A 576716-nucleotide genomic window follows, 5' to 3' on the forward strand; every position below is an offset into this window, starting at 1 on the left:
CAAATTCATTTGGTAAGATTAAGGAAACAGAGCAGTTTACTGTATTTTGATGAACAATTACTCTGTAAATGGACTTTAATTTAATCTTAGCTTGAATGGGTAACACTATCCTATGCTGTATGGGTAAATGATTCAGTGCTGGTAAGCAAGATGACCTCTAAAAGTATACAGACATTTCTCCCAGCATCTCTCATTATTGCACTCGTATCTTCCTTTATCACCATCTCCAGACAATACTATTATTTTAAAATAAAATTTGATATAAAATAAGCATGAGTAAGTTTACTTTTTATGTTCATCTGACTCAATTCAAAATACCTATTGTAAATAAGGAAATTTCGGGGAAAATTGACAATTTCACCTTTATAACTAAGTAGTCTACAAAGGAACATAAATTCAGTCTATCTCAGCTGAAAATATACATTCTGACATTCTATATTTGTTTTTTGGCACCAGAATTAAGCAATTACTGTATCTTATTCACACAAATAGAATTTAATGGGCAACGGAAAGGTGAATGCAGGCAAAATAGTGACTTCTGCTACATATCATTAAATCTATTTTTTAGCTATGCAGTCATTTATGAGTATCATCTTTTGTTTAATGGTGATATCATTTTCATAATAGAGACTGCTGTACATCTATAGTCTTAAAAAGTCTAGTTTTATAAAAGTTTTGTTAATTCTGATAAAAAAAAGCAAAAATGCAGCAAGTTTCTTTCTGTACAAATATGCACTTTTCTGGCATTTCTTAGTATGTCATTTGTTGAATGTTGTAAAAAAAAGGTATCCAGCATTTAAATGTGTTTTTGCACCTAGTCCATTTAGACATTCATTCACACCATCTTTTACATTCATGTAGTTCCCCCTGGCTGGGTGTCCATTGGCTGGGTCTCAGTCCTTCACAGCCCCTATTCACACTTTACGTCACTTGATATATGGTAAGGTTGTAATACTAGAGGTTAGGCACATTGCAAATAGGCTCACCTTGACATCGTGGGACGGCTTTTACTTTTTTTAATCAAACTTATGTCATCTAAGTACCCTATATTATTTTCATCCACTATTGCTAATTATTTACTGCAGGGTATTTGCTCATTTTATTTTTATCTTAGGTTTTGTCTCTTTAGTGATCAGTGTGAACATGCACCTACAAACTGTATGCACACCAACCTATATTTCCGTTCATCTCTTTAATTTTCTTTAACCATTCACACATTAGAGGCTTCCATCTTCATCAATTGTAACTTTATCTGTTCTGCCCTTTAGTCCCTTGACGACTAAGACACAGTACTCTGGTCTAAAGAAAGTATTAGCTTTTTAAAGGTGAGTAATTGGATCAGTTAATCAGTCAGCATTTGTACTTGGATGGCATGGGACTGGAGGAGATGGAGGACATGATTCAAATGGCTAGCTGTGTTGATGGCTCAGTCAGCTGTGGTGGTAGGTTCACTTGCAGTGACTGCTAAGGTGATAGTGAAACTCTGAGTCAAGGACAATCTAAAGATGGGAATAAGGTGAGGGAAGAGGTGGCAAGGAGTTAAGGACATTTTCCACACTAAGGTAGCTGTTGGGCATGATGATGTTTGCATGGTGGACAAGACCTGGGATGCAGATCAAAGTGCCAAGAAGTTGTTATGAGAGAACACACTCTTTGTGACTGCAGATTTATGGTTTGTGACCGTATGCTATGCACACACTGTCATGATTCCTCTGTATTCCCAGTGTATTTGCATATCTGCGGTCATGCACTGACTAAAGCCTCAGTCACTTTTCTCAATGTGTAACTGAGAGAATGAGAATTTAGTTGGCAAGTAACTGTCCACATGTGTTGTAATCACAGGGAATCAGGACTGTGTACGAAACGTACCTTACCTATATGGCTAGGTTTGTTTTAGTCCCTTATTTGTTCAGTTTCAGATCTTTTGTGAATAGTACCCTGAATGGTAATTTTCATATAATAGTCATCTATTAGATTTCTTTTTGGGTTGCTGATGTTCCATGGCTAAGAGTTTATGTGTGTGATGTATTTTAAACTGACAAGCTTTCCAACCAGAAGACGGTTTAGAAAACCATCTTTTTTGGCATCATTTTCAGTCAATTTTTTAAGTGCTTTTATTTTTAACCTGTGTATATAAATTGTAAGCCTCTTGCAAGCAGAAGCTGCCTGAACCAGTAACTATTTTGAACTGCTTTGTCGCTTTGGTAACTTACAGTTGACAAAAGAAGATCAAAACATTGAATATATGCACAGTTGTTTTTACATTGCAATGAACTATGGCAAATTCTTTAGCACTTTTTTAGGTGGTTACAGAGCAGAATGCATCTGAAAAAGAAGTCTTAAGCAGTAAGCAGATACCCTAAGACAGCTAGTTATTTGGTTATTACAGTCTTATATTGCTGAAATCTGCACCACATATAGGATTTTGCTGTAAATGGCAGCTCAAATAATCTGCAATTGACAAGAGTATCTGATCTCATCATCACCCAGCAGTTGTCTTTTTAAAGTTTTGTTACCTCTACTTCCTTTATAAAGCAGCCAGAGATAAACACAATAAAGATGAGACCCTTCTCATGGGCCACTGTTGTCTGCTTGCCCCACAGGCTAAAATTAGCCAGCTAGCCCCTGGTGTATACACACAGCTCTGCTACATAAACACACACACACAGCTCTGCTATACACACACACACACAACTCTACCATGCACACACTCATCTCTGCTATACCCACACTTATCTCTATTGCACACTCACATGCACACGCAGCTCTGCCATACAAACACTCAGCACTGTTATATACCTACTCAAGTTTGCCACATGCTCAGGCTTGCCCCAACCCACACACACTAACACCTGGCCATTGTACAAATCACACCGGCTGCTCGTGCGGTATGTCCGCCCTTGGGAAGATGAGTATGTAAACAAACTGGATGCAGGCAATGAAGTTAAATAAATGAAGGACTAAAGATAGAAACAAAAAAATGTATAGGTGTGTGTTTTAAATTACAATTCAACACAGATTAGTTTAACCCTAGCATTCCCCCATGCTTAATTTTTTGCTATTATCTGCAAAATAACTTAAGTTAGAATCTTGAAACTCCAGGTAATCCTCAAGTATGTCATTGTTGGTAATATCCAGTTGTTCATATAATTTTTTTCCTAGGCATTTCGGTGTAACAAGTGCAGCGCCCCAGAGTCCTGGTCGTTACAGTACTGATGCTCCGCCGCTAAGGGGGGCTATGGTACGTCTGATGGCACTGAAGGAGTTCACCTGACCAGGTATCACAGACACCAATACACTTCACAGTCTGGCCTCCAGGGGGAGCTAAGGGTGCTATGTATTAGGCCACTCCTCACAATCTGGTAAAACTGGGGGTTAGATAGGAAGTTAGTGAGAAGCTGACTGGGTTGGAACCAGGCAACATCCTGTGGCAGAGGGTGTTGCAAAGGAAGATTCAGGGGGGTCTCTGTCAGGGGTGGGATCCTGACAGAGGCCTAGTGAACAGGAAAGAACGTTATGGGACCGCGCCTGCACTTCATCGCGGCGGTACCCCAAGAAAGGACAAGAAGCGAGGTTTATTGTGCTGAGTGAGAAACGAGATCAACGCAACAAGGAGAAACACCAGTAGGAGTCGTGCTGTAAGACGAGGCAACATCCTACTGAGGCGCGTAGCCGGTGGCCGGAAACGCCGAGGAAGTATTAAGCTCCAGGCCTTACTTCAAACCTACGGCAGGACAGTCAGTTATAGGTGGGCTGTCTCACTCAAATCACCTAAGAAGACATAGGGGGCAACAGTTGGAGAGGGGCGACACTAGGGTCCTGGAAGAGCTCCAAGCCTACCAGTCATACGGGTGCGTCCTAGCCATATCATCTGGGGGGACGAAGAAGAACATCAAAATCAAGTTGTGAGGGAACTTCAGAAACAGACACAACAGTTGTGGGGACTATCCCGTAAGCACAGCAGGGGAGGACCACAACACACAAGCGCTAGAAGGTAGGCACAGATTTCCACCTGCAAAGGGAACTCTGGAGGTGCCATCGGACCGGTCGGACTCCCGCAGCCCGGTTAACCGTATTCCGGACTGAGGATCCTGAAGCCTTCAGTAAAGAGGTAAAGAGACTGCAACCTGGTGTCCTCGTTATTTACCGCGACCTGCACCGCACCACAACCTTATCACATTCTCAACTTTCACTGGACGCCCCTCAGCAGGGTCATGGACCGGGCCCAGCCACCGTGACAACCCCAGAACTGAGACATAGCGGCCCGGTACCGGGTGCCCCTCGGCCCTGCGGCAGTGGGGGCGCTCCACAATGCTTTTTTGGTGAAAAGCACATCTGTACGGATTGGGGGCCTTTTAGGCCCCCATGTATTTCTTACCATGTTCTCAGTAGTGTTTGTGTCTCAAGTTACTTTATTTGTACTCAGTAATGCTGGTGGAGGGGCCAGGGTGTGGATAATGCCATATGAGGATGTCATGTGATTTTTGGAGGGGGAGATAAGGCCATGACATCATCTCAGGTCCTTCTGAACACAGTAATGAGCTGTGTAGAGAGTAATGAGGATAGAATACACTGTGAGCTAATTGTGAATGACCTGATATAAGATAAAATGTTGAGAGGAAGTCTGATTCAGTTTCAGTTTCTCTGATTCTAAGAAGCCTGCAAAGGGTAAAACTATTGAGCTACAGACATCCAGAGAATTGTACAACACCTAAAAGAAAGTATAAAAGGTAAGAAGTGCTGAGGGTGAGAGGAGGGAGGGGGCACTTTACACTTACAGTGTGTCTGTCATGGTTCCCAATGGCAAGGGAACGTAAAAAACACATAAGTAACGAACGAGCTCTCGGGTGATGGAAACTCGAGTTGACCGTGAGCTAAATCTACCACACAACTAACAGTAGCCAGGGAGCATACCTACGGCTTCCTATATGCCACGCGCCAGCCGGAGGACTAACTACGCCTGGTAGAGGAAGAAACAGACCTGGCTTACCTCTAGGGAAATACCCCAAAAGATGATAGCAGCCCCCCACATGTAATAACGGTGAATTAAGAGGAAAAGACATACACAGTATGAAAGTAGATTAAGCAAAGAGAGGTCCACTTTCTAGATAGCAGAAGGATACAAAAGAGGACTTCACGGTCAACTGAAAACCCTTTCAAAAAACCATCCTGAAATTACTTTAAGACTCCTGTGTCAACTCATGACACAGGAGTGGCAATTTCAGCCCGCAAGAGCTTCCAGCTACAGAGAATCACAAAAACTGCAAACTGGACAAAAGGTACAAAACAAAAGGACAAAGTCCACTTAGCTGATCAGCAGACTAGTAGCAGGAACATGCAACCGAAGGCTCTGGTTACAATGATGACCGGCAAGGAAATGACTGGAGAGCAAGGCTAAATAGGAAACTCCCAAACACTGATGGAAGCAGGTGAACAGAAGAAGCAAAGTGCAAACAAGTCACCAGTACCACCAGCAACCACCAGGGGAGCCCAAAAAGCGGATACACAACAGTACCCTCCCCTTAAGGAGGGGGCACCGAACCCTCACAAGAACCGCCAGGGCGATCTGGATGAGCCCTATGAAAGGCACGAACCAAATCCGAGGCATGAACATCAGAGGCAGTTACCCAAGAATTATCTTCCTGACCATAGCCTTTCCATTTAACCAGATATTGAAGTCTCCGTCTGGAAATACGGGAGTCCAAGATCTTCTCCAAGACGTACTCCAATTCACCCTCCACCAGCACAGGAGCAGGAGGTTCAGTAGAAGGAACCACCGGTACCTCATATCTCCGCAACAACGACCGATGGAACACATTATGGATAGCGAAAGATGCCGGGAGGTCCAAACGAAAGGAAACAGGGTTAAGAATCTCCAAAATCCTATAAGGACCGATGAACCGAGGCTTAAATTTGGGAGAAGAAACCCTCATAGGGACAAAACGGGAAGACAACCACACCAAGTCCCCAACGTGAAGGTGGGGACCAACACGACGACGACGGTTAGCAAACTGCTGAGTCCTCTCCTGGGACAATTCCAAATTATCCACCACTTGTCCCCAAATCCGATGCAACCGATCCACCACCGCATCCACTCCAGGACAATCCGAAGATTCAACCTGCCCAGATGAAAAACGCGGATGAAACCCTGAATTGCAAAAGAAAGGAGAAACCAAAGTGGCAGAACTAGCCCGATTATTAAGAGCAAACTCCGCCAACGGCAGAAAGGCAACCCAATCATCCTGATCCGCAGACACAAAACACCTCAAATAAGTCTCCAAAGTTTGATTAGTTCGCTCCGTCTGGCCATTGGTCTGAGGATGGAATGCAGACGAAAAGGACAAATCAATGCCCAACCTGGCACAGACTGCCCGCCAAAATCTAGACACGAACTGGGTACCCCTGTCAGAAACGATGTTTTCCGGAATACCATGCAAGCGAACCACATTTTGAAAAAACAGAGGGACCAACTCAGATGAGGAAGGCAACTTAGGCAATGGCACCAAATGAACCATTTTAGAAAAACGGTCACACACCACCCAGATGACAGACATCTTCTGAGAAACAGGGAGATCCGAGATAAAGTCCATAGAGATGTGCGTCCAAGGCCTCTTCGGAATAGGCAAGGGCAACAACAACCCACTAGCCCTAGAACAACAAGGCTTGGCCCGAGCACACACATCGCAAGACTGCACAAAAACACGCACATCTCGAGACAGGGAAGGCCACCAGAAGGATCTAGCCACCAAATCTCTGGTGCCAAAAATTCCCGGATGACCTGCCAGAGTAGAAGAATGAACTTCCGAGATGACTCTAGTGGTCCACTCGTCAGGAACAAACAGTCTACCAGACGGACAACGATCAGGTCTATCCGCCTGAAATTCTTGCAAAGCACGTCGCAAATCTGGAGAGACAGCAGACAAAACCACTCCATCCTTATGGACACCAGCAGGTTCAGAATTCCCAGGAGAGTCAGGCTCAAAACTCCTAGAAAGAGCATCTGCTTTCACATTCCTAGAACCCGGTAAGTACGAGACCACAAAATTAAACCGGGAAAAGAACAACGACCAACGTGCCTGTCTAGGATTCAGGCGCCTGGCAGACTCCAAATAAATTAAATTCTTGTGATCAGTCAAAACTACCACCTGATGTCTGGCACCCTCAAGCCAATGACGCCACTCCTCAAATGCCCACTTCATGGCCAAAAGCTCCCGATTACCAACATCATAGTTTCGCTCGGCGGCCGAAAATTTTCGCGAAAAGAACGCACAAGGTCTCATCACTGAGCAGTCGGAACTTTTCTGCGACAAAACCGCCCCCGCTCCGATCTCGGAAGCATCGACCTCAACCTGAAAGGGAAGAGAAACATCAGGCTGGCGCAACACAGGGGCAGACAAAAAGCGGCGCTTAAGCTCCCGAAAGGCCTCCACGGCAGCAGGGGACCAATTGGCAACATCAGCACCCTTTTTAGTCAAATCCGTCAGAGGTTTAGCAATGCCAGAAAAACCAGCTATAAATCGACGATAAAAATTAGCAAAGCCCAAGAATTTCTGGAGACTCTTCAGAGAAGTAGGCTGCGTCCAGTCGTAAATAGCCCGAACCTTGACAGGGTCCATCTCAATAGAAGAAGGGGAAAAAATATACCCCAAAAATGAAATTTTTTGAACCACAAAAACACACTTTGAACCCTTTACACACAAAGAATTCTCCCGCAAAACCTGAAAAACCCTCCTGACCTGCTGAACATGAGACTCCCAGTCATCAGAAAAAATCAAAATATCATCCAAGTACACAATCATAAATTTATCCAAATATTCCCGGAAAATATCATGCATTAAGGACTGAAAGACAGAAGGTGCATTAGAAAGGCCGAAAGGCATTACCAAATACTCAAAATGGCCCTCAGGCGTATTAAATGCGGTCTTCCACTCATCCCCCTGCTTAATTCGCACCAAATTATACGCCCCACGAAGATCAATCTTAGAGAACCACTTAGCCCCCCTTATGCGAGCAAACAAATCAGTCAGCAAAGGCAACGGATACTGATATTTGACTGTAATTTTATTCAGGAGACGATAATCAATACAAGGCCTCAGAGAGCCATCCTTTTTAGAGGCAAAGAAAAAACCGGCTCCTAAAGGTGATGAAGAAGGACGAATATGTCCCTTTTCCAGGGACTCCTTAATATACTCGCGCATAGCAGCATGTTCAGGTACAGATAGGTTAAACAAACGACCCTTTGGAAATTTACTGCCAGGAATCAGATCTATGGCGCAATCACAATCCCTGTGAGGAGGGAGTGAACCAATCTTAGGCTCTTCAAAAATATCACGATAATCAGACAAAAATGCCGGAATCTCAGATGGAATAGATGACGAAATGGACACCATAGGAGTGTCCCCATGAGCCCCCCGACATCCCCAGCTTAACACAGACATAGCCTTCCAGTCAAGGACTGGGTTATGAGACTGTAACCATGGTAATCCAAGCACCAAAACATCATGTAAATTGTACAACACAAGGAAGCGAATCACCTCCTGATGGTCTGGAGTCATACGCATAGTCACTTGCGTCCAGAACTGTGGTTTATTACAAGCCAAAGGTGTAGAATCAATACCCTTCAGAGGTATAGGGACTTCCAGAGGCTCTAAATCAAACCCACAGCGCCTGGCAAAGGACCAGTCCATAAGACTCAGAGCGGCGCCCGAGTCCACATAGGCATCCACGGTAATAACTGATAATGAACAAATCAAGGTTACAGACAAAATAAATTTGGACTGTAAAGTGCCAATTGAAATGGACTTGTCAACCTTCCTAGTACGCTTAGAGCATGCCGATATAACATGAGCAGAATCACCACAATAGAAGCATAACCCATTTTTACGCCTATCATTCTGCCGCTCGCTTCTGGACATAACTCTGTCACATTGCATTTTCTCTGGCGTCTCTTCAGAAGATACCGCCAAATGGTGCACGGGTTTGCGCTCCCGCAAACGCCGATCAATCTGAATTGCCATTGTCATGGACTCATTCAGACCTGTAGGCGCAGGGAACCCGACCATAACATCTTTAACGGCATCAGAAAGGCCCTCTCTGAAATTTGCCGCTAAGGCGCACTCATTCCACTGAGTAAGCACAGACCACCTACGAAATTTTTGGCAGTATATCTCCGCTTCATCTTGCCCTTGAGATAGGGCTATCAAAGCTTTTTCAGCTTGAATCTCCAAATTAGGTTCCTCATAAAGCAACCCTAAAGCCAGGAAAAACGCATCCACATTGAGCAACGCAGGATCCCCTGGTGCCAATGAAAATGCCCAATTTTGAGGGTCACCTCGCAGCAAAGAGATTACAATCTTAACCTGCTGGACAGGATCTCCTGAGGAGTGAGGTCTGAGAGAAAGGAATAATTTACAATTATATTTGAAATTCAAAAACCGAGATCTATCTCCGGAAAACACCTCTGGTGTAGGGATTTTAGGTTCAGAAATAGGAGCATGTATAACAAAATCTTGTAAATTTTGAACCTTCGTAGCAACATTATTTAAACCTGCAGCCAAACTCTGGGCATCCATGTTAAACAGCTAAGGTCAGAGCCATTCAAGGGTTAAGAGGAGGTAAGAAGCAGCTAGACAGCAATTAAGGGCTAGGCAGCAAAACTCTGAGGGAAAGAAAAAAAAAAAAATTCCCTTCAACACTTCTTTTTCTCCTGCTTCAGCCCAAACAATTAACACTTTGTTGGCCGGTCATACTGTCATGGTTCCCAATGGCAAGGGAACGTAAAAAACACATAAGTAACGAACGAGCTCTCGGGTGATGGAAACTCGAGTTGACCGTGAGCTAAATCTACCACACAACTAACAGTAGCCAGGGAGCATACCTACGGCTTCCTATATGCCACGCGCCAGCCGGAGGACTAACTACACCTGGTAGAGGAAGAAACAGACCTGGCTTACCTCTAGGGAAATACCCCAAAAGATGATAGCAGCCCCCCACATGTAATAACGGTGAATTAAGAGGAAAAGACATACACAGTATGAAAGTAGATTAAGCAAAGAGAGGTCCACTTTCTAGATAGCAGAAGGATACAAAAGAGGACTTCACGGTCAACCGAAAACCCTTTCAAAAAACCATCCTGAAATTACTTTAAGACTCCTGTGTCAACTCATGACACAGGAGTGGCAATTTCAGCCCACAAGAGCTTCCAGCTACAGAGAATCACAAAAACTGCAAACTGGACAAAAGGTACAAAACAAAAGGACAAAGTCCACTTAGCTGATCAGCAGACTAGTAGCAGGAACATGCAACCGAAGGCTCTGGTTACAATGATGACCGGCAAGGAAATGACTGGAGAGCAAGGCTAAATAGGAAACTCCCAAACACTGATGGAAGCAGGTGAACAGAAGAAGCAAAGTGCAAACAAGTCACCAGTACCACCAGCAACCACCAGGGGAGCCCAAAAAGCGGATACACAACAGTGTCACACACAAGCAAAGAGTGGACAACCCTGATTGTGTTCATTGTTTTTTCTTTTAGTTTGCTAACATCTAGTCAGCAATAGCACAGTCTTCCTCCAAGCGTCTGAGTGGCCAAGAGATTGAAGCGATTATGTTTCAAAGTGGTGATGAAAGTGAACTATCTTTGTCCGATGACGAGTACCTGCCACCAGAGAATCAAACATCCTCAAGTGATTCTTTTTCGGATGATGAAGAAGTGAATACAGTGGATCATTAAGAAGTGGTGATAAGTAGAACATCCAAAACAAATGTTTTTTGGGACAGTAATCCTACATTAGTTGGATGTACTGCAATCCATAATATTGTGAGACAGGCTCAATTAGCTGTGAAGTCCCAGTTACTTTTCCCCTAAAGACGTATTCTGTACTTTTTTTCTGACAATATTGCAGAAGAGGTCCTTTTATGTTGAAACCTAGAAGGAAGACGTATCGCTTTTGCAAAAAATAAGTCCTGGAATCCTGGAAAAATATCTCAAAAGAGGAACTTTATGCATACATTGGACTTTTACTGCTGACAGGGAGTCAAAAATTGTATGATGTTCCAATACGAGAATTATTTCTGGACCCACTTTCTGATCCACACTATAAGGCGACAATGTCAGTGGACAGATATAAGGAAATTAGCAGACACATTCGATTTGATGATAAGCGAACACGTGCATTGAGGTTTGAAACAGACAAATTAGCCCCTATCAGTTATATCTGGAACATATTTATCAAAAATTGCACCAAACTTTACAATCCTAGTACTAATGTTACAGTAGATGAGCAACTTGTACCGTTTAGAGGACGCTGCAAGTTCATACAATACATGCCCAGCAAGCCAGCCAAATATGGAATCAAAATCTTCTGGATGTGTGATTCTGCAAATTATTATGGCATAAATGGCGTAATCTACTGTGGCAAAGAGGTTGGTGCACCAGTACCGAAGGATCTGGGGTCTGAAATAGTCAAAACTCTTGCTGTTCCAATATTCAATCCAGGTAGAAACATTACCATGGACAATTATTTCACCAATGTTGAACTAGGCAATTTTCTGCTTCAAAAAGCTATTACACTTATTGGTACTATCAAGCCAAACCAATGAGAAATTCCAGAAGCACTGAAACACAATCGTCAGCGAGCACTTTGAGAGTGTCTTTGGATTCAATAACAAAGTGACTTTGGTATCTTACAAAGCGAAGAAGGAGAAATCAGTGATTTTACTCAGTACCATACATCACAATTGCAGTATTGAAAGCAATGACAGAAAATTAAAACCAGAAATCATCCTACATTACAATAAAACAAAAGGAGGTGTAGACAAAATGGATGAGATGGTGGGAGAATATTCATGCAAGAGGCAAAAAAAAAACGATGGCCTATAGCACTTTTTTCAAATATGCTTGATGTAGCAGCCCTAAATTCATTCATTATTTATACAGAAACTCATCCAGAATTCCATGCACGGAGGAAGGCCAGGAGATGCCTATTTTTGAAGGACCTTTGTCATGAACTTGTAATGCCTCACATGATACAGCGAAGCGACGTGAAAGGCTTGCTAAAGGAAACTAAAGAAGCAATGAAACAGTGTGGCGTACAGTTTTAGATGATTTCAGGGCCAGGAGAAAGAAAAAAAAAGAGATTTTGTTCAATTTGTAAGGAAAATGTCTGCAAAGAACATTCTTCCGAAAAAAATAACTTGTCAAAATTGTTTGGAAGACTAATATAATAGAAAAGAAACATAATAGAAATGTAGCTGCAGCTAGTTTGATATAGATTTCTATGCGTTTTTGTGCATTTTTTCATATGTTTGTGTAAAATTTTGAAAGCAAAATTTTTTTGGTGTTTTCGGTGAAAAATTATAATTAAAATTTTGTTTACTAATCATATTTTATTTAGCAGTTTTAAAATAAACTTGTAAAAGTTATAAGTGTGTTTTTCCATATGATTTGCATGGGGGCCTAAAAGGCCCCCCAATACATTAATATGAAGATTTCTGATGTCGCGCATACTAGGGTTAGAAAAAAGTTAGAATTTGGGGTTGGAGAACCATTGTAATGTTTGTATGTGGTGCTTTTTCTGACATTAAATAACGTTTCTGAAAAATTTAAATGGTCTGCAAACATTTTCTCTACATATTACTGAACTTCTGGAAATCTCTATGCCTACTTTGTAGATTATTTTTATGATAGCAATTAACTATTAAATAAAGTATATAACAAAAAAACTTTCCTGTTAGAAGAGCATGTTCACACTTTGGCCCTTTCATCAGCATAACTTCTCATGGATGAGTGTCTCAGTCAGAACCTTGTCCTGCTCTACTCTTAGTCACATTGAAGGTTTAACATTTTTTCTATGCTTATATCTATTGGTACTCCGATTTGATGTTAATTTTGGGGGGTTGCAGGAGGAACCTTGAAAAAAATCCTACTTCATACCATTTTTTTACTATTGTTCTGATGCTTAGATTTAGTGTTCCCATTGGGTTTCTCTCCTTTTGTGTTTTTTTGCTTTCCTTTCATTGAACCATAGTCATTTGCGTTCTTGTTTTTGCCATTACTATTAGTAACCACCTCCAGGGCAGTATTCACGGAATAAGTATTAGTATTACCATTGGATTTCCATTATTAGTGTTCATTTTAGTGGAACATCTTTTTCATTATTGGTAAAGAAACATTATTAGAAGTCTGCAAATTTAGTTCTTCATTAGTACAGTTATATGAAAAAGTTTGGGCACCCCTATTAATCTTAAGCTTAATGTTTTATAAAAATTGTTTTTTTTGCAACAGCTATTTCAGTTTCATGTATCTAATAACTGTTGGACACAGTAATGTTTCTGCCTTGAAATGAGGTTTATTCAACTAACAGAAATTGTGCAATCTACATTCAAACAAAATTTGACAGGTGCATAAGTATGGGCACCCTTATCATTTTCTTGTTTTAAATACTCCTACCTACTTTTTACTGACTTACTAAAGCACTTTTTTTGGTTTTGTAACCTCATTGAGCTTTGAACTTCATAGCCAGGTGTATGCAATCATGGGAAAGGCTACTTAAAGTGGCCACTTGCAAGTTGTTCTCCTGTTTGAATCTCCTCTGAAGAGTGGCATCATGGGCTCCTCAAAACAGCTGTCAAATGATCTGAAAACAAAGATTATTCAACATAGTTGTTCAGGGGAAGGATACAAAAAGCTGTCTCAGAGATTTAACCTGTCAATTTCCCCTGTGAGGAACATAGTAAGGAAATGGAAGAACACAGGTACAGTTCTTGTTAAGGCTAGAAGTGGGAGGCCAAGAAAAACATCAGAAAGACAGAGAAGAAGAATGGTGAGATCAGTCAAGGACAATCCTCAGACCACCTCCAGAGAGCTGCAGCATCAACTTGCTACAGATGGTGTCATTGTGCATCGGTCAACTATACAACGCACTTTGCACAAGGAGAAGCTGTATGGGAGAGTGATGCGAAAGAAGCCGTTTCTGCAAGCATGCCACAAACAGAGTCGGCTGAGGTATGCAAAAGCACATTTGGAGAAGCCAATTTCTTTTTGGAAGAAGGTCCTGTGGACTGATGAAACCAAGATTGAGTTGCTTGGTCATACAAAAAGGCGTTATGCATGGCGGCAAAAAACACAGCATTCCAAGAAAAACACTTGCTACCCACAGTAAAATTTGGTGGAGGTTCCATCATGCTTTGGGGCTTTGTGGCCAATGCCGGCACCAGGAATCTTGCTAAAGTTGAGGGACGCATGGATTCCTCTCAGTATCAGCAGATTCTTGACAATAATGTTCATGAATCAGTGACAAAGTTGAAGTTACGCAGGGGATGGATCTTTCAGCAAGACAATGATCCAAAACACCGCTCCAAATCTACTCAGGCATTCATACAGAGGAACAATTACACTGTTCTGGAATGGCCATCCCAGTCCCCAGACCTGAATATCATTGAACATCTGTGGGATCATTTGAAGAGGGCTGTCCATGCTCGGCGACCATCAAACTTAACTGAACTGGAATTGTTTTGTAAAGAGGAATGGTCAAAAATACTTTCATCCAGGATCCAGGAACTCATTAAAAGCTACAGGAAGCGACTAGAGGCTGTTATTTTTGCAAAAGGAGGATCTACAAAATATTAATGTCACTTTTCTGGTGAGGTGCCCATACTTATGCACCTGTCAAATTTTGTTTGAATGCAGATTGCACATTTTCTGTTAGTACAATAAACCTCATTTCAAGGCAGAAACATTACTGTGTCCAACAGTTATTAGATATATGAAACTGAAATAGCTGTTGCAAGAAAAGCAATTTTTATAAAACATTAAGCTTAAGATTAATAGGGGTGCCCAAGCTTTTTCATATTTTAACTGTAGATGTAGATTGCCCATCTATGATTATCACAGCTGCTTTCCTCGCCCATGTCTCCTGAGGATAAAAAAACACAGCCTTCAAAAATGAGGCATTTATTAAATTTGTGTGGCTTGGTTGGTTTATTGTTTTTAATTTTACCATCCCTTCATTAGTATTGCTACTGTGTCTAATTTCCCATGGTTTTGTTACTTTAATAATAGAAGATAAAGGTAAAAGATTAGGGTGGATTTCTTGTGTTATATGGTTTGAAGATTCATTAGGATCACTCATTTCCCCACTATAATTATCATACACAGAAAATTTCTCAAACTCATACAATTTGTCCTTAAAAATTCAGATATTTGTCCAATATGACAAATTTTGTTGCTAATTGGACCTCATTGCAACTTACATACCGGTAATTTATAAATTGCTCATCAAATGGAACATTGTCTTTCCTAAATTTATCACATTTTTTTATGTAAAAATTCCTTTTCTTTATTTTTAATGTGTTTGAAAATGTTATCAGCGATACTAAGAATTTCCTCCATATGTTTAAATGATTGGAGTTTTTTAAAAAGGTCTGTTATAGTATGATCAATTTTACGTACATTATCTTGTCTTTTCTGACATTTTCTTCATATATCTATTAATGTCAATTGAAGAGTTAAAGCAGGATAGCACCAGAGTGTAATTATCAGGATAGTGTGTGTAAATATATGCAGGTGCATATTAGAATATCATCAAAAAGTTAATTTATTTCAGTTCTTCAATGCAAACAGTGAAACTCATATATTACATAGAGGCATTACAAACAAAGTGATCTGTTTCAAGTGTTTATTTCTGTTAATGTTGATGATTATGGCCAATAAATAATCAAAAGTAATTATCTCAGTAAATTAGAATACTTTATAACACTAGCTTGAAAAATGATTTTAAAATCCAAAATGTCCTACTGAAATGTATGTCCAGTAAATGCACTTAATACATGGTCGGCGCTCCTTTTGCATCAATTACTGCATCCATGCGGCATGGCGGTGAACAGACTGTGGCTCTGCTGAGGTGTTATGGAAGCCCAAGTTGCTTTGATAGCAGCCTTCAGCTCATCTGCATTTTTGGGTCTGGTGTCTCTTGTCTTCCTCTTGACATTACCCCATAGATTCTCTATAGGATTAAGGTCAGGTGAGTTTGCTGGCCAATCAAGCACAATAATACTGTTGTTTTCAAAACCGGTATTGGTAATTTTAGCAGTGTGGACAGGTGTCAAGTCCTGCTGGAGAATGAAATTTCCATCTCCAAAAAGCTTGTCGGCAGAGGGAAGCAAGTAGTGCTTTAAAATTTTCTGACAGATGGCTGCTCTGACTTTGGTCTTGATAACACAGTGGACCTACACCAGCAGATGACATGGCTCCCCAAACCATCACTGAATGTGGAAACTTCACACTTGACCTCAAGCAGCTTGGATTGTGTGCCTCTCCCCTCTTCCTCCAGGCTCTGGGACCTTGATTTCCAAATGAAATTAAAAATTTACCTTAATCTGAAAACAACACCTTGGATGTTGTGAATCCGCTTTTGGGCTCCCCTGGTGGTTGCTGGTGGTACTGGTGACTTGTGTGTCTTTGCTGTCTCAGTTCACCTGCTCCCATCAGTGTTTGGGAGTTTCCTATTTAGCCTTGCTCTCCAGTCATTTCCTTGCCGGTCATCATTGTAACCAGAGCCTTCGGTTGCATGTTCCTGCTACTAGTCTGCTGATCAGCTAAGTGGACTTTGTCCTTTTGTTTTGTATCTTTTGTCCAGTTTGCAGTTTTGTTATTCTCTGTAGCTGGAAGCTCTTGTGGGCTGAAATTGCCACTCCTGTGTCATGAGTTGACACAGGAGTCTTAAAGTAATTTCAGGATGGTTTTTTGATAGGGTTTTCAGTTGACCGTGAAGTCCTCTTTTGTATCCTTCTGCTATCTAGTAAGTGGACCTCTCTTTGCTAAATCTACCTTCATACTGTGTATGTCTTTTCCTCTAAATTCACCGTCATTACATGTGGGGGGCTGCTATCATCTTTTGGGGGTATTTCCCTAGAGGTAAGCCAGGTCTGTTCCTTCCTCTACCAGGGGTAGTTAGTCCTCCGGCTGGCACGTGGCATCTAGGGTTAATCAGGTATGCTCCCTGGCTACTATTAGTTGTGTGGTAGATTTAGCTCACGGTCAGCTCGAGATTCCATCACCCAGAGCTCGTCCGTTATCTTTGTGTTTTGATGTTTCCCTGCCATTGGGAATCATGACAGTATGACCGGCCCGTGTTAAAGTTACTGGCAGAAGAAAGGAGAGAAAAAGAAGTCTGTAGAGTTTTTTTTTTCTTTTCTCCTATGTTTGCTCCATAGTTGGATCAGTTGTATTTCAGCTCTAATTACAGCCTTTGCCTTTCTCTCCTTCTAATCCTTGAATGGCTCTGATCTCACCTGTTTAAAGATGGATCCTCAGAGCTTGGCTGCAGGTTTAAATAATCTTGCTACTAAGGTTCAAAATTTACAAGAATTTGTTATACATACTCCGATGTCTGAACCTAAGATTCCTACACCAGAGGTGTTTTCCGGAGATAGATCTCGGTTTCTGAATTTCAAATATAATTGTAAATTATTCCTTTCTCTCAGACCTCACTCCTCTGGAGATCCTGTCCAGCAGGTTAAGATTGTGATTTCTTTGCTGCGAGGTGACCCTCAAAACTGGGCATTTTCATTGACACCAGGGGATCCTGCGTTGCTCAATGTGGATGCCTTTTTTCTGGCTTTAGGCTTGCTTTATGAGGAACCTAATTTGGAGATTCAAGCTGAAAAAGCTTTGATAGCCCTATCTCAAGGGCAAGATGAAGCTGAGATATACTGCCAAAAATTTCGTAAATGGTCTGTGCTTACTCAGTGGAATGAGTGCGCCCTAGCGGCAAATTTCAGAGAGGGCCTCTCTGATGCCGTTAAGGATGTTATGGTCGGGTTCCCTGCGCCTACAGGTCTGAATGAGTCCATGACAATGGCTATTCAGATTGATCGGCGTTTGCGGGAGCGCAAGCCTGTGCACAATTTGGCGGTATCTTCTGAAAAGTCACCAGAGAATATGCAATGTGACAGAACTCTGTCCAGAAGCGAGCGGCAGAATTACAGGCGTAAAAATGGGTTATGTTTCTATTGTGGTGATTCTACTCATGTTATATCAGCATGTTCTAAACGCACAAAGAAGGCTGACAAGTCTATTTGCACTTTACAGTCTAAATTTATTCTGTCTGTAACCTTGATTTGTTCATTATCAGTTATTACTGTGGATGCCTATGTGGACTCTGGCGCCGCCCTGAGTCTTATGGATTGGTCCTTTGCCAGGCGCTGTGGGATTGATTTAGAGCCACTGGAAGTCCCTATACCTCTGAAGGGTATTGATTCTACCCCTTTGGCTAGTAATTAACCACAATTCTGGACGCAAGTGAATATGCGTATGACTCCAGACCATCAGGAGGTGATTCGCTTCCTTGTGTTGTACAATTTACATGATGTTTTAGTGCTTGGATTACCATGGTTACAATCTCATAACCCAGTCCTTGACTGGAAAACAATGTCTGTGATAAGCTGGGGATGTCGGGGGGCTCATGGGGATGTACCTTTGGTTTCCATTTCGTCATCTACTCCCTCTGAAATTCCAGCATTTTTCTCTGATTATCGTGATGTTTTTGAAGAGCCTAAGATTGGTTCTCTCCCTCCCCACAGAGATTGTGATTGCGCCATAGATCTGATTCCTGGCAGTAAATTTCCAAAGGGTCGTTTGTTTAATTTATCTGTGCCTGAACATGCTGCTATGTGAGAGTATATTAAGGAGTCCCTGGAAAGGGGACATATTCGTCCTTCTTCATCTCCTTTAGGAGCTGGTTTTTTCTTTGTGTCTAAGAAGGATGGCTCTCTGAGGCCTTGTATTGATTATCGACTCCTGAATAAAATTACAGTCAAATATCAGTATCCGTTGCCTTTGTTGACTGATTTGTTTGCTCGCATAAGAGGGGCTAAGTGGTTCTCTAAGATTGATCTTCGTGGGGCGTATAATTTGGTGCGAATTAAGCAGGGGGATGAGTGGAAAACCGCATTTAATACGCCTGAGGGCCATTTTGAGTATTTAGTAATGCCTTTCGGCCTTTCAAATGCAACTTCGGTCTTTCAGTCCTTTATGCATGATATTTTCCGTGAATATTTGGATAAATTTATGATTGTGTATTTGGACGATATTTTGATTTTTTCTGATGACTGGGAGTCTCATGTTCAACAGGTCAGGAGGGTTTTTCAGGTTTTGCGGACTAGTTCTTTGTGTGTAAAGGGTTCAAAGTGTGTTTTTGGGGTTCAAAAGATTTCTTTTTTGGGGTACATTTTTTCCCCTTCTTCTGTTGAGATGGACCCTGTCAAGGTTCGGGCTATTTGTGACTGGACGCAGCCTACTTCTCTTAAGAGTCTTCAGAAATTCTTGGGCTTTGCTAATTTCTATCGTCGATTTATAACTGGGTTTTCTGGCGTTGCTAAACCTTTGACTGATTTGACTAGAAAGGGTGCTGATGTTGCCGATTGGTCCCCTGCTGCTGTGGAGGCCTTTCGGGAGCTTAAGCGCCGCTTTTCGTCTGCTCCTGTGTTGCGCCAGCCTGATGTTTCTCTTCCCTTTCAGGTTGAGGTCGATGCTTCCGAGATCGGAGCAGGGGCGGTTTTGTCGCAGAAAAGTTCCGATTGCTCAGTGATGAGACCTTGTGCGTTCTTTTCTCGTAAATTTTCGGCCGCCGAGCGAAACTATGATGTTGGTAATCGGGAGCTTTTGGCCATGAAGTGGGCGTTTGAGGAGTGGCGTCATTGGCTTGAGGGTGCCAGACATCAGGTGGTGGTTTTGACTGATCACAAGAATCTGATTTATCTGGAGTCTGCCAGGCGCCTGAATCCTAGACAGGCACGCTGGTCGTTGTTTTTTTCTCGGTTTAATTTTGTGGTCTCATACTTACCGGGTTCTAAAAATGTGAAGGCAGATGCTCTTTCTAGGAGTTTTGAGCCTGACTCTCCTGGGGATTCTGAACCTGCTGGTATCCTTAAGGATGGGGTGGTTTTGTCTGCTGTCTCCCCAGACTTGCGACATGCTTTGCAAGAATTTCAGGCAGATAGACCTGATCGTTGTCCACCTGGTAGACTGTTTGTTCCTGATGATTGGACCAGTAGAGTCATCTCGGAAGTTCATTCTTCTACTCTGGCAGGTCATCCTGGAATTTTTGGTACTAGAGATTTGGTGGCTAGGTCCTTCTGGTGGCCTTCCCTGTCTCGAGATGTGCGTGTTTTTGTGCAGTCTTGTGATGTTTGTGCTCGGGCCAAGCCTTGTTGTTCTAGGGCTAGTGGGTTATTGTTGCCCTTGCCTATTCCGAAGAGGCCTTGGACGCACATCTCTATGGACTTTATTTCTGATCTCCCTGTTTCTCAGAAGATGTCTGTCATCTGGGTGGTGTGTGACCGTTTTTCTAAAATGGTCCATTTGGTGCCATTGCCTAAGTTGCCTTCCTCATCTGAATTGGTCCCTCTGTTTTTTCAAAATGTGGTTCGCCTGCATGGGATTCCGGAAAACATCGTTTCTGACAGGGGAACCCAGTTCGTGTCTAGATTTTGGCGGACATTCTGTTCCAGGTTGGGAATTGATTTGTCTTTTTCGTCTGCATTCCATCCTCAGACTAATGGCCAGACGGAGCGAGCAAATCAAACTTTGGAGACTTATTTGAGGTGTTTTGTGTCTGCGGATCAGGATGACTGGGTTGCCTTTTTGCCGTTGGCAGAGTTTGCTCTTAATAATCGGGCTAGTTCTGCCACTTTGGTTTCCCCTTTCTTTTGCAATTCAGGGTTTCACCCTCGTTTTTCATCTGGTCAGGTGGAATCTTCAGATTGTCCGGGAGTTGATGCTGTGGTGGATCGGTTGCATCGGATTTGGGGACAAGTGGTGGACAATTTGAAGTTGTCCCAGGAGAGGACTCAGCAGTTTGCTAACCGCCGGTGTCGTGTTGGTCCTCGCCTTCGTGTTGGGGACTTGGTGTGGTTGTCTTCCCGTTTTGTCCCTATGAGGGTTTCTTCTCCTAAGTTTAAGCCCCGGTTCATCGGTCCTTATAGGATTTTGGAGATTCTTAACCCTGTGTCCTTTCGTTTGGACCTCCCGGCATCTTTCGCTATCCATAATGTATTCCATCGGTCGTTGTTGCGGAGGTATGAGGTACCGGTGGTTCCTTCTACTGAACCTCCTGCTCCTGTGCTGGTAGGGGGTGAATTAGAGTACGTTGTGGAGAAGATCCTGGACTCCCGTATTTCCAGACGGAGACTTCAGTATCTGGTTAAATGGAAGGGCTATTGTTGTGAAACTGGATTTTGGGCTCCCCCGGTGGCCACTGGTGGAATTGAACTGGTGTGCATCATCCTCTCTGTTCACCTGTTTCCATCAGGATGTGGGAGTCGCTATTTAGCCTTGCTCCTCTGTCACTTCCATGCCGGTCAGCATTGTAATCAGAAGCCTTTCTGTGCATGTTCCTGCTGCTAGACAACTCCCAGCTAAGTTGGACTTTAGTCCTTGTTTGTTTTTGCATTTTGTTCCAGTTCACAGCTGTAGTTTCGTTTCTGTGTCTGGAAAGCTCTTGTGATCTGAAATTGCCACTCTGATGTTATGAGTTAATACTAGAGTCTTAAAGTAATTTCAGGATGGTGTTTTGATAGGGTTTTCAGCTGACCATGAAAGTGCCCTTTCTGTCTTCCTGCTATCTAGAAAGCGGACCTCAATTTTGCTAAACCTATTTTCATACTACGTTTGTCATTTCATCTAAAATCACCGCCAATATTTGTGGGGGCCTCTGTCTGCCTTTCGGGGAAATTTCTCTAGAGGTGAGCCAGGACTATATTTTCCTCTGCCAGGATTAGTTAGTCCTCCGGCCGGCGCTGGGCGTCTAGGGATAAAACGCAGGCTACGCTACCCGGCTACTGTTAGTTGTGCGGCAGGTTTAGTTCATGGTCAGTTTAGTTTCCATCCTTCCAAGAGCTAGTTCTTATGTTTGCTGGGCTATGTTCTCTTGCCATTGAGAACCATAACAGTTTGACCGGCCACAAAGGGTTAAATTAATTGACAGAGAAAGGAGAGAAAAGAGAAGTCTGCTGAAGATTTTTTTTTTTTTTTTTTTCCTTCAGTTCTGAGTGTGCTTGTAATTGAATCTCTTGCAAGTCTGCCTATATTGCAGCCTTTCTCTCTCTCTCTCCTTCTAATCCTGGAATGGCTCTGTGTTCACCTGTTTAAAATGGATATTCAGAGTTTAGCTGCAGGTTTGAATAATCTCACCACGAAAGTTCAAAATTTACAAGAGTTTGTTGTTCATGTTCCTATATCTGAACCTAGAATTCCTTTGCCTGAATTTTTCTCGGGGAATAGATCTTGCTTTCAAAATTTCAAAAATAATTGCAAGTTGTTTTTGTCCCTGAAATCTCGCTCTGCTGGAGATCCTGCTCAGCAGGTCAGGATTGTGATTTCCTTGCTCCGGGGCGACCCTCAGGATTGGGCTTTTGCATTGGCTCCAGGGGATCCTGCGTTGCTCAATGTGGATGCGTTTTTTCTGGCCTTGGGGTTGCTTTATGAGGAACCTCAGTTAGAACTTCAGGCGGAAAAGGCCTTGATGTCCCTATCTCAGGGGCAAGACGAAGCTGAAATATACTGCCAGAAATTCCGTAAATGGGCTGTGCTTACTCAGTGGAATGAGTGCGCCCTGGCGGCGAATTTCAGAGAGGGTCTCTCTGATGCCATTAAGGATGTTATGGTGGGGTTCCCTGTGCCTGCGGGTCTGAATGAGTCCATGACAATGGCTATCCAGATCGATAGGCGTCTGCGGGAGCGCAAACCTGTGCACCATTTGGCGGTGTCTACTGAGAAGACGCCAGAGAATATGCAATGTGATAGAATTCTGTCCAGAAGTGAACGGCAGAATTTTAGACGAAAAAATGGGTTGTGCTTCTATTGCGGTGATTCAACTCATGTTATATCAGCATGCTCTAAGCGTACTAAGAAGCTTGATAAGTCTGTTTCAATTGTCACTTTACAGTCTAAGTTTATTCTATCTGTGACCCTGATTTGTTCTTTATCATCTATTACCGCGGATGCCTATGTCGACTCTGGCGCCGCTTTGAGTCTTATGGATTGGTCCTTTGCCAAACGCTGTGGGTATGATTTGGAGCCTCTTGAAACTCCTATACCCCTGAAGGGGATTGACTCCACCCCATTGGCTAGCAATAAACCACAATACTGGACACAAGTAACTATGCGGATTAATCCGGATCACCAGGAGATCATTCGCTTTCTTGTGCTGTATAACCTACATGATGTGTTGGTGCTTGGATTGCCATGGCTGCAATCTCATAACCCAGTCCTTGACTGGAAAGCTATGTCTGTGTTAAGCTGGGGATGTAAGGGGACGCATGGGGACGTACCTGTGGTTTCCATTTCATCATCTATTCCCTCTGAGATTCCTGAATTCTTGACTGAATATCGTGACGTTTTTGAAGAACCTAAGCTTGGTTCATTACCTCCGCACCGGGAGTGCGATTGTGCCATAGATTTGATTCCGGGTAGTAAATACCCTAAGGGTCGTTTATTTAATCTGTCTGTGCCTGAACATGCTGCTATGCGAGAATATATAAAGGAGTCCTTGGAAAAGGGACATATTCGTCCTTCGTCATCTCCCTTAGGAGCCGGTTTTTTCTTTGTGGCTAAGAAAGATGGCTCTTTGAGGCCGTGCATTGATTATCGGCTTTTGAATAAAATCACGGTTAAATATCAATATCCGTTGCCACTGCTGACTGATTTGTTTGCTCGCATAAAGGGGGCCAAGTGGTTCTCTAAGATAGATCTCCATGGGGCGTATAATTTGGTGCGAATTAAGCAGGGGGATGAGTGGAAAACCGCATTTAATACGCCCGAGGGCCACTTTGAGTATTTGGTGATGCCTTTTGGTCTTTCAAATGCCCCTTCAGTCTTTCAGTCCTTTATGCATGACATTTTCCGTGATTATTTGGATAAATTTATGATTGTGTATCTGGATGATATTTTGATTTTTTCGGATGACTGGGACTCTCATGTCCAGCAGGTCAGGAGGGTTTTTCAGGTTTTGCGGTCTAATTCCTTGTGTGTGAAGGGTTCTAAGTGCGTTTTTGGGGTTCAAAAGATTTCCTTTTTGGGATATATTTTTTCCCCCTCTTCCATTGAGATGGATCCTGTCAAGGTTCAGGCTATTTGTGATTGGACGCAACCCTCTTCTCTTAAGAGTCTTCAGAAATTTTTGGGCTTTGCTAACTTTTATCGTCGATTTATTGCTGGTTTTTCTGATGTTGTTAAACCATTGACTGATTTGACTAAGAAGGGTGCTGATGTTGCTGATTGGTCCCCTGCTGCTGTGGAGGCCTTTCGGGAGCTTAAGCGCCGCTTTTCTTCCGCCCCTGTGTTGCGTCAGCCTGATGTTGCTCTTCCTTTTCAGGTTGAGGTCGACGCTTCTGAAATCGGAGCTGGGGCGGTTTTGTCGCAGAGAAGTTCCGATTGCTCCGTGATGAGACCTTGTGCTTTTTTCTCGCGTAAATTTTCGCCCGCCGAGCGGAATTATGATGTTGGGAATCGGGAGCTTTTGGCCATGAAGTGGGCTTTTGAGGAGTGGTGTCATTGGCTTGAGGGGGCTAGACATCAGGTGGTGGTATTGACTGACCACAAAAATCTAATTTATCTTGAGTCCGCCAGACGCCTGAATCCTAGACAGGCGCGCTGGTCGTTGTTTTTCTCTCGGTTTAATTTTGTGGTGTCCTACCTGCCGGGTTCTAAGAATGTTAAGGCGGATGCCCTTTCTAGGAGTTTTGAGCCTGACTCCCCTGGTAATTCTGAACCTACAGGTATCCTTAAGGATGGAGTGATATTGTCTGCCGTTTCTCCAGACCTGCGGCGGGCCTTGCAGGAGTTTCAGGCGGATAGACCTGATCGTTGCCCACCTGGTAGACTGTTTGTTCCTGATGATTGGACCAGTAAAGTCATTTCTGAGATTCATTCTTCTGCGTTGGCAGGTCATCCTGGAATCTTTGGTACCAGGGATTTGGTGGCAAGGTCCTTCTGGTGGCCTTCCCTGTCTCGAGATGTGCGAGGCTTCGTGCAGTCTTGTGACGTTTGTGCTCGGGCCAAGCCTTGTTGTTCTCGGGCTAGTGGATTGTTGTTGCCCTTGCCTATCCCGAAGAGGCCCTGGATGCACATCTCGATGGATTTTATTTCGGATCTTCCTGTTTCTCAGAAGATGTCTGTCATCTGGGTGGTGTGTGATCGTTTCTCTAAGATGGTCCATTTGGTTCCCCTGCCTAAGTTGCCTTCTTCTTCCGAGTTGGTTCCTCTGTTTTTTCAAAATGTGGTCCGTTTGCATGGTATTCCGGAGAATATCGTTTCTGACAGAGGTACCCAATTCGTGTCTAGATTTTGGCGAGCATTCTGTGCTAGGATGGGCATAGATTTGTCTTTCTCGTCTGCTTTCCATCCTCAGACTAATGGCCAGACCGAGCGGACGAATCAGACCTTGGAGACATATTTGAGGTGTTTTGTGTCTGCAGATCAGGATGATTGGGTTGCTTTTTTGCCTTTAGCGGAGTTTGCCCTCAATAATCGGGCCAGCTCTGCCACCTTGGTGTCTCCCTTTTTCTGTAATTCGGGGTTTCATCCTCGATTTTCTTCTGGTCAGGTGGAATCTTCGGATTGTCCTGGAGTGGATGCTGTGGTGGAGAGGTTGCATCAGATTTGGGGGCAGGTAGTGGACAATTTGAAGTTGTCCCAGGAGAAGACTCAGCTCACCAGAACCACCAGGGCGATCAGGATGAGCCCTATGAAAGGCACGGACCAAATCGGAGGCATGAACATCAGAGGCAGTCACCCAAGAATTATCCTCCTGACCGTATCCCTTCCATTTGACCAGATACTGGAGTTTCCGTCTGGAAACACGGGAGTCCAAGATTTTCTCCACCACGTACTCCAATTCACCCTCAACCAGCACAGGAGCAGGAGGCTCAACAGAAGGCACAAGTGGTACCTCATACCTCCGCAATAATGACCGATGAAAAACATTATGAATAGAAAAAGATGCTGGGAGGTCCAAACGAAAAGACACAGGGTTAAGAATTTCCAAAATCTTATAAGGACCGATGAACCGAGGCTTAAACTTAGGAGAAGAGACCCTCATAGGGACAAAACGGGAGGACAACCACACCAACCAAGTCCCCAACACGAAGACGAGGACCAACACGACGATGGCGATTAGCAAAACGTTGAGTCCTCTCCTGGGACAACTCCAAATTGTCCACCACCTGCCCCCAAATACGATGCAACCTATCCACCATGGTATCCACTACAGGACAATCCGAAGACTCCACCTGACCAGATGAAAAACGAGGATGGAACCCTGAATTGCAAAAGAAAGGGGAGACCAAAGTGGCAGAACTGGCCCGATTATTAAGGGCAAACTCAGCCAACGGCAAAAAGGAGACCCAGTCATCCTGATCAGTAGGGTTGAGCGACTTTCATTTTTTTAAGATCGAGTAGGGTTTTGGGAAACCCGATTTTGTCCAGAGTCGAGTCGAGTGCAGTCGGCCGATTATCGCTAAAAGTCGGGGATCGACCGAAACACGAAACCCAATGCAAGTCAATGGGGAAGCATAGTCGGCAGTGAGTGGAGGCCAGGAAAACACCTACAGTGCCCATTTTAATGCCAAAAACATCCATTCTTGTTTCTGAAGCTTGCCAATCTTAATTAACTGTATAATAATAGTTGGGCATAGGGAATTGGGGGAAAGTTGTGGGGGGAGTAGGGCTGGCTCAAGTTTTTCGTGGGCCCAGGAAATGCGGACTACGTCACGGCGGTGTTGCAGGGAAAGGTAAGTATTTAAACGTTGCAAGTGCTGTGATCCTGAGCAAGCAGGGGGGGGCCCACTCGTTCGCATTGCCACTGGCACAGGGCCCCTCAAAGTACGGCGGTGTGTTTGCATGGCGGGGGCGCCTCCCACCAGCAGCGACACTTTTGCGTACTCTGAGGGGCCCTGTGCCAGTGATGTCGCCAACGAGTATGCCCCCCCACCTGATGAAGGAACCTGCACTTTCATCTGCACCTTCCTCTTTGTCCCTGTGTAAGGTGGTATAACATGCGGGAAGGGGAACCTTACTTTCAGCAGGGTCAGATTCTGGCTGTGTAGAGTACAAGGGGAATGTAGTGGTCTAGGTCAATGTACCAGCAGACTCATTTAGCAGTGGCTGGGCAATGGGCAGGATGAGGAGGAAACAGATATAGGGCCAAAGAATAAAGTAGGCTACATGCAGTTCAAAATTGGTAACAGGACTAAACAGGCGGCATTGCTTTGTTCAGTGGAGTAGCAAACCCAAGAGCAGCAGACACTGTTTCAAGGGCCTAACCACACTAGTAGGCCAAATGCAGTTTAATATCTGATAGTATAGGGCGAAAGCCAGAATGTGGAAGCTCAGCTTTGTTCAGTTGAGGACAACACCAGGGAGGGGCAGACACCTTTAGTAGGCCGGAAAAGCCTATTGCATTTTTTAAAATGGTAATTTGGAGCAGAAGGTTGAAGCTCAGCTTTATTTAGTTGAGGGCAACACCAGGGAGGGGCAGAAGCCGTTAGTAGGCCCTAACCACCATTTTTTTTTTTAAAAACCACTTAATGAGAGCCGGAAGGTTGAAGCTCAGCTTTATTTAGTTGAGGACAACACCAGGCAGGGGCACACAGACAGACACCTTTAGTAGGCCGGAAAAGCCTATTGCATTTTTTAAAATGGTAATTTGGAGCAGAAGGTTGAAGCTCAGCTTTATTTAGTTGAGGGCAACACCAGGGAGGGGCAGAAGCCGTTAGTAGGCCCTAACCACCATTTTTTTTTTTTAAAACCACTTAATGAGAGCCGGAAGGTTGAAGCTCAGCTTTATTTAGTTGAGGACAACACCAGGCAGGGGCACACAGACAGACACCTTTAGTAGGCCGGAAAAGCCTATTGCATTTTTTAAAATGGTAATTTGGAGCAGAAGGTTGAAGCTCAGCTTTATTTAGTTGAGGACAACACCAGGCAGGGGCACACAGACAGACACCTTTAGTAGGCCGGAAAAGCCTATTGCATTTTTTAAAATGGTAATTTGGAGCAGAAGGTTGAAGCTCAGCTTTATTTAGTTGAGGGCAACACCAGGGAGGGGCAGAAGCCGTTAGTAGGCCCTAACCACCATTTTTTTTTTTTAAAACCACTTAATGAGAGCCGGAAGGTTGAAGCTCAGCTTTATTTAGTTGAGGACAACACCAGGCAGGGGCACACAGACAGACACCTTTAGTAGGCCGGAAAAGCCTATTGCATTTTTTAAAATGGTAATTTGGAGCAGAAGGTTGAGGCTCAGCTTTATTTAGTTGAGGACAACACCAGGCAGGGGCACACAGACAGACACCTTTAGTAGGCCGGAAAAGCCTATTGCATTTTTTAAAATGGTAATTTGGAGCAGAAGGTTGAAGCTCAGCTTTATTTAGTTGAGGACAACACCAGGGAGGGCTAGAAGCCGTTAGTAGGCCCTAACCACCATTTTTTTTTTTTAAAACCACTTAATGAGAGCCGGAAGGTTGAAGCTCAGCTTTATTTAGTTGAGGACAACACCAGGCAGGGGCACACAGACAGACACCTTTAGTAGGCCGGAAAAGCCTATTGCATTTTTTAAAATGGTAATTTGGAGCAGAAGGTTGAAGCTCAGCTTTATTTAGTTGAGGGCAACACCAGGGAGGGGCAGAAGCCGTTAGTAGGCCCTAACCACCATTTTTTTTTTTAAAACCACTTAATGAGAGCCGGAAGGTTGAAGCTCAGCTTTATTTAGTTGAGGACAACACCAGGCAGGGGCACACAGACAGACACCTTTAGTAGGCCGGAAAAGCCTATTGCATTTTTTAAAATGGTAATTTGGAGCAGAAGGTTGAAGCTCAGCTTTATTTAGTTGAGGGCAACACCAGGGAGGGGCAGAAGCCGTTAGTAGGCCCTAACCACCATTTTTTTTTTTTAAAACCACTTAATGAGAGCCGGAAGGTTGAAGCTCAGCTTTATTTAGTTGAGGACAACACCAGGCAGGGGCACACAGACAGACACCTTTAGTAGGCCGGAAAAGCCTATTGCATTTTTTAAAATGGTAATTTGGAGCAGAAGGTTGAAGCTCAGCTTTATTTGGTTGAGGGCAACACCAGGCAGGGGCACACAGACAGACACCTTTAGTAGGCCGGAAAAGCCTATTGCATTTTTTAAAATGGTAATTTGGAGCAGAAGGTTGAAGCTCAGCTTTATTTAGTTGAGGGCAACACCAGGCAGGGGCACACAGACAGACACCTTTAGTAGGCCGGAAAAGCCTATTGCATTTTTTAAAATGGTAATTTGGAGCAGAAGGTTGAAGCTCAGCTTTATTTAGTTGAGGGCAACACCAGGGAGGGGCAGAAGCCGTTAGTAGGCCCTAACCACCATTTTTTTTTTTTAAAACCACTTAATGAGAGCCGGAAGGTTGAAGCTCAGCTTTATTTAGTTGAGGACAACACCAGGCAGGGGCACACAGACAGACACCTTTAGTAGGCCGGAAAAGCCTATTGCATTTTTTAAAATGGTAATTTGGAGCAGAAGGTTGAAGCTCAGCTTTATTTAGTTGAGGGCAACACCAGGGAGGGGCAGAAGCCGTTAGTAGGCCCTAACCACCATTTTTTTTTTTTAAAACCACTTAATGAGAGCCGGAAGGTTGAAGCTCAGCTTTATTTAGTTGAGGACAACACCAGGCAGGGGCACACAGACAGACACCTTTAGTAGGCCGGAAAAGCCTATTGCATTTTTTAAAATGGTAATTTGGAGCAGAAGGTTGAAGCTCAGCTTTATTTAGTTGAGGGCAACACCAGGGAGGGGCAGAAGCCGTTAGTAGGCCCTAACCACCATTTTTTTTTTTTAAAACCACTTAATGAGAGCCGGAAGGTTGAAGCTCAGCTTTATTTAGTTGAGGACAACACCAGGCAGGGGCACACAGACAGACACCTTTAGTAGGCCGGAAAAGCCTATTGCATTTTTTAAAATGGTAATTTGGAGCAGAAGGTTGAAGCTCAGCTTTATTTAGTTGAGGGCAACACCAGGCAGGGGCACACAGACAGACACCTTTAGTAGGCCGGAAAAGCCTATTGCATTTTTTAAAATGGTAATTTGGAGCAGAAGGTTGAAGCTCAGCTTTATTTAGTTGAGGGCAACACCAGGGAGGGGCAGAAGCCGTTAGTAGGCCCTAACCAAAGTTGAAGGCCAAATGCAGTTTAATTTCTGATACTATAGGCCGAAAGCCAGAAGGTGGAAGCTCTGATTTAGACAGTGGAGGACAATTTGAATTAGGGACTGCAGACAGACTTAGTAGGCTGTCCCCTGTGGACCATGCATCCACCACATTAACCCATTGCGCCGTAATGGACACGTAATCTTCCGTGGCCATGCCTACAGGTCCATGCGTCTGTTGTCAGGTGCACCTTTGTACTCACAGATTGCCAGAGTGCATGGACAATGCGGTCTTCTACATGCTGGTGGAGGGTTGGGATGGCTTTTCTCGCAAAAGAAGTGTCGACTGGTTAGCTTGTAGCGTGGTACAGCGTAGTCCATCATGGCCTTATTAATAGTAAATAAAATATATAACTAGGCTCTATGAACTTTTAAATAGGTTCCAGGGGTACACGGGCAGCATTGGTGTGGTCAGTGGAGGAGTATTGCAAGTAGGGGCTGCAGACAGGCTATCAAAGGCCTAAAATAACAAACAGTAGGCAGTCATGGCAGTTTTACATCGGTTACATGGATACACAGGCAGGCACTCCAGGCAGCATTGTGGTCAGTGGAGGAGTATTGCAAGTAGGGGCCGCAGACAGGCTATCAAAGGCCTAAAATAACAAACAATAGGCTCATTGCAGTTTTACAGCGGTTACATGGATAGACGGGCAGGCAGCTTGGTGGTGAGTGGAGGAGTATTTAAAGTAGGGACCGCAGACAGGCTATCAAAGGCCTAACATAACAAACAATAGGCTCATGGCAGTTTTACAGCGGTTACATGGATACACGGGCAGGCAGCTTGGTGGTCAGTGGAGGAGTATTTAAAGTAGGGACCGCAGACAGGCTTCAAAGGCCTAACATAAGAAAATGGGCTGGCTGTAGGCACTTTATAATTGGTTCCAGGGGTACACGGGCAGCAGTGGTCTGGCCAGTGGAGGACTAGTGGAAGGAGGGACCGCAGACAGGCTTCAAAGGCCTAACATAAAAAAATGGGCTGGCTGTAGGCACTTTATAATTGGTTCCAGGGGTACACGGGCAGCAGTGGTCTGGCCAGTGGAGGACTAGTGGAAGGAGGGACCGCAGACAGGCTTCAAAGGCCTAACATAAGAAAATGGGCTGGCTGTAGGCACTTTATAATTGGTTCCAGGGGTTCACGGGCAGCAGTGGTCTGGTCAGTGGAGGACTAGTGGAAGGAGGGACCGCAGACAGGCTTCAAAGGCCTAACATAAAAAAATGGGCTGGCTGTAGGCACTTTATAATTGGTTCCAGGGGTACACGGGCAGCAGTGGTCTGGCCAGTGGAGGACTAGTGGAAGGAGGGACCGCAGACAGGCTTCAAAGGCCTAACATAAAAAAATGGGCTGGCTGTAGGCACTTTATAATTGGTTCCAGGGGTACACGGGCAGCAGTGGTCTGGTCAGTGGAGGACTAGTGGAAGGAGGGACCGCAGACAGGCTTCAAAGGCCTAAAATAACAAACAATAGGCTCATGGCAGTTTTACAGCGGTTACATGGATACACGGGCAGGCAGCTTGGTGGTCAGTGGAGGAGTATTTAAAGTAGGGACCGCAGACAGGCTTCAAAGGCCTAACATAAGAAAATGGGCTGGCTGTAGGCACTTTATAATTGGTTCCAGGGGTACACGGGCAGCAGTGGTCTGGTCAGTGGAGGACTAGTGGTAGGAGGGACCGCAGACAGGCTTCAAAGGCCTAAAATAACAAACAATAGGCTCATGGCAGTTTTACAGCGGTTACATGGATACACGGGCAGGCAGCTTGGTGGTCAGTGGAGGAGTATTTAAAGTAGGGACCGCAGACAGGCTTCAAAGGCCTAACATAAGAAAATGGGCTGGCTGTAGGCACTTTATAATTGGTTCCAGGGGTACACGGGCAGCAGTGGTCTGGCCAGTGGAGGACTAGTGGAAGGAGGGACCGCAGACAGGCTTCAAAGGCCTAACATAAAAAAATGGGCTGGCTGTAGGCACTTTATAATTGGTTCCAGGGGTACACGGGCAGCAGTGGTCTGGCCAGTGGAGGACTAGTGGAAGGAGGGACCGCAGACAGGCTTCAAAGGCCTAACATAAAAAAATGGGCTGGCTGTAGGCACTTTATAATTGGTTCCAGGGGTACACGGGCAGCAGTGGTCTGGCCAGTGGAGGACTAGTGGAAGGAGGGACCGCAGACAGGCTTCAAAGGCCTAACATAAAAAAATGGGCTGGCTGTAGGCACTTTATAATTGGTTCCAGGGGTACACGGGCAGCAGTGGTCTGGTCAGTGGAGGACTAGTGGAAGGAGGGACCGCAGACAGGCTTCAAAGGCCTAAAATAACAAACAATAGGCTCATGGCAGTTTTACAGCGGTTACATGGATACACGGGCAGCTTGGTGGTGAGTGGAGGAGTAGTGCAAGGAGTGTCTGTCCCAGTACTCCCAAAATATAAATAGATGTTAATGTCTCGCAAAACAACCAAAACAAAAAAAAAGGTGGCATACTTAGGTACAGGGGTGGGCTCATCTGCTGAGTTTCTGACATAGTAATTTGGCAGTAACTATTTAATGGTGCCAATATAGGACACAGACACAGACTACTTTAAGTTGCATCATAGATGTCTACAAATTTGTATTGTCAGTGCCAGACATTGAATGATGTCAGCGAATAGACTAAAGATTGGTGGAGCTGTGCGACATAATTTTGCATGTGGTAGAGCACATTTTGAGCTGGGGTAGGGGGGAACTCTCTAGAGGCCGGCGGGACCGCCCCAGGGCCCCTCATGTTACAACGGTGTGTCTGACGTTGGGTGCGCACCACCACCGCCAGAGACACTACATTGTACTATGAGGGACCCAGTAGCAATGCCGTCAACCAAAAGCGAGCACACCCACCTCTTCAGACAAACAGCAGTCTCACGGGTGCTTGCGCCAAGTCGCGATACCACGGCCCCGTGTGGGGAGTTTGGCCATTTAGGGAGGTGTAAACATGTCGTATGCTGTACAATCAGCTGCAGCAAATTAGACATTAGAAAAGTAATTCACAGGCAAGAGCCTTTCATAGGAAAGCTAGGTGTCGGCCGGGCAAGGTGGGGCAAAAGATTTCGAAATCCAGTTGTGGTTCATTTTAATGAATGTTAGATCGTCAACATTTTGGGTAGCCAGACGAGTCCTTTTTTCGGTTAATATTGAACCTGCAGCACTGAATACTCTTTCTGATAGGACACTTGCTGCCGGGCAAGCAAGCTCCTGCAATGCATATTCTGCCAATTCTGGCCAGGTGTCTAATTTGGAGGCCCAGTAATCAAATGGGAATGACGGTTGAGGGAGAACATCGATAAGGGATGAAAAATAGTTAGTAACCATACTGGACAAATGTTGTCTCCTGTCACTTTCAATTGATGCAGCAGTACCTGTCCTGTCTGCGGTCATAGCAAAATCACTCCACAACCTGGTCAGAAAACCCCTCTGTCCAACGCCACTTCTGATGTGTGCACCCCTAACACTCCTAGTCTGCTGCCCCCTGGAGCTTGTGTGAGAACGATCACGTGCGCTGTGTGCTGGGAATGCCTGAAGCAAACGGTCAACAAGAGTTGATTGTTTGGTTGCTAATATTAGTTCCAAGTTCTCATGTGGCATAATATTTTGCAATTTGCCTTTATAGCGTGGATCAAGGAGGCAGGCCAACCAGTAATCGTCATCGTTCATCATTTTCGTAATGCGTGTGTCCCTTTTTAGGATACGTAAGGCATAATCCGCCATGTGGGCCAAAGTTCCAGTTGTCAAATCTCCGGTTGTGATTGGTTGAGGGGCAGTTGCAGGCAAATCTACGTCACTTGTGTCCCTCAAAAAACCAGAACCCGGCCGTGACACGCAACCAATTTCCTGTGCCCCCGGGAAAGGTTCGGCATTAAAAATATACTCATCCCCATCATCCTCCTCGTCCTCCACCTCCTCTTCGCCCGCTACCTCGTCCTGTACACTGCCCTGACCAGACAATGGCTGACTGTCATCAAGGCTTTCCTCTTCCTCTGGTGCAGACGCCTGCTCCTTTATGTGCGTCAAACTTTGCATCAGCAGACGCATTAGGGGGATGCTCATGCTTATTACGGCGTTGTCTGCACTAACCAGCCGTGTGCATTCCTCAAAACACTGAAGGACTTGACACATGTCTTGTATCTTAGACCACTGCACACCTGACAACTCCATGTCTGCCATCCTACTGCCTGCCCGTGTATCCTCCCACAAATAAATAACAGCACGCCTCTGTTCGCACAGTCTCTGAAGCATGTGCAGTGTTGAGTTCCACCTTGTTGCAACGTCTATGATTAGGCGATGCTGGGGAAGGTTCAAAGACCGCTGATAGGTCTGCATACGGCTGGCGTGTACAGGCGAACGTCGGATATGTGAGCAAAGTGCACGCACTTTGAGGAGCAGGTCGGAGAACCCAGGATAAGTTTTCAATAAGCACTGCACCACCAGGTTTAAGGTGTGAGCCAGGCAAGGAATGTGTTTCAGTTGGGAAAGGGAGATGGCAGCCATGAAATTCCTTCCGTTATCACTCACTACCTTGCCTGCCTCAAGATCTACTGTGCCCAGCCACGACTGCGTTTCTTGTTGCAAGAACTCGGACAGAACTTCCGCGGTGTGTCTGTTGTCGCCCAAGCACTTCATAGCCAATACAGCCTGCTGACGCTTGGCAGTAGCTGGCCCGTAATGGGACAACTGGTGTGCAACAGTGTCATCTGCCGATGGAGTGGTTGGCAGACTGCGTTCTGTGGAAGAGCTGTAGCTTCTGCAGGAGGACGAGGAGGAGGAGGAGGAGGGGGTGCGAACGCCTACAGCCAACTGTTTCCTAGACCGTGGGCTAGGCACAACTGTCCCTAAATTGATGTCGCCTGTGGACCCTGCATCCACCACATTCACCCAGTGTGCCGTGATGGACACATAACGTCCCTGGCCATGCCTACTGGTCCATGCATCTGTAGTCAGGTGCACCTTTGTACTCACAGATTGCCTGAGTGCATGGACGATGCGCTGTTTAACATGCTGGTGCAGGGCTGGGATGGCTTTTCTGGAAAAAAAGTGTCGACTGGGTAGCTCGTATCGTGGTTCAGCGTACTCCATCAGGGCTTTGAAAGCTTCGCTTTCAACTAACCGGTAGGGCATCATCTCTAACGAGATTAGTCTAGCTATGTGGGCGTTAAAACACTGTGTACGCGGATGCGAGGATAAGTACTTCCTTTTTCTAACCAGAGTCTCATGTAGGGTGAGCTGGACTGGAGAGCTGGAGATCGTGGAACTTTCGGGTGTGCCGGTGTACATGGCAGACTGAGAGACGGTTGGAGACGGTATTGTTTCCGCCGGTGCCCTAGATGCAATATTTCCTCCTACAAAACTGGTGATTCCCTGACCCTGACTGCTTTTGGCTGGCAAAGAAACCTGCACAGATACTGCCGGTGGTGCGGAAAATGGTGGCCTTACAGTGACGGAAGGGATGTTGCGTTGCTGACTAGCTTCATTGGCCGAGGGTGCTACAACCTTGAGGGACGTTTGGTAGTTAGTCCAGGCTTGAAAATGCATGGTGGTTAAGTGTCTATGCATGCAACTAGTATTTAGACTTTTCAGATTCTGACCTCTGCTTAAGCTAGTTGAACATTTTTGACAGATGACTTTGCGCTGATCAGTTGGATGTTGTTTAAAAAAATGCCAGACTGCACTCTTCCTAGACTCGGATCCCTTTTCAGGGATTGCAGACTGAGCTTTAACCGGATGGCAACGCTGTGCTCCAACAGGTTTTGGCTTTGACACGCGTTTTGGGCCAGATACGGGCCCGGCAGATGGAACCTGTTGCGATGTTGATGCCTGCTGCGGCCCCTCCTCCACCTCCGCTTCTGAACTACTGCCGCCTGCACCCTGTTCCCCCAATGGCTGCCAATCGGGGTCAATAACTGGGTCATCTATTACCTCCTCTTCGAGCTCGTGTGCAACTTCGTCTGTGTCACTGTGTCGGTCGGTGGTATAGCGTTCGTGGCGGGGCAACATAGTCTCATCAGGGTCTGATTGTGGATCTGTACCCTGAGAGGGCAATGTGGTGGTCTGAGTCAAAGGAGCAGCATAGTACTCTGGCTGTGGCTGTGCATCAGTGCACTCCATGTCAGAATATACTTGTAATGGGCATGGCCTGTTAAATGTTTCACTTTCTAAGCCAGGGACGGTATGTGTAAAGAGCTCCATGGAGTGACCCGTTGTGTCGCCTGCTGCATCCTTCTCTCTTGTTGTAGTTTTTGCTGAGGAGGACAAGGAAGCGACTTGTCCCTGACCGTGAACATCCACAAGCGACGCGCTGCTTTTACATTTACCAGTTTCGGAAGAGGAGGCAAAAGAGCTAGAGGCTGAGTCTGCAATGTAAGCCAAAACTTGCTGTTGCTGCTCCGCCTTTAAAAGCGGTTTTCCTACTCCCAGAAAAGAGAGCGTTCGAGGCCTTGTGTAGCCTGACGACAAAACTGGCTCCACAGCTCCAGACTTAGGTGGAATATTTTTATCCCCACGACCACCTGATGCTCCACTACCACTACCATCATTACCAGCTGACAATGAACGCCCACGACGACCTCTTGCACCAGACTTCCTCATTGTTTTAAAATCTTAACCAAAGTAACTTTATTTGTTGCTGTCAAACAACTTACACGGTGAGCTATAACTTCAGTATGATTTCAATATCCCTTAACAGGTTGGTGAGACCACAAGGAAAATCAGGCACAATGTTACACACTCTGTTTTCTGTGGCACAAAATCACAGAGATGACACACACGCAGGACTGTCACTCAAGCACTAATGTCAATATTAATCTCCCACCTAATTTATTTTTTTTTTTTTCTCAGGGAGACTTTAGAAACCAAATAATATTAAAAAAAAAAAGGCTTTCTATGGCCCACAATTAGAGAGAGAGAGGTGGCACACCCAGGAGTCAAGACTGGCGCACAAGCTGAAAGGGCAATATTACTCTCCCACTGTTTTTTTAAGTTTTTTTTTTATTTCAGGGAGACTTTAGAAACCAAATAATATTAAAAAAAAACAAAAAAAAACTAGGCTTTCTATAGCCCACTGAATGAGAGAGAGAGGTGGCACACCCAGGAGTCAAGCCTGGCACACAAGCTGAAAGGGCAATATTACTCTCCCACTGTTTTTTTATGTATTTTTTGTTTTTTAAGGGAGACTTTAGAAACCCAATAATATTTTAAAAAAAAAATAAATAGGCTTTATATGGCCCACTGAATGAGAGGGAGAGAGGTGGCACACCCAGGAGTCAAGACTGGCACACAAGCTGAAAGGGCAATATTACTCTCCCACTGTTTTTTTATGTTTTTTTTTTTTTTCAGGGAGACTTTAGAAACCAAATAATATTAAAAAAACCAAAAAAAATAAATAGGCTTTCTATGGCCCACTGAATGAGAGGGAGAGAGGTGGCACACCCAGGAGTCAAGACTGGCACACAAGCTGAAAGGGCAATATTACTCTCCCACTGTTTTTTTATGTTTTTTTTTTTTTTTTCAGGGAGACTTTAGAAACCAAATAATAAGAAAAAAAATAAATAAATAAATAGGCTTTCTATAGCCCACTGAATGAGAGATAGCACACACAGCAGTGGCACACAAGCCCTGACTGAGGCCAATATTTTTCTCCCACTGATTGATGTAGTGTTTTTGTGTTGAGGTAGATTTTAGAACACAAATCAAGGAAAAAAAAAAAATGCTTTCTATGGCCCACTGAATGAGAGAGAGGTGGCACACCCAGGAGTCAAGACTGGCACACAAGCTGAAAGGGCAATATTACTCTCCCACTGTTTTTTTATGTATTTTTTGTTTTTTAAGGGAGACTTTAGAAACCCAATAATATTTAAAAAAATAAATAAATAGGCTTTCTATGGCCCACTGAATGAGAGGGAGAGAGGTGGCACACCCAGGAGTCAAGCCTGGCACACAAGCTGAAAGGGCAATATTACTCTCCCACTGTTTTTTTATGTTTTTTTTTTTTTTCAGGGAGACTTTAGAAACCAAATAATATTAAAAAAAACCAAAAAAAAAATAGCCTTTCTATGGCCCACTGAATGAGAGAGAGAGGTGGCACACCCAGGAGTCAAGACTGGCACACAAGCTGAAAGGGCAATATTACTCTCCCACTGTTTTTTTATGTATTTTTTGTTTTTTAAGGGAGACTTTAGAAACCCAATAATATTTAAAAAAATAAATAAATAGGCTTTCTATGGCCCACTGAATGAGAGGGAGAGAGGTGGCACACCCAGGAGTCAAGCCTGGCACACAAGCTGAAAGGGCAATATTACTCTCCCACTGTTTTTTTATGTATTTTTTGTTTTTTAAGGGAGACTTTAGAAACCCAATAATATTTGAAAAAAAAAAAATAGGCTTTCTATGGCCCACTGAATGAGAGGGAGAGAGGTGGCACACCCAGGAGTCAAGACTGGCACACAAGCTGAAAGGGCAATATTACTCTCCCACTGTTTTTTTATGTTTTTTTTTTTTTTTTCAGGGAGACTTTAGAAACCAAATAATATTAAAAAAACCAAAAAAAAAAATAGCCTTTCTATGGCCCACTGAATGAGAGAGAGAGGTGGCACACCCAGGAGTCAAGACTGGCACACAAGCTGAAAGGGCAATATTACTCTCCCACTGTTTTTTTAGGTATTTTTTATTTTTTCAGGGAGACTTTAGAAACCAAATAATATTAAAAAAAAAAAAAAAAAAATAGGCTTTCTATAGCCCACTGAATGAGAGATAGCACACACAGCAGTGGCACACAAGCCCTGACTGAGGCCAATATTTTTCTCCCACTGATTGATGTAGTGTTTTTGTGTTGAGGTAGAATTTAGAACACAAATCACGGAAAAAATAAATAGGCTTTCTATGGCCCACTCAGTGAGAGATGGCACACACAGGGATGGCACTGTAGCAGAAATGCCAATCTTAATCTCCCACAAAAAAAGCAAAAAAAAAACAGGGACTGTCCTACAATTACTATCTCCCTGCAGTAATCTAAGCCAGGTATGGCAGGCAGCAATAGGAGTGGACTGATGCACAAATTAAATAAAAAGTGTGGACAAACAAAAAAGATAGCTGTGCAGAAAGGAAGGAACAAGAGGATATGTGCTTTGAAAAAAGCAGTTGGTTTCCACAGTGGCGTACACACAGCAATACAGCTATCACGGAGCCTTCTAGGGCAGCCCAATGAGCTACAGCGCTGAGGGGAAAAAAAAAAAAAATAGCTTCCACAGTCCCTGCACACCGAAGGTGGTGTTGGACAGTGGAAATCGCTGCAGCACAAGCGGTTTGGTGGTTAGTGGACCCTGCCTAACGCTCTCCCTGCTTCTGACGAAGCGGCAGCAACCTGTCCCTAAGCTCAGATCAGCAGCAGTAAGATGGCGGTCGGCGGGAACGCCCCTTTATAGCCCCTGTGACGCCGCAGACAGCAAGCCAATCACTGCAATGCCCTTCTCTAAGATGGTGGGGACCAGGATCTATGTCATCACGCTGCCCACACTCTGCGTTCACCTTCATTGGCTGAGAAATGGCGCTTTTCGCGTCATTGAAACGCGACTTTGGCGCGAAAGTCGCGTACCGCATGGCCGACAAGCACAGGGGTCGGATCGGGTTTCATGAGACGCCGACTTAGCCAAAAGTCGGCGACTTTTGAAAATGATCGACCCGTTTCGCTCAACCCTACTGATCAGCAGACACGAAACACCTCAAATAAGTCTCCAAGGTCTGATTAGTACGTTCCGTCTGGCCATTTGTCTGGGGATGAAATGCAGACGAAAAAGACAAATCAATGCCCATCCTGGCACAAAACGCCCGCCAAAATCTGGACACAAACTGGGATCCCCTGTCGGAAACGATATTCTCCGGAATACCATGCAGCCGAACCACATTCTGAAAAAACAGGGGCACCAACTCGGATGAGGAAGGCAGCTTGGGCAAGGGCACCAAATGAACCATCTTAGAAAAGCGGTCACACACCACCCAAATGACGGACATCTTCTGAGAAACAGGGAGATCAGAAATAAAATCCATAGAGATGTGTGTCCAAGGCCTCTTAGGAACAGGCAAGGGCAACAACAACCCACTAGCCCGAGAACAACAAGGCTTGGCCCGAGCACAAACATCGCAAGACTGCACAAAAGTACGCACGTCCCGAGACAGGGAAGGCCACCAGAAGGACCTAGCCACCAAATCTCTGGTACCAAAAATTCCCGGATGACCTGCCAACGCAGAAGAATGAACCTCCGAGATGACTCTATTGGTCCACTCATCCGGCACAAACAATCTACCAGGCGGACAACGATCAGGCCGATCCGCCTGAAACTCTTGTAAAGCACGTCGCAGGTCTGGGAAGACAGCAGACAATATCACCCCATCCTTAAGTATACCCGTAGGTTTAGAATCACCAGGGGAATCAGGTTCAAAACTCCTAGAAAGGGCATCCGCCTTCACATTCTTAGTACCTGGCAGATACGAAACCACAAAATTAAACCGGGAGAAAAACAACGACCAGCGCGCCTGTCTAGGATTCAGACGTCTGGCCGACTCAAGATAAATCAAATTTTTGTGATCAGTCAAGACCACCACCTGATGTTTAGCACCCTCAAGCCAATGACGCCACTCCTCGAATGCCCACTTCATCGCCAAAAGCTCCCGATTACCGACGTCATAATTTCGCTCGGCGGGCGAAAATTTTCGAGAAAAGAACGCACAAGGTCTCATCACTGAACAATCTGAACTTTTCTGCGACAAAACCGCCCCCGCTCCGATCTCGGAAGCATCAACTTCCACCTGAAAAGGAAGAGAAACCTCAGGCTGGCACAACACCGGAGCAGAAGAAAAACGGCGCTTAAGCTCCCGAAAGGCCTCCACAGCAGCAGGAGACCAATCTGCAACATCAGCACCCTTTTTAGTCAAATCAGTCAAAGGCCTGACAACGCTAGAAAAACCAGTTATGAATCGACGATAAAAGTTAGCAAAGCCTAAAAATTTCTGAAGGCCCTTAAGAGAAGTCGGTTGCGTCCAGTCACAAATAGCCCGAACCTTCACAGGATCCATCTCAATAGAAGAGGGGGAAAAAATGTACCCCAAAAAAGAAATCTTCTGAACCCCAAAAACACACTTTGAACCTTTAACAAACAGAGAATTGGTCCGCAAAACCTGAAAAACCCTCCTAACTTGTTGAACATGAGATTCCCAGTCATCCGAAAAAATCAAGATATCGTCCAAATACACAATCATAAATTTATCCAGATATTCACGGAAAATATTGTGCATAAAAGACTGAAAGACCGAAGGGGCATTTGACAGACCAAAAGGCATCACCAAATACTCAAAATGGCCCTCGGGCGTATTAAATGCGGTTTTCCACTCATCCCCCTGCTTAATTCGCACCAAATTATACGCACCGCGAAGATCAATCTTAGAGAACCACTTCGCCCCCTCAATGCGAGCAAATAAATCTGTCAGCAATGGCAAAGGATACTGATACTTGACTGTGATCTTATTCAAGAGTCTATAATCAATACAAGGTCTCAAAGAACCATCGCTTTTAGCTACGAAAAAGAACCCCGCTCCAAGAGGAGACGAAGAAGGACGAATATGTCCCTTTTCCAAGGACTCCCTAATATACTCTCACATGGCAGCATGTTCAGGTACAGACAGATTGAATAGACGACCCTTAGGAAATTTACTGCCAGGGATCAAATCTATGGCGCAATCGCAATCTCTGTGAGGAGGAAGAGAATTAAGAGTAGATTCCTCAAAAACCTCACGATAATCAGACAAAAACTCAGGAATTTCAGAGGGAATAGATGAAGCAATGGAGACCAAAGATGTGTCCCCATGATTTCCCTGACATCCCCAGCTTAGTACAGACATTGTTTTCCAGTCAAGGACTGGGTTATGAGTTTGCAACCATGGCAATCCCAGCACCAACACATCATGTGGATTATACAGTACAAGGAAGCGAATCACCTCTTGATGGTCTGGAGTCATACGCATAGTCACTTGTGTCCAGTATTGTGGTTTATTACTAGCCAATGGTGTAGAATCAATACCCTGTAAAGGTATAGGAACTTCCAGAGGCTCTAGATCAAACCCACAGCGCCTGGCAAAGGACCAATCCATAAGACTCAAAGCGGCGCCAGAATCCACATACGCATCCGCAACAATAGAAGATAACGAACAAATTAGAGTTACAGACAAAATAAACTTGGACTGCAAAGTGCCAATAGCAGAGGATTTATCAACTTTCTTTGTTCGTTTAGAGCATGCTGATATAACATGAGTAGAATTTCCACAATAGAAGCACAAATGATTTTTGCGCCTATAAATCTGTCGTTCGCTTCTGGACAGAAAGCTATCACATTGCATACTCTGTGGTGCCTCTTCAGAAGACACCGCCAACTGGTGCACAGGTTTGCGTTACCGTAAACGCCGATCAATCTGAATTGCCATTGTCATGGACTCATTCAGACCAGTAGGTGCAGGAAACCCCACCATGATGTCTTTTACAGCATCAGAGAGACCTTCTCTGAAAATTGCCGCCAGAGCGCACTCATTCCACTGAGTAAGCACAGACCATTTTCGAAATTTTTGGCAATATATTTCAGCTTCATCTTGCCCCTGAGAGAGGGCTATTAGGGCTTTCTCAGCCTGAATCTCCAAATTTGGTTCCTCATAAAGCAACCCTAAAGCCAGAAAAAACGCATCCACATTGAGCAACGCAGGATCTCCTGGTGCCAATGAAAATGCCCAATTTTGGGGGTCACCCCGCAGTAAAGAAATAACAATTTTTACTTGCTGGGCAGGATCTCCAGCAGAATGAGATCTCAGCGAAAGAAACAATTTACAATTGTATTTAAAATTTAGAAAACAAGATCGATCTCCAGAAAAAAACTCCGGTATAGGAATTTTAGGTTCAGACCGAGGAGCATGTAACAAAAAATCTTGTATATTCTGAACTTTAGAGGCAAGATTATTCAAATTGGTAGCCAGACTCTGGGGATCCATATTTCAACAGATAAAGTCTGAGCCATTCAGGGGTTAAGAGGAGAGGAAAACAGGAGACTGCAATTAGAGCTGGAGTGCAACTTCAGAGGAAGGAAAAAAAAAAAAAAAAAGGTTTCACACAGTTCCTTTTCTCTCCTGCTTCAGCCTATAGATTAAACATTTTGGCTGGCCATACTGTTATGGTTTCCAATGGCAAGGAAACATCAGAAGCATAGAATAAACGGACAAGCTCTCGGGTGATGGAAACTAGAGCTGACCGCGATGCTAAACCTACACACCACACTAGAAGTAGCCAGGGGGCATTCCTGCGTTGTCTCTAGATGCCGCGCGCCAGCCGGAGAACTAACTACCCCTGGTAGAAGAAAACACAGTCCTGGCTTGCCTCCAGAGAATGTCCCCACAGGAGATAGCAGCCCCCCACATATAATAACGGTGAGAGCAGATGAAAAGACACACGTAGTATGAAAGCAGATTTAGCACAGAGAGGCCCGCTAACTAAATAGCAGAAAGATACAACAGAGGACTTCGCGGTCAGCTGCAAAACCCTTCAAAACACCATCCTGAAATTACCTTAACTCATGTGACAACTCATGACACCAGAGTGGTAATTTCAGCCCAACAAGAGCTTCCAGCTGCAGAGATTCACATAAGTGCAAACTGGACAAAACATACAAAAATAGACTTAAGGACTAAAGTGTCCAACTTAGCTGAGCAGAAAACTGGGAGCAGGAACATACAACAGAATCACTCTGGATACATTGATGGCCAGCATTAGAATGACTGAGGAGCAAGGTTAAATAGGATACTCCCACATCCTGATAGGAACAGGTGAACTGAGAAGGCAAAGCTTGCAGGACACCAGTACCACAAGAGACCACCGGGGGAGCCCACGAACCGAATCACAACAGGGGAAGTGCATTCCAGAGAGCTGGCGCAGCACGAGAGAAGTCTTGTAGACGGAGGTGTGAGGTTCGGATTACAGGGGATGTTAGCCTTAGGTCATTTGTAGAACGGAGGGCACGTGTAGGGCGATAGACAGAGATCTCTGCGATAGACAGAGATGAGAGAGGAGATATAAGGCGGTGCAGAACTGTGGAGGGCTTTGTGGGTGAGAGAGATGAGTTTATACTGGACCCTGTAGTGAATGGGTAGCCGGTGTAATGACTGGCACAAGATGGAGGCATCGGTGAAGCGGTTGGACAGAAATATGACCCTGGCTGCTGCATTCAAGATGGATTGGAGAGGAGAAAGTTTGGTAAGAGGGAGACCGATCAGAAGAGAGTTGCAGTAGTCCAGACGAGAATGAATAAGAGCGACAGTAAGAGTCTTAGCAGTTTCAAAGGTGAGAAAAGGTTGGATTCTGGAGATGTTTTTAAGATGCAGGTGACAAGAGCGAGTGAGTGATCGGATATAGGGAGTAAAGGAAAGATCGGTGTCGAATATGACCCCAAGACAGCGGGCATGCTGCTTGGGAGTTATGGTTGAACCCTCCAGAGTAATTTCGATGTTGGGAAGAGTGAGGTTAGTAGAAGGGAGAAACACAAGAAGTTCCGTTTTGGAGAGATTTAGTTTCAGATAGAGGGAGGACATGATGTTAGAGACAGCAGACAGACAATCCTTGGTATTTTGAATTAGGGTAGGGGTGATGTCGGGGGAAGAAGTGTATAATTGGGTGTCATCAGCATAGAGATGATACTGGAACCCAAATCTGCTGATTGTTTGTCCAATAGGGGCCGTGTATAGAGAGAAGAGGAGGGGGCCTAGTACTGAGCCCTGCGGAACCCCAATAGTAAGGGGACGAGGAGAGGATACAGTGAAGGAGCAGTCAGAGAGGTAGGAGGAGAACCAGGAGAGGGCTGTGTCCTTGAGGCCTATGGAGCGGAGCATAGTGAGAAGGAGCTGGTGATTCAGTGTCAAATGCGGCAGAGAGATCCAGGAGAATCAGCAGAGAGCAATGACCTTTGGATTTAGCTGTTATTAGATCATTAGAGAGTTTAGTGAGGGCAGTTTCAGTGCAGTGTAAAGAGCGGAAACCAGATTGTAAGGGGTCGAGAAGAGAGTTATCCGAGAGATAGTGGATTAGACAGGAGTGGACCAAGCGTTCCAGGAGTTTAAAGATGCCTTCTGGACATCTGTCAAGTAAGCAGTCTTCCCCATGATTTTGGAGTACTACTGAAACAGAATAAGGCTTAGGAAGCCTATGGAGGTGTTTTTTGTTAATTATTCTAATTTACTGAGATAATGACTTTTGTTTTTTCATTGGCTGTAAGCCATAATCATGAACATTAACAGAAATAAACTCTTGGAATAGATCACTCTGTAATGACTCTATATAATATATGAGTTTCACTTTTTGTATTGAAGAGCTGAAATAGATTAACTTTTGATGATATTCTAATTTCATGAGAAGCACCTGTGTATATATATATATATATATATATATATATATATATATATATATATATATATATATATGTATATATATATGTATATATACACTCACCGGCCACTTTATTAGGTACACCATGCTAGTAACGGGTTGGACCCCCTTTTGCCTTCAGAACTGCCTCAATTCTTCGTGGCATAGATTCAACAAGGTGCTGGAAGCATTCCTCAGAGATTTTGGTCCATATTGACATGATGGCATCACACAGTTGCCGCAGATTTGTCGGCTGCACATCCCAAAGATGCTCCATACAAGGCAGGATAAATCCATGCTTTCATGTTGTTTACGCCAAATTCTGACCCTACCATCCGAATGTCGCAGCAGAAATCGAGACTCATCAGACCAAGCAACGTTTTTCCAATCTTCTACTGTCCAATTTCGATGAGCTTGTACAAATTGTAGCCTCAGTTTCCTGTTCTTAGCTGAAAGGAGTGGTACCCGGTGTGGTCTTCTGCTGCTGTAGCCCATCTGCCTCAAAGTTCGACGCACTGTGCATTCAGAGATGCTCTTAGGCCTACCTTGGTTTTAACGGGTGGCGATTTGAGTCACTGTTGCCTTTCTATCAGCTCGAACCAGTCTGCCCATTCTCCTCTGACCTCTGGCATAAACAAGGCATTTCCGCCCACAGAACTGCCGCTCACTGGATTTTTTTTCTTTTTCGGACCATTCTCTGTAAACCTGTTGTGGATTCTGTTTGCGGGCTCCCTCTGGTGGTTACTGCTGGTACTGGGTGACTTTGGTGGGTTGCGGCCTTTGGTTTCCATCTGTCCATCAGAGGCTGGGTGTTTCCTATTTTACCTGGCCTCTCTGTCATTTCCCTTGCCGGCTATCAATGTGTTCAGATGTGCTCTGTCTGGTTCCTGCCTACCTGCTCCCAGATCTTTCAGGATAAGCTAAGTGCTGATTTTCAGTTGTTTGGTTTTTTGTCCAGCTTGCTTAGAATGTCTCTTTGTTAGCTGGTTGCTCTAGTGGACTGAGGTTCTCCCCATGTGCCATGAGTTGGCACATGGGTTCTTGTAATCTCAGGATGGTTTTTTTGATTAGGGTTTTTTGCTGACCGCTCAGTCCCCTTTTGTGTCATTCTGCTTTCTAGTTTTCAGCGGGCCTCTATTTGCTAAAGCTATATACATCAGCTCTATGTGTGTGCCTTCCTCTCATTTCACCGTCAATACATGTGGGGGGCAACTATATCTTTGGGGTTAATTCCTCTGGAGGCAAGTGAGGTCTTTGTTTTCTCTGCAGTACTAGTTAGCTCTTAGGCTGGTGCGTGGCGTCTAGAACCAACGTAGGCACGCTCCCTGGCTATCTCTAGTTGCGTTTGTCAGGCGTAGGGCAGCGGTCAGCCCAGGTTCCATCACCCTAGAGCTCGTCCGATATTTATTATACTTTGCTCATCCTGTGCTATCCCTAGCCATTGGGGATTCATGACAGTATAGCCGGCCCACAAAGTGTTAATTGTTTGGGCTGAAGCAGGAGAAAAAGAAGTGTTCAAGGAAAATTTTTTTTTTTTTTTTTTCCTTCAGAGTTTTGCTGCCTAGCCCTTAATTGCTGTCTAGCTGCTTCTTACCTCCTCTTAACCCTTGAATGGCTCTGATCTTAGCTGTTTATCATGGATGTCCAGAGTTTGGCTTCCAGCCTGAGTAATCTCGCGGCAAAGGTTCAAAACATACAGGATTTCGTTGTTCACACTCCCATGTCTGAACCTAGAATTCCTATTCCAGAGTTTTTTTCTGGAGATAGATCTACCTTCCTGAATTTCAGGAACAATTGTAAATTGTTTCTCTCTTTGAAATCTCGCTCCTCTGGAGACCCTGCTCAACAGGTCAAGATTGTTATATCGTTCCTACGGGGCGACCCTCAGAATTGGGCATTTGCATTGGCACCAGGGGATCCTGCATTGCTCAGTGTGGATGCGTTTTTTCTGGCATTGGGATTGCTCTATGAGGAACCTAACCTAGAGATTCAGGCTGAAAAGGCTTTATTAGCCCTCTCTCAGGGGCATGATGAAGCGGAAATATATTGTCAGAAATTTCGGAAATGGTCGGTGCTTACTCAGTGGAATGAGTGCGCCCTGGCTGCAAACTTCAGAAATGGTCTTTCTGAGGCCATTAAGGATATTATGGTGGGGTTCCCTGCGCCTACAGGTCTGAATGAGTATATGGCTATGGCCATTCAGATTGATCGGCGTTTACGGGAGCGCAAACCCGTGCACCAGTTGGCGGTGTCTTCTGAACAGGCACCTGAGACTATGCAATGTGATAGAATTCAGTCCAGAAGTGAATGGCAAAATTATAGGCGGAAAAATGGTTTGTGTTTTTATTGTGGTGATTCAGCTCATGTTATATCAGCATGCTCTAAACGCCCAAAAATGGTTGATAAATCTTTTGCCATTGATACTCTGCAGTCTAAGTTCATTTTGTCTGTGACTCTGATTTTTTCACTGTCTTCCATTTCCGTCGATGCCTATGTGGATTCAGGCGCTGCCCTGAGTCTTATGGATTGGTCATTTGCTAAACGCTGCGGTTTTAGTCTAGAGCCTCTGGAAGTTCCTATTCCTCTGAAAGGAATTGATTCTACACCATTGGCTATGAATAAACCGCAGTATTGGACACAAGTGACCATGCGCATGACTCCCGTTCATCAGGAGGTGATTCGCTTCCTTGTACTGTATAATTTACATGATGTACTAGTGCTTGGTCTGCCATGGTTACAAACTCATAATCCTGTCCTGGACTGGAAAACAATGTCTGTGCTAAGCTGGGGATGTCACGGGGTTCATGATGATGCACCTCCGATTTCTATAGCTTCATCTACTCCTTCGGAGATCCCTGCGTTTTTGTCGGATTATAGGGATGTTTTTGAGGAGCCTAAGCTCAATTCGCTCCCTCCCCATAGAGAGTGTGACTGTGCTATAGAATTGATTCCTGGCAGTAAGTTCCCTAAGGGTCGTTTATTTAATCTGTCACTGCCAGAGCATACTGCTATGCGGAATTATATTAAGGAGTCCTTGGAAAAGGGACATATTCGTCCATCTTCGTCCCCTCTGGGAGCAGGTTTTTTTTTCATGGCAAAAAAAGATGGTTCCCTGAGGCCTTGTATAGATTATCGCCTTCTGAATAAGATTACAGTCAAATACCAGTATCCATTGCCATTATTTACTGATTTGTTTGCTCGCATTAAGGGGGCTAGGTGGTTCACTAAAATAGATCTTCGTGGTGCGTATAATCTGGTGCGGATAAAACAGGGTGATGAGTGGAAAACCGCATTTAATACGCCTGAGGGCCATTTTGAGTATTTGGTAATGCCTTTTGGACTCTCCAATGCTCCGTCAGTCTTTCAGTCCTTTATGCACAATATTTTCCGTGAATATCTGGATAAGTTTATGATTGTGTATTTGGATGATATTTTGGTGTTTTCTGATGACTGGGAGTCTCATGTTCTACAGGTCAGGAAGGTGTTTCAAGTTTTGCGGGCCAATTCTCTGTTTGTGAAGGGCTCAAAGTGTCTCTTCGGAGTCCAGAAGATTTCTTTTTTGGGGTACATTTTTTCTCCTTCTACTATTGAGATGGATCCCGTTAAGGTTCAGGCTATTTGTGACTGGACACAACCTACATCTGTTAAGAGCCTTCAGAAGTTCTTGGGGTTTGCTAATTTTTATCGTCGGTTCATTGCTAATTTTTCCAGTATTGTTAAACCTTTGACTGATTTGACTAAAAAGGGTGCTGATGTTGCTGATTAGTCTCCTGCGGCTGTGGAGGCCTTTCGGGAACTTAAGCGCCGGTTTTCTTCTGCTCCTGTGTTGTGTCAACCAGATGTTTCACTTCCTTTCCAGGTGGAGGTTGATGCTTCCGAGATTGGAGCGGGGGCGGTTTTGTCACAGAGAAGTTCTAATGGCTCGGTGATGAAGCCATGTGCTTTCTTCTCTAGAAAATTCTCGCCCGCCGAGCGCAATTATGATGTGGGTAATCGGAAGCTTTTGGCCATGAAGTGGGCATTTGAGGAGTGGCGTCATTGGCTTGAGGGTGCTAAACATCGCGTGGTGGTCTTGACTGATCACAAGAATCTCACTTACCTTGAGTCTGCCAGGCGTTTGAATCCTAGACAGGCTCGTTGGTCGTTAATTTTTTCTCGTTTCAATTTTGTGGTTTCATACCTGCCAGGTTCAAAGAATGTGAAGGCAGATGCTCTTTCCAGGAGTTTTGTGCCTGACTCCCCTGGAGACACTGGGCCTGCTGGTATCCTTAGGGATGGGGTAATATTGTCCGCCGTATCCCCAGACTTGCGACGCGCATTGCAGGAGTTTCAGGTGGATAAACCGGATCGATGTCCACCAGAAAGACTGTTTGTTCCGGATGATTGGACCAGTAGAGTCATCTCCGAGGTCCATTCTTCTGTGTTGGCTGGTCATCCTGGAATATTTGGTACAAGAGACTTGGTGGCCAGGTCTTTTTGGTGGCCTTCCTTGTCTAGGGATGTGCGTACCTTTGTGCAGTCTTGTGAAGTGTGTGCTCGAGCTAAGCCTTGCTGTTCACGGGCTAGTGGGTTGTTGTTATCCTTGCCCATCCCGAAGAGGCCTTGGATGCGCATTTCCATGGATTTTATTTCTGATCTCCCGGTTTCACAGAAAATGTCCGTTATCTGGGTTGTGTGTGACCGCTTTTCTAAGATGGTTCATTTGGTGCCCTTGCCTAAGTTGCCCTCCTCCTCTGAGTTGGTTCCTTTGTTTTTTCAGAACGTGGTTCGTTTGCATGGGATTCCGGAGAATATCGTTTCTGACAGGGGATCCCAATTTGTGTCTAGATTTTGGCGGACGTTTTGTGCCAAGATGGGCATTGATTTGTCTTTCTCGTCTGCATTCCATCCTCAGACGAATGGCCAGATGGAGCGAACTAATCAGACCTTGGAAACTTATTTGAGGTGTTTTGTTTCTGCTGATCAGGATGACTGGGTTGCTTTTTTGCCACTGGCCGAATTTGCTCTTAATAATCGGGCTAGTTCGGCCACGTTGGTCTCTCCTTTTTTTTGTAATTCGGGGTTTCATCCTCGTTTTTCCTCTGGTCAGGTGGAGTCTTCGGATTGTCCTGGAGTGGACGTGGTGGTGGACAGGCTACATCACATTTGGAATCAGGTGGTGGACAATTTGAAGTTATCTCAGGAGAAGACTCAGCAGTTTGCTAATCGCCGTCGCCGCGTGGGTCCCCGACTTCTTGTTGGGGACTTGGTGTGGTTGTCTTCTCGTTTTGTCCCTATGAAGGTCTCTTCTCCTAAGTTTAAGCCTCGGTTCATCGGTCCTTATAGGATCTCGGAGATTCTTAACCCTGTATCTTTCCGTTTGGATCTTCCAGCATCGTTCGCTATTCATAATGTGTTCCATCGGTCGTTGTTGCGGAGGTATGAGGTGCCTGTTGTTCCTTCGGTCGAGCCTCCTGCTCCGGTGCTGGTGGAGGGAGAATTGGAGTATGTTGTTGAAAAGATCTTGGATTCTCGTGTTTCCAGACGCAAACTCCAGTATTTGGTTAAGTGGAAGGGTTATGGTCAGGAGGACAATTCCTGGGTGGTCGCCTCCGATGTTCATGCGACTGATTTGGTCCGCGCCTTCCATAGAGCTCACCCTGATCGCCCTGGGGGTTCTCGTGAGGGTTCGGTGACCCCTCCTCAAGGGGGGGGTACTGTTGTGGATTGTGTTTGCGGGCTCCCTCTGGTGGTTACTGCTGGTACTGGGTGACTTTGGTGGGTTGCGGCCTTTGGTTTCCATCTGTCCATCAGAGGCTGGGTGTTTCCTATTTTACCTGGCCTCTCTGTCATTTCCCTTGCCGGCTATCAATGTGTTCAGATGTGCTCTGTCTGGTTCCTGCCTACCTGCTCCCAGATCTTTCAGGATAAGCTAAGTGCTGATTTTCAGTTGTTTGGTTTTTTGTCCAGCTTGCTTAGAATGTCTCTTTGTTAGCTGGTTGCTCTAGTGGACTGAGGTTCTCCCCATGTGCCATGAGTTGGCACATGGGTTCTTGTAATCTCAGGATGGTTTTTTTGATTAGGGTTTTTTGCTGACCGCTCAGTCCCCTTTTGTGTCATTCTGCTTTCTAGTTTTCAGCGGGCCTCTATTTGCTAAAGCTATATACATCAGCTCTATGTGTGTGCCTTCCTCTCATTTCACCGTCAATACATGTGGGGGGCAACTATATCTTTGGGGTTAATTCCTCTGGAGGCAAGTGAGGTCTTTGTTTTCTCTGCAGTACTAGTTAGCTCTTAGGCTGGTGCGTGGCGTCTAGAACCAACGTAGGCACGCTCCCTGGCTATCTCTAGTTGCGTTTGTCAGGCGTAGGGCAGCGGTCAGCCCAGGTTCCATCACCCTAGAGCTCGTCCGATATTTATTATACTTTGCTCATCCTGTGCTATCCCTAGCCATTGGGGATTCATGACAAAACCCTAGAGATGGTTGTGCGTGAAAATCCCAGTAGATCAGCAGTTTCTGAAATACTCAGACCAGCCCTTCTGGCACCAAGAACCATGCCACGTTCAAAGGCACTCAAATCACCTTTCTTCCCCATACTGATGCTCGGTTTGAACTGCAGGAGATTGTCTTGACCATGTCTACATGCCTAAATGCACTGAGTTGCCGCCATGTGATTGGCTGATTAGAAATTAAGTGTTAACAAGAAGTTGGACAGGTGTACCTAATAAAGTGGCCGGTGAGTGTATATATATATATATATATATATATATATATATATATATATATATATATATATATATATATATATATATATATATATATATACACATACATATATACAAAGAAATACCCGCTCTTACCTTAACTTCACAGACAATTTAAAAGATGCAAGGGGCAATGTACACTCCTGGTGGTGGGATTATCTACATACAATGCATTGGGTAGATCTCACTTTGAAATTGTTTGTAGCATTTAGTCTATGTTATACAGGCCTCAGTCACAGGTCAAAAATATTTCTTCTGCCACTAACATCATACTGTTTGGTACATCTCACTTTGAAATTGTTAGTAGCATGTAGTCTATGTTAAAAATTCCTCATCCACAAGCCCCCCAAATTTCTTCAGTTACTAACGTCATACACTCCCTGACAGAAGTTATGTCGCTTATCCATGTTATGTAAATAAAAGCTTATAACCTGATGTTAAATTAATCCATTGGTTGTATAAATTATTCTTTTGAAAGCTGAAACCCTCCGAAATGTGGTTTAGGTTAAGAATATAAATTGGCATCAATGCAGGAATATTGATCAGTTAATGGACACAGAATGGTCAGATTTTGGCAAGACAAAAGTTTTGTCGCCTGGTTATATAATGCACCCAATCCCAGTTTACATCCTCACCTGTGCTCAGTAAATGATCGGTTAATTAGTGTGTGTGTATAAAAGGAAACACAGCACCCCTGACCTTCACTTGAACTGCAACTTGAGCTCTGACAACATGCCAAAAATCCACCCTGCGCCCAAAGCCTGGATTATCAAGAGGCAGAATGCCAGATCCACTGCAGAGGTGGCTGGCACCTTTAATGTGTCTCAGTGTCAAGTACAAAGAATTAAAAAAAGATTTGAAGAGATTGGAGATGTGTTTGACAAGCCCAGGTCTGGCAGACTGTTGTGAATTCCGTTCTTGGGCTCCATCCTGTGGTTACGAATGGTATTTTTGGGAGTTCTGCTCTTGGGCTCCCTCTGGTGGTTTCGAGTGGAACTTAGCAGCTGCTTTCACTAATCTGTTCCCTGGCCTTGTTATTTAACTGGGCTTTTGGCTGTAGTTGATGCCAGCTGTCAATGTTTTTCCTGTGGATTCAGTTCCTTCCTGGAAGTTCTTTGTTGGCCAGTCCATTTCAGCTTAAGATAAGTTCTGCTAGTTTTTGGGTGTTTCCCTGCTTATGACCTTCTGTTGAGTTTAAGTTATGTCTCTTTTGTCCAGCTTGTCATTATGAAATATTCCGGCTAGTTGGAAGCTCTGGGGTCGCAGATTTGCCCCTCCACACTGTGAGTCGGTGTGGAGGTTATTTTTGTAAACTCTGCGTGGACATTTAGTTTTTATACTGACCGCACAGTAGCCTTTTCTATCTCTGTCTATTTAGATAGTATTGGCCTCCTTGCTAAAATCTAGTTTCATTTCGGAGTTTGTCATTTCCCTCTCCACTCACCATCAATATTTGTGGGGGGCTATCTTCCTTTGGGGGTTTCTCTGAGGCGAGATAGTTTTCCGTTTCCATCTTCAGGGGTAGCTAGTTCTTAGGCTGTGAAGAGGCGTCTAGGCAGAGATAGGAACGCTCCACGGCTATTTCTAGTGTTGGTGTTAGGAGTAGGGATTGCGGTCAGTAAAGCTACCACCTCCTCAGAGCTTGTACATTATTTGTTTTACCCACCAGGTCATTTCAGTGCTGCTTCGTAATCACTAGGTCATATCAGTGATTTCTGTCTGTGGAGCTGCCACCTCCTCTGAGCTTGTCCATGATTGGTTTTACCCACCAGGTCATCTCAGTACCGCTCCGTAACCACCAGGTCATAACAGCAGACTCAGCAAGACAATTGCTCAGGAGGAACGTTTGTTGGTTAGAAAATCCAAAGCAAGCCCCTCTTCCACTGCTGCAGAGCTACAACAGGCCTGGTCACCTCAAGTCCCTGTGTCAACTAGAACAGTTTGCAGGAGTCTGTCTCGAAATGGCCTCCATGGTCGAATCAGTGCCCAGAAGCCAGCACTAAACAAAAGGCAGATACAAAACCGTGTGACATTTGCAAAGTCCCCCAGCCTGCTAAACAGATGGATGCTGGAAAAGTGGCAGAAGGTGGATTTCTCTGATGAACCTTCAGTAGAATTACACTACAGCCGCCACAATTACTGCAGCAGACCTACTGGAGCCCGTATGGATCCAAAATACACCCAGAAAACAGTTAAATTTGGTGGTAGAAAGATCATGGTCTGGGGTTACATTCAGTATGGGGATGTTCAAAACATTTGCAAGGTGCAAGGCAATATCAATAGCCTAAAATATCAAGACGTGCTAGCTACCTCTTATATTCCAAATCATAAAAGGGGTCAAATTCTGCAGCAGGATGGTGCTCCATCTCATACATCCATCTCTACAACAAAGTTCCTCCAGGCAAAAAAGATCAAGGTGCTCAAGGACTGGCCTGCCCAGTCACCAGACATGAACATCATTGAGCATGTTTGGGGTAGGATGAAAGAGGAAGCTTGGAAAATAAAACCTAAGAATCTAGATGAACTCTGGGAGGCATGTAAGACTGCATTCTTTGCTATTCCTGATGACTTCATTAGTAAATCGTATGAATCATTGTTGAACCGCATGGATGCAGTCCTTCAAGCTCATGGAAGTCACACAAAATATTAAATATGACTCTAATAGGACCACAACTTCATTCACCAATGTTATGCAACATATATTTGCATTTTAAGTTAATTATTTGTTTAAATATCACATTACTTTCTGTGGGCGACAAAACTTTTGTCTTGCCAAAATCTGACCATTCAATGTCCATTAACTGATCAATATTTCTGCATTGATGCCAATTTATTTTCTTAACCTAAACCACATTTCAGAGGGTTTCAGCTTTCAAAAGAATAATTTATACAACCAATGGATGAGTTTAATGTAAGGTTATAAGCTTTTATTTACATAACATGGATAAGGGACATAACTTCTGTCAGGCAGTGTACAGTAGGGGAGATCTCACTTTGAAATTGTTTGTACCATCTAGTATATTTTATAAAGTCCTCATCCAACAAAAAACAACATTTTGTTCTGTTACTAATGCTCTACAGTAGGGGAGATCTCACTTTGAAATTATTTGTAGCATCTAGTCTATGTTACACAAGCCTCATCCACAGTCCCAAATAAATTTAGTCGGTTACTAACGTCATACAGTAGGGGAAATCTAATTTTAAAATTGGAGCATATTTTCTTTGTGATACAAGTCTCATCCACACTCAAACAATTCTTTGTTCTGTGACTAATGCGATTCAGCCATATTTCACCTTGTCATTTTCAGCTGTTAGCAAAGCTGGTGCAGAGCTAAAAATCAAATTTTTTGTTGCTAATACTGTGCTCCTACCACACTACCTGATCCACATGACTGGGAAAAAAGAGGTCATGGTAGAAGGGGGATTAGGCTTGGCATTCAAGGTGCACATGGCGTAGGTGGTAATGTTTGGAAAAGCACTAGTAGGCTAACAATGTCACATTCTAAACAAAAACAAAAACAACAGACAACTTCTTTTACTGGACGGGCTACTCCACTGATGAAGCCCAGAAACAGTATGTGCTGTAGTGGATGGCAAGCACAGCTTGTAACACCCAAATGGCAAGCAAAGGTTGCACCCAAATTTATGACTAACTCGTACACCAGCATAACAATGTCCAAGTCTGACACAGTGAATGAATGCATAGGATGGTGCAAGAGTATCTAGAACTTAATAACAATACCATCAGGGAGGGTTTGGACCCTTTCACATTTTGGTTTCTAAAAATGAATGAATGGCCTGAGCTAGCCTTTCATGCCTTGCAGGTTTTATCATGCTCAGCAGCCAGCCTTCTCTCAGAATGTTATAGAAAATGTTCAGCACAGCCTACAAGAGGAGGTTCCCAAACCTTAATACGTGGAATAGTTTCAACTAACACACTCCAATGTGATGCAAAAAGGGGGGTGTTTAATATACATACAGTAGTGCAGCGCCCCAGAGTCCTGGTCGTTGCAGTACTGATGCTCCGCCGCTAAGGGGGGCTATGGTACGTCTGATGGCACTGAAGGAGTTCACCTGACCAGGTATCACAGACACCAATACACTTCACAGTCTGGCCTCCAGGGGGAGCTAAGGGTGCTATGTATTAGGCCACTCCTCACAATCTGGTAAAACTGGGGGTTGGATAGGAAGTTAGTTAGAAGCTGACTGGGTTGGAACCAGGCAACATCCTGTGGCAGAGGGTGTTGCAGGGGAAGATTCAGGGGGGTCCCTGTCAGGGGTGGGATCCTGACAGGCCTAGCGAACAGAAAAGAACATTATGGGACCGTGCCTGCACGTCATTGCGGCGGTACCCCAAGAAAGAACAAGAAGCAAGGTTTATTGTGCTGAGTGAGAAACGAGATCAACGCAACAAGGAGAATTACCAGTAGGAGTTGTGCTGTAAGATGAGGCAACATCCTACTGAGGCGCGTAGCCGGTGGCTGGAACGCCGAGGAAGTATTGAGCTCCAGGCCTTACTTCAAACCTACGGCAGGAGAGTCAGTTATAGGCGGGCTGTCTCACTCAAATCACCTAAGAAGACATAGGGGGCAACATTTGGAGAGGGGCGACTCTAGGGTCCCGGAAGAACTTCGAGCCTACCCGTCATACGGGTGCATCCTAGCCATCTCATCTGGGGGACAAAGCAGAACATCATAATCGAGTTGTGAGGGAACTTCAGAAACAGACACAACAGTTGTGGGGACTATCCCGTAAGCACAGCAGGGGAGGACCACAACACACAAGCGCTAGAAGGTAGGCACAGATTTCCACCTGCAAAGGGAACTCTGGAGGTGCCATCGGACCGGCCAGACTTGTGCAGCCTAGTTAACCGTATTCCGGACTGAGGATCCTGAAGCCTTCAGTAAAGAGATAAAGAGACTGCAACCTGGTGTCCTCGTTATTTACTGCGACCTGCACCACATCATTTCAGAGGGTTTCCTCTCTACAAACTAACACAGTGGCAATTGTTGACTTGTTCTTTTTGTGTAAATAAATCTGGCATATACCTTTTTGCATCATATCAAATCTTGAGTGTGTGGTACTTTTTCCTCTACTATTGACTTTGACCACACGGTCTGATTTACCAGCACCTCCACATCCCTTAGACCAGAGTGCACACCATTACCCTCTTTGCTGCACCACATCATAACATCACCACCATACCTCCACCTTCATTGAGGGAACTTCAGAAACAGACACAAGGGTTGTGGGGACTATCCCGTAAGCACAGCAGGGGAGGACCACTGTTGTGATCCGGTGACCTTGAAGCCGCATGAGACTTTCTCAGGAGAAGGTGGAACCTGTACTGACCGCAAACCCTAAACTGACACCGCAACTAGAAGTAGCCGTGGGGTGTACCTAACACATCCTAGACACCTCGACACAGCCAGAGGACTAAATACCCCTATAGATGGAAATGGGAATTCTATCTTGCCTCAGAGCAGAACCCAAAGGATAGGCAGCCCCCCACAAATATTGACTGTGAGTATAAGAGGAAAGACAAACGCAGGCAGAAATCAGGATTTAGCAAAAGAGGCCATGCTAGCTAAATAGGAAAGGATAGGAAAGAATACTAAGCAGTCAGTATTAAAACCCTAAAAATATCCACAGCAGATAATACAAAAATTCCACCAACTAACTAAAGTCATGGAATGTATCTCTGCATCTCCTGAAAATCCAACTGGACTGAAAATATCCAAACACAGTCTAAGCTGGGCAAGAAAAAACAATGAATAGCACTGAATTGTAAAGCACACCGCATGTGTGCAGCAGAAACAAAACCAGACACTTATCTTGGCTGATTTGGCAGCAGGGCATGAGGAACCAGACAGAGATGTATAACCTCCAAGAACAATGGACAACTGGCAATGGCTAATGAATCCTGCACACCTAAATACCCCAGTCAGAGCTGCATTCAGCAGGAACACCTGCCCAGGATTGCAACCCAGGGACAACTGCATTACCACCAGCAACCACCGGGGGGGAACCCAAGAGCAGAATTCACAACAGTACCCCCCCTTGAGGAGCGGTCACCGAACCCTCACCAGAGCCCCCAGGCCGATCAGGACGAGCCAGATGAAAGGCACGTACCAAATCAGCAGCATGGACATCAGAGGCAAAAACCCAAGAATTATCCTCCTGGCCATAAGCCTTCCATTTGACAAGGTACTGAAGCCTCCGCCTCGAAAAGCGAGAATCCAAAATTTTCTCGACCACATACTCCAACTCCCCATCAACCAACACAGGGGCCGGAGGATCAACAGAGGGAACAACGGGCACCACATATTTCCGCAATAAGGATGTATGGAAGACATTATGGACAGCAAAAGAGGCCGGAAGGGCCAATCGAAAAGACACCGGATTAATAATCTCAGAAATCCTATAAGGACCAATAAACCGAGGCTTAAACTTAGGGGAAGAAACCTTCATAGGAACATGACGGGAAGACAACCAAACCAGATCCCCCACCCGAAGCCGGGAACCAACACACTGACGACGGTTAGCAAAACGTTGAGCCTCCTCCTGGGACAACACCAAATTGTCCACCACATGAGCCCAAATCTGCTGCAACCTGTCAACCACAGAATCCACACCAGGACAGTCCGAAGGCTCAACCTGCCCTGAAGAAAAACGAGGATGAAAACCAAAATTACAAAAGAAGGGCGAAACCAAGGTAGCCGAACTAGCCCGATTATTAAGGGCAAACTCGGCCAATGGCAAGAAAGCCACCCAATCATCCTGATCAGCAGACACAAAGCATCTCAAATAAGTTTCCAAAGTCTGATTAGTTCGCTTGGTCTGGCCATTTGTCTGAGGATGAAATGCGGAAGAAAAAGACAAATCAATGCCCAGCCTAGCACAAAAGGCCCGCCAAAACCTAGAAACAAACTGGGAACCTCTGTCAGACACAATATTCTCCGGAACACCATGCAAACGAACCACATGCTGAAAAAACAACGGAACCAAATCAGAAGAGGAAGGCAATTTAGGCAAAGGCACCAAATGAACCATCTTAGAGAACCGGTCACAAACAACCCAGATAACAGACATCCTCTGGGAAACCGGAAGATCAGAAATAAAATCCATAGAAATATGCGTCCAAGGCCTCTCAGGGACCGACAAAGGCAAAAGCAACCCGCTAGCACGGGAACAGCAAGGCTTGGCCCGCGCACAAGTCCCACAGGACTGCACAAAGAACGCACATCACGTGACAAAGAAGGCCACCAAAAGGACCTACCCACCAAATCTCTGGTACCAAAAATACCAGGATGGCCAGCCAACACAGAACAATGAACCTCAGAAATCACTCTACTAGTCCATCTATCAGGAACAAACAATTTCCCCGCTGGACAGTGGTCAGGTTTGTCAGCCTAAAATTCCTGAAGAACCCGTCGTAAATCAGGGGAAATGGCAGAAAGAACCACCCCTTCTTTCAGAATGCCGACCGGTTCAAGGACCACAGGAGAATCGGGCAAAAAACTCCTAGAGAGGGCATCAGCCTTAATGTTCTTAGAACCCGGAAGATACGAGACCACGAAATCAAAACGGGAAAAAAACAAGGACCATCGAGCCTGTCTAGGATTCAGCCGCTTGGCAGACTCGAGGTAAATCAAATTCTTATGATCAGTCAAGACCACAATACGGTGCTTATCTCCCTCAAGCCAATGTCGCCACTTCTCAAATGCCCACTTCAAAGCCAACAACTCCCGATTGCCGACATCATAATTGCGTTCAGCAGGCGAAAATTTACGGGAAAAGAATGCACACGGTTTCATCAAGGAACCAACAGGATCCCTCTGAGACAAAACGGCCCCTGCCCCAATCTCAGAAGCGTCAACCTCAACCTGAAACGGAAGAGAAACATCCGGTTGACGCAACACCGGGGCAGAAGTAAATCGGCGTTTAAGCTCCTGAAAGGCAGGGACAGCCGCAGAGGACCAGTTCGTCACATCAGTGCCTTTCTTTGTCAAATCGGTCAAGGGTTTAACCACACTGAAGAAGTTAGCAATGAAACGGTGATAAAAATTAGCAAAGCCCAAAAATTTCTGAAGGCTCTTCACGGATGTGGGTTGAATCCAATCATGAATGGCCTGAACCTTTACCGGATCCATCTCTATAGATGAGGGAGAAAAAATTAAGCCCAAAAAAGAAACCTTCTGCACTCCAAAGAGACACTTAGACCCCTTCACAAACAAGGCATTATCACGAAGGATCTGAAATACCATCCTGACCTGTTCCACATGGGACTCCAAATCATCAGAAAAAATTAAAATGTCATCCAAATATACAATCACGAATTTAACAAGATAAGTCCGGAAAATATTGTGCATGAAGGACTGAAAAACAGATGGAGCATTAGAGAGCCCGAATGGCATCACAAGGTATTCAAAATGGCCTTCGGGCGTATTAAACGCAGTTTTTCATTCATCACCCTGCTTAATATGAACAAGATTATATGCCCCCCGAAGGTCAATCTTAGTAAACCAACTAGCCCCCTTAATCCTAGCAAACAAATCAGAAAGCAGAGGTAAGGGGTATTGAAACTTGACCGTGATCTTATTCAAGAGGCGATAATCAATACAGGGCCTCAAGGAACCATCCTTCTTAGCAACAAAAAAAACCTCGCTCGCAACGGTGAAGAAGATGGCCGAATATGCCCCTTCTCCAAAGACTCCTTAACATAACTCTGCATGGCGGTATGTTCAGGCACAGACAGGTTGAAAAGTCGGCCCTTAGGAAACTTACAGCCTGGAATCAAGTCAATCGCGCAATCACAGTCCCTATGCGGTGGGAGAGAACTGGACCTGGGCTCATCGAATACATCCTGAAAATCAGACAAAAACTCTGGAATTTCAGAAGAGGAAGAAGAGGAGATTGACATCAAAGGAACGTCATTATGAACCCCCTGACATCCCCAACTAGTCACAGACATAGACTTCCAATCCAACACAGGATTATGTACCTGCAACCACGGAAAACCCAGCAAGATAGCATCATGCAAATTATGCAACACCAGAAATCGACAATCTTCCTGATGGGCTGGCGCCATGCACATGGTCACCTGTGTCCAGAACTGGGGCTTATTTTTAGCCAAAGGTGTAGCATCAATGCCCCTTAAAGGAATAGGGTTCTGCAAAGACTGCAAGGGAAATCCACAACGCCTGGCAAACTCAAAGTCCATTAAGTTCAAAGCGGCGCCTGAATCCACAAACGCCATGACAGAAAATGATGACAATGAGCAAATCAAGGACACAGATAACAGAAATTTAGGTTGTACAGTACTGATGGTAACTGAAGTAGCGATCCTCTTTGTACACTTAGAGCAGACTGAAATGACATGAGAAGCATCGCCACAATAAAAACACAACCTATTCTGACGTCTGAATCCATGTTGTTCCATTCTAGACAGAGTCCTATCACACTGCATTGGCTCAGGCATCTGCTCTGAGGACAACTCCGCAGCGCGCACAGTTCTGCGCTCCCGCAAGTGCCGATCAATCTGAATGGCCAGAGACATAGAATCATTCAGACCGAAAGGCGTGGGAAACCCCACTATAACATCTTTGATGGCTTCAGAAAGACCCTTTCTGAAAATTGCCGCCAAAGCATCATCATTCCATTTAGTCAACACAGACCACTTTCTAAATTTCTGACAATACAACTCCGCCGCTTCTTGACCCTGAACCAGGGCCAACAAGGTCTTCTCAGCTTAATCAACCAAATTTGGTTCATCATATAATAATCCTAAAGCCTGAAAAAAGGCATCTACATTAAGCAAGGCCGGATTCCTAGATTCCAGGGAAAATGCCCAATCCTGAGGATCGCCACGCAGCAGGGAGATGACAATTTTAACCTGCTGAATGGAATCACCAGAAGATCGAGGTTTCAGAACAAAAAACAGTTTACAGTTGTTTTTAAAACTCAAAAACTTGGACCTGTCCCCAAAAAACAAATCAGGAGTAGGAATCCTAGGCTCCAAAACTGGAGTCTGAACAATATAATCAGAAATATCCTGTACCCTAGCAGCAAGCTGGTCCACACGAGAAGCCAATCCCTGAACATCCATGCTAGCACAAGACTCCTCAGCCACCCAGAAAAAAAAGAGGGAAGAAGAGACTAAGCAGACTACAGAAAAAAAAATGGCTCAACACCTTTCTTCCCTTCTTCTGAAATGCATTTAACTCATTGTTGGCCAGTTGTACTGTTATGATCCGGTGACCTTGGAGCCGCATGACACTTTCTCAGGAGAAGGTGGAACCTGTACTGACCGCAAACCCTAAACTGACACCGCAACTAGAAGTAGCCGTGGGGTGTACCTAACACATCCTAGACACCTCGACACAGCCGGAGGACTAAATACCCCTATAGATGGAAATGGGAATTCTATCTTGCCTCAGAGCAGAACCCAAAGGATAGGCAGCCCCCCACAAATATTGACTGTGAGTATAAGAGGAAAGACAAATGCAGGCAGAAATCAGGATTTAGCAAAAGAGGCCATGCTAGCTAAATAGGAAAGGATCGGAAAGAATACTAAGCGGTCAGTATTAAAACCCTAAAAATATCCACAGCAGATAATACAAAAATTCCACCAACTAACTAAAGTCATGGAATGTATCTCTGCATCTCCTGAGAATCCAACTGGACTGAAAATATCCAAACACAGTCTAAGCTGGACAAGAAAAAACAATGAATAGCACTGAATTGTAAAGCACACCGCATGTGTGCAGCAGAAACAAAACCAGACACTTATCTTGGCTGATTTGACAGCAGGGCAGGAGGAACCAGACAGAGATGTATAACCTCCAAGAACAATGGACAACTGGTAATGGCTAATGAATCCTGCACACCTAAATACCCCAGTCAGAGCTGCAATCAGCAGGAACACCTGCCCAGGATTGCAACCCAGGGACAACTGCATTACCACCAGCAACCATCGGGGGGGAACCCAAGAGCAGAATTCACAACAGACCACAACACACAAGCGCTAGAAGGTAGGCACAGATTTCCACCTGCAAAGGGAACTCTGGAGGTGCCATCGGACCGGCTGGACTTGCGCAGCCTGGTTAACCGTATTCCGGTCTGAGGATCCTGAAGCCTTCAGTAAAGAGGTAAAGAGACTGCAACCTGGTGTCCTCGTTATTTACTGTGACCTGCACCACATCATAACATCATCACCATACCTCCACCTTCATTGTACGCCCCTCAGCAGGGTCACGGGCTGGTTCTAGCCACCGTGACAACCCCAGAACAGAGACTCAGAGGCCCGGTACCGGGTACCCCTCGGCCCTGCAGCAGTGGGGGCGCTTCAACTTGGCGTCACGAACAGGATCTACTTAAGCCTGAAGAATCAGGTCATGTGTGCCTTGGAACTGTGATTTATTATACTTGGACTGTGACTTATTGCAAAGACTGTGGATTGCCATTTGCCACCAAAACCAGCCACCATTACAGCGCTGAGTAGAGCGCAGGAGGAGAAGAGGAGCGTGGAGTAGGCGTGGACCAGCTGAAGAGCGCGAAAGACAATGGCCGCCAAGTCTAAATATTTCTGTAGCTTGAGGACGTGTCCGTCAGCAGCCGAGATCCGCCTCCTGATTCTCAATGGTGGGCGGAGGCAGAGAAAACTAAACCGCCCACGAAGGAGAGAGCGGGAAAAAGACCAGGAAGCGACCCACGTGGAGGACGCCATGATCAGTCACTCAGACCAGGAATGTGGGGTCGGAGCCGAGGACTCCCCCAGCCACCCGGACGAGCACAGTGGTCAGCTCTCCGCGATTTGGACCAGCCTTCTGCAGATTGAAATGGAGGGCCTGATCGAACAACTCCTCCAGCTGCGGATGGAGGCACCGGTGGAGGACCTTCCAACGTCTGACCCTGCGTCGCTGTCGGAACTCCAGCCGACGTTCCCATCGACCATACCGCCAGCGGAGCCGACCAAGGAGGAGGGGCCTACACCGACTGGTGAGTCCGCCGACCCTGTCCCGCTGGCTGAGGGTCTGTTGATAGACCCCGTCGCGGCACCCCCTCTCCCTGGGACCCATAGACTCCAGCGCCTGTTACCATGGGAGGAGGCAACGGGTATGGAACACTTCCTGAAAGCCCCGATTCCACCAACTACCCTGCTGTGTGAGGTCCATGTGGAGCACACAGTGTGCCGCTGGGTGAACCCAGGATCCAACCTCAATGGGGTTCCCCGGGGTGAAGACACAGGAAGGGGAGATGGTGCAGGCCCTGAGCTGGGAGGAATACCAGGCCCAGCTGGAACAGCAGTGGGAGGAGAAGGAAAAGGCGTACCAGGCCAGACTAGAGGCCTACCACCAAAAAGTTTTGGCGGTCAAGGACCGGGCCCGCAAGGACCCCACCGCTCATCAGGCCCCGCGCAGGCAGGGCACCGTCGTCGCCTTCAAGCTCCACGGAGGCTGGGGCTTTATAAAAGAGCCGGGCCTGTACCCCGAAGTCTTCGTCAACCGGCGGGATGTGGAGTCTCATCTCAGAGAGGGCCATCCAGACCGGGATCTCTACCCGGGGGACGAAGTCACTTACACCCGGCATTTTGGGGAAAAAGGGTGGTTCGCCCTGAATGTCCATAAGAAGTGAAACCCCGTGCCACCCCTGACTAAGGTGCCGGTGAAGCTGTCCCCCGTAACGAAGGTGCCCCCTTGTGGTCAGCCCACGATCATCACCAAGACCACCGTGGTCACTCCAACGTGCACCATTGTCAAAACCACGACCTGCAGCATCGTCACCTCAACCACCGTCGTGGCCAAGGAGGTGCCTCCTCAGGTGGTCGGTGCCCCTGCTGCCCCAGAACTGAAGACAGTGGGTACGCAGACCCCCAGATGGAACAACGAACCCCCTTACGCAGTACCAGGTGGCAGGCAATATCCAAAGGGGTTGCCTCCGTCGGTGCTGCCTCCTGAGTGGTTCAAGTAAATGTCCTAATATTTTGAACCTGTAAATAGTTAACTGTTTGTCCTTCTATGTGTCTTCTTGCTGCTACAACCCGACTAGAGTTAACTCTTAAAGGGATCCCTTTGTTTACCCGGGATCCCTTCTTCTGCTTTTCTTTTTGTTTTTCTCGTCTTATCATTGTTGAAAAGAACTGCTGGATCATGAACACTGCATGATTACAAACTCATTGTAAATAGTTTGCACCTTCTTAAAGGTGCCCTCTACTGGTTTTACAAAGAAAAGGACTCTTTGCGAAGAAACTGTTCCTGGAAGCAGTACCGGAGTCCTTGCTGCATGCGGACTTGCAGCTTGAGAAGTTGCACTACCTCATAGAGACTTGGTCCCTTCTTAAAGGGAACGTTCATCCATAGCACTTGCAGAATGATGATGCTTTGAAAGGAAGTACTAATAATGCTTACATATGAGAGTTATATGTAGTGAGCTAGTTAATTGTGAGAAATGTTTAATGATGTTGCTAGAAGAATGAGGACAGGAAGTGAACCCGGATAGGGTTAGTCGGTGAGTCCTCCTAGGAGCCATACAGAGATCGCTCGGTGATCCTGAACTGAGAGAAGGAAGATAAGTTCTATACTGTGTATAGTAGCAGAAAGGCAGTAGGCCCAGGCAGAAAGGGGTGGTCCTGCAACAGAACGAGAGGCAGTAGGCCTGGGGCAGATAGACAGGCGGTCCTGCAGATGTAAAGATGGAAAATGAAGAAAAGTTGATTAGCCTTATAGTGTTTTATAAGAAGGTCTTTAGTGGATTCAGCGTGTACGTCCTTAAAGGCAACGTTAAATTATTGTTCAAAAAATTTGCACTTTCTAGAATACACGGTTGGGTCAGAAAAGTTATTTATAGTATGTTATTTAAAGTATTTAACCATGTTTGTAATGTTCAAGTGTCCTTACCTCCCATGAAGGGAAGCTCTGTTCAAATCTACATATTGTTATTGCATTTCAAAATTGTATGTCTTTTTGCTGACATGTATTGTTGTTTTCTTCCCAGTCCAGGAGTACTGGATTTAACCGGGGGGGAGTGCAGCGCCCCAGAGTCCTGGTCATTGCAGTACTGATGCTCCGCCGCTAAGGGGGGCTATGGTACGTCTGATGGCACTGAAGGAGTTCACCTGACCAGGTATCACAGACACTAATACACTTCACAGTCTGTCCTCCAGGGGGAGCTAAGGGTGCTATGTATTAGGCCACTCCCCACAATCTGGTAAAACTGGGGGTTGGATAGGAAGTTAGTTAGAAGCTGACTGGGTTGGAACCAGGCAACATCCTGTGGCAGAGGGTGTTGCAGGGGAAGATTCAGGGGGGTCCCTGTCAGGGGTGGGATCCTGACAGAGGCCTAGCGAACAGAAAAGAACGTTATGGGACCGTGCCTGCACGTCATTGCGGCGGTACCCCAAGAAAGGACAAGAAGCGAGGTTTATTGTGCTGAGTGAGAAACGAGATCAACGCAACAAGGAGAATTACCAGTAGGAGTCGTGCTGTAAGACGAGGCAACATCCTACTGAGGTGCGTAGCCGGTGGCTGGAACGCCGAGGAAGTATTGAGCTCCAGGCCTTACTTCAAAGCTACGGCAGGACAGTCAGTTATAGGTGGGCTGTCTCACTCAAATCACCTAAGAAGACATAGGGGGCAACATTTGGAGAGGGGCGACTCTAGGGTCCCGGAAAAACTTCGAGCCTACCCGTCATACGGGTGCATCCTAGCCATCTCATCTGGGAGACGAAGCAGAACATCATAATCGAGTTGTGAGGGAACTTCAGAAACAGACACAACAGTTGTGGGGACTACCCCGTAAGCACAGCAGGGGAGGACCACAACACACAAGCGCTAGAAGGTAGAAACAGATTTCCACCTGCAAAGGGAACTCTGTAGGTGCCATCGGACCGGCCGGACTTGCGCAGCCTGGTTAACCGTATTCCGGACTGAGGATCCTGAAGCCTTCAGTAAAGAGGTAAAGAGACTGCAACCTGGTGTCCTCGTTATTTACTGCGACCTGCACCACATCATAACATATCACCACCATACCTCCACCTTCATTGTACGCCCCTCAGCAGGGTCACGGGCTGGGTCAAGCCACTGTGACAACCCCAGAACAGAGACTCAGAGGCCCGGTACCTGGTACCCCTCGGCCCTGCGGCAGTGGGGGCGCTACAGTATTCACAAATGTTTCGGTCTGCAATGGACCTTCATCAGTGTGCTAAATATAGTGTGAATGGTATATATAGTAGAACCCTGGTGAAAATAATTGATTTGCATCAAAATGTACGTTTTACTGGAAAAATTGCACTGAAAACAGTTTTGAATGGTAGGTCAGTCCGGCTAGCAGGAGAGGAAGAGGCACGAGAGCCATGTGGTATCCACTGTGGATACTGCATGGCTCTCGAGCCTCTCCCGCTAGCCGGACTGACCTACCATTCAAAACTGTTTTCAGTGCAATTTTTCCAGTAAAACTTACATTTTGATGCAACTCAATTAATTCCTACCGGGGTTCTACTATATATACCATTCACGCTATATTTAGCACACTGATGAAGATCCATTGCAGACCGAAACGTTTGTGACTACTGTGTGTATATTAAACACCCCCCTTTTTGCATCACATTGGAGTGTGCTAGTTGTAACTATTCTCTCAGAATGTGTCTTGAGCCCTTCTGGTGGTGTCGATAAGCACAGCTGGCTGTCCATTGAAAGTGTAGACAGCCTAATTTTTATCAAGATGAACAAGTCATGATCCCCAAGGACTTTTGCACCCCAGTCACAGAACATAACAGACTAGGCGATATTGCATTTTTTAATGTGCTTCATTAATCTTGCATAATTGCATTCTGTAATATCTTTAGTGTTGCTACTGTGCCTGCTGTTGCTGCTGCTGCCGATGTTAACACAAATTTTTGGAAATGTGAGCAGTAATGGTTGGTCTCCATCTGCTGTGTTGGCTGTAGGGGAAATCGTGATGGTGGATATTATACTATTTCAACTCTCGTGAAATTGATGCCACTTTGGTGGTGTCAGACCCTCATTATTTGAAATTTGAAGACTCCTGGTTGGGTGTCCATCTGATGGATGGACTGTAGTGGAAGATGTGTCAGTCCTTATTATACTATTTCTACTCTGGTGAAATTAATGCCACCTCAGTGGTGTCAGACAATAATATTTGGAAATGTGAACACTCCTTGTAGGGTGTGCATGTGATGGAAGAGATGTCAATCCCTATTATACTATATCTAATCTTGTGAAATTGATGCCACTTTGGTGGTGTCTGCCAATAATTTTTGGAAATGTGGAGAGTACTGATGAGCGAATATACTCGTTGTTCGGGTTTTGCCGAGCATGCTCTGGTGATCTCCAAATATTTATGACTGCTCGGAGATTTAGCTTTTGTTGATTCAGCTGCTTAATTTACAGCTATTAGCCAGCCTAAGTACATGTGGGGGTTGCCTGGTTGCTAGGGAATCCCCGCATATAATCAAGCTGTCTAGTAGTTGCAAATCATGCACCTGCGGCAAGGAAAACTAAATCTCTGAACACTAACAAATACTCGGAGACCACCCGAGCATGCTCGGGAAAACCCGAGTAACGAGTACACGCACTCATCACTAGTGGTGAGCGAAGGATGGGTCTTTGCATCTGCTGGTTTGGCTGTAGTGAAAGAGATATCGTTCTCTGCTATACTATTTCTACTCTGGTGAAATTGATGCCACTTCAGTGGTGTCAGTAAAGGCACGGATGATTGACCTCGGGGAGACCAAAACATCCAACACCGCGGAGACACCATCACGTGTTTCTCGACGCAGTGATCCAGAACACTGCCCCCATCCCTTATGGGAAATATGCAAATGCATGTAGAGTAGCTGCGAAGACACCATCACGTGTTTCTCAATGCAAGCAATGAATAGCCAGGCCTTTCCCCAGGATGCAACAACCACGGGAAGGACAGTATCCAATAAAGGAAAACATCCAATAAAGAAAAACCACCTATGCCAAGCATGGTATCCATCCACAGACAGCTGTTTCAGGGTTTTTGCCCCTCATCAGTGTGGAGTAGGAAACTGGCTATTAGGAGCAGTGCCTAGTAAAAAGGCTGTAAAGGCACGGATGATTGACCTCGGGGAGACCAAAACATCCAACACCGCGGAGACACCATCACGTGTTTCTCGACGCAGTGATCCAGAACACTGCCCCCATCCCTTATGGGAAATATGCAAATGCATGTAGAGTAGCTGCGAAGACACCATCACGTGTTTCTCAACGCAAGCAATGAATAGCCAGGCCTTTCCCCAGGATGCAACAACCACGGGAAGGACAGTATCCAATAAAGGAAAACATCCAATAAAGAAAAACCACCTATGCCAAGCATGGTATCCATCCACAGACAGCTGTTTCAGGGTTTTTGCCCCTCATCAGTGTGGAGTAGGAAACTGGCTATTAGGAGCAGTGCCTAGTAAAAAGGCTGTAAAGGCACGGATGATTGACCTCGGGGAGACCAAAACATCCAACACCGCGGAGACACCATCACGTGTTTCTTGACGCAGTGATCCAGAACACTGCCCCCATCCCTTATGGGAAATATGCAAATGCATGTAGAGTAGCTGCGGAGACACCATCACGTGTTTCTCAACGCAAGCAATGAATAGCCAGGCCTTTCCCCGGGAAGGAACAACCATGGGAGGGGCAGCATCCAATAAAGGAAAACATCCAATAAAGGAAAGCCACCTATGCCAAGCATGGTATCCATCCACAGACAGCTGTTTCGGGCCTGACACCACTTCAGTGGTGTCAGGCCCTAACTTTTTGGAAATGTAAACACTCCTGGTTTGCTGTCCATCTGCTGGATTGGCTGAAGTGGAAGAGATGTTGCTCCCTACTATAATATTTCCACTGTGGGGAAAATGATGCCACTTTGTTGGTATCTGCCACAAATATTTAGAAGTGTGAACTCTCCTGGTTGGATCTTGATCTGCTGGGTTGGCTGCAGTGAAAGAGATGTCGCTCCCTATTATATTTCTACTGTGTTGAAATTATACCACAGTGTTTGTGTCTGCCACAAATTTTTGGAAATGTGAACACTCCTAGTTGGGTGTCCATCTGCTGGGTTGGCTATAGTGAAAGATGTGTTGGTCCCTGTTATACTATTTCTACTCTTGCTAAATTGATGCCACTTCAGTGGTATCAGGCCCTAATTTTTGGAAATATGAACACTCCTGGTTGGATGTCCAACTGCTTGGGTTGGCTGTAGTTGAAGATGTGTCGGTCCCTATTATGCTATTTCTATTCTCATGAAATTTATGACATTTTGGCTGTGTCAGGCCCTAATTTTTAGAACTGTGAACAATCCTGGTTGGGTTTACATCTGCTGAGTTGGCTGTGGTGGAAGAGATGTCACTCCCTATTATATTATTTCTATTGCAATTAAATTAATGCCACTTTGTTTGTGTCTGCCACTAAGTTTTGGAAATGTGTAGACTCCTGGTTGGGTCTCCTTCATGCGTGCTCCATGTAACGGGAGGCCTCCGAGACCATCAGGTCTCCACCATTTTTGAGTCAACTACCTGTGTTACTATCCTTACATTTTTCTGACAATAGTAGTCTACAAAACTGATATTTGTGCCACTTGAGTGTGGCTGAAATAAAAGCAGGTTGAGTTGTTGCATGTGGTATCAGGGCTCCCAGCACAGCAGGCCTACACCGATCCCTTACCCACCCATCTTAATTTGACATTCAGTTCAAAGCTGTAAATGCTGGTCCAGACTCTGATACCTCATGCATGGCTGATTGCTGCCATGCGATTCTAAAATCTGCACTGTGGGTGAATTGAAGCCACTTTCCTAGTGTCTGCCCCTCATTTGATGTGTTTTGGCAGCTTTTGGGCCCATTTGGAAGTTTTGTATATGCGTTTATTTTTGCCTGCTGAATGGTGTTTTGCTATATTCTGCGAATATTCAACGAATAAATCAGTGAATATTGCAAATTTGGCAATCGCAATCCGATCCAAACAATGAAATATTTGCTCATCCCTATTATTAACACAAAAATAAAATTGAGACATTCCTTTAAAGGAACCTGTTTAGTGATGGTTAAACCACTGGATTTTCCTATCTGGCGAGTTTGGCCGAACTTGTAAAAAAAGTTCAGTTCAGGTACCAGAACAGTACCCAAACCTGAACCTCATTGAGATAAATGGAGAGGCCTGAACATCCATTGTTTGCCATGCTGTCATGACAGTGCAGCAAACAGTGCCTTTGATTGGCGGTAAGATTATTACCTCCTGTCAGAGCACCAGCTCTGTGACAGCTTGTAAAAAGTTTATCTCCGGCCACAGAATCATGTACAAAAAATGTACCTCCGGTCACAGAGGCATTGGCTGATGAGAGAGTACTACTCCCATCAGCCTATGCCTGCAGCCGCTAACAACAGTGAGACTATGTGCCTCTATTGGAGGTATTCATTAGCTGACACCTGCGCTTTAAATAAATACATTTAAAAAAATGACATGGGGTCTGTTTTTATTTTTAATTACAAGCAAAAATGGCAGCTGTCAGCTTTATCATGGCTCGTTATCAAGAATAGAGGGTGATTTGGAGAGCAGTCACATCAGTGACCGCTCACGCCACCAGCCGACATACACTGACTGGAGTGTAATTGTGGCTTAGCTCCCGCAGTGAGAAAGTTCACTGGAGTTTATAGTTGTACGCTTGTGAACTGACTTATGGCACTGCTGCATGAAAACCTTCTAACATTGCAAGCTATGCCATAAGTGAGTTTGCTGGGGTTCAGCTATGAACTCAGGTGAACTTTCTCACACAGCGAGCGATGCTGTGAGTTCACGGGGTTCAGCTATGAAGTCTGGTGAATTTTCTCACTGCTGGAGCTCAGCACTAGACACTGACAGGTACAATTAAGCTCCTGTTAGTGTGTGTCGGCTGGCGAGGAGAGCGGTCCCTAATGTGACTGCTCTCCAAATCATCTGAATCATTGTGGGACAGTATGAATTAGCTGCACTTCATATAGGTGAGTGATATGGTTGTTTATTATTTTTTGTTATAGGGGAAATGTATCGGTGGATTAGGCATAAGGTAAGTTATTTTGTTGTTTATAATTTTCTATTTTTTACACCTGAAATGGGCTTCAATAGTATGGGAGTGATGTGAGTATAATTGTGTTTGTTATTTAAATACATTTGGAAAACAGAGTGTGGATTTTAATTTAAAATAAAGGACTTTATTATGGGTGTTTTTATTTACAATATGACTATAGGATTAGTAATGGATAGACATCTTATACATGCTTCTCCATTACTAACCTGTGGGCTTGATGTCACTTGACAATACAAAGGTGACATCAACTCCACAAATATTAACTCCACTTGCTATGGAACGTGGGAGGAGCCAGGGAAAGTGCTAGAATTGGTGCATTTAATAGATGTGCCTTTTGCAGGGGCGGCTGCGGGCTGCTGCTTTTAGACTGGGGGTGCAATGTCCATAGCCCCTTACCAGCCTGAGAATACCAGCCCTCAGCTGTTTGCTTTACCTTGGCTGTCATGGTTAGGACATGGTTAATGTCCTGTTCTCTCAGGGTTAATGTTGTTAGCCTCTTTTTCAAGATGGGAGGGCTATTTATACTCTCTCTTATCCTTGTATCCTTGTCAGCTATATCTTTACTTCAGTCTGTATGCTTGACCTCTGGAGTGTGTGCCGGTTTGCATAGTGTTCTTGCTTTCTGTGCTTTACTCAATTCATTTTCCTGGATTACTGACCCCTGGCTTGGCTTCTGACTATTCCCTGTCTCTTCCTTCTGGTATCTTGTTATCTCCGGGTTACGACCTCTGCTTGTTTGAGTATTCTTTTATGCTTGTCCCTTCTCTGTTTTCCGGCATCTAGCTCTGCCCCTGACCTCCTTCCACTCAGTCACATGTCTAAGGTCCTGTTGTTTTACCTGATCACTCTGTCACATGTGTAAGGTCCCGTTGGTGATCATGTAACTCGATGTCTGGTCCAGCTCTGTTGCTGCTGGGTGCAGCTTCCCCTGCAGCATTAATATCTGGGCGTTGTGACAGGCTGGTTGTCAAAAATGGAGAGGACTCCACTCCGCTTTTTTAAATTATTTATTTAAATAATTAAAAAAAACTGCATGGGGATCCCTCTATTCTTGGTAACCAGCCATGGTAAAGCTGACAGCTGAGAGTTGTAGTCCACAGCTGTCTGTTTTGCTGTTCTGGATATCAAAAATAGAGCAGAATCCACATCTTTTTTTATTTATTTATTTTTGTGCAGGTAATGAATACTCTCATCAGCAGCGCCTGCTCTTGTTAAAAGCCGCAGCAAGCGTAGGCTAATGGGATTAGTAATGTCTAGCAATCTCTCATCAATGACGCCTCTGTGACCAGAGGTAAACTTTTTACCGCTGGTCAAAGCTGCTGATGATCTTCCTGGTTGTAATGATCTTACCACCGATCAGAGCTGCTGGTATTTTTCACGCTGTCATGCAGATAACAGCATAGGAAACACCTGAAACACACAGTATGTGTTTGGTACAGCCCCCAAATTTTACTGTTCTGGTTTGCCCATCACTAAACCTGTTATCTGATTCCTGATGCCTAAATATTTTACTCTAAAATGCTGCTTTGTTTAATCAAAAACATATTGTGAAATGCAAGCAAAAAAAACAATGTCTCGCTGAGTTGTCTAAGGGTGGTTCTCTTGGGTTCTCGCCATATTGCTTTCCTAAAATGACTGGTGTTTCCCTCTAGGACAGGGAGAGGCTGCTGGGGATTGGTCTTGGGCTTGTAAGCCAAGACATATTGTCCCCAGGTAGCTTTTCATAGTAAGTTATCTCTGAAATGCTGTTTCATTTTATAACATGTTCACTTGATTTAATGTGCTCATTGTAGTTGTATTTTCTACAACCTAGACCATTACTATAACAGCATACTGCCTGGTTCAATGAGCTGAATATTTATGAAATACTTTTACAACTGTTAATACATTTCTTTCAGTATCCCAGCCTTATAATTAATAATATGGTTCTGAAAATTGTAAATTCTGAAGACTGACATCTTACTAAGCATCTCAATAAAGGGCAAATCAAGCAGTAAGAATAATCAATCACATCTAGCTGTTCATCTTTTCCAACACCTGCGATTCCTTGCTCCAATATGGACATATTGTCATAACTCACATTAACCTTCCGACACTGCAGCCATAGCTTGTAGTGCATTCTATCAAATTAACATGGATTTTTAGTTTGAAATCTGTGTTATAAAAGGCTCAAGCAGTGTTTTTGCCATCCAGAGGTTGTTATTATGTGAACCTATGGTTAAGATAAGTTCATGCTGAAGTGAGAAAGCAGACCAAGTTCCTAAGGGCAAAATCTGTCTTGACAAGGTATGATAAATGTTCTTCTTATAATGCTACTACTAACGGCACTTATCATGATGGAAAAAAAACAACATTGTTTGCAAAATGGTCTTTTCAATTAAATATAGCTTAGTGGAAATGTTGCATTGAAAGACCTGGAAATGAATGTGCTTGCTTACCGTAAGGTTTTCTGAAGTTATATGTAACATCTCTTAGGTACGTTATCCATTGTGGAAAAGTTGATGTCATTCTGAGGATCAAAAATTGTAGGTTTCAGACTATTCAGACTGAGGCTGAGTTTGGTCAGTAATATAAAATAAAGCACAGCACTCCAAAAATCATGTGCTCAAGGTGAATCCAATCCCATACTTTGTTGAAAAAAACTGAACATGGCACTCATACTTTGATGTTGAAATTTTACTAGTGCAAGCCATCTAAAGTACATATTTAGATCTTAACCCCTACACACCCCAAGCCTTTTTTACTTTAGCCCTCATTTTTTTTATTTTCACAAGGGTAACAGGAGAAAATGGACCACAAAATGTGTAATTTCTCTTGAGTATGCCGATATCACATATGTAGGGGAAAACTACTATTTGGACCAAGGCACGGTTCGGGGAACCCTTTGAGAAGGAGAGTGATTTGACTTTTTGAACGCAAAATTAGCTGGAATCATTAGTGAACACCAAGTCGCATTGGAGAGCCCCTGATGTGTCTAAACAGTGGAAACCCCCCCAAGTGATGACATTTTGTAAACTAGACCACTCAAGGAACTTGAACCCTTAAAAAATTTCCTTCAGACCAGATTATATTAAATAAAATATATTTTTTTTATTAAAAATAAATTGCAATCACAAAAAACATCACCAAAACGTATGGAAATTTTTATTATTATTAAAATTGTATAATCTACAACAGATATTTATTTATTAAGAATATAAAACATACAACTATAGATAATATGTATCTCCTCCAATCGAGGTTTACTTAGGGATAGATAAAAAAAATATATATAAAAATCCCGTATGTGCAAGACAGGGCAAGTCCAAACTGATCAGTATAATAAACATAAAAATATATATAATGCAGCAAATAATAATTTAATAATATAATATGTGATAAAAATCAGTCAAATAAATTTGTGAATAATATGTGTGTATATCCATATATACACACACACACCTATTGTGTGCAGCAAAATAAATCAATTCATAATAAAGTGCAATAGTGCAATAAAAAATAAATTGCATACAAAACAACCAGTGTGTCCACAAAAGTTGTGAGCCAAAAACAAATAATTATATATTACCCAGTAAAAGCGCTGCCAAATGTGCCAAAATATATTATGAATACTGACCAGTTAGGAGTACCACTGCCCTGCACACACCACTCCAACGCCGTTTCGCTCACTGCTTCATCAGGGAGTGATGTGAGTGGGGTAGGAGGGCTATTTATATAGCTGTGTAGCAGCTGCAGCTAAATTAATTAGGGGATGTCATGATTACATGGCGACAAAGTAACGCACGCTGCCGCCACCGCCACTATGTCCGGAACCCGGAAGTGCGTTCCCAAGAGCGTCATATGACGCCGTTGACAACACACATCCCTAGGAACCAACCACAGAGCAGGAGCGGCGCACGCGCACATCGGCGCACAACAACCCCGCAGCCATCATAAACCAGGGCACCAAACAAAGCCGATTTCAGCAGAAATCAATCATTATTTGCACAATATTAAACCATAAGTCATAATAATAAATGTAAAATCTATAAAATGATGTTATAAAATGAATATATAAACATAATTTATAAACAAACAAATAATTAATTACATGCAAAACACGCATAATTATATGCATAATGTGACCACCAAATGTGACCAAAAAATCATTAGGAATATATTGTGGCACACATACATGACCAAAACTACATACATAAATGCCCATGTATACTACTGATGCACACACATGCCTGAACACATATACACACACACACACATGAGGAAAAAAAAAAAATCCTTATTTTTATTTTTTTTTTTTAAATAAAATATAAATAAATAATGATTGGATCATATACTACCACAGAGAGGTGGAGGTGGTAGAATAAATATCAATTTAATTAAATGGATAAACCAAATGATATGTACCGTCCCAATGCATGTAAGCCCCCAATACAAACCACATACACCACATTTAAACAACCAAAAGTACCTCAGCTGCCAAACTGTCACACCACAATCATACACCCGATACATACAAACCCAGAACCACACCACACATACACACATCCCAAATGTCATGCCAACACATGTGCAAGTGGGAACACGTGCTGATCACATACCAACATAAAAATGTAAAAAACACCTTGTAAGATGGCATAAAAAACTTATCTAGAGGTGTTATGAGTACTTTGAACATCAAGGTGCTTCACAGAAGTTTACAACTATCAACTGTGAAAATTAAAAATATCATTTTCCCTCAAAAATGTTGGTTTAGCCCAAGGTTTTTCATGTTCACACCGAGTGCACCGATACCCCATACTTGCTCAAAAACTACTATTGAGGCACAGTGCAAAACTCAGAAGGGAGGAAGTGCCATATTGGAGTTCAGATTTTGCTGAAATATATTGAGGGTGCCAGAACAGCATAAACCCCCATATGTGACATAATTTTACACACTACACATATCAATTAATTCATCTAGGGGTGTAGTGAGCATGTGGATGCTACATGTGCCTCAAAGAAATTTGTAACATTGGGCCGTGAAGAAAAATAATTAAATTTTTACAGCTAAAATGTTTTAGCCACAGACTTTACATTTTCACAAGGGAAAATAGGTAAAAATGGTACCAAAATGTGTAACATGATTTCTGATGAATGTGGAAATATTCCAAATATGGTTGTACAGTACTGCTTAGACACACAGTAAGACTCCGGAGGGTATGAGCACTATTTGCCTACTGGAACACTATTTGTCTCCTGGAGCACAGAATAGTTTAAAGACTCCATATACAGAGCCCTAAGTACTAGAATAGTAGAATACCCCCTCTCAAGTGACCCCATTTTGGAAATGTAACCCCCTCAGGGAATTTATCTATAGGTGTATTGATGATTTGACTCCATATGTTGTGAATTCTGCTCTTGGGTTCCCCCCAGTGGTTGCTGGTGGTAATGCAGTTGTCCCTGGGTTGCAATCCTGGGCAGGTGTTCCTGCTGATTGCAGCTCTGACTGGGGTATTTAGGTGTGCAGGATTCATTAGCCATTGCCAGTTGTCCATTGTTCTTGGAGGTTATTCATCTCTGTCTGGTTCCTCCTGCCCTGCTGCCAAATCAGCCAAGATAAGTGTCTGGTTTTGTTTCATGCGGTGTGCTTTACAATTCAGTGCTATTCATTGTTTTTTCTTGTCCAGCTTAGACTGTGTTTGGATATTTTCAGTCCAGTTGGATTCTCAGGAGATGTAGAGATACATTCCATGACTTTAGTTAGATTGTGGAATTTTTGTATTTTCTGCTGTGGATATTTTTAGGGTTTTAATACTTACCGCTTAGAATTCTGTCCTATCCTTTCCTATTTAGCTAGCATGGCCTCTTTTGCTAAATCCTGATTTCTGCCTGCGTTTGCCTTTCCTCTTATACTCACAGTCAATATTTGTGGGGGGCTGCCTATCCTTTGGGGTTCTGCTCTGAGGCAAGATAGAATTCCCATTTCCATCTATAGGGGTATTTAGTCCTCCGGCTGTGTCGAGGTGTCTAGGATGTGTTAGGTACACCCCACGGCTACTAGTTGCGGTGTCAGTTTAGGGTTTGCAGTCAGTACAGGTCCCACCTTCTCCTGAGAAAGTCTCATGCGGCTCCAAGGTCACCGGATCATAACAGCACAACTGGCCAACAATGAGTTAAATGCATCTCAGAAGAAGGGAAGAAAGGTGTTGAGCCATTTTTTTTTCTGTAGTCTGCTTAGTCTCTTCTTCCCTCTTTTCCTCTGGGTGGCTGAGGAGTCTTGTGCTAGCATGAATATTCAGGGATTGGCTTCTCGTGTGGACCAGCTTGCTGCTAGGGTACAGGATATTTCTGATTATATTGTTCAGACTCCAATTTTGGAGCCTAGGATTCCTACTCCTGATTTGTTTTTTGGGGATAGGTCCAAGTTTTTGAGTTTTAAAAACAACTGTAAACTGTTTTTTGCTCTGAAACCTCGATCCTCTGGTGATTCCATTCAGCAGGTTAAAATTGTCATCTCCCTGCTGCGTGGCGATCCTCAGGATTGGGCATTTTCCCTGGAATCTGGGAATCCGGCCTTGCTTAATGTAGATGCCTTTTTTCAGGCTTTAGGGTTATTATATGATGAACCAAATTCGGTTGATCAAGCTGAGAAGACCTTGTTGGCCCTGGCTCAGGGTCAAAAAGCAGCAGAGTTGTATTCTCAGAAATTTAGAAAATGGTTTGTGTTGACTAGATGGAATGATGATGCTTTGGCGGCAATTTTCAGAAAGGGTCTTTCTGAAGCCGTCAAAGATGTTATGGTGGGGTTTCCCACGCCTTTCGGTCTGAATGATTCTATGTCTCTGGCCATTCAGATTGATCGGCGCTTGCGGGAGCGCAGAACTGTGCGCGCTGCGGCGTTGTCCTCAGAGCAGATGCCTGAGCCAATGCAGTGTGATAGGATTCTGTCTAGAACGGAACAACATGGATTAAGACGTCAGAATAGGTTGTGTTTTTATTGTGGCGATGCTTCTCATGTCATTTCAGTCTGCCCTAAGTGTACAAAGAGGATCGCTACTTCATTTACCATCAGTACTGTACAACCTAAATTTCTGTTATCTGTGTCCTTGATATGCTCATTGTCATCATTTTCTGTCATGGTGTTTGTGGATTCAGGCGCCGCTTTGAACTTAATGGACTTTGAGTTTGCCAGGCGTTGTGGATTTCCCTTGCAGTCTTTGCAGAACCCTATTCCTTTAAGGGGCATTGATGCTACACCTTTGGCTAAAAATAAGCCCCAGTTCTGGACACAGGTGACCATGTGCATGGCGCCAGCTCATCAGGAAGGTTGTCGATTTCTGGTGTTGCATAATTTGCATGATGCTATCGTGCTAGGTTTTCCATGGTTGCAGGTACATAATCCTGTGTTGGATTGGAAGTCTATGTCTGTGACAAGTTGGGGATGTCAGGGGGTTCATAATGACGTTCCTTTGATGTCAATCTCCTCTTCTTCCTCTTCTGAAATTCCAGAGTTTTTGTCTGATTTTCAGTATGTATTCGATGAGCCCAAGTCCAGTTCTCTCCCACCGCATAGGGACTGTGATTGCGCGATTGACTTGATTCCAGACTGTAAGTTTCCTAAGGGCCGACTTTTCAACCTGTCTGTGCCTGAACATACCGTCATGCGGAGTTATGTTAAGGAGTCTTTGGAGAAAGGGCATATTCGGCTATCTTCTTCACCGCTAGGAGCGGTTTTTTTTTTGTTGCTAAGAAGGATGGTTCCTTGAGGCCCTGTATTGATTATCGCCTCTTGAATAAGATCATGGTCAAGTTTCAATACCCCTTACCTTTGCTTTCTGACTTGTTTGCTAGGGTTAAGGGGGCTAGTTGGTTTACGAAGATTGACCTTCGGGGGGCATATAATCTTGTTTGTATTAAGCAGGGTGATGAATGGAAAACTGCGTTTAATACGCCCGAAGGCCATTTTGAATACCTTGTGATGCCATTCGGGCTCTCTAATGCTCCATCTGTTTTTCAGTCCTTCATGCACAATATCTTCCGGACTTATCTTGATAAATTCATGATTGTCTATTTGGATGACATTTTAATTTTTTCCGATGATTGGGAGTCCCATGTGGAACAGGTCAGGATGGTATTTCAGATCCTTTGTGATAATGCCTTGTTTGTGAAGGGGTCTAAGTGTCTCTTTGGAGTGCAGAAGGTTTCTTTTTTGGGCTTCATTTTTTCTCCCTCATCTATAGAGATGGATCCGGTTAAGGTTCAGGCCATTCATGATTGGATTCAACCCACATCCGTGAAGAGCCTTCAGAAATTTTTGGGCTTTGCTAATTTTTATCGCCGTTTCATTGCTAACTTCTCCAGTGTGGTTAAACCCTTGACCGATTTGACGAAGAATGGCGCTGATGTGACGAATTGGTTCTCTGCGGCTGTCTCTGCCTTTCAGGAGCTTAAACGCCGATTTACTTTTGCCCCAGTGTTGCATCAACCGGATGTTTCTCTTCCATTTCAGGTTGAGGATGACGCTTCTGAGATTGGGGCAGGGGCCGTTTTGTCTCAGAGGGATCCTGTTGGTTCCTTGATGAAACCATGTGCATTCTTTTCCCGTAAATTTTCCCCTGCTGAAAGCAATTATGATGTCGGCAATCGGGAGTTGTTGGCTATGAAGTAGGCATTTGAGGAGTGGCGATATTGGCTTGAGGGAGCTAAGCACCGTATTGTGGTCTTGACTGATCATAAAAATCTGATTTACCTCGAGTCTGCCAAGCGGCTGAATCCTAGACAGGCTCCATGGTCCTTGTTTTTTTCCCATGTTGATTTCGTGGTCTCGTATCTTCCGGGTTCTAAGAACATTAAGGCTCATGCCCTCTCTAGGAGTTTTTTGCCCGATTCTCCTGAGGTCCTTGAACTGGTCGGCATTCTGAAAGAAGGGGTGGTTCTTTCTGCCATTTCCCCTGATTTACGACGGGTTCTTCAGGAATTTCAGGCTGACAAACCTGACCGCTGTCCAGCGGGGAAATTGTTTGTTCCTGATAGATGGACTAGTAGAGTGATTTCTGAGGTTCAATGTTCTGTGTTGGCTGGCCATCCTGGTATTTTTGGTACCAGAGATTTGGTGGGTAGGTCCTTTTGGTGGCCTTCTTTGGTACGTGATGTGCGTTCTTTTGTGCAGTCCTGTGGGACTTGTGCGCGGGCCAAGCCTTGTTGTTCCCGTGCTAGTGGGTTGCTTTTGCCTTTGCCGGTCCCTGAGAGGCCTTGGACGCATATTTCTATGGATTTTATTTCTGATCTTCCGGTTTCCCAGAGGATGTCTGTTATCTGGGTTGTTTGTGACCGGTTCTCTAAGATGGTTCATTTGGGGCCTTTGCCTAAATTGCCATCCTCTTCTGATTTGGTTCCGTTGTTTTTTCAGAATGTGGTTTGTTTGCATGGTATTCCGGAGAATATTGTGTCTGACAGAGGTTCCCAGTTTGTTTCTAGGTTTTGGCGGGCCTTTTGTGCCAGGCTGGGCATTGATTTGTCTTTTTCTTCCGCATTTCATCCTCAGACAAATGGCCAGACCGAGCGAACTAATCAGACTTTGGAAACTTATTTGATATGCTTTGTGTCTGCTGATCAGGATGATTTGGTGGCTTTCTTGCCATTGGCCGAGTTTGCCCTTAATAATCGGGCTAGTTCGGCTACCTTGGTTTCGTCCTTCTTTTGTAATTTTGGTTTTCATCCTCGTTTTTCTTCGGGGCAGGTTGAGCCTTCGGACTGTCCTGGTGTGGATTCTGTGGTTGACAGGTTGCAGCTAGTGTTGAGCATTCCGATACCGCAAGTATCGGGTATCGGCCGATATTTGCTGTATCGGAATTCCGATACCGAGATCCGATACTTTTGTGGTATCGGGTATCGGTATCGAAACAACATTAATGTAAAAATGTGTAAAAGAGAGAATTAAAATAAAAAAATATTGCCATACTCACCTCTCCGACGCAGCCTGCACCTTACCAAGGGAAGCGGCAGCGTTCTTTGTTTAAAATTTGCGCTTTTCTTTCCTTACGTGAAGTCCCGGCTTTGTGATTGGTTGCGTCGCAGTCACATGGGCGACGCAACCAATCACAGCAAGCCGTGACGTAATTTCAGGTCCTTAAGGATTTTAAAATTACGTCCCGGCTTTGTGATTGGTTGCGTCGCAGTCACATGGGCGACGCAACCAATCACAAGCCGTGACGTCACGGGAGGCTGGACACGCGCGCATTTTAAAATGCGCGCTTGTCCAGCCTCACGTGACGTCCCGGCTTGTGATTGGTTGCGTCGCGATCAACCAATCACAAGCCGGGAGGCTGGACACGCGCGCATTTTAAAATGCGCGCTTGTCCAGCCTCCCGTGACGTCCCGGCTTGTGATTGGCTGCGTCGCGATCAACCAATCACAAGCCGGGAGGCTGGACACGCGCGCATTTTAAAATGCGCGCTTGTCCAGCCTCCCGTGACGTCCCGGCTTGTGATTGGTTGACCGCGACGCAACCAATCACAAAGCCGGGACGTAATTTTAAAATCCTGAAGGACCTGAAATTACGTCACGGCTTGCTGTGATTGGTTGCGTCGCCCATGTGACTGCGACGCAACCAATCACAATGCCGGAACGTAATTTTAAAATCCTGAAGGACCTGAAATTACATCACGGCTTGCTGTGATTGGTTGCGTCCCGGCCACATGGGCGGCACGCGACCAATCACAAGCCGGGACTTCACGTAAAGGAAAGAAAAGCGCGAATTTTAAACAAAGAACGCTGCCGCTTCCCTCGGTAAGGTGCAGGCTGCGTCGGAGAGGTGAGTATAGCAATATTTTTTATTTTAATTCTTTATTTTACACATTAATATGGATCCCAGGGCCTGAAGGAGAGTTTCCTCTCCTTCAGACCCTGGGAACCATCAGGGATACCGTCCGATACATGAGTCCCATTGACTTGTATTGGTATCGGGTATCGGTATCGGATTGGATCCGATACTTTGCCGGTATCGGCCGATACTTTCCGATACCGATACTTTCAAGTATCGGACGGTATCGCTCAACACTAGTTGCAGCAGATTCGGGCTCATGTGTTGGACAATTTGGTGTTGTCCCAGGAGGAGGCTCAACGTTTTGCTGGCCATCGTCGGTGTGTTGGTTCCCGGCTTTGGGTGGGGGAGCTGGTTTGGTTGTCTTCCCGTCATGTTCCTATGAAGGTTTCTTCTCCTAAGTTTAAGCCTCGGTTTATTGGTCCTTATAGGATTTCTGAGATTATTAATCCGGTGTCTTTCCGATTGGCCCTTCCGGCCTCTTTTGCTATCCATAATGTCTTCCATAGATCTTTATTACGGAAATATGTGGTGCCCGTCGTTCCTTCTGTTGATCCTCCGGCCCCGGTTGATGGGGATTTGGAGTATGTGGTTGAGAAAATTTTGGATTCTCGCTTTTCGAGGCAGAGGCTTCAGTACCTTGTCAAATGGAAGGGTTATGGCCAGGAGGATAATTCTTGGGTTTTTGCCTCTGATGTCCATGCTGCTGATTTGGTCTGTGCCTTTTATCTGGCTCGTCCTGATCGGCCTGGGGTCTCTGGTGAGGGTTCGGTGACCCCTCCTCAAGGGGGGGGTACTGTTGTGAATTCTGCTCTTGGATTCCCCCGGTGGTTGCTGGTGGTAATGCAGTTGTCCCTGGGTTGCAATCCTGGGCAGGTGTTCCTGCTGATTGCAGCTCTGACTGGGGTATTTAAGTGTGCAGGATTCATTAGCCATTGCCAGTTGTCCATTGTTCTTGGAGGTTATTCATCTCTGTCTGGTTCCTCCTGCCCTGCTGCCAAGTCAGCCAAGATAAGTGTCTGGTTTTGTTTCTGCTGCACACATGCTTTACAATTTAGTGCTATTCATTATTTTTTCTTGTCCAGCTTAGACTGTGTGGATATTTTCAGTCCAGTTGGATTCTCAGGAGATGCAGAGATACATTCCATGACTTTAGTTAGATTGTGGAATTTTTGTATTTTCTGCTGTGGATATTTTTAGGGTTTTAATACTTACCGCTTAGAATTCTGTCCTATCCTTTCCTATTTAGCTAGCATTGCCTCTTTTGCTAAATCCTGATTTCTGCCTGCATTTGTCTTTCCTCTTATACTCACAGTCAATATTTGTGGGGGGCTGCCTATCCTTTGGGGTTCTGCTCTGAGGCAAGATAGAATTCCCATTTCCATCTATAGGGGTATTTAGTCCTCCGGCTGTGTCGAGGTGTCTAGGATGTGTTAGGTACACCCCACGGCTACTTCTAGTTGCGGTGTCAGTTTAGGGTTTGCGGTCAGTACAGGTCCCACCTTCTCCTGAGAAAGTCTCATGCGGCTCCAAGGTCACCGGATCATAACATACATGTGTGTTTTCCAGAAACAAGCAGTAGTTGATGCTGCTGAGCGAAAATTGCAAATCTGTTATTGTTGACCTCGTACACTGTAGTGCCCAGTACACTGCAGTGCCCAAAAAGTTATGCTCAGCTCCTGCTTCCAGAGACATGCAATGGTAAATTAAGATTGGTAAGATTTTTTTGGGAGGCAGGATGAACAAAATTCTGTAATTAAGGAATTTTTTTTGTTTCTTTTTATGCTATTCCACATGTGGTAAAATTGATAAGATAACTGTATTCTTTGGGTCAGTACGATTTCAGAGGTACCAAATTTATAGCTTTTTTGTGTTTTGGTGCTATTTTAGTCTAAAGACTATTTTATTAAAAAATAATTATTTTTGCATCCCTTTATTCTAAGAGCTATAACATTTTTATTTTTCCACTGATGGAGCTGTATCGTGGCTTGTTTTTTGCAGGACAAGATGACATTTTCAGTGATACAAGTTTTATTTAAATTTGTAATGATTAAAATAAAAAAAAAATTTTGCCCGTTTTTTATTCATTTTTTTGAAGGGGTTAACTTGAGCCAGTTTTATAAGTTGTGTCATTTTGGATGCAGCGATACCAAATAAGTGTCCTTTCCTTGTATTTTTTTTTTTCATAAAAATGCTTATTGATGGGTGCAATATATTTTTATTTTTTATTATTATTTTGCGATTTTTAAAAAAAACTATTTTCAGTTTGTTTTTACAGTTTTTTTTATATTTTTACCTAGTCCCTCTACGGCACTTTCACTTTTTTTCAGTCTGATCACTGCTATAAAGGATTCCATGCACGAGCACTGCACTGACATGAAAGCTCGTTAGACCATGCATTGAGCAACAATTGGGCCCTCGCAATGACGTTGTGAGGGTGCCGAATGGAGGGAAGAGGGAGCCCCCTCCTTCTTCCTGCCTTCTTAATGCTGCAATCGTGAGAGCCTGGTGAGAGCTATAAGAGTCACTGAACACCCAGCGGCGATCATACGTACACAGCTCCTGTGTGAGCAAAATCGCAGTGACGTATCGATACATCCAAGGTCAGGAAATCCTTTCCAACTAGGATGTATGGATATGTTTTAGGTCGGGAATGGGGTAAAGGCAACCTGTCAACTTAAAATAATGTTAATAACCTGCAGATATGGGATTAATCTGCAGGTAAATAGCATTCGGACCCTGCCCTGCACCGGCACTCAGATCCACGCTGCCAGATGGAAATTAAATGTATTTCTCTTGGCAGTGTTCCAGTTTAAGTCACAGGTGCTGCATTGGTGCAGGTTCATTCATGACTCTGTGTATAGAGAGTGATGTCTATAACCACTCCGGTGGTATTAACTGCCAGTAGGCCCTAAGCCTGCTGTCAGTCAGTGCCAAGGGTGTATTTACAGCTGCAACTTTCTAAGCACATAGCGGTGACAGAACCCGTGCCACTACTGGCATCGCATTCAGGGAGAAGCTCTAAGTGCAGGTTCCAGGTAGGTTCACAAATTATATTAACCCTCCGTCAGGGGCAATATGTTTCATAACGAGTTTAGGGGCATTGCGCCTGTCCGGCACAGGCTAGAAAATTGGCTATATTTTCCTTTTTTAAAAATTTCAATGCTCTAAAAGTGATCAGTTACCTTAATAGGAATGTAATAAATGAGAATACATATAATCAGGTGTAAAAAAAAATGTTTAATAACCAGAAAAGTAATATGTTTCTATGTCTTGAGCATCCTCCTCACTCTCTCCATCTTGACCTGTATCAGACACATCTGGACATTCTTCCACATCATCTTCTGAAGCAATGTCACTTTCTTCCCCTAAATCTTCTAGCTGTAAGGGGTCTGTCTCATCATCAATCAGTATATTTTGCACTTGCTCAACATGAAGGGCATTGGACAAGTCAAATATTCTCCTCGCCATTTCAGAAGAAAAGCTGAAGCAAGAGAGAGAATATGTGTTAGGGCGCAATGTGCCTGAGAAGCACACTCTTATTTCTAACAAAACCTTCTTTGACAAATCCACAAATTTAGCACTAGCTATTCATAAAACAAGCTAAAAAAACAATTGGGATGAATAAAAACAGCAAATTCTAACCGTCAAAGGTGTGACGCATTCAGGGGCAATGAGCCTGAGAAGCCAAAATCACTGATATCTGATCTCCTGCAGCTCTGCAGCACAAGAGGCTTCTCAGGTTTCACACAGCCTTTAAAGTTAGGAAGGTATTGGGAGGATGGTGTTTCCCAGACAAACCACTGAAAATAGAGAAATGAATCTAAGTGAGCTGCGCCTGTCAGATCAGTTGCCCCTGACGGAGGGTTAACCTGCAGATTAAACCAATAAACCAATATCTGCAGGTTAACCGCTTCACGCCATGGCCATTTTCCACTTTTTCATTTTTCATTCATTCATTTCATTTTTCATTCCTTTAGCTTTTTTTCTGTAAATATAGCCATATGAGGGCTTATTTTTTGTGGGACAAGATGTACATCTGAATGACACCATTGATTTAATCATTTAGTGTACTGATAAATGAGAAAAAGTCCAAGTGCAGTCAAATTGTGAAAAAAAAACACACAAATTTGACTTTGGAGAATTCTTGCAGGCAATTGAATGAGAAACATATTATTGTGAAGGAGGGAAGGAGGTCTTGGGAGGACTAAAAACTATGCGGTGGGAGATATCAGGAGATTAGTTCAGATATGTATTGGGGAGACAGATTATGGACCGCTTTAAAGGTCAGTGTTAGTAGCATGAAGTCGATACCTTGTAGAATTGAGAGCCTACGAATGGATTTGCAGAAGTGAGAATCAGAGGAATAGCAAGGAAAGAGGTGAATTAGTCAGGCAGCAGAGTTAAGGATAGAATGGATGCAATGATAGGTTGTCGCAATGAGGGATGATGAGGTCCTAGACCCAAAATTGAGTCAAGGCCATCCAATTGACATGAGCAGTTTGGACGGAGAGGTGGTGGTCATGCTGCCCTAGCTGCACAGCAAAAGAGGGAGCAGGTAACATAAGCATAGCAGCTGGTACCTAGCCAGTATGTTGGCTGCTACTGCCCACCACACTGGCGAACTGAGCACACAAAAGTCAGCTCAAAGGAGCTCTTTGACAAGACAGGGGTGGTTTGCATGCTGTGCAGTCATAGAATGAAGCGACTCACAAATGTTCTTAACCTGAGCACCAACTGTATGATGACACCAGTACTTTTCCAGGCGGGCCATTCCTACCCTGCATGAACATGCGGACAAAATAAAGTGTGCACTGTGCAATGCCATCATTGTCAAGATCCACATAACCACCAATATGTGGACCAGTAAGCATGGGCAGGGATGTTATATTTCCATAACTGCCCACTGTGTAAATGTAGCGGTGGCTGGCCTTGAGGCAGAAAGCCTTTTGGTGGATGCCCTACCACCACCGAGGATTGATGGATGTTTTATGAATCTGTCTCTGTCAATGTTGCCTCCTCCTTCTACTCCACTTCTTCCACTGCCTTATCATCTGGCCACCATAACACCTGCAGTACTAATTTTAGCACGGACAGAGGGAGTAGACGGCAGGTTGTTCTGAAACACACCTGTTTGGGAGACAAATCCCACACAGTGCAGGACAAGGCTCAAACAACAGACTGGTGAGTGTTTGGTGCCACTGAACTTAAAGGCCGGCCTGGTGGTGTGCTATAATGGACAATCTCGTAGCTGTTATGGGACTACCCGATTTGACGTACAACACTTGCCTGAAGAATGTGTTTAATTTGGTTGTACAGAACTTCCTGAAAAGTTACTTTGAGATGTAAGAGCTACTGCAGAAAGTACAGACCGTCTGTACACACTTTCTGCGTTCTCACCCTGCTACTTGAACTCCACCTTGTATATGCCGGAATTAATGTGTGTTACTATCCAAATTCTATGCCTTCCTTAAAAAATGCTTTAGGTGATAATAGCTGAGAAGGTGGCACAGGAAGAAGAGAAGGAGGAATAGGGACTATTCCCACAATTATCAGGCCTCTCATCTACATATAGCTAGGAGGGTGGGTTCCTGTACCAACAGCAACCATTTACACAACTGTCCAGCCAAGGAACAGTTTTTGAGGATGAGGAGGAACTGAGTTAATTGCAGGAAGGTACTCAAAGCAGCTCACAAGCTTCACTGGAATGAGACTGGGGAAACAGGGGACACAGATGATAGCACCTTGCAGTGAGGAAAGCTTGTCATTGCTTCTGGGCAGCCAGACACAAATGAGCAAATACATGCTGCGGTGCCTTTTCAATGACCTTTGAGTTGCCCCAATTGATACCAGTGCTGATTACTGAGTGGAAACCCTAATGGATCCTTACTATAAGAACTATGTGCTATCCTTACTTCAGTCACTGGAGCGTGATTGGGAAATTCGGTAATACAAGCACATGCTGGTAAACAGCGTTCTCACCTGACAGCGGGTGCTCAGTGCAAGCAAATGGCAGAAGAGGAAGAAGCCGCCGATGCAGCTGGGGAGTAACCCTGGATTCTGCCCTGTCCTTCAAACCGCCCATCTAAGCTCTTGCCACCTCCTGTTGCCTCCAGCTCAAAAATATTTCCAGAATCCGTCCTTTCCTCAACCCTCACTCTACCAAAATGTTTGTGCATGCCCTAATCATCTCCCACCTCGACTACTGCAACATACTCCTCTGTGGCCTACTTTCTAACACTCTCGCACCCCTCCAGTCCATCCTTAACACTGCTGCCCGACTAATTAATCTCTCTCCTCGCTACATTCCTTCTTCCCCTCTTTGCAAATCCCTTAACTGGCTCCCAATTTCCCAGCATATCCAGTTTAAACTACTAACACTGACCTACAAACCAATCCATAACCTTTCTCCTCCGTATATTTCCATACTAATCTCTTAATATCTTCCCTCACATAATCTCCGGTCCTCCCAAGACCTCCTTCTCTCCTCCACGCTTATTCGCTCCTCACCCAAACACCACCAAGACTTTTCCCGAATATCCCCCATCCTCTGGAATTCTGTGCCCCAACAAGTCCGGTTATCCACCAGATTTGGATCCTTCAAAAGAAACCTGAAAACCCACCTTTTAAATGAAGCTTACAACCTGTAATGACCACACGGCCACCTCAACACCATCGGAGCTACTGCAGCCCTCAACCTACTGTCTCTTTCCTCATAATCCTTTAGAATGTAAGCCCGCAAGGGCAGGGTCCTCTTCCCTCTGTATCAGTCTGTTATTGTTAGTTTTGTTTACTGTAAGTGATACTTGTATTTTGAAATAATACCTTTTCCTGTACAGCACCATGGAATTAATGGTTCTATATAAATAAATAATAATAATAGTAAAAAAGTGTGCGTAAGTAGGCGGGGCTTAACGGAGGACGTACGCAGCCCTCCACAAAGCCCCCGAACGCTAATGTGAACTTAGCCTTAGCATGCGCAGGAGGAAAAAGTCTTTTAGGTGATCACAACTGCTGTACCGTGGGCTCGCTGCAGTGCTGAGAGAGGGGAAGTATGGGGAACCGGACAAACTGCTGGAAAGTTAAAGAGATGTTATGGTGGATTAAGAAAGTTGCGGTGTGCTCTTTCTCTGAGATCAGTCAAAATCAGCAGGCATGTCTGCTTCCGTTACAGCTCATGGCAGGTTCCCAGTCAGCATGACTGGAGCGGGTAAAGAACCCGACGTTCTGTTGTCGAAAGCCTGCATCTCAACAGTTGGCACAGTAACAGAGGAGGAAAAAGAAGCAGCAGATGCAATTGATTGGGGTGGCTGATGGTTATTGATGTCTGATACGCTTTTTAGCACAGTGGGATTCCCAGAGTAACGCATGTTGATTGCGCATCTGAAGGTTCATACATGTAGTAGTCAAATTCTTGCACTTTTTATCTCTACTCTGTTTTTTCTTTTGCAAAGTTGGCAGATTATGTGAGTTGGCTCATCTTTTGCAGTGTCAAAAAACATACAGGCTAGGCAACCTTTACAACCCCTGTGAACTGCAGACCCACTCATGCTGCTGGTCACAGCCACAATTGTGGCTGAGGATGCATTACTCATCGTTTCTGCACCACTATGTCTCTGCAATGTATGGCGCAACGCAACTTCCTAGTCTTCCTCCTCGGATGATCTACTCAGCTGTGTGCCTCTATGTTCACACCAACTGAGATCTACCACCTCATCATCATCATTATCCTCTGTGTTGTCACATTCCTTGCCCTTGGAGTCGCTGTCCTCCTCTTCCTGCCTAGACAGCACAGTACAGTCCGCGAGAGCATCAGATATCTGAGTCTAATGAGGATCACATCCCCCCAGGGTTTAACGTCTGATGACAAGGGTCATGATGATAATAGGAACCCTACATCATCCTGGCCGAGACCAAGCTAAAAAAAATGGGCATCAGTGCAGATTTCTGTTGTGAATCCGCTTTTTGGGCTCCCCTGGTGGTTGCTGGTGGTACTGGTGACTTGTGTGTGCTTTGCTGTCTCAGTTCACCTGCTCCCATCAGTGTTTGGGAGTTTCCTATTTAGCCTTGCTCTCCAGTCATTTCCTTGCCGGTCATCATTGTAACCAGAGCCTTCGGTTGCATGTTCCTGCTACTAGTCTGCTGATCAGCTAAGTGGACTTTGTCCTTTTGTTTTGTATCTTTTGTCCAGTTTGCAGTTTTTGTTATTCTCTGTAGCTGGAAGCTCTTGCGGGCTGAAATTGCCACTTCTGTGTCATGAGTTGACACAGGAGTCTTAAAGTAATTTCAGGATGGTTTTTTGAAAGGGTTTTCAGTTGACCGTGAAGTCCTCTTCTGTATCCTTCTGCTATCTAGTAAGTGGACCTCTCTTTGCTAAATCTACTTTCATACTGTGTATGTCTTTTCCTCTTAACTCACCGTTATTACATGTGGGGGGCTGCTATCATCTTTTGGGGTATTTCCCTAGAGGTAAGCCAGGTCTGTTCCTTCCTCTACCAGGCGTAGTTAGTCCTCCGGCTGGCGCGTGGCATCTAGGAAGTCGTAGGTATGTTCCCTGGCTACTGTTAGTTGTGTGGTAGATTTAGCTCACGGTCAGCTCGAGATTCCATCACCCAGAGCTCGTCCGTTATTTTTGTGTTCTGATGTTTCCCTGCCATTGGGAATCATGACAGTATGACCGGCCAATGTTAAAGTTATTGGCAGAAGAAAGGAGAGAAAAAAGAAGTCTGTAGATTTTTTTTTTTTTTTCCCCCTATGCTTGCTCCATAGTTGGATCAGTTGTATTTCAGCTCTAATTACAGCCTTTGCCTTTCTCTCCTTCTAATCCTTGAATGGCTGTGATCTCCCCTGTTTAAAGATGGACCCTCAGAGTTTGGCTGTAGGTTTAAATAATCTTGCTACCAAGGTTCAAAATTTACAAGATTTTGTTATACATACTCCGATGTCTGAACCTAAAATTCCTACACCAGAGGTGTTTTCCGGAGATAGATCTCGGTTCCTGAATTTCAAATATAATTGTAAATTGTTCCTTTCTCTCAGACCTCACTCCTCTGGAGATCCTGTCCAGCAGGTTAAGATTGTAATCTCTTTGCTGCGAGGTGACCCTCAAAATTGGGCATTTTCATTGACACCAGGGGATCCTGTGTTGCTCAATGTGGATGCGTTTTTTCTGGCTTTAGGGTTGCTTTATGAGGAACCTAATTTGGAGATTCAAGCTGAAAAAGCTTTGATAGCCCTATCTCAAGGGCAAGATGAAGCTGAGATATACTGCCAAAAATTTCGTAGATGGTCTGTGCTTACTCAGTGGAATGAGTGCGCCCTAGCGGCAAATTTCAGAGAGCGCCTTTCTGATGCCGTTAAAGATGTTATGGTCGGGTTCCCTGCGCCCACAGGTCTGAATGAGTCCATGACAATGGCTATTCAGATTGATCGGCGTTTGCGGGAGCGCAAACCCGTGCACCATTTGGCGGTATCTTCTGAAGAGACGCCAGAGAAAATGCAATGTGACAGAATTCTGTCCAGAAGCGAGCGGCAGAATTATAGGCGTAAAAATGGGTTATGCTTCTATTGTGGTAGTTATGACGGATCACAAGAATCTGATTTATCTAGAGTCTGCCAGGTGCCTGAATCCTAGACAGGCACGATGGTCGTTGTTTTTTTCTCGGTTTAATTTTGTGGTTTCATACTTACCAGGTTCTAAAAATGTTAAGGCAGATGCTCTTTCTAGGAGTTGTGAGCCTGACTCTCCTGGGGATTCTGAACCTGCTGGTGTCCTTAAGGATGGGGTGGTTTTGTCTGCTGTCTCCCCAGATCTGCGACGTGCTTTGCAAGAATTTCAGGCGGATAGACCTGATCGTTGTCCGCCTGGTAGACTGTTTGTTCCTGATGATTGGACCAGTAGAGTCATCTCGGAAGTTCATTCTTCTTCGCTGGCAGGTCATCCTGGAATTTTTGGTACCAGAGATTTGGTGGCTAGATCCTTCTGGTGGCCTTCCCTGTCTCGGGATGTGCGTGTTTTTGTGCAGTCTTGTGATGTGTGTGCTCAGGCCAAGCCTTGTTGTTCTAGGGCTAGTGGGTTATTGTTGCCCTTGCCTGTTCCGAAGAGGCCTTGGACGCACATCTCTATGGACTTTATTTCTGATCTCCCTGTTTCTCAGAAGATGTCTGTCATCTGGGTGGTGTGTGACCGTTTTTCTAAAATGGTTCATTTGGTACCATTGCCTAAGTTGCCTTCCTCATCTGAGTTGGTCCCTCTATTTTTTCAAAATGTGGTTCGCTTGCATGGTATTCCGGAAAACATCGTTTCTGACAGGGGAACCCAGTTCGTGTCTAGATTTTGGCGGGCATTCTGTGCCAGGTTGGGCATTGATTTGTCTTTTTCGTCTGCATTCCATCCTCAGACTAATGGCCAGACGGAGCGAACTAATCAAACCTTGGAGACTTATTTGAGGTGTTTTGTGTCTGCTGATCAGGATGACTGGGTTGCCTTTTTGCCGTTGGCAGAATTTGCTCTTAATAATCGGGCTAGTTCTGCCACTTTGGTTTCTCCTTTCTTTTGCAATTCAGGGTTTCATCCTCGTTTTTCATCTGGTCAGGTGGAATCTTCGGATTGTCCTGGAGTGGATGCGGTGGTGGATCGGTTGCATCAGATTTGGGGAAAAGTGGTGGACAATTTGAAGTTGTCCCAGGAGAGGACTCAGCAGTTTGCTAACCGCCGTCGTCGTGTTGGTCCTCGCCTTCGTGTTGGGGACTTGGTGTGGTTGTCTTCCCGTTTTGTCCCTATGAGGGTTTCTTCTCCTAAGTTTAAGCCCCGGTTCATCGGTCCTTATAGGATTTTGGAGATACTTAACCCTGTGTCCTTTCGTTTGGACCTCCCGGCATCTTTCGCTATCCATAATGTATTCCATCGGTCGTTGTTGCGGAGATATGAGGTACCGGTGGTTCCTTCTGCTGAACCTCCTGCTCCTGTGCTGGTGGAGGGTGAATTGGAGTACGTTGTAGAGAAGATCTTGGATTCCCGTATTTCAAGACGGAGACTTCAATATCTGGTTAAATGGAAGGGCTATGGTCAGGAAGATAATTCTTGGGTAACTGCCTCTGATGTTCATGCCTCGGATTTGGTTCGTGCCTTTCATAGGGCTCATCCAGATCACCCTGGCGGTTCTCGTGAGGGTTCGGTGCCCCCTCCTTAAGGGGGGGGTACTGTTGTGAATCCGCTTTTTGGGCTCCCCTGGTGGTTGCTGGTGGTACTGGTGACTTGTGTGTGCTTTGCTGTCTCAGTTCACCTGCTCCCGTTTCCTATTTAGCCTTGCTCTCCAGTCATTTCCTTGCCGGTCATCATTGTAACCAGAGCCTTCGGTTGCATGTTCCTGCTACTAGTCTGCTGATCAGCTAAGTGGACTTTGTCCTTTTGTTTTGTATCTTTTGTCCAGTTTGCAGTTTTTGTTATTCTCTGTAGCTGGAAGCTCTTGCGGGCTGAAATTGCCACTCCTGTGTCATGAGTTGACACAGGAGTCTTAAAGTAATTTCAGGATGGTTTTTTGAAAGGGTTTTCAGTTGACTGTGAAGTCCTCTTTTGTATCCTTCTGCTATCTAGTAAGTGGACCTCTCTTTGCTAAATCTACTTTCATACTGTGTATGTCTTTTCCTCTTAACTCACCGTTATTACATGTGGGGGGCTGCTATCATCTTTTGGGGTATTTCCCTAGAGGTAAGCCAGGTCTGTTCCTTCCTCTACCAGGCGTAGTTAGTCCTCCGGCTGGCGCGTGGCATCTAGGAAGTCGTAGGTATGCTCCCTGGCTACTGTTAGTTGTGTGGTAGATTTAGCTCACGGTCAGCTCGAGATTCCATCACCCAGAGCTCGTCCGTTATTTTTGTGTTCTGATGTTTCCCTGCCATTGGGAATCATGACAGATTTCCTCCTCTTGACTCTGTGAAGCTTTTGAGTACACTTCTGATGACCAGGTCATAGAATGTGTGAACAGCTCTTCAGACTCACCCATCTGTGATTCCGTACAGTCAGTTGTATGGTTGAAGACCATGTGACGTGTGGGTGTGATGTTGAGGTGGACGAAGAGAGGAGGAGAGGCCACTTGAAGCTGCACTTGCCAATCACTCGGATACATGCTCTTCCTGGGACTCATCAACAAGGCGTTTCTCTGTACATCTGCCAAAGAAAGGTAGTGGAGTAGACAGTTCAGTAACAGAAGTTTTCAGTTGTCTTTTCATAGGATGTAAAGTTGGTGCACTAGTGCTTTCAGAAACATTACCACCTACACAACATACACCATGAACACCAAGCCTAGTCCCCCTTCCACCACAGCTGCACTTTTTCCCAGTCATGTTACTCAGATAGTGTGGTAGGAGCATAGTATTAGCAACAAAAAAATTGATTTTAAACTTTACACCAGCTCTGCAAACACCTGAATTTCAGTGGCAATAAATTACAAGGTGAAATATCGCGTTCTGAATTGCGTTAGTCAAAGAAGAAAGAATTGCTTGAGTGTGGATGAGACCTGTATGACAAAGAAGATATGCTACAAACAATTTCAAAGTGAGATGTCCACTGCAGTACGATGTCAGTAACAGAAGAATTTTTGGAGGGCCTGGGGGTCAGGCCTCTATAACAGACTAGAGACTACAAACAATTTCAAAGTGAGATGTCCTCTACTGTACGATGTTAGTAACAGAAGAATTTTGGGGGGCCTGTGGACCAGGCATCTATAACAGACTAGATGGTACAAACAATTTGAAAGTGAGATGTCCCCTCCTGTATGACTTTAGTAACAGAAGAATTTGGGGGGCCTATGGATAAGGCATCTATAACAGACTAGATACTTCAAACAATTTAAAAGTGAGATGTCCTCTACTGTATGACATTAGTAACAGAAGAATTTTTTTTAGTGTGGGTGATGCCTCTATAAACTAAAAGATATGCTCCAAACAATTTCATATTCAGATTTAGCCTGCTGTATCACATTTGTAAAAAACCCCAAAAGTTGTTTTTTACTATGTGCAACAGCTCTGCACACACAACAATTTAACCGCCACAAAATTATAATGTGGGATATGGCAGCTTGTATCACGTTTAGCAACAGAAATATTTTTTTTTTGTTATGTTCGTGAGGTGTGCAGACAGCTTAATTTCAACTCAACAAACTGACAACATGGGATATGGCAGGCTGTATCACGTTTTGAAACAGAAAAATTATATTTTTTTAATTTGCATTAGGTCTGCTGACAGCTTAATTTCAGCTCAATAAAATGATATAATGGGATATAAATTTAAAAAACTGACCATCATATCCAAGCATAGACTAAGTGTAAACAGGTGCTGAACCTAGAGTCACCAACTCATATGCAATCAAATAAATAAGTCAGCACTCTGTAGCACCAAAACTTGCAAATATGAAAATTAAATTGCATTACTGCACTAGAAATATGAAAAAACCAGAGGATTCATGTTTCCATACAGATGAAGACTTTATTCTAAGAGAGGAAAGGCATTGCTAGGTCCTGGGAAACGAGAAATGCCTTATCGTGGCTACCAGGTACACATAAATTGGCTAATTTATGCACTAAACTTTCTCAATTTTTCATATTTCTAGTGCAGTAATGCAAATCAATTTTCATATTTGCATGTTTTGGTGCTGCAAAATGCTGCCTTATTAATTTGACATCATGGGATATGGCAGGCTGTATCACGTTTTGCAAAAGAAATATTACAATTTTTTTTAATGTGGTTAGGTCTGCAGACAGTTTTATATCACCACCACCAAATAGTCAATGTGGAATATGGCGAGCTGTATCACATTTAGCAACAGAAAAAAATTATATTTTCTTTTAATGTGCATAAGCTATGCGCTGTCACAGTTGTGGACAGGGTTCCTTCCCTGTCCTCTCGGGGTTAATTTGTATAGCCTCCATCTGGTTTCAGGAGGGCTATATTTACCTGCCTTCATCTGGGGATCCTTGTCAGTGATATATCTGTCTTGGCTGTGAGTCTGACCCCCTGATGTGCTTGCATACTGTTGTCCAGTTGCTTTACTGTGTATGACTCAGTATGTTTTCTCGATCTGTGCTTTGCCTTGTGACTCTGTGCTAATTGTCTGTTTCTGGCTCTGACCTTCAACTTGGTACTCCAACTTCCCTCCTGTCTGCCCCGTTTGTACTGCATCACTATCTTTGGCTCCCCGACCTTTTTGCTAAATCCCAGCCATGCTTACGTCTCACCCTACATCGACCTCCCGGTTTGACTTCGGCACGTTCAGAATACTCTCTGGCTCCGATGGTCACCACTGCCACTCAGCATCTGGCTCCGCCTCCGTCCACTGCCCCGGAGGTCACATGCTTCAGGACCTGCACTCCGGCAGGTAAGTTCAATGCAGCGCTCCTAACACTCTCTCTGTCTTTCGGTACAACGTGCACAGACTCCTGTTAGTCAGCAGCAGGGTTCTTGATATGCGCACTATGGAATTTCACCACCAATAAATAACAAGGTAAGATATTGCATGGTGAATCACACAAGCACCTGCCCCAAAAAAATATTCCTTCATGCTCAACAGCTCAAATCACAGAACTATGTCACCACAGCACTAAATGACAAAGTTGGATATGGCATGCTGTTTCACATTTAGCTAGAGAAAAAATAAGATTTGGAACATTATACGTGTGCATGGAGCATAATAGAAGTAGTGCACAACACGCTTGAATGACATGTGCCCTGCTGTCTTTGTCTGTAGACCTCAGTAATGGCAAAAAAAACAAATAAATTGCTGGAAGGTTGGTTTCACAGCCACACAGGACACTACCTAGCTAAACTATGTGAGTAAGAAACAACCGGCTATCTAAATACCTAAAATCTAGCTGCCAGCATCAGGACAGAGCAGCCTCTCTGGGCTGTTATAGTGTCAAAATGGCACTAAAACAAGATGCCAGTTATATGGAGAGAGAAATGTGATTTCAGCAGCCAATGACACAAGCCGTTGTTTCAGGACATTGTGGACATTTCCTGCATCCTGATTGGCTAGCCGCAAATGTGAACACCTATAGTTAGGGAAAAAAAATTACCATTTAAAAGCACACCGCGTTTCTGAGTTCTGCAAACCCTCCCCTCACATCAAACACGTGGTTAGGTTAGAGTGTTTGATGGGATGAGAGGGTTTAAAGCTCCTCTGTTCCTGAAACAAGGCCACATTTCTGCACACAAATATTTTATGCTGGCAATAATTTTGGCTAGGCAGAAGTCTAAGTTTCAGAATATAAAATATTTGTTTTAATATTGTGGTCCTGAAACAAGGCAACATTTCAGTATATAAATATTTAGTGCAAGTTTGGCTCCAGCCAGGAGTCCACATTTCTGAATGTAAATTGTTTGCGCTAACAGCGTGCTGACAGGCTACATTTTAGTATATAAATCCTTTATGCTAATTGTGTGGTCCAGCCAGCACACCACATTTTAGCATGGGACAGGGTCTGGGACAGGGCTTGGACCAGCATTTTTAGCTTAAACATTGAACAAGAAACAGGTGGATGAGTGACAGGTGTAGGCCTGGTGGACTGAGAGCCCTGCCAAAATTCAGGCAACACACAGGAAGGAGACCCAATTTGGAGTCCAAACATTTCCCCAAATTAGGGGCAAACACCACTAAAGCGGGTTCAATTTATTTATTTTACTCTTGTATATAGCTGGATGTGCTTATCTGTCAGGGCACCACCAGCAGTGCTGAAGACATGTTGGAAAGATCGCTGGCTGCCGGGTATGACAAAAGCAGAGGAGAGGAGACCTGCCGCCGGCATCAGGAAAATGGAGATGCATGGACGTGCAGGACCATGTGAGAAGGGTGATTAGGATGGGTAGGATGCAGAGCCATGCATAGAAAGGGAGGACAAGGAGGACCCTGAGCCATGCATTTAAGGGGAGGATGGGGAGGACGCTGAGCCATGCATAGACGGGGAGGACAGGGCGGATGCTGATCCATGCATAGAAGGGGGAGGGTGGAGAGAATGCTGAGCCATGTATAGAAGGGGGAGGATGGGGAGGACACTGAGCCATGCACAGAAGGGGAGGATGGGAAGGATGCTGAGCCATGCCTAGAAGGGGGAGGACAGGCAGGATGCTGTGCCATGCATATAAGGAGGAGGACGGGGAGGACGTTGAGCCATGCATAGAAGGGGGAGGATGGGGAGGACTTTGAGCCCTTCATAGAAGGGGAGAATGCCTATATAGAAGGGGGAGGACGCTGAGCCATGCATAAAAGAGGGAGGCCACTGAGCCATGCATAGAAGGGGAGGATGCCTGTATAGAAGGGGGAGGACGGGGAGTACGATGAGCCATGCATAGAAGGGGGAGGATGGTGAGCCATGCATAGAAGGGGGAGGATGGTGAGCCATGCATAGAAGGGGGAGGATGCTGAACCATGCATAGAAGGGGAGGATGGGGAGGATGCTGAGCCATGCATACAACTAGGAGACCGGCGGAGCCACACAGCAGAACAGGGATGAGGGGACAATGCATACTGGACTTATACTCGAGTCAATAAGCTTACCCAGTTTTCCATGCCAAAATTAGGTGCCTTGGCTTATACGGTACACAGCGCTTCTCAAACATTTTTGGCAAAGCCAAGATTTTCTGTCAGTATGTCTTTGGAGTGTGGGAGGAAACACACGCAAACACGTGGAGAACATGCCATCTCCTTGCAGCTGTTGTCCTTGGTGGGGTTTGAACCCAGGACCCCAGTGCTGCAAAGCTGCAGTGCCAACCACTAAGCCACCATGCTGAAGATTGTCTACAAGTGTGTTTCGATAATCAAGCATGCATGCATCCCATTCGAGGGGGTTAATCATCTGGCAAAATTTACAATTGTACCATGGATATAACAAAGTGGCAACCCAGTAGTCAGCACTATTTCTAATTCTAACAATACGGCCAACAATCATGTTGCCGACAGTGCAGCAAGAAGGCGGTCATGTTTCAGACACTTCTATGAGGTCCAAGTACATAGTGTGCTGGTGACAGGGTAACACTCAAGCTTGCTTAAACCTTCCCCTTCCGCCAACCACAGACAACAGAGTGGATCATTATCCTTTTAATCTACTTACTGTTGTGCTCATCACCTCTTCCTCCTCATCCACCTCCATTTGTTCCTTGGCTCCTGCATCTTTACTAACCCCCTAAATATGACCCCCTCTGGATCGATGTAATCCAACCTCCCATGGAACCCACCTGTGCGACAACAGTCCAGAACTTTTAGATATTGTTTTCACTTCCACATCCTTCTCAACTTCCTCCTCTTCCTCTGTGACCACCACCTCCTCCTGCAGACTATTTAAAGTGTGCTCCAGCATGTAGATAATCAGAATAGTGATGCTGATGACAGCGCTAACCATCTTAAATGTCATTTCAAAACTGTGCAGAAGGGTGAAGAGGTATTTCATATGTGCCAACTTCCCAAGCGTGATTTACTACACATTGGTATTAAGTTGGGTCAAGCTATGCAAAATATCATACATTTCCAGGGGTCATCACTGCTGCCACCGTTGTTGCAGCATGTGGAAAGTGGAATTCAACTGTATCGGCATAGTGCATATAAACCAGTTAAACTGTTGCCTGAAAGACCTCTGTAGCAATGCAAGTCGATGATACATGGCCTGTGGATGCCAGAAATGAGCACACAGTGACTGTGCTTTCTGCAGCAGCACATAAAGGCTGGGAGAGTAACATAGAAATAGCTGTACAACCAAGTTGAGGTCATCTCTCATGAGTCATGCAAGGCACCTGTGTGTGGTTGCCCTGGCACAGGTTCACCCACCAGGTTCACACCATTATTGCACATGGCCTTCTCTGACTCCAGGTTCAGTGGAGACAGCCATTTCTCAAACTGAGGTTGGATAGCTGTCCGCAACTCTTGAGCTATATGACTGCAATCTCCAAAGCATATTAATTTAAATACTGCCTGATTTTTATTTTCCCTGACTGTGCAGTATGGAGGTGGGTTTTTTTTTCTGTACTGTTGGAAAGTTTATTTTGTTAAGGGAGAGGTTTAGGGCACAGGTGGAGGCCCTACAGGAAGTGGAGGAGGCACAAGCAGTGGAGGAAGTGTTAGATAAAGAGATTTGTCCCGCAAGCCTTGAGAACTCCAATATTTGCTGTCTAGTGACACCTTGGTGTCTAGTGTTTTAGTTCACCATTCCTTGGGTGTAGAGGCTTATTTCTCCATCCATTAATGTGTAGTGTTTTAGCTCTCCAACCCAAGGTGTTTAGTAGTTTGGTTCTCCAACCTCTGCTGTCTAGTAGTTTAGTTCTCCATCTTCTGGTGAGTCGTGGTTTAGTTATCCAACCCTAGGTGTTTAGAAGTTAGTTCTCTGAGCCCTGTTGTCTAGTAGTTTAGTTCTCCATCTTATGATGGGTAGTGGTTTAGTTCTCCATTCACAAGCACTCTGCAAGCCTTTGGGCTTCCAAGACTTGTGGAGCAGCCTTTTCTCCACCTGCCCCCATAGCCACAAGAGTAACCCAGTGCCCAGTCAGTGAAATGTAACACCCCTGCCCATGTTTGCTCATCCAGTTCTCAGTGTTGAAATGCACCCTGTCAGGATTTTTTCAGGGAAAGGGTGATGTTATATGCGACATGCCGCTTTAGCGCAAGCACATCTTTGTTAGAGAAGTAATGGCGACAGGGCAACTGGTCTTGGGGGACTGCGACTGCCATCTACTTTTGGAAACTGTCTGTATCCACCAAGAGGAAAGGCAGCATTTCTATAACCAACAGATTGGAGATGGTGGAGTTCAATCTCTTAGCTTTTTGCATGTGTAGGAGGAAACATTCTTTTACGTGACCACAACTGAGGACCAAGGGCTGGCTGCTGTGCTGAGAGAGTATGGAGAAGGGTGAACAGAACAAACTGCTGGTGTGTGAGTGAGGTGCAAGTAGAGATGCTTTAGTGAATTGAGAAAGATGTAGTGTTCTCAGTGAAGCAAAAACAACAGGCATCTCCATTTCCGTAAAAGCTGACGGGCTCTCATTTACCCATATTGTAGCCGATAAACAAGTACCGGTTCTGGGCCGGAGACCATTGTGAGAACACTTGACATGGTGCTGGAGGAGAAAGAAGCAGCAGATACAGTTGCTGGGGCAGCCAAAGGATGGTAAGGACCATAAATGTTCACAGTTTGTGGAAGATAAGCTATTAGAGGTATATATATATGTAATCACCTCAGAGCTCTAATATTTGAAATTTCTGAAACATCAATTTAATTCAAATAACTTAAAATATCAATACAAAAAAGTGAATACACACCAACACCAATGCATTTAAAATTAGTGCACCCAGGGGGAAGTCCCTGACCCTATATACAACCTGTCTCACCCTGCCTGACAGCGGAGGTTGGCACCCTATATCCTGCGCACTGGCACCCCCACTCCTCGGCGGCTCTCCCTGTTCGCCCTACTTGTCTCTATCAATGGCAGGGGAGTGAAAAAGATACACACACAAACGGTGAAATATATATAGCTGTTTATATTATTTGTAAAGTCTAGATAGGCTGTGATGGCTAAGGATAAAATACTGATATCTAAACCTATAGCTATATATCGTAAAGGATGAAACATTGATATCTAAACCTGTAGCTAAATACTCTAAAAGAAAAAAGGATTGGCTTGCAGATGAATAATTATAGCCTACTCCTTTTTCTAAAGAAGGTCTGAAAATAAAAAATCTTATAAAGATAAATAGAAAGTAATCATCTATGTATATATGTAAATGGGTCACTAAATATATGATTAAGAAAAGGAGCAGAGGATGGTAGAGAGAGAGAAAGAGATATCTATTTACTTAATAATCAAGATCACATAATTTTTGGTATATTAGATAATTTGATATATATCTAGGAACATTTCTAATAAATTCAACAAACACTCTCTATATCAAAGATGTGTAGCAAAAAGTAAAGAGCAAAGCTCTAAATGACATGCTCCAAGAATAGCTTACAGAGATGACTGCTGCAAACCACAATAGACATTCCCCAATTAAAGGTGAGCCTTGATGGCAGAATATACACTCACCGGCCACTTTATTAGGTACACCATGCTAGTAAAGGGTTGGACCCCCTTTTGCCTTCAGAACTGCCTCAATTCTTCATGGCATAGATTCAACAAGGTGCTGGAAGCATTCCTCAGAGATTTTGGTCCATATTGACATGATGGCATCACACAGTTGCCGCAGATTTGTCGGCTGCACATCCCAAAGATGCTCCATACAAGGCAGGATGGATCCATGCTTTCATGTTGTTTACGCCAAATTCTGACCCTACCATCCGAATGTCGCAGCAGAAATCGAGACTCATCAGACCAAGCAACGTTTTTCCAATCTTCTACTGTCCAATTTCGATGAGCTTGTACAAATTGTAGCCTCAGTTTCCTGTTCTTAGCTGAAAGGAGTGGTACCCGGTGTGGTCTTCTGCTGCTGTAGCCCATCTGCCTCAAAGTTCGATGCACTGTGCGTTCAGAGATGCTCTTAGGCCTACCTTGGTTGTAACGGGTGGCGATTTGAGTCACTGTTGCCTTTCTATCAGCTCGAACCAGTCTGCCCATTCTCCTCTGACCTCTGGCATCAACAAGGCATTTCCGCCCACAGAACTGCCGCTCACTGGATTTTTTTTCTTTTTCGGACCATTCTCTGTAAACCCTAGAGATGGTTGTGCGTGAAAATCCCAGTAGATCAGCAGTTTCTGAAATACTCAGACCAGCCCTTCTGGCACCAACAACCATGCCACGTTCAAAGGCACTCAAATCACCTTTCTTCCCCATACTGATGCTCGGTTTGAACTGCAGGAGATTGTCTTGACCATGTCTACATGCCTAAATGCACTGAGTTGCCGCCATGTGATTGGCTGATTAGAAATTAAGTGTTAACAAGAAGTTGGACAGGTGTACCTAATAAAGTGGCCGGTGAGTGTACATACTCCAGTATCCACAACACTCTGCTCCAAAAAATAGCAGCCCTTACAGCGAAGATTGCTGCAAACCACAGTAAACATTTCCCATTAAAGATGATCCTTGATGGCAAAATATACATACTCCAGTATCCACAACACTCAACGCGTTTCCCCTCCACTGGGGTTCATCAGGAGCACAATATGATAATACAAGTCGTAGCAAGGAGTACTTAGCTCTTGTTTCTTATAGCAGATACGGATCAGGCATAATGGCCAGAGTCTCAGAGACAATCCTCATTCATGAATGATGCATGGTGAGAGAGGTTGTATATAGGGTCAGGCACCTCTCCTTGGGTGTACTAATTTTAAATGCATTGGTGTTGGTGTGTATTCAATTTTTTGTATTGATATTTTAGGTTATTTGAATAAAATTTATATTTTAGAAATTTCAAGTATTAGAGCTCTGCGGTGATTACATGGTTAGGACCATAAATGCCCATTTTAGCGCAGTGAGATTCCCAGACTAATGCAGGTGCCGATTCATGCATGTAATTGTCAAATTATTGGATTTTTTGCCACTACCCAGTCCTTTTTTACAAAGTTGGCACACAACATGAGTTGGGTCATCCTTTGCAGTGTAAAAAAAAGCTCAGGCTAGCCAACCCTTGCAGCCCCTGTGAACTGTAAACCCACAGCTGCTTCTTGACACAGCCAGAGAGCAAGAGTTGTGGCTGAGGATGCAGTGCTTGTCACGGTTGCATCACTCAGAGACTGTGTGAGAAGCCGCAGCGTAACCTACTTGTCTTCCTCCTCTTCCACATCCTCTGCTGAGCTACTCAGCTGTGTGACTGTGAATTTGCACCAAATGGGATCTACAACCTCACTGTTATCCTCTCTGTTCTCCCACTCCTCGCTCTTGGAGTCACTCTCCTCCTCTTCCGGCCCTTGCAGCACAGTACAGTCCATGTGCGCCTCTGGTATCTGAGTTTCATCAGGATCAACTCCACACCCTGGGGTTATTGTCTGGTGATGAGGGTCTGGATTCTGCTAGGACCCTACTTTAATCAACTCATAATCACCAGAAAATAACTGGTGAAATACCGAGGCTAAGACAGAAATAGATAAAATAGATATCTTTATTAACAATGAAAATACATAAAAACTCACATAAAACAAGACAAGGGAATTTCCAAAATACGAAATAACTAATGGTCACACATATGTAAGAGTCCAAAATCATCGGACTACACAGATTCAGAAGGATATACTGGTATGTCATATATTACCCTTTTAAATAGGATATATTTCAGATGTATATTACTTTTATATCAAGAAGGGCAAGACAAAACACATATGCTGACTATAAAAAACTCTCTTAGATACAAAGATTCAGTTCATATATATATATGAAAAGGTTATGAGGTGCATAATTCTGTGCAAAATTGCTTTTAAACATATCAAAAATTAATAAAGCCATATATATATATATATACAGTGGGGCAAAAAAGTATTTAGTCAGTCAGCAATAGTGCAAGTTCCACCACTTAAAAAGATGAGAGGCGTCTGTAATTTACATCATAGGTAGACCTCAACTATGGGATACAAACTGAGAAAAAAAAATCCAGAAAATCACATTGTCTGTTTTTTTAACATTTTATTTGCATATTATGGTGGAAAATAAGTATTTGGTCAGAAACAAACAATCAAGATTTCTGTCAATCACAGACCTGTAACTTCTTCTTTAAGAGTCTCCTCTTTCCTCCACTCATTACCTGTTGTAATGGCACCTGTTTAAACTTGTTATCAGTATAAAAAGACACCTGTGCACACCCTCAAACAGTCTGACTCCAAACTCCACTATGGTGAAGACCAAAGAGCTGTCAAAGGATACCAGAAACAAAATTGTAGCCCTGCACCAGGCTGGGAAGACTGAATCTGCAATAGCCAACCAGCTTGGAGTGAAGAAATCAACAGTGGTAGCAATAATTAGAAAATGGAAGACATACAAGACCACTGATAATCTCCCTCGATCTGGGGCTCCACGCAAAATTTCACCCCGTGGGGTCAGAATGATCACAAGAACGGTGAGCAAAAATCCCAGAACCACGCGGGGGGACCTAGTGAATGAACTGCAGAGAGCTGGGACCAATGTAACAAGGTCTACCATAAGTAACACACTACGCCACCATGGACTCAGATCCTGCAGTGCCAGATGTGTCCCACTGCTTAAGCCAGTACATGTCCGGGCCCGTCTGAAGTTTGCTAGAGAGCATTTGGATGATCCAGAGGAGTTTTGGGAGAATGTCCTATGGTCTGATGAAACCAAACTGGAACTGTTTGGTAGAAACACAACTTGTCGTGTTTGGAGGAAAAAGAATACTGAGTTGCATCCATCAAACACCATACCTACTGTAAAGAATGGTGGTGGAAACATCATGCTTTGGGGCTGTTTCTCTGCAAAGGGGCCAGGACGACTGATCCGGGTACATGAAAGAATGAATGGGGCCATGTATCGTGAGATTTTGAGTGCAAACCTCCTTCCATTAGCAAGGGCATTGAAGATGAAACGTGGCTGGGTCTTTCAACATGACAATGATCCAAAGCACACCGCCAGGGCCACGAAGGAGTGGCTTCGTACGAAGCATTTCAAGGTCCTGGAGTGACCTAGCCAGTCTCCAGATCTCAACCCTATAGAAAACCTTTTGAGGGAGTTGAAAGTCCGTGTTGCCAAGCGAAAAGCCAAAAACATCACTGCTCTAGAGGAGATCTGCATGGAGGAATGGGCCAACATACCAACAACAGTGTGTGGCAACCTTGTGAAGACTTACAGAAAACGTTTGACCTCTGTCATTGCCAACAAAGGATATATTACAAAGTACTGAGATGAAATTTTGTTTCTGACCAAATACTTATTTTCCACCATAATATGGAAATAAAATGTTAAAAAAACAGACAATGTGATTTTCTGGATTTTTTTTTCTCAGTTTGTCTTCCATAGTTGAGGTCTACCTATGATGTAAATTACAGACGCCTCTCATCTTTTTAAGTGGTGGAACTTGCACTATTGCTGACTGACTAAATACTTTTTTGCCCCACTGTATATATATATATATATATATATATATATATATATATATATATAAACACTCAGTGTATCCCTCCCTGATATGTATAAATAAATAAGATGCCTAGTACTGTACAAAAACTACACTTAAAATGTATCACGTTGCAGCAATAGTAAACAAGCACTATGTAAAGTGCTCTGTGCTGTACAAAAAGTGCATACTATGACCAGACCAGCCAAAAAGGAGGAGAAGCTGAAATGCGAGAGTGCAGCAAAAGTGACCGTACCCCAACCTGTGAATGTAACTACTTACACATGGGAGACCATCAGTGACCCCGACAGCGCCGTTTCGCCATATTGGCTTCCTCAAATGGGTGCGTGTCTGTGTGCTAACTTGTCCGTGCTTTTAAGCCCGCATAGGGCGCGCATTAAACAGCTGATTCGGATATCAGTATTAACGGCATCTATTTGCGCATGCGGCGTTTTATGGGCTTCCCCTGTTGGAAAAGTGACTTCCCTTGCCGCACGCCTGGAACGCAGGCGTGGAAGGCACTGCATCCAGCAGAGGGCGGGGTAGGAAGTCACGGAGTCGCCCCAAACTGCGCATGCGCTAGCCGTGTATTGAACTGAACCGAAGAAATAAGAAAGGAGAAAAGGAGAAGAAAAAGAGGATAAGAACATCAGGGGACACTGCGCCAACTACAGCATTGGATAATCCGGTACCCGAAAAGGTGAATACTAGCTGTGTAATACAAAAACAAAAGTTAAATAAATGAAAATGATCACTAAGTCAGGAGACGTGTGAAATATATATATATATATATATATATATAAATATTACAACATCATGAGAATACTGCACCAGCTATAACATTGGATAATCCGGTGCCAAAAAGGGTGAATAATAATTGTGCGTCTGTAGTGGAAGATATTGCCTTGTTGAAAACCCTTCCAAGGCATTTTAAGTGTTTCCATCAATGTGACCCATCTGGCTTGAGGATTCAAGCTATTGATCAGGTCTGTCTGGGGCCTAGAGGAGGTAATCTGAGCAAAGCCCTGGCACAGAGGGAGAGTAAATGGATTTACCTCCTGGGCACTATGACCTCAAACGGCCTAAATGAAAATTTGGGATTTACGGCATTTTTATAGAATATTGCAGGGTAGGAATCCGATAAAATAAATGAATACTAAAAAGATTCTCTCTCGTATTCCTGTTTTTAATATAGTTTTAATTATCTGTGTTTGTGTGTTTTAGATTTTAATTTACTTTGTTTGGTTTTCTACATAGTGAGGATTATGGACTTGGGGTACCTGTCCAGCCCGTGATGATATGCGCAGGATGGCTTGTCTATCATATATTTGGATGACCCGAACCCACTGTCCCTGGAAGTGTTCCATCTATGGGGAGCTACGCATACTATTGATGTTGAAGGCACTTTGAATATGTTCACATTACATTTGTAGTATTGATTATGTCAAATTATATTTATTTAATTGTTTATTTTTGAATGTGTATACACATATGTTTTGCTGCACATATAATCTGTGTATATGTTGGATTTATTATGTTAATCATATTTTAAGGATTGCCGAAATGAATGACAACTATATGCTGTCAATTTTATTGTAATTCTTATTTATATTTATTTTTATGTAATCCAAATTGGAGGCAGGTATATATTTTATATGTCTCTTACTTAGTGATTATGTTAATTTATTTTACCTTGATTTTGCACTGCACAATTATTATTCACCCTTTTTGGCACCGGATTATCCAATGTTGTAGCTGGTGCAGTATTCTCATGATGTTGTAATATTTATATATATATATATATATATATATATATATATATATATATATATTTCACACGTCTCCTGACATAGTGATCATTTTCATTTATTTCACTTTTGTTTTTGTATTACACAGCTAGTATTCACCTTTTCGGGTACCGGATTATCCAATGCTGTAGTTGGCGCAGTGTCCCCTGATGTTCTTATCCTCTTTTTCTTCTCCTTTTCTCCTTTCTTATTTCTTCGGTTCAGTTCAATACACGGCTAGCGCATGCGCAGTTTGGGGCGACTCCGTGACTTCCTACCCCGCCCTCTGCTGGATGCAGTGCGTTCCACGCCTGCGTTCCAGGCGTGCGGCAAGGGAAGTCACTTTTCCAACAGGGGAAGCCCGTAAAACGCCGCATGCGCAAATAGATGCCGTTAATACTGATATCCGAATCAGCTGTTTAATGCGCGCCCTATGCGGGCTTAAAAGCACGGACAAGTTAGCACACAGACATGCCCCCATTTGAGGAAGCCAATATGGCGAAACGGCGCTGTCGGGGTCACTGATGGTCTCCCATGTGTAAGTAGTTACATTCACAGGTTGGGGTACGGTCACTTTTGCTGCACTCTCGCATTTCAGCTTCTCCTCCTTTTTGGCTGGTCTGGTGATAGTATGCACTTTTTGTACAGCACAGAGCACTTTACATAGTGCTTGTTTACTATTGCTGCTGCGTGATACATTTTAAGTGTAGTTTTTGTACAGTACTAGGCATCTTATTTATTTATACATATCAGGGAGGGATACACAGTGTTTATATATATATATATATATATATATATATATATATATATATATATATATATATACAGGTCCTTCTCAAAAAATTAGCATATAGTGTTAAATTTCATTATTTACCATAATGTAATGATTACAATTAAACTTTCATATATTATAGATTCATTATCCACCAACTGAAATTTGTCAGGTCTTTTATTGTTTTAATACTGATGATTTTGGCATACAACTCCTGATAACCCAAAAAACCTGTCTCAATAAATTAGCATATCAAGAAAAGGTTCTCTAAACGACCTATTACCCTAATCTTCTGAATCAACTAATTAACTCTAAACACATGCAAAAGATACCTGAGGCTTTTAAAATCTCCCTGCCTGGTTCATTACTCAAAACCCCCATCATGGGTAAGACTAGCGACCTGACAGATGTCAAGAAGGCCATCATTGACACCCTCAAGCAAGAGGGTAAGACCCAAAAAGAAATTTCTCAGCAAATAGGCTGTTCCCAGAGTGCTGTATCAAGGCACCTCAATGGTAAGTCTGTTGGAAGGAAAAAATGTGGCAGAAAACGCTGTACAACGAGAAGAGGTGACCGGACCCTGAGGAAGATTGTGGAGAAGGACCGATTCCAGACCTTGGGGAACCTGAGGAAGCAGTGGACTGAGTCAGGCGTGTGCAGGAAATGGGCTACAGGTGCCGCATTCCCCAGGTAAAGCCACTTTTGAACCATAAACAGCGGCAGAAGCGCCTGACCTGGGCTACAGAGAAGCAGCACTGGACTGTTGCTAAGTGGTCCCAAGTACTTTTTTCTGATGAAAGCAAATTTTGCATGTCATTCGGAAATCAAGGTGCCAGAGTCTGGAGGAAGACTGGGGAGAAGGAAATGCCAAAATGCCTGAAGTCCAGTGTCAAGTACCCACAGTCAGTGATGGTGTGGGGTGCCATGTCAGCTGCTGGTGTTGGTCCACTGTGTTTCATCAAGGGCAGGGTCAATGCAGCTAGCTATCAGGAGATTTTGGAGCACTTCATGCTTCCATCGGCTGAAATGCTTTATGGAGATGAAGATTTCATTTTTCAGCACGACCTGGCACCTGCTCACAGTGCCAAAACCACTGGTAAATGGTTTACTGACCATGGTATTACTGTGCTCAATTGGCCTGCCAACTCTCCTGACCTGAACCCCATAGAGAATCTGTGGGATATTGTGAAGAGAAAGTTGAGAGACGCAAGACCCAACACTCTGGATGAGCTTAAGGCCGCTATTGAAGCATCCTGGGCCTCCATAACATCTCAGCAGTGTCACAGGCTGATTGCCTCCATGCCACGCCGCATTGAAGCAGTCATTTCTGCCAAAGGATTCCCGTCCAAGTATTGAGTGCATAACTGAACATTATTATTTGATTGTTTTTTTGTTTGTTATTAAACAACACTTTTATTTGATTGGACGGGTGAAATATGCTAATTTATTGAGACAGGTTTTTTGGGTTATCAGGAGTTGTATGCCAAAATCATCAGTATTAAAACAATAAAAGACCTGACAAATTTCAGTTGGTGAATAATGAATCTATAATATATGAAAGTTTAATTGTAATCATTACATTATGGTAAATAATGAAATTTAACACTATATGCTAATTTTTTGAGAAGGACCTGTATATGGCTTTATTAATTTTTGATATGTTTAAAAGCAATTTTGCACAGAATTATGCACCTCATAACCTTTTCATATATATATATATGAACTGAATCTTTGTATCTAAGAGAGTTTTTTATAGTCAGCATATGTGTTTTGTCTTGCCCTTCTTGATATAAAAGTAATATACATCTGAAATATATCCTATTTAAAAGGGTAATATATGACATACCAGTATATTCTTCTGAATCTGTGTAGTCCGATGATTTTGGACTCTTACATATGTATGACCATTAGTTATTTCGTATTTTGGAAATTCCCTTGTTTTGTTTTATGTGAGTTTTTATGTATTTTCATTGTTAATAAAGATATCTATTTTATCTATTTCTGTCTTAGCCTCGGTATTTCACCAGTTATTTTCTGGTGATTATGAGTTGATTATAGTGATTGGAGGTGGCTGTTTCATTATTGGACCCCACTTTTTTGGTAATGTATAGGACCCTACTTTGTCTGGCCCCAGCTCCAACTGAAACAAAATTTGTCCATCGGTGCAGATGCTTTCCTCCTCTTGAGTCTGTGAATCTTTGAATCAGTTCTTTGATCCCCATGGAGTAGATTGTGCAAACAGCTCTGCAATGCACCGATGACCCCGATCACATGACGGTGTATTTCCGGTCACACAGCCAGCAGTGCTTGTTAAATGCTCCTGTCAGAGTTTGACAGCGGCATTTAACTAGATGATGGGTGCTAGCGGATCATGATTCCGCTCACGCCCATTGCGGGCACATCAGCTGTTGAAAACAGCTGACATTTCGCGACTTTGAGGAGGGCTCACCACCGGAGCCCACATCAAAGCAAGGGATACTGCCAGCTGACGTACTATCCTGTCAGCTGGCAGAATGGGGTTAAAATCATTTTTTAAGCTGGTGTTATAAATTATTCTAATTTACTGAGATAATGACTTTTAGGTTTTCATTGGCTGTAAGCCACAATCATCAACATTAATAGAAATAAACACTTGAAATAGATCACTCTGTTTGTAATCACTCTATATAATATATGAGTTTCACTTTTTTTATTGAAGAACTGAAATAAATTCATTTTTTGATGATACTCTAATTTTGTGAGAAGCACCAGTAGGTCAAATTAAAGTTACAGTGCAGGCAGGAGAGATAAAGCTACCCTTATGTACTGTTGCACTTTTTTATTTTTGCCACTGCTTTGTCTTTTCCATTGGTATTTAGAGTTGAGCAAATTTGTTCAAATTCGGTCAACGATTCTGAATTTGCCATATTCGTGTCATATTGGTACCCTATTCATGCTGAATTTATGTTTGATGATTGGTTCCGAACAAATTCGGTAATTTCTACTCCCATTGACTCTAATGACGTTCGGCTGGGTTTGACGAATATTGGAAAAACAAAATTCGCTGCCGATTGTATTCGGACTCAAATCCAAATAAATTCACTCAACTCTATTGGTATTGTGTTTTTCTTTATGCTGAGAGTTTACATCAGGCCTATTTATAATAATCTTTACATTTACCTTGCTGTATATATTTACTCCTATTATTTTGCTGACCTCTATGGGTACTTTTATCAGGCCTTCCCCCACATTGTGAGGCACCATTACTACAGGACGCAGCTGTAGTGAGGGACAATATAAGGTTTTGCATGTACACAGTTTTACAAAAACACTCTCTCTTTGTGTACTCTACGCCAGTCTCTGTGATAGTACAGTGCGTACCCAAAATGTTTTGGCGTTTTCAACTGAGTTGGTGGCAGTGATATGTGGGTGTAAAAAAAATGTTTCTATTCTTAGGCAACCATGTCTGTGATAGTACTGTGTGTACTCTGCAACCCTGCCTTTGGCTGTACTGTGGCAAATTGCATATGTGTGAAATGTATTATCAGCTTCTGTGGGGTGCAATGTTATATCAAACTAAATTTACCATTGTCATAAAGTATAATGTGTCACAAAAAAACAATCTCCAGATCAATGGGAAATGTAGAAGTGTTGCAGAGCTATTAGCACATAAAGAGACACTGGCCAGATTTAAAAAATGGCGCTGTACAAACTACGGGGTCATCATACTGTCTGTATGAGGATCTGTGGAGAGCATCATACTCTGTGTGGTGAAATGTACTTTGGTGGCATCATATTATATGTGTGGGGCTGTGAGAGCATCAAACTGTGTGTGGGAGAACTGTGGACATCAGTGTTTGAAGCTGTAGGGGTATTATACTGTGTAGAGGGAAATAGGAGAAACCCACTGTGTGTGTTGAGCTATGAAGGCACAATTCTGTGTGTGGGTGCTTTGAAAGGAGATGTAGGGGCATTATATTGTGTGTGGGAGCCCTGCATGCACCATACTGTAGGAAAGTGGCTGTAGAGACTTCTGGCATCATATTATGCGTTGGAAGACTGTACGGGCATAATACTATGAGTGGGGTCATTCTATTGTCTGTGGGGGGCTATAGGACATTATACTATGTGTGGGGAGAATTTATTATATGGGAATGTACTATACATGGAGGAAAGCACTGAGAACACATCATACTGTAAGGGGGACTGTTGGGGTATCATACTCTGTGTGGAGAATGTATTGTGTTGGCATCATATTCTGTGGTGTATACCTTGGGAGACTTCCTACTCTGTTGGCAACCCACTGTGGGGGAGACTGTGTGGGCATCACATATTGTGTGCTGACTTTGTAGACATTATTCTGTGGAGGAATTTGGGAGTATAATATCATGTGTAGTGGCATACTATTGTGTGAGGATTGTGGGTCATATCATTATATGTTGGGGGCTGTGAGAGCATTGTACTGTATGTGGGTGACCTGTTGTGCATAGTACTGTGTAGAGAATCTGAGGGAGAACCAAACTGTCTGTGTGGACTTGTCAGCATAATACAGTGTGGATACATAATTCACACATCAAACTGTATGTGAGAGCTATGAGGGACTTTATATTTTGTGATTTTCTGGGCACGTTCCATGTACCACACACAGAACCAGTAATTAAAATATACTGTACACTGCTCAAAAAAATAAAAGGAACACTAAAATCCCACATCCTAGATATCTTTATTCATTACATAGTGGAATGTGTTGAGAACAATCAAACCTCAAAATGATCATCGTAAATCACAACTAATATCCCACGGAGGTCTGCAGTTAGAATGATGCTCAAAATCAAAGTGGAAAATGCAGTTACAGGCTGATCCAAACGTCAGTGGAAATGCCTCAAAACAAGGAAATGATGCTCAGTAGTGTGTGTGTGTGGCCTCCACGTGCCTGTATGATCTCCTTACAATGCCTGGGCATGCTCCTGATGAGGTGGCGGATGGTCTCCTGAGGGATCTCCTCCCAGACCTGGACTAAAGCATCCACCAACTCCTGGACAGTCTGTGGTGCAATGTGACGTTTGGTGCGAGACATGATGTCCCAGATGTGTTCAATCGCATTCAGTTCTGGGGAACGGGCGGGCCAGTCCATAGCTTCAATGCCTTCCTCTTGCAGGAACTGCTGACACACTCCAGCCACATGAGGTCTGGCATTGTCTTGCATTAGGAGGAACCCAGGGTCAACCGCACCAGCATATGGTCTCACACGGGGTCTGAGGATCTCATCTCGGTACCTAATAGCAGTCAGGCTACCTCTGGCGAGCATATGGAGGGCTGTGCGGCCCTCCAAAGAAATGCCACCCACACCATTACTGACCCACTGCCAAATCAGTCATGCTGTAGGATCTTGCAGGCAACAGATCGCTCTCCACAACGTCTCCAGACTCTGTCACATCTGTCACATGTGCTCAGGGTGAACCTGCTTTCATCTGTTAAGAGCACAGGGCGCCAGTGGTGAATTTGCCAATCCTGGTGTTCTGTGGCAAAGGCAAAGCATCCTGCATGGTGTTAGGCTGTGAGCACAACCCACATCTGTGGACATTGTGCACTCAGACCATCCTCATGGAGTCAGTTTCTAACCATTTGTGCAGACACATGCACATTTGTGGCCTGCTGAAGGTCGTTTTGCAGGGCACTGGCAGTGCTCCTCCTGTTCCTCCTTGCACAAAGGCTGAGGTAGTGGTCCTGCTGCTGGGTTGTTGCCCTCCTATGGCCCCCTCCACAATTCCTGGTGTAGTGGCCTGTCTCCTGGTAGCGCCTCCAGCCTCTGGACACTACGCTGACAGACACAGCAAACCATCTTGCCACAGCTCGCATTGATGTGCCATCCTGGATGAGCTGCACTACCTGAGCCACTTGTGTGAGTTGTAGAGTCTGACTCATGCTACCACGAGAGTGAAAGCAAAACCAACATTCAAAAGTGACCAATCATCAGTCAGAAAGCATTGGTACTGAGATGTGGTCTGTGGTCCCCACCTGCAGAACCTCTCCTTTATTGAGTGTCTTGATAATTGCCAATAGTTTCCATCTGTTGTCTATGTCATTTGTACAAGTGAAAGTGATTGTCAAACAATGTTGCCGCCTAAGTGGACAGTTTGATTTCACAGAAGTTTGATTCACTTGGAGTTACATTCTGTTGTTTAAGTGTTCCCTTTATTTATTTGAGACGTGTACTTCACAGGTCATTAAACAGTTAAGTAAAGTTGGTTTATGTCTGACATATTGAATATTAGATATATTATGTATTCTACATTTTATTGGATGATTTTGGAAGAACCAGTTATGAAAAAATGCAATGAGAATGGTTCTCAATTGTAAGTATGAAAATAGGCTCCTAAAAAGGTTGTGTCACACCCACATTATTTATTTGTTTTTTTGCAAATATGAAGGGAATACGGAACACTGTAACTTTTACCTTAAAGATTAACTTAAAAGATGCATGTTTTGACCTCTTAAATCAGCATCAGTTTATGACTTATTTTATTTATAACAATTTCTATGACCTTCTCTGAACACACAAAGTACCATTCCTTAATCAGGACAACGTATGGAGTCCTCTAAAGAATTCAGAATAACACAGGCTTGTATCAAGAGAATATCAGCTCAAATTCAGGTTTGAAATGCTGCATTCTAGGAAATTCCCTCAAGATACAGTTGCTGAAGATTTAATGTAATACTAATGTTACTTTTGACTTTGTTTGTCATGTTGGAGTTGTTTCAACTTTCTGTAACACATTTCTTTTTGTAATACTGTAACTTATTGTTGTGAATATTTATACTTTAATTACGAGATTACCAAGTTTCATAACCTTTAGCAGCTTCTAGGAGAGATTAGATTTATATTCCTATAGGAGGATTTATTTGATATTAGATTTATTGTACTAAAGCAAATCTATATATTTTTGAGAAAGTAAAATTAAACAGTGCTTTATAGCTATAATTTTAGCTTTTTTTTTCTTGGTGGATCTTTAGTCTATTTTTTATTAAAGCATAAATTTAGCTACCATTTAATAATAGACTGCAATTTTTATGGTTTTACCATCTTATTTCCGCTTCTTGGACTATTTAAATTCAGTCATATGAGTTCATGTCCCAAATTTCATAGTTTTTCTAACCATCAATTTCAATGAAATTCTAGAAAGTCTATGATTTGGAGTAGTACTAAAACATATAGGGGTAAACATGCATGGAGCAGAGTTGAACTGGCTCACCAAATAACCAGATAATCTTCCAGTGAGCCCTGGAATCTCCTAAAGCGGCATCCATAGCAGCAGACCTCATGGTCTCTATGGGGTAACTGAGTCCAAGTAAACCCATCTTGAATGGTGGCTTGGTGAGACAGTGATGATTATTCCACCTTTTTGTTTTCAGCAGGATCTACATCCTAAAAAAGCAGATACTGTTAATAATGTTAGAGAAGAGTGCCAACAGCTCTCTCCTTTGCCACTCAGTCTGTGTATCTGAGACTGGACGTGGCAGGCTACATTGTGCCTGTCATACCAAGCTATTAACCACATTTTGCAGAGACCAAAGCAGCACACTGTGAGAACAAGACTATATGAGTATTTTTTTTTTTAAACTTTCATTCATTACTTGTCATTGTAACGTCACCAATCCTTCCTTTTGAAATGGTTGGGCCTCCATATTTGTTAAACACCAGAAAAAATAGACCTCTAAAAATTAACTTTTATTATAATGTTAAATGGATCAAAAATACTTGGTTACCATAAAAATCTGCAAAACAGTGAAGAGTCAATAGCGAAAGGAAGTATATTATCTTAACTAAGGGATGATATCTCCCTACATGAGCCCTAAGATTCACCCTTCCTGCCAGCAGATGTTGGTATCCTAGTTGTAGAGGTGATGGCGCCCCCGCTTCACGTCAGTATCCCTGGAAACCCTAATGCTCTCTGAAAATCCTACACACTAAAATATACACAAAAAACACACATAGAAAAATATAAGACAGGTAGTACCCAAAATATTATGAAGAGATAAATATCTCATAGTATGTTCCAGGAGAGATTCTGCAAAAAGTTGCAAAGTCACATAAATACCCCATCCAAAATAATATAGCCAGAGTCTGTAGTCACATTGATGGTCATCTTTAGGCTGCAGTTCAGACAATGATACACCTAGATGAATATCCCTATTGCACAGTGCCCATAAGAGTCATATAGTCCTGTGACACATGCATCATCAATAGATGCACAATTTAAGGTAACAAATGACAGGGTACAATTAAGCTGAACATCAAATCACCGTTCAGAAATCCCACACAGAGGTGGCATTAATCTACTCTTATTTCTCTCCCAGTTTCAAAAAACAGCACATAAATGAGTACACAGTCCAATAATCTGAAAAAAAGTTTCCATATAGTCGTGGTACTTATTAACCATTCTTATCTCCCTCTAATTCCTGACATGTTTTCCCCTTTGGTATTAGGATTCATGAGGGGATCCAGGGTTGAGGGCTTCAATATTCCCCCCTGACACACACAGCATTGACTATGGCCATGGAAACCGCTGACTCCCAGACCTCCACTTTCTCAAACCTGTACCTGGAGAAGGAGCAGCAGGATAAAATGCTCTCCTACATTTGGACTCTAACCCTCAACCTGGATGCATTGACAACTCTTGCAGCACCCGCAATTCTTCAAGCTGTGGTTACTTCGGCTATGATACAGCAGCCTGCCAGTTATGTGCCTGGATACTGACCCCATCTGCCCCCATCCCCACACTATGGGGGAGACCCTGCCCTAAGCGCTGCGGAATATGTTGGCGCTATATAAATAAAGATTATTATTATTATTATTATTATTATGTTGGGGTGTTGTTAATCAGTGCACACTGCACTACGACCTCCTGGTTCATCAGTTCATCTCCGACCATGCCAAAGTAGCTTTCAACATTTCCCATCTCTTGGGTGAGGCTTTGGCTTGGCTCATTCCCCTGTGGGAGAAAGGGGATCCCCTTGTATCGAATCTCCAGTCCTTCCTAGAGGTCATTTTGAGACTGCCCTGACCAAAATCACTAACGACCTACTTACCGCCAAAGCTACTGGACAATACTCTGTACTCCCCCTTCTAGACCTGTCCTCTGCTTTCGACACAGTTGACCACTGCCTCCTGCTACAGATCCTCTCCTCCTTTGGCATCAAAGACCTTGCCCTATCCTGGATCGCCTCACACCTTTCCAACCGCACATTCAGCGTCTCCCACTCCCACACTACCTCCTCATCCCACCCTATTTCTGTTGGAGTCCCCCAAGGCTCTGCTCTATGACTACTACTCTTCTCAATCTATACACTTGGCTTGGGACAACTCATAAAGTCCCATGGATTCCAGTACCACCTCTATGCTGATGACACTCAGATCTACCTCTCTGGCCCAGACGTCACCGCTCTGCTGTCCAGAATCCCAAAGTGCCTATCAGCCATATCCTCCTTCTTCTCCTCTCGCTTCCTCAAACTCAATGTGGACAAATCTGAACTCATCATCTTTCCTCCATCCCACAGATCTTCCTTACCTGACCTATCTATCGCAATCAATGACATAATGCTTTCCCCCGTACCAGAAGTCCGCTGCCTCGGAGTACTACCGTATACCATATTTGTGGTATTGAGGTTGCTGACACTTTTCCCTCTTTTGACTTTCTGATGACACACCTTGCATTTGACAAAGCAAATGTCATCTGCAACTGTGTCAAAAAAGGACCAGGCACTGCAAGTCTTGGGAGTGCCCGTTTTGGCTTTTGGAAGAGGCATGCTCCTAACGGGTGCCGAAGTGGAGGCTACAGGCACCGCAGTCTTCCCCCTCCCTCTCCCTCTTTGGGCCGTTCGGGGAATCTCTTCCTCAGAGCTGCTCCCACAACCTTCCTGTACCTCACGCCATGATGGGTCAAAGACCTCATCATCTACACTACCCTCTTCCACCAACTGCTTCTCCTGGGTAGTATCGGCAGCACAGTACATACCGGAAAGTGGCACCTGAGTCTCATCATCAGATGCGTACTGAGTAGGGTTGAGCGAAACGGATCGGACATTTTCAAAAATCGCCAACTTTAGGCAAAGTTGGGTTTCATGAAACCCGACCCGATCCAGCGTGGGATCGGCCATGCTGTCGGCGATCTTCGCGCCAAAGTCGCATTTCGCATGAAGCTTTCAGCGCCATTTCTCAGCCAATGAAGGTGGACGCAGAGTGTGGACAGCGTGATGACATAGGTCTCGGTCCCCACCATCTTAGAGAAGGGCAGGACAGTGATTGGCTTGCTTTCTGCGGCGTCACAGGGGCTATAAAGGGGCGTGCACGCCGACCGCCATCTTACTTCTGCCGAACTGAGCATAGGGAGAGGTTGCTGCAGCTTCGTCAGAAGCAGGGATATTGTTACGGAGGAAATATTAACCCCCAACCGCTTGTGCTGTAGCGATTTCCACTGTCCAACACCACCTTTTCTTTGCAGGGACAGTGGAGGCTAGATTTCCGTGCATCAGCTCTGTAGCTTATAAGGCTCCCTGATAGCTGCATTGCTGTTTGTATGCCGCTGTGCAAACCAACTGCTTTTTTAAAAGCAAAAGTCCTGTTGCTCCTTTCTGCACAGTTCTATTGTTTATTTGTCCCCACTTTTGTGTGCAGCAGTCATTTTCATTGCTGGCTGCCATACCTGTCCTGAGATCATTGTAGGGAGATTGATATTGTAGTACAGTCCCTTTTTTTTATATATTTCCAGCCACTTTCTGCCACTTATACCGTGTAGTGTAATACAGTGGGCCTGAATTTTGCAGCAGTCTCCCACACATATAGAAAGGGAGATTAATATCGCCACTAAGTGCATCTGCATCAGTTCTGTTGGGCGTATATCTGCCAGCCACTTTCTGCCACTTATACCGTGTAGTGTAATATAGTGGGCCTGAATTTTGCAGCAGTGTCCTACACATAAAAAGGGAGATTAATATTGCCACTAAGTGCATCTGCGTCAGTTCTGTTTGGCGTATATCTGCCTGTCACTTTCTGCCACTTATACCGTGTAGTGTAATACAGTGGGCCTTAATTTTACAGCAGTGTCCCACACATAAAAAGGGAGATTAATATTGCCACTAAGTGCATATGCGTCAGTTCTGTTTGGTGTATATCTGCCAGCCACTTTCTGCCACTTATACCGTGTAGTGTAATACAGTGGGCCTGATTTTTGCAGCAGTCTCCCACACATATAGAAAGGGAGATTTAAATTCACAACAAATTTACATACACCTTATACCTTGTTTTACAGTACCATATAACAGTTGTTAGTTTGGTTACATTTTCCCAAGAATGAGGAAGTCTGGTGGAAGAGGTCGTGGCCGTGGGCGGTCATTGCCAGCTGGTAATGATGGTGGTGGTGGAGCATCTGGTGGTAGTGGGAAAAGCAAAATAGCACCTAAGGCTTGAGTTGTTGAGCCAGCGTCATCGTCTGGCTACACAAGGCCTTGAACGCTCCCTTTTCTGGGAGTAGGAAAACCGCTTTTAAAGCCGGAGCAGCAGGAAAAAGTTTTGGCTTTCCTTGCTGACTCAGACTCTAGCTCTTTCGCCTCCTCTTCGGAAAGTTAAAAATTTTAAAAAAGCGAGTCGTTAGTGGATGCTCCAGGTCAGGAACAAGTCGCTTCCTTGTGTCCTTCACCCAGAACAACAGTGAAGGATGCGTCAGGCAACACAACAGGTTACTCCATGGAGCTCTTTACATATACGGTGCCTGGGTTAGAAAGGACATTGAAGAGGAGGTGATAGATGACCGAGTTGTTGACCCAGATTGGCAGCCATTGGGGGAACAGGGTGCCGCTGGCAGTAGCTCTGAAGCGGAGGAGTATGAGCCGCAGCAGGCATTAACATCACAACAGCTTTCATCTGGCAGGCCCGTATCTGGCACAAACCGGGTGTCAAAATCAAAAACAGTTTTAGGACAGCGTGGTCATCGGGTGAAAGTAGCACAGCGTGCAATGCCTGAAAAGGTATTCGATAGTAGGAAGAGTGCCGTCTGGCAATTTTTTAACCAAGATCCGAATGATCAGTGCAAAGTTATCTGTAAGAAATGCTCAAGGACCTTTAGCAGAGGGCAGAATGTCAAAAATTTAAATACGACGTGCATGCGTAGACACTTAAACAGCATGCACTTGAAAGCCTGGACTAACTACCAAACGTCCCGTAACGTAGGTGCACCCGCTCTGCATGAAGCTAGTCAGCAACACTACATTGCTTCCCTCACTGTAAGCCCACCATTTAGGACACCACCGGCAGCAAATGTGGAGGTATCGTCGCAAGGCCAAAGCAGTCAGGGAATCACCAGGTTGTTGGTAGGAAACACTGTATGTAGGCCAACAGCAAGAATACCCTCACCAACCCTCTCTCAATCTGCCATGCCCACCACCACCCCCGCTAGTTCCACCATATGCAACTCTCCAGTCCAGCTCACCCTACAAGAGACTCTCATTAGGAAAAAGAAGTACTCATCCTCTCATCCGCGTACACAGGGTTTGAACGCCCACATTGCTAGACTAATCTCCTTAGAGATGATGCCCTACCGGTTGGTTGAAAGCAAAGCTTTCAAAGCCCTGATGGCCTACGCAGTACCACGCTATGACCTACCCAGTTGACACTTCTTTGCGAGAAAAGCCATCCCAGCCCTTCACCAGCATGTCAAAGACTGCATTTTCCATGCACTCAGGCAATTAGTCAGTAGAAAGGTGCACCTCACAACAGATGCATGGACCAGTAGGCATAACCAGGGACGTTACGTGTCCATCACGGCACACTGGGTTAATGTGGTGGATGCAGGGTCCACAGGGGACAGCCATAGTGGGACAGTTCTGCCTAGCCCACGGTGTAGAAAACAGTTGGCTGTAGGCGTTCGCCACCGCTCCCCCTCCACCTCCTCCTCCAGCAGAAGTGAAATCTCGTCCACAGAGCGCAGTCGCACGACCACTCCATCCGCAGCTGCCAGTGTGGCACACGAGGTGTCCCATTGTGGAACAGCTAGTGGTAAGCGTCAGCAGGCTGTGCTGGAAATGAAGTGTTTGGGCGACAACAGACACACCGCAGAAGTTCTGGCCGAGTTCTTGCAGCAAGAAACTCAGTCCTGGCTGGGCAGTGTACATCTTGAGGCAGGTAAGGTAGTCAGTGATAACGGAAGGAATTTTATGGCTGCTGTAGCCCTTTCAGAACTGAAACACATACCTTGCCTGGCTCACACCTTGAACCTGGTGGTGCAGTGCTTCCTGAAAAGTTATCCAGGGTTACCAGCCCTGCTCCTGAAGGTGCGAAGACTTTGCTCGCACATCCGCCGGTCGCCCGTACACTCCAGCCGTATGCAGAACCATCAGTGATCGCTGAAGCTTCCCCAGCACCGACTAATGATCGACGTTGCAACAAGGTGGAACTCCACACTGCACATGCTTCAGAGGCTGTGCGAACAGAGGCGTGCTGTAATGTATTAGTGGGAGGATACACATACACGGGCAGGCAGTTGGATGGCAGACATGGAGTTGTCAGTTGTGCAGTGGTCGAAGCTACAAGACCTCTGTCAAGTGCTTCAGTGTTTTGAGGAATGCACACGGCTGGTAAGTGCAGACGACACCATCATAAGCATGAGCATCCCACTAATGCTTATGCTGATGCAAAGTTTGACACACATTAAGGAGCAGGCATCTGCAGCCGAGGATGAGGGAAGCCTTGATGACAGTCAGCCATTGTCTGCTCATGGAACTCTCCAGGACAAGGTGGCAGACGAAGAGGAGGAGGAGGATGATGGGGATGAATATTTATGGGAGGAGGAAGCTTCTCAGGGGGCAATAGAAATTGTTGGCTTGGCAAGGTCAGGTACTGGGTTTTTGCGGGAGACAAGTGATGTTGATTTGCAGAAAGTGCTCCTCAACCCAGCACAAGCAGTGATTTGACACCTGGAACATTGGCCCACATGGCTGATTATGCCTTGCATATCCTAAAAAGGGACCCCCGCATTATCAAAATGATGACCCATAGACGATTACTGGTTGGCCTGCCTCCTGGATCCACGCTACAAAGGGAAATTGCAAAATATCATGCCACATGAGAACCTTGAACAAATATTGGCTACCAAACAAGCAACTCTTGTAGACCATTTGGTTCAGGCATTCCCATCACACAGCGGCGGTAATGGTTCTCACACGAACTGCAGGGGTCAACATGGCAGACGTGTTAGAGGTGCACAAATCAGAAGTGGCATTGGACAGAGGGGTTTCATGACCAGATTGTGGAGTGATTTCGCAATGACCGCAGACACAACAGGTACTGCTGCATCAATTCAAAGTGACAGGAGACAACATTTGTCCAGTATGGTTACGAACTATTTTTCCTCCCTTATCTATGTTCTCCCTCACACGTCATTCCCCTTTGATTACTGGGCATCTAAAATATATTATAGATCACTCCGGCACACCAATTATCTTCAACAATTAATGTATATTTATTATTTGAATTTCAATTCAACAGTCAATGGGATGCCATACAGAAGGAGAAACGGTCACAGTTGTAGACTTATAAGGATTAGCCCCAACGTTTCGGCATTTAATTGCCTTTCTCAAGGGGTGTCTGTCTATCTGAAATATACATAAATGAAAGAAAATGACATATAGAGAAAATAGTATATGCATACAGGATGTCCTACATAGCATCAAATGAAGCATATGAAAAAAAGGAAAAAGAAAAGAGGAAGACATCCAATATAAACTATATATAGTAAGTATTCGGCCATCTGTATGGAACCACATATTTCGTAATGCATACAATACAATTATTACATTTGTACATATTCATAATTTGTATAAGGAACTAATCCTGATGGAGGACATCTCGCTAAAGGATAAGAAAAAGAGAACAACAAAGAACAACAACTGAATCTTCTTACATACACAATAAGATCTCTCACATATCTACAATGTGGCTGGCAACAGGATGCTATAAAGCCATTGCAATGAGGTACTACAGAGCCAATGTAATGGCTCTAGTAAAGTGTGAGTGTAGCCATACCAGGATATACTCCTCTTACTGGTGGATAAATAATATATATAAAAAAGGGAAAGTTATCTATAGTATATGATTCAAAGAAAAAGAAAAAAAGAAAAAGGAAGAAATATAAGAAATACATTACTTGTGTTGTAACCAGCAAGGTATGTGGCTCCCTCTGCAATGGGAAACAATATGCTAGGTGAGCATTATCTTAGTGAGAAACTAGTTGTAAACAAGACACTAAAGTTAAAAAGAATACAGCAGTGTTCTGCCACATACCTTGCTGGTTACAACACAAGTAATGTATTTCTTATATTTCTTCCTTTTTCTTTTTTTCTTTTTCTTTGAATCATATACTATAGATAACTTTCCCTTTTTTATATATATTATTTATCCACCAGTAAGAGGAGTATATCCTGGTATGGCTACACTCACACTTTACTAGAGCCATTACATTGGCTCTGTAGTACCTCATTGCAATGGCTTTATAGCATCCTGTTGCCAGCCACATTGTAGATATGTGAGAGATCTTATTGTGTATGTAAGAAGATTCAGTTGTTGTTCTTTGTTGTTCTCTTTTTCTTATCCTTTAGCGAGATGTCCTCCATCAGGATTAGTTCCTTATACAAATTATGAATATGTACAAATGTAATAATTGTATTGTATGCATTACGAAATATGTGGTTCCATACAGATGGCCGAATACTTACTATATATAGTTTATATTGGATGTCTTCCTCTTTTCTTTTTCCTTTTTTTCATATGCTTCATTTGATGCTATGTAGGACATCCTGTATGCATATACTATTTTCTCTATATGTCATTTTCTTTCATTTATGTATATTTCAGATAGACAGACACCCCTTGAGAAAGGCAATTAAATGCCGAAACGTTGGGGCTAATCCTTATAAGTCTACAACTGTGACCGTTTCTCCTTCTGTATGGCATCCCATTGACTGTTGAATTGAAATTCAAATAATAAATATACATTAATTGTTGAAGATAATTGGTGTGCCGGAGTGATCTATAATATATTGGACTCTTTTTCTCCAGAGAACCCCCACTTAAGTATAGTGAGCACCCTTGGCTTTTCCTGGGCATCTAAAATAGACACTTGGCCTGAATTGGCAGAATATGCATTACAGGAGCTCGCTTTCCCAGCTGCTAGTGTGCTATCAGAAAGAGTCTTCAGTGCTGCTGGTTCAATACTGACCGAAAAAAGGACTTGTCTGGCTACCCAAAATGTTGATGATCTAACCTTCATTAAAATGAACCAATCATGGATTTCTAATAATTTTGCCCCACCTTCCCCTGCTGACACGTAGCTTTCCTGTGAAAATGTCTTGCTTTTGGACTCCTCTTACTGACTGCTCCAATTCCTCCATTTGCAGCTGATGAATGTCCACCATCGGACATTTTTATACCTCCCTAAATGGGCTGACTTTCCCCACAGAGCCGTGGTCACCACTTGGCGCAAGCACCCGTTTGAGTGCCGTTTGCCTGGACAGGTGGGTGTGCCCACTTTTGGCCGACGGCACTGGCACAGGGTCCCTCATAGTACAATGAAGTGTCTCTGGCAGTGGTGGTGCACACCCAACGTTAGACACACCGTCGTAATATGAGGGGCCCTGTGCCAGTACCGCCGCCCATGAGAGAGTGTTCTCCCCAGCTCAAACAGTGCTCTACCACTTGCAAAACTTACCTCTCACTGCTCCACCACTGTTTAGTCTGTGCTGTTAAATCCTTCAATGGCACTGCCAATACAAATTTGTTGAAATGATAGATGATAGTAAAAATACCCTGCCCTCCATTTAGACCTGTAAATACTGTGCGCAAACTACCACTGTCTGCTACTCAGCAGAGGAACCCACCCCTGTACCTAGCTTTGCCACCTGTTTATTTAGGAACATTTTTTTTGCAGACATTTAGCCCACTTTACTATTTTGGCCAACTTACTGTGTCAGCCACTTCTTCCAGTTGTCCTCCACTGAACAAAGCAGTGCCGCCAGTTTAATTCCTGTTACCAGTTTAGAACTGCGTAGAGCCTACTTTTTTATTTTATGCCTTGTAAGTCTGTGCCACTCCTTGCAATCGTCCTCCGCTGACTAAACCAATGCTGCCTGTGTACCCCTGTAACCTATTTTAAACTGCATTGAGCCTACTTTTTTATTTTAGGCCTAGTAAGTCTGCACCACTTCTTGCAATCGTCCTCCGCTGACCAAACCAATGCTGCCTGTGTACCCCTGTAACCCATTATAAACTGCATTGAGCCTACTTTTCTATTTTAGGCCTAGGAAGTCTGTGCCACTCCTTGCAATTGTCCTCCGCTGACCAAACCAATGCTGCCTGTGTACCCCGTAACGCATTTTAAACTGCATTGAGCCTACTTTTCAATTTTAGGCCTAGTAAGTCTGCGCCACTCCTTGCAATCGTCCTCCGCTGACCAAACCAATGCTGCCTGTGTACCCCTGTAACCTATTTTAAACTGCATTGAGCCTACTTTTTTATTTTAGGCCTACTACCTATGTCTGTCTGCGCCACTCAATACAGCTGTCCTCCACTGAACAAAGCTGAGCTTCAATGTTCAGGCTTTCGGCCTATATTTTGAATATGAAACGGCATTTGGCCTACTAGTTTGGTTGGGCCTACTAACGGTGTCTGCCGCTCCTTGGTGTTCTCCTGTGCTTTTCTCCTGTGCCTCAATCTTCAGGCTTTCGGCCTATGTTTACAATATGAAACAGCATTTGGGCTACTTGTTTGGTTGGCCCTACTAACGGTGTCTGCCGCTCCTTGCTTTTCTCCTCCACTGAACAAAGCTGAGCTTCAATATTCAGGCTTTCGGCCTATAGGAAATTTTAAACTGCATTTGGCCTACTTGTTTGGTTGGGCCCTACTAACGGTGTCTGCCACTCCTTGCTTTTCTCCTCCACTGAACAAAGTTGAACTTCAATCTTCAGGCTTTCGGCCTATATTTTGAATATGAAACTGCATTTGGCCTACTAGTTTGGTTGGGCCTACTAACGGTGTCTGCCGTTCCTTGGTGTTCTCCTGTGCTTTTCTCCTGTGCTTCAATCTTCAGGCTTTCGGCCTATATTTACAATATGAAACTGCATTTGGGCTACTGTTGTGAATTCTGTTCTCGAACTCCCTCCTGTGGTCATGAATGGTACTTCGGCGAGTTCGGCCCATGGACTCCCTCTGGTGGCTGTGAGTGGAGCTGCTGGTTCTGAGGTTCCTTCCTCAGCTGACCTCGTTTGGTCCCAGGCTGGCTGCTCTATTTAACTCCACTCAGATCATTACTTGATGCCAGCTGTCAATGTTCTAGTACTGGTTCAGATCTCTCTTGGATCTTTCTGAGGACCTGTCTACTCCAGCAGAAGCTAAGTCCCTGCTAGTTTATTTGCTTATCTTTGTTTTCTTGTCCAGCTTGCTATCATGATATTGCCTTGCTAGCTGGAAGCTCTGGGAGGCAGAGTGGCACCTCCGCACCGTGAGTTGGTGCGGGGGTCTTTTTGCACACTCTGCGTGGCTTTTTGTAGTGTTTTGTGCTGACCGCAAAGATACCTTTTCTATCCTTAGTCTGTTTAGTGAAGTCTGGCCTTCTTTACTGAAACCTGTTTCATTCTTATGTTTGTGACTTTCATCTTAACTCACAGTCAATATTTGTGGGGGGCTGCCTTTTACTTTGGGGAAATTTCTCTGAGGCAAGTTAGGCTTTATTTCCTATCTTTAGGTGTAGTTAGCTCTTAGGCTGTGAAGAGGCGTCTAGGCAGAGTTAGGTACGCTCCACGGCTATTTCTAGTGTTTGTGTGATAGGATTAGGCTTGCGGTCAGCAGAGCTCCCACTTCCCAGAGCTCGTCCTGTGTGATAGTTTAACCATCAGGTCATTCCGGGTGCTCCTAACCACCAGGTCCATAACAGTACAGCTGGCCACTAAAGTGTTAATGCATCTCAATAGAGGGATAAGAGAAGTTCTGAGACCATTTTTTTTTCTGCAGTGTGTTTTGTCTTTCTTTTCCCCTTAATCTCTGGGTGGTTCAGGACACAGGTGTAGATATGGACATTTAAGGTCTGTCCTCTTGTATGGATCAACTCACTGCTAGGGTACAAAGCATTCAATATTATGTAGTTCAGAATCCGATGTTAGAGCCTAGAATTCCAATTCCTGATTTGTTTTCTGGGAATAGATCTAAGTTCCTGAATTTCAAAAATAATTGTAGACTGTTTCTTGCTTTGAAAACCCGCTCCTCTGGTGACCCCATTCAGCAAGTAAAAATCATTATTTCTTTGTTACATGGCGACCATCAAGACTGGGCATTTTCCCTTGCGCCAGGAGATCCTGCATTGCGTAATGTGGATGCGTTTTTTCTGGCGCTTGGATTGCTTTATGATGAACCGAATTCAGTGGATCAGGCAGAGAAAATCTTGCTGGCTTTGTGTCAGGGTCAGGATGAAGCGGAGGTATATTGTCAGAAGTTTAGAAAGTGGTCTGTGCTTACTCAGTGGAATGAATGTGCCCTGGCGGCAATTTTCAGAAAGGGTCTTTCTAAAGCCCTTAAGTATGTTATGGTGGGATTTCCCACACCTGCTGGTCTGAATGAGTCTATGTCCTTGGCCATTCAGATCGATCGACGCTTGCGTGAGCGCAAAGCTGTGCACCATTTGGCGGTATCTTCTGAGCAGAGGTCTGAGCCTATGCAATGTGATAGGACTTTGACCAGAGCTGAACGGCAAGAACACAGACGTCAGAATGGGCTGTGTTTTTACTGTGGTGACTCCACTCATGCTATCTCTGATTGTCCTAAGCGCACTAAGCGGTTCGCTAGGTCTGCCACCATTGGTACGGTACAGCCTAAATTTCTTTTGTCCATTACTCTGATTTGCTCTTTGTCATCCTATTCTGTTATGGCATTTGTGGATTCAGGCGCTGCCCTGAATTTGATGGACTTGGAGTTTGCCAGGCGCTGTGGTTTTTTCTTGGAGCCCTTGCAGTATCCTATTCCATTGAGAGGAATTGATGCTACGCCTTTGGCCAAGAATAAGCCTCAGTACTGGACTCAATTGACCATGTGCATGGCTCCTGCACATCAGGAGGATATTCGCTTTTTGGTGTTGCATAATCTGCATGATGTGGTCGTTTTGGGTTTGCCATGGCTACAGGTCCATAATCCAGTATTGGATTGGAAATCAATGTCTGTGTCCAGTTGGGGTTGTCAAGGGGTACATGGAGATGTTCCATTGTTGTCAATTTCGTCTTCCACTCCTTCTGAAGTCCCTGAGTTTTTGTCGGATTACCGGGATGTATTTGATGAGCCCAAATCCAGTGCCCTACCTCCTCATAGGGACTGTGATTGTGCTATTAATTTGATTCCTGGTAGTAAGTTTCCTAAGGGCCGACTGTTCAATTTGTCTGTGCCAGAGCATGCCGCTATGCGGAGTTATATAAAGGAGTCCTTGGAGAAAGGGCATATTCACCCGTCGTCGTCACCGTTGGGAGCAGGGTTCTTTTTTGTGGCCAAGAAGGATGGTTCTCTGAGACCTTGTATAGATTACCGCCTTCTTAATAAAATCACGGTCAAATTTCAGTACCCTTTGCCATTACTGTCTGATTTGTTTGCTCGGATTAAGGGGGCGAGTTGGTTCACCAAGATAGATCTTCGAGGTGCGTATAATCTTGTACGTATTAAGCAGGGTGATGAATGAAAAACAGCATTTAATACGCCCGAGGGCCATTTTGAGTACCTGGTGATGCCATTCGGGCTTTCTAATGCTCCATCTGTGTTTCAGTCCTTTATGCATGACATCTTCCGAAAGTACCTGGATAGATTCATGATTGTATATTTGGATGATATTTTGGTCTTTTCGGATGATTGGGAGTCTCATGTGAAGCAGGTTAGAATGGTGTTCCAGGTCCTTCGTGCTAATTCCTTGTTTGTGAAGGGGTCTAAATGTCTCTTTGGAGTCCAGAAGGTTTCATTTTTGGGCTTCATTTTTTCCCCTTCTACTATCAAGATGGACCCTGTTAAAGTTCAGGCCATTTATGATTGGACTCAGCCTACTTCTGTGAAGAGCCTTCAGAAATTCCTGGGCTTTGCTAATTTTTACCGTCGCTTCATCGCTAATTTTTCTAGTGTTGTTAAACCATTGACTGATTTGACCAAGAAAGGTGCTGATGTGGTCAATTGGTCCTCTGCGGCCGTTGAGGCTTTTCAGGAGTTGAAGCGTCGTTTTTCTTCTGCCCCTGTGTTGTGTCAGCCAGATGTTTCGCTCCCGTTTCAGGTCGAGGTTGATGCTTCTGAGATTGGAGCAGGGGCTGTTTTATCTCAAAGAAGTTCTGATGGCTCGGTGATGAAACCATGTGCTTTCTTTTCTAGAAAGTTTTTGCCTGCTGAGCGCAATTATGATGTGGGCAATCGAGAGTTGTTGGCTATGAAGTGGGCATTTGAGGAGTGGCGACATTGGCTTGAAGGAGCCAAGCATCGCGTGGTGGTCTTAACGGATCACAAGAATCTGACTTATCTCGAGTCTGCCAAGCGGTTGAATCCTAGACAGGCTCGATGGTCGCTGTTTTTCTCCCGCTTCGATTTTGTGGTTTCATACCTTCCGGGTTCTAAGGACGTGAAGGCTGATGCCCTTTCAAGGAGTTTCGTGCCTGATTCTCCGGGAGTTCCTGAGCCGGTTGGTATTCTCAAAGAGGGGGTAATTTTGTCTGCCATCTCTCCTGATTTGCGGCGGGTGCTGCAGGAGTTTCAGGCTGATAGACCTGACCGTTGTCCAGCGGAGAAACTGTTTGTCCCTGATAGATGGACTAGTAGAGTTATCTCTGAGGTTCATTGTTCGGTGTTGGCTGGTCACCCTGGAATCTTTGGTACCAGAGATTTGGTGGCTAGATCCTTTTGGTGGCCTTCCTTGTCACGGGATGTGCGTTCTTTTGTGCAGTCCTGTGGGACTTGTGCTCGGGCTAAGCCCTGCTGTTCTCATGCCAGTGGGTTGCTTTTGCCCTTGCCGGTCCCGAAAAGGCCCTGGACGCATATTTCCATGGATTTTATTTCAGATCTCCCTGTCTCTCAAAGGATGTCGGTCATCTGGGTGGTTTGTGATCGCTTCTCTAAGATGGTCCATTTGGTACCCTTGCCTAAATTGCCTTCCTCCTCTGATTTGGTACCATTATTTTTCCAGCATGTGGTTCGTTTGCATGGCATTCCGGAGAACATCGTGTCGGACAGAGGTTCCCAGTTTGTTTCAAGGTTTTGGCAGTCCTTTTGTGCTAAGATGGGTGTTGTGAAATTGGATTTTGGGCTCCCCCGGTGGCCACTGGTGGAATTGAACTGGTGTGCATCATCCTCTCTGTTCACCTGTTTCCATCAGGATGTGGGAGTCGCTATTTAGCCTTGCTCCTCTGTCACTTCCATGCCGGTCAACATTGTAATCAGAAGCCTTTCTGTGCATGTTCCTGCTGCTAGACAACTCTCAGCTAAGTTGGACTTTAGTCCTTGTTTGTTTTTGCATTTTGTTCCAGTTCACAGCTGTAGTTTCGTTTCTGTGTCTGGAAAGCTCTTGTGATCTGAAATTGCCACTCTGATGTTATGAGTTAATACTAGAGTCTTAAAGTAATTTCAGGATGGTATTTTGATAGGGTTTTCAGCTGACCATGAAAGTGCCCTTTCTGTCTTCCTGCTATCTAGTAAGCGGACCTCAATTTTGCTAAACCTATTTTCATACTACGTTTGTCATTTCATCTAAAATCACCGCCAATATTTGTGGGGGCCTCTGTCTGCCTTTCGGGGAAATTTCTCTAGAGGTGAGCCAGGACTATATTTTCCTCTGCCAGGATTAGTTAGTCCTCCGGCCGGCGCTGGGCGTCTAGGGATAAAACGCAGGCTACGCTACCCGGCTACTGTTAGTTGTGCGGCAGGTTTAGTTCATGGTCAGTTTAGTTTCCATCCTTCCAAGAGCTAGTTCTTATGTTTGCTGGGCTATGTTCTCTTGCCATTGAGAACCATAACAGATGGGCATTGATTTGTCTTTTTCTTCAGCTTTCCATCCTCAGACAAATGGACAAACCGAACGAACCAATCAGACTTTGGAGACATATCTGAGATGCTTTGTTTCTGCTGATCAAGATGATTGGGTGTCCTTCTTGCCTTTGGCTGAGTTCGCCCTTAATAATCGGGCCACCTCGGCTACTTTGGTTTCGCCTTTTTTCTGTAATTCTGGTTTCCATCCTCGTTTTTCTTCAGGGTAGGTTGAGCCTTCGGACTGTCCTGGTGTAGATTCTGTGGTGGACAGGTTACAGCAAATTTGGACTCACTTTGACATTGTCCCAGGAGAAGGCTCAACGTTTCGCTAACCGCTGTCGCTGTGTTGGTCCCCGACTTCGTGTTGGAGATTTGGTTTGGTTGTCGTCTCGTTATGTTCCTATGAAGGTTTCTTCTCCTACATTTAAGCCTCGTTTCATTGGTCCTTATAAGATTTCTGAAATTCTCAATCCTGTGTCATTTCGTTTGGCCCTTCCAGCTTCCTTTGCCATCCATAATGTGTTCCATAGGTCGTTGTTGCGGAGATATGTGGCGCCTATGGTTCCCTCCGTTGACCCTCCTGCCCCGGTGTTAGTTGAGGGGGAGTTGGAGTATGTGGTGGAGAAGATCTTAGATTCTTGTATTTCGAGACGGAAACTTCAGTACCTGGTCAAGTGGAAGGGTTATGGTCAGGAAGATAATTCCTGGGTTGTTGCCTCTGATGTTCATGCTGCCGATCTAGTTCGTGCCTTTCATTTGGCTCGTCCTGATCGGCCTGGGGGCTCTGGTGAGGGTTCGGTGACCCCTCCTCAAGGGGGGGTACTGTTGTGAATTCTGTTCTCGAACTCCCTCTTGTGGTCATGAATGGTACTTCGGCGAGTTCGGCCCATGGACTCCCTCTGGTGGCTGTGAGTGGAGCTGCTGGTTCTGAGGTTCCTTCCTCAGCTGACCTCGTTTGGTCCCAGGCTGGCTGCTCTATTTAACTCCACTCAGATCGTTACTTGATGCCAGCTGTCAATGTTCTAGTACTGGTTCAGATCTCTTTTGGATCTTTCTGAGGACCTGTCTACTCCAGCAGAAGCTAAGTCCCTGCTAGTTTATTTGCTTATCTTTGTTTTCTTGTCCAGCTTGCTATCATGATATTGCCTTGCTAGCTGGAAGCTCTGGGAGGCAGAGTGGCACCTCCGCACCGTGAGTTGGTGCGGGGGTCTTTTTGCACACTCTGCGTGGCTTTTTGTAGTGTTTTGTGCTGACCGCAAAGATACCTTTTCTATCCTCAGTCTGTTTAGTGAAGTCTGGCCTCCTTTGCTGAAACCTGTTTCATTCTTATGTTTGTGACTTTCATCTTAACTCACAGTCAATATTTGTGGGGGGCTGCCTTTTCCTTTGGGAAAATTTCTCTGAGGCAAGTTAGGCTTTATTTCCTATCTTTAGGTGTAGTTAGCTCTTAGGCTGTGAAGAGGCGTCTAGGCAGAGTTAGGTACGCTCCACGGCTATTTCTAGTGTTTGTGTGATAGGATTAGGCTTGCGGTCAGCAGAGCTCCCACTTCCCAGAGCTCGTCCTGTGTGATAGTTTAACCATCAGGTCATTCCGGGTGCTCCTAACCACCAGGTCCATAACAGGCTACTTGTTTGTTTGAGCCTACTAACAGTGTCTTCCGCTGCTTGTGGTTGTCCTCCACTGAAAAAAGCTGAGCTTCAATTTTCAGGCTTTCAGCCTATAGGAAATTTTAAACTGCATTTGGCCTACTAGTTTGGTTGGGCCCTGTTGTCTGCTGCTCCTTGGTGTTCTCCTCCACTGAAAAAAGCTGAGCTTCAATTTGCAGGCTTTCGGCCTAGATCAGATATTAAACTGCATTTGGCCTACTTGTTTGGTTGGGCCCTACTAATGGTGTCTGTCACTCCTTGCTTTTCTCCTCCACTGAACAAAGCAGTGCCGCCTGTTTACTCCTGTTACCAGTTTTGAACTTCATTTGGCCCACTTTATTATTTGTGCCTACTAACTGTGTGTGCCACTCATTTCAGTTGTCCTCCACTGAACAAAGCAATGCTGCCTGGTTAGTCCTGTTACCAATTTTGAACTGCATTTAGCCTCGTTACTTATTTGGGCCTACTCACTGTGTGAGCCTCTCATTACATTTGTCCTCCACTGAACAAAGCAATGCCGCCTGTTTAGTCATGTTACCAATTTTGAACTGCATTTAGCCTACTTTATTCTTTGGGCCTATATCTGTGTTTCCTCCTCATCCTGCCCTTTGCCCAGCCACTGCTAGATGAGTCTGCTGGTACATTGACCCAGACCACTACATTCCCCTTGCACTCTACACAGCCAGTATCTGACCCTGCTGAAAGTCTGGTTCCCCTTCCCACATACTATACCACCTTAAACGGTGACAAAGAGGAAGGTGCAGATGAAAGTGCAGGTTCCTTCATCAGGTGGGGGGGCATGCTCGTTGGCTACGTCACTGGCACAGGGCCCCTCATAGTACACAAAAGTGTCTCTGCCGGTGGGAGGCGCCCCACCGTCAAACACCGCCGTACTTTGAGGAGCCCTGTGCCAGTGCCAATGCGAACGAGTTTGCCCTCCCTGCTTGCTCAGGATCACAGCACTTGCAAAGTTGAAATACTTACCTCTCCCTGCTCCACCGCCGTGACATAGTCTGCGTTTCCTGGGCCCATGAAAAACTTGAGCCAGCCCTACCCCCCCACAACTTTAGCCAAATGACCCCAATTTTCAATGCCTAACTATTATTATAAGGTAAATTAAGATTGACAAGCTTAAGTAACAAGAATTGATGTTTTTGGCATTAAATTGGACACTGTAGGTGTTTTCCTGTCCTCCACTCACTGCCGACTTTGCTTCCCCATTGACTTGCATTGGGTTTCGTGTTTCAGTCGGATCCCTGACTTTTCGAAATAATCGGCTGATTTCACCCTACCCGACTTTTGACAAAGTCGGGTTTCGCGAAACCCGACTCGATCCTAAAATGTAAAAGTTGCTCAACTCTAGTACTGAGGTTTGCTGACCGGAGGCACTAGCCCATCGTCTCTTCAGAGTAAGAGAGAAAAAGCTGTTGGGCATCACTGCATACTGCCTCTTCTTCCATTTCTCCAATGCTGCTTGGCTGGCCCACTCTTTCCAAGCCAAGAGATTAAGAGAACAGAAGTAGAGATGGCTCCTGTCCTGGGCTTTCTGACTGCCTGGGCAATTTGGCAGGTGGTGAAGAGACAGATGGGTGCTCTTCAGTGCTCTGTGCCTGAGAGGATGTGGAACTAATTGAAGTCAATGCGTTAGCTGCCATCCATCCGACAGCGGCTTCAATTTGTTCGTCCCGCAGCAGCGGGGCACGTCGAGCTCCGACAAAGCTGCGCATGAAGGACTGTTCCCTGCTAAAACTGGGGGATGATGATGAGTCACCGGTGCCCGCAGCAGGCACAGAATCCCCACGTCCTTTCCCTGCTCCACCTCCACGCCCATGCCCACGTGCCTTACTCCCTGCCTTCTTCATCTTGGTAGACTGATAAAGATAGGCAGAAAAGTACTAAGGGCTTAGTGTGCTTATTCCTGAACAGATGCTAACAGGTATAAGGAAGACTTTTGTTATCAAGTGTGGACTAGATTTTAATATGAGCTAATGTGGCCTACACAACTCTAAAGTGGAGTGTTTGGTGAACTGTATTAACTGCTTGTTTTTTTCCGCAGAACAGACTACAGACTGAGCTGCACTCACACAGAGACCATGCAGAGAGCCATAAACGGCTAAAAAAATCTCCTCTGTGTAATCCTATGTAGTGTTTTTCCACAATCTAGCAGGATACGGATGGAAAGCCACTAGTAGGATAAATTTGAAAAAATGTGCAGCAGGCTGCACTAATTGAGAAACGGACAATGGAAATGTCAGGACTGTGAACATTTTTTACCTTTTGTGCATTACTGCCCTTTTCAAGATGGTGTCTTTGGTCTCATGTGCACTGTGTCTCCTGCTATAAAACTCCACCCCAGCCTTCAGTCTGTGCTAGAGTATTCTGCCTTGCATCCAGCTCCTGACCTCTGATTACTCCCTGGCTTTACACCTGCTCCTTTGAACCTGCGTGGTGATCCTGCTACTCTGCTCTGAGTTCCTGCTGCATACACAAGTTTCCAGTAATCCTCCTTCATCTGCTGTTCATGTTTACTTCCATCTGCATTTGCTGATCATGTAAGCTGTTGCTGCTTTGCAATAACCTGAGACCATTAACCAGGCCTCCCTGGTTGAGCTAAGATATGATTTGAACTGCCTAATAAGCATATCTATCTGTGCCTGGACTAAGACAAGGATATATTCGTGTCAAGTATCCTCAAGAATAACTGTGCTTCATAGACTTTCTGCTTGATTGCATTTTCCTCTGAAGTTTCCTTTAGACTGCTAAGCTGCGTTTATTATTTGCACCAAATGTTGTGGACTTGAGTTTCTCTCTGCACCTGTTTGAATCACCGTGTGATAATATAGACTTTACCACTTATAAAACTGTGTCCTGTAGTTGTCTTGTTCCACGCAAAGAGTCTCCTGAGTTATCCCCTATAATTATTACAGGAACGGTATGAGGCAGTGACGTACCCTGAGCTGACTACAACCGGCTGTGGCGGCAGAACAGATTAAAGAGTGAGCTGCACTCACACGGAGACCATGCAGACAGCTGTAAAAGGTGCTGCAAGGCCAGAAAAAACTCCTCTATGTAATCCTATATAGTGCTTTTCCACAATCTAGCAGGATACGGATGGAAAGCCGCTAATAGGATAAATTTGAAAAAATGTGCAGCAGGCTGCACTTTTTGAAAAACGGACAATGGAACGGTATGAGGCAGTGATGCACCTTGAGCTGACTACAACCGGCTGTGGTGGCAGAACAGACTACAGAGTGAGCTGCACTCACACGGAGACCATGCAGACAGTCGTAAATGGCGCAGAAAGGCCAAAAAAAACTCCTCTATGTAATCCTATATAGTGTTTTTCCATAATCTAGCAGGATACGGATGGAAAGCCACTAATAGGATAAATTTGAAAAAATGTGCAGCAGGCTGCACTATTTGAAAAATGGACAATGGAACGGTATGAGGCAGTGACACACCCTGAGCTGACTACAACCAGCGGTGGCTGCAGACCGGACTACAGAGTGAGCTGCACTCACACAAACATCTTGCAGACAGCCGTGAACAGCGCTGCAAGGCAAAAAAAGGTTCTCACACAGCGGTTGCTTTATTAGCCTGGGTAAAGCACAATGAAGCAAATTGCTATCTCTAAACTGGCCCTCAGTCAGAACACAGCTTCCTGTCCCTAACTGAATACACAGCAGAGTGAACCCTAAATGGCGGCGGCGACTTTTATAGTGCATCATGACATCATTTCAGCAGCTAATCTCAGCCATGCCAGTAGTTACATGCCTACCATGCAGAACAGGATGTGCCCACACTTCTAATTAGTCCTCATTGGCTGAATTCTGGCTCTGTGAATTATGAGAACTTCCGATTCCGGTATCCGATATACTGAAAGTATCGGAACTCGGTATCGGAATTCCGATACCGCAAATATCGGCCGATACCCGATGCTTGCGGTATCGGAATGCTCAACACTACTAGTCAGCTTTAGTGTGCATACATGGCATTAAGGAGAAACATGTATACTGTACCATATGTAATGTCAGCAGTGCCCAGTGCATTATAATGTGAAGAGATTAGCGATTCTATAGAGAATTGAAGGAAAAGAAAAGTTAGACATCTAGAACATAATGATGTACAGCAATGAGTATAAAATTAGTGTACTGTACCACAATTGTCGCAAATGTAATAACAAGAAAGCTGATACATCACCGGCTGCATAGTTTCCCCCACATAAGCTAGACCACACGGACACTTGATTAAGTAGATCACGTATGAGGCTTCACATGTGTAATATCCCTTTATTGGGATCCCTTGTCCAGTGTGGGGGAGAAAACTTTAGGGCCCTTTTGCACGTTATTGCATTGCAAGCAGTTAAGACAGGAAAAAGTACCCTGTCTTTGTGTCTGCAAGAAAGTTTGCTTAGGTAGAATTGTTTTAGAGCCCACATCTGTCTTTACTAGTCTATCCCTTAAATTTCTAGCACGTCGAAAGCAGGGGAGAAAGAGTAGTTTGAATTACGGGATATCAGGATAACTTTTGGATAATAAGTTCCAGTGTCTACTAATGGTGGATTGTACTAGTTTAGAGAAGGGGTGAAAGGTACTTACAAATTGGATGCGTTTATTACTGTTATGTGTCCTGGTGGAAACATTATTTTGTTTAGCCTTAGCCAGTACCTCGGGTGGATAACCCCTGTTGGAAAATTTATTCTCCATCTACGCCAATCTTAATTCTTTAACATTTCCATCAGAAACTATCCTATAGCCCCCATAGAGGAAGCATTAGCGAAACGGCGCTGTCAGGGTGAGAGCACACGCACAATCTGGGACCGAGCTAATTTATAGTCAGGTATGGTTACATTTTTCTGTGATCTTTTTTCACTGGTTTTTCACGCAGTAACTGATATGCATTATGTGTCTGCATTGAATATTTAGCACCTATGCTGGATCCGTGTGCATTATGCCTCTGCACTGAACACTCAGCACCTTATGCCGGATCCATGCTGCTGTAATTTTGAAGTGGCACACTTGTGCATTATGCGTTTACATTGAGCATTCAGCACTTTATGATTATCAGCTGTTTACATATATATGAAATTTGCACTAGGACACTTTATCATCTTTTGCAAGTTTGCAGTTTCTATATCTATTTTTTGCACATATACAGGTCCTTCTCAAAAAATTAGCATATAGTGTTAAATTTCATTATTTACCATAATGTAATGATTACAATTAAACTTTCATATATTATAGATTCATTATCCACCAACTGAAATTTGTCAGGTCTTTTATTGTTTTAATATTGATGATTTTGGCATACAACTCCTGATAACCCAAAAAACCTGTCTCAATAAATTAGCATATTTCACCCGTCCAATCAAATAAAAGTGTTTTTTAATAACAAACAAAAAAACAATCAAATAATAATGTTCAGTTATGCACTCAATACTTGGTCGGGAATCCTTTGGCAGAAATGACTGCTTCAATGCGGCGTGGCATGGAGGCAATCAGCCTGTGACACTGCTGAGATGTTATGGAGGCCCAGGATGCTTCAATAGCGGCCTTAAGCTCATCCAGAGTGTTGGGTCTTGCGTCTCTCAACTTTCTCTTCACAATATCCCACAGATTCTCTATGGGGTTCAGGTCAGGAGAGTTGGCAGGCCAATTGAGCACAGTAATACCATGGTCAGTAAACCATTTACCAGTGGTTTTGGCACTGTGAGCAGGTGCCAGGTCGTGCTGAAAAATGAAATCTTCATCTCCATAAAGCATTTCAGCCGATGGAAGCATGAAGTGCTCCAAAATCTCCTGATAGCTAGCTGCATTGACCCTGCCCTTGATGAAACACAGTGGACCAACACCAGCAGCTGACATGGCACCCCACACCATCACTGACTGTGGGTACTTGACACTGGACTTCAGGCATTTTGGCATTTCCTTCTCCCCAGTCTTCCTCCAGACTCTGGCACCTTGATTTCCGAATGACATGCAAAATTTGCTTTCATCAGAAAAAAGTACTTGGGACCACTTAGCAACAGTCCAGTGCTGCTTCTCTGTAGCCCAGGTCAGGCGCTTCTGCCGCTGTTTATGGTTCAAAAGTGGCTTTACCTGGGGAATGCGGCACCTGTAGCCCATTTCCTGCACACGCCTGACTCAGTCCACTGCTTCCTCAGGTTCCCCAAGGTCTGGAATTGGTCCTTCTCCACAATCTTCCTCAGGATCCGGTCACCTCTTCTCGTTGTACAGCGTTTTCTGCCACATTTTTTCCTTCCAACAGACTTACCATTGAGGTGCCTTGATACAGCACTCTGGGAACAGCCTATTTGCTGAGAAATTTCTTTTTGGGTCTTACCCTCTTGCTTGAGGGTGTCAATGATGGCCTTCTTGACATCTGTCAGGTCGCTAGTCTTACCCATGATGGGGGTTTTGAGTAATGAACCAGGCAGGGAGTTTTTAAAAGCCTCAGGTATCTTTTGCATGTGTTTAGAGTTAATTAGTTGATTCAGAAGATTAGGGTAATAGGTCGTTTAGAGAACCTTTTCTTGATATGCTAATTTATTGAGACAGGTTTTTTGGGTTATCAGGAGTTGTATGCCAAAATCATCAGTATTAAAACAATAAAAGACCTGACAAATTTCAGTTGGTGGATAATGAATCTATAATATATGAAAGTTTAATTGTAATAATTACATTATGGTAAATAATGAAATTTAACACTATATGCTAATTTTTTGAGAAGGACCTGTATTTAATAGTTATTTGCGAGTTGGCACTTTATGTAGCATTTTTTGCACACATAAATATTTGGTATATATAAATTATCAATAGAAGTTAAATTTTATTCATTCATGAATACATTTTTCAAAAGGCATTAATTTTGAAAACATACCTGGCTTGGTACATTTATTGTGATTTTTTCAGATGTCTCTACTTGTGTGCTCTTATATGTGTGGTTCTTATAGCTTGTTTTGGCATTTTATATGTTTTTAATCATCTTCGAATAAACTTACAACATTTTAATCATTTTGCTATTTCGTCTTTCTATGCTTTATTGTACACACCAAAAGAAAATGCTAAACGGCACTAATAATTATAATATCAACTTTATTAAGGAACAAGTAAAACCAAATACATAAAAAATGAGACACCACAGAGAACAGACACAGCTGGCAGGGATGGCTGGAAACTAAGTGGCTAACATAGAACAACCACCTCCCAATATGATATTAAGGCAGATAATAATAATATATAATAATAATAATTTTTATTTATATAGCGCCAACATATTCCGCAGCGCTTTACAACTTATAGAGGGGACTTGTACAGACAATAGACATTACAGCATAACAGAAATCACAGTTCAAAACAGATACCAGGAGGAATGAGGGCCCTGCTCGCAAGCTTACAAACTATGAGGAAAAGGGGAGACACGAGAGGTGGATGGTAACAATTGCTTTAGTTATTTGGACCAGCCATAGTGTAAGGCTCGGGTGTTCATGTAAAGCTGCATGAACCAGTTAACTGCCTAAGTATGTAGCAGTACAGACACAGAGTGCTATTAACTGCATAAAGTGTATGAGAACACGATGCAAGGAACCTGATTATGTATTTTGTTTTTTTTTCTATTTTTAATAGGCCACACAGGGATAGTTAGGTTAATGCGTTGAGGCGGTAGGCCAGTCTGAACAAATGCGTTTTTAGGGCACGCTTAAAACTGTGGGGATTGGGGATTAATCGTATTAACCTAGGTAGTGCATTCCAAAGAATCGGCGCAGCACGTGTAAAGTCTTGGAGACGGGAGTGGGAGGTTCTGATTATTGAGGATGCTAACCGGAGGTCATTAGTGGAGCGGAGGGCACGGGTAGGGTGGTAGACTGAGACCAGAGAGGAGATGTAGGGTGGTGCTGAGCCATGGAGTGCTTTGTGGATGAGGGTAGTAGTTTTGTACTGGATTCTGGAGTGGATGGGTAGCCAGTGTAATGACTGGCACAAGGTAGAGGCATCGGTGTAACGGTTGGTGAGGAATATGATCCTGGCAGCAGCATTCAGGACAGATTGGAGCGGGGAGAGTTTGGTAAGAGGGAGGCCGATTAGTAGAGAGTTACAATAGTCCAGACGGGAATGAATAAGAGAAACAGTAAGAGTTTTTGCAGAGTCGAAAGTAAGAAAAGGGCGAATTCTAGAAATGTTTTTGAGATGCAAATAAGAAGAGCGAGCCAGTGATCGAATGTGGGGGGTGAATGAAAGCTCGGAATCAAGGATAACCTCAAGGCAGCGGGCATGTTGCTTTGGAGTAATGGTGGAACCACACACGGAGATGGCAATGTCAGGCAAAGGTAGGTTAGTAGAGGGAGAGAACACGAGGAGTTCAGTTTTTGACAGGTTCAGTTTCAGATAGAGGGAGGACATGATGTTAGAGACAGCGGTAAGACAATCACTGGTGTTTTCTAAGAAGGTCAGAGTGAAAGCAGGAGAAGAGGTGTATAATTGGGTGTCGTCAGCATAGAGATGGTACTGGAAACCAAATCTACTGATTGCACCCAGGGGTGTGGTCGGGTCCCTGGCTGGTGGCACGTACTAGGTAAATATGTTCTCCTGGTATTTACTAATGGATGTATGTTATGCTTTCTGATATGTTGACTGATGCCTTTTACATACTTTTATAGTATATAGTATACCACTTGGTACTACATCACATTTGTGAATATTTATTAATTGTTACTATTGTATGATTCGCACTTTTGCACTTTTTTGTCAGTCACCATATCGGTAGCTATACTCTGGTACTGGTTGAATGCTATTACTATCTGCCAAAGGCTATGTTCACACGATCCTTTTTTTGATCCTTTTTTTTTCAGGTCCTGATTTGGAAAATCCGCAGTGCAAAACAGCACTGCTGATTTTCCGACTGTTTCTTCTGCAGATTCCTCTGCGGGTTTCCAACAGCACTTTCCTATTGGTGCATGTTGAAAACAGGAGTGGAATCCGCAGAAAGAATAGACATGGTACTTCTTTTTTCCTGCAGGCAAATCTGCGCGGATTTGCCTGGGAAAAAAAGGATAGTGGGCACAGCGGATTTTGTTTTCCATAGGGTAACATTGTACTGTACCCTGCATGGAAAACGGCTGCGGATCCGCAGCTGAAAATCCGCTGCGGATCCGCAGCAAAAAAAGGATCGTGTGAACAAGCCCTTAATATCGTATTGGGAGGTGGTTGTTCTATGTTAGCCACTTAGTTTCCAGCCATCCCTGCCAGCTGTGTCTGTTCTCTGTGGTGTCTCATTTTTTATGTATTTGGTTTTACTTGTTCCTTAATAAAGTTGATATTATAATTATTAGTGCCGTTTAGCATTTTCTTTTGGTGTGTATAATTACTACTGCTTGGCTTAATTAATATTGCTACTTATAGGTGTTTATTTTATGCTTTATTGTAGTAGTAGTGTGTTTCTATCATCTGTCTTTACTAGTCTATCCCTTAAATTTCTAGCACGTCGAAAGCAGGGGAGAAAGAGTAGTTTGAATTACGGGATATCAGGATAACTTTTGGATAATAAGTTCCAGTGTCTACTAATGGTGGATTGTACTAGTTTAGAGAAGGGGTGAAAGGTACTTACAAATTGGATGCGTTTATTACTGTTATGTGTCCTGGTGGAAACATTATTTTGTTTAGCCTTAGCCAGTACCTCGGGTGGATAATAACCCTGTTGGAAAATGTATTCTCCATCTACGCCAATCTTAATTCTTTAACATTTCCATCAGAAACTATCCTATCCATCTGCTGGGACTGGGGGCTAGAGTTCTTGATGGACAGGGGGTGACAACTACTTTAATGCAGAAGGCTATTCCTGTCAGTAGGTTTGGTGAATAAGTCAATGGACAGTTCACCATTCCCCTTCTTGTAAATCAATGTATCTAAAAAGTTGATCCGTTCTGTACTGTACTGTAGCGAAAACTTCAATTCAGGCCAAATGCTGTTAATGTGACTGTCAAATTGTAAGAGTGACTCAATGGGGCCATCCCAGACTCAAAATATGTCATCTATAAATCTGCGCTAAATTATCGAGTAATCTTGAAAAAGAGGATGGGTGTATACAAAATCCTCTTCAAGCGACGCCATATAGGCAATAGCATAAAGGGGCGCTACATTCGAGCCCAGAGCAGTGCCCTGTTGCTGGATGTAAAAAGTATCCTCAAACATAAAATAATTATCATTAAGGACCAGGTCTAGTAGATTGGCACAGAAGTGTCTTATTTTGATATCAGTACCTGCTTCACTGAGGAGTCTGTCCATTGCTCGCATCCCTATCTCATGCGTGATGGATGTATACAAGCTATTTACATACCACGTTATGAGTAGTAAGGAAGTGGAGAGAGGGCCCAATGACTTAATGAGTCTTATGAATTCATTGGTGTCAAGCAGAAAGGATTTAGTTAGTTTAACCAATGGTGTCAGTATTTTCTCTAATACTATGGCCATAGGTGATAAGATAGAGTCAGTTAAGGATACTATTGGACGCCCAATAAACACAGTCTTTTATGTATTTTTGGCAAGATGTAAAATATCGGGGTAACAGGATCTAATTTTATGAGGAAATCCCTGAGTTTATTGTCTATGGTACCCTCCTGCATATGAAAATCGAGGATAGATTTAATTTTTTTAGCTATTTTGTTCAAAGGGTTACGTGGTATAACTCTATAGACCTCAGTGTCATATAAAATGTGTCGAGCTGGGTTGCGCCTGTTCTTTTATAACCCCTTGATGTCACACAACCACAATAATGCCACAACGAAAATGGCTACGACATTACAGTGAAACGCAGGCAATCCCCGCATGCGTATCGGCTGTGTAACATCTGCCAACATGTGTGGTGGAGATTTGAGTTTTACATGAAGCACTGCCCATTACTCGCCAAGTAATGAGTACATCCGAGCACTGTGATACTCAAGTGATAAACGAGTATCTCAGAACACGTTCTCTCATCCCTACTTAGTGTTAAAACTTTGGGATGTACAGTGTCTTGATATAACTACATGTTTATTTACCTGTAGGGTTGATTAAAATATAGCTAAAACAAATAGCTTAGTCTTGTACAAGGATTGTAAATACTGTATCATTTATAATGGAAGTCTTTCCTCTGGGTATTGCCGTTCCAATGTGACTATTTGAGCATGCCTACAGGGCTGGTTTTAAACAAAGTGGGGCCCTGTGGAAACATTTAAAATGTGACACACGTGCTAGCATGTTGGACCATGACACTGAAACATTTTAGTTGTATTTACATGTGCTGATTTGAGGCCACGAAATGTGAGTGATCGACAATATTGAAGTTGTTTGACACTTGTTTCCTGGCCTCTTTACACTGGCTGAGGAACAATGATGGAACAGAACAATCACTGGTACATCAATCTGTCCCATACAGTATCATGTTATCAGCAGCAAATCTGCAGTTTTCACAGGGAGATTTGCTGCTGAGAAAAAAGATTTTTTTCCAATCACTCAATGAATAGGCACGATATAATGCACTTTATAGTCCTCCATGTAGTATAATGTGCACCATAGTCCTCCGTATTGTATAATGCCCACCATAGTCCTCCATATTGTATATTGCACACCACATAGTCCTCCCTATAGTATAATGTTCACCATAGTCCTCCATTTAGTATAAAGTGCCCAGTAGTCCTCCAAATAGTATAATCTGCACAATAGTCCTTCATACAGTATAATACACTCCCCATAATCCTCCATATAGTATAATACACTCCCCGTAGTTCTCCGTATAGTGTAATACACTCTCCATAGTCCTCTATACAGTATATTACACTCCCCATAGTCCTCTGTATAGTATAATATAGTCCTCCATATAGTATAATATACCCTCCATAGTCATCCATATAGTATAATACACTCCCCATAGTCCTCTATATAGTACAATACACTACCCATGTTCCTCCATATAGTATAATTTACTCCCCATAGTCCTCCATAAAGTATAATAAATTCCCCATAGTCATCCACATAGTATAACACTCACCATAGTCGTCCATATAGTAACACACTCCTCAGCCCTCCATATAGTATAATACATTTCTCATAGTCCTTCATATAGTATAATGCACCCCTATAGTCCTTCATGTGATACAATGCACCCCATAGTTCTTCATATAGTATAATGCATTCCCTATAGTCTTTGATACAGTATAATGCAGGTCCCATATACTACATGTATACTGCAATACCCATAGTCCAAAAGAGTAGAATGCGGCCCCAATACAGTATAATGCACCCAATAGTCCTTGATTGAGTATAATGCAGCTCCCCTCAGAGTATAATGCAGCCCACCTCAGAGTATAATGCAGCCAACCCAGAGAGTATAATGCAGCCCCCTGATAGAGTATAATGCAGCCCCCTGAAAAAGTACAATGCAGCCCCTCATAGAGTACAATGAAGCCCCCTCATAAAGTATAATGCAGCCCCATCATAGAGTACAATGCTGCCACCTCATAGAATACAATGCATCCCCCTTATAGAGTATAATGCAGCCTCATAGAATAAAATGTAGACCCCCACATAGTATAATACAGCCTCTCTATAGAATAGCAACTCCACTGCCTGGCACACACTGCATGGTGCACGATAAAGTGATGTCATCACTAGTGTTGAGCATTCCGATGCTGCAAGTATCGGGTATCGGCCGATACTTGCTGTATCGGAATTTCCGATACCGAGATCCGATATTTTTGTAATATCGGATATCGGTATCGAAACAACATTAATGTAAAAAGGTGTAAAAGAAAGAATTAAAATAAAAAAAATCGCTATACTCACCTGTCCGACGCAGCCGGGACCTCGGCGATTGTAAGCGGCAGCGTTGTTTCTTTAAAATTCGCGCTTTTACTTGCTTACGTGAATTCCCGGCTTCTGATTGGTCAGGGCGGCCATGTTGCCGGGACTCGGACCAATCACAGCAAGCCGTGACGAAATTACGTCACGGCTTGCTGTGATTGGTCCGCGTCCCGGCAACATGGCCGCCATTAACCAATCACAAGCCGTGACGTCACGGGAGGCTGGACACGCGCTTATTTTGAAAAGCGCGCGTGTCCAGCCTCCCGTGACGTCACGGCTTGTGATTGGTCACGGCGCCATATTGCCGGGATGCGGACCAATCACAGCAAGCCGTGACGAAATTACGTCACGGCTTGCTGTGATTGGTCCGCGTCCCAGGAACATGGCCGCCATTAACCAATCACAAGCCGTGACGTCACGGGAGGCTGGACACGCGCTTATTTTGAAAAGCGCGCGTGTCCAGCCTCCCGTGACGTCACGGCTTGTGATTGGTCACGGCGCCATATTGCCGGGACGCGGACCAATCACAGCAAGCCGTGACGTAATTTCGTCACGGCTTGCTGTGATTGGTCCGAGTCCCGGCAACATGGCCGCCCTGACCAATCAGAAGCCGGGAATTCACGTAAGCAAGTAAAAGCGCGAATTTTAAAGAAACAACGCTGCCGCTTACAATCGCCGAGGTCCCGGCTGCGTCGGACAGGTGAGTATAGCGATATTTTTTATTTTAATTCTTTATTTTACACATTTATATGGTTCCCAGGGCCTGAAGGAGAGTTTCCTCTCCTTCAGACCCTGGGAACCATCAGGAATACCGTCCGATACCTGAGTCCCATTGACTTGTATTGGTATCGGGTATCGGTATCGGATTGGATCCGATATTTTGCCGGTATCGGCCGATACTTTCCGATACCGATACTTTCAAGTATCGGACGGTATCGCTCAACACTAGTCATCACGCACCCGATGTGTCAGGAGCAGAGGGGGAATGATGGGGGAAGGAGCATCATCTGACACTCTCTCCTCCATTATTGCTTATAACTGCATCAGCATCAGTTGAATGCTGGAGAAGGGTGGCGGCGCTTTTGATGGGCCCCACTGACTAATGGGCCTCATAGCGGCTATGCGGTATGATACGTTATTAGCCCTAGGCAGCTGCCTAGTATGCCTGCCCCTAACTTAGGGCTTGTTCATAATATTGAATAATTAGTTCATATTCTATCTATGTTCTACATGAACCACAAACTGAAAACACATGGACCTATTATGATAATTAGAAAAATAAAGAGGAAAAAATAAGTTGGGAGGGATATATTCATATTAGACAAAAAAGGGAGAACCCCATATTGGATCTCTTTCTAACAAGCCAAAGATTTAACTTTTAAGTAAATGATTAAAATGCATGCGAGGTATATAAACATGTCTCTAATCTTCCTGCTGTTTATATATTTTGAGGAAGATCTCCTATTGTATGCTTTCAATAGATGGTATCCTGTGGTGTTATTACTATATGGTAGAACAAGACATTAATTAGTGCACAAGTTTCCACAACATGTTTCACCACATGTGCGTCGTCATCATAGGATGTCAAAATGGCATGAATTTATTGACATTACGGACTAGAATGCATACAATGTAAAGGCAGCTACAACACCTGTCTGCTATGCACACAGAGGTATACATAGCTCTACAGGCATACTAATAGATCACAGACTGCACATGAGTCAAAAGTGTGATGCAGCAGCAAAAAAGGCAAACACAGTTCTAGGGTGTATTAAGTCCGGGTTCACATTAGCGTTCAGGGGCTTTGTGGATGGCTGTGTACATCCTCTATTAAGCCCCGCCTACTTCTGCATACTTCTGCATGCGTCCTGCATACCTATCTTTAACATTGGGCACGCCGGACATGCGAATGCATGCGGATGTGTTATTTTGACTTGCCCACCGACCGCATTGGAATGCAACTTGTATGCAGCCCTCCGCAAAGCCCCCGAACTAGGGCCGGACTGGGATAAAATTCAGCCCTGGCATTTGAAGTTACACAGGCCCACTTGTCGCATGGTGACTGTATAATATCTTTGTACACTTGTACGTTACAAGACGTGAGGGGAGTGTAACACGACTATATACCATATAATCACAGCTGCATCCAGCATTACAGATCAGTCCTATTTATGGCTTTAGTTGCAGTACCAAGAAAAGCCGCTACTTTACCTACATAACTGGATCTCGTAGATAATGAAGAGGATGCTGCGCTCTTCATAGTACTGCGGCCTCTTCATATAGATGAACAGTAAGGCAGAGAGTCGGATATCCAGTGAACGAATATTGATGACCTAATCTACAGATAGGCGATCACTTTTAAGTACTTTAATCACTTAAAAGGGTAGAGTAATTTAATAAAATTAAACAATGGAATGCATCAAAACCACCCCAGAAAACAATAACATTTTTATTTTTATACAAAGTGATAACTTAACATGAAAAGCACAACAGCGCAAAGAACAGTTATAAATAAATGTTTTGTGCGTTGAAAATTAAGTCCTTAGGTTCACTTACATTGGTATGTTTTCACTTGTTTTGCCAAAAACTATAATGTGTCAACCAATTATGCCCAATTTATACTTGAACTGGTCAAACCATTAAAACAAAAAACTACTTTTCTGTAAATCACCAGCATAACACAGTAGGTACAAGATGCTTTTTGTTGCAAAACTTGTGAGCAGGACTATATTTTGTTTTAAGGAATGAGAAGTTTTTGAAGAACTTCACTCTTTTCCGCAACTCTTTTGATTACACTATCCACATCAAGATTCATAAGAATTTCCTTCTATGTTGCCATCAGCATGAAAGAATCCAAATGCTCCTGGGACATTGAGTTCCTTAGACGGCTCTTGATGAACTTCAGGGTGGAAAAACTTCTTTCACAAGCTACTTGTGTGAAAGATAATGTGAGTAGGAACTTGTAGGTCAGACCAATCACATTATATGCATCAGTCAATAAATTGTATCGCCGTAGAATTTGATAGCAGCAAATAGCGCAGTTCTTACATGAAGCACATGACTTATTCACAAGTTCCATTTCTGTACCATCACATTTTGCACTATGGTGTTCAACTGGTGTTACTCTTGCCACCCTTTACAGTATATTCTTCAAGTGCAGATCTTTTTAGCTTGTCCCAGTGTAAAGCTAGATTACTTAATTCAGAGAGCAAATTGTCAATTGTAGCTCTTTCATCAAATCTGAGCAAATGTTTGCTCAATTGTTCAAGTGCTGGTGTCTGAAGGCCTTTATCTCTGATGTCAGGAAAATTTCTAGGGTCCAGACATGCATAGTCAGCATATAATGTTCCGCTGGTGAGAAAACGTTGATTCATGCTTTCAATTATTACATCAAAGATGACGTTGTGAACCTGTACTTCATAGGCTTTAATAGCATCTATTATCACCTCATCTTGAGTAGATTCACCAGGCATGGTCTTCTTTCTTCTTAGTCTTTTTTTGAGGAAGATTGACCTGTACTTCAAGATCACAATCCTCAAGTTCTTGCAGTTTGTTATTTGCCCACTTTATATAATCATCTGCAGTTTTTTTCACTTCATCAAAATCTCGTGAAAGTTTTTTGAGATTCTCCTGTGTTCCAGTTACCATGTGATAAGCTGTCAAGATATCCAGTCCACTTGTTTGTAGATTGACAATGGCGATGTCAATTCAAATATGCGCATAAATATTTGAGCTGTAATCACAGTCTCATACTTAAGCAGACATTCTACAAATGCTTGTGCTTTTACATGCACTTCTGGCTGAGATCTTGGGTTCTCTTGAATCTTTGTTAATGTGACAATAAGATCAACGTACAAAGCAGAATCTGACTTTCCAAATGATCCAAATATTTTTCTTAGAGCAGCATCCTTGGACCACCAGCGAGTTTCACAAATTGTGGATAGTCTCCGATGATGAGGGTCCTGACTGGTATTCAGCCATGTATTCATGCGTTGATATGACTCACGAATAAATACTGCTACATTGTTCATTAAGTTAAATAATGATGCACTTTGTAGCACAACCTTTGTGGCATCTGCCAGCACTAAATTTAGAACATGCGCATAGCACCAGACATGGATTTGGCCTGGTGACTCTGTTGACAACCATGCAGAAAACCCTTTGTATTGTCCTTGCATGTTTGCAGCTCCATCTGTAGAATTGGCAATACAATGTTTTATGTCAATTTTACATGACTCGACAACTCGCATTAGAAGTTGTAGCAAACTTTCACCTGTTGAAGATTCACATTCTACTGCAGCAAGTAGCTTCTCATGAATATTGTCTGTCACATACCGAACAATGATAGAACATTGATCTTTTGAAGTAATGTCCTGTGTTGTGTCAATTTGCACTGAGTACTTGCCAGCTTCCCTTACTTCACATGCAACTGTCTCCTGAATAAGCCGTTGAATTGTTTCTATAACTTTGTTGACAGTAGTTTTGGATAGCAAAGTTATGAAAGATCCTCTACCCTTCCCTTTTGAATGCAGCATCTTGCTTTTTGTTATGCAATCACTGACGTGTTCCTGTAAACAAACATCATACTTGCTGAGAAGCAGGACAAATTCTAAAAAGTTGCCATGATCAACAGAAATGTCCTCTAAGGTGTAGGCAGCCTCAAATTTGTTACCTCTATAGCTGAGTCCACGTTTACCTATTAATTTTACGATGTCTATTACACGTTCTAATATTTGATGTCTTTTCCTGACTTGCTCTCTGTGAACAGACATTTGATTGAAATTCAGTAAATTACTGATATTTGAACTGCTGGCCTGTAAAAAATAAGCTTCAGCACATGATCTGTGCAATATACCTTTTTCATGTTCTTCAATTCTTTGGTGGCTATGTCTCCTGTCTGTCATTCCTTCAATAAACGGGTTGGTTGAAGAACTCTTTGAAAAAGCAAGGCATACAGAGCAAAATAGAGCTTTTTGTTCTTCACAGTAGGTCAGCCACTTACGATTTGATCCATCTTTCCGAAGGAAAGTTTTCTTTATTACTGGATCATTAATATTTTGGTTTGGGTGATAACTGAAAAATAAGATGAGTTGACTTGTATTAGGGCGAGTAAAGTAATTGAATGTAGACGGAGACTGTAAAGTTGGTCTACTTGAAGAACTGCAACTTTGATGTGGTTGATCGCATTCCTCCATGTCAACACTCAAGCGATCACCTGGTAATACCTCAATCCGGCCCTCGCAAACAGGCAAAGAGACTTCTTGTTCTGTAGGATGAGTGTCTGTTACAGGATCATCGATACATGGCTGTTTTTCCTTAGCTTGAGTGTGCTGTATATCAGAGACAGTTCCTTCCGTAAAGGCTTCAAGGTTTCTAGTAGTGTTGAGCATTCCGATACCGCAAGTATCGGGTATCGGCCGATACTTGCGGGTATCGGAATTCCGATACCGAGATCCGATACTTTTGTGGTATCGGGAATCGGTATCGGGATTAATATCAATGTGTAAAATAAAGAATTAAAATAAAAAATAGGGATATACTCACCTCTCCGGCGGCTCCTGGACTTTACCGCCGTAACCGGGAGCCATTGTACCTAAGAATGCGGTCTTGAAGGGCCTTAGATGAGGTCACTGCTTTGTGATTGGTCGCGTAGCGGTCACGCGATCGCTACGCGACCAATCAGAAGCTGCGGACGTCTTCTAAAGTATTTCAAGCGCTTGAAAGACCTTAGGTGACGTCACTGCTTTGTGATTGGTCGCGTAGCGGTCACGCGACCGCTACGGACCAATCAGAGCGCAGTGACCTCATCTAAGGCCCTTCAAGCGCGCATTCTTAGGTACAACGGCTCCCGGTTACGGCGGTAAAGTCCAGGCTGCGTCGGAGGGTGAGTATATCCCTATTTTTTATTTTAATTCTTTCTTTTACACATTGATATGGATCCCAGGGCCTGAAGGAGAGCTTCCTCTCCTTCAGACCCTGGGAACCATACAGGATACCGTCCGATACTTGGTATCCCATTGACTTGTATTGGTATCGGGTATCGGTATCGGATTAGATCCGATACTTTGCCGGTATCGGCCGATACTTTCCGATACCGATACTTTCAAGTATCGGACGGTATCGCTCAACACTAGTTACTAGGACCAGGTACATTGTGGCCTGGTTGATGGAAACTGAACAAATCTGATATTTTTGCACATTTTGCAGCATCAGTCTCTAAACCTTTCTTTTTCTTCTCCCTCATTTTTTCGGCACCCCCTTTTGGTTTCTGTTTGTTTTCCATGTTTTTTTTCCAGTCAAGTTCAAACGTCACAAATATGTATCTTCCACCCTTTAAAGAAAAAATATTTTTTTGTGGTAATCTTTAACCAAAATACTTCTAAGCCTTCCCATCTGCACCTACTCTTTTCCCGACACAAAGCAAACAATATTTTACCAACTTACAATTTTGCTGAAAAAAATTGGCATTTATGTTATTAATAATTGCATATCATAGTTTCTTTTCTAGTAATTGGCAGAACATCCATGTTTGAATATACTGGAGCCAAGCTGCAGTAAAGGTACGGAAGTACTGCCTGCAACAATGCCATTTTTTTTTTTCATTTTCCGAATTTGAGAGGATTGTGGAGGTCCCCAGCAATCAAAAAATGATGGCATATTTTGAAGTATGCCATAGATTTTATCTCCAATTTTCATACTGAACCATTAGTTGGAATTTTTTAATTAAAACTGAGTACCTCTTCCAGTCGGTGCGCCTCCACTGATTGTGGAACAGTTTTTCTTTTTCTACTGCGATCCTCTACTGCAAAATAATGCATGTTCATAAGATTTTACAAACACTGTTCACATGCCACAGAAAAACGTTAAAAGGAAGAATGAACCCATTCAAGAAATCAAAGCTAAATAAATAAATGGTTAAATGAAAAAAACGATGTGAGGTCCCCCCTATTTTCGATAACCAGAAAAGATAAAGAAGACAGCTGTGAGCTGAAATCAGGCTGGGAAGATCCATGGTTATGTGACCCATCGCAGCCTAAAAATACCAGCCAGCAGCTGCCCCAGAAATGGCGCATCACATTAGACATGCTAAATCTGGCGCTTCACTTTGACTCTTTCCGATTGCCCTGGTGCAGTGGCAAACAAGGTAATGTTAGTTGATGTTGATGTCAGTAGTGAATTGTCCAAAAACAGCTGGCATCAAGCCCTGGTTTTAGTAATGGAGAGGGATCTATCAGACACCCCCGTTACTAACCCAGAACTAAATAAAAAAAACACACACACAAAAATAGTACTTTAGTTAAATAAACACTCCTCAAGATATTCTCTTGTTCACCACTTTATTCTAAAAGGAAAAAAATCTCTTGCAGGTCCTCCATAGTCCACCAAATCCAACGTAGTCCAGGGATTGAGACGACCAAAGGCTATGGAACCTCAATCTGATGCTGCATAAACTTTGCCTACAGCCACTTTTGGTTCCACTGCACAGCACGAGACTCGGTGACTCTGAAGGGCGGTGACATCAGTAATGTCACCGCTCTTCAGATATACCGGGTCTTGACTGTGAAGAGCGGTATTGTTATGGGCATGAGTAAGATCCTGTGTGATCGAAACGCGTTGCCAATATCTATGTAACCACCTGTGTCATTGCACCTTCACTATTGTAAGGATTGTCCGTTTTATGAAGTTGGACTAATACAGAATTTCACCATTTTATTGGAGCTGGAGTATCCACGTTTTCGTACATTGTTACTACCATCACTGTTCTTCAGAGTAGCTTGTGATGCAGTCCTCCTGCTTGCCTCATGTGGATGACGCATCCCTGTGTCATCTACACAGTCTTCTTGTCACCGCACTCCTGCGCAGGCGTACTTATCTGCCCTGTTGAGGGCAGAGCAAAGTCCTGCAGTGCCAGGAAAGGTCAGAGAGGCCCGGCGCCTGCGCACTGCAGTATTTTGCTCTGCCATCAACAGGTCAGAGAAATACACCTGAGCAGGAGCATGATGCCAGGAAGGCATGAGGCAAGAAGGAGGGCGGCATTGCAAGAAGATGGGAGGCGCCGGACCAGGACCAGCGACTCCCATCAGACTGGAACGCCCCGCAGGCGACTATAATAAAAGTTATTTTTCTTATCTTGCAGGTCAGGTTGGGGGCTTATCTACAGCATTATAGAACGTTAAGAAAACAATACTCCAACTAATCATTTTGAATCATTACATGTCAATATTTGAGTAATACCCAGAAAATATAAGCTTGTAGGAACGACTCATTAATCAATTGAAAAAAAAGGAGGAAGTCCAAGCTACAAAAATCATATACCAATTTTATTAAGGATGTTTATTAAGCATGTTTACGCAGTAGTTTTTTATCCGCATCATCTTACGCATGACGCCAAAAAAAGCTGCGTGTGCATGCGTTTGTATGCGTTTGTGTATGCGTTTGTGTTTATGTGCATGCGTTCAATATGACAGACACCAAATGGGCGTGTCTCGTGAAGAACGCATGCGTATCGAAGGTATCCATGCGCAAGTCCCTGAGTACCAATGCGTTCCCATAAACAGTAATGCGTTGTTTTGATGAACTCATCCGCATGCGCATGACTGCTCATATTTGATGGATTTTTGACGCTTCAAAAAAAAATACATGTTGCGTTTGATGGACATCGCGAAACGACGAATGCATACGCAAATGCATGTCCCTGCGTGCGCCATGTTAAAGAAAGTACGCATGACGCATGCAGATCTATGCCGAACAAATGCTGCGCACACATAAGGAAATGTGAAACCAGCCAAAGAGAGGATAAGGTATGAAGTGAAAGGGCAGGCAGAAACAAATAACCCAGAGATATGGCTGGCACAGTGCACCAAGATGTAAACAGCCAACGCGCATAAAGTATATATGTGAGGGTAACTAAATGTAAGCAGAGTATGTTGGCTAATGTGTCAATCACTCACTGTAGCAGGCACAGCCAGATGGGACTTTCAGTCCCATCGGATGATGTCTGCACACACACAAACTGACACAACCCCAACAGTCCCACGGACATCCCTGCAGATTCCCGCACACAGCCCGCCGACCCCGCACACAGCCCCGCTGACCCCACACACAGCTCCGCACAAAGCTCTACCGACCCCGCACACAGCTCCGCCGACCCCGCCCGCACACACATACACGCACACAGTCACCGCCCACACTCTCCCTCCTCCTGTCCTGCAATGTTTCATCCGCAGCTAAACCGCAGATGTTTTTTACATCTGCGGTTTTGCTGCGGATGTGCCTGAATCAATGCAAGTCAATGGGTGCAGAAGCGCTGCAGTTCCACACAAAGTCCGTGGACCTTGGGGAGAGATTTAGATCACGTGGGTACAGTAACAGAAGTATTAAAAGAGGATTTGTTCGGGCCAAAAACCAGAAAAGATGTGACCTTCTATCCCAGATACCCAAAACCAAGAAGAGGGATGGTGAGGTGGTTAGATATATATCTACATATAACCATCAATGGGGGAAAATGAGGAACATCTTGAGACGACATTGGCCCATTCTAAAGACCGAACCGGCTCTGGCCAAATGTCTCTCGGAGGAACCCCTGATGACGGCTAGGAGAGCCAAAAATCTGAGACATCTTGGTCAAGAGCCATTACGTCAAAAAAACTCCATCAATTTTTGGTATTGGGAAAAGAAAATGGGGTTTTTTCCCATGTGGCGACTGCCTGGCGTGTAGGAACCACGTGAGGACATTGTCATTTGCCTCCGTAGAAGGCAAAGAATTTAAAATCACAGATTACATCTCATGTAGTACCACATTTGTGATCTACATGGCTAAATGTACCTGTGGATTATCTTACGTCGGATTGACGTCACGTGAACTGAGGGTTAGAACCCGGGAACACATCAGAGACATTATGGCGGCCAAGGAGACAACTGACGATGTTCCTCTTAAACCTATACCTAGACATTTTAAGCAGTACCACGGATGTAACCCTAAGGAGTTAAAAGTATTTGGGATTGATCATGTGAGGGGAGGAATAAGAGGAGGAGATCTCAAGAAAAAACTTGCGCAATTGGAATGTCGTTGGATAAGCATATTAGGTACCATGGCCCCACACGGGCTTAATGAACAACTAAGTTTCGCTCCTTTTTTATAAATTTGGAATTTTAGGTCACTAAAATCTCTTGTATCTGGATTTTAATTTTTGTGTGTCTTTTTATCTATTTTTAGTACCTGTAATGCCTGTATCCATCTTGATTGTCTGTTCATCTGGGCTTGTATTGGACATCTGGACATCCGGACAGCTGTATCTCCTGAAGAATGTATACATCGAAAGAGAATATTATGAGTTACGGACTGTAGACTTATATATTCCAAGAATTAACTATGAACATTGGATGGTAGCAGAATTTGGGCCAAGACCCGCATCATTATTTTGTTTGGCTTATTATATTCATAATTTTTCCTTTTGTTCCCTTATTGGGTCGTCATTAGTGTTGGTGTGAGCAATGGACCATGATGTGAGCGGTGCTATTGTAATAACATATGAACAATTTGGGGTTCGTCCCCTGCTACACACTCCTTACTATATTGGTGGAGTTTGTGGATAGCCTTGCTCCGCTCACATCATGGTTCTAGTTGGCACAATGAGATTATACACATTAATAATCTGTGGTTTGGTATAGCCCTGTAGCATATATTTTGTGATATGTAAGAAAAGCCACTAATTAATGCACTTTATATTCATAAAAAAATTCATAGAAAATATTTATGAATAGTCACATAGCTATGCACTTTATATTTATATATCAATTATGTGGGTATTAACTCCTATTATAGTAGTTAGTTGCATCAATTCCTCACTCTGTTTTAGTGTTTCCCTTTTCTTTTCTTTTCTTCTGTTTATTGTTTACTTGGCACGGTCACTTCAGATTTTCACTGCCTTAAATAATGATACGTTACGTGTCTTAGTTGCCCTTAGTTCTTCCCATGGGTAAAATGGCCGCTGGTGTATGTGCGCATGCGCGCCGCGCTCTAGCTTGCCGACCAGCATCCACCTGCGCTCCCCAACTGCGGAACAGGAAATGACGTCCTGAGGATTTTTCCTCTGCCTGTTCTTAGCGCCGTGAGCGCCGGGGATGATGGTATCGGCGTCCCGGAGGTTACGGTGCGCATGCGCCAATCAAGATACGCTATGGCCGCCACAGCTGTAAGGGGTCCTTAAAATGCAGCCCATGTTAGACACACAATTACGTCCCCCCGAGGAAGCTCACGCGAAACGCGCGTCGGGGCCGCCGGACACACACTGACACCTATGACATTGGGGTAAGATTGGCAACGATATTTGACTAGTATTTATCCATACTGTGGGTTTTTGGAGCAGTGATACTAATGAAATGACTGGCACATGCTGTGTTGTAGGTAGCACTATGCACTTTAAACTATTTATCATGCTCCCTTGAAGTATTAACAGACCCAGAGTAGGTAGTTGTGTTTGCCTTCCTTATACCCCAGGTGATACCTGTAGTGTGATTTGTCCGCCGCACATGCATTATACGTACACTTTGTCTGTTATGCTTGTAACATATGTGATTTGATTATGCTTAATAAAATTTGCTATTTTTTTACGTATGATTCATTGGGCATTTATACTCCGTAGTTTTTCTATAGGATTTATACATGAGTGGAGTTTCCTTGTTATCCTTTATGTCTTTTGCGGGGCTTATTTCCGTACGGAGCTTTGCAAATGACATGCATCAGTGGTTGTTGTATTTAGTGCTTTTCTGTGTGTCCACAGCTATCTGCACTGGTGAAATGGACTTTAAAGCACGTGAAAAAACGTGGCTTGTTCAACTCGATAAAGTGTTTAACGTTGATGCGTGTGCGGTTTTAGACTCCAGATCAAGAGATTTGACTGAATTGACTAATAAATTTAAGGAGCTGCTACAGAAAAAAACCCGGTTGTGGTGGAATAAGTCTTTTCTGGAACGATATATAGCCTGTGGACTAATCCCGAGAGGATTAACAATACAAGTATTCCCTTCCTTCAATATAGATAACGAATCTTTTAAAAATGACTGGGAGGAGGTGGCAGCAAACTGCTCCAAAGGTTTTATGACCCTCCTCATTAAAAATAATGAATTAACTATCAGTGACCTGGATAAAGAACTAGAAGAAATTCAGGAGGAAATTAATAAGATCCTTACCCCAGAGACTAATATCGCTTTTAAAAATGAACTCGATATTGATATTCAGAAATGGGAGAAAGAAATTGTATCTTTAAAAACTAAAAAATATCAGCGTGATGTCTCTGATACGAAAAATAACAGAGTATATAGATGGAGGAGTAATGCACATAATAGGAGAGCGGCTTCAAGAGCTAGATCAGTTTCATTCTCGTCAGTGTCGTCCATTGAGGAAAAAAAAGACGAAAAAGGAAGTACAGGACCTGAGAGAAGTGACAGTTATAAAGATCGGTGGCAGAAGGTCACCAGATATGGTAATAAGAGAAAAACACCTATATCTCCTCAGAAAGACAAGAGACCCCAAAACTCCACACTTGAGGTAATAAATCTATCACAACATATCTTGACAGAAACCCAGTGTGAGGTTCTGGGTCTTGGTCTCTCATTTTCCCCTTGCAATAATTATGATTACTTTACAGCAATAAAAGATTTGAATTTGTTTTCACGAAAACTTATTTTGAAAAAACTCCACTCCCGATCTATACCAGAGGGGACTCAGGTGTCTGAACAAGAGGCTATCGCTATATTGGAAGAACTGGAAAATGAATCTATTAATCCTCGTACAGGTATGCCTCCCCCATCTATTTGTGCCAGATCGACCACGTTCCCCCCTCTGTCACTCTGCCCTCAAGTAGAAATATTCACTAATTTAGTGACTGCTGACTTTAAAAGGATCAGCAACAAAAATAAGAAAGATAATCTCACACAAGGTCAGAGAAAGGCACTGCAAGAAATACGCGACTTGCAGGATGTGGTGATAAAACCATCAGATAAAGGGGGGAACGTGGTCGTATGGCCTACAGAGAAATATGAAAAAGAGGCCTTTAAACAATTGCGCAATAAGGAGACGTACATCTTGCTTCCCCATGATCCCCTACCTAAATTCATGAGAGAATTGATGGAAATTCTTGAGGAATCCCTATATCGGGGAACCATTAATAAAAAAACATTTCAAGGGCTGGTGGTGGAATGTCCTGTCCTGCCCACGTTCTATCTCCTCCCCAAGGTCCACAAGGACCCAATTAACCCCCCGGGACGTCCGATTGTCTCTGGCATGGGAGGGCTATGTGACCCAGTATGTAAATACATAGATTACTATCTAAAGTCCCAGGTTGAGACTTTGCCCTCCTATGTCAGGGACACGTCGGACGTCCTGCGGAGACTGGACGGTCTTTCCCTGGAGCCAGACATGGTATTGGTGACAGCGGATATCGAGACACTCTACACCTCAATCCACCATGAGGATGGGATTGAGGCTGTGACTTTCTTTTTAGAATCTAGTAATATCGAATCCGATGTGGTGGACCTGGTGTTGAGGCTCTTGCGGTTTATCCTGACACACAATTGTTTTACTTTTAAAGACCGATACTACCTCCAGAATCGCGGGACCGCGATGGGGGCGGCGTGTGCGCCTTCGTATGCTAATTTATTTTTGGGATACTGGGAAAGAATGATTTTTGGAGACGCACACTCCGCCCCCCAAGTACTGGGGTGGTATCGGTACATAGATGATATTTTGTTTATTTGGCAGGGGCCTATCGAAAACTTGCATCAGTTTATGCAGGATTTGAACCGTAACAGCCTCAACATCAGGCTCACCTATAATTTTGGTAGGGTGAACATACCTTTTCTCGATATCATGCTACAGATCCAGAGTGATGGCTCCATAGGAACAGACGTCTTCAGAAAGGAAACCTCAGCTAATGCATTGCTTCATGCCTCCTCATCTCATAATAGCTCAACAATTGGAGCTGTACCGATAGGACAGTTTTTGAGAATGAGGAGGATATGTTCGACTGAGGAAGCATTTACAAAACAGTCCGTGGACCTTGGGGAGAGATTTAGATCACGTGGGTACAGTAACAGAAGTATTAAAAGAGGATTTGTTCGGGCCAAAAACCAGAAAAGATGTGACCTTCTATCCCAGATACCCAAAACCAAGAAGAGGGATGGTGAGGTGGTTAGATATATATCTACATATAACCATCAATGGGGGAAAATGAGGAACATCTTGAGACGACATTGGCCCATTCTAAAGACCGAACCGGCTCTGGCCAAATGTCTCTCGGAGGAACCCCTGATGACGGCTAGGAGAGCCAAAAATCTGAGAGACATCTTGGTCAAGAGCCATTACGTCAAAAAAACTCCATCAATTTTTGGTATTGGGAAAAGAAAATGGGGTTTTTTCCCATGTGGCGACTGCCTGGCGTGTAGGAACCACGTGAGGACATTGTCATTTGCCTCCGTAGAAGGCAAAGAATTTAAAATCACAGATTACATCTCATGTAGTACCACATTTGTGATCTACATGGCTAAATGTACCTGTGGATTATCTTACGTCGGATTGACGTCACGTGAACTGAGGGTTAGAACCCGGGAACACATCAGAGACATTATGGCGGCCAAGGAGACAACTGACGATGTTCCTCTTAAACCTATACCTAGACATTTTAAGCAGTACCACGGATGTAACCCTAAGGAGTTAAAAGTATTTGGGATTGATCATGTGAGGGGAGGAATAAGAGGAGGAGATCTCAAGAAAAAACTTGCGCAATTGGAATGTCGTTGGATAAGCATATTAGGTACCATGGCCCCACACGGGCTTAATGAACAACTAAGTTTCGCTCCTTTTTTATAAATTTGGAATTTTAGGTCACTAAAATCTCTTGTATCTGGATTTTAATTTTTGTGTGTCTTTTTATCTATTTTTAGTACCTGTAATGCCTGTATCCATCTTGATTGTCTGTTCATCTGGGCTTGTATTGGACATCTGGACATCCGGACAGCTGTATCTCCTGGAGAATGTATACATCGAAAGAGAATATTATGAGTTACGGACTGTAGACTTATATATTCCAAGAATTAACTATGAACATTGGATGGTAGCAGAATTTGGGCCAAGACCCGCATCATTATTTTGTTTGGCTTATTATATTCATAATTTTTCCTTTTGTTCCCTTATTGGGTCGTCATTAGTGTTGGTGTGAGCAATGGACCATGATGTGAGCGGTGCTATTGTAATAACATATGAACAATTTGGGGTTCGTCCCCTGCTACACACTCCTTACTATATTGGTGGAGTTTGTGGATAGCCTTGCTCCGCTCACATCATGGTTCTAGTTGGCACAATGAGATTATACACATTAATAATCTGTGGTTTGGTATAGCCCTGTAGCATATATTTTGTGATATGTAAGAAAAGCCACTAATTAATGCACTTTATATTCATTAAAAAATTCATAGAAAATATTTATGAATAGTCACATAGCTATGCACTTTATATTTATATATCAATTATGTGGGTATTAACTCCTATTATAGTAGTTAGTTGCATCAATTCCTCACTCTGTTTTAGTGTTTCCCTTTTCTTTTCTTTTCTTCTGTTTATTGTTTACTTGGCACGGTCACTTCAGATTTTCACTGCCTTAAATAATGATACGTTACGTGTCTTAGTTGCCCTTAGTTCTTCCCATGGGTAAAATGGCCGCTGGTGTATGTGCGCATGCGCGCCGCGCTCTAGCTTGCCGACCAGCATCCACCTGCGCTCCCCAACGGCGGAACAGGAAATGACGTCCTGAGGATTTTTCCTCTGCCTGTTCTTAGCGCCGTGAGCGCCGGGGATGATGGTATCGGCGTCCCGGAGGTTACGGTGCGCATGCGCCAATCAAGATACGCTATGGCCGCCACAGCTGTAAGGGGTCCTTAAAATGCAGCCCATGTTAGACACACAATTACGTCCCCCCGAGGAAGCTCACGCGAAACGCGCGTCGGGGCCGCCGGACACACACTGACACCTATGATATTGGGGTAAGATTGGCAACGATATTTGACTAGTATTTATCCATACTGTGGGTTTTTGGAGCAGTGATACTAATGAAATGACTGGCACATGCTGTGTTGTAGGTAGCACTATGCACTTTAAACTATTTATCATGCTCCCTTGAAGTATTAACAGACCCAGAGTAGGTAGTTGTGTTTGCCTTCCTTATACCCCAGGTGATACCTGTAGTGTGATTTGTCCGCCGCACATGCATTATACGTACACTTTGTCTGTTATGCTTGTAACATATGTGATTTGATTATGCTTAATAAAATTTGCTATTTTTTTACGTATGATTCATTGGGCATTTATACTCCGTAGTTTTTCTATAGGATTTATACATGAGTGGAGTTTCCCTGTTATCCTTTATGTCTTTTGCGGGGCTTATTTCCGTACGGAGCTTTGCAAATGACATGCATCAGTGGTTGTTGTATTTAGTTCCACACAAAGAATTGACATTCTGCGGGAAAAAAAAAAGCTGCTAATCCGCGTGTTTTTTCCGCAGCATGTGCTCAGCGTTTTTGAATTCCCCATTGATTAACATTGTGTGCACAACGCACTGCGGATGAGGCAATTCCACGCGTCCAAAAGCGCAGCGGAAACGCATCAAAAACCGCAATGTGTGCACATACCCTAAAAGCACAATGGCTACTGGTAAAATACCTAACTGTAGTGAACAGGCCCCTCAGGAGGACAGCTGCCGCCTGCCGACACCGAAGATAGGCACAATCAAATGAATCAGTCGACGCACCAATATAAAGAACTAGATGGTGGCCCAATTCTAACGCATCGGGTATTCCAGAATATGTATGTACTGTAGTTTATTTATGAAGTTTTCAGAATAATGCAATTTATACACAGGATTCGGCCTACCGCGACCAATTAGCGAAGCGTGGTTCAAATTCCGTGCCAATTCGCTGGCGAACTGCGCCTGTCGCTGATTGTTCGCGGGCGGGTGCCACGTTGTATATAGCACAGACACGTAGTATATTGCCCAGCCACATAGTATATTGCGCAGCCACATAGTATGTTGCCCAGCCACATAGTATATTGCCCAGCCAAATAGTATATTTCCCAGCCAAATAGTATATTACTCAGCCTCGTAGTATATAGCACAGCCATGTTGCCCAGCCACATAGTATATTGCCCAGCCAAATAGTATATTTCCCAGCCAAATAGTATATTACTCAGCCTCGTAGTATATAGCACAGCCACGTAATATATTGCACAGCCATGTAGTATATAGCACAGAGACGTAGCATATAACACTGCCCATGCAGTATATAACCCAGGCCACGTAGTATAGAGCACACTGATGTATATATACGTAGTATATAGCACAGCCCACATAGTATACAGCACAGAGATGTTGTATATAGCACAGCACACGCAGTATCTAACACAGCCCACGTACTATATAGCAATGTGGGCACCATATCCCTGTTAAAAAAATAATTAAAATAAAAAATTGTTATATACTTACCTTCTGTCGGCCCCCCGGAACCAGCCTAAGCATTTACCAATGCTCCTCGCGACGCTCCGGTTCCAAGAGTGCATTGCGGTCTTGCAAGATGATGATGTAGCTGGAAAGGCGCCGGAAGGTGAGTATATAATGATTTTTTTAAAATTATTTTTAACATTACATTTTTTTACTATTCATGCTGCATAGGCAGCATCAATAGTAAAAAGTTGGTCTCACAGGGTTAATAGCAGCGTTAACGGACTGCGTTACACCATGGTATAATGCGGTCCGTTAACGCTGCCATTAATCCTGTGTGAGCGCTGACTGGAGGGGAGTATGGAGCGGGCACTGACTGCAGGGGAGTAAGGAGCGGCCATTTTGCCGCCGGACTGTGCCCGTTGCTGATTGGTCGTGGCCGTTTTGCCACGTATATAGTAGATAAATCAACTCAATATATAATGAAAAACAGGAGTACAGATGTTATCAAAACGAATCAAAGGTACTTCAAGTAAAGTAATCACAGAATACCCATAGCTGTAGGAGGTGGACCAGTGACGATGCAGAATACTGCAGGATTGCGCCGCTGACAGTGGAGCAGCATGTGACAAGCGCCCTATACACACTTCCTCCAAGTGCAGTCATATTACTAGGCAGACCCCCTCCATGGTGGTTACTCTCACCAGTGATATTGCCCCTTTTATCATGGCAGCTGCTGCAATGCCTTAGTATTAAGCCCTGGTGATGGCACAGCTGCCCTTTTTCTGCTGTGTTTTTCCTCACACCCCCGGCCTGTCCCACACACCTCTACACTGCTTGTGCTTGGCATGCAGAGGCTCCCTCCCTGTCCCAGTGGTACCTGTAGTTCACCATCACCACAGCTCGCCTCCAGCCTCCTCGCATTGCACGCCCGATGCTGGCTCCTATTAGGTTTTGCTGCAGCCACTATTGCGTCACCTTTACATGCCTGTCTGGCGCTGCAGGGTTTAATGAGTTCTCCTACCCCCATCCTGGTCAGGTGACGGCAGCACCTGCACACATTTTCACTGTCCTGCGGTCACGGTGCCCCATCCCGGAAGGCACTGCACTGAGTGCAGATGCAGACACATCATTCTCTGTCAGGAATTGATCATGTGACCTCCCTCCAGCCAGGCTCCAGCCCGGCTGCTGGTATTGTAATCCCGCCTACTCATGCATGTGATTGATCACATGCTCGTGAGTTGTGACATCACCGAAGGTCCTTTACCTTTATTGCAAGTTGTTGTAATTATTTATAGTACCGACTTCCCTGACATCAATATAACGGATCAAGCGGCCCACTACTGCCACCGGGCCCTTCTGGCATTTGCCAGAACTGCCCGGTGGCCAGTCCGGCCCTGCCCCGAACGCAAATGTGAACTTAGCCTAAGAGAAGCATAGAGTCTGGATCATGTGAAGTAATTATCCCCTTATACTCTTCCTTGGTCAGGCCACAACTGGAATAATGTGTCCAGTTCTGACCACCATATATAAAAAAGATAATCAAAAAGTGGAGCAAGTTTAGAGAAGAGCTACCAGGATGGTGAGCGGACTACAAAGTATGTCCTAAAAGGAACGGTTAAAGGATCTGGGAATCTTTAGCTTGCAAAAAAAAAGCTAAGATGAGACTTAATAGCTTTCTACAAATATCTGAAGAGATGTTACAGTGTAGAGGGATCATCCTTATTCTCATTTGCACATGGGAACATGAGAAGCAATGGAATGAAACTGAAAGGGAGAAGATACAGATTAGATATTAGAAAAAACTTTTAGACAGTGAGGAAGATAAATGAGTGTAACAGGCTGCCACGAGATGTGGTGACGAGTTCTCATTCAATGGAAGTCTTCAAACAGAGGCTGGACAGACATCTGTCTGACGTGGTTTAGTGAATCCTGCATTGAGCAGGGAGTTCGACGCGATGACCCTTGAGGTTCCTTCTAACTCTAACATTCTATCATTCTATCGTTCTATGATAAAGCCAGTATTGTCCACAATTTGCAGATGTAGCTGGTCTGATTTTCTATTCAGCTATCTGATCCTTGCATTAGCTTCTTGTTTCGAGTGGTTTAAATTGATACAAATCATCTTTCACCAAGAACACTACAGATTTTTCTATGAACCTAAAGGCACTGTATATCTGCCTTTTGACGGTTTACTGTTGTTCTAGATTTTCACATGCAAGTAATAGTTTATTCTATTCCTTTAACTAATTTCACAATTTTTTCCTGTGGCTTGCTGCTGTTGTCTAGTGCATTAAGATTGAAAAAAGTCCATTTAATTCAAATGCAGCAGTGTTGCAGGAAAGATGCCAGCTACAAAATAAAAGTAGTTAATCACATTCATCTGCAACTGCTGCTGGCACCCCTGCTAACTCTCTCCCCCTATCACTTAGAACTCTGTATTATTCTACAGTCTACTACACTCATACTTGTATGTGCTTATGTAGAACATATTACTGTCTAAAGTATTTGTCCAATGCTTTATGGCTTTCCTTAATTAATTCTATTGATGAATTGCAAGATCTAACGCTATCTCTCCAAGCTAAATCACCCTAAAATGGCCGAGGGATTCTCTGCCTAGTTTCTTGTATAAGCGATAGCGTCTCCTAATTAGTTGTGCTATGCTATCTGATGTAAACGCTGTAGGGCATTATGAAAAAGCCTGCACTTTTGCTCCTGAAGCCCTGTCACCCTTGTCTCGTTGATGTAATCTTCTGCAATGTGTAAAATAGTGGAAGGCATTTTTTTGTCCAAATTCGCTAAGATCGCGGAATTTCATAAAATTTGACACAACTTCAATTTGCATCAAATCTGTTTGCTTAGCTCTAGTGTCGAATGTACTAAAAGTAGATAATGGAATATGAGATTTTGTAAAGGGAGATTAGACTTTAAAACCAAACTTTCTACCTCGATCGTTTATCTACTACATAATTGTCTAAGGGTCACTTCCGTCTGTCTGTCTGTCCATCTGTCTGTCTGTCACGGATATTCATTGGTCGCGGCCTCTGTCTGTCATGGAAATCCAAGTCGCTGATTGGTTGCGGCAAAACAGCCACAACCAATCAGCGACGGGCACAGTCCGTTGGCAAAATGGCCGCTCCTTACTGCCCGCAGTCAGTGCCCGGCGCCCGCTCCATACTCCCCTCCAGTCAGCGCTCACAAAGGGTTAATGGCAGCGGTAACAGACCGTGTTATGCCGAGGGTAACGCACTCCGTTACCGCTGCTATTAACCCTGTGTGACCAACTTTTTACTATTGATGCTGCCCATGCTAAAAATAATAAAAAAAATAGTTATATACTCACCGTCCGTCGGCCCCTTGGATCCAGAACCGGCCTTTCCTGCTCCTCGCAACGCTCCGGTGACCTCTCCATGCATTGCGGTCTCGTGAGATGATGACATAGCGGTCTTGCGAGACTGCTACGTCATCATCTCGCGAGATCACGATCCACTCTTGGGACCGGAATGCGTGAGGAACATCGGTAAACGCTTCGCCTGGATCCGGGGCCAACGGAAGGTGAGTATATAACTATTTTTTATTTTAATTCTTTTTTTTAACAGGGATATGATGCCCACATTACTATATACTGGGTGGACTGTGCAATGTACTACGTGGGCTGTCGAATGTACTGCGTGGGCTGTGCAATATACTACGTGGGCTGTGCAATATACTGCTTGGGCTGTGCAATATACTGCGTGGGCTGTGCAATATACTATATGGGCTGTGCTATATACTACGTGGGCTGTGCAATATACTACGTGGGCTGTGCAATATACTACGTGGGCTGTGCAATGTACTACGTGGGCTGTGCAATGTACTACGTGGGCTGTGCAATATACTGCATGGGCTGTGCTATATACTAAGTGGGCTGTGCAATATACTACGTGGTCTGTGTTATACACTACATGGCCTGTGATATACTGTACACTACGTGGCCTGTGTTATACACTACGTGGCCTGTGTTATACACTACGTGGCCTGTGTTATACACTACGTGGGCTGTGTTATACACTACGTGGGCCGTGTTATACACTACATGGGCTGTGTTATACACTACATGGGCTGTTATACACTACGTGGGCTGTGTTATATGCTGCGTGCGTGGGCTGTTATAAACTACTTGGCTGTGTTATATGCTATGTGGGCTCTAATACTGTACACTCTGTGGGCTGTGCTATACACTACGTGGCTGTGCTATATACTCCGTGGGCTGTGTTATATACTACATGGCTGTGCTATATACTCCGTGGGCTGTGCTATATACTCCGTGGGCTGTGCTATATACTTCGTGGCTGTGCTATATACTACGTTGCTGTGCTATATACTACGTGGCTGTGCAATATACTATGTGGCTGTGCTATTTACTACGTGGGCTATTACATACTACATGGCCGGCCGTGAACAATCAGCAACAGGCGCAGTCCGGCCTCGAGTTGGGGCAGGATTTGAACCACGCTTCGCTAATTGGTCACGGCCAGCTGAATCCTGTGTATTCAATGTATTATTCTAAAATCTTCATAAATAAACTACATACATATTCTAGAATACCTGATGCGTTAGAATCAGGCCATCATCTAGTTCATAATAAAATAAATATAGTCTCTATTATATATATATATATATATATATATATATATATATATATAAAAATCAGAAAACTGCTAAAATACTGCATACGCATAATATTCTCTCATGTGTAAATGAAAAAAATATATATATTTTTAGCAGTTCTTAGAAAATCTAACGATAATTTAATAACACATATACAGAGAATGTATCTGGGGACTACACCATAGACTATACAATATACATTGCTGTCTATCTAATAGTAGTTCCTGGATTATGAAAAATATAATAATATACTTGGAACCTTTTGAAGCATCATAACACATGTAACTTGTATAACTAAACTATTATCTTCTTGCCTGTCATTACTTTTTTCCTGGTTTTGCAATAAAATGCAATAACAGTCATGAGAAGAGTATTATATTGAGGAAGCTGATTTTTATATACCATAACTCTGAACATTATTTGTATGTGATGAGTTTTCCTGCACTTATCTTTTGAGGTGAAAAGTTATTCTGTAAAATCAAAGTTCTCTGCAAGACTTCCGATATTTCTACTGAACACCAATGGTTTACAGCATTATAGAGGAACAAGTACTTTATTATATTAGATAATTTTTAGAAAACAGATAATTCCATTATCTCATATCTCTTATTCTTTCCCTAGTAAATGGTTATACATTTAGGCCCCCAATTTATCAAAAGCAATTTCGCTCAAATTCTGGATTAAATTGCTTTTTAAAGCTGAAACTTGAAGTTTTGCAGAAATGTTTTTACTTTTACCATTTTCATGCCTGGTTCACCCAGCTATGTCAAAATTGGGGGACGGATGTGTGTCAGGGAAGTGATGCCATAGCTCATCAAATTCACAATGATCTGTGATGTTTTCCATTCCAAAAATCTTGGATTCCCGTTGTGCTGCACAAAGGCTAATGCTGCTCAACAGATGCTCCTGATTCATTGAGATGTATTTACATCTTAATAAACTATGGTGCGTCTGACTTATAAATACTTCCTCATCAAGACTGAAGAGAAAATTACCAGTCTTGATGAATTGGGACCTTAAAGTTTCTTTTTAAAAAAGGGGCAAAATTGACCTAACACATTATTATATTTTAGTAATGCATTTGAAGAATGATCAGTTTTACCCTTGGTAGTTAGCTAATGGGTTAATGGATAAGAGATTGGACAAAGCAAAGTTATCTCTGCGTACAATACCAAAGAAACAGTTCTGCCATGATTCTAGCATGCAGAATGAGGTACACAGTAATTTAAGACAGCAATAATCAGAAACTAGTAAAATGTGCTTTACTACTGATATAATTGGTTAATATTTTCTTCTATGTTATATATTTTTTGTATTAACTAGTCTCATAGTCTCAAAAATATTTTTCTTTAGGTCTCATATTTGGTCTAATATTTTCCTATCACATATGTAATGTTTTGAGAAAACTGTGTAATATGGGTAATACACTGAGAAAGACATAGACACGTGGTCAAAATTGTTGGTACCCCTCGTTTAATGATGGAAAAATGAACAATGGTCACATAAATAAGTTGAATCTGACAAAAGTAATAATAAATAAAAGATCTATGAAAATGAACAAATGAAAGTCAGACATTGCTTTTCAACCATGTTTCCACAGAATTAAAAAAAAAAACAAAAAAAACTGATGAAATAGGCCTGGACAGAAATGGTGGCACCCGTGTAAATAATGTGACATGTTAAATCAAGGAGTGTCCACTAACTAGCATCACAGGTGTCTACAATCTTAGACTCAGTGAGTGGGCCTGTATATAGGGCTACAGATACTCACTGTGCTGTTTGGTGACATGGTGTGTATCACTCTCGACATGGACCAGAGGAAGCGAAGGAAAGAGTTGTGTCAGGAGATTAGAAAGAAAATTATAGACAAACATGTTAAAGGTAAAAGTTATAAGACCATCTCCAAGCAGCTTGATGTTCCTGTGACTACTTCCTGTGATTGAGCTAAAGGACTCTGTGTAAAGCAGTCAGATGATTTCAGATCACTGAGAAGTAGATCTCTGAAACACCATGTGTGAATGAATCATCGCACACCATACTGTGAAAGGTGCAAAGGTGTTCTGGTTATAAAACCTGAATGGACTAATCCTACAAGATATCCCCATGGATACCCTATGTAAGGACTTTCCCAACCATTCAAATCTGTCCAGGACAGGAACATTATAGACATTTTAATCAACACTTTATAATATCTGACAATACCCATCCTTAAAAGGTGTAGTGTGGCATAAGTTCCTGAATCTGATAATGCAGAAGCGGCCAGATAAGTCAGTGATCTGCCCTTATGGTATGGTGCATTGGGATTTTCATCCTGAAGATGAGGAGGAAAGGCTTTGTGTAATATTAAGTATTTTTTTTTTATTAAGTTGAATATAGAAACTGGTCTAATGCATGTTTAAAACTCTGGATGCAGTGTCTTAATCTTCCACTTGGGGGCTAAAAGGAGTTGTTGTATTAGGAAGAGTGAGAGATAAATCCTAGTTTTGGTAAACAAAATCTGTGCTGCCATTGGCAGGGGGAGTGCTTGTTGGCTTGCTGTAAGCACTGAGAACTGAATATTGTCGTTGCCTTCACTCCTGTGTGTGTGTGTTTTTGAAAAAAACTGGTGCTGTGCATAAAGACCAGAGGCCACTAGGTTTTAACACATGGAGACAAATATAAAAGAAACAGAACTAGTAATGTGCCAACTTATGGAAACTTGGAAGTGATTGTTTTGGTCATCTGTGTGTGTTTGTACCTACTTCTCATTGTATGGTAGATGTACAGAATAGGTAAAGGAGTGGTCCACTATTTGGACAACTAGGGATGAGCGACCATGCTCGGTGATACTCAAATATCACTCAAATATATGGGTACTAGTAGTAGCGTAGCTACTGGGAGGGCAAAGGGTGCGGGCGCCTCAGAAAGCACCGATGCAGTTACATTCTGAGGCAGAGCAGGGAGAATCGATCTCCCTGCTCTGCCGCCGGCCGCTATGGGGCCCATGAGCAGGCGGGGGGCCCGATGCCAGCAGTGGGCCCCCCGCCTGTCATCGCAAGGTCAGCTGTACCGGCATTTAGCCAATTCAGCTGACCGTAATGATGAGAGAAGGAGTGCTGCGCTCCTTCCCCCATTATCCCCCTGTCAGCGTCTGATGTCGCTGACGCTGACAGTGGGCGCGATGATGTCACTGCCCGGCACCCACTGTCAGGAGATGAGTGGGCGCTCAGAGCTGCGGAGAAACCAGGAATAAGAGGGGTGAGTATTTATTTATTTTTTATGGGGTGTTGCCTAATACTACATGGTCTGCCTATAGGGGGGGTCTTCCTAATACTACAGGGTCTGCCTATAGGGGGTGCTGCCTAATACTACAGGGTCTGCCTATAGGGGGATCTGCCTAATACTACAGGGTCTGACTGTATGGGTGCTGCCTTATAGTACAGGGTCTGCCTATAGGGGTGCTGCCTTGTAGTACAGGGTCTGCCTATAGGGGTGCTGCCTTGTAGTACAGGGTCTGCCTATAGGGGTGTCTGCCTTATACTACAGGGTCTGCCTATAGGGGTACTGTCTTATACTACAGGATCTGCCTGTGGGGTGCTGCCTTATACTACAGGATCTGCCTATAGGGGTGCTGTCTTATACTATAGGATCTGCCTATAGGGGTGCTGCCTTATAGTTCAGGGTTTGCCTATGGGGGTGCTGCCTTATAGTACAGGTTCTGTCTATAGGGGGTCTGCCTTGTAGTACAGGGTCTGCCTGTAGGGGTGCTGCCTTATAGTACAGGGTCTGCCTATAGGGGTACTGTCTTATACTACAGGATCTGCCTGTGGGGTGCTGCCTTATACTACAGGATCTGCCTATAGGGGTGCTGTCTTATACTATAGGATCTGCCTATAGGGGTGCTGCCTTATAGTTCAGGGTCTGCCTATGGGGGTGCTGCCTTATAGTACAGGTTCTGCCTATAGGGGGTCTGCCTTGTAGTACAGGGTCTGCCTGTAGGGGTGCTGCCTTATAGTACAGGGTCTGCCTATAGGGGTGCTGCCTTATAGTACAGGGTCTGCCTATGGGGGTGCTGCCTTATAGCACAGGGTCTGCCTATGGAGTGCTGCCTTATAGTACAGGGTCTGCCTATGGAGTGCTGCCTTATAGTACAGGGTCTGCCTATGAGGGTGCTGCCTTATACTACAGGGTCTGCCTATGGAGCGCTGCCTTATACTACAGGGTCTGCCTATGGGGGTGCTGCCTTATACTACAGAGTATGCCTATGGGGTGCTGCATTATACTAGAATCTGCCTATGGGTGCTGCCTTGTGCTAAAGAGTCTGCCTATCGGGAATGCATTATACTCTATTGAGGACTATATGGTGCATTATACTATTTTGAAGATGATCTGGTGCATTATACTATATGGAGGCCATCTAGTGGGCCATCGTAAAGTGTGGGGATTACAGTTAAGGGGCCATCATACAGTGTTGGAGCCATCAAACAGTTTGGAGGCTACTAAGGGGTCAGTATACTGTGTGGGTGGTACTATACAGTGAGGGGGCATTATACTGTGTATAAGAGAGCATCATGCTGTGTATAGGGGAGCTGTACAGGGGAGACTCGGGACATTATTAAATGTAAAGTGGGCACTTATTCTTATAGGGAACTCAGGTTACTGTGACAATCAAAGGGGCACACAGGGCATTATTACTTTCTAGGGGGAAAAATGTGGGCACTGTTTTCTAGGGCACTTCCACCTGGCATTACTATATTATAGAGGGGTGCTTTAGAATTTAGAAGGCACTGAGAACCACACAGCAGGTACGGTAATAGGGTCACATATGGCAGCAGTGGCTCAGTATTGGGATATCAGCAGGATGAGGAGTTTGTGCAGGTTGGGAATAAATGGTGATGGCTGGAATATGAGAAGTGAAACGTGTCTTTGTTGTATTCTCTGCAGCCGAGTCGTGGCTGGAAGAAGTTGTCATGTCAGTCTGGGCCAGATGGAAAAGACAGGAAAAATTAAGGATTCTATTATTAAGAACTTCAGCAGTAAGTCATTATCTGTAACTGTGCTGTGATCTCTTATATGTTCTGTAGGGCTGGTATCTACCACTGACCATATGGTGGTAATATCAATATTGTCTTTATATAGAGATAATTTTCAGTAACAGCGCTGTCATCTGCTGAGGTTTTCTCCACTACTCCGATGAGTCATCGAGTTGTAATCAAGGTTACCTGGTTAGGGGCCCACTCAGAAGCTTCGTTCCCCCTGAAACAAAACCCTAGCTATGTCTCTGGGTACTAGGATATGCTTGGAACTCAATGAACATATGCTGGTTGCTTGGATTTTAAGCTTGAATCCCTGTCCTGCATGTTTGGTGCCTTCTACTCAGCCAATAATCATGCGGGTATGGCCTACCAGTCACAGTAATACCATAACAATCTTGTTAGTGGCATTACTGTGATTGGCTGGCCGCATAACCTCATCGGAGGTTATACAAGGACAGGCACTGCCACGCTTGGCTAAGGGTACTGTCACACTCTGCAACTTTCCAACGATCACGACCAGCGATACGACCTGGCCGTGATCGTTGGAAAGTCGTTGTGTGGTCGCTGGAGAGCTGTCACACAGACCGCTCTCCAGCGACCAACGATGCCGAAGGCCCCGGGTAACCAGAGTAAACATCGGGTTACTAAGCGCAGGGCCGCGCTTAGTAACCCAATGTTTACCCTGGTTACCATCATAAAAGTAAAAAAAACCAAACAGTACATACTCACATTCCGGTGTCCGTCAGGTCCCTTGCCGTCTGCTTCCCGCTCTGACTGAGTGCCGCCGTAAAGTGAAAGCAGATCACAGCGGTGACATCACCGCTGTGCTCTTCTCTTACTTTACAGCCGGCAGTCAGTCAGAGCGGGAAGTTTACCCTGGTTACAAGCGAACGCATCGTTGGATCGGTGTCACACACACCGATCCAACGATGACAGCGGGAGATCCAGCGACGAAAGAAAGTTCCAAATGATCTGCTACGACGTACGATTCTCAGCAGGGTCCCTGATCGCTGCTGCGTGTCAGACACAGCGATATCGTATGGATATCGCTGGAACGTCACGGATCGTACTGTCGTAGCGACAAAAGTGCCACTGTGAGAGAGTACCCTTATTAACACCATTGCACAGCTCAGGTACAGTTCTAATTGGATGGTGAAAGCACTTATCTAGGCCTTTGTCTGCACAGTTTACGCAGTCTAGTGTTGATACTGGTGCTAATGCTGAACCACCATACTGTCCTTCGAAGGGCTATTCCTGTGCTTTGCTGTTTGAATCTGATACATTCTGCATTTAGCCTAGAGAGAGTGGCAGGAGCCGAACCAGTGGCAGAATACAGCCTCTAGGAAGGGCTTAGGGCTTGCAGTCCCCTGCTATGTATATAGCTTCTGTATAAGCTCACATTCTTTTTTTGGGTGTAAAAAAAATTACTGTATTTTTATCCATACAGTTTTACATGCTTAGTGTTACATTACTGCGATATATAAAACTACAGGAAAGGTTTTTTTATTTTTTTCTGGATACAATTAGTCATCCACACAGTTTAATGTGGTGAGTGTTGCATTACTGTAGTGTATAAAACAAAAAAAAATGGATATTTTTTTCTGGATTGAATTAGTCATCCATAAAGTTTAGCATGCTTAGTGTTACATTGCAGTCATATTTAAAACTTAAAAAAAAAACCTTTCAAAATGTTTTTCTGGATTAAATTAATTATCCATGGAGTTTAACATGGCTAGTGTTACATTAGGGTGGTATATAGAACCACAAAAACTTCAATTTTTTTTCTGGATTCATTTAGTCATTCATAGACTTTAGCAGGACTAGTATTAAATTACGGTGGTGTACAAAACTAAAAAAGAAAGTCCTTTTTTTATCCAGATTGATTTAGTCATCCATACAGTTTAACGTGGTCAGTGTTACATTATGGCGGTATATAAAACTTTCAAAAAAAGTTAAACTCTTTTTGTTGATTGAATTAGTCATCCATACAGTTTAACATAGTGTGTGTTATATTACAGTGGTATATAAAACTGCCAAAAGTTATTAACATTTTTTTCTGGATTCAATACCGAGGCTTTTTTTTACATTACATTGGTATATAAAACTGCCAAAAATCATTCAAGAAATTTTTTGTGGGTTCAATTAGTCGTCCATAGACTTTAACGCACTGCTTAGTGTTACATTACAGTGGTATATAAAGCTCCAAAAACCTGTTCAAAATATTTTGCATGGATACAATTAGTCATCCATACAGCTTAACAGACTCTGTGTAAAGTTATGATGGTATAAAAAATTTTAAAAGCGCTTTGTCTACTACAATTGACCACATTTTATGATTAATTAAAAAATTGAGTTTCAATTAATAAAGGAAACTTGGTTTCCAGAGACCGAGCAGTTATAAAATGGTAAGGCATGCCATAAGGGACTGGAAAGTGGATGTGTTGATAATAGACAGGCTCCGGGAACATGAAGCAGGTGCAGCCATACCTGTTTTTAACCTAAACCTGGAGGAGTATTTCCCTAATATGTAATCAATAGATATGTGCGATACGAAGCACTACTCCAACAGACAGAACATACATTACAAAAGAAAAACTACTTGAAGTACAGAATGAATAATCAAATGTCATTGTCACTTACATGATTTTATTAAACACACCAAAATTAACCAAGACCAATAAAATAAAAAACAATAAGCTGCAAGACATAATAAAAAATAAATACACAATGAGTAAAAAGAGGGTAGAAGAGCATCAGCAGCATGAATGAACTATGGCAACCAAGCTTAGATGCAGATATAAAGTGCAAGTGCACATTAGAAATTATTTAAACACTCATAATAATAAGATATGTACAGTATATACAGTGTCAATCAAAAGGATAACAATTTTTTTAACTTTTGTCTTTCAGACTCCATTTCTCACCATCCATTACTGCATTGAACGTGAGACTACCATCATGTTATAAACATTAATCTTAGCTATCACATACATAAATTTCAGTTGCAACTATTTTGCATTAGATTAGTTATGAAGATTTTTGTCATGTCACTGCATTGTTACTGTTTTGCTCTTGGTGGTAGAAAAACCTTTTTCTTCCTGTATACTACAAAATACAACCTGTTCTCACATTCCCTTTAAGCCCAATACGTTATTAAGCTGGTTCTCAAGTGAAAGGTCACTAGTTTGAATCGAAGAGAAGCCATGAAGCAGATTTCTCAAGAGAAGAGAAACAGCGTTATCCAGTTCATCAATAGTGGTCTCTAAGCCAAGAAAATTGCCAAACTGCATCATGTGAATGCCATGAAATGTTCATTCAAAAGCCAAGAGGTGGATGTTTAAGCAAAATATTGGAATCAACAAGTCAACTCATCATAGGGTCTACCCATTGTGGCGTGACAAACACGGCAGTGGAGGTGGCTTGTATGCTTCGTAATAGTGAGACTGTAGACATCCATGCAAACACATGCGACACACGTCACATAAGTCTTAAATGGTTCACCAAAAAAAGGCGTAGAAGCCTGTATTTCAATATCATTATAAGAAGAGTCGGCTAAAGTTTGTCACTGTATATAGAAAATATAAGAATATAAAATAAAATATAATCATGTTTTTAAATGGATCAATAGTGTCTCAAGAAAATAATCTATAAGCAAGATCAACATTAATGTATTAATAACTAATAATTGCCACAAATTACAGAAACATATCTGTTTTTTTCTTTTTAGAGTACCTAGATTGTTACTTTCCTTTTGTGCTGTGGTCTTCTTCCAGTGCTAGATTGATGTTCTTCTTGGCTGGTCCCTTATATGTTCTTCTTGAAATCTTCTCTAGCTTGTGACATCATCTGGTGTTCTTTATCTTTGTCCCATTGGATTGTCCATTGAAATTTACCACTGTTAACATTTGTATGATTTTAATACTTTGGAGTACCAAGGTTGTAACTTACTTCTTTTTGTTGGGACTTCTTTCTAATGCTGGATCTTGACTTTCTGTCGCTAGCCTTTTATGAGTTCTTTTTGGTCCCTGTTATGGCTTGTGTCATCAATATGGTTATTTGGGGGTTATTTATTGTTTGACTGGATCACATGTAGGAATTGTCCTTATTTATATTTTTATAATAATAACATTGGGTCAAACGTGAGTTGGATTGAGGTGTGGTTGCAGCGGCATTAACAGCATGAACCTGGGTCGGTAATCTTATCCATACATTCTTTGCAGTCCCACGCCATTACCTTTTCAGTTTTACTCATTCCCCATAGTTCGCCTTCTCTTTTTTGCAGGTCAACAAACTAGCTTGTTCAATGACCCAGCATCCCTGTTTTGCAAAGGTAGCACAGAATAAGCTGTATGAGCTGAAATAATAGGCAAACAGCAGCCATTCAAAATATCAAGAATCAACTTTTAAGACTCGCATAACAACAGTATATGGTTCTTGACCAACTGAAAATAGACATCTGGATAATTAAGAGTAAATGCTGTGTCGTTATATGTATCATGACTTGCTCTTTTTCTTGTGATATGTATGGCTAATAAACTCAATTGTGCACTATATATATATATATATATATATATATATATATATATATACTGTACATATACATATTTACACATATCTTATTTATATGAGTGTTTGACTAATTTCTACTGTGCACTTGCACCTGCACTTTATATCTGCATCTAACTTCTTCGGTTGTCAAATTTCTTTCATGCTGTTGATTCTGTTCTACCCTCTCTTTTTACTCTTTGTGTATATTTTTTTATTATGTCTTGTAGATTCATGTTTTTTAATTGGTCTTGTTAATTTTTCATGTCCTTAAGGGGAACCTGTCAGCAGGATTATGCACAGTAACCTACAGTGTCAGGTTGGCGCCTGATTAAAATGATGCCTTGGTTGATTAAATCCATCTTGTGGTTGTTACTTAACCTTTATTTTCAGTTTTGAGTAAATGGTATGCTTGTGCTCCGGTGTGAGCCTGTGGGGCATCTTCATGTGGTGCACTGATTAGCTATTCATAATGAAGACTGCTGACAGGTCATTGATCTCTCAGTGACCTGCCTCCTAGTTTGCAGAATGAATGTGTAGTGATTCACAAAACTTTGAGCAGTCACAGTCACAAGAAAATGACAGTGGGGAATGGCAAATTTGGCATAAGGAGGTAGTTAATGATGACACATTTGTCAATAAATCAGGTTGCTAAATCACCAAGTCAGGAGGACCAGGGTGTGGCAGGGGAAGACGATGTGGTGTATGATGAAGACAGTTCCCAACCTGGGAAGCTGGCATGAAGAGCGAGGCAAGCAGAGTTAAGGGGGAGGAATCAGCAGCACCCAAACAGGCATGTAGAAGCATTGGGGTGACAAGATGCAGAAGGCTGACAACTGTTCCAGAGAGCACCAACAATCGTGAATTTTTCCATTAACTGTTAAGTGTTCCTCAGTCTTTGACTTTTTGAAGAGAGTTCTGAGACAAAAAATGGTAATTTGCAGCCAGTGCCATGCCAAGATCAGCAGGGGCCTGACCACTAAGAGACTAACCACCACCATCATGATCAGGCACATGTAAACTAAGCACCCAACTCAGTGGACTGAATGTCTGGGTCCACAATTGGTGCCTTTGGGTGACAATACTTTCTCTACCCCTGTGATGGTTGCTTCCCAATCACCTGTCCATAACACTGGCACAGATGCTTCGCGCCCTGCACCTGTCCTTGCATATTCTAAGACACCATCATAAGGAATTTCCAAAGACTTGTATTAGCACCGCATTTAGCTGTCCATAGCACAGGTCTTGGAAAGAAAAAGAAAGTTCCCATGCACCCATCCACAGATCCAAATTGCTAAATAAACACATTTCCAGGCTGCTTGCAGTGAAAATGTTGCCATTTAGGCTTGCAGACAAGGAAGATTTCAGCCAACTCATGTAAGCAGCCATCCCACGGTACTCAGTCCCAAGCCGCTACTATTTCTACCTGTGTAGAATACCCATGTTCCCTTACCAACGCAGTTACAGAAATCGTAAACTTAGCAACTGACATGTGGACAAATGCTTGTGGCCAGGGATGCTACATTTCCCTGATGGCACACAGGGTGAAAATTGTGGTGGCTGGGGCCTAGTCTCGTCCTGGCACGACACATATGCTACCGATGCCGATAATTGCAGCCTTACTTCTATCAGGGTTTCCTACATCAGTTCCTGCATCCCTTCCTGCCCTTCCTGCCCTTCCTCATTCTCCATCTCTGACTTGGTATCTCAGAGCATGTTGTCGACATCAGCCGGAAGCTGTAAACTCTGCAACACTGCCTAAGAGAAGAGGCAACAGGCACTGCTAAAGCTAATTTGTCTACGAGACAAACCGCACACCGCGACAGAGTTATTAAAAGACATAACATACCAAATAGACCTGTGACTCTCGCTTCTGCACCTCTAAACAGGTTGTGTGTGATAATGGCCATAACCTGGTGGTGGTTGTGAAGTTTGGCAAGCTCGCACATGTACCATGCTTGGCCATGTGCTCAACTTGGTGGTTCAGCGGTTTCTGAGAACCTAGCCAGATTTGCCAGAGCTTCTGGTCAAGATATGCCATGTCGGTGCCCGTTTCTGCAATTCAGCTACAGCTGCTGCCACTCTGGCAGTGCTGCAGCAGTACATACAAGAGTCAGCACACTGACTGGTGTGCGATGTCACCTCTTGATGGAACTCCACACTGCACATGCTGTCAAAACTTTGTGAGCTGCAGAAGCCAGTTGTCAAATACCAGCTCCAACACACCTGTCAGTATTCTGGGCAGCCTCTGCACATAACAACTGGAGAATGAGCATGGATGTTTGACATTTGTGTGATTTTCCAAGACTTTGAGGACTCTACAAAGATGGTGAGCGGCGATGACACCATAATCAGAGCTTCTGTGCCTACTTAAACAGTCGATACTCACAATTAAAGCTCAACCTTTGCATGCGGATTAGGTGGAAATAGAGGAACACATGAGACAAAGAGATACTACCCAAACCAGCCTCATCATATCAGCTCAGAGAAAATTGAGTGACAATGAGGAGGTGGAGGTTGAGGAGGAACAGGAGCTCTCCTGTGTGGATGAGTTGAGGAGGGGAATTGGGAGGAAGAGATAGAGGAGGAAATGGAGAGTAGTCATCATGGTGAAGACAGTGTTGGCTATAGGGAACTTAGCACATATGACTGACTTTATGTACCGCTGCCTTTCCCATGACCCTCATGTTACATTCATCTTGGAAAAAAAAATACTGGTGGTTCACCCTCCTAGACACAAGCTAGAATTTTACATCTCTCCTTCCTGAGGCATAGCGGTCCACTAAAATGGTGCTATAACAGAAAGCCAATGTGGAAAATATGCCAATGCCAGCAGCAGGGAGCAAGCTTCCTTGCCCAACCAAGGAGAAGAAGCAATAGAGACACACACCAGGTACAGCAAGGGCAAGGGTACACTGTCAAAGGCTTTTGATAAAGATCGCTTTTGAGGTCGAAACGCCTTGCTCTTGTGTCCCAGTGTGCAATACAGTGCGGTCTTGGAGCCTATCATGTTTTAAATGGATTAACTAAATTTGAAGATTTTATTTTAAAGGAGCTGGAACAAAGACTCTTTTTCCTATACACTGTCAAAGGACTATGCAAATTTCATGACACCCTCTCAATATCCACACCCTGATCACTGGGTATTTTTGACAAGGAGGGACATTTTTTACAGATGGTCAGGCAATTCTTGGCTGAGGATACCTGCGCACTCCCTAATTCCTCTGCAACCTTCAACTACTGGGTCTCAAAGCTGGACACCTAGCATGAGCTGTTCCTCTATGCATTGGAGATGTTGTGCTGCCTTGCCACTAGCTTTTGATCTGAGCGGGTTTTTAGAGCCGCCGGGGGGGGGGGGGGGGTCATAAAAGGCAGGCACTTTTGGTTGTCAACAGAAAATGCTGATAGGTTCTGATAAAAATGATCAAAGCCTGGATTAGTCCTGACTTTTCCACACCACCAGATGATGGCAGCATATAAAGTGTTTTTAACCCCTTCCCGACCTATGACGCATACGCTGCGTCATGAAAGTCGGTGCCAATCCGACCTGTGACGCAGCGTATGCGTCATGGCGGAATCGCGTTCCTGCAGGTCGGGTGAAAGGGTTAACTGAAATTTCACCCGACCTGCAGATACAGAGGAACTTGTACTTTAGCCCAGGGGGGGTGGCTCAGCCCCCACTTGGCTACGATCGCCCTGGTGACCACTTTGTCACCACCCCCCAGATCTGATTGGAGCTAGCGTCCATGTGACGCTAGCTCTCCATTCAGATGTGGGGGGCGGAGAAAACCATGGCTGCCTCGCTGTCCAGCTTCATGCCTCCGTGGAAGCTGAACAGCGAGGTGCCTGCATACTGCCCTGCCACATACACCGATCGCCGCCGCCGCTGCAGTCACCGCTACCGCTGCAGTCACCGCCACCGCTGCAGTGGCCACCACCGCCAGGTGCTCCCCTCTGTTTCTCTCTCCCCCCCTTGCGATTCCATGCCCCCCGACCTTCGCTCCCTCCCCCCTGCACCCGGTGATCGCCCCCTGCCCCAGAGATTACCCCCCCTGCTGCTGCCGGCTCCATTTCCACCTTCTGCTGCATCACATCTGACAGCCCCCGCCCCAGTGATCCCCCCTGATCTCTCCTCTGATCGCCCCCCTGATCTCCCCCCTGCCCTGTGGATCACCCCCTGCCTCGCTGATGTCCTCCCCTGCCCCGCTGATGTCCCCCCTGCCCCTCAGATCTCCCCCCTGCCTTGTGGATCGCCCCCTGCCCCACTGATGTCCTCCCCTGCCCCGCTGATGTCCCCCCTGCCTTGTGGATCACCCCCTGCCCTGCTGATGTCCCTAATGCCCCGCTGATGTCCCCCCTGCCCTGCAGATCTCCCCCCTGCCCTGTGGATTGCCCCCTGCCCCGCTGATGTCCTCCCTGCCCCGCTGATGTCCTCCCTGCCCCACTGATTCCCTCCCTGCCCCGCTGATGTCCCCCCTGCCCCGCAGATCTCCCCCCTGCCTTGTGGATCACCCCCTGCCCCGCTGATGTCCCCCCTGCCCCGCTGATATCCCCCCTGCCCTGCAGATCTCCCCCCTGCCCTGTGGATTGCCCCCTGCCCCGCTGATGTCCTCCCTGCCCCGCTGATGTCCTCCCTGCCCCACTGATCTCCCTCCCTGCCCTGCTGATGTCTCCCCTGCCCCGCAGATCTCTCCCCTGCCTTGTGGATCGCCCCCTGCCCCGCTGATGTCCCCCCTGCCCCGCTGATGTCCCCCCTGCCCTGCAGATCTCCCCCCTGCCTTGTGGATCGCCCCATGCCCCGCTGATGTCCCCCCTGCCCCGCAGATCTCCCCCCTGCCCTGTGGATTGCCCCCTGCCCCGCTGATGTCCCTCCCTGCCCCGCTGATGTCCCTCCCTGCCCCGCTGATGTCCCTCCCTGCCCCGCTGATGTCCCCCCTGCCCCGCAGATCTCCCCCCTGCCTTGTGGATCACCCCCTGCCCCGCTGATGTCCCCCCTGCCCCGCTGATATCCCCCCTGCCCTGCAGATCTCCCCCCTGCCCTGTGGATTGCCCCCTGCCCCGCTGATGTCCTCCCTGCCCCGCTGATGTCCTCCCTGCCCCACTGATTCCCTCCCCGCCCCGCTGATGTCCCCCCTGCCCCGCAGATCTCCCCCCTGCCTTGTGGATCACCCCCTGCCCTGCTGATGTCCCCCCTGCCCCGCTGATATCCCCCCTGCCCTGCAGATCTCCCCCCTGCCCTGTGGATTGCCCCCTGCCCCGCTGATGTCCTCCCTGCCCCACTGATCTCCCTCCCTGCCCCGCTGATGTCTCCCCTGCCCCGCAGATCTCTCCCCTGCCTTGTGGATCGCCCCCTGCCCCGCTGATGTCCCCCCTGCCCCGCTGATGTCCTCCACTGCTCCGGTGATGTCCCCCCTGCCCCGCTGATCTCCCCCATGCCCTGTGGATTGCCCCCTTCCCCGCTGATGTCCTCCCCTTCCCCGCAGATCTCCCCCTGCCCAGCAGATCTCCCCCCTGCCCCGCCGATGTCCCCCCCTGCCCCAGTTTTCCCATTAGGGTTGGGATTAGGGGTAGGGTTAGGATTAGGGTTGGGATTAGGGGTAGGGTTAGGATTAGGGGTAGGGTTGGGATTAGGGGTAGGGTTGGGATTAGGGGTAGGGTTGGGATTAGGGGTAGGGGTGTGTTGGGGTTAGGGTTGGAGATAGAATTGGGGGTTTCCACTGTTTAGGCACATCAGGGGCTCTCTAAACGCGACATGGCGTCCGATCTCCATTCCAGCCAATTCTGCGTTAAAAAAGTAAAACAGTGCTCCTTCCCTTCCGAGCTCTCCTGTGCGCCCAAACAGGGGTTTACCCCAACATTTGGGGTATCAGCATACTCAGGACAAATTGGACAACTTTTTTGGTCCAATTTCTTTGTTACCCTTGGCAAACTAAAAATTTGGGGGGCTAAAAACCCTTTTTGTGGGAAAAAATGTTTTTTTGTTTTCACGGCTCTGCGTTATAAACTGTAGTGAAACACTTAGGGGTTCAAAGTTCTCTCAACACATCTAGATAAGTTCCTTGGGGGTCTAGTTTCCAATATGGGGTCACTTGTGGGGGGTTTCTACTGTTTAGGTACATTAGGGGCTATGCAAACGCAATGTGATGCCTGCAGACCAATCCATCTAACTCTGCATTCCAAATGGTGTTCATTCCCTTCCGAGCTCTGCCATGCGCCCAAATGGTGGTTCCCCTCCACATATAGGGTATCAGCGCACTCAGGACAAATTGGTCAACAGCTTTTGGGGACCAATTTCTCCTGTTACCCTTGTGAAAATAAAAAATTGCGGGCTAAAAATCATCTTTGAAGAAAAAAAGATTTTTTTATTTTCACGGCTCTGCGTTATAAACTTCTGTGAAGCATTTGGGGGTAAAAAGTGCTCACCACACATCTAGATAAGATCCTTGGGGGTCTAGTTTCCAAAATGTGGTAATTTGTGGGGGGTTTCTACTGTTTAGGCACATCAGGGGCTCTGCAAATGCAACGTGATGCCCACAGACCATTCCATCAAAGTCTGCATTTCAAATGTCACTACTTCCCTTCCAAGCCCTGACGTGCGCCCAAACAGTGGTTTACCCCCACATATGGGGTACCAGCGTACTCACAACAAACTGGGCAACAAATATTGGGGTCCAATTTCTCCTGCTACCCTTGTGAAAATAAACAATTGCTTGCTAAAACATCTTTTTTGAGGACAGAAAAAAGATTTTTTATTTTCACGGCTCTGAGTTGTAAACTTCTGTGAAGCACTTGCGGGTTGAACGTGCTCATCACACATCTAGATAAGTTCCTTGGGGGGGTCTAGTTTCCAAAATGGGGTCACTTGTGGGGGGTTTCTACTGTTTAGGCACATCAGGGGCTCTGCAAACGTAACATGATGCCCGCAGACCATTCCATCAACGTCTGCATTCCAAATCGTCACTACTTCCCTTCCGAGCCCCGGCATGTGCCTAAACAGTGGTTTACCCCCACATATGGGGTATCAGCGTACTCAGTAGAAACTGGACAACAACTTTTGGGGTCAAATTTCTCCTGTTACCCTTGGGAAAATTAAAAAATTCTGGGCTAAAAAAATATTTTTGAGGAAAGAAAACACATTTATTATTTTCACGGCTCTGCGTTATAAACTTCTGTGAAGCACTTGGGGGTTCAAAGTGCTCACCACACATCTAGGTAAGTTCCCTTGTGGGTCTAGTTTCCAAAGTGGGGTCACTTGTGGGGAGTTTCTACTGTTTAGGCATATCAGGGGCTCTGCAAATGCAACGTGATGCCCGCAGAGCATTCCATCAATGTCTGCATTTCAAAACGTCACTACTTCCCTTCCGAACCCCTACGTGTGCCAAAACAGTGGTTTACCCCCACATATGGGGTATCAGCATACTCAGGAGAAACTGGACAACAACTTTTGGGGTCCAATTTCTCCTGTTACCCTTGGGAAAATAAAAAATTGTGGGCTAAAAAATCATTTTTGAGAAAAGAAAAATATTTTTTTATTTTCATGGCTCTGCGTTATAAACTTCTGTGAAGCACTTGGGGGTTCAAAGTGCTCACTATGCATCTAGATTAGTTCTTTGGGAGGTCTAGTTTCCAAAATGGGGTCACTTGTGCGGGAGCTCCAATGTTTAGGCACAGGGGATTCTCCAAACGCGACATGGTGTCCGCTAATGATTGAAGCTAATTTTCCATTAAAAAAGCCAAATGGCGTGCCTTCCCTTCCGAGCCCTGCCGTGCGCCCAAACAGTGGTTTACCCCCACATATGGGGTACCATCGTACTCAGGACAAACTGGACAACAACATTTGGGGTCCAATTTCTCCTCTTACCCTTGGGAAAATAAAAAATTCCGGGCTAAAAATCATTTTTGAGGAAAGAAAAATAATTTTTTATTTTCATGGCTCTGCGTTATAAACTTCTGTGAAGCACCTGGGGGTTTTAAGTGCTCACTATGCATCTAGATAAGTTCCTTGGGGGGTCTAGTTTCCAAAATGGGGTCACTTGTAGGGGAGCTCCAATGTTTAGGCACACAGGGGCTCTCCAAGCGCGACATGGTGTCCGCTAACGATTGGAGCTAATTTTCCATTCAAAAAGTCAAATGGCGCGCCTTCCCTTCCTAGCCTTGCCGTGCACCCAAACAGTGGTTTACCCCCACATATGAGGTATCGGCGTACTCAGGAGAAATTGCCCAACTAATTTTAGGATCCATTTCATCCTCTTGCCCATGTGAAAATGAAAAAATTGAGGCTAAAAGAAATTTTGTGTGAAAAAAAAAGTACTTTTTCATTTTTATGGATCAATTTGTGAAGCACCTGAGGGTTTAAAGTTCTCACTATGCTTCTAGATAAGTTCCTTGGGGGGTCTAGTTTCCAAAATGGGGTCACTTGTGGGGGAGCTCCAATGTTTAGGCACACAGGGGCTCTCCAAACCTGACATGGTGTCCGCTAGCGATGGAGATAATTTTTCATTCAAAAAGTCAAATGGCGCTCCTTCCCTTCCGAGCCTTACCATGTGCCCAAACAGTGGTTTACCCCCACATGTGAGGTATCTGTGTACTCAGGAGAAATTGTCCAACCAATTTTAGGATCCATTTTATCCTCTTGCCCATGTGAAAATGAAAAAATTGAGGCTAAAATAATTTTTTTGCGAAAAAAAAGTACTTTTTCACTTTTACGGATTAATTTGTGAAGCACCTGGGGGTTTAAAGAGCTCACTATGCATCTAGATAAGTTCCTTGGGGGGTCTAGTTTCCAAAATGGGGTCACTTGTGGGGGAGCTCCAATGGTTAGGCACACGGGGGCTCTCCAAACGCGACATGGTGTCCGCTAAAGATTGGAGCCAATTTTTCATTCAAAAAGTCAAATGGCGCTCCTTCCCTTCCGAGCCCTGCCGTGCGCCCAAACAGTGGTTTACCCCCACATATGATGTATCAGCGTACTCAGGACAAATTGGACAACAACGTTCGTGGTCCAGTTTCTCCTTTTACCCTTGGGAAAATAAAAAAATTGTTGCGAAAAAATCATTTTTGTGACTAAAAAGTTGAATGTTAATTTTTTCCTTCCATGTTGCTTCTGCTGCTGTGAAACTCCTGAAGAGTTAATAAACTTCTTGAATGTGGTTTTGAGCACCTTGAGGGGTGCAGTTTTTAGAACGGTGTCACTTTTGGGTATTTTCAGCCATATAGAACCCTCAAACTGACTTCAAATGTGAGGTGGTCCCTAAAAAAAATGGTTTTGTAAATTTTGTTGTAAAAATGAAAAATCACTGGTCAAATTTTAACCCTTATAACTTCCTAGCAAAAAAAAAAATTGTTTCCAAAATTATGCTGATGTAAAGTAGACATGTGGGAAATGTTATTTATTAACTATTTTCTGTCACATAACTCTCTGGTTTAACAGAATAAAAATTCAAAATGTGAAAATTTTCAAAATTGTTGCCAAATTTCCGTTTTTTTCACAAATAAACTCAGAAATTATCGACCTAAATTTACCACTAACATGAAGCCCAATATGTCACGAAAAAACAATCTCAGAATCGCTAGGATCCGTTGAAGCGTTCCTGAGTTATTACCTCATAAAGGGACACTGGTCAGAATTGCAAAAAACGGCAAGGTCATTAAGGCCAAAATAGGCTGGGTCATGAAGGGGTTAATGTTCAATATTCGAATGATGCCCCCCAGTTCTTGGCTTTAAGAGCCTATGAATGACTGGATGGCACTACTTATATTTTCATCTTGGCTTTGCACTTTGTGCAAAACCTTTATGAGTATAAGAGTACATCAACTCCACTTTCAAAATATTTTAATGAGGCCCTCCAGTTTTTGCCTTCAAGGGTCCATGAATGACACTCCTTATAATTTATTTCCTGGCTTTGCACTTTGTGCAAAGCCTTTATGAGTATAGGAGTACATCAACACTTTTAACATATTTGAATGAGGACCACCAATTGTTACCTTCAACAGTCTTTGGACGACTGGATGACCCTCTTTATAATTTTTTCCTTGTTTTTAATTTTACAAGTGTAGATGTTCCACAACTACACTTTCGTAATTTTTTTATGAAGCACTCTACTTGATGTCTTCAAGGGTGTATGGATGACCCTGCTTGTAATATTTGGCATTCTTTGCACTGTTTGCAGACCTTCTATGAATGTGTGAGTACCACAACTATACTTTATTCACAATTTTTGAATGAGATACAACAGACGGTGCCTTGACTGGTGTATGAATGACTCTGCTTGTAATTTTTGGCAGGTTTTGCAATGGCTCTGGAGCTTTTATAAGTGTTTGAGTACCACACTACACTTTACTCACAATATTTGAATGAGGTACTACAGTTCATTCCTTCAAGGTTGTATGAATGAGAATGTCACGAGAGGTTGTGAGTTCTCCTTCCATGGAAGTTTTCAAACAGAGGTTGGACAGACATCTGTCTGGGATGATTTAGTGAATCCTGCTTTGAGCAGGGGGTTGGACCAGATGACCCAGGAGGTCCCTTCCAACTCTACCATTCTATGATTCTATGATTCTATTACTCTGCTTCTAATTTTTGGCAGCCTTTGCATAGCCTTTATGAGTCTAGGAGTACCACCATATGACATTTTGAACAGAATGTGTATGAGGCCTACTTTATGTCAAATACAGGGTGTATCTGAGTCCCTCTCCCATCACATTTTTGGCAGTTCTTGCATCCTTCAAAAATTACACTGAAGTTTCCAATTTCTTAATAAAGGTTTCAATTTTGGTTTTCTTAAGTTATTATTATTTATTATTATTTAAAAAAAAACTTTTTCAATTTTGCCTTATACATAAGTCATTATACGGGAAAGAATGTTTCTTAACTTTTTTTTTTGCTGAATGTTTTATTTGAATGTTTTATTGTCAGTCTTTAAAATGGAGTAATAGTGTGACACCATTGTACTCAGCAGCGATCTGGGAATCAGAGATGTTTCTAGGGTTTTTTTCCATGCTGCTCGCCTTCCATTTAGCACTTTTTCCATCCATTTCAACATTTTCACTGACCCCCAAGACCTCTTTGTAGAGTCTTCTGGAAAAATGCTTGGATTTCCCATTCATTCCCAATATATAGTTACTCGAAATGCGCATCCGAGCATTAGGAATTGCTTGGTTAAAGTAACGATCATCCAAGTTTTTTAGTGCTTACTCATTCCTATATGCAACCGCTTCTCATTTATTCTCTGTGTTTGACCCCATTAAAATAAAAAAAATTTAGACCCACCTGCTGTGCTGGTGACCTAACAGTATGCATTTCTAGGGCTCACCTGAGGTTGTTATGTCACGTGTTCCCCGTGTCCAATCAGCACTGGCATCACTGTCCCCATATTCAGATATTTAATAATTAAGTTAAATGTATACCATGGTAAATGCCTTCTGGATCACTCCGGATTTCAGTCACACAGCCTCCAGACACGTGCAGTCCTGATAAAGAAATCAGGCCACTCTTCCATTTCAGAGACTGCAAATTGACTACATTCAACTTTTCATGTTTGTGGTCTATGGATGTATATGTAGATCTTTTCACAATGGTGAAAAGTTCCACTGCCAAAACAACTGCAGACAAACTAACTAAGGAAATTTTGCAGGCCCTGGGAATAGAGCAGGCACTCCATTCCTTTATAATCCACAAAAATAGTGGAAAGAGGGAAGGATTAAATTTGACATTTAAAATAAGATATAAATTCAAAGAAGGACATGGCGGAGACAGGAAATAAATGGGTAGAATTCTTGTCCCTTGTACTCTTTTCTGTCAGGTGCACTGCAAATAGAAAGCGAGGCTTGCACCTTTTTGAAGTCCGTTTTGTTAATGCCCCAAAGATGGGTCTGTACTTACGACAAGTGGTACAGATGCAACAAGGTACTATGACAGCTTAAGTCCAGGCCTTGCCGGAAAGACTTAATGTGATGCATAAACATGTGTTTTGATCCATTCCAGATCCTAATGTAAGTGCAGATGTGCATCAGATGAATCCAAGTGATTGTGTGATAATACACCAACATGAGAAAAGGAGCCTAGACCCATGGTTTGATTGCTCGTTCCAAGTCCAGCTGACTTCATCAACCTCAGTGAAACTTGAGGGAAAGCCCACCTGGATCTACACAAGTCATTGCAAAAAGTCACTCCTCCGGCAGAATGACTGTTCTACCAATTGTCCTGCTGGGAGTAGCAGGGTTATTGAACCCAACTAAGACACTGAAAATTTTTTTATATATAAACTGGGACCATACACTTATACAACATCATACTTCTCTGTGAAGGAAATATATAATTGTAAGGGCAAATGTAATATCAGTAAAATAACTAGTTAAGGCTGCATTCAAATGACTGTCCCCACATAAAGGATATAACATCTGCTTGTTACTGGGTTACCATGATGGAGCAGAGTCAAAAGACCGCAGCATCTGGTTGCTCTTACTTCAGCGCTGAGAAGAAGCACTTCTCCATCTTATTAAACGTGTTTATTTCTTCCGGCAGGGGTTAATTGACCATTTTGGAAATCCCTGTTCTCAGTTGTGCTCGATCAGCCACTCCTTTTCCCTATAAAATTTGGGCTCTATTACTAATCCTTCGTCAGAGTTAACTCTTGCTGCAAGGCTAAAGAAGGGAGAGAAATTGGTATGAGAAGGAGAGCTGGAGGAGTTATAAGCGAATGTTGTTTGTTTTGTACGTTTGATAATTCCTTATCCTTCCCCATTTTGGTTTCTTCCCCTTCCTACACACACTGGCAAATTCCTCTCTTACAGTATATGTGAGTGAATATTTTGTGTGTGTGGAGTTTTCAGGTACCCCTTATCTTTGTTGCCCTGTTGGGTTGGTGTACTAAGGTGCACAGTAGCGCCCCTTTTTCCCTGGCTGGGAGAAAAGAACAGATGGAGGGCTAACTTAGGAGATAAGGCAAGGCGGAGGCCCTGGCATCTTTACTATCTGAAATATTCTGGGGAACAGGGCGAGCTTAGGAGCCCCCTAGTGTTAGGGACAGGAAAGAAACCCCTGGTCCTGGATCACTCTACAGCTGTGTCATGACGCTGCCTACTCTTATCACTGGAACTCAGAACAACAGGGGAGTCTCCTGGGAGAATACTGAGAGGGGTCAAACTTAGCTACTGAATCTTGACGTTCAAAGGGGTTGGCAGATGTTTTCTAACTGGGCAGAATATTTCTTATTGACTGTAGATAGAGAAGGGGGGACACAAGATATTTGAAATGATACAAGTTATCCCATCATCCATTCACAAACTGTACATTTTAAATGGGCCAATCAGGGTCCTAAGACAAAAGCCCCCATGTGCATGCCAACTAACCCTGTTGTAAAGGTTATACCATTTACTAAAGGGGAACTTGTGAACAATTTACTGTAATGTGACACGAAGATAGAGATGAGGCGGAACATGGAACACGGAAATGAAGGTGTTATTTATGAAAACAGTCAGTTGTTCGGGAACAGGGTATCAAGTCAAACAATGTTAGCAGTAATGGAGATAATAACTAATCAACAGTTACAATATTGTATTCTTTATTCTATCTTACAGCATGTCTGGCGCTTTAACCCCTTCCCAACCTGTGACACAGCGTATGCGTTATGAAAGTCGGTGCCAATCTGACCTGTGACGCATATGCTGTGTCACAGAATGATCGCGTCCCTGTAGATCGGGTGAAAGGGTTAACTCCAATTTCACCCAACATACAGGGAAAGGGGGAGTGGTACTTCAGCCCGGGGGGGGTGGCTTCGCCCCCCCGTGGCTACGATCGCTCTGATTGGCTGTTGAAAGTGAAACAGCCAATCAGAGCAATTTGTAATATTTCACCTATGAAAAGTGGCGAAATATTACAATCCAGCCATGGCCGATGCTGCAATATCATCGGCTATGGCTGGAAACCGTGATGTGCCCCCCGCCACCACCATCGATCTCCTCCCCAGTCCTCCATTCTGTCCTGTACTCCCCTCCGTCCTCCTGTCCGCTCCCTCGTCCTCCTGCCCACTCCCCCGTGCTCCGATCCACCCCCCCGTGCTCCGATCCACCCCCGTGCTCCGATGACAATAATAAAATAAAGAAAATATTTTTTTTTCCACTAGGGTTAGGGTTAGGGTTAGGGTTAGGGCTAGGGTTAGGGCTAGGGCTAGGGTTAAGGCTAGGATTAGGGCTAGGGCTAGGGTTAGGGTTAGGGCTAGGGTTAGGGTTAGAATTAGGGTTAGAACTTGGGTTAGGATTAGAAGTAGGCTATGTGCACACGGTGCGGATTTGGCTGCGGATCCGCAGCGGATTGGCCACTGTGGATTCATAGCAGTTTTGCATCAGGTTTATAGTACCATGTAAACCTATGGAAAACCAAATCCGCTGTGCCCATTGTGCGGAAAATACCACACGGAAACACTGTGTTGTATTTTCCGCAGCATGTCAATTCTTTGTGTGGATTCCACAGCGTTTTACACCTGTTCCTCAATAGGAATCCGCAGGTGAAATCCGCAAAAAAAACCACTGGAAATCCGTGGTTATTCTGCAGGTAAAATGCAGTGCCTTTTACTTGCGGATTTTTCAAAAATGGTGCGGAAAAATCTCACACGAATCCGCAACGTGGGCACTGTTGTGAATTCCGTTCTTGGGCTCCCTCCTGTGGTTATGAATGGTACTTTTGTGAGTTCTGCCCTTGGGCTCCCTCTGGTGGTTTCGAGTGGAACTGCTGCTCCTTGAGGTTCTGCAGCAGCTGCTTTCACTAATCGGCTCCACTGGCCTTGCTATTTAACTTGGCTCTGGTCTGTAGTCCATGCCAGCTGTCAATGTTCTCTGGGTTGGATTCAGATCTCTACTTGGATTTCTCTTGGCCTGTCCATTTCAGCATAAGATAAGTTCTTGCTAGTTCTTTGGTTGTCCATTTGCTTTGGACCTTACTGCTCAGTTAAGTTATGTTTCTTTTGTCCAGCTTGTCATTATGAAATATTCAGGCTAGCTGGAAGCTCTGGGAAAGCAGATTTGCCCCTCCACACCGTGAGTCGGTGTGGAGATCATTTTTGTAAACTCTGCGTGGACTTTCAGTTTTTAATACTGACCGCACAGTATCCTTTTCTATTTTCTGTCTATCTAGATTAGAATTGGCCTCCTTTGCTAAAATCTGATTTCATTTCTGTGTATGTCATTTCCCTCTCTACTCACGGTTAATATTTGTGGGGGGCTATCTTTCCTTTTGGGAATTTCTCTGAGGCAAGATAGTTTTCTGTTTCCATCTTTAGGGGTAGCTAGTTCTTAGGCTTTGACGAGGTGTCTAGGGAGTGACAGGAACGTCCCACGGCTATTTCTAGTGTTGGTGTTAGGATTAGGAACTGCGGTCAGTAAAGCTACCACCTCCCAGAGCTTGTCCCATGATTCATTTTACCCACCAGGTCATATCAGTGCTTCTCCGTAACCACCAGGTCATAACAGTACAGCTGGCCCACAATGTGTTGAATGCATCTCAAAAGAGGGAAAAGAAAGTTCTGAGCCATTTTTTTTCCTTTGTAGCTTGTTTTGTTTTTTTTTTCCCCTTGATCTTTGGGTGGTTCCGGATTTTGGTGCTGATATGGAGGTTCAGGGTCTGTTCTCGCGTGTTGATCAGCTCGCTGCAAAGGTACAGAGTATCCAAGATTATGTTGTTCAGACTCCGGTTCTGGAGCCTAGAATTCCTATTCCTGATTTGTTTTCTGGAGATAGATCTAAATTTCTGAACTTTAAAAATAACTGCAGATTGTTTTTTGCTTTGAGACCCCGTTCCTCTGGTGACCCCATTCAGCAGGTGAAGATTGTCATTTCTCTGCTGTGTGGAGACCCGCAGGACTGGGCATTCTCCCTAGAGCCAGGGAATCCTGCATTGCTCAATGTAGATGCATTTTTTCAAGCACTCGGACTGCTGTATGATGAACCTAATTCTGTGGACCAGGCAGAGAAAATCTTGCTGGCTCTGTGTCAGGGTCAGGAAGCAGCAGAAGTATACTGCCAGAAATTTAGAAAGTGGTCTGTGCTCACAAAATGGAATGAGGATGCCCTAGCAGCTATTTTCAGAAAGGGTCTTTCTGAAGCCCTTAAAGATGTTATGGTGGGGTTCCCCATACCTGCTGGTTTGAACGAATCAATGTCTCTGGCCATTCAGATTGATCGGCGCCTGCGCGAGCGTAAGGTTGTGCACCACATGGCGGTGTCCTCTGGGCTGAGTCCTGAGCCTATGCAATATGATAGGATTTTGACTAGAGCAGAACGGCAGGAATTCAGACGTCAGAATGGGCTGTGTTTTTACTGTGGTGACTCTACTCATGCTATTTCTGATTGCCCGAAGCGTACTAAGAGGGTCGCTAGGTCTGTTACCATTAGTACTGTACAGCCTAAATTTCTCTTGTCTGTTACCCTGATTTGCTCATTGTTGTCCTTTTCTGTAATGGCATTTGTGGATTCTGGCGCTGCCCTGAACTTAATGGACTTAGAATTTGCCAAGCGCTGTGGTTTTTCCTTGGAGCCTTTGCAGAGTCCTATTCCCTTGAGGGGGATAGATGCTACGCCATTGGCCAAGAATAAACCTCAGTACTGGACACAGTTGACCATGTACATGGCTCCCGCACATCAGGAAAATATTCGTTTTTTGGTGTTGCATAATTTGCATGATGTAGTTGTGCTGGGTTTTCCATGGTTACAGCTACATAATCCAGTGCTGGATTGGAAATCTATGTCTGTGACTAGTTGGGGTTGCCAAGGGATGCATTGTGATATTCCTTTGATGTCGATTTCCTCTTCCCCCTCTTCTGAAGTTCCTGAGTTTTTGTCGGATTTCCAGGATATATTTGATGAGCCCAAGTCCAGTTCCCTACCTCCTCATAGGGACTGTGATTGTGCTATTAACTTGATTCCTGGCTGTAAGTTCCCTAAGGGTCGACTCTTCAATCTGTCTGTGCCAGAGCATGCCGCTATGCGGAGTTATGTAAAGGAGTCCTTAGAGAAGGGGCATATTTGCCCGTCTTCGTCACCGTTGGGAGAGGGGTTCTTTTTTGTTGCCAAGAAGTATGGCTCCTTGAGGCCCTGTATAGATTATCGCCTTCTCAATAAGATCACGGTCAAATTCCAGTACCCTTTACCTTTACTTTCTGATTTGTTTGCTCGGATTAAGGAGGCTAGCTGGTTTACCAAGATCGACCTTCGAGGGGCGTATAATCTTGTTCGTATTAAACAGGGCGATGAATGGAAAACAGCATTTAATACGCCCGAGGGCCATTTTGAATATCTTGTGATGCCTTTCGGGCTCTCTAATGCTCCATCTGTGTTTCAGTCCTTTATGCATGATATTTTCCGGAATTATCTGGATAAGTTCATGATTGTATATTTGGATGATATTTTGTTTTTTTCCGATGATTGGGAGTCTCATGTGAAGCAGGTCAGGATGGTATTTCAGATCCTTCATGCTAATGCATTGTTTGTGAAGGGGTCTAAGTGCCTTTTTGGAGTTCAGAAGGTTTCTTTTTTGGGTTTCATTTTTTCTCCCTCGGCTATTGAAATGGACCCTGTTAAGGTCCAGGCCATTCATGATTGGACTCAACCCACATCTGTGAAGAGCCTTCAGAAATTTTTGGGCTTTGCTAATTTTTATCGCCGCTTCATTGCTAATTTTTCTAGTGTGGTTAAACCTTTGACCGATTTAACGAAGAAAGGTGCTGATGTGGTGAATTGGTCCTCTGTGGCTGTGGAGGCCTTTCAGGAGCTTAAACGTCGCTTTACTTCTGCCCCTGTACTGCGTCAGCCAGATGTTTCTCTCCCTTTTCAGGTTGAGGTTGACGCTTCTGAAATTGGGGCAGGGGCCGTTTTGTCTCAGAAAAATTCTGATGGCTCTTTGATGAAACCGTGTGCTTTCTTCTCCAGAAAGTTTTCGCCTGCTGAGCGTAATTATGATGTCGGCAATCGGGAATTGTTGGCTATGAAGTGGGCATTTGAGGAGTGTCGACATTGGCTTGAGGGAGCTAAGCATCGCGTTGTGGTCTTGACCGACCATAAGAATCTGATTTACCTCGAGTATGCCAAGCCGTTGAATCCTAGACAAGCTCGATGGTCTCTGTTTTTCTCCCGTTTTGATTTTGTGGTCTCGTATCTTCCGGGATCTAAGAATGTGAAGGCTGATGCCCTTTCTGGGAGTTTTTTGCCTGATTCTCCGGGAGTCCTTGAGCCGGCTGGTATTCTCAAAGAGGGGGTTATTCTTTCTGCCATCTCCCCTGATTTGCGGCGGGTGCTTCAGGAGTTTCAGGCTGATAAACCTGACCGCTGCCCAGTGGGGAAACTGTTTGTTCCTGATAGATGGACTAATAAGGTAATTTCTGAGATTCATTGTTCTGTATTGGCTGGTCATCCTGGGATTTTTGGTACCAGAGATTTGGTTGCCAGGTCCTTTTGGTGGCCTTCCTTGTCACGGGATGTGCGTTCTTTCGTGCAGTCCTGTGGGACCTGTGCCCGGGCCAAGCCCTGCTGTTCCCGTGCTAGTGAGTTGCTTTTGCCTTTGCCGGTCCCTGGGAGGCCCTGGACGCATATTTCCATGGATTTTATTTCTGATCTTCCTGTTTCTCAGAAGATGTCTGTCATCTGGGTGGTTTGTGACCGGTTTTCTAAGATGGTCCATTTGGTACCTTTGCCTAAGTTGCCTTCCTCCTCTGATTTGGTTCCATTGTTCTTTCAGCATGTGGTTCGGTTGCATGGCATTCCGGAGAATATTGTGTCTGACAGAGGTTCCCAGTTCGTTTCTAGGTTTTGGCGGTCCTTTTGTGCTAGAATGGGCATTGATTTGTCTTTTTCGTCAGCATTTTATCCTCAGACAAATGGCCAAACGGAGCAAACCAATCAGACCTTGGAAACCTATTTGAGATGCTTTGTGTCTGCTGATCAGGATGATTGGGTGACCTTCTTGCCGTTGGCCGAGTTTGCCCTTACTAATCGGGCTAGTTCAGCTACTTTGGTTTCGCCTTTTTTTTGTAACTTCGGTTTTCATCCTCGTTTTTCTTCGGGGCAGGTTGAGCCTTCGGACTGTCCTGGTGTGGATTCTGTGGTGGACAGGTTGCAACAGATTTGGACTCATGTGGTGGACAATTTGACGTTGTCTCAGGAAAAGGCTCAGCGTTTTGCTAACCGTCGTCGGTGCGTTGGTCCCCGGCTTCTTGTTGGGGATTTGGTCTGGTTGTCTTCTCGTCATGTTCCTATGAAGGTTTCTTCCCCTAAGTTCAAGCCTCGCTTTATTGGTCCTTATAAGATTTCTGAAATTATCAATCCTGTGTCTTTTCGTTTGGCCCTTCCAGCTTCTTTTTCCATTCATAATGTGTTCCATAGATCTTTGTTGCGGAGATATGTGGTGCCTATGGTCCCCTCCGTTGACCCTCCTGCTCTGGTGTTGGTTGAAGGGGAGTTGGAGTATGTGGTGGAGAAGATTTTGGATTCTCGTCTTTCGAGGCGGAAGCTTCAGTATCTGGTTAAGTGGAAGGGTTATGGCCAGGAGGATAAATCTTGGGTTTTTGCCTCCGATGTCCATGCTGCCGATTTGGTTCGTGCTTTTCATTTGGCTCATCCTGATCGGCCTGGGGGCTCTGGTGAGGGTTTGGTGACCCCTCCTCAAGGGGGGGTACTGTTGTGAATTCCGTTCTTGGGCTCCCTCCTGTGGTTATGAATGGTACTTTTGTGAGTTCTGCCCTTGGGCTCCCTCTGGTAGTTTCGAGTGGAACTACTGCTCCTTGAGGTTCTGCAGCAGCTGCTTTCACTAATCGGCTCCACTGGCCTTGCTATTTAACTTGGCTCTGGTCTGTAGTCCATGCCAGCTGTCAATGTTCTCTGGGTTGGATTCAGATCTCTACTTGGATTTCTCTGATGGCCTGTCCATTTCAGCATAAGATAAGTTCTTGCTAGTTCTTTGGTTGTCCATTTGCTTTGGACCTTACTGCTCAGTTAAGTTATGTTTCTTTTGTCCAGCTTGTCATTATGAAATATTCAGGCTAGCTGGAAGCTCTGGGAAAGCAGATTTGCCCCTCCACACCGTGAGTCGGTGTGGAGATCATTTTTGTAAACTCTGCGTGGATTTTTAGTTTTTAACCCCTTCACCCCAAAGCCTGTTTTCACCTAAGTGACACGGCCAATTTTTACAATTCTGACCACTGTCACTTTATGAGGTCATAACTCTGAAACGCTTCAACGGATCCTGGTGATTCTGAGATTGTTTTCTCGTGACATATTGTACTTTATGATAGTGGTAAAACTTCTTCGATATGACTTGCATTTATTTGTGAAAAAAACAGAAATTTGTCGAAAATTATGAAAATTTAGCAATTTTCAAATTTTTCGTTTTTATGCCCTTAAATTAGAGAGTTATATCACATAATATAGTTAATAAACAACATTTCCCACATGTCTGCTTTACATCAGCACAATTTTGGAAACATAATTTTTTTTTGTTAGGGAGTTATAAGGGTTAAAAGTTGACCAGCGATTTCTCATTTTTGCAACAAAATTTGCAAAACCATTTTTTTTACGGACCACCTCACACTTGAAGTGACTTTGAGGGGTCTATATGACAGAAAATGTCCAAAAGTGACACCATTCTAAAAACTGCACCCCTCAAGGTACTCTAAACCACATTCAAAAAGTTTATTAACCCTTCAGGTGCTTCACAGGAATTTTTGGAATGTTTAAAAAAAATTGAACATTTAACTTTTTTTTCACAAAATTTTTACTTCAGATCCAATTTGTTTTATTTTACCAAGGGTAACAGGAGAAATTGGACCAAAAAAGTTGTTGTACAATTTGTCCTGAGTACGCCGATACCCCACATGTTGGGGTAAACCATTGATTGGGCACATGGCAGAGCTCGGAAGGGAAGGAGCGCCATTTGACTTTTCAATGCAAAATTGGCTGGAATTGAGATCGGAACCCATGTCGTGTTTGGAGAGCCCCTGACGTGCCTAAACAGTGGAAACCCCCACAAGTGACACCATTTTGGAAAGTAGACCATCTAAGGAACTAATCTAGATGTGTGGTGAGCACTTTGAACCTCCAAGTGCTTCACAGAAGTTTATAATGTGGAGCCGTAAAAAAAATTAATATTAATTTTCACAAAAAATGATCTTTTTGCCCCAAATTTTTTATTTTCCCAAGGGTAGCAGGATAAATTGGACCCCAAAAGTTGTTGTGCAATTTGTCCTGAGTACGCTGATACTTCATATATGGGGATAAACCACTGTTTGGGCGCATGGCAGAGCTCGGAAGGGAAGGAGCGCCATTTGACTTTTCAATGCAAAATTGGCTGGAATTGAGATCGGAACCCATGTCGTGTTTGGAGAGCCCCTGACGTGCCTAAACAGTGGAAACCCCCACAAGTGACACCATTTTGGAAAGTAGACCATCTAAGGAACTAATCTAGATGTGTGGTGAGCACTTTGAACCTCCAAGTGCTTCACAGAAGTTTATAATGTGGAGCCGTAAAAAAAATTAATATTAATTTTCACAAAAAATGATCTTTTTGCCCCAAATTTTTTATTTTCCCAAGGGTAGCAGGATAAATTGGACCCCAAACGTTGTTGTGCAATTTGTCCTGAGTACGCTGATACTTCATATATGGGGATAAACCACTGTTTGGGCGCACGGCAGAGCTCGGAAGGGAAGGAGCGCCGTTTGAAATGCAGACTTAGATGGATTGGTCTGCAGGTGTCATGTTGCATTTGCAGAGCCCCTGATGTACCTAAACAGTAGAAACCCCCCACAAGTGACCCCATATTGGAAACTAGACCCCCCACGGAACTTATCTAGATGTGTTGTGAGAACTTTGAACCCCCAAGTGCTTCACTACAGTTTATAACGCAGAGCCGAGAAAATAAAAAATATTTTTTTTTCCACGAAAATTATATTTTAGCCCCCATGTTTTTATTTTCCCAAGGATAAGGCTGGTTTCACACTTGCGTTTTTTTTAAAAACGCATGTGTGAAAAAACGCATGTAATCGCGGTAAAACGCATGCGTTTTTTTAGACGCATGCGTTTTTATAGAAAAACACAAGAAAACAAGAAAAAATCAAAAAACCCTAACCCTACCCCTAACCCTACCCCTACCCCTAACCTGAAATACGTGGCACTGAAATACGTGGCACTGAAATACGTTTATATACGTATATACGTATACAAGTGCCACGATATTTCAGTGGCCACATATATAAGTGCCACGTATATAAGTGCCACGTATATAAGTGCCACGTATTTCATGTACATGCCACGATATTTAAGTGCCACGTATTTAAGTGCCACGTATTTAAGTGCCACGTATTTAAGTGCCACGTATTTAAGTGCCACGTATTTAAGTGCCACGTATTTAAGTGCCACGTATTTCACGTAAATGCCACGATATTTCAGTGCCACGTATTTCACTGAAATACCGTGGCACTTAAATACGTGGCACTGAAATATCGTGGCACTGAAATATCGTGGCACTGAAATATCGTGGCACTGAAATAACGTGGCACTGAAATACGTGGCACTGAAATACGTGGCACTGAAATACGTGGCACTGAAATACGTGGCACTGAAATACGTGGCACTGAAATACGTGGCACTGAAATACGTGGCACTATGACTGTCAGAAAATGTTCATTAAACGGTTAGGGATGAGTTTAGGGGTAGGGTTAGGGTTAGGGTTTGGATCCCTTTATCACCTTGATGGTGGTGGGTGACTTTTCAGTGTGTTCTGTTTTTTTTCTATAAAAACGCATGCGTTTTTAACGCAAACAAACGCGTTGAGATCGGACGCCATGTCGCGTTTGGAGAGCCCCTGATGTGCCTAAACAGTGAAAACTCCCCAATTCTAACTGACACCCTAACCCCAACCCTAACCCTAGTCCTAACCCTAGCGCTACTTTCACACTAGCGTTTTTTTGCATACGTCGCAATGCGTCGTTTTGGCGAAAAAACGCATCCTGCAAAGTCATCTGCAGGATGCGTTTTTTCCCCATAGACTAACATTAGCGACGTATTGACACACGTCGCAAGCGTCGTGCGACGGTTGCGTCGTGTTGTGGCGGACAGCCGGCAGCAACAAACGTTACATGTAACTTTTTTTGTGCCGACGGTCCACCATTTCCGACCGCGCATGCGCGGCTGGAACTCCGCCCCCACCTCCCCGCACCTCACAATGGGGCAGCGGATGCGTGGAAAAACAGCATCCGCTGCCCCCGTTGTGCGGCGCTTGCACAGTATGCGTCGGTATGTCGGGCCGACGCAGCGCGACGGCCCCGTACCGACGCTAGTGTGAAAGTAGCCTAACGGGAAAATGGAAATAAATATATTTTTTAAAATTTCATTATTTTTCCTAACTAAGGGGGTGATGAAGGGGGATTTGATTTACTTATATAGCGTTTTTTGGGCGGATTTTTATGGTTGGCAGCCGTCACACACTAAAAGACGCTTTTTATTGCAAACAATGGTTTTTGCATCACCACATTTTGAGAGCTATAATTTTTCGATATTTTGGTCCACAGAGTCATGTGAGATCTTGTTTTTTGCGGGACGAGTTGACGTTTTTGCTGGTACCATTTTCGGGTACATGACATTTTTTGATCGCTTTTTATTCCGATTTTTGGGAGGCGGAATGAACAAAAACCAGCAATTCCTGAAATTCTTTTAGGGGGTGCGTTTATACCGTTCCGCGTTTGGTAAAAAGGATAAAGCAGTTTTATTCTTCGGGTCAGTACGATTACAGCGATAACTCATTTATATAATTTTTTTATGTTTTGGCGCTTTTACACAATAAAAACTATTTTATATAAAAAATAATTGTTTTTGCATCGCTTTATTCTGAGAGCTATAACTTTTTTATTTTTCTGCTGATGATGCTGTATCGCGGCTTTTTTTTTGCGGGACAAGATGACGTTTTCAGCGGTACCATGGTTATTTATATCCGTCTTTTTGATCGCGTGTTATTCCACTTTTTGTTTGGCGGTATGAGAATAAAGCGTTGTTTTTTGCCTCGTTTTTTTTTTTTTTTTTTTACGGTGTTCACTGAAGGGGTTAACTAGTGATATAGTTTTATAGGTGGGGTTGTTACGGACGCGGCGATACTAAATATGTGTACTTTTATTGTGTGGTGTTTTTTTTATTTAGATAAAGAAATGTATTTATGGGAATATATATATTTTTTTTTTCTTTATTTAGGAATTTTTTTTTTTTTTTTTTTACACATGTGGAAAAATTTTTTTTTTACTTTTTTACTTTGTCCCAGGAGGGGACATCACAGATCGGTGATCAGACCGTGTGCATAGCACTCGGTCTGATCACCGATGTGCCAGGCACATTGCAGGGGCTTGCCGGCGCCTGCTATGAGGATTCTCAGCAGACGCCGGCAAGCAGGGTCATCTTATGACCCGGAAGGAGTCCTGCGGCCATCTTGGATCCGAGGACTCCTTCCAGGTCACCGGAGCAGCGCGATCTCATCGCGCTGCTCCGGTGGGAGAGCGCAGGGAGCCCCCGTCCCTGCGCGATCCCCCTCTATGCCGCTGTCACTATTGACAGCGGCATCAGAGGGGTTAAATGCCCGCGATCGGCGACAGCGCCGATCGTGGGCATTGCTGCGGGGTGTCAGCTGTCATATACAGCTGACACCCGCACCCGATCACCGCGGCGCTCAGCGCGAGACCGCGGTGATCGGGGCGCCGTACTAGTACTGCGGCTGGCACTAATGCAGTGCCGGCAGCGCCGTACTAGTACGGCGCATGTCACGAAGGGGTTAATACTGACCGCACAGTATCCTTTTCTATTTTCTGTCTATCTAGATTAGAATTGGCCTCCTTTGCTAAAATCTGATTTCATTTCTGTGTATGTCATTTCCCTCTCTACTCACGGTTAATATTTGTGGGGGGCTATCTTTCCTTTTGGGAATTTCTCTGAGGCAAGATAGTTTTCTGTTTCCATCTTTAGGGGTAGCTAGTTCTTAGGCTTTGACGAGGCGTCTAGGGAGTGACAGGAACATCCCACGGCTATTTCTAGTGTTGGTGTTAGGATTAGGAACTGCGGTCAGTAAAGCTACCACCTCCCAGAGCTTGTCCCATGATTCATTTTACCCACCAGGTCATATCAGTGCTTCTCCGTAACCACCAGGTCATAACAGGGCACATAGCCTTAGGGTTAGGGTTGGAATTAGAATTAGGGTTGGAATTAGGGCTAGAGTTGGAAATAGGGTTAAGATTAGGCTTGTGGTTATGGTTATGGTTAGGGTTAGGGGTGTGTTGTGGTTAGGGTTGGGATTAGGGTTAGGATTGGGATTAGGGTTACGGGTGTGTTGGGGTTAGGGTTGTGGTTAGGGGTGTGTTGGGGTTAGGATTGTGATTAGAGTTATGGCTAGAGTTGGGATTAGGGTAAGGGGTGTGTTGGGGTTAGTGTTAGAGTTAGAATTGAGGGGTTTCCACTTTTTAGGCACATCAGGGGTCTCCAAACGCAACATGGCGCCACCATTGATTCCAGCCAATCTTGCGTTCAAAAAGTCAAATGGTGCTCCCTCCCTTCCGAGCCCCGATGTGTGCCCAAACAAAGGTTTACCCCCACATTTGGGGTACCAGCATACTTAGGATCAACTGGGCAACAATTATTGGGGTCCAATTTTTCCTGTTACCCTTGCGAAAATAAAAAATTGCTTGCTAAAACATAATTTTTCATTCCTCAAAAATTATTTTTTATTCTCATGGCTCTGCGTTATAAACTTCTTTGAAGCACATGGGGGTTCAAAGTGCTCACCATACGTCTAGATAAGCTCCATGGGGGGTCTAGTTTCCAAAATAGTCACTTGTGTGGGGGTTTCTACTGTTTAGGCACATCAGGGGCTCTGTAAACGCAACGTGACGCCCGCAGACCATTCCATCAAAGTCTGCATTTCAAAAGTCACTACTTCTCTTTCGAGCCCCGACGTGTGCCCAAACAGTGGTTCCCCCCCAGATATAGGATATCAGCGTACTCAGGACATACTGGACAACAACTTTTGGGGTCCAATTTCTCCTGTTACCCTTGTGAAAATAAAAAATTGCTTGCTAAAACATCATTTTTGAGGAAAGAAAAATAATTTTTTATTTTCACGACTCTGCGTTGTAAACTTCTGTGAAGCACTTGGGGGTTCAAAGTGCTCACCACATATCTAGATAAGTTCCTTTGGGGGTCTAGTTTCCAAAATGGGGTCACTTGTGGGGGTTTCTACTGTTTAGGCACATCAGGGGCTCGGCAAACCTAACATGATGCCCGCAGACCATTCCATCAAAGTCTGCATTCCAAAATGTCACTACTTCCCTTCCGAGCCCCGACGTGTGCCCAAACAGTTGTTCCCCCCACATATGGGGTATCAGCGTACTCAGGACAAACTGGACAACAACATTTGGGGTCCAATTTCTCCTGTTACTCTTGTGAAAATAAAAAATTGCTTGATAAAACATCATTTTTGAGGAAAGAAAAATGATTTTTTATTTTCACCGCTCTGCGTTGTAAACTTCTGTGAAGCACTTGGGGGTTTAAAGTGCTCACCACATATCTAGATAAGTTCCTTGGGGGGTCTAGTTTCCAAAATGGTCAATTGTTGGGGGTTCCTACTGTTTAGGCACATCAGGGGCTCTGCAAACGCAACATGACGCCCGCAGACCATTCCATCAAAGTCTGCATTTCAAAAGTCACTACTTCCCTTCTGAGCCCCGACGTGTGCCCAAACAGTATTATTTTCACCGCTCTGCGTTGCAAACTTCTGTGAAGCACTTGGGGGTTTAAAGTGGTCACCACACATCTAGATTAGTTCCGTGGGAGATCTAGTTTCCAAAATGGGGTCACATGTGGGGGAGCTCCAATGTTTAGGCACACAGGGGCTCTCCAAACGCGACATGGTGTCCGCTAACGATTGGAGCTAATTTTCACTCAAAAAGTCAAATGGCGCTCCTTCCCTTCCGAGCCCTGCCGTGTGCCCAAACAGTGGTTTACCCCCACATGTGAGATATCAGTGTACTCAGGAGAAATTTCCCAATAAATGTTAGGATCCATTTTATCCTGTTGCCCATGTGGAAATAAAAAAATTGAGGCTAAAATAATTTTTTTGTGAAAAAAAGTACTTTTTCATTTTTATGGATCAATTTGTGAAGCACCTGGGGGTTCAAAGTGCTCACTATGCATCTAGATAAGTTACTTGGGGTCTAGTTTCGAAAATGGGGTCACATGTGGGGGAGCTCCAATGTTTAGGCACACAGGGGCTCTCCAAACGCGACATGGTGTCCGCTAACGATTGGAGCTAATTTTTCATTCAAAAGTCAAATGGCGCTCCTTCCCTTCTGAGCCTTGCCGTGTGCACAAACAGTGGTTTGTGACCACATATGAGGTATCGGTGTACTCAAGAGAAATTGCCCAACACATTTTAGGATCCATTTTATCCTGTTGCCCATGTGAAAATGGAAAAAATTGAGGATAAAATAATTTTTTTGTGAAAAAAAGTACTTTTTCATTTTTATGGATCAATTTGGGAAGCACCTGGGGATTCAAAGTGCTCACTATGCATCTAGATAAGCTCCTTTGGGGTCTAGTTTCCAAAATGGGGTCAATTGTGAGGGAGCTCCAATGTTTAGGCACACAGGGGCTCTCCAAACGCGACTTGGTGTCCGCTAAAGATTGGAGCCAATTTTTCATTGAAAAAGTCAAATGGCGCTCCTTCCCTTCCGAGCCCTATCGTGCGCCCAAACAGAGGTCCCCCCCACATATGGGGTATCGGCGTACTCAAGACAAATTGTACAATAACTTTTGGGGTCCAGTTTCTCTTTTTATCCTTGGGAAAATAAATAAATTGTTGCTAAAAGATCACTTTTGTGACTAAAAAGTTAAATGTTCATTTTTTCCTTCCATGTTGCTTTTGCTGCTGTGAAGCACCTGAAGGGTTAATAAACTTCTTGAGTGTGGTTTTGAGTACCTTGAGGGGTGCAGTTTTTAGAATGGTGTCAATTTTGGGTATTTTCAGCCATATAGACCCCGCAAACTGACTTCAAATGTGAGGTGGTCCCTAAAAAATGGTTTTGTAAATTTTGTTGTAAAAATGAGAAATCGCTGGTCAAATTTTAACCCTTATAACTTCCTAGCAAAAAAAAAATTTGTTTCCAAAATTGTGCTAATGTAAAGTAGACATGTGGGTAATGTTATTTATTAACTATTTTGTGTCACATAACTCTCTCGTTTAACAAAATAAAAATTCAAAATTTGAAAATTGCTAAATTTTCACCAAATTTCAATTTTTTTCACAAATAAATGCAAAAATTATCGACCTAAATTTACCACTAACATGAAGCCCAATATGTCACGAAAAAACAATCTCAGAACCGCTAGGATCCGTTGAAGCGTTCCTGAGTTATTACCTCATAAATGGACACTGGTCAGAATTGCTGAAAATGGCCAGGTCATTAAGGTCAAAATAGGCTGGGTCTTGAAGGGGTTAATGTCTTTCCACTTTGTCTTTCACAGACAGCACTCGCAACAATAGGTTTGTCTCAACAGTAGTTCTACGAGCATTTTAAATTATTATACTGGCACCAATGATGGTCAGTGATCTTTCCCGCTAGGCCACAAGTCGTTAATAGCCAGTCACTTAAAACTCTATGTGTGCTCTTCACACATACCGACTCTAATCCCTTCTGTTGCATAGCCTCAGCCTACACCCTCTACCATGCGTCTAAACTGGAAGTAACGGACCAGTTCACTCACGTCTCTTGGTCACTACGGCAGACGTCCATCTCCACACAGTGTTCAGAGTTCGAGAGTCGGCATTTGACCTGAAACATCCGAACATCGCATCCTGACATCACAGTCTGGGCTTTGGATCTTGACTGGCGTTCTTGGCTTTGAGTCTTGAACAGCGCAGTCTCGTCTTTTGGGTCTTGACTGACATAGTCTGTACTTCGGCGCTGGTCTTCCTCTGTGTTACATCTTTCACAAGTCCTTACTCTGTCACTGGTTGGTGCCATCTGCTTTTATGCCTTGCTGCTCTATCCTTTTCTATTTGGTAACTGCACAACCTGAACCGCTGTTCCCTTGAACTTTTTCCCCTCAGAAACTCTACCAGAATCTTCCTGTTCCACCTTACTTGGTTTGCTCAGCAGGTTGTGACATTTAGTTGCAAATGTTGCAGAACTCCACAGCCCCTAACAAACAGATATAGAAGGTTAATATATTCTGCTAGACTTTATATTTTTTAGTATTAAGTAATCTCATATTCTTAAATTTTGTTAAGTATTTTTGTTATAATATTTTCCTGTCTCATATGCAATGTTTTAAGAATACTGTGGGTTATGAGTAGTATACTGAGAATTGCATGATAGCTAAAAACAATCTCATAGCATGTTTGTGAGAAAAGGGCAGCTAATATAAATTTCCAATGGGACCTACATTTATCTGTAAATTATATAAGAATTCTGTTCACAGAGTACTAAACAGAATTGTTTTGATCACAATGATTGTGCTTTTCTTTTCTCCGAGGGCTTGTGGCTGTGATACCAAAGTCCCACAATTTGTCCTAACTGGTGATCCCATAATCTGACACTGAGTCAGATCAAACAGCTACAATACTACTAGCTCAAGGGCAGAAAATCTCTTCTGCTCTTGTAGCCTAAATTCAGGGTATCATGCATATAAGTTTGGCATCCAATTTTAAGCATGGATACTCTAAATACTTGAAAAATATATATTATGATGAAAATAAGATTAAAAGATTGAAAAATAATTACACTTAGAATTTTTATTAACTCTGACTGCAGTAAACTGGTTCCAATGTAATAAAAAAAAAAACATAAGTTCTGGAATGTACTTTGTCAAACTGCTGTTGCTGCAAAACAGTGAATCCAAAGCAACAGGGATCCAAGAAGTCAGTCTGAACTGACAGGCTTATGTTTCCCACTAATCAGAACTGTCAAAAAACACTGAAACTGTGTTGATGTACTCCATCCCAAACGATATGTTACAGTAGAAACAGATTGCTGTATTCTAAAATTGACTAAAAGAACAGATAACCACCCACATATCTCCATTATAACAATTCTCAAGTGATATTCTCATTTATTTGAATCATTACACAAAAGAGACTATGAATCTCACATTATGCATACAGTGAAGGAAATACTTATTACTTGCTGATTTTGTAAGTTTGACCACTGATAAAGACATGAACAGTCTAAAATTTTAAAGGTAGGTTAATTTTAACATGGAGTGATAGAATATCAAAAATAAAATCCAGAAAATTACATGGTATCAATTATATAAATTTATTTGCATTTTGCAGTGATAAATAAGTATTTGATCTCCTACAACCAGTTCTGTCTCCTACAGACCAGTTAGATGCTCCTAATCAACTCGTTACCTACATTAAAGACAGCTGTCTTATATAGTCACCTAAATAAAAGACTCCTGTCCACAGCCTCAATTAATAAGTCAGACTCTAACCTCTACAACATGGGCAAGACCAAAGAGCTTTAAAAGGATGTAAGGGACAAGATCATAGACATGCACAAAGCTGGATGGAATGAGCTACAAAACCATACGTAAGACGCTGGGTGAGGAGACAACTGTTGGTGTAATAGTAAGAACATGGAAGAAATACAAAATGACTGTCAACAGACATCGACCTGGGGCCCATGCAAAGTTTCACCTCATGGGGTACACTTGATCATAAGAAAGGGGATAAATCAGCTTAAAACTACAGGGGGGAACTTGTTAATGAAATCAAGGCAGCTGGGACCACAGTAACCAAGAAAACAATTGCTAACACATTACGCCGTAAAGGTTTAAAATCCTGCAGTACCCTCACAATCCTCCTGCTCCAGAAGACACATGTGCAGGCCCGTCTGAAGTTTGCCAATGAACACTTGGATTATTCTGTGAGTGATTGGGAGAGTGTGCTGTGGTTAGATGATACAAAAACAGGTGTTTGATATTAACTCAACTCACCATGTTTGGAGGAAGAGAAATACTGCCTATGACCCAAAGAACAACATCCCCACTGTCAAGCATGGAGGTGGAAACATTACATTTTGGGGGTGTTTCTCTGCTAAGGGCACAGGACTATTTCACCGCATTAATGGGAGAATGGATGGAGCCATGTACCGTAAAATCCTGAGTGACAACCTCCTTTCCTCCACCAGGACATCAAAAATGGGTCGTAGCTGGGTCTTCCAGCAAGACAATGACACAAAACATACAGCCAAGTCAGTAAAGGAGTGGCTCAAAAAGAAGCACATTAAGCTCATGGAGTGGCCTAGCCAGTCTCCAGACCTTAATCCAATAGAAAACTTATGGAGTTAGTTGAAGCTCTGAGTTGCCAAGTGACAGCCTCAAAATCTTAATGATTTAGAGATGATCTGCAAAGAGGAGTGGACCAAAATTCATCCTGACAAACCTCATCATCTACTACAAAAAATGTCTGACTGCTGTGTTTGCCAACAAGGGTTTTGCCACCAAGTATTGAGTCTTGTTTGCCAGAGGAATCAAATACAGGGTAGGCCATTTATATGGATACACCTAAATATAATGGGAATGGTTGGTTATATCAACTTCCTGTTTGTAGCACATTAGTATATGGGAGGGGGAAAACTTTTTATGATGGGTGCTGACCATGGTGGCCATTTTGAAGTCAGCCGTTTTGGATCCGACTTTATTTTTTCCAATGGGAAAAGGGTCATGTGACACATCAAACTTATTGAGAATTTCAAAAGAAAAACAATGGTGCGCTTGGTTTTAACGTAACTTTATTCTTTCATGAGTTATTTACAAGTTTATGACCACTTATAAAATGTGTTATAAGTGCTGCCCATTGTGTTGGATTGTCAATGCAACCCTCTTCTCCCACTCTTGACACACTGATAGCAACACCGCAGAAGAAATGCTAGCACAGGCTTCCAGTATCCGTTGTTTCAGATGCTGCACATATTGCATCTTCACGGCATAGACAATTGCCTTTAGATGACCCCAAAGATAAAAGTCTAAGGGGGTGAGATAGGGAGACCTTGGTGGCCATTCAACTGGCCCAGGATGACCAATCCACCTAACAGGAAACTGTTAATGTAGGAATGCTCAGACCTGTCACCCATAATGTGGTGGTGCACCACAAGAATTAAGAATTAAGTAAGAATTTAGAAAATGTAAACATCAGGCTACCAGATACATGCTTAACCTTTTAATCCCATATGACATACTATCCCATCGAGGTGACCTGGGACTTAATTCCCAGGGACGGGATAGTATGTCATAGGTGATCGGCCGCGGGGGGAGCGCGGCTGATCGCCGCTGGGTGTCAGCTGATTATTGAAGCTGACATCCAGCACTATGTGCCAGGAGCGGTCACAGACAGCTCCCGGCACATAAACCGCCAGAACACTGCGATCAAACATGATCACAGCGTTCCAGCAGCATAGGGAAGCATCGCGCAGGGAGGGGGCTCCCTGCGTGCTTCCCTGAGACCCTCGGAACAACGTGATGTGATCACATTGTTCAGAGGGTCCCCTATGCCCTCCTCCCTGCAGGCCCCAGATCCAAAATGGCCACGGGGCTCCTTCCGGGTCCAGCAGGTAGGTGGCTTGCAAGCGCCTGCTCAGCCTGGAGCACTGCCTGTCAGATCGCTGATCTAACACAGTGCTTTGCACAGTGTCAGATCAACGATCTGACACTATACTGTGATGTCCCACACTGGGACAAAGTAAAAAAAAAAAAATTACATGTGTAAAAAAAAAAAAAATCCTAAATAATGAAAAAAAAATATTGTTCAAATAAATACATTTCTTTATCTAAATAAAAAAAAACAATAAAAGAACACATATTTAATATCGCCGCATCCGTAACAACACGCCCTATAAAACTGTCCCAATAGTTAACCCCTTCAGTGAACACCGTAAAAAATGAGGCAAAAACAACACTATATTATCATACCACCAAACAAAAGTGGAATAACACGCGATCCAAAAGACAGATATAAATAACCATAGTACCGCTGAAAATGTCATCTTGTCCTGCAAAAAACAAGCCGCCATACGGTATCATCAGCAAAAAAATAAAAACCTTATAGTCCTCAGAATAAAGCGATGCAAAAATAATAATTTTTTATATAAAATAGTTTTTATCGTATAAAAGCGGCAAAACATAAAAAATTATACAAATGAGATATCGCTGTAATCGTACTGACCCAAAGAATAAAACTTCGTTATTAATTTAATTAAATAATTTAACCAAACGTGGAAAACGCATAAACGCCCCTCCCCCAAAAGAAATTAATGAATAAATGGTTTTTGGTCATTCTGCCTAACAAAAATCGGAATAAAAAGTGATCAAAAAATGTCACATGCCCGAAAATTGTTCCAATAAAAACGTCAACTCGTCCTGCAAAAAACAAGCCCTCAAATAACACTGTGGGCCAAAATAAGGAAAAATTATAGCTCTCAAAATGTGGTGACGCAAAAACTATTTTTTGCAATAAAAAGCATCTTGTAGTATGTGACAGCTGCCAATCACAAAAATCCACTAAAAAACCACTAAAAAACCCGCTATAAAAGTAAATCAAACCCCTCTTCATCATTCCCCTAGTTAGGGAAAAATAATAAAATTAAAAAAAGTATTTATTTAAACTTTCCTATTAGGGTTAGGGTTAGGGTTGGGGCTAAAGTTAGGGTTAGGGTTGGGGCTAAAGTTAGGGTTAGCATTGGGGCTAAAGTTAGGGTTGGGGCTAAAGTTAGGGTTTGGATTATATTTATGTTGGGATTAGGGTTAGGATTAGGGGTGTGTCAGGGTTGTGGTTAGGGTTATGGTTGGGATTAGGGTTAGGGGTGTGTTGGAGTTATAGGTGTGGTTAGGGTTGGGATTAGGGTTAGGGGTGTGTTGGGGTTAGGGATGTGGTTGGGATTAGGGTTAGGGGTATGTTCAGGTTAGGGGTGTGGTTAGGGTTATGGTGAGGGTTGGAATTAGGGTTACGGGTGTGTTTGGGTTAGGGTTTCAGTTAGAATTGGGGGTTTCCACTGTTTAGTCACATCAGGGGCTCTCCAAATGCGACATGGCGTCCGATCTCAATTCCAGCCAATCCTGAATTGAAAAAGTAAAACAGTGCTCCTTCCCTTCCGAGCTCTCCCGTGCGCCCAAACAGGGGTTTACCCCAACATATGAGGTATCAGCGTACTCAGGACAAATTGGACAACATATTTTGGGGTCCAATTTCTCTGGTTACCCTTGTGAAAATAAAAATTTGTGGGGCTAAAAAAGTCATTTTTGTGGGAAAAAAATGATTTTTTATTTTCACGGCTCTGCATTATACACTGTAATGAAAAACTTGGGGGTTCAAATTTCTCACAACACATCTAGATAAGTTCCATGGGAAGTGTAGTTTCCAATAAGGGGTCATTTGTGGGGGGTTTCTACTGTTTAGGTACATCAGGAGCTCTGCAAACGCAATGTGACGCCTGCAGACCATTCCATCTAAGTCTTTATTCCAAACGGCACTCTTTCCCTTCCGAGCTCTGCCATGCACCCAAACAGTGGTTTACCCCCACATATGGGGCATCAACATACTCAGGACAAATTAGACAAAAACTTTTCTTTTCTTCTGTTACCCTTGGGAAAATAAAAAATTGGGGGCGAAAAGATCATTTTTGTGAAAAAATATGATTTTTTATTTTTACATCTCTACATTATAAACTTCTGTGAAGCACTTGGTGGGTCAAAGTTCTCACCACACATCTAGATAAGTTCCTTAGAGGGTCTACTTTCCAAAATGGTGTCACTTGTGGGGGGTTTCAATGTTTAGGCACATCAGGGGTTCTCCAAACGCGACATCTCAATTCCAGTGAATTTTGCATTGAAACGTCAAATGGCGCTCCTTCCCTTCCGAGCTCTGCCATACGCCCAAACTGTGGTTTACCCCGACATATGGGGTATCAGCATACTCAGAACAAATTGTACAATAACATTTGTGGTCCCATTTCTCCTCTTACCCTTGGTAAAATTTAACAAATTGGACCTGAATAAATTTTTTGTGAAAAAAAGTTAAATGTTCATTTTTTTTTAAACATTCCAAAAACTCCTGTGAAATACCTGAAGGGTTAATAAACTTCTTGAATGTGGTTTTGAGCACCTTGAGCAGTGCAGTTTTTATAATGTTGTCACACTTGGGTATTATCTATCATATAGACCCCTCAAAGTGACTTCAAATGTGATGTAGTCCCTAAAAAAATGGTGTTTTAAAAATGAGAAATTGCTGGTCAACTTTTAATCCTTATAACTCCCTAACAAAAAAATTGGTTCCAAAATTGTGCTGATGTAAAGTAGACATGTGGAAAATGTTACTTATTAAGTATTTCTTGTGACATATCTCTGTGATTTAAGGGCATAAAAATTCACATTTGGAAAATTGCGAAATTTTCTAAATTTTCGCCAAATTTCCATTTTTTCACAAATAAATGCAGGTAATATCAAATAAATTTTACCACTACCAAGAAGTACAATATGTCACGAGAAAACGTTCTCAGAATCATCAGGATCTGTTGAAGCGTTCCAGAGTTATAATCTTAAAAATGGACAGTGGTCAGAATTGTAAAAATTGGCCCGGTCATTAAAGGGAACCTGTCACCTGAATTTGGCGGGACCAGTTTTCAGTCATATGGGCGGGGTTTTCGGGTGTTTGATTCACCCTTTCCTTACCCACTGGCTGCATGCTGGCTGCAATATTGGATTGAAGCTCATTCTCTGTCCTCCGTAGTACACGCCTGCGCAAGGCAAGATTGCTTTGTGCAGGCATGTACTATGGAGAACAGAGAATGAACTTCAATCCAATATTGCAGCCAGCATGCAGCCAGCAGGTAAGGAAAGGGTGAATCAAACACCCGAAAACCCCGCCCATATGACTGAAAACTGGTCCCGCCAAATTCAGCTGACAGGTTCCCTTTAACGTGCAAACCACCCTTTGGGGTTAAGGGGTTAAAGAGACAATGAGAAGGACAACACAATAAAAAAAATTCTAATAATAGAATATATAGAGAATTAGTAGAAATTTCACCTTTGTACAATGTCCAAAGGTTAAAGCTTATTACCCCAAGGGGTCTTTATCAGACCAGCTGAAAGACGCCATGATGGGCACATTACAATACACTTTGCAGTAATTGAAAGAGATAGAGATAAGGAGTAGAAAGTTGACCATTGCACAATGTACAAAAGTTTCCAAAAATTACCCCAAGGGGTCTGTATCATACACGCTGAAAGAGGCCATGATGGGGACCTCATAATACATTTAGCAGATATTACAAGAGGTACAGATAGAGAGCACAAGTTTTACCATTGCACAATGTGCAAAGATTTCAAAAAATTAGCCAAGGGGTCTTTGTCAGACCTGCTGAAAGACGCTGTGATGGGGACATCACAATACACTTTTTACATTTATTATATGAGGTCAAGATAGGGAGTAGAAATATGACCATTGCACAAAGTACAAAGATAGAGCTGGTCGTGCCGAGGTTTGGTCTATCAGTGGTTACTGCAGTTTGCAGGCTTGTCAGAAGAGGTAGGTCTTCAGGTTCTTTTTGAAGGTTTCCATGGTAGGCGAGAGTCTGATGTGTTGGGGTAGAGAGTTCCAGAGTATGGGGATTGTTGTGAATTCCATTCTCGGGCTCCCTCCTGTGGCCGTGAATGGTACTTTGGTGAGTTCTGTCCTTGGACACCCTCTGGTGGCTTTGAGTGGAACTGCTGATCTTTGAGGTTGGCTTTCTCAGCTGCCCTCGTTTATTGCTTCTGCTCACTTCCCTATTTAACTCTGCCCAGGTCGTTAGTCCATGCCAGCTGTCAATGTCTCAGTACTGGTTCAGATCTCTCTTGGAATTTTCAGATGACCTGACTACTCCAGCAGAAGCTAAGTCCTTGCTAATCATTTGCTGTTCATTGGTTTTTTTAATATATTTTTCAGTACATGTTATGTTTCAGTCCAGCCTGCTATTATGATATTTCCTTGCTAGCTGGATGCTCTGGGGGTGCAGAGCTGCACCTCCACACCGTGAGTCGGTGTGGAGGTCTTTTTGCATACTCTGCGTGGTTTTTGTAGTTTTTTATACTGACCGCATAGTTCCCTTTCCTATCCTCTGTCTTTCTAGAGAAGATTCTGCCTCCTTTGCTAAAATCTGTTTCATTCCTGTGTTTGTCACTTCCCTCTTAACTCACAGTTAATATTTGTGGGGGGCTACCTTTACTTTGGGGAATTTCTCTGAGGCAAGGTAGGCTATTATTTCTATCTTTAGGGGTAGTTAGCTCTTAGGCTGTGAAGAGGCGTCTAGGGAGAGTTAGGTATGCTCCACGGCTATTTCTAGTGTGTGTGATAGGATTAGGGATTGCGGTCAGTAGAGTTACCACTCCCTCAGAGCTTGTCCCAAGTTTTCTGTTTTAACCATCAGGTCACTTTGGGTGCTCCTAACCACCAGGTCATAACAGTACAGCTGGCCTACAAAGTGTTAATGCATCTCAAAAGAGGGATAAGAGAAGTTCTGAGTCAATTTTTTTTTCTTTGCAGCCTGTTTTGTCTTTCTTTTCCCCTTAACCTCTGGGTGGTTCAGGACTCAGGTGTAGATATGCATATTCAAGGTTTGTCCTCTTGTGTGGATCAACTCACTGCTAGGGTACAGAGTATTCAAGATTATGTAGTTCAGAATCCGATGTTAGAGCCTAGAATTCCAATTCCTGATTTGGTTTCTGGGGATAGATCTACATTTTTGAATTTCAAAAATAATTGCAGACTGTTTCTTGCTCTGAAACCCCGCTCCTCTGGTGATCCCATTCAGCAAGTAAAGATTATTATTTCTTTGTTGTGTGGTGACCCGCAAGACTGGGCATTCTCCCTTGAGCCAGGAAATCCTGCATTGCTTAATGTGGATGCATTTTTTCTAGCACTTGGATTGCTTTATGACGAACCTAATTCTGTGGATCAGGCAGAAAAGATCTTGCTGACTCTATGTCAGGGTCAGGATGAGGCAGAAGTATATTGCCAGAAGTTCAGAAAGTGGTCTGTGCTTACTCAATGGAATGAGTGTGCCCTGGCAGCAATTTTCAGAAAGGGTCTTTCTGAAGCCCTTAAGGATGTTATGGTGGGGTTCCCCACGCCTGCTGGTCTGAATGAGTCAATGTCTTTGGCCATTCAGGTTGATCGGCGTTTGCGCGAGCGCAAAGTTGTGCAACATTTGGCGGTGTCCTCTGAGCGGAGGCCTGAGCCTATGCAATGTGATAGGACTTTGACCAGAGCTGAACGGCAAGTACACAGACATCAGAATGGGCTGTGTTTTTACTGTGGTGACTCCTCTCATGCTATCTCTGATTGTCCTAAGCGCACTAAGAGGTTCGCTAGGTCTGTCACCATTAGTACTTTGCAGCCTAAATTTCTCTTATCTGTTACCCTGATTTGCTCACTGTCATCCTACTCTGTTATGGCATTTGTGGATTCAGGCGCTGCCCTGAACTTGATGGACTTGGAGTTTGCCAGGCGCTGTGGTTTTTCCTTGGAGCCTTTGCAGAGTCCTATTCCCTTAAGGGGGATTGATGCTACGCCAATGGCCAAAAATAAACCTCAGTACTGGACTCAGCTGACCATGTACATGGCTCCCGCACATCAGGAAAATATCCGCTTTTTGGTGTTGCATAATTTGCATGATGTTGTCGTGTTGGGTTTGCCATGGTTACAGGTTCATAATCCAGTACTGGATTGGAAATCAATGTCTGTGTCTAGTTGGGGTTGTCAAGGGATACATGGTGATGTTCCTTTGATGTCCATTTTTTCTTCCACTCCTTCTGAAGTCCCTGAGTTTTTGTCGGATTACCAGGATGTATTTGATGAGCCCAAGTCCAGTGCCCTACCTCCTCATAGGGACTGTGATTGCGCTATTAATTTGATTCCTGGTAGTAAGTTCCCTAAGGGCCGACTGTTCAATTTATCTGTGCCAGAACATGCCGCTATGCGGAGTTATGTAAAGGAGTCCTTGGAGAAAGGGCATATTCGCCCGTCTTCATCGCCGTTGGGAGCTGGGGGTTTTTTTGTGGCCAAGAAGGATGGCTCTCTGAGACCCTGTATAGATTACCGCCTTCTCAATAAAATCACGGTCAAATTTCAGTACCCTTTGCCTCTGTTGTCTGATTTGTTTGCTCGGATTAAGGGGGCTAGTTGGTTTACCAAGATTGACCTTCGAGGGGCGTATAATCTTGTGCGTATTAAACAGGGCGATGAATGGAAAACAGCATTTAATATGCCCGAGGGCCATTTTGAGTACCTGGTGATGCCATTTGGGCTTTCTAATGCTCCATCTGTGTTTCAGTCCTTTATGCACGACATCTTCTGGAAGTATCTGGATAGGTTCATGATCGTATATTTGGATGATATTTTGGTCTTTTCAGATGATTGGGAGTCTCATGTGAGGCAGGTCAGGATGGTGTTCCAGGTCCTTCGTGCTAATGCGTTGTTTGTGAAGGGCTCTAAATGCCTCTTTGGAGTTCAGAAGGTTTCCTTTTTGGGCTTCATTTTTTCCCCTTCTACTATCGACATGGATCCTGTCAAAGTTCAGGCCATTTATGATTGGACTCAACCTACATCTGTGAAGAGTCTTCAGAAGTTCCTGGGCTTTGCTAATTTTTACCGTCGCTTCATCGCTAATTTTTCTAGTGTGGTTAAGCCTTTGACTGATTTGACGAAGAAAGGCGCTGATGTGGTGAATTGGTCCCCTGCGGCCATTGAGGCCTTTCAGGAGCTTAAACATCGTTTCACTTCGGCCCCTGTGTTGCGTCAGCCAGATGTTTTGCTCCCTTTTCAGGTCGAGGTTGATGCTTCTGAGATTGGGGCAGGGGCTGTTTTGTCTCAGAGAAGTTCTGATGGCTCCTTGATGAAGCCGTGTGCTTTATTTTCTAGAAAGTTTTCGCCTGCCGAGCGTAATTATGATGTCGGCAATTGGGAGTATGGGCCTATGAAGTGGGCATTTGAGGAGTGGCGACATTGGCTTGAGGGAGCCAAACATCGCGTGGTGGTCCTGACTGATCACAAGAATCTGACTTACCTCAAGTCCGCCAAGCGGTTGAACCCTAGACAGGCTCGATGGTCACTGTTTTTCTCCCGTTTCGATTTTGTGGTCTCATACCTTCCGGGATCTAAGAATGTGAAGGCTGATGCCCTTTCTAGGAGTTTTTTACCTGATTCTCCGGGAGTCCCTGAGCCGGCTGGTATTCTTAAAGAGGGAATGATTCTGTCTGCCATCTCCCCTGATTTGCGGCGGGTGCTGCAGGAGTTTCAGGCTGATAGATCTGACCGCTGCCAAGTGGAGAAACTGTTTGTCCCTGATAGATGGACTAGTAGGGTTATTTCTGAGGTTCATTGTTCAGTGTTGGCTGGTCATCCTGGGATTTTTGGTACCAGAGATTTGGTTGCCAGGTCCTTTTGGTGGCCCTCCTTGTCACGGGATGTGCGTTCTTTTGTGCAGTCCTGTGGGACTTGTGCTCGGGCCAAACCTTGCTGTTCTCGTGCCAGTGGGTTGCTTTTGCCTTTGCCTGTCCCAAAGAGGCCCTGGACACATATTTCCATGGATTTTATTTCTGATCTTCCTGTCTCTCAAAGGATGTCTGTCATCTGGGTGGTTTGTGATCGGTTTTCTAAGATGGTCCATTTGGTACGCTTGCCTAAATTGCCTTCCTCCTCTGATTTGGTTCCATTATTTTTTCAGCATGTGGTTCGTTTGCATGGCATTCCGGAGAACATTGTGTCGGACAGAGGTTCCCAATTTGTTTCTAGCTAAGATGGGAATTGATTTGTCTTTTTCTTCAGCGTTCCATCCTCAGACAAATGGCCAAACCGAATGAACCAATCAGACCTTGGAAACCTATCTGAGATGCTTTGTTTCTGCTGATCAGGATGATTGGGTGACCTTCTTGCCATTGGCCGAGTTCGCCCTTAATAATCGGGCTAGTTCTGCTACTTTGGTTTCGCCTTTTTTTTGTAATTCTGGTTTTCATCCTCGTTTTTCCTCGGGTCAGGTGGAGCCTTCTGACTGTCCTGGAGTGGATGTTGTGGTGGATAGGTTGCATCAGATTTGGAATCATGTGGTGGACAATTTGAAGCTGTCACAAGAGAAGGCTCAGCGTTTTGCCAACCGCCGTCGCTGTGTGGGTCCCCGACTTCGCGTTGGGGACTTGGTGTGGTTGTCTTCTCGCTTTGTTCCTATGAAGGTCTCCTCTCCTAAGTTTAAGCCTCGGTTTATCGGTCCTTATAAGATTTTGGAAGTCCTTAACCCTGTGTCATTTCGTTTGGACCTCCCGGCATCGTTTGCTATTCATAATGTGTTCCATCGGTCGTTGTTGCGGAGGTATGTGGTGCCTGTGGTTCCTTCGGTTGAGCCTCCTGCCCCTGTGCTGGTTGAGGGAGAATTGGAATACGTGGTGGAGAAGATCTTGGATTCTCGTATTTCTAGACGGAGGCTTCAGTATTTGGTTAAGTGGAAAGGCTATGGTCAGGAGGATAATTCCTGGGTTGTCGCCTCTGATGTTCATGCGGCCGATTTGGTTCGTGCCTTCCATCTGGCTCACCCTGATCGCCCTGGGGGTTTTGATGAGGGTTCGGTGACCCCTCCTCAAGGGGGGGTACTGTTGTGAACTCCGTTTTCAGGCTCCCTCTTGTGGTCACAGATGGTATTGTGTGACTTTGGTTTTTTGGCTCCCCCTGGTGGTTTGGTTTATTATCCTGCGGGTCTGGCTGGATCAGCTGCCTCGTTATTCACCAGGGAGGCTCCTATTTAGCTCTGCTTCACTTCCACTTGTTGCCGGCTGTCAATGTATTCAGTGCTATTCTGATTACTCCTGACTATCTCGTTTTCTGCCTCTTCAGGATAAGCTAAGTTCTGTTTGAATATTTTTTGCTCATCTGCCTGCAATATGATTTCTGTGTATGATGAGTCTAGTCCAGCTTGCTAATATGTGATTTCTTGTTGATGGTAAGCTCTGGGTACGGAGTTGCTTCCCCCGCACCGTTAGTTGGTGCGGGGGCTCGAGCAATCTCTGCGTGGATATTTTGAATAGGGTTTTTATTATTGACCGCACAGTTCCCTTCCTATTTTCTGCTATCTAGTATTAGCGGGCCTCATTTGCTAAATCTAATTTCATCTCTGTGTTTGTGCTTTCCCCTTAACTCACCGTTAATATTTGTGGGGGGCTATTCTATATCTTTGGGGTCATTCCACTGAGGCAAGAGAGGACTTTCTTTCCCTCCAGGAATAGTCAGTTTCTCAGGCCGTGAAGAGACGTCTAGGATTTCAGGTACGTTCCACGGCTACTTATAGTTGTTTGCGGATAGGATCAGGTTGCGGTCAATCTAGTTACCACCTCCCCAGAGCTAGTCATCTGTTCAGTTACTTAGCTAGTCCTACCTGCGATCCTTGCCACTAGGATCCTAACAGCCATGTATAATTCTGCATTCAGAAAAAAGGGCCCTGTATAATGATTCTTACAGAGCAAAGGGCCCAGTATAATGCTAAATACAGATTAATGAGCCTCATATACATTTCTGTATAGAATAACGGGCCCCATATAATGTTGCATACATAATAATGGACCCCATATAGTGCTGCATACAGAATAATGGGCTCCATATAATACTGCATGAGCCCATATACTGATGCATACAGAATAATGAGACCCATATAATGATCCATACAGAATTATGAACCCAATATAAAGCTCCATGGAGCATAATGGGCTCCATATAATGTTCCATACAGTATAATGGGCCCCATATAATGCTCCATACAGAAAAATAGGCCCCATAAATTGCTCCATACAGAATAATGGGCCTCATATAATGTTCCATACAGAATAATAGACCACATATGCTCAAGACAGAATAATGAACCGCATATAAAGCCCCACACAGAATAATAAACCCCATATAATTCCCCATACAGAATAATGGACCCCATATAATGCACTATACGGAATAATGGACTTCATACAATGCTCTATACAGAATAATGGGCTGTATATAATGCTGAATACATAATAATGGACCCCATATAATGCTGCCTACAGAAAAAAGGGCCCCCATATAATGCTGCAAACAGAACAGTGGGCCCCATATAATGCTCCATACAGATTAAAGGGCCCCATATACATTTCCATATAGAATAATGGGCCCCATATAATGTTGCATACAGAATAATGGGCCCCATATAATACTTCTTGAGCCAATATACTGGACCCCATATAATTCTCCATAGAGCATATGTAATGATTATAGTGGATAACTCAGGAGACTCTTTGCGTGGAACAAGACAACTACAGGACACAGTTTTATAAGTGGTAAGGTCTATATTATCACACGGTGATTCAAACAGGTGCCGAGCGAAGCTCAAGTCCACAACACTTGGTGTTAATATAAAATGCAGCTTAACAGTCTATAGGAACTTTAGAGGAAAAACACAATCAAGCAGAACGTCTATGAAGCACAGTTGTACTTGAGGATACTTGACACGAATAAGTCCTTGATTAGTCCAAACACAGATAGATATGCTTATAAGGCAGTTCAAGCAATGTCTTAGCTCAACCAGGAAGGCCTGGGTGATAATCTCAGGTTTAAGCAGAGCAGCAACAGCTTACATGTCCAGCAAATGCAGATGGAAACAAACACAAGCAGCCAGATGGAGGAGGATTACTGGAAACCGATGTATGCAGCAAAAACTCAGAGCTGAGTAGCAGGATCCCCACACAGGTTCACAGGAGCAGGTGCAGGTGCAATGTCAGGAAGCCACCAGGGTAAGAAGCTGGATGCAAGGCAGAATACTCTAGCACAGACTAAAAGCTGGGGTGGAGTTATACAGCAGGAAGACACAGTGCACATGAGACCAAAAACGCCATCTTGGAAAAAGGCAGTAATGCACAAAAGGTAATCAAAATGTTCAGAGTCCTGACATTACTCCCTCCTTAGAAGCGGCCTCAGGATGATCCTGGACCTGGTTTCTCAGGGAATCTTTGATGAAAACGAGAGATCTTCTGTTGGGCATTGATGTTTTCCACAGGTTCCCAAGAGTCTTCCTCAGGGGGATATCCCTGCCATCTTATCAGATATTGGAGCCGATTCCTGCGAATCCTGGAATCAATAATTTCCTCCACCACAAATTGTTCTTGCCCATCAATCACCACAGGCTGCGGAGGTGGCACAACACGTCCCTGGAAGGTATTAGGAGATACAGGCTTTAGTAAAGATACATGAAAAACTGGGTGTACCTTCATAGTCCTAGGCAGCTTCAGCCGGCAGGCCACAGAGCTCACAATACCGTTGATCTTGAAAGGGCCAATGAATTTCTGTCCAAGTTTTTGTGAAGGAACGTTTAACTTCAGATTCTTAGTTGATAACCACACGGAATCTCCTACCTTGAACATGGGTGCAGGTTTACGGAATCTATCAGCCGATCTCTTATAACGTTCTTGAGCCGTGGTCAGGGATTCCTTCAGAACCTCCAGATTTTGCCTCATCTCAGTCAGCCTCTCCTCAACTGCTGGAACCAGAGAATTAATCAGAGACCTAGGTAAGATACATGGATGATAACCCAGATTGGCAAAGAAAGGAGTGAACTTAGTGGAGGCGCTCTGAGAATTGTTATATGAAAATTCGGCTAATGGCAGTAACTCCAACCAATCATCCTGGAGATGGCTGACATAGCATCTTAGATATTGTTCCAACGTCTAGTTGGTACGCTCAGTCTGACCATTTGTCTGGGGATGGTAAGCGGAAGAGAGACAGACATTAATATTGAGTGCAGAGCAAAACCCCTTCCAGAATCTTGAAGTGAACTGTACTCCACGGTCAGAGATGATCTCATCCGGGCCCCCATGCAACCGGAAGACATTCTGAATAACCAAGTTCACTGTATCCTTAGCTGATGGGAGGCCGGTGCATGGAACAAAATGAGCGGCTTTAGTTAGGCGATCAACTACCACCATGATCGTATTCATGCCCCTCGATGTAGGCAGCTCCACAATAAAGTCCATTGATCTAGACCCCCAAGGGTGGGACGGAACAGGTAATGGTTGCAGGAGACCCGGAGGTGCCACATGAGGAGTCTGGAACGAGCACATACCTTGCAAGAGAGAACATAGTCCTTAGTATCCTTCAGGCAAGTTGGCCACCAGAAAAATCGGCTTAGGAACTCTTGTGTCTTCTGTACCCCCCTGTGACCAGGCAACTTGGAGTCATGTACCAACTTGAGAATCTGCATATGGACGGCCTCAGGGACATAGATACGTCGATATCTGAACCACATGCCACCCTTAAAGACAAGATTAATATCAACAGGTGGGTTGGCCAGAAATACATCACCGTCATAAGCCTCCCTGCACTTCTTCCACAAGTCCTGATCGTGGATACCTCCGATGAAATTGGCATCAGATAGAATGGTCTTGGACGGGGCTCCAGGTACGGAATCCGCAGCATGGATTCGGGATTAAGCATCAGCCTTCCCATTATTAGAACCTGGACGGTACGAGTTAACAAAATTAAATTGATTTAAAAATAAATTCCAACGAGCCTGACGAGGAGAAAGACATCTAGCAGATCTGAGGAACTCTAAATTGCGATGGTCAGTAAGCACTACGATCTGTTGTGCAGCTCCTTGCAGATGATGCCTCCATTCCTTGAAAGCCGCAATAATAGCCAGCAATTCCTTGTCTCCCACATCGTAATTCTTCTCTGCTGAGGTTAGTCTACGGGAAAAGAAAGCACAAGGATGTAGCAGACCCTTCTCTCCAGTTCTTTGGGAGAGAATAGCCCCCAAGGCATTATCAGAAGCATCCACCTCCACAATGAAAGAAAGTGTGGGATCTGGGTGCATCAACAGCGGTGCTGAGGTGAAACAGATCTTAAGCCGATCAAAAGCTTCTTGAGCCTGTGATGACCACTTGAAGTTCTTTTCCTTCTTTGTCAAGGAAGTAATGGGACGGACAATATCAGAAAAATTTTGAATAAAACTTCTGTAGAAATTTGCAAAACCAATAAACGTTGGACCTCCTTAACGTTCTTGGGTACCGGCCAGTCAAGGATAGCATGAATCTTACCAGATTCCATGTTCAGCCCCTGGGGAGAGATGATATAACCTAAGAACTGTATCTCAGAACGATGGAACTCGCATTTCTCCGGCTTGATATACAGATGGTTCTCTTTCAGACGTCTTAAAACAGTTTTGACATGTTCTTCATGTTTCTGTTGAGAGTCAGAAAAGATTAGAATATCGTCCAAATAGATCACCACAAACTGGTCCAACATATCTCTGAAAATGTCATTAGCAAGGTGTTGAAACGCTGCAGGGGCATTACAAAGCCCGAAGGGCATCACGAGATATTCAAAGTGTCCATACCGGGATCTGAATGCAGTCTTCCACTCATCCCCTGGACGAATACACACCAAATTATAAGCCCCACGAAGATCCAGTTTAGAGAACACCTTAGCATGGCGGACTCTTTCCAGTAATTCTGGAATCAGAAGCAAAGGGTAACGGATCTGTATGGTTACCTTATTGAGCTCTTGATAGTCCACACAGGGTCTCAGGAACACATCCTTCTTCTTTACAAAAAATATAGGTGCCCCTGCTGGTGAGGAAGAAGGACGTATGAAGCCCTTGGCCAGATTTTCATCAATATACTCCTTAAAGGCTTGAAGCTCAGGTGCCGCCAAAGGGTATACGTTACCAAAAGGAATAGCTGCCCCAGGAAGCAACTCAATGGGACAGTCATAATGCCTGTGTGGAGGAAGCTGATCTGCATTCTTCTTGTCACAGATGTCAGAGAACTCTTTATATGCTGAAGGTAGAGTAAATACCTGTACCAGTGGTTCCGTAGCTGTGGACTCAGGGACAACTTTAGTTAATGCTGAGTTGCTCCTTGTTGGAAACATAATCTCCTTGGTCTCCCAGTTGGTAGTTGGATTCTGAGAATGCAGCCAAGGGATGCCTAAAATCACAGGAAAATGAGGAGAAGAAATTAGCAAGAAAGAGAGTTGCTCCTGATGATTAGGCTCCAACAAAATCTCTAGGGGTGCGGTCTCCTGATCCACAGGCCCGGAGATTAAAGGTGACCCATCCACTGTTTCCATGGTAATTAGAGAGGCTCTTTGCTGAATTTCAATACCATGTTCCTTGGCAAATGCGATACCCATAAAATTGCCACCTGCACCAGAGTCAATCATAGCTGCACTGGAAATCCACTGTCCTGTACACAAGACCTTAATTGGGAGAGAACAGTGAGAGTTCTTTTCATTTAGCTCCTTGGCTGGTGAAGTCATAGAGAGTGAATGGAATACAGCGTTTAAAGGCAGGCTATATTCAGAGATGTCAGATTCATCATCATAGTCGTCATACTCCCCTACCGCTGCTAGCACCTTGTTAGGCCACTTGGGACACTTGGGACAGTTGATTAGAAAGTGGTCAGACTGGCCGCAGTAGAAACATAGATTTTCTCGAAGGCGATGCTCCCGGCGCTCATTACTCTCGTGCCTCTGAACAGAATCAATTTGCATGGGCACCTCCTCTACCTCTCAAGATGTTTTACCTGCAGGCCCTTTGGAAGGAAGGGAAAAGTTAGAAATACGGTTATATGCAGCAAACTTCTCCTGCCTACGCTCAGTAAAGCGAATGTCAATGCACACACAATGTTGTATAAATGTTTCTAGCTCTTGTGGTGATTCAGAGCGAGCTAATTCATCCTTTACAATGCTAGACAGACCCCTTTTAAAGATAGGTAATTGTGCATAACTGTCCCAATTAGTATCTACCGCTTAATCTCCTGAATTCAGTAGCATACTCAATAACAGAACATTTAGCCTGGCGTAAGGACAATAAAGCAGATTCAGCGGTTGCACGGCGATTAGGGTCATCAAATATTAATGCCATAGCGGCCAAAAAATCATCCAAATTAATTATCCGCGGGTCACGAGACTCAATCATCGGATTCACCCAGGCGAGCGCTCGTGCGGTCAGCAGCATTATTACACACAATACTTTGGATCTATCATTAGGAAAATGGTCAGCATGCACATCAAAATATAGCATACATTAATTCACAAAGCCACAAAATTTGTCGCGATCGCCATTAAATCTGAATGGGGTCAACTTAGGTGGGCTAGCTGGTGGCGGTTGCCCAGAGGGTAAAGTGGCTGGTGCCACTACTTGTCTGCTTATGTCCTGAAAAGCCCGTCCATACTGGGACTCCATGCCAGCAAGTTTGTTTTCCTGGACTGCCATTCAGGTGCTTAAGTCCTGCAAAGTTTGTCCAAACACTTGTTGATTGTGTTCCAAGCTTCCAAACTTCTTTTGCAGACCTTTCACATCTTTCTGCAGTCATCTAATTATGGAGAACACCTGCTCTAGTCTGCTTTCTGAAGTCATTGTTCCAGCAGTCTCCTCTTTTAAGGCTAGAGTATCCTGTAATGATTATAGGGGATAACTCAGGAGACTCTTTGCGTGGAACAAGACAACTACAGGACACAGTTTTATAAGTGGTAAGGTCTATATTATCACACGGTGATTCAAACAGGTGCCAAGCGAAGCTCAAGTCCACAACACTTGGTGTTAATATAAAATGCAGCTTAACAGTCTATAGGAACTTTAGAGGAAAAACGCAATCAAGCAGAAAGTCTATGAAGCACAGTTGTACTTGAGGATATTTGACATGAATAAGTCCTTGATTAGTCCAAACACAGATAGATATGCTTATAAGGCAGTTCAAGCAATGTCTTAGCTCAACCAGGAAGGCCTGGGTGATAATCTCAGGTTTAAGCAGAGCAGTAACAGCTTACATGTCCAGCAAATGCAGATGGAAACAAACACAAGCAGCCAGATGGAGGAGGATTACTGGAAACCGATGTATCCAGCAGAAACTCAGAGCTGAGTAGCAGGATCTCCACACAGGTTCACAGGAGCAGGTGCAGGTGCAAAGCCAGGAAGTCACCAGAGTAAGAAGCTGGATGCAAGGCAGAATACTCTAGCACAGACTAAAGGCTGGGGTGGAGTTATATGGCAGGAAGACACAGTGCACATGAGACCAAAGACGCCATCTTGGAAAAGGGCAGTAATGCACAAAAGGTAATCAAAATGTTCAGAGTCCTGACAGCATAATGGGTTCCATATAATGTTCCATACAGTATAATGGGCCCCATATAATGCTCCATACAGAAAAATAGGTCCCATATAATTCTCCCAGGTTTGAGATGAAAATCTGCAGTCACTGTAGGTGGCTGCAGGCTTTTGAATTCCCACAGTTCCTGCACTGCACACTATTAGGATTCTCCTTTGCACAAGTATGTGATTTGGATACTTCTGGCCACATTCCAACTAGAGGTGCCCAGCCTCACTCAATTAATTTTTTATTGAGTGAGGCCACACATGTCTAGTCAGCATGTGAGCACATGTATGCAAATCGCCAGCAGCAGAGAATCCAGACAGCGTGCAGTGAGCACTGTGAGAATTCAGAAGTCTGCAGTCACATAAAATGACCGCAGACTTATCACAAACTTGGACAACCCCTTTAATTTTTTGAAGCATAAAAAAAATATGAAAATTAGTCAGTATAACAAAAAACATTTACATCCAGGTACCTTATAGATGACATTGTCTCTAGAGTTGTTCTCTTTCTTTTTTCTTCATCTTGTCCAGATTCCATGAGTTTTCTCATCCACAGCCATCTCTGCAGATTTTCATCTTCTCCAGTCTTGCGCAGTACATCCCCACATGACGCTCTTAAAGATAGCAGTGTTATTATAATCCTCCCAAATAAAAATATCTGCCCTACACTGAGCCCCTGAATAAATAATTGCCCCTCACTATATTCCCTGCACAAAATATGACCCCATGCTGTCCCTTTTATGGTACATGCTCTCCACACTGTTCCTTCCTTTCCATACTGACCTCATCTTCATACTGTTCTCTCACACTGAGTCCCCCCTATAGGGCCCAGTCTCTAAAATGTACCACCTCAATGCACTCATCCTCCTTGGTATACTGTCACCTCCTGCCTGTGACCTTACACTGTTCCACCATACTACACCCCCCACGCTACTCAGTCTCTATTCTGTGCCCACTCGCACTTTTGTACCCATACTGTCTCCTCGCATGCTTCCCCCTCCCTTCTCATACATTTACCCTCTCACTTTACATATTACCTTCTCACACATCCCTCCGACTCCCAATCATGTGTCTGCACCCATCCCATCACCCCATACTGTGTCCTGATACATTTTCCCCTCGTTCCTCATACTGTGTCTGCACCAATACAACCACTCACCATACTGTGTCTGCACCCTTCCCCATACATGCCCCCATCTCATACCTTCCTCCTCATATTGTGTCTTTAAATTTCTTTCACTCCCCATATTGTGTCTGACCCTGTTCCTCCTTTTTGTGTCCTTAAATCAAACCCTGTCATATGGAATCTCATCCATCACAGTAAATCTCCCTCACACAATAAATAACCCCACAAAGTAAATATATTCAGCTCACTAACGTGGAGCACTTACCATCCATCTGCGCCTTTGCAGCTCCGGCGAGTGACGTCAGCAGCATGATCACATGACATGATCACACGGCTAACATCAATCTGGCCAGGTCATCAGAGTTTTAATTGCACGTGCGTCTATTAGACGCGAGTACTATTGAATATTGGGAGCTGAAGCACTGCAGTTTCTCTCTGTCGGCTGGGGCAGCAGAATGCAGCCGCCGGGAGAGACACTTTGGACCATCACATTAGGCAGACAATCACATTAGGCGGCCCAACTGTGCCCCCCTTCCAGCTGCCCCCTTAGATACATCTCTGATGGGGGGCCCACTGCCAGTATCCACGCTGATAACTCATGTGTCCCATGGTGACGCCTGCCATTGATTGATTTGAAGCTTTTGTTGAGAACATTTTACATAACATTTTGGACCACATTTTTCCTGAGCACTTACATCAGGGTTTCCTTCTAAATTTCCAAGTGACGATATGCAGATGAAACCCCGAGAGAGCAATTCTTTATAATGAGACAGCAGAGTTACTCTGGACTCTGCCTGGCATCTGATCAGGGGTGTCCTTCTTTTCACAGGTGCATAAAACTGTGGCTGACCACCCTTTTATGCATACCTGAAAAGACAGACACCTCAAATCATAGGACAGATGGGGTCCACTGTGTTGCTCTCGGCCTCATTATAGGAAATCTTCTGCCAGGAGTTCTGGCTGTATCAAATACAGTAATTCACAGATTTACATGGAAACCATGGTGTAAGCAATCAGCATACTGTGCAGGGTAAATGTGAGCCGAGCCTTATATTTATATTTATAAAGCGATATTTGGGACTCAGAATGAATAAATCAACAGCAGGTGAAGAATTGGTTTTAATTATTTTTACGCCATTCCTTGTTCGGTATTAGAGATGATGACTTTAGTCTTCAGGTTGGTGTAATTACATCGATAATAGATGTATATTGTTTTTTCATGTTTGGCTGCTGTCACACACTGAAAAACACTTTTATTGTAAAAACAAGTTTTTGCATTGCCATATTTTGAGAGCTATAACTTTTCCTTACTTCAACCAACAGAGTCATGTGAGTGCTTGTTTTTTTGGCAGGACGAGTAGATGTTATTAGTCATACCATTTCCGGGTTCATGACTTTTTCTATCTCTTTCTATTCAAATTTTTGTGAGACAGAATGAAAAAGAAAACAGCAATTCAGATAGTGATTGTTTTAATACCATTCTGCTTGTAGCAAAATTGATAAGACAGCTTTATGTTTCAGGTCAGTACTAGTGATGAGCGAGCACTAAAATGCTCTGGTGCTCGTTGCTCAGGTCGTGCAAATTGGAATACTTGGGTACTCAACCTGAGCAACGAACCCAATGTAAGTCTATGGTAAACCCGAGTATTTTTACCGCGATCCCCCGGGGGTCCTTTTAAGGTCTAAAACCATCTGAATATGATGAAAACACTGCTCAAATGACATGGGGACATAATGGGGATCGCCCCTGGAAGCATTTCGGACTCCTAGGTCATAGCTGTAAGCAGAGTTTCATGCCATTTTTACAGGTGCACCAAAAATCATACAAAAACAAAGGGCGATCCCTTGATGTTCTCAAATGGGTAAGCATGTGCCGCTGGAATTATGGGATTCTTTGGATATGGCTATACCTGAGTATTAACTCATTACACTGAGGATCTATGGGATCTCTTACTAATGTGATATTGATTCATGCTTATACCATAAGGATGTATTGTTATGTTCCCCCCTCGACCTGGTTTACCGTCATGTCTCCTCCTTATTGTTCTCTGATAAGTGCATAGTGCATACAGCACTTATATGCAGATTTGTGATAATTTTGTACTAATGTTTGTTATATTGTTATATAGATATAATTAATAAAATTCTACATATTTTTTATGATGTTGTGGACGTTTCTACTCCGTTTTCTTGTGTTAATTTCTATTTGGAGTTGTCCTGGTGATATAGTACCCGAGAGGGACTTTGGGAGAGTTGGTGCTATCTGCTCTTGGTCACAATTTAGATTGGTGCTTCATGATTTTGGTAATAAAAACAAAACCAAAATGGATTTTGCTGGGAAATATGTTAAGGTACAGTACATCCTTTCCAGGGTAATGACTGTTTATAAGGCAAAATAATTAACCCCAGATCTAAATGTTCCTCCACCACTTGTGTTCACACACAGCGTTTTTGATGCATTTTTCAACTTTAACATTGCTTTCAACCAATACAAATGCATTCACTGGGAAATGTCATTGTAACATGTAACAACCCTAGCTGGCCATGTGTTGTGTGACACATAAGGAGACACATCTTGTTTCATTTATGATGGATGGACTCTTAAAGTAACAAAAACTAATTTTAGAGGGGCATCAGGTGGCACTAATATTCTTAAAGGGCCTTTATTAAACTGTGGGTCTCCTATGCTGTTATTGTCTATACTGTGAGTGGCTGGGCTGCCAAAAATTACGATGGTCCCCAATACCGCTTTCACAAGAGGTACAGGAGGGCTTCCTGAAAAAATGTTGCATTGAATGCAAGGCCTGCCCTGCTATTAAATAATATGCACCCCAAGAATCCTTTGAACCCAGGTACTGGATGGCCATGGGAAAATACACTTCACATTAGTCGTTTTGTAATTCCATACAGTTTTCTTATGTATTGACTGCAAGGCCTGCCCTGTTACTAAGTCATATGCACTCCAATAGGCCTTTGAACCCAGGTACTGGATGGCCACAGAAAAACCCACTTCACATTATTCAGTTGGTCCTGCCATACAGTTTTCTTATGTAATAACTGCAAGGCCTGCCGTGCTACCAATAAGGCTTTGAACCCAGCTACTGGATGGCCACAGGAAAACCCACTTCACATTCTTCAGTAGTCTTGCCATTTTATTTCCTTATGCAATGAATGCAAGGGCCTCCTTGACCCAAATTTGCACGCAACACAATCCCCCTTGGAAGAAACATGGAGGAGGGTCTCATAAAAAAACTATCCCATTACAAAGAAGCGGGTCTCCCTGACTCGCAATGCCCATACACTAAGGGCACGGGTGACAAACATTACCCCATGGGGGGTACATTTTTAAAAAATATTTTATGGGCATCATTGACACCCTTGCCAAAAATTGGACTGACTGTAGCATCACAAAACACGTTAACCCTGGTGATCTATTGGCGGAGAATGATGAGACGTTGAGGAAAGCTTCATTAAAAACTAAGCCCAATTTAAAGGCGCCGGTCTCCTAGACTTGTAATGCCCATACACAAAGTGCATGGGATGACAAACAGTTTCCCATGGGGGGGGTACACTTTAAAAAAAATATTTTATGGGCATGATAGATACCCTTGTCAAAAATTGGACTGGCTGTAGCAGCACAAACACGTTAACCCTGGTGATCTAGTGGCAGAGAATGATGAGACGTTGAGGAACACCTCATTAAAAACTAGGCCCAATTTAAAGGCGCAGGTCTCCTACACTTGTAATGCCCATACACAACGTGCATGGGCTGAGAAACAGTTTCCCATGGGGGGTACATTTTTAAAAAATATGTTATGGCCATGATAGACACCCTTGCCAATAATTGGACAGGCTGTAGTAGCACGGAACACGTTAACCCTGGTGATCCAGTGGTGGAGATTGATGAGACGTTGAAGAAGGCCTCATTAAATACTAGACCCAATTTAAAGGAGCAGGTCTCCTAGACTTGTAATGCCCATACACAAAGTGCATGGGCTGACAAACATTTCCCCATGAGGGGTACATTAAAAAAAAAATATTTTATGGGCATGATAGACACCCTTGCCAAAAATTGGACTGGCTGTAGCAGCAACGAACACGTTAACCCTGGTGATCTAGTAGCAGAGAATGATGAGACGATGAGGAAGGCCTCATTAAAATCTAGGCCCAATTTAAAGGAGTGGGTCTCCTAGATTTGTAATGCCCATATACAAAGTGCATGGACTGACAAACATTTACCCCTGGGGGAGTAATTTTTTTTGGTTTAAAATTATTAACGGGCATCATAAAAACACCCTTGCACAAAAAATGAGTGACTTTTGCATCACAGAATACATTCACCCTGGTGTTCGCATGGTTGTGGATGATGAGGATGAGGATAAGGAGGAACATAACACCAAACAGACCAAATCAGGAAGTGTATACCCATGTGTGGTTGTGAAGAAGGGCATGAGAATACACCTCCACAAAAAAGACAATGTATTTGAGGTTATGTTTCACTGTTTTCACTTGGTAGTGTACAGAAGTCTTTCGCAATCAAGCCCTTGTTCATTTTTATAAGAGTCAGCCTGTCAGCATTTTCAGATGACAGGCGGATGTGCTTATCTGTTATAATTCCACCATCGGCACTAAAACCCCACTCTGACAGAACGCTAGCAGCAGGGAAGGTCAGGACCTCCAAGGTGTAGAGAACCAGTTCATGCCACGTATCCAGCTTGGATACCCAAGCAAGGTACTCCCTCACCATCTTCTCAAACATTGAACTTCTTGTGACAGCACCCCATGCCTCTGTGCCAGCACGATGGGAGGGTCAGAGAAAACTGTCCCAGAACTTTGCCATTGTTCCCCTGACTGAGCTGGATTGTACTTCTGTCTCTCTCGCTTGGACTCCTTGGTTGTGCAACAAACTCTGACGTCTGCTGCCAGCGTTCTCAGATGGGAATTTTATTAGTAATTCTGCTAAAGGGCCCTTTAGTAATGCAACATTATAGTACACCTGTCTGCCTCTGGAAGAATAGATTGAAAGTTCTCCATGTAGCGTGGGTCTAGAAGTGTCACCAACCAGTAATGAGTGTCATCAAAAATTTTAATAATGCGAGGGTCACGGGAAATGCAGTGCAACGTAAAGTCAGCCATGCGTGCCAGACTGCTAACAGGCAAGACTTCCGTGACCTCACCAGCAGGACGACTGACCATGATGTCCTCCTCCTCCTCATCCTCACCCTCCTCCTCCCTGTCCTCAGGCCATCCCTGCTGAACAGATGGTATGACAGCTGTGTTTGTAGTACCGTCTATAGCACATGAAAGTAGCTCCTCCTCCTCCTCCTTATTGACTACCAATCCATGTTGAGAAGACATAAGGCTGGTCTGAGTGTAGTCCCCTTGTATGGTTCCTTGCTCCATGTCCTCGTGTTCTGCCTGCAATGCATCCTCTTTTTTTGTGAGCAGAGAGGTTTTCAGGATGCTGAGAAGCGGCATGGTGATGCTAATTATGGCGTCATCGCCACTTACCATCTTGGTGCAGTCCTCAAAGTTTTTGGGGATGGTACATATGTCTGACATCCATGTCCACTCCTGAGGTCTTATATGTGGAGTCTGAACTGAATAACGACTGCCTTTTTGATGCTGATAGTCAACAACTGCCCTCTTCTGCTCACAAATCCATTCCAATATATGCAGTGTAGAGTTCCTATGCTTGGGGACATCACACACCAGTCGGTGAACCGGAAGCTGCAAAGGTTGCTGAAGCATGGCAAGGGTGAATGAAGCTGTTGCTGAGTTTCTAAAATGGGCAGACAGGCGGCGTACTTTCACTAGCAGATCCAGCAGCTCTGGGTAGCTTTTTAGAGAACTTTGAATGACGAGGTTAAGCACATGGGTCAGGCAAGGTAATTGTGTGAGATCACCTTGCCTCAGAGCTGCCACCAGGTTCCGGCCATTGTCACACACAACAGTACCTAGCTGGAGGTTCAGCAGTGTCATCCAAAAATCTTACTGCTCTTTCAGCGCTATCCACAACTCTTCAGCATTGTGCGGTTTGTCACCTAAGCAGATTAGCTTCAGCACAGCCTGTTGCCACCTGGCTGAGGCTGTACTGCAGTGCTTCCAGCTTCTGACTGATGTGCTCATTTCAGAGATGGAGGCTGAAGAGGAGGAGGAGGTGCAGGACCTGTAGACTGTGGGAGGAACCCTGACTGACGTAGGGCCCGCAATCCTCGGCATGGGGAGGATTGTTCCCAGGGTCTGACTGGGTCCCGGCTTCCACTATGTTAACCCAGTGTGCCATCAGTGAGAAGTACCATCCCTGCCCACAAGCACTTGTCCACGTGTCCATGGTTAGGTGGACTTTCCCAGTACCAGCATTGTTGAGGGCACAGGTAATGTTGTGGGACACATGCTGGTGTAATGCCGGTATGGCACACTGAGAAATAGTGGTGACTGGGGACAGAGTACCTTGGGACGGCCACCGCCATCAGGTAGCGGAAAGCTTCAGCTTCAACAAGACGAAAAGGCAACATTTCGAGTGCAAGCAGAGGAGAAATGTTAGAATTTAGTACTGTGGACTGTGGGGCATTTGCTGGATATTTCCACTTGTGTTCTAATGACTGTGGTATAGACAACAGAAGGCTGCACTGTGACAAGGACATTGATGGGCTTGATGATGGTGCTGGTTGATTGTGGGCAACAATAGGTGGAGAGCACAAGGCATCTTCACATGCACGGTGAACTGGGGTTTGCCTTCAATGCAAAACAGTGGAAGAAGCAGTGGTGTCACCTGCAGACGGTGTTCCTGGAGCCCGGGGTTTGGCCCACAAAGTCGGCTGCTTTGCTGCCATGTGCCTGATTATGCTGGTGGTGGTCAGGCTGGTAGTTTTGCTGCCCCTGCTGATGCTGGCATGGCAGATACTGCAAATGGCCTGTTTGGGGTTATCGGCAGAGTCTTTAAAAAATAACCAGACTCGGTAAGATCTAACAGTTGAAATGGCAACTTCCGTCATGTTGGTGTTACGGGGAATGATTACATGCCTTCTGTATGTGGCCACCACACTGCTTCTTCCTGCCTGTTGGGATGATATGCCTCCTTTCCCATGTGTGCTGCTGTCCTCGCTCTGCATGTCCTCCTGCCAGGTTGAGTCAGTTACTATGTCATCCACCACCTCGTCTTCCACATCCGCACCCTCCTCCTCCTCCTGGCTATCTGGCAATTGTGTCTCATCATCGTCCACCTCTTCTGACACATTCCCACCATCGCCTTTATGTGACCTTGGCTATTCAAATCTTTGGGCATCGCTACATGCGATCGCATCTGGCCCTACTTCAAGTTGACCGGTCGAGAGTCCAGAATCTTTAAAGGGAAAACTGAACAGCTCTTCAGAGTGTCCAAGTGTGGGATCAGTTGTCTCAGAGCACTCGGCATGGTGGGAGGAAGGAGGATCAGGGTAAGTAATATGCCATCCACACTCATGGCTACTCAAACATGACTGTGTGGAAGAGGTGGTGGTGGCTAAGCGACTGGAAGCATTATCCGCTATCCAATCAACAACCATTTCACACTGCTCTGGCTTCAATAGTGGTGTGCTACAGTCCCCTAGAAACTTGGACAGGAAGGTTGAGCAAGAAGATGTGGGTCTTTGTTGTGGCCCACTTTCAGCTTGGCCATGGCCTCACCCTCTGCATGCACCATCAGCATCATGTACACTTGCCCGTCCCTTGCCCCTTGTCCATTTTAAATGGACTACTGAAATATTTGAAAAGTGATCAGTATGCCTGAAAAGCAAGTATTTGGAGACTACAGATACAGCGGGTGTCTGATGGAAATAACAGACAGTTTAAATATGTTGTATTTTTTAAAATATATTTTTTTACCACAAAATATTGAGTAGACCAAGGCTAGCAGACAAAACAATACAATGTATGCCTGCAAAGAGAAGATTTTGTCACCATAAATACACCAGGCGTCTGATGGAGATAACAGATTAATTAAATGTGTGGCGGCCTTTTTTTAAAAAAAAAAAAATTAAACCACAAAATAATGAGTAGACCAAGCCTAGCAGACAAAACAATGCAACATATGCCTGCAAAGCAAGGATTTTGACACCAAATATACACCAGGCATCTGACGGAGATAACAGACTTTAAATTTGTGGTATTTTTTTATTTTTTAAACCACTAAATACTGAGTAGACCAAGGATAGTAGACAAAACAATGCAACATATGCCTGCAAAGTGATGATTTTGACATCACAGATCCACCAGGTGTCTGACAGAGATAACAGACTGTTTAAATGTGTAGCCTTTAAAAAAAAAACAATTAAACCACTAAATACTTATTAGACCAAGGGTAGCAGACAAAACAATGCAACATATGCCTGCAAAGTGAGGATTTCAACACCATAGATACACCAGGCATCTGACCGAGATAGCAGACTGTTTAAATGTGTGACCTTTTTTTTTAAAAAAAATTTAAACCACAAAATACTGAGTAGACCAAGGATAGCAGGCAAAGCAAAGCAACGTATGCCTGCAAAGCGAGGATTTTGACACCACAGATACACCAGGCGTCTGACGGAGATAACAGACTGTTCAAATATGTGGGCTTTTTAAAAAATTTTAAGCCACTAAATACTGAGTAGACAAAGGATAGCAGGCAAAACAATGCAACATATGCCTGTAAAGCGAGGATTTTGATACCACAGATACACCAGGCGTCTGACAGAGATAACAGACTGTTTAAATGGGTAGCCTTTTAAAAAAAAATTAAACCACTAAATACTTAATAGACCAAGGCTAGCAAACAAAACAATGTAACATATGCCTGCAAAGTGAGGATTTTGAAACCACAGATACACCAGGTGTCTGACAGAGGTAACAGACTGTTTAAATGTATTATCTTTAAAAAAAATATATATAAATTTAAACCACTAAATACTTAGTAGACCAAGGCTAGCAAACAAACAATGCAATGTATGCCTGCAAAGTGAGGATTTTGACACCAAAGATACACAAAGCGTCTGACAGAGATAACACACTGTTTAAACATGTGGGCATTTTTAAATTTTTTAAACCACTAAATACTGAGTAGACCAAGGATAGCAGACAAAACAATGCAACGTATGCCTGCAAAATGAGGATTTTGACACCACAGATACCCCAGGCATCTGACAGAGATAACAGAGTATTTAAATGTGTAGCCATTTTTTTTTTTTAATTAAACCACTAAATACTAGTAGGCCAAGGCTAGCAAACAAAACAATGCAACGTATGCATGCAAAGCAAGGATTTTGACACCACAGATACACCAGTCGTCTGACAGAGATAACAGACTGTTTAAATATGTGGGCTTTTTTTTAAACTTTTTTAACCACGAAATATTGAGTAGACCAAGGCTAGCAGATCAAAAAAATGCAAAGTATGCCTGAAAAGCAAGAATTTGGAGACCACAGATATACCAGGCTGTTATGGTTCTCAATGGCAAGAGAACATAGCCCAGCAAACATAAGTACTAGCTCTTGGAAGGATGGAAACTAAACTGACCATGAACTAAACCTGCCGCACAACTAACAGTAGCCGGGTAGCGTTGCCTACGTTTTTTATCCCTAGACGCCCAGCGCCGGCCGGAGGACTAACTAATCCTGGCAGAGGAAAATATAGTCCTGGCTCACCTCTAGAGAAGTTTCCCCGATAGGCAGACAGAGGCCCCCACATATATTGGCGGTGATTTTAGATGAAATGACAAACGTAGTATGAAAATAGGTTTAGCAAAATTGAGGTCCGCTTACTAGATAGCAGGAAGACAGAAAGGGCACTTTCATGGTCAGCTGAAAACCCTATCAAAATACCATCCTGAAATTACTTTAAGACTCTAGTATTAACTCATAACATCAGAGTGGCAATTTCAGATCACAAGAGCTTTCCAGACACAGAAACGAAACTACAGCAGTGAACTGGAACAAAATGCAAAAACAAACGAGGACTAAAGTCCAACTTAGCTGGGCGTTGTCTAGCAGCAGGAACATGCACAGAAAGGCTTCTGATTACAATGTTGACCGGCATGGAAGTGACAGAGGAGCAAGGTTAAATAGCGACTCCCACATCCTGATGGAAACAGGTGAACAGAGGGGATGATGCACACCAGTTCAATTCCACCAGTGGCCACTGGGGGAGCCCAAAATCCAATTTCACAACACCAGGCGTCAGACGGAGATAACAGACTGATCAAAATGTGGCCTTGATTTTTTGGGGCCCATCAAAATTGTGTCAATAAGTAGGCTGTGACACTAAAAAAAAAATTGGAGTACTAAAATTGTAAGATATTTAGTGCAATGATATGCGATGCTTGTGGCGTACAAATCACAGTGATAAATATAAAAACTGTAGCTAAATATTTTTGGGACAGCTACAGATTTTTGGGGCAGCAAAATGTAGTCCAAAAATGTTGTAAGACACTCCAAAATATAATATAGGTCCAAAAAAAGGCCTGATTTTTCTGCGCACTCACATCTGATGCCTGGGACAATTTTTTTTTAAAAAATTGTTAGATTTTCACGCTCTTGTATTGCAATGACCTGGATGTAGTCTGCAGTGTGACCAAACAAATGAATGTAGAAAAAGGGGCTATGGATTGATTTCTAATAAAATGAGCAGGTATAAGCTGCAAAAAAAAAAAAATTGCCACGGATACCTGTAGCTACGTATATATAAAATACGCAGCAGCAGACAGGAATGGAGCTCTTTGAGGTATACAGTGAGATCTATATACTCACATACAGTGCCTGCAAGCCTTGCACTGATGTGGATTTGTGTACATAGACTCCCCTGTCTACCTAGCGCTGCAATCTATGTATCCCTGAATTAGCCTTAAAAAGGACTGTTGGTTTATCAGGATTTGTGGCTTGAACACAAGTAGTCCCACACTAACTAATAAATGTAATAATCTGACCCTTTATCAGCAGCAGCTCTCCCCACACTAGCTGAGTCCGGAGCACAATGCGGCTAGCAGGGCGGCGCCAGGTCTCTTATAGACCTGATGATGCTGTGCGGCCAGCCAATCACTGCAATTCCACAACACTGATGGCTGCAGTATTACAGTGTATGGCAGACAATCCCTGCATGCTGATTGGTGCTCTGAAAAGCGGCAAAACTAAAAGGAGGAGACACAAGCTCCTGCGGAATAATTCCGGAAATACTCGGTACTCGCCAAGTACAGCGAGAATAGTGATACTCGGGCGAGTACCGAGTAGTGGCGAGCACGTTCGCTCATCACTAGTCAGTACGATTACAGCAATTCCACAGTTATTTTTTTATGTTTTGGCGCTTTTACACAATAAAAACTTCAATAGAAAAAATTATTATTTTTGCACTGCTTTATTGTAAGAGCTATAATTTTTTTTATTTTAACACTAATGGAGCTGTATGTTGGCTTATTTTTAGCAGGACAAGATGTCACTTTCAGTGATACCATTTTTTGAAGGCTGTTTTCCACTCATTCCCCTCTTTAATATGAATGAGGTTATATGCCTCCCTGAGATCCAGTTTAGTAAACCATTTTGCTCCTATGATCTGATTAAAGAGACCCAGGATGAGAGGGAGTGGATATGGATCCCAGACCTTGATCTGATTGAGAAATCTAGTCAGGGGCATAATCCCTCATTTTTCTTCTATACAAAGAAAAACCATGCAACAATGGGAGATGAGGATGATCTGATATGACCCTTTGACAAAATTTCCACGATATAGTCCTTCATGGCCTGCCTCTCTGGACCACAGATTTTATATATTCTGCTCTTAGGCAGCTTGGCTCCAGGAACTAGCTTAATGGGGCAGTCATAAGGATGATGGGGAGGAAGTTCTTGGCACCCCTGGTCTGAAAACACATCCCCAAAGTCAGACAGGTATTTAGACACAGACTGGGTATCCACCCTAGCTAGCCAGGTACCCAAACAGTGTCCTTGACAATAGTTGCTCCACTTTACTGCCTCCGAAGTCTGGAAATCTACCACAGGGTTGAGTAATGTCAGCCAAGGTAATGCAAGAACCACAGGACATTACAGTCAATATATTCTGAGTGCATGGCCCCTACCTGTAGATGTAACACTCGGACAACTTGAGTAAAGTACCCCTGTCTCAAGGGTGCAGAGTTGATGGCGATTATGGGTATATGTCTGGACAGTGTATGAATTTTGAGGCCCTAGACCTGGACAAACCTAAAGTTGATAAAATTGAACCGCGCCCCACTGTTAAGGAAGAAGGAAACTACCACCTTATTTTTGCCAAGATGGATTTCAGCCTGCAGAAAAAATTATGTTCTACCCAGGGAGGAGATATATACATCCGGGTTGCTAATCTCCCCGCAATACGGGCTACTTAGTTTTCGGTCAGCTGTTTATATTGAGTTAGGGAAGGACAAGCATCCACAAATTGTCCCTTTCTCCCACAGTAAAAACACACTCCCCTTTATGCTGAACTGCAGTTTGATTCCCAGAACTTGCCCCACCCAACTGCATGGGTTCCGCAGATGACTCAGATCAGAGTTCCCTTGGCCTTGAACCTCCCGCACATTGGTGTGTCTCCATACATCTCTGGCGAAGACGGTAATCCACCCAGACATGGCTGCCTCAAGGGAAACTGGAGTCTCATATAAGGCAAATGCATCCTACACCCTTAACGAAAGCCTTGACAGAACTGGCTATGAAGCGCAGGGTCATTAGTGTCAGTGGACCACCTACGAAACTCGGAGCAATACTCCTCCACCAGCCGGCCTCCCTGCTCAAGCTGACATAATGTGTACTCAGCCAGGGAGACGCGGTCAGGGTCATTGTATTTATAGTGGGTATGGAAAGTAAGTTTTCAGACCCCTTTAAATTTTTCACTCTGCATTTGATTGCAGCCATTTGGTAAATTCAAAAAAGTTCACTTTTTTTCTCATTAATGAACACTCTGCACCCCATCTTGACTGAAAAAAACCAGTAATGTTGAAATTTTTGCAAATTTATGAAAAAAGAAAAACTGAAATATCACATGGTCATAAGTAGTGTTGAGCGATACCTTCCGATACCCAAAGGTATCGGTATCGGATGGGATCGGCCGATATCCAAAAAATATCGGATATCGCCGATACCGATACCCGATACCAATGCAAGTCAATGGGATACAAGTATCGGAAGCTATCCTGGATGGTTCCCAGGGTCTGAAGGAGAGGAAACTCTCCTTCAGGCCCTGGGATCCATATTCATGTAAAAAATAAAGAATTAAAATAAAAAATATGGATAGACTCACCCCTCCGGCTGCCCCTGGACCTTAGCGATGTAACCGGCAGCCTCCATTCCTAAGAATGAGGAGTGAAGGACCTTCGATAACGTTGCGGCTTGTGATTGGTCACGTGACCGCTCATGTGACTGCTCACGCGACCAATCACAAGCCGCGACGTCATCGCAGGTCCTAAACTCACTGCATTCTTAGGAACGGAGGCTGCCAGTTACATCGCTAAGGTCCAGGGGCTACCGGAGGGGTGAGTATATCCATATTTTTTATTTTAATTCTTTATTTTTTACATGAATATGGATCCCAGGGCCTGAAGGAGAGTCTCCTCTCCTCCAGACCCTAGGAACCATACACTGGGAACTTCCGATTCCGATTTCCGATATCACAAAAATATCGGAACTCGGTATCGGAATTCCTATACAGCAAATATCGGCCGATACCCGATACTTGTGGTATCGGAATGCTCAACACTAGTCATAAGTATTCAGACCCTTTGCTCAGTATTGAGTAGAAGCACCCTTTTAAGCTAGTATAGCCATGAGTTTTCTTGGGAATGATGCAACACGTTTTTCACACCTGGATTTGGGGATACTCTGCCATTCTTCCTTGCGGATCCTCTCCAGTTCCATCAGGTTGGATGGTGAATATTGGTGGACAGCCATTTTCAGGTCTCTCCAGAGATGGTCAATTGGATTTAGGTCAAGGCTCTGTCTTGGCCAGTCAAGAATGATCACAGAGTTGTTCACTTGTTTGTTATTTTAGCTGTGTGCTTAGGGTCATTGTATTGTTGGAAGCTGAACCTTCGGCGAAGTCTGAGGTCCAAAGCACTCTGAAAGAGGCTTAAATCCAGGATATCTCTGTACCTGGCTGCATTCATATTTCCTTCAATGACAACCAGTCGTCCTGTCCCTGCAGCTGAAAAACACCCCCATAGCAGGATACTGCCATCACCATATTTCACTGTTGGGATTGTATTGGGCAGGTGATGAGCAGTGCCTGGTTTTCTCCACACATATCACTTAGAATTATCACCAAAAAGGTTTATCTTCTTCTAAACAGACCAGAGAATCTTATTTCTTATACTCTGGGAGTCTTTCATGTGTTCATGTGTTTTTTTTAGCAAACTCTATGCAGGCTTTCATATGTCTTGCATTGAGGAGAGGCTTCCGTTGGGCCACTCTGACATAAAGGCCAAACTGGTGCAGGGCTGTAGTGATAGTTGATTTTGTGGAACTTCCTGCCATCTCCCTACTGCATCTCTGGATCTCAGCCACAGTGATCTTGGGGTTCTTCTTTACCTCTCTCACCAAGGCTCTTCTCCCACGATTGCTCAGTTTGGCTGGATGGCTAGGACTAGGGAAACTTCTGGTGGTCCCATACATCTTCCATTTAATGATTATGGAGGCCACTGTGCTCTTAGGAAGCTTGAGTACTGCAGAAATTCTTTTGTAACCTTGGCCAGATCTGTGCCTTGCTACAATTCTGTCTCTAAACTCCTTGGCCAGTTCCTCTGGCCTCATGATTCTCATTTGGTCTGACATGCAGTGTGAACTGTGAGGTCTTTTGTAGACAGGTGTGTGCCTTTTCAAATCAAGTACTATCATTTGAATTAAACACAGCTGGACTCCAATGAAGGAGTAGAGCCATCTCAATGAGGATCACAAGGAAATGGACATCATGTGACTTAAATTTGAGTGTCTGAGCATAGGGTCTGAATACTTATGACCATGTGATATTTCAGATTTTTCTTTTTTTAATAAATTTGCAATAATTTCTACATTTCTGTTTTTTTTCTAGTCAAGATATGGTTTCACCATCCGGAGCGACTAGGAGTCTGACAGGAGAGAGAATGACCATGCCTGGGGGTCACCCTGAAAGAGAAAGATTACTATCCCCACCCGTTGCTCCTCAGTTCGTGAGGAGGAAGAACATAGCTTAAAGTATAGCTTGTCACCCGGATAAACTGTGAAGCATAGCGATCTTGGATTCCATTAGAGATTGGCTAGGAGTCATGATCCCCAAACCTGATGTGTTAAATTGCTGCAAAATGACACTGTATGAAGATCAGTCACCTTCAGGCTGAATTGCTGCAGTTGCCTTGTCAAAGCAGTGATGGGATCCATAATGGATCAAAAAAAGGTTTTGGCCATAGTTAAGGTCACAATTCTTTTGTTGGGTATCCTGAGACCAGGGACTTATTCCCTGTTCCTAACACTTAGGGTGCCCTAGCTTGCCCTGCACTGCTAAAAGAAACCTGCACAATTTAATATGAAGGTGAAGTGCTTCTAATCTGAGCAGGAGTAGGAGAAATCAGACGCTGCTGCCTTCTAGTTCTTCTCTATTGCAGTAAACCTGTGACAGCCATGCAAAGTACTGGAATTGGCTTATCTAATAGATGCACCTTTTCTGTGCAGCTGTGGCCTGCATTTTTTAGGCCAGGGAGGCCAATATCCATGGCCCCTTACCAGCCTGAGGATATCAGCCCCCAGTTGTCTTCTTTAGCTTGACTGGTTATCAAAAATGGGGGGTTCCCATACTGTTTTTTCACATAATTTATTCAAATAATTAAAAAAAACAGCATGGGGACCCCTCTATTCTTGATAACCAACCTTTCTAAAGCTGACAGCTGAGGGTTACAGACCAGTGCTGTCAGTTTTGTCTGGCTGTTTATCAAAAATACAAGTGAACCCACACCGTTTTTTTGCCATTATTAGTTAAGTGCACTGGTGCCAGCTGAAGAATACTGCCATCAGCCACCACCTGCTCTTGATGTTATTAGCGGAAACAGATATAGACTGATGGGAGCAGTAGTCCCATCAGCCGACAACAGTGACTGGAGAGGTAAACTTTTTACTGGCTGTCTGACTGGCAGTAAAAATATTACTGTCGCTCAGGGGCAGTGTTTCCTGCATTGCATGCACATAACAGCTTTAGAAACACCTGGTGGATGGGAGGCAAAACCCAAACAGTAACATGGACATCCTGGTGAAGTCTTTGTTTGGGTTCCATGCCCGAACAGAAGGTGTTCGGTACGGACTCCTACATTTACTGTTCGTGTTCGCCCATCTATAACAATGATAGCTATCTGATACTTCTACCTGCACACCACTGAAATCTGGCCCCACATTTTCAGGGTGTTTTTTCTGCTAATTTTGCTAACAAACTCATGACTGAATTTCATAGGAAACCTTTCCGGTACTCTATTCTGAAGATTCACAAATCTCTTGAATATCCACCAGGAGCAGTGTGGACTGTCAACTCAGTGAGGGACTGCAGGCTTTAATGGGGAACTGGTACTTGGACTTTTGGACAAGTTAGTTGGCATCCGCTGCATACAGGGAGATGCCAAGGTATACCCTGTGGCCAGAGTGACCATGAAAACAGACTGCGGTACCAAGTCCCAAGAGGTCGGGGTAGTAAAGGACTTAATACATCCAGTCATATTGGGGTGAGATTTTTCCTTATTTTGGGACTTGTGGCAAAAGGGGCTGTACTAAGTGTGTCGGACTAAAGCCATATCTCTCAGGAAGAAACTCCATAGAAATCAAAGATGGAGCAGTTTCCCCTGTGTGTCCTTGCTGGAGAGGAGGATGAGACGGTGACTGAGGAACCCAACCTCCCAGAGTTAGAGGTGTCAGAAGAGAACTTTAGGACTGCTCAAATAGGGACCTTACCTTAATGGGGGCATTTGAAAATGTTACTGTCTGTAACGGGGTTGCTTATGACCCGGGAGCAGACACCAGGCTCCCACAATTTGCAGTTAATGGGGAGTTATAACAGGTGAGTAAACTGAGTGGAGATAGTGGAGCAGCTGTTGGTTCCAGGACTCATCTGGTGGAGCGTTTTAGACATGTCCAATTCACATGTTTTGATGTAGAGAAAACTCAGGAGAGGATAATGCAGAGGTTCTATGGGCCGGGATCTTAAATTATTGTAAGTCCTGCCCCACCTCCCAGATAACCGCTCCCTATTCTCACTTCTGAAGTCACCTGGTCCTGTTACCTGTGATAAAGGCCCCATTTGAGAGAATAGCCTTGGACCTAGTAGGTCCCTTAGTTAATTCTGTATGGGGCATCAACATATCCTAGTGGTCATGGGGTATGCGACCAGGTACCCTGAAGCAAAACCACTAAGGAACTCTCCTACCAAGAGTATAGCCAGGGAAGTTGTCCATATTTTTGCTAGGATGGGCCTGCCAAAGGAGATTTTGATGGACCTTGGAACCCCCTTTACCCCTCTATGAGCAAGGTGATGAAGGAGTTGTGTAAGGTCCTTCTGATTGCCCAGCTGTAAACTTCAGTCCACCATCCACAGATAGATGGCCCAGTAGAGCATTTCAATAATACCTTAATAGCCATGCTCAAGAAGGTCACTGAGAAGACTGGGACTATCTGGTTCCGTTTCTGCTCTCTCCATCAGAGATGTTCCTCAAGTCTCCACTGGCTTCTCTCAGTTCCAGGTCCTGTATGGTCAACATCTTCAAGGGCTCCTAGAAATCACCAAGGAAACCTCAGAAGCCGAGGTCATGCCACACCAGAGCGTCATAGAGCATGTTGCCTAGTTGCAAGAAAGGATGAAGAAAGTGAGGCCTATCATGAAGGCACATCTTCTCCAGGCACAGGAGGCATAGGCAAGTGTGTATAACCAATCAGCGAGGTTGAGGCAGTTCCAGCCAGGGGACCGCACACTGATGCTTATCCTCACGGTCAAGAACAAATTCCTAACCAAGTGGCAAGGCACCTACAATGTGGTGGAAAAACTGGGCGAGGTTAATTACAAGGTAAACCAGCCAGGTCGAAGGTAGCCGAACCAAGTGTACCACATGAACTTGCTCAAGTCCTTGCGAGTTCAGGAATTGCTGGAAGGTCCTTGACTGGAAGCCTGTCTTGAAGCCAAAGTGGAGAATGTCAGGGTTTCTATCACCAGCCCAGAAACAACAGTGTCAGAAACTGCTGTAGTGGAACCGTGACCTGTTTTCTGAGTTACCAGGGCAAACACAGGTGTTGGAGCATGAAATTTTGACAGAGCCATATATAATGGTGAATCTTAAGCCCTTTAAAATTCCTGAAGCACGTCGGGAGGTAATATCAAACACAGTGAAGAGAATTCTGGACCTCCGCATGATAGAGGAGTTAAAAAGTGGATGGTCAAGTCCCATCATCCTTGTGCTATAATCCCAATGGTGAGTAGCGGTTTTGTAACGAATACAGGAGGCTGAATGAGGTATCCAGTTTTGACGCATATCTGATGCCCCACATTGATGAACTCATTGAAAGACTTGGACTCGCGAGGCACATTACCCCCCTATCCAGACAAAGGGCTACTGACAGATCCCTATGTCTGAGATGGACAAGGAGAAGACAATTATTGGGTGCTTTTAATACACCAGAATGCCCTACGGACTGCAGGAGGCCACAGCTACCTTCCAGATGGCTATGGATCAGATCTTAGCTCCACATAAAAAATATGCCACAGCCTACCTTGATGACATTGTGGTCTTCAGTCCTTACTGAGGTAGTCATCTACCAAAGTTACACGCAATTCTGGATGCTCTGTGAAAAGCAGGGTTTAGCATAAATCCACAAAAATGTGCCATAGGGAAGGAAGAGGCCAAGTACTTAGGGTATATCGTCGGAAGAGGCGAAATCAAGCCACAGATAAACAAGGTCGAGGCAATTCAGAAGTGGCTGCAACCGCTTTCCAAGAAGCAGGTGAGGGTGTTTCTTGGAATTGTGTAAGTTTACCAGTGGTTTATCACAAATTTTGCCATAATTGCCGGACCACTGATGGATCTCATTAAATCAACGATGGCCAAATGGACTGCTGAGACATAGACGGCATTCCAAGAGATGAAACGGGCTCTGTGTAAACATCCGGTCCTGTTCACACCAGACTTTAGCAAAGACTTTGTTCTACAGACGGATGCTTCAGAAGTCGGGTTCGGAGCTGCGCTATCTCAAGAAATAAATAGAGAAGAATATCCCATCCTGTATCAGAGCCAGAAGCTCTCTTCCTGCGAGAAAATGATGCCATTGTGGAGAAAGTGTGCTTAGCCATAAAATGTGCCATGGCTACATTGAAGTATTACCTACTAGGCCATAGGTTTAAACTAGTGCCAAACCATGCACCTCTGAGATAGTTAAGGGAAAATAAGGGTAAGAATGCCCAGGTGACTGAAAGGTTCTTAGGCCTCCAGGACTTTAATTTCCATCTAGAGAATAGACCTGGGAAGTTATACAGTAACGTGAATGATCTCTCACGAATTCACTGTTTAGTGTCTGAAGGTGCCAAAATCCCCGACTTTTTCACAGACTATGTGTAGTCAACTGGTCACTGCAAATACCATCATTGTGAAGGATGCTTTTAGAAAAAGGACTCTGTTCTGATAAATAGTGTAGGTGTTTTGCATAAAGTCATAGAGATAGTGGTTAGCTAGTTGGGTCAACCCTTTAAACAGAGGTTAGGTTAACTTTTTTAGGGACACAAAAGGAAGATAATTAATAAACAAAAGTGTTTTGTAGTACATCCAGACATTGATTTTTGTAGACCATGGGGAAAGCATATATACACAAAATCACATTTCCGTAGGTTTTGCTACTCTGTACAATCTGGTTGATATATATTCCTTTACAGTTTGTATAAAAAGTATATAATTGTACACTTATGGCTTTAATCAATATCAAAAAATCCCAACAGAGTCTGTCTTTTCATCACTGAACTAGGCAGATAGACATAATCATTACTTGATCTTCAGAAGCTTCTTCAATTGATGTTGCATTTGCACCACATGCAGTGGCTTTCTTAACAGCTTTCTACTGCTACATACATTTTATGGATTTTCTATTTTTAGACAGCTCAGAAATTTAATTGTGTTATTAGCCACCTGCTGCATGCTGAATTTTACTGTAAGACATCTCTAATAGAATATAAGTATATAATCAAAAATGTACAGTATCTAAAAATATTAGTCATTTATTCACATTTAGTATGTCACATTCAATGACTGTCACAGGTTACCTACAAATGGTACGTAATAGCTGTATATCACAGATAATGCTCATAAAAAGCTGAATTCAATAATGCTTAGGTTTTACCCAGGTGCACTAAAAGCAGATAAGATGTCAATGTGTTATATAAGAGGCTTGATTATATTGATGGGTAAATGCTCATCTATATAAGCTCTTGTTTCCTAATGACCCTTGTAATGTGAACCTGCACAAATGGTAAAAGTTAACTGTGCGTTATAATTGCAATCACTTTTGTACAATCACTGTGCATCTTCCTTTTAGGCAAGTATATTGCTGTGAATCCTTCTACAAGTTAACAAACTTTATTGGGATCATTAGGAAAAAAAATTATATTGAGCCAAATCCAGTTTGCTAATGCAAATATAGTCTACGTCTAAGGCCACGTTCACACATTCAGTAATTTATCAGTATTTCACATCAGTATTTGTAAGCCCAAACTAGGACTGGGTGAGAAATACAGAAGTGGTTCTCGGCAGTGTGGGGACTCTCAATGTTGAGGGAAGAGACAATTCCTCTTTCCTTCCTTCATCCGTTGGGGCCAGTGCCCGTGATAATACCACAGACTATCACAGCCAGCACCAGGTTCACCAGAGGACACCACCATCATCAGGACCACAGGAGGACACCATTAACGCTAGAGAAGTTTCCCCCATTTTTTTCACAGAACTGTGACAGATCCTTTATTTTTGTCACATAATCTAAACTTCCTCAGTCACGGGCAGGATCACACCCATGGCTAATGCCCAAAGTGTTAAAAGTATTATTTGTATTATTCCCCCTGTTCGTTAAAAAACCTTCCCCCCTATTAGTTGTCTCTGTATTAGTTATAACCCTGCTCCTCGTGTACATATCTCAATGCGAGGAGTAACTACTGTTTATTAATCCTCTTGTTAACCCTTGTTCTGCCTCCTGTCCATCACTGCATCCCGCAACCTGCTTATATAAGTGCCATATTTTTCATCTATAACATATATGTTTTATCAAGAAAAACTCTTGGCAAAAAGTGAGTGAGTTTTATAGTCTAGAGGCAGCTTCCTGTGATGGAGAAGTATGCAGATGCTGCATCCTTCACAGTCATTAAGAGAACTGCTCTTTCTTCTCCTGCCCTACATTGATCTAAGTGATCGAGGCAGGGCATAAGAGGAAGCTGCAGAGACCTGCAGCTAAAGGACTGACCTTCCAATCTGATTAACTAAACAACCTTGTCATGTGATTAGTCATTTCTGCAAGATTATCACCACATAGTTACCCAATAACACCACCATACTGATCATTATAAAAAACTACAATACTATCTCTAATATTACAACCAGTTACCATTATATACAGGACATCTGCAGATCATATAAGTGTATATAGTAAAGGTAAATCCAGTGACGTAACAATAATGCCTTCAAATTGCAGTCATTCATTTTCGCTCTTCTGCCTCATTCGGCGCTGACCACTTTGACTTCTTCCAACCAGGATTCATCTCAGCAGAACGTTTTGTCTCTGCAGAAATTAACACTCATTCATCTATGACTAATTGCGTTTATAGTACTCTCCATATTTTCCCCTACTTCTACTCTGTGACAGAGTAAGAATAGTAATGCTATAGTATTGACCCTATGCCCTCCACAATAATAGTACCTTCCTTTTGTTCCCCCACTGTATATTACAGTAGTGATGTCTCTCTTTTTGACATCCTCACAGTAGAAATGCCCTCTTCTGTGGTCTTCGTACAATATTGATGCACATGTCCTCTTTTGTGGTCCCCATGTAATAAGAAAAATCCTTTTTTGGCTCCCATACAGTATTAAGAAGTGCCTTTGCTCAAATATAACAATAATGCCCCATCACCAGCACAATTAAAACAGTAGTAACATACACCATTTCTGCCATCATAAAGTAATAGCATTCAACTTTTATTTCATAATACAATTGGAATATTCCATATTGTGGCTCCGTATATTAATGTAATGTCCACCAAATGGACGTATACAGTACATTTGTCTCCCATCCGTCTCCCAATTTGTAATAATGTCCCCTGCCCTGGCCCCCATCCTACAATAACGTAATAGATTTATTGATGATTTTGTCTTCTTTGGTTAAATATACATGCAAAAAAACTATAGTAAAAGGCCAGTTAACACTGCTCCAAATATACAGTTGATATACAGTTGTGTGAAAAAGTGTTTGCCCTCTTCCTGATTTCATATCCTTTTGCATGGTTGTAGTACTTCAGATCACCAAACAAACTTAAATATTAGACAAAGATAACACAAGTAAACACAAAATGCAGTTTTTAAATGAATGTCTTTATTATTACTGAAAAATGAAATCCAAACCTATAGAGCCCTGTGTGAAAAAGTGATTGTCCCCTAAATCTAAAAACTGTTGGGCCACCTATAGCAGCAACAACTGCAATCATGCATTTGCGATAACTGACAATGAGTCTTTCACAATGCAATAGTGGAATTTTGGTCCACTCTTCTTTCCAGAATTGTTGTAATTCAGCCACATTGGATGGTTTCCGAGCATGAAACGCCTTTTTAAGGTCATACCACAGCATCTCAATTGGATTAAGGGATTATAACATAATTTCAAAAATATCCAGCATTCTTGTATCCCTTGAATGAGACATCTTTTTTGGACTTCTTGCATATATACAGTAAACACTGGTGCGCTTGAATTACTGTTATCATTATTTATTATTATAGCACTTTTTATTCCATGGCACTTTACATGTGAGGAGCGGTATACATAATAAAAAAACAGGTACAATAATCTTAATCAATACAAGTCATGACTGGTACAGGAGGAGAGAGGACCCTGCCCACAAGGGCTCACAATCTATAAAGGTTGGGTGAGGGTACAGTAGTTGTGGGCAGAGCTGGTCGGGTTGCAGTTTGGTGGATCGGTGGTTGCATCAGGTTGCAGGCTTGTCGGAAGAGGTAGGTCTTCAGGTTTCCTTTTGAAGGTTTCCACAGCAGGCGAGAGTCTGATATGTTGGGGTAGAGAGTTCCAGAGGAGTGGGGGGATGGTATGTTTCAAGCTAAGGTGGCTATAGTCATAAATTAAAATGAACGCCTAAATAAACCTCTCACAAAATAATACATAGTTATCTACAGTTGTGCCCACCATAACTTTTTTGTTGAAGACTCCAGGTTTTTACAATTTAAATTTAATACTATATCATGAGTTCACCACCAGATATAACTAGTTTAACACAAAAAGAAGTAAACCTGCATCTGAGCAAATTAAACATTGACAAATCCCCTGGCCCACACTGCATTCATCCACGGATACTGAAGCAATTGAGCTCAGTAATTGACAGACTGCTGCATCTCATATTCTTAGACTCTCATGTAACAGGGGTGGTGCCACAGAATTGGAGGATGGCTGATGTGGTTCCAATATTTAAGAAAGGCAAGAAAGTGGATCCAGGCAACTACTGTCCAGTATGTCTGACATCAGTAGTGTGCAAATAAGACATGCAGAGATAAATTGCAGAGAATAATATAATGAATGACAACCATCATGGATTCATGAAAGATAGATTTTGTCTAATTAACATTTTGGGTTTCTATGAGAAGGTAAATGCAAATCTGGATGTTGGCAATGCGCCTGATGTTATTTACCTGGACTTTGCAAAGGCAATTGATACTTTTCGACATAACAGTCTTATACTGAAGCTTAAGAAGCAAGGACAATGGGAAAATATATACAGATGGATATGGAATTGCCTAAAGGTACCGTTACACTAAACGACTTACCAACGATCACGACCAGCAATGCGATCGTTGGTAAGTCGTTGTGTGGTCGCTGGGGAGCTGTCACACAGACAGCTCTCTCCAGCGACCAACGATCAGGGAAACGACTTCGGCATCATTGAAACTGTCTTCAACGATGCCGAAGTCCCCCTGCAGCACCCGGGTAACCAGGGTAAACATCGGGTTACTAAGCGCAGGGCCGCACTTAGTAACCCGATATTTACCCTGGTTACCATTGTAAAAGTAAAAAAAAACACCACATACTCACCTTCTGATGTCTGTTATGTCCCCCGCCGGTGGCTTCCCTGCACTGAATGTGTCAGCGCTGGCCGGCCGTAAAGCAGAGCACAGCGGTGACGTGCGCTTAGTAACCAGATATTTACCCTGGTTACAAGTGAACACATAGCTGGATCGGTGTCACACACACTGATCCAGCGATGACAGCGGGTGATCAGCGACAAAATAAAGTTCTGGACTTCTAGCTCCGACCAACGATATCACAGCGGGATCCAGATCGCTGCTGCGTGTCAAACACAACGAGATCGCTATCCAGGACACTGCAACATCACGGATCGTCGTCGTTCTCGCTGCAAAGTCGCTTAGTGTGAAGGTACCTTAAATGACAGGAAACAAATGGGAGATAGTCAGCAGTGGGTACCTCAGGGATCTGTCCTAGGACCAATTCTTTTTAACCCTTTTATTAATGACCTATTGGATAGGATTGAGAGTAATTGAGAGGATTGAGACTTTGCAATATTGCAAAACGATGTAGGTAAGATAACTGAATGGGCAAACACTTATCAAATGAGGTTCAATGTATATAAATTTAGAGTAATGCACCTAAGACAGAGTAATCCTATAACTGCATGTGCATTAAATGGGTGTATACTCAGGACTACAGAAAAGGAGAAGGACTTGAGCACTCTGGTTACAAGTAAGCTGAGCAGCGGTACAGTTAGAGTCAGTTCAAAGGCGGGCAACTTTATTATTACAACAAATGGAAGGCCTCTCATATGATGAATGGTTGGAAAAGTTGGGCTTGTTTAGAATAGAAAAAAAACGCCTCAGAGAAGACCTCATTTACATGTTGTGACAAAGTCACTGGCAAAGTGATGGAGGGGAGATATGTTTCATGGACGCTATTAGCTTCAGTGATAGGAACCCAGAAGTTTCCTCCAGCACATTAACTCAGCCATTTTGTTTAAGAGCTGGGTTTTTGCGGACAACCATACAGTGGATGGGAGGTTGTTCATCTTGTCTCAATCCGAAGGTGTGGTCTGGGTTTTAAATAGAAGGCCTCCTGAGGTGTTCAGAGTTCAGTTCAGTGTCTGGAGAGGAACACTCCAGAGAAGTGTTTGTGTTTATGCTAAAATGTGAACTGTAAGGGTATGTGCACACGTCAGGATTTCTTGCAGAAATTTCCTAAAGAAAACCAGAAATTTTCTGCAAGAAATCCGCATTTTGTTTTTGCGTTTTTTTTCCCGTTTTTTTCGCGTTTTTTTAGCATTTTGCAAGCGAAATTAGCTTGCAGAATGCAACTGACAGGTTGGTCACACTTGTCAAACATAGTGTTTGACAAGTGTGACCAACTTTTTACTATAGATGCTGCATAGCATGTTTAAAAATAATAAAAAAAATTAAAAAAATGGTTATACTCACCTGCAAACAGCCGATCTCCTCAGCGGCGTCCGTTCCTATAGATGGTGCGTGCAGGACCTTCGATGACGTCACGGTCACGTGAGCGGTTACACGAGCGGTCTCGCGACCAATCACATGATCTGCTTACTTCCCGCATGGTGTGCACAGCCCCGTGCAGGAAGTAAGCAGATCAATGCACTCCTAGGTGTGCGGAATCCCCGCAATTCCGCATTTTTAATGAACATGTTGCTTTTTTTTCCGCGATGCGATTTTTTTCGCGGAAAAAAATGCAACATTTGCACAAGAAATGCGGAATACACTGTAAATAATAGGAGGCATATGTTAGCGTTTTTTTCGCGTTTTTATCACGTTTTTATAGCGAAAAAACGCGAAAAAAATGCTAAAAATACTGAACGTGTGCACATGGCCTGAGTCTTGCTAACCCTTAGCGGGATGATCCCTACTACCACAAGGACTGTGCTTTGTGATACTACTTTGTTTTGTTTTTCTGTTTTTGCCCAGAGTGTTGTTTTTACTTTTGTTTCAGCTTGGTTTATGCTGCATATAATAAACCAAGGAAGATCTTAAAGAGACAGTGTTCCCGTGTTTACCTCTGTGTACAGCTGAGTGAGACGATCTACCTCAATGTATAAATATATGTGTGGTCAATGCAAAGCACTGGATCATGACTCATTCCTTCCAAAGGCCATACCAAGGAACAGGGGGCATTCATTATGGGTGAAAGAAAGGCGATTCCAGCAGCTAAATACCAAAGGGCTTTTTACAGTTAAAGCAGTCAGTCTGTCTAATGCCCTATCACAAGATGTAGTAATGGCAGACACTATAACAGCTTTTGCAAAAATGCTGGGTGATTTTCTCAATACACACATTATGGGTTATAATTAAATTAGTGAAAAAATGTACAATTTGTGGAGAAAGGTTGAACTTGATGGACCCAGGTATTTTTTAAACCTATGTAACTATGTAACTATGTTATGTTTACAAAACCAGTGACACATTCAAAATCACGTTTATTTTCAACACTGGTCATCTCACAGCAGTCCTCTTGGAATACATCAAGCCATTAGAAAAGGTAAGAAACTAATTAAATGTCAATGATGAAAATACATAAAAAAAGATGGCATATAATGTCATTATATGGGCCCGATTCTTTAAGACTGGTATTTTGTGCGCCAATCAAATAAAATTAGTTGAGCACTCTCTCATAAACCTAAGGCAAAGTCAAAAAAGCAATCCAAACATTTTTCTAGCTCAAAATCAGGTTAAATACACTAAATTGCTTCAATGTTCTTTCACGCAAGTCAGAACCTCTTCCAGAATCCTCCTTCTTGGACACACTTGCAGTGTCAGTCTATAAATGTGTCCTACTACCAGTACTTTTCTATTATGTTATATGGATCAGTAGCTTTCTTGATGTCAACAGTCTTAAAGGGAATCTGTCAGTAGGATCAACCATCTTACCCAGCTGCCTGAATGGGAATGCAGGTCACAGAAAGATGAATAAAATGATACCTTGATATCTGTGATCTGATGTTTTATTCCAGAAAATTCCATGTTTTTCTTATATGTTCAGGACTGGCTGTACACTGATATCCATGAGAATCTGCCACCAGAGATTATTTTAAATGTAAAGAGGGAGTTACCATTGCGAGACATGAAATTAACACAGGACAGTAGAACTTTGTCTTCTTGTGAACATATTTTCTTCAGCTCTGTGAGCTCTGCTGTCTCGCAACCACATTGTAACAGTGGTTCCTGTAAGATGGAAGCTGAAGCTGAGAGGAATCTGCAGATATGTCAGTTATAACCATTACACATCACACTGGTAGCTCCCCATTTCATTAAAAAAGCTCATTCTCATGTAGATTAGTGTCTGGTCTACAGTCTGTAAAGCTCATTTACATATAAGAAAAACGTGAAGTTCTCTGCAATAAGACATCAAATAGCAGAACTCAAGGTATCACTTTATTCAGCTTCCTATAACCTACATGCCTATGTATATAGACAGCTTATGAAGGTTGATCCTACTGACAAATTAACTTTAAAAAACAAATGGACAAAAGGCATCTCAGTTGGACAATTTGTTTAAAAAAGGATCTAATTATACTCAAAGAGTCCAACTTATCTTAAAAGGCATATAAAATCACAAATAACATGTGGTGTAAGGTTTTTAGTCAATTTGCCATATCTGTTGTTATTTTCAATAGAATCTAGTTTTTCCTGTCAGCCATTTTGCTTTTGTCCTGCTGTATCTACCTTGCCCTTAACCAGCATGGAGTTCTCAGTTTCTATATTTCCGCCCTGTTCTCTGCCACTTGCCCTTTTAAGCAGCATCAGCTGTTTAATCAATGCTTCAGAATCAAGTCTGCAGTTTACCTGTCACCTTGCTCCTGGAAGTCTTGGACTTGTTATCCTAACCACCTTCTACTTCGGATCCTTGGACATGTGTGGACACAGGAATCCCTCAGCTTACCATCAACATTGCCAAGGGAAGTAGAGAGAGAAACTTTAAACTATTTATGTGACTAGATGGACTTAATGGATTATTCCTGCCTGTCTTGTCTCCTGCCTGCAACTGTGTTACCCTTACTTGTATAAGTAATACAAGAACTACTTAAACAAGCCTGTGTCTTCTGTGTTTCCTTGTACCCAAGCACAAGACTCTATACAGATTGGATTTTATATTTGACATGTGGAATGCTAATCCAGATAAATATTGAATGTGCAACATAGTAATGTATCTTCCCTTTTCTTGCAATCTTTTGAGCTCACATGTAAAACGTGTTAAATACCTAAACAATTTTCATGACAAAATATCTTTCTTAATGTTCTTTTTGATCATTATAAGAAAGAATATATATAATATTGATGGATTTACTCACAGAGGCCAAATTGTTAATCTCAAAACGTTGAGAGTTCTTTAGTCAGAAAATGAATGAACGAGAGAAACGAGCAATACTTTATAAAGACAACAGAAGCTATTGATATGCACTCCATTAATAATTTTAACTAAATGAGTAAAACAACAAAAGTTTTGCACTTCTATATTGTCCTACTCAAGGTCATTGCAATTATGGTAATAAACTGTTTTAGTTATCAGCCATCATTTGAATAAACACAAAGTGACAACAGTTTTGTCATGCTGCTAACACATAACATTATTCCTTTGCTTCTGAAGATTTTTGCTACTGTTACATCCAACCATAAAAACAGATGCAATTTTGTCAGCATTGAAAATGTGTCTAAATTTGTTTTTATTGTTCATTAAGATATTTATATCTTATAATATACTATTATAATCTTGATATATCAAAACAGAGATATACAGTCATGGTCAAGGTTGTGGGCACCCTAGAAATTGTTTCAGTAAATGCTGTTTTTCTCACAGAAAGTTATTGCAATTAGACATGTTTTGTTATACACATGTTTATTTCCTTGGTGTCTATTGAAACAAAAAGGCAAAAAAAGCAAATTGAACTGAAAATGGAATTTTGGACTAGTCTTTTTTCTCCGACTGCAGAACCTTCTTCTTTACACGTTCCAGTCAAGCTGACTGAGATCCTGTCAGCTGTAATGGAAGTAGACATGCTTGATGTTTTCGACCAATCTCAGAGAACAAGCACACCAAAACTCTACCAATCCGCCGTAACATCTCCGCCTGCACCATGCTCATGGTCCAGCAGTTTGTTCAGTTCACCGCACTCCGCCCTCTCTCAGCGCCATCCCATGGTCCCGCAGTTGTGGTCACATAAAAGATGGTGTCATACTACACATGACAAAGCTAAGAGGTTGAATGCCACCATCTCCAATCTGTTGGCCATGGAAATTCTGCCTTTCTGCTGGTAGATGTAGATACAGACTGTTTCCAAAAGCTGATGGCCGTTGCTGTCCCCCAGTACCAGCTATGCCTCCGCTACACCAGCATGTTGCAGACAACATCACCTATTCCTTGACTAAATCTAAGTCTGCCAGGATGCATGTCACCACAGACACTTGGATGAGTAAGCATGGCCAAGAGCATTACATATCGCTGAATGGGCACTGGGTGACTCTCGTGGCTGTGGGGGCAGGCGGGGAAAGGGCTGGTCCACAAGTCTTGGAATCCCCAAGGTTTGCAGGACAAACCTATATATTTCACACTTCCTCCACTGCTTGTGCCTTCTCCACCTCTTCTAGGGCCTCTACCTGCGCCTTCAACCTCTGGCTTAATGAGACAAGCATTCCAACAGTGCAGAGCAAATCCCCATCATTTCCGTACTTTGCAGCCAGGGCTCACCGCAATCAGGCAGTGTTAAAATTGGTATGCCTTGGAGATCACAGTCATAAGCTGAAAAGTTTTGGACAGCTCTACTGGCTGAGTTTGATCAATGGCTGTCTCCACTGAACCTGTTGGTGGCAAGCTCACACGTGCCTTGCATGGCTCATGTCCTCAATCTGGTGGTAAAGCATTTTGTCACCTGGGAGAGCTGCTGCGGAAAGCATGGAAGCTGTGTTCTCACTTCCACCATTCGCACCCCTCAGGTCATCGACTTGCATCGATACAGAGGTCTTTCTCATTTCAGTTAACAGGTTGATATGCAATGTGCCAACATGATGGAATTCCACTCTGTACGTGTTACAGCGACTGTGGCAGCAGTAATGAGACTTGATGCAGTATGTCATCTTGTATAGCATGGGCCAATGCGGTACGCATATCACATTTGCAGAGTGGGCACAGATTAAGGAACTCTGCACACTTCTGCACAGTTTCTAAATGGCTACTAAAATGGTTAGCGCTGATGATGCCATCATCAGCATCACTATTCCAGTCATCATTATATCTCCAACAAAGTATAAATCTGCACAGCAGGGAAGCCCACTTAGTGCACAGGTATTGCGTGAACTGATACTGCAGGCATATATACAGCAGTAAGTGCTCAGTGAGCCGAGTGCCACTCCAAAGAAATGGCACACACCGGATAAAAAGACTTATTTATTCCAATACTTTAAAACATCAGCGTCGGGAGGATGGGAGCAGGAGTGGAATGGATGACAGCCGTTTCATGCTGCAGTGGCGCTTCTACTGGTGACCAGTAGAAGTGCCACTGCGGCACGAAACGGCTGTCGTTCATTCCACTCCTGCTCCCATCCTCCCGACGCCGATGTTTTAAAGTATTGGAATAAAGAAGGTTTTTTTAGCAGAGTGACATCCATTTACTTAAATTTTTGTATCCCAGTCATCATTATGCTGGAGCATACTTTGAACTGCCTACGGGATGAGGTGTTGAGGAGAGGAAGAGGAGGAAGCAGAGGAGGATGTGGAATGGATAACATTGTCTCAAAGTTCCACACTGTCGTCACACAGACGAGTGCCAAAGGGGGGTGGATTACTGCGATCAAGGGGAGCTTGTGATAAAAGACAAACTGATAGTGAAGGTGCAAGACCCGAGGAGCAAATGGAGGAGGAAGAGGTGAGGGGGCGAGCAGCTGTCAGGAGATGAAGAGGATAATCATCCCCTCTATGTTGTTCATGGCTGGCTGGAGGGGACAGAGGAAACAAGCATCAGTGTTACCCAGCCACCCACGCAGCATGGGCTTGGACCTCATGGAAGAGCCCTACATATGAGTGCCTTCTTGCTGCACTATCTGCAACATGATCCCCATATACACTATGTTCCAAATTATTATGCAAATTACATTTTTCTCTGATTGTCCTAAATGGTCGGTGCAAATGACAGTCAGTCTAATAAAAGTCATCACCCATTAGCGTACACATTGAATTTTATTGAAGAAACCTCCCAATGATAACAGTATAATCTTTAAAATGAATAAAAACTCAAAATGCACTGTTCCAAATTATTAGGCACAGTAGAATTTCTAAACATTTGATATGTTTTAAAGAACTGAAAATGCTAATTTGAAGAATTTGCAGCATTAGGAGGTCACATTCACAGAACAAAAAAGCTATTTAACTCCAAAACATCCTAACAGGCCAAGTTACATGTTAACTTAGGAACCCGTCTTTGATATCAGCCTCACAATTCTTGCATCCATTGAACTTGTGAGTTTTTGGAGAGTTTCTGTTTGTATTTCTTTGCATGAAGACAGTATAGCCTCCCAGAGCTGCTGTTTTGATGTGAACTGCCTCCCACCCTCATAGATCTTTTGCTTGATGATAATCCAAAGGTTCTCTATAGGGTTGAGGTCAGTGGAAGATGGTGGCCACACCATGAGTTTATCTCCTTTTATGCCCATAGCAGCCAATGACTCAGATGTATTCTTTGCAGCATGACAGCATGAGATAGTGCATTGTCATGCATGAAGATGCTTCTGCTCCTGAAGGCACATTTCTGCTTTTTATACCATGGAAGAAAGTTGTCAGTCAGAAACTCTGTACACTTTGCAGAGGTCATTTTCACACCTTCAGGAACCTTAAAGGGCCCTACCAGCTGTTCTGGACCAAAACATGACTCCTCAACCTCCTTGCTGATGTCACAGCCTTGTTGGGACATGGTGGCCATCCACCAACCATCCACTACTCCATCCATCTGGACCATCCGGGGTTGCTCGACACTCTTCAGTAAACAAGACTGCTTGAAAAATAGTCTTCATGTATGTCTGGGCCCACTGCAACCATTTCTGCTTGTGATCACTGTTTAGGGGTGGCCAAATAGTAGGTTTATGCACCAAAGCAAGCCTTTGAAGGATCCTACACCTTGAGGTTTGAGAGACTCCAGAGGCACCAGCAACTTCAAATAACTTTTTGCTGCTTTGTAATGGTATTTTTGCAGCTGCTCTCTTAATTCAATGAATTTATCTGGCAGAAACCTTCCTCAATATGCCTTTATCTGCATTAACTCTGTTTCAGTCACAAATCTCTTCATATTATGATGATCACTCCTAAGTTTTCGTGAAATATCTAATGTTTTCAAACCTTGTCCAAGGCATTGCACTATTTAACACTGTTCAGCAGCAGAGAGATCCTTTTTATTTCCTATATTGCTTGAAACCTGTGGCCTGCTTAATAATGTGGAACATCATTTTTAAGTAGTTTTCCTTTAATTAGAATCAACTGGAAAACTAATTATCACATGTATTTAAGATTGATTTCAGTGATCCATTGAGCCCTGAGACACAATACCATCCATGAGTTTATTTGAAAAACAAAACGATTAAATCTTTATGACACTTAAATCCAATTTGCATAATAATTTGGAACACAGTGTAGTTATGATTCGAAATAGTGCTGACTACTGGGTTGCCACTGTGTTATCCCTGGAAATGGGTTGGCGAATGCTGGAGTATCGAAACACGCTTTTACACAACCTTAAGAGAGGTTTTCTCCAAGAGAGCAATGAGGCACACAGTGTGCATCACAGCTCTAAACTTCCAACCTTCGGCATGTCAATTCGTCAATGCCAAAACATTAGCTGATGCAGTGTAAGTGGCAGAATCAATTTCTGTGAGTCCTTTGACACATTTTTTAGACCAGCTCATGTACCATTACAACAGAATCCAAGTATGGATAGGATGGTGCAGGAGTATCTAGAATTGAATATCAGTACCATCAGGTAGGCTTTGGATCCTTTCAAATTTTGGTCTTCCAAAATGGATGAGTGGCCTGAGCTCACCTAACAGGCTTTGGAGGTTTTATCATGCCTGGCAACCAGCGTTCTCTCAGAATATGTCTTCAGCGCTGCTGATGGTGTCCTGATGTATAAGATCAGCAGGCTGTTCCCTGAAAGTGTAGACTGCCTAACTTTCATCAAGATAAACAAGTCATGGATCTCCGAGGAATTTTGTTCCCCAGTCACAGACTGTACAGACTAGACGATGTTGAAGTTTTTAGCGTGCTGCACTGATATCGCATAATTGCAGTCTGTGATATCTCTAGTGTGGCTTTTGTGCCTGCTGTTGCTGCTGCTGTAGATGTTAACACATATTTGTGGAAATGTGAACAGTCATGGTTGGTCTCCATCTGCTGGGCTGGCTGTAGAGGAAGAGGTGTCGGTCCTTATTATACTATTTCTACTCTGGTGAAATTGATGCCATTTTGGTGGTGTTTGCCAATAATTTTTTTGAAGTGTGGAGAGTCCTAATTGGGTCTTTCCATCTGCTGGGTTAGCTGTAGTGGAAGAGATATTGCTCTCCATTACACTATTTCCACTCTGGGGAAAATGATGCCACATTGGTGATGTCTGCACCTAATTTTTTTTAAATGTAAAGACTACTGAGTGAGTCTCTATCTATTAGGTTGGCTGTAAAAGATGTGTCAGTCCGTATTATATTATTTCTACTGTGGTGAAATTGATGCCACATTCGTGGTGTCTGTACTAATTTTTGGAAATAGAAACACTCCTGGTTGAATGTCCATCTGCTGGGTTGGCCATAGTGGAAGATGTGTCCATCCCTATTATACTATTTCTACTATGATGAAATTGATGCCACTTTGCTTGTGTCTGCTACTAATTTTTGGAAATGTGAACACTCCTGGTCAAGTGTCCTTCTGCTGGGTTGGCTGTCGTGGAAAAGATATCGTTCCCCATTATACTATTTATACTGTGGTGAAATTGGTGCCACTTTGGTGGTGTTTGCTGGGTTGGCTGTAGTAGATGTATCAGTCCCTATTATAATATTTCTACTGTGATGAAATTGATGCCACTTTGGTGGTGTCTGCCAATAATTGTTTGAAATGTTAACGCTCCAGACTGGATCTACATCTGCTGAATATTCCACAAATAAATTGGCGAATATAGCAAATTCGATGATTGTGATCCAAACTGAACATTGAAATATTCGCTCATCTCTAGTTAGCACTTGCAACCTTGCAGCATTGGGTCCTGGATTCAAATCCCACTAAGGACAACATCTGCAAGTAGATTGTATGTTGTCCATGTGTTTGTGTGGATGTTCTCTGGGTTCTCCGGTTTCCTCCCGTACTCCAAAAACATGCTGATAGATAATGTAGATTGTGAGCCCCAATGGGAACAGAGATAATGAGGTATGTAAAGCGCTGTGGAATATGATGATAGTATATACAGTGCCTTGCGAAAGTATTCGGGCCCCTGGAACTTTTCAACCTTTTCCCACATATCATGCTTCTAACATAAAGATACCAAATGTAAATTTTTGGTGAAGAATCAACAACAAGTGGAACACAATTGTGAAGTTGAACAAAATGTGTTGGTTATTTAAAATTTTTGTGGAAATTCAAAAACTGAAAAGTGGGGCATGCAATATTATTCGGCCCCTGTAACTTAATACTTTGTTGCAACATCTTTTGCTGCAATTACAGCTGCAAGTCGCTTGGGGTATGCCTCTATCAGTTTTGTACATCGAAAGACTGATTTTCTTGTCCATTCTTCCTTGGCAAACAGCTCGAGCTCAGTGAGGTTTGATAGAGATCGTTTGTGAACAGTAGTTTTCAGCTCTTTCCACAGATTTTCGATTGGATTGAGGTCTGGACTTTGACTGGGCCATTCTAACAACTGGATACGTTGATTTGTGAACCATTCCATTGTAGATGTTGCTTTATGTTTGGGATCATTGTCTTGATGGAAGAAAAATCTCCGTCACAGTCTCAGGTCTTTTGCAGACTCCAACAGGTTTTCTTCAAGATTGGTCCTGTATTTGGCTACATCCATCTTCCCATCAATTTTAACCATCTTCTCTGTCCCTGCTGAAGAAAAGCAGGCTTAAACCATGATGCTGCCACCACCATGTTTGACAGTGGGGATGGTGTGTTCAGGGTGATGAGCTGTGTTACCTTTACGCCAAACATATCGTTTGCCATTGTTGCCAAAAATTTGTTCTTTGTTTAGTCTGACCAGAGCACCTTCTTCCACATGTTTGGTGTGTTTCCCAGGTGGCTTGTTGCAAACTTTAAACAACACTTTTTATGGATATCTTTGAGAAATGGCTTTCTTCTTGCCACTCTTCCATAAAGGCCAGATTTGTGCAGTGTACGACTAATTGTTGTCCTATGGACAGACTGTCCCACCTCAGCTGTAGATCTCTGCAGTTCATCCAGAGTGATCATAGGCCTCTTGGCTGCATCTCTCTTCAGTCTTCTCCTTGTTTGAGATGAAAGATTAGAGGGATCGCTTGCACAGTGCTCCTTGGGATGTTTAAAGCTTTGGAAATCATTTTGTATCCAAATCTGGCTTTAAACTTCTCCACTAGAGTATCACGGACCTGCCTGTTGTGTTCCTTGGTCTTCATGATGCTCTCTGTGCTTCAAACAGAACCCTGAGACTATCACAGAGCAGGTGCATTTATACGGAGACTTGATTACACACAGATGGATTATATTTATTATCATCATCAGGCATTTAGGACAATATTGGATCATTCAGAGACCCACAATGAACTTCTGGAGTGAGTTTGCTGCACTGAAAGTAAAGGGGTCGAATAATATTGCACCCCCCACTTTTCAGTGTTTGAATTTCCATAAAAATATAAAATACACCAATAAATTTCGTTCAACTTCACATTTGTGTTCCACTTGTTGATTCTTCACCAAAAATTTACATTTGGTATCTTTATGTTTGAAGCATAATATGTGGAAAAAGGTTGAAAAGTTCCATTGGACACTTTCACAAGGCACTGTGAGTTGATAAATAAATAAAGTCAAACATTATCACAGTGCACCAGATTTGCGGTTGGCAGAGATGAGCAAATTTATCCCAGTGAAATTTAATTTTCAATTTTTACCCCAATAATTGTACTCTCAGGAAAAAATATTTTTTTCAATTTGTCCTGTAAAAATGTAGTGAAATAGCAGCCAACTAGTTGTCATTTTGACAAATTGGAGAGGACAACCAAAAGGTTAAAATAATTAATACTCACCTCACTGCTGACTTATCCTGCAACTTCAGCAGCCCACCATCTGGTACTCTGCATCTTTCCTTTTCACCTTTTTCCTTGCCTGCATCTTTGACCTGCTTGACTCTGGACCACAGCTTTTGGTGTGACTAGGCCTCTGATGTCTCTGAGCTGGCATACCTGAGGTGCAAAGGGATGTCAAAGGTCTAGCTACACAAGAAGCAATGGCCCAGAGAAGCAGGCCAAAGTAGATGAACATGATGGGAGAAGGCAAAAATAAGTTAAAGAAGACTGGACTATGAGCTGTGGGGGAGATGGACAGGTTGCTGGTGAGGTGAGCATTATTTTTTTTTACCTCCTAAGTGTGTTATGCTCTAGGGGTCTGAAAAGATTCAAATTAATTTGCATCAAAGTTACTTGATGCCAATTTCCTTTTTAAATTTGAGAGATTTGCCGAATTACTGCAGAGTCAATCATCTATAGTGGTTGGAATTGATCAGACAATTTCGTAAACAAGTGTAGAAATGTTAGCAATAGAATAAACAAGTGGAGAAATGAGAGCACAAATAAGTGCCAATAATAACTAAACCTGTGGATTGTGTTCTCAGTAACAGAGCAGAATTGGTCCTTGCAGAAATCCCTGGTGTACTCTCACTCATAGAGGATGTATGTTAGAAACTGAGGCTGCAAATACATTTTCTAATAAAATTGTAGCTAGAGGGGTAGGGTCACAATGAGGATAAGGCAGTGTCTTTTCATGTCAAGGTACAAAAAAAGCTCATCAGTACAGAAGAGAATAAACTGATTTAAAGAATTATCACTAGGGGCCACTCACTGCAGTTACCCAACTGCATAAATGGTATACTGTGGTTGAAAAAAATCAAAACTGGTGAAGATTTGAAAATAATAACATAACAACTAGTGCTTTCTTTTTGTGGTCAGTGTTTTGGCTGTAATCCTTAGATGCACAATACTGCATAGCACTTATATAATATATGGATGTATATCTAGCATTAAATGAGATTACTATTATAGTTACTATCATGGTTATGACTCATGGAATATGTCAAAGAGTTCTTTAACCGATAAAATAAAACATTAGAGGATATACACAATTTAGGAACTTTATCTAATAGGCGAAATAGAGAATAGCTACAAAGAACATTCCTCACTCTGGAGAATGCAGCATGTCCCAGCATGACACAAGCAGTCCATTGATTACACTTTATAAGGTGTATTGATTCATTTCCACTGCTTAGAAATTAGACATCTATTGCTGGTTCACCTATAGTTTGCAGCTGATCACTAAAGTTTCCAGCAGACAGATAGCAGGATTATTCAGAAATCTCTGCAAAAGTAGTGAACAATATTGAGCTATGTAGCTGTGAATCCAGCTCTTGGATGAGAAAAAACATTAAAATGTAGCAGCATCATGTGTGTGTGACTCTGTACCTCTCTCTTTTTATTTTACTTCTCACTCTACTGCTCCTTTCTACTCTTCTCCCCTTTCCATAAAATTCAAGAGATATTTGTAATTTAACATCTCATTTAACCGGCAGTCTGTTTTTTCTTGCCAAAATTAATTTTAGCTGTATATGATGGATAGGATCAGGTAGCAGGGATGAGGTGGAGAAGAAGTTGCTGAAAAGTGGAGTAAGAAGCATATTTCTCTGACATGATATATTACAAAGTTTTTTATATTCATTTATTAATCAATGCATGTAAAGTTTGCTGACTTGCTGTAACCAATTAAATTCTGCATATAAAAAATGTTTTTTCAGATAATATCAATACATGGACATTAATAAATTGACTTTTCACAAGGAAAAAATAAAAAGTGCTGATATTAGTAGAGACAGTCATCCATACTCTCACTCTTTAACTTGATCAGTCAGTATACTTCTCAATCTCCCCAGGTGAGGCCAAATTCCTAACATAGACGTATTCAGCAGAACTTAGATTGGCATGTTGTTGGTAGAGGAATTCCATTGGAACAAATCAATAAGCAAATCTTCATTAATACTACAGTCTGGAAGTGGAATCTGTAGTTTGATAGGGGCAGGGGAAGTGATCCGCTTTTGAGTAATACCCTGGCACAGGAACTTAAGTACTGGAGTAAGGAATTCCTTCTCTACTAACAGATATTGTGGAATGGTAAAGAAATATGATAACTGATTACCACCTTAAAGGAAAACTGCAACCGGGTTTTTCCCATATAAAGTATGGCCAGCAGCCATAAGCCTCAGTTACAGCATACTAGAATTCGGTATATAAGTCACCAAGCTCTGTAAGGCACAAATAAATTGTTTTTTATCATACTTACAGATGTAGAGGTCCTGTATGATGGGTGTCTCTGGTCTTGATACAGTGCTTCCTCTTTTCTTGCAATGGCCATCCTCCCTCCCTGCTTTGTGTGGATGATGTGTCCTACATCACCTACACAGTATCTTCCATTGCACTCGTGCACTGACACACTTCTCTTTACCCGGCCGATGGCAGAACAAAACACTGTAGAGAAGCTCTCCTGCACAGGAGCGCAATGGAGGACACTGTGTGGATGACGTAGGACGCTCATTATGACATCAGGTTTACCTACGTCATATAGTCGGAGGGTGATGTTTTCAGGCCTAGTCAGAACAGAGGGGCCAAAAATGCAGGGACATAGAAAGAGGAGACCTGGAGACTTGACTAAAGTTAAAAGGGGTGGCATGGCTGGGCAGATGATCAGCGGGGCCAAGTGAGTATATTTTTATCTCATTTAAACATATTCTCACCCCTTTAGAATCCAGCAAAAAGGCGATCTCAAAATTTGTATTTCATTAATTTAGTGTCAATTTGCTAATTTCTCGTTGCCTATGTTCACATAAATGCAGAATTTACTGTAAAAAAAAAATGACCAAAATTTGACACATATTATAAATGTCCTAACAGACTGCTGCATGCCATTATTAAATGTGTAGAGGAAGCATTCTCTGTCTTTTTGTGTGTATTGTTTGCAAACATGAATGTTTCTTGACCTAATTATTTTCCCTGTTAACACAATCTCCATAGCTGCAAGACAGTCTTCACTCCAAATGTCACATAGGGTTAGCCTTCACTTTTCCAGAACACTTTAAGTTCATGTGCAGTCAGGCTGTGAATGATCTGAGAATCCTAAGTGTGATATAATGTTTGTATTATTAATATCAGATATCTCAGTGATACATTTATTCCAGCTTTTATTCAAGCTAAACAGCTTGAGTGAAGCCCAAGTCCCCTATGGTTTCATCTGGGATCTCTGAATGCATGGAAAATGTCTTTTTATATTCCAAATGTAGAATGACTGTAGAGAAGGGCAGCTACTTAACAATTACTATTGTAAATCCTAGACTTATTTTACTAAAGTGCTTGACAATAGCAACATCAGAAAAATCTCATATAAACATCTATGCTGATTATATATATTTAACAGCAATCATCTGATAGAGTGTCTGTCTAACCCACTTATGATAACATCATTGTCTACAAATCCTTCATAGCTGTATTCAGCGACTGATTGCAGAAAAAGCAAACGGAAATCCTCTTACAGTTTATTCAACAGCCGCTCCCGCAAACTTTACCATACTGTACTTGGAAGGTGTTTAGGAGTTGTTACAGTGCCATAAAAGCTAATAAAAGTTTTTTGTTTTTTTTTTACAAATAAGCCACTTGGTTTATGAAAACAACATTATTCACCGGAAGAAGGAAAATAATGAAAAGACAATAATAATAATAAATAATAATAATTTTTGTTTTTATATAGCGCTAACATATTCCGCAGCGCTTTACAGTTTGCACATATTATCATCGCTGTCCCCGTTGGGGCTCACAATCTAAATCAGTATGTCTTTGGAATGTGGGAGGAAACTGGAGTACCTGGAGGACATCCACGCAAACACGGAAAGAACATACAAATGCAATCTTCAGTGAAGGGAAATAACTTGAGTTTAGCAACTCATTTCTCCATTTATCCAACAGATAGATTTTAATTTTAACAAATAACAGAACTAACTCCAACATTACTGAACCAGAAACAGCATCTGATTCTGAGGTCAACTTGAAACCTGTTGGCGAAGTTGAAGATGTTGCTGGACCTTCGTCTGCACCATCAGTCACAAACCAACCACCACTATGACCTTCTGCAGGACAGGAGTCCACTCAAGAACATGGACATATCAGTAGTCCTACTCTACCTTTGGATACCTCTCCATAGGCTGTGGCCATATGACGCTGGGGTCAGCGCAGGAGGGAGCTTCCCACCACCGGTAACAGGAGCCAAGTAGATATTGGTGTTTTGGACTATTTATCCCGCACCGTTAACGATGATGGTCAGGAGGCATATGGTCAGACTCTTGCACGGTATCTGCGCACAATTCCCCATGAGGTGAGGCTGCATGCCAGAGGTGGCCTACAAATTGTGATAAATTCATGCACCGAGTCTAACAATCCAAGTGTGGGTTTTCACCTTCCTTGAAAGATGGCAGATGTCCACCGACAACCACCTACACATGCCTGGAAGCCAGGATGAGCAGGCAATAGCACTCCCAGAACCACCTCCACCACAGATCCCATCCCCTCAGCCACATCAAAATCACATACCTACACTGCCAATAATATGCACACTTCTCAAATCCAGCTGCACCTGCCCAATATGGCCACTGCCACTTGAACATACCCACTGTAGGAGAGTGGTCACAACATGGGTATGTTTGACATTGCCATTCTGAGGGGTTTACTCAAATGGCAAACACAAATCCACATGAGTGTGGATATCATTACCCCATTACCCAAGTGGCCAGTACCATGTACCAAAACAGGGCCCTTCCTTGGTCTGGAATCCAGCCTCATCCACCTTTCAGGGTCCCAATCAGGTAGGACCTCAAAATCCCCAAACCACTCATGCTGGCCTCAAACAATCAGTTCCACCTTCATACCAGAATTTGTAAAAAAGTGCCTTTTAATGGCTAAAGTTGTTGTTTTCAAGTTTCATGTTGCCCTGGAATCATTACCTAAGTTGCCATATGATTTGAATATGGTTTTTTTTGTGCAAAAACCACTGGAACTAAATAAAACTGTTATTTCAATGTGTTTTTTATGTTTTTAGCAATAAATAGTTATTTCTGAGTTCATGTTTTTTGGTAAAAATAACATGAGACAATTCATTCACTAACAGATGTTTAATTAAAATAAAAAAAACAAAGGCTGTTATAGCATAGACACATCATTGTCTTGCCAAGGAGTATATCCCTCTGATGAAACAAAATAATTGGTAAACATGTCCTGCACTTTAAGGCTATAGGGCTGACAACGTGGATTATGAATATGTGTTGTAGCCATGCCATTATTTCCATAGACTCCATCATCAGCATCATTTGATTTACATTCATGTATCCTTGTGGAGTTGTGAAGGATGACACAGGCTTTAATTACACCATTTACATTTGTTTCACTTAGTTGAATGGCTGACATCAGGACCCGCCATTTTGCACAGAGTATTCCAAAGGCGCACTCCACCATTCGTCGTGCAGGAGAGAAACATACAGGCAATATTTAGACAGAAAGGAAGGCCTGAGCAGGTTTGAAAAAGCAAAAGACATTTTTGATCACAAAAATATATACGATTAATATGCAGCGCCCCAGAGTCCTGGTCGTTGCAGTAACGTCGCTCTGCCACTAAGGGGAGTGATGTTACGTCTGATTGCACTAAAGGAGTTTGCCTGACCAGGTAACACACACACTACACTTCACACTCCGGCCACCAGGGGGAGTGGTTTTATCTAGTAGGCCACTCCTCACACTCTGGTAAAACTGGGGGTTGGACAGGAAGACAGTGAGAAGTAACTGGAAAGAGCTAGAGAGAGGACCTGTCAGGGATGGGATCCTGACAGATTCCTAAGAAAGGACAAAAAGTGAGAAAACGGGAATACAGCTAAGAGGCGATAGGACCAGAAGGAGTCGTGCTGTAAGATCGAGGCAACATCCTTCTGGGGCGCAAACAGTCGGTGGCCGGAACGCCGAGCAAGTAAGAGACTCTAAGCATTACTGCAAACCACGGCAGGATAGCCAATTATAGGTTGGCTGTCTCACCCAAATCACCTAAGCAGACAACGGAGGCAGCTGTGGGAGAGGGGCGACTCTAGGGTCCCGGAAGAACTCCAGGCCTACCCCGTCATACGGGTGCGTCCTAACCATATCATCTGGGGGACGGAGAGAACGAACATCAGAGACAGACAGAATCAGTTGTGAGGACTATCCCGGGGTGCTCAGCAGGGAAGGACTACAACACACAGGCGCTAGAAGGTAGACACTGATTCCCACCTGTTAAGGGAACTCCTGATGTGCCTTCGGACCGGCCGATCTCAGACAGCCCGGTTAACAGTGCTCTGGATTGGATACCTCGAGACCTTCAGTAAAGAGGTAAAGAGACTGCAACCTGGTGTCCTCGTTATTCACCGCGACCTGCGCCGCACCACAACATCATCACATTCTCAACTTTCACTGGGCGCCCCTTAGCAGGGTCACGGACCGGGCCTAGCTACCGTGACAACCCCAGAACTGAGACACAGAGGCCCGGTACCGGGTGCCCCTTGGCCCTGCGGCAGTGGGGGCGCTCCAAATACAGACCCTAATGTAAGTAAAAGGTGGTGCTCTGCCGAAAAACATTTGCGCATCTTGGTGTCCTTGAAGGTTATGCCAGGTCACACAGCCTCCAGAAGAAGGTCAATTGTAGCCAGGCTCATCCGACAGTACTGATAGAACTTGTCAGGATGGCTGTGTAGAGAACCATACAGTCTGTGGAAATGTCCTTTAGTCAGATGTCGCCTCAAAAATGGATGTACCCACATTCGTCTCCACCTCCTCGTATCAACAATCACTGGGTAAGGCTCCTCAAAACGTTGAGACAAGACTCAATAGAAAAGAACCCGCTCATTTGTGTTGAAGGTTAGCCTGTCAGACATCTTTCACACAAACTAGCAAAACCAATACACCAGCAAGGCCTCTATTTGAATGATTGGAGGAGGGAACTTGTTGTGGAGCCAATATATAGGCTTCTTGATTAGATTTTTATTCATTTCAGGCCATTGAGCCATTTAATTTAATGGGGAAAGTCAGTGAGAAATGTAAAGCCATATGCATGTCATACGGATGTCATACAGATGCCACACGGATACATGTGCCTGTCCTTGTCAAATCACAAATGCTAAGCAGCTTGAGGCTGGGTAAGTACCAGCATGGGAGACTGGCTGGGAATCCCTGATATGATGGGTTGGGTTCCCTTTACTAGAAAAAAACAGGTGGTTGTCCGGGTAGCATGTATAATGCGTATAAAGATAAATTGGTCCCCTTCCTTTCAAGAAACCATGGATATGGTGTATAAGTGTTAGGCAAGTAGGGGATATAGTTTTCTGAATGGCGAGGTTTTTTTAGCCTCTTGTTATGTGCATACGCCCAGTTAGAATAATGGTTCTCCTGTGGTCATTGTGGAAGTTAATATCGTTGTGATGTATTGGCGTGATATTTTATTTTCCGAGGTGGAGTAGATTTACGATCCTGGATATGAAAATTTATATAAATCACATGCCATGATTATGTAATTTTGTCCTCCTACATTGTGGGAGCCGGCACCGTGTTTGTGTGTGGGCGTGTCTTACGGCTCTCCTGGGCGTGTCCAATGGGCGCTGCTCATGTGGAGCTGGGTGTCATGCATATTCGCATACCGGAGTTGGCACTGCACGTTGGAGAGAGGCCGAATCTCTGCTGGATATGACGGGTGAGCGAGGCCCTGATCAGGTGATGTGGAGTTTTCTTTGGATTGGTTCTACTGCATCGGCCTGAGATTCTGGCGCGATAGCCAATGGCAGCCCCTGTATCAGACCATGCTGGAGGTAGCGCTGTGATTTGCTGATATATTTAGAGCTCTGATTGGGTTAAACTGGACATGTGACCACTCTTTGTTGGTAACCAATGGCAGCCCTTCTATCAGACCATGCTGGGGATAGTGCTGTGATTTACTGATATATCTGGAGCTCTGATTGGGTTAAACTGGACATGTGACCATTCTTTGTTGGTAGCCAAAGGCAGTCCTGGTATTAGACCATGCTAGAGATAGCACTGTGATTTGCTGACTCTTTTAGAGCTGTGATTGGTTTAAACTGGACATGTGACCACTCTTTGTTAGGTTACATCTTATTGGTAGTGAATTAGTGACCAAAGCACCATTTGATGTAACGATTGGTTTAGATATAACAGCATGTTTCTGTTTATTTACGTTTGATGTACTCCATGTGCTAGTAGTGACATCTATGGCATTTTTATTAGGAATCTCTCCATATAAATAAGAATTGACACATTTATTTAGGTAAATGTGATGTATTAATGTGTGTTTTTATATATTGTTCACTTTATTATATATTTGTATGTAAATTATATGGGCGGTTTCTTGTAAAGAGATTGGTGGGATTTACAACCATTCCCTATTTAAAGCCGCCATTTTTAATCATTTTGTATGCTTGAAAAAGACCTTTGATGGTTGAAACGTTGCACTTGGCACAATAAAAGAAGTGTTTTTTCACCTGGATTGGATGCTGTCCTTCATCATTTTTTTGGCCACACGGATACATGGGTGGGATAAAATCACATCATCGCATTGCAAATGCATTACACATGGATGACCATACGGACAACACTTGTGCGACTCTCGGCAGGGAGACTCGGATAGATTTTCCATGCATTTAGTATGACGCCGTCGTTACATGTTATGTCTTTGCTGGGTGCCAGGGCTGGTTCCGTACTCTTCTGGCCTACACTAACTAAATCAGCGTTTAGGTGTGGAGCAAAAATCAGTCTTAGGGCAGATTCACATAAAAAAGTTTTCGTTCTGAGTGCTGTCTGTAAAAAAATGGACACGGACAGCATTAGGACCAATGTTATTGAATGGGGTAGTGTAATTTGGCATTTTTTTTCACTAGCTGAATCTGCCTTTGAACAACAATGCAGAGTGCATGTCCTTCAATGAGGCAGAGCAGATCTGCATATTTTTTCTCAGCTGTATTCAGCATGAGAAAAAAATTGCAGTATGCTGCGATTTCATTCTGAAATGGGTACAGTACATGAAAAAAAAACACATGCCATTTGGACCATCAGTATTGCATCTGATTTTTATGGATATATTACAATTCTGTAACATAGGAAACTATAAATGGCCCTGTAAAAGTTGATTAGCTGCTGTGAAAAGAAAACAAACAAATTACATATTGTTAGGTGTCGAGTTCCCACCGCTGCACAGGGGGAATCTCAAACCATGTCCGCTGCGGTGTCCCATTCTACTCCAGCCTCAGTGGAGCCTGCTCAGCAGAGACGTCGGTCCCAGCATCTGGATCAAGCTGATACTGTGCGCTTGGTTACTGCTGCCTTTCCAGGTCCTGCCTTTGTAGCCAGCGCTGATCAGCAGCGAGCAGGCGTTTCAGGGACTAAGTCCTGCTTTTCCCATACTGAACATGCCCACGAGTTGACCTCCCATTGGAGGTCGGGGGTCACATGCTCAGGTCCTGTTGCGACTCCTATTGGACCATCAGGAAGGTCCCGGAGCGCTACTACTATAAAAGGTTTGCATGGCTGTGTGGGTGTATGCCTGTTCTGGTGATTGCTCCTTAATCATTCCCATACCTAGTGTTGTTGAATGCTCACAAATGTTGGAGCTACCTAGAGCCTGACAGTGCTATCCTAGACACAAGAGCACGATCCTACTGCGTCAAATTAGCAGCGACCGCCAGTGCGGCGCTGTACACACTCTGTGCGGTAATCTTTAATCAGTCCTGACAACCGGTCAGTGTAGGGTGGGAACTCCCGCTTGATTTCAGCATCTGACTCAGGGCGTCCTCAGGCGCAGGCTCAAAAGCCACCGAGGGTCAGAGCGAGATCGATCACCATCATAGTGGGGGTGAGTTTCAGGGATCCCACTAGCGTCCATCTGCTGCACCCTGTGACTGCTAACAGGACACAACATTTCCTTTGCTTCCTTGCTACTCTGTGAAGCAACAGAGTTCGCATCAGTTCATACTGGGTGATGGAACCCGTGTTTATTCCGCCATAGAGTGCTACCATTACCTAGCAGCAGGTTCCATCTCTACACGGTGGACCCCGGGCAGTGAACGCACCTTTTACTATCTTTATATTTGTTTGGTGTGTTCCACTAGTCCTAACACATATGGACTGCACACGGATGACATGTGCAAAAAAATCATCCCGGTCTCCTGAATGAGAATGGGCTCATATTTTTTATATGCCAGTGTGAGTGAACCCAAAGTCTTATAAACTTACACTGGGAAAGAAGCACTGTTTTACACAGTTTCAGTCATTAAAGCTGAAGAACAGTCATGTGGGCTAGAAGGTCAGGAGCAGTGCTAAAAACTTAGGAAGATAGTGATAGGTGAGTATTTTAATACACTTACTCTACATTACATATATAATTGAGAATTTTCATTTGAATAGGACTATAAGTATATATAAGAACACTGTACACACGTGTAAACAATCTGCATTGAAAACTTTGGTGGAAAATGCTCTGGTAAAGGAAAGGCTGGATCATCAGCCAGAGCATGTGCAGAGGCCGGAATGATAATGGGTTGGAGGGAGGTGGAATTAGTAATGAAGGGCTGGGGGCCTGCAGCCAGGGGTTATATAGTAAGAAGAAGGGGATGGGGGTTTTCAGTGTTCCGCTCCCAGGGCAGTTTACATTACCCCCTGTGTCTTCCTGATCTACCTTATGGTAACTGAGGAGCAGCTCCTCAAGTGTCTGTGGACAGCTGCCAGGACTCAGCCATCATGCTGGCTGGAAGCGTGGGAGTGCAGGGACAGCAGCAACTACACCGCTGTGGTGGAAGCATCCATGCAGGTGATGGCCACCAGTGAGGCTCTCTCCTGACATGGCACCCTGCACTCAGCATCAGTGCAGGAGCCCCTCCAGGGACCCTCCAGGCTGGGGACAGCAGAAGTGAGTGAGAAGGCCCTGGACTGGGAGGAATCTATGTGCGTGGCACAGTCCTACAGAGGTTAGCAGGCTTCAGCCCCAGATGGGGGAGGACCTGCGCTTGCTACATCCACTACTTCCGGAGACTTCACTGCAGGTCGTAAAGGTGATGTAACGGTCAGCTTCTCCTCTGCATGATGGTACAAGACTGTGGGTCGCAGGGGGTGCAAACCATGGTCTGTTCCCATGGGGACCCCTGTCACAGGTGGGAAACAATGGTCCATTAGCCCTCCCCTGCTCCCCAGTATTCTACAATTATGTGTTAATGTCTCAGGCTGCACATGATGCGGGCAGGGGGTTGTCCCTGGCAGGGTTATCAGCTCATCTACAGCCACCTGGTTCATCCTCTTCATCATCTCGGTCGGTCTCCTCCAACATGGTACAGCCTTGTAGTGCTTCAACATCGGGGATCCTGTAACCTGCCCCTTTCGCCGCCCAGTCCCAGGTCGGACACATGGATTCAGGAATTGCGGCTGGATGGATCACAGCTCCTTTTTTCTGTAAGGTTTTCAGGAGGGGAGGAGAACCCTTTCAAACTCAATATTAACAGAATTTTCTGCAAGAAACAGCAGGACCTGATGATGAATATAAAATCTCATTTACAATCTGTGACACTGCTTATAATGCCTTATGTTTAATGGAGACATCAAAAGCTTTTCAATAGCTTATAGCTTACTTTTTCATTAAATGTACTTTTAAACTGATCCCATATTATTCTTTGGGTAATGGATATTCATCAGTGGCTTCACCCAACCGTAGGCTATAATTGTATATTTTTAACAGATAAGCCAATAAAGCTATTTAAAGCTCATGATGCACTGATGCAATAGATACTTGAATGGATGCATCTATCATTCATAGGCTCCCAAGTTCTAAAAGTATCCCATACTGTATACATACACATGGGCCCCTGTACGTTGAGGAACTCTTCAATATCCCTAATGTCAACTAAGTTTATTAATTTTCTAATAAAAGAGATAAGGCTTTAGTGGACATAATATATCATCACAAATGATTATTTGCACAATAATATTCAGAATCTGTTCTATTTTCCTTATCTGGGGGATTTTACACCTTGTACTCAACCAGTATAAAAGTAAATAAAAAATATGTGGCTGCTGGGAGTGTGCTGTCTCAGGACTGGCATATCGCTTGATGCTCTAGAGTCTTAATGACTACCTGTAGTTGTACTGCTTGTAAGAATAGGGAGCTCTCGACGCTCGCTGACAGAGGCTGCAGATAGGTCAGGATCTGTCGAGTTCAGCTGATGACTTCTCAGCTGTGTTCAGTAATGTTCTGTGAATACAGAGTTTGGAAGATGTAGCGTGTTCAAATCAGACTTTCTGTGAAGATGCAATGCAATATGAAGAGTGACTTTACCCGCTCTTCTGAAGCTGGTTATGATTTAATTTAGCCTAAAATGAACCCCAAGTAGTTGGTAAGCACATTTCTACTTACAACCCACACATTAATTATATTTATGCTGGGAATACAATGTAGAAAACATTTAATTTTTTATTGTCAGTACATATTGTTCTTGAAGCAAACCAGAGGAAGTGAGAGCTGCAGCTGCTGTCTCACTACCTTCAGATGTCTTGTTTTACCCAAAGAAGGGAAGAGTGAAGCCAGGACTGATTAGCAGCAGTAATCTCATGACATGACATCAAGTCAAGAAAGGCCTAGTAGAGCAAGTGTCGATACTGCTGGAATGGAGACGATCTTTAATCATTAGCACTTGGGGAAAAAACCCCGCAAAGGCTAAGATTACACAAACAAGTATATAATTCATCCAGTAAAAAATTGATGAGTTTTCATCCATATGTCCAATTTTAATATCAGTATGGCATTCATTTTCATACATATGCAGTTCATAACATTTACCTAATACAGTTTACTATGCTAAGAATTGCAATGCATCCGTAAACAATTTAGTTGATCTATATTGAATTGGATTTTTTTTTCTTCGCCTATAAACTTGACTGAGCGAGCCTCATCTGAAATATGGAAGAATCTAGTGGATTCTGCATTTTTTTCTTTCAAATTTTTCATACAATAAACTGGCATCTAAACTAGCCAATTTAATAACATGGGTCAGAGTGCTTTCCATGGGAAGTCAGCTTTTTGTTTTACAGAGAGCGCCAAGACTAAAAATCCCATAGTACGAACAGACCCAAACATTGAGGTACACGTTGAAACATCTTTGTAGAAAGACTTATAGTGGTCGATTCTTTGCTCTTTTTTTCCATGGTTTTAACTTTGAGATTAAAGGTTAACATAATAGGATGTAATCATTTCAACTTCAAAGCCAGACCTTGTGAATGACAGAAAGTCAGCTCATAGATTTCTAGAGAGAAATAGAGAAAAGATGTGTAACTTATTAATTTCAAATGTTAACACCATTGTTTTCTTAAGTATCTTCTCATTGCCCTTATCTTTTTCTTTTATCAATAACATTCCTTATTCTCTGTCTTCCAGAGACAGACTTGCATGCACTCATATACAAGTTACATTGACAGCATAATGAAGGCATTGCAGAGCTGTCAAAGAAAATCTTTTATCATTTGTAAAATTATAGGCTGCTAGAAAATTACTTAACTGTGCCATTAACTCCAGGCGCATTTGGAACAAATAAGGAGTCATCCCTTTTGATATTATCTGATATATGAGAATAATAATACAGCTGCAGATTGAAGCAGGCTTATAAGGACTGTGGACATTACCAGCTTCTGGGTTAGCAGAGAATTCAATACAACATAGAAATCACAAGAAACATGATTATAATGCACAAAGAATTGAATTTTCTGAAAGGTTTTGCAAAATAAGAGGATATGTTTTGAGATATAATATTAAAATTACAATGTCACAGAAACCCTTTGTTTTCTGTTCAAAACTTTCACTTGATTGCACCGGAGGCCAAGTGCTTCATTTCTATAAGACTAAGGTTGATTTGTAGATGTGAAAATAAAGTGACTCCAAATATCCTGCAATAAAATATTTGTCGGATTTCTTTATTAATTTCTATGTTACTTGCCTTCCAGGCCATGTTATATATTACACAGACATTTATCATCACATGTGGTCAGATATTGGTCATTCAGTATTATACTGTGGTTGCTCGTGGTCACACAATAATTAGTACTATCCTCATTTTCACCCTCTGTTACTATCCTCGTGAAATGTATTCAAATTTTATATACATTTCTAATTTAAAGCAATATATATGTAGAGCTAATTCTAACCAATGTGAAATCATTATAAAATAGTCATAGATACTTGTAATGTCCCTAAGCTAAGTTATTCCTCTCTAAACCCTGTAAATTATAACAATTTGCAAATTATAAAGCAATCATCCATAATGCTAAAACAATTGACAAGTGAAGAGAGGTAGATGTATTATCTTTCGAGTTGAGTGAACACTAAAATGCTCGGGTGCTTGTTGCTTGAAGCAAGCAATTCCTAATACTCACATGCTCGTTTCGAATAACGAGAATAATGGGAGTCAATGGGAAAGCCAAGCTCCAAAGAGGTCTGGGGGGCAGTGAAAATGTTCATGTGGATGAGAAAAGTGCTCAATGGAAGGAGAACAGCATGGGGAAGACCACTCACTGGAAGCATCCCTGACTTCCAGATTGCTGCTGAGAACAATGCGGAAAAAAAAGTGCGGATTTGCAGCGTTTTGTTTTCCTCAGCATGTCAATTCTTTTTGCGGATCTGCAGCGTTTCTGCACCCATTGACTTCCATTGTGTCAGGCCAATCAGCAGCAAAAATGCAGGTTTAAAAAAAGATCTGTGATTTTGCTGCAGATGTGCCTACGAGAAACGCTGCCGATCGGGAGGAAGAAGAGTGTGTGGGCAGAGTGTGGGAAGAGACTGTGTGTGGGCGCAGACTATGTGTGTGCAGAGAAGATGTGTGTGTCTGTGTGCAGGTGTTTGTGTGTATCTGCATGTGCTGTGTGTGTCTTCGGGGTTCTGTGTGGGTGTGCAGGGCTGTGTTTGTGCAGGGCTGTGTGTGTCTGTGTGTGTGCGTGGGTCTGCAGGTGTCTACAGGTGTCTAGGGGGCTCTGTGTGTGCGGAGCTGTACGTGTGTGTGCAGGGCTCTGTGTATGTGTGTGTGTAGGCAGGCATCGTCCGAAGGGACTACTAGTCCCATCCGGCTATGCCTGCTACAGTGACAGCTAGCTGGATGATGGGACAGTAGTAATCCCATCATCCGGCTACTGTGTTCAAGTGTAAAAAACAAACACATACACACATATACAGTACATACATATGGACATACAGTACATACAGTACACACAACATACATTACATACTCACCATACAGCTAATCCCCAAAGCCCTTGGTCACCTGTAAAGAAATTTAAAATAATAAACCAACAGTATACTCCCTGATCTCCTGATGTGACAGTTCTATAGCGGAGATCGTCGTGGGATGCTCATTATTATATGGACTGCGTCGGACCAAGGAGTATTTGTTTTAGTTTATTATTTTTTCTTTTTTGCAGGAGATCGAGGGTGTCGCATGGATTGGCTGAACAATAAAGATGGCAAAACTGTGTTGTGTTTTATTTCATTAAAATACTTTATTCTGGCTGTGTATTTGTTCAACCCTTTCACAACTATAAGATTAGGATTAGTAATGGATAGTTGTCTTATTGACACCTCTCCATTACTAAGCCGGCTTGATGTCACCTTACAATTCAAAGGTGGCATCAACGGCCAACTACTAACGCATATGCCACCACTACAGGGCTGTTGGAAGAGGGAGGCTAAGTGTCAGAATTGGTGCATTTCACAGTTGCGCCATTTCAGGGGCGGCTGTGAGCTGGTGTTTGTAGCCATGTTGGGCCAATATCCATGGTTCCTTCCTAGGCTATGAATATCAGCCAGCAGCCTTTCCTGGCTATAAATATAAATATAAATTGTAGGGGGACCCCACGTCATTTTTTTGGGGGGTCCCCCTATTTTAATAGCCAGTAAAGGCTAAATATACATCTGCAGGCTGAGATTCATAATAAATACTAACAAAGCAATAAAAGAGTATAGAGTGTCCCAGAAGTACAAATTATTAAGATTTGTATTCAAAACACATATATCATAAAAACAACATATATAATACATGCAGTAGTAGGCAAAGCAATTTAATGAGCAACAGGTGTAAGAGCATATATATTCCAAATATTAGTGGGGGTAGGGCAGAGTTTATCATCTATATTATAGCACCGTGTAAGTGTACAGCCCCTTGAGGAAGCCCAAGCAAAACGCGCATTGGGACTGCCGCATATTATCCCTAGGTAGCAAGAAACATGGGTAAGGACAGTGTGACCTTTAGTGCGTACTTGTGTTCCTTTAAAGTGGTACATACCTTGTCCACATTGGTGGTTTTTCTATGACTTATATTTGACTGATTGGAATCTCTGATAGAGACTGAGGGAGCAATTTTAAGTGGGTCGCACTTACAAGGTGCTATAATATAGATGTTAGACTCTGCCCTACCCCCACTAATATTTGGAATATATATGCTCTTACACCTGTCACTCATTAAATTGCTTTGTCTACTACAACATGTATTATATATGTTATTTTTATGATATATGTGTTTTGAATAAAAATCTTAATAATTTGTACTTCTGGGATGTTCTATACTCTTTTTTTTTGCTTTGTTAGTATTTATTATGTCTTGGAGAGTGTCCTTGGCTATTTTTGCCTCCCTCACTACAGCATTGAGGGTTTAATTTTAATAAATAAATATGCTTTCTGAATTGAGGATTGTGTATATATAGGCTAAGATTCATAGCCTGGGAAGATCCACGGGTATTTACCCCTTTCCAGGCTATAAACGTCGGCCCCCAGTCGCTGGCTTTCCCTCTCTGGCTCAGAAAATTGCACAGGAGCCCAGGCAAATTTTTTTTTTCATTTTTTAAAAATTAAACAGATACTGTGTTTAAGGCTTGGGTCACACTTGCGAGAAGCTCGTATGAGTCTCTCACATCAATAACCGGTTCTTTCCGCCAGCACTCGGGACCGGAGTGTGCGGCTGCATGTATTTCTATGCAGCTGAACGCTCCAGTCCCGAGTGTCGGTGGCAATGCCGGGTATGGAGAAAATTATTTTCTGCATCAAGTCTGCAATTCAAAAATACACGTGTGCATGACACGTCAGGTTTCTCATTCACTTTGCTGGCATCAGGTTTTCTTCAGATTTTTTCACAAATCCGCAGAGAAAAAGACAAAACAAAATTGCAGCAAATCTGCGACATGTGCACACAGCCTAAAATACTGATACATTTTTCAGGGTTAAATGGACTCCAGACCACAGAATAGTCTATTGCTGAGCAATATAATACTGAAAAATTTTTGAACAAGTTTTTTGAGGGTTATATACCAACAAAATATACCCAAGAAGGTGTAATACCTTATGGGTGAGCAATATGATACCTAAAAATTTTGAACATGTTTTTTGAGGGCTATATAGCAAGAAATATGATCTAGACCATGGAAAAGTCTATGTGTGAGCAATATAATACCAATAAATTTTGACAAAGTATTGGGAGATTTTTATAGCAACGAAAAGTACCATATATGTAAGGTATAATACCCTATGGGTGAGCAATATAATACTGGTAAATTTTGACCAAGCTTTGGGAGATTTTTATAGCAGCGAAATGTACCATAGAAGATATAACATCCTATGGGTTAGCAATATAATACCGATAAATTTTGAACAAGTTTTTTGAGGGTTATATACCAGCAAAATGTAATACAGACCACTCAATACCCTATGGGTGAGCAATATAATAAAGATACAATGTTGAACAATTTCTTTAGCCTTATATAGCAACAAAATGTACTCTAGACCACGGAATAGTCTATGGGTGAGCAATATAATATCAACAAGTATTTTTGCTTTTATAGCAACAAAATGTAATGTAAGATGTAATATCCTATGGGTGAGCAATATGATACCGATAAATTTTGAGCAAGTTTTTGGAGGATTATATAGCAACTAAATGTACCTAAGAAGATGTAAAACAAAATTAGTATGTTGTTATTATTATTATTATTTATTGTTATAGCGCCATTTATTCCATGGCGCTTTACATGGGAGGAGGGGTATACATAATAAAAATAAGTACAATAATCTTAAACAATACAAGTCATAACTGGTACAGGAGGAGAGAGGACCCTGCCCGCGAAGGCTCACAATCTACAAGGGATGGGTGAGAATACAGTAGGTGAGGATAGAGCTGGTCATGCAGCGGTTTGGTTGACCGGTGGTTACTGCAGGTTGTAGGCTTGTCAGAAGAGGTGGGTCTTCAGGCTCTTTTTGAAGGTTTCGATGGTAGGCGAGAGTCTGATGTGTTGTGGTAGAGGGTTCCAGAGTAGGGGTGATACACAAGAGAAATCTTGTATATGATTGTGGGAAGAGGAGATAAGAGGGGAGTAGAGAAGGAGATCTTGTGAGGATCGGAGGTTGCGTGTAGGTAAGTACCGGGAGACGAGGTCACAGATGTATGGAGGAGACAGGTTGTGGATGGCTTTGTACGTCATGGTTAGGGTTTTGTAGTGGAGTCTCTGGGCAATGGGGAGCCAGTGAAGGGATTGACAGAGGGGAGAGGCCGGGGAATAGCGGGGGACAGGTGGATTAGTCGGGCAGCAGAGTTTAGAATAGATTGGAGGGGTGCGAGAGTGTTAGAGGGGAGGCCACAGAGCAAGAGGTTGCAGTAGTCAAGGCGAGAGATTATGATGGCATGGACTAGGGTTTTTGCAGATTCTTGGTTGAGGAATGTATGGATTCGTGAAATATTTTTGAGTTGAAGTCGGCAGGAAGTGGAAAGGGCTTGGGTATGTGGTTTGAAGGAGAGATCAGCATCAAGGATTACCCTGAGGCAGCGAGCTTGTGGGACTGGGGAGAGTGGGCAGCCATGTACTGTAATGGATAGGTTCGTTGGGGGGGTCGCGTGAGATGGGGGAAAAATGATGAATTCTGTTTTGTCCATGTTTTGTCCATGTTTGCAAGTAAGTGTAAAAGTCCAGTTTTTATTGAAAGTTCAAATATATAAAATCATGTCGACAGGTAGCTCTAGCCGGTGTAGGAACAACCAACGCGTTTCAGCTCAGAATAGCCTTAATTATGGTTGTGGGTCAGTGTGAACTGATGTTACTCGTGTATATTTACTGCCAAACTGCACTGATGCACCACTCACACACATCCATTCCAAATATTGAGTGAGATCACCAGTTGGAATGTTAATCCATGACACATATGAGAATGTGAACAGAAGACCGTTAAAAACAATGATGAGTGAATGCACAAACAGATAGCAAGTACAGAAAAAATGCTTAAACAAAAGAAAATATGAACACATACTATGTTAACTGTATATAGAACAGTGCCAAAAAGAAACTCAAACATGGAGGGCTTAGTGATACTTCAAAATAAGGTCATGTCTGATATTTAATCCTGAAGGTTGTCTTGTCTCCAAGACAAAAATTTAGAATGGCTCTGGGAATTTTACAGAATTGTTAACTTGTTCACTAACCTTGATCCTGAAGGATGTCGTATCCCCCCGTGTATTTGCACGAACTTTCTGGATACTGCTCATATGTTCAAAGTGGTAATGCGCGCCGAGTACGAACGGTGTCTACGGATGCATCTTTTTAGCTCACCAGTAGTACATCCCACGTATTGAACATTACATAGCATACAGTCAACAAGGTAAATAACACCTTTGCTATTGCAATTTAAAAAGCCATTTATGTTATATGTTTTACCTGTGGCTGATGAGATAAATGTTGTGGTTTTATGTACGTATTTGCATTATAGACATTTTGAATTGCTGCATTTGAAAGATCCCCTTAATGCGAGCGAGGTATCAGAAACATGGAACATTGCGGCTGAATAAACTTTGTGACAATATAGAACATAATGTAATGTAATTTGTGCTTGCCAACAACGGTTTTGCCACCAAGTTTTAAGTTTTGTTTGCCAGAGGCACCAAATATTTATTTCTCACTGAAAAATACAAAAACATTTATTTAATTTATATAATGTGATTTTATGGATTTTATTGTTGATATTCTATCTCTCAATGTTAAAATTAACTTACCCTTAAAATTATAGACTGTTCATGTCTTTGTCAGTGGGCAAACTTACAAAATTAGCACGGAATCAAATACTTATTTCCTCCACTGTACTTGCAGAGGTAGAATATGATGGATCCAGCAGGTTGTTCCTGTCTATATGTGTGACATCTTGCATTACCTTATCCAAAACTGACCTGTTATATCCCCTGCTATTTAATCTATTATAGATTTTGTCAGTCTCTCCTTTGAACTCAAGATCATTTGTGCAATTGCATCTCATTTGTACTAGTTCCCCTTTGGGAATATTCCTGATTATATGTGGGGGGGTGACATGATTCAGAGTGTAGTATCGAATTACAGTCTGTGGGTTTACGATAAAGGCATATGTTAATTCTCCCTGTGTCTAAATCTCCCTGCAGCCAAACATCAAGAAAATTGATTTGAAGTATATTATATGTATAGGTGAAACAAAGATTACAAGTATTGAATTTATGTATTTGATGAAATTTGAAATCTCATCCTTCAGGCCTGAACAAATAAACAATAAATCATCTATGTAATGGCCAAACCAATTAATGTACATACTAAAAGGGTTGTTATCATTAAAAATACAGTTTTCTTCCCATATGGCCATAACAATATTTGAGAGTGAGGGTGAAAATTTACCACCCATACTCACGCTTGTTGTAAAAAAAATTAATTGTTAAAAATTGGGATTCAGAAGAAAAGCAACTGGCATAACAATAAGGTCCTGGATGGCAAAGGAATTAGTGGAAAACTTCTGTAAAATGTATGTCAGACAATATATGGCTATATTGCAGAGAATGGAGGAATAAAGATCAGTAACATCAATCGTGATCCATGAATAGCCCTGTAGCTACAAAAATTCTGGAAAAAATGAGACAATACTTTTCATATCTCTAATGTATCCCGGAATATTAACAAGCGGTTGTAAGTGGTGGTCAACCAAGGTTCCCAATCTCTCATTCATGGACCCAATGCTGGAAATTATGAGTCTGAGTGGGGGTGGAGAAACATTTTTATGTACTTTGGGCAATGAATGAAAGATTGGGGCAACCGGGCCGACCACAAAAAGATGTTTACTAATCTCAGTGTCAGTAGTTCACATATAGACCGCATCCGTCAGCATCGATTTTATACAAAAATTTGGAATGCATATGTTCGGTATACAGGAGATCAAGATTGAGTTTCTCATATAAACCCGCATTCATCAAAACCACTGCTCCTCCCTTGTCTGCAGGGCGACCAACAAGGTCTGTGTTATTCTGAAGGGAATCCAGACAAGCCAATTCAAGAGGGGTCAGATTTGCATTTGTGGATTTTTTAGAGTTATGTAATGCACTGAAATCCCTTTCGATCAGCTCCTGGAATCAGTCCAGAAAAGGTGGCCTTGATTTGATTGGGTGTAAAAATGGATTAGATATGGAGAATATATCATTCCTGGAAGTAAAGTTCATCTGTGATTCTGATTTTAAACTTTTGAGATAAAATAGGTGCTGTAATTCAACAAAAGAATGTATATCAGAAGATGAAGATTCAGAGTTTATATTTTGCACACCGATGTTCATTTCTAAATCTGAAAATGGCATTTTAAAGTCAGATTCTTGGCAAACTTATTAATGTCTAGAATGGTGCAAAATACAGCCATGTGATTTGCTGGAGAAAAGCTGAACCCCATTGATAACAGTGAGATTTGTGCCTCTGAGAGAATATAACTTGATAAGTTCCAAACCGGATTCATTAGGGTTGTTTCCTGAAGCGGGGGAGTATTGTCATCCGCCTGTGTTTGCGCCCTGCCCTCCTGCTCCATTTTTTGAATATTGAAGGGCATTTTAGAACCTGTGAAATTGGGGGCAGATGCACTACTGGGGTCCATATTGTCATCATCTGTGGATGAGGCGGCTGAGCCCGTAGAAATGTTCGGACTGGCAAAGCTGACTCTCTGAATTTCCCTTGAAGAATGTTTATTGTTTCTGTTTTTAAGAATGGATCTATTGTGATGCCAGGTATACACCTGATTGTTTTAATAGTCCATATCATCACGTGTAACTTTATTTTGCTTAATGAAAGCAATGTCTTTCTGTAATTTCTCTACATTAAGTAGAATCTGTTCTTTGGCAGAATCAAAATCTTTCTGATTCACATGGCTGTTAAGCAAAGGTTGTAAATTGTTGATGCCTGTTTTCAATTTGACAAATTCATTTTCTTCATGTTTTTTATACTGCTCTATATACAGTTAATATAGTATGTATTTGTATTTCTTATATTTAAGCATTTTTTCTGTACTTGCTATCTGTTTGTACATTCACTCATCATTGTTTTTAACGTCTTCTGTTCACATTCTCAAGTGTGTCATGGGTTGACATTCCAGCAGGTGATCTCACTCAGTATTTGGAATGGATTAACCAATGTGTGTGAGTGGTGCGTCAGTGTGGTTTGGCAGTACATATACACGAGTAATGTCAGTTCACCCTGACCCACAACCATGATTAAGGCTCTTCTGAGCTGAAACACGTTGGTTGTTCCTACACCAGCCAGAGCTGCATGTCGACATGATTTTATATATTTGAAGTTTCAGTAAATACTGGACTTTTATACTTACCTGCGAACACGCTGGATGCTATTTTCTTCGTGCACTGCTGCAGCCGGATCCAGGGCTTCTCTGTGCATGTATAGCAGGACAATGCTGCAACTGGTGATGAGATGACTGTCCATTCCCTGTTCCTTTGATTGTTTTAAGAAGATGTAATACCCTCTTGGTGAGCAATAAGATACCGATAAATTTGGAACAAGTTTTTGGAGGTTTATATGGCAACTAAATGTATCCATGAAGATATAATACCCTATGGATGAGCAATATAAGAGCAATCACATTTTTAACAATTTTTTTTGAGGCTTATATAGCTACAATATGTACTCCAGACCAAGGAATACTCCATGGGTGACTCATATCTAATATATAATTGCCTAGAATACTACTTCCTGCAATTTGTGCCAACTTCCGTGGCTTTGTCCGGAGCTAATGTCCGGAGATAATGTCCGGAGCTAATGTCCGGAGCTAATGTCCGTAGCTAATGTCCGGAGCTAATGTCCGGAGATAAGTGACGTCACCAGTGTCCTACACCCAGGCAGAGCACAGTGGCCCCAGGCAGAGCACAGGGGCCCCAGGCAGAACATGGGGCCCCAGGCAGAGCACAGGGGCCCCAGGCAGAGCACAGGGGCCCCAGGCAGCATATGGGGCCCCAGGCAGAGCACAGGGGCCCCAGGCAGCATATGGGGCCCCAGGCAGAGCACAGTGGCCCCAGGCAGAGCACACACCAAATCGGAGGCCGAGGGGCCCCGCCAACCAAATCGGAGGCCGAGGAGCCCCGCCCACCAAATCAAAGGCCGAGCGGCCCCGCCCACCAAAGCGGAGGCCGAGGGGCCCGGCCCCACCCACCAAAGCAGAGGCCGAGGGGCCCCGACCACCACATCGGAGGCCGAGGGGCCCCGCCCACCAAATCGGAGGCCAAGGGTCCCCGCCCACCAAATCGGAGGCCGAGGGTCCCCACCCACCAAATTGGAGGCTGAGGGTCCCCACCCACCAAATCGGAGGCCGAGGGGCCCCGCCCACCAAATCGGAGGCCGAGGGTCCCCGCCCACCAAATCGGAAGCCGAGGGTCCCCGCCCACCAAATCGGAGGCCGAGGGTCCCCGCCCACCAAATCGGAGGCCGAGGGTCCCCGCCCACCAAATCGGAGGCCGGGGGTCCCCGCCCTCCAAATCGGAGGCCGAGGGGCCCCGCCCACCACATCGGAGGCCGAGGGGCCCCGCCCACCAAATCGGAGGCCGAGGGTCCCCGCCCACCAAATTGGAGGCTGAGGGTCCCCGCCCACCAAATCGGAGGCCGAAGGTCCACACCATCCAAATCGGAGGCCGAGGGGCCCCGCCCACCAAATCGGAGGCCGACGGGCCCCACCCACCAAAGCGGAGGCCGAGGGTCCCCGCCCACCAAATCGGAGGCTGAGGGGCCCCGCCCACGAAAGCGGAGGCCGAGGGTCCCCGCACACCAAATCGGAGGCAGAGGGACCCCGCCCACCAAATCGGAGGCCGAGGGGCCCCGCCCACCAAAATGGAGGCCGAGGGTCCCCGACCACCAAATCGGAGGCCGAGGGTCCCTGCCCACCAAAGCGGAGGCCGAGGGTCCCCGCCCACCAAATCGGAGGCCGAGGGTCCCCGCCCACCAAATCGGAGGCCGAGAGTCCCCGCCCACCAAATCGGAGGCCGAGGGGCCCCGCCAACCAAATCGGAGGCCGAGGGGCTTCGCCAACCAAATCGGAGGCCGAAGAGCCCCGCCCACCAAATTGAAGGCCGAGCGGCCCCGCCCACCAAAGCGGAGGCCGAGGGGCCTGGCCCCGCCCACCAAAGCGGAGGCCGAGGGGCACCGACCACCACATCGGAAGCCGAGGGGCCCCGCCCACCAAATCAGAGGCCGAGGGTCCCCGCCCACCAAATCGGAGGCCGAGGGTCCCCGCCCACCAAATCGGAGGCCGAGGGTCCCCGCCCACCAAATCGGAGGCCGAGGTTCCCCGCCCACCAAATCGGAGGCCGAGGGTCCCTGCCCACCAAATCGGAGGCCGAGGGGCCCCACCAACCAAATCGGATGCAGAGGGTCCCCACCCACCAAATCGGAGGCCGAGGGTCCCCGCCCACCAAATCGGAGGCCGAGGGGCCCCACCAACCAAATCGGAGGCCGAGGGGCCCCGCCCACCAAATCGGAGGCCGAGGGTCCCCGCCCACCAAATCGGAGGCCGAGAGTCCCCGCCCACCAAATCGGAGGATAAGGGGCCCCGCCAACCAAATCGGAGGCCGAGGGGCCCCGCCAACCAAATCGGAGGCCGAGGAGCCCCGCCCAACAAATCGAAGGCCGAGCGGCCCCGCCCACCAAAGCGGAGGCCGAGGGGCCCGGCCCCGCCCACCAAAGCGGAGGCCGAGGGGCCCCGACCACCACATTGGAGGCCGAGGGGCCCCGCCCACCAAATCGGAGGCCGAGGGTCCCCGCCCACCAAATCGGAGGCCGAGGGTCCCCGCCCACCAAATCGGAGGCCGAGGGTCCCCGCCCACCAAATCGGAGGCCGAGGGTCCCCGCCCACCAAATCGGAGGATAAGGGGCCCCGCCCACCAAATCGGAGGCCGAGGGGCCCCACCAACCAAATCGGAAGCCGAGGAGCCCCGCCCACCAAATCGAAGGCCGAGCGGCCCCGCCCACCAAAGCGGAGGCAGAGGGACCCCGCCCACCAAATCGGAGGCCGTGGGGTCCCACCAACCAAAGCGGAGGCCGAGGGTCCCCGCCCACCAAATCGGAGGCAGAGGGACCCCGCCCACCAAATCGGAGGCCGACGGGCCCCGCCCACCAAAGCGGAGGCCGAGGGTCCCCGCCCACCAAATCGGAGGTCGAGGGTCCCCGCCCACCAAATCGGAGGCCGAGGGTCCCCGCCCACCAAATCGGAGGCCGAGGGTCCCCGCCCACCAAATCGGAGGCCGGTCCCCGCCCACCAAATCTGAGGACGAGGGGCCCCACCAACCAAATTGGAGGCCGAGGAGCCCCGCCCACCAAAAGTAAGTGCGGCCCCAAAAGTAAGTGCTCCCCCAGGTGCAAAAGTAAGTGCGCCCCCGGGTGCAAAAGTAAGTGCGCCCCCGGGTGCAAAAGTAAGTGCGCCCCCGGGTGCAAAAGTAAGTGCGCCCCCGGGTGCAAAAGTAAGTGCGCCCCCCGGGTGCAAAAGTAAGTGCGCCCCCGGGTGCAAAAGTAAGTGCGCCCCCGGGTGCAAAAGTAAGTGCGCCCCCGGGTGCAAAAGTAAGTGCGCCCCCGGGTGCAAAAGTAAGTGCGCCTCCGGGTGCAAAAGTAAGTGCGCCCCCGGGTGCAAAAGTAAGTGCGCCCCCGGGTGCAAAAGTAAGTGCGCCTCCGGGTGCAAAAGTAAGTGCGCCCCCGGGTGCAAAAGTGAGCGCCCCCGGCCCCGGGTGCAAATGTAAGCGCGCCCCCCAGTCCCGTGTGTGAAAAGTGCTGCTGTAAAGCTGGTAGCGCTGTTCAAGCACCATGTATTTCCTTCAGGAAATGCCCATCTAATATATAATTGCCTAGAATACTACTTCCTGCAATTTGTGCCAACTTCCGTGGCTTTGTCCGGAGCTAATGTCCGGAGATAATGTCCGGAGCTAATGTCCGGAGATAATGTCCGGAGCTAATGTCCGGAGATAAGTGACGTCACCAGTGTCCTACACCCAGGCAGAGCACAGGGGCCCCAGGCAGCATATGGGGCCCCAGGCAGAGCACAGTGGCCCCAGGCAGAGCACAGGGGCCCCAGGCAGCATATGGGGCCCCAGGCAGAGCACAGTGGTCCCAGGCAGAGCACAGGGGCCCCAGGCAGCCTATGGGGCCCCAGGCAGAGCACAGTGGCCCCAGGCAGAGCACAGGGGCCCCAGGCAGCATATGGGGCCCCAGGCAGAGCACAGGGGCCCCAGGCAGCATATGGGGCCCCAGGCAGAGCACAGTGGCCCCAGGCAGAGCACAGGGGCCCCAGGCAGAACATGGGGCCCCAGGCAGAGCACAGGGGCCCCAGGCAGAGCACAGGGGCCCCAGGCAGCATATGGGGCCCCAGGCAGAGCACAGGGGCCCCAGGCAGAGCACAGGGGCCCCAGGCAGCATATGGAGCCCCAGGCAGAGCACAGGGGCCCCAGGCAGCATATGGGGCCCCAGGCAGAGCACAGGGGCCCCAGGCAGAACATGGGGCCCCAGGCAGAGCACAGGGGCCCCAGGCAGAGCACAGGGGCCCCAGGCAGCTTATGGGGCCCCAGGCAGAGCACAGGGACCCCAGGCAGCATATGGGGCCCCAGGCAGAGCACAGTGGCCCCAGGCAGCATATGGGGCCCCAGGCAGAGCACAGTGGCCCCAGGCAGAGCACAGGGGCCCCAGGCAGCATATGGGGCCCCAGGCAGAGCACAGTGGTCCCAGGCAGAGCACAGGGGCCCCAGGCAGCTTATGGGGCCCCAGGCAGAGCACAGTGGCCCCAGGCAGAACATGGGGCCCCAGGCAGAGCACAGATGCCCCAGGCAGAGCACAGGGGCCCCAGGCAGAACATGGGGCCCCAGGCAGAGCACAGGGGCCCCAGGCAGAGCACAGGGGCCCCAGGCAGCATATGGGGCCCCAGGCAGAGCACAGGGGCCCCAGGCAGCATATGGGGCCCCAGGCAGAGCACAGTGGCCCCAGGCAGAGCACAGGGGCCACAGGCAGCATATGGGACCCCAGGCAGAGCACAGTGGTCCCAGGCAGAGCACAGGGGCCCCAGGCAGCCTATGGGGCCCCAAGCAGAGCACAGTGTCCCCAGGCAGAACATGGGGCCCCAGGCAGAGCACAGGGGCCCCAGGCAGCATATGGGGCCCCAGGCAGAGCACAGTGGTCCCAGGCAGAGCACAGGGGCCCCAGGCAGCCTATGGGGCCCCAGGCAGAGCACAGGGGCCCCAGGCAGCATATGGGGCCCCAGGCAGAGCACAGGGGCCCCAGGCAGCATATGGGGCCCCAGGCAGAGCACAGTGGCCCCAGGCAGAGCACAGGGGCCCCAGGCAGAGCACAGGGGCCCCAGGCAGAGCACAGGGGCCCCAGGCAGCATATGGGGCCCCAGGCAGAGCACAGGGGCCCCAGGCAGCATATGGGGCCCCAGGCAGAGCACAGCGATATTTTGGACCACTGTGCGGTGTTTCAGACCCCCTGTGTGATGTCTGGGGCCCTGTTCTTAAGTATATTAAAGATTAAAGTAACGTATATTAAAGTATATTATAGATCAAATTTGACACGTTTATGAGCACCATTGAGTGATATACTCAAGAATGACATAATTTTTCAACATTTTATGGTTTCAAACTGTAAACACTCAGAGTTTTTTTTACTTCAACCAGAAAACCTTAACGGTTCATAAAAAACTTGACTGTTCAGGATATGATAAAAGTCATAGTATTCTGAATCTTTAACTTATAAAGATACCTTTACATGGGGTGATTATTGGTTCCAGAGAGGCTTTCGGCCGATAATCGTACACATGGCTGGTGACAGGACAATACAATATAAACGTTCAAAGGTAAACACTGATAACATTAAAATCTAATATATAATTGCCTAGAATACTACTTCCGGCAATTTGTGCCAACTTCCGTGGCTTTGTCCGGAGATAATGTCCGGAGATAAGTGACGTCACCAGCGTCCTACACCCGCTCAGGGTGGACAAAGATATATGCCTTCGTGGTGCGCAACACTTTTCTGATTGGTTGCCGCCTGCCGCGAGCGACCAATCAGAAATGTGCCGTACTGTCAAGAATTGTCAAGAGCTGGTGAGTGCAGCCATTTTTTGTTCTTTCTTACTATTATTTATTAATTGTATTATTCTTACATTTGAATAAATAAAGTATATATGGATTCTAGACTCCCGATTCTTTAGAATCGGGCTGCCATCTAGTAATAACAATAACATTTTGAAAAAGTTTTTGGAGAGTTAGATACTAACAAAATGTACCCAAGAACATTTAATACTGTTTGGCTGAGAAATGTAACCCAACAAATTTTGTAAACTTTTTTTGGAGTTTTATATATCACAAATATGTACCCCAGAGCACAGAATAGTGTATGGATAAGACAGTATTTTCTACTGTTATATATCACAAAAATGTGACATAAAGCTCGTAACACTGTATGAATGAGTAATCTAATCCTAAACTATTTTGCTACGCTTTTTGTATGTTTTACATAACACCGTAATGCAACAATAACCGCGTTAAACTGTATAGATAAGTCATTGAATCCATAACAACATTTTGAATTAAAATATTTTGAAAGCATTTTTGAGGTACTTATACAGTCAGAAAGGCTCTGCAGAGAGTGCAAAGCCAGACAGAAAATATGATTAGAGTCATCCATAGACCCCTGAAAGGCAACAACAGGTGTACCCCTTTAAAATATCTATTACAAACACTTTATGTGCTGCTGTCATCTGGTGGTGTGGAAAAGTGTTGGCTAATCCATTTTTTTTAATTTTTATGAGAGTGAGCCTGTCTGCATTCTCTGTTGACAGGGGAAAGCACATGTCTGTTATGACCCCCCCCCAGGGGGCACTAAAAAAACACTCAGACAAGACGCTAGTAGCAGGACCAGCCAGATACTGCTTGGCCATCTTTAAAAACTTTTCCCTCCTTGTCAAAAATACTCAGTTATCAGGCCAAGGACACTGGGCTGGTGTAATGAAATTGGCCCATGCCTTTGAAAGTGTACCCCTGCCTCTGCTGTGTGTCTCCCTGGCCTCTCCTCCTTGGTTGGGCAAGGAAATCTGCCCCCTGCCGCTTGTGTTTTCTGAATTTTTTCAACACATTTTCCCCAATGGCCTTCTGGTATAGCACCATTTTAGAAGACCTCTCCACTTCAGGAAGAAGATATGCAAAAGATCTCCTTGTAGCGTGGGTCTAGCAGGGTGAACAACCAGTACTCTTTTTTTGCCAAGATGAATGTAATGTGAGGATCACGGGAAAGGCAGCAGTACATAAAGTCTACCATATATGACAAGCTCCATGCAGCCAACACTTCCCTGTCTCCACCAAGAAGATGACTTTCCATCTCCTCCTCCTCCCTCTCTACCTCCTTATTCCCATCATCAGCCCATCCACGTAGGAAAGACAGGATGAAAGTAATGTGGCCACTAGCCTCTGTTGCGCTAGCCACCAGCTCCTGTTCCTTCTCTTCCTCCTCAGCGTCCACCTCCTCATTGTTACCCAATCCACACTGCGCAGATGAGAAAACGCTGGGCTGGCAACAATCTCTCTCTGTTATGTCTTCCTCCATCTCCACCTGGTCTGCATGCAAAACTTCATGTTTAATTGAGAGCAGCGACTTTTTAAGTAGGCACAAAAGCTGGATCCAGCACCACGAAAATCCAAAAACTCTTGTTTATTGGTGTGAATAGAAAACAATTCAGTCGGTCAATTAAAATGCCATGGTTGTATAAAATGACTAGTTTCAGGTGAAAGATTGAGTGGATTTCGATCATAATTAGTGTTGAGCATTCCGATACTGCAAGTATCGGGTATCGGCCGATATTTGCTGTATCGGAATTCCGATACCGAGATCCGATACTTTTGTGGTATCGGGTATCGGTATCGAAACAACATTAAGGTGTAAAATAAAGAATTAAAATAAAAAATATTGCTATACTCACCTCTCCGACGCAGCCTGCACCTTACCGAGGGAACCGGCAGCGTTGTTTGCTTAAAATTCGCGCTTTAACTTCCTTACTTGAAGTCCCGGCTTGTGATTGGTCGCGCGCCGCCCATGTGACCGCGACGCGACCAATCACAGCAAGCCGTGACGTAATTTTAGGTCCTTCAGGATTTTAAAATGACGTTCCGGCATTGTGATTGGTTGCGTCGCGGTCACATGGGCGACGCGACCAATCACAAGCCGTGACGTCACGGGAGGCAGGAGACGCGCGCATTTTAAAATGCGCACGTGTCCTGCCTCCCGTGACGTCACGGCTTGTGATTGGTCACGTCGCCCATGTGACCGCGACGTGACCAATCACAGCAAGCCGTGACGTAATTTTAGGTCCTTCAGGATTTTAAAATTACGTTCCGGCGTTGTGATTGGTTGCGTCGCGGTCACATGGGCGACGCGACCAATCACAAGCCGTGACATCACGGGAGGCAGGACACGCGCGCATTTTAAAATGCGTGCGTCTCCTGCCTCCCGTGACGTCACGGCTTGTGATTGGTCGCGTCGCCCATGTGACCGCGACGCAACCAATCACAACGCCGGAACGTAATTTTAAAATCCTGAAGGACCTAAAATTACGTCACGGCTTGCTGTGATTGGTCGCGTCGCGGTCACATGGGCGGCGCGCGACCAATCACAAGCCGGGACTTCAAGTAAGGAAGTTAAAGCGCGAATTTTAAGCAAACAACGCTGCCGGTTCCCTCGGTAAGGTGCAGGCTGCGTCGGAGAGGTGAGTATAGCAATATTTTTTATTTTAATTCTTTTTTTTACACATTAATATGGTTCCCAGGGCCTGAAGGAGAGTTTCCTCTCCTTCAGACCCTGGGAACCATCAGGAATACCGTCCGATACATGAGTCCCATTGACTTGTATTGGTATCGGGTATCGGTATCGGATTAGATCCGATACTTTGCCGGTATCGGCCGATACTTTCCGATACCGATACTTTCAAGTATCGGACGGTATCGCTCAACACTAATCATAATGTTACCATTATTCCTATTGCTTATGTTGCATTGAGGTACAATTGTTTATGGACAACAGAAACACTGTAATAACAAGAATGCATTTCTAAAAATATTATTAATAATTTCTGTAAACATATATGCTTCTACAACAGCAATTATAACATAAAATGTCAAATATAATTAACTATATACCTTGCATATGTCATGCATTTCCATGTTTTATCTTTGTACAATTAGTGCACTATATTGTATATATGATGAATCTTTTGTATCTTGCTTTGCATATTTATCTATTTTATTGTAAGTGCATAATACATTCTATATATTTTGTAAATTATATGTCATTTGTTCTTGTAAGTATTATTTTTCTGTGCAAGTGAAGGGTTTAATCTGATTGTTAATTAGGCATCAAATGTGAAAACAGGAGTCTGCTCTATATATGTTGTAGTATGATTACATTGTATGAAAACATGATTAAGGGTTTCACTACCTGAAACTAGTTGTTTTGTCTGCTATCATGGCATTTGAATTTTTGAATTCCCCGACTGGAGTATGTTCTAATCACACCAATAAAGAAGTTTTTGAATTTTCTTTCTTTGCAATCATTCATGTCCAAGGCATGGACGCTTCCTTTGTTACGGATCTTCAAATAGTGTATGTGGATGAGCTATACTCTATCTTTCCCCAGAAGCGGGATAGTTGCACTGACTATGGCATCATCGCCGCTCACCATCTTTGTGGAGTCTTCAAAGTCTTGAAGAACTAAACAAATGTCAGACATCCATGTCCAGTCTTCAGTTGCTTACCAGAATACTGATGGGCGCATTGGAGCTGGTACTGAACCTCTGGCCTCTTCTGCTCATGAAGCCTTTCTATGAAAACTGTTGAAGGAAAGAGCGCAAATAGGGTCTTATCTGAGAAGGTTAAAAGGTTAATCCATAGCATTGCACTTACCAGATGTAGCTGAGTTGAAGCATTAAAAAGAATTCGCTGCAGCAGATACACGAGTCCAGGAAGGAGCAGCCGTTAGATGCAGATTGGGATAATTGTGGTAAATTTCTGCGCTGCTGAATCACTAGAATTCCCTGTTGTTCCTGTGGTGTTATTCCTGATGAAGGAGTCTTGAACTCTGAAACGCATAGAATAATAAAGCCAACTACAAAGTTGAGCATATGTCAAGCATGGTATGTGTGTGAGCTTGCCAAGCTTCACAGCCACCACCAGGTTACGCCCATAATCACACATGACCATGCCTGGTTGAAGGTTTAGCGGCAAATGCCACAGATCAGTCTGGCCTCTTAATCCTTTAATTAACTTTGGCGGTGTGAGCGGTTTGTCTCTTACACAAATTAGCTTCAGCAGAGCCTGTTGCCGCCTTGCTGAGGCATTGTAGCCTAGAACTCTACCCCAGCCTCCACAATGCTCACCCAGTGTGACATCAGGGAAATATAGCATCCCTGCCCACAAGCTATTGTCCATGTGTCAGTCTTTAAGTGGTCAATGCCAATTAAGTGCATTGGTAATTGCATGGGTGATGTTCCTGGACACATGCTGGTACAAGGCGTGGATGCCACACCAGGAAGAAAAATGTCAGCTGGGGATCGAGTACAGAGGGATGGCTTCTGCAATGAGTCGGCAGAAATCCTCTGTGTCTAACATCGTAAATATCAACATTTTCATGGCAAGCAGCCTGTAAATTTGCCCATTTAGGATTTGGTGCTTGTACAGTGGGGGAAATAAGTATTTGATCTCTTGCTGATTTTGTACGTTTGCCCACTGACAAAGACATGAACAGTCTATAATTTTAAGGGTAGGTTAATTTTAACATTGAGAGATAGAATATCAAAAATAAAATCTAGAAAATCACATTGTATAAATTATATAAATTTTTTGCATTTTGCAGTGAGAAATAAGTATTTGATCCCCTACCAACCCTTAAGAGATCTGGCACCTGCAGACCAGTTAAATTCTCCTAATCAACTTGTTACCTGCATTAAAGACAGCTGTCTTACATAGTCACCTTTTATAAAAGACTCTTGTCCACAGACTCAATTAATCAGTCAGATTCTAACCTCTACAACATGGGCAAGACCAAAGAGCTTTATAAGGATGTCAGGGACAAGATCATAGACCTGCACAAAGCTGGAATGGTCTACAAAACCATAAGTAAGATGCTGTGTGAGAAGGAGACAACTGTTGGTGCAATAGTAAGAAAATGGAAGAAATACAAAGACTGTCAATCGACACTGAGGCACCATGTAAAATCTCACCTCGTGGGGTATTCTTGATCATGAGGAAGGTGAGAGATAACCCTAAAATTACACAGGAGGAAACTTGTTTATGATCTCAAGGCAGCTGAGACCACAGTCACCAAGAAAACTGTTGGTAACACATTATGCCGTAAAGGTTTAAAATCTTGCAGTTCCCGCAAGGTCCCCCTTCTCAACAAGGCACATGTGCAGGCCCATCTGAAGTTTGCCAATGAACATCTGGATGATTCTGTGAGTGATTGGGAGCAGGTTCAGTGGTCAGATGAAACAAAAATTAAGGTGTTTGGCATTAACTCAACTCACAGTGTTTGGAGGAAGAGAAATGCTGCCTATGACCAAAAGAACACCGTCCCCACTGTCAAGCATGGAGATGGAAACATTATGTTTTGGGAGTGTTTCTCTGCTAAGGGCACAGGACTACTTCACCGCATCAATGGGAGAATGGATGGAGCCATGTACCGTAAAATCCTGAGTGACAACTTCCTTCCCATTAAAAATGGGTCGTGGCTGGCTCTTCCAGCAATACAATGTCCCAAACATATGGAGTGGCCTAGTCAGTCTCCAGACTCTAATCCCATAGAAAACTTATGAAGGGAGTTGCCAAGTGACAGCCTCAAAATCTTAATGATGTAGAGATGATCTGCAAAGAGGAGTGGACCAAAATTCCTCCGGACATGTGCGCAAAATTCATCATCAACTACAAAAAACTTCTGACAGCTGTGCTTGCCAATAAGGGTTTTGCCACCAAGTATTAAGTCTTGTTTGATAGAGGGATCAAATACTTATTGATCACTGCAAAATGCAAATAAATGTATATAATTTATACAGTGTAATTTTCTGGATTTTATTTTTGATATTCTATCTCTCAACGTTAAGATTAACCTACTCTTAAAATTATAGACTGTTCATGTCTTTGTCAGTGGGCAAACTGACAAAATCAGCAAGGGATCGAATACTTATTTCCCATACTGTAGGTGGGTGGCTGTAAGCTTTCATTTTCGTTCCAAGGCTTGGGCATGGGGTACAGACAGCTGAATGCAGTGCTGATACAAGGATTTGGAAGTCCATGATGATGGTAAGTCAGAATGTGCAAAGATAGGAGCAGGGCAAGAGACATCTGCGTCAGTGTTTTGGACAGGCATTGGGAAGCACCTAGCACAGAGGAAGAAGCACTGGTGCCACACAATAGCACCAATCGTGGACCCAAGATTTCGGCCCAACAAGTCAGGTGCTTGGATGACATGCACCTGATCATGCTGAAGGTGGTTAGGTTCTTAGTGGTCAGGCCCCTGTTGATCTTTGCATGACACATGTTGCAAATGAACATTTTGTTTGTCTGACAACTCTCTTTAAACAAGTCCCAGACTGGGGAAGTCCTAACTCTTTGATGGGGAAATTGAGGAACAGTTGCCTGCCCTCTCCCTCTGGTCACCCAACTGCCTATTCCTGTCTGCTTGCCTCGCTCTGCATGCCAGCTTCCAGTTTGGGTCGGTGACTTCATCATTCATCACTTTGTCTTCCTCCACCGCACCCTGGTCCTTCTGACTTCGTTACTTAACAACAACAGGACTTAGTGGAAACTGTGTCTCACCATCAACTTCCTCCTTAGCTAAAATTTGCTGTTCCCAACCGCCATCTTCTTGTTGCTGTGGCTGCTTTAAGTTTTGTGCATCACTATATAGCATGTCGTCCTGTCTCTCTTGGGGCATGCAGATTGAGTGGCCACAATCCAGAAATAATGTGGTAAACAGCTCCTTGGAGTGTCCTATTGTGGAATCACTAGTCTCCTGGGACTCAACATGATGAGAGAAAGGAAGATCAGGGTGAGGATCAAGTAATCCAGACATTACGCTGGTGAGACTGGACCCTGTTGAAGACTGCGTGGTATTGCCAAGACTGCTGGAAGCATTGTTTGCTATCAATTTGACCATCTGTTTGCACTACTCTGACTTCAAAAGTGTACAGTGCCTCCCTCCAAAGTGGGACAAGAAACTATGTGTCATGGATGGGAGTGTTTCTTGTGCTTCAGAAACAGGCAACTGCCCCACGTCCTCATCTGCATGCACCATCATCAGCACTTCCCCTTCCCAATCCCTTAATGCACACCTTATGCAAACCAAGTTTATTTTTAATAAAATAGACACATTGGTCACCTGCAGCAATCAAAGTGTATTTTTTTTTGTTTACTCCATAGTTATGTAATAGAAAAAATGCAAAAGTGTATGGATGACAATCAAATTCAATCCAGAAAAATGTTTCAATGCTTCTTCTTAGTTTTAGAGATCACAGAAATGTTCACAGACTACGTAACATTGTATGTCTGAGAAACGGAGGCCTACAAGATTTTTAATAGCTTTTTTGCAGTTTTACAGATCACAGAAATTTTCACAGACCACGCAACAAAAGCTTTCATTCACTAAGATCAACGAAATTTACTCCACACTACGGAATAGTGTAGAGATCACCAAAATGTATTCCGTACTATGGAATAGTGTATGGTTGAGAAATATAGCGCACAAAAGTGTTTCAACAATTTTGGGTGTGTTATATACCACAAATAAGGACCTCAAAGCATATAATACTTGATGGATCATAATATATTCAATTTTTTCAGCATCCACAAAAAAAACTGCAGCTGTATATTTGCCAACGGACTGCACAGGCCTATTCCCTGTCTACAGACTGGATTCTGTCACCTTTTCTCCTCCTGTGACTCTGCACATTGCATGAGCTGTAAATGATTAGCCCTTAGAAAGGCTGTTAATATGATTGCTCAGGCTCAGTATCAGTATTTACACTACAGGCCTCTGATTCATTATACTCTGCACACACACGTTGACAAGCACTCTCTGCCTCCAATATGACGTGTCAGAGCTCTGCAATGACATCAGTGTGCCAAGCCAGGCAGTGCCTTTCCTTTTATAACTTCTGATGAAATCACACGGCCAGTCAATCACAGTAATGCCACAATCATTATGGCTACGGCTTGCAGTGTCACACAGTCAATCCCTGCATGGTTATTGGCTACTTAACAGGTACCAAAGGTATGGGGCGGGGATTGGAGTTTTACATTGAGCATTGCCCATTACTCGACATCTTTCACTCATCCCTAATTATCTTTTAAAGAATTCAATTGTCAAGTTGGTTGGAGGGGATCTCTTATAAAGAGTCAAATCTTGAAGCCTTGAACCCAAAGGTTCATCTAGGAGTTCAGCATGGGGATCAAGGAAGATGGTGGAGGGATAAACATCTGAAAGGTCCCATAAGCAAAAACGAATTTTACAAGTACCATGGTGTTCCTTAATTGTGTGTGTACAGCAGTGTTTCTGAAAGCCCTTATGGCCCACCAGCAGACTATGTTTTCAGAACTTCCTTAGTATTGCACAGATGAGACAACCTATGGCTATTTCTGATACTCTATCTTGATGATAATAATTCCTTTACCTGTGCATTACTAAGTTAATGGGTTGTGAGGCTTCAAGTATGGGAAACACTGGTATAGGGGAACCTCAGCAAATGACTGTGCTGTTACCAAACAAAACCATATACAATGATGTTAGCCAATATTACCACCATACAATGAACATATGGTGGTAGATAACAGTTTTGCAGAACATTACAGTGCCATTACAGATAGTAACATATAGCTGATGTTTGTTCTGATAGACTTATTCACTTTTCTCATCTTTTCCATCTGGCCTAGACCGTCATGACAACTTTTCCAGTTATGACTCATCCGAAGGGGTCACAACAAAGACACAATTGACTTCTCACATTTCCAGCATAGTCCCCATCTGTTCTCAACCTGTAGACACTCCACATCCAACTGTCACCCTAATGCTGAGCCTTCTGCTGTTGTATTTATTACTGTCTTTGGACCTGCTGCACTAAGACAGCATTCCACTTGTTACATAATAACATCCATTTACAAAGTAAAATGACTTCTTTAAGCCCTCTAGATGATAAAATTGCACACTAGAAAATATTAATATCCCATGAAAGTAAGCTAGAATTCAGTGCAGACGTGTTACTCACTAAAAGTAACAATGCCCCCTGTGTGTTCCCTGAGTGCCCCTATAAACAATAAAGTTTCTTATATGCACATTTAAAAATTTACTTCAAGTACAGTAATAATGTACCCTGAGTCTTCCAGTGTACAGCTCCCCTATGCACAGTATGATGTACCAACACTTCTCAAATACCCAGTATGATGGGCCCACAGCTTCTCTATGCACAATATAATGACCCACAGCTCTACTATACACAGTACAATGTCTCAACAGCTCTCCAATGCACAGTATAATGGGACCACAGCTCTTTTAAACACATTATAATGTCCCATTTCCTCTAGACACGGTATGATGTCCCAACAGCTACCCCATAACAGTAATGTGGACACACAGCTCTCCTATGTGAAATATAATAGCCCCACAGCTCCCATATATAAAGTATGATGTCTGCACAACTCCACCATGCACAGAATGATGACCCCCACAGCTGCCCAAACACAATACGATGTCCACACTAGAGATGGGTGAACCTGAGCAGCAAAGTTTGTGGTACGAACTGAACACATAGTGTTCAGTACTGGACTCAGAGCACGGACATCTCCAGGAAGTTTGTGTTACTGTTTGGGCTTAGCACCCCAAACATTGGGTGCTTCCCACACTGTCATCTGCATGACAGCATGAGAAACACCAGTGGCTCTGATCAGCGGTAACATTATCACCTCTGGTCAAAGAGCTGCATTTCCCACGCTCTCAGATGACAGCGTGAGCCAACAGCTGTGACCAGCGGTAAAAAGTTTACTATCAGTCAAAGGCGTCACCTGTAGAGAAAGTAGTACTTCCATCAGGAAACATGTCGCTGATAGCAGAGAGAGCAAACGCCTCTGATGGAAGTATTCATCAGCCGGTGCATGTGCTATAAATAAATACATTTTTTTAAAAATGACATGGGGTCTCTTCTATTATTGATAACCATAGGCAAAACTGACAAATGCATACTGCAACCCTCTGCTGTCAGCTTTATCATGGCTGGTTATCAAGAATTAAGGGGTCTCCATAGCTTGTTTTAAATCATTTAGATCATTTAAAAAAGTATTCTCTGGTTCGTAAGGGGTCATGGATATTGCCCCCCAGCCTAAAAGTAACAGCTCGCAGTCGCTCCAGAAAAGGTGCATTTATTAGATGCACCACTTCTGGAACTTTGCTTGGCTCTTCCCACTTGCCCTGGTGCGGTGGCAAGTAGGGTAATATTTGTGGGGTTAATGTCAGCTGTTTTATGGCCACTGACATCAAGCCCACAGGTTAGTAATGGAGAGGCATCTATGAGATGCCACTACATTACTAAACCCATAGTTAGATTGCAAAAAAGACAGCCAGAATAAAATCTTTTATTTAAAAGAAGGAGACTGAGTACTTTATTGGAAATAAAAAGCACAGTTATACTCATGAACGCCTATTCCATTGAAGCCTTTATCTCTTGTAAAAAACAATAATTAACAACCATGATACTCACCTTACACACATTCCATTGAAGCCCTTGTCCCCTGTAAAAGAAGAAAAATAATAAGCAATCATATCCCTCACCTGTCCAAAGTGAAGATTAGCAATACTGTCCCGTGCCATTATCCATGTCTGCGATATGTGGTTTACAACTTGAATGGTGCCATGATGAGACTGTCCAAGCTGACAACCATTGAAGAATGAGGGCTGCAAATGCAGCTTCAGTGACTAGCAGTAATGACATTGAGTTTACAGCAGGTCACTGAGGCTGCGTTCTTACAGTTACATTGTGAGCTGGGAAAATGAACTGCGGTGACCTCAATTAAATCATCACAAGCACCAACATGGAGACCCATTTATTCTTGATAGCTAGCCATGATAAAGCTGACAGCTGAGGTTTGCAGCACACACTGTCAGTTTTGCTTGTGCTGGTTATCAAAAATAGAATAGAACCATATGATTTATAAAACATTTTTTAAATTATTTATTTATAGAACAGGCTCCGCATGATGAATGCTCCCATCAGTAAGAGTAGTACTCTCTTTTCAGCCAACGCCTGTGACTGGAGGTTACCTTTTCACCGCCGGTCACAGCTGCTAGCTCATACTGTCATTTGAGAGCATTTGGGTACCCGAATCAAACTTTTTTAAGATGTTCAGCCGAACCTGCTGGACCTGAACATCCACTGGTTCGCTCATCACTAGTCATCACATCTCTCCTACACTCAGTTTAATGGGCCCAAAGCTCACCTAAACACAATTTAGGCCAGATGCACACAGTCAGTAATTGGCAGCACTTTGGAAGCAGCACATGTCTGCTGCGTTCAAAGCTCTACCGGCTTTTTGAATGCAGGTGATTCCACATGTGTTCATTGAATCATGCAGAATCATTGTGTCCAATGCATTGTAAGGGTGAAATTTATCTTGTGGAGACTCGTGTCTCCACAAGATAAATAGACATGCTGCGGTCTGGAAAGACGCGCCACATGTTCATCTCCATGGGTGATCTGCTGGTGTTGGTGCACACATAGTGGACATGAGATTTCTTGAAATCCCATCCACTATGCTGTAACATTTGGACTCTGCGGAGATACGCAGTGTCCAACCCGCAGCATTTACTGACAGTGGGAATGTACCCTTAATGTCTGCACAACTCCCCTCTAAACTGTATGATACCCCCACAGCTTCCTATACACGTTATAATGGCCCTAGAGTATAATGCCTTCCAGATTATATTAATGACCCTCAAATTCACCTATAAACAGTATAATGCCTGCCATACTGCATGATGGCCCCAACTTTATTCCTCACACTGTATAATCCTCCAAAGCCCACTATACTCAGCAGGATACCACATAGCGCCATATACACAGCATAATGTATATAATATAATAATATACACATATCCAAGCCCTTTCCACTTCCTGCCGACTCCAACTCAAAAAAATATTTCCCGGATCCTTACATTCCTCAACCAAGAATTTGCAAAAACCCTCATCCATGCCCTCATCCTCTCCTGCCTTGACTACTGCAACCTCCTGCTCTGTGGCCTCCACTCTAACCCTCTTGCACCCCTCCAATCAATTCTAAACTCTGCTGCCCAACTAGTCCACCTGTCCCCCCACTATTTCCTAGCCTCTCTCCTCTGTCAATCCCTGCACTGGCTCCCCATTACCCACCGACTCCAGTTCAAACCCCTAACCATGACATAAAAAGCCATCCACAACCTGTCTCCTCCATACATCTGTGACCTTGTCTCCCGGTTCTTACCTGCACGCAACCTCCGATCCTCACAAGATCTCCTTCTCTACTCTCCTCTTATCTCCTCTTCCCACAATTGCATACAAGATTTCTCCTGTGCATCCCCCATACTCTCGAACTCTCTACCCCAACACATCAGACTGTCGCCTATCGTGGAAACCTTTAAAAAGAACCTGAAGACCTACCTCTTCCAGCAAGCCTACAACCTGCAGTAACCACAGACAGATAAAACCGCTGCACGACCAGCTCTACCCTTGCCTACTCTATTCTCACCCATCCTTTGTAGATTGTGAGCTCTCGCGGGCAGGGTCCTCTCTCCTTATGTACCAGTCGTGACTTGTATTGATTAACATTATTGTACTTGTCTTTTATTATGTATACCCCTCCTCACATGTAAAGCACTATAGATTAAATGGCGCTATAATAATAAATAATAATAATATTAATAATGCCCCAAAGCCTCCTATACACAGTATAATTTACCAACAGTTCCCCTTTACACAGAATAATGCCGGCCACAGTTTCCTGTACACAGTAGTCCTCACACTCTATAATGTCCTCACAGTCCCCCAACAAGAAATATTATCATTAAAGGGAAACTGTCACCCCCAAAATCCAAGGTGAGCTAAGCCCACCGGCATCAGGGGCTTATCTACAGCATTCTGTAATGCTGTAGATAAGCCCCCGATGTATCCTGAGAGATGAGAAAAAGAGGTTATATTATACTCACCCAGGGGCGGTCCCGGTTCTGTTCTGGTCGGATGGGCATCGCGGTCCGGTCCGGGGCCTCCCATCTTCTTACGATGACGCCCTCTTCTTGTCTTCAGGGTGCGGCTCTGGCGCAGGTGTACTTTGTCTGCCCTGTTGAGGGCAGAGCAAAGTACTGCAGTGCACAGGGGCCGGGAAAGGTCAGTTGCTGGTGTAGGGCTTACTGCTTTACAATGCCATGAAAATAATTCACAAAAATTGCTGCCAGGATGCTTACGAGTGCATTAATAATTAATGCAGTGCCCCTAAGACAAGGGAGGAAAAATGAAAAATGGAGGGGGGGTTTAACAAAAATGCTATAAAATAATTGATATAATAACTGGAACTAAGTGCCAGTATTGGTTCTGGCTAGTGGTAGTGGACACTGAATCAGATAAAGCAGCAATAAATTTGCTGCTCATTCAAGCCATCCGGCACAAGAGTCCGTAATCTAAATATCCACTGACATTCTTTCTGTAGGAGGAGTTTATTAAGGTTCCCACCCCGTGGATTTTGTCGCACTTCTTCAAGGACACAAAATGACACCTTTTTTGGATTATTATGATGGGCAAGCCTAACATGTCTGGCCAAGGGTGTCTCTCATGCCTAATATCACCGAGATGTTCCCCTACACGTTTCCGTAACTCTCTTTTAGTTTTCCCAATGTAGTTCAGTAGGCATGAGCACGTGGCCATACATACTACTCCTTCCGTTTTGCAGTTAGCAAAATCTCTCATGAAATACACCCTGCCTGACTTAGTGCCTTTAAACGATTTCTCCCTTCTTATCCACGGACAAAATTTGCAATCTCCACATCTAAATGTGCCACATGGTTTACGATCTAACCATGTGCCCTATGGTTCAGGTTTCTCATAGAAGCTGTGTACCAGCCAATCTTTGATGGACCTACCCTTCCTATAGGTGATTCTGGGGGTTGGTGGGATAAAGTCCCTTAGCTTGGGATCAGCTCTTCATATCCCCCAATGTTTCCTAAGGATACTCTGTACAGCGTTTGATCTGTGGTCAAACATACCAATAATTCTTGGAATATCAGGTATTGTATACCTAGGTAATGGATGTAGCAAATCATGGCAGTTGCATCCTGCCGCATGCTCCCATGCTCCATCCAGTACATCCCCCGGGTAGCCCCTCTGGCGAAACCTCCTCCTAAGATCATGGGCCTGTGTGACAAAGTCCTGATTGTCGGAACAATTCCTCTCGATACGCAGGAATTGACCTTTGGGTATACCTCTACGAAGTGGACCCTGATGATAACTCTCCTGTCATGATCTCTGCAGGCAGAGATCATAGCAAGCCTATAGAGGGACAAGCTCTCGGAAGATGGAACTATACTGACCATGAACTAAGCCTGCCGCGCAACTAGAAATAGCCAGGTAGCATTTCCTATTTATCGCTAGATGCCCAGCTCTGGCCTAAGACCTAAATAGCTAGCAGAGGGAAATATAAGACCTGGCTCACCTCCAGAGAAATATTCCAAAGAAGACAGTAGCCCCCCACATATAATGACGGTGAGTTCAGATGAAACAACAAACGCAGCAGGAAAATAGTCTTAGCAAATTTGAGGTCCGCTTACTAGATAGCAGAAGACAGATAGTATACTTTCATGGTCAGCAGAAAAACACTAACAAAACACCATCCAGAGATTACCTTAAACTCTGGCATTAACTCATAACGCCAGAGTAGCAATCCCTGATCAACGAGAGCTTTCCAGACACAGTAACAAAACTTCAGCTGTGAACTGGAACAAATAGGCAAAAACAAAACATGGACAAAAGTCCAACTTATCTAGTAGTTGTCTAGAAGCAGGAACAAGCACTGAGAGGCATCAGATAACATTGTTGACCGGCAAGAAACCACCAGAGAAATGAGCTTAAATAGCGACACCCACTACTGATGGAATCAGGTGAAACAGGAAAGAGGATGACAAGTCCAATTCCACAAGCGGCCACCGGGGGAGCCCAGAATCCAAATTCACAACAGTACCCCCCCCTCAAGGAGGGGGCACCGAACCCTCACCAGATCCACCAGGGCGACCAGGATGAGCCCTATGGAAGGCACGAACAAGATCAGAAGCATGAACATCAGATGCATTGACCCAAGAATTATCCTCCTGGCCGTAACCCTTCCAGTTGACCAGATACTGGAGTTTCCGTCTGGAAACACGAGAGTCCAAAATTTTCTCCACAACGTACTCCAACTCACCCTCAACCAACACCGGAGCAGGAGGCTCAACTGAAGGTACAACAGGTACCTCATACCTGCGCAATAACGACCGATGAAAAACGTTATGAATGGAAAAGGACGCAGGGAGGTCCAAACGGAAAGAAACAGGATTAAGAATCTCCAATATTCTATAAGGGCCGATGAACCGAGGTTTAAACTTAGGAGAAGAGACCCTCATAGGGACAAAACGAGAAGACAACCACACTAAATCTCCAACACAAAGCCGAGAACCAACACGACGATGACGGTTGGCAAAACGCTGAGTCTTCTCCTGGGACAACTTCAAATTGTCCATAACCTGCCCCCAGATGTGATGCAATCTCTCCACCACCGCATCCACTCCAGGACAATCCGAGGATTCCACCTGACCGGAGGAAAATCGAGGGTGAAACCCCGAATTACAGAAAAACGGGGACACCAAGGTGGAAGAACTGGCCCGATTATTGAGGGCGAACTCTGCCAATGGCAAAAAAGCAACCCAATCATCCTGGTCAGCAGAGACAAAACACCTCAGATATGTCTCAAGGGTCTGATTAGTCCGCTCGGTCTGGCCATTAGTCTGAGGGTGAAAAGCAGATGAAAAAGACAAATCTATGCCCATCCTAGCACAGAATGCCCGCCAAAATCTAGACACAAATTGGGTACCTCTGTCAGAAACAATATTCTCAGGAATACCGTGCAATCGGACAACATTCTGAAAAAACAGAGGAACCAACTCAGAAGAAGAAGGCAACTTGGGCAGAGGAACCAAATGGACCATTTTAGAGAAACGGTCACAGACCACCCAGATGACAGACATCTTCTGGGAAACAGGCAGATCTGAAATAAAATCCATCGAGATGTGTGTCCAAGGCCTCTTAGGAATAGGCAAGGGCAACAGCAGTCCGCTAGCCCGAGAACTACAAGACTTGGCCCGAGCACAAACGTCACATGACTGCACAAAGACTCGCACATCTCGTGACAGAGAAGGCCACCAGAAGGATCTTGCCACCAAATCCCTGGTACCAAAAATTCCGGGATGACCTGCCAATGCAGAAGAATGTACCTCAGAGATGACTCTGCTGGTCCAATCATCCGGAACAAACAGTCTATCAGGCGGACAACGATCCGGTCTATCCGCCTGAAACTCTTGCAAGGACCGCCGCAGATCAGGAGAAACGGCCGACAAAATTACTCCCTCCCTAAGGATACCTGTGGGTTCAGAATTACCAGGAGAGTCCGGGTCAAAACTCCTAGAAAGGGCATCTGCCTTAACATTCTTAGAACCCGGTAGGTATGACACCACAAAATTAAAGCGAGAAAAAAATAAAGACCAGCGCGCCTGTCTAGGATTCAGGCGTCTGGCAGTCTCAAGATAAATCAAATTTTTGTGGTCAGTCAATACCACCACCTGATGCCTAGCCCCCTCGAGCCAATGGCGCCACTCCTCAAACGCCCACTTCATGGCCAAAAGCTCCCGATTCCCAACATCATAATTCCGCTCTGCGGGCGAAAATTTGCGAGAAAAGAAGGCACAAGGCCTAATGACGGAGCAATCGGAACCTTTCTGCGACAACACTGCCCCAGCTCCGATCTCCGAAGCGTCAACCTCAACCTGAAAAGGCAGATTCACATCAGGCTGACGCAACACAGGGGCAGAGGCAAAACGGCGCTTAAGCTCCTGAAAGGCCTCTACAGCATGAGGGGACCAATTAGCAACATCAGCGCCTTGTCTGGTCAAATCAGTCAGTGGTTTAACGACATCCGAAAAACCAGCAATAAATCGGCGGTAAAAGTTGGCAAAGCCCAAAAATCTCTGAAGACCCTTAAGAGAGGAGGGCTGAGTCCAGTCACAAATAGCTTGCACCTTGACGGGATCCATCTCAATGGAAGAGGGAGAAAAAATATACCCCAAAAAGGAAATTTTCTGGACCCCAAAAACGCACTTAGACCCCTTCACACATAAAGAATTAGACCGCAGAACCTGAAAAACTCTCCTGACCTGCTGGACATGAGAGTCCCAGTCATCAGAAAAAATCAGAATATCATCCAGATATATTATCATAAATCTATCCAGAAAATCGCGGAAAATATCATGCATAAAAGACTGGAAAACTGAAGGGGCATTAGAAAGACCAAAAGGCATGACCAAATACTCAAAGTGGCCCTCGGGCGTATTAAATGCGGTCTTCCACTCATCCCCCTGCCTGATCCGCACCAAATTATACGCCCCACGAAGATCAATTTTAGAGAACCACTTAGCACCCTCTATACGAGCAAACAAATCAGTAAGCAATGGCAATGGGTATTGATACTTAACAGTGATCTTATTCAGAAGCCGATAATCAATACATGGTCTCAGAGAGCCGTCTTTTTTTGAGACAAAGAAAAACCCAGCTCCCAAGGGAGAAGAAGATGGACGAATATGTCCCTTTTCCAAAGACTCCTTTATATATTCCCGCATAGCAGCATGTTCCGGCACAGACAAATTAAACAAACGACCCTTTGGATATTTACAACCCGGTATCAAATCTATGGCACAATCGCACTCACGGTGCGGAGGTAACGACCCAAGCTTGGGTTCGTCAAAGACGTCTTGATAATCAGAGAGGAACTCAGGGACTTCAGAGGGAATGGACGACGAAATAGAAACCAAAGGTACGTCCCCATGAATACCCTTACATCCCCAGCTCAACACAGACATTGCTCTCCAGTCCAAGACTGGGTTGTGAGACTGCAACCATGGCAATCCCAGTACCAAATCGTCATGTAAATTATACAGCACCAGGAAACGAATAATCTCCTGGTGATCCGGATTGATACGCATGGTTACTTGTGTCCAGTATTGTGGTTTATTATTAGCCAATGGGGTGGAGTCAATCCCCTTCAGAGGAATAAGAGTCTCCAAAGGCTCTAAATCAAAACCACAACGATTGGCAAAGGACCAATCCATAAGACTCAGAGCGGCGCCAGAGTCAACATAGGCGTCCGTGGCAATGGATGACAAAGAGCAAATCAGGGTTACAGACAAAATAAACTTAGACTGAATGGTGCCAATGGAAACAGACTTATCAAGCTTCTTTGTACGCCTAGAGCATGCCGATATAACATGAGTAGAATCCCCACAATAGAAACACAATCCATTCTTCCGTCTAAAATTCTGTCGCTCGCTCCTGGACAGAATTCTATCACACTGCATACTTTCTGGCGTCTTTTCCATAGACACCGCCAGATGGTGCACCGGTTTGCGCTCCCGCAGACGCCTATCAATCTGAATAGCCATTGTCATGGACTCATTCAGACCTGCAGGCAAAGGGAACCCCACCATAACATCCTTAACGGCATCAGAGAGACCTTCTCTGAAAGTTGCCGCCAAGGCGCACTCATTCCACTGAGTAAGCACAGACCATTTACGGAATTTTTGGCAGAAAACTTCAGCTTCGTCTTGCCCCTGAGATAGTGCCATCAAAGTTTTTTCTGCCTGAAGTTCCAAATGAGGTTCCTCATAAAGCAAGCCCAAGGCCAGAAAAAACGCATCCACATCGCGTAACGCAGGATCCCCTGCTGGCAATGAGAAGGCCCAATCTTGAGGGTCACCCCTGAGCAAGGAAATCACAATCCTAACCTGCTGAGCAGGGTCTCCAGCTGAACGAGACTTCAGGGACAAATAAAGCTTACAATTATTTCGGAAATTCTGGAAGCTAGCTCTATTCCCTGTGAAGAACTCCGGCAAAGGAATTCTCGGCTCAGATACCGGAGCATGTACCACAAAATCTTGTAAATTTTGTACTTTCGTGATGAGATTATTCAAACCCGCAGTTACACTCTGGAGATCCATTATTGTCAGGTGCACACAGAGCATACAGAGATTAGGAGGAGAGAGAGAAAAAAGACTGCAGCAAGGCAGACTGGAGGAAAAAAAAAAAAAATTCCAGCAGACTTCTTATAACTCTCCTTTCTCAACCTGGGTCTTTAACACTTTAGGGGCCGGTCAAACTGTCATGATCTCTGCAGGCAGAGATCATAGCAAGCCTATAGAGGGACAAGCTCTCGGAAGATGGAACTATACTGACCATGAACTAAGCCTGCCGCGCAACTAGAAATAGCCAGGTAGCATTTCCTATTTATCGCTAGATGCCCAGCTCTGGCCTAAGACCTAAATAGCTAGCAGAGGGAAATATAAGACCTGGCTCACCTCCAGAGAAATATTCCAAAGAAGACAGTAGCCCCCCACATATAATGACGGTGAGTTCAGATGAAACAACAAACGCAGCAGGAAAATAGTCTTAGCAAATTTGAGGTCCGCTTACTAGATAGCAGAAGACAGATAGTATACTTTCATGGTCAGCAGAAAAACACTAACAAAACACCATCCAGAGATTACCTTAAACTCTGGCATTAACTCATAACGCCAGAGTAGCAATCCCTGATCAACGAGAGCTTTCCAGACACAGTAACAAAACTTCAGCTGTGAACTGGAACAAATAGGCAAAAACAAAACATGGACAAAAGTCCAACTTATCTAGTAGTTGTCTAGAAGCAGGAACAAGCACTGAGAGGCATCAGATAACATTGTTGACCGGCAAGAAACCACCAGAGAAATGAGCTTAAATAGCGACACCCACTACTGATGGAATCAGGTGAAACAGGAAAGAGGATGACAAGTCCAATTCCACAAGCGGCCACCGGGGGAGCCCAGAATCCAAATTCACAACACTCTCCCATCGCAAGAGACCATTGGTGGACGTAGGTTTTCTAAATGTTTTGGTGGTGATCCCCTCTCTCTCATTTTTACTTATTTGCAGGTCAAGAAAAGTTTCACCTCCACAAGGACAAAGAAAAATGTGATAACCTGGGAATTAAGGCCGAGGATCTTGTTACCGTTAATGCTTTGACGGATCTGTTGGAATTAAATGAACATGATGGCAGTTGTGGTCCATTTACATCTCTCTAACAAAAAAGTACTAAGTTGCCCCCTGTCGGAGATTTGGATTCTATTGACATATTTTTGAAAGACTGTTCCAGTGCGTCACACTACCATTCTGTAAACCACAGGCATAAAGAGACCTGCATGTTACAAAATTAAAAAATGGCATAGCACGAAGACAATCCTCACATGCTCTGCAATAGAGTTTAACTGTATCGGTGTGCTGTGCATGCCGATACAGTTTAGGGTATGTGCACACATTGCAGATTTCCTGCGGATCCGCAGCATTTTTAACTGTGTTGCATATCCGCAATTGATTTACAGTACAATGTAAATCAATGAGAAAAAAAAAAACGCTGTGCTAATGGTGCGGCAAATTTTGTGCGGAAACGCTGCAGATTAAAAGAAGTAGCATGTCACTTCTATTTTTGGGGATCTGCAGCATTTTTGTACCCATTTCATTCTAGCAATCCGCAGGGGTATGAAACGCAGTAAATCCGCAAAAAAATCTGCAGTAAATCCGCAGCAAATCCACACAAAAAACACGTCAAATCCGAACCTGCGTTTTCTGCCAAGAGATGCAGAATCCGCACCAAAAATTCCTAAGCCTAATCCGCAATGTGTGCACATAGCCTTAGAGTGTGTGGTGGCTGCTCTGGGTAGGCTCCTCCAAGTGAGGGAATCGGGATGACCATTTCTCTTTGTCTCCCTGGCAGCAACACTACTTTTTGAAACTGATGTCTAAGGCTGGAGTCACACTAGCGAGTTTTACGGACGTATGAGCGCAGAAAATACGTCCGTAAAACTCGCCAAACAAACGGCACAATTAATCTCAATGGGTCTGGTCCTATCAGCCGTATATTACGGCGACGTATTATACGGCTTTCTACGGCCATAGTAAATCGCAGCATGCTGGGTTTGTCAGCGTATTGCGCAAATAATACGCCAATGAAAGTCTATGGGGCGAGAAAAATACGGATTCCACACGGACCAGCAGTGTGACTTGCGAGAAATACGCAGCGATGTTAGTGAAAAGCCAGTAATTCAATTGCCGTCTTTTCATTTCTCCTTCCCCAACCCGACAGGATATGAGACATGGTTTACATACAATAAACCATCTCATATCCCCTTTTTTTTTTGCATATTCCACACTACTAATGTTAGTAGTGTGTATGTGCAAAATTTGGGCGCTGTAGCTGCTAAAATAAAGGGTTAAATGGCGGAAAAAATTGGCGTGGGCTCCCGTGCAATTTTCTCCGCCAGAGTGGTAAAGCCAGTGACTGAGGGCAGATAATAATAGCCTAGAGAGGGTCCATGGTTATTGGCCCCCCCGGCTACAAACATCTGCCCCCAGCCACCCCAGAAAAGGCACATCTGGAAGATGCGCCTATTCTGGCACTTGGCCACTCTCTTCCCACTCCCGTGTAGCGGTGGGATATGGGGTAATGAAGGGTTAATGCCACCTTGCTATTGTAAGGTGACATTAAGCCAGATTAATATTGGAGAGGCGTCAATTATGACACCTATCCATTATTAATCCAATTGTTTGAAAGGGTTAAAAAACACACACACACATGATTAAAAAGTATTTTAATGAAATAAACACACCGGTTGTTTTATTATTTTATTGCTCTCTCAATCCATTTGAAGACCCTCGCTTGGCAAAATAATAAACCCACAATATACATACCCTCTGATGAACTGTCAGGTCCCACGAGGTAATCCATCTGAAGGGGTTAAAATATTTTACAGTCAGGAGCCCTGCTAATGCAGCTGTGCTCGTGCCTGTAAGCCCCAGCGAATGAAGGAAATGTAGGTCAATGACCTATAGTTACCTTCAGTCGCGGTGATGCGCCCCCTGGTGGATGTCCTCATGAACTGCAGCCTGGGAACTTTTTCCCACGCTCCAGGTCATATGAGGACATCCAGCAGGGGTCGCATCTGTTATGATCCTAGTGGCAAGGATCGCAGGTCGGACTAGCTAAGTAACTGAACAGACTACTAGCTCTGGGGAAGTGGTAACTAGATTGACCGCAACCTGATCCTATCCGCAAACAACTATAGGCAGCCGTGGAACGTTACCTAAAAATCCTAGACGTCTATGCCTATTTCTGCATTCAGGACCTGAAATTACGTCACGGCTTGCTGTGATTGGTCGCGTCGCGGCCACATGGGCGGCACACAACCAATCACAAGCCGTGACGTAATTTTAAAATGCGCGCGTGTCCTGCCTCCCGTGACGTCACGGCTTGTGATTTGTTGCGTCACCCATGTGACCGCGACGCGACCAATCACAAGCCGGAACGTAATTTTAAAATCCTGAATGCCTAGAATTAGGCTTCAGGGACCTCAAAATTACGTCACGGCTTGCTGTGATTGGTCGCGTTGCGGCCACATGGGCGGCACGCGACCAATCAGAAGCCGTGACGTCATGGGAGGCAGGAAACGCGCGCATTTTAAGCAAACAACGCTGCCGGTTCCCTCAGTGAGGTCCAGGCTGCGTCGGAGAGGTGAGTATAGCAATATTTTTTATTTTAATTCTTTATTTTACACATTAATGTTGTATTTTACACATTAATGTTGTTTCGATACCGATACCCAATCCCACAAAAGTATCGGATCTCGGTATCGGAATTCCGATACCCGCAAGTATCGGCCGATACCCGATACTTGCGGTATCGGAATGCTCAACACTACATATATATATATATATATATATATATATATATATATATACTGTATATATGTTTTACCGAACATTTGAGCACATAAATCCATTAGATGTCGGTTTTGCAAGCCTGCGAGAAAATATCGCAGTACGGATGCCATACGGATTACATACGGAGGATGCCATGCGCAAAATATGCTGACACACCCTGCCTACGGAGGACATACGGATCACTATTTTGGGAACATTTTTCCGTATTACGGCCGTATTATGGCCGTAAAAAATGGACCGTATTGTCTTACGCTGAGTGTGACTCCAGCCTTAGAAGTAGAAAAATATTCAATCATATGATGCTGAGTTACTTTGTGTTGTTACAGGTTAGCAGCAAATGGTACATACTAAATACAGCCCAAGGAAACACAGTCCACTAGTGATAGGGAACTAGATGCACAATGCTTATTTGAATAGGAGCAAAACTGCAGTACCTCTCAGCAGTCAACACTAGAGTTGAGCGACTTTTACTTTTTTAGGATCGAGTCGGGTTTCGCGAAACCCGACTTTGTGAAAAGTCGGGTCGGGTGAAATCGGCCGATTATTGCGAAAAGTCGGGGGCCGACTGAAACACGAAACCCAATGCAAGTCAATGGGGAATCAAAGTCGGCAGAGAGTGTAGGACAGGAAAACACCTACAGAGCCCATTTTAATGCCAAAAACATCAATTCTTATTACTGAAGCTTGTCAATCTTAATTTACTTTATAATAATAGTTAGGCATTGAAAACTGGGGGTCATTTGGTTAAAGTTGTGGGGGGTAGGGCTTGCTTAAGTTTTTCGTGGGCCCAGGAAACGCGGAATACGTCACGGCGGTGGAGCAGGGAGAGGTAAGTATTTCAACTTTGGAAGTGCTGTGATTCTGAGCAAGCAGTGGGGGCCCACTCATTTGCATTGGCAGTTCAAAATTGGTAACAGGACTAAGCAGGCGGCATTGCTTTGTTCAGCGGAGGACAACTGTAATGAGAGGCTGACACAGTGAGTAGGCCCAAATAAGTAAGTAGGCTAAATGCAGCTCAAAATTGGTAACAGGACTAACCAGACGGCATTGCTTTGTTCAGCGGAGGACAACTGTAATGAGAGGCTGACACAGTGAGTAGATCCAAATAAGTAAGTAGGCTAAATGCAATTCAAAATTGGTAACAGGGCTAAACTGGCAGCATTGCTTTGTTCAGCGGAGGACAATTGTAAGGAGTGGCTGACACAGTGAGTAGGCCCAAATAAGTAAGTAGGCTAAAATAAGTTCAAAATTGGTAACAGGACTAACCAGGCGGCATTGCTATGTTCAGCGGAGGACAACTGTAATGAGAGGCTGACACAGTGAGTAGGCCCAAATAAGTAAGTAGGCTAAATGAAATTCAAAATTGGTAACAGGGCTAAACTGGCGGCATTGCTTTGTTCAGCGGAGGACAATTGTGAGGAGTGGCTGACACAGTGAGTAGGCCCAAATAAGTAAGTAGGCTAAAAGCAGTTAAAAAAATTGGTAACAGGACTAATCAGGCGACATTGCTTTGTTCAGCGGAGGACAACTGTAATGAGAGGCTGACACAGTGAGTAGGCCCAAATAAGTAAGTAGGCTAAATGCAGTTCAAAATTGGTAACTGGACTAACCAGGCGGCATTGCTTTGTTCAGCGGAGGACAACTGTAATGAGAGGCTGACACATTGAGTAGGCCCAAATAAGTAAGTAGGCTAAATGCAGTTCAAAATTGGTAACAGGACTAACCAGGCGGCATTACTTTGTTCAGCGGAGGACAACTGTAATGAGAGGCAGATACAGTTGTTAGGCCCAAATAAGTAAGTAGGCTAAATGCAGTTCAAAATTGGTAACAGGACTAACCAGGCAGCATTGCTTTGTTCAGCGGAGGACAACTGTAATGAGAGGCTGACACAGTGAGTAGGCCCAAATAAGTAAGTAGGCTAAATGCAATTCAAAATTGGTAACAGGGCTAAACTGGCAGCATTGCTTTGTTCAGCGGAATACAATTGTAAGGAGTGGCTGACACAGTGAGTAGGCGAAAATAAGTAAGTAGGCTAAAAGCAGTTCAAAATTGGTAACAGGCTAACCAGGCGGCATTGCTTTGTTCAGCGGAGGACAACTGTAATGAGAGGCTGACACAGTGAGTAGGCCCATATAAGTAAGAAGGCTAAATGCAGTTCAAAATTGGTAACAGGACTAACCAGGCAGCATTGCTTTGTTCAGCGGAGGACAACTGTAATGAGAGGCTGACACAGTGAGTAGGCCCAAATAAGTAAGTAGGCTAAAATAAGTTCTAAATTGGTAACAGGACTAACCAGGCGGCATTGCTTTGTTCAGCGGAGGACAACTGTAATGAGAGGCTGCACAGTGAGTAGGCCCAAATAAGGAAGTAGGCTAAATGTAGTTCAAAATTGGTAACAGGACTATCCAGGCGGCATTGCTTTGTTCAGCGGAGGACAACTGTAATGAGAGGCTGACACAGTGAGTAGGCCCAAATAAGTAAGTAGGCTAAATGAAATTCAAAATTGGTAACAGGGCTAAACTGGCAGCATTGCTTTGTTCAGCGGAGGACAATTGTGAGGAGTGGTTGACACAGTGAGGAAGCCCAAATAAGTAAGTAGGCTAAAAGCAGTTCAAAATTGGTAACAGGACTAACCAGGCGGCATTGCTTTGTTCAGCGGAGGACAACTGTAATGAGAGGCTGACACAGTGAGTAGGCCCAAATAAGTAAGTAGGCTAAATGCAGTTTAAAATTGGTAACAGGAATAACCAGGCGGCATTACTTTGTTCAGCGTAGGACAACTGTAATGAGAGGCTGATACAGTTGTTAGGCCCAAGTAAGTAAGTAGGCTAAATGCTGTTCAAAATTGGTAACAGGACTAACCAGGCGGCATTGCTTTGTTCAGCGGAGGACAACTGTAATGAGAGGCTGACACAGTGAGTAGGCCCAAATAAGTAAGTAGGCTAAATGCAGTTCACAATTGGTAACAGGACTAACCAGGCAGTATTGCTTTGTTCAGCGGAGGACAACTGTAATGAGAGGCTGACACAGTGAGTAGGCCCTAATAAGTAAGTAGGCTAAATGCAATTCAAAATTGGTAACAGGGCTAAACTGGCAGCATTGCTTTGTTCAGCGGAATACAATTCTAAGGAGTGGCTGACAGAGTGAGTAGGCGAAAATAAGTAAGTAGGCTAAAAGCAGTTCAAAATTGGTAACAGGTTAACCAGGCGGCATTGCTTTGTTCAGCGGAGGACAACTGTAATGAGAGGCTGACACAGTGAGTAGGCCCAAATAAGTAAGAAGGCTAAATGCAGTTCAAAATTGGTAACAGGACTAACCAGGCGGCATTGATTTGTTCAGCGGAGGACAACTGTAATGAGAGGCTGACACAGTGAGTAGGCCCAAATAAGTAAGTAGGCTAAATGCAGTTCAAAATTGGTAAAAGGACTAACCAGGTGGCATTGCTTTGTTCAGCAGAGGACAACTGTAATGAGAGGCTGACACAGTGAGTAGGCCCAAATAAGTAAGTAGGCTAAATGCAGTTCAAAATTGGTAACAGGACTAACCAGGCGGCATTACTTTGTTCAGCGGAGGACAACTGTAATGAGAGGCAGATACAGTTGTTAGGCCCAAATAAGTAAGTAGGCTAAATGCAGTTCAAAATTGGTAACAGGACTAACCTGGCAGCATTGCTTTGTTCAGCGGAGGACAACTGTAATGAGAGGCTGACACAGTGAGTAGGCCCAAATAAGTAAGTAGGCTAAATGCAATTCAAAATTGGTAACAGGGCTAAACTGGCAGCATTGCTTTGTTCAGCGGAATACAATTGTAAGGAGTGGCTGACACAGTGAGTAGGCGAAAATAAGTAAGTAGGCTAAAAGCAGTTCAAAATTGGTAACAGGCTAACCAGGCGGCATTGCTTTGTTCAGCGGAGGACAACTGTAATGAGAGGCTGACACAGTGAGTAGGCCCATATAAGTAAGAAGGCTAAATGCAGTTCAAAATTGGTAACAGGACTAACCAGGCAGCATTGCTTTGTTCAGCGGAGGACAACTGTAATGAGAGGCTGACACAGTGAGTAGGCCCAAATAAGTAAGTAGGCTAAAATAAGTTCTAAATTGGTAACAGGACTAACCAGGCGGCATTGCTTTGTTCAGCGGAGGACAACTGTAATGAGAGGCTGCACAGTGAGTAGGCCCAAATAAGGAAGTAGGCTAAATGTAGTTCAAAATTGGTAACAGGACTATCCAGGCGGCATTGCTTTGTTCAGCGGAGGACAACTGTAATGAGAGGCTGACACAGTGAGTAGGCCCAAATAAGTAAGTAGGCTAAATGAAATTCAAAATTGGTAACAGGGCTAAACTGGCAGCATTGCTTTGTTCAGCGGAGGACAATTGTGAGGAGTGGTTGACACAGTGAGGAAGCCCAAATAAGTAAGTAGGCTAAAAGCAGTTCAAAATTGGTAACAGGACTAACCAGGCGGCATTGCTTTGTTCAGCGGAGGACAACTGTAATGAGAGGCTGACACAGTGAGTAGGCCCAAATAAGTAAGTAGGCTAAATGCAGTTTAAAATTGGTAACAGGAATAACCAGGCGGCATTACTTTGTTCAGCGTAGGACAACTGTAATGAGAGGCTGATACAGTTGTTAGGCCCAAGTAAGTAAGTAGGCTAAATGCTGTTCAAAATTGGTAACAGGACTAACCAGGCGGCATTGCTTTGTTCAGCGGAGGACAACTGTAATGAGAGGCTGACACAGTGAGTAGGCCCAAATAAGTAAGTAGGCTAAATGCAGTTCACAATTGGTAACAGGACTAACCAGGCAGTATTGCTTTGTTCAGCGGAGGACAACTGTAATGAGAGGCTGACACAGTGAGTAGGCCCTAATAAGTAAGTAGGCTAAATGCAATTCAAAATTGGTAACAGGGCTAAACTGGCAGCATTGCTTTGTTCAGCGGAATACAATTCTAAGGAGTGGCTGACAGAGTGAGTAGGCGAAAATAAGTAAGTAGGCTAAAAGCAGTTCAAAATTGGTAACAGGTTAACCAGGCGGCATTGCTTTGTTCAGCGGAGGACAACTGTAATGAGAGGCTTACACAGTGAGTAGGCCCAAATAAGTAAGAAGGCTAAATGCAGTTCAAAATTGGTAACAGGACTAACCAGGCGGCATTGATTTGTTCAGCGGAGGACAACTGTAATGAGAGGCTGACACAGTGAGTAGGCCCAAATAAGTAAGTAGGCTAAATGCAGTTCAAAATTGGTAAAAGGACTAACCAGGTGGCATTGCTTTGTTCAGCAGAGGACAACTGTAATGAGAGGCTGACACAGTGAGTAGGCCCAAATAAGTAAGTAGGCTAAATGCAGCTCAAAATTGGTAACAGGACTAAACTGGCGGCATTGCTTTGTTCAGTGGAGGACAATTGTAAGGAGTGGCTGACACAGTGAGTAGGTCCAAATAAGTAAGTAGGCTTAATGCAGTTCAAAATTGGTAACTGGACTAAACTGGTGGCATTGCTTTGTTCAGCAGAGGATAACTGTAATGAGAGGCTGACACTGTGAGTAGGCCCAAATAAGTAAGTAGGCTAAAAGCTGTTCAAAATTGGTAACAGGACTAACCAGGCAGCATTGCTTTGTTCAGCAGAGGACAACTGTAATGAGAGGCTGACACAGTGAGTAGGCTCAAATAAGTAAGTAGGCTAAATGCAGTTCAAAATTGGTAACAGGACTAACCAGGCAGCATTGCTTTGTTCAGCGGAGGACAACTGTAATGAGAGGCTGACACAGTGAGTAGGCCCAAATAAGTAAGAAGGCTAAATGCAGTTCAAAATTGGTAACAGGACTAACCAGGCAGCATTGCTTTGTTCAGCAGAGGATAACTGTAATGAGAGGCTGACACTGTGAGTAGGCCCAAATAAGTAAGTAGGCTTAATGCAGTTCAAAATTGGTAACTGGACTAAACTGGTGGCATTGCTTTGTTCAGCAGAGGATAACTGTAATGAGAGGCTGACACAGTGAGTAGGCCCAAATAAGTAAGTAGGCAAAAAGCAGTTCAAAATTGGTAACAGGACTAACCAGGCAGCATTGCTTTGTTCAGCAGAGGACAACTGTAATGAGAGGCTGACACAGTGAGTAGGCTCAAATAAGTAAGTAGGCTAAATGCAGTTCAAAATTGGTAACAGGACTAACCAGGCAGCATTGCTTTGTTCAGCGGAGGACAACTGTAATGAGAGGCTGACACAGTGAGTAGGCCCAAATAAGTAAGTAGGCTAAATGCAATTCAAAATTGGTAACAGGGCTAAACTTGCGGCATTGCTTTGTTCAGCGGAGTACAATTGTAAGGAGTGGCTGACACAGTGAGTAGGCCAAAATAAGCAAGTAGGCTAAAAGCAGTTCAAAATTGGTAACAGGACTAACCAGGCGGCATTGCTTTGTTCAGCGGAGGACAACTGTAATGAGAGGCTGACACAGTGAGTAGGCCCAAATAAGTAAGTAGGCTAAATGCAGTTCAAAATTGGTAACAGGACTAACCAGGTGGCATTGCTTTGTTCAGCGGAGGACAACTGTTATGAGAGGCTGACACAGTGAGTAGGCCCAACTAAGTAAGTAGGCTAAATGCAGTTCAAAATTGGTTACAGGACTAAACTGGCAGCATTGATTTGTTCAGCGGAGGACAACTGTAATGAGAGGCTGACACTGTGAGCAGGCCCAAATAAGTAAGTAGGCTAAAAGCAGTTCAAAATTGGTAACTGGACTAACCAGGCGGCATTGCTTTGTTCAATGGAGGACAACTGTAATAAGAGGCTGACACAGTGAGTAGGCCCAAATAAGTAAGTAGGCTAAATGCAGTTCAAAATTGGTAACAGGACTTACTAGGAGGCATTGCTTTGTTCAGTGGAGGAAAACTGTAATCAGAGGCTGACACAGTGAGTAGGCCCAAATAAGTAAGTAGGCTAAATGCAGTTCAAAATTGGTAACAGGACTTACCAGGAGGCATTGCTTTGTTCAGTGGAGGACAACTGTAATCAGAGGCTGACACAGTGAGTAGGCCCAAATAAGTAACTAGGCTAAATGCAGTTCAAAATTGGTAACATGACTAAACTGGTGGCATTGCTTGGTTCAGAGGAGGACAATTGTAAGAAGTGGCTGACACAGTGAGTAGGCCCTAATAATAAAGTAGGCTAAATGTCTGCCAAAATTTTTTTCATAAATAACCAGGTGGCATAGCTAGGTACAGGGGTGGGCTCCTCTGCTGATTAGCAGACAGTGATAGTAGTAGGCGCAAAGTATTAACTGGTCTAAATGGAGGCCAGGGCCCCTGTATATTTTAACTATCATCTATCATTTCAACAAATTTGTATTGGCAGTGCCATTGAAGGATTTTACAGCACAGACTACACAGTGGTGGAGCAGGGAGAGGTAAGTATTGCAAGTGGTAGAGCACTGTTCGAACAGGGGGAACACTCTCGTGGGCGGCGGTACTGGCATAGGGCCCCTCATACTACAACGGTGTGTCTGACATTGGTTGTGCACCACCACCATCAGAGACACTTCATTGTACTATGAGGGACCCTGTGCCAGTGCCGTCGCCCAAGAGTGGGCCCACCCACCTGTCCAGGCAAACGGCACCCGCACGGGTGCTTGCACCAGGTTGTGACCACGGCCCTGTGGGGGGAGTCAGCCCATTTAGGGAGGTATAAAAATGGCCTATGGTGGACATTCAGCAGCTGCAAATGGAGGAATTGGAGAAGTCAGTAAGAGGAGGCCAAAAGCAAGACATTTTTCATGCAAGCTACGTGTCAGCAGGGGAAGGTGGGGCCAAATAATTTGAAATCCATGATTGGTTCATCTTAATGAAGGTTAGATCATCAACATTTCGGGTAGCCAGACGTGTCTTTTTTTCGGTCAGTATTGAACCAGCAGCACTGAATACTCTTTCTGATAGCACACTAGCAGCAGGGCAAGCGAGCTCTTGTAATGCATATTCTGCCAATTCAGGCCAGGTGTCTATTTTAGATGCCCAGTAATCAAAGGGGAATGACCTGTGAGGGAGAACATCGATAAGAGTGGAAAAGCACTCCACAAACTGGTCATAAAACCCCTCTGTCCAACGCCACTTCGGATTTGTGCACCTCTAACACCTCTGCCATGTTGCCCACTACGGCTCTTGTGAGAACCATCACCGCCGCTGTGTGCTGGGAATGCCTGAACCAAATGGTCTACAAGAGTTGCTTGTTTGGTAGCCAATATTTGCTCAAGGTTCTCATGTGGCATGATATTTTGTAATTTCCCTTTATATTGTGGATCCAAGAGGCAGGCCAACTAGTAATCGTCATCGGTCATCATTTTGATAATGCGGGGGTCCCTTTTTAGGATACACAAGGCATACTCAGCCATGTGGGCCAATGTTCCAGGTGTCAATTCACTGCTTATGTTGGGTTGAGGAGCACTTTCTTGCAAATCAACATCACTTGTGTCCCGCAAAAACCCTGTACCTGACCTTGCAACGCCACCAGTTTCTATTGCCCCCTGAGAAGCATCCTCCTCCCATAAATATTCATCCCCATCATCCTCCTCCTCCTCTTCATCTGCCACTTTGTCCAGGAGAGTTCCCTAAGCAGACAATGGCTGTCATGAAGGCTTCCCTCCTCCTCGGCTGCAGATGCCTGCTCCTTAATGTGCGTCAAAGTTTGAATCAGCAGACGCATTATTGGGATGCTCATGCTTATGATGGCGTCGTCTGCACTTACCAGCCGTGTGCATTCCTCAAAACACTGAAGGACTTGACAGAGGTCTTGTAGCTTCGACCACTGCACACCAGACATCTCCATGTCTGCCATCCAAGTGCCTGCCCATGTATGTGTATCCTCCCACAAATAAATTACAGCACGCCTCTGTTCGCACAGCCTCTGAACCATGTGCAGTGTGGAGTTCCACCTTGTTGCAATGTCGATTATTAGACAGTGCTGGAGAAGATTCAGCGATCGCTGATGGTTCAGCATACGGCTGGAGTGTACGGGCAACTGGCGGATGTGCGAGCAAAGGCTTTGCACCTTCAGGAGCAGGGCTGGTAACCCCGGATAATTTTTCAGGAAGCACTGCACCACCAGGTTCAAGATATGAGCCAGGCAAGGTATGTGTTTCAGTTCTGAAAGGGCTATGGCAGCCATAAAATTCCTTCCGTTATCACTGACTACCTTGCCTGCCTCAAGATGTACACTGCCCAGCTATGACTGAGTTTCTTGCTGCAAGTACTCGGCCAGTACTTCCGCGGTGTGTCTGTTGTCGCCCAAACACTTCATTTGTAACACAGCCTGCTGACTCTTACCACTAGCTGTTCGATAATGGGACACCTCGTGTGCAACACTGGCAGCTGCGGATGGAGTGGTCGTGTGACTGCGCTCTGTGGACGAGCTTTCACTTCTGGAGGAGGAGAAGGAGGAGGAGGGGTGGCGAACGCCTAAAGCTAATTGTTTCCTAGACCGTGGGCTAGGCAGAACTGTCCCACTATGGCTGTCCCCAGAGGACCCTGCATCCACCACATTAACCCAGTGCGCCGTGATGGAAACGTAATATCCCTGGCCATGCCTACTGGTCCATGCATCTGTTGTGACGTGCACCTTTCCACTGACTGATTGCCTCAGTGCATGGACAATGCGGTCTTTGACATGCTGGTGGAGGGCTGGGATGGCTTTTCTCGCAAAGAAGTGCCGACTGGGTAGGTCATAGTGTGGTACTGCGTAAGCCATCAGGTCTTTGAAAGCTTCGCTTTCAACCAACCGGTAGGGCATCATCTCTAACAAAATTAGTCTAGCTATGTGGATGTTCAAACCCTGTGTACGCGGATGATAGGATGAGTATTTTCTTTTCCTAGCAAGAGTCTTTTGTAGAGTGAGCTGGACTGGAGAGCTGCATATGGTGAAACTAGCGGTGGTGGTGGTGGTGGACATGGTGGATTGAGAGAGGGTTGGTGATGGTATTCTTGATGTTGGCCTACATACAGTGTTTCCTACCAATAACCTTGTGATTCCCTGACTGCTTTGGCCTTGCAACGATACCTCCACATTTGCTGCTGGTGGTGTCCTAACCGGTGGGCTTACAGTGAGGGAAGTAATGTAGCATTGCTGACTATCTTCATTCTGAGCTGGTGTACCAACGGTATGTGACGCTTGGTAGTTAGTCCAGGCTTGCAAGTGCATGCTGGTTAAATGTCTACGCATGCACGTTGTATTTAAATTTTGAAGATACTTCCCTCTGCTAAAGGTCTTTGAGCATTTCTTACAGATAACTTTTGACTGATCATTCAGATCTTGGTTAAAAAATTGCCACACTGCACTCTTCCTACTATCGAATACCTTGTCAGGCATTGCACGCTGTGCTACTTTCACCGGATGGCCACGCTGTCCTAAAACTGTTTTTGTTTTTGACACATGTTTTTGGCCTGATACGGGCCTGCCAGATGACAGCTGTTGCGATGTAGATGGCTGCTGCGGATCATCCTCCTCTGCTTCTGATCTACTGGCAGCGGCACCCTCTTCCCCCAATGGCTGAAAATCTGGGTCAACAACTGGGTCATCTATCACCTCCTCTTCAATGTCCTGTGCACCTTCCTCTATGTCACCGTGTAAGGCGCTATAGCGTTCGGGACGGGGCACCATAGTCTCATCAGGGTCAGATTCTGGCTCAGTACACTGCGAGGGCAATGTAGTGTTCTGTTGTGAATTAGACTTTTTTGGCTCCCTCTAGTGGTTACTAGTGATATGACTCTGGGATTTCCTTCCCTCTGTTTGCACCCAGCTGGGTCGTTACTTCAGGGGTGTTGCTATATAAACCTCCTGGAACCTTAGTCCAGTGCCTGGCATCGGTGTTATCAGACACATTCTGTTTGCTCCTGTTTGCTGGTCCTGGTTCGTGCTAAAATTAAGCTAAGTCTTGCTTCTTTGTTTTTTGGGTTATTTGTTTGCTATCATTTTTGTCCAGCTTGTACTAATTGTGATTCCTGACCTTGCTGGAAGCTCTAGGGGGCTGGTGTTCTCCCCCCGGGCCGTTAGACAGTTCGGGGGTTCTTGAATTTCCAGTGTGGATATTTTTGATAGGATTTTTTGTTTTGCTGACCATATAAGTTATCTTTCTATATTCTGCTATTAGCTAGTGGGCCTCTCTTTGCTAAATTCCTAGCTCATTCTTATGTTTGTCTTTTCCTCTTACCTCACCGTTATTATTTGTGGTGGGCTTCTATCCAACATTTTGGGGTATTTCCTCTGGAGGCAAGAAAGGTCTTTCTTTTCCCTTCTAGGGGTAGTTAGCTCTCCGGCTGGCGCGAGACATCTAGGATCAACGTAGGAACGTTCCCCGGCTGCTGGTATTTGTGGTGCTAGGATTAGTTATATGGTCAGCCCAGTTACCACTGCCCTATGAGCTGGGTTTCTGTATTTATTGACTTAGCATTATTCCTGAGACCCTCTGCCATTGGGGTCATAACAGTATGCCAGGCCAATATTGAATGTTTAAAGCATTGCAGAAGTGGGATAATAAGAAAGGAAATTCTGAGTTTTTTTTTCCTTCCTTCTCTTCCTCCCCTTTACCTTTGAGTGGCGTGTGCTTGCTGCGGACATGAATGTGCAGACCTTGATTACAAGTGTTGACCAGCTGGCAGCTCGTGTGCAGGGTATACAAGATTTTGTTACCAGTAGTCCTATGTCTGAACCTAAAATACCTATTCCGGAATTGTTTTCTGGAGATCGATTTAGGTTTAGGAATTTCAAGAATAATTGTAAATTGTTTCTTTCTCTGAGACCCCGTTCATCTGGAGATTCTGCTCAGCAAGTTAAAATTGTTATTTCTTTTTTGCGGGGCGACCCTCAGGATTGGGCTTTCTCGCTAGCGCCAGGAGATCCGGCATTGGCGAATATTGATGCGTTTTTTCTGGCGCTCGGATTGCTTTACGAGGAACCCAATCTTGAAATTCAGGCAGAAAAAGCCTTGCTGGCTATTTCTCAGGGTCAGGATGAAGCTGAAGTGTATTGCCAAAAATTTCGGAAATGGTCCGTGCTTACTCAGTGGAATGAGTGTGCTCTGGCCGCAAATTTCAGAAATGGCCTTTCTGAAGCCATTAAGAATGTGATGGTGGGTTTCCCCATTCCTACAAGTCTGAATGATTCCATGGCGCTGGCTATTCAAATTGACCGGCGTTTGCGGAAGCGCAAAACCGCTAATCCTCTGGTGGTGTTGTCTGAACAAACACCTGATTTAATGCAATGTGATAGAATTCAGACTAGAAATGACCGGAAAAATCATAGACGTCAGAATGGGTTGTGTTTTTACTGTGGTGTTTGTGGATTCAGGTGCTGCCCTGAGTCTTATGGATCTGTCATTTGCCAAGCGCTGTGGTTTTGTTCTTGAACCGTTGGTAAATCCTATTCCTCTTAGAGGTATTGATGCTACGCCATTGGCGGAAAATAAACCACAGTTTTGGACACAGGTAACCATGTGCATGACTCCTGAACATCGGGAGGTGATTCGGTTTCTTGTTCTGCATAAAATGCATGATTTGGTCGTTTTGGGGCTGCCATGGTTACAGACCCACAATCCAGTATTGGATTGGAAGGCAATGTCTGTGTCAAGTTGGGGCTGTCAGGGAATTCATGCTGATTCCCCGCCGGTGTCTATTGCTTCCTCTACTCCTTCGGAAGTTCCTGAGTATTTGTCTGATTATCAGGATGTATTCAGTGAGTCCAGATCCAGTGCTCTGCCTCCTCATAGGGACTGTGACTGCGCCATAGATTTGATTCCAGGTAGTAAATTTCCTAAGGGAAGATTATTTAATCTGTCAGTACCTGAGCATGCCGCAATGCGTTCGTATATCAAGGAGTCTCTGGAGAAGGGGCATATCCGTCCATCCTCTTCCCCTCTTGGTGCGGGATTCTTTTTTGTGGCCAAGAAGGACGGAATAAAATCACTGTTAAATTTCAGTATCCTTTGCCTCTGTTGTCGGACTTGTTTGCCCGGATTAAGGGTGCCAAGTGGTTCACCAAGATAGATCTTCGTGGTGCATACAACCTTGTGCGCATTAAGCAAGGTGATGAATGGAAGACTGCATTTAATACGCTTGAAGGTCATTTTGAGTACTTGGTGATGCCTTTTGGGCTTTCTAATGCTCCCTCAGTATTTCAGTCCTTTATGCATGATATTTTCCGGAAGTATCTGGATAAATTTATGATTGTTTATCTGGACGATATTCTGGTTTTCTCTGAAGATTGGGACTCACATGTGGAGCAGGTCAGGATGGTGTTTCAGGTTTTGCGTGAGAATGCCTTGTTTGTTAAAGGCTCAAAGTGTCTCTTTGGAGTACAGAAAGTTCCCTTTTTGGGCTTTATTTTTTCCCCTTCTGCTGTGGAGATGGACCCAGTCAAGGTCCGAGCTATTCATGAGTGGACTCAACCCACGTCAGTTAAGAGTCTTCAGAAGTTCTTGGGTTTTGCTAACTTCTACCGTCATTTTATCGCTAATTTTTCTAGCGTTGTTAAACCTTTGACGGATATGACCAAGAAAGGTTCTGATGTTGCTAACTGGGCTCCTGCAGCCGTGGAGGCGTTACATGAGTTGAAGCGCCGGTTTACTTCGGCGCCTGTTTTGTGCCAGCCTGATGTCTCACTTCCCTTTCAGGTCGAGGTGGATGCTTCTGAGATTGGGGCAGGGGCCGTTTTGTCACAGAGAGGCCCTGGTTGCTCGGTAATGAGACCATGTGCTTTCTTCTCTAGGAAGTTTTCGCCTGCTGAGCGGAATTATGATGTGGGCAATCGGGAATTACTGGCCATGAAGTGGGCATTTGAGGAGTGGCGTCATTGGCTCGAGGGTGCTAAGCATCGTGTGGTGGTCTTGACTGATCACAAAAATTTGATGTATCTCGAGTCTGCTAAACGCTTGAATCCTAGACAGGCCCGCTGGTCATTGTTTTTCTCCCGTTTTGACTTTGTGGTCTCGTATTTACCAGGTTCAAAGAATGTGAAAGCTGATGCTCTTTCAAGGAGCTTTGTGCCTGACTCTCCTGGAGTCACAGAACATGTTGGTATTCTTAAAGAAGGAGTTATTTTGTCAGCCATTTCTCCTGATTTGCGACGTGTGTTGCAGAGATTCCAAGCTGGTAGACCTGACTCTTGTCCACCTGACAGACTGTTTGTTCCTGATAAGTGGACCAGCAGAGTCATTTCCGAGGTTCATTCCTCGGTGTTGGCAGGTCATCCGGGAATTTTTGGCACCAGAGATCTGGTGGCTAGGTCATTTTGGTGGCCTTCCTTGTCACGGGATGTACGGTCATTTGTGCAGTCCTGTGGGACTTGTGCTCGAGCTAAGCCTTGCTGTTCCCGTGCCAGCGGGTTGCTCTTGCCCTTGCCTGTCCCGAAGAGGCCTTGGACACATATTTCCATGGATTTCATTTCTGATCTCCCGGTGTCTCGGGGTATGTCTGTCATCTGGGTGGTATGTGATCGCTTTTCAAAGATGGTCCATTTGGTGCCTTTGCCTAAGCTGCCTTCCTCTTCCGATCTGGTTCCTGTGTTCCTTCAGAATGTGGTTCGTTTACACGGCATTCCTGAGAATATTGTGTCTGACAGAGGATCCCAGTTTGTTTCCAGGTTCTGGCGATCCTTTTGTGCTAGGATGGGCATTGATTTATCGCTCTCGTCTGCCTTTCATCCTCAGACTAATGGACAAACTGAGCGAACTAATCAGACTCTGGAAGCTTACTTGAGGTGTTTTGTTTTGGCAGATCAGGATGATTGGGTGACCTTCTTGCCGTTGGCTGAGTTTGCCCTAAATAATCGGGCTAGTTCCGCTACTTTGGTTTCGCCATTTTTCTGCAACTCTGGTTTCCATCCTCGTTTTTCCTCGGGACATGTGGAGTCTTCTGACTGTCCTGGAGTGGATTCTGTGGTGGATAGGTTGCAGCAGATCTGGAATCATGTGGTGGAAAACTTGAAGTTGTCACAGGAGAAGGCTCAGCGTTTTGCCAACCGCCGCCGCGGTGTGGGTCCCCGACTTCGTGTTGGGGATTTGGTGTGGCTGTCTTCTCGATTTGTTCCTATGAAGGTCTCCTCTCCTAAATTTAAGCCTCGCTTCATCGGTCCTTACAAGATATTGGAAATCCTTAATCCTGTGTCCTTTCGCTTGGATCTTCCGGTTTCGTTTGCCATTCACAACGTGTTCCATAGGTCTTTGTTACATCGCTACGTTGTGCCTGTGGTTCCTTCTGCTGAGCCTCCTGCTCCGGTGTTGGTTGAGGGCGAGTTGGAGTACGTGGTGGAGAAGATCTTGGATTCTCGTCTCTCCAGGCGGAGGCTTCAGTATTTGGTCAAGTGGAAGGGTTATGGTCAGGAGGATAATTCCTGGGTGGTTGCCTCTGATGTGCATGCGGACGATTTGGTTCGTGCCTTTCACGCTGCTCATCCTGATCGCCCTGGTGGTCTTGGTGAGGGTTCGGTGACCCCTCCTTAAGGGGGGGTACTGTTGTGAATTAGACTTTTTTGGCTCCCTCTAGTGGTTGCTAGTGATATGACTCTGGGATTTCCTTCCCTCTGTTTGCACCCAGCTGGGTCGTTACTTCAGGGGTGTTGCTATATAAACCTCCTGGAACCTTAGTCCAGTGCCTGGCATCGGTGTTATCAGACACATTCTGTTTGCTCCTGTTTGCTGGTCCTGGTTCGTGCTAAAATTAAGCTAAGTCTTGCTTCTTTGTTTTTTGGGTTATTTGTTTGCTATCATTTTTGTCCAGCTTGTACTAATTGTGATTCCTGACCTTGCTGGAAGCTCTAGGGGGCTGGTGTTCTCCCCCCGGGCCGTTAGACAGTTCGGGGGTTCTTGAATTTCCAGTGTGGATATTTTTGATAGGATTTTTTGCTGACCATATAAGTTATCTTTCTATATTCTGCTATTAGCTAGTGGGCCTCACTTTGCTAAATTCCTAGCTCATTCTTATGTTTGTCTTTTCCTCTTACCTCACCGTTATTATTTGTGGGGGGCTTCTATCCAACTTTTTGGGGTATTTCCTCTGGAGGCAAGAAAGGTCTTTCTTTTCCCTTCTAGGGGTAGTTAGCTCTCCGGCTGGCGCGAGACGTCTAGGATCAACGTAGGAACGTTCCCCGGCTGCTGGTATTTGTGGTGCTAGGATTAGTTATATGGTCAGCCCAGTTACCACTGCCCTATGAGCTGGGTTTCTGTATTTACTGACTTAGCATTATTCCTGAGACCCTCTGCCATTGGGGTCATAACAGTGTTCTGAGTCAGTGGAACAGCATAATAATCTAGCTGTGTCTGTGCATCAGTGCACTCCATGTCCGATTCATCTTGTAATGGGCAGTTAATAATTTCCCTTTCTAACCCAGGCACGGCATATGTAAAGAGCTCCATGGAGTAACCTGTGGTGTCGCCTGACGCATCCTTCACTTTTGGTTTGGGTGAAGGACACAAGGAAACGTCTTGTTCCTGACCAGGAGCATCCACTGACGACTCGCTGCTTTTATATTTTGAACTTTCTGAACAGGAGGCCAAAGAGCTAGAGGCTGAGTCAGCAAGGAAAGCCAAAACTTTTTCCTGCTACTCCGGCTTTAAAAGCTGTTTTTCTACTCCCAGATAAGGGAGCCTTCGAGGCCTTGTGTAGCCAGACGATGATGCTGGCTCAACACCTCCAGCCTTAGTAGCTATTTTGCTTTTCCCATTACCACCAGATGCTCCACCACCACCACCACCACCATCAGTACCAGCTGGCAACGACCGCCCACGGCCTCTTCCACCAGGCTTCCTCATTTTTGGGAAAATGTAACCAAAATAACAACCATTATATGGTACAGTAAAACAAGGTAGAAGGTGTATATAAACTTGTTGAAAACTTAAAACTCCCTTTTTATTTTGGGGAGACAGCACCACAATTCAGGCCCAGTGTATAACACAACACAATGTAAGTGACAGAACGTGGCTGGCTGATATACGACAAACTAACAGAACTGACATATATCCACTTTGTCACAATTTGAATCTCTAATTTTTGGGGGGAGACTGCACCACAACTCAGGCCCAGTGTATAAAACAACACAATGTGAGTGGCAGCAAGTGGCTGGCTGATATACGACAAACTAAGAGGACTGAGGTATATCCACTTTGTGAGAATTTGAATCTGACTTTTTTTGGGGGGAGACTTTACACAAACCCAGGCCCAGTGTATAAAACAATGCAAGGTGAGTGGCAGCAAGTGGCTGGCTGATATATGACAAACTAAGAGGACTGAGGTATATCCACTTTGTGAGAATTTCAATCTCACTTTTTTGGGGGAGAGACTGAACCCAAACTTAGGCACAGTGTATAAAACAACGCAATGTAAGTGGCAGCAAGTGGCTGGCTGATATATGAAAAAATACAAGGACTGCAGTACAATTTCAATCTCCCTACAATGATCTCAGGACAAGTATGGCAGCAATAAAAAGGACTGCTGCACACAAAAGTGTGGACAAATAAACAAGATAACTGTGCAGAAAGGATCAACAGGATTTTTGCTTTTAAAAAAGCAGTTGGTTCGCACAGCAGTGGTGCAAATAGCAATGCAACTATCAGGGAGCCTTATAAGGCAGCCTAATAAGCTACAGAGCTGATGCACAAAGATATAGCCTCCACTGTCCCTGCAAAACAAAGGTGGTGTTGGACAGTGGAAATCGCTACAGCACAAGCGGTTTGGGGGTTAATCTTCCCTCCCTAACTATGTCCCTTCTTCTGACGAAGCTGCAGCAATCTATGCTAAGATCGGCAGAAGATGGCGGTCGGTGTGCACGCCCCTTTATAGCCCCTGTGATGCCGCAGAAAGCAAGCCAATCACTGTCATGCCCTTCTCTAAGATGGTGGGGACCGAGACCTATGTCATCACGCTACCCACACTCATGGCCGATCCCACACTAGGATCGGGTCGGGTTTCATGAAACCTGACTGCCGAAAGTCGGCGATTTTTGAATTCGTCCGATCCGTTTCACTCAACCCTAGTCAACACAACATAAATCATGAGTCATATTAGCTGATCAGTGAGGGTGTTGGGCGTCATAATCAGGACCAGCATTAGTGACAGGCAGACCAGGCAGATGCCTAGGGCGCTCACTCCCCCAGGGACCCCCAGCTAGTGGCACATCACACCGCCACTATGGGGTCCGTGAGGCAGGGGGGCCTGCCTGCCTGCCGCCAGCACTGACTCCCCCCGCCGCTGCCGCATTGAACTATGCCGGTACAGATAAAAACCAAAAAAACATTGATGGAGGAGAGTGCGTTAGCTGACTCTCCCTCTCCTATCATTACCCTCTGCCTCTGACACTGCAGGTGCGCGATGACATCATATTATCGCGCACCCACTGTGTGCCGGGCCTGGGCAGTGCAGCCGCTGAGACTTGAGCTGGGAGCAGCGTGGGGCAAAAGGAGAGGTGAGGATTGTGGGTTTTTTTAATATAACCATGAGTACTGGACTGTGGTGCTATTGGGGGTGCTACATTATATTCTATGGAGGAGGCTGTGTTGCAGTTGTGTACAGTTGAGTGCAGCCATTGATCTATTTGCTATGTAAGTCTTTTTTGGTTATGCACCAGTTCAGACTAGATTGCTGTTCAGTCAGTTTACCTATATTTACTATGTAATATTTTTTCTGACTTGAACACCTCGCCTTTCACCATGCTGTGATTTTAATTACATCCAAACACAGTTGGTTCCGACCTTCCTATAAATGCAGGCTTTACCATGTTATCAGCCAGAGGTAAGTGTTCACACTAGGCAGTCAGGTCAGGGACCCATCCGATCTGAGATTACCTTGACGTTTGGTGGATGGGCTCACATTTTTTGGCCAAACCTTGTGCTAAGCATCTCATGTGTTTTTTTTTCATAGATTTCACAAGCCATTAAGCTATTCACATTTTATGTATCTCACATTTCCTTGCTTTAGTACAGTTGTGTGCAGCCATTGATCTATTTGCTATGTAAGTCTTTTTTGGTTATGCACCAGTTCAGACTAGATTGCTGTTCAGTCAGTTTACCTAAATTTACTATGTATTATACTATATGGAGGACTATGGGGCACATTATAATATTTGGAGGACTATGGGGTGTATTATGCTAAACAAGCAAAATGCTGCATATTCATCGAATGACTGGATTATTTATGCCGGAACAAAAATCATTGCTCTCAGCAGCACATCGCCGGTGTAAACTGTAGATGTGCTGCTCATAACATGATACTGTATGGGGACAGATTGATCTATTAATGACTGTTCTGTTCCCATCATTCTTTCTCAGTTGGTGTAAGGAGGCCGGGAAACAAGCATTGAACGACTTCAGTATTGTCGATCACAACGTTTAGCGGCCTGTACTCAGTGCATGTAAATACAACAGAAATGCTTCTGTGTGATGTGCAATATGTTAGCATTTGGGGCCCCATTTTAAACTTTTGCCTAGGATCCCACTTTGCCTAAAACCGGCCCTGGTCACAATATTGAACTACAGTATCTGAAGGGTAGGTCATCATCCTCAGGCTAGGGTAACAATATTAATGTAGTGTAAATCAACTTTTACTGTTTATGTTATGTTGGCCATGATACAGTGAATTACAGATTGTTGCGTGTGTAGTTGTGTGCAGACCAGTAAGAATGTACCTGTCAAGCTATGCCCATTGCTAGCATCAGAACTGGAATTACACATTTTTTTGAAGAAGCAGGATACAATTATTCACATGTATGAACTATTAGAAAAGGCACAAAAAAGATTTGAATGCTGCATAGAAGTAACTGATATATTAAAACATTCCTGAATGTGGAAGCTTAAAGGGAACCTGTCACCCCCCCAGGCTTTATTTAACTAAAAGAGCCACCTTGTGCAGCAGTAATGCTGCATTCTGACAAGGTGGCTCTTTTAGTTCTGGGTGCTGTAACTGCCGAAATAATCAGTTTTATAATGTGTCCTAAATACCTTGCCTTCAGACAAGTAGGCAGGCCTTTCCCCCCCTGCTTCAGACAACACACAGCCTTCACTCACATCTTCTTGGCGCTGGGCGCCGCCTCCTCACCGCTGTTTTGCAAATAGCCGGCGCCTGCGCTCTTTTCTCCTGCCTTGGACAGGCGAAGTGAGCGCTGCCCATTTTTCCTCATATGCAGTCTCGGTGACTACGCCTGTGCGGTCGCCCTGCCTGTGATTCCCAGCCCCACAATGTGAATAAATCATAAGTCACTGCGGGGCTGGGATTCACAGGCAGGGCGGCCGCACAGGCGCAGTCACCGAGACTGCATATGAGGACGGATGGGCAGCGCTCACTGCGCCTGCACCAGGCAGGGGATAAGAGCGCAGGCGCCGGCTATTTTCAAAACAGCGCTGAGGAGGTGGCGCCCGGCGCCACCAAGAAGGTTTGAGTGATGGCCGTGTGGTGTCTGAAGCAGAGGGGGAAAGGCCTGCCTCCTTGTCTGAAGACAAGGTATTTAGGACAAATTATAAAACTGATTATTTCGGCAGTTACAGCACCCAGAACTAAAAGAGCCACCTTGTCAGAATGCAGCATTACTGCTGCACAAGGTGGCTCTTTTAGTTAAAAACCCCTAGGGTGGGGGGGTGACAGGTTCCCTTTAACCCCGAAGTATCATCCACATGTCTTTACAACGAATGTGATCACTTCCTGTACAGAGCTGGTTCTGGTTGTGTTATATAGTTGGCACCAGTGAATAACTGCTGTGATCAAAGCTAGCTTTGAATAAAACAATTTAACCTCTTGGATGCCATTGTCAATTTTGACAGGAGCATTTAGATGGTTAGGAATGAGGTGAATGGTTGCTTCAGATGTCCACTGCTATCTTTGTAATCATACAATGCTGATGAATTATCATTGCAGCTATGGGTCTACTGAAGACCCTCATTTCTGTCAGATTTGTAAATCTATGAATTCCAGACTGTGGTTGGGTTTAAAGGGAATCTGTCGGCAAGTAATTTGCTATGTAATCTCAGGACAACATGAGAATTCAAAGATGTGTCACATATCCTGCTGTGTGGTGTTGATAACTTAGACTGATGGTTTTACCACTTTGTGATCATTATTGTCCAGACTACAGAAGCTCATGCCTCCTGGTCAAACGCGCATTTTTCTGTGATAAGCACCTCACTGTCTATGGATGTTGTACATACAGAGACTGGTGTGTGCGGGGATAGCTTTCTCAACTCTTCTGCATTGGGAAATATAAACTTTGTTTGTATTACAACTGCTGCACCCAGTAAGCTAAGTGATACATCATTGATTTCAGGGTCTCTTTGACCACATTATGCTGTTCTCAGATGAGATAGCAAAAACCTGCTGACAGATTCCCTTTAATAGTATAAAAGACTACAATATTGCTATAAGCATTCAAGTGATCACAAATTCAATTTCCCTAATGTGACCAATACAAAAGTGTAAAACAGATAAACAGTTATTTTTTAAAAAAAGGATAAAACCACCCACTTTTCCAGTAATGCAATCACCAAACTCTAAAGATTGAAAAAAAACAACAAACACATGTTTAATTGTCAAATTTATTATTATTTAACTGACAAAATATAAAAAATATCTACAAAACACGGTAAACACTAGAGATGAGCGAACAATCGTTTCGATTCAGCAAACATTTAAATGTTAGATGAATGTAACTGAACGTCAAAAGCCACACCTCCCCTCCCATATTTTTTCAGGCACATGACAGCTGATCTGATCAGCTGTTGTGTGCCCCAAGCAGCTGCGGGTGGAATCGCGATTCACCTGCAGCTGTTAACATGGCAAGTGGAAGAGCAGGGTAAAGAGCCAGAATTATAGCGTCTAATAGATGCACTCTTTCTAGGGTGGCTGCAGGCTGATATTTTTAGGCTGGGGGACAATATTCATGGTTCTTTACCAGCCTGAGATTCACAGCACCCAGCTGTCTGCATTAGCTTGGCTGTTTGTCAAAAATAGGGGGTCCGCACGTTGTTTTTTTTTAATTATTTACTTAAATAATTAAAAAATAGGGTGTGTGGACCCCTCTATTCTTGATAACCAGCCTTGCTGAAGCTAACAACTAAGGGTTGCAGCCCACAGCTTTCATTTTTGCCTGGCTGGTTATCAAAAATAAAGGGGAACGGTATATTATTTTTTATTACTATTTATTTATTTACAGCGAAGTCGGTGGCTGATGCATACTCCCATCAGCCAAAGCTTGCTCCCACTGTTAACAGTTGAATACAACTCTCAACATTGTCTCTTGCTAGCACTGATCGCAGCACGAGCAGGGGACTGTGATGTGAGCTGTCTTCTCTTCAGCATCTAGCTCTGGGGAACAGTAAAAACAGTACTGCTGATTCCCAGGTGCCAGTACGTGTCACACTGATGACACAGGGATGACGTTTTGCGACCCGTGCTTCTACCAGAAACACTGACGTCTGAAAGAGCCCTTAGTGAATTCACTCATTTACCGAACTTTGGCTGACTTTTTGGCCAATTTTTAGGACATATGCTTGGGAATCCGAACACGAATCTGAATGAGCTACGTTTGTGCCGAATTTGAGGTTGGCCAATGTTTTCCGAATAAGTTCGCTCATCTCTAGTAAACATCACAAAGGAAAAACGCGTGACTATATCAGAAAACTGTTTTTGTCAAATCAACCAAAAAAATGAATAAAAAAAATCAGAAAGTTGTATGGGCCACAAAATAATACATTTAAAAAATACATCAAAAGGCAAACCCTCAAACAGCTATACTGACGGAAAAATAAAAAAAAGTTATAGCTCTCAGAAAAAAAAAGCATATTTCTGCAAGTTTTAAAAAATGGTTTTATCGTCAAGGGTTTAACCATATATGATGTCAAACTTAAAGGGACTCTGTCACCTGAATTTGGAGGGAACAATTTTCAGTCATATGGGCGGGGTTTTCGGGTGTTTGATTCACCCTTTCCTTACCCGCTGGCTGCCTTATGCAGGCATGTACTACGGAGGACAGAGAATGAACTTCAATCCAATATTGCAGCCAGCATGCAGCCAGCGGGTAAGGAAACGGTGAATCAAACACCCGAAAACCCCGCCCATATGACTGAAAATTGTCCCCTCCAAATTCAGGTGACAGAGTCCCTTTAAAGTGTTTGTCCAACCCCAAAATTCAAAACATTTTTTTACTCTACTCTGTACTGTATTGTAACATACAAAACCCCTATACGCTTTGATTTTTGTTGTTACCTTTCGTTCTTCCTGAATTTGACTTCATTGCCTGCACCCAGTTTGTTTCGGATCTCCAATCAAGGCAGCTTCCTGGGTTTTTTCTAACCTTACTGCCAGAGGTAACCCTGCTTTGCCTAATGGCATCGCACTGCTCTTTGTCCGCTCACTACATACTCATTGGCTGTTAGTATCTGCCCCAGCATGAGGTATCTATCATTCCTTGCAGCATTGAAAGTGACAGAGGAGTGATCCTGTGCCTTCATCTGTGGAAAAGCAGCACAGATCACTTCACTCCACACCACATCTACAATGGTGATAGAGCTGTCACATGTCCCTTACATTCTCCTTGATAGTTTTCATTACACAGTAATCATATGTCTATCTATTGTGAGTCTGTAGTGGATATACAGTATACACACTGTGTGTGCACAACATAAATATAATATTTGTTATAATATATGCAAGCATATATCTAGGTTATAATTTTGCTTTATATAGTTAAGTAAATATACAGAAATATTACAGATATATTATATTCTATTTTGAAGCGATTTTCCAGGTTTATAATGGAAGTGTATTGACCGAGGCCGCACATTTCTAATCAAAATGTACCCCGAAGTATGCATAGTGAATACTTGCGGTCACATGACTGCTTGGTCTCGACGCCAACCACGTTGAATCCTCACAGCGTGATGTGAGGGTTCAAAAATTTGCAGTCACAGAGAATGACTATAGACTTTCGTGAAAATATGGACCACCTCTTTAAGATTTTTTGCTTGTTCTACGTGATGTTTTAGTCAGAACACAGGTCACTCTGCCAAACATTGCAGTATGTCATTGCCGCATGGCAGCATGATGCAGGTCCATAAGGTTGCATTAATTTCCCTACCAGTAATATCCCCTCCCTCCCAGTGTCGTGCTTTTAATGACAGTGTAAGGTGGCCAGGGTGGTAGTCGTGGCAATTGGCTGTTCTGTTCCCACACCCTGGCGCCTCACAGATAACATGTAGAGTCCTTTTTGTTGTGTATGTGATGCGTGCAGCAGAGAGCTCGCTTCAGTTTCTGGTTTCCCCTCAGTCTCTGTCACTCCAGCTTCAAGATTCCAGGTTCCATAAACCACTGCAGAGTCACAGTCCTTTTCAAACGGTTCAACTTTACTGATAACAAGGGCACTCATCACTTTGGCAGCGCATTTCCACATTTCACACAGAGCCTCATATCCTGCATTTTCCCTGCCTTCCGGACAGACTCCATTTCCTCTGTAACCTCACCTTCTTCTCTCCTGGCAATCCCTGCCATCTCTGTGGACAATCCATGTCCCTTCAGTACTTCCTGCCTCACCAGCTCCCTGTCAGCCCCTTGTCCGGTTCCATCTGGGAAAGGTTCCATCTTACCGACTCACACCCCGGTCATAGACCCCAGATCCATCCTGAGGATGATCCTGTTGAGCTGGGTCCTGACTGTACTATTCTCCAGCCTGGGCCCCTTACTGCCATCCAAAGCTTTATCCCCATGGCCTCTAGCTGTCTTATACACTGCATGCCCCCTGCACTGGGCAAGGCTGCCGAGGCGTCTGTCTCTAATCAGGAAGTATCCTGATTATACTTCCCTGCTCTGTGCTGTACCTCTCCTTTAGTTAACCCTTGTGCTGCTTACTTCCTACTCTATTCTATGCTATCATCTATCACTACTGTGCCCTCCTCTATTCTAGCCCTAATCCTATAAACAGTACACATTAAGTACATTTACATTACGGTGTATAAACATTACATCACATTGCAATATATGAACAGTAATACACAGTGAGGTGCCTCATGTGAACAAGCAAACACCGTCCAGAAGCGAGAAAAGGCACATGAGGGTCCCCACCATCTCCGTACACTCCTCCCTCTAGAATATGGTCGTCCCTGACCATAGCGGCACCTGCAAACTTAAGACAGCACATATAAAACATCAATAAAGTTAAACAGTCTCATTTCCATGCCTTTGGTGGGTCAACCGTGACCCCGGCTCCATTCAGCTGGAGCCTTGGAACAAAAGTTCAAGGTCCCTTAATGTGGGTCCACTTGACCTTGGTTCTGTGGTCATTTCCTACTCCGGATATCCAAACATAGTGGACTGATAAAACAAACACACTGGCCCAATGGACAACTTGACAACAGTCCATGTAGTTCATTCAGTCCTGACCCGTATCGCTCCTTGGGTCCTCCTGCACAAGTTCCCCCATCCCTCCTTTTAGTGGATCATGGCCCATTCAAACGCAAGTGGGCTGCTTTTTAGCAGGGGATATTAGGGTTAAAAACAGGTACAGTTCAAAGTTAAAACAGTTCTTAAAGCAGCCGCACACACAGTCCATAGTGATTAACTCTTTCAGGGTTTCAGCCCCGTAATTCAGCAGGGGATGCACATGTGCAAATAAAACTTGGATGAGGAAGGGGGAGAAACAAAAGCAGCAGTTCTTTGCTCGTGACCATACGGGTCACCAACAACACTCAGTCCTGGTGCCATTTTTTTTCATTTCGGTGCAACAGGCACAACTTTTTAAAGTGACCAAATCATCAATACAGGGCCACTGAGTAGCATAGTGGGCTGCATTCGGGCTCTGAATGACAATAAAAGTATGGCCTGAAGATCCACTGAAGGTCAATTCACCGCTGTCTCGCCGACTTCTGGGACTTGGAGCCTCCTGCTCCCATGACCCAACTTCAGCCACCATCTCCTTTAAGGGCGCCTCTGCTCTCTGTGCACATCACACTGTCAAGATTTGGCAGACTGTAGCCAGAAATTTTATGGCAGACTTTTTTTCTGAGTCCAGAAACCAACTTAAGAGGATAAAGAGGTTTTCCAGGCATGCGATACTGATTACCTATCTTGTAGCCAATTAGTTGGGGTCCGACAGCAGGCGCCCCCACCGATCAGCTGTTTCAAGTTTTGAATGTGGCGGGATGTAAACACTATGAATAAAGTTCATGAGTGCAGGTCCATTCACTTTGTAGTGGCCTATGCCAGCCACTGTCTAGTACTGTAGTATGGCTTCTAGTCGAAAGAATAGGAATGGTAATAAAGTACCAGCAGCTGATGCTGCACTTTGAATGTAACTTCAATCAAGAGTTCTGTTCATTTTACTATTACTTTTTTGCCTATAAAAGCTAATAAGCTAACTACCTGCCTGTTCTGTAAGACGCTCCTGATGGCAATTCAGTGGCTTTATGTAAACAGTGCAGCAATTCTTCTTCCGGGCTGCTCTGTTGACTGAGTGTGACTGCCAATGTCATGCTGATTGACAGTCTGCTTCACACAGTGAGGTTGCAGAGAGAGATGACTGTCAATCAGCATGATGTCAATGGCCAAGCCCTTTAAACAGAGCAAAGAGGAAGAGAAGTTGCTGCTCTGATATCACTCGAAGCCACTGAATCAATGGCAGGAGCAGTTTGTGACTGCTCTGTGTCTGAGAGATCAGCACTGGGCACAACACACAGGTAGTGAGCATTTATTTGCCTGTTAGTTCTTAGGCAGATTTAAAAAAAAAGTCCTGGATAATCCCTTGAAATATTACTGCAGCACAGGGTTATTGTGGCCTTTGCACTACACATACACAATAATTTCACACACACAAAAATGAAGGTATATGTTGTAAATATATAATTATTTCTAGCACTTGCAGAGTAAAAACATAGCTGGAGGAAAAGAACTTGCTGGAGACTGTGTATTGTCAGTTGTGGCTTTACGAGCAGATTCCAGGCAGTTATACACTAGCCGGGGTGTGATTAGCTCCTCCAAAATCAGGAGTGAGGCTGTTCACATACCGACATATGATATCTAGGCAACAATGCAGAACACTGACAGTGAGTATATTACAAACAGTCACCATTCTGAAGCCTAGATACACACATAAAGTACAATGAAAGCCTGGACAACCCCTTTAAATAGAAGTTGAGGTTTTTAGAATTATGAAGCCTTTGTTGGTAGAAGATTTGGTGATGCTCAAATGAGAGATGTCTATGTGTGTCCATCCCATTATTGTGATGTATGCTGCAGTCTGTCAAAGGTTTTTCTAGCATGTTGCCATGATCTGTTAATTTCATGGAACGGTATGGATAGACACCTCTGTACTTTGTTAGTAAGGGGTAAAGTTTTTAAAAAACTTTGAAATTCATTACATTGCATAAGTTTGAGCTACAATACCAGACATATCATTATCTATAAATAAAAATGTTTTGTGCAATAGCAATATTGGAAAAAGTAGACATCAAATGGTCTGTAAGAAGTGATTAGATAACAGCAAATAACATCCTCAAAAAACATAAAAAATGATAAAATCAATGTAGCAGGTGCATATCTGAAGGGAAAGGGGGCAACTGCCCTAAGCACAGCCGGCAGGGAGGGAGAGTGGGGCTGTCGGATTGCCTCATATGGCTGGCACGCGGTCTGAGGTGTTTCCCAGGTGGCTATAATTTGAATCCTCCTGGATTGGGATTCAGCTGTTTTCTGAGCTGGCTGTAAAACTGACAGCACTGTCATTGAAAGTGTAACAAGTCAGCTCCCAGCAATCATTTATACTTGCATCTTTCAGATGTGAGTACAACTGAAGCCCTGACTATCAGCACTTCCAGTTCAGGGTAATGTCAGCCGTGTGATCGGTTTTGAAGTGACATCATCAGCATGAGAAGTACAGGGTGGGTGGGGAGCTGTGTGAAAAAACAGTATGGGTAGCAGGTAAGGGGGGAATGTGTGAGGATACAGTATAAGGAGTGTAAGGATGATGTGTGAGGATACAGTATGGTGAGCATGGGGGAATCTGTGTTGAGTCAGCAGTGGAAATGTTTGAGACAAAATTATGGGTCTTGGGGGAAGGGAAATGTGTGAGGACACAATAGGGGAGAAATATACAGTATAGTGGGATAAGATGGAGAAATAAATAGGTGAATGACTCCAGAGAAAAGGTCACCGATAAGGGACCTGGATGTAAATGTTTAGTTGTGATACTGCCTGAATCTCAGCAGGACTGTGGTATCTGTATGGTCTACAGTTTGATAATAACAACTCACAATATGTACTTACCATTGTTAAGGACATACTGGAATTTGTAGGTTCAGGCAATGCAATTGTATATAGCACTGAACTGACATAAGAATTGATTGCTGTAGTAAGCTTGGTGCTCTATTCATGTACACATGATGGTTCTGGTGATGTGTTTATGTACTGATGGTGGATCTGGTGATGTATGTCTGAACTAATAAGATTCTACTGATGTATTTCTTTACTGTTGGTGGTTTTGGAGATGTATTTCTGTACTGATGGTGGTTGTAGTGCACTATTCTGATTCTGTACTAATAGCTTCTGTTGATGATTTCTTTTACTGTTATTGCTTCTGGTCCTGTATACATGTAACAATCCATAACTTGAAAGATTACATGGCTATGTTAATAAAGGATTGTGTTGTCTGACAAGTTAAGAGTTATTACATTTGTATTTATGTTAGAAGCATTAAAGGGGTTTTCCAGGATTTTAATGAAAGTCTCCAGTCACTCTATGTAACTGCATACTTTTGAATCCTCAAAGTGTGCACACTACCTGCTGTCAAAATATTCTCTGCTACTGGTGGCAAGAGTGGGAGGCTACAGAACTTCAAGTATAAGCTATGGATATGTGAGCAGGTAAGAAGATGCAGTAATGGGTCGGAGGCAGAGCAAGCGTTAACATGGGGTTTAATTTAACAGGTATACTCCTCACAGGGAGAAAACAGATAAAACAGTATAAAGGATTACAGGGGACATAACTCAGGGGAAGCGGGTGTGAAGCATAGGGTAGGAAGTTCAAGGAAAGCAATCTTATCAGTCTGACGACTTCAGGATGCGGTTAGTTCAGGATGTGGATTTGGCGCCAAAGCAGTGGCGCATAAGGGGTCCAGTATGGTCCTGGAAAAGATGGCGTCCTCGATCCTGGCGGTGGCGGTGACTCCTCGTGGTGCAGTGTAGTACAGGAAAAGATGATGTCTTGGCTCTTGGTGGCGACTTTAATTCCTTGTGATCCGGTCGGTGATCGGTGTGTCAGGAAACGATGAGCCGGACAGAGCACAGTCTTTCCCCCTGTCAGCATACAGGGACAATGAGCAACTCGATTCAGGTAAAAAGGGAAACCACTCACAGCGGGTGTCCCAATTCCCCCTTCAGTGCAAGTGCAGACTTATGTCCTGACTGGGCCTATGTGACTCATGGTCAGCGATGTCTGCGGGGACCAGGGACGTTGTTGTCGACAGTCTCTGTTAGCAGCTTTTTGCCTCTGCTGGTTTTTGCCCACTCTGGCAGTTTTTCCCCCCCCGCAGAAGCCCTGACACTGCCCTCCCACGCGATGCACGTTCCCACGGCAACTCACTAATTTGCCGCGTGCAATCGCCCTTTTATCTTAGCCACGTCACCTACTCCTAGGTGCAGAGGTCAGTCTGGGGCTTTAAGCTTTCCCCCGTGAAACCTGGGTGACAGCCACGACAGTTCCGGATCCGCCATGGAGTAGGTAGGCATGGTCCGGGTCTTCTCCTTACACATACATGTTGTCATGTGACAATTAGGCTTGTGCTACCTCACTAAATTCACCTGTATTGACTGAGGCTATGCATGTCTAGTCAGAATGTGGCCGAAAGTATGCAAATCGTGGACATTCCGCTACCAGCATGGAAGAATCCTGATAGACTGCAGAGCACAAGCTGTGAGAACTCAGAAGTCTGCAGTCACACTGACTACTTATGTCAATGAAACAGGGGCTGTAGTATTTCAGTGAACATTGAGAAAATTATGAAGAGCAGCTCATCTGCACATGACCTTAAGAGTGCAAATCACGTATGAGCGGTCACATGATGACTACTGAAACTGCTCAAGCGGTGTTCAGTTGGGGGTGCCAAACTGAATTCTTCTGCTGGATACTGTAAGCCCCAGATCTGCCACTAGAATGTAGGAGGAAGAATAGTCTGTCAAGAACTGTTTACAGGGGGCAAAGAACTGGCATAAGTAACAATACATGAACATTGGATTTATGTGAAGTTTTAGAAGGGAAGTAGCTTTTATAACAGCATTTACTGTCATGACAAAAAGAAAAGTTCTTATATAAACCCTGTAATATCTTAGTGGATTTCCTATAACACAATGGGCAAGTCAAGTTCCATTTACATTACATGATGCACTGCTCAAAATGACTGGTGATCAGCTTCTTTGTGATCGGCAGTCATTTGAAGGGAATCTGTCACTAGGTTTTTTGCTAACTCATCTGAGAGCAGCATAATATAGGAAAAGACACACTGATTCTAATGATGCATCACAGTTACTGGGTGCAGTAGTTGTGACACAAAAAGAGTGCTTAGATGTAACAGCTAGCAAAACTCACGAAGCTATTCCCGCCCAAACCACAGCTTCTATGTATATTATTATGTGTGGTCGGTCTAACAGACATGTGAAACCTAGTCTGCAGTGATAATATCTTGGTAATGAATCCTTCATTGTAAGCAAACAACTGGACACAGCCTGATAAATGAGAGTCTCTGAATTCAGTGTTTCAACTCCTAGCTCATGCTCTCCTCTGGTTACATAGCAATAACATGTGACAGATTTCCTTTAATGGCCTATTTACACAGACAGACTGTGCTTCATATGCAGGGTCTGCTACTAATAAATCTTTATGTTTACACGGATGATGTTCTGCCAAGAACAATGAACTTTTGTGCTGTCCAAGATTATTTCACCCAGTGAACTAGATTTTGCAAACTGCATATCACAACCAGCCAACAAGTTCTGGGCAGACATTGCATTGAGCAGACATTGAATGTTATGAGATCATGAAGGCTGCTTTTAACTTTGAAACATGCTATAACTGGGGATCAAAAAAGGATAAGAAATTCAGTGTATGTTTAGAATTTTAATAAGTTAATAAAATGTACTAAAATAATGCAAAATATACAAACTATAATTTGACCAATATTGAACATAGGAAAGATCATGGCCGGCACAAACAAAATGTTGGTTGTTCATATCTTTTTTCTGTCTTTTGTGTTTCATGTTATTCTTCAAAATCAGATATAAGACTGTCTTGTGTATTTCAAGACTGTTCTACTTAGATCTGACTTCAAACACTATGTACCAGATCATCTGCATATTGATCCCTTAAAGTCTTTCATCTTTTATCAATTGATCCACTTTAGTGGGAACCCTGTGTGGCAGTTACATTTATTTCTCACCTTGTCCCAATCTCTTTAAATATTTCTCTCCAGCAAAAATATAGATTTTCTGTATTTGAGTAATTTAGTCTTGACCACTATAACACAGATTGAACAAAAACCTGCTAACACATAAGTGATACAATTTAACTTAAATATTAATGGTATATGTACAGTTAAAAAAGTTAAGACTCTTTGGTCCCTAAATGATCCTATAAAATAAATGATAAAATCTTTCTTTTAATGATGAAGCTCATTGACATTTCAAAGATTTTGGTGGTAATTGCTTCTTTTTAATAGCTTATACCACTCTTTAGCCACTTCAGATATAAACTTTAAATGCTCGATAAAATTAAGAGAATGATTTTTCATTGAAGAAATTAAAAAAATTGTAAATGAATTGGTGTAGTTGATATTCAGCTCATGGTAGTAATCAACAAAGTTATGAAAAGCAAGCTCTCTCGAGGGATGTCCTCTCTAGAGAACTTTCCACATGCGTCTCATGTGAAGAGTCCATACAGTCACAATTTTTCTGCATAATAGATATATAATTCAAGACATTTTTAGACAGTCTCTTCTTCATTCAAGCTTTATTATGGCATGGAAGAACCAACACTGTGCTATTAACTAAGGTGAATAAGGCAGAAATTCAGCAAGGGGTAAAGTGTTAAAAAAGGTGGTATAATAAAGGGTTGTCCAGAATTAAAACATTGGTAAATAAATATTTGCTGGATCTCACAGTAAGTGCAAATGATTATGTACATAGTCAAATGAATAATTTCCAGGTAACATGCAGATGTTATTACAAATCTATACCCGCAGTGTGACCCCAGTACATGTCACCCATGTCTTCTTCCCAACTGCACCAACTAATTTCAGTCCTTTGGACATAATTTAAACTAATTTCGCAAAGAGGAAGAGGCATAAAAAAGATATATGCTTCACTTTATCCAGGCACTTAATCAGTAGACCTTCTCTCTTAATCACGACATCTGTTCTTAGTAGGCCATCTCAATGACATCACGTAGAGAGCCTCAATTTCCCACCAGCAGAGCCTCTACTCCATACTCAGTGGATCTCACTCTTTGCTTTGGGGAGTCTTTCACTCCCACCTGCTACGTCTCTCTCGCTGGCAGGCAACTTCTCACATCCCTTGAATTTCCTCTTTACCTCAGTAGTTTTCCTACTCTACAGTTATTCCTCAATCCCAACTGCATTTACAACCTCAACAAAGCTCCCCCTCCCTTGCTACATAAAAGGTAATGTAGCTAATTCATCAGCTCACACTCAGCTGTTCTGCATGGTGCCACCTGGTATCCAAATATTGCAACTTAAATCTGTCACCTGAATGTTGCAGTACGCTTGGATAGCATCCTTCTCCTATTCCTCAGCATCTTGTCCAATCAGCAACCCACTGACTGAACACTGTTTTAGTACCCCTATTGGCTGATGCTGGCTTGCAAAGGAGCCATTCCTACAACTTTGCACTTTCATAGTCCCTGTGCTCCTTCTTAACACTTGCTGACGAATGCACAAATTAGTATATACTTAAGTATCTGGTAACTTTTAATAGGCTTTCAGGATATAGCATCTCCTTACAGGTGGGCTACAGTCACATCTCATATAAGAAACAATGGTCCACCTGTCCATTGGTTGTGTCTGTGTTGACAGATCAGTTCTATTGTAATAAATACTGTTATAATACCTCGTATAGCCCCTGGATATGTCAGTCACTAATTTTGGAAGAAACAACTGTTTTTGAAATGCTGGACAACCACCTATACATAAAATTGATATTATTTATAGTAAAAGTGTCACGCTTTCCCTTTAGGCAGTTTAGATTTTTTGAGATATATCCTCATAAGAACAGAAGTCTCCTGACCCTCATTTATTTAGCTAATCAGAAGCCTTTTATTCGCTTTTGCAGTGCCTAGAGAATTCTTTTACTAGAAATCTGACTCACAATTCAGACAGCCAGAAAAAAATGATGCTAATATTGTGTTATATTTTCAATAACAGTAATCTCTGAGCAGTGTCAAAGGAGTTGAATTTTTTTTTTATAGAGCTTTATAATTATACAAATTCTACAACTCAGTAAGTAGCCTATTGCCTGTTAAAATCACATATCAGAAGATCTTTTTACATTGATTTTTTTCCAGGAGTCTCTTTATAGTGGTTAATTTCCCTGTTTTCCCTTGGAAACACTTTTAGATTTTAAGTGGGAAGCTATCACTTGGACAAATTTAAGTCAGGAAATCTGTAATAAAACATTTTAACACTAATCTGGTGGCTTCGGTTGAATTTACAGAGTTACCACACTGACCAAGGAGCTTATTATTATACTAAATGGTGGCCCGATTCTAACGCATCGGGTATTCTAGAATATTCTGACAGAACGTGTTCAGTGAAAGTGACTGAACTATGTCGCACTATGTCTGACAGAACGTGTTCAGTAAACGTGACTGAACTACGGCCGGACTGTGCCTGTCACTGATTGGTCGCGGGTGGCTGGCGGGATTTCCATTACAGACAAACAGACAGAATTAGACAATTATATAGTAGACTAGATGGTAGCCCGATTCTAACGCATCGGGTATTCTAGAATATGTATGTAGTTTATTTATGAAGATTTTAGAATAATACATTGAATTCACAGGATTCAGCCGTCGGCGACCAATTAGCGAAGCGTGGTTGTTCGTGGCTGGCCATCTATATATATAATTGTCTAAGGGTTTTTCCGTCTGTCTGTCTGTCCTGGAAATCCCGCGTTGCTGATTGGTCGAGGCCTGGCGGCCTCGACCAATCAGAGGCCCGATTCTCTTTCTGTGGCCCGATTCTAACGCATCGGGTATTCTAGAATATGCATGTCCCCGTAGTATGTGGACAATGATGATTCCAGAATTTGCAGCAGACTGTGCCCGTCGCTGATTGGTCGAGGCAACCTTTATGACATCATCGTCGCCATGGCAACCATTATGACATCTACGTCGATACTGTGCCCGTTGCTGATTGGTCGAGGCGAATTCACGGCAGACTGTGCCCGTCGCTGATTGGTTGAGGCAACCTTTATGACATCATCGTCGCCATGCTGTGCCCGTGGCTGCTTGGTCAAGTCCTGGCGGCCTCGACCAATCAGCGACGGGCACAGCATGGCGACGATGATGTCATAATGGAAATCCCACGTCTCTGATTGGTCGAGGCCTGGCGGCCTCGACCAATCAGCGACGGGCGCAGTATCGACGTAGATGTCATAATGGTTGCCATGGCGACGATGATGTCATAAAGGTTGCCTCGACCAATCAGCGATGGGCACAGTCTGCCGCGAATTCTGGAATCATCATTGTCCATATACTACGGGGACATGCATATTCTAGAATACCCGATGCATTAGAATCGGGCCACAGTCTAGTGTAGTATATAACAGCCCACGTAGTAAATAGCACAGCCACATAGTATATTGCCCAGCCAAGTAGTATATAGCACAGCCACGTAGTATATAACACAGCCCACAGAGTATATAGCACAGCCATGTAGTATATAGCACAGCCCACAGAGTGTATAACAGCGCACATAGCATATAACACAGCCACGTAGTTTATAACAGCCCACGTAGTATATAACACAGCTCATGTAGTATATAACAGTACACGCACGCAGCATATAACACAGCCCACGTAGTGTATAACACAGCCCGCATAGTGTATAACACAGCCCACGTAGTGTATAACACAGGCCATGTAGTGTATAACACAGCCCACGTAGTGTATAACACAGCCCAGGTAGTGTATAACACAGGCCACGTAGTATATAACACAGGCCACATAGTGTACAACACAGCCCATTGTTATGGTTCTCAATGGCAAGAGAACATAGCCCAGCAAACATAAGAACTAGCTCTTGGAAGGATGGAAACTAAACTGACCATGAACTAAACCTGCCGCACAACTAACAGTAGCCGGGTAGCGTTGCCTGCGTTTTATCCCTAGACGCCCAGCGCCGGCCGGAGGACTAACTAATCCTGGCAGAGGAAAATATAGTCCTGGCTCACCTCTAGAGAAATTTCCCCGAAAGGCAGACAGAGGCCCCCACATATATTGGCGGTGATTTTAGATGAAATGACAAACGTAGTATGAAAATAGGTTTAGCAAAATTGAGGTCCGCTTACTAGATAGCAGGAAGACAGAAAGGACACTTTCATGGTCAGCTGAAAACCCTATCAAAACACCATCCTGAAATTACTTTAAGACTCTAGTATTAACTCATAACATCAGAGTGGCAATTTCAGATCACAAGAGCTTTCCAGACACAGAAACGAAACTACAGCTGTGAACTGGAACAAAATGCAAAAACAAACAAGGACTAAAGTCCAACTTAGCAGGAAGTTGTCTAGCAGCAGGAACATGCACAGAAAGGCTTCTGATTACAATGTTGACCGGCATGGAAGTGACAGAGGAGCAAGGCTAAATAGCGACTCCCACATCCTGATGGGAACAGGTGAACAGAGGGGATGATGCACACCAGTTCAATTCCACCAGTGGCCACCGGGGGAGCCCAAAATCCAATTTCACAACAGTACCCCCCCCTCAAGGAGGGGGCACCGAACCCTCACCAGAACCACCAGGGCGATCAGGATGAGCCCTATGAAAGGCACGGACCAGATCGGAGGCATGAACATCAGAGGCAGTCACCCAAGAATTATCCTCCTGACCGTATCCCTTCCATTTGACCAGATACTGGAGTTTCCGTCTGGAAACACGGGAGTCCAAGATTTTTTCCACAACGTACTCCAACTCGCCCTCAACCAACACCGGAGCAGGAGGCTCAACGGAAGGCACAACCGGTACCTCATACCTGCGCAATAATGACCGATGAAAAACATTATGAATAGAAAAAGATGCAGGGAGGTCCAAACGGAAGGACACAGGGTTAAGAATCTCCAATATCTTGTACGGGCCGATGAACCGAGGCTTAAACTTGGGAGAAGAAACCCTCATAGGGACAAAACGAGAAGACAACCACACCAAGTCCCCAACACAAAGCCGAGGACCAACCCGACGCCGGCGGTTGGCAAAAAGCTGAGTCTTCTCCTGGGACAACTTCAAATTGTCCACTACCTGCCCCCAAATCTGATGCAACCTCTGCACCACAGCATCCACTCCAGGACAATCCGAAGATTCCACCTGACCAGAAGAAAATCGAGGATGAAACCCCGAATTACAGAAAAAGGGAGACACCAAGGTGGCAGAGCTGGCCCGATTATTGAGGGCAAACTCCGCTAAAGGCAAAATAGCAACCCAATCATCCTGATCTGCAGACACAAAACACCTCAAATATGTCTCCAAGGTCTGATTCGTCCGCTCGGTCTGGCCATTAGTCTGAGGATGGAAAGCAGACGAGAAAGACAAATCTATGCCCATCCTAGCACAGAATGCTCGCCAAAATCTAGACACGAATTGGGTACCTCTGTCAGAAACGATATTCTCCGGAATACCATGCAAACGGACCACATTTTGAAAAAACAGAGGAACCAACTCGGAAGAAGAAGGTAACTTAGGCAGGGGAACCAAATGGACCATCTTAGAGAAACGATCACACACCACCCAAATGACAGACATCTTCTGAGAAACAGGAAGATCCGAAATAAAATCCATCGAGATGTGCGTCCAGGGCCTCTTCGGGATAGGCAAGGGCAACAACAATCCACTAGCCCGAGAACAACAAGGCTTGGCCCGAGCACAAACGTCACAAGACTGCACGAAGCCTCGCACATCTCGAGACAGGGAAGGCCACCAGAAGGACCTTGCCACCAAATCCCTAGTACCAAAGATTCCAGGATGACCTGCCAACGCAGAAGAATGAACCTCAGAAATGACTTTACTGGTCCAATCATCAGGAACAAACAGTCTACCAGGTGGGCAACGATCAGGTCTATCCGCCTGAAACTCCTGCAAGGCCCGCCGCAGGTCTGGAGAAACGGCAGACAATATCACTCCATCCTTAAGGATACCTGTAGGTTCAGAATTACCAGGGGAGTCAGGCTCAAAACTCCTAGAAAGGGCATCCGCCTTAACATTCTTAGAACCCGGCAGGTAGGACACCACAAAATTAAACCGAGAGAAGAACAACGACCAGCGCGCCTGTCTAGGATTCAGGCGTCTGGCGGACTCAAGATAAATTAGATTTTTGTGGTCAGTCAATACCACCACCTGATGTCTAGCCCCCTCAAGCCAATGACGCCACTCCTCAAAAGCCCACTTCATGGCCAAAAGCTCCCGATTCCCAACATCATAATTCCGCTCGGCGGGCGAAAATTTACGCGAGAAAAAAGCACAAGGTCTCATCACGGAGCAATCGGAACTTCTCTGCGACAAAACCGCCCCAGCTCCGATTTCAGAAGCGTCGACCTCAACCTGAAAAGGAAGAGCAACATCAGGCTGACGCAATACAGGGGCGGAAGAAAAGCGGCGCTTAAGCTCCCGAAAGGCCTCCACAGCAGCAGGGGACCAATCAGCAACATCAGCACCCTTCTTAGTCAAATCAGTCAATGGTTTAACAACATCAGAAAAACCAGCAATAAATCGACGATAAAAGTTAGCAAAGCCCAAAAATTTCTGAAGACTCTTAAGAGAAGAGGGTTGCGTCCAATCACAAATAGCCTGAACCTTGACAGGATCCATCTCGATGGAAGAGGGGGAAAAAATATATCCCAAAAAGGAAATCTTTTGAACCCCAAAAACGCACTGAGAACCCTTCACACACAAGGAATTAGACCGCAAAACCTGAAAAACCCTCCTGACCTGCTGGACATGAGAGTCCCAGTCATCCGAAAAAATCAAAATATCATCCAGATACACAATCATAAATTTATCCAAATAATCACGGAAAATGTCATGCATAAAGGACTGAAAGACCGAAGGTGCATTAGAAAGACCAAAAGGCATCACCAAATACTCAAAGTGGCCCTCGGGCGTATTAAATGCGGTTTTCCACTCATCCCCCTGCTTAATTCGCACCAAATTATACGCCCCACGGAGATCTATCTTAGAGAACCACTTGGCCCCCTTTATGCGAGCAAACAAATCAGTCAGCAGTGGCAACGGATATTGATATTTAACCGTGATTTTATTCAAAAGCCGATAATCAATACACGGCCTCAAAGAGCCATCTTTCTTAGCCACAAAGAAAAAACCGGCTCCTAAGGGAGATGACGAAGGACGAATATGTCCCTTTTCCAAGGACTCCTTTATATATTCTCACATAGCAGCATGTTCAGGCACAGACAGATTAAATAAACGACCCTTAGGGTATTTACTACCCGGAATCAAATCTATGGCACAATCGCACTCCCGGTGCGGAGGTAATGAACCAAGCTTAGGTTCTTCAAAAACGTCACGATATTCAGTCAAGAATTCAGGAATCTCAGAGGGAATAGATGATGAAATGGAAACCACAGGTACGTCCCCATGCGTCCCCTTACATCCCCAGCTTAACACAGACATAGCTTTCCAGTCAAGGACTGGGTTATGAGATTGCAGCCATGGCAATCCAAGCACCAACACATCATGTAGGTTATACAGCACAAGAAAGCGAATAATCTCCTGATGATCCGGATTAATCCGCATAGTTACTTGTGTCCAGTATTGTGGTTTATTGCTAGCCAATGGGGTGGAGTCAATCCCCTTCAGGGGTATCGGAGTTTCAAGAGGCTCCAAATCATACCCACAGCGTTTGGCAAAGGACCAATCCATAAGACTCAAAGCGGCGCCAGAGTCGACATAGGCATCCGCGGTAATAGATGATAAAGAACAAATCAGGGTCACAGATAGAATAAACTTAGACTGTAAAGTGCCAATTGAAACAGACTTATCAAGCTTCTTAGTACGCTTAGAGCATGCTGATATAACATGAGTTGAATCACCGCAATAGAAGCACAACCCATTTTTCCGTCTAAAATTCTGCCGTTCACTTCTGGACAGAATTCTATCACATTGCATATTCTCTGGCGTCTTCTCAGTAGACACCGCCAAATGGTGCACAGGTTTGCGCTCCCGCAGACGCCTATCGATCTGGATAGCCATTGTCATGGACTCATTCAGACCCGCAGGCACAGGGAACCCCACCATAACATCCTTAATGGCGTCAGAGAGACCCTCTCTGAAATTCGCCGCCAGGGCGCACTCATTCCACTGAGTAAGCACAGCCCATTTACGAAATTTCTGGCAGTATATTTCAGCTTCGTCTTGCCCCTGAGATAGGGACATCAAGGCCTTTTCCGCCTGAAGTTCTAACTGGGGTTCCTCATAAAGCAACCCCAAGGCCAGAAAAAACGCATCCACATTGAGCAACGCAGGATCCCCTGGAGCCAATGCAAAAGCCCAATCCTGAGGGTCGCCCCGGAGCAAGGAAATCACAATCCTGACCTGCTGAGCAGGATCTCCAGCAGAGCGAGATTTCAGGGACAAAAACAACTTGCAATTATTTTTGAAATTTTGAAAGCAAGATCTATTCCCCGAGAAAAATTCAGGCAAAGGAATTCTAGGTTCAGATATAGGAACCTGAACAACAAAATCTTGTAAATTTTGAACTTTCGTGGTGAGATTATTCAAACCTGCAGCTAAACTCTGAATATCCATTTTAAACAGGTGAACACAGAGCCATTCCAGGATTAGAAGGAGAGAGAGAGAGGAAGGCTGCAATATAGGCAGACTTGCAAGAGATTCAATTACAAGCACACTCAGAACTGAAGGGAGAAAAAAAAAAAAATCTTCAGCAGACTTCTCTTTTCTCTCCTTTCTCTGTCAATTAATTTAACCCTTTCCGGCCGGTCAAACTGTTATGGTTCTCAATGGCAAGAGAACATAGCCCAGCAAACATAAGAACTAGCTCTTGGAAGGATGGAAACTAAACTGACCATGAACTAAACCTGCCGCACAACTAACAGTAGCCGGGTAGTGTTGCCTGCGTTTTATCCCTAGACGCCCAGCGCCGGCCGGAGGACTAACTAATCCTGGCAGAGGAAAATATAGTCCTGGCTCACCTCTAGAGAAATTTCCCCGAAAGGCAGACAGAGGCCCCCACATATATTGGCGGTGATTTTAGATGAAATGACAAACGTAGTATGAAAATAGGTTTAGCAAAATTGAGGTCCGCTTACTAGATAGCAGGAAGACAGAAAGGACACTTTCATGGTCAGCTGAAAACCCTATCAAAACACCATCCTGAAATTACTTTAAGACTCTAGTATTAACTCATAACATCAGAGTGGCAATTTCAGATCACAAGAGCTTTCCAGACACAGAAACGAAACTACAGCTGTGAACTGGAACAAAATGCAAAAACAAACAAGGACTAAAGTCCAACTTAGCAGGAAGTTGTCTAGCAGCAGGAACATGCACAGAAAGGCTTCTGATTACAATGTTGACCGGCATGGAAGTGACAGAGGAGCAAGGCTAAATAGCGACTCCCACATCCTGATGGGAACAGGTGAACAGAGGGGATGATGCACACCAGTTCAATTCCACCAGTGGCCACCGGGGGAGCCCAAAATCCAATTTCACAACAGCCCATGTAGTATATTGCACAGCCCACGTAGTATATAGCACAGCCCACGCAGTATATTGCACAGCCCACGTAGTACATTGCACAGCCCACATAATATATTGCACAGCCCACGTAGTATATATCACACCTCACGTAGTATATAACAGCCCACGCACGCAGCATATAACACAGCCCACGTAGTGTATAAAACAGCCCACATAGTGTATAACACAGCCCACGTAGTGTATACACAGCCCACGTAGTGTATAACACAGGCCACGTAGTGTATAACTCAGCCCACGTAGTGTATAACACAGCCCATGTAGTGTATAACACAGGCCACGTGGTATATAACACAGGCCACATAGTGTTTAACACAGCCCACATAGTATATTGCACAGCCCACGTAGTATATAGCACAGCCCATGCAGTATATTGCACAGCCCACATAGTACATTGCACAGCCCACGTAGTATCTTGCACAGCCCAAGTAGTATATAACACAGCCCACGTAGTGTATAGCACAGCCCACGTAGTTTATAGCACAGCCCACATAGTATATTGCACAGCCCATGTAGTATATTGCACAGCCCATGTAGTATATTGCACAGCCCACGTAGTATATTGCACAGCCCACGTATTATATTGCACAGCCCATGTATTATATTGCACAGCCCACATAGTATATTGCACAGCCCATGCAGTATATAGCAATGTGGGCATCATATCCCTGTTAAAAAAAATGAAAATAAAAAATAGTTATATACTCACCTTCCGTTGGCCCCGGATCCAGGCAAAGCGGTTACCGACGCTCCTCGCGCACTCTGGTCCCAAGGGTGCATTGCGGTCTCGCGAGATGATGATGTAGCAGTCTCGCGAGACCGCTACGTCATCATCTCGCGAGACCACAATGCATGGAGCGGTCACCGGGGCGTCGCAAGGAGCAGGAAAGGCCGGTTCTGGATCCGAGGGGCCGACGGACGGTGAGTATAAAACTATTTTTTAATTATTTTTAACATTAGATCTTTTAACTATTGATGCCGCATAGGCAGCATCAATAGTAAATAGTTGGTCACACAGGGTTAATAGCAGCGGTAACGGAGTGCGTTACCCGCGACATAACGCGGTCCATTACTACTGCCATTAGCCCTGTGTGAGCGCTGACTGGAGGGGAGTATGGAGTGGGCACTGACTGCGGGGAGTAAGGAGCGGCCATTTTGCCGCTGGACTGTGCCTGTTGCTGATTGGTCGTGGCCGTTTTGCCGCGACCAATCAGCGACTTGGATTTCTATGACAGACAGAGGCCGCGACCAATGAATATCCATGACAGACAGACAGCAGACAGACAGACAGACAGACAGAAAGACGGAAGTGACCCTTAGACAATTATATAGTAGACTAGATGGTGGCCCGATTCTAACGCATCGGGTATTCTAGAATATGTATGTATATAGCAGCCACATAGTACATAGCACAGGCCACGTAGTGTATAGGAGGCATGTAGTATATAGCAGACAAATACTACATGGCCTGTGCTATATACTATGTGGCTGCTATATACATACATACATACATATTCTAGAATACCCGATGCGTTAATACAGGCCACGCAGTGCATAACATAGCCCACCTACTATATAACACAGCCCACACAGTATATAGCAGCCACGCAGTATATAATACAGGCGATGTAGTATATAACACAGGCCACTCAGTATATAAAACAGGGCACATAGTATATAGCATAGCCCACTGTTGTGAAATTGGATTTTGGGCTCCCCCGGTGGCCACTGGTGGAATTGAACTGGTGTGCATCATCCCCTCTGTTCACCTGCTCCCATCAGGATGTGGGAGTCGCTATTTAGCCTTGCTCCTCTGTCACTTCCATGCCGGTCAACATTGTAATCAGAAGCCTTTCTGTGCATGTTCCTGCTGCTAGACAACTTCCAGCTAAGTTGGACTTTCGTCCTCGTTTGTTTTTGCATTTTGTTCCAGTTCACAGCTGTAGTTTCGTTTCTGTGTCTGGAAAGCTCTTGTGATCTGAAATTGCCACTCTGATGTTATGAGTTAATACTAGAGTCTTAAAGTAATTTCAGGATGGTGTTTTGATAGGGTTTTCAGCTGACCATGAAAGTGCCCTTTCTGTCTTCCTGCTATTTAGTAAGCGGACCTCAATTTTGCTAAACCTATTTTCATACTACGTTTGTCATTTCATCTAAAATCACCGCCAATATATGTGGGGGCCTCTGTCTGCCTTTCGGGGAAATTTCTCTAGAGGTGAGCCAGGACTATATTTTCCTCTGCCAGGATTAGTTAGTCCTCCGGCCGGCGCTGGGCGTCTAGGGATAAAACGCAGGCAACGCTACCCGGCTACTGTTAGTTGTGCGGCAGGTTTAGTTCATGGTCAGTTTAGTTTCCATCCTTCCAAGAGCTAGTTCTTATGTTTGCTGGGCTATGTTCTCTTGCCATTGAGAACCATAACAGTTTGACCGGCTGGAAAGGGTTAAATTAATTGACAGAGAAAGGAGAGAAAAGAGAAGTCTGCTGAAGATTTTTTTTTTTTTTTTCCCTTCAGTTCTGAGTGTGCTTGTAATTGAATCTCTTGCAAGTCTGCCTATATTGCAGCCTTTCTCTCTCTCTCTCCTTCTAATCCTGGAATGGCTCTGTGTTCACCTGTTTAAAATGGATATTCAGAGTTTAGCTGCAGGTTTGAATAATCTCACCACGAAAGTTCAAAATTTACAAGATTTTGTTGTTCAGGTTCCTATATCTGAACCTAGAATTCCTTTGCCTGAATTTTTCTCGGGGAATAGATCTTGCTTTCAAAATTTCAAAAATAATTGCAAGTTGTTTTTGTCCCTGAAATCTCGCTCTGCTGGAAATCCTGCTCAGCAGGTCAGGATTGTGATTTCCTTGCTCCGGGGCGACCCTCAGGATTGGGCTTTTGCATTGGCTCCAGGGGATCCTGCGTTGCTCAATGTGGATGCGTTTTTTCTGGCCTTGGGGTTGCTTTATGAGGAACCCCAGTCAGAACTTCAGGCGGAAAAGGCCTTGATGTCCCTATCTCAGGGGCAAGACGAAGCTGAAATATACTGCCAGAAATTTCGTAAATGGGCTGTGCTTACTCAGTGGAATGAGTGCGCCCTGGCGGTGAATTTCAGAGAGGGTCTCTCTGATGCCATTAAGGATGTTATGGTGGGGTTCCCTGTGCCTGCGGGTCTGAATGAGTCCATGACAATGGCTATCCAGATCGATAGGCGTCTGCGGGAGCGCAAACCTGTGCACCATTTGGCGGTGTCTACTGAGAAGACGCCAGAGGATATGCAATGTGATAGAATTCTGTCCAGAAGTGAACGGCAGAATTTTAGACGAAAAAATGGGTTGTGCTTCTATTGCGGTGATTCAACTCACGTTATATCAGCATGCTCTAAGCGTACTAAGAAGCTTGATAAGTCTGTTTCAATTGGCACTTTACAGTCTAAGTTTATTCTATCTGTGACCCTGATTTGTTCTTTATCATCTATTACCGCGGATGCCTATGTCGACTCTGGCGCCGCTTTGAGTCTTATGGATTGGTCCTTTGCCAAACGCTGTGGGTATGATTTGGAGCCTCTTGAAACTCCTATACCCCTGAAGGGGATTGACTCCACCCCATTGGCTAGCAATAAACCACAATACTGGACACAAGTAACTATGCGGATTAATCCGGATCACCAGGAGATTATTCGCTTTCTTGTGCTGTATAACCTACATGATGTGTTGGTGCTTGGATTGCCATGGCTGCAATCTCATAACCCAGTCCTTGACTGGAAAGCTATGTCTGTGTTAAGCTGGGGATGTAAGGGGACGCATGGGGACGTACCTGTGGTTTCCATTTCATCATCTATTCCCTCTGAGATTCCTGAATTCTTAACTGAATATCGTGACGTTTTTGAAGAACCTAAGCTTGGTTCATTACCTCCGCACCGGGAGTGCGATTGTGCCATAGATTTGATTCCGGGTAGTAAATACCCTAAGGGTCGTTTATTTAATCTGTCTGTGCCTGAACATGCTGCTATGCGAGAATATATAAAGGAGTCCTTGGAAAAGGGACATATTCGTCCTTCATCATCTCCCTTAGGAGCCGTTTTTTTCTTTGTGGCTAAGAAAGATGGCTCTTTGAGGCCGTGTATTGATTATCGGCTTTTGAATAAAATCACGGTTAAATATCAATATCCGTTGCCACTGCTGACTGATTTGTTTGCTCGCATAAAGGGGGCCAAGTGGTTCTCTAAGATAGATCTCCGTGGGGCGTATAATTTGGTGCGAATTAAGCAGGGGGATGAGTGGAAAACCGCATTTAATACGCCCGAGGGCCACTTTGAGTATTTGGTGATGCCTTTTGGTCTTTCAAATGCCCCTTCAGTCTTTCAGTCCTTTATGCATGACATTTTCCGTGATTATTTGGATAAATTTATGATTGTGTATCTGGATGATATTTTGATTTTTTCGGATGACTGGGACTCTCATGTCCAGCAGGTCAGGAGGGTTTTTCAGGTTTTGCGGTCTAATTCCTTGTGTGTGAAGGGTTCTAAGTGCGTTTTTGGGGTTCAAAAGATTTCCTTTTTGGGATATATTTTTTCCCCCTCTTCCATCGAGATGGATCCTGTCAAGGTTCAGGCTATTTGTGATTGGACGCAACCCTCTTCTCTTAAGAGTCTTCAGAAATTTTTGGGCTTTGCTAACTTTTATCGTCGATTTATTGCTGGTTTTTCTGATGTTGTTAAACCATTGACTGATTTGACTAAGAAGGGTGCTGATGTTGCTGATTGGTCCCCTGCTGCTGTGGAGGCCTTTCGGGAGCTTAAGCGCCGCTTTTCTTCCGCCCCTGTCTTGCGTCAGCCTGATGTTGCTCTTCCTTTTCAGGTTGAGGTCGACGCTTCTGAAATCGGAGCTGGGGCGGTTTTGTCGCAGAGAAGTTCCGATTGCTCCGTGATGAGACCTTGTGCTTTTTTCTCGCGTAAATTTTCGCCCGCCGAGCGGAATTATGATGTTGGGAATCGGGAGCTTTTGGCCATGAAGTGGGCTTTTGAGGAGTGGCGTCATTGGCTTGAGGGGGCTAGACATCAGGTGGTGGTATTGACTGACCACAAAAATTTAATTTATCTTGAGTCCGCCAGACGCCTGAATCCTAGACAGGCGCGCTGGTCGTTGTTTTTCTCTCGGTTTAATTTTGTGGTGTCCTACCTGCCGGGTTCTAAGAATGTTAAGGCGGATGCCCTTTCTAGGAGTTTTGAGCCTGACTCCCCTGGTAATTCTGAACCTACAGGTATCCTTAAGGATGGAGTGATATTGTCTGCCGTTTCTCCAGACCTGCGGCAGGCCTTGCAGGAGTTTCAGGCGGATAGACCTGATCATTGCCCATCTGGTAGACTGTTTGTTCCTGATGATTGGACCAGTAGGGTCATTTCTGAGGTTCATTCTTCTGCGTTGGCAGGTCATCCTGGAATCTTTGGTACCAGGGATTTGGTGGCAAGGTCCTTCTGGTGGCCTTCCCTGTCTCGAGATGTGCGAGGCTTCGTGCAGTCTTGTGACGTTTGTGCTCGGGCCAAGCCTTGTTGTTCTCGGGCTAGTGGATTGTTGTTGCCCTTGCCTATCCCGAAGAGGCCCTGGATGCACATCTCGATGGATTTTATTTCGGATCTTCCTGTTTCTCAGAAGATGTCTGTCATTTGGGTGGTGTGTGATCGTTTCTCTAAGATGGTCCATTTGGTTCCCCTGCCTAAGTTGCCTTCTTCTTCCGAGTTGGTTCCTCTGTTTTTTCAAAATGTGGTCCGTTTGCATGGTATTCCGGAGAATATCGTTTCTGACAGAGGTACCCAATTCGTGTCTAGATTTTGGCGCGCATTCTGTGCTAGGATGGGCATAGATTTGTCTTTCTCGTCTGCTTTCCATCCTCAGACTAATGGCCAGACCGAGCGGACTAATCAGACCTTGGAGACATATTTGAGGTGTTTTGTGTCTGCAGATCAGGATGATTGGGTTGCTTTTTTGCCTTTAGCGGAGTTTGCCCTCAATAATCGGGCCAGCTCTGCCACCTTGGTGTCTCCCTTTTTCTGTAATTCGGGGTTTCATCCTCGATTTTCTTCTGGTCAGGTGGAATCTTCGGATTGTCCTGGAGTGGATGCTGTGGTGGAGAGGTTGCATCAGATTTGGGGGCAGGTAGTGGACAATTTGAAGTTGTCCCAGGAGAAGACTCAGCTTTTTGCCAACCGCCGGCGTCGGGTTGGTCCTCGGCTTTGTGTTGGGTACTTGGTGTGGTTGTCTTCTCGTTTTGTCCCTATGAGGGTTTCTTCTCCCAAGTTTAAGCCTCGGTTCATCGGCCCGTACAAGATATTGGAGATTCTTAACCCTGTGTCCTTCCGTTTGGACCTCCCTGCATCTTTTTCTATTCATAATGTTTTTCATCGGTCATTATTGCGCAGGTATGAGGTACCGGTTGTGCCTTCCGTTGAGCCTCCTGCTCCGGTGTTGGTTGAGGGCGAGTTGGAGTACGTTGTGGAAAAAATCTTGGACTCCCGTGTTTCCAGACGGAAACTCCAGTATCTGGTCAAATGGAAGGGATACGGTCAGGAGGATAATTCTTGGGTGACTGCCTCTGATGTTCATGCCTCCGATCTGGTCCGTGCCTTTCATAGGGCTCATCCTGATCGCCCTGGTGGTTCTGGTGAGGGTTCGGTGCCCCCTCCTTGAGGGGGGGGTACTGTTGTGAAATTGGATTTTGGGCTCCCCCGGTGGCCACTGGTGGAATTGAACTGGTGTGCATCATCCCCTCTGTTCACCTGTTCCCATCAGGATGTGGGAGTCGCTATTTAGCCTTGCTCCTCTGTCACTTCCATGCCGGTCAACATTGTAATCAGAAGCCTTTCTGTGCATGTTCCTGCAGCTAGACAACTTCCAGCTAAGTTGGACTTTCGTCCTCGTTTGTTTTTGCATTTTGTTCCAGTTCACAGCTGTAGTTTCGTTTCTGTGTCTGGAAAGCTCTTGTGATCTGAAATTGCCACTCTGATGTTATGAGTTAATACTAGAGTCTTAAAGTAATTTCAGGATGGTGTTTTGATAGGGTTTTCAGCTGACCATGAAAGTGCCCTTTCTGTCTTCCTGCTATTTAGTAAGCGGACCTCAATTTTGCTAAACCTATTTTCATACTACGTTTGTCATTTCATCTAAAATCACCGCCAATATATGTGGGGGCCTCTGTCTGCCTTTCGGGGAAATTTCTCTAGAGGTGAGCCAGGACTATATTTTCCTCTGCCAGGATTAGTTAGTCCTCCGGCCGGCGCTGGGCGTCTAGGGATAAAACGCAGGCAACGCTACCCGGCTACTGTTAGTTGTGCGGCAGGTTTAGTTCATGGTCAGTTTAGTTTCCATCCTTCCAAGAGCTAGTTCTTATGTTTGCTGGGCTATGTTCTCTTGCCATTGAGAACCATAACAGCCCACGCAGTATACAACACAGCCCACGCAGTATATAACACTGCCCATGCAGTATATAGCACAGCCCCCGCAGTATACCACACAGCCCACGTAGTATATAACACTGCCCATGTAGTATATAGCACAGCCCCCGCAGTATATCACACAGCCCATGTAGTATATAACACTGCCCATGTAGTATATAGCACAGCCCCCACAGTATATCACACAGCCCACATAGCATATAACACTGCCCATGTAGTATATAGCACAGTCCCCGCAATATATCACACAGCCCACGGCCACACAGTATATAACACTGCCCAAGTAATATATAGCACAGCCCCCGCAGTATATCACACAGCCCATGCAGTATATCACACTGCCCATGTAGCATATATCACAGCCCCCGCAGTATATCACACAGCCCACACAGTATATCACACTGCCCATGTAGTATATAGCACAGCCCCCGCAGTATATCACACAGCCCACGCAGTATATCACACTGCCCATGTAGTATATAGCACAGCCCCCACAGTATATCACACAGCCCACGCAGTATATCACACTGCCCATGTAGTATATAGCACAGCCCCCGCAGTATATCACACAGCCCATGCAGTATATCACACTGCCCATGTAGTATATAGCACAGCCCACGCAGTATAGCGAGACCGCTAAGTCTTCTGGGTAATTTCGCAATGCATCTCTGGGAACGGAAGATGGCGGCAGCCGCGTGTGGCTCGGTGGACTACGGAGGGTGAGAATATCAGGTTTTTTTTATTATTATTATTTTTAACATTACATTTTTTTACTATTGATGCTGCATAGGCAGCATCAATAGTAAAAAGTTTGGGGCACACAGGGTTAATAGCAGCGGTAACGGAGTGCGTTACCCGCGGCATAACGCGGTCTGTTACCGCTGCCATTAACCCTGTGTGAGTGCTGACTGGAGGGGAGTATGGAGCGGGCACTGACTGCGGGGGAGTAAGGAGGGCCATTTTGCCACCGGACTGTGCCCGTCGCTGATTGGTCGTGGCCATTTTGCTGCAACCAATCAGCGACTTGGATTTCCATGACAGATAGAGGCCATGACCAATGAATATCCGTGACGGACAGACAGACAGACAGAAAGACAGACAGACAGATGGAAGTGACCCTTAGACAATTATATAGCAGACTAGACTGTGGCCCGATTCTAATGCATCGGGTATTCTAGATTATGCATGTCCCCATAGTATATGGACAATGATGATTCCAGAATTCGCGGCAGACTGTGCCCGTCGCTGATTGGTCGAGGCAACCTTTATGACATCATCATCGCCATGGCAACCATTATGACATCTACGTCGATACTGTGCCCGTCGCTGATTGGTCGAGCAATCAGAGACGCAGGATTTCCATTATGACATCATTGTCACCATGCTGTGCCCGTCGCTGATTGGTCGAGGCCTGGCGGCCTCGACCAATCAGAGACGCGGGATTTCCAGGACAGACAGACAGACAGACAGACAGACGGAAAAACCCTTAGACAATTATATATATAGATTATTATATAGTAGATGGGACACACTTATTTAGAGACCCAAATAGAATATTGGTGTATGTTTAGAAATTTCACCATTTGCTGGAATTAATTTAGCAGAATCTGTTCTGATCTTTCCAGATATCTCTTTTGTAAAAAAAAAAACCTAAAAGAAAACAATAACCAATGGTCCCGTTCTTACTCTATGCATACTTTAGGCGAACACCTTCATATACTCCATATATTGGCCAAAATAAAGTGAAGTATTATCTGACTCCTCATTTATTTTACTTTGCACTTCTTTATTTTCATACATGTACAGCTCCTTGTTATCACAGTGCTTAAGGTATAACTTATCATTTATTCGCCTCATTGAACAGTCACTATGTATCTACAAGGAACTCAGCTCAGAGTGCAAATGCACTTAGCAAAAACAATGCAAAGTGCTGCTTTGCAGGAACCTATCATCTGCTTTACATACAAATAATGAAAAATGTATCTTATTTGCTACACGCCATTATACTAAAACATCTTAGCAACTTGATTATGGATAAAAGGATGAGAAAAATCACACAAATGACTGCGTGAGTGATAATTTTGTTTAACTCCTGTAGCTTACATAGGTGTAAGACCCCAATGCACATTAGGTAGCTGTCAGTTAAAAGAAACATGTGCCCTAAAACTTGGCAGTCAAGAACTCCGGATTTCTCAATGGAAAAGCCACTGCTGGACTCCTCTGGCAGTGGTTTCTCTGTGGGTTAAACAAAAGGATCAGCCATTGTAAATCCAATAGGCCAGATACTTCTCTACCTTGACATGTTAGGTAGCACTCATGCAGTTAAAGGCGAAAAAATCTGCTATCAGAATTTGGGTACATGGAAGATATCGGGTCTCCTGCGCTGCAGGTATGAATCGAATCTAAGAAAAAAATTGAACATGGGTAGTAACAGTGTAGTTTATTTTCAATGCATTTCAAACTAATCTAACTTCTTCTTTAGGAAAAAAACACAGTGATCTCTACTGTTTTTCCTGAAGAAGAAGTTGGATTACTTTGAAATGTGTGGGAATACGTTGATTCTTTTCCTTGATTAGATTCATACCAGCAGATCTGTTACCTCCATTTACCCAAATTCCAATCTTAGCGGATTCGTTCACCTTTACCAGTCCTTTGTGTAAATAGTGAGGATTGTAAAGAAATGTAAAAATAATAATTTTAAAGAATCATATTTTTATAGCTTTTTCATGAAAATAAGCAACTCCCAGAAAAAATAAATAATACATTTTGTATTTCCGCATTCGGAATGATCTATATAAAACTATATATGGGGAACGGTGTAAAGAAAATGAAAAAGTATGCAAGAATTACTGTTTTTGCTTATTCCAACTAAAAAAAAAAATAAAAATAATCAAAAAGATGTATGTATTCCCAAGTGGTACCAATAAATCTAGGGATTCTTATATATACAGTTCTGTAAACAACAACAAAAACCTGAGGGATTTTATGATTTGACCACCAAACTAAAAGCTTTTTTTTTCTTTTTTTTTAAAAGGTTTTTCTTGTGAAACAGCAGTGAAAAAAACATATGGGATCACTTTAACCCTGAGACGGTTTTCAGTGAAACTTTATAAGGTAATAACTCTGGAACGCTTCAATGTTTCGCAGTGATACTGAGATTATTATTTTGTAACACATTGTACTTTATGGCAGTTCTAACTTTAGGTTCATAATTTTTGTGTTTATTTGTCAAAACTTTGAATATTTAGCAATTTGCAAACTTTATATTTTTATTCCGTTGAAATGAATCTGTCACCCCCTGTAAGCTTTCAAGCTTTTACTATGGGCATACAGATAATATAATAGTTAAAATAGTCCTACCTGTATACCTCACAGCTGTGGTCTAGTTGTAGAAAAAAAGAGTTTTAATGTTTATTTTAGTAATTTCTTCCAGGCTCCTTGACATGTGCAGTTAATATTGTGGTCTTTAAAAAATGTACAGTGGGTACAGAATGTATTCAGATCACTTTACATTTTTCACTTTTTGTTTCATTGCAGTCATTTGGTAAATTCAAAAAAGTTCATTTTTTCACATTAATGTACACTCTGTACCTCATCTTGACTGAAAGAAAAACAGAAATGTAGTAATTTTTGCAGATTTTTAAAAAAAGAAAAACTGAAATATTACATGGTCTAATTATTCAGACTCTTTGCTCAGACACTCATATTTAAGTTTCATGCTGTCCATTTCCTTGTGATCCTCCTTGAGATGGTTCTACTCATTCATTGGAGTACAGTTGTGCTTAGTTAAACTGATAGGACTTTATTTGGAAAAGCACACACCTGTTTATATAAGACCTCACAGCTCACAGTGCATGTCAGATCAAATGAGAATCATGAGGTCAACGGAACTGGCCAATGAGCTCAGAGAGAATTGTGGCAAGGCACAGATCTGGCCAAGGTTACAAAACTATTTCTGCAGCACTCAAAGTTCCTAAGAGCACAGTAGCCTCCATAATCCTTAAATGGAAGATGTTTGCTAACACCATAAGGGTAAGTGTCCACGTTCAGGAAACGCTGCGTGTTTGATGCTGCGCAGAGCCGCAACGTCAAACACGCAGTGTCCAGATGTTACAGCATAGTGGAGGGGATTTTATCAAATCCCGTCTCCACTATGCGTGGTAACACGCACCCGGCGGCCCTGCGATTCCGGACATGCTGCGCGTCTTTTAAGATCGCAGCATGTCTGTGTACCTTGCGGCGATGCTGCACCGCTGCAAGGTAAATCATAGGGCCCTATGTGTGGGGTGCGATGATGCCGAATGTGTGCATTGAACACATCCGGCATCATCGCGTCACAGAAGGGGGCGGGGCTTAGGAAGGAGCTGGTTTGCCGCTCCATCCAAACTGCTGGCCATCCTGAAGGTGGACACATAACCTAAGTCTTCCTAGACTTGGCCATCCAGCCAAAATGAGCAATCATGGGAGAAGAGCCTTGGTGAGAGAGGCAAAGAATAACCTTAATATCACTGTGGCTGAGCTCCAGATATGTAGTAGGGAGATGAGAGAAAGTTCCACAAAGTCAACTATCACTGCAGCCCTCCACCAGTTGGGCCTTTATGGCAGAGTGGCCTGACGGAATCCTCTCCTCAGTGCAAGATATATGAAAGCCCGCATAGAGTTTGCTAAAAACCACATGAAGGACTCCCAGACTATGAGAAATAAGATTCTCTGGTCTGATGAGACGAAGATAGACCTTTTTGATGATAAGTCTAAGTGGTATGCATGGAGAAAACCAGGCAGTGCTCATCACCTGCCAATACAATCCCAATAGTGAAGCATGGTAGAGGCAGCATCATGCTATGGGGGTGTTTTTCAGCTGCAGGGAGAGGACAACTTGTTAACATTGAAAGAAACATGAATGCGGCCAAGTACAGAGATATCCTGGATGAAAACCTCTTCCAGAGAGCTCTGGACCTCAGAGTTGGCCGAAGGTTCACCTACCAACAAGACAGTGACCCTAAGCACACAGCTAAAATAACAAAGGAGAGGCTTAATTACAACTCTGTGGCCATGTGCACACGTTCAGTATTTTTTGCGTTTTTTTCGCTATAAAAACGTGATAAAAACGCGATAAAAACCGCGAAAAAAACGGTAACATATGCCTCCCATTATTTTCAGGGTAGTCCGCATTTTTTGTGCAAATGTTGCATTTTTTTCTGCGAAAAAATCGCATCGCGGAAAAAAAAGCAACATGTTCATTAAATTTGCGGAATTGCGGGGTTCCGCACACCTAGGAATGCATTGATCTGCTTACTTCCCGCACGGGGCTATGCACACCATGCGGGAAGTAAGCAGATTATGTGCGGTTGGTACCCAGGGTGGAGGAGAGGAGACTCTCCTCCACGGACTGGGCACCATATAATTGGTAAAAAAAAAAGAATTAAAATAAAAAATAGTGATATACTCACCTTCGATGGCCTCCGGAGTCTTCCTGCCTCTCCGGTGCATGCTGCCGCTTCGGTTCCTATAGCTGGTGTGCGGTGAAGGACCTGCGATGATGTCGCGGTCTTGTGATTGGTCGCGAGACCAGTCTTGTGACCGCTCACGTGACCGCGACATCATGGAAGGTCCTGCACACACACACCATCTATAGGAACGGACGCCGCTGAGGAGATCAGCTGTCTGCAGGTGAGTATAAGCATTTTTTTTATTTTTTTTATTATTTTTAAACATTCATAGGCAGCATCTATAGTAAAAAGTTGGTCACACTTGTCAAACACTATGTTTGACAAGTGTGACCAACCTGTCAGTCAGTTTTCCAAGCGATGCTACAGATCGCTTGGAAAACTTTAGCATTCTGCAAGCTAATTTCGCTTGCAAAATGCTAAAAAAAACGTGAAAAAAAACGGGAAAAAAACGCAAAAAAAAAATGCGGATTTCTTGCAGAAAATTTCCGGTTTTCTTCAGGAAATTTCTGCAAGAAATCCTGACGTGTGAACATACCCTGTGACCATTCTTGACTGGCGCAGACAGAGCCCTGACCTAAACCCAATTGGGCATCTCTGGAGAGACCTCAAAATTGCTGTCCACCAACGTTTACCATCCAACCTGACAGAACTGGAGAGGATCTGCCAGGAAGAATGGCAGAGGATCCCCAAATCCAGGTGTGAAAAACTTGTTGCATCATTCCCTAGAAGACTCATGGCTGTACTAGCTCAAAAGGGTGCTTCTACTCAATACCGAGGAAAGGGTCTGAATACTTATGGCCATGTGATATTTCAGTTTTTGTTTTTTAATAAATTTGCAAAACTTTCTACATTTCTGTTTTTTTCAGTCAAGATGGGGTGCAGAGTGTGCATTAATGAGAAAAAAATAACTTTTTGGAAGTTTCCAAATGGCTGCAATGAAACCAAGAGTGAAAAATTTAAAGGGGTCTGAATAATTTCCTTTCCCACTGTAACTCCACAAAATGTCACCGGCAACTGCACATGTGCAGTAGCATCTATCACTGGATCAAAAAAAGATTTCTGCTCCAATAAAATGGCACCGGTGCATGCGCAGTATCATCTATCTGCAAGCAATGTTCTTAATCTGTTATGACTTGGACAACCATAATAGTAAGTCAGTTTTAGCACTTAGTGAATATAGTGAAAAAAAAAAATTGTGGAGGAATTGCACTTTTTTTGCAGTATCACTGGACTTTGAATTATTTTCCCATTTACCAGCACATGATATGGTAAAACTAATGGTGTATTTCTACAGTACAACTCGTCCTGCAAACAACAAGCTCCACCTAGTGCCATATTTATGGAAAAATATAAAAGTTATGGCTCTGGGAAGAAGGGGAGCAATAAATGAAAATGCTAAAATGAAAAATCCCAAAATGGTGAAGGGGATAAACCCACAGGGGCTTCACAGAATGTTATAACTTTGAGACGTGAAAATGAAAAAATACATTTTTCCATAAAAAATGCTGCTTCAGCCCCTAATTTATCATTTTCACAAGTGTAACAGAAGAAAATTCACCATACAATTTGTTGTGCAATTTTTCCTGACACCATATGTGGCATAAAACTACTGTTTGGGCACATGGTAGGGCTTGGAAGGGAAGGAGCAAAAATTGAATTCTGAATATTCATTTATCTGAAGTATCGGCACACGTGACTGCCGGTGGCAGCAGGAAGGCTGCACTGAAGTGCAGTGAATATCGCTCTCTGCGATGAACAGTCCCAATGTGCAGAGAGCACTGAGTAAATTAAACTGTGGGGGCATCACTGTCTGATCTAAAATGGGGTCCAACCACGGCTTATACAAAGAGTATCAAACCAAACATAAAAAAGAAAGGAATACAGTAAGCCATGCAGTGGGGACCGCCAGAGGCAAAGATATGGCGTAGAATCAATACAGCTTTATTTAATTAAACACACAAAAAACACACACTTAAAAACATTTAAAAAATGGTCACACATGCGACCTACAACCTTTACATCACAAGCCTATAATAGAGCTAACAACCTGAGCAAAACTCCAAAAATTGCAAATACATAATGGACAATGGTCTCCCGCCTATACAAACAGCATATCAAATTAAACAGATCCCATGTTTATAACCTATCTACATACATGCTATAATCAACAGGGAAGTTATTTTCCAATGAAAACTGTAATACCACAGTGTGCACACCTATAACCTAGTCTGGCATAAACTGTACTGGTGCAGCACCAACATTCAACAGTGTGATAGAACTTGAAAAACACAATATGTGTAAACTGAATAAGCTTAAATATACTCACACCGTTTTGTGCTGCCTGCCGAATAAGGTGCAAAAATATTCAACTAATACCCATTCAGGTGCTAATCACTGTTCGCTATATACAAATCGTAAAGTATATTATGAACTGAGTGTTATGCCCCAAGATAGGCACATGCGGGTTAAAGGCGCAAACCAAGCTAGCCACCCATGTTCAATAAGCCGGAATGGCCAAATTTAGTTACAAAGTCCCATATGAAGTAGAGCAAATGAAGAGCGGATGCCCACCGCGTGTTGCCACTTGCAGTGGCTTCGTCAGGGGTGCTAGAAGTCAAATCAGGTATCCATGTCAGGTGAATTTGTCAAGACGACACATAAACTCTTATAGTGCGCTGTTACTCTACACATATGAATACAGATATGCACCCACCATTAATACATAATTGGTTATTATGCAACTCACCATTCCAAATATAAATTATAATATGCCACTGAGCCCCTTCTAGCTATACATAGCTACTTTCCCAATTCATTGCCAGTCACGGCATACTCAACGCCCCCCAGTATGTACCTCCTGCTCCCCTGACTCAATATATTTACATGCCATTTTCACTCCAATTCATTGTCATGTTTTCTCTCTCCCACCCTCTATTCATTTTCCACAGCTCTACCCCACATTCAATACATCATTTACTCCCCCACCCTCAAAATCCATTATTTTCTTTCTCCCCAGATAATCATTTGCTCTCCCTACTCCCCACCTTCAATTCAATTGCTGTCCCTCTTCCCTCGTTCTCAATTTATCATTTGCAGTCTCCTGTCCCCTCCCCCACTTCATAATGTGCAGTCCCCTTTAACCCCACATCATTATTTACAGTCCTTCTTTAACCCCCTCTCCACATCATGTGCAGTCCCCCTTTATCCCCACATCATCATGTGCAGTCCCCCTTTAACCCCCCATATCATTATGTGCAGTCACCTTTACCCCATGTCATCCTTTGCAGTTCCTTTTAACCCCCGCATCATGTGCAGTCCCACTTTAACCCCCATATCATCATGTGCAGTCCCCCTTTAACCCCCTCCCCACATCATCATGTGCAGTCCCCCTTTAATCCTCCCACATCATCATGTACAGTCCCCTTTAACCCGCACATCATCATGTGCAGTCCCCCTTTAACCCTCTCTCCACATCATCATGTGCAGTCCCTCTTTAACCCCCTCTTCACATCATAATTTTCAGTCCCCTTTAACCCCCCACATCATCATGTGCAGTCCCCCTTTAACCCCCTCTCGAAATAATCATGTGCAGTCCCCTTTTAACCCCCCTCTCGACATCATCATGTGCAATCCCCCTGTAATCCCCCTCCACACATGATCATGTGCAGTCCCCCTTTAACCCACCTCCCCACATCATCATGTGCAGTCCCCCTTTAACCCCCACATTATCATGTGCAGTCCCCTTTATCCCTTGTCATCCTTTGCAGTTCCTTTTAACCCAAACTTCATGTTCAGTCCCCCTTAAACCCCCCTCTCCACATCATCATGTGCAGTCCCCCTTTAACCCTCCTCTCCACATCATCTCGTGCACTCTCAATTTAACCCCCCTCCTGACATCATCATGTGCAGTTCCCCCTTAACCCCCCTCCCCACATCATCATGTGCAGTCCCCCTTTAGCCCCCTCTCCACATCATCATTTGCAGTCCCCTTTAACCCACCTCTACACATTATCAGGTGTAGTTCACTTTTAACCCCCTCTGCACATCATGTGCAGTCCCCCTTTACCCCCTCCACATCACCATGTGCAGTCCACCTATAACCCCCCTCCCCACATGATCATGTGCAGTCCCCCTTTAACCCCCCTCCCCACATCATCATACGCATTCCCCCTTTAACTCCACACATCATCATGTGCAGTCCCCCTTTAACTTCCCTCTCCACATCATCCTGTGCAGTCCCCCTTTAACTCCCACATCATTATGCGCAGTCCCCCTTTAACCGTCCTCCCCACATCATCATGTGCAGTCCCCCTTTAGCCCCCTCTTGTAATAATTATAGGGGATAACTCAGGAGACTCTTTGCGAGGAACAAGACAACTACAGAACACAGTTTTATAAGTGGTAAAATCTATATAAGCACACGGTGATTCAAACAGGTGCAGAGAGAAACTCAAGTCCACAACACTTGGTGCAAATAATAAACGCAGCTTAGCAGTCTATAGGAAACTTCAGAGGAAAATGCAATCAAGCAGAAAGTCTATGAAGCACAGTTATTCTTGAGAATACTTGACACGAATAAATCCTTGTCTTAGTCCAGGCACAGATAGATATGCTTATTAGGCAGTTCAAATCATATCTTAGCTCAACCAGGGAGGCCTGGTTAATAGTCTCAGGTTATTGCAAAGCAGCAACAGCTTACATGACCAGCAAATGCAGGTGGAAGGAAACACGAACTGCAGATGAAGGAGGATTACTGGAGAGTTGTGTATGCAGCAGGAACTCAGAGCAGAGTAGCAGGATCACCACACAGGTTCACAGGAGCAGGTGTATAGCCAGGGAGTAATCAGAGGTCAGGAGCTGGATGCAAGGCAGAATACTCTAGCGCAGACTGAAGGCTGGGGTGGAGTTTTATAGCAGGAGACACAGTGCACATGAGACCAAAGATGCCATCTTGAAAAAGAGCAGTAATGCAGAAAAGGTAAAAAATGTTCAGAGTCCTGACATTACTCCCTCCTTAGAAGCTGCCTCAGGACGATCCTGGACCTGGTTTCTCAGGAAATCTCTGATGAAAATGAGAAATCTTCTCTTGGGCATTGATGTTTTCTACAGGTTTTCAAGAGTCTTCCTCAGGGGGATATCCCTGCCATCTTATCAGATATTGGAGCCGATTCCTGTGAATCCTGGAATCAATAATTTCCTCCACCACAAATTGTTCTTGCCCATCAATAACCACAGGCTGCGGAGGTGGCACAACACATCCCTGGAAGGTATTAGGAGATACAGGCTTTAGTAAAGATACATGAAAAACTGGGTGTACCTTCATTGTCCTAGGCAGCTTCAGTTGGCAGGCCACAGAGCTCACAATACCGTTGATCTTGAAAGGGCCAATGAATTTCTGTCCAAGTTTTTGTGAAGGTATGCTTAACTTCAGATTCTTAGTTGCTAACCACACGGAATCTCCTACCTTGAACATGGGTGCAGGTTTACAGAATCTATCAGCCGATCTCTTATAACGTTCTTGAGCTGTGGTCAGGGATTCCTTCAGAACCTCCAGATTCTGTCTCATCGCAGTCAGCCTTTCCTCCACTGCCAAAACCAGAGAATTAATTGGAGACCTAGGTAAAATAGATGGATGATAACCCAGATTGGCAAAGAAAGGTGTAAATTTAGTGGAGGCGCTCTGAGACTTATTATATGAAAATTCGGCTAACGGCAACAACTCCAACCAATCATCCTGGAGATGGCTGACATAACATCTTAGATATTGTTCCAGCGTCTGGTTGGTACGCTCAGTCTGACCATTTGTGTGGGGATGGTAAGCAGAAGAGAGACAGACATTAATATTGAGTGCAGAGCAAAACCCCTTCCAGAATCTTGAAGTGAACTGTACTCCACGGTCAGAGATGATCTCATCCGGAACCCTGTGCAACCGAAAGACATTCTGTATAACCAAGTTCACTGTATCTTTAGCTGAGGGGAGGCCGGTGCACAGAACAAAATGAGCAGCTTTAGTCAGGCGATCAACTACCAACATGATTGTATTCATGCCCCCCGATGTAGGCAGCTCCACAATAAAGTCCATTGATATAGACCCCCAAGGGCGGGACGGAACAGGTAATGGTTGTAGAAGACCCGTAGGTGCCACATGAGGAGTCTTGTGACGGGCACGTACCTCGCAGGAGAGAACATAGTCCTTGGTATCCTTCAGGCAAGTTGGCCACCAGAAGAATCAGCTCAGGAACTCTTGTGTCTTCTGTACCCCCTGTGACCAGACAACTTGGAGTCATGTACCAACTTGAGGATCTGCAGACGGACGACCTCCGGGACGTAGATATGTCGATATCTGAACCACATGCCACCCTTAAAGACAAGATTAATATCCACAGGTGGGTTGGCCAGAAATACATCACCTTCATAGGCCTCCCTGCACTCCTTCCACAAGTCCTGATCGTGGATAACTCTGATGAAATTGGCATCAGATATAATAGTATTGGACGGGGCTCCAGGTACTGAATCCGCAGCATGGATTCAGGATAAAGCATCAGTCTTCCCATTACGAGAACCTGGATGGTATGAGATAACAAAGTTAAATTGATTTAAAAATAATTTCCAACGAGCCTGATGAGGAGAAAGACATCTAGCGGATCTAAGGAACTCTAGATTGCGATGGTCAGTTAGCACTATGATCTGTTGTGCAGCTCCTTGCAGATGATGCCTCCATTCTTTGAAAGCCGCAATAATAGACAGCAATTCCTTGTCTCCCACATCGTAATTCTTCTCTGCTGAGGTTAGTCTATGGGAAAAGAAAGCACAAGGATGTAGCAGACCCTTCTCTCCAGTTCTTTGGGAGAGAATAGCCCCCAAAACATTATCAGAAGCGTCCACCTCCACAATGAAAGGAAGTGTTGGATCTGGGTGTATCAACAGCGGTGCTGATGTGAAACAGACTTTAAGCCGATCAAAAGCTTCTTGAGCCTGTGATGACCACTTAAAGGGCTTTTTCTTCTTTGTCAAGGAAGTAATGGGACGGACAATATCAGAAAAATTTTGAATGAAGCGTCTGTAGAAATTTGCAAAACCAATAAAACGTTGGACCTCCTTAACGTTCTGGGGTACCGGCCAGTCAAGGATAGCCTGAATCTTACCAGATTCCATGTTCAGCCCCTGGGGAGAGATAATACAACCTAAGAACTGTATCTCAGAATGATGGAACTCGCATTTCTCCGGCTTAATATACAGATGGTTCTCTTTTAGACGTCTTAAAACAGTTTTGACATGTTCTTCATGTTCCTGTAGAGAGTCAGAAAAGATTAGTATATCGTCCAAATAGATTACTACAAACTGGTCCAACAAATCTCTGAAAATGTCATTAGCAAGGTTTTGAAATGTTGCAGGGGTGTTACAAAGCCCAAAGGGCATCACAAGAGATTCAAAGTGTCCATACCGGCATCTGAATGCTGTCTTCCACTCATCCCCTGGACGAATACGCACCAAATTATAAGCCACGCAAAGATCTAGTTTAGAGAACACCTTAGCATGGCGGACTCTTTCCAGTAATTCGGGGATCAGAGGCAAAGGGTAATGGTTTTGTACGGTTACCTTATTGAGTTCTCGATAGTCAACACAGGGTCTCAGGGTCCCATCCTTCTTTTTTACAAAAAAGATAGGTGCCCCTGCTGGTGAGGAAGAAGGACGTATTTAGCCTTTGGCCAGATTTTCATCAATATACTCTTTTAAGACTTGAAGCTCAGGTGCCGCCAAAGGGTATACGTTACCAAAAGGAAAGGCTGCCCCGGGAAGCAGCTCAATGGGACAGTCATAATGCCTGTGTGGAGGAAGCTGATCTGCATTCTTCTTGTCACAGATGTCAGAGAACTCTTTATAAGCTGGAGGTAAAGAAAATACCTGTACATGTGGTTCCGTAGCCGTGGACTCAAGGACAGCTTCTGTTAACGCTGAGTTGCTCCTTGTTGGAAAGATAATCTCCTTGGTCTCCCAGTTGATAATTGGGTTCTGAGAACGCAACCAAGGAATGCCTAAAATCACAGGAAAATGAGGAGAAGAAATTAGCAAGAAAGAAAGTTGCTCCTGATGATTAGGCTCCAACAAAATTTCAAGGGGTACGGTTTTAATACCATGTTCCTTGGCAAATGCGATATCCATGAAATTGCACCTGCACCAGAGTCAATCATAGCTGCACTGGAAATCCATTGTCCTGAACACAGGATCTTAACAGGGAGAGAACAGTGAGAGTTCTTTTCCTTCAGCTCCTTGGGGGGTGAAATCATAGAAAGTGAATGGAATACAGCGTTTAAAGGCAGGCTACATTCAGAGATGTCAGATTCATCATCACAGTTGTCATGCTCCCCTATTGCTACTAGCACATTGTTAGGCCATCTAGGACACTTAGGACAATTGATCAAGAAGTGGTCAGACTGGCCGCAGTAGAAACATAGACTTTCATGCAGGCTGTGCTCCCAGCGCTCATTGATCTCGCGCCTCTGAACGGAATCAATTTGCATGGGCACCTCCTCCACCTCCCAAGAGGTTTTACCTGCAGGCTCTCTGGAAGGAAGGGAAAAGTTAGAAACACGGTTATATGCAGCAAATTTCTCCTGCCTACGCTCAGTAAGGCGAATGTCTATGCGCACACAATGCTGTATAAATGTCTCTAGCTCTTGTGGTGACTCAGAGCGGGCTAGTTCATCTTTTACAATACTAGACAGACCCCTTTTAAAAATAGGCAATTGTGCATAACTGTCCCAATTGGTATCTACCGCCAATCTCCTGAATTCAGTGGCATACTCAATAGCAGAACGTTTAGCCTGGCGTAAAGACAACAAAGCAGATTCAGCAGTTGCAATGCGATTAGGGTCATCAAACATTAATGCCATAGTGGCCAAGAAATCATCCAAGTCATTTAACCATGGGTCACGACACTCAATCATCGGATTCGCCCAGGCGAGCGCTCGTGAGGTCAGCAGCATTATTACACACAATACTTTGGATCTATCAGTAGGAAAACGGTCAGCATGCACATCAAAATATAGCATACATTGATTCACAAAGCCACAAAATTTGTCGCAATCACCATTAAATCTGAATGGGGGCAACTTAGGTGGGCCAGCTGGTGGCGGTTGCCCAGAGTGTAAAGTCTCTTGTGCAGCTATTTGCGTGCTTATGTCCTGAAAAGCCCGTCAATACTGGGACTCTATGCCAGCAAGTTTGTTTTCCTGGGCTGCCATGCGGTTGCTCAAGTCCTGCAAAGTTTGTCCAAACACTTGTTGATTGTGTTCAAAGCTTCCAAACTTCTTTTGCAGACCTTCCACATCTTTCTGCAGTGATCTAATTATGGAAAACACCTGCTCTAATTTGCTTTCTGCAGTCATTGTCCCAGCAGTCTCTTTTTCTTTTTTAGGCTAGAGTATCCTGTAATAATTATAGGGGATAACTCAGGAGACTCTTTGCGTGGAACAAGACAACTACAGAACACAGTTTTATAAGTGGTAAAGTCTATATAAGCACACGGTGATTCAAACAGGTGCAGAGAGAAACTCAAGTCCACAACACTTGGTGCAAATAATAAACGCAGCTTAGCAGTCTATAGGAAACTTCAGAGGAAAATGCAATCAAGCAGAAAGTCTATGAAGCACAGTTATTCTTGAGGATACTTGACACGAATAAATCCTTGTCTTAGTCCAGGCACAGATAGATATGCTTATTAGGCAGTTCAAATCATATCTTAGCTCAACCAGGGAGGCCTGGTTAATAGTCTCAGGTTATTGCAAAGCAGCAGCAGCTTACATGACCAGCAAATGCAAATGGAAGGAAACACGAACAGCAGATGAAGGAGGATTACTGGAGACTTGTGTATGCAGCAGGAACTCAGAGCAGAGTAGCAGGATCACCACACAGGTTCAAAGGAGCAGGTGTATAGTCAGGGAGTAATCAGAGGTCAGGAGCTGGATGTGGAGCGCCCCCAGACGCAGGGTCGCGGGGTACTCGGTACCGGGCTTCTCTGTCTCAGTTCTGGGGTTGTCACGGTGGCTAGACCCGGTCCGTGACCCTGCTAAGGGGCGTCCAATGAAAGTTGTGAGTGGTGGTGTGTGGTGCAGGTCGCGATGAATAATGAGGACACAGGGTTGCAGTCTCTTTACCTCTTTACTGAAGACTTCAAGGTCCTCAATCCTGAGTATGGTTAACAGGGCTGCGAGAGACCGGCCGGTCTGATGGCACCTCCAAGGTTCCCTTTGCAGGTTGAAATCTGTGCCTACCTTCTAGCACCTGTGTGTTCTAGTACTTCCCTGCTGAGCACCACGGGATAGTCCTCACAACTGTTGTGTCTGTTTCTGATGTTATCTCCCACAACTTATGTCTGTTCTGATGTTCTTCTCCGTCCCCCAGATGATATGGATAGGACGCACCCGTATGACGGGAAGGCCTGGAGTTCTTCCGGGACCCTAGTGTCGCCCTTCTCCCACAGTTGCCCCCTATGTCTTCTTAGGTGATTTTGGTGAGACAGCCAACCTAAAATCAACTGTCCTGCCTCTGTTTGAAGTATTGCTTGGAGCATAATACTTCCTCGGCGTTCTGGCCACCGGCTACGCACCTCAATAGGATGTTGCCTCGATCTTACAGCACGACTCCTATTGGTATTATCTCCTTATTGCTGCGATCTCACTGCTTCACAATAAACCTCGCTTCTTGTCCTTTCTTGAGATACCGCCGCGATATAGTGCAGGCACGGTTCCTTAACGTTTTTTCCTGTTCACTAGGCCTCTGTCAGGATCCCCCCTGAATCTTCCCCTGCAACACCCTCTGCCACAGGATGTTGCTTGGTTCCAACCCAGTCAGCTGTCTCTCTAACTTTCTATCTAACCCCCAGTTTTACCAGATTGTGAGGAGTGGCCTAATACATAGCGCCCTTAGCTCCCCTTGGAGGCCAGACTATGAAGTGTATTGGTGTCTGTGATACCTGGTCAGGTGAACTCCTTCAGTGCCATCAGACGTACCATCACTCCCCTTAGCAGCAGAGCGATGTTACTGCAACGACCAGGTCTCTGGGGCACTGCAGATGCAAGGCAGAATACTCTAGCACAGACTGAAGGCTGGGGTGGAGTTTTATAGCAGGAGACACAGTGCACATGAGACCAAAGACGACATCTTGAAAAAGGGCAGTAATGCACAAAAGGTAAAAAATGTTCAGAGTCCTGACACCTCTCCACGTCAACATTTGCAGTCCCCCTTTAACCCCCCTCTACACATTATCATGTGTAGTCCCCTTTTAACCCCCTCTCCACATCATGTGCAGTCCCCCTTTACCCCCTCCACATCACCATGTGTAGTCCACCTATAACCCCCCTCTCCACATGATCATGTGCAGTCCCCCTTTAACCCCCCTCCCCACATCATCATACGCAGTCCCCCTTTAACTCCACACATCATCATGTGCAGTCCCCCTTTAACTTCCCTCTCCACATCATCCTGTGCAGTCCCCCTTTAACTCCCACATCATCATGCGCAGTCCCCCTTTAACCCCCCTCCCTACATCATCATATACAGCCCCCCTTTAACTCCACAGAAAATCATATGCAGTCCCCCTTTAACTTCCCTCTCCACATCATCCTGTGCAGTCCCCCTTTAACCCCCACATCATCATGCGCAGTCCCCCTTTAACCCCCACAGCATTATGTGCATTCCCCTTTACCCATTGTCATCCTTTGCAGTTCTTTTTAACCCCCACATCATGTGCAGTTGCCCTTTAACCCCCTCTCCACATCATCATGTTCAGTCCCCCTTTAACCCCCACATCATGTGCAGTCCCCCTTTAACCCCCCTCTCCACACCATCCTTTGCAGTCCCCCTTTAAACCCCACTCCACATCATCATGTGCAGTCCCCCTTTGACCTCCTCCCCACATCATCATGTGTAGTCCCCCTTTAATCCCCCTTCAGACATCATGTGCAGTCCCCTTTACCCAATGTCATCCTTTGCAGTTCTTTTTAACCCCCACATCATGTGGAGTTCCCCTTTAACCCCTCTCCACATCATCCTTTGCAGTCCCCCTTTAACCCCCCACTCCACATCATCATGTGCAGTCTCCCTTTGACCTCCTCCCCACATCATCATGTGTAGTCCCCCTTTAATCCCCCTCCGGACATCATGTGCAGTCCCCCTTTAACCGTCCTCCCCACATCATCATGTGCAGTCCCCCTTTAGCCCCCCTCTCCACATCATCATGTGCAGTCCCCCTTTAGCCCCCCTCTCCACATCATCATGTGCAGTCCCCCTTTAACCCCCCTCTCCACATCATCATTTGCAGTCCCCCTTTAACGCCCCTCCCCACATCATGTGCAGTCCCCCTTCCCCATCATTATGTACAATTCCTCCTCCTCCCCCTCACCCATATAATTCATTTTGTACAGAAAAAAGCTTGTATACTTACCTCACAGTTGCTCCCCAGCAGTGCAGCTCTGCTTCCAGCGTCTGGACCGGTACATGTCAGGTGTCCTGTGCGCGCCGCAGCGGGCTTTTCAAACTTCTGCCAAGGCCCTGGTGCATGCTCCCCTGCTTGTCTGCTCTGACGAGGGCCACCCTCAAGAGCTGATGCAGGCTGCCGTGTTCCTGGTCACCGCATGCACAAAGAGAGTACGCTTGCACCAGCGCCTTGCAGGAGATTTAAAGGGCCGGTGGCCCATTTTGAAGCTCAGAGCCACTGGCCCCACAGCCATCTTCCCGCCTGGGCAGATTATCATTCTGGGCCTGCTTCTAGACTCATAAAGGCTATTTATTAATTGCAAAGCCTGCCAAAAATTACAAGCAGAGTCATCCATACAGCCTTCAAGGTACTAACTGTAGTACCTCATTCAAATATTTTCAATAAAGTGTTGTGGCAACTCTACACTCATAAAAAGTCAGCACACAGTGCACACCATAACAAATTGTGAAGTGGGTCATCCATACGCCGTTGAAAGCACCAACTGGAGTGCATCTTAAAATAATTAAGAAAGTATAGTTGTGGTACTTCTACATTCAGAAAAAGGATCTGCACAATGCAAAGCCAGAAACAAAAAGGAAGGAGGGTCAGCCATACTCCATTAAAGCATCAACTGGGGGACCTGATTCAAATATTGAAGATTAAAAACACTTTATCATCTGATGGTGTGGAAAAGTTGGGTCTAATACAGAGTTTGCTCATGCTTATCAGTGTCGGCCTGTCAGCATTTTCTGTTTGACAGGCGAAACCTCCTGTTTGTTATGACCCCCGGCAGTGCTAAAAACCCACACAGACACTACTCTACTAGTAGGGCAGCACAACACCTCCAAGGCATAGAGGCACAGCTCATGCCAGGTATTCAGCTTTGAGACCCAATAGTTGAAGGCTGCATGGGAATTAGGGAGTATGCTGGTTTGGTCGGCCAGGTATTGCTTGATCATCTTTAAAAACTTTTCTCTCATTGTCTAAATTACCCTGTCATCAGGGCCTGGATGCTGTGAGGGTGTCATGAAATTGTCTCAGGCATTTGACAGTGTACCTTTGTCTCTTCTGTATCTTATGTGTGTGCAATATGACTTAGGATAAAAGCCAAATCAGTATCTCAATTCGCAGACACGGTGTTAAAGGGTTGATTGTGACTTGTAGGATCACTACTACCAACAGGTGGCGCTATAGAGTTAAGTCCTCTTTTTCTCAGAAGAGGCAATTTGCATATTTAATTTCCCAGAGGAGCATTGCATGGCGAATAAGCCTCCTTACCTTGACAAGCCAGCTGGTATGTCACTCTCCATAAGGAGAAACGTTACCTCTTAGATCCCAGTCCAGAGCCTCTCACCTAGCCAAATCAGTTCTCATGCTTCGCACTGACGAGGGCCAACAGCCCGAAACACCGTGTCTGCGAATTGAGATACTGATTTGGCTTTTATCCTAAGTCATATTGCATGACTCGTTAAAGGGTTGATTGTGACTTGTAGGATCGCTACTTCCAACAGGTGGCGCTATAGAGTTAAGTCCTCTTTTTCTCAGAAGAAGCAATTTGCATATTTAATTTCCCAGAGGAACATTGCATGGCGATTAAGCCTCCTTACCTTGACAAGCCAGCTGGTATGTCACTCTCCATAAGGAGAAATGTTACCCCTTAGACCCTAGACAAAGATAAGTTTTTTCATTTTAATTTTAAACACCGAAATTTCTTACAAAGCAGGTGAAACTCTATGAATGAGTCATTTTTGTAGCAAAAATCTTTCGTCAACTGTACAAGGCCAGGCGGTTTTTAAAAATTTTAAACCACCATAATGTTACATGAAGTACATAAATATGTATGGCTGACAACAATACTAAGCACTTTAATCTTTATATTTCAAGTCTTCTCTAAAGCAAAATTATTATAGTTGGCTAATACAGTTTTTTAGAAGGTTTCATTGAAATAGAAATGACTCTTATGTGTGCAGACTATAACATCCCCTTTTCCTCTATATTTTATATCTCAGAGACAATTCCAAATATATACTATTATATCTAGCTTAAGACACAGGTGCTACATAAAGAAAAATTTAAATTTGCCCATAAAGCTCTTATTGCCTAACAAAATAAAATTGCATTGATTTCTCCATGGAAAAGTGTCGACTGCTGTATCATTTTTCAGAAAGCAAATAATGAGGAGCTATAATATACTGAGAGATCAAACTTTGTTTATCATCTGTAGTATTCCTGCTATAAAACTCTCTACTGGTTTTAAGGATTGTAATGCTTTCAGCGTCTTCTTAAAAAATGCAATGAAGCATTTTGAGTTTTTTTTCCTTCCTTTGTGGCGTATAAGTCTGTTTTTGCAAATCCAGGCCAAACTTCCTCTTCTGAAAAAATAAGGTTGAAAATGTACATTCTTCTACTGTAGTACCTTGTAGTTACAGCTTTGATCTTGACTAGAGATGGGTGAAAACGAACAGTAAAGTTCGGTGTCTGGCACAGACACCGAACACGAACTTTGCCAGCAAGTTCGTGTTACTGTTCGGGTTATGCAGCCCAAACATCGGGTGTTTGTTACGTTGTCATGTGCATGACAACACGGCAAACATCGCTTCTGATTGGCGGTGAAATCATCTCTGCCGGTCAGAAAGCTGGGGTTTCCATGGTGTCCAAAGACAGTGTGAGCACACAGCTGTGATCGGAGGTATAAAGATTACCTTCGGTCACTGGTGTCAGCTGATGGGATAATAACAGTGAGAGCAGGAGTGTCTAATGGGTCTATTCATTTGCTGCTCCTGCGCTGTAAATAAATATTTAAAAAAAACAGTGTGGGTTCCCTGATTTTTTTGACAACCAGCCAGGCAAAACTCACAACTGGGGGCTGCAACCCTCAGCTGTCAGCTTCAACAAGGCTGGTTATCAAGAAAAAAGGAGTCCCCACGCTGTTTTTTTAAATTATTTAAATAATTTTTAAAAATGGTGTGGGCTTCCCCTCATTTTACTATCAGCCTTACTAAAGCAGACAGCTGGGGGTTGGTATTCTCAGGCTGGTAAGAGGCCATGGATATTGCCCCCAGCCTAAAAATTGCAGCCTGCACTGCCCAGAATAGACACATCTATTTGCCCAGCTCTTCCAACTTGCCCTGTAGCAGTGGCAAGTGGAGTTAATATTTGTGGGGTTGATGTCACATTTGTATTGTTAGGTGACATCAAGCCCATGGATTAGTAATGGAGAGGCGTCTATAAGACACCTATCCATTACTAATCTTATAGTGGTATGGTAAATAAAGACACAGTGAGAATAAAGTCTTTTATTAGAAATAAAACAAAACACACTTTTGCTTTTTAATATAAAAATAACAAACACAGCTATACTCACCTAACGCCTATTCCACCGAAGCCCTCATTCTCCTGTAATAAACCAAAAATAAAAAATAACAATATCCCTCACCTATCCAAGCTGTAATCCATGACTGGGGGAAATTAGTTTTCAACCTGAATGGTGCCAAGATGCAGCCGTCTAGGATGAGAACCACTGGTGACTGAACTTCTGCGATCGGAGCCTCAATGACCGGCTGTGACATCATCGAGGTTACTGCTGGTAACTGAGGCTGCGTTCATTGCTGGACTGAATTGCCGTGACCTCGGTGAGATCCTCGCTAGCAACATCAGAGTTTTTCTCACGGTGCTAGCGTGGATCTTACTGAGGTCAAAGCAGTTCAGCCCGGTGCAGCTTCAGTGACCGGTGGTAACCTTGATTACATCACCACCGGTCACTGTCGCTGTGTTCACAGCAGTTCAGTCACCAGTGGTTCTCAGCCTGGATGGTCGCATTTGGGGAGTGAAGGCCCAGAGAATCAATGAAGTTGTCATCCTGGTTCCCAAATCCATAAACTTCAGGATCCCAATGTGGTATTACCCCAGTTCCTGCAACATTATCAGAACTGATGTAATGACCCAAAAAGTATAGGTCCTAGATTTTTCAAACTGTACTGTATGGAAGTTTCCCAGAAAATCCAATATGTGTCATATAACGCCAGTGTCTGGGACCACCATTTCCAGCAATGGAAAGCTCAGCACATGCACTTGAACACATATGGCCAGAGGTCTCGTAAAACATAGATCTCAAACCCATTGTGTATGAACATCTTGATCTGTGGGCCCACAGTAAAAACGACTGTGGCAGGTTGAATGGTGTTCAAGTAGACATGCAAGGCCCTACCCACCCTCACAACTCCTATACCCCTTCCCACTAGAAGAAACCCAGTTGATACACAATATTGTCCTGGAATTGGAGACAAAGTGTGTGGTCAGAGAGGAGAATTCAAAGAGTAACAGCACTCTATGGCCGGTGAAGAAGAAAGACAATAATGCATGGCGTCTCACTGTAGACCTACATGTCCTTAACAAACAGACCCCGATGTCTGCCTTTGCAATGCACAGACTGCCAACATAATAGCAAGGATAAGTGTCAAAAACTGAATTCTTGACCATTCATGTCACTAACAGGCTATTTTCAATTGAACTCACAGACAATTGTAGGTACAAATATGCCTTTACACAGGTAGACACACAGTGTATATTTGGAGTACTTTCCCAGGGATTCCACAACAGTCCTATGTATTTTCACCAGACATTGGCGGCCATACTGAGTGTGTGTTTTCTCAGCCAGAATGTCTCCTGCACTACATGGATGACTTGTTCCTGCACACAGAAATCATGGAAGAACACTTTGCTCTGTTAAGGGAGCTGTTGGGACTGCAAGATAAAGGTGGACTCAAGCTGAGTCCTCACAATGCAAATTTGGTCAGGGCAGAGGTGACTTTTTTTGGAGTCCAGATTTAATTTGGAGCCAAAGGAATTGTTCTGTCCTGGGTGGAAGCCTTGGTTAAGTTACCTCGGCCTGGTTCTCTGCAGGACTTGCTGCCAAAGCATATCCACTCTAAGAACTCCTCAGAGGAGAATAGTTCTCACTTAAGGGCTGGTTGGAACTACAGGAAGAGACCTCTCCTTTGCACCAGTATCAACCGCCCCAAAATCAAATGGGGAAATGGCCATACAGGTACATGCTGGGACTGAGTTTATCTCGGTTGTCCTTCTACAGCAAAAAGGAGACAACAATAGACCACTGGATTAGCATTCCCAGCAACTCTCGCCTGTCGAACAAGGGTTTGACGAATGTGCCAAACAACTTGGCTGCCAAATATTATGCTGTCAAAACCAAATAGCATACTTAAGGCTTCAGACCCCTCACTTTACAGACTCCGCATTTCCCTTTGCCTCTTTTGCTCTGAAATACACTCCCATGAGTCTCCCAACAGAGATTCAGGACATGAATTATGGTCCTCAGTGGTTGGAACCTGAAAGTACACCCCAAGGGTGAAGTAGGTTCTGTCCAAGTTGTTGAACATGACAGGAAAGTAATATGATTTTGGTCAATCATCACAGATCACTCTACCACAAATGTTCAGGACCAAAGGCCATCCGGAAGGCAGAATCATCTTTGTTGATGGATCTCGATTCTGTCTGGATGGCATCTATGCGATAGGATTTGCAGTGCTGGATGTGACCACAGGCACCTAGAGTCTTGTCAGTTTGCCAGTTCACATGTCAGCACAAAAGACTGACGTGGAGGCACCTGGACACATGGAAGAGACGAGGATTCATGAACAGCCAGAATAGACCTCTGGCTCATGTAATGATCCTGAAGGAATTGTGGGAATGGGGCATGGCTCATGTGGCAGAAGCAGCAATACTTAATGTCCCACACTAGAGAGAAGAGCAGCCTTTGAACTTGGGGAACAACAACGCTGACAAATTGGCCACATTTGCCGCAGTATTCAGGATTCTTTGAGAACTAGGCACTGAACAAATTTCTGCATTCCAGATTACAGTGAGACAGATCAAGCTCAAAGGCCCTGTGTCATTTGTCGAGGAACAAGCAAAAGATTTTCTTCTTATGACACTCATCACAGCTCCACAGTATTCCTGGACAATACATGAAGGGATCCTGTGTTATGATACTGGTACACAACTTTCTGTGCCAGTAGTCTTGCAGCATCTGCAGGCAGAACTGACGAGACTAAACCATCAATTGTTTGTACACCTTGGACATGACAAGCAACTGTCCCTCCTCAAGGACAAACTACAATGGTCTGAGGTGTCCAAAATGGTAAAAGAGATCACCCAATAATGCCTGGTATGTGCTCAGGTTAACTCAATTGCATCGGCCTTTAAGCCAGTGTTGCAGCGAGATCCACCAGCAGAGGGTACATGGTCCACAATCCAGATCGAATACATAGGACCATTACCAACAGGAAGTCGTAGCTGCCATTACACATTGGTGGTGGTGGATGTCTTCTCCAGATTTGTAGAATTCATCCCCAAGGTCATCAATTAATCTACCGCTACTACCCAGGTTATCTGGGAACAGGTTCTGTCACTATGGGGCATCCCCAGAGTGATAGAATCAGACAAAGGAATACACTTCATAGGTAAGGTGATGAAAGCGCTTTGTGGACTTCTGGTTATACTGCAGAGCTTTCATGTCCCTTACCACCATCAGTCAGTGGGTATTATGAAGCAAATGAACTCAAAACATGGCTGTCTAAAGCACTGTTTGAGAGGGGTTCTTTTTGTGTAACATCCTTTTGGCAGTGCTGATTGATATCTGAGTGACAGAGACGACCAGTACTGGTAACACTTCATTTGAGTTGATGCCCAGATGCAAAATTCCCTTAGTGTCTACCCAATGAACCCCAAATATTCAGACCAATGAAGAATGTCATTGTCAGAGACACATTTCCATTTCTTCAACAGGTTCAACAGAATCTGAAAGAATTACTGTCTCATACAGGGGGAGACACCTATGCCCTCTGTAGGGGAAAATGTTATCTTCTGCCGATCTGGTTCACGAGATGCCAATTGCAAAGGACCTTACCAGGTCCTTGAAGTAAGCCAATGACATCAAAGAAGAAATCCTGAAGACATCAGGAAAACTTTTGTATCCAAATCGACCAAGCAAATGCTAACTGAGCCTCCCCAACTGAATAATAGCTTAACAAATGTGCATGCAAATGGGGGTGCACACGAGCATCCCCAAAGCAAAGCATCCTGAAGATAAGCATCAAGATAAAGAAGTTATTCTATGGCAAGGAATTAACATCCATCTTCTCTCTTCACACAGGTACAACCTGCCACCTCTGCTTGCTGTCGCATCTGCTGCGATAGACTCTAATGGTTCAACCTGCCACCTCTGCTTGCTGTCACATCTGCTGCAATAGACTCTAATGTACAACCTCCCACCTTTGCTTGCTGCTGCATCTGCTGCAATAGACTCTAATTGTACAACCTCCGACCTCTGCTTGCTTTCTGCTGTCTGTCATCTGCCACTTTACCATCAAGCAACATATTTTAATGTGCCTTCTTAATGATTGGTATAATTCATTTGTTGCACTGTATGTTTTACTCACTGTTTGATGTATATCCATGACTGTGGTCACTCTAGATGTTATTTGGTGGAAGGTGTTATAGCATATAGATGTAGCCAGCCCCAATGTCTTTGATCATCTATCCACCCCCTGGTGTCCTGGCCCCGGCTGCCAAATTATCCCTAATCAGTTCCCACAATCCTTCTCTTCTGACCCAGCATTCTGGACTATAAATTTAGAAACATCCTTAGGGGTGCACGTATGTGGGGGTGCACATGAGCATCCCCAAAGCAAAGCATCCTGAAGATAAGCATCGAGATAAAGCAGTTATTCCACAGCAGACAGTCAGGGTAGGAGTCAGGTAACCCACACTCTGCTCTCCCTTCTATCCATGTGCTATATTCCTATCCTCCTATGTTCCCTTGCCATCCACATTCACCATTCCATCCCCCCTCCATCACGACTCATATACATTAGCTACTTGCTCCTTCCCTCTCCCATGTACAGCTCCCATGCACTTCTCACCTTCCTGAAAAACCTCAGCCCATCTTGCCCTGACACACTGCACAAAAAACTTCGTACAATTCCAAAAAGTACTTGCTCTTTATCCTCCTACTCCTTCTGATCTCGGGGGATATCTCCCCCAACCCTGGTCCACCATCCCTCAACCTCAACCCCTATCCTACCTCGTATCATAACCACACTAAACTTATTAATATTGCTTGCACTCCTTCATGTCCTTCTTTTAATTGTGCCCTTTGGAATCCACGGTCTGTATGTAACAAACTTCCTTTTCCACACAATTACTTTCTGAACAGCTCTCTGAATCTGTTGGCCCTCACTGAAACCTGGATTCAGGATTCTGACACTGTCTCCACTGCTGCCATTTCCCATGGTGGCCTACAATTCTCCCATTCCCCAAGACCCACAAACAGACATGGTGGTGGAGTCGGCATACCCCTGTCCCCACAATGCACCTTCGAGGTCATCCCCCCTGTTCCATCACACTCATTTCATTCTTTTGAGGTCCACACTATCAGGCTCTTTTGTCCCCTCTCCCTCAGAGAAGCAATCATATACCGGCCCCCAGGCTCGCCCACCCACTACCTGGACCATTTCTCTGCCTGGCTGCCACACTTCATGTCCTCAGAACTCCCAACCCTTATCCTGGGAGACTTCAACATCCTCATAAACAGCCCCACTTCCACATCTGCATCCCAGCTTCTATCACTAACCACTTCTCTCGGCCTCTCACAGCTCTCAACCTCTGAATCACACAAAGACGGTAACACCCTTGACCTGGTCTTCACCCGGCTCTGCTCAATCTCCTACCTAGATATCTCACTGCTTCCCCTCTCTGACCACAACATTCTCTCCTTCACACTCACAATTCCTCACCCACCCCAGCACAATCCTACCTACTACACATTCTGCACATCACTACAATGACACTCTTAGAAGTATCCTTGACCAAGTAGCACCCCTCACCCTCAGAACTTCCAAGCAGAGAGTAAAACAGCCCTGGCTCACATCGCAAACTTGGCTTCTCCAGCGATGCTCTAGAAGTGCTGAACACTTATGAAGGGAAACTCGCACACCAGAAAACTTCTTCTACTGCAAATTTATGTTAAGAACCTATAATTCTGCCCTTCACCTTGCCAAACAGACCTACTTCACCACCCTGATCTCCTCAATATCCAACAACCCCAAGAAACTTTTTGACACCTTTCACTCCCTTCTCAGGCCAAAAGCACAAGCCCCTATCACAGACATTTGTGCTCATGACCTGGCCTCCCACTTTATAGAGAAAATAGATAATATCCATCAGTAAATCTGCTCCCAGCCATCAAGTGCAGTGACTCCCATCCCTCCCTGCATCTCCCCTGGCTTACTCTCCACATTTGATCCCATCACAGAAGAAGAAGTCTCCAGGCTTCTCTATTCTTCCCGTCCGGCTACATGCACTACTAACCCCATTCCATTACACCTCCTCCAGTCGCTCTCTCCAGTCATCATAACTCACCTAACTGCAATCTTTAATATATCCCTATCTTCTGTCATTTTCCCCTCCTCCTTCAAACACTCTATCATTACTCCATTACTAAAGAAACCCTCTCTCGATCCATCCTGCACAAATAACTACAGACCAGTCTCCAATCTCCTCTTCATCTCTAAACTCTTGGAGCGCCTGGTCTACTCCCGCCTTACCAGTTACCTCTCCACTCACTCCCTCCTAGACCCTTCACAGTCCAGCTTCCACCCCCTACATTTGACAGAAACTTCCCTCATCAAAGTGGCCAATGACCTTCTGACAGCAAAGTGTAGCGGAGACCACTCTCTGCTCATTCTTCTCGACCTTTGTGCAGCTTTTGACACTGTTGACCACCATCTCCTACTCTCTAGGCTCCAGTCACTAGGCATTAAGGGCACTGCTCTCTCCTGGTTCTCTTCCTATGTTTCTGACCGCTCCTTCAGTGTATCGCTCGTTGGCTCCATTTTGTCACCTCTTCCTCTCACTGTCTGGGTACCTCAGGGCTCATTCCTTGGCCCACTTCTCTTCTCCCTCTACACGGCCCCAATTGGACAGACCATTAGCAGATTTGGCTTTCAGTACCATCTTTATGACGATGACAAACAACTATATATGTCTTCCCCTGACCTTACTCCCACTGTACTACAGAACGTCAGTGACTGTCTGTTTGCAGTCTCCAACATCATGTCCGCTCTCTATCTGAAACTCAACCTCTCCAAAACTGAACTTCTTCTGCTCCCACCATCTACTAACCTCCCTAAACCTGACATTTCTCTCTCTGTAGGTGGCACCATAATAACACCCCAGCAGCAGGCGCGCTGTCTGGGTGTTATGTTTGACTTCGATCTCTCCTTCACATCCCATATACAATCTCTTGCCCACTCTTGCTGCTTACACCTAAAGAACATCTCTAGAATCTGCCCTTTTCTCACCTTGGAAACAACAAAAACCCTCACTTTCGCCTAGAGGCACTCTCGGCTGGATTACTGTAATGCTCTATTAATTGGCCTCCCCTCACTTGACTTTCCCCTCTCCAGTCTATCCTTAATGTAGCAGCCAGGGTCATCTACCTGGCTAATCGGTATTCAGACGTGTCCGCTCCTCACCAGTCATTACACTGGCTGCCCATTCATTATAGGATCCAATACATAGTTCTTCTTCTCACCCACAAAGCTCTTCACAGTGCAGCACCCCCTAACATCTCCTCCCTTATTTCTGTCTATCGGCCTAGCCGACCACTGCACTCTGCAAATGACTTTCGACTAACCTCTGCACTAATCCGTACCTCCCACCCCCGTCTCCAAGACTTCTCCCACGCTGCACCAATCATCTGGAAAGCTGTACCCCACGAAATTAGGACCATTCACAATTTGCATAGTTTTAGGCGCCCTCAAAACATATTTGTTCAGAGCGGCCTATCACTTTCCCTTATAAAAGTCATTTAGTGTGTAAGGGCGCGTGTGTAGCCCAATTCACTATCTCCATCTATCCCCCACACCCTGAAGATGGCTGGACTATCATTGTAAATACATCATTATAAATAAGCTCCTGTACTTTGTATCTCCCCCGCCTAATTGTAGATTGTAAGCTCTCACGAGCAGGGTCATCTTATTGTGCTTTAATTATTGTACTGTTAATGTTGTTACTTATGACTTGCGTTTGAAACTGTTAAACTGTAAAGCGCTGCAGAATATGTTGGCGCTATATAAATAAGGATTATTTTTATTATTATTATTATTATTAACAAATAGAGATGTGTGAAGGGGAGCGTTCGTAGGTCAAAGGTGGATCCCTAAGATCATCATTCAATGCATAAACACATACATTTAACATCATATTCAAAGCACAGATCACTGGTTGGCAGTCCAAAACAAAATCACATAACCATAGGAATAGGGATCACCTGAACAAGGTATATCTTCAGGTTTTGAAGCTATTGGTAAGCATGCTTATAGCAGGCTCAGCCTCTTTGGAGAAGGTTTGGATCCTAGCGTTACAGGTTGGAGATAGTGATCAGAGGTACCAGTTTAGGTATATAGGTCAAGTATGTGTGATAGTGGTAAGGGTCCCATACGAATCTGAAGGTCTACAACTGGTCAAACTTTACCCGGTCTCTTGCAACATTTCTATACATCAATTGGCAGATACCATAGCTCCTCAACTGTCATCCATATGGAAGATCATCACGGAAACACAGAAACTTGGGGGCATTCACTGAGGTGTTACATTAATTGGCAGACCAAATGCATAATACATGCCATTATTTGTTCCTGCAACCAGGTCTATGTGGAACAGGTGTCACTAGAATTAAGGCGATGGATACTGAAACACCTGTTCACTATCAATCTGGCAGCCACAGACAACAAAAAGGGTAAGCCACTAACTTTGATAGCCTCACACATTCTTGAACGGCATCAAAGTATTTGCCGAAACATTCATACACTAGGCCTACTGATAGTCGTGGGCACTAATGGAAGTGGATGTCTGAAAAAGAAGCTCCTACAAAATGAATCATGGAAAATATTTGAACTCCAGTCAATTGCTCCTTCCGGCCTCTATGAGGAATTATTATTTGCAGGTTTTCAGGGATAGCATGCCTTTTTACCTATGATTTTACCCTCACTATATCTTCTTGGATCCCCCCTCTATAGACAACTTCTTCTAAGTTCAACTGTAAAAACATATTCAATTTATCAGGATTTGAGAATATAAGGAGGAATAATGGGAAATTGGGAAGAGATGAGGAATTGTCCCTTAAGTAACATCAGACCATCCTGTATAAGGCACTTTTTGAAGATACTGGAGTGGATATGGACTTCTTGCCAATATGTCCTAAATGATGGTATTTTGGATATAGGTATCGATAGGTAGCAGGATGGGTGGCACGGTATATGGCATGGTTTCATATAAGGGCCATATATATATATATATATATATATATATATATATATATATATATATATATATATATATATACTGTATATATAAATGTGTTTGTGTATGTTGCTGGTAGCCTGGCGTAGTTTAGTCAATATATTTTTCATCAAGCAAGGTCACATACTGATAGGGGAAAATCAGTTCTTGATAAGGTTACACTTATGGTTTATACACTGCTAAAAAAAACAAAGGGAACACTAAAATCCCACATCCTAGATATTCCAGTTGTAAATCTTTATTCATTACATAGTGGAATGTGTTGAGAACAATAAAAACTAAAAATGATCAACATAAATCACAACTAATATCCCACAGATGTCTGGAGTTGGAATGATGCTCAAAATCAAAGTGGAAAATGAAGTTAAAGGCTAATCCAACATCAGTGGAAATTCCTCAAGACAAGTAAATGATGCTCAGTAGTGTGTGTGTGGCCTCACCGTGCCTGTATGATCTCCCTAAAACGTCTGGGCATGCTCCTCATGAGGCGGCGGATCGTCTCCTGAGGGATCTCCTCCCAGACCTGGACTAAAGCATCCACCAACTCCTGGACAGCCTCTGGTGCAACGTGATGTTGGTGGATGGTGCGAGACATGATGTCCCAGATGTGTTCAATCGGATTCAGGTCGGAAATGCCTTCATCTCACAGGAACTTCTGACACACTCCTGTCACATGAGGTCTGGCATTGTCCTGCATTAGGAGGAACCCAGGGCCAACTGCACCAGCATATGGTCTCACAAGGGGTCTGAGGATCTCATCTCGGTACCTAATGGTACCTAATGGCAGTCATGCTACCTCTGGTGAGCACATGGAGGGCTGTGCAGCCTTCCAAAGAAATGCCACCCCACACATTTACTGACCCATTGCCAAACCGATCATGCTGAAGGATGTTGCAGGCAGCAGATCCCTCTCCATAGCGTCTCTAGACTCTGTCACGTCTGTCACATGTGCTCAGTCTGAACCTGCTTTCATCTGTGGAAAGCCCAGGGTACCAGTGGCGAATTTGCCAATCCTGGTGTTCTGTGGCAAATGCAAAGTGTCCTGCATGGTGTTGGGCTGTGAGCACAACCCCCATCTGTGGACATTGTGCACTCAGACCATCCTAATGGAGTCGGTTTCTAACCTTTTTGTGCAGACACATGCACATTTGTGGCCTGCTGGAGGTCATTTTGCAGGGTACTGGCAGTGCTCCTCCTGTTCCTCCTTGCACAAAGGCTGAGGTAGCGGTCCTGCTGCTGGGTTGTTGCCCTCCTATGGCCCCCTCAATGTCTCCTGGTGTACTGGCCTGTCTCCTGGACACCCCCAGCCTCTGGACACTGCGCTTACAGACACAGCAAATCTTCTTGCCACAGCTCGCATTGATGTGCCATCCTGGATGAGCTGCACTACCTGAGCCACTTGTGTGAGTTGTAGAGTCCGTCTCATGCTACCACAAGTGTGAAAGTACAAAAACATCCAAAAGTGACCAAAACATCAGCCAGAAAGCATTGATGCTGAGATGTTGTCTGTGGTCCCCACCTGCAGAACCACTGCTTTATTGAGAGTGTCTTGATAATTGCCAATAATTTCCATCTGTTGTCTATTCCATTTGCACAACAGCATGTGAAATTGATTGTCAAACAGTGTTGCTTCCTAAGTGGACAGTTTGATTTCAGTGAAGTTTGAATTACTTGGAGTTATAATCTGTTGTTTAAAGGGAACCTGTAACCCCTTAAGTGATTGTAACTAAAAGAGCCACTTGTGCAGCACTAATGCTGCATTCTGACAAGGTGTCTCTTTTAGTTCGGGTCCCTGGCACTGCTGCAATAATCGCATTTGACAATCTGCCCTCATACCTGTGAAATCGCTAGGGGGGCAGGTCTTTCCCCCCTAATCCAGACGCCTCACAGCTGTCACTCATGGCCTCTGCGCATCGGACGCCGCCTCCTCTTCCTTCATTAGCATCCCCGGTGCCTACGCTGTAATTTTTTTTTTCAGGCATGCACACTTGCGCTGCCCTTTGGACTTAGTACAAGCGCCGGGGACACTAATGAAGGAAGAGGATGTGGCGCCCAGCACACAGAGACCCTGAGTGACGGCTGTGAGGCGTCTGGATTAGGGGGGAAAGAACTGCCCCCTGGGGATTTCACAGGTATGAGGGACAAATTTCAAAAGCGATTATTGCAGCAGTGCCAGGGACCCGAACTAAAAGAGCCACCTTGTCAGAATGCAGCATTAGTGCAGCACAAGGTGGCTCTTTTAGTTACAAACGCCTGGGGGGTGACAGGTTCCCTTTAAGTGTTCCCTTTATTTTTTGTGCAGTGTATATCTATTCTTTCTGAGTATCCATATATGTGCACACACATTATCTTAGATGTGTTTACTCCCATGCTTTTTGGAGGAACCCCTGATCCTGGAAATTTGCATCATACCTTTATCTTATAATATATCCTAACTGATCTGGCGCTTAATAACCACGATTCTATAAAATGGTGCTTCTCACAAAATTAGAATATCATCAAAAAGTTAATTTTTCTCAGTTCTTCAATACAAAAAGTGAAGCTCATATATTATATAGAGTCATTACAAACAGAGTGATCTATTTCAAGTGTTTATTTCTGTTAACCCCTTCCCGACCTGTGACACAGCATATGCGTCATGAAAGTCGGTGCCAATCCGACCTGTGACGCATATGCTGTGTCACAGAATGATTGCGTCCCTGCAGATCGGGTGAAAGGGTTAACTCCAATTTCACCCGATCTGCAGGGGGGGAGTGGTACTTTAGCCCAGGAGGGGTGGCTTCACCCCCCCATGGCTACGATCGCTCTGATTGGCTGTTGCACTTTCAACAGCCAATCAGAGCAATTTGTAATATTTCACCTATGAAAATGGTGAAATATTACAATCCAGCCATGGCCGATGCTGCAATATCATCGGCCATGGCTGGAAATACTGGTCTGCCCCCCCACCGCCCCCAATCTACTCCCCAGTCCTCCGTTCGGTGGTCCGCTCCCCTCCGTCCTCCTGTCCGCTCCCCCGTCCTCCTGTCCGCTCCCCCGTGCTGCGATCCACCCCCCGTGCTCCAATCCCCCCCGTGCTCCGATCTCCCCCCTTTCATATTTACCGAGACTCCCGGTGTCCATCCGTCTTCTCCCTGGGCGCCGCCATCTTCCAAAATGGCGGGCGCATGCGCAGTGCGCCCGCCGAATCTGCCGGCCGGCAGATTCGTTCAATGTACATTTTGATCACTGTGATAGGTTTCACAGTGATCAAAATAAAAAAAATAATAAATTAACCCCCCCCCTTTATCACCCCCATAGGTAGGGACAACAATAAAATAAAGAAAATATATATTTTTTATTTTTCCCCCCATTAAAGTTAGAACTAGGGTTAGGGTTAGGGTTAGAACTAGGGTTAGGGTTAGGGTTAGAACTAGGGTTAGGGTTAGGGTTAGAACTAGGGTTAGGGTTAGGGTTAGAACTAGGGTTAGGGCTAGGGTTAGAACTAGGGTTAGGGTTAGAACTAGGGTTAGGGTTAGGGTATGTGCACACGTATTCTGGTCCTCTGCGGATTTTTCCGCAGCGGATCTGATAAATCCGCAGTGCAAAACCGCTGCGGATTTATCGTGGATTCACCATGGTTTTTCTGCCGATTTCACTGCGGTTTTACAACTGCGGTTTTCTATTGGAGCAGGTGTAAAACCGCTGCGGAATCCGCAGAAAGAAGTGACATGCTGCAGAATGTAAACCGCTGCGTTTCCGCGCATTTTTTTCCGCAGCATGGGCACAGCGTTTTTTGTTTCCCATAGGTTTACATTGAACTATAAACTCATGGGAAACTGCTGCGCACACGCAGCTGCGGAAACACTGCAGATCTGCAGCGTTTTCCGCAGCTTGTGCACATAGCCTTAGAATTAGGCTATGTGCACACAGTGCGGATTTGGCTGCGTATCCGCAGTGGATTGGCCGCTGCGGATTCGTAGCAGTGTTCCATCAGGTTTACAGTTCCATGTAAACCTATGGAAAACCAAATCCGCTGTGCCCATGGTGCGGAAAATACAGCGCGGGAACGCTGCGTTGTATTTTCCACAGCATGTCAAGTCTTTGTGCGGATTACGCAGCGTTTTACACCTGTTCCTCAATAGGAATCCGCAGGTGAAATCCGCACAAAATACACTGGAAATCCGCGGTAAATCCGCAGGTAAAACGCATTGCCTTTTACCTGCGGATTTTTCAAAAATGGTGCAGAAAAATCTCACACGAATCCGCAACGTGGGCACATAGCCTTAAGGTTAGGGTTGAAATTAGAGTTAGGGTTGGAATTAGGGCTAAGGTTGGAAATAGGGTTAAGATTGGGCTTGTGGTTAGGGTTATGGTTATGGGTGTGTTGGGGTTAGGGTTGTGGTCAGGGTTGTGATTAGGGTTAGGATTAGGGTTGGGATTAGGGTTAGGGGTGTGTTGGGGTTAGGGTTGTGGTTAGGGGTGTGTTGGGGTTAGGGTTATGGCTAGAGTTGGGATTAGGGTTAGGGGTGTGTTGGGGTTAGTGTTGGAGCTAGAATTGAGGGGTTTCCACTGTTTAGGCACATCAGGGGTCTCCAAACGCAACATGGCACCACCATTGATTCCAGCCAATCTTGCGTTCAAAAAGTCAAATGGTGCTCCCTCGCTTCCGAGCCCCGACGTGCGCCCAAACAGTGGTTTACCCCCACATATGGGGTACCAGCATACTCGGGACAAACTGGGAAACAATTATAGGGGTCCAATTTCTTCTTTTACCCTTGTGAAAATAAAAAGTTGCTTGCTAAAACATAATTTTTGAGGAAAGAAAAATGTTTTTTTATTTTCACGGCTCTGCATTGTAAACTTCTGTGAAGCACTTGGGGGATCAAAGTGCTCACCACATATCTAGATAAGTTCCTTGGGGGTCTAGTTTCCAAAATGGGGTCACTTGGGGGGGGTTTCTACTGTTTAGGCACATCAGGGGCTCTGCAAACGTAACATGATGCCTGCAGACCATTCCATCAAAGTCTGCATTCCAAAATGTCACTACTTCCCTTCCGAGCCCCGATGTGGGCCAAAACAGTGGTTTACCCCCACATATGGGGTACCAGCATACTCGGGAGAAACTTGGCAACAACTATTGGGGTCCAATTTCTTCTTTTACCCTTGTGAAAATAAAAAGTTGCTTGCTAAAACATAATTTTTGAGGAAAGAAAAATTATTTTTTATTTTCACGGCTCTGCGTTGTAAACTTCTGTGAAGCACTTGGGGGTTCAAAGTGCTTACCACATATCTAGATAAGTTCCTTGGGCGGTCTAGTTTCCAAAATGGGGTCACCTGTGGGGGGTTTCTACTGTTTAGGCACATCAGCGGCTCTGCAAACATAACATGATGCCCGCAGACCATTCCATGAAAGTCTGCATTCCAAAACGTCACTACTTCCCTTCCGAGCCCTGATGTGTGCCAAAACAGTGGTTCCCCCCCACATATGGGGTATCAGCGTACTCAGGACAAACTGGACAACAACTTTTGGGGTCCAGTTTCTCCTGTTACTCTTGTGAAAATAAAAAAGTGTGGGCTAAAAAATAATTTTTGAGGAAAGAAAAAGATTTTTTATTTTCATGGCTCTGCTTTATAAACTTATGTGAAGCACTTGGGGGTTAAAGTGGTCACCGCACATCTAAATTAGTTCCATGGGAGGTCTAGTTTCCAAAATGGGGTCACATGTGGGGGAGCTCCAATGTTTAGGCACACGGGGTCTCTCCAAACGCGACATGGTGTCCGCTAACGATTGGAGCTAATTTTTCATTCAAAAAGTAAAATGGCGCTCCTTCCATTCTGAGCCCTGCCGTGTGCAAAAACAGTGGTTTACCCCCACATGTGAGGTATCAGTGTACTCAGCAGAAATTGCCCAATAAATTTTAGGATCCATTTTATCCTGCTGCCCATGTGGAAATGAACAAATTGAGGCTAAAAGAAATTTTTTGTGAAAAAAAAGTACTTTTTCATTTTTACGGATCAATTTGTGAAGCACCTTGGGGTTCAAAGTGCTCACTATGCATCTAGATAAGTTCCTTGTGGGGTCTAGTTTCCAAAATTGGGTCACATGTTGGGGAGCGCCAATGTTTAGGCACACAGGGGCTCTCCAAACGCGACTTGGTGTCCGCTAACGATTGGAGCTAATTTTTCATTCAAAAAGTCAAATGGCGCTCCTTCCCTTCTGAGCCCTGCCGTGTGCCCAAACAGTGGTTTACCCCCACATGTGAGGTATTAGTGTACTCAGGAGAAATTGCCCAATAAATTTTAGGATCCATTTTATCCTGTTGCCCATGTGGAAATGAACAAATTGAGGCTAAAAGAAATTTTTTGTGAAAAAAAAGTACTTTTTCATTTTTACGGATCAATTTGTGAAGCACCTTGGGGATCAAAGTGCTCACTATGCATCTAGATAAGTTCCTTGTGGGGTCTAGTTTCCAAAATGGGGTCACATGTGGGGGAGCGCCAATGTTTAGGCACACAGGGGCTCTCCAAACGCGACTTGGTGTCCGCTAACGATTGGAGCTAATTTTTCATTCAAAAAGTCAAATGGCGCTCCTTCCCTTCTGAGCCCTGCCGTGTGCCCAAACAGTGGTTTACCCCCACATGTGAGGTATTAGTGTACTCAGGAGAAATTGCCCAATAAATTTTAGGATCCATTTTATCCTGTTGCCCATGTGGAAATGAACAAATTGAGGCTAAAAGAAATTTTTTGTGAAAAAAAAGTACTTTTTCATTTTTACGGATCAATTTGTGAAGCACCTTGGGGTTCAAAGTGCTCACTATGCATCTAGATAAGTTCCTTTGGGGGTCTAGTTTCCAAAATGGGGTCACTTGTGGGGGAGCTCCAATGTTTAGGCACACAGGGGCTCTCCAAACATGACATGGTGTCCGCTAACGATTGGAGCTAATTTTTAATTCAAAAGTCAAATGGAGCTCCTTCCCTTCCGAGCCCTGCCGTGTGCCCAAACAGTGGTTTGTAACCACATATGAGGTATCGGTGTACTCAGGAGAAATTGACCAACACATTTTAGGCTCCATTTCATCCTGTTGCCCATGTGGAAATGAACAAATTGAGGCTAAAAGAATTTTTTTGTGAAAAAAAAGTACTTTTTCATTTTTACGGATCAATTTGTGAAGCACTTGGGGGTTCAAAGTGCTCACTATGCATCTAGATAAGTTCCTTGGGGGGTCTAGTCTCCAAAATGGGGTCACTTGTGGGGGAGCTCCAATATTTAGGCACACAGGAGCTCTCCAAACGCGACATGGTGTCCGCTAAAGATTGGAGCCAATTTTTCATTGAAAAAGTCAAATGGCGCTCTTTCCCTTCCGAGCCATGTCGTGTGCCCAAACAGCGGTTCCCCCCACATATGAGGTATTGGCGTACTCAGGACAAATTGTACAATAACTTTTGGGGTACAGTTTCTCTTTTTACCCTTGGGAAAATAAAAAAATTGTTACTAAAATATCGTTTTTGTAACTAAAAAGTTAAATGTTCATTTTTTCCTTCCATGTTGCTTCTGCTGCTGTGAAGCACATGAAGGGTTAATAAACTTCTTGAATGTGGTTTTGAGTACCTTGAGAGGTGCAGTTTTTAGAATGGTGTCACTTTTGGGTGTTTCAGCCATATAGACCCCTCAAACTGACTTCAAATGTGAGGTGGTCCCTAAAAAAAATGGTTTTGCAAATTTTGTTGTAAAAATGAGAAATCGCTGGTCAAATTTTAACCCTTATAACTTCCTAGCCAAAAAAAAATTTGTTTCCAAAATTGTGCTGATGTAAAGTAGACATGTGGGTAATGTTATTTATTAACTGTTTTGTGTCACATAACTCTCTCGTTTAATAGAATAAAAATTCAAAATTTGAAAATTGCGAAATTTTCAAAATTTTCACCAAATTTCCATTTTTTTCACAAATAAACGCAAAAATTATTGACCTAAATTTACCATTACCATGAAGCCCAATATGTCACGAAAAAACAATCTCAAAACCGCTAGGTTCCATTGAAGCGTTCCTGAGTTATTACCTCATAAAGGGACACTGGTCAGAATTGCAAAAAACGGCCAGATCATTAAGGTCAAAATAGGCTGGGTCATGAAGGGGTTAATGTTGATGATTATGGCTTACAGCCAATGAAAACCCAAAAGTTATTATCTATGCAAATTAGAATACATTGTAACACCAGCTTGAAAAATTGTTTTAAAATCCGAAATGTTGCCCTACTGAAATTTTAATTTTTTTTAAATGCACTCAATACTTGGTCAGGGCTCCTTTTGCATCAATTACTGCCTCAATGCAGCGTGGCATGGAGGCAATCAGCCTGTCGCACTGCTTACATGTTATGGAAGCCCACATTTCTTCAGCTTGTCTGAATTGCTGGGTCTGGTGTATCTCGTTTTCCTCTTGACTATATCCCATAGATTCTCTATGGGGTTAAGTTCAGGTGAGTTTGCTGGCCAATCAAGCACAGTAATACTGCTGTTTTTAAACCAGGTATTGGTACTTTTGGCAGTGTGGACAGGTGCCAAGTCCTGCTGGAGAATGACATTTTCATCTCCATAAAGCTTGTTGGCAGAGGGAAGCATGAAGTGCTCAAAAAATTTCCTGGTAGACGGCTGTGCTTTGGTTTTTATAAAACACAGTGGACCTACACCAGCAGATGACATGGCTCCTGAAACCATCACTGATTGTGAAAACTTCACTCTAGACCTCAAGCAGCTTGGATTGTGTGCCTGTCCACTCTTCCTCCAGACTCTGGGACCTTGATTTCTAAATGAAATGCAAAATTTACTTTAATCTGAAAACAACACCTTGGACCACTGAGCAACAGTCCAGTTCTTTTTCCCCTAGGCCCTGGTAAGATGCTTCTGGCGTTGTTTATCGGTCTTGAGTGGCTTGACACAAGGAATGTCCTGGATAAGTCTGTGTGTGGTGGCTCTTGAAGCAATGACTCCAGCAGCAGTCTACTCATTGTGAATTTCCCCCAAATTTTGAATTGACTTTTATTAACAATCCTTTCAAAGCTTCCGTTTTCCCGGTTGCTTGTGCACCTTTTTCTACCACACTTTTACCTTCTACTCAACTCTCCATTAATATGCTTGGATACTGCACTCTGTGAACAGCCAGCTTCTTTAGCAATGACCTTTTGTGGCTTCCCATCCTTGTTGAGTGTGTCAATGACTGCCTTCTGGACATCTATCAAGTCGGCAGCCTTCCCCTTGTGGAGCCTACTGAAACAGATTAAGGGACCTTTTTAAACACATAGAAAGCCCTTGCAGGTGTTTTTTGTTAATATTTCTAATTTACCGAGATAATGACTATACCGAGGGGTATTTCTATCAGTAACTTGTTTGTGAAAACTATCCTCATCCCCTTGGGGTTCAGTCTCCATAATGAAATCGCCCGGTACTGGGGATTATCTGTGCTGCCATAATACCTGGTATCTGGTGTTAGGGCATGCTCAGAACGAGAAAAGCAGGACTTAGTCCCAGAAGCGTCTGCTCGCCACTGCCCAGCATTGATTTCAATGGCAGGAGCAGAGAAAGCAGCAGTAACTCTTTGTACAGAGTCAGACTGAGCGAGACGCTGGGACCGACGTCTCCGCTGAGCAGGCGGCAGGAGAAGAATGGGAGACCGCAGCGGAGATGGACCGAGATTCCCCCTGTGCAGAGGCGGGAACTCGACCCCTAACATCTGGATTCATTTCATGGGCAATGCATTAATTATTACATTTGATCTAAGCTAATGTCATTAGAATATTTGGACTCACACCACTTGAAGGTGAGTGTGTTATGATCTACGTCATATACCAATGTAACTAGGAGGCTCAGTATCAGGGACTATGTCTTTTGATCTACAGTATAATAAATAATGGTATTATGAAGCAAAACAATGTGATTAGGCTACTTGATACCTTGGATCATTCCCCTTGATAGAGAGACCTGGTATCTGGTGACATGATCCATAAGGCTGTCTTTTATGTGATGAGGGAATTGGGACATATGAGACATTTCTGCTCATGTCTCCATTCACGTGACATGATAGTTTAGGCTATCGTTATACCTATTATGCCAATCATCATGCATCTTTTGTGCAATTCTATACATATATCCTTTTGTTTTGCCACACTTATCATGTCGCTTGAGCAAGCTATATACAGCACACTTATGCTTTTTCTTATGCTTTTTTTCGTGGTACTTCTTATAGCACATGGCTGACTGTGTCCTAGTGCTATGCTGTACTATTTGTACTTTTTTTTAGCTATATTCTTACTGTGCTGCTCCTGTTTAGCGCTACCTATAATACATGTGTGCAGTTTGTTTAAACTCAACTATAGGGGAGGTTCCATCTTCCTCCCCTCTTGCACATGCATGGTATCCGGGATACCAGCATGATGCCGCCGGCAGGATTCCACCGATATGTGCATGCGTGGACCCCTGGTATTCTTGATTGTGGGATCATATGTATGCATAATATCTTTGGCCACTCTATAGTGCGCAAACGCATTTCCGCTGTCTGAGCTTAATACCTAGCCTTGCCCCTTCACACATGTAATGCTTGGGGATTGATTACTGGTCTCTTCATCCTGCACGACATGTACTGCATTTGGTTTGCAGTTGAGTATTATATTTATGGGAAGCACATGACATCTGTCAGTTCATGGGATTGTTACCACATGATTTATCACCGGTATGTGCTTAGCTTATTTAAATAAATGTATATAAGGTTGGCAAGTTGTACAGAGACCATATTTCCCTGATGAAGCTGTTCATGTCACAGCGACACGTGTGGGGTCTTCCCTACACTCCCCTCTACTTTTAAAGCATCTAGTTGGCTACATGTCCTGGCTCTGTATCAGGGGGTCATCTTACTATCCTATCTGCATATATACGGGTGTCTGCTTAAACATGTGTCTTTTCATTCAAGATATGACCATATACTGTTATTAATACAATGTGATGGCAACACATTGCTTATTGTCATAGAATTTTGCTTACTGACTGACATTATTTTCCAATTAATGAAGGTTGCACAGATCTGGATTATTGTGCAAGGTCAAGATAATCTATGTGATATTGATACATGTATTCACTGCTAATCTGATGGACATACCTGAGCGAGGGGAGTTGCTTATGTATGTTTCTTGGTTTAAATTATTTTAAATGTTTTTCTTTGTGTTACTCAATAAACCTTTGTATATTATATAATAATATTATAATAATAGCATAGAATAATTAGGATTGCACATCTATATGTGGTGTCTTTTCTCTCTTATGCCGTAAACTTGGAGACATTGCGCAACATGTTTGGGAAGGTTTCAGAACTCAGCTTGCTGTAAATCCCGTGTTAGGGTATGTACCTTTGATCAGTAACTGCTGTGTATTTATGCTGCAACAGCATAGTGCATAAAACTTCTAGAAATCCCATGTCCACTATGCGTACATACTGTAGTTGTCTGCGGAACACTGACACGCCTATGAAGAACGCAACATGTCAAGTTCTAGTCTCCGCAAGAGAAATTACATCATTAGAAATGTATTGAATACAGTAAATTCACATAGTTCAATGAACAAAAACCAAAAGGTATGAATTAGGATATAGACTGGTTTGCATGTAAGTGTACATTCACACTGGCCACTGAACAGAAAAAAACAAAGACAGAAACATAGTGATTGAATATCGTGCGATAAATAAACAGCAATAGTGTATGAAAATAATATAGGGTACTTAGTTAATATGTTTTTTGATTAAAAAAATGCAAAAGTCATCCCTCCACTTCATGGTGACCCTAAATGGGATAGTCTTAACTTTAATATTAGAGTTAGGACTGTCCCAATCAGGCTCACCATGAACTGATGGGATGGCTTTGGCATTTTTTTCTGTGTTTGTGTGGGTTTCCTCCCACATTCCAAAGACATACTGATAGGGAATTTAGATTGTGAGCCCCATTTGGGACAGTGATTATAATGTCTGTAAAGCGCTGCATAATATGTTAGCGCTATATAAAAATAAAGATTATTATTTGCAATTAGCTCAGTTACCTTCTTGATTTTTGTATCTCTGTTGTGGAGCAATGGACCATCACCTTCTGCTATATATATATACACTCACTGGCCACTTTATTAGGTACACCATGCTAGTAACGGGTTGGACCCCCTTTTGCCTTCAGAACTGCCTCAATTCTTCGTGGCATAGATTCAACAAGGTGCTGGAAGCATTCCTCAGAGATTTTGGTCCATATTGACTTGATGGCATCACACAGTTGCCGCAGATTTGTCGGCTGCACATCCCTGAACCGTTGATACAAGGCAGGATGGATCCATGCTTTCATGTTGTTTACGCCAAATTCTGACCCTACCATCCGAATGTTGCAGCAGAAATCGAGATTCATCAGACCAAGCAACGTTTTTCCAATCTTCTACTGTCCAATTTCGATGAGCTTGTGCAAATTGTAGCCTCAGTTTCCTGTTCTTAGCTGAAAGGAGTGGTACCCGGTGTGGTCTTCTGCTGCTGTAGCCCATCTGCCTCAAAGTTCGACGCACTGTGCGTTCAGAGATGCTCTTAGGCCTACCTTGGTTGTAACGGGTGGCGATTTGAGTCACTGTTGCCTTTCTATCAGCTCGAACCAGTCTGCCCATTCTCCTCTGACCTCTGGCATCAACAAGGCATTTCCGCCCACAGAACTGCCGCTCACTGGATTTTTTTTCTTTTTCGGACAATTCTCTGTAAACCCTAGAGATGGTTGTGCGTGAAAATCCCAGTAGATCAGCAGTTTCTGAAATACTCAGACCAGCCCTTCTGGCACCAACAACCATGTCACGTTCAAAGGCACTCAAATCACCTTTCTTCCCCATACTGATGCTCGGTTTGAACTGCAGGAGATTGTCTTGACCATGTCTACATGCCTAAATGCACTGAGTTGCCGCCATGTGATTGGCTGATTAGAAATTAAGTGTTAACAAGAAGTTGGACAGGTGTACCTAATAAAGTGGCCAGTGAGTGTATATACATATATATGTACATATATATATATGTATACATATACACATGCTAGCCATTTATGCAAATATATATTTATGCAGGTGTAATATCCCCTACGTGTCCCCTCCCCCTTGCCCCCTATATATATATATATATATATATATATATATATATATATATATATATATATATATATACATATATATATATATACATATATATGGAAAGTATTCAGTCCCCTATAAATTTTTCATTCCTCATTTCATTGCAGCCATTTGGTAAATTCAAAAAAGTTCATTTTTGTTCTAATTAATGTACACTCTTCAACCCATCTTGCCTGAAAAAAAACAGAAATGCAGAAATCTTTGCAAATTTATTAAAAAAGGAAAACTGAAATATCACATGGTCATAAGTATTCAGACTCTTTGCTCAGTATTGAGTAGAAGCACCCTTTTGAGCTAGTAAAACCGTGAGTCTCCTTGGGAATGATGTAACAAGTTTTTCACATCTGGATTTGGGGATCCTCTGCCATTCTTCCTTGCAGATCCTCTCCAATTCCATCAGGTTGGATGGTGAATGTTGGTGGACAGCCATTTTCAGGTCTCTCCAGAGATGCTCAGTTGTGTTTAGGTCAGGGCTCTGACTGGGCCAGTCAAGAATGGTCACAGAGTTGTTCTGAAGCCACTCCTTTGTTATTTTAGCTGTGTGCTTAGGGTCATTGTCTTCTTGGAAGGCGAAGCTTTGGCCAACTCTGAGGCCCAGAGCACTCTGGAAGAGGTTTTAATCCAAGATATATCTGTACAGTACTTGGCCGCATTCATGTTTCCTTCAATGGCAACCAATCATCCTGTCCATGTAGCTTAAAAACAATCCCATAGCATGAAGCTTCCACCACCATGTTTCACTGTTGGGATTGTATTGGGCAGGTGACGAGCAGTATGTGGTTTTCTCCACACATACCACTTAGAATTCTCACCAAAAAGGCCTATCTTCGTCTCATCAGACCAGAGAATCTTATTTCTCTCTCATAATCTGGGAGTCCCTCATGTGTTTTTTTTAGCAAAGTCTATGCGGGCTTTCATATGTCTTGCACTGAGAAGAGGCTTCCTGCGGGCAACTCCGCCATAAAGGCCAGACTGGTGGAGGGATGCAGTGATAGTTGATTCTGTGGAACTTCCTGCCATCTACCTACTGCATCTCTGGAGCTCAGCCACAGTGATATTGGGGTTCTTCTTTACCTCTTTCACCAAGGCTCTTCTCCCACGATTCCTCAGTTTGGCTTGACGGCCAGGTGTAGGAAGACTTTTGGTGGTCCCAAACATCTTCCATTTAAGGATTATTGAGACCACTGTGCTCTTAGGAACCTTGAGTACTGCAGAAATTCAGTTGTAACCTTGACCAGATCTGTGCCTTGCCATAATTCTGTCTCTGAGTTCCTTGGCCAGTTCCTTTGACCTCATGATTCTCATTTGGTCTGACATGCACTGTGAGCTGTGAGGTCTTATATACACAGGTGTGTGCCTTTCCAAATCAAGTCCTATCAGTTTATTTAAACATAGCTGAACTCCAATGAAGGAGTAGAACCATCTGAAGGAGGATAACAAGGAAATTGACAGCATGTGATTTAAAGGGACTCTGTCACCTGAATTTGACGGGCTCTGTTTACGGTACAATGGGCGGTGTTTTCTGTTCTTTCATGCACCCCTTCCTTTCCCGCTGGCCGCAATATTGTCTTGAATTTGATTTGTTTCCTCCATAGTACACGCGTGTGCAATGCAATCTTGCCTTGCGCGCATGCAATATGCTTTGCCCAACTGTGGGCAAAGCCAAAAAACATTAGTGCGCATGCGCCGGCACACTATGTCCCGGAAGTATTTCGCTGTGTTCCGGGACATAGTGCACTGGCGCATGTGCACTAATGCTTTTCGGTTTCTTAGTAGTCATCTTGATTTAGTTTTGGTAAGATACTATTTTATCTCCTACAACTAGGATCGCTGACCAAAATCATATTTCAAGGAACTAAAGATGCATATTTTTTTATAAATATGACCTAATTTTCAACCACTTGTATATGCATTTTGCCACATTGAATGCTTTTTATTCGATGCACGTCATTGAAAAAGATGATTTCAGGAGATGCATCAACAGATAAAATTTCAATTTACTGTATGCAAACAATAATCTGAATTTTAACTTTTTTGTAACACTATTTTTTGATCACCCCTTTCCATATAAGAAATTCAGATATACAATTCTATTATTAAAATCCTTGAGTTTGGAGTAATATAAAATTGCTGACCTTTCTGCCAGAGAAATTTATAAACAGAGAAGAATAAAGTTAACAGTATACTGTGGACAACATATGACTTCCAGAATGCAGGTGCTTTTGTTTAGGTCAGTTGGACAGGGTGGGTAATAATGAATCCAAGTGAGATATGTTGGAGAACTTCATAACCAAAGACAGTTTTTCTTCATATTGTGCATCCCCCACAGATAATAACATGGTTCTGCTGCTGAGAGACCTTCTGAAAAGCTGCTATGAAATAACTTTCCTGAAGCTGCACAGCCGGAAAATGAAGTTTCAAAGGACCATTGAAATTTAAAGACTTCCTTGAAGGGATTGTGCATTCTTTAGACAATCCTGGTTTCTTAGGTTTCCCAACAATCTGATCACAAGCTTTCCTGCCAGGATGAACAGTAATATATAAGCGATCCCGAGAACAAGTGTTCATATAACCTGCATCACCACTGCAAGAGATATAGAGCATTACACAATTTAATTTAAAAATAATGGACACTCAGTGTGTATGCCACAATGAGAGATGTTGATTGAAGAAGATTTATCTGAAATGACAAAGACATAAGTGTCCACTCTCCCTTGGGCTGCTCTACATAATCACCTTTTGGCCAAACCCCCTTAGCAAAGACCAAAAAAATTAGCATATGAAGCACACTAAAGAAGAAGGCCAATTTTTCTAGAACTATATATGGCAGATTTAAATAAATAAACTAATTAAAAACTCAAGGGAGCAGCAGAAATAGAATAAAATAAAAAGCTGACTTAAATCTCTGCTCCAGAGCTATTCTTTATTTCAGCATTGGAGTGGTGCAACTAATTTAAGTCATCTGAGCCTATTCTTATACTTACCATTCGCCATCATCAGCTGCTCTCAGCAACGTTCCTGACCTATGGGACCATCTTGTGACAGCAACTTCTGACTGACCAGGAGTCATAGGTAACAGTCACAAACTCTCAATGTAAGTCTATGAGAACCTTGTTCTAGCCTCATTATGACTCTCATAGACTTACATTGAATCTCAGCAAATACATCCAGGGCGGAGCCAAAAAACAGATGAAGATGGCGTCTCTTGACTCGGTGAGTATAATAATAGGTGCCGGAAACTTAGATTAGAACAACCATTCCAGCACTGCATTAAACAAATATGCTGGCAAACTAGCAAGAGAAAGAAATCATGATGCAGAAAGCCAACTCATAACACTTAACACAACAAAAGCCATTTAATTTATGTAGCTAGATGTTAAGTTACACCTTTCTGAATCAGGAAATAACTTTTTACATTGTGATATCTTTGTCATTTTAAGAAAGGCTTTTTCTGTACTTTTCAAGGGTATTTCAAAATGGTTTTTTAAACCAAACAGCCTCTTTAAGAAAAATAGAGTCAAAGTAGATGCACACTATACTTGAATTTCTATTAACATTAGGCACGCAAAGTTTGCACATATTCCAATTATCCAAATAACACTTCATTATTTCTATATTGTGTCAGTGGGGTAATCATCTGTTGTTTTTTATTTTTTTTCACAGAACAAATCATGATAATCATCAAGCAAATACAAAACCTGTAAAGAGAGTGACTGGCATTATGATTGGCATTACATTGATTTACATGTTTTCAAATTACAAACTATGAAAACATAATGAGTGTAAAATGAAATAACATAATCTATTGTTTGTTGTGACACAATAAGTGTTCGCACCACTAACGTGCTACTTGGCAAACAAAATCGTGGCTGGAATTACTACCAGCTAACTGTTAGTCACTCAGGACTTGGGCAAATGTCCAGTTGTGTAATCAACCCGATTGCATCTGGAGTTCTCAGTCTATAGGCCTTCATACACATTAGATGGCTGTCAGATGAATAATGTTTCAGCCAATCAACTGGGAGAGCTCATTTGGCCTAGTGTTTCTGTGTTCTAAATGAGAAAGCCACTGGCTGACATGCCGGCCATTGGCAAATCTCCAGTAGAGCAATATGATTGGTAGACCAAAATCTTAGATGCCCAAATGAAATCTTTCCAGTGTCCCCATGCCTGTTAGATTGTCAGATGAACACTTGATATAAATGGGCTCATCTGACATTAGTGTAATGTGTGTTGGGGACGGGTCTTGGTTACATTGCATTTGCATTGTTATTACTGAGCTAATTCTTGCTATTCCAGCCACATATACAGATTTTATATTGAATTAGTTTGTGTCCACAAACTTTTTCATTGTCTACAATCCACAGGAGGACTTCCAAGAAAACTTTATACACTTGTAACAAGGAAGACCATTAACCAAGTGTAATAAACCCAGCAGAATACGCCGCAATGAGTCGGAGTTCATTGTGTATCTCTTAATAGCAAGAAATTATTTCAGCTCAACATCTAAATAAATGAAAAACAATGTAATATGTAAATTAGAATTAAACTCCCCAGCTATCATTACCAGACAAATAAAGACTCACTAGAAAATGTTCAGCAATCGTTCGTGATCATGGGGAAAAAAAACAACTGTAATAGGTTTCATTGAGTAGATGAGTTTTTGTAGCATTAGCAAAGAGAAACTGCTGAATGGATATTTTATTGCATAATGAAATCTGCAAGTAATGAAATAATTGGGTTACTTTATTTTTTTTCCCAAACAAATGAGTTGGTGGTGAGAAGAAAACACACAAGGGATCATTGGTTAAAAAAAAAAAAAAAACGATGTCGGAAATGGTAGTGCGAGTGGTTCTCATTAAAAGATTTTTTTTAATATAAAATTTCATTTCTTGAAATGTCATGCAAGGAGCTACTGAATATTACTACCGCTTTACAATCTTATTTAACCACAAATCCAATCTGTTTAAACATGAATCCAATCTAAAACACATTTAACACGAAATTGAAATGACAATACATCCTTGTTATTATTATGGTTTTTTCGTCGAGATCAGAGATCTATTTACATTTGTGAGATAGTGGATAATAACGCTACCACTGCAATCTCTAGTCGCCACCATTATTCATCTCTTTTTTTTCCCCATTGCTAGCACAACTATAGCTGCATAGTAAAATATCTATGGTCTCTTGCCGCTCAGGATTAGTCTTTCTGTAGTTGTGTAGTTATTGTCATGCTAAACCATATCACATAAATAACCTTCATGGGCTAAATTGCAGCATTAATAGTAGGTTATATGGCACTAAGTGGCTTTTGACTTGTTGCTTGTTATCCTCTGATAACACTGAACCTAATAAGTCCCTGTGAACCCAGGCTTGTTACAATGATATATTTAACTCCTTGGTCTCATAGGAGCTTCTTGTAAAACTAGCCTATGGCTAGTCATAGTTCAAAGAATATAGCTCTTACACAGCTTATATTTAGCTGCATCATATGTGTCTGTTTCGGCTTAAAAATTATGCATTTACAGCCTCCTATAGACTGATGTATATTGAAGAGCATATTAGCGTTTTAGGCCACATTCACATGTTGAGTATTTGTTCAGTATTTTACATCAGTAATTGTAAGCCAAAATCAGGAGTGGGTGATAAATACAGAAGTAGTGACTAGGGTTGAGCGAAACGGATCGTTCATTTTCATAAGTCGCCGACTTTTGGCAAAGTTGGTGTCTCATGAAACCCGACCCGATCCCTGTGTGGGGTCGGCCAGGGGTACGCGACTTTCGCGCCAAAGTCGCGTTTCAATGACGCTCTAAGCGCCATTTCTCAGCCAATGAAGGTGGACGCAGAGTGTGGGCAGCGTGATGACATAGATCTCAGTCCCCACCATCTTAGAGAAGGGCATTGCAGTGATTGGCTTGCTTTCTGCCACGTCACAGGGGCTATAAAGGGGCGTTCCCGCCGACCGCCATCTTACTGCTGCTGATCTGAGCGTAGGGAGAGGTGCCGCTTTGTCAGAAGCAGGGATAGACAGTGTTAGGCAGGGTACATTCACCCCCAAACCGCTTGTGCTGTAGCGATTTCCACTGTCCAACACCACCTTTTGTTTGCAGGACAGTGGAAGCTACATTTTTTTTCCTCAGCGCTGTAGCTCATTGGGCTGCCCTAGAAGGCTCCCTGATAGCTGCGTTGCTGTGTGTGTATGCCGCTGTGCAAACCAACTGCTTTTTTCAAAGCACAAATCCTGTTGTTCCTTCCTTTCTGCACAGCTATCTTGTTTGTTTGTCCACACTTTTGTGTGCAGCAGTCCTTTTTATAGCTGCCTGCCATACATTTCTGAGATTACTGCAGGGAGATAAAGATTGGCAAGTCTGCCTCTGTGCCAGTGCTGTGTGTGGCATCTGTCTCTCCTTGTGTGCCACCGAAAACCAGTGTGTAATATTGGGCCATTTTTTTTTTTTTGTAAATTCTCCCTGTAAAAAAAAAAATTAATAGTGGGAGATAAAGATTGGCAAGTCTGCCTCTGTGCCAGTCCTGTGTGTGGCATCTGTCTCTCCTTGTGTGCCACCGAAAACCAGTGTGTAATACTGGGCCTTTTTTTTTTTTGGTACATTCTCCCTGTAAAAAAAATAATTAATAGTGGGAGATAAAGATTGGCAAGTCTGCCTCTGTGCCAGTGCTGTGTGTGGCATCTGTCTCTCCTTGTGTGCCACCGAAAACCAGTGTGCAATACTGGGCCATTTTTTTTTTGGGGGGGGTAAATTCTCCCTGTAAAAAAAATAATTAATAGTGGGAGATAGAGATTGGCAAGTCTGCCTCTGTGCCAGTGCTGTGTGTGGCATCTGTCTCTCCTTGTGTGCCACCGAAAACCAGTGTGTAATACTGGGCCATTTTTTTTGGGGGGTAAATTCTCTCTGTAAAAAAAATAATTAATAGTGGGAGAAAAAGATTGGCAAGTCTGCCTCTGTGCCAGCCCTGTGTGTGGCATCTGTCTCTCCTTGTGTGCCACCAAAAACCAGTGTGTAATATTGGGCCATTTTTTTGGGGGGGGTAAATTCTCCCTGTAAAAAAAATAATTAATAGAGGGAGATAAAGATTGGCAAGTCTGCCTCTGTGCCAGTGCTGTGTGTGGCATCTGTCTCTCCTTGTGTGCCACCGAAAACCAGTGTGTAATACTGGGCCATTTTTTTGGGGGGGTAAATTCTCCCTGTACAAAAAAATATTAGTGGGAGATAAAGATTGGCAAGTCTGCCTCTGTGCCAGTGCTGTGTGTGGCATCTGTCTCTCCTTGTGTGCCACCGAAAACCAGTGTGTAATACTGGGCCATTTTTTTGGGGGGGGTAAATTCTCCCTGTAAAAAAAATAATTAATAGTGGGAGATAAAGATTGGCAAGTCTGCCTCTGTGCCAGTGCTGTGTGTGGCATCTGTCTCTCCTTGTGTGCCACCAAAAACCAGTGTGTAATACTGGGCCATTTTTTTGGGGGGGGTAAATTCTCCCTGTAAAAAAATAATTAATAGTGGGAGATAAAGATTGGCAAGTCTGCCTCTGTGCCAGTGCTGTGTGTGGCATCTGTCTCTCCTTGTGTGCCACCGAAAACCAGTGTGTAATACTGGGCCATTTTTTTGGGGGGGTAAATTCTCTCTGTAAAAAAACAATTAATAGTGGGAGATAAAGATTGGCAAGTCTGCCTCTGTGCCAGTGCTGTGTGTGGCATCTGTCTCTCCTTGTGTGCCACCAAAAACCAGTGTGTAATACTGGGCCATTTTTTTTTTTTGGGTAAATTCTCCCTGTAAAAAAATAATTAATAGTGGGAGATAAAGATTGGCAAGTCTGCCTCTGTGCCAGTGCTGTGTGTGGCATCTGTCTCTCCTTGTGTGCCACCGAAAACCAGTGTGTAATACTGGGCCATTTTTTTTGGGGGGGTAAATTCTCTCTGTAAAAAAACAATTAATAGTGGGAGATAAAGATTGGCAAGTCTGCCTCTGTGCCAGTGCTGTGTGTGGCATCTGTCTCTCCTTGTGTGCCACCGAAAACCAGTGTGTAATACTGGGCCATTTTTTTTTGGGGGGGGGGTAAATTCTCCCTGTAAAAAAAAAATTAATAGTGGGAGATAAAGATTGGCAAGTCTGCCTCTGTGCCAGTGCTGTGTGTGGCATCTGTCTCTCCTTGTGTGCCACCGAATACCAGTGTGTAATACTGGGCCATTTTTTTTTTTGGTAAATTCTCCCTGTAAAAAAAATAATTAATAGTGGGAGATAAAGATTGGCAAGTCTGCCTCTGTGCCAGTCCTGTGTGTGGCATCTGTCTCTCCTTGTGTGCCACCGAAAACCAGTGTGTAATATTGGGCCATTTTTTTGGGGGTTAAATTCTCCCTGTAAAAACAAAATAGTGGGAGATTAAGATTGGCATTTCTGTTTGAGTGCCGGTCCTGTGTGTGCCATCTGTCTCAAATTATTGGGGCACAGAAAACCTAGTGTGTAACATTGGGCCTGATTTTCCTTTCAGTGTCAGGCACCTATAAAGGTATATATAAATCCTACAGAAGTTTGAGTTCACCTTATAAGTTGTTTTACAGTAACAAATACCGTTACTTTGGTTACGTTTTGCAAACAATGAGGAAGTCTAGTGGAAGAGGTCGTGGCCGTGGGCGGTCATTGTCAGCTGGTAATGATGGTAGTGGTGGTGGAGCATCAGGTGGTCGTGGTAAAAGCAGTACAGCACCTAAGTCTCAAGTTGTTGAGCCAGGTTCGTCATCTGGCTACACAAGGCCTCAAACGCTCTCTTTTCTGGGAGTAGGAAAACCACTTTTGAAGCCGGAGCAGGAGGAACAAGTATTGGCTTTCATTGCTGACTCTGCCTCTAGCTCTTTCGCCTCCTCCTCGGAAAGTGCCAAACGTCAGAGCAGTGCATCGTCAGTGGATGCTCCGGGTCAGGAACACGTTGCTTCCTTGTGTCCTTCACCCAGAACAACAGTGAAGGATGCGTCAGTCGACACAACAGGTTACTCCATGGAGCTCTTTACACATACCGTTCCTGGGTTAGACAGTGAAACAGTTAACAGGGCATGCCCATTAGAAGTTGAATCGGACATGGAGTTCACAGATGCACAGCCACAGCCAGATTACTATGCTGTTCCTTTGACTCAGACCAGAACATTGCCCTCGCAGTGTACTGAGGCAGAATCAAAACCAGCGGAGACTATGATGCCCCGTCACGAATGCTATACCACCGGCTTACACGGTGACACAGACGAAGTTGCACACGACATAGAAGAGGAGGTCATAGATGACCCAGTTGTTGACTCTGATTGGCAGCCATTGGGGAACAGGGTGCAGGCGGCAGTAGTTCTGAAGCGGAGGAGGAGGAGCCACAGCAGGCATCAACATCACAACAGGTTCCATCTGCCGGGTCCGTATCTGGCCAAAAACACTTGGCAAAACCAAAACCAGTTGGAGGACAGCGTGGCCATCCAGTTAAAGAAGCTCAGTCTGCAATGCCTGAAAAGGTATCCGATAGTAGAAAGAGTGCAGTCTGGCATTTTTTTAAACAACATCCAAATGATCAGCGCAAAGTCATCTGTCAAAAATGTTCAACTACCTTAAGCAGAGGTCAGAATATTAAAAGTCTAAATACAAGTTGCATGCATAGACATTTATCCACCATGCATTTGCAAGCCTGGACTAACTGCCAAACATCCCTAAAGATTGCAGCACCCTCGGCCAATGAAGCTAGTCAGCAACGCTACATCCCTTCCCTCTCTGTAAGCCCACCATTTCCCACACCACCTGCAGTATCTGTGCAGCTTTCGTCGCCAGGCCAAAGCAGTCAGGGAATCACCAGGTTAGTAGTAGGAAACACTGCATGTAGGGCACCGGCAAGAATACCATCTCCAACCCTCTCTCAGTCACCCATGTCCACCGGCACCCCCGCTAGTTCCACTGTATGCAGCTCTCCAGTCCAGCTCACCCTTCATGAGACTCTCGTTAGGAAAAGGAAGTACTCATCCTCGCATCCACATACACAGGGTTTGAACGCCCACATTGCTAGACTAATCTCATTAGAGATGATGCCCTACCGGTTAGTTGAAAGCGAAGCTTTCAAAGCGCTGATGGACTACGCTGTACCACGCTACGAGCTACCCAGTCGACACTTCTTTTCTAGAAAAGCCATCCCAGCCCTCCAACAGCATGTTAAAGACCGCATCGTCCATGCACTCAGGCAGTCTGTGACTACAAAGGTGCACCTGACAACAGATGCATGGACCAGTAGGCATGGCCAGGGATGTTACGTGTCCATCATGGCACACTGGGTGAATGTGGTGGATGCAGGGTCCACAGGGGACAGCAATGTTGGGACAGTTCTGCCTAGCCCACGGTCAAGGAAAGAGTTGGCTGTAGGCGTTCGCCCCCCTCCTCCTCTTCCTCGTCCTCCTGCAGAAGCGAGAGCTCGTCCACAGACCGCAGTCACACATCCACTCCATCCGCAGCTGCCACTGTTGCACACCAGGTGTGCCATTATGGGACAGCTAGTGGCAAGCGTCAGCAGGCTGTATTGGAAATGAAGTGTTTGGGCGACAACAGACACACCGCGGAAGTTCTGTCCGAGTTCTTGCAGAAAGAAACTCAGTCATGGCTGGGCACTGTACATCTTGAGGCAGGCAAGGTAGTGAGTGATAACAGAATGAATTTCATGGCTGCCATAGCCCTTTCCCAACTGAAACACATTCCTTGCCTGGCTCACACCTTAACCTGGTGGTGCAGTGCTTCCTGAAAAGTTATCCGGGGTTACCCGACCTGCTCCTCAAAGTGCGCAGACTTTGCTCGCATATCCGCCGTTCGCCCCTACACTCCAGCCGTAAGCAGAACTATCAGCGGTCTTTGAACCTTCCCCAGCATCGCCTAATCATCGACGTTGCCACAAGGTGGAACTCCACACTGCACATGCTTTAGAGACTGTGCGAACAGAGGCGTGGTGTTATGTTTTTGTGGGAGGATACACATACACGGGCAGGCAGTTGGATGGCAGACATGGAGTTGTCAGGTGTGCAGTGGTCGAAGCTACAAGACCTGGGTCAAGTCCTTCAGTGTTTTGAGGAATGCACACGGCTGGTTAGTGCAGACAAACGCCATAATAAGCATGAGCATCCCCCTAATGCGTCTGCTGATGCAAAGTTTGACGCACATAAAGGAGCAGGCGTCTGCAGCCGAGGAAGAGGAAAGCCTTGATGACAGTCAGCCATTGTCTGGTTAGGGCCGTGTAGAGGACGCGGTAGCGGGCGAAGAGGAGGACGAGGAGGATGATGGGGATGAGTACTTTTTTAATGAGGAAGCTTCTCCTGGGCCAACCGAAATTAGTGGCGTTGCAAGGCCGGGTTCTGTTTTTTTTAAGGGAGACAAGTGACGTAGATTTGCCTGTAACTGCCCCTCAAACCAGCACAACCGCAGATTTGATAACTGGAACTTTGGCCCACATGGCGGATTATGCCTTACGTATCCTCAAAAGGGACTCACGCATTATTAAAATGATGAGCGATGACGATTACTGGTTGGCCTGCATCCTTGACCCTCGCTATAAAGGCAAATTGCAAAATATTATGCCACATGAGAATCTCGAACAAATATTAGCAACCAAACAAGCTACTCTTGTAGACCGTTTGATTCAGGCATTCCCAGCACACAGCGCCGGTGATGGTTCTCACACAAGCTGCAGGGGGCTACAGGGCAGAGGTGTTAGAGGTACACAAATCAGAAGTGGCGTTGGACAGAGGGGTTTTCTGACCAGGTTGTGGGGCGATTTCGCAATGACCGCAGACAGGACAGGTACTGCAGCATCTATTTAAAGTGACAGGAGACAACGTTTGTCCAGTACGGTTACTAACTATTTTTCATCCCTTATCGATGTTCTCCCTCAACCGTCATTCCCATTTGATTACTCGGAATCCAAATTAGACACCTGGCCTGAATTGGCAGAATATGCATTGCAGGAGATTGCTTGCCCAGCAGCTAGTGTGCTATCAGAAAGAGTATTCAGTGCTGCTGGTTCAATATTAACCGAAAAAAGGACTCGTCTGGCTACCCAAAATGTGGATGATCTAACCTTCATTAAAATGAACCACTCCTGGATTTCAAATTATTTTGCCCCACCTTTCCCGGCTGACACCTAACTTTCCTATAAAAAGGTCTTGCTTGTGGACTGGTCTTACTGAGTGTTCCAATCTCTTAATTTGCAGCAGCTGTTTGTCCAGCATACGACATGTTTACACCTCCCTCAATGGGAAAACTCCCCCCACGGGGCCGTGGTCTCGCCACTTGGCGCAAGCACCCGTTAGAGTGCCGTTTGTCTGAAGAGGTGGGTGTGCCCGCTTTTGGTCAACAGCACTGCCACTGGGTCCCTCATAGTACAATAAAGTGTCTCTGGCGGTGGTGGTGCGCACCCAACATCAGACACACCATTGTAACATGAGGGGCCCTGGGACGGTACCGCCGGCCACAAGAGAGTTCACCCCCCCAGCTCAAACTGTGCTCTACCACGTGCAAGATTATCTCTCACAGCTCTACCAATGTTTAGTCTATGCGCTGACATCATTCAATGCCTGGCACTGACAATACCAATTTGTTGACATCTATGATGCTAGTTACTATAGTCTGGGTCAGTGTCCTATATTGACACCAGTAAATACTTACTGCCAAATTACTATATCAGAAACTCAGCAGATGAGCCCACCCCTGTACCTAAGTATGCCACATTTTTTATTTTTATTTTTTGGCGAGACATTAACATCTATTTATTTTTTGTGAGTACTAACTGTGTCAGACACTCCTTGCAATCGTCCTCCGCTGACCACACCAATGCTGCCTGTGTACCCCTGCTTGATAACTCTAAGTGCCTTGAGCCTATTTTTATTTATTTTAGGCCTAGTAAGCCTGTCTGCGGTCCCTCCTTGCAATCCTCCTCCTCCGCTGACCACAATGCTGCCTGTGTATCCATGTAACCGATTTAAAACTGCCTTGAGCCTATTTTAAGTTATTTTAGGCCTAGTACGCCTGTCTGCGGTCCCTCCTTGCAATCCTCCTCCTCCGCTGACCACAATGCTGCCTGTGTATCCATGTAACCGATTTAAAACTGCCTTGAGCCTATTTTTAGTTATTTTAGGCCTAGTACGCCTGTCTGCGGCCCCTCCTTGCAATCCTCCTCCTCCGCTGACCACAATGCTGCCTGTGTACCCCTGGAACCTATTTTAAAGTGCAAAGAGCCTATTTCTTTATTTTATGTAATATTAAAAAAGCCATGATGGACTACGCTGTCCCACGCTACGAGCTACCCAGTCGACACTTCTTTTGCAAGAAAAGCCATCCCAGCCCTCCACCAGCACCACCTCCATTGTCCATGCACTCTGGCAATCTGTGAATACAAAGGTGCACCTGACGACAGACGCATGGACCTGTAGGCATGGCCACGGAAGGTTACGTGTCCATTACGGCGCAATGGGTTAATGTGGTGGATGCATGGTCCACAGGGGACAGCCTAATAAGTCTGTCTGCAGTCCCTAATTCAAATTTTCCTCCACTGTCTAAATCTGAGCTTCAACCTTCTGGCTCTCCTTAAGTGCTTTTTTAAAAAAAATTGGTGGTTGGGGCCTAATACCTCTGTTTGCCGCTCCCTGGTGTTGTCCTCAACTGAATAAATCTGAGCTTCAACCTTCTGGCTCTCCTTAAGTGCTTTTTTAAAAAAAATTGGTGGTTGGGGCCTAATACCTCTGTTTGCCGCTCCCTGGTGTTGTTCTCAACTGAATACATCTGAGCTTCAACCTTCTGGCTCTCCTTAAGTGCTTTCTTAAAAAAATTGGTGGTTGGGGCCTAATACCTCTGTTTGCCGCTCCCTGGTGTTGTCCTCAACTGAATAAATCTGAGCTTCAACCTTCTGGCTCTCCTTAAGTGCTTTTTTTAAAAAAATTGGTGGTTGGGGCCTAATACCTCTGTTTGCCGCTCCCTGGTGTTATCCTCAACAGAATAAATCTGAGCTTCAACCTTCTGGCTCTCCTTAAGTCCTTTTTTTAAAAAAAATTGGTGGTTGGGGCCTAATACCTCTGTTTGCCGCTCCCTGGTGTTGTCCTCCACTGTATAAAGCTGAGCTTCAGTCTTTAGGCTTTCGGCCTATAGTATCAGATATTAAACTGCATTTGGCCTTCAACTTTGGTTACGGCCTACTAACGGTGTCTGCCGCACCCTGGTGTTGTCCTCAACTGTATAAAGCTGAGCTTCAACCTTCTGGCTCTCATTAAGTGCTTTTTTAACAAAAAATTGGTGGTTACGGCCTACTAACGGTGTCTGCCGCTCCATGTTGTTGTCCTCCACTGTATAAAGCTGAGCTTCAGTCTTTAGGCTTTTGGCCTATAGTAGCAGATATTAAACTGCATTTGGCCTACTAGTGTGGTTGGGCCCTTAAAACAGTGTCTGCTGCTCCTGGGTTTGCTACTCCACTGAACAAAGCAATGCCGCCTGATTAGTGCTGTTACCAATTTTGAACTGCATTTAGCCTACTTTATTCTTTGGCCCTATATCTGTGTTTAGTACTCCTCATCCTGCCCATTGCCCAGCCACTGCTAGATGAGTCTGCTGGTACATTGACCTTGACCACTACATTCCCCTTGCACTCTACACAGCCAGAATCTGACCCTGCTGAAAGTAAGGTTCCCCTTCCCGCATGTTATACCACCTTACACAGGGACAAAGAGGAAGGTGCAGATGAAAGTGCAGGTTCCTTCATCAGGTGGGGGGGCATACTCGTTGGCGACGTCACTGGCACAGGGCCCCTCAGAGTACGAAAAAGTGTCGCTGCTGGTGGGAGGCGCCCCCGCCGTGCAAACACACCGCTGTACTTTGAGGGGCCCTGTGCCAGTGCCAATGCCAACGAGTGGGCCCCCCCTGCTTGCTTAGGATCACAGCACTTGCAAACTTGACATACTTACCTCTCACTGCTCCACCGCCGTGAAGAAGTCCACGTTTCCTGGGCCCACTAAAACCTTGAACCAGCCCTACCCCCCCCACAACTTTTGCCAAATGACCCCCAATTTCCAATGCCCAACAATTATTATAAAGTTAATTAATATTGACAAGCTTCAGAAACATGAATGGATGTTTTTGGCATTAAAATGGGCACTGTAGGTGTTTTCCTGGACTCCACTCACTGCCGACTATGCTTCCCCATTGACTTGCATTGGGTTTCGTGTTTCGGTCGATCCCCGACTTTTAGCGATAATCGGCCGACTGCACTCGACTCGACTTTGGACAAAGTTGGGTTTCGCAAAACCCGACTCGATCTTAAAAAAATGAAAGTCGCTCAACCCTAGTAGTGACATGTTTTTATTATACTTTCTCTGATTGTCCCTATGCCAATTTTGGCTTACAAATACTGAGGTAAAATACTGACCAAATGCAGAAGGTGTGAATGTGGTCTTAGGTGAATTACCGTATTTTATTTACCATAAGACGCACTTTTTACCCCCAAAAATTTTGGGGAAAATGGGGGTGCATATTATGGTCACAAAATACTTACTAATCCTGTGGCTGCGGCGGTGCGGTGGTGCTCTGTGGTGTGGTGGTGGTGGGCTGTGCTCCGTGGCAGTAGCTCTCTGTGCTCTATGGGGGGCTCTGCTGGTATTTTGTCAAAGCCCGGACATGCCCAAACATGGCCTCCGGAAAGATGGCCGCTGGGTCGGGGGCGGCGCATGCTCAGATTCACATCTTGTCACGAGATCTCCTTGCCGAGATTTGAATCTGAGCATGCGCCGCCCCTGGCCTGGCGGCCATGCTCCCACCCAGATGTCACAGCAGCATGGCAGCAACGGATGTGTAGAGGCCTCTGGGCTTTGCCGAAATGCTGGCGGAGCCCCCCCATGGAGCACAGAGAACTGCTGCCATTGCCCCGCAGCACATCTTGCCACCATCACATCACAGGGCCCGGCGGCCATATTCCCAGAGGCCATGTTCCCAGAGGCCACTGCAACATGGCAGCAACGGATGTGCAGGGGCCTCTGGGCTTTGATGAAATGCCGGCAGAGCCCCCCACGGAGCACAGAGAGCTGCTGCAACTGCAAAGGAGAACAGTCCCTGCCCCGGAACACAGCCCCTGCCCCAGTACAGCCCCCCTGCCCCAGCACAGAGCCCCTGCCCCAGCACAGAGCCGCCACCCCTGCCCCAGCACAGAGCCACCGCCACTACACCAGCTTGGGATGGGATTTCCCAGAAGCCACTGCACCAACCTGGACCACCGAACGACCCCTGTGACAATGCCTCAACCTGTGCCGATCCCTTCCCTGGTAAGCTGAATTTGGACTGTAAGACGGACCCCCATTTGACACATTATTTTTTTCCCCTATTTTACTTCTGAAAATTTGGGGTGCGTCTTATGGTCCGGTGAATCTTATAGTCCAAAAAATATGGTAAGTTAATTTTATAAAACATTATTAGTAACTGAGGGTAACTGAATGACTGTGAGAGGATCATCTCCATCATGACCTTTGCTCTGGCAGTAAAGTGTTAGCATGCCACTGGGCAACAGTGATATATTCACTGACTGGTGGATGACTGAACTTACACTGCAACTACCCTTGTTGCTGTGATGGTTAGAATCACTATGAGGGCAGCCTTCAAGCATCCTATATAATATTCACCAGTTGGGACTTCCGACCACTGTCCCCAATCCCATAAGGCACTGAGGCAGTGTCACTTGTGCAGGCACAGTTCATGGCCGCAACTGCGCAAGTGCAAGTGACATTTACGTCACCGCTATTCCAGCCACAACTGCGCTCTCTACCCGCTCTACATGCGGCTGTTACTGCGCCTGCATGGGGAATAGCGGTGACATCTACAGATGTTAATTTTACCGCACTCCCGATGCGATAGCATCAGGCCTATTTCTAGTATAACCAATAACTGTCTCATGTAGTAGCCTAGCAGGTGTCCATGATTCCTCCTAGGCACTGGTATGCAGTTGTTCAGTCTTGTGCAGGGGCGTGCTGAGGTGCCTGTGTTTTGATTGACAGCTTGGCCATCCAATCTGAGATTGGGAGATGCAGAACTCTTGTCAGGTGGTCTCAGTTCCCATAGTTGCTCAGGTATTTAACTGAGCTGGCTGTCCCAGAAAGCTGTCAGCTGTAGCTTCAGCTAAGTGTGGTTGGTTTACTCTGTGCCTTCTATTTTGTTATCATTGCTCTATCTCTGCTTGATCGTGGACCTCATTCTGACCATCCATCTGCTTAACCCCTTTGCTCTGATCTTTTATCCTCCTGGTATTTTGATCTCCGACCATTAACTGACTATGACTTTGTCACTTCCCTCTGTTTATGACGTACTCTGCTGGCTATTGATCCAGGGCTCCTTGACTATCCCAACTATCGGCTTGTCCGTGAGAAGTGATTCAGCATCACAGTCAAGTTCTATACCTCACAAGGTGCTAATAGCAGACACAATTCTAATGTAATTGATCTGAGAAAGTTTGAACTTAATGAGCGAATACATTAGTTTTCGACAAAACATCGGATCGCACCTGGACCATTGTAATACTATGGGGCTGTGCAGCATGTCCAATATTTTTCCACAGATAGAGCCAGTCCAGGGAAAAAAATCACAGCATGCTCAAATTTGATATTCAGATCGCCCTTGGCCATGCAAATCAATGCAAATCAATGAGTTATTGGAAAATAACGGACTGCACTTGCATGGACATCTGAGGGAAGTCCGATTTCTATAGATTGCCAGAACGGAGAAGATGCAGAATTTTTTTTCTCCATCTTCTAAGCATCCAAGAAAATCAGATCGCACTATGATCACATTCTGATCCAGCTCTGATCAGAGTTTAATGTGAGTGTGATTTGTGTAAATGACCTGATTCCTTCTTATGACAGAACATACACTTATATAACCTTAGCCTAATTCTATCATGCACAACTTATATCTCTTCAATTCGGTGTTGCCTGATATTTAGAAGGAAATCACTGCACTGACTGGGGATTCCCTATACTTATCTGTGCTTGACTCTAACTTTACCTGCATTGCTAATTCTTCTTCACTGCTGTCTATGTCTTGCCTGGTTAGCAGTGCCACCTGACATTGTCAGTTGCTGCTGTATGCTGTTTATGAGGTGACTAGCTGTTGACTGTGAGGAGAATGACGCTGCATCAATGTCCTGGAGACTAAAAAAACCCTGTACTCCATGAGGAAACCCTACTATTAATGACATCTGCATTCAGAATTGGTGTCCAGAATCTTCAAGCTATTCTAGTTCTATTCAATGTCAAGTCCTACTCTAGCCAACAGCTATTGTATTGCATGCTGACCATCTCATTTTACCCGTTTCTGTGTCTTAGAATACTATAAGTGACATCATGCAATTGTCCTTCAAACTCTTATGTCTTGACTGTTTTTATTGTACAGGGGAATGCTATGTACTGTAGAAGCAAGAAATTGTACATGTTCTACAAACATCTTATGACTGTCTCTGACAATATTCTGTAGACTTATGAGCAATCTATTTGGTAATAAAACATAGATTGCCTTACTGCAGATAAACATATTAGATGTCTCCTATCAGAGAAAATATTCCTATTCCATTCATATTAGCTGAGGTTATCAATGACAATTGTGCAACTGAACAGCAAGTTATTAATATAAATCATTTCTGCGGGAACTTCTTACTCTTTAGTCCTTTGCTCTCTTTAGAAACATACATAAAAATTATGACAGCTGCTCACATATTGCAATTTATGTGGCTTAACAAACTCATCAAGTTAACAAAATAATTTTTATGCGTTTGCCATAAGTATAAGTTTATATAAATTACATTATTAAATCTATAAACAAATTTTTGTATTTAATTGTTTAATTCAAATTTTTGGTCAATTTTCCTGATGAATATTTTAATTTTCAGTCTAACCAGCATCTTACATGAAAGCAAAAACCAATCATTTATTAACAATCAAGAAGAAAATGCATGTAATGATAAGTTAGATAAACCTATTAACCACCATGGTTACTGGTACTTAACGTATTGCATCACCGTGGCTCCAGTGTACAGACAGTATCATGTGGATTTATTCAGATTACCCAGAGCCCTTAGATCATTTTCTACGTGTCTCATTTCCTAGTGACAATCCTACTTTTTCTATAGTAATCTCTAATCAGGATTACTAGTATGTAAGCGGTTATATTTGTTAGTCTTATGAGAGTTGCTTTTTCCAAATCATGTCATGTTGGTAATTGGAGTGAGTTATATAAGCCTTGTTACGTTTCAAAATTTTATTATAATTGGTTCACATGTGGCTTATTTAATGCTATTGTTATATAATTCTAGTGCTGCCTCTTATAAGAAGACAGATGACTGGAGAAAATTGTTACACTGCCAAGTAAAGCTATAAGTACGGAAGATAAACTGATAAACAGGCAAATCATCAAGATACGCTATTGGCAGCTGTCTTTGCGGTTGCCAACCAATGACATCTCAGATATGCTCAGTTATAGAAGCACACACAACATGTGGCCCAATTTTAACAAGTTGCCTCTACAATTGATTCAGAATTGAGCCATTCTGCACTGACATTGAAAATGGATATCACATGCTGTGTCAACTATCAAATCAATCTAACACCAAGATGTTAGAGTGCCTGGAATCAAGGATAGTGTGATCCAGGTATCGGAAATTATGCCACAGCATACTCTAATCCAAGGAGTGGGATCATTGTGACGTTCCCTTGTTAGGGCTGCTTCATTCAACTAACCACATAGTCACAGAAAAAATGAATAACTATGATTGCATCAACAATAAAAGCGATGAAGAGGATTGACTTCAATTAACATTAAAGCATCCATTGCTGTCTTGCTTTGTACCAAGTTAGGCTTTGAAAACGGTATAATGAGGTCAGTGGAACACCTGTAGATGGACATAAGGCTGGTGGCCCAATGTCATGCAAACACCTTCTGATGGTTTGTATAGATACTTTTAACACTAAGGCCATGTGCACATGTTCAGTATTTTTCACGTTTTTTTCGCGTTTTTTCGCTATAAAAACGTGATAAAAATGCGAAAAAAACGCTAACATATGCCTCCTATTATTTACAGTGTATTCCGCATTTTTTGTGCAAATGTTGCATTTTTTTCCACGAAAAAATTGCATTGCGGAAAAAAAAGCAACATGTTCATTAAAAATGCGGAATTGCGGGGATTCCGCACACCTAGGAGTGCATTGATCTGCTTACTTCCCGCACGGGGATATGCACACCATGCGGGAAGTAAGCAGATTATCTGCGGTTGGTACCCAGGGTGGAGGAGAGGAGACTCTCCTCCACGGACTGGGCACCATATAATTGGTCAAAAAAAAGAATTAAAATAAAAAATAGTCATATACTCACCTTCGATGGCCCCCGGAGTGTTCCCGCCTCTCACCGCTGCATGCTGCCGCTTCGGTTCCTATAGATGGTGTGGTTCAGGACCTGCGATGACGTCGCTGTCTTGTGATTGGTCGCAAGGCCGGTCATGTGACCACTCACGTGACCGCGACGTCATCGAAGGTCCTGAACCACACCATCTATAGGAACGGACGCCGCTGAGGATACCGGCTGTCTGCAGAGGGTGAGTATAACCATTTTTTTATTTTTTTTATTATTTTTAAACTATCTTTTACTATAGATGCTGCATAAGCAGCATCTATAGTAAAAAGTTGGTCACACTTGTCAAACACTATGTTTGACAAGTGTGACCAACCTGTCAGTCAGTTTTCCAAGCGATGCTACAGATCGCTTGAAAAACTTTAGCATTCTGCAAGCTAATTACGCTTGCAAAATGCTAAAAAAACGCAAAAAAAACGGGAAAAAAACGCAAAAAAAAAAATGCGGATTTCTTGCAGAAAATTTCCGGTTTTCTTCAGGAAATTTCTGCAAGAAATCCTGACGTGTGCACATACCCTTAGTTTGGTAGGTGATATCTAATTTCACTAAAAGTACTTAATGTATGAACCAATGATATGGTCATTTCTCTAAAGTGTTGAAGGAGCAATTAACATGAGAACAATAGGTCACTTGTTGCTTGATCTACTGTGAGCAGCCTGAATTGCCTAAACATACTAGCACAGCCTGCAATGTCTCCAGACTTTTCTCTTATAAAGCAGACGTGGAACGTCATTAGTTGGGGATCTGCCACCAGTGGATCTTGATGATTTGAATGCTCAAGAACATTCAGTGTGGCAAAATATTCATCAAACAACCATTGATTAGCTTACAAATAGCATGCCAAGGTATGTAATGTGTGTATTTCGGCTCATACATGATTACATGATCCTGAATAAAATATGTTTGAAACATTTTTGTACATATATTTACAGTACTGTGCAGAAGTATTATGTATGTTTGGAAAAATGCTAGAATATAAGAATACTTCCATAAATAGAGGTGATAATAATTTATTTGTATTACTTAACAGAATACAAAATGAGTAAATGAAAGATAACTCCAAATCAAATCAATAATTGGTATGACCACCTTTTGCTTTCAAAACATGATCTACACATCAATTCTTCTAGGTAAATTTGCACACAGTTTTTGAAAGAATTCAGCAGGGAGGTTGTTCCAAACATCTTGGAGAACTAACCACAGATCTTTTGTGAAAATATGCTTGCACAAATCTATCTGCCTCTTCATGTGATCCCACACAGACTTGATAGAGTTAAGATCATTGCTTTTGGGATTTATGTAATCACTTCCTGGATTCCTTGTACTTCTTTATAAATACTTTTATGGCCAAAAATGACAAAAGTATACTATTTGTGATACCTTTATTGGCTAACCAGAAGAATTATGTTTGCAAGCTTTCAGAGCATAGAGGCTTGTTCTTCATGAAGTCTACAAATTAATTATTGAGACAAGAGCACATCAAAATATTATAACAGGACATTTGTGCATATGGTGGATGGGGTGATGTTTCCTAAAGATAAGCCAAGGAAATCAAACTAAGGTTTTTGTCACAAATGGAGGTGGAACAGGTGGAAGTGAAAGCTTAGAGATCTGGAGTCAATCTGGTGGAGGTGTGAACTGTGTCCATAAAGTATAGTGTTTCTCAACTCCAGTCCTCAAGACCCACCAACACGTCATGTTTTCAGGATTTCCTTAGCATTGCATAGGTGATGGAATTAATGCTTAGGCAGGTGATGAAATTATCATCTGTGCAATATTAAGGATATCCTGAAAACTTGACCTGTTGGTGGGTCTTGAGGACTGAAGTTGAGAAACGCAGATATAGTGAGTTATAAATACAGGTTTTAAAATTGAGTCTCATTGTCAAAGAGTTGGACATCCTTATCAGTTTGAAATCCCAGATTTTCCTCTCTCTGTCATCCTTAAAATTACCTTTAAGTATTATGACTTTCAAATCAGGCATACAGGGTCCAGAAATGTTTTCCCACAGGCATGTCCAGTTCATTCTCAACTGTGTGCCTGTGTAGATTCATCCTAATTTGTAGTTTTTGATTTGTTTCCCCAATATATATATCAGCAATTTAGTGAGGCTAAAATTAAAATATAACTTTTAATCCTATCAATTAAAAAAGTGACAAATAGAATAAATGACAAAAAGACAACATAAACACACTGCTGGACCACAATTATGATCCAGGCGATAAGACCTTCCTTTTCACAGTTTTATCTTCCTAGATATTTGCTCTTATCTTTAGGCCAATCCAAGGCCCTCATATATCTGTATCTTAACCACCAACAGTATATTAATGTAAGGTACTTAAGGCTATTAGACACTTGTAAACAGTTTTCTCAATAATCCGTTATACACATATGACACTCGTCTCAGTGTTACCATAAGTTCAGGATAACTGATGCAATTAGTTCATTCAAGACAATTTGCACCCTATGAACATTATACAAAATATACAGAATATATAGAAAAGGAATGATCTCACCCATTTGTTGATCCTTCTGGAATCATATACAGCCAAAAACATCCATCTTACAGGTACATCCATTGAGGCCCTATATTGCCCTCATTAGTGTTGAGCGATACCGTCCGATACTTGAAAGTATCGGTATCGGAAAGTATCGGCCGATACCGGCAAAGTATCGGATCTAATCCGATACCGATACCCGATACCAATACAAGTCAATGGGACTCAAGTATCGGACGGTATTCCTGATGGTTCCCAGGGTCTGAAGGAGAGGAAACTCTCCTTCAGGCCCTGGGATCCATATTAATGTGTAAAATAAAGAATTAAAATAAAAAAATATTGCTATACTCACCCTCTGACGCAGCCTGGACCTCACCGAGGGAACCGGCAGCGTTGTTTGCTTAAAATGCGCGCTTTTACTTCCTTCCGTGACGTCACGGCTTGTGATTGGTCGCGTGCCGCCCATGTGGCCGCGACGCGACCAATCATAGCAAGCCGTGATGTAATTTTCAGGTCCTCAATGCCTAATTCTAGGCATTCATGATTTTAAAATTACGTTCCGGCTTGTGATTGGTCGCGTCGCGGTCACATGGGCGACGCGACCAATCACAAGCCGTGACGTCACGGGAGGAAGTAAAAGCGCGCATTTTAAGCAAACAACGCTGCTGGTTCCCTCGGTGAGGTCCAGGCTGCGTCGGAGAGGTGAGTATAGCAATATTTTTTATTTTAATTCTTTATTTTACACATTAATGTTGTTTCGATACCGATACCTGATACCACAAAAGTATCGGATCTCGGTATCGGAATTCCGATACCCGCAAGTATCGGCTGATACCCGATACTTGCGGTATCGGAATGCTCAACACTAGCCCTCATATTACTAAGTAGACCCTGATCCCATTGCTCCAACCCTTACAAGGGCAGTCCACAGCTAGCCCTCACAAATAACTTGCCCTGTGTTATTTAGTTGTGCCTCCCACAATAAGTGGGCTCTCCGTGCATGTGTTGTGACTGTCACATTGCTGCGACACATGAAGCCGCGGCGCCGAACAGCTGATTATCGGGAGCGCTCCAGGTATCCAGCTTACCGAGGCAGCTATTCAGTAAGCGCTATAGCTATTCAGATGAGCACTTATCCAAAGCTATTTTATCAACTCTACTCCTTATATTAGATGAATACGTGAACTGTATTGGTTGGTAATATGTGGTTACAAGTCTTGCATTTTTTATTGTTGCTTGGGAATGTGCCCACATTTGATAGTAAAAAGAGGGCACTTCTGACAAGGCGATCACTTCAGTGAGATCACTTCAGGGGGCTGTTTTTAGTGGAAAAGTGATAATTCCAGGAATATTTATTTCAGTCTGTGCTTCCTGTGGAATATAGGTTGAAGATCACTACCAATCTTCCTTATAAAGGCCCCGTCACACTTAGCGACGCTAAAGCGATCCCGACAACGATACGACCTGTCAGGGATCATTGCTGCGTCGCTATGAGGTCGCTGGTGAGCCGTCAAACAGTGAGATCTTCCCAACGACGCAGCAGTGATGCGGCGACCTGTAGCAACCTGTACAACGATGTCGTTGGTCGTTGTGACCCTGTCACATGGCCACTATTATGACGATTCAGACCTCGATGAGGGACGTCCTGTGTGACGTTGTAGTCAACGAGGTCATTGGTAAGGTGTCAAACACAGCGATGTGTGCTACCCAGCGAGACCTCAACGATCAAAAAAAGGTCCAGGCCATTCCGACACGACCAGCGATCTCACAGCAGGGGCCTGCTACGTGTCAAACATAGCGAGATCGCTACTGAGGTCGCTGTTGCGTCACAAAACTTGTGACTCAGCAGCGATCTCGCTAGCGACCTCGCTTAGTGTGACGGGGGCTTAATGCTCATGTGTTGGTTGTATGTGACCAAAGGAGACACCCTGTTGTTATCCTCCCTCTGTTATAGTCCAGGAGGCTGCTTCTTGGGATCCTTGCAGCTCTGTGGATCTGTTTATCTACATCTAGTGTATGGTATCCTTGTAGGAATGTATTCCTCAGTGATAACAGGTGTAGCTTTTTATCCTTTCTGCCTGAACAGATACAAATGTATCTCAGAGCTTGACTATAAATTATGGATTTTTTTGTGTGTCTTGGATGAAAGCTGTTCCCTCTGACAAATGCCGGACATCCTGTTCGCTTATGATAAATTGATGTTTGCATGGTATTGTCTTGATATATATGGTCATGTCCAGAAAATGTATTTTGGAATTTGAAAAATTGAGGGTGAGCTTGATGGTTGGGTGGAACTTGATGATATTGTGGAAAGTAAGCAGATCATCTTTTGACCAAGTTACTATTATTAGCAGACCATCAATGTAGTGAAAGTATGCAGAAGTTTAACAGAAAAGGATGACAAAAAACTCCGCTAGTTTAGCCATAAATAGGTTAGCATATTGTGTTGACATTTTGCTTCCCATTTACGCTGCCCATACACAGTTGGTATAAATAGTTCTCAAAGGAAAACTAGTTGTGATGGAGCACAAACCTGATAACAGCTGGTTCTGTGGCCAGATTGTTTTTTTGAAGGAAATATTTGCATGCAGTAATCCCATCCTCATGATGAATGTTGAAACACAGAGACTCTACATTCATGGTGAAAAATATTGTGTCTTCTGGAAGTAGGCCTAGGGCTGACAATTTGCATTGAATGTCAGTAATATCTCACCAAGCTTTTCAGAATGTTCTCCACCCAGCCTTAGGGTACCGTCACACAGTGGCATTTTTATCGCTACGACGGCACGATTCGTGACGTTCTAGCGATATCGTTACGATCTCGCAGTGTCTGACACGCTACTGCGATCAGGCACCCAGCTGAGAATCGTACGTCGTAGCACATCGTTTGAAACTTTCTTTCGTCGCTGGATCTCCCGCTGTCATCGCTGAATCGTTGTGTGTGACAGCGATCCAGCGATGCGTTCGCTGGTAACCAGGGTAAACATCGGGTTACTAAGCGCAGGGCCACGCTTAGTAACCCGATGTTTACCGTGGTTACCAGCGTAAAAGTAAAAAAAAAAAAACAGTACATACACACCATCCGATGTCCGTCAGGTCCCTTGCAGTCTGCTTTCCGCTCTGACTGTCTGCCGGCCGGAAAGTGAGAGCAGATCACAGCGGTGACGTCGCCGCTGCGCTCTGCTCTCACTGTACGGCCGGATCTCAGTCAGAGCAGGAAGCAGACGGCAAGGGACCTGACGGACATCAGATGGTGAGTATGTACTGTTTGTTTTTTTTTACTTTTACGCTGGTAACCACGGTAAACATCGGGTTACTAAGCGCGGCCCTGCGCTTAGTAACCCGATGTTTACCCTGGTTACCTGGGGACTTCGGCATCGCTCCAGCGCCGTGATTGCAACGTGTGACCGCAGTCTACGACGCTGGAGCGATAATCATACGATGCTGCGACGTCACGAATCGTGCCGTCGTAGCGATGTAAATGGTACTGTGTGACGGTACCCTTAGATATTCTCAGTTAATGTCCCAATACTAGAAATGATTGGCCTCCCAGGGTTACCTTCCTTACATATTTTATCTAACACGCTCAAGGTACCTGTTTGGGGATTGTCTGGTATTAGGACCAGTAGTGAGGATGACGTAGAGTCCATCCCAGTGATATGTGTTAGTTCCTCCATGTACTTTTTGGTGTAATCTTCCTGAAGCGGAGTGTAGTATTTTCTATCCAAGAGTTGAATACCAAACAATATCAGCATGGATGAAAGAAAAGCCATACAATCCTTAAAATCTAGTTACAATATCATTATACAGCAGATAAAGGTGAAGCTGCAGTTATCATGAACATGTCTGATTACTTCCAGGAAGAATTCAGACAACTGCCCTTGAGAGCCATGGCATGATGTCAATGAAACACCTGGAGCTGGATGTTTGGCTAGTAGCCTAATGTCTACACAAACATCTTCTAATGGTATGTTTAGACATTGATTGATGTCAGGCTTGTTATGTGAATTCTAATTCCACTTGCAGTCTAAAATTAATCACTAAACACAATTCCTTGATCCTGAGGAGGCAAAGTTGGCAATTTCATGAAGAGGTTTACACTAAAGTGATTTCTGTTATGCTGTAATGTCTATTGTCTGCACAAGTCCCCTCTATAATTTGTAAAGCGCTGCGGAATATGTTGGCGCTATATAAATAAAATTATTATTATTAAAGAACAACACAAATATTGCTTCTTGGTTATAGTATGGAATGGCAAAATGCATAGTAGTTGGACATCTCTAATCTTCATTCCAGGTACACTAATAGCTTGGGTTAGTCACAGAACCAAAGGTACAGCTGTTTCTCCAAAATGTTTTTCAATGCTGCATGTTTTAGTGAGGAGCCTACATGGCCTAAAAGTGCTACCATGTCCTCCAGCACCTATTGAATTGTCTCCAAGTAAGGCCTCTTTCACACTTCCATCTTTTTCCTCCCGTCAAAATCCGTTGATTTTTGAAAAAAGGATCCTGTAAATTTTTCTGCAGGATCCTGTTTTTTCCCATAGACTTGTATTAGTGATGGATTGTGACGGATGGCCATCCGTTTCATCCGTCATGCACTGGATTCGTCAGAAAATAGCGGTCCTTTGGGCGGAGAAAATGTTCAGAGGAACCTTTTTTTGCACTGTCCGTTGTTGGCTATAATGGAAGCCTATGGAGGCAGGATCCGTCGCTGACCATCAAACACAGGAATCCAGCGACGTATCCCGTTTTTTCATTCTGTGCATGGCTGCAAGGATTTTCGAGTCCGGGAAAAGTCTCTCTCTCTCTCTCCAGAATTGTATGCATTAAAATTCAGGTACTACCGAATTCGATGGATCCGTCAGTTTACTGGATGCATTACATCAGTTTGCCAATGTTTTTACAACGTCCGTTGATATGTCGCGCCAACGTATTATGACGGCCGTCTCAAGATGGAACTGTGAAAGAAGCCTAAGCAAATAAGGGACATCATTAGTCAGCAATTGTAAAGGGAGCTATTAGTATCAGATCTTGATGATTTGCTTCCACAAATGCATATAGCGCTGCAGTTCATTCTTCAAACAACCATTACTGTAATAGCCTTATAGATAGCATACCAAAACATGCAAGTGGTGCTCATAATCGATATTGAATAATTGAAAAGTTTTGTTTCCATGTTTTCATCATTTGCAAATCATTAACATGTCTTTTGATCCTGTTATTGTCCTAATTCTATAACTTTCCCGTCTTATTGTTACAATTTCAATATTGAGGAGTGTATATTACCATATGCTGGAACAAAATAACTCTTTCTGCTTCCTGGAGAGTCAACACTTCCTTGTGTGTGTAGTCCTTGTGCACAACAGGTCAGAAAAATTGTCAGAAGAGGCAAAATTTGTTGAAAAAATAATTATCACGCCAAAATTCTTTGCCTTCAATGACTGTAAACTTCTTTAAAAAAAAGGTAACAATTTTTTTCCAAAATTGTTCAGAAGTTTTTGAGGTGGTGGAACAGGCATATTAGCTGGAAAATCTGTTTCCTAATTGGTGTAGCTTTTGTACAGTGGACAGTTGCCAGCCGCATGTATGACCAGGTGATAACTTTTCCTTGTGTGCGGTCACTATACAGCTCCGGCAAAAATTAAAAGATCACCACATGAAAACCCTGACATGGGCAGCCCAGTCTCCAGACCTGAACCCCATTGAAAACCTCTGGAATGTAGAAAGAAGAATTACTGTGAAAAGCTGATGGAAAGCATGCCAAGACACATGAAAGCTGTGATTAAAAATCATGGTTATTCCACAAAATATTGATTTCTGAACTCTTCCTGAGTTACAACATTAGTATTGTTGTTTCTACATTTTTATGAACTTGTTTTCTTTGCATTATTTGAGGTCTAAAAGCACTGTTTTTTTGTAATTTTCACCTTTTCTCCTTTTCAGAAAAAAAATACAAAATTTATTGCTTGGAAATTCGTTGACATGTTGCAAGTAGTTTATAGAATAAATGAAAAAAAATAAATTTTACTCAAAAATATACCTATAAAGAGAAAAATCAGACAAACTGAACATTTTGCAGTGGTCTTTTAATTTTTGCCAGAGCTGTATATAGAAGGACAGAAAGGGCTAAATTGTTTATACTAATGAAACCAAAATTATCTGAAATGCAGTTCAAAAGTATAACATCTTGAAACTAGGGTTGAGCGAAACGGGTCGGCAATTTTCAGAAGTCGCCGACTTTTGGCAAAGTCGGGTTTCATGAAACCCGACCCGACCCCTGTGTGGGGTCGGCCATGAAGTCAGCGATCTTCTGAATCTGGAATCGGAATTCCGATACCTATTCCCGATATGTTTAAGATATCGGGAATTGGTATCGGAATTCAGATTTAGGTGTAAAATAAAGAATTAAAATAAAAAATATCGCTATACTTACACTCTGACGGGCCCTGGTACTAACCGGAAACCTTCCTTCCTTAGAATCAGCCTTCCAAGACCTGCGGTGACGTCACGGTGACGTCGCGGCTTGTGATTGGTCGCGCAGCCCCCATGTGACCGCTCGCGCGACCAATCACAAGCCGCGACATCACCGTGACGTCACCGAAGGCCGTGGAAGGGCTGATTCTTAGGAAGGAAGGCTGTCGGAAAGAAGCAGGGCGTGTCCGAGGGTGAGTATATACCTAATAGGAATATACTCACCCTCGGCTTCATTCCGGCAGCCTTCCTTCCTAAGAATCAGCCCTTCCAGGGCCTTCGGTGACGTCACGGTGACGTCGCGGCTTGTGATTGGTCGCGCGAGCGGTCACATGGGGGCCGCGCGACCAATCACAAGCCGCGACGTCACCGTGACGTCACCGCAGGTCTTGGAAGGCTGATTCTAAGGAGGGAAGGTTCCCGGTTAGTACCAGGGTGCATCAGATGGTAAGTATAGCGATATTTTTTATTTTAATTCTTTATTTTACACTTAAATATGGATCCCAGGGCCTGAAGGAGAGTTTCCGCTCCTTCAGACCCTGGGAACCATTGGAAACCCAATGCACTGCATTGGGTTTCGAGTTTCGGCTGACCCCGACCCCGACTTTTTTATAGGATCGGCCGATTTCACTCGACCCGACTTTTGAAAAAGTCGGGTTTCGTGAAACCCGACCCGATCCTATAAAAGTAAAGGTCGCTCAACCCTACTTGAAACAATTTCATGGTATAGCAACTCTGCTTGCTGTACCTCTGCTGTTTGTTATATATTGAATTCAATTCAATTAAAATCAAAACTCACTCATATATGTCTGTCCTTCCCTCATTGTAGATGTTATCTGATGGTGAAAAATGTGATACTGTGTAGATGGAGTCAGGCATAGTCTTATGATTGGTTTGTTTGTTTTTGATCAGCTATTTATCCCCTCTGGTGTGTTGACCAGCTGTTAATTTATCCTAAACCAGCTGGCCTCCTACAATCCCTCTTACCTGATCCTTTAGTCAGTCCTATAAATCTAGATGCATCATAAGGGGTGCAGGTATGTGGGGTGCATGCATGTGTTCTCTTACGCAAAGTGTCCTTGTCACGAAGTGTCTGGCAGTTGCTTCAATGGCAGTTACTCTGGGCAGGAGTCTGGTAACCCACACTTTGTAATCCAATTTAACTATGTGCTGAATTTATAAGACCATCTTCCTGTGTGCTTTTGTCATCCACATTCACCGCCCTATCCCCCTTCCCTCACCACTCATCCACATCACCCCCTCTTTCCTTCCCCCTTCCATGTACAGCACCTATGCTCTTTTCACCTTCCTGAATAATCTCAGTCAATCTTGTCCAAAGCACAATAGCAAATGCAAGAACCAATTGCTATTTCTCTTTTTACTGCTACTACTTACTTCAGGAGATATCTCTCCTAAGCCCGATCCACCTCCATCAGCTTCAACCCCTCCCCCATCTCACATCACAACCCTACTAATCTTATTAACATTAGTTGTACTCCTTCATCTTCCTCTTTTAATTGTGTACTCTGGAATCCATGGTCTGTATGTAACAAACTTCCTTCCCTGCACAATTTCTTTCTAAACAACTCTCTTAATCTGCTGGCCCACATCAAAACCTGTATTCAGGATTCTGACACTGTCTCCCCTTCTGCTGGTACTCATGGCGGCTTACATTTTTCCCAGTCCCGAAACCTGTGAACATCCCCCAGTTCCATCATCCTCAATCCCTCCATTTGAGGTCCACACCATCAGGCTCTTCCACCCCGCTCTCCCTCAGCAGTCACATACTGTTCCCCAGGTTTACCCACCCAGATTATTTTTCGGCCTGGTTGTCGCACTGCATGTCCTCAGAATTACCAACCTTTATCCTGGGAGATTTCAATGTCTCCATAAACATTCCCACCTCCCTATTTGCATCCCAGCTTCTATCTGCAACAACTTCTCTTGGCAACTCACAACTTTTAATCTCTGAAATCTCTAAGACACACAAAGACAGTTAAGGTACCGTCACATTAAGCGACGCTGCAGCGATATCGACAACGATGCCGATCGCTGCAGCGTCGCTGTGTGGTCGCTGGAGAGCTGTCACACAGACAGCTCTCCAGCGACCAAGGATGCTGGTCCCCGGGTAACCAGGGTAAACATCGGGATACAAACCGCAGGGCCGCGCTTAGTAACCCGATGTTTACCCTGGTTACCATTGTAAATGTAAAAAAAACCAGTACATACTCACCTTCTGATGTCCGTCAGGTCCCTGGCCGTCTGCTTCCCGCACTGACTGTGAGCGCCGGCCGGCCGTAAAGTAAAAGCAGAGCACAGCGGTGACGTCACCGCTGTGCTGTGCTTTACGGCCGGCCGGCGCTCACAGTCAGTGCGGGAAGCAGACGGCCAGGGACCTGACGGACATCAGAAGGTGAGTATGTACTGTTTTTTTTTTACGTTTACAATGGTAACCAGGGTAAACATTGGGTTACTAAGCGCGGCCCTGCGCTTAGTAACCCGATATTTACCCTGGTTACCATTGTAAAACATTGCTGGCATTGTTGCTTTTGCTGTCAATCACGACGATACACGCCGATCTGACGACCAAATAAAGTTCTGGACTTCTAGCTCCGACCAGCGATATCACAGCAGGATCCAGATCGCTGCTGCGTGTCAAACACAACAATATCACTATCCAGGATGCTGCAACGTCACGGATCGCTATCGTTATCGTTGCAAAGTCGTTTAGTGTGAAGGTACCTTTACACCCTAGATCTGGTCTTTGTCCAGCTCTGTTCAATCTCCTACCTAGATAACTCACCTTTTCCCCTGTCTGACCAAACCATTCTATCCTTCACACTCACAGCTTCTCACCCACTCCAGAACACTCCTACATATCACACATTCAGAAATCTACAAGCCATTAACAATAATACACTTACAGACTTACAATACTCATCACTGACTCCCAATCTCCTATTTTTTCTGTCTCCTGTCCTGATCTGGCTGTATATCACTACAATGACACTCTCAGGAGCAGCATGGACCAAGTAGCAGCCCTCAAACTCAGAACCTCCAAACATACAGTAAAACAGCCCTGACTCAGATTGCAAACTCTGTTTTTCCAGCGGTGCTCTGGTAGTGCTTAACCCCTATGGAGGAAAACTTTATCCACAATAACTTTATATTAAGGACTTATAACTCTGCCCCTTCATCTCATCAAACAGACCTACTTTACCATCATGCTCTTCTCACTATCCAGCCATCCAAAAAACTTTTCAACACCTTTAACTCCCTCTTTAGTCCTAAAGCACAAGCCCTTATTACAGACACCTTTACTGATGAGCTGGCCTCCTATTATACAGAGAAAATAGAAAATATCCATTAGGAAATCATCTCCCAGCCACAAAGTGCTGTTACTCCCATTCCTACCCACATCTCTTCCGTCCCACTCTTTACATTTGACCCAGTCACAGAAGAAGTATCCAGGCTCCTCTCTCCTTTTTTTCTTACTACATGCACTACTGACCCCATTCCGTCACATCTACTCCAGTCTCTCTCTACGGTCGTCACAACTCACCTAACTACAATCTTTAATTTCTTCCTCTCTTCTGGTATCTTCCCATCCTCCTTTAAACACTCTATTATTACTCCATTATTAAAAAAAAACTTTTTTACCCATCCTGCACAAATAACTACAGATTGGGCTCCAATCTCCCCTTCATCTCTAAACTTTTGGAGCGCCTGGTTTACTCCCACTTTACTCGTCACCTCTCCACTAAATCCCTTCTGGGTTAATCACAGTGTGGCTTCTGCCTTCTACAGTCTGCAGAAACTGCATTTAAAAATGTGACCAATGACCGTTTGATAGCAAAAGTAATGGTGACTACACTCTGCTTATTCTTCTTGACTTTTCTGCTGCTTTTGACACTATTGACCACCATCTCTATGCTTCACTCAATAGTCATAAAGGACATTTGTCTCTGGTTGTCTTCCTGTCTTTCTGACCTTTCTGTCAGTGTAAGGTTTGCTGACTCCACTTCTTCTCCTCTTCCTCTCACTATTGGGGTCCCTTACAATTCAGTCCGAGGCACTCTTCTGTTCTCTCTCTACACAGCCCCATTTGGACAGAGCATGAGCAAATTTGGCTTTCAGCACCATCTTTATGCTGATGACACACAACTATACACTTCATCCCCTGATGTTACCACCGCTGTATTAGTGAACACCAGTGACTGTCTGCAATTTCCAACATCATGTCCACTCTCTATCTGAAACTTACCTTTTCGAAACTGAACTTCTTCTGCCATTTACTTATCTCTCTAAATTTAACACATCCCTCTCTGTGTGGGCATCACAATAATGCCTAGGTACCAGGTTTGCTGTCTGGATGTTATGTTTAACACCAATCTTTCCTTCAACTTCTATTAACAATCTCTTGCCCACTCTTGTCACTTTCATCTGAAGGTATCTTTTAAATCCGCCATTTTCTCACCATGGAAACAACAAAAACCCTCACTGTTGCACAGGTCCACTCTCGCCTTGATCACTGTAATTCTCTATTAAGTGACTTCCCCCTCACTCAGCATTCCCCTCTCCAGTCCATCGTTATGGCAGCAGCAAGGGTCATACTGTAGGTCTGGCTAATCGTTAATCGCTCTGTGCCAGTCATTACATTGGCTGCCCATACATTATATGATCCAAACTAATTTGCTTGTTCTCGCCAACAAAGTTCTCCACAGTGCAGCACCCCCCTATATCTCCTCCCTTATTTCTGTTTATCGTTCTCCCCATTCTCTACACTCTGCAACCAGCTTTCAGCTAACATCCTCACTGATCTGTACCTCCCACTCCTGGGTCCAAGACTTCTCCCCAGTTTCACCAATTCTTTGGAATGCTGTACCCCCAAAAATTTGGAAAAATAACTACTTATACAGTTTTAGGCGCTCCCTAAAAACACATCTATTTAGGGCAGCCTATAATGTTCCCTAATCAAAATCCTTTTTATATATAGCCCATTCTCTGAGCATAATTCTTCATCAAACTACATCGCACCCAAAAGCACTACAAATATTATCTGGTGGCTAGCTCATGCAGCCATTATCTATTCCCCATTTCCTCAAGATGGCTGGGCCATCATTGTAAATAAGTACATTGTGATTGTAAGTCCTTAGGAGCAGGGTCGCTTAAATTACTGTATTATCTTTAACTATGTTACTTATGACTTGAATATGAACCTCTGAATTGTAAAGCGCTGTTGAATATGTTGGTACTATATAAAGATTATTATTATTAAGTTGTTCTGCTAAGTACTAGTGACACGTCCTGAATTGGCTGAATAACTACGATTTCAGTAGTCATTAAAAGTTGCCATTTGTGTTTAGGATTTAATTGGGTTGAGATATTTAAAGGGAATCTCTCACCACATTTGACCTATCTCAACTATTATTATGGCCATACAAGTTATGGAATGCAGACAATAGTCCTCCCTGTGTGTTTCATATCAGCTGTGTTGTTGCTGAGAAATCATCTTTTATCACTTTATATAAGTGACCTATTTCAGGCTCCGGGGTGAATGGTGCCTGGAGATAACTCTGCCTCCAGAGATTATTTTACATGAAGGAGGTGTTACCAGTGTGTGAGACAAGTAACCAATACAGACCAGGAAAAAGTAAATCTGTCTTCTATCAAACAAATTTATGCTTCTCTCTCAGTTCTGCTGTATTGCAACAATATTGCAGCCCAGTCTGCCTGTGAGATGGAAGCTGAAGCTGAGAGAAACCTGCAGATGTGTCAGTTATCAGGAGAGTAAAGAGCGGCAAATACACATCACCCTGGTAACCATGTCACATCGCTCTTGTAACTTGCCCTTATATTTAAAATAAGCTCTGGGGGCAGAGTTATCTCCAGGCACCATTCACCCCGGAGCCTGGAAAAGGTGACTTATATTCTACCATTCAAAAGTAAGGTCACTTACAAATTTCCCTATTTTTGAAAAAAAAAGCACAGTTTTTTTCCGATTCAGCTAACATTAAATGATTCAGAAATACACTCTATACATTGTTAATGTGGTAAATGACTATGTTAGCTGCAAACGTCTGGTTTGTAATGCAATATCTTCATAGGTATATAGAGGCCCATTTCCAACAACCACCACTCCTGTTGTGAATTTGGTTTCTGGGCTCCCCCGGTGGTCACTGGTGGTACTGAACTTGTGTGCTTCATCGCCTCTGTTCACCTGTTTCCATCAGGATGTGGGAGTTGTCTATTTAGCCTTGCTCTTCAGTCATTTCTATGCCGGCCAACAATGTTACCAGAAGCCTTTCTGTTGCATGTTCCTGCTCCTAGACTACTATCAGCTAAGTTGGACTTGTAGTCCTAAGTTTGTTTTGCATTTTTGTTCCAGTTCTCTGTGTTTGAATATTTCTGAGGCTGGAAGCTCTTGTGAGCTGAACTTGCCACTCTGGTGTCATGAGTTGATATTAGAGTCTTAAAGCAATTTCAGGATGGTGTTTTGAAAGGGTTTTCAGCTGACTGTGTAGTTCCCTTTTCTGTCTTCCTACTATCTAGTAAGCGGACCTCAATTTGCTAAACCTATCTTCATACTTCGTATGTCAATTTCCTCTAAAATCACCGACATTATATGTGGGGGCTACTGTCTGCCTTTTGGGGAAAATTTCTCTAGAGGTAAGACAGGTCTGTATTTCCCTCTGCTAGGGTCAGTCAGTTCTCCGGCTGGCGCTGGGCGTCTAGGGATAAAACGTAGGCACGCTACCCGGCCACTGTTAGTTGTGCGGTAGGTTTAGCTCACAGTCAGCTCGAGTTCCCATCTTCCAAGAGCTAGTCCTTTTGTATGCTTTACTACGGTCTCTTGCCATTGAGAACCATGACAGTTTGGCCGGCCAAGGGTTAAAATAATTGGCAGAAGAAAGGAGAGAAAAGAAGTCTGCAGAGAATTTTTTTTTTTTTTTTTCCTGAGTTTGCTCATTAGTTGATTCACTAGCATCTCTGCTTACTGCAGCCTTCGTCTCTCTCTCCTTCTAATCCTTGAATGGTTCTGATTTCACCTGATGAAAATGGATCCTCAGAGTTTAGCTACAGGTTTGAATAATCTCGCTATGAAGGTTCAAAGTTTACAGGATTTTGTAATTCATGCTCCTATATCTGAACCTAGAGTACCTTAGCCTGAATTTTTCTCCGGGGATAGATCTCGCTTCCAGAATTTCAAACATAGATGTAAATTATTTTTGTCTCTGAGATCTCGCTCCGCTGGAGATCCTGCACAGCAGGTCAGGATTGTAATTTCCTTGCTCCGGGGCGACCCTCAGGATTGGGCATTTGCTTTGGCACCAGGGGATCCTGCGTTGCTCAATGTGGATGCGTTTTTCCTGGCTTTGGGGTTGCTTTATGAGGAACCTCATTTAGAGATTCAGGCTGAAAAAGCCTTGATGGCCCTGTCTCAAGGGCAAGATGAGGCTGAAATATACTGCCAAAAATTTCGTAAGTGGTCTGTGCTTACTCAGTGGAATGAGTGCGCCCTGGCGGCGAATTTCAGAGAGGGTCTCTCTGATGCCATTAAAGATGTTATGGTGGGGTTCCCTGTGCCTGCAGGTCTGAATGAGTCCATGACAATGGCTATTCAGATTGATCGGCGTTTGCGGGAGCGCAAACCTGTGCACCATTTGGCGGTGTCTACTGAGAAGGCGCCAGAGATTATGCAATGTGATAGAATTCTGTCCAGAAGCGAACGACAGAATTTTAGGCGAAAAAATGGGTTATGCTTCTATTGTGGCGATTCAACTCATGTTATATCAGCATGCTCTAAACGTACTAAGAAGGTTGATAAGTCTGTTTCAATTGGTACTTTACAGTCCAAGTTTATTCTATCTGTGACCCTGATTTGCTCTTTATCGTCTATTACCGCGGACGCCTATGTCGACTCTGGCGCCGCTTTGAGTCTTATGGATTGGTCCTTTGCCAAACGCTGTGGGTTTAATTTAGAGCCTCTGGAAGTTCCTATACCTCTGAAGGGTATTGACTCCACGCCATTGGCTAGTAATAAACCACAATACTGGACACAAGTAACTATGCGTATTAATCCGGATCACCAGGAGATTATTCGCTTCCTTGTGTTGTATAATCTACATGATGTGTTGGTGCTTGGATTGCCATGGCTGCAATCTCATAACCCAGTCCTCGACTGGAAAGCAATGTCTGTGTTAAGCTGGGGATGTCAGGGGACTCATGGGGACGTACCTTTGGTTTCCATTTCGTCATCTATTCCCTCTGAGATTCCGGAATTTTTATCTGATTATCGTGACGTTTTTGAGGAGCCTAAACTTGGTTCACTACCTCCGCACAGAGATTGCGATTGTACAATAGATCTGATTCCGGGCAGTAAGTTTCCTAAGGGTCGTTTATTTTATCTATCTGTGCCTGAACATGCTGCTATGCGGGAATATATTAAGGAGTCCTTGGAAAAGGGACATATTCGTCCTTCGTCATCTCCCTTAGGAGCCGGTTTTTTCTTTGTATCTAAAAAAGATGGCTCTTTGAGGCCGTGTATTGATTATCGGCTTTTGAATAAAATCACGGTTAAATATCAGTATCCTTTGCCACTGCTTACTGATTTGTTTGCTCGAATAAAGGGGGCCAAGTGGTTCTCTAAGATTGATCTTCGTGGGGCGTATAATTTAGTGCGAATTAAGCAGGGGGATGAGTGGAAAACCGCATTTAATACGCCTGAGGGCCATTTTGAGTATTTAGTAATGCCTTTTGGTCTTTCAAATGCCCCTTCAGTCTTTCAGTCTTTTATGCATGACATTTTCCGTGAATATTTGGATAAATTTATGATTGTGTATCTGGATGATATTTTGATTTTTTCGGACGACTGGGACTCTCATGTCCAACAGGTCAGGAGGGTTTTTCAGGTTTTGCGCTCTAATTCCTTGTGTGTAAAGGGTTCTAAGTGCGTTTTTGGGGTTCAAAAGATTTCGTTTTTGGGGTACATTTTTTCCCCCTCTTCCATTGAGATGGACCCTGTCAAGGTTCAGGCTATTTGTGATTGGACGCAACCCTCTTCTCTTAAGAGCCTTCAAAAGTTTTTGGGCTTTGCTAATTTTTATCGTCGATTTATAACTGGTTTTTCTGATGTTGCTAAACCGTTGACTGATTTGACTAAGAAGGGTGCTGATGTTGCTGATTGGTCCCCTGCTGCTGTGGAGGCCTTTCGGGAGCTTAAGCGCCGCTTTTCTTCCGCCCCTGTATTGCGTCAGCCTGATGTTACTCTTCCTTTTCAGGTTGAGGTTGACGCTTCGGAGATCGGAGCTGGGGCGGTTTTGTCACAGAAAAGTTCCGACTGCTCCGTGATGAGACCTTGCGCATTCTTTTCTCGTAAATTTTCGCCCGCTGAGCGAAATTATGATATTGGTAATCGGGAGCTCTTGGCTATGAAGTGGGCTTTTGAGGAGTGGCGTCATTGGCTTGAGGGGGCTAGACATCAGGTGGTGGTATTGACCAACCACAAGAATTTGATTTATCTTGAGTCTGCCAGGCGCCTGAATCCTAGACAGGCGCGCTGGTCGTTATTTTTCTCTCGGTTTAATTTTGTGGTTTCTTACCTACCGGGTTCTAAAAATGTGAAGGCGGATGCCCTTTCTAGGAGTTTTGAGCCTGATTCCCCTGGTAATTCTGAACCTACAGGTATCCTTAAGGATGAAGTGATATTATCTGCTGTTTCCCCAGACTTGCGACGGGTCTTGCAGGAGTTTCAGGTGGATAGACCTGATCGTTGCCCGCCTGGTAGAATGTTTGTTCCTGATGATTGGACCAGTAGAGTCATCTCGGAGGTCCATTCTTCTGCGTTAGCTGGTCATCCTGGAATCTTTGGTACCAGGGATTTGGTGGCTAGGTCCTTCTGGTGGCCTTCCCTGTCGCGAGATGTGCGAGGTTTTGTGCAGTCTTGTGATGTTTGTGCTCGGGCCAAGCCTTGTTGTTCTCGGGCTAGTGGATTGTTGTTATCTTTGCCTATTCCGAAGAGGCCTTGGACTCACATCTCCATGGATTTTATTTCTGATCTCCCTGTTTCTCAGAAGATGTCTGTCATCTGGGTGGTGTGTGACCGTTTCTCTAAGATGGTCCATTTGGTTCCCTTGCCTAAATTGCCTTCCTCATCCGAGCTGGTTCCTCTGTTTTTTCAAAATGTGGTTCGCTTGCATGGTATTCCGGAGAATATCGTGTCTGACAGGGGAACCCAATTCGTGTCTAGATTTTGGCGAGCGTTCTGTGCTAGGATGGGCATTGATTTGTCTTTTTCGTCTGCTTTCCATCCTCAGACTAATGGCCAGACCGAGCGAACTAATCAGACCTTGGAGACTTATTTGAGGTGTTTTGTGTCTGCGGATCAGGATGATTGGGTTGCCTTTTTGCCCTTGGCGGAGTTTGCCCTCAATAATCGGGCTAGTTCTGCCACCTTGGTTTCTCCTTTCTTCTGTAATTCGGGGTTTCATCCTCGTTTCTCTTCCGGTCAGGTGGAGTCTTCGGATTGTCCTGGAGTGGATGCTGTGGTGGAGAGGTTGCATCAGATTTGGGGGCATGTGGTGGACAATTTGAAGTTGTCCCAGGAGAAGACTCAGCATTTTGCCAACCGCCGTCGTCGTGTTGGTCCTCGTCTTTGTGTTGGGGACTTGGTGTGGTTGTCTTCTCGTTTTGTCCCTATGAAGGTTTCTTCTCCTAAGTTTAAGCCTCGGTTCATCGGCCCGTACAAGATATTGGAGATTCTTAACCCTGTGTCCTTTCGTTTGGACCTCCCTGCATCTTTTTCTATTCATATTGTCTTCCATCGGTCATTGTTGCGCAGGTATGAGGTACCGGTTGTGCCTTCCGTTGAGCCTCCTGCTCCGGTGTTGGTTGAGGGTGAGTTGGAGTACGTTGTCGAGAAGATCTTGGACTCCCGTGTTTCCAGACGGAGACTTCAGTATCTGGTCAAGTGGAAGGGCTACGGTCAGGAGGATAATTCTTGGGTGACAGCCTCTGATGTTCATGCCTCCGATTTGGTCCGTGCCTTTCATAGGGCTCATCCTGATCGCCCTGGTGGTTCTGGTGAGGGTTCGGTGCCCCCTCCTTGAGGGGGGGGGTACTGTTGTGAATTTGGTTTCTGGGCTCCCCCGGTGGTCACTGGTGGTACTGAACTTGTGTGCTTCATCGCCTCTGTTCACCTGTTTCCATCAGGATGTGGGAGTTGTCTATTTAGCCTTGCTCTTCAGTCATTTCTATGCCGGCCAACAATGTTACCAGAAGCCTTTCTGTTGCATGTTCCTGCTCCTAGACTACTATCAGCTAAGTTGGACTTGTAGTCCTAAGTTTGTTTTGCATTTTTGTTCCAGTTCTCTGTGTTTGAATATTTCTGAGGCTGGAAGCTCTTGTGAGCTGAACTTGCCACTATGGTGTCATGAGTTGATATTAGAGTCTTAAAGCAATTTCAGGATGGTGTTTTGAAAGGGTTTTCAGCTGACTGTGTAGTTCCCTTTTCTGTCTTCCTACTATCTAGTAAGCGGACCTCAATTTGCTAAACCTATCTTCATACTTCGTATGTCAATTTCCTCTAAAATCACCGACATTATATGTGGGGGCTACTGTCTGCCTTTTGGGGAAAATTTCTCTAGAGGTAAGACAGGTCTGTATTTTCCTCTGCTAGGGTCAGTCAGTTCTCCGGCTGGCGCTGGGCATCTAGGGATAAAACGTAGGCACGCTACCCGGCCACTGTTAGTTGTGCGGTAGGTTTAGCTCACAGTCAGCTCGAGTTCCCATCTTCCAAGAGCTAGTCCTTTTGTATGCTTTACTACGGTCTCTTGCCATTGAGAACCATGACACACTCCAGTGTTATTATGGTACTTTGTGTTTGCTAACTGTGTAAGAAGGCTAATGGATGGTTAGAATACTCTTGAAAACCCTTGTGCAAGTATGTTAGCACAGCTGAAAACAGTTTGGCTGATTAGAGAACCAATAAACCTGACCTTCCTTTGAGCTAGTTGAGAATCTGGAGCATTACACTTGTTGGTTCCATTAAACTCTCAAAATGGCCAGAAGAAAAGAACTTTCAAGTGAAACTCGACAGTCTATTCTTGTTCTTAGAAATGAAGGCTGTTCCATGCGAGAAATTGCGAAGAAACTGAAGATTTCCTACAATAGTGTTTTACTCCCTTCAGAGGAGAGCACAATCAACCTCTAACCAGAGTAGAAAGAGAAGTGGGAGGCCCCGCTGCACAACTGAGCAACAAGACAAGTACATTAGAGTCTGTAATTTGAGAAATCAACGCCTCACAGGTCCTCAACTGGCAGCTTCATTAAATAGTAGACTCAAAACGCCAGTGTCAATGTCTACAGTGAAGAGGCGACTCGGTGATGCTGGTTTTCAGGGCAGAGTGGCAAAGAAAAAGCCATATCTGAGACTGGCTAAAAAAGGAAAAGATTAATATGAGCAAAATAACACAATCTTTGGACAGAGGAAGATTGGAGAAAAGTGTTATGGACAGATGAATCCAAGTTTGAGGTGTTTGGATCACACAGAAGAACTTTTGTGAGGCACAGAACAACTGAAAAGATGCTGGTATAGTGCTTGACGCCACCTATCAAGCATGGTGGAGGTGATGTGATAGTCTAGGGTTGCTTTGGTGCTGGTAAAGTGGGAGATTTGTACAAGGCAAAAGGGATTTTGAATAAGGAAGGCTATCACTACATTTTGCAATGCTATATCATACCCTGTGGACAGCGCTTGTTTGGAGCCAATTTCATCCGACAACAGGACAATGACCCAAAGCACACCTCCAAATTATGCAAGAACTATTTAGGGAAGAAGCAGGCAGCTGGTATTTTATCTGTAATGGAGTGGCCAACGCAGTCACCAGATCTCAACCCCATTGAGCTGTTGTCGGAGCAGCTTGACCGTATGGTACCCAAAAAGTGCCCATCAAGCCAAACCAACTTGTGGGAGGGTCTTCTGGAAGCATGGGGTGAAAATTCTCCAGATTACCTCAGTAATTGCTGCAAAGGGAGCATTCTTAGACAAAACCAAAGTTTGAAGGAGAAAATTATTATTTTAAATAAAATCTTTTTTTTTTAAAACCTTGTCAATGTCTGGACTTGATTTTCAGTTCATTTGGCAAGTCATTTGATTAATAAAAGTATGAGTTTTCATGGAAAACACAAAATTGCCTGGGTGACCCTAAACTTTTGAATGTAGTGTATAAAGTGATAAAAGAGGATTTCTCAGCAACAACACAGCTGATATGAGACACAGGGAGGACTATTGTCAGCAGTTTATATCCTGCATGCCCATAGTAATAGATTAGATAGGTCAAATGTGGTGACAGATTCCCTTTAAATTGTTTTTGTTTCTAAAATGTATTTCAAACAGCAGATGGTTTGTAAATTTTAGTAATAAGATTAATTTACAATGGATGCTGAATAATTTTAATTGGAATTGTAAGTTTGAAAGTATTGACATGCAAAGTGAATAACATTGATTAACTTTTTTCAGTGATACCTGTCAAGGGGTATTTGGCAATTAAAATAATGTAGAAACATAAGTGTGCACACATAAGTTTCTTAGTGATTTGACAACAGCCTCATTTAATTGGCTAGCTCAACAGGTCAGACAATCTGTGGGATGATTGGAGTATAAAGTGGGTATTGCCTCTGAAACACCAACATGGTTATTGCAAAAAAAGTATTTTTATATAAATTAGTAATTACATTTAATGACTAAACTTGCACTTATTTTAAGCCTGCGATGTTCAATCCTTTATTCATGTGAATGTTCTCTACCTGGACTTTTCAAAGCAATTGATATAGTAGCAAGGTAGTCGTGGTAATGAATAATAATAAAAATTAACTTTTAATGATAATATTATTAAAAATCTAGTTAAAGACAAGAACAACAAACCGACATAAACAACTGGAAGACACCCAATAAACCCAATTAATTACTGGTAAGTATGGGCATAAAATATTGCTTAATCAAATCCTAATTATCCCTTGGAGGATAACTTGATCTATACTTGATTATCTCTAAGCAATATAAGAAAAGTGCTCTTTTTATCATGCTGATTCTCACTGAACCATGTGTAAATCATACCAGATGTCTACAAATAACTACAGATGTCCGATATCGCCCTACACAGGCCTTATGTATAATGCATCTGTAACACACTGCTAGATATATAGCCGCATGATGATTTCAAAAAAAGCATCTATAAAAAGGAACAATCTCACCCGGTTCTTATGTTAGACAGACTCTCCCGGTCTTGAGAGATGCTCCATACAATTCCTCTGTTTGTCCGTAGATGGGGGATGGACGTGCACACCATCAAACTTTCAACCCACCAGACCGGTCCTCAACTCGAGGTAATTGTTAACCCCCTGGCCTCCCGACGCGTTTCCTTTCATCATCAGGGGAGGATTAAATAAACTGCCAACTCGGGGAGAAGGTGATTTCCTCACAAGGAATAAGCAACCTTCCTATTTAGATTCATCTTGCCAAGATGAATCTAAATAGGAAGGTTGCTTATTCCTTGTGAGGAAATCACCTTCTCCCCGAGTTGGCAGTTTATTTAATCCTCCCCTGATGATGAAAGGAAACGCGTCGGGAGGCCAGGGGGTTAACAATTACCTCGAGTTGAGGACCGGTCTGGTGGGTTGAAAGTTTGATGGTGTGCACGTCCATCCCCCATCTACGGACAAACAGAGGAATTGTATGGAGCATCTCTCAAGACCGGGAGAGTCTGTCTAACATAAGAACCGGGTGAGATTGTTCCTTTTTATAGATGCTTTTTTTGAAATCATCATGCGGCTATATATCTAGCAGTGTGTTACAGATGCATTATACATAAGGCCTGTGTAGGGCGATATCGGACATCTGTAGTTATTTGTAGACATCTGGTATGATTTACACATGGTTCAGTGAGAATCAGCATGATAAAAAGAGCACTTTTCTTATATTGCTTAGAGATAATCAAGTATAGATCAAGTTATCCTCCAAGGGATAATTAGGATTTGATTAAGCAATATTTTATGCCCATACTTACCAGTAATTAATTGGGTTTATTGGGTGTCTTCCAGTTGTTTATGTCGGTTTGTTGTTCTTGTCTTTAACTAGATTTTTAATAATATTATCATTAAAAGTTAATTTTTATTATTATTCATTACCACGACTACCTTGCTGGCAAATCAATATTTTGGATTGGTAGAATTATTCAGTATTCAATTGATATAGTACAATCTAAAAGGTTGGCACGTAAGCTGAGAGCAAATGAGCTAGGGAAAAATATTTGTAGTTGGGTTAAAAAATGACTCAGCGATAAGAAAAAGGGGGTGGTTATTAACCCCTTAACGCACGGAGCTTTTTTCGGCTTTGCATTTTCGTTTTGCGCTCCCCTCCTTTCCAGAGCCATAACTTTTTATTTTTCCATTAATATGGCCACGTGAGGGCTTATTTTTTGTGGGACGAGTTGTACTTTTGAATGACACCATTGGTTTTACCTTGTCGTGTACTAGAAAATGGGAATACAAATCTAAGCGCGGTGAAATTGCAAAAAAGCTGCAATCCCACACTTGTTTTTTGTTTTTGTTTTTTGCTATGGTCACTAACTGCTAACACTGACCTGTCAGTATGATTCTCCAGGTCATTTCTAGTTAATAGACATCAAGCATGTCTAGGTTCATTTTTATCTAAGTGGTGAAAAAAATTCCAAACTTTGCTAAAAAAAAAGTAAAAATTGCGGAATTTTCCAATACCCTTAGCGTCTCCATTTTTTGTGATCTGGGGATGGGTGAGGGCTTATTTTTGGCATGCTGAGCTGACATTTTTAATGATACCATTTTGGTGCAGATAAGATTTTTTGATTGACATCAAAAGCTGACATGTCCCGACTAGGGTTGAGCGAAACGGGTCGACCATTTTCAGAAGTCGCCGACTTTTGGCAAAGTCGGGTTTCATGAAACCCGACCCGACCCCTGTGTGGGGTCAGCCATGAGGTCGGCGATCTTCTGAATCTGGTATCGGGATTCCGATACCGAGTTCCGATATGTTTGCGATATCGGAAATCGGTATCAGAATCCACATTTAAGGGTAAAATAAAGAATTAAAATAAAAAATATTGATATGCTCACCTCTCCGACGCAGCCTGGACATCGCCGCTGGTAACCGGCATCTTCCGTTCCTAAAAATGGCGCTTGAAAGACCTTTCGAATGCTTCACGGCTTGTGATTGGTCGCGGCGGCCCACGTGACCGCTGAGCGACCAATCACAAGCCGGTGACGTTATTCTCAGGTCCTTGTCATGATCTCCATGGCCAGAGAACTAGCATAAGCCTCTATAGGAACAAGCTCTTGGAAGATGTAACTATACTGACCATGAACTAAACCTACCGCATCATCTAGAAGTAGCCAGGTAGCATGTCCTACTTTTTATCCCTATATGCCCAGCGCCGGCCGGAGAACTAAATAATGCTAGCAGAGGGAAATATAAGACCTGACTCACCTCTAGAGAAATGCCCAAAAAGGAGACAGAGGCCCCCCACATATATTGGCGGTGATATGAGATGAAACAACAAACGCAGCAGGAAAATAGTTTTAGCAAATTTGAGGTCCGCTTTCTAGATAGCAGAAGACAGAAAGCATACTTTCATGGTCAGTAGAAAACCCTAACAAAACACATCCAGAAATTACTTTAGGACTCTGGCATTAACTCATAATACCAGAGTGGCAATTCCTGATCAACAAGAGCTTTCCAGACACAGTAACGAAACTGCAGCTGTGAACTGGAACCAAAATACAAAAACAAAACATGGACGAATGTCCAACTTATCTAGTAGATGTCTGGGAGCAGGAACAAGCACAGAGAGGCTTCTGATAACATTGTTGACCGGCAAGCATCTAACAGAGAAGCCAGGTTATATAGCGACACCCAGATCTAATCAGAACAGGTGAACAGGGAAGATGATGTCACAAGTTCAATTCCACCAGTAGCCACCGGGGGAGCCCAGAATCCAAATTCACAACAGTACCCCCCCCTCAAGGAGGGGGCACCGAACCCTCACCAGAACCACCAGGGCGATCAGGATGGGCCCTATGAAAGGCACGAACCAGATCAGAGGCATGAACATCAGATGCAGTGACCCAAGAATTATCCTCCTGGCCATATCCCTTCCACTTGACCAGATACTGGAGTCTCCGTCTGGAAACACGGGAGTCTAGGATTTTTTCCACAACGTACTCCAACTCACCCTCAACCAACACCGGAGCAGGAGGCTCAACGGAAGGCACAACCGGTGCCTCATACCTGCGCAATAACGACCGATGAAAAACGTTATGAATAGAAAAGGATGCAGGGAGGTCCAAACGGAAGGAAACAGGGTTAAGAATCTCCAATATTTTATACGGACCGATGAACCGAGGCTTAAACTTAGGAGATGAGACCCTCATAGGGACAAAACGAGAAGACAACCACACCAAATCTCCAACACAAAGCCGAGGACCAACACGACGGTGACGGTTGGCAAAAAGCTGAGTCTTCTCCTGGGACAACTTTAAATTGTCCATCACCTGACCCCAGATATGATGCAATCTCTCCACCACCGCATCCACTCCAGGACAATCCGAGGATTCCATCTGACCGGAGGAAAATCGAGGATGGAACCCCGAATTACAGAAAAACGGGGAAACCAAGGTGGCAGAGCTGGCCCGATTATTGAGGGCGAACTCCGCCAATGGCAAAAAAGCAACCCAATCATCCTGGTCAGCAGACACAAAACACCTCAGATATGTCTCCAGGGTCTGATTAGTCCGCTCGGTCTGGCCATTAGTCTGAGGGTGAAAAGCAGACGAAAAAGACAAATCTATGCCCATCCTAGCACAAAATGCCCGCCAAAATCTAGACACAAATTGGGTTCCTCTGTCAGAAACGATATTCTCAGGAATACCATGCAAACGAACAACATTTTGAAAAAACAGGGGCACCAACTCGGAAGAAGAAGGCAATTTGGGCAGGGGAACCAAATGAACCATCTTAGAAAAACGGTCACACACCACCCAGATGACAGACATCTTCTGAGAAACAGGCAGATCTGAAATAAAATCCATCGAGATGTGTGTCCAAGGCCTCTTAGGAATAGGCAAGGGCAACAATAATCCACTAGCCCGAGAACAACAAGGCTTGGCCCGAGCACAAACGTCACAAGACTGCACAAAGCCTCGCACATCTCGTGACAGGGAAGGCCACCAGAAGGATCTTGCCACCAAATCCCTGGTACCAAAAATTCCAGGATGACCTGCCAACGCAGAAGAATGCACCTCAGAGATGACTTTACTGGTCCAATCATCAGGAACAAACAGCCTATCAGGCGGACAACGATCCGGTCTATCCGCCTGAAACTCCTGCAAGGCCCGCCGCAGGTCTGGAGAAACGGCTGACAAGATAACTCCCTCCTTAAGAATACCTGTGGGGTCAGAGTTGCCAGGTGAATCAGGCTCAAAACTCCTAGAAAGGGCATCCGCCTTAACATTCTTAGAACCTGGTAGGTACGATACCACAAAATTAAACCGAGAAAAAAATAATGACCAGCACGCCTGTCTAGGATTCAGGCGCCTGGCGGTCTCAAGATAAATCAAATTTTTGTGGTCAGTCAATACCACCACCTGATGTCTGGCCCCCTCGAGCCAATGGCGCCACTCCTCAAACGCCCACTTCATGGCCAAAAGCTCCCGATTCCCAACATCATAATTCCGCTCAGCGGGCGAAAATTTACGGGAAAAGAAGGCACAAGGCCTCATCACGGCGCAGTCAGAACTTTTCTGCGACAACACTGCCCCAGCTCCGATCTCAGAAGCGTCGACCTCAACCTGAAAAGGAAGAGTCACATCAGGCTGACGCAACACAGGGGCAGAAGAAAAACAGCGCTTAAGCTCCTGAAAGGCCTCCACAGCATCAGGGGACCAATTAGCAACATCAGCACCCTGTCTAGTCAAATCGGTCAATGGCTTAACGACATCCGAAAAACCAGAAATAAATCGACGATAAAAGTTGGCAAAGCCCAAAAATTTCTGAAGACTTTTAAGAGAAGAGGGCTGCGTCCAATCACAAATAGCTTGAACCTTGACAGGATCCATCTCAATGGAAGAGGGAGAAAAAATATATCCCAAAAAGGAAATTCTCTGAACCCCAAAAACGCACTTAGAACCCTTGACACACAGAGAATTAGACCGCAAAACCTGAAAAACCCTCTTAACTTGCCGGACATGAGAGTCCCAGTCATCCGAAAAAATCAGAATATCATCCAGATACACTATCATAAATTTATCCAAAAAATCGCGGAAAATATCATGCATAAAGGACTGGAAGACTGAAGGGGCATTAGAAAGACCAAAAGGCATCACCAAATACTCAAAGTGGCCCTCGGGCGTATTAAATGCGGTTTTCCACTCATCCCCCTGCCTGATCCGCACCAAATTATACGCCCCACGGAGATCAATCTTAGAGAACCACTTGGCCCCCTTTATGCGAGCAAACAAATCAGTCAGCAACGGCAATGGGTATTGATATTTAACCGTGATTTTATTCAAAAGCCGATAATCAATACATGGTCTCAAAGAGCCGTCTTTTTTTGACACAAAGAAAAAACCGGCTCCTAAGGGAGATGACGATGGACGAATATGTCCCTTTTCCAAGGACTCCTTTATATATTCTCGCATAGCAGTATGTTCAGGCACAGACAGATTAAATAAACGACCCTTTGGGTATTTACTACCCGGAATTAAATCTATAGCACAATCGCACTCACGGTGCGGAGGTAGTGAACCAAGCTTGGGTTCTTCAAAGACGTCACGATAGTCAGACAGGAACTCAGGGATTTCAGAGGGGATAGATGATGAAATGGACACCAAAGGTACGTCCCCATGAGCCCCCTTACATCCCCAGCTCAACACAGACATAGCTCTCCAGTCAAGGACTGGGTTGTGAGACTGCAGCCATGGCAATCCCAGCACCAAATCCTCATGTAGATTATACAGCACTAGAAAACGAATAGTCTCCTGGTGATCCGGATTAATACACATAGTCACTTGTGTCCAGTATTGTGGTTTATTATTAGCCAATGGGGTGGAGTCAATCCCCTTCAGAGGAATAAGAGTTTCCAAAGGCTCTAAATCATACCCACAACGATTGGCAAAGGACCAATCCATAAGACTCAAAGCGGCGCCAGAGTCGATATAGGCGTCAGTAGTAATAGATGACAAAGAGCAAATCAGGGTCACAGACAAAATAAATTTAGACTGTAAAGTGCCAATGGAAACAGATTTATCAAGCTTTTTAGTACGTTTAGAGCATGCTGATATAACATGAGTAGAATCCCCACAATAGAAACACAACCCATTTTTCCGTCTAAAATTCTGCCGCTCGCTTCTGGACAGAATTCTATCACACTGCATGCTTTCTGGCGTCTTCTCAGTGGACACCGCCAGATGGTGCACTGGTTTGCGCTCCCGCAGACGCCTATCGATCTGAATGGCCATTGTCATGGACTCATTCAGACCCGCAGGCACAGGGAACCCCACCATAACATCCTTAATGGCATCAGAGAGACCCTCTCTGAAAGTAGCCGCCAAGGCACACTCATTCCACTGAGTAAGCACAGACCATTTACGGAATCTTTGGCAGTAAATTTCAGCTTCATCTTGCCCCTGCGATAGGGACATCAAAGTTTTTTCTGCCTGAAGTTCCAAATGAGGTTCCTCATACAGCAAGCCCAAGGCCAAAAAAAACGCATCCACATTGCGCAATGCAGGATCCCCTGGTGCCAATGCAAAAGCCCAGTCTTGAGGGTCGCCGCGGAGCAAGGAAATCACAATCCCAACCTGCTGTGCAGGGTCTCCAGCAGAACGAGATTTCAGGGACAAAAATAGCTTACAATTATTTCTAAAATTCTGAAAGCTAGATCTATTCCCTGAGAAGAATTCCGGCAAAGGAATTCTCGGCTCAGATACCGGAGCATGAATAATAAAATCTTGCAAATTTTGTACTTTCGTGGTGAGATTATTCAAACCTGCAGTTACACTCTGAAGATCCATTATTAACAGGTGAACACAAAGCCATTCAAAGATTATAAGGAGAGAGAAAAAAAAGAAAGACTGCAGCATAGACAGACTGGCAAGTGATCCAATTAAGAGCACAGAAAAAAAAAAAAAAAAAAAAAAAAAAAACTCTCAGCAGACTTCTTATTTCTCTCCTTTCTCAGCCAAGGATTTTAACCCTTTAGCAGGCCGGTCAAACTGTCATGATCTCCATGGCCAGAGAACTAGCATAAGCCTCTATAGGAACAAGCTCTTGGAAGATGTAACTATACTGACCATGAACTAAACCTACCGCATCATCTAGAAGTAGCCAGGTAGCATGTCCTACTTTTTATCCCTATATGCCCAGCGCCGGCCGGAGAACTAAATAATGCTAGCAGAGGGAAATATAAGACCTGACTCACCTCTAGAGAAATGCCCAAAAAGGAGACAGAGGCCCCCCACATATATTGGCGGTGATATGAGATGAAACAACAAACGCAGCAGGAAAATAGTTTTAGCAAATTTGAGGTCCGCTTTCTAGATAGCAGAAGACAGAAAGCATACTTTCATGGTCAGTAGAAAACCCTAACAAAACACATCCAGAAATTACTTTAGGACTCTGGCATTAACTCATAATACCAGAGTGGCAATTCCTGATCAACAAGAGCTTTCCAGACACAGTAACGAAACTGCAGCTGTGAACTGGAACCAAAATACAAAAACAAAACATGGACGAATGTCCAACTTATCTAGTAGATGTCTGGGAGCAGGAACAAGCACAGAGAGGCTTCTGATAACATTGTTGACCGGCAAGCATCTAACAGAGAAGCCAGGTTATATAGCGACACCCAGATCTAATCAGAACAGGTGAACAGGGAAGATGATGTCACAAGTTCAATTCCACCAGTAGCCACCGGGGGAGCCCAGAATCCAAATTCACAACAGGTCCTGTTCTGGTTCTCAGGTACATGAGAATTACGTCACGGCTTGTGATTGGTCGCTGAGCGGTCACGTGGGCCGCCGCGACCAATCACAAAGCCGTGATGTCATCGGTAGGTCCTTCACGCGTTCATTCTTAAGAAGGAAGGCTGCCGGAAAGAAGCCGAGGGTGAGTATATTCCTATTAGGTATATACTCACCCTCGTACGTGCCCTGCTTCTTTCCGGCAGCCTTCCTTCTTAAGAATGAACGCGTTGAGGACCTTCCGATGACGTCACGGCTTTGTGATTGGTCGCGGCGGCCCACGTGACCGCTCAGCGACCAATCACAAGCCGTGACGTAATTCTCATGTACCTGAGAACCAGAACAGGACCTGAGAATAACGTCACCGGCTTGTGATTGGTCGCTCAGCGGTCACGTGGGCCGCCGCGACCAATCACAAGCCGTGAAGCATTCGAAAGGTCTTTCAAGCGCCATTTTTAGGAACGGAAGATGCCGGTTACTACCAGGGCGCGTCAGAGTGTGAGTATATCAATTTTTTTTATTTTAATTCTTTATTTTACATGTAAATATGGATCCCAGGGCCTGAAGGAGGGTTTCCTCTCCTTCAGACCCTGGGAACCATAGTATCCCATTGCACTGCATTGGGTTTCGCGTTTCGGCCGCCCCCGACCCCGACTTTTTTATAGGATCGGCCGATTTCACTCGACCCGACTTTTGAGAAAGTCGGGTTTCATGAAACCCGACCCGATCCTTTAAAAATAAAAGTTGCTCAACCCTAGTCCCGACTCACTGCTGGAGCCCACATCAAAGTTGGGGTTCTGCCATCGGACGTACTATTCCACCTGATGTCAGAAAGGGGTTAATGGAATACACTCAGATTGGATCCCAGTTTACAGTGGGGTACCACAGAAGTCAATTTTGGGGCCTCTCCTTTTTAATGTATTATTTTGTACTAAATTGTAAAATACTGAGTAAAACTGTGAGAAAGACTTAAGCATATGGGTTGACAGCAAACTGAACTTTAGTGACTAGTACCAGGCAGCTCTTGCCAATTCAAATAAATTCATGGTATGCATTAAAAGAGGCATAGATACACATGAAAAGAAAATATCTTTGCCTCTTTACAAGTAACTGGTGCAGGTATACTTTGAATAATGTGTACAACTATGGCATCCAGTGTATATAAAGAACATAGTTGAATTAGAGCAGAGAAGAGCCACCAAGGGTTATAAAGGGAATGGGTCAACCACAATAATTAGACAGGCTATGAAACGTGGGGTTATTCAGTTTGAAAAAATGAAGGCTATAAGTCGATCTTATTACAAAGTAGAAAAATAGGAAGTGACAGTACAGAGATCTTTTTAATGATCTTCTTACATCTAAGCCTTGCAATGATGGCAAGGGGACAACCTGTACTTTTTCGAGGAAAAAGGTTTAATCATCTTCACAGACAGGGATTCTTTATTGTAAGAACAATGAGATTGTGGAACTCTCTGCACATGATGTTGTAATGTGTGAGTTACTAAAAAGTTCATGGAGGATCTGAATGCCTTTCTTGATAATATAATATTAGTCTTACAGGTTATCGGCACTAGATTCTGTGATAGGATTCTGATCCAGGGAACTAGTCTGATTGTGATATGCTGAGCTGAAATTTTTTTTCCCCTAATATGGGGCTTGTAGCATCTCCCTCATGAGGTTTTTCCCTTTCTGTGGATCAACATGTTAGGCTATAGGTTGAATTCGATAGACATATGTCTATCTTCAACCTTAAAAACTGTGAAAATATAAAATTGTTTTCAGAACTCCAATTTGCAGTCTGATCCAAGTTTTAGGTTTTTTCCTTATGTGAATCCACCTCCCAGTAACACATGATAACTATGAGATCTTTTATATCCAGAGTACTGCTGTTTTTTTGGCTCATAAAAACACACTGCTTTAATCCTACACTGTTCCTTTTCATGTAATTTCTCCTTTATTTGTAGCGTAATTTTTCTACCCTCTCAGAGAAAGTACATACTGTTTCAGTCTATACAGTGGACGTATGAATTCAACTCCATCACCCTCCCTGCAACAGAGGGACGGGACGGTGACAGCAGTGAAAAACACATCATTTCTGACCAGTAACCATTCCCCGACACTATATACTGAGAAGTAACTGAAGCCACGCTGGCAGCGCCACTATGACTGAAAACCCAAACATGCCAGGAGAAATAACGTTAATTTCCTCCTGGAATCCGGGTAATCAGTGCAGCAGCTGCACAGGTTTTGGAAGCTAATAACCTGCAGATTAACCCCACATCTGCAGGTTATTAGCATTTTGGGACTTGACATTTTCCCTTTAAATTGATTCTCTCATCTCTACAAATTATATTTGTTAATATCTTAATTTCCTCTTTGTTCTTTGCCACAGTATTTGTACTTGTCATTTGAAGGAATGTCTTGGGTTGAATTTTGACAAAAGTCGGGAATCTCTTTATAGGCATTGCCCTGAATACATCGTTGGGCCTAAAATAATTATATTTCATATATGGGTTATTTATATAATTTATTGATCACTTATATAATTTTTATATCATGTGTGTTAGGAGTCGAGTTTCCTCTGCTGCACAGGGGGAATCTCGATCCGTCTCTGCTGCGGTCTCCCATTCTCCTTCGGCCGCAGTGGAGCCTGCTCAGCGGAAACGTCGGTCCCAGCGTCTCACTGAGTCTGATTCAGTGCAAAGGGTTTTTGCTGCCTCTCCAGGCTCTGCTATTGTACCCTGCATTGATCTACGGCGAACAGGCTTTTCTGGGACTAAGTCCTGCTTTGCACACACTGAGCATGCCCAGGGTAAGATCTCTCAGTGGAGATTAAGGGTCACATGTTCAGGTTCTGCAGCCAAGTCTATTGGTCTTTCTAGGAAGGTCCTGTAGGTACGCAGATTCTGTAGCAATCTCTCATTGGTCCTCTTCTTTAAGGTCCTGTATGTGCTGCAGCTATTAAAGGCTCGCATGGCCGCACGGCCATGTGCTAGTATCTTCTAAAGTTACATGCTTTGCGCCACTGTGGTCATATGCGTGAATGTATTCTGGGACCCGGCTGAAATAAGCCCCTAGAATTCTGGCACCTCTGGCGAGGAGATTGTGTATGAAAGTATTCATGGACCCAGCTGAAATAAGCCCCTAGAATGCTGGCACCTCCAGCGAGGAGTGTTGTGTGCATGCAGGACCACTGACTGCTCTCTTCTGGGTAGTTAGCCTGTGTCTCTGTGAGAGTTAACAGGGCACAGAGCTTTGCTTTCTCGGCCGCTCTGTGAAGCTAACAGAGCTGGTTAATACTGCCATATTGTGCCGCCATTTACTTAGCGGCAGGATATTTCCTGCACGGTGGATCCCGGGTTGCGAACGCACCAATCACGTCAATAAATATATTCGGTGTGTTCCGCAAACCCTAACATTATACTAGCGCCAGCATCTGGCTAAGTAATGGCGGACGAACAGCGATTGCAGGGGTACATCCAGCTGCTGGAGGGTCGGTTGGCGTCTCTCGAGCGTGCAACCTCGGCGGTGGATGTTACCGCAATTGCTGTTCAGGCTGCTAGCGTGGCTGCAGCAGCTTTACCCACTGTCACCTCTGTTCCGACCTTATCCCACCTTCCGTTGCCTGAAAAATTCTCTGGGGACAGTAAGTTCTGTAGGGGATTCGTGAGCCAGTGTGGTATACATCTCGAGCTCGTGGCTGCACGTTTTCCCACAGAGCGGGCAAAGGTGGGATTTGTAATTTCTCTCCTGTCGGACAGAGCTTTGGAGAGGGCTACGCCGCTGTGGGAGCGCAACGATCATGTGGTGCAGAGAGTTCCTCGGTTTCTGGGCACTCTGAAGCAGGTCTTCATAGGACCTCAAGTCACCCATGATACGGCGCTCCAACTGCTGGCATTGACTCAGGGTTCGAACATGGTCAGCCCATTTGCCATTCTCTTCCGGACCTTAGCGTCTGAGTTGGAGTGGTCAGATAAAACCCTCATCCCAGTATTTTGGAGGGGGCTGGCTGACCATGTGAAGGACGCTTTGGCCACTAGGGAGATTCCCGCTACACTGGAGGAGCTCATATCTATATCAACTCGCATAGACCTTCGTTTTCACGAGCGAGGGTTGGAGCGAGCCCAGTGTAAGCAAAGGTTTCGGCTGGCTCCCACCTTCGCCAGACCTTTGGAATCTCCGGTCCAGGCGCCCGAGTCACATGAGGCCATAGAGGGGTCGCGAGCGGGGTCTAAGTCCCAGGCCGCTCGTGCCCTTAAGGTCTGTCATGTTTGCTGGCAGTCCAAACATCTTGCCTCCAAGTGTCCGCAGCGGTCGAGGAAACGTCAGCGTCTAGTGGCAGTTGGAGGAGGTACATTAGACACAGCGACATTTACCTCAAAATTGTCCTTCAAGGGGACAATGACCATAGGCCCATCCACTCTTATGGTAGAGCTTTGCGTGGACTCTGGGGCGGAGGGTAATTTTATGTCATCCGCTTTCGCTCGGCGACACGTAATACCCCTGGTGATGCTCGCCAAGCCAATAACCATTCGAGTGGTAAATGCGTCGACACTACCTTCACAGATTACACACCAAACCATCCCTTTCACTCTTTCTGTATCTCCATCACATCAGGAGATTATTTCTCTTTTGGTCCTTCCTGAGGGAGTTGATGAGGTCCTGTTGGGGATACCCTGGCTTCGTTTTCATTCTCCTTATATAGAGTGGTCCTCTGGGAAAATTTTGGGATGGAGTAAATCCTGTGAGGGTAGATGTCAGAGGGAGTGCGTTCAGGTTGCTACAACTGAGGTACCTGCAGATTTTTCCTCTCTCCCCAAGCACTATTGGCCTTATGCGCACGTGTTCTCCAAAAGGGCTGCGGAGACCCTTCCGCCTCACCGCCCCTATGACTGTCCTATCGATCTCTTGCCTGGTGCTGAGCCTCCCCGGGGTCTCCCGGAGATGGAGGCAATGTCTCAGTATATCCAAGAGAATCTGGCAAGAGGTTTTATTAGGAAGTCAGTGTCACATGCAGGGGCTGGGTTCTTCTTCGTGCAGAAGAAGAGTGGAGAATTACATCCATGCATTGATTACAGGGGTCTAATCGCCATCACCGTTAAAAACAAGTACCCACTACCCCTGATATCTGAGCTCTTTGATAGGCTACAGGGAGCAAGGGTATTTACTAAACTAGATTTGCGGGGTGCTTATAACCTGATTCGCATCCGTGAGGGGGATGAGTGGAAGACGGCTTTTAACACCAGGGATGGGCACTATGAATATCTGGTGATGCCCTTCGGGCTCTGTAATGCCCCAGCCATTTTCCAAGACTTCGTGAATGACATCTTCCGGGAGATGCTCACCACCTCGGTCGTAGTCTATCTGGATGATATTCTCATCTACTCTCCAGATATTGACTCCCACCAGAGAGATGTTCGCAAAGTCTTCGATCTCTTACGGCCAAACTCCCTCTACGCCAAGTTGGAGAAGTGTGTGTTTGAGCAGGAGTCCTTGCCATTCCTTGGTTATATCATCTCTGCCCTGGGTTTGGCTATGGATCCTGCCAAACTACAGGCTGTGATGGACTGGCAGGAACCCCATTCTCTTAAAGCGGTGCAGCACTTTATGGGGTTCATCAATTACTATCGCCAGTTCATTCCACACTTTTCAACTTTGTTAGCTCCCTTGGTTGCCCTCACCAAAAAGGGAGCAAATCCCAAGTTGTGGTCGGAGGATGTCTCCAAGGCATTTCTTTTGATTAAGTCACACTTCGCTAGCACTCCTATTCTACATCGCCCCGATGTAGATAAGCCATTTATAATGGAGGTGGATGCCTCATCCGTTGGTGCTGGAGCAGTCCTTTTCCAAAAGGATGCTCAAGGTCGGAAGCATCCTTGCTTCTTCTTCTCCAAGACCTTCACACCAGCGGAGAGGAATTATTCCATCAGGGACAGGGAGTTGCTAGCAATGAAGTTAGCTTTTTCTGAGTGGAGACACCTCTTGGAGGGAGCACGCTTTCCCTTCCAAGTATTCACCGACCACAAAAACTTGGTGTACATACTGACGGCCCAGCGGCTGAATTCTCGCCAGGCCAGATGGTCCCTGTTCTTCTCCCAGTTCCATTTTACTCTCCATTTTCTCTCTGGGGAGAAGAACATTTGTGCTGACTCTCTCTCCCGCTCCGTAGTGTCATCTGAGGAGGAGGATGAGGAGCCTCGGCTTATTGTCCCCTCTGAGAGCCTGAGAACTGTGGCCCCGGTTTCGCTAGAGTCCGTGCCCCCGGGCAAGACTTTCGTACCAGCGAATTTGTGACCGGAGGTTCTCTCTTGGGCTCACTCGTCCAGAGTGGGTGGACATTTTGGAACCAAGAGGACATCTGAGCTTTTGGCGAGGACGTACTGGTAGCCACATATGGCCCGTAACGTCGGGGACTATATTCGGGCATGTGTCTCCTGCGCCCAGAATCGGTCTTCACGGCAACGGCCTGCTTGGTTACTTTACCCCATGCCGGTGGCAGACAGGCCCTGGGAGATGGTCGGGATGGACTTTGTGGTGGGTTTGCCCAAGTCTTGCGGCTGTACCATCATTTGGGTCATCACCTATCATTTCTCAAAAATCGTGCATTTGGTGCCGCTACCACGGTTACCTTCTGCACCGGCCTTGGCGGCGTTGTTCATCAAACATATTTTCCGCTTACATGGAATGCCTGATAAAGTTGTCAGCGACCGGGGTCCCCAGTTTGCGTCTCGGTTTTGGAGAGAGCTCTGCCGCTTACTGAGCATAGAGCTGAATCTCTCCTCTGCATATCATCCCGAGACGAATGGGTTGGTAGAGAGAAACAATCAGACTCTGGTGACATACTTACGACATTTTGTCTCTGCTAGGCAGGATGACTGGGCATCTTTGCTACCTTGGGCGGAATTTGCCTTGAACAACGCCGTAGCCGATTCCACTGGTCAGACTCCTTTTCTCCTTAATTACGGCCAGCATCCGCGTGTCCCTGTGCCCATGCCCATGTCATCCACCGATTCTAGGGTGGCAGACTGGGCAGTGGAGGCACGTGACATCTGGGACCACACACAGGATGCCATCCGGGCCTGCAAGGAGAGATTGAGGGTCTCGGCTGATACACACCGGTGCCCTGTTCCGACCTTTGCTCCTGGTGACTTAGTGTGGCTCTCCGCCCGTAACATCAGGCTGCGAGTTGAGTCCACTAAGTTTGCGCCTCGCTACATTGGCCCGTTCAAGTGTTGTGGATTCTGTTTTTGGGCTCCCTCTGGTGGTTACAACTGGTACTGGGTGACTTTGGTGGGTTGCGGTCTCTGGTTTCCACCTGTCCATCAGAGGCTGGGTGTTTCCTATTTAACCTGGCTTTCCTGTCATTCCCTTGCCGGCTATCAATGTATCAGTGTGTCTCTGTTACCTTTGCTACCTGCTCCTAGGCCTTCAAGACAAGCTAAGTCTGGATTTCCCTGTTTCATGTTTGCTTTCATGTTTTTAGTCCAGCTTGCAGACATGTAATTCTCTGCTGCTGGTTGCTCTAGTGGGCTGAAATTACCACTCATGTACCATGAGTTGGCTCATGAGTTCAAGTAATTTCAGGATGGTATTTTGAAGGGTTTTAAGCTGACTGCGCAGTTCACCTTTTGTATCCTCTGCTATCTAGCTTAAGCGGGCCTCATTTTGCTGAATCTGTTTTCATAACTACGTTTGTGCCTTCCTCTCATTTCACCGTCATTATATGTGGGGGGCTGCTATTTCTGTGGGAATATTTCTCTGGAGGCAAGATAGGTCTGTGATTCTTCTGATAGGGGTAGCTAGATCTCCGGCTGGCGCGAGACGTCTAGAGTCCCCCCAGGAACGTTCCCCGGCTGCTGTCAGTTGAGTGTTGAGGTTCAGGATCGCGGTCAGCTCAGGTTCCATCACTCTAGAGCTCGTCCTGTTTTTGCCCGTGTTATGTGTTTAATTCCCTGCCATTGGGAACATGACAGTATAGCCGGCCCACAAAGTGTTAATTGTTTGGGCTGAAGCAGGAGAAAAAGAAGTGTTGAAGGGAAATTTTTTTTTTCCCTCAGAGTTTTGCTGCCTAGCCCTAATTGCTGTCTAGCTGCTTCTTACCTCCTCTTAACCCTTGAATGGCTCTGACCTTAGCTGTTTAACATGGATGTCCAGAGTTTGGCTTCCAGCCTGAATAATCTTGCTGCAAAAGTTCAAAACATACAGGATTTTGTTGTTCACACTCCTATGTCTGAACCTAGAATTCCTATTCCAGAGTTTTTTTCTGGAGATAGATCTACCTTCCTGAATTTCAGGAACAATTGCAAATTGTTTCTTTCTTTGAAATCTCGCTCCTCTGGAGACCCTACTCAGCAGGTCAAGATTGTAATATCTTTCCTGCGGGGCGACCCTCAGAATTGGGCATTTGCATTGGCACCAGGGGATCCTGCATTGCTCAGTGTGGATGCGTTTTTTCTGGCACTGGGATTGCTCTATGAGGAACCTAACCTGGAGATTCAGGCTGAAAAGGCTTTATTAGCCCTCTCTCAGGGGCATGATGAAGCGGAAGTATATTGTCAAAAATTTCGGAAATGGTCAGTGCTTACTCAGTGGAATGAGTGTGCCCTGGCTGCAAACTTCAGAGATGGTCTTTCTGAGGCCATTAAGGATATTATGGTGGGGTTCCCTGCGCCTACAGGTCTGAATGAGTCTATGGCTATGGCCATTCAGATTGATCGGCGTTTACGGGAGCGCAAACCTGTGCACCAGTTGGCGGTGTCTTCTGAACAGGCACCTGAGACTATGCAATGTGATAGAATTCAGTCCAGAAGTGAACGGCAAAATTATAGGCGGAAACATGGATTGTGTTTTTATTGTGGTGATTCAGCTCATGTTATATCAGCATGCTCTAAACGCACAAAAAAGGTTGATAAATCTTTTGCCATTAGTACTCTGCAGTCTAAGTTCATTTTGTCTGTAACTCTGATTTGTTCACTGTCATCCATTTCCGTCGATGCCTATGTGGATTCGGGCGCTGCCCTGAGTCTTATGGATTGGTCATTTGCCAAACGCTGCGGTTTTAGTCTGGAGCCTCTGGAAGTTCCTATTCCTTTGAAGGGAATTGACTCTACACCATTGGCTATGAATAAACCGCAGTACTGGACACAAGTGACCATGCGCATGACTCCCGTTCATCAGGAGGTGATTCGCTTCCTTGTACTGTATAATTTACATGATGTACTAGTGCTTGGTCTGCCATGGTTACAAACTCATAATCCAGTCCTGGATTGGAAAACAATGTCTGTGTTAAGCTGGGGATGTCAGGGGGTTCATGATGATGCACCTCTGATTTCAATCGCTTCATCTACTCCTTCTGAGGTCCCTGCGTTTTTGTCTGACTATCGGGATGTTTTTGAGGAGCCTAAGCTCAATTCGCTCCCTCCTCATAGGGATTGTGACTGTGCTATAGAATTAATTCCTGGCAGTAAGTTCCCTAAGGGTCGTTTATTTAATCTGTCAGTGCCAGAGCATACTGCTATGCGGAATTATATTAAGGAGTTCTTGGAAAAGGGACATATTCGTCCATCTTCGTCCCCTCTGAGAGCAGGTTTTTTTTTCGTGGCAAAAAAAGATGGTTCCCTGAGGCCTTGTATAGATTATCGCCTTCTGAATAAGATTACAGTCAAATATCAGTATCCATTGCCATTATTGACTAATTTGTTTGCTCGCATTAAGGGGGCAAGGTGGTTCACTAAGATAGATCTTTGCGGTGCGTATAATCTTGTGCGGATAAAGCAGGGTAATGAGTGGAAAACCGCATTTAATACGCCTGAGGGCCATTTTGAGTATTTGGTAATGCCTTTTGGACTTTCTAATGCTCCTTCAGTCTTTCAGTCCTTTATGCACAATATTTTCCGTGAATATCTGGATAAGTTTATGATTGTGTATTTGGATGATATTTTGGTGTTTTCTGATGACTGGGAGTCTCATGTTCTACAGGTCAGGAAGGTGTTTCAAGTCCTGCGGGCCAATTCTCTGTTTGTGAAGGGCTCAAAATGTCTCTTCGGAGTCCAGAAGATTTCTTTTTTGGGGTACATTTTTTCTCCTTCTACTATTGAGATGGATCCCGTCAAGGTTCAGGTGATTTGTGACTGGACACAACCTACATCTGTTAAGAGTCTTCAGAAGTTCTTGGGTTTTGCTAATTTTTATCGTCGGTTCATTACTAATTTTTCCAGTGTTGTTAAACCTTTGACTGATTTGACTAAAAAGGGTGCTGATGTTGCTAATTGGTCTCCTACGGCTGTGGAGGCCTTTCAGGAACTTAAGCGCCGGTTTTCTTCTGCTCCTGTGTTATGTCAACCGGATGTTTCACTTCCTTTCCAGGTTGAGGTTGATGCTTCCGAGATTGGAGCGGGGGCGGTTTTGTCACAGAGAAGTTCCGATGGCTCGGTGATGAAGCCATGTGCGTTCTTTTCTAGAAAATTCTCGCCCGCCGAGCGCAATTATGATGTGGGTAATCGGGAGCTTTTGGCCATGAAGTGGGCATTTGAGGAGTGGCGTCATTGGCTTGAGGGTGCTAGACATCGTGTGGTGGTCTTGACTGATCACAAAAATCTGATTTACCTTGAGTCTGCCAGGCGTCTGAATCCTAGACAGGCTCATTGGTCGTTGTTTTTTTCTCGTTTCAATTTTGTGGTTTCATACCTGCCAGGTTCGAAGAATGTGAAGGCAGATGCTCTTTCCAGGAGTTTTGTGCCTGACTCTCCTGGAGACTCTGGGCCTACTGGTATCCTTAGGGATGGGGTAATATTGTCCGCCGTCTCCCCAGACTTGCGACGTGCATTGCAGGAGTTTCAGGCGGATAAACCTGATCGTTGTCCACCAGAAAGACTGTTTGTTCCGGATGATTGGACCAGTAGAGTCATCTCCGAGGTCCATTCTTCTGTGTTGGCTGGTCATCCTGGAATATTTGGTACTAGAGACTTGGTGGCCAGGTCTTTTTGGTGGCCTTCCTTGTCAAGGGATGTGCGCACCTTTGTGCAGTCTTGTGAAGTGTGTGCTCGGGCTAAGCCTTGCTGTTCTTGGGCCAGTGGGTTGTTGTTATCGTTGCCTATCCCAAAGAGGCCTTGGACGCACATTTCCATGGATTTTATTTCAGATCTCCCTGTCTCACAGAAAATGTCCGTTATCTGGGTTGTGTGTGACCGCTTTTCTAAGATGGTTCATTTGGTACCCTTGCCTAAGTTGCCTTCCTCCTCTGAGTTGGTCCCTTTATTTTTTCAGAACGTGGTTCGTTTGCATGGGATTCCGGAGAATATCATTTCTGACAGGGGATCCCAGTTTGTGTCTAGATTTTGGCGGACGTTTTGTGCTAAGATGGGCATTGATTTGTCTTTCTCGTCTGCATTCCATCCTCAGACGAATGGCCAGACGGAGCGAACTAATGAGACCTTGGAAACTTATTTAAGGTGTTTTGTTTCTGCTGATCAAGATGACTGGGTTGCCTTTTTGCCACTGGCCGAATTTGCCCTTAATAATCGGGCTAGTTCTGCTACTTTGGTTTCTCCTTTCTTTTGTAATTCGGGGTTTCATCCTCGTTTTTCCTCTGGTCAGGTGGAGCCTTCGGATTGTCCTGGAGTGGATGTGGTGGTGGACAGGCTACATCAGATTTGGAATCAGGTGGTGGACAATTTGAAGTTGTCTCAGGAGAAGACTCAGCAGTTTGCTAATCGCCGTCGCCGCGTGGGTCCCCGACTTCTTGTTGGGGACTTGGTGTGGTTGTCTTCTCGTTTTGTCCCTATGAAGGTCTCTTCTCCTAAGTTCAAGCCTCGGTTCATCGGTCCTTATAAGATCTTGGAGATTCTTAACCCTGTATCTTTTCGTTTGGATCTCCCAGCATCGTTTGCTATTCATAATGTGTTCCATCAGTCGTTATTGCGGAGGTATGAGGTGCCCGTTGTTCCTTCGGTTGAGCCTCCTGCTCCGGTGCTGGTGGAGGGAGAATTGGAGTATGTTGTTGAGAAGATCTTGGATTCTCGTGTTTCCAGACGTAAACTCCAGTATTTGGTTAAGTGGAAGGGTTATGGTCAGGAGGATAATTCCTGGGTGGTCGCCTCTGATGTTCATGCGACTGATTTGGTCCGCGCCTTCCATAGAGCTCATCCTGATCGCCCTGGGGGTTCTCGTGAGGGTTCGGTGACCCCTCCTCAAGGGGGGGGTACTGTTGTGGATTCTGTTTTTGGGCTCCCTCTGGTGGTTACAACTGGTACTGGGTGACTTTGGTGGGTTGCGGTCTCTGGTTTCCACCTGTCCATCAAAGGCTGGGTGTTTCCTATTTAACCTGGCTTTCCTGTCATTCCCTTGACGGCTATCAATGTATCAGTGTGTCTCTGTTACCTTTGCTACCTGCTCCTAGGCCTTCAAGACAAGCTAAGTCTGGATTTCCCTGTTTCATGTTTGCTTTCATGTTTTTAGTCCAGCTTGCAGACATGTAATTCTCTGCTGCTGGTTGCTCTAGTGGGCTGAAATTACCACTCATGTACCATGAGTTGGCTCATGAGTTCAAGTAATTTCAGGATGGTATTTTGAAGGGTTTTAAGCTGACCGCGCAGTTCACCTTTTGTATCCTCTGCTATCTAGCTTAAGCGGGCCTCATTTTGCTGAATCTGTTTTCATAACTACGTTTGTGCTTTCCTCTCATTTCACCGTCATTATATGTGGGGGGCTGCTATTTCTGTGGGAATATTTCTCTGGAGGCAAGATAGGTCTGTGATTCTTCTGATAGGGGTAGCTAGATCTCCGGCTGGCGCGAGACGTCTAGAGTCCCCCCAGGAACGTTCCCCGGCTGCTGTCAGTTGAGTGTTGAGGTTCAGGATCGCGGTCAGCTCAGGTTCCATCACCCTAGAGCTCGTCCTGTTTTTGCCCGTGCTATGTGTTTAATTCCCTGCCATTGGGAACATGACATTCAAGGTTCTGGAACAGGTGAACCCTGTGGTCTACCGTTTGGCTATTCCTCCACGCCTTGGTATCACCGATACCTTTCACGTTTCCCTCTTAAAGCCCGTTCATTTGTCCCGGTTTTCTGAGTCATCTTCCAGGACATCGGGTTCATCCACGGATGAGTTTGAGGTGAATGCTATCGTGGGGTGCAAGGTGGTACGTGGCAAGAAATTTTATCTGGTGGATTGGAAGGGTCACGGTCACAGTCCAGAGGATAGAACCTGGGAGCCTGTGGAGCACATTCGGGCTCCGCTGCTCATTGCAGCTTTTGAGCGTAGTGAGGCTCAAGGAGGGGGGCCCTAGGAGGGAGGGTAATGTTAGGAGTCGAGTTTCCTCTGCTGCACAGGGGGAATCTCGATCCGTCTCTGCTGCGGTCTCCCATTATCCTTCGGCCGCAGTGGAGCCTGCTCAGCGGAAACATCGGTCCCAGCGTCTCACTGAGTCTGATTCAGTGCAAAGGGTTTTTGCTGCCTCTCCAGGCTCTGCTATTGTACCCTGCACTGATCTACGGCGAACAGGCTTTTCTGGGACTAAGTCCTGCTTTGCACACACTGAGCATGCCCAGGGTAAGATCTCTCAGTGGAGATTAAGGGTCACATGTTCAGGTGCTGCAACCAAGTCTATTGGTCTTTCTAGGAAGGTCCTGTAGGTATGCAGATTCTGTAGCAATCTCTCATTGGTCCTCTTCTTTAAGGTCCTGTATGTGCTGCAGCTATTTAAGGCTCGCATGGCCGCACGGCCAAGCGCTAGTATCCTCTAAAGTTACATGCTTTGCGCCACTGAGGTCATATGCGTGAATGTATTCAGGGACCCGGCTGAAATAAGCCCCTAGAATGCTGGCACCTCCGGCGAGGGGTGTTGTGTGCATGCATGACCACTGACTGCTCTCTTCTGGGTAGTTAGCCTGTGTCTCTGTGAGAGTTAATAGGGCACAGAGCTTTGCTTTCTCGGCCACTCTGTGAAGCTAACAGAGCTGGTTAATACCGCCATATTGTGCCGCCATTTACTTAGCGGCAGGATATTTCCTGCACGGTGGATCCCGGGTTGCGAACGCACCAATCACGTCAATAAATATATTCGGTGCATTCCGCAAACCCTAACAATGTGTATTGTTAAACAATACAAAGGAAATAGAGAATAAATGTTCATAATTTTAAGGGGATACATAACATTAGAAAAACATTGTTTCTAAGGTCTAAGAGTGCCATACCTGTCTGCAGGTTTTTGTAGTATTACATCTTAGCCTCATTCATAGCAGAGTTACAATACCAGACAGCACCCTGGAATAGTTTTTTTTTTAAATGTGCTGTCACTTTATAGCATTATCAGGCTGCTTTCTGTAAACCACAATCACAGACAGGTCACCCCTTTTCCTGTAAAAGTCAGCAATAGAATGTAATTTGTAAATAAAGGGCTTCCGAAATCTGGTGAGTGGTACGCATAATTGGTAATTAGATTGATAGAGGGTTTGCTGTTAGTGATGAGACAATAGCGCAGCCTCACGGTATTGACTCCACATTCAGCATTCATGTCTAGCACAAATTACACTGTCCTGTCAGGGGTCCTATATTTCTGACTGTTCTGTATTAAAGCCAATTTGTGTCCTGAACAAATACAATTAGTAATAAATGATAACATTCAGGTTATAATAGAACGCTACCTACAGCCAAATACCACCATAACTTGCAGACAGTAACTGTCAATGACTGTACTACGGAAATATTTCCCTAGTCAGTAAGTTAAAGAATAGCTCTAGGAAATCCTAAATGGACAGAAATCCTCTCTGTATTAGGTCAGCTATACCACACATATCTGTAATTGAAATAGAAAAATGATAGCCCAGGGGATGCACAAGATGGTGTCTGTGCAATTCTATATTTAATTAGGAAATGGTTTGTAATGCTGCTCTTCAGTTCATATGATATTATTAGATTCTGGGAAATACTTTAGTGCAATTACTTATCATACTGCATTAAACATGTTCCACACCAGGAAATCACTAGTGCTTTGGTTGCTCACTCTAAAGGTGAATATATCTATAAATATATATGTTTTATATAATTAGATTATTAATACACATTTTTTCAATTATTTTGTCATCTATTGCTATCATGAATTTTTACTTTAACATTATTTATATATGTTTTAGAATAAACAAATTCCAACAGGAAACAAATAATATGTTAACACTATCTACACTTCGTCTTGTATTTTCATTCTACAATATTCACCATTTTGTATCATCTTAATCTACAGAATCTCATCACAGATATATATAATTTTAAAAAAGGTAGTACTTCGATTCTTCTCAATAAATCATGTGATTTATTCCCACAAATGGATGTGCCCTCATCCGAGTGCTATGGGTGGATAAATTACATTCTATCTACATTCTATGTCCAAAGCCAAAAATATTCTTATTTGCTATTTCGATCGCTTTTATTGATGAACTCGGGGATGATGATTTCCTGGTTTTTCTTTTTCGTAAAAACATGACTGTCTTAATGATATTTACTGCTTGAACATTTTCAATATGTTTTGCAGCTCTATACCAGAAAGTAAAAATATACCTGCATTCAATAATAGATACGGGTACTTTGGGCTAAAATAGAAATGGTTTAGAGTACCCATCTTCTATTTTTACAGAATAAATGCATGACTATCTTTAGCAATACATTAATTTCTTTGTTATTATTGCATTAGTCAATCTTTTGTGAATTAAATGATTAAACAAAATTGTTAAACTGCCGTTTTCAGTAGGAATCATCCTTAAAGAGATAGCTTTCTCATTCCTGATACCAATTATAGAGGGACTTGTTCTAGCAGTCAGAACAATAATTGTATACATGTACAAGCATACTTTTATTAAAATTGAAATGCACCCAAAGGATGGCCAATAAAACTTTCAGAAATTGCATTCTTTTCCTACCTAATTTTCCAGCCTGGATTATATAAGGCGACTGCTGAGATCCCTAGAAGTTTCAAAAATTTAACTTGAAAATTCTCAATCTGAATGGAAAAGAGGACATCCACTCTATAAGGGATATAGCCGAGAACAATGTTTGGCTTTTTTCAGCAGTCTCACAGAGAATGAGTAAAGCAGATATGCATATGTCCAACCTGCATGCTGTTTAAACTGGTCTCTATAGAGCCTGATTCTGGGAGTCCAATGGTTGGATGTAGAGATGAGTGTTCACTTGTCATACTGCTGCCATAAACCTCTGTCCAGTACTACACTCTGCAACTTCACAATTTGTGCTGCAAAATCAGAGGCATACACAGGTAGCCCTGACACAAAGTAAAGAAGGCCGAATGTGACAGGATGTGATAGGCGAAGGCAGAAAGAAGAGTCTGGACAGTGCAACGGACCGGATGGTGGGCTATGATCCCAGTGAGACAGGTAACAGTAAAATGATTACTTTTTATCCTTTTTCAGGACTTCAACAACTCAGCTAAATGGTGACTGGCCACCATTTTGCTGTATTTCCATGAAACAAATTGAAAAACAAATAGATTTGGGAGAAAGTGATTTTTTTTTCTTTTTTTCATATTTGTGGCAAATTTTATTCATCTTGAACATAGTCACTAATCTCTAAGCAACCAGACAGAAACTAGAAGATAGAAGACAGAAGATAGAAAATATAGAATGTAGAAAAGGCAATTGGATGACTGGCTGAGGTGGGACTAGTACGGGGAGAGCCAAGAAGAGGTTAGTATTAGACTTCTCCAAAGGGATTGTCTGGGACTTTAATATTGATGCCTTATGCTTGAGGGGTGCAACACCAGGCACATCCCAAGGATAATCTATTAATCAGCTGGTCCAGTTGTTGGTGGCTACCGGAACTGCTTAGTTATGGAATTGCACTGCACCATCAATTGAATAGTGACTGCGGCCAGGTACTGCATATACACCAACTATTCAAATCAATATGGGGTTGGTGTGCAGTACGCAGCCATGGCCACTATTCCATCAATGAAACTGTGCTGTGCAGCTCCGTAATTGAGCTGTTACGGCCGACAGCAGGAAAACCTGATCAGTGGTGGTGCTGGTTGTCGCACCCCCACTGATCAGGCATCAATGTTAGATTCCCAAACAACTCTTTTATCCCCTTTCAACCTATCCAAATCCCAACAAATTTATGTGAACAAATTCCCCCTCCCAACAGGAGCAAATCTGCCCAAATTGAATTTTGAGAGGTTCGCTGATCTCTAATAATAATGTCTAACAATGGGATTAACCCTTTCATACTGACTTTTTGCAATTCTTTCTAGAATTCATTACAGGCACTATGCCAGGACAAAGTTGACCTTAACTACTAGCAAAGCTCCAGAACTTCACAAATACTTTTCATGACAGGTAAAAGCATTTTGTGCATTAATGCTTCTTACATTTTGCACTTACATTGTATTCTCTGCTTAAAAGCCTTTATATTTCATTCCAAATTTAAGCTAGATGTGCTCAAATTACCATATCCAATTAAAATAAAATGGATTAATAGACAGCCTCATTTATGCTCTGCATTTGTTAATTCACACAATATAAAACTCCCACTGTATGCAAATTGATAAAAGTTAGGGCTCTGGGGATTCAGGTGACATTAATGAAAAAGCACGCTTCAAAACAATTATTGCATTTATTACAGGAGAATTTAGCAATGGAGGCGGCACATCAGCTAACCTCTTGCTAAGCTCGTATCTTTGAAATTGCTGCTCTTGCAGGACAATTCTGGGGAAAACAACAAGCTTGAATAAAGCAATTTCAAAACTGGCTGCTGTGATCATTCTACAAAGTCTAGCAGTCAGGCCAGTGTGAAAATGTTGCAGTATTTATAGATACAGTGGCTGTAATGAATTAACTGTGCTCACACAAGGAGCTGGAAAATCAAACGGCGCTCAAGTGATTGTTCCTCTCTTTGGAAATATGAGCTTTTATGTTTCATTTGTTCCAGGTTCTATATGCAGATAAGATGTTGTTAGACATTTCCTTAATTGTGACTGTTTCAGAAAAATAGTTGGATGTAACTATCCAGATATTATGGCTAGTTTTTTTTCTCTAATTTCAGATTTCGATAGATTTTTACAAATATTTTTGTAAAAAAATATATATTTTATAAGGTTTTTAGTTTTCATTTAGCTTTGCAGATGTCATAAGTTGTCAGAAGATGGCAGTGCAACACTTTCATATTCTTCCTTATCCATCTCTTAATAAAGTGATATTAGATCCCAAAATGATTTTCATGTTAAAAGCATGTATTATTCCTGGTAAGGATGCACAGAATCCCAAGTAAATGTGAGGTTTACCAGAAAGTTGTCATATGAAAATCAATCTTGCAAGGAGTCGCTTGCATCTTAGTTTTTATGCTAAACCTTGGAAATAGAAAGATTGAAGTGTGAATTATTGTTATCTGCATTCATCTTCAGGGGGAGAATGCAATACTAAATTCTAGAAAAGTCATACATAAGTCATCAGAGCTTTATCTAAAAGATAAAATGTATTTTTGGGAAGAAAAAATGGAAATGCATTTAAAGTTATGTATATTATTTTCATTTAGTTAACAACATAGAAAATACTTGATTGAAACTCATTAAAAATATGCACCAAAGCTACTTCAGATGGGCATAATTTGTTCATGTCACTATCTTCATTAAGGCTATAATATTGAGACCTCCTCCATTTTTATTTAACCAGACACAGATCACTATAGGACCATTTGTGCATGTAATGCTGAAAATGCACCATAGATTAATGTCAGCCAAACCCCAGCTACCAGCTGTCTGATGTGTATGACCAGTCCTAAGTAATAGAACTTACTGGAGAGGTCTGGGTATTTTTCCTGTGGGAAATCAGGATCCATTTTGTTCTCTCAGTCCATATTTTATGCACTAACTCTATCAAGTAGGACTTCTACACAGATCCCCCTACACATTCGAAGTACCTGAGAAACACTTATACTCAAGGTATTTCTAAATATGTTTTTTTTTTGTAAGATAAAAGCTGGATTTTCAAGAAGAGCCTTCCTGAGGGAATAAAAAATGTTGTGAGCTCCAAGATCGAAATTATCTGATGACCGGAATACGGTGAAGAGTTAATAAGTCCAGCTGGTTGGATTGGCCCCTTGATATGCAGGCACAGGAACATTTCAGGTGTTGTAGAGTCACAAAAGGAGAAAACTGTGGGAAATAGGGATCCATTTTGTCTTCTTAGTCCCCATTTTATGCTCTAAATATATCATATTGCACTTCTATACAGAAACCCTCCCTACACATTCCAAGTGCCTGAGAAACTGAATCAAACCCAGACATTGCATTTTGGTGTAACCCCACCACCCACATTCCATTAAAGCAGAATCTTTTGCTAAACACTGTGACATATGTGCTGAATCTAGATTCTCCGAGCTCATTAACCATAACACCTTTGATCAATGTGGCCTTGCACATCAACTGCAGTGAGCGTGTTGCGCCTTTGTTCCTATAATGTAGACTTCAAATGCAACTGTTCTATTTCTCCAAACGCAACCAAAAGACAAGAAGTTTGCAAGTAGAAAGTATTACAAGAATACTTAAATGTTCACTTCTTCTTAACAAGAATACATACATACATAGTATAAGCAAATAAGAAAATTTGTAATATTTCTTTCAGTGATATATACTTTCTCTACTTCCCTCCTTCCCTTCTGCCTCTCTTTGAAAAACAAATCAAATATTGTGCATCTTGCTTAAAACACTGTGCACTGACTGCTCACTTAATGATCATATTACAACTGCCAATTAGAGTCTAAGAAGAGGGGACGGGGAGGCGGAGGGGCACCCTAACATAGGAATGGTAACACCACTGCGACAACTGCCATGTCTTATGCTGTGACTGGACTCTGCAGTTATAATTGGCATTAACTTTGAATTCATTTAAAATTGTCACCACAATTACAACTTAGAGCCCAATGCCATTTTTGAACAGTACATTTTCACACAATATGGCTTTATAGTTTGGTAAGGGGAAAGTATGGGTGCTTGCAGTTTACCTTTTAGGGTATGTTCACAGGTTTAGTAGAGGTTTGGAAGTATAAAAACATTTTTACATGTGTCCTTGATGCGTTTTTATTTGTTTTTTCCCCTGCATATGACAGCTGATTTAATTAACCATCATGTTATTCTAACAGCCGCGGTTGAAGAAGCCCCTAGAAAACCGGCACCTCCGGTGAGGAGTTTTGTGTGTTTGGATTCAGGTTTTGGCTGAAATAAGCCCCTAGAATACTGGAACCTCCGGTGAGGAGTTGTTTGTGTGCTATGCATGACCACAGTTTTGCTCTATTTGTTAGCTGTGTTCCTCTGTGAGGTTAACAGGGCACAGTGTTTCCCTATTGTAGCGATTTGTGAAGTAACAGAGTTAGCTAAAACCGCCATATAGCGCCGCCATTTGCTAGCAGCAGGTTCCTCACCTGCACGGTGGACCTCGGGTTGCGAACGCACCTATTATTACATATATTTATACTCAGTGCACTCCGCCAACCCTAACACGGAGACTATTAAATACAGTAAAAAGAAAAGATTTAAAAAAATTGGAAAAAAAACCCCAAAAAGTTCAAATCACCCCTGTTTTGTCCCATTAAAAATAAAAAAAGAAATACACATATTTGGTATTGCTTCTTCTATAAAAGTCCGATGAAAGAAAATATAAAATACTGTATAGTAGTCCGATAGGTAAACGAAGTAATGAGAAAAAAAATAGGAACCCTAGAACTACGTTTGTTTGGCCGCCACAGCATTGCAATGAAATGCAATAAGAGGTGATCAAAACAGATATTAGTAAAAATGTCTGCTTATAGTTAAAAAATAACTGTTAAGGTTGGCAGACTGCACTAAATAAAATATAAAATAAATTACAATCGCAGAAATGAAACTGCTGCTAGTGTGAACAATGACGGAACAAAACGTGGAGTGTTACCTTAAGGTACCTTCACACTTAACGATTTCGTTAACGATATCGTTGCAATGTCACGCTTTTTGTGACGTAGCAATGATCCCGCTAACGATCTCGTTATAGTGTGACAGCGACCAACGATCAGGCCCCTGCTGGGAGATCGTTGGTCGTAGGGAATGATCAGGACCTTTATTTGGTCGCTGATCACCCGCTGTCATCGCTGGATCGGCGTGTGTGACACTGATCCAGCGATGTGTTCACTTGTAACCAGAGTAAATATCGGGTTACTAAGCGTAGGGCCGCGCTTAGTAATCCGATATTTACCCTGGTTACCATTTGTAAAAGTTTAAAAAAAACACTACATTCTCACATTCCGATGTCTGTCACGTCCCCCACCGTCAGCTTCCCGCACTGACTGTGTCAGTGCCAGCCGTAAAGCAGAGCACAGCGGTGATGTCACCGCTGTGCTCTGCTTTACGGCTGGCACTGACACAGTCAGTGCGGGAAGCTGACGACGGGGGACGTGACAGACATCGGAATGTGAGTATGTAGTGTTTTTTTTTTTACTTTTACAATGGTAACCAGGGTAAATATCGGGTTACTAAGCGCGGCCCTGCACTTAGTAATCCGATGTTTACCCTGGTTACCCGGGGACTTCGGCATCGTTGAAGACAGTTTCAAAGATGCCAAAGTCGTTTCCCTGATTGTTGGTCGCTGGAGAGAGCTGTCTGTGTGACAGCTCCCCAGCGACCACACAACAACTTACCAACGATCACGGCCAGGTCGTATCGCTGGTCGTGATCGTTGGTAAGTCGTTAAGTGTAACGGTACCTATAAACACACTATGCTAACATCACACAGTGTGAATGGAACACTGAGTACCAAGCTCAGTTACTTCACAGGGAGGTACTGCACTAAGAATGCTAAGTACTATACCCTGTTAACATCACAGGGATGTTAACACTTGAATTGAGCTTGCTCTGCAACTAAACTGTGCTAACCACCCATACAAGTGAAGCAGGTGCTGAGACCAAGAGAAGGAACACTTATGATGCTCGGTACAATACTCTGTCGCCTTCACTGGGAGGAAGGATACCACAATAGCAGATAATGCTTGGGATCTATCCCGTGCAGCGGGAGAATCCCGACGTCTAACATACACAGCTCTATATTCTGAAAAATAAAGACATTACTGGTCACGGAAAATTAAGACACAAGAAAGTTTTTTTTCTTTACAAATTTCGGCTTTTGTTTTTCACCACTTAAATAAAACAAACTATAAATGTATGGTATTTTTGCACTCATACTGACCTGGGATATCACGCTGCCAGATCAGTTTTACCATATAGTGAACATTGTAAATAAAGAACTCAAAAAACAATTTTGAATTGCACTTATATTTGCAATTTCAACACATTTGGAATTTTTCTCCTGTTTTCAAGTGTGTCACATGCTAAAATGAATGGTGTTATTCAAAAGAACAACTTATCCCGCAAAAATCAAGTGACTTATGACTATATTGATGGAAAAATAAAAATGTTTGGCTCCTGGAAGAAGAGGAGGAAAAAGCAAAAATGAAAAAATGGAAACAATCTTGACATTTTACATGTTTATATTGGTAATTAAAACTAGCATAATAGGATGACATTTCCAGATTTATTTAGCTTTCTTGTCAACTTTGCTGGAGAATGAGCAAGTTCAAGATTGATAACCAAAGTTTCTTTGGAAAAGTATGCTATGTATTTGTCCTTTAGGACCTATAGGACTTTGTATACCATCTAGATTCCTTCAAGACGAATCAGCATTTTCCAAGACCTGCGTCAAAGACATCTTACCCAGCTAATCAGAATCCTGTTCTGTGCTGTTGATGAGCAAATATTCTAAAACAGTGCTTTCTACAGATACACTCTGTATATCAGGTCTGACAGATATCCAAAATAATATCTCAAATTTCTATATTGGGTTGATGAAGAGACCTGAGTAGTATCGAAAGCTTGCAATTTGTTACCATTTTTTCAATTAGCCATTAAAAGGTATCAACCACTGAGGACACTCAATTCTAAATATTTTTCTATCTACTGGCTAACACGGTAACAAGATATATATCTTTCCTGAATTATATTGGGTTGAGGCAGTTTTCTTCCTTCTGGGGGGAAGAGCAGTTTTGCATAAAAAGTTGACTGAAAGCAAGTTAAAGGAGCTGCCGATTACTTGGACAACTCCTTTATAAATCAAATATTCCCTCTAGTAAAATAAAAATAACTAACTCAGCTCTCACATGGGAACAATCCTGCAGACATCTGAAGTACGACTGAAGGAAACGAAAGCACATCAGCTCTATAGCTGTGATTGAGCGCAGGGTTCACGTGGCATAACAATGTCAAACGAATCTCCCCTGCACCAAATGGCACCGATACAGGAAGTGAGTATAAAGTATTTTTATTTTATGTTGGGAAAGACAGTCTTTAAGAATGGGATCTCCTAGTAGTGGACATCTCCTTAATTAACAACTCTAATGTATTACTAGAGGATAAAATAAACCAGCACAGAAACACTGTACACACAGATAAGGCTCTGTCTCCGTTTTCTCTGTTATTCCATCCTGTCTTGGAAACTATAATAATCTATGACATTTGTCTGCCACTTGACTCTCATTGACTACAGCTGCTATAAGTACATTATCAATACAGGTTCCAATATAGATAATACTGAAGAACAGTACATACTTGAATCTGCAATAGCCAATGAAACTAAAATGAAATGCATGAAACATTTCCTTTAATGGGACAACCAGATTAGAGTAAAATACACTCTTCCACCACTTAAAATAGCGGATAGCAGCAGTAGGTAAAATCAAATTCCTTCTGCTTCCCAGCATGAGCCTTCAGAAAGGTATAAGTGCCATTCATGCTGCCTGTGATCATAAAGAATATAAAATAATGCAGTGACAGGTATCACAGTACTGGACAGAACACAATACAAACTGGATCACATAATAGAATGTGTTCAACCAAAAGTAGCAATACTGATCCATTCTATGAATAAAAAAAGATTTTTATTTAATTAAGTTTCCAAACTTTTCATCTTAATAGTCTACCATGCCGTAAAAAAGTCCCTCGCTTCTAAAGTTTAGAAGCTATTGCCAGTAACAGGAAAACAATAAAGATAATCTGCTACAATAAAAAAGACAGAAATGATACAAAGATTTTTCTTGTTGGAAGAAGTCACAATAATGTCTCTACAGGAGTTATTGACTTGTCTAAATTCATTTTTACTCTTTTTATTATCTGTCTCATGCGTATATTTACGCATAACACTGCATGCTGAGCAAAAGATGAGAACGGAGCCAAAGGGCAGTCAATGAACGTTTGCTCAATTTGAAAGTTGTGTGCCCCGTTACCTGACAGCGGAGAGTGAATAGTTTTATTTACAAGCAGAAGTGCTGTACAATGAGCAGGTCTGATGCCCTGAATGCTGGGACTGGAGTCCTGTGGCCTCATTGATTTATTGACAGCTGCAGTACAGAGCTGATGACTTGCAGAGGATGTGCTGAATGGTTACTCGCATTCAGTAGTGCAGCTCCTAATAAATCTAACAGGATGCAACACATTGAATAAAGTGATCACTGAAAGTGGGGGTGATTCTGTGGCATACCAGTAATAGCAAAAGGTCATGTGGCTGCTAAGAGGCCCATCGGTTGGCAGAACCCTGGTGTCAGCCATGGCATCATACTTTTACTTGAATGTGCATCCTGGATGCAGATATGGCTGAAAGAAATGATAGAGCAGGGAGCTGTTATTGCTCTCCTTAATCATTCTCCCTGCGAGTCTGAACTCTGACAACTCAGCGCACTGGGCGCTGTGCAGAGCTCTAGAACATACCCTGCAGAGGCTGAAGCAGCATTGGAATGAGGAGAGGCACGTAGTTTATGTTATTTTTTTAAATCTATGTGTATATTATAGTATTTGGAGGGCTTTGTAAGGGGTCATCATATTGTGTGGTGGCCTATGTAGGGGTCATCATTATACTATTTGCAGGGCTATTTGGAGGCCATAAATTTTTTCAGGGAACAGGTGATGTTGTCGGTGGCATGCTGGTGTAATGAAGGCACAGTTTTCTTTGAGAAGTAATGGGGACTGGGCAGCTGGTACTGTGGGACTGCGACTGGAATCAACTTTTCTGTATCCAGCAGGCAGAAACGCAGCATTTCCAGGGCCAACAGATTGGAGATGGTGGAGTTCAAGCTCTTAGCTTTGCAATGTATAGGAGGAAACATTCTTTTACGTGACCACAACTGCGAGACCGAGAGCTGGCTGTTTTGCTGACAGAGGGGGGAGTACAGAGAACAGGACAAACTGCTGGACTGTGAGTGAGGTGCAGGTGGAGATATTATGGTAGATTGACAAAAATGTGTTTTGGGGGCCACAGGGGAGGGGGTGTGTCAAACTCGTCCGCTAGGCCCTACACTGATCATACAGCACCACTATCATTGCCAAAGTAATAACAAAAGCATTAGGAAACTCAATTATCTAACGAACTGTGACCGACTTTTCCCAACTTTGAGTAAAAATGCTTGTGAAAGCGAACACCAATCCGAATGTGCTACATTTGTGTCAAATTTGAGATTGGCGAATGTTTTTATCAACCAAAAAAAAATCTATTGAGATCCTAGAGCAGCACAAAAACCAACAGAAAAAGGATCCTTAAAATATAACTTTTAATAGATAAAGTTAAAAAAGTATTCCAAAATTGGAGACAAAGCAAGAAATATGAATGAATTACCATAGGGGAAAAAAATAGTGTGTCCTATTTTGATATGTACGTATGTGACATCCATGTGGCATCCAAGTGTCAGTGTTTCACATCCGTGTGCAGTTCGTGTGTCCGTGTGACATGTTGCGGCACCTGGGAAGAGCAGTACAGTTTGCGCTAATTCAAAAAGCTGGCTACTGATGAAGACAGCTCTCATCATTGTCTCGTGGTCTCCCTGAGATCAGCACAACCATTCATCAATGATGGGAGTTGTATCCAGAATCTTCTCATGGTGCTAGTGGTGATCTCACTGAGGTTACCACAGTTCATCATCCTGGCTCACAGTGAACTGCCCAGGGGAGCGCGGTTTCAGTAACTGGCATTAACCTCTATGATACCACTGCTCATCAATGAAGCTACGCTTCAAGCAGCTCATTGTGTCCTGGTTTTCAGCATGAACGGTCGCATCATGGCACCATTCATTATGAAAATCAGATGTTGCAGTGATGGATTATGGCGTGGGGCACTATTTTTATTATTTTTGTTTTTTTACAGAGGACAGGAGCATCAGAGAATTATGTTCACGTCTGGCAGATGAGGGATATAATTGATTATTATTTTTGATTTTTTACAGGGGACCTGAGTTTCGAAGGATTAGGTGTAAATATATGTGTAAAACAGGGTGTTGAGTTTTATTTCAAATAAAGGATTTTTTCTTGCTGTGTGTTTATTTCATAACTTAATATGGAGATAATAATGGGGGTGTCTCCATTACCAGCCCTTGGTCTTGATGTCACCTGACTGTCAGTATTCGAATCCAGCAGCTGTTGTGCACCATCTCGCTGGACAGTTCTTTGCTAACCCAGATACTAGTACCTTTGTTGTTCCTGATTAGCTCAACCCTGTGATTACCCTGGCATTGCACTTGCATCCTTGCGAGATCATTGAGCTCCAAGCCATTAGTCAAGCTTCTTTCCACCTGCTGCTCATTCTTTAGATTATACTGCTGCTACCATGTACCGACCACTGGCTATTTCTGACTACACAACCTACTGATCCTTTAACTATATTGCTGCTCCTGTGTACTGATTTCTGGCTATTCCTGACTACGCAACCTGCTTATTCTCCCAATTATATTGCTGTTCCTGTCTACCGGCAATTCATGACTGCGATACCTACTGGTGCTGCCCCTAGTGGTTGAAATACCATTATTTCAGCTCAGGTCAGTGCATAACAGAATAATCTCATACAGAAAATAAAATGGAGTCTGTTGTAGCCACCGTGAGGCAACAAGTTCCTGAACTTCAGAATTTCAGTGCCACATACCAAGAAAAAGTTTCAAAGCTGCAAACGCAGGTTTTGGGTCAGCAAATGGGCATTTTTTTATTACAGAGGCAACTTCTGGATTTGTGCAACTCAGGCCCAGAATCAAATGCATGCATGCCGCTGCCAGCAAAGTTAATTGGGGATCATTATCATTACCATGGATTCCTTAATCAATGTCCTATCTATTTCCAGATGCAAACGTCTCTGTTTTCCAGCGACAGGAAAAAGGCTCTTTTCATCATTAATCTCCTGACTGATAAGGCTTTTGCATGGGCCCCACTTATGTGGAAAAAAATTCTGACCTTACTAAGGGTATGTGCACACGTCAGGATTTCTTGCAGAAATTTCGTGAAGAAAACCGGAAATTTTCTGCAAGAAATCCGCATTTTTTTTTTAGTTTTTTTTCCCGTTTTTTTCGCATTTTTTTTAGCATTTTGCAAGCGAAATTAGCTTGCAGAATGCTAAAGTTTTCCAAGCGATCTGTAGCATCGCTTGGAAAACTGACAGGTTGGTCACACTTGTCAAACATAGTGTTTGACAAGTGTGACCAACGTTTTACTATACATGCTGCCTATGCAGCATCTATAGTAAAAGATAGAATGTTTAAAAAAAAAAAAAAGGTTATACTCACCTGCAGACAGCCTATCTCCTCAGCGGCGTCCGTTCCTATAGATGGTGCGTGCAGGACCTTCGGTGACGTCACGGTCACGTGAGCGGTCACATGAGCGGTCTCGCGACCAATCACAAGACCACGACGTCATCGCAGGTCCTTCACACAGAGCATCTATAGGAATGGAAGAGAGAGCATGCAGCGCTGAGAGGCGGGAACACTTCGAGGGTGAGTATATGACTATTTTTTATTTTAATTCTTTATTTTTTACCAATTATATGGTGCCCAGTCCGTGGAGGAGAGTCTCCTCTCCTCCACCCTGGGTACCAACCGCATATAATCTGCTTACTTCCTGCATGGTGTGCACAGCCCCGTGCGGGAAGTAAGCAGATCAATGTACTCCTAGGTGTGCGGAATCCCCGCAATTCCGCATTTTTAATGAACATGTTGCTTTTTTTTCCGCGATGCGATTTTTTCGTGGAAAAAAATGCAACATTTGCACAAGAAATGCGGAATACACTGTAAATAATAGGAGGCATATGTTAGCATTTTTTTCGCGTTTTTTCACGTTTTTATCACGTTTTTATAGCGAAAAAACGCAAAAAAAACGCAAAAAATACTGAACGTGTGCACATTGCCTTAGTTTCCTTTATCACAGCTATGGATCGAGTGTTTGCTGCTACAGAAGAAACCAAGTTGCATAAACAATGTCAACGGCAGCACTCTGTAGCTGAATATACCTCCGAATTCCACCTCTGGGTGACAGACAAACATGGAACTTAGCTGCCCAGAGGAGTCAATGTCGATGAGGATTATCAGAGCTAATTAAGAATGAACCTACAAGGTTCGAGACGCCTGATAATTTAGAGCACTTCATTCAATTATGCATCTGAATTAATCAGAGACTCACTGAACAAAAAAAGGAAAGACTGCGAGTATTTGGACACAATCCTAACCCCTCTGCACCCCATCTTGACTGAAAACAACAGAAATGTAGAAATTTTTGCAAATTTAAAAAAAAAGAAAAACTGAAATATCCCATGGTCATAAGTATTCAGACCCTTTGCTCAGTATTGAGTACAAGCACCCTTTAGAGTTAGTACAGCCATGAGTCTTCTTGGGAATGATGCAAAAAGTTTTTGACACCTGGATTTCGGGATCCTCTGCCATTCTTCCTTGCAGATCCTCTCTAGTTCCATCAGGTTGGATGGTGAACGTTGGTGGACAGCCATTTTGAGGTCTCTCCAGAGATGCTCAATTGGGTTTAGGTCAGAGCTCTGGCTGGGCCAGTCAAGAATGGTCACAGAGTTGTTCTGAAGACACTCCTTTGTTATTTTAGCCGTGTGTTTAAGGTCATTGTCTTGTTGGAAGGTGAACCTTTGGCCAAGTCTGAGGTCCATATCACTCTGGAAGAGGTTTTAATCCAGGATATCTCTGTATTTGGCCGCATTCATGTTTCCTTCAATAGCAACCAGTTGTCTTGTCCCTGAAGCTGAAAAACATCCCCATAGCATGATGCTGCCACCACCATGATTTACTGTTGGGATTGTATTGGGCAGGTGATGAGCAGTTTTCTCCACACACACCACATAAAATTATTACTAAAAAGGTCTATTTTCATCTCACCAGACCAAAGAATCTTATTTCTCATAGTCTGGGAGTCCTTCATGTGTTTTTTTAGCAAACTCCATGCAGGTTTTCATATATCTTGCACTGAGGAGAGGCTTCCTTCAGGTCACTCAGCCACAAAGGCCCAACTAGTGGAGGGCTGCAGTGATTGTTGACTTTGTGGAACTTTCTCCCATCTCCCTACTGCATTTCTGGAGCTCAGCCACAGTGATCTTTGGGTTCTTCTTTACCTCCCTCACCAAGGTTCTTCTCCCATGATTGCTCAGTTTTGCTAGATGGCCAGGTCTAGGAAGACTTCTGGTGGTCCCAAACTTCTTCCATTTAAGGATTATGGAGGCCACTGTGCTTTTAGGAACCTTGAGTACTGCAGAAATTCTGTTGTAACTTTGGCCAGATCTCTGCCTTGCCACAATTCAGTCCCTGAGCTCCTTGGACAGTTCCTTTGACCTCATTATTCTCATTTGGTCTGACATGCTCTGTGAGCTGTGAGGTCTTACTGTATGTAGTCAGGAGCATGCTTTTCCAAATCAAGTCTTTTCAGTTTACTTAAACACAGCTGGCATCCAATGAAGGAGTTTCTACTCTCAAGGAGGATCACAAGGAAATGGACAGCATGTGACTTAAATATGATTGTCTAAACAAAGGGTCTGAATATTTATGACCATGTGATATTTCAGTTTTTCTTTTTTATTAAATTTGCAAAAATGTCCACATTTCTGTTTCTTTCAGTCAAGATGGCATGCAGAGTGTACACTAATGTGAAAAAATTTACTTTTTTGAATTGACCAAATGGCTGTAATGATGCAAAGAGTGAAAAATTAAAAGGGGTCTGAATACTTTCGGTACCCACTGTATATATATAGATGTCAGTGACACACACACACACATATGCACAGCTCTGGAACAAATGAAGAGACTAGTGATGAGCGAATATACTTGTTACTCGAGATTTCTCGAGCATGCTCAAGTATTTTTTAGTGCTCGGAGATTTAGTTTTTCTTGCCGCGGCTGAATGATTTACATCTGTTAGCCAGCATAAGTACATGTGGGGATTCCCTAGCAACCAGGCAACCCCTACATGTACTTATGCTGGCTAACAGATGTAAATCATTCAGCTGCGGCAAGAAAAACTAAATCTCCGAGCACTAAAAAATACTCGGAGGACCCCCGAGCATGCTCGAGAAATCTCGAGTAACGAGTATATTCGCTCATCACTAGAAGAGATCTCTGCAAAATGTTCAGTTTGTCTGATTTTTCTCTTTATAGGTATATTTTTGAGTAAAATGTAAATTGTTCATTTATTCTAAAAACTTCTGACAACATGTCAATGAATTTCCAAGCAATACATTTTGTATTTTTTTCTGAAAAGGAGAAATGGTCAAAATTAAAAAAGAAAAACAGAAAACCAAAAAATAATATATATAAAGGGTATACTTAATTATGAACCATCAGAGAAACAACTCTTAAAAATATCTTTATTTAATGATTTAAAATTGATTAAATACTCAAAAAAAAATTTGTTTAACCAACACCAAGAAAAAAAGCTAGGTATTGGTGGGCAAGGGTGATAACTAAAGGGGTAGGTCGTTGTTGTGGTGCCAATTCCTAGTTTTACCCTATTTTGGATCCTAATGCACTGTACCCTTCCTAGCAGTGGAGGTTGGCACCCTAATATACGATGTGGCGCCCCCACTGTCCCTTATGACCCTGAATTGCCCTATCCACTACCCAAGCCCAAAACCGCACACCATGCACCCAGATATATAAGTTCTTGATCTATCTGAGTAAACTACCCATAGGTAACATGTTGGAAAAATATTTCAGTCAAACAGCTTCACATTCAAAGGAGGCTAAAAAACTACTTGACAAAATTGCCTAAAAAGATATACATTATTGGCTGTAACTACATTACACCAACCTAGGTTAGGGTATAGTCACACATTTGGCACAACATCTGTTAGCCCCACCCTAGAATAACACTGATATTGAAAAAAGTGTTTGCTACAGATGTATAGGTCTGTGCTCAATTGGAGCTGAATATACACAACAGGATTGCTTTACAGAAATACAATAGATGTTGTAAATGTCTGCAACCATCATGCTGGGAAACTAAGGGGGCGGTACCAATTAGAATACATTACTTGTTAAAGAGGAAAAGTTCCCGAATCAAGAGACAGGAGAAATGGGTACCTAACGACCTTTAATGGTTATAACTGGTTTTGCACTATGTAGTAACTTGCTGCACATAAATGGGCAGAACAACACGTGTGTGAGAGGAGAGAACCCAGATGCTTATAGGAGCTTACACTTTAAGGCAGGATAGAGAAGACCCCACTGGCCATAAGAGCTTAAACTCTAAAAAAGAGAGAGAGGGAGGAACCAACTGATCGTAAGAGCTTGCACTCTACAGGAGAAAGAGAATCCTGCTGAGCATAAGAGCTTACACTCTACAAGAGAGTGAAGGAGAGAACCCTCCCTCACTATATGGAACGCTTCAAGAGAGAGAAAGGATCTCAGTAATCATATGAGCTTACACTATATAGGAAAAAGAGAGCACCCGGTAAACCATAAGGGCTTAGATTCTACAGGAGAGAGAGACTTTCCCAGTGACTCTGGAGATGATAAATGACTCCACTGTATAAACTCCACCTGAAAATGTTAACCTCAGGGAATTATGGCGAGGCCAGAGCAGTAGCACAAAATGATGTTAGCCTGCTCTCTGATGCTTCAGCAGTGTAGGATATGATGTTTGTCAAGTTTTTTTTATGAATCTCAAAATGTTCAAATTCAAGTGAAACCTCTAACTTCAGGGAATATTTGACTCAAGCTCGATCCTCTGCGGATCAGTCCGTTCATCTCAACATATTACCTACTTACTGAAAAGGTGAAAGATGCCTGATTGCTTGCAGTACATTACAGTGAACAGACCCCATTGTATGGGATATTTATCACCTATCCTGGGAAGTTGGAATGGCGTTAGATAAGACTATGTATTACACATTTGAGTTATTGCAATGAAAGTACATATACATAAACGATGAATCAGCACTCTGTGCCTATTGAATGCATGAAGTCCAATATTGCTACAAATGTTAAGAACGCAAAGGTACTTAGCATTTTTTGATCAGAGTGCAAAAGCCAGCCAACCACGTCAAGGTTACCTCTTATTAAGGATGGTCTCTATCATTAATGTCTTGCGTTTCTAGGTACCTATACAACCTTATGTGAGCGGGGAGTGAAAACCCCTGGACATGTACTACACAAAAAAGAAAAATTAGGATCTGCACAACCTTAGTATTAAATTAATGCAAATATGCACAAAGACGATGCATCAGTACACTGCAACTAATGAATACAGAAACACCAATATTGCTGCAAAATGGTAAAAATGTAAAAGTACTTAGCATTTTTGTGCACCTGTGCATTATTTTAGAACTAAAAGTATACATGTCTAATTTTTCCAGTTTTTTGCAGTACATATTGGGAGGAGGTGGCCCCCTTCACAGCTCAGTACCACTATTCCTAGATAAGGTGTTAATTGTAAAGCGCTGTGGAACATGTTGGTGCTATATAAATAACACTTCCAGCAAATAAGGGGTCAAGCCCGATATCTCTCTCTTAAATATATAACCCAGCTCAGAGAAATAAATATAAAATATAACTTTTATTATTATATTTCTAAAATAACTACCCAAAAATAAATATGTGATATAGTGCAGATTAAAATTTCACTCTATCCATTGAAGCGTCCATCTGGACTAGCATAACATAGGGATATAGTACCTCTTACATACAAGAGTCCCTATAAGTAACAAACAACCACTTCTGATTAGATAGGATGCCCAATCAAAAATAATTGCAGATAGACAGTGAATAATTCTATCCCAGCATCATACACGATGCTCGTATTTGGGGGATACTAGACACTGTATCTGTATGATTCTGCTGAGAGTTTTTCATCATTTGTGGATTATCTAAATTGTAATGATCTGGGTCTCTATTTTACATCTGTGATAGACTCGTCCGCATTATCGTTTCTAGACATTCTGATTAAGAAAAGTGAGAGTGGTATTTTAACCACATGCACATACAGAAAGCCAACGGCAACAAATGCATTATTGAAATGGGAAAGTAGTCACCCGACACATCTAAAAAGAGGTATACCCAAAAGTCAGTACCTCAGGATCCGGAGGAACTGCTCCACAGAAGACGATTTCGAAGCACAGGCTAAGGAACTCCGTAGTAAATTCTTAGAAAGGGGGTATCCCCCTGATGTTCTCAAGCGGGCCTACAAGGAAGTTAAACAAAAGAACAGGTCTGAATTGCTAAGACCGGCCCATAGAGAAGAGGACGGAGGCCAGATGAGGCTCATCACCACGTTTGACAATGGTGCATCAGAAGTACGAAAAGTGCTTACCAAACATTGGTCCATATTGTTGATGGATCCTGATATTGGAGGCCAACTTACAGAGCGACCATTAATTTCCTACAGAAGGGGTCGGTCACTAAGAGATAGACTGGTCAAGAGCCACTTTAAAAGCCCTGTGCCCAAAACATGGTTAACAAGTGATACAAAGGGTTGCTTTAAATGTGGTCACTGCGTCGCCTGCTCACATGTTGTCACAGGTGACAGGTTCACCAGTCATGTCACTGGGAAACAATATGTGATCAGAGAATTCATTAACTGTAGCACAAAAGGGATAGTGTATAAGGCATCATGTGTGTGCGGGAAGGAATACGTGGGTAAAACCACTAGAGAGTTTAAACGGAGAATAGGAGAACATATTGGAGATGTGCACCATAAGAGAGAGACTCCAATTGCACGACATGTTAATAGTTGTCAGGGAGGCAATACAGACTCCTTGAAATTTATGGGTATTGAAAAAGTGGCGAAGCCCATAAGAGGTGGCAATTGGGATAAGGTTATTTTGCAGAAAGAGACAAGATGGATCTTCCACTTGAATACTGTTGCCCCAAGAGGGCTTAATGAACAAATTAATTATAGCTGTTTTATTTAAAATTGTGATTTGCTCTAGGGACATATCCATAGCTTTTGAACTGTCAATACTGAATTTTGAGATCGGAACTACCTATGTACACCATTTCTGAGGTTATTACCTATTTTCTTAATAGTAATACTGCCATTTCTTTACCATCTACAATTTGCTGATAAGTAAGATGGGGATAATTCTTTGGAATAATGAGATGTATGAGTATAGCTATCTCACCTTGTTATAATTTATTATATGGTCAGTAATTACAAATTGAAGATTATCTTTAATATATTCTCCGCCGTACGTAATAGATGCTTAGTACCCCTAGAGAGGGGGAATATGATCAAAATGACGTAGAACTGATGGCCGCTTTAGAGATGTGGACGTTATACTCAAGCGTCCAAATATTGACTCCTGGCTGTGCTGGTGAGTGGGCGGGTCTTTCAGTCTATGCGTCGTTGTATACGAGCGGTTGCCATGGTGACCGCTGTCTGCGGTGAGCGGCCACTATGTGGGACGGAGTGCTGATGTAACCTGTGCGTAACTTCCGGGTGGTTATCCGGATGTGTGGCGGCCATGGGTAGTACGCACGCTAGGTAAGCTTAAGCGGTCACTATGGTGATGATGACGTGCTGTGACCTCCAGTAAGTGAACCGGAAGTATAGCTGCCATTTTGTGAAGCATGTACAGCGGATCTATGGCGTGTGATAGCGGCGGAATCTGAATAGGTGAATTACCATGATTGGACACCTTGTCGGAAAGTCCTGTGTAGTCTATTTAAGTGATTGAAAGGGGCGTGGCGATACACCATCGCAAGCCCTAGCATTACCAGGACAAAACCTTAGTCCCCTTGAGAGAACTTTGTTCCCTATTTGAGTGTAAGGGTCCCCTGAGGAGTCGTGGAGAAGACGAAACGCGTCGGGATGCACAGGGACAAATAGGGCTATATGTCTAAGGGTTAGATGTGGACTGCCCTTGTAAGGGCGGGAGTTTTGGGACTAGGGCCATACTAGCCTTGACAGGGCATAATAGGTCTGTATGTCATCCACTCCCTCTATGGAACCTGGTTGTCGAGAGATTAGGAGGAGATGATCGGTACCTAACACGGCTGATGGGTGAGATCCTTCCTTTTTCTCTGACTACTTGTGATAATTGTTAATATATGCAATCAGGTTAAGAGATCCACAGAGATACAGTGTCTAGTATCCCCCAAATACGAGCATCGTGTATGATGCTGGGATAGAATTATTCACTGTCTATCTGCAATTATTTTTGATTGGGCATCCTATCTAATCAGAAGTGGTTGTTTGTTACTTATAGGGACTCTTGTATGTAAGAGGTACTATATCCCTATGTTATGCTAGTCCAGATGGACGCTTCAATGGATAGAGTGAAATTTTAATCTGCACTATATCACATATTTATTTTTGGGTAGTTATTTTAGAAATATAATAATAAAAGTTATATTTTATATTTATTTCTCTGAGCTGGGTTATATATTTAAGAGAGAGATATCGGGCTTGACCCCTTATTTGCTGGAAGTGTTACTAGTGTATGGGTATGGCAGGATTCTTGTCAACAGGCCTAAATACAGACCAGTGGCTTGTTGAGGCTAGGGAGGTGTTTTCGGAGCAAAATTTCACACAAAAAAAGTATCTTCCAACATACAATGCAGCATTCAAAGAATTGACCAAAATATATAGAGACCAAATAACATCGTGGTGGGAGGTGCAGAGCCTAGAGAATTACCTTAGAGCAGGCATAGTCCCACGAGGGTTGAGGATTAACATCTCTACAGGTGCCAGACATAAAAATCCCAATTTTATAGCTAAATGGGAAAAGGAGGCGACTAGTAGCTCCTTACGACTGATGCAACTCCTTCTTGAAGAGGAGAAAAAGACCCTAAATGTGCTCAATGACCAGTTAAAAGATCAGATCGAAGTGACGAAGAAATTTTCAAGTGAAACGGATTTCTCAGTAAAGGAGACAAAATTACAGGGTAACCTTGAACGATTTCAGTACCATCTCAAAGAGCGTAAACATCGCCAATATTTGAGAGACACGCAGGATTTCAAAGACAACAAAGCATATATAGTCATTGGGTCAAGGGCTAACAATATAGAATTGGAGACAGATTTGTCATCCACGGATACGGAGGTATCCGATACAGAGGGACGAAATAGATCATCAAGAGGGAGAGGCAGAGGAAGGGGGAGGGGTCGTGGTAATCGAGGAGGATTCGATAGATCTGAGAATTCCCAAGGTGGGGGTTTTTTAGATCAAAGCTACCCCCTAAGGAATCGGTTACAAAATCGAAAATAGCTCACCCCCGTACATCAAAAATTCCCATTCATAAGAGTCTAGCTATTACTGGTGTATCGAGTTCTGATTGTTCAGCCCAGGGCAATATACAAGTGGTTAATCTCTCTTCTAAAGAACTCAGTGAAGAAGCAATTGGTGTTCTTAAGAAGGGTCTCTCTTTTGTCCCAAGTAGTAACTTTGATGTGTTTCGAGCAGTTAAAGATTTAAGTTTATTTCTTCGTAAATTGCGGTGGAAGAAAGTCTTCTATAAACAGGATATACGCACCTGTATTGATATGGGTATACCAGTTGATCTTTTATCGGACGTGAGGCTGTTACAAAGCATTGGTGAAGTTCATCCCAACACCATGGGGAAGGGTCCGTATACGGACCTTAAGAGTAAGAGTACTAAGATGCCCCCGCAGATTAGCGACGTTTCAGCAATTGACGTTTTTGAGAACCTGGTGGTGAAGGATCTTAAACAGTTGCACGAAAGAAATATGTTTAGGAAATACAACTGCACTAGGGCAGAGATGACTGTTATCCAACAGCTTGAACAGGACAGCCACATTGTCATTAAGCCCTCAGATAAGGGCGGCAATGTGGTTGTCCTGGACACAGCACACTACCGTAATATGTGCGAGTCTCTCTTAAGTGATCGTGGTAGTTACGAGGTCCTGAGCAGTAACCCAACGGCAGATTATACTACGGAATTGAAGTCTATTTTGGATGGAGGTATTGCTATTGGAGTTATTGATAAAGTGGAATATGACTTTCTACTACCTAAGAATACAGTTGTGGCCACGTTCTATTGCCTGCCAAAAATACACAAGGGAGTTTCCCCCTTGAAAGGGAGACCGATTGTGGCAGGCATAGACAATATTACTCAAAATGTGGGAGTGTATCTCGATCGAGTGCTAAAACCATTTGTAGCATCTTTACAATCTTTCGTGCAAGATACGCCTGATTTGCTTCGTAGATTGGAGGGGTTGTCTGTGGATCCTGGGGTGCACTTGGGTAGCATAGATGTAGAGGCCCTGTACAGTTCGATACCCCATGACAAGGGCCTTGAGGCAATCAAGTACTACCTGAGTACAAGAGGGCGTCAGTTCCGTGAGCATAATGAATTTGTACTGAAACTAATGAGGTTCTGTCTAACACGCAATTTTTTCCTCTTTGACCAGAAGATCTACCACCAGCTCAGGGGCACTGCGATGGGGTGCCCTTGTGCCCCCACGTACGCAAATTTGTTCCTGGGCTGGTGGGAGGAGACATGTGTATTTAAAAGTGAGATGGACTGTAGCGGGTCCATTGAATTATGGACCCGCTATATTGATGATGTGTTGGTAATGTGGAATGATTCTGCTGAGAGTTTTTCATCATTTGTGGATCATCTAAATTGTAATGATCTGGGTCTCTATTTTACATCTGTGATAGACTCGTCCGCATTATCGTTTCTAGACATTCTGATTAAGAAAAGTGAGAGTGGTATTTTAACCACATGCACATACAGAAAGCCAACGGCAACAAATGCATTATTGAAATGGGAAAGTAGTCACCCGACACATCTAAAAAGAGGTATACCCAAAAGTCAGTACCTCAGGATCCGGAGGAACTGCTCCACAGAAGACGATTTCGAAGCACAGGCTAAGGAACTCCGTAGTAAATTCTTAGAAAGGGGGTATCCCCCTGATGTTCTCAAGCGGGCCTACAAGGAAGTTAAACAAAAGAACAGGTCTGAATTGCTAAGACCGGCCCATAGAGAAGAGGACGGAGGCCAGATGAGGCTCATCACCACGTTTGACAATGGTGCATCAGAAGTACGAAAAGTGCTTACCAAACATTGGTCCATATTGTTGATGGATCCTGATATTGGAGGCCAACTTACAGAGCGACCATTAATTTCCTACAGAAGGGGTCGGTCACTAAGAGATAGACTGGTCAAGAGCCACTTTAAAAGCCCTGTGCCCAAAACATGGTTAACAAGTGATACAAAGGGTTGCTTTAAATGTGGTCACTGCGTCGCCTGCTCACATGTTGTCACAGGTGACAGGTTCACCAGTCATGTCACTGGGAAACAATATGTGATCAGAGAATTCATTAACTGTAGCACAAAAGGGATAGTGTATAAGGCATCATGTGTGTGCGGGAAGGAATACGTGGGTAAAACCACTAGAGAGTTTAAACGGAGAATAGGAGAACATATTGGAGATGTGCACCATAAGAGAGAGACTCCAATTGCACGACATGTTAATAGTTGTCAGGGAGGCAATACAGACTCCTTGAAATTTATGGGTATTGAAAAAGTGGCGAAGCCCATAAGAGGTGGCAATTGGGATAAGGTTATTTTGCAGAAAGAGACAAGATGGATCTTCCACTTGAATACTGTTGCCCCAAGAGGGCTTAATGAACAAATTAATTATAGCTGTTTTATTTAAAATTGTGATTTGCTCTAGGGACATATCCATAGCTTTTGAACTGTCAATACTGAATTTTGAGATCGGAACTACCTATGTACACCATTTCTGAGGTTATTACCTATTTTCTTAATAGTAATACTGCCATTTCTTTACCATCTACAATTTGCTGATAAGTAAGATGGGGATAATTCTTTGGAATAATGAGATGTATGAGTATAGCTATCTCACCTTGTTATAATTTATTATATGGTCAGTAATTACAAATTGAAGATTATCTTTAATATATTCTCCGCCGTACGTAATAGATGCTTAGTACCCCTAGAGAGGGGGAATATGATCAAAATGACGTAGAACTGATGGCCGCTTTAGAGATGTGGACGTTATACTCAAGCGTCCAAATATTGACTCCTGGCTGTGCTGGTGAGTGGGCGGGTCTTTCAGTCTATGCGTCGTTGTATACGAGCGGTTGCCATGGTGACCGCTGTCTGCGGTGAGCGGCCACTATGTGGGACGGAGTGCTGATGTAACCTGTGCGTAACTTCCGGGTGGTTATCCGGATGTGTGGCGGCCATGGGTAGTACGCACGCTAGGTAAGCTTAAGCGGTCACTATGGTGATGATGACGTGCTGTGACCTCCAGTAAGTGAACCGGAAGTATAGCTGCCATTTTGTGAAGCATGTACAGCGGATCTATGGCGTGTGATAGCGGCGGAATCTGAATAGGTGAATTACCATGATTGGACACCTTGTCGGAAAGTCCTGTGTAGTCTATTTAAGTGATTGAAAGGGGCGTGGCGATACACCATCGCAAGCCCTAGCATTACCAGGACAAAACCTTAGTCCCCTTGAGAGAACTTTGTTCCCTATTTGAGTGTAAGGGTCCCCTGAGGAGTCGTGGAGAAGACGAAACGCGTCGGGATGCACAGGGACAAATAGGGCTATATGTCTAAGGGTTAGATGTGGACTGCCCTTGTAAGGGCGGGAGTTTTGGGACTAGGGCCATACTAGCCTTGACAGGGCATAATAGGTCTGTATGTCATCCACTCCCTCTATGGAACCTGGTTGTCGAGAGATTAGGAGGAGATGATCGGTACCTAACACGGCTGATGGGTGAGATCCTTCCTTTTTCTCTGACTACTTGTGATAATTGTTAATATATGCAATCAGGTTAAGAGATCCACAGAGATACAGTGTCTAGTATCCCCCAAATACGAGCATCGTGTATGATGCTGGGATAGAATTATTCACTGTCTATCTGCAATTATTTTTGATTGGGCATCCTATCTAATCAGAAGTGGTTGTTTGTTACTTATAGGGACTCTTGTATGTAAGAGGTACTATATCCCTATGTTATGCTAGTCCAGATGGACGCTTCAATGGATAGAGTGAAATTTTAATCTGCACTATATCACATATTTATTTTTGGGTAGTTATTTTAGAAATATAATAATAAAAGTTATATTTTATATTTATTTCTCTGAGCTGGGTTATAGTGCTATATAAATAAAGATTATTATTATTATTATTATTATTATTTGCAAACAATTAATTCTCACTCCCCATTCACATTAGGATGTTTTAACACATAGAGAGGTAAGACAATAGTGTTAGGGACCATCCATATTAACAAAACATACATTGACGTAGTTGGTTTTCTACTGCAATGTACAGTAACAATCCTGCCTGAAATTACTTCTTAAAAATGCTAAAAGAAGTATTTTTATTTGGCTGAAATTAATTGTAGTGCTTGTTAATATATTAACCATGTAAAGCATTATTTAATTAAAAAAATGCAAAAAAAATTGTTAATCCTTGTGATTTACTATACATAAATATATGACTGTCAGCCATAGTGCACCTCAGTCCTTATAAAAATGATCACTCCTTTTACAGACTACACATTTCTTTCAATACTCATGGAGTTTATACCTTCCAATTGTGAAACAAAATCTTGTTTCCTAATCTGAACACAAGTTTTTTGTAAAATATATTTCCTTCCATAACAGTTCAGATTAAAGTATAAAAAATGACACTCTAGAATTTTTCATACTAACATTCATTTGCTTCAGTATATGTGGGGCAATTAATCTATAATAATCTTTTTTTCTTCATTATTCAGACATAATTGTATGTGTTTGGGGACATTTGTTCACATTGTGAGCTGAGCCTAATGTGACTAACCCAATACCATTGCAGGCACTTTTTAGGATGACAACTGGCTGTGCCTATAGCATGATTTCAATGTGTTACAATAAATAAAGAATATTACTATTTTGTTATTGGTTTTAAAAGTTACAAAACTATGAATTTTTTCTTTGACAATTTTAGATGACTTTTATCAAAATTTACTCCTGAATGCAAACTGGTTATACAAAAAGCCAAGTAGGCAACCTGGTTGACAGCTACAGTTTGTCATGTGGAGGAAAAACTGTCAGCTTTGCTTTACTTCACTTATTGAATTAAAGATTAAGTTTTTGATGATATTGCATTTAATAGGACTATAAGAATGACAACAATAAATAGAATTGCTTACACTTACACAACACGTAACAGCATGTGAATTGCCTAACTGTTGGACTACTACTAACAGAATCTCCAGGATAAGAATTAAATGGTAGTGATGAGTGAGCACTAAAATGTTAGGAAACATTCTTTTCTGTATAATGACTTGTATATAATGCAAAATGAAAAAAGCACTTAAAAATAATAATTTGAGTTAACCAAAATTGAAATTTTAAAAAAAGGAAACTTCAATGCAATTAATGAAAGAACTACCAAAAATTAGATAGAAGAGTGACTCAGATACACCCAGTATTATAAATAAAGGAGGGTTTCATACACATTCTGTTCAAATTGTCATGTAATGATACTCCTACACTCATAAAGGCTATGCAAAGCCAATCAAAAATTACAAGCAGGGTCATCCATACACCCCTGAAGGCACCAACTGTAGTGTCTCATTCAAATATTTTGAACAAAGTGTGGTTGTGGTACTCTTAAATGCTTTAAAGCTCACATAGTGCAAAGCCATAGAAAAATGACAAGCAGGGTCATCCATGCACTCCTCTCTTTTTCATCCTCATTCTCCTCCTTACCCCATCCATAAAGGAGAGATGGGATGCACTTGTGTGAGTATTAGTATCTGTTGTGTTAGCAACCATCTCCTGTTCCTCTTCCTCCTCAGTCTCCTCCTCCTCATTGTTTCCCAATCCATGCTTAGCAGCTGAGATGAGGCGCTCTGGGTAGTATCTCCCTGTATCATCTCTTCCACCAGCTTCGTCTGGTCGGCAGCGACTGTTTAAGCAGGCTCAGAAGCAGGATCGTTGTGCTGATTATGGCGTCATCACCACTCACCATCTTTGCTGAATCTTCAAAGTCTTGGTGAACCACACAATTGTCAGACATCCATGTCCATTCTTCAATTATTACTTGCGGAAGCTGACCAAAATTCCAATTGACGTGTTGGAGCTGAAATTCAAAAATTGGCCTTTGCTGCTCACAAAACCTTGCCAATATGTGCAGCATGGAGTTCCAGCACGTGGTCAAGTCTCTGTCATGCCAGCTTCGGACTCTGTTCACACTGGGGAGTCTGACGACGTGCAGTCTTAGACCTTCCTGTTGCTCAGCCTGAGTTTGAGCATCGATGGTGGTTTGTTCTCTGATGTTCAGCTTTGCAGGAGTTAACTTTTGATTAGTGTCAATTGTAGGCTGAGGCTGCTGGGAACACCTTCGCCCTTTAAGTATGGCTTAGAGCATTCCTAGATTTAGACTATAGCATTTGTGTGCCTCTGTAGCTGTTCATACTCAAATCTTAATTTGGTGTCTGGAGAAGTATATTTTGTTGTTTGTTCATTTCCCTATTTGTATTGTGTTCTCCCCACACACATATTGTGTTGTCCTGATAATTTGCTTTGTGGTGCAGTTCACTTTATCCCTGTCAGTCTTTATCTGTGTTTTCCTTTGCGGTTCACCTCCTGGTGTGGGGGTTGAGGGTTTAGCTCAAGGCTGTTCTAATTTAGCAAAAAGCAGTTTAAACTATATGGATGAAAATACAGTCATTTTTTCATAAAACTATTGGTCACCTGCAGCTGACAAATCTGTTTTCTTTAGGATGAATGGCAGAGAAACGGCAAAGCACAAGGTTAGACCTTAAAAGATCCTTTCTATGGTAGTTCAGCAACAGTATCACCACTACAGAACTCTGATTCCTGAAACTGTGCACATGGGTCTGGACTAGTGTTGAGCATTCCGATACCGCAAGTATCGGGTATCGGCCGATACTTGAGGGTATCGGAATTCCGATACCGAGATCCGATACTTTTGTGGTATCGGGTATCGGTATCGAAACAACATTAATGTGTAAAATAAAGAATTAAAATAAAAAATATTGCTATACTCACCTCTCCGACGCAGCCTGGACCTCACCGAGGGAACCGGCAGCGTTCTTTGCTTAAAATGTGCGCTTTTCCTTCCTTCCGTGACGTCACGGCTTCTGATTGGTCGCGTGCCGCCCATGCGGCCGCGACGCGACCAATCACAGCAAGCCGTGACGTAATTTTCAGGTCCTTCTAGGCATTCAGTATTTTAAAATTACGTTCGGGCTTTGTGATTGGTCGCGTCGCGGTCACATGGGCGACGCGACCAATCACAAGCCGTGATGTCACGGGAGGCAGGAGACGCGCGCATTTTTAAAATTACAGAAATAGGCATTCAGGACCTGAAATTACGTCACGGCTTGCTGTGATTGGTCGCGTCGCGGTCACATGGGCGGCACGCAACCAATCACAAGCCGTGACGTAATTTTAAAAATGCGCGCGTTTCCTGCCTCCCGTGACGTCACGGCTTGTGATTGGTCGCGTCGCCCATGTGACCGCGACGCGACCAATCACAAAGCCGGAACGTAATTTTAAAATACTGAATGCCTAGAAGGACCTGTAAATTACGTCACGGCTTGCTGTGATTGGTCGCGTCGCGGCCACATGGGCGGCACGCGACCAATCAGAAGCCGTGACGTCACGGAAGGAAGGAAAAGCGCGCATTTTAAGCAAAGAACGCTGCCGGTTCCCTCGGTGAGGTCCACGCTGCGTCGGAGAGGTGAGTATAGCAATATTTTTTATTTTAATTCTTTATTTTACACATTAATATGGTTCCCAGGGCCTGAAGGAGAGTTTCCTCTCCTTCAGACCCTGGGAACCATCAGGGATACCGTCCGATACTTGAGTCCCATTGACTTGTATTGGTATCGGGTATCGGTATCGGATTAGATCCGATACTTTGCCGGTATCGGCCGATACTTTCCGATACCGATACTTTCAAGTATCGGACGGTATCGCTCAACACTAGTCTGGACAACTACTCTCTCCCTCCAATCAGAACTGTCCCTAAGCTGTGTAATGGTGTCAATGTGCAGAGTGTGGAGGCGCTGGTTTTTTTAATGATCTATGATGAGAAAATGCAGCCAGCAAATCGCAGTAGTGCCATTTCCAAGATGGTTACGACATTACAGTGACTGGCAGGCAATCCCTGCATGATTATTGGCTGTGTAACAGGCGTCAAACATGCGGGGCCAGCGTTTGAGTATTATATCCGAGCACGAGACAATGTTCGTCGGGGGCCGAGCGGATGTGAGCTACCAGATACTCGAGTAATATCCGAATATCACAAAGCACATTTGCTCATCACTATTAAATGTTTTTTTTGGGTGATGCATTGGTTACTAGCTTTTCTCACTAAAAGTATTATCTATGGTTTAGGAAGTGTCTTATATATGGCAGCTTGAACAACGTTGATATGTAAGGGTTAAAATTGTAGTTTGATACCACATTACAAAAAGGAACTCAGACATTACATGAACATGTTTTATTGGCTGCTGTATGTTACTGTTAACTAGTGTTGAGCGATACCTTCCGATATGCAAAGGTATCGGTATCGGATTGGATCGGCCAATACCCCAAAAGTATCGGATATCGCTGATACCGATACCCGATACCAATGCATATCAATGGGACACAAAATATCGGAATGGTTCCCAGGGTCTGAAGGAGAGGAAACTCTCCTTCAGGCCCTGGGATCCATATTCATGTATAAAATAAAGAATAAAAATAAAAAATATTGATATACTCACCCCTCTGACGGCCCCGGCTCTCACCGCTGCAAGCGTCTGCCTCCGTTCCCTAAGAATGCAGAGTGAAGGACCTTCGATGACATCGCGGTTTGTGATTGGTCACGTAACCGCTCATGTGACCGCTCACGCGACCAATCACAAGCCGCGACGTCATCGCAGGCCCTACACTCACTCATTCTTAGGAACGGAGGCTGCCGGTTACATCGCTAAGGTCCAGGGGCCGCCGGACGTGTGAGTATATCAATATTTTTTATTTTTATTATTTATTTTTTACATGAATATGGATCCCAGGGCCTGAAGGAGAGTTTCCTCTCCTCCAGACCCTGGGAACCATACGCACCGCACACTTCCGATTCCGATTTCCGATATCACAAAAATATCGGAACTCGGTATCGGAATTCCGATACAGCAAATATCGGCCGATACCCGATACTTGCAGTATCGGAATGCTCAACACTACTGTTAACCCTATTATAAGGCAATGTAGGCCTCTATGTACAAGCACAACACATTTAAGCTTAGTGGAAATAAGGAACCTACCACACTGCTCAAAGGTCATTTCTAAACCTACATTGGGGGTGAAGCCCAGAAACTGTGAGATCTATACTAGGTGATCATTAAGCCAGTCACTGTGTTTAACACCTTTCTGTCATTAGATGTAGTATCCCGTCGAAGTGACGAGGGACTTAATTCCCAGGGACGGGATAGTACATCATAAGCGATCGGCCGTGCTCACGGGGGGAGAGCGGCCGATCGCGGCTGGGTGTCAACTGAATATTACAGCTGGCATCTGGCACTATGTGCCAGGAGCAGTCACAGACCGCTCCCGGCAAATTAGCCCCCAGAACACTGCGTTCAAATATGATCGCAGTGTTCCAGCGGCATAGGGAATCATCGTGCAGGAAGGGGACTCCCTGCGTACTTCCCTGAGACCCTCGGAACAAAGCGATGTGATCATGTTCTTCCGAGCGTCTCTTCCGTCCTCCTCCCTGCAGGCCCCGGATCCAAAATGGCCGTGGAGGGGCCTTCCGGGTCCAGGGAGGTTGCTTGCAAGCGCATGCTAACAGCAGATGCCAGCAAGGCTGCAGCACTGCCTGTCAGATCGCTGATCTGACAAAGTGCTGTGCAAAGTGTCAGATCAGCCATCTGACACTATATCTTGATGTCCCAGCCTGGGACAAAGTAAAAAAAAAACATATATTTACTGTACATGTGTAAAAAATAAATAAATAAATAAATAAATAAGAGGCGATGCCTCAGCCAGCTCACCGATTCGCTTCACAGGTGCACGGAACCCGTCCTGACCCAAAGTGTCTTCAATCCAATGTATGAAAAAAAGTCAGTAGTTCCAGCTCCTTTTAAAATTTCCAATTCTTAATTTTCCATTAAAAATGCAAAGTCCTTGTGCGAAGTGGATTTTGAAGTGGATACAGAAGAGCAAGCAACGCGTTTCAATCTGGTATGATCTTTTTCACAGCTTGAACTCACCCTCATCTGTGAGTCTTTATATATGGTATTACTTCTGTTCTTACATAGTTAATTAATCCACCTGGTGGTGATTACCAAATCTGCCCCCATTTGATTTCATAGGGCATTTCTCAAACATTTTTACTGCACACTATTAACCCCTTCCCGACCTTTGACGCCACGTAGGCGTCATGAAAACCCGTGCCAATCCGACCCATGACGCCTATGTGGCGTCATGGAATGATCGCGTCCCTGCAGAGCGGGTAAAAGGGTTAACTCCAATTTCACCCAATCTGCAGGGACAGGGGGAGTGGTAATTCAGCCCAAGGGGGGCTTCACCCCCCCGTGGCTATGATCGCTCTGATTGGCTGTTGAAAGTGAAACTGCCAATCAGAGCGATTTGTAATATTTCACCTATAAAAATGGTGAAATATTACAATCCAGCCATGGCCGATGCTGCAATAGCATCTGCCATGGCTGGAGACCCCGATATGACCCCCCCACTGCCACCGATCGCCCCCCCAGTTGTCTTTTCTGCCCTGTCCTCCTCTCCGCTCCCCTCCGTCCTCCTGTTGGCTCCCCCATCCTCCTGCCCGCTCCCCCCGTACTCCGATGGCTCCCCCCGTCCTCCGATCCACCCCCCATACTCAGATCTCCCCCCCTAATACTTACCGGGCCTCCCGATGCCCGTCCGTCTTCTTCATGGGCGCCGCCATGTTCCAAAATGACGGGCGCATGTGCAGTACGCCCGCCGAATCTGCCGGCCGGCAGATGAGTTCCAGGTATATTTTGATCACTGTAATATAACCTATCACAGTGATCAAAATAAAAAAAATAGTAAATGACCCCCCCCCCCTTTATCACCCCCATAGGTAGGGACAATAATAAAATAAAGAAAATATTTTTTTTTCTTTTTTCACTAGGGTTAGGGTTAGAACTAGGGTTACAACTAGGGGTAGGGTTAGGGTTAGGGGTAGGGTTAGGGTTAGGGGTAGGGGTAGGGTTAGGGTTAGGGTTATGGCATGTGCACGCAGTGCGGATTTGGCCGCGGATCCGCAGCGGATTGGCCGCAGATCCGCAGCAGATTGGCCGCGGATCCGCAGCGGATTGGCCGCGGATGCGCAGCGGATAGGCCGCAGATCCGCAGCGGATTGGCCGCTGAGAATTCGTAGCAGTTTTCCAACAGGTTTACAGTACCATGTAAACCTATGGAAAACCAAATCCGCTGTGCCCATGGTGCGGAAAATTCCGTGCGGAAACACTGCATTGTATTTTCCGCAGCATGTCATTTTTTGTGCGGATTCCGCAGCGTATTACACCTGTTCCTCAATAGGAATCCGCAGGTGAAATCCGCACAAAAAAACACTGGAAATCCGCTGTGCCTTTTACCTGCAGATTTTTCAAAAATCGTGCAGAAAAATCTCACACGAATCCGCAACGTGGGCACATAGCCTTAGGATTAGGGTTGGAATTAGATTTAGGGTTGGAATTAGGGCTAGGGTTGGAAATAGGGTTAAGATTAGGCTTGTGGTTAGGGTTACGGATAGAGTTAGGGGTGTATTGGGGTTACAGTTGTGGTTAGGTTTGGGATTAGGGTTAAGGTTGGGATTAGGGTTAGGATTAGGGTTACGGGTGTGTTGGGGTTAGGGTTGTGGTTAGGGGTGTGTTGTGGTTAGGGTTGTGATTAGGGTTATGGCTACAGTTGGGATTAGGATTAGGGGTGTGTTGGGGTTAGTGATGAAGTTAGAATTGAGGGGTTTCCACTGTTTAGGCACATCAGGGGTCTCCAAACGCAACATGGCGCCACCATTGATTCCAGCCAATCTTGCGTTCAAAAAGTCAAATGGTGCTCCCTTTCTTCCAAGCCCCGACGTGCGCCCAAACAGTGGTTTATCCCCACATATTGGGTACCAGCGTACTCAGGACAAACTGGGCAACAACTGTTGGGGTCCAATTTCTCCTGTTACCCTTGCAAAAATAAAAAATTACTTGCTAAAACATAATTTTTGAGGAAAGAACAATTATTTTTTATTTTCACAGCTCTGCGTTATAAACTTCTGTGAAGCACTTGGGGGTTGAAAGTGCTCACCACACATCTAGATAAGTTCCTTGGGGAGGACTAGTTTCCAAAATGGGGTCACTTGTGGGGTGTTTCTACTGTTTAGGCACATCAGGGGCTCTGCAAATGCAACGTGACGCCCGCAGACCATTCCATCAAAGTCTGCATTTCAAATGTCACTACTTCCCTTCCGAGCCCTGACGTGCGCCCAAACAGTGGTTTACCCCCACATATGGGGTATCAGCGTACTCACAACAAACTGGGCACCAAATATTGGGGTCCAATTTCTCCTGTTACCCTTGTGAAAATAAAAAATTGCTTGCTAAAACATCTTTTTTGAGGAAAGAAAAATGATTTTTTATTTTCACGGCTCTGCGTTGTAAACTTCTGTGAAGCACTTGGAGGTTCAAAGTGTTCACCACATATCTAGATAAGTTCCCTTGGGGGTCTAGTTTCCAAAATGGGGTCACTTGTGGGGGAGCTCCAATGTTTAGGCACACAGGGGCTCTCCAAACGTGACATGGTGTCCGCTAGCGATGGAGATAATTTTTCATTCAAAAAGTCAAATGGCGCTCCTTCCCTTCCGAGCCTTACCATGTGCCCAAACAGTGGTTTACCCCCACATATGAGGTATCGGTGTACTCAGGAGAAATTGTCCAACAAATTTTAGGATCCATTTTATCCTGTTGCCCATGTGAAAATGAAAAAATTGAGGCTAAAATAATTTTTTTGTGAAAAAAAAGTACTTTTTCATTTTTACGGATCAATTTGTGAAGCACCTGGGGGTTTAAAGTGCTCACTATGCTTCTAGATAAGTTCCTTGGGGGGTCTAATTTGCAAAATGGGGTCACTTGTGGGGGAGCTCTAATGTTTAGGCACACGGGGGCTCTCCAAACATGACATGGTGTCTGCTAAAGGATGGAGCCAATTTTTCATTCAAAAAGTCAAATGGCGCTCTTTCCCTTCTGAGCCCTGCCGTGCGCCCAAACAGTGGTTTACCCCCACATATGAGGTATCAGCGTACTCAGGACAAATTGGACAACAACGATCGTGGTCCAGTTTCTCCTTTTACCCTTGTAAAATTTTTGTGACTAAAAAGTTAAATGTTCATTTTTTACTTCCATGTTGCTTCTGCTGCTGTGAAACACCTGAAGGGTTAATAAACTTCTTGAATGTGATTTTGAGCACCTTGAGGGGTGCAGTTTTTAGAATGGTGTCACATTTGGGTATTTTCAGCCATATAGAACCCTCAAAATGACTTCAAATGTGAGGTGGTCCCTAAAAAAAATGGTTTTGTAAATTTTGTTGTAAAAATGAGAAATCACTGGTCAAATTTTAACCCTTATAACTTCCTAGCAAAACAAAAAATTGTTTCCAAAGTTGTGCTGATGTAAAGTAGACATGTGGGAAATGTTATTTATTAACTATTTTGTGTCACATAACTCTCTGGTTTAACAGAATAAAAATTAAAAATGTGAAAATTGCGAAATTTTCAAAACTTTCACCAAATTTCCATTTTTTTCACAAATAAACGCAGAAATTATCGACCTAAATTTACCACTATCATGAAGCCCAATATGTCACGAAAAAACAATCTCAGAATCGCTAGGATCTGTTGAAGCGTTCCTGAGTTATTACCTCATAAAGGGACACTGGTCAGAATTGCAAAAAACGGCAAGGTCATTAAGGCCAAAATAGGCTGGGTCATGAAGGGGTTAAAAATATATATAAACAACACAATACTAAAATACAGTGATAAAATTTTAAAAATAGTGATACAACAACTCATTTTTCCTATTCAAGCCTTTCAGATGTCTCATATGCAAGTTATAAATCCAATAGGCTTCTTTCGTCAGAAGACGTCTTTTTGTGTCTCCTCCGTGCAATGGTTTTTTTTACCTGTTCTATTCCTTGAACCTTCATTGCGGACAAATTTCCTGCATGAAATGTTATAAAATGTTTGGCTACCATTGAGATATTTCTATTACTATTGCTTCCTTTCAAGGTATCTCTTATATGTTCAGATATTCGCGTTTTCAATTTTCTGGTGGTACAGCCGATATAAGTCAAATTGCACAATTCGAAATCTATTTTATATACAACATTAGTAGTGTGGCAATTTCTAAATTGCTTTATGTCATAAACTGTAGCATTTGAATTATCCGAAAAGGTTTTACCTTTATGTGCATGTTCACATGTGCTGCACGATGTTGTGCCACACCTATAGAAGCCCTTTGTTTCCAGCCATGTAGTGGATTTAGTATCCGAGCGAAACAGACCTGGGGAAACTAAATTCCCCACAGTAGGAGCCCTCCTTGAAACTACATTCATACCTTCCTCTAGTATATTCAATAACGTGGTGTCTTCATATAAGATCGGTAAGCGTTTATTGATTATTTGTTTTATTTCATTAAACTGCGGGCTGTACTGTAGGCAAATAAATGGTTTCTTGTTATGTCTTTCTCTTAAATTCAGTTTTTTTGGTGCCAACATTGCTTCTCTTTCTTTTTCGCTAACTATTTTTTCTGCCCTTTTCAGAGTCCATTTGGGGTATTTTCTTGCTATTAATTTATTTTCTAATTCTCTGAATTCCCTGTTTCTATCCTCTATTCTGCTAGAATAGAGGATAGAAGAGAATTAGAAAATTAGGGGCTCTCCAAACGCAACATGGCATCCCATCTCAAGTCCAGTCAATTTTGCATTGAAAAGTCAAATAGCGCTCCTTCCCTTCCAAGCTCTGCCATGCGCCCAAACAGTTGTTTACCCCCACATATGGGGTATCAATGTACTCAGGACAAATTGTACAACAATGTTTGGGGTCTAATTTCTCCTGTTACCCTTGGAAAAATAAAAAAACTGGATCTGAATTAAAGTTTTTGTGAAAAAAGTATAATGTTCATTTTTTTTTAAACATTCCAAAAATTCCAGTGAAACACCTGAAGAGTTAATAAACTTACCAAATGGGGTTTTGAGCACCTTGAGGGGTGCAGTTTTTAGAATGGTGTCACACTTGGGTATTTTCTATCATATAGACCCCTCAAAGTGACTTCAAATGTGATGTGGTTCCTAAAAAAAATGGTGTTGCAAAAATGAGAAATTGCTGGTCAACTTTTAACCCTTATAACTCCCTAACAAAAAAAAAAATTTGGTTCCAAAATTGTGCTGATGTAAAGTAGACATGTGGGAAATGTTACTTATTAAGCATGTTGTGTGACATATCTCTGTGATTTAAGGGCATGAAAATTCAAAGTTGGAAAATTGTGAAATTTTCAAAATTTTCGCCAAATTTCCATTTTTTCACAAATAAACACAAGTAATGTCAAGGAAATTTTACCATTAACATTAAGTACAATATGTCACAAGAAAACATTGTCAGAATCACCAGGATCCATGCAAGCGTTCCAGAGTTATAACCTCATAAAGGGACAGTGGTCAGAATTGTAAAAATTGGCCCGGTCATTAACATGCAAACCACCCTTGGGGGTTAAGGGGTTAAGCAATTTAACCGAAGAAGCGGCAGACAATTGGAGCAGCACAGAGTGAGTGAGTGAGTACCATGTAACTCTGTAGCTTTATATGTTAACTGGCGTTTGAGGCCTTCCACTTTGCTCAAAGTGAAAAATTCCTTTAACCCCTTCATGACCCAGCCTATTTTGACCTTAACCCCTTACTGACCAAGGACGGGATAGTACATCCGAGGTCAGCTCCCCTGCTTTGATGCAGGGCTCCGCGGTGAGCCCGTATCAAAGCCGGGACATGTCAGCTGTTTTGAACAGCTGACATGTGCCCGCAATAGCGGAGGGTGAAATCGCGATTCACCCGCCGCTATTAACTAGTTAAATGCTGCTGTCAAATGCAGACAGCGGCATTTAACTACCGCATCCGGCCGGGCGGCCGGATAGGAGCGCATCGCCGACCCCGTCACATGATCGGAGGTCGGCGATGTTCCTCCATTGTAACCATAGAGGTCCTTGAGACCTCTATGGCTACTGATCCCCGGCAGCTGTGAGCGCCACCCTGTGGTCACAGCACACCTGATTTTCTGCTACATAGCAGCGAACAGCAGATTGCTGCTATGTAGCAGAGGCAATCGTGCTGTGCCTGCTTCTAGCCTCCCATGGAGGCTATTGAAGCATGTCAAAAGTGAAAAAAAGTGAAAAAAAAAGTGAAAAAAATAAAAAAATATAAAAGTTTAAATCACCCCCCTTTCGCCCCAATCAAAATAAATCAATAAAAAAAAATCAACCCTACACATATTTGGTATCGCCACGTTCAGAATCGCCCGATCTGTCAATAAAAAAAAGCATTAACCTGATCGCTAAACGGCGTAAAGAGAAAAAAATCAAAACGCCAGAATTACGTTTTTTTAGTCGCCATGACATTGCATTAAAATGCAATAACGCAATAACGGGTGATCAAAAAAACGTATCTGCACCAAATTGGAATCATTAAAAACGCCAGCTCGGCACGCAAAAAATAAGCCCTCAACCAACCCCAGGTCATAAAAAATGGAGACGCTACAAGTATCGGAAAATGGCGCAATTTTTTTTTTTTTAGCAAAGTTTGGGATTTTTTTTCACCACTTAGGTAAAAAATAACCTAGTCATGTTAGGTGTCTATGAACTCGCAGTGACCTGGAGAATCATAGTTTTAGCATTTAGTGAACCTAGCAAAAAATTCAAGCAAAAAACAAGTGTGGGATTGCACTTTTTTTGCAATTTCACCACTCCTGGAATTTTTTTTCCCGTTTTCTAGTACACGACATGGTAAAACCAATGATGTCTTTCAAAAGTACAACTCGTCCCGCAAAAAATAAGCCAAATTGGTCAAATTGATGGAAAAAGAAAAAAAGTTATGGCTCTGGGAAGGAGGGGAGTGAAAAACGAACACGGAAAAACGAAAATTCCCAAGGTCATGAAGGGGTTAATGACCTGGCCGTTTTTTGCAATTCTGACCAGTGTCCCTTTATGAGGTAATAACTCAGGAACGCTTCAACGGATCCTAGCGGTTCTGAGATTGTATTTTCGTGACATATTGGGCTTCATGTTAGTGGTAAATTTAGGTCGATAATTTCTGAGTTTATTTGTGAAAAACCGGAAATTTGGCGAAAATTTTCAAAATTTTGCAATTTTTACATTTTGAATTTTTATTCTGTTAAACCAGAGAGTTAGGTGACACAAAATAGTTAATAAATAATTTTTTAGCACGATTTAGAAAAGATGCAGATAAACCGGCACTAGGCACACGTGGGACGCTCCACACTGCCTTTAGAACAGGATTTCGTTGCGGGTTAACTGAAGTGTGCATACAGTAATCCAACGGCGGTGCTCCACTGAAACAACGTGTGTGAGCAATTCAATAAATAAGAAGAAAAGTGGCACTCACCAGGAAATTGCTGTGCAAAAACTCGTCCTTTATTACAGTTTCACCACATGACGAACTTTACAAGGAGAGGCGGTTGGTACGTAGGAGGGTGCGGGGAGTGGAGGTAGCGTCCTACCTCCACTCCCCGCACCCTCCTACGTACCAACCGCCTCTCCTTGTAAAGTTCGTCATGTGGTGAAACTGTAATAAAGGACGAGTTTTTGCACAGCAATTTCCTGGTGAGTGCCACTTTTCTTCTTATTTAGTTAATAAATAACATTTCCCACATGTCTACTTTACATCAGCACAATTTTGGAAAAAAATTTTTTTTGCTAGGACGTTATAAGGGTTAAAATTTGACCAGTGATATCTCATTTTTACAACAAAATTTACAAAACTATTTTTTTTAGGGACCACCTCACATTTGAAGTCAGTTTGAGGGTTCTATATGGCTGAAAATACCCAAAAGTGACACCATTCTAAAAACTGCTCCCCTCAAGGTGCTCAAAACCACATTCAAGAAGGTTATTGACCCTTCAGGTGTTTCACAGCAGCAGAAGCAACATGGAAGGAAAAAATGAACATTTAACTTTTTAGTCACAAAAATGATCTTTTAGCAACAATTCTTTTATTTTCCCAAGGGTAAAAGGAGAAACTGGACCATGATCGTTGTTGTCCAATTTGTCCTGAGTACGCTGATACCTCATATGTGGGGGTAAACCACTGTTTGGGTGCACGGCAGGGCTTGGAAGGGAAGGAGCGCCATTTGACTTTTTGATAGTTGCGGAGACACCATCACGTGTTTCTCAACGCAAGCAGTGAATAGCCAGACCTTTCCCCGGGAAGGAACAACCACGGGAAGGGCAGCATCCAATAAAGGAAAACATCCAATACAGGAAAACCACCTATGCCAAGCATGGTATCCATCCACAGACAGCTGTTTCGGGGTGTTTGCCCCTCATCAGTGTGGAGTAGGAATCTGGCTATTAGGAGCAGTGCCTAGTAAAAGGCTGTGAAGGAACAGATGATTGGCCTCGGGGAGACCAAAACATCCAACACCGCGGAGACACCATCACGTGTTTCTCAACGCAGTGATCCAGAACACTGCCCCCATCCCTTATGGGAAATATGCAAATGCATGTAGGATAGCTGCGGAGACACCATAACGTGTTTCTCAACGCAAGCAGTGACTAGCCAGACCTTTCCCCGGGAAGGAACAACCACGGGAAGGGCAGCATCCAATAAAGGAAAACATCCAATACAGGAAAACCACCTATGCCAAGCATGGTATCCATCCACAGACAGCTGTTTCGGGGTGTTTGCCCCTCATCAGTGTGGAGTAGGAATCTGGCTATTAGGAGCAGTGCCTAGTAAATGATAAACGGGGGGTTCATTTACTATTTTTTTTTTTTTGATCACTGTGATAGGTTTTATCACAGTGATCAAAATGTACCTGGAATGAATCTGTCAGCCGGCAGATTCGGCGGGCGCACTGCGCATGCGCCCGCCATTTTGGAAGATGGCGGCGCCCATGAAGAAGATGGATGGACTCCGCGAGGCTTGGTAAGTGTGAGGGGGGGAGATCGGAGCACGTGGGGGATCAGAGCACGGGGTGGATCGAAGCACGGGGGAGCGGACAGGAGTATGGAGATGCGGACAGGAGGACGGAGGGGAGCGCACCACAGTACGGGGCAGAAAGGAGGGCTGGGGAGGCGATCGGTGGTGGTGGGGGGGGCAGATTACGTTTTCCAGCCATGGCCAATGATATTGCAGCATCGGCCATGGCTGGATTGTAATATTTCACCATTTTCATAGGTGAAATATTACATATCGCTCTGATTGGCTGTTTCACTTTCAACAGCCAATCAGAGCGATCGTAGCCACAGGGGGTGAATCCACCCCCCCTGGGCTGAAGTACCACTCCCCCTGTCCCTGCAGATCGGGTGAAATTGGAGTTAACCCTTTCACCCGATCTGCAGGGACGCGATCATTCCATGACGCCACATAGGCGTCACAGGTTGGATTGGCACCGACTTTCATGACGCCTACGTGGCGTCAAAGGTCGGGAAGTGGTTAAAATGAAGAGTTCTGCAGAATATTTTGCCCTTATATAAATAAAATATATTTATACTGTATATAATTATTATTATGATTATCTGTATATGAATACATATTTTATTTTGTATAATCTTTTTTATATGTTTAGGTTTTATGGTGGTTTATATACATTTTCTTTCGAGATACATGCTAAACATGTACGTGAAACTGTGTGTGAACATCTAACAAGGTACAATTTTACTATTAATAAACAAATTGAGAGCAGATATTGTTATCACTTTCATGCAGAAATACCAAACATATAACAACACATAAATGACAATATCTCTGTAAATGGAAACTAAAAAAGACATTCACTCCAGTGCAGTTGCTTTATCTTTCATTGTGCTCCAACATTGCAAATTTTTAACTTCTCTTAAAGCATGAAAATTCCAGCATGACTATTGCTCACTTCAATTTCCATTCTACTAGGATCTAAGAAGCTTGAATAATATGACCCCACATCATAATTACTTATTTGGAAAGGCTATTATTTTGTTGCAGAGACTTAACTCAGTTGCATATATAGCAATCTCTAACATGACATTTGTGGTCATATGTGGATTGTAATGAGGACAATCTGGGCTTCTGCCCAGGGCCTGACACTCTGGGAGGAGGGGAATGTCCATAGCCAGATCGCCCTCATCCTAATGTTTTGTAAGCCGCTAGCACACATATCCCAGCAAGGGAGCTTTTATGGCTTTCTGCTGCTAGCTCTACAGAATGGTAGCACAGCTCCAGAGGTGCTACCATTACCTTTGACGTGACGACCCAGCATGATGATGTCATCAGCCAATCCAATGATGTAATTGTGCCAGCAACAATTAGAAGTGGAGCCTTGGGGATCAGAGAAGAGTGCCAGGGAAACAGGAGTGAGGTGAGTATGTGTTATTTTTTTAATGTGTGTATGGGTTGTGTGCCTTTACTGTATATAGGGACTATGTGAGGGCTCATACTGCATGTAGGGAGCTATGTGGGGGTTAATACTGTAAATAGGTGGCTATGTGGGGTCTCAGCCTCAATATAGTGAGTTATGTGGGTGCTCATACTGTATTAGATGGTTACGCGAGTTCTTATGCTGTGTATAAGGGGCTATGAGAGGGCTCATTCTGTATATAGTATATGTGAGGGCTTGTACTGTATATAGGAGGCTATGAGAGGGCACATAACACATACAGGGACCTATGTGGGGGTTATGTGAAGGCTTATGCTGTATTTTGGAGGCTATGTGGGGGGTCATGCTGTATTTTTGGGGCTATGTGAGTGCTCATGCTATAGTAAGGTAGCTTTGTGAGGACTCATACTGTAAACGAGGTTATACGAGGGCTCAAACTGTATATAATGGGCTTGCATGGGTTCATAATGTATGTACGGGGCTATGTGGAACTCATATTGTATGTAGTAGGCTATGTGAGGGCTCATACTGTATATTGGAGGCTGTGTGGGGACTAATCATGTATTATTAACTAACCCCTTTATGACATCAGACGTAATATTCCGTCCATGTGCCCTGGGCCTATTTGACCATGGACCGAATATCACGTCTGAGCGATCACTCGTGCATACAGGGGTGTGCGGGCGATTGCCGCTGCGTGTCAGATGATTCTTAAATCACTTTAACCCCCGAAATGCTGCGATCGAACATGATCACAGCATTTCAAAGCTGTCAGAGGGCTGACAGCCCTTTTGCCTTTGGATCGGATACTCCGAGGCAGGACGCAGGGTCCAGATCATTGCCATAGTGACCTATGTCATCATGACAACATCCGGGTCACCAAATCTAGCAAACTTGCTGATCATGCCCAGTGCATGATCAACAACTTTGTCAGTGCATGGGGATGCTGCTTCATCTCCATGCTGTAGAAGCGATCAGCCTGCAAACAATGATTGTCCCATAGTGGGAAAAAGTAAAAAAGTTAGAAAAAAGTTAAAAAAAATTGTAAATAATTGTAAAAATGTATATGTAAAAAAACAATAATTTGAATGAAAAAAAAAACAATAAAAGTACACATATTTGGTATCACCGCGTCCGCAACTACCCGACCTATAAAACTGTCCCACTAGTTAACCCCTTTAGTGAACATAATAAAAAAATAAAACACAAGGCAAAAAACAATGTTTTATCATGATACTGCCGAACAAAAAGGGGAATAAAAAGCAATGAAAAAAACTGATAAAAATAATCATGGTACGGCTGAAAACATCATTTTATCCTGCAAAAAATAAGCCATCACACAGCTCCATCAGCATAAAAATAAAAAAAGTTATAGCTCTCACAATAAAGCGATGCAAACCTTTTTTTTTCTATAAAATAGTTTTTATTACATAAAAGCGCAAAAATATAAAAAAGATATAAAGAGGTATCGCTATAAACATACTGACCCGAAAAATAAAACTGCCTTATCAATTTTAACACACACAGAATGGCATAACCCCCCCCCCCCAAAAAAAAGGAAATTCCTGAATTGCTGTTTTTTGTTTGTTCTGCCTCACAAAAATTGGAATAGACAGCAATAAAAAAAATGTCATATGCCCAAAAATGGTACCAATAAAAAGGTCTACTCGTCCAACAAAAAACAAGCCATCACTTGACTCTGTGGGCCAAAATCTGGAAAAATTATAGTTCTCAAAATGTGGTGATGCAAAAACTAGTCTTTACAATAAAAAGTGTCTTTTTGTTTGTGGAAACAGCCAAACATATAAACCTGATATAAATCTGGTACCGCTGTAATTGCACCGACCCAAAAAATAAAGTCGCCTAATCACTTATACTGCATGAGGAACAACTTAAAAAAAAAATAAAACCAATTCTTCACCTACTGTTCATTTTTTCATTCTGCCTCCCAAAGATCGCAGTAAGGCTCTGCACACATTTATCCTGCGCTCTGCGTTGAGAGCTTACACCAGGGTTTCCATGTAAATCTCTGAAATACGTGATTCAGAAGGGACATCTAGTGGAAGATTCCCTATAATGACGCAGATGGAGGCACTGTGGATGCCATAGGACCTGTGAGCCAGCGGTGTCCGTCTTTTTAGATGTGCATAAAAGTGCCATCGGCCACAGATGTGCACTTCTGAAAAGAAGGACACCGTGGAACAGAGGTCAGACGGAATCCATAGTAACTCTGCTGCCCCATTATAGTAAATGGATCCCTTGGGGGTTTCATCGGAATCATGTCACTCAGAGATTTAGATGGAAACCCCAAAGTTAGTGCTCAGCGTAGAGCCACAGATAAATGTGATCTCAAACGTTATGTAAAATATTCCCAATAAAAGCTTCAACTCAATCCACAAAAAAAACAAGTTCTCCCTCAGATCTGTTATCTGTTAACAGAAATATAAGGGGCTTCCACATTACTGGTTGTACAAAGGCTCATTAAAAGCAAAATAAGTCCTCAACTGCCAAAATAAATTCAGCAAATTCTGTGCTTCCAAATCCAAATTACCCCCTCCTCACTGAGCCCCAGTGTACTTAAACTACATATAGTGCCCACGTTTGGCATTTCTGAAGCAAAACAACGCTCTGTTCCTCCCGAGTCTCTCCATATGACTAAATAGTACTGTACAGCCACATATGGAGTATTGCCACATTCAATAGAAATCGTGGGACAAATTTTGGTGCCATTTTTACCCACTTTTTGTGTGAAAATGTAAAATCCGTGGCTAAAAATTAATGTTGATGGTAAAAATGTAGTTATTTGTTCTTCACTACTCAATGGTATAAAATGGTAGATGAATTCATTGAGAGGTGTAGTTTGTAAAATGAGGTCACTTAGGGGGGGTTCTACTGTTCTGGCACCTCTTGGGCTCTCCCAGTGGGTCATGGTACCTGCAAACCATAACACTAAAATCTAGCTCTCCTTGCCTTCTGAGCTTTGCAATGTGCCTGAAAAATATTTCCTGATTACATGTAAGTTATTGGCGCACTCAGGAAAAAGTGGACCTCAGTTTGTTGTAAAAAAAAAAATCTTATTAGCCAGTAGAAAAATTAACAACTTGAGGCTAAAACAACATTTTTGTGGGGAAAATGTGATTTTATTATTTTCACGGCTCAATGCTATAAACTTCTGTGAATCACTTGGGGATTCAAGGTGCTTACCATGCATCTAAATACATTCCCTGAGGGGTCTATTTTCCAAAATGGGGTCACTTATGGGGGTTTCCACTGTTTAGGCACATCGGGGCTCTACAAATGGGACATGACGTACACTAATGATTCAAGGAAATTTTACATTCAAAATGTCAAATGACGCTCCTTCCCATCCGAGCTCTGCTGTGTGCTCAAACAGTGGTTTTCTCTCTCATATGGGGTATTGGCGTACTCAGGAGAAATTGTACAACAAATTTTATGGTGCAATTTCTCCTGTTCCCTTAATAAAAATGCAATATTTTATGCTGAAAACATATATGTGGGGATTTTTTTTTTTTTTTTACAGCTCAACGTTATAAACTTCTGTGAAGCACCTGAGGGTTCAATGCGCTCACCACACTTCTAGATCAATTCCATGAGGGGTCTAGTTTTTAAAATGGTGTCACTTGTGGGGGACTTTCACTATTTAGACACAACAGAGGCTCTCCAAACGCGACATGGCGTCCGCCAATTGTTGCAGCAAATTTTGCATTCAAAAAGTCAAATGGTGCTCCTTCCCTTACGAGCTCTGCTGTGTAGCCAAACAGTGGTTTTCTCCCTCATGTGGGGTATTAGCGTACTCATAAGAAATTGCAATACAAATTTTGCTGTTCATTTTTTCCTGGTACCCTTTTCAAAATTAACAAATTTTGTATCTGAATTAAATTTTTTGGGAAAAAAAGTTAAATGTTCATTTTTTTTTCCACATTCTAAAAATTCCTGTGATACACCTGAAGGGTTATTCATCTTTTTAAATGTGGTTTTGAGTACCTTGAGGGGTGTAGTTTTTAGAATGTTGTCACTTTTAGGCATCTTCTATCATATAGACCCCTCAAAGTGACTTCAAATGTGATGTAGTCCTTAAAAAAATGGTGTTGTAAAAATGAGAAATCACTGGTCAACTTTTAACCCTGATAACTTCCTAGTTAAAAATATTTTGGTTCAAATTTGTGCTGATGTAAATAAAGTAAACATGTGGGAAATGTTACTTATTAAGTATTTTGTGTGACATATCTCTGTGATTTAAGGGCATAAAAATTCAAAGATGGAAAATTAAGAAATTTTCAAAATTTTTGCCAAATTTCCATTTTTTTCACAAATAAACGCAAGTCATATCAAAGAAATTTTACCACTATCATGAAGTACAATATGTCTCGAGAAAAATTGTAAGAATCCCCAGGATCCATGGATGCGTTACAGAGTTATTACCTCATAAAGGAACAGTGGGCAGAATTGTAAAAATTGGCTTGCTCATTAATGTGCAAACTACTCTCGGGGTAAATGGATTAATTATATTTAATATGCTAATATTAATATTTAGCAGAATTAATTTTAACCTATTGGTTCAGCCACCACAACAGTCATGGTCTCTAATGTGGCTCCTCAGGAAAGTTAATTTCCCTCTCCTGCTATAGTATATTTTGTACATAAGGGAAAATCTTGCTCGGTGCGCTATGCGAGCTGTTACCTTTGTCATTCTCCATCTACAGATGTACACCAGAGCACCTGTTTGTCAATCACATGACCTCTCACATGATCTTTCAAAGGGGATCATGTGATACGTCTTGTGATACATCGGGTACCTGGGTGGGTCCACACCATCTAAACTGTATGGTGTCCTAGCTATTCCTGATTCGCCCCTGTTTGTTGCACATGGTGGAGACAGCTTTGTTAATATGTGCTATTTATGCTGCATGTTGTTCATTCAAATTCATTTGCTATTAACAGAAGACGCTAGCTATCATATTAGTGACTGCTACACCTGCAAGCACCAATCCAGTAATGTTATCATTTTTTGTCCTTTAACTGGTCACAGAAATATTGCTACCAGATTCTCTAAAACTGGGGGTGCGCATAAGTAAAAGTAAATACAAACATAACAAAAAAAAAAATACACAAAAATTGTTTCTCTCCAGTAAAATGTTAGGAATCAATCATAGGAAGTCAATAACTTAATCAACATTCTAGAAGCTTTAACAAAATTGAACAAATCCATTCATGTGTTATAACTCAAGGGCTAAGGGACAACAGGGTTGATAATTGCACATCTTATTCCGGGGCTTATTTGGGAAGCCCTCGGCAGATGTTGAAATATAATGGAACTATATTATACAGATTTCAAATGCTTATCCGAGGATCCCTTAATTCTCCCAGAAGAAGCATTCTCAGATACACTCAGAATTACACTGATGTTACTTCCAGTGTGAATTCTCCTGACAATAACCTGCATTATCGCCATTTCCTCAGGACATGGAATGCAGTGTGGAGGATTGTTTTTATGTTTAATGGTTTCCTGCCCTACATATTAGATTGTGTTTCTAAGGTGATGTGTAGTATAGACCTAAACAAAATCAAGTGCTTTACAGATAGTGATGTGCAATCAGGGCCGGACTGGGACTAAAATTCAGCCCTGGCATTTGAAGTTACACAGGCCCACTTGTCACATGGTGACTGTATAATATCTTTGTACACTTGTAGGCAGGGCCGGTTTTAGGCAAAGTGGGGCCCTAGGCAAAGTTTAAAATGGGTCCCCAAATGCTAACATATTGCACATCACACAGAAGCCTTTCTGTTGTATTTACGTGCGCTGAGTTCAGGCCGCTAAACGAGTTTGATCGACAATACTGAAGTTGTTCAACGCTTGTTTCCCGGCCTCTTTCCACCAGCTGAGGAATAATGATGAGACAGAACGATCACTAACAGATCACCATACTGTATCATGTTTTCAGCAGCACATCTACAGTTTACACTGGCAATGTGCTGCTGACAACAAGGCTTTTTGTTCCAGCAAAAACAATCCGAATATGCAGCATTTTACTTGTTTAGTAAAATACACCCCATAGTCCTCCATATATTATAATGTGCTCCATAGTCCTCCATATAGTATAATACACTCCCTATAGTCCTCCATATATTAAAATACACTGCTCAGTCCTCCACATAGTATAATACACTCCTCATAGTCCTCCATATAGCATAATACAATCATCATAGTCCTCCATATAGCATAATACAATCCTCATAGTGCTCCATATAGTATAATGCACCGCCACAGTCATCCATGTAGTACAATTCACTTCCCATAGTATAATGCACCCCATAGTTCTTCATATAGTATAACGTATTCCCCATAATCCTCGATACAGTATAATGCAGCCCACATATAGTATAATGCAGCCACCCCAGAGTATAATGCAGCCACCCCAGAGTATAATGCAGCCACCCCAGAGTATAATGCAGCCACCCCAGAGTATAATGCAGCCACCCCACAGAGTATAATGCAGCCACCCCAGAGTATGTAACCCCCATAGAATATAATACAGCCCACCTCCCCATAATATATAATGTAGCCCCCCATAGAATATAATGCAGCCCCCCATAGTATATAACGCAGCCTCCCCCATAGAATATAATATACCCCCACAATAGTATATAACACAGCCACATAGTACATAACATGGCCTCCCCCATAGAATATAATATACTCCCCATAGTATATAGCAAAGCCCGCATATTATATAGCACAAACCGCATAGTATACAGCACAGCCTGCATACTATAGCACAGCTCGCATAGTAGATAACACAGCCCACACAGCAGTATTCAGCACAGACCACACAGTAGTATACAGCACAGACCACACAGTAGTATACAGCACAGCCCACGTAGAAGTATACAGCACAGTCCACACAGTAGTATACAGCACAGCCCACAGAGTAATATATACAGCACAGCCCACAAAGTAATATATACAGCACAGCCCACAAAGTAATATATACAGCACAGCCCACAAAGTAATATATACAGCACAGCCCACAGAGAACTATATACAGCACAGCCCACAGAGAACTATATACAGCACAGCCCACAGAGAACTATATAAAGCACAGCCCAGAGTACTATATACAGCACAGCCCAGAGTACTATATAAAGCACAGCCCAGAGAGTACTATATACAGCACAGCCCAGAGAGTACTATATACAGCACAGCCCAGAGAGTACTATATACAGCACAGCCCACAGAGTACTATATACAGCACAGCCCACAGAGTACTATACACAGCACAGCCCACAGAGTACTATATACAGCACAGCCCACAGAGTACTATATACAGCACAGCCCACAGAGTACTATATACAGCACAGCCCACAGAGTACTATATAGAGCACAGCCCACAGAGAACTATATACAGCACACAGTAGTATACAGCACAGAGCACAGCCCACAGAGAACTATATACAGCCCACAGTAGTATACAGCACAGAGCACAGCCCACAGAGAACTATATACAGCACAGAGCACAGCCCACAGAGAACTATATATAGCACAGAGCACACAGTAGTATACAGCACAGAGCACAGCCCACAGAGAGCTATATACAGCCCACAGCAGTATACAGCACAGAGCACAGCCCACAGAGAGCTATATACAGCCCACAGCAGTATACAGCACAGAGCACAGCCCACAGAGAACTATATACAGCCCACAGCAGTATACAGCACAGAGCACAGCCCACAGAGAACTATATACAGCACAGAGCACAGCCCACAGAGAACTATATATAGCACAGAGCACACAGTAGTATACAGCACAGAGCACAGCCCACAGAGAGCTATATACAGCCCACAGCAGTATACAGCACAGAGCACAGCCCACAGAGAGCTATATACAGCCCACAGCAGTATACAGCACAGAGCACAGCCCACAGAGAACTATATACAGCCCACAGCAGTATACAGCACAGAGCACAGCCCACAGAGAACTATATACAGCCCACAGCAGTATACAGCACAGAGCACAGCCCACAGAGAACTATATATAGCACAGAGCACACAGTAGTATACAGCACAGAGCACAGCCCACAGAGAGCTATATACAGCCCACAGCAGTATACAGCACAGAGCACAGCCCACAGAGAACTATATACAGCCCACAGCAGTATACAGCACAGAGCACAGCCCACAGAGAACTATATACAGCCCACAGTAGTATACAGCACAGAGCACAGCCCACAGAGAACTATATACAGCCCACAGCAGTATACAGCACAGAGCACAGCCCACAGAGAACTATATACAGCCCACAGCAGTATACAGCACAGAGCACAGCCCACAGAGAACTATATACAGCCCACAGCAGTATACAGCACAGAGCACAGCCCACAGAGAACTATATACAGCCCACAGCAGTATACAGCACAGAGCACAGCCCACAGAGAACTATATACAGCCCACAGCAGTATACAGCACAGAGCACAGCCCACAGAGAACTATATATAGCACAGAGCACACAGTAGTATACAGCACAGAGCACAGCCCACAGAGAGCTATATACAGCCCACAGCAGTATACAGCACAGAGCACAGCCCACAGAGAACTATATACAGCCCACAGCAGTATACAGCACAGAGCACAGCCCACAGAGAACTATATACAGCCCACAGTAGTATACAGCACAGAGCACAGCCCACAGAGAACTATATACAGCCCACAGCAGTATACAGCACAGAGCACAGCCCACAGAGAACTATATACAGCCCACAGCAGTATACAGCACAGAGCACAGCCCACAGAGAACTATATACAGCCCACAGCAGTATACAGCACAGAGCACAGCCCACAGAGAACTATATACAGCCCACAGCAGTATACAGCACAGAGCACAGCCCACAGAGAACTATATACAGCCCACAGCAGTATACAGCACAGAGCACAGCCCACAGAGAACTATATACAGCCCACAGCAGTATACAGCACAGAGCACAGCCCACAGAGAACTATATACAGCCCACAGTAGTATACAGCACAGAGCACAGCCCACAGAGAACTATATACAGCCCACAGTAGTATACAGCACAGAGCACAGCCCACAGAGAACTATATACAGCCCACAGCAGTATACAGCACAGAGCACAGCCCACAGAGAACTATATACAGCCCACAGCAGTATACAGCACAGAGCACAGCCCACAGAGAACTATATACAGCCCACAGCAGTATACAGCACAGAGCACAGCCCACAGAGAACTATATACAGCCCACAGCAGTATACAGCACAGAGCACAGCCCACAGAGAACTATATACAGCCCACAGCAGTATACAGCACAGAGCACAGCCCACAGAGAACTATATACAGCCCACAGCAGTATACAGCACAGAGCACAGCCCACAGAGAACTATATACAGCCCACAGCAGTATACAGCACAGAGCACAGCCCACAGAGAACTATATACAGCCCACAGCAGTATACAGCACAGAGCACAGCCCACAGAGAACTATATACAGCCCACAGCAGTATACAGCACAGAGCACAGCCCACAGAGAGCTATATATAGCACAGAGCACACAGCAGTATACAGCACAGAGCACAGCGAGCTATATACAGCCCACAGTAGTATACAGCACAGAGCACAGCCCACAGAGAACTATATACAGCCCACAGCAGTATACAGCACAGAGCACAGCCCACAGAGAACTATGTACAGCCCACATCTCTTCTCTTCCTCCCCTCACCTCCTCCGAGAATGGCCCCACAGTCCAGAAAAAAAAAAAACTCTCCTCACCTCTCCTCGTGCCCAGCGTTGCTTCCTGGTTCCTGCTCCTGTCTCAGCAGCTGCAGTCTGCCCGGGACACAGCAGGTGCACGATGATATGACATCATCGCGCACCCGCAGTGTCAGAGGCAGAGCGGGGAATGATGGGAGAGGAGCGTCTGTAGACGCTCTCCTCCATCATTGCATTCAACTTTACCGGCGTCTATACGCCGGTATAGTTGAATGCGACGGCGGGGGTGGCGGATTGAGCGGCCCACCACTGGCACCGGCCCTTCTGGCATTTGCCAGAAGTGCCCTATGGCCAGTCCGGCCCTGTGTGCAATGCCTAAGCATTAGAAATATTTTACAGGAGAAAAATTTCTTAAAACATTTGTTTCGTTTTATCATATTGAAGGCATGTGGCACCATACATTATTGTTTGAAGAGAAAATGCATGTAACCACTTTAAATCACTTTAAATCACAGAAACGCAGAATATTGATGGAAATCAGTTATGCCATAATATCTTGCAAATAGATTGTACGTATAAGTGGCTTTTCATATCTCTATTCATTCCATCAAATCTCCTTTAACATGACTACTTATACATGAAGATTCTGCAAGCATAAAGCCTTTAGTTTCTCAAACCTTTTCCATCAATAATGAGTTTCAGAATTCTGCATACACCAGTCACTTGCAACATTAAAACCAACCAAAAAATATTGTGTAGGTCTTCCATGAGTCCCTAAAACAGCTCTGACTAGTGATAGGTGAATGTCCTCAGATAACATCTTATTCAAACATGCTTGGGTGTTATCTGAGTATCTTGAGCGTTCTCTTGTGTTATGTTCAAGTTTTTGTGGCTACATGATTTGCGGCTGCTTGACAGCCTCAACATGTGAAAGGATTCCCTAACAAACAGGCAATCCCTGCATGTGTTGTGTCTGTATAACAGCTGCAAATCATATTGCTGGGACACAAAAATAATATATGAGCATGCCCAATATACTTGGATAACACCCTAGCGCGCTCAGATAAGACATTATCCTAGCACTTCACCCATCACTAGCTCTGACTAGTGATGAGCGAGCACTACAATGCTCAGGTACTTGTTGCTCAAGTAGAGCAAATCGTAATGTTCGGGTGCTCAACCAGAGTAATGAGTATAATGGAAGTCAATGGGAAACTCAAGCATTTTTCTGGTGGCCCCCCAAAGGTCTGAAGAGGGTTTAAAAATAGTTGAAAACAATGGAAGCAGTGCTGAAATGGGATGGGAACAGCATAGGGAAGACCGGTGCTGAAATTAATGTTGTCATAGTATTAAGCTATTTTTACGGACTGACACTAAAACATGCAAAACTGCACTTAAAATGGATTTGACAGGAAAAAAATGTTAAGAAACTTTATTTCCATGATAATGAATTCTATAAAAGGCAAAGTAAATAAGAGATATAAAATGCTCCTCCACACCTTTGGCTTAGTTCCCAAGCAATGTTTTTCCTGCATTTTTGCACGTTTCCATTGCTTACAATGGTGAAAAAAACATTCCACAGGAAATCTTGTTTTATCATTTTAATACCTTATCTGGCCATGTGGTGTGTGAAACATGATCAGACACATTGAAAGTATTTTTTTTGCTTGAAGGGCCATCAGGCAGCCTTTTCTATTGTTATAGGGCCAGCAGGTGTCTTGTGGGCAAATGAGACCAAGATAGAGTTTTTCGGTAAAGCACATAATTTTACTGTTTAGTGTAAATGGAATGAGACCTATAAATAAAAGAACGCAATGGTTACAGTCAAATATGGTGGAGGGTCAAAGATATTTTGGGGTTGTTTTTCTGCCTGTTGACCAGGGTGTCTTAAAATGTGAAGATTCCCAAAGGATTTTGGGTAGTGCTCAGGTCAAAAAGCTGGGTTTGCATTGCAGTAGGTCATGGGTCTTCCAGCAGGGCAATGACCACAAACATACTTCAAGAAACACCCAAAAATAGATGGAAACAAAGCACTGGAGTGTTCATATGTGGTAATTCAAGCTCCAGTGTCATAAAGTCTCCCACCTCTATCTCTTACATACAGATACTACAGATAAACTATTAATGGAAATATTAAATTATTTAGTTTTGCCTACTTTGATGAATTTTGAGCTTTAAATCCAGAACACCATAAAAGGAATGGATTGGTTAAGGAGTGCATAGAAAAAAACAGCAGCACAGCTTAGAATTTATGACAATAATCCCTGACTAGATACCTGTCATGCGCTCTATTTCTACTGCCACATTTCACCATAGATGAATTGCAGATAAGAGCGGTATTATTGTAGAATATAGAAAGGATTAAAATCAGCAATGAATTTTTTTTTTCGTTTACCTGGCAGAAAGAAACTTTTAAGTAACACTGCCAGGTTTGATGAATTTCTGAATACAGATGACAGTAAAAATTGTGATTCAGTTAATGAGTGCATGGAAAGAAACAGCATCGAGGCTTACAATTTATAAGTCATTTATCTCTGACTAGATGCCTGTCATACGCTATACCTACTGCCAAACTACACCCTACATGAATTGCAGATAAAAGTGGTATTATTTTAACAGAGTAGAATCTATTTTAATTAGCCCTGAAAAAAAGTGATTTGTTTAATGTAGCAGCATCAACAACTATTATTTAATCATCTCTGCTGGAGAATATAGTGGAGCTTTTTGCATCTACTTAGTATGATATGGAGGATACCTGGACCTTTTGTACTTACCATACAAACTTTCCTGTATGGCTGTGAAATAAAATACTGTATAAAATGACACTGCTGAAAAAAAATTGCAGTATTATAATGCCAGCAAAATTTGCCCACTTCAGATGGACATATGAGCTGCAGTATCAATATAGCAATGCATATTTTTTAACAAACTTTTTTTAAGGGGGGGTTTGAGGTTAATCTCCAGCATGATAAATGCCATATCAAATTTCACAGGTCAATTAACGGCTGTACTACAATGCCAAGCAAATTTGCACACCTCAGACAGACAAATCAGACTGCAGTATAAATATAGCAATGCAATTTTTTTAAGAAACAATTTCTTTTTTTGAGAATTTTAAGGCACAACGGTTTCACAATAAATGCCACATAAAATTTCACTGCTCAAAGAAATTGCAGTGTTACAATGACAGAACAATTTGTCCAGTTGAGATGAGACTGCAGTATCAATATAGTAATGCCATTGAGATTCAATCATGTCTGGCTGTATACTTTAGATGCACAACTGCCACAGTAAAAATGGTGTATAATATTTCCCTGCTCAAAACTGTTTGCAGAATTAAGAACAAAAAGAAATTTATTAGCGCTGAAAAGAGGTTTTGGTATCAGTTGCATGCTACAGCATAAATGACTTGCAATTCACCATATCCTGTCCTACATGATCCCTTCAGAACAATCTCTCTCTAAGTGGTGGTAACAGCAGCATTAATATGTATTATAATTAGCCCTAAGGACTGGTGTTGTACTTCACAGAAATATAAATGTGCTTGGATTCCCTATGTGTGCACATTGCGGCTAGCCAATCACTGTGCAGGGAACATCCACAATGTCCTGACACAACGGCTTGTGTCATTCGCTTCTGAAATCACATGTCGCTCTCTATGTAAAGAGCAGACATCTTGTTTTAGTGCCATTTTGAAACTGCAACAGAGCAGAGAGGCTACACCTAATGCTGTCACTGTTTGAATTTTAGGTAGTTAGCTAGGCGGTTGTTTATTAATCAGATAGTTTAGCCAGCTGGTGTCCTGTGTGGCTGTGACATCGCTCTTCCAGCAGATTTTTTTTGTGCCAATACTGAGGTCCACAGACAAAGACAGCAGGGCACATTTCACACAAGTGTGTTGTGCACTGCTTCTATTGTGCTCCATGCACAAGTAGACTGTTCAAAATCTTTTTTTTCATTTATTAAATGTGATACAGCAAGGCATATCCCACCTCGTTACTTAGTGGTGTAGTGACATTGTTCTGTGATTTGAGCTGTTGTGGATGAAGAGAAATTATTTTTGACAGCTGCTGCCGTGATTCACTATGCCATATCTCACATTGTTATTTTGTGGCAATGAAATTCCACTGTCTGCATAGCTTATGCAGATTAAAAAATATTCTGTTGCCAAAAGTAATACAACTCGCCATATCCCACGTTGTAATTTTTTGGCGGTGAAATGAAGTTTTCTGTATGTGTACTTTGTTATATTTTTAAATGATTTCAACACTCCAATTAATTAATACTAATTATTGAGATATTGATATGGTTTCAATCAGTTCATTATATAACATTCAGTATATCCTTACTGTATGGATGTCATGCTCATGCCCAGACTGGTTGGCACGGGCGTGCTGGGGTGTGTGGCTCTACTGGACCACAGACCAGACTATCTTGGAAAGGGCATAACTAAGTAGCTTCCTAGGTGTTCGCTGGAGACTCTGATGGTGAGGTCAGACTTTTGCAATAGGAAGCTACCAGGTACCACTCCAGGGTGGTGTCTGGCTGTGTCTGCTGATCCCACTGGGGAACGGAACATAGACAGGCAAGCGGGCATGGCTGGGACACAGGCAGGCTGATGGGTACAACAGAGACACTGGCAGGCGGGCACGGCTGGCTCTCTGGCAGGCAGGTAGATAGGAGGAATAATGAATAGGTAGAGAAAGACCACAAGAGCGGATGCAAAGCGGAAGCACAAGAGCTAGAGCCAAGAACAGAAATGCAGGAGGCGGAGACAGAACAGAAACGCAGGAGGCAGAGCCAAGAGCAGGAGGCGGAGCCAAGTACAGAAACACAGAAGGCAGAGCCAAGAGCAGGAGGCCGAGCCAAGTGCGGAAATGCAGGAGGTGGAGCAAAGGGCTGGAGGCGGACCCAAGAGCGGGAGAAGTAGAACCGCAAGGAGCGGAGTAAGGTAGAAGCACAAGAAGCGGAGCCGCAGAGCGAGAGCTGAGTGGAGCCACAGAGCAGGACCACAAAGTGCAGAGCTGAGAGCAGAGCAAAGTCAAAGTACAGAGCAAAGCTACAGAGAGCAGAGCTAAGAGCAAAGCCACAGAGTGCAGAGTTTAGAGCAGAGCAAAGTCAGAGTGCAGAGCAAGACACAGAGCAAAGAACCGGGAACAAAGCCACAGAGTGCAGAGCTGAGAGCAGAGCAAAGTCAGAGTGCAGAGCAAGACACAGAGTGCAGAGCCCAGAGCAAAACCACAGAGAGCAGAGCAAGGTCACAGAATGCAGAGCAAGGAGCAAAGCAAGGTCGCAGAGAGCAGAGCCAAAAGCAGAGCAAAGCAAGACACAGAGTATGCACAGCAGGGAAAGGAAACCAAGGCAGGGATATAAACGGACACAGGAATAGGACTTGGCTAAGACAAAGTCAGAAACAGGACAAGACACAGAGACATGGACACAAGTCAGGGTATGACGCCCCTCTGGGTGGCGGACATAGGCCAGGGTGCAAAGCCCCACTGGATGGCAAACACAGGACACAGACCAGGGTACAACGCTCCCCTGGGTGGCGGACATAAGAGTAACAGAGACCGGGCCTGCACGTCAGCAGCTAAGAACTGACTGAGGGAGTAAGTTGCGCAGGCCTCAACCAATGGGTGGGGGTCTTAAATACAGGAAGCCTCATGGCAATTGGCTGGGGACACCTTAGCAAGGTGCACACAGACTCAATAAGACATAGGAGTTGCCGGCGCCGACCCCTATGCACACAGACAGAGCATGCACAGGGCAAGCAGCAGACACGAGGCACACAGCATGGAGCTGGTAGCAGAAAGAAGTCACAACAAGGCCCAGAGAAGTAAGTGAGTTTGAGTGTAATGCAGGTGGGGGATGGGAGGCCATGCAGTGATGCCAGCAGGGTTGTTACAGTCCCCCCCTTTATGGCCCCTGTTCTTCAAGCTTGGCAGGATGATTTGCAGAAGAAGAATAGGTTCACACACAGTCCATACCAACATGACATCTTCAGGGTAGAATAAGGCAGGCGGGTCACCAGGAATCTCAGAAATCAAAGTCTCTTGGTGCTCAACAGGGTTAGCTTCCACAATGAGCTGGACCACCTCCTCCAGGTACATAGGTAACAGGGACTTGAATGCTGCTGTCTTAACATCTTCACTAGCCGGACACATGGAAACTGGAAACCTTCTCATAGCGTTCAACTTTTGCCCGACAGGTAGCAGAGATGTTCTCGGATACTGAACACAGGAAAAGTCATTAGAGATGAGTGTGAAGCACAACAACTCCACCGGGTCAGAGAAAAATTGAGGTGAACAAACTTCTGTTTTGAAATCTTCACCAGCCGGCCACAAGGACGCTGAAGGTATCCACATAGGAACCATCTTCTGCCCGTTATCCAGAAGAAATCGTCCAAATGGCGGGGATGTTCATATGGCGGGGATGGTATGATACCAGGGGAAGCCTATTGGCACATAAATAATGTGGAGATCATGTAGTAACTTAGAAAGACAGGTCTCCTTTTTCCTGAATATCATGTATTGTATTTACTATATAATTGTCTAAGGGTCACTTCCATCTTTCTGTCTGTCTGTCTTTCTTTCTGTCTGTCTGTCATGGATATTCATTTGTTGCGGCCTCTGTCTGTCATGGAATCCAAGTCGCTGATTGGTCGTGGCAAAACAGCCACGACCAATCAGTGACGGGCACAGTCTGGCGGAAAAATGGCCGCTCCTTCCTCCCCGCAGTCAGTGCCCGCTCCGTACTCCCCTCCAGTCTGCCCTCACACAGGGTTAATGGCAGCGGTAACGGACCGCGTTATGCCGCGGTGTAATCCACTCCGTTACCGCTGCTATTAACCCTGTGTGACCAACTTTTTACTATTCATGCTGCCTATGCAGCATGAATAGTAAAACGATCTAATGTTAATAATAATAATAAAAAAAATCTTTATATACTCACCGTCCGTCGGCCCCCAAATCGACAACAGGCCTTTCCCGCTCGCGACGCTCCGGTAACCACTCCATGCTGCGATCTCGCGAGATGATGACGTAGCGGGCTCGTGAGACCACTACGTCATCATCTCACGAGACCGCAATGCACTCTTGAGACCGGAGCGCACGAGCAGCGTCGGTAACCGCTTCGCTTGGATCCGGGGCCAACAGAAGGTGAGTATATAACTATTTTTTATTTTATTTCTTTTTTTTAACAGGGATATGATGCCCACATTGCTGTATACTACGTGGGCTGGGCAATATACTACATGGGCTGTGCAATATACTACGTGGGCTGTGCAATATAATATGTGGGCTGTGCAATATAATACGTGGGCTGTGCAATATAATACGTGGGCTGCTATATACTACATGGGCTGTGCTATATACTACGTGGCTGGGCAATATACTACATGGGCTGTGCTATATACTACGTGGCTGGGCAATATACTACATGGGCTGCCCAATATACTACATGGGCTGTGCTATATACTACATGGCTGGGCAATATACTACATGACTATACAACGTAGGCTGTGTAATATACAATGTCGACTGCGCAATATACTACGTGGGCTGCGCAATATACAACGTGGTCTGCGCAATATACAACGTGGTCTGCACAATATACAATGTGGGCTGCGCAATATACAACGTGGGCTGCACAAATACAACGAGGGCTGTGCTATATACAATGTGGGCTGTGCAATATACAACGTGGGCTGTGCAATATACAACGTCGGCTGCACAATATACAACGTGGGCTGCGCAATATACAACGTGGGCTGCGCAATATACAACATGGGCTGCGCTATATACTGCGTGGGCTGCGCTGTATACTACATGGGCTGTGCAATATACAACGTCGACTGCGCAATATACAAAATGGGCTGCGCAATATACAATGTGGGCTGAGCAATATACAACATGGGCTGCACTATATACTACGTGGGCTGTGCAATATACAATGTGGGCTGCGCAATATACAACGTCGACTGCGCGATATACTACGTGGGCTGCGCAATATACAACATGGGCTGTGCAATATACAACATGGGCTGCACAATGTACTGAGTGGGCTGCGCAATGTACTGCGTTGGCTGTGCAATGTTCTGCATGGGCTGTGCAATGTACTGCGTGGCTGTGCAATATACTACGTGTGCTGTGCTATACACTACGCATACATATTCTAGAATACGTGATGCATTAGAATCGGGCCACCATCTAGTATAATTTATAATCATGGATGTGCATACACTGGGGTTCAGTCGCATTATGTCTAGTTGGAGTTAAAAGGTGTGAAAAAGTTTTTGGGACTTTTGTTTCTTGAATTACTATTGTTACAAAAATCTTTATAAAAACAGTTTGGATTTCATTAATATACCTAATATTGGTTGATAATTGGACAATCTGTCTGTTCATTATATCATGTGTGGGGAATTTTTTCTGTGATAATAGTCTGGTGTCTCCTAGACGGCATTTTGCTTTTTTATTTATTTTGTTGCTTATTGTCTATTTTTGGCTTGAATAAAAAATGTTAGATTTTATATAGTGTGGGATCGCTTTTTTGTCCCTTACATGTGTTGATGTGGGATTCGGTGTTCGTATTCATTTGAAGTGCCAGTAAATACTTTTAGGACTGATTTAGGTATGTAAAACAGGTAAGAACCTGTTCAGACAGGAGGAATAAAAAATAAATGAGAAATGCAGGAGGCGGAGCCAAGAGCAGGAGGCGGAGCCAAGTGCTGAAACGCAGGAGGTGGAGCCAAGGGCTGGAGGCGGAGCCAAGTGCAGAAACGCAGGAGGCGGAGCCAAGAGCGGGAGAAGTAGAACTGCAAGGAGTGGAGCCAGGTAGAACCGCAAGGAGCGGAGCAAGGTAGAACCACAAGAAGCAGAGCCGCAGAGCGAGAGCTGAGCGGAACCGCAGAGCAGGACCACAGAGTGCAGAGCTGAGAGCAGAGCAAAGTCAAAGTACAGAGCAAAAGCTACAGAGAGCAGAGCTGAGAGCAAAGCCACAGAGTGCAGAGCTGAGAGCAGAGCAAAGTCAGAGTGCAGAGCGAGACACAGAGCGCAGAGCTGGCAGCAAAGAAACAGAGTGCAGAGCTGAGAGCATAGCAAAGTCAGAGTGCAGAGCAAGACACAGAGTGCAGAGCCCAGAGCAAAACCACAGAGAGCAGAGCAAGGTCACAAAATGCAGAGCAAGGAGCAAAGCAAGGTCACAGAGAGCAGAGCCAAAAGCAGAGCAAAGCAAGACACAGAGTACGCACAGCAGGGAAAGGAAACCAAGGCAGGGATATAAACGGACACAGGAACAGGGCTAGGTTAAGACAAAGTCAGGAACAGGACAAGACACAGAGACATGGACACAAGCCAGGATAAGACACCCCTCTGAGTGGCAGACATAGGCCAGGGTACGAAGCCCCACTGGATGGCAAACACAGGACACAGATCAGGGTACTATGCCCCCCTGGGTGGTGCACATAAGAGTAACAGAGACAGGGCCTGGCACCTCAGCAGCTAAGAACTGACTGAGGGAGTAATTTGCACAGGCCCCCACCAATGGGTGGGGAAGTATTAAATACAGGAAGCCTCATGGCAATTGGCCGGGGACACCATAGCCAGGTGTACACAGACTCAATAAGATGCAGAAGTTGCCGGCGCTGCCCCCCTATGCACACAGAGCATGCACAGAGCAAACAGCAGACATGAGGCACACAGCTGGCAGCAGAGAGAAGTCACAACAAGGCCCAGAGAAGTAAGAGTGTTTGAGGGTATGTGCACACGTCAGGATTTCTTGCAGAAATTTCCTGAAGGAAACCGGAAATTTTCTGCAAGAAATCCGCATTTTTTTTCCCGTTTTTTTCGTGGTTTTTTAGCATTTTGCAAGCGAAATTAGCTTGCAGAATGCTAAAGTTTTCCAAGCGATCTGTAGCATCGCTTGGAAAACTGACTGACAGGTTGGTCACACTTGTCAAACATACTGTTTGACAAGTGTGACCAACTTTTTACTATAGATGCTGCTTATGCAGCATTAATAGTAAAAAGATATCATGTTAAAACTAATAAAAAAAAAAAAATGGTTATACTCACCCTCTGCAGACAGCCGATCTCTTCAGCGGCGTCCGTTCCTATAGATGGTGTGTGCAGGACCTTAGATGACGTCGCGGTCACGTGATCGCGACGTCATCGCGGTCATGTGACCGCGACGTCATCGCAGGTCCTTCACACACACCCTCTATACGAACGGAAGCAGCAGCATGCACTGCTGAGAGGCGGGAAGACTCCAGGGCCATCGAAGGTGAGTATATCACTATTTTTTATTTTAATTCTTTTTTTTTTTACCAATTATATAGTGCCCAGTCAGTGGAGGAGAGTCTCCTCTCCTCCACCCTGGGTACCAACTGCACATGATCTGCTTACTTTCCGCATGGTGGGCATAGCCCCGTGCGGGAAGTAAGCAGATCAATGCATTCCTAGGTGTGCGGAATCCCCGCAATTCCGCAAATTTAATGAACATGTTGCTTTTTTTTCCGCGATGCGATTTTTTCACGGAAAAAAATGCACCATTTGCACAAGAAATGCGGAATACACTTAAAATAATGGGAGGCATATGTAAGCATTTTTTTCATGTTTTTATCACGTTTTTATAGCGAAAAAACGCGAAAAAAACGCGAAAAATACTGAACGTGTGCACATGGCCTGAGTGTAATGCAGGTGGGGGATGGGAGGCCATGCAGTGATGCCACCAGGGTTGTTACAATGAAGTTTGCAGAAGGTCATTGAAGCTTAAATGTACCTTTAGCCAGATGGTCAATCTAACAAAGGAATGTAAATGAGGGTATCATATATATGCTAATTATATGTTAGATACTTGTTCTTTTCTATTTGTCCTTAAGGTACCGTCACACTAAGCGACGCTGCAGCGATACAGACAACGATGCCGATCGCTGCTGCGTCGCTGTTTGGTCGCTGGAGAGCTGTCACACAGACCGCTCTCCAGCGACCAACGATGCCGAGGTCCCTGGGTAACCAGGGTAAACATCGGGTTGCTAAGTGCAGGGCCGCGCTTAGTAACCCGATGTTTACCCTGGTTACCAGTGTAAAATGTAAAAAAACAAACACTACATACTCACCTTCACATCCCTCGCCTTCCGCTTCCTGCACTGACTGAGCGCCGGTCCTAACAGCAGAGCGGTGACGTCACCGCTGTGCTGTACTATCACTTTGCGGCCGGCCGGAGCTCACAGTCAGTGCAGGAAGCGGACGGCGAGGGACGTGTGACAGACATCAGAGGGTGAGTATGTACTGTTTGTTTTTTTACATTTTACACTGGTAACCAGGGTAAACATCGGGTTACTAAGCGTGGCCCTGCGCTTAGTAACCCGATATTTACCCTGGTTACCATTGTAAAACATCGCTGGTATCGTTGCTTTTGCTGTCAAACACAACGATACACGGTGATCTGACGACCAAATAAAGTTCTGAACTTTAATCAACGACCAGTAGTGTTGAGCATTCCAATACCGCAAGTATCGGGTATCGGCCGATACTTGCGGGTATCGGAATTCCGATACCGAGATCTGATACTTTTGTGGTATCGGGTATCGGTATCGAAACAACATTAATGTGTAAAATAAAGAATTAAAATAAAAAATATTGCTATACTCACCTCTCCGACGCAGCCTGGACCTCACCGAGGGAACCGGCAGCGTTCTTTGCTTAAAATGCGCGCGTTTCCTGCCTCCCGTGACGTCACGGCTTGTGATTGGTCGCGTGCCGCCCATGTGGCCGCGACGCGACCAATCACAGCAAGCCGTGACGTAATTATCAGGTCCTGAATGCAGAATTAGGCATTCAGGACCTGAAATTACTTCACGGCTTGCTGTGATTGGTCGCGTCGCGGTCACATGGGCGGCACGCGACCAATCACAAGCCGTGACGTCACGAAAGGAAGTAAACGCGCGCATTTTAAGCAAAGAACGCTGCCGGTTCCCTCGGTGAGGTCCAGGCTGCGTCGGAGAGGTGAGTATAGCAATATTTTTTATTTTAATTCTTTCTTTTACACATTAATATGGATCCCAGGGCCTGAAGGAGAGTTTCCTCTCCTTCAGACCCTGGGAACCATCAGGGATACCGTCCGATACTTGAGTCCCATTGACTTGTATTGGTATCGGGTATCGGTATCGGATTAGATCCGATACTTTGCCGGTATCGGCCGATACTTTCCGATACCGATACTTTCAAGTATCGGACGGTATCGCTCAACACTAACGACCAGCGATATCACAGCATTATCCTGATCGCTGCTGCGTGTCAAATAAAACGATATCGCTATCCACGACGCTGCAAAGTCACGGATCGCTAGCGATATCGTTTAGTGTGACGGTACCTTTAGGGGTTTCATACTGGCAGACCATGATAAAGATCAAAAGCTTTTACATTAGTTGGCAAGACAGTTTAACATATAAAAAAGAGAGCAAAAACTTGAGTTGAGGATACACACAGATGGAAGAGAGATGGGACAGAGAGACGAGCCTGACTGACTTCTACCATACTAATGTAATGTATGACTTTATTGATTATGTGCTATTTGAGTGACTGTTTATTTATTAGCTTTTATTAAGTAAATTCATTTTTGTTTATTCAATTTTCGTGTGAGCATTTATTTATTCATCACAATTCCTTGAACCTTAACAAAACAAAGTGGTGGCAGCGGTGGCATTTGTTTTGAATAAAAATGTTTGTAAAATTAAATAAGTTTGTTAAGAATAGGAAAGCAGTTAAGAGTATCAGATCTTTGCCAGAATGGGTGTTATCAGGACTGTGGACCCCTATGAGACAGGAATGTAATAAGTATATGGAGGGACAGCGCTTATCAAATCCCCAGGATGTGGCTGCCAAATTTAATCACTCAAGGTATGATTCAAAGGAACAGAAATCAGCAGCAGCCGTTGGATGGGTCTGTGTCCAGGCACTTCAAAGTTTGCAGGAGGAGATTGATAGCTTGCATTTAGAGCTGCATACAGCTATTGAGCAAAGGATTAGCTTGCAATCAGCCTTGAGAGACCAAATGAAACAGCATGACAATATGCAAAGGAATTTTGAAGCATATGTTGTAAAAAAATGAATATGCGTGGACGCAGGAGAAGACAGCAGTCAGTGTCAGACTACTTTACAAGACTGGTCCGGACCATAATCACTTGTGAACCATGCTCGGACTTGCCAGAATTGGACGTCTCTGACAGTGAGGCATATGAGGTAGAAATGCATACCGGACCAAATGTGATAACAAAAACTAGGAGAGAAGTCACACAGCTTAGTGGAGATAGGATGGATGTAGGAAATGCAGCTGTTGGAGCAGAATCCGCAATGACAGAGTAATCTAGGAATTATACCGCAGCAGAGTTAACAGAATTAACTACCAGGTACAGGCAGCAAGCGGGAGAGCATTTGTTAGCATGAATTCTCAGATTATGGGATCAGGGTGCTGATACAATAATTTTAAACTGTCTTGAAGGCATAGGAATTGGTAGTATTTGTATTGATCCCATGGTACGTCTAAAAATGAGACAAGGGACACTGCAGAGAATTCTTCCCTATTGCATTTGGTGAGGGATTCTGTGGCACAAGTATACGACTCTCCTATTGAATTAATACCACATTATTACCATTAATACCACAAAAAAGATCTCTTGCAGACGGAGTTCAGAGACTGAGAGAAATCGCATGCATAGGTGGTATAACTCACAATTCTTGGCCAGATTTGAAAGATCACTTTGCTGTTGTTGAGGATTGGAAGGGACCAGATGCTGCAGTGATGACAGTAATGATGAAAAATAAGATCATAGAAGGTGCCCCAGCTGCTTACAAATCCCCATTATTTACCATGTTCAGTGCGCTTATGGGAAATTCCACTACTGTCTATACAGCATGCAGTTTAATCTCCCAGTTGTCTGCTCTAGAAAAAGCAAACAGTGTGCAAAAATTGCACAGTGGACAGAGTAGATCAAGAAAGAAGAAAAGGGGTTAATGCCAAAATTAGAAAGAGCAGGAAGGAGTTGTTTTGTGACCTGATAGCTAGTGGAGTTCCACTCAAAGATATAGATGGGATCCCTACTAGTGACACCATAAGAGGTAAAACCTCCACTAACTTCTAGAAAAAAAAACAGTACACAGGTAAAGGTGCTTACCTGTTGCTGACTCCAAACAAATGCACTATCAAGGTGCAGCAGACCCAAGTTAAAATGGCAACTACACAGGTGCAATAATACCGATGAGGCAGCCAGCCTACACTCAGGGATTGACCGCTTGGCACACCAGTGCAGACAAATAAACGGTATGTGGCATGTTCACACAGAAATGCAGAGCATCTGACTCAAAGCCTATTAGTGACGCCATATGGTGGGCTTAATCAGTGCTGACTAATGCATCCTGTGTGAACAGTTCCAGGTCTGTGAGAGCCAGAAATCTTGCATGTTTTTAGGTGACCAAATACTTATTTTCCACTATATTTTGCAAAATAAAACTTGCCAAATCAGACAAGGTGGTTTTCTGGATTTGTTTTCTCATTTTAACTCTCATAGTTGTGGTCTACCTATGATGTCAATTACAGGCCTCTCTCATCTTTTTAAGTAGGAGAACTTGAACAAATGGTGGCTGACTAAATACTTTTTTCCACTGTAAACCTACACCAACCCAGATTCAACAATTAGGACCACCCCTTCAATATATAAATCTCTTTAATCCCTTAGAAACCAACCTGATATATGCAGACTAAGGTTTAAACATTATTACCTTCATTACTTTAAACCTGGTTAATACCACAACTATAAGTCCATACCTTGATTGTGCCATCTACCATTAATTAGCAACCATAATATGTTCATTTTCTATATACTTTGACTGCAGCTGGGGCAATAGCAAAATTAATTCATGACTTGAATTAGGCCTCTTTCCCCTTCACAGTTAAGACCCATTTGCATACTGAACATGGCATCTTTCCTCATATGATCCTATTACTGTAGAGCACAGAGCATAATTAGCTCTGCCCTCTTCACTACCCAGATAACAGAGACACCGCCCTTTCTGCATGGAAGCATCAGTGCTTTCTTAGGAACTGGCAGACATGCATGATTACAGCTCTCTAGATAGCACCGCATCACTTCCAATCCGGCCAGATGATGCACTTTTGGCTACTTGGTACAGAGCAGTACAGACCGCTATATAAGCACTCACTGAACCACCATTGAACACATCAGCACTACAGCAAGGTGCGGCAGTGTCGCTTCTCCTATTACTGAATCCAGGTTACCTATACTCTGCGCCAACACTGCACACTATACTGTGTACTAGAGACTCTATAAGCATATAACCCAGCACTTACTACCTATAGGTGACCACCAGTCAATCTGTCTACCAAACTCATCTGTAATCCAGTTATACATAGTCATACCAATTATATCTCTGTCTGGCTTGTTTTCTTTTACTAACAGCCCTCTCCCCCCAGTATTTGCAGAGTCATTTAGAAAAGGAAACTCTTCTTATAACTAGAATTGAGCAAAGATGTTCGGGTTCCCTATTATTAAACAAGCTATAGCTATAGCGCAAGGGAAAATGGATTTTGAATAAGGAAGGCTATCACTCCATTTTACAACATCATGCCATACCCTGTGGACAGCGCTTGATTGGAGCCAATTTCATCCTACAACAGAACAATGACCCAAAGCACACCTCCAAATTATGCAAGAACTATTTATTGGAGACTATATCAAAGTAGAGAAAGAACGGAAGCTTTGTGCCAGTAAAAACACTAAATTTTATTAAATCACATAAAAAATTCTAAACAAGTCCAATAGCAGTCAGTGGAGATACATATGACAGAATATACTGTCTGCATAGGAAAAATACACCAAAAGACCTATAAACAATCAAGTGATCCCAGAGATTGCAAGTACAAAAGAATATAGACAGGAACTAGCCTAGATAAATATGAGGTAACAAGATCTAATTTACATAGCCCAACTAATATCAATTAGATAAAAATAGCTAATAATTTATAAGCACATCTATACTAAATATTCAAAGTGTACATTCAGTTTAAATGTCATTCATATGTCACAGTGGACAATAAGAAGAATGTATATTGTATAAGCGCTCAGAAAAAGATATGTAATTTATATCTAAGATATATGGGCTATAGGTTATGCGCCTAAAAGTATATAGAAAAACAGTCAAAAGCCTAGACTTATAGCAGAGGATACAAAAAGGTAGCCTTAGTCATAAAGAGTATGTGGCAAAAAAATGCCTACAGCATGATATACACAGGCCCTTGTAATCCTAAATAGGGCTAATAAGCCTACCCATATACTAGCAAAAAAGTGCATATGGTGCTAAAGTGCAAGGCATGAGGGAAGGTCGAGGTGTATTTACCTAGGATTGCAGATCAGCAGATGGACCCCGACGTGCGTTTCACGTTATGTTTCGTCCAGGGGGATAGTCACAACAACAGTGGCCATATGGGGGTTTATATAGCGGATATAAGCAGTGGTGGCAGCGGTTTGTCATGGCGCTCGCTTCAACACGCCGGCTTGGATGTCACTGCCGGTCAGCGTCACATGGAGCCTGTCCACTCCCCAGCCCGACGCGTCAGGGCAGGGGGGCGGAGTCAGCCACATTATAGACGCATCACCACAGCAACCCGATGCCGGAGGTCTCTGAGAGCGCACACCGCAAATAATGAAAGGAGCTGAGAACTAGGAACGTAAAGCCCATCTATGAACGTGATCTAGTACAAGACCTAAAGTGAGCAGTGCATAACAAGTGTAATATAACATATACTGATATACACTTAATGTAATAATAATGACCTATAAATAGTGTATACTGTAGGATCTACAATATTGAAAGTATCCTAAGAAATTTTTGTGAAGTGTGCATATACTCAAGTGTATGAAACACTAATCATGGGGAAAAAAAAAAAGAAAAGTAAAAGACTTTAAATCTATAAACATGTCTACAGTACATAGACATATAATGTGTGATATAACACACTAGGAATATAATATAGAATAAAAGTGAAGTGTGCACATACTAGGGTCTATAAAGTGCAGGTTGTTAAACAAGAATAAAAAATAAAAAATAGGAGACCATATATACATATACATATCTATATTATAGTGTGAAAAAAAATTTTTTTCACAACATTCCATGACACACTATAATATAAAAAGAAATATTACTTATGTTCATTCAATAGAGGAATACTGAATATATGTATAAATTTTACCATAGTGATTAGAACCACTAATGTGTAAATATAGCATACTGCCAGCTTTAAATGAATACCAAAAAGACAAGGGGAGTGATATATATATATATATATATATATATATATATATGTATATATGTATATATATATATATATATATATATATATATATGTGAAATTATACCAACAACCTAGATAGATATAAACATTATCATGTATATATAGAATAGAAAAATTATATCAACAGTGCATAAATAATGAACCAGTGTCTAATGTTCTAAACATACACCAAATGTACATATACAGAACAAATTTTGATAGAAGTACGTCCCAGCTCTGGAATATGAAGTATTCAGAAGGAGATGAGGCCATACACTGCGTATCATCACATCAAGTATATAAGGACTTATCAGGAGCTAAAAAAACTAAAAACAGAAGAATTAAAATCATGTGAGTACAATAAAAACCACTACATAAACTATACATTAACCCCTTCACCCCCAAGGGTGGTTTGCACGTTAATGACCGGGCCAATTTTTACAATTCTGACCACTGTCCCTTTATGAGGTTATAACTCTGGAACGCTTCAACGGATCTTGGCGATTCTGACATTGTTTTCTCGTGACATATTGTACTTCATGATAGTGGTAAAATTTCTTCGATATAACTTGCGTTTATTTGTGAAAAAAACGAATATTTGGCGAAAATTTTGAAAATTTCGCAATTTTCCAACTTTGAATTTTTATGCCCTTAAATCACAGACATATGTCATGCAAAATACTTAATAAGTAACATTTCCCACATGTCTACTTTACATCAGCACAATTTTGGAACCAAAATTTTTTTGGGTGACGGAGTTATAAGGGTTAAAAGTTGACCAGCAATTTCTCATTTTTACAACACCATTTTTTTTTAGGGACCACATCTCATTTGAAGTCATTTTGAGGGGTCTATATGATAGAAAATACCCAAGTGTGACACCATTCTAAAAACTGCACCCCTCAAGGTACTCAAAACCACTTTCAAGAAGTTTATTAACCCTTCAGGTGTTTCACAGGAATTTTTGGAATGTTTAAAAAAAATTAAACATTTAACTTTTTTTCACTCAAAATTTGTTTCAGCTCCAATTTGTTTTATTTTACCAAGGGTAACAGGAGAAAATAGACCCCAAAATTTGTTGTACAATTCGTCCTGAGTACGCTGATACCCCATATGTGGGTGTAAACCATTGTTTGGGCGCAGGGCAGAGCTCGGAAGGAAAGGAGCGCCATTTGACTTTTCAATGCAAAATTGACTGGAATTGAGATGGGACGCCATGTTGCATTTGGAGAGCCCCTGATGTGCGTAAACATTGAAACCCCCCACAAGTGACACCATTTTGGAAAGTAGACCCCCTAAGGATCTTATCTAGATGTGTGTTGAGCACTTTGACCCAACAAGTGCTTCACAGAAGTTTATAATGCAGAGCCGTAAAAATAAAAATCATATTTTTTCACAAAAATGATCTTTTCGCCCCCATTTTTTTATTTCCCCAAGGGTAAGAGAAGAAATTAGACCACAAAAGTTGTTGTGCAATTTGTCCTGAGTACGACGATACCCCATATGTGGGGATAAACCACTGTTTGGGCACATAGCAGAGCTCGGAAGGGAAGGAGCGCTATTTTACTTTTCAATGCTAAATTGACTGGAATTAAGATGGGATGCCATGTTGCGTTTGGAGAGCCCCTGATGTGCCTAAACATTAAAAACCCCCACAAGTGACACCATTTTGGAAAGTAGACCCCTTAAGGAACTTATCTAGATGTGTGTTGAGCACTTTGACCCAACAAGTGCTTCACAGAAGTTTATAATGCAGAGCCGTAAAAATAAAAATCATATTTTTTCACAAAAATGATTATTTCGCCCCCATTTTTTTATTTCCCCAAGGGTAAGAGAAGAAATTAGACCACAAAAGTTGTTGAGCAATTTGTCCTGAGTACGACGATACCCCATATGTGGGGGTAAACCACTGTTTGGGCGCATAGCAGAGCTCGGAAGGGAAGGAGCGCTATTTTACTTTTCAATGCAAAATTGACTGGAATTAAGATGGGATGCCATGTTGCGTTTGGAGAGCCCCTGATGTGCCTAAACATTAAAAACCCCCACAAGTGACACCATTTTGGAAAGTAGACCCCCTAAGGAACTTATCTAGATGTGTTTTGATAGCTTTGAACCCCCAAGTGTTTCACTACAGTTTATAACGCAGAGCCGTGAAAATAAAAATTCCTTTTTTTTTTTCACAAAAATGATTTTTAGCCCCCAGTTTTGTATTTTCACAAGGGTATCAGGATAAATTGGACCCCAAACTTTGTTGTTCAATTTGTCCTGAGTACGCTGATACCCTATATGTGGGGGGGAACCACTGTTTGGGCGCATGACAGAGCTCGGAAGGGAAGGAGCGCCATTTGGAATGCAGACTTAAATGGATTGGTCTGCAGGCGTCATGTTGCATTTGCAGAGCCCCTGATGTACCCAAACAGTACAAACCCCCCACAAGTGACCCCATATCGGAAACTAGACCCCCCAAGGAACTTATCTAGATGTGTTGTGAGAACTTTGAACCCCCAAGTGTTTCACTACAGTTTACAACGCAGAGCCGTGAAAATAAAAAATCTTTTTTTTCCCACAAAACTTATTTTTTGGCCCCCAGTTTTGTATTTTCCCAAGGGTAGCAGGAGAAATTGGACCCCAAAAGATGATGTCCAATTTGTCCTGAGTACGCTGATAACCCATATGTTGGGGTAAACCCCTGTTTGGGCACACGGGAGAGCTCTGAAGGGAAGGAGCACTGTTTTCCTTTTTCAACGCAGAATTGGCTGGAATTCAGATCGGATGCCATGTCCCGTTTGGAGAGCCCCTGATGTGCCTAAACAGTGGAAACCCCCCAATTATAACTGAAACCCTAATCCAAACACATCCCTAACCCTAATCCCAACGGTAACCCTAACCACTCCTCTAACCCAGACACACCCAACCCTATTCCCAACCGTAAATGTAATCCAAACCCTAACCCTATCTTTAGCCCCAACCCTAACTGTAGCTCCAACCCTAGCCCCAACCCTAACCCTAACCCTAGCCCTAACCCTAGCAATAACCCTAGCCCTATCACTAGCCCTAACACTAGCCGTAACACTAGCCCTAACCCTAGCCCTAACCCTAGCCCTAACCCTATCCCCAACCCTAGCCCTAACCCTAGCCCTAACCCTAGCCCCAACCCTAGCCCTAGCCCTAACCCTAGTCCTAACCCTTGCCCTAACCCTAACCCTAGCCCTAACTCTAGTCCTAACTCTAGCCCTAACCCTAGCCCCAACCCTAGCCCTAACCCTAACCCTAGCCCTAACCCTTGCCCTAACCCTAACCCTAGCCCTAACTCTAGTCCTAACTCTAGCCCTAACCCTAACCCTAATGGGAAAATGGAAATAAATACATTTTTTAATTTTTTTATTTTTCCCTAACTAAGGGGGTCATGAAGGGGGGTTTGATTTACTTTTATAGTGGGTTATTTAGCAGATTTTTATGATTGGCAGCTGTCACACACTGAAAGACGCTTTTCATTGCAAAAAATATTTTTTGCGTTACCACATTTTGAGAGCTGTAATTTTTCCATATTTGAGTCCACAGAGTTATGTGAGATCTTGTTTTTTTGCGGGACGCGTTGACGTTTTTATTGGTAACATTTTCGGACACGTGACATTTTTTGATCGCTTTTTATTCCGATTTTTGTGAGGCAGAGTGATCAAAAACCAGCTATTCATGAATTTATTTTGGGGGAGGCGTTTATACCGTTCCGCGTTTGGTAAAATTGATAAAGCAGTTTTATTCGTCGGGTCAGTACGATTACAGCGATATCTCATTTATATCATTTTTTTATGTTTTGGCGCTTTTATACGATAAAAACTATTTTATAGAAAAAAATAATTATTTTGGTATCGCTTTATTCTCAGGACTATAACTTTTTTATTTTTTTGCTGATGATGCTGTATGGCGGCTCTTTTTTTGCGGGACAAGATGACGTTTTCAGCGGTACCATGGTTATTTATATCAGTCTTTTTGATCGCGTGTTATTCCACTTCGGCAGTATGGTAATAAAGCGTTGTTTTTTGCCTCGTTTTTTTTTTTTTTCTTACGGTGTTTACTGAAGGGGTTAACTAGTGGGGCAGTTTTATAGGTTGGGTCGTTACGGACGCGGCGATACTAAATATGTGTACTTTTATTGTTTTTTTTATTTTATTTAGCTAAAGAAATGTATTTATGGGAATAATTTTTTTTTTTTTTCTTTATTTAGGATATTTTTTTTATTTTTTTTTTACACACATGTGGGGAATTTTTTTTTAACTTTTTTACTTTGTCCCAGGGGGGGACATCACAGATCATTGATCTGGCAGTGTGCACAGCACTCTGCCAGATCTGTGATCTGCTGTGCAGGGCTGCAGGCTTACCAAGCGTCTGCTCTGAGCAGACACTCGGTAAGCCACCTCCCTCCCTGCAGGACCCGGATGCCGCGGCCATCTTGGATCCGGGACCTGCGGCGAGGAGGGAGGTAGGAGACCCTCAGAGCAACGCGATCACATCGCGTTGCTCCGGGGGTCTCAGGGAAGCCCGCAGGGAGCCCCCTCCCTGCGCGATGCTTCCCTATACCGCCGGTACACCGCGATCATGTTTGATCGCGGTGTGCCGGGGGTTAATGTGCCGGGGGCGGTCCGTGACCGCTCCTGGCACATAGTGCCGGATGTCAGCTGCGATATGCAGCTGACACCCGGCCGCGATCGGCCGCGCTCCCCCCGTGATCGCGGCCGATCTGCTATGACGTACTATCCCGTCGAGGGTCAGATAGGCCCAGGTCACCTCGACGGGATAGTACGTCAAAGGTCACAGAGGGGTTAAAGAAAGGGGGCAAAACTAAGCACCTCGTTTAAACCCAATGGTTGCACTGAGTTAACTTTAGAGATCCAGCGGGCTTCCATTTGTGCAAGGTTCTTTTTCCAGTTGCCTCCTCTTTGGTCCACAAACACCTTGTCTATTCCCATAACCTTAAGGAGCTTGGCATTACAGTTGTGATGGGATTAAGGGTATGTTCACACGTTCCTGATTTCAATCCTTTTTTTCAGGACTAAAAACCGCAGCTCTTGGCAGAAAACGCAGGTGCGTTTTTGGTGCGTTTTTGGTGCGTTTTTTGATGCGTTTTTTGATGCGGTTTTTAGTGCGGTTTTTAGTGCGGTTTTTTATGCAGTTTTCTCTGCAGATTGTCTGTGTTTGACACAAATAAAGCTTTAACTGCAGTGGGGAAAAAAAAAAAAGAAATGATGTCATTTCCTTGTCCAACCCTTTTCTTCTTCCATCCTCCATTTTGGGACTAAACACCAAAATGAGTGGACGTGTTTTGAATGACAGCGCTCCGCAGAGTGCTGAGCGTAGGCCAGATCACAGCCCGCGGATCCAGCTCTATCCAGCTATTAAAGTCTACGTTCACATTTGCGGTCTGCGCCGCAGCGTCGGGCGCCGCAGCGTCGCCGCATGCGTCTTGCGCCCCTATATTTAACATGGGGGCGCATGGACATGCGTCGCACTTGCGTTTTGCTAAGTGCCACGTATTTAAGTGCCACGTATTTCAGTGCCACGTATTTCAGTGCCACATATTTCAGTGCCACGTATTTCAGTGCCACGTATTTCTTTGCCACGTATCACGTATTTCAGTGCCACGTATTTAAGTGCCAAGTATTTAAGTGCCACGTATTTAAGTGCCACGTATTTAAGTGCCACGTATTTCAGTGCCACGTATTTCAGTGCCACATATCACGTATTTCAGTGCCACGTATTTAAGTGCCACGTATTTAAGTGCCACATATCACGTATTTCAGTGCCGCGTATTTAAGTGCCACGTATTTCAGTGCCACGTATTTCAGTGCCACGTATTTCAGTGCCACGTATCACATATTTCAGTGCCACGTATTTCAGTGCCACGTATTTAAGTGCCACATATTTAAGTGCCACGTATCACGTATTTCAGTGCCACATATTTCAGTGCCACGTATTTCAGTGCCACGTATTTCAGTGCCACGTATTTCAGTGCCACGTATCACGTATTTAAGTGCCACGTATTTCAGTGCCACATATTTCAGTGCCACGTATCACGTATTTCAGTGCCACGTATATAAGTGCCACGTATTTCAGTGGCACGTATCACGTATTTCAGTGCCACGTATTTAAGTGCCATGTATTTAAGTGCCACGTATTTAAGTGCCACGTATTTCAGTGGCACGTATCACGTATTTCAGTGCCACGTATTTAAGTGCCATGTATTTAAGTGCCACGTATTTAAGTGCCACGTATTTAAGAGCCACGTATTTCAGTGCCACGTATTTAAGTGCCACGTATTTACGTGCCACGTATTTAAGTGCCACGTATTTCAGTGCCACGTATTTCAGTGCCACGTATTTCAGTGCCACGTATTTAAGTGCCACGTATTTCAGTGCCACGTATCACGTATTTCAGTGCCACGTATTAAAGTGCCACGTATTTCAGTGCCACGTATTTCAGTGCCACGTATTTAAGTGCCACGTATTTAAGTGCCACGTATTTAAGTGCCACGTATTTCAGTGCCACGTATTTCAGTGCCACGTATTTAAGTGCCACGTATCACATATTTAAGTGACACGTATCACGTATTTAAGTGACACGTATCACGTATTTAATTGCCACGTATTTAAGTGCCACGTATCACGTAGCCCACAAAGATCTTTCATGGAGAACAGACACATCCAGAGATATGTCTGCTCTCCACGGCTGCAGCAACACACTGACAGGAGCCATAGTTCCTGTCGGTGTGTCACTGCGCATGCGCAAGCGAGTTTACCGGCGGTCATTGACCCCGGCACTCTCGCTTAACGGCAGTGCTGCGTGGGAAAGTTCAACGCAGCTGTACTGCCGTTAACCGAGACGTCGGAGTCATTGAACTCCGGAACAGTACGCGATACACTGCTAGGAGCTTCGCTCCTGGCAGTGTATCGCCGGAGAACAGCCGATCGGCGTGGGACACTCGTTTTATGGATTCTGCGGACAGGGAGTATGAATTTGATTTTTTATTTTGTGATTTTTTTCCTGGAGGATCGAGGGCTTCGCCTACAAGTGTGCTGTTGGTGAGTATATACTCTGTGTTATATGTTGTATGTACTGTACTGTGTGTCATGTATGTGTATTGTGTGTGTTTTGTGTAACTTTACAACTGTACTAAGTCGCCGGACACAGGGACAACTCTCCCATCCTAATACCGGATGGGAGTAGTAGTCCCATACGGCGACTTAGCACAATGGTGGCACTAGCGTCGCATGGGGACACGCACACACACAGACACACACACAGACACACACACATACATACACACACACACACACACATACCAAATCAATCAAACGGCTGACACGATCCCCATGTGACGGTATGCCTCCATGTCTCTCCGCCCAAGCACTTCCGCCCACGCACTTCCGGCCGCTTCCCCGCACTTCCTGCTGCAGCGGTTCTGCACCACAAACCGCAATAAAACCCGCAGATATATTTTTGATCTGCGGGTTTTACTGTGGGTTTGACCTCACAATGGAGGTCTATGGGTGCAGAACCGCTGCTGTTTCGGGCAAAGAAGTGACATGCTCCTTCTTTTTTCCCGCAGCTATTCAGCGCGGCTTTTTTTTTAAAATCAGGATCATGTGCACAGTGGTTCCTGTTTTCCATAGGGTACATTGTACTGTACCCTGCATGGAAAAAAGCTGCGGAACCGCAGCGGCAAAACCGCTGCGGTTCCGCGGTAAAAAACGCACTGTGTGAACATGGCCTTAAAATGTCTTGCCAATGGTTTTAATAAAGTCATTTCATCAGCTTCCTTTGCATTGATAATGTCCCTGTAATGTTCTCTTACTCTGGTTTTCAACGCTCTAGAGGTCAGTCCCACATAAATCTTGGGACATGGGCACTGTGCATAGTATATCACCCCTGTTGTATTACAGGTAATATGTTGCGTTATAGTAAAAGTTTTTTTGCCGTCACTGGAGATAAATGTTGAGGCCGGGACAATGTTAGGGCAAGCAATACAGTTATTACAGGGGAAGTAACCCCATTTCTGTCCTTTAGATCCAAATGCCTTCTCTATCTTGGGACCAGCATAGTAACTGTGTACCAATTGGTCCTTAAGGTTCCTGAACCTCCGGTATGTGATTGATGGATACATTGGTAGATGTTTCATCAGATCCTTATCAGTTTGTAACAGAGGCCAACATTTTTTCAACACATCTCTCATCTGGCTCCACTGTTCAGTATAGGTAGATATAAATCTCACCTTTTGTTCCACCAGTGGTTTGGCTTTAGTTCTCATTAAAGTGGAGCGAGTCTTTCTAGATGCTTTGTGGAGCCCTCTCTTGATGCTCCGCTTAGAATAGCCTCTATCTTCAAACCTCGAAGAGAGGCTCTCCGCCTGTTCAGAGAAGAATTGATCATTAGAGCAAATTCTTTTGATCCTGATAAATTGCCCAGTCGGTATACCTTTGATCAGAGCTTTAGGATGAGATGATGAGGCATGTAATAAAGAATTCACTGCCATGTCCTTCCTAAACACATTTGTCTCCAGGAAACCATTGGATCCCTTAATAATCTGTATATCTAAGAAGTCAAGAGAGACTTGGCTGTACTTACACGTCAATTTGATATTTACATTGTCATTGAGGAGATCACGGAAGGCCAGAAGGTCCTGTTCTGAGCCCTGCCAAATCATAAGAACATCATCAATGAAGCGAACCCATAACAGGACCTTCTGAATGTAAGCAATGGGGTTAACAAAAATATCTGTCTCTCCCAATGGCCCATGAATAAATTTGCATATGAGGGGGCAAAAGCCGCCCCCATAGCAGTCCCTCTCTGCTGCACATATATTGTTTCCTTGAACATAAAATAATTGTGCTCCAAAACAAATTTGAGTAGATCAAGAAGGAAACCAATCAACTCTCTATCCATGTCCGTAGTAAATAAGAAGGATTCAACTGCCATAATGCCATGCTGATGCTGTATGGCAGTATATAGAGATTCGACATCAAATGATACCAGCCACATGTCTTCTTCCATTGGTATCCCCTCAATTTTATTAAGAACATCCCCCGTGTCTCTGATGTATGAGGGTAGATTACATACCAATGGTTTTAGAAAGAAGTCTAAGTATTTGCCAATTACCTCACATAGGCTTCCATTCCCTGACACGATCGGGCGTCCAGGGGGTACAGTCATGCTTTTATGGATTTTCGGTGTGAAATAAATGCATGCCGTTTTCGGATACATCGGGATTAGATTGGTTCTGAGTTCCTTAGTAATCACTCCCTCCTGGAATGCTTTCTCCAGAATATCTTGCAATTCACCCTGGAAGGTAAGAGTCGGGTTAAACGTAAGTCTTCGATAACAGCTGGTATCCCTCAGTTGCCTGAACGCCTCTCTTTCATACATTCTAGTAGATTGAATGATGATGTTCCCCCCTTTGTCTGCCGGCTTTATTATTATATCCCTCATACTTTTCAGTTCTTTTAGTGCCTTTCTTTGATCCACAGATAAATTGTCTTTCACTATTTTACTAGGGATTTCTCCAAATTCTTTTGTTACTAGTTTCACAAATAGATCTATATTCGGATACAGATTCAAAGGGGGGAATTTTTTCGGCTTAGTTGGTACAAACTTACCTATGTTCGTTATTTCATCCCGTTCTCCACTGAGTTTCTCCAATGTCGCAATGGTTTCTAATTCTTGTTCCGTCCATTCCATGCCTACTTCTGATCTACCATGCAATTTCTTTAAGACCAATTTCCGAGCGAATAGATTAAGGTCTTTTACTGCTGAGAAAGAGTCAAAGGAAGAAGTTGGTGAGAAAGTTAAACCCAAACTCAAGACTTCCAGTTGCGGCTCTGTCAGCTGTTTCTCAGATAAGTTAATTACCTGTAGTCTTGATTTACCAGGATTTTCAGCCCATTTCTCTCATCTCTTGTAATTACCATTTCTTCTCTTATTAATGTTATTCCTCAAATTATAGATACAGTTCGTTGGCATGCTGTCATTCTCTCTTGATGACACAGATGAGACAGAGGATGCTCTGGATATACTATCATCTCTATTAGATCGATTGCTCTGCCATCTATACACAGTCCCATTCTAAAAATCTTGAAGATCTCGCTGAAATTTTTTTGTTTTAATATCTTTTACTTCTTTCTCCCATGAAGGAAACTGGCTTTCAATATCCTTATTCAATGCTTCCATCTCTAATGCTGTCAAATTCTCAGTCAATTTTTTGCGAGTCTCTTCTATGTCCAAATCCAACTTATCCAGCGCTTTCTTATTGTTGCCAATCAACAGCTCCATAAGGGATTTAGAACAAAGGTTGCAGACCTCCTCCCATCTTGTTCGAAAATTATCATCATCTATAGGAAAGGATGGCATAATCCTCACCCTTAATCCTCTGGGTATCAAGCCCTTTACCAAATATTTCTCTAAAGATGCTTTGTTCCACCAGGTGCGTGTACGTTTTTTTAAAAAGAGTTTTAATAGAATTTTTCAAATCTACTTTCTGACCACTTTCGGTAGAACTATTCTGCTCAGTATCACCACTGAAGACTGTGTCCATACATGAAAGCCAGGTCTGATCCATGGCTTTAGTATCCATAATGGCCAAACACTGTAAACAAAGTACAGCAATCAATACATACCCAAAACAGATGCCTATATCAAAGGCACTTCCACATTGCACAATATATCAAAGTAGAGAAAGAACAGAAGCTTTGTGCCAGTAAAAACACTAAATTTTATTAATACACATAAAAAATTCTAAACAAGTCCAATAGCAGTCAGTGGAGATATATATGACAGAATATACTGTCTGCATAGGAAAAATACACCAAAAGACCTATAAACAATCAAGTGATCCCAGAGATTGCAAGTACAAAAGAATATAGACAGGAACTAGCCTAGATAAATATGAGGTAACAAGATCTAATTTACATAGCCCAACTAATATCAATTAGATAAAAATAGCTAATAATTTATAAGCACATATATACTAAATATTCAAAGTGTACATTCAGTTTAAATGTCATTCATATGTCACAGTGGACAATAAGAAGAATGTATATTGTATAAGCGCTCAGAAAAAAAAATGTAATTTATATCTAAGATATATGGGCTATAGGTTATGCGCCTAAAAGTATATAGAAAAACAGTCAAAAGCCTAGACTTATAGCAGAGGATACAAAAAGGTAGCCTTAGTCATAAAGAGTATGTGGCAAAAAAATGCCTACAGCATGATATACACAGGCCCTTGTAATCCTAAATAGGGCTAATAAGCCTACCCATATACTAGCAAAAAAGTGCATATGGTGCTAAAGTGCAAGGCATGAGGGAAGGTCGAGGTGTACTTACCTGGGATTGCAGATCAGCAGATGGACCCCGATGCGCGTTTCGCGTTATGCTTCGTCCAGGGGGATAGTCACAACAACAGTGGCCATATGGGGGTTTATATAGCGGATATAAGCAGTGGTGGCAGCGGTTTGTCATGGCGCTCGCTTCAACACGCCGGCTCGGATGTTACTGCCGGTCAGCGTCACATGGAGCCTGTCCACTCCCCAGCCCAACTCGTCAGGGCAGGGGGGCGGAGTCAGCCACATTATAGACGCATCACCACAGCAACCCGATGCCGGAGGTCTCTGCGAGCGCACACCAAAAAAATGAAAGGAGCTGAGAACTAGAAACGTAAAGCCCATCTATGAACGTGATCTAGTACAAGACCTAAAGTGAGCAGTGCATAACAAGTGTAATATAACATATACTGATATACATTTAAAGTAATAATAATGACCTATAAATAGTGTATACTGTAGGATCTACAATATTGAAAGTATCCTAAGGAATTTTTGTGAAGTGTGCATATACTCAAGTGTATGAAACACTAATCATGGGGAAAAAAAAAAAGTAAAAGACTTTAAATCTATAAACATGTCTACAGTGCATAGACATATAATGTGTGATATAACACACTAGGAATATAATATAGAATAAAAGTGAAGTGTGCACATACTAGGGTCTATAAAGTGCAGGTTGTTAAACAAGAATAAAAAATAAAAAATAGGAGACCATATATACATATACATATCTATATTATAGTGTGAAAAAAATTTTTTTACACAATATTCCATGACACACTATCATATAAAAAGAAATATTACTTATGTTCATTCAATAGAGGAATACTGAATATATATATAAATTTTACCATAGTGATTAGAACCACTAATGTGTAAATATAGCATACTGCCAGCTTGTGATGCGTCTATAATGTGGCTGACTCCGCCCCCCTGCCCTGACGCGTCGGGCGGGGAGTGGACAGGCTCCATGTGACGCTGACCGGCAGTGACGTCCGAGCTGGCGTGTTGAAGCGAGCGCCATGACAAACCGCTGCCACCACTGCTTATATCCGCTATATAAACCCCCATATGGCCACTGTTGTTGTGACTATCCCCCTGGACGAAGCATAGCGTGAAACGCGCGTCGGGGTCCATCTGCTGATCTGCAATCCCAGGTAAATACACCTCGACCTTCCCTCATGCCTTGCACTTTAGCACCATATGCACTTTTTTGCTAGTATATGGGTAGGCTTATTAGCCCTATTTAGGATTACAAGGGCCTGTGTATATCATGCTGTAGGCATTTTTTTGCCACATACTCTTTATGACTAAGGCTACCTTTTTGTATCCTCTGCTATAAGTCTAGGCTTTTGACTGTTTTTCTATATACTTTTTAGGCGCATAACCTATAGCCCATATATCTTAGATATAAATTACATTTTTTTTTTCTGAGCGCTTATACAATATACATTCTTCTTATTGTCCACTGTGACATATGAATGACATTTAAACTGAATGTACACTTTGAATATTTAGTATATATGTGCTTATAAATTATTAGCTATTTTTATCTAATTCATATTAGTTGGGCTATGTAAATTAGATCTTGTTACCTCATATTTATGTATAGGCTGGTTCCTGTCTATATTCTTTTGTACTTGCAATCTCTGGGATCACTTGATTGTTTATAGGTCTTTTGGTGTATTTTTCCTATGCAGACAGTATATTCTGTCATATATATCTCCACTGACTGCTATTGGACTTGTTTAGAATTTTTTATGTGTATTAATAAAATTTAGTGTTTTTACTGGCACAAAGCTTCCGTTCTTTCTCTACTTTGATATATTGTGCAATGTGGAAGTGCCTTTGATATAGGCCTCTGTTTTGGGTATGTATTTATTGGAGAAGTAGGCAGCCGATATTCTATCTGTAATGGAGTGGCCAGTTCAGTCACCAGATCTCAACCCCATTGAGCTGTTGTGGGAGCAGCTTGACCGTATGGTGCGCAAAAAGTGCCCATCAAGCCAAACCATCTTGTGGGAGGGGCTTTCGGAAGCATGGGGTGAAATTTATCCAGATTACCTCAGCAAATTAACTGCTAGAATGCCTAAAGGTCAGCAATGCTGTAATTGCTGCAAAGGGAGCATTCTTTGACGAAAGCAGTTTGAAGGAGAAAATTATTATTTCAAATAAAAATCTTTTTTTCAAACCCTGTCAATGTCTGGAGTAGATGTTCAATTGATTTGGCAACTCATTTGATTAATAAAAGTATGAGTTTTCATGGAAAACAAAATTGTCTGGGTCGCCCTAAACTTTTGAACGGTAGTGTATATTTATATGACACAGTGCTTGCCGAATAAGCTGCAGAGGAAACCCAGCTTCCTTGATCGCGCCAGACGATCTGCTGATTGGCCTGCAGCTGTGTGTGTTGCGGCTGCGTTAGAATCACGACACACGCATGGAGAGCCCAACAAACAGGATCTCCATGCACATTGAAAAATTAATATATACAATATACACTACCTATTTTTGCTTATCTTTTTGATTTTTGTATAACAGACTTGATTAAAACCCTTTTGCATATTATACCCATGAGTGTACGGTGAACTTTGATATTAAACGTCCTATGCAAAGACAACTTACAACTTCTGTTACTGGATGGGATACTCCACTACCTTTCTTTGGCAGATGCACAGCCTTGTCGAATAGGCCCAGAAAGCGCATGTGCTCGAGTGGATGGAAAGAGAAGCTTCAAGATTCCTATTCTCTTCTTCCTCCACCTCAACATTACACCCAGTAGAGTCAACAGAGGTGGCACCCAAGTTAACCTTGCTTCACCCCACGTCATAACTCTCCAACCATCCAACTGAATGTATGGAACCACAAATCGGTGAGTCTTAAGAACGGTTCACACATTCTATGCCATGGGCATCAGAATTGTACTCAAAAGCTTCACGGAGTCAAAAGGAGGAAATCTGAACTGATGCTCATAATGTTTTTAGCTTGGATCAGGGGCAGCACGAAGTAGGGTCTGAGCAGCATTCTGAACCTCGAGACAAGATGTTAACCCCCAGGGGTTGATCCTATTGAGACTCAGATATCGCGGACTGTACTGTGCTGTCAGGGCAGGAAGAGGAGGAGGGTGACTCTACAGGTGAGGAATGTGATAGCACAGAGGATGATGATGATGATAAGGTGGTAGATCCAATTTGGCATGAACATGGAGGAACACAGCTAAGTTGGTCATTTGTGGAAGAGGAGAAAGATGAGAAGGTTATGTTTTGCCGTAAATTGCAGACACGTAGTGATATAGCCACAAACTGCAATGCATCCTCAGATACTACTGTGGCTGTGACCAACAGCATTCAAGGGTCTGCAGCTCGCTGTGGTGGCAAGGTTTGCCTAGCCTTGGCTTTTTTTATCAATTGAAAGGATGAGCCAACTCACATAATCTGCCATCTTTGTAAAAAAAAAAACTGAGCACAGGGAAAAAGGTGCAATAATTTGATTACTACATGTATGAACCTTCACATGCGCAATCAACATGTGTTACTCTGGGAATCCCACTGCACTAAAATGCAGAACAGCAGACCTCAACAACCATCAACCACCCCATCATTTGCATCAACTGATTCCTCCTCCTCCTCTGATACAGTGCCAAGTGTGTGACGCAAGTCTCTGACCGCAAATCCCTGTGTTCTTTACCTGCTTCAATCATGCAGACTGAGAATCCATCAGTTATAATGGAAACGGACATGCCTGTTGTTTTTGACCAATCTCAGAGAACAAGCACACCTCAACTTTCTCAATCCATTGTAATATCTCTGCCTGCACCTACCTTTTGGTCCATCAGTTTGCTCCTTTCAGTGTACTCCACCATCTCTCATCACTGCAGCCAGCCCACGGTTCCACAGTTTTGGTCACGTAAAAGACTGTTTCAGCTTACACATGACAAAGCTAAGAGGTTGAACTTCATCATCTCCAATCTGTTGGCCATGGAAATGCTACTTTTTTGCCTGGTAGATACAGTTTCCGAAAGCTGATGGCCGTCATAGTCCCCCAGTATCAGTTGCCCAGTCGCTATTATTTTTCAAATAAAGCTGTGCCTGTGCTACACTGGCATGTCACATACAACATCACCCATTCCTTGACTAAATCTATGTCTGCCGGGGTGTATTTAACCACAGACACTTGAACAAGTAGGCATGGCCAAGGGAGTTACATCTCGCTGACTTGGCAATGAGTGAATCTGGTCTTGGAATCCCCAAGGCTTGCAGGACAAACCTCACACACTTCCTCCACTGCTTCTGCATCCTCCACCTCCTCTAGAGCCTCCGCCTTCAACCTCTGCCTTAATGAGACACGTGTTCCAAGAGTGCAAAGCGAATCCCCATCACCTCCGTACTGTGCATCCAGGGCTCACTGCAATTAAGCAGTGTTAAAATTGGTATGCCTTGGAGATTGCAGTCATACAGCTGAAGAGTTGTGGACAGCTCTCCCTGTCAAATTTGAGCACTTACTGTCTCCACTGAACCTGCATCCAGGGAAGGCCATGTTTGATAACAGTGCAAACCTCATGGCGGCCTAATGCCGAGGCAATCTCACAAATGGGCCTTGCATGACTCACATCCTCAACCTGGTGGTATAGTGCTTTTGCCACCTTTATCCTGTCCTGGGTGAGCTGCTGAAAGCACAGAAGCTGTGTGCTCACTTCCGCCATTCGCACCCCTCAGGTCATTGACTTGCATCGATACAGAGGTCTTTGTCCATGCCAATTAACTGGTTGATATGCGATGTGCTGACATGGTGGAATTCCACTCTGCACAAGTTGCAGGGACTGTAGCAGCAGCAGCCCTTACGCAGTATGTCATGTTGTTTAGCTTGGGCCAACGCAGTATGGGGACATGGCACATATTATGTTTACGGAGTGAGCACAGATTAAGGACCTCTGAACCCTTCTGCACAGTTTCAAAAGGTCTACTAAGATGATTAGCAATGATGATGCCATCATCAGCATCACTATTCCGGTCATCTATATGCTGGAGCAGTCTTTGACTAGCCTTTGGGAGGAGGTGGTTGTCCCAGAGGAAGAGGAGAAAGCAAAGGAGGATGCGGAAGAGATGACATTGTCTCAAAGTTTTAGACCTGTCATCACACAGGCGGGTGCCAAGGGATGGTGGATTACTGAGATAGAGCAGGGCTGATGATAATAGACAAACTGTTAGTGAAGGTGCAAGATCCAAGGAAAAAATGGAGGAGGAAGCGGTAATTGGTGAGCAACTGTCAGGAGATGAAGAGCATAATAATTCCCTCTCTGTTGTTCATGGTTGGTGAGAGGGGATAGAGGAAACAAGCATCAGTGTTACCCAGCATGGGCTTAGACCTCATTGAAGAACCCGACATATGAGTGCCTTCTTGCTGGATTATCTGCCACATGATCCCCATAGAGTTATGATTTGAAGTAGTGCTGACTACTGGGTTGCCACATTGTTAGATCCACATTATAAGACAACATTTTGCCAGAAGCTTCACCTCCTGGAAAGGGACATGTGAATGCTGGAGTATCGAAACAAAGCTTTTACACAACCTTAAGAAAGGTTTTCCTTAAGACCGCAGTGATGCACACACTGTGCATAACAAGTTCTGAACCCTTGGCAGGTAAGCACTGCTGCCCCTTTATGCTGTATTAATTTTTTAAGTTTTGGAGGATCTGTAGTTAAAGAGATATTGTTCCCCATTATACTATTTCTACTCTGATTAAATTGATGCCACTTCAGTGGTGCCAGGCCGATATTCTTAGAAATTTGAACACTTCTGGTTAAGTGTTGATGTGATGGATTGGCTGTAGTGGAAGAAATGTCGATCCCTAATATACTATTTCTACTCTTGTAAAATTGATGCCACTTTGGTGGTGTCTTCCACTAATTGTTTGAAATGTGTACACTCCTGATTTGGTCTCTCCATCTGCTGGGTTGGCTGCAGTGGAAAAGATGTCAATCCCTATCACACTATTTTTACTCTTGTGAAATTCATGCCACTTTGGTGGTGTCTGTCAATATTTTTTGGAAATGTGGAGAGTCCTGATTAGGTCTCTCCATCTGCTGGGTTGGTTGTAGTGAAAGAGATATCATTTTCCATTACACTATTTCTACTCTGGTGAAATTGATGCCACTTCAGTAGTGTCAGGCCCTAATTTTTGAAAATGTCAACACTCCTGGTTGGGTGTCCATCTGCTGGATTGGCTGTAGTGGAAGATTTTTCGGTCCTTATTATACTATTTCTACTCTGGTGAAATTGATGCCACTTTGGTGATGTCTGCCAATAATTTTGGAAAATGTGGAGAGTCCTGGTTGGGTCTCTCGATTTTCTAGGTTGGCAGTAGTGAAACAGATATCATTCTCCATTATACCATTTCTACTCTGGTGAAATTGATGCCACTTCAATTGTGCCACGCCCTAATTTTTGTAAATGTGAATACTTCCGGCTGGGTGTCCAAGTGATGGGTTGGCTGTAGTGGAAGAGATGTCAATCCCTATTGTACTATTTCTACTCTTGTGAAATTGATGTGACTTTGGTGGTGTCTTCCACTAATTGTTTGAAATGTGAACACTCCTGATTGGGTCTCTCCATCTACTGAGTTCACTGTATTAGAGCCACAAAAACCACTCAAATTATCTAATAAATCAAATGTACAACAAAATTATATAAAATTGAGTATATAGACAAGAAAGAGAGTGCTCTGTGAGAAACGGGTGATTACTCCCCAGACCAAGAGAACAGCCCAACAACCAGACAATGGATCCCCAGAGAGACACCATACAGGGGATAGATTTTAAAAAATGCCTTTATTGAATTTATATGGCAATATAAGTATATAAAAACAAACAATGGTGCACATAATAGGACATAGAATCAACCCATATAATAGCTCAAATAACTCATAGTGGCAGACCCTCCCATATATATATCAGGTTTACTTCAGGATATATATAAAAGTGCAATAAAGGAAAGTGCAGCAGTGCAAAAATATACTATTATAAAACACACCTAAAATGCACATAATATGTGCTATACATACATGTATATATAACTGTCAAAAAAGTGCAATGTGCTTATATCACATCAATCCAATGTAACAACACCCTCCATAAGGCAACAACACCGAGGGTCAAAATTAAGGTGCACAGTGCAAGGGAAAAAAAAAATATATAAAAGGACCCTTAATTTACAGATTAGCTACCCCCCTGATGAAGGTCAAAAGTCCGAAACGTGCGTAGGGGTGCAGCAGATAGGACGTGGCGACCCTTCCCCCTCTTCCAAGGTAATACTCAGGATTAGTATCATTGCTATAATTTCTTTTTTTTTTTCCCCTTGCACTGTGCACCTTAATTTTGACCCTCGGTGTTGTTGCCATATGGAGGGTGTTGTTACATTGGATTGATGTGATATAAGCACATTGCACTTTTTTGACAGTTATATATACATGTATGTATAGCACATATTATGTGCATTTTAGGTGTGTTTTGTAATAGTATATTTTTGCACTGTTGCACTTTCCTTTATTGCACTTTTATATATATCCTGAAGTAAACCTGATATATATGGGAGGGTCTGCCACTATGAGTTATTTGAGCTATTATATGGGTTGATTCCATGTCCTATTATGCGCACCATTGTTTGTTTTTATATACTTATATTGCCATATAAGTTCAATAAATGCATTTTTTTAAATCTATCCCCTGTATGGTGTCTCTCTGGGGATCCATTGTCTGGTTGTTGGGCTGTTCTCTGAGTTCACTGTAGTGGAAGAGATGTCAATCTCTATTATACTATTTCTACTTTTGTGAAATTGATGCCACTTTTTTGATGTCTTCCACTATTTTTTATAAATGTGTAGATTCCAGGTTGGGTCTCCTTCGTGTGTGTTGCCTGTAGCAGTTGGCTATCGAGACCATCAGACCTCCACTCCCTATGAGTCAACTACTTGCTTTACTATCCTTAGATTTTTCTGACAATAGTAGTAAAAAAACCTGATATTTGTGCCACCTGAGTGTGGCTGAGCATGAAAGCAGGTTGAGCTGTTGCATGTGGTATCAGGGAACCTACACCGATCCCTTACCCACCTTATCTTAATTTGACATTCAATTCAAAGCTGTAAATGGTGGCCCAGACGCGAATACCTTATTTATGGCTGATTGCTGCCGTGCCATGCTACAATTTGAACTGTGGGTGAATTGAGACCACTTTTCTCATGTATCTCCCTCTTTTGATGTGTTTTGACAGTTTTTGGGCCCTTTTGAAGGTGTTGTTTATGCATTTGTTTCTGCCCCCCATTGTCTTGAATGGCGTTCGGCTGTGTTTGGGGAATATTGCAGATTCGGCGATCGTAATCAGAATTGAACATTTAAATATTTGCTTATCTCTAGCCATGAGCCTCGAAGCATCTTGCAACAAATCTTGCTTCAATTAGTGAGTGGAGTAAAATTTGTGGCTTAAGGTAAGCTATAACGCGCAATGATTTAAACAAGTGGGCACTGTTTAAAGAACAAGCAAACACTTTAAAGTGCAAAAATCTCACATTTTTTTAACTTTCAAATTGTTTTACACCTGGAATAATAGCATAAACTCTTTGAAGAATTAGGTCCAGAAACTTCACAAGACCTCAAAAGGTGTCAATTGATATCTAGTGTAGAAGTGGTAAGAATTGGTTTTCCAGCATATTCCTGCTCAAAAGAAGTTTGACCTGGAAGAAAAGTAAACAATTTATCATGTTCATTTAACAATTCCTTTATCTAGCTGTTCTGATTAAACCCTGTCAAACTTACTCAGAATATTATTTTTGCCCAGTTTTCATGCTTTTAGTCCATAAACTTAATGTGACTGAATATCTCACCCTTTAAAAGTTTCCCTTGTCACAAGATATTTAATGTTAAGATAATCTGGCTTATATAAATTAAATTGCCTGGTAGTTGTTAGGTAGTTCTGAGGAGCAGACACAAGACCCACCATGTCTTGTAATCTAACCATAATAATATCAAACTAACTGTTCACATGGAATCAGAGAGGTCCTGGCCCTGCCCTATCAATGGGAAGTCACTTTTGATGCTTCATTTTGTTGTGCACATAGCACTATTTATAATGCATAAAGGGGGCTTAGCTATTATTAATCCCTTTCGCTATGATGTGCAGGGAAAGGTAGTTAAGATATCATGCTGAAATTACTGACACATCTTGTCATTGCTGCTTCAAGATGGCAAAAAAAATCAGTTTGTGTGATGCTGAATCACTACTCATGGACAAGCCATGACAGGGTAGTTAGAGCTACAAAATCAGATACCAGGAGGTCTCGTGGTACAGAGAGACAAGACATAGTTGTGTACAGGTAACAGTCTGGGGTAAAATGCTAGAAGGGTACATCAAGACAAGGGAGTAAGATAAATGGATAGTCAGAGCCCAAGTCTGGGGTCAGGTACCTGAAGTCATAGAGAATCAAGAGCAGAAGGGATTATCCACGTGAATGTACAGTACATGACAAATCCTAGGTCCGGCAACAAGATCAGAAAAAAGACAGGATTAGACTTAGATCTAAGCACACTCCATACTAAGCTACAGCTGACACTGGACTGCTCACAGCTAGCCAGCAAAATAGCTAGCACCAGGGTTAATGCCCCCAGGCTAGGCTAGATTAAGCAGCATGGCTGCCAATCAAAAATGCTGATAGCCCAACATGCTCCAGCATCAGAATGCATGGCTGGACAGTCACTCACAACACTGACAATGAAGCACACTTCAGATCTCATAGGGTGACTGAGCTGTTGCTCACAGCGTCCCTAGGCCACAGTAAAGATGAAACCGTGACAGTGCAGTTGTGGAATTACCGACTTAAAGGGTATATACACTCACTGGCCACTTTATTAGGTACACCTGTCCAACTTCTTGTTAACACTTAATTTCTAATCAGCCAATCACATGGCGGCAACTCAGTGCATTTAGGCATGTAGACATGGTCAAGACAATCTCCTGCAGTTCAAACCGAGCATCAGTATGGGGAAGAAAGGTGATTTGAGTGCCTTTGAACGTGGCATGGTTGTTGGTGCCAGAAGGGCTGGTCTGAGTATTTCAGAAACTGCTGATCTACTGGGATTTTCACGCACAACCATCTCTAGGGTTTACAGAGAATGGTCCGAAAAAGAAAAAAAATCCAGTGAGCGGCAGTTCTGTGGGCGGAAATGCCTTGTTGATGCCAGAGGTCAGAGGAGAATGGGCAGACTGGTTCGAGCTGATAGAAAGGCAACAGTGACTCAAATCGCCACCCGTTACAACCAAGGTAGGCCTAAGAGCATCTCTGAACGCACAGTGCGTCGAACTTTGAGGCAGATGGGCTACAGCAGCAGAAGACCACACCGGGTACCACTCCTTTCAGCTAAGAACAGGAAACTGAGGCTACAATTTGTACAAGCTCATCGAAATTGGACAGTAGAAGATTGGAAAAACGTTGCTTGGTCTGATGAGTCGATTTCTGCTGCGACATTCGGATGGTAGGGTCAGAATTTGGCGTAAACAACATGAAAGCATGGATCCATCCTGCCTTGTATGGAGCATCTTTGGGATGTGCAGCCGACAAATCTGCGGCAACTGTGTGATGCCATCATGTCAATATGGACCAAAATCTCTGAGGAATGCTTCCAGCACCTTGTTGAATCTATGCCACGAAGAATTGAGGCAGTTCTGAAGGCAAAAGGGGGTCCAACCCGTTACTAGCATGGTGTACCTAATAAAGTGGCCGGTGAGTGTATATATACAAAGGACAATTCAGTAAAAATGTATGGACTGACTCCGATCTAGAGCTGTGAATGTTTTTTTTTTTTTTTTGCTTTTTGGCAAAAATGGAAAGCTATAATAAAGTCTTGTTTTGTGACACTTTCTGTTATTCTTTTAATTCTTTAATTTGCTAAATAAGCCTGTTGTTCTTTTTAGTATCAAAATTATTTCGATTATGACTAGTGTTGCTCTAGCACTGAAATATTCGAGTGCTTGGTACTCAAATCGAGCATGGCGGTTGCTTGGATGTGCTTGACTTGAGTAGTGAGCATAGTGGAAATGAATGTGACACTCAAGCATTTTCATGGATCTCTCTGTCTCTTTCTTTTTCTCTCGATCGAGCACCCCTACAATCAATCAAATATTGAGCAGTGCCGAGCATGCTTGCACATCACTAATTATGGCACATTTAATCTACTAGCTTAACCCAATAGCCGCTAATTGGTTGAGGGCAGGTCCAGTCTCTGGCTTTCATACAAAGTCAGAGACCCTGGGGAGAAGATACAATGTCTTGAAAAAATATTCATTTCCTGTGAACTTTTAATGTTACACTCACAACACCCACACAAAATTAAATGTATGGAAAACAGCTAGCATGTGGAAAAAAGTTCTCTGGTTAGATGACATTAAAGTAGAACTTTTGGATCTAAATGTAATACGCTATGAGTAGCAAAAAACTAACAGTGTGCATAACCCTGAAAACACCATCCTATCGTCAAACATGGTGATGACAGCATCATGCTGTGAGCGTGCGTTTATTCAGCAGGGAAATGAAAGCTGGTAAAAGTTGAAGATAGGATGGTGAATAACCTGTTAGAGGCTGCAAAAGATTTGAGATTGGGGTGTAGGTTCAATTTCCAGCAGAAGAATGACCCTAAACATTATGGCTGAGTTGCATTGGAATGGTTTAGATCAAAGCATATTATGTGTGGGAATGGCTCAATCTCAGTACAGACATAAATTCCATTGAAAATCTGTGGAAAGACTTCAAAAATGCTATTCATAGACACTCTTCATCCAATCTCCCTGAGCTAGAGTTATTTGGTAAAGAAGAATGGACAAAAATTTCAGCCTCTAGATCTGCAAAGCTGATAGATACAGACCATAAAAGACATGCAGCAGTAATAGACTATAGATGTCATCAACATGTTCTGAATCATCTTCCTCCTGAAAAATTCAGAGAGTTTGAACACACATAAACAACATGTATACATACTATTAGGCTGCCAAATAATCAACATTATACTTGCAGCAAATACACTGGCATTTTTCTTCCTAGGCCACATGCACACATTCAGAATTTGGTGAGTTTTGTACCCCAGTATTTGTAAGCCAAAATCAGGAGTGGGTGAAAAATGCAGAAGTGGTGCAAATGTTTCTATTATGCTTTTCCTCTAACCGTTCCACTCCTGGTTTCTGCTTACAAATACTGTGGTAAAAAACTCATCAAATACTCAATGTGTGCATGTGGCCATAAGCTGATTTCAGACTTAAGTTTTTTATCTCATATTTCAATAATGGATGGTGTTTTTTCAAGTTTACCAAATTCATTTTTTGTCCATGTGCTAATTTGTACAATTCGGTTGAATCCATTTTTCACAGATGATAAAAAATTCCTAGGTTCTTCTACCCATTAAACAGTAAAATATATAATTCATGTGACTGATGCTTCAGTCACAGAAGAAACTTTGGAGACCGTGTTTTCAGGATGAATGAAAGCCAGCCCTCCAGAAATCAAGCATTTATAAACTATCTTGTGATAAGTGAAATGCTGTCTTTGAGACCACTCCATTAACCCCTTTCTGCCATCCGGCATACTATTCTATCCATGTGACCTGGGACTTAATCCCCATGGATGGAATAGTATGTCAAAGCCGATCGGGGCCGGGTGTCAGCTGATTATAACAGCTGACACCCGGTACTAAGTGCCCGAAGCGGTCACAGACTGCTCCCGGCACTATAGCCCCCAGAACACTGTGATCAAACAAGATCGCAGCATTCTGGTGGCATAAAAAAGCACCGCGCAGGAGGGGGCTGCTTGCATACTTCTCTGAGACCCTCAGAACAACGCGATGTGATCATGTTGTTCTGAGGTTCTCCCTGCCTGCAGACCCCTGGTTCCAAGATGGCCATGGTGTCTTTCCGGGTCCTGTAGAGAGGTGGCTTGTTAGTGCCTTCTGAGAGCAGGACCTGAGAAGCCTCCTTCACTGCTTGTCAGATTGCTGATCTGACACAGTGCTGTGCAAAATGTCAGATCAGCAATCTGACTTTATATAGTGATGTCCCACCCTGGGACAATGTAAAAAGTGAAAAAAAATACTATACTGTGCAAAAATATTTTTAAAAATATTCCTAAATAAAGAGAAAAAAAAAAAATATTGTTCGAACAAATACATTTCTTTATGTAAATAAAAAAAACTATAAAAGTATACATATTTAGTATCGCCGCGTCCGTAACGACCCGACCTATAAAACTATCCAACCAGTTAACTCCTTCAGTGAACAACGCAAAAAAAACAGAGGCAAAAAACAATGTTTTATCATCATACTGCCGAACAAAAAGTGGAATAACACGTGATCAAAAAGACAGATATAAATAAACATGGTACCGCTGAAAACATCATCTTGTCCCACAAAAGACAAGCTGCCATACAGCATCATCAGTGAAAAAATAGAAAAGTTATAGCTGCCAGAATAAAGCGATGCAAAAATAATTATTTTTTATATAAAATAGTTTTTATTGTATAAAAGCGCCAAAACATAAAAAAATATAAATAAAATATCGCTGTAATCGTACTGATGTGAAGAATAAAACTGCCTTATCAATTTAACCACATGCGGAACGGCATAAACGCCCCATCCAAAAGAATTTCATGAATTGCTGGTTTTTGTTCATTCTGCCTCCCAAAAATCGTAATAAAAAGTAATAAAAAAAGTCATGTGACCCAAAATGGTACCAATAAAAATGTCAACTTGCCCCGCAAAAAAAGAAGACCTCACATGACTCTGTGGGCCTAAATATGGAAAAATTATAGCTATCAAAATGTGGTGATGCAAAAACTATTTTTTTGCAATAAAAAGTGTCTTTTAGCATGTGACAGCTGCCAAACATAAAAACTCGCTATAAAACCCCACTAGAAATAGTAAATGAAACCCCCCCTTTATCACCACTTTAGTTAGGGAAAAATAAAATAAAAAAAATGTATTTATTTCCATTTTCCCATTAGGGTTAGGGTTAGGATTGGGGCTAAAGTTAGGGTTAGGGTTAAGGTTGGGGCTAAAGTTAAGTTTAGATTTGGGGCTAAAGTTAGGGTTAGAGTTGGGGCTAAAGTTAGGGTTAAGGTTGGGGCTAAAGTTAGGGTTAGGGTTTGGATTATGGTTAGGTTTGGGATTACGTTTATTTTTTGGGATTAGGGTTAGGAGTATGTCAGGGTTAGGGGTGTGGTTAGGGCTATGGTTAGGGTTGAGATTAGGATTAGGGGTGTGTTGGGGTTAGGGGTGTGTTGAGCTTGTGGTTGGGATTAGGGTAAGAGGTGTGTTGGTATTAGGGTTGGAGTTAGAATTGGGGGGTTTCCACTGTTTAGGCGCATCAGGAGCTCTCCAAATGCGACATGGCGTCCGATCTCAATTCCAGCCAATTTTGCATTGAAAAGTAAAATGACACTCCTTCCGAGCTCTGCCATGTGCCCAAACAGTGGTTCCCCCCACATATGGGGTATCTGTATACTTAGGACAAATTGTACAACTTTTATGGTCCAATAAGATAACTGTTAATTTTTTTAAAACATTTCAAAAATTCCTGTGAAACACCTGAAGGGTTAATAAACTTCTTGAATGTGGTTTTGAGCACCTTGGGGGGTGCAGTTTTTAGAATTGTGTAACTTTGGGGTATTTTCTATCATATAGTCCCCTCAAAGTGACTTCCATTGTGATGTGGTCCCTAAAAAGAAATGGTGTTGTAAAAATGAGAAATCACTGGTCAACATTTAACCCTTATAATTCCCCAACACAAAGAAAATTTGATTCCAAAATTGTGCTGAAGTAAAGTAAATATGTGGGAAATGTTACCTATTAAGTATTTTGTGTGATATATCTGTGTGATTTAAGGGCATGAAAATTCAAAGTTGGAAAATTGCGATATTTTCAAAATTTTCGCCAAATTTCCATTTTTTTCCAAAATAAATGCAAGTCATATCAAATAAATGTTACCACTGTCATGAAGTACATTATGTCATGAGAAAACATTGTCAGAATCACAGGGATCCATGTGGTTCTCTTCCCTAAACAGTGAGCCCCTTTTATAATTTGCAAAACAACACTATTTAGGGGAGAGAGAGTGTTTACTTTGGGGGAATGATGTTGCTCCACTATACATGCTAGGAACATCTGAAAAAAGTCAGAAATTTACATACCATATTCATAGACATCACATGGAATATAATTCACAAATGATTTGTATTCATTGTATTTTCAATTGTTATATTTTTTTGTTTCTGAATAAATAAAAATATAAAAGTAGATGAATTTGGAGATAAGTGCTCATTAACCTTTGCTATGATTTTAATTATGTTATTTATTCAAACATAGGACATGGTATCAGTATTTTTCTAGTGAATAATTTTTAAGCAGTATGCTTATCCTCGTTGTAGAGGTAGACATGCTAATAGCAGCCATTCCGATTTTTTTTTTTTTTCTAAACTGATCTAAAAAGTCAGATGTTCCCTACAATATTCACAGAAAGTGACTTTGCATATACTTTGGAGTGAAGTCAAAGAAGAGAGGGCAGCCATATTCTTTTTCTCTCATGTTTATTCCACATTTACGATTGCCAAACACTCCAATACGCTCACATTATTTTTAGTGCAATTGCTAGAGATAAGTAATTATGTTCTTTGCAATATAAAGCATACAATCCCACTTTACAAACAGACACTGCTTTTGTGCTATTACAAGTTGCAATTATCCTGATATGCTCTAGTCCTGCTAAAATATGTAAGGATTTTAAAGTATTGACATAAGTGATTTGGGCAGTAAAGTATAACAATGCAAAAGAAAAAGAGCAATATGTAGCATATAGCATGTTTTTATTCTCTTAAATAGTTTTCTTTAGTAAATCTTTTATCCCTTCACACCATATGACACGTATTCACATCATATATAGTGTCCCTGCCTTTGATGTTGGCTCATATTCTGAGCCTGCATCTTTCCCAACACATTAAAGCCGATTTAAAAGGCCATCATGTGCATTTAACCTCTTCACGACCTTGGGATTTTCAGTTTGTTTCTTTTTGCTCCCCTTGCAAAAAAAAGTGAAATTCCACAATTTCTTTCTTTTTTTTTCTTTTTGACCATGTTCACTAATTGAATAAACTGATCGGTATTTATGATTCTCCAGATCATTGAGAGCTTGCAGACACCACATATGTATGGGTTATTTTTATGTGGTGAAAAACAAATCCAAAGTTTGCATTAAAAAAATTGGGCCATTTTCCGAGACCTGTAGTGTCTCCATTTTTCAGGATCTGGGGCTAAGTGAGGGCTTATTTTCTGCGCGCTGATCTGACATTTTTACCAATAGCATTTTGGGATAGATACGATGTTTTGGTCACATTTTATTGCAATGTTGCTATTACCAGAGTTATGTAATTCTGGAGCTTTGATTTTTCTTCTTGTTACACTGTTTAACGATTGGATTAATTTTTGTTTTGTTTTGATAGATCGGGTGTTTTTATTTTTTTATTATTTTATTTTGAATAGGGCAAAATGAAGGTGCTTTGAACATTTTTTTTCTTATATTTATAGTTTTTTATATTTTTATTTTTTTTACACTGTGTACTTGCTTTAATAGTCTCCTTTGGAGACTTGAAGCTGTGATCCTCTGATTGCTTGTGCTACACATAGTAGGGCTTTAGCTATGCTATGTGTTACAGAATTAGTCATTTGCTATGAGCATCTGCTATGGGTGGCACACATAGAAAAACAGAAATAGACCCCGCATTGTGATGCCAACCAATCGGCATCCCGCAATAATGTGAAAGGGGTGTCAATGGGGGGATTAGTGATGCATTTCTGGAGATTGATTGTGGCATTTAACTTATTAGGGGCCCATGTCAGCTGATGAAGTCATTTGTCATGTGCCAGAAAACATGAAGGCTCAGCGTCGGAGCTCGTATGAAATGTAGGGACATGTCCTATGACGATGTTCCAAATGTTTGTGGATTTTTAGAAGTGTATTAAACACTGGAATGATGAGATGTAAATTGAGAATAAAATCTTCAGTTTTGTTATCAATGATTCCATTGGACAGGTATTTATCAAAGATAATACTGATAAGACATATAGTATGGTGGGTGGAATCGTGGGGGTGGCGATGATAGACTGGTTCTTCTCTAATATGTTAGAAGTAAGAAAAACCTCACAGTATCTGTGAAAAACAGTAATGGTAGTACCATGTTTTTTAGCTCATTTTGCTACATTTGACCTCAAACACTTTGCCGTCAGTGATGAAATGATAAACTCAGAACCATATCTGCTAAATTTAAAGGGAAATGTTAGGACATCTGTCCATTAACTCAATCTCAAGAGAACATGTTTCATGAATGAAGACGATGACCCAAAGCACAAGCTGGTCTTCAAAAGAATGGATACAGCAGATACAGCTGCCTGTCTGCTGCAATTTACATATCTCAGATAAACCCTTTACTTCCGCAATGTTATTTAGTAAAATGTGCTATTTTGCCACCTGAAGAAATCATTGGTTTTAACAATGAATTCTTCCATATAATGGTAGCACTCTGTGATTACAGGCTCTCCCATTTAGTACAGATGCATCATTTGTTTTCTCTTTGTAATAATCTATTTATCTCCTGACAGTGCTCTCCCATCAGTGGAAATGAGTTGTGATAATCCTCTCATCACTCAATAGTTTAGAGGCATGGGTTACAGTATGCCATCATTGATAGATACATATGATATTGTTAAGGCAGAGATAGATCCAGAAAATTCCTCTAAGAGAATACTAAGTACGCAGAAAATAGCAAATGCTGCTTAGAAGCATTCCTCTATAATATATTGTGCCTATGAAAAGTAGTTACCTCCTTGAATGTTTTAATTTTTTATTGTGCAACAATCTTGAAAAACTTTAAGCTTTATTGGTACATAAGGACAGGAAAACCTCATTTTTAATGTTACAATGTAAATGAGCCTGCCTGAAATAATTTATATAAATGATGAATCGCTATAGAATCAGATGCATAATTGTTCACTTCAATTTCTATGCCCTCTCGTAATCATTCCTATGTGTTTCAAGTAACAGTATCAATGACATAAAAGAACAATGCCCAATGCTATAGAAAAAAAAAACGTATGACCTCATAAAAGAAACTTCATTGTGCTGTGCGTGTATACAGAAATTACCTAAAAAATATATTTTCTTACTGGTGGTTTAGTACTTTGTGCTAATGTACAAAATTGATTGGCATTCTTTTACTGACTTGTTCACACTGAATGTTTTCTTAATACAATTATTTGTTTCTATGCATAAGTTCTTCCCACTTCACTATACACTTGTTTTCTTACCGTTCCTTGCTTTCTTCTTGATTTCCTTAATTCCTCATAAACTCTTCTGCAAGTTTTATGATTTTACTTCCTATTAGTGATATGTTTTTACTTTGTCTTCCTACAAACACTTTTTTCCCTCTATTAATTGACTATTCCTTTGCTTTTTGATGGTCTGAAAAAAGACCCAAACTAGGCAACTGCAGATGCCTGAACGCTGCTAACCACTGACAGAGTTGGGGCTGAGGATGCATTGCTTGACGTGGTTGAATAACTCTGTCTGAGGGAAGCTGCAACATAACCTCCTTATCTTTCTCTTTCTCCTCCTCTGCTGAGATAATCAGCTGCATGCCTCTGGGTTTACACCAAGTGGGATCTACTACTTCATTGCTATCCTCTCTGTTCTCTCACCCCTGACCCTTAGAGTCACTCTCCTCCTGTTCCTGCCCTGACAGCACAGCACAGTCCACGAGTGCCTCAAGTATCTGAATGTTATAAGATTTACCTCCACCTCCCGAGGTTAATGTCTGTTGATGAGGTTTTGATTCTGCTCAGGCCGTACTTCGTCCAGCTCTGGATCATACTGAAAAAGGTTTGGGCATCGGTGCAGATGATTTCCTCCTCTTGACTCTGTGAATGTTTGGAGTACTGTTGTGAAATTGGATTTTGGGCTCCCCCGGTGGCCACTGGTGGAATTGAACTTGTGTGCATTATCCCCTCTGTTCACCTGTTCCCATCAGGATGTGGGAGTCGCTATTTAACCTTGCTCCTCTGTCACTTCCATGCCGGTCAACATTGTAATCAGAAGCCTTTCTGTGCATGTTCCTGCTACCAGACAACTTCCAGCTAAGTCGGACTTTTGTCCTTGTTTGTTTTTTGCATTTTGTTCCAGTTCACAGCTGCAGTTTTGTTTCTGTGTCTGGAAAGCTCTTGTGATCTGAAATTGCCACTCTGATGTTATGAGTTAATACTAGAGTCTTAAAGTAATTTCAGGATGGTGTATTGATAGGGTTTTCAGCTGACCATGAAAGTACCCTTTCTGTCTTCCTGCTATCTAGTAAGCGGACCTCGATTTTGCTAAACCTATTTTCATACTACGTTTGTCATTTTCATCTTAAATCACCGCCAATATATGTGGGGGCCTCTGTCTGCCTTTCGGGGAAATTTCTCTAGAGGTGAGCCAGGACTATATTTTCCTCTGCCAGGATTAGTTAGTCCTCCGGCTGGCGCTGGGCGTCTAGGGATAAAACGCAGGCTACGCTACCCGGCTACTGTTAGTTGTGCGGCAGGTTTAGTTCATGGTCAGTTTAAGTTTCCATCCTTCCAAGAGCTAGTTCCTATGTATGCTGGGCTATGTTCTCTTGCCATTGAGAACCATAACAGTTTGACCGGCCCGCAAAGGGTTAAATTAATTGGCAGAGAAAGGAGAGAAAAAAGAAGTCTGCTGAAAATTTTTTTTTTTTTTTTTTTCCTTCAGTTCTGAGTGTGCTTTCAATTGAATCACTTGCAAGTCTGCCTATATTGCAGCCTTCCTCTCTCTCTCTCCTTCTAATCCTGGAATGGCTCTGGGTTCACCTGTTTAAAATGGATATTCAGAGTTTAGCTGCAGGTTTGAATAATCTCACCATGAAAGTTCAAAATTTACAAGATTTTGTTGTTCATGTTCCTATATCTGAACCTAGAATTCCTTTGCCTGAATTTTTCTCGGGGAATAGATCTTGCTTTCAAAATTTCAAAAATAATTGCAAGTTGTTTTTGTCCCTGAAATCTCGCTCTGCTGGAGATCCTGCTCAGCAGGTCAGGATTGTGATTTCCTTGCTCCGGGGCGACCCTCAAGATTGGGCTTTTGCATTGGCTCCAGGGGATCCTGCGTTGCTCAATGTGGATGCGTTTTTTCTGGCCTTGGGGTTGCTTTATGAGGAACCTCATTTAGAGCTTCAGGCGGAAAAAGCCTTGATGTCCCTATCTCAGGGGCAAGATGAAGTTGAAATATACTGCCAAAAATTCCGTAAATGGTCTGTGCTTACTCAGTGGAATGAGTGCGCCCTGGCGGCGAATTTCAGAGA

Source organism: Ranitomeya variabilis, chromosome 1 (assembly GCF_051348905.1).
Source record: "Ranitomeya variabilis isolate aRanVar5 chromosome 1, aRanVar5.hap1, whole genome shotgun sequence".
NCBI classification, from domain to species: Eukaryota; Metazoa; Chordata; class Amphibia; order Anura; family Dendrobatidae; genus Ranitomeya; species Ranitomeya variabilis.